At 45.8% G+C, this 541,022-nt stretch overlaps 1 protein-coding gene and 2 long non-coding RNA genes across 8 annotated transcripts; all 3 read left to right on the top strand.

Moving 5' to 3' along the window:
* Nucleotides 1–67,622: 67,622 nt before the first annotated feature.
* LOC144799611 (uncharacterized) lies at nt 67,623–95,320 on the top strand. The gene is made up of 5 exons (XR_013603846.1): nt 67,623–67,673; nt 67,942–67,981; nt 93,047–93,172; nt 94,174–94,251; nt 95,219–95,320. It is a non-coding gene; the product is annotated as an uncharacterized LOC144799611 (long non-coding RNA).
* A 23,854-nt stretch (nt 95,321–119,174) lies between these two features.
* On the top strand, nt 119,175–131,797 carry LOC144798675 (uncharacterized). Of its 4 annotated transcripts, none has more exons than XR_013603608.1 (9): nt 119,230–119,248; nt 119,432–119,473; nt 119,945–120,026; nt 120,218–120,249; nt 120,738–120,786; nt 121,050–121,629; nt 129,013–129,138; nt 130,449–130,548; nt 131,702–131,797. It is a non-coding gene; the product is annotated as an uncharacterized LOC144798675 (long non-coding RNA). The 4 variants fall into 4 exon arrangements; XR_013603610.1 differs by having other exon boundaries at nt 119,237–119,248; nt 119,950–120,026; XR_013603609.1 differs by lacking the exon at nt 119,432–119,473 and having other exon boundaries at nt 119,175–119,248.
* Nucleotides 131,798–149,983: 18,186 nt separating this feature from the next.
* UPF1 (UPF1 RNA helicase and ATPase) lies at nt 149,984–426,426 on the top strand. 3 transcript variants are annotated; one of them, XM_078669700.1, is made up of 24 exons: nt 149,984–150,479; nt 176,236–176,375; nt 178,789–178,878; nt 185,802–185,969; nt 187,364–187,544; nt 196,813–196,974; nt 199,410–199,494; nt 203,577–203,675; nt 234,739–234,847; nt 243,597–243,756; nt 287,783–287,901; nt 288,428–288,592; nt 304,174–304,288; nt 306,417–306,560; nt 307,842–308,055; nt 321,335–321,452; nt 357,951–358,107; nt 366,983–367,125; nt 375,345–375,519; nt 378,300–378,381; nt 383,937–384,098; nt 393,190–393,410; nt 394,286–394,408; nt 423,937–426,426. In XM_078669700.1, the coding sequence occupies exons 1-23, from the start codon at nt 150,309–150,311 to the stop codon at nt 394,403–394,405; spliced, it is 3,300 nt and encodes a 1,099-aa protein (XP_078525826.1). In that variant the 5' UTR covers nt 149,984–150,308; the 3' UTR covers nt 394,406–394,408; nt 423,937–426,426. The 3 variants fall into 3 exon arrangements, with proteins under 3 accessions (XP_078525826.1, XP_078525824.1, XP_078525825.1); XM_078669698.1 differs by having other exon boundaries at nt 149,990–150,479; nt 357,951–358,122; XM_078669699.1 differs by having other exon boundaries at nt 150,013–150,479; nt 203,577–203,677; nt 234,747–234,847; nt 357,951–358,122.
* The last annotated feature ends 114,596 nt before the right edge of the window (nt 426,427–541,022 follow it).

The following is a 541,022-nucleotide window of genomic DNA, read 5'->3' as shown; positions in this document are numbered from 1 at the left end:
AATAACGCTGGGTGAGGAGTGAGCAATGGAGGTGCCTGCTGGAATAACGCTGGGTGAGGAGTGAGCAATGGAGGTGCCTGCTGGAATAATGCTGGGGGGAGTGAGCAATGGAGGTGCCTGCTGGAATAACGCTGGGTGAGGAGTGAGCAATGGAGGTGCCTGCTGGAGTAACGCTGGGTGAGGAGTGAGCAATGGAGGTGCCTGCTGGAATAACGCTGGGTGAGGAGTGAGCAATGGAGGTGCCTGCTGGAATAACGCTGGGTGAGGAGTGAGCAATGGTGGTGCCTGATGAAATAATGCTGGGTGAGGAGTGAGCGATGGAGGTGCCTGCTGGAATAACGCTGGGTGAGGAGTGAGCAATGGTGGTGACTGCTGGAATAACGCTGGGTGAGGAGTGAGCAATGGAGGTGCCTGCTGGAATAACGCTGGGTGAGGAGTGAGCAATGGAGGTGACTGCTGGAATAACGCTGGGTGAGGAGTGAGCAATGGAGGTGCCTGCTGGAATAACGCTGGGTGAGGAGTGAGCAATGGTGGTGCCTGCTAGAATAATGCTGGGTGAGGAGTGAGCAATGGAGGTGCCTGCTAGAATAACGCTGGGTGAGGAGTGAGCAATGGAGGTGCCTGCTGGAGTAACGCTGGGTGAGGAGTGAGCAATGGAGGTGCCTGCTGGAATAATGCTGGGTGAGGAGTGAGCAATGGAGGTGCCTGCTAGAATAACGCTGGGTGAGGAGTGAGCGATGGAGGTGCCTGCTGGAAGAACCCTGGGTGAGGAGTGAGCAATGGAGGTGCCTGCTGGAATAACGCTGGGTGAGGAGTGAGCAATGGAGGTGCCTGCTGGAATAATGCTGGGTGAGGAGTGAGCAATGGAGGTGCCTGCTGGAATAACGCTGGGTGAGGAGTGAGCAATGGAGGTGCCTGCTGGAATAACGCTGGGTGAGGAGTGAGCAATGGAGGTGACTGCTGGAATAACGCTGGGTGAGGAGTGAGCAATGGAGGTGCCTGCTGGAATAATGCTGGGTGAGGAGTGAGCAATGGAGGTGCCTGCTGGAGTAACGCTGGGTGAGGAGTGAGCAATGGAGGTGCCTGCTGGAATAACGCTGGGTGAGGAGTGAGCAATGGAGGTGCCTGCTGGAATAATGCTGGGTGAGGAGTGAGCAATGGAGGTGCCTGCTGGAATAACGCTGGGTGAGGAGTGAGCAATGGAGGTGCCTGCTGGAATAACGCTGGGTGAGGAGTGAGCAATGGAGGTGACTGCTGGAATAACGCTGGGTGAGGAGTGAGCAATGGAGGTGCCTGCTGGAATAATGCTGGGTGAGGAGTGAGCAATGGAGGTGCCTGCTGGAATAACGCTGGGTGAGGAGTGAGCAATGGAGGTGCCTGCTGGAATAATGCTGGGTGAGGAGTGAGCAATGGAGGTGCCTGCTGGAAGAACCCTGGGTGAGGAGTGAGCAATGGAGGTGCCTGCTGGAATAACGCTGGGTGAGGAGTGAGCAATGGAGGTGCCTGCTGGAATAATGCTGGGTGAGGAGTGAGCAATGGAGGTGCCTGCTGGAAGAACCCTGGGTGAGGAGTGAGCAATGGAGGTGCCTGCTGGAATAACGCTGGGTGAGGAGTGAGCAATGGTGGTGCCTGATGAAATAATGCTGGGTGAGGAGTGAGCAATGGAGGTGCCTGCTGGAATAACGCTGGGTGAGGAGTGAGCAATGGAGGTGACTGCTGGAATAACGCTGGGTGAGGAGTGAGCAATGGAGGTGCCTGCCAGAATAACGCTGGGTGAGGAGTGAGCAATGGTGGTGCCTGCTGGAATAACGCTGGGTGAGGAGTGAGCAATGGAGGTGCCTGCCAGAATAACGCTGGGTGAGGAGTGAGCGATGGAGGTGCCTGCTGGAATAACGCTGGGTGAGGAGTGAGCAATGGAGGTGCCTGCTGGAATAACGCTGGGTGAGGAGTGAGCAATGGAGGTGCCTGCTGGAATAACGCTGGGTGAGGAGTGAGCGATGGAGGTGCCTGATGGAGTAACGCTGGGTGAGGAGTGAGCAATGGAGGTGCCTGCTGGAATAACGCTGGGTGAGGAGTGAGCAATGGAGATGCCTGCTGGAATAACGCTGGGTGAGGAGTGAGCAATGGAGGTGCCTGCTGGAATAACGCTGGGTGAGGAGTGAGCAATGGAGGTGCCTGATGAAATAATGCTGGGGGGAGTGAGCAATGGAGGTACCTGCTGGAAGAACGCTGGGTGAGGAGTGAGCAATGGTGGTGCCTGCTGCAATAACGCTGGGTGAGGAGTGAGCAATGGTGGTGCCTGATGAAATAATGCTGGGTGAGGAGTGAGCAATGGAGGTGCCTGCTGGAATAATGCTGGGTGAGGAGTGAGCAATGGAGGTGCCGGCTGCAGTAATGCTGGGTGAGGAGTGAGCAATGGAGGTGCCTGCTGGAATAACGCTGGGTGAGGAGTGAGCAATGGTGGTGCCTGATGAAATAATGCTGGGTGAGGAGTGAGCAATGGTGGTGACTGCTGGAATAACGCTGGGTGAGGAGTGAGCAATGGAGGTGACTGCTGGAATAACGCTGGGTGAGGAGTGAGCAATGGAGGTGCCTGCTGGAATAACGCTGGGTGAGGAGTGAGCAATGGAGGTGCCTGCTGGAATAATGCTGGGTGAGGAGTGAGCAATGGAGGTGCCTGCTGGAATAACGCTGGGTGAGGAGTGAGCAATGGAGGTGCCTGCTGGAATAACGCTGGGTGAGGAGTGAGCAATGGAGGTGCCTGATGAAATAATGCTGGGTGAGGAGTGAGCAATGGAGGTGCCTGCTGGAATAACGCTGGGTGAGGAGTGAGCAATGGTGGTGCCTGATGAAATAATGCTGGGTGAGGAGTGAGCAATGGAGGTGCCTGCTGGAATAACGCTGGGTGAGGAGTGAGCAATGGAGGTGACTGCTGGAATAACGCTGGGTGAGGAGTGAGCAATGGAGGTGCCTGCTGGAGTAACGCTGGGTGAGGAGTGAGCAATGGAGGTGCCTGCTGGAATAACGCTGGGTGAGGAGTGAGCAATGGAGGTGCCTGCTGGAATAACGCTGGGTGAGGAGTGAGCAATGGAGGTGCCTGCTGGTGTAATGCTAGGTGAGGAGTGAGCAATGGAGGTGCCTGCTGGAATAACGCTGGGTGAGGAGTGAGCAATGGAGGTGCCTGCTGGAATAACGCTGGGTGAGGAGTGAGCAATGAAGGTGCCTGCTGGAATAACGCTGGGTGAGGAGTGAGCAATGGAGGTGCCTGCTGGAATAACGCTGGGTGAGGAGTGAGCAATGGAGGTGCCTGCTGGAATAACGCTGGGTGAGGAGTGAGCAATGGAGGTGCCTGCTGGAATAACGCTGGGTGAGGAGTGAGCAATGGAGGTGCCTACTGGAATAATGCTGGGGGGAGTGAGCAATGGAGGTGCCTGCCAGAATAACGCTGGGTGAGGAGTGAGCGATGGAGGTGCCTGCTGGAATAACGCTGGGTGAGGAGTGAGCAATGGTGGTGCCTGCTGGAATAACGCTGGGTGAGGAGTGAGCGATGGAGGTGCCTGCTGGAATAATGCTGGGTGAGGAGTGAGCAATGGTGGTGCCTGCTGGAATAACGCTGGGTGAGGAGTGAGCGATGGAGGTGCCTGCTGGAATAACGCTGGGTGAGGAGTGAGCAATGGAGGTGCCTGCTGGAATAATGCTGGGTGAGGAGTGAGCAATGGAGGTGCCTGATGAAATAACGCTGGGTGAGGAGTGAGCAATGGAGGTGCCTGCTGGAATAATGCTGGGTGAGGAGTGAGCAATGGTGGTGCCTGCTGGAATAACGCTGGGTGAGGAGTGAGCAATGGAGGTGCCTGCTGGAATAACGCTGGGGGGAGTGAGCAATGGAGGTGCCTGCTGGAATAACGCTGGGTGAGGAGTGAGCAATGGAGGTACCTGCTGGAGTAACGCTGGGTGAGGAGTGAGCAATGGAGGTGCCTGCTAGAATAACGCTGGGTGAGGAGTGAGCAATGGAGGTGCCTGCCAGAATAACGCTGGGTGAGGAGTGAGCAATGGAGGTGCCTGCTGGAGTAACGCTGGGTGAGGAGTGAGCAATGGAGGTGCCTGCTGGAGTAACGCTGGGTGAGGAGTGAGCAATGGAGGTGCCTGCTGGAATAACGCTGGGTGAGGAGTGAGCAATGGTGGTGCCTGCTGGAATAACGCTGGGTGAGGAGTGAGCGATGGAGGTGCCTGCTGGAGTAACGCTGGGTGAGGAGTGAGCAATGGAGGTGCCTGCTGGAATAACGCTGGGTGAGGAGTGAGCAATGGTGGTGCCTGCTGGAATAACGCTGGGTGAGGAGTGAGCAATGGAGGTGCCTGCTGGAATAACGCTGGGTGAGGAGTGAGCAATGGAGGTGCCTGATGGAATAACGCTGGGTGAGGAGTGAGCGATGGAGGTGCCTGCTGGAATAACGCTGGGTGAGGAGTGAGCAATGGAGGTGCCTGCTGGAATAACGCTGGGTGAGGAGTGAGCGATGGAGGTGCCTGCTGGAATAATGCTGGGTGAGGAGTGAGCAATGGAGGTGCCTGCTGGAATAATGCTGGGTGAGGAGTGAGCAATGGAGGTGCCTGCTGGAATAACGCTGGGTGAGGAGTGAGCAATGGAGGTGCCGGCTGGAATAATGCTGGGGGGAGTGAGCAATGGAGGTGCCTGCTGGAATAATGCTGGTGGGATCAGCAATGGAGGTGCCTGCTGGAATAATGCTGGTGGGATCAGCAATGGAGGTGCCTGCTGGAATAACGCTGGGTGAGGAGTGAGCAATGGAGGTGCCTGCTGGAATAACGCTGGGTGAGGAGTGAGCAATGGAGGTGCCTGCTGGAATAACGCTGGGTGAGGAGTGAGCAATGGTGGTGCCTGCTGGAATAACGCTGGGTGAGGAGTGAGCAATGGAGGTGCCTGCTGGAATAACGCTGGGTGAGGAGTGAGCAATGGAGGTGCCTGCTGGAATAATGCTGGGTGAGGAGTGAGCAATGGAGGTGCCTGCTGGAATAATGCTGGGTGAGGAGTGAGCGATGGAGGTGCCTGCCAGAATAACGCTGGGTGAGGAGTGAGCAATGGAGGTGCCTGCTGGAATAATGCTGGTGGGATCAGCAATGGAGGTGCCTGCTGGAAGAACCCTGGGTGAGGAGTGAGCGATGGAGGTGCCTGCTGGAATAACGCTGGGTGAGGAGTGAGCAATGGAGGTGCCTGCTGGAATAACGCTGGTGGGATCAGCAATGGAGGTGCCTGCTGGAATAACGCTGGGTGAGGAGTGAGCAATGGAGGTGCCTGCTGGAATAATGCTGGGTGAGGAGTGAGCAATGGAGGTGCCTGCTGGAATAATGCTGGGTGAGGAGTGAGCGATGGAGGTGCCTGCTGGAATAACGCTGGGTGAGGAGTGAGCAATGGTGGTGCCTGCTGGAATAACGCTGGGTGAGGAGTGAGCAATGGAGGTGCCTGCTGGAATAACCCTGGGTGAGGAGTGAGCGATGGAGGTGCCTGCTGGAATAACGCTGGGTGAGGAGTGAGCAATGGAGGTACCTGCTGGAATAACGCTGGGTGAGGAGTGAGCAATGGTGGTGCCTGCTGGAATAACGCTGGGTGAGGAGTGAGCAATGGAGGTGCCTGCCAGAATAACGCTGGGTGAGGAGTGAGCGATGGAGGTGCCTGCTGGAATAACGCTGGGTGAGGAGTGAGCGATGGAGGTGCCTGCTGGAATAACGCTGGGTGAGGAGTGAGCAATGGAGGTGCCTGCTGGAATAACGCTGGGTGATGAGTGAGCAATGGTGGTGCCTGCTGGAATAACGCTGGGTGAGGAGTGAGCAATGGAGATGCCTGCTGGAATAACGCTGGGTGAGGAGTGAGCAATGGAGGTGCCGGCTGCAGTAATGCTGGGTGAGGAGTGAGCAATGGAGGTGCCTGCTGGAATAACGCTGGGTGAGGAGTGAGCGATGGAGGTGCCTGCTGGAAGAACGCTGGGTGAGGAGTGAGCAATGGAGGTGCCTGCTGGAATAATGCTGGGTGAGGAGTGAGCAATGGAGGTGCCTGCTGGAATAACGCTGGTGGGATCAGCAATGGAGGTGCCTGCTGGAATAACGCTGGGTGAGGAGTGAGCAATGGAGGTGCCTGCTGGAATAACGCTGGGTGAGGAGTGAGCAATGGAGGTGCCTGATGAAATAACGCTGGGTGAGGAGTGAGCAATGGAGGTGCCTGCTGGAATAACGCTGGGTGAGGAGTGAGCAATGGAGGTGCCTGCTGGAATAACGCTGGGTGAGGAGTGAGCAATGGAGGTGCCTGCTGGAATAATGCTGGGGGGAGTGAGCAATGGAGGTGCCTGCTGGAATAACGCTGGGTGAGGAGTGAGCGATGGAGGTGCCTGCTGGAATAATGCTGGGGGGAGTGAGCAATGGAGGTGCCTGCTGGAATAATGCTGGTGGGATCAGCAATGGAGGTGCCTGCTGGAATAATGCTGGTGGGATCAGCAATGGAGGTGCCTGCTGGAATAACGCTGGGTGAGGAGTGAGCAATGGAGGTGCCTGCTGGAATAATGCTGGGGGGAGTGAGCAATGGAGGTGACTGCTGGAATAACGCTGGGTGAGGAGTGAGCAATGGAGGTGCCTGCTGGAATAACGCTGGGTGAGGAGTGAGCAATGGAGGTGCCTGCTGGAATAACGCTGGGTGAGGAGTGAGCAATGGAGGTGCCTGCTAGAATAATGCTGGGTGAGGAGTGAGCGAAGGAGGTGCCTGCTGGAATAATGCTGGGTGAGGAGTGAGCGAAGGAGGTGCCTGCTGGAATAATGCTGGGTGAGGAGTGAGCAATGGAGGTGCCTGCTGGAATAATGCTGGGTGAGGAGTGAGCAATGGAGGTGCCTGCTGGAATAATGCTGGTGGGATCAGCAATGGAGGTGCCTGCTGGAAGAACCCTGGGTGAGGAGTGAGCGATGGAGGTGCCTGCTGGAATAATGCTGGGTGAGGAGTGAGCGATGGAGGTGCCTGCTGGAATAACGCTGGGTGAGGAGTGAGCAATGGAGGTGCCTGCTGGAATAACGCTGGGTGAGGAGTGAGCAATGGTGGTGCCTGCTGGAATAACGCTGGGTGAGGAGTGAGCAATGGAGGTGCCTGCTGGAATAACGCTGGGTGAGGAGTGAGCAATGGAGGTGCCTGCTGGAATAACGCTGGGTGAGGAGTGAGCAATGGAGGTGCCTGATGGAGTAACGCTGGGTGAGGAGTGAGCAATGGAGGTGCCTGCTGGAATAATGCTGGTGGGATCAGCAATGGAGGTGCCTGCTGGAAGAACCCTGGGTGAGGAGTGAGCGATGGAGGTGCCTGCTGGAAGAACCCTGGGTGAGGAGTGAGCGATGGAGGTGCCTGCTGGAATAACGCTGGGTGAGGAGTGAGCAATGGAGGTGCCTGCTGGAAGAACCCTGGGTGAGGAGTGAGCGATGGAGGTGCCTGCTGGAATAACGCTGGGTGAGGAGTGAGCAATGGAGGTGCCTGCTGGAATAATGCTGGGGGGAGTGAGCAATGGAGGTGACTGCTGGAATAACGCTGGGTGAGGAGTGAGCGATGGAGGTGCCTGCTGGAATAACGCTGGGTGAGGAGTGAGCAATGGAGGTGCCTGCTGGAAGAACCCTGGGTGAGGAGTGAGCGATGGAGGTGCCTGCTGGAATAACGCTGGGTGAGGAGTGAGCAATGGAGGTGCCTGCTGGAATAATGCTGGGGGGAGTGAGCAATGGAGGTGACTGCTGGAATAACGCTGGGTGAGGAGTGAGCAATGGTGGTGCCTGCTGGAATAACGCTGGGTGAGGAGTGAGCGATGGAGGTGCCTGATGAAATAATGCTGGGTGAGGAGTGAGCAATGGAGGTGCCTGCTGGAATAACGCTGGGTGAGGAGTGAGCAATGGAGGTGCCTGCTGGAATAACGCTGGGTGAGGAGTGAGCAATGGAGGTGCCTGCTGGAATAACGCTGGGTGAGGAGTGAGCAATGGAGGTGCCTGCTGGAATAATGCTGGGGGGAGTGAGCAATGGAGGTGCCTGCTGGAATAATGCTGGGTGAGGAGTGAGCAATGGAGGTGCCGGCTGGAATAACGCTGGGTGAGGAGTGAGCAATGGAGGTGCCTGCTGGAATAACGCTGGGTGATGAGTGAGCAATGGAGGTGCCTGCTGGAATAACGCTGGGTGAGGAGTGAGCAATGGAGGTGCCTGCTGGAATAACGCTGGGTGAGGAGTGAGCAATGGAGGTGCCTGCTGGAATAACGCTGGGTGAGGAGTGAGCAATGGTGGTGCCTGCTGGAATAACGCTGGGTGAGGAGTGAGCAATGGAGGTGCCTGATGAAATAATGCTGGGTGAGGAGTGAGCAATGGAGGTGCCTGCTGGAATAACGCTGGGTGAGGAGTGAGCAATGGAGGTGCCTGCTGGAATAACGCTGGGTGAGGAGTGAGCAATGGAGGTGCCTGCTGGAATAACGCTGGGTGAGGAGTGAGCAATGGAGGTGCCTGCTGGAATAACGCTGGGTGAGGAGTGAGCAATGGAGGTGCCTGCTGGAATAACGCTGGGTGAGGAGTGAGCAATGGAGGTGCCTGATGAAATAACGCTGGGTGAGGAGTGAGCAATGGAGGTGCCTGCTGGAATAACGCTGGGTGAGGAGTGAGCAATGGAGGTGCCTGCTGGAATAACGCTGGGTGAGGAGTGAGCAATGGTGGTGCCTGCTAGAATAATGCTGGGTGAGGAGTGAGCAATGGAGGTGCCTGCTGGAATAACGCTGGGTGAGGAGTGAGCAATGGAGGTGCCTGCTGGAATAATGCTGGGTGAGGAGTGAGCAATGGAGGTGCCTGCTGGAATAACGCTGGGTGAGGAGTGAGCGATGGAGGTGCCTGCTGGAATAACGCTGGGTGAGGAGTGAGCAATGGAGGTGCCTGCTGGAATAATGCTGGGGGGAGTGAGCAATGGAGGTGCCTGCTGGAATAACGCTGGGTGAGGAGTGAGCAATGGAGGTGCCTGCTGGAATAACGCTGGGTGAGGAGTGAGCAATGGAGGTGCCTGCTGGAATAACGCTGGGTGAGGAGTGAGCAATGGAGGTGCCTGCTGGAATAATGCTGGGGGGAGTGAGCAATGGAGGTGCCTGCTGGAGTAATGCTGGGGGAGTGAGCAATGGAGGTGACTGCTGGAATAACGCTGGGTGAGGAGTGAGCAATGGAGGTGCCTGCTGGAATAATGCTGGGTGAGGAGTGAGCAATGGAGGTGCCTGCTGGAATAACGCTGGGTGAGGAGTGAGCGATGGAGGTGCCTGCTGGAATAATGCTGGGTGAGGAGTGAGCAATGGAGGTGCCTGCTGGAATAACGCTGGGTGAGGAGTGAGCAATGGAGATGCCTGCTGGAATAACGCTGGGTGAGGAGTGAGCAATGGAGGTGACTGCTGGAATAACGCTGGGTGAGGAGTGAGCAATGGAGGTGCCTGCTGGAATAACGCTGGGTGAGGAGTGAGCAATGGAGGTGCCGGCTGGAATAACGCTGGGTGAGGAGTGAGCAATGAAGGTGCCTGCTGGAATAACGCTGGGTGAGGAGTGAGCAATGGAGGTGCCTGCTAGAATAACGCTGGGTGAGGAGTGAGCAATGGTGGTGCCTGCTGGAATAATGCTGGGTGAGGAGTGAGCAATGGAGGTGCCTGCTGGAAGAACCCTGGGTGAGGAGTGAGCAATGGAGGTGCCTGCTGGAATAACGCTGGGTGAGGAGTGAGCAATGGAGGTGCCTGCTGGAATAACGCTGGGTGAGGAGTGAGCGATGGAGGTGCCTGATGAAATAATGCTGGGTGAGGAGTGAGCAATGGAGGTGCCTGCTGGAATAACGCTGGGTGAGGAGTGAGCAATGGAGGTGCCTGCTGGAATAACGCTGGGTGAGGAGTGAGCAATGGAGGTGCCTGCTAGAATAACGCTGGGTGAGGAGTGAGCAATGGTGGTGCCTGCTGGAATAACGCTGGGTGAGGAGTGAGCAATGGAGGTGCCTGCTGGAATAACGCTGGGTGAGGAGTGAGCAATGGAGGTGACTGCTGGAATAACGCTGGGTGAGGAGTGAGCAATGGAGGTGCCTGCTGGAATAACGCTGGGTGAGGAGTGAGCAATGGAGGTGCCTGCTGGAATAATGCTGGGTGAGGAGTGAGCAATGGAGGTGCCTGCTGGAATAACTCTGGGTGAGGAGTGAGCAATGGAGGTGCCTGCTGGAATAATGCTGGGGGGAGTGAGCAATGGAGGTGCCTGCTGGAATAATGCTGGGTGAGGAGTGAGCAATGGAGGTGCCTGCTGGAATAATGCTGGGTGAGGAGTGAGCAATGGTGGTGCCTGCTAGAATAACGCTGGGTGAGGAGTGAGCGATGGAGGTGCCTGCTGGAAGAACGCTGGGTGAGGAGTGAGCGATGGAGGTGCCTGCTGGAAGAACGCTGGGTGAGGAGTGAGCGATGGAGGTGCCTGCTGGAAGAACGCTGGGTGAGGAGTGAGCGATGGAGGTGCCTGATGGACTAACGCTGGGTGAGGAGTGAGCGATGGAGGTGCCTGCTGGAATAACGCTGGGTGAGGAGTGAGCAATGGAGGTGCCTGCTGGAATAACGCTGGGTGAGGAGTGAGCAATGGAGGTGCCTGCTGGAATAATGCTGGGGGGAGTGAGCAATGGTGGTGCCTGCTGGAATAACGCTGGGTGAGGAGTGAGCGATGGAGGTGCCTGATGGAGTAACGCTGGGTGAGGAGTGAGCGATGGAGGTGCCTGCTGGAAGAACCCTGGGTGAGGAGTGAGCGATGGAGGTGCCTGCTGGAATAACGCTGGGTGAGGAGTGAGCAATGGAGGTGCCTGCTGGAATAATGCTGGGGGGAGTGAGCAATGGAGGTGACTGCTGGAAGAACGCTGGGTGAGGAGTGAGCGATGGAGGTGCCTGCTGGAAGAACGCTGGGTGAGGAGTGAGCAATGGAGGTGCCTGCTGGAATAATGCTGGGTGAGGAGTGAGCAATGGAGGTGCCTGCTGGAAGAACGCTGGGTGAGGAGTGAGCGATGGAGGTGCCTGCTGGAAGAACGCTGGGTGAGGAGTGAGCAATGGAGGTGACTGCTGGAATAATGCTGGGTGAGGAGTGAGCAATGGAGGTGCCTGCTGGAAGAACGCTGGGTGAGGAGTGAGCGATGGAGGTGCATGATGGAGTAACGCTGGGTGAGGAGTGAGCGATGGAGGTGCCTGCTGGAAGAACCCTGGGTGAGGAGTGAGCGATGGAGGTGCCTGCTGGAATAATGCTGGGTGAGGAGTGAGCAATGGAGGTACCTGCTGGAATAACGCTGGGTGAGGAGTGAGCAATGGAGGTGCCTGCTGGAATAACGCTGGGTGAGGAGTGAGCAATGGAGGTGCCTGCTGGAATAACGCTGGGTGAGGAGTGAGCAATGGAGGTGCCTGCTGGAATAACGCTGGGTGAGGAGTGAGCGATGGAGGTGCCTGCTGGAATAACGCTGGGTGAGGAGTGAGCAATGGAGGTGCCTGCTGGAATAACGCTGGGTGAGGAGTGAGCAATGGAGGTGCCTGCTGGAATAACGCTGGGTGAAGAGTGAGCAATGGAGGTGCCTGCCAGAATAACGCTGGGTGAGGAGTGAGCAATGGAGGTGCCTGCTGGAGTAATGCTGGGTGAGGAGTGAGCAATGGAGGTGCCGGCTGGAATAACGCTGGGTGAGGAGTGAGCAATGGAGGTGCCTGCTGGAATAACGCTGGGTGAGGAGTGAGCAATGGAGGTGCCTGCTGGAATAACGCTGGGTGAGGAGTGAGCAATGGAGGTGCCTGCTGGAATAACGCTGGGTGAGGAGTGAGCAATGGAGGTGCCTGCTGGAATAATGCTGGGGGGAGTGAGCAATGGTGGTGCCTGCTGGAATAACGCTGGGTGAGGAGTGAGCAATGGAGGTGCCTGCTGGAATAATGCTGGGTGAGGAGTGAGCAATGGTGGTGCCTGCTGGAATAACGCTGGGTGAGGAGTGAGCGATGGAGGTGCCTGCTCGAATAATGCTGGGGGGAGTGAGCAATGGTGGTGCCTGCTGGAATAACGCTGGGTGAGGAGTGAGCGATGGAGGTGCCTGCTGGAATAACGCTGGGTGAGGAGTGAGCAATGGAGGTGCCTGCTGGAATAACGCTGGGTGAGGAGTGAGCAATGAAGGTGCCTGCTGGAATAACGCTGGGTGAGGAGTGAGCAATGGAGGTGCCTGCTGGAATAACGCTGGGTGAGGAGTGAGCAATGAAGGTGCCTGATGAAATAATGCTGGGTGAGGAGTGAGCAATGGAGGTGCCTGCTGGAATAACGCTGGGTGAGGAGTGAGCAATGGAGGTGCCTGCTGGAATAACGCTGGGTGAGGAGTGAGCAATGGAGGTGACTGCTGGAATAACGCTGGGTGAGGAGTGAGCAATGGAGGTGCCTGCTGGAATAACGCTGGGTGAGGAGTGAGCAATGGAGGTGCCTGCTGGAATAACGCTGGGTGAGGAGTGAGCAATGGAGGTGCCTGCTGGAATAATGCTGGTGGGATCAGCAATGGAGGTGCCTGCTGGAATAACGCTGGGTGAGGAGTGAGCAATGGAGGTGACTGCTGGAATAACGCTGGGTGAGGAGTGAGCAATGGAGGTGCCTGCTGGAATAATGCTGGGTGAGGAGTGAGCAATGGTGGTGCCTGCTGGAATAACGCTGGGTGAGGAGTGAGCAATGGAGGTCCCTGCTGGAATAACGCTGGGTGAGGAGTGAGCAATGGTGGTGCCTGCTGGAATAACGCTGGGTGAGGAGTGAGCGATGGAGGTGCCTGCTGGAATAACGCTGGGTGAGGAGTGAGCAATGGAGGTGCCTGCTGGAATAACGCTGGGTGAGGAGTGAGCAATGGAGGTGCCTGCTGGAATAACGCTGGGTGAGGAGTGAGCAATGGAGGTGCCTGCTGGAATAACGCTGGGTGAGGAGTGAGCAATGGAGGTGCCTGATGAAATAACGCTGGGTGAGGAGTGAGCAATGGAGGTGCCTGCTGGAATAACGCTGGGTGAGGAGTGAGCAATGGTGGTGCCTGATGAAATAATGCTGGGTGAGGAGTGAGCAATGGAGGTGCCTGCTGGAATAACGCTGGGTGAGGAGTGAGCAATGGTGGTGCCTGCTGGAATAATGCTGGGTGAGGAGTGAGCAATGGAGGTGCCTGATGAAATAATGCGGGGTGAGGAGTGAGCAATGGAGGTGCCTGCTGGAATAATGCTGGTGGGATCAGCAATGGAGGTGCCTGCTGGAATAATGCTGGGTGAGGAGTGAGCAATGGAGGTGCCTGCTGGAATAATGCTGGGTGAGGAGTGAGCAATGGAGGTGCCTGCTGCAATAACGCTGGGTGAGGAGTGAGCAATGGAGGTGCCTGCTGGAATAACGCTGGGTGAGGAGTGAGCAATGAAGGTGCCTGCTGGAATAACGCTGGGTGAGGAGTGAGCAATGGAGGTGCCTGCTGGAATAATGCTGGGGGGAGTGAGCAATGGTGGTGCCTGCTGGAATAACGCTGGGTGAGGAGTGAGCAATGGAGGTGCCTGATGAAATAACGCTGGGTGAGGAGTGAGCAATGGAGGTGCCTGCTGGAATAATGCTGGGTGAGGAGTGAGCAATGGTGGTGCCTGCTGGAATAATGCTGGGTGAGGAGTGAGCAATGGAGGTGCCTGCTGGAATAACGCTGGGTGAGGAGTGAGCAATGGTGGTGCCTGCTGGAATAATGCTGGGTGAGGAGTGAGCAATGGAGGTGCCTGCTGGAATAATGCTGGGTGAGGAGTGAGCAATGGAGGTGCCTGCTGCAATAACGCTGGGTGAGGAGTGAGCAATGGAGGTGCCTGCTGGAATAACGCTGGGTGAGGAGTGAGCAATGAAGGTGCCTGCTGGAATAACGCTGGGTGAGGAGTGAGCAATGGAGGTGCCTGCTGGAATAATGCTGGGGGGAGTGAGCAATGGTGGTGCCTGCTGGAATAACGCTGGGTGAGGAGTGAGCAATGGAGGTGCCTGATGAAATAACGCTGGGTGAGGAGTGAGCAATGGAGGTGCCTGCTGGAATAACGCTGGGTGAGGAGTGAGCAATGGAGGTGCCTGCTGGCATAATGCTGGTGGGATCAGCAATGGAGGTGCCTGCTGGAATAATGCTGGGGGGAGTGAGCAATGGAGGTGCCTGCTGGAATAATGCTGGGGGGAGTGAGCGATGGAGGTGCCTGCTGGAATAACGCTGGGTGAGGAGTGAGCAATGGTGGTGCCTGATGAAATAATGCTGGGTGAGGAGTGAGCAATGGAGGTGCCTGCTGGAATAACGCTGGGTGAGGAGTGAGCAATGGAGGTGACTGCTGGAATAACGCTGGGTGAGGAGTGAGCAATGGAGGTGCCTGCTGGAGTAACGCTGGGTGAGGAGTGAGCAATGGAGGTGCCTGCTGGAATAACGCTGGGTGAGGAGTGAGCAATGGAGGTGCCTGCTGGAATAACGCTGGGTGAGGAGTGAGCAATGGAGGTGCCTGCTGGTGTAATGCTAGGTGAGGAGTGAGCAATGGAGGTGCCTGCTGGAATAACGCTGGGTGAGGAGTGAGCAATGGAGGTGCCTGCTGGAATAACGCTGGGTGAGGAGTGAGCAATGAAGGTGCCTGCTGGAATAACGCTGGGTGAGGAGTGAGCAATGGAGGTGCCTGCTGGAATAACGCTGGGTGAGGAGTGAGCAATGGAGGTGCCTGCTGGAATAACGCTGGGTGAGGAGTGAGCAATGGAGGTGCCTGCTGGAATAACGCTGGGTGAGGAGTGAGCAATGGAGGTGCCTACTGGAATAATGCTGGGGGGAGTGAGCAATGGAGGTGCCTGCCAGAATAACGCTGGGTGAGGAGTGAGCGATGGAGGTGCCTGCTGGAATAACGCTGGGTGAGGAGTGAGCAATGGTGGTGCCTGCTGGAATAACGCTGGGTGAGGAGTGAGCGATGGAGGTGCCTGCTGGAATAATGCTGGGTGAGGAGTGAGCAATGGAGGTGCCTGCTGGAATAATGCTGGGTGAGGAGTGAGCAATGGTGGTGCCTGCTGGAATAACGCTGGGTGAGGAGTGAGCGATGGAGGTGCCTGCTGGAATAACGCTGGGTGAGGAGTGAGCGATGGAGGTGCCTGCTGGAATAATGCTGGGTGAGGAGTGAGCAATGGTGGTGCCTGCTGGAATAACGCTGGGTGAGGAGTGAGCGATGGAGGTGCCTGCTGGAATAACGCTGGGTGAGGAGTGAGCAATGGAGGTGCCTGCTGGAATAATGCTGGGTGAGGAGTGAGCAATGGAGGTGCCTGATGAAATAACGCTGGGTGAGGAGTGAGCAATGGAGGTGCCTGCTGGAATAATGCTGGGTGAGGAGTGAGCAATGGTGGTGCCTGCTGGAATAACGCTGGGTGAGGAGTGAGCAATGGAGGTGCCTGCTGGAATAACGCTGGGGGGAGTGAGCAATGGAGGTGCCTGCTGGAATAACGCTGGGTGAGGAGTGAGCAATGGAGGTACCTGCTGGAGTAACGCTGGGTGAGGAGTGAGCAATGGAGGTGCCTGCTGGAGTAACGCTGGGTGAGGAGTGAGCAATGGAGGTGCCTGCTGGAATAACGCTGGGTGAGGAGTGAGCAATGGTGGTGCCTGCTGGAATAACGCTGGGTGAGGAGTGAGCAATGGAGGTGCCTGCTGGAATAACGCTGGGTGAGGAGTGAGCAATGGAGGTGCCTGATGGAATAACGCTGGGTGAGGAGTGAGCGATGGAGGTGCCTGCTGGAATAACGCTGGGTGAGGAGTGAGCAATGGAGGTGCCTGCTGGAATAACGCTGGGTGAGGAGTGAGCGATGGAGGTGCCTGCTGGAATAATGCTGGGTGAGGAGTGAGCAATGGAGGTGCCTGCTGGAATAATGCTGGGTGAGGAGTGAGCAATGGAGGTGCCTGCTGGAATAACGCTGGGTGAGGAGTGAGCAATGGAGGTGCCGGCTGGAATAATGCTGGGGGGAGTGAGCAATGGAGGTGCCTGCTGGAATAATGCTGGTGGGATCAGCAATGGAGGTGCCTGCTGGAATAATGCTGGTGGGATCAGCAATGGAGGTGCCTGCTGGAATAACGCTGGGTGAGGAGTGAGCAATGGAGGTGCCTGCTGGAATAACGCTGGGTGAGGAGTGAGCAATGGTGGTGCCTGCTGGAATAACGCTGGGTGAGGAGTGAGCAATGGAGGTGCCTGCTGGAATAACGCTGGGTGAGGAGTGAGCAATGGAGGTGCCTGCTGGAATAATGCTGGGTGAGGAGTGAGCAATGGAGGTGCCTGCTGGAATAATGCTGGGTGAGGAGTGAGCGATGGAGGTGCCTGCCAGAATAACGCTGGGTGAGGAGTGAGCAATGGAGGTGCCTGCTGGAATAATGCTGGTGGGATCAGCAATGGAGGTGCCTGCTGGAAGAACCCTGGGTGAGGAGTGAGCGATGGAGGTGCCTGCTGGAATAACGCTGGGTGAGGAGTGAGCAATGGAGGTGCCTGCTGGAATAACGCTGGTGGGATCAGCAATGGAGGTGCCTGCTGGAATAACGCTGGGTGAGGAGTGAGCAATGGAGGTGCCTGCTGGAATAATGCTGGGTGAGGAGTGAGCAATGGAGGTGCCTGCTGGAATAATGCTGGGTGAGGAGTGAGCAATGGAGGTGCCTGCTAGAATAACGCTGGGTGAGGAGTGAGCAATGGAGGTGCCTGCTGGAAGAACCCTGGGTGAGGAGTGAGCGATGGAGGTGCCTGCTGGAATAACGCTGGGTGAGGAGTGAGCAATGGAGGTGCCTGCTGGAATAATGCTGGGTGAGGAGTGAGCAATGGAGGTGCCTGCTAGAATAACGCTGGGTGAGGAGTGAGCAATGGAGGTGCCTGCTGGAATAACGCTGGGTGAGGAGTGAGCGATGGAGGTGCCTGCTGGAATAACGCTGGGTGAGGAGTGAGCAATGGTGGTGCCTGCTGGAATAACGCTGGGTGAGGAGTGAGCAATGGAGGTGCCTGCTGGAATAACCCTGGGTGAGGAGTGAGCGATGGAGGTGCCTGCTGGAATAACGCTGGGTGAGGAGTGAGCAATGGAGGTACCTGCTGGAATAACGCTGGGTGAGGAGTGAGCAATGGTGGTGCCTGCTGGAATAACGCTGGGTGAGGAGTGAGCAATGGAGGTGCCTGCCAGAATAACGCTGGGTGAGGAGTGAGCGATGGAGGTGCCTGCTGGAATAACGCTGGGTGAGGAGTGAGCGATGGAGGTGCCTGCTGGAATAACGCTGGGTGAGGAGTGAGCGATGGAGGTGCCTGCTGGAATAACGCTGGGTGAGGAGTGAGCAATGGTGGTGCCTGCTGGAATAACGCTGGGTGAGGAGTGAGCAATGGAGATGCCTGCTGGAATAACGCTGGGTGAGGAGTGAGCAATGGAGGTGCCGGCTGCAGTAATGCTGGGTGAGGAGTGAGCAATGGAGGTGCCTGCTGGAATAACGCTGGGTGAGGAGTGAGCGATGGAGGTGCCTGCTGGAAGAACGCTGGGTGAGGAGTGAGCAATGGAGGTGCCTGCTGGAATAATGCTGGGTGAGGAGTGAGCAATGGAGGTGCCTGCTGGAATAACGCTGGTGGGATCAGCAATGGAGGTGCCTGCTGGAATAACGCTGGGTGAGGAGTGAGCAATGGAGGTGCCTGCTGGAATAACGCTGGGTGAGGAGTGAGCAATGGAGGTGCCTGATGAAATAACGCTGGGTGAGGAGTGAGCAATGGAGGTGCCTGCTGGAATAACGCTGGGTGAGGAGTGAGCAATGGAGGTGCCTGCTGGAATAACGCTGGGTGAGGAGTGAGCAATGGAGGTGCCTGCTGGAATAATGCTGGGGGGAGTGAGCAATGGAGGTGCCTGCTGGAATAACGCTGGGTGAGGAGTGAGCGATGGAGGTGCCTGCTGGAATAATGCTGGGGGGAGTGAGCAATGGAGGTGCCTGCTGGAATAATGCTGGTGGGATCAGCAATGGAGGTGCCTGCTGGAATAATGCTGGTGGGATCAGCAATGGAGGTGCCTGCTGGAATAACGCTGGGTGAGGAGTGAGCAATGGAGGTGCCTGCTGGAATAATGCTGGGGGGAGTGAGCAATGGAGGTGACTGCTGGAATAACGCTGGGTGAGGAGTGAGCAATGGAGGTGCCTGCTGGAATAACGCTGGGTGAGGAGTGAGCAATGGAGGTGCCTGCTGGAATAACGCTGGGTGAGGAGTGAGCAATGGAGGTGCCTGCTAGAATAATGCTGGGTGAGGAGTGAGCGAAGGAGGTGCCTGCTGGAATAATGCTGGGTGAGGAGTGAGCGAAGGAGGTGCCTGCTGGAATAATGCTGGGTGAGGAGTGAGCAATGGAGGTGCCTGCTGGAATAATGCTGGGTGAGGAGTGAGCAATGGAGGTGCCTGCTGGAATAATGCTGGTGGGATCAGCAATGGAGGTGCCTGCTGGAAGAACCCTGGGTGAGGAGTGAGCGATGGAGGTGCCTGCTGGAATAATGCTGGGTGAGGAGTGAGCGATGGAGGTGCCTGCTGGAATAACGCTGGGTGAGGAGTGAGCAATGGAGGTGCCTGCTGGAATAACGCTGGGTGAGGAGTGAGCAATGGTGGTGCCTGCTGGAATAACGCTGGGTGAGGAGTGAGCAATGGAGGTGCCTGCTGGAATAACGCTGGGTGAGGAGTGAGCAATGGAGGTGCCTGCTGGAATAACGCTGGGTGAGGAGTGAGCAATGGAGGTGCCTGATGGAGTAACGCTGGGTGAGGAGTGAGCAATGGAGGTGCCTGCTGGAATAATGCTGGTGGGATCAGCAATGGAGGTGCCTGCTGGAAGAACCCTGGGTGAGGAGTGAGCGATGGAGGTGCCTGCTGGAAGAACCCTGGGTGAGGAGTGAGCGATGGAGGTGCCTGCTGGAATAACGCTGGGTGAGGAGTGAGCAATGGAGGTGCCTGCTGGAAGAACCCTGGGTGAGGAGTGAGCGATGGAGGTGCCTGCTGGAATAACGCTGGGTGAGGAGTGAGCAATGGAGGTGCCTGCTGGAATAATGCTGGGGGGAGTGAGCAATGGAGGTGACTGCTGGAATAACGCTGGGTGAGGAGTGAGCGATGGAGGTGCCTGCTGGAATAACGCTGGGTGAGGAGTGAGCAATGGAGGTGCCTGCTGGAAGAACCCTGGGTGAGGAGTGAGCGATGGAGGTGCCTGCTGGAATAACGCTGGGTGAGGAGTGAGCAATGGAGGTGCCTGCTGGAATAATGCTGGGGGGAGTGAGCAATGGAGGTGACTGCTGGAATAACGCTGGGTGAGGAGTGAGCAATGGAGGTGCCTGATGAAATAATGCTGGGTGAGGAGTGAGCAATGGAGGTGCCTGCTGGAATAACGCTGGGTGAGGAGTGAGCAATGGAGGTGCCTGCTGGAATAACGCTGGGTGAGGAGTGAGCAATGGAGGTGCCTGCTGGAATAACGCTGGGTGAGGAGTGAGCAATGGAGGTGCCTGCTGGAATAATGCTGGGGGGAGTGAGCAATGGAGGTGCCTGCTGGAATAACGCTGGGTGATGAGTGAGCAATGGAGGTGCCTGCTGGAATAACGCTGGGTGAGGAGTGAGCAATGGAGGTGCCTGCTGGAATAACGCTGGGTGAGGAGTGAGCAATGGAGGTGCCTGCTGGAATAACGCTGGGTGAGGAGTGAGCAATGGTGGTGCCTGCTGGAATAACGCTGGGTGAGGAGTGAGCAATGGAGGTGCCTGATGAAATAATGCTGGGTGAGGAGTGAGCAATGGAGGTGCCTGCTGGAATAACGCTGGGTGAGGAGTGAGCAATGGAGGTGCCTGCTGGAATAACGCTGGGTGAGGAGTGAGCAATGGAGGTGCCTGCTGGAATAACGCTGGGTGAGGAGTGAGCAATGGAGGTGCCTGCTGGAATAATGCTGGGTGAGGAGTGAGCAATGGAGGTGCCTGCTGGAATAACGCTGGGTGAGGAGTGAGCGATGGAGGTGCCTGCTGGAATAACGCTGGGTGAGGAGTGAGCAATGGAGGTGCCTGCTGGAATAATGCTGGGGGGAGTGAGCAATGGAGGTGCCTGCTGGAATAACGCTGGGTGAGGAGTGAGCAATGGAGGTGCCTGCTGGAATAACGCTGGGTGAGGAGTGAGCAATGGAGGTGCCTGCTGGAATAATGCTGGGTGAGGAGTGAGCAATGGAGGTGCCTGCTGGAATAACGCTGGGTGAGGAGTGAGCGATGGAGGTGCCTGCTGGAATAATGCTGGGTGAGGAGTGAGCAATGGAGGTGCCTGCTGGAATAACGCTGGGTGAGGAGTGAGCAATGGAGATGCCTGCTGGAATAACGCTGGGTGAGGAGTGAGCAATGGAGGTGACTGCTGGAATAACGCTGGGTGAGGAGTGAGCAATGGAGGTGCCTGCTGGAATAACGCTGGGTGAGGAGTGAGCAATGGAGGTGCCGGCTGGAATAACGCTGGGTGAGGAGTGAGCAATGAAGGTGCCTGCTGGAATAACGCTGGGTGAGGAGTGAGCAATGGAGGTGCCTGCTAGAATAACGCTGGGTGAGGAGTGAGCAATGGTGGTGCCTGCTGGAATAATGCTGGGTGAGGAGTGAGCAATGGAGGTGCCTGCTGGAAGAACCCTGGGTGAGGAGTGAGCAATGGAGGTGCCTGCTGGAATAACGCTGGGTGAGGAGTGAGCAATGGAGGTGCCTGCTGGAATAACGCTGGGTGAGGAGTGAGCGATGGAGGTGCCTGATGAAATAATGCTGGGTGAGGAGTGAGCAATGGAGGTGCCTGCTGGAATAACGCTGGGTGAGGAGTGAGCAATGGAGGTGCCTGCTGGAATAACGCTGGGTGAGGAGTGAGCAATGGAGGTGCCTGCTAGAATAACGCTGGGTGAGGAGTGAGCAATGGTGGTGCCTGCTGGAATAACGCTGGGTGAGGAGTGAGCAATGGAGGTGCCTGCTGGAATAACGCTGGGTGAGGAGTGAGCAATGGAGGTGACTGCTGGAATAACGCTGGGTGAGGAGTGAGCAATGGAGGTGCCTGCTGGAATAACGCTGGGTGAGGAGTGAGCAATGGAGGTGCCTGCTGGAATAATGCTGGGTGAGGAGTGAGCAATGGAGGTGCCTGCTGGAATAACTCTGGGTGAGGAGTGAGCAATGGAGGTGCCTGCTGGAATAATGCTGGGGGGAGTGAGCAATGGAGGTGCCTGCTGGAATAATGCTGGGTGAGGAGTGAGCAATGGAGGTGCCTGCTGGAATAATGCTGGGTGAGGAGTGAGCAATGGTGGTGCCTGCTAGAATAACGCTGGGTGAGGAGTGAGCGATGGAGGTGCCTGCTGGAAGAACGCTGGGTGAGGAGTGAGCGATGGAGGTGCCTGCTGGAAGAACGCTGGGTGAGGAGTGAGCGATGGAGGTGCCTGCTGGAAGAACGCTGGGTGAGGAGTGAGCGATGGAGGTGCCTGATGGACTAACGCTGGGTGAGGAGTGAGCGATGGAGGTGCCTGCTGGAATAACGCTGGGTGAGGAGTGAGCAATGGAGGTGCCTGCTGGAATAACGCTGGGTGAGGAGTGAGCAATGGAGGTGCCTGCTGGAATAATGCTGGGGGGAGTGAGCAATGGTGGTGCCTGCTGGAATAACGCTGGGTGAGGAGTGAGCGATGGAGGTGCCTGATGGAGTAACGCTGGGTGAGGAGTGAGCGATGGAGGTGCCTGCTGGAAGAACCCTGGGTGAGGAGTGAGCGATGGAGGTGCCTGCTGGAATAACGCTGGGTGAGGAGTGAGCAATGGAGGTGCCTGCTGGAATAATGCTGGGGGGAGTGAGCAATGGAGGTGACTGCTGGAAGAACGCTGGGTGAGGAGTGAGCGATGGAGGTGCCTGCTGGAAGAACGCTGGGTGAGGAGTGAGCAATGGAGGTGCCTGCTGGAATAATGCTGGGTGAGGAGTGAGCAATGGAGGTGCCTGCTGGAAGAACGCTGGGTGAGGAGTGAGCGATGGAGGTGCCTGCTGGAAGAACGCTGGGTGAGGAGTGAGCAATGGAGGTGACTGCTGGAATAATGCTGGGTGAGGAGTGAGCAATGGAGGTGCCTGCTGGAAGAACGCTGGGTGAGGAGTGAGCGATGGAGGTGCATGATGGAGTAACGCTGGGTGAGGAGTGAGCGATGGAGGTGCCTGCTGGAAGAACCCTGGGTGAGGAGTGAGCGATGGAGGTGCCTGCTGGAATAATGCTGGGTGAGGAGTGAGCAATGGAGGTACCTGCTGGAATAACGCTGGGTGAGGAGTGAGCAATGGAGGTGCCTGCTGGAATAACGCTGGGTGAGGAGTGAGCAATGGAGGTGCCTGCTGGAATAACGCTGGGTGAGGAGTGAGCAATGGAGGTGCCTGCTGGAATAACGCTGGGTGAGGAGTGAGCGATGGAGGTGCCTGCTGGAATAACGCTGGGTGAGGAGTGAGCAATGGAGGTGCCTGCTGGAATAACGCTGGGTGAGGAGTGAGCAATGGAGGTGCCTGCTGGAATAACGCTGGGTGAAGAGTGAGCAATGGAGGTGCCTGCCAGAATAACGCTGGGTGAGGAGTGAGCAATGGAGGTGCCTGCTGGAGTAATGCTGGGTGAGGAGTGAGCAATGGAGGTGCCGGCTGGAATAACGCTGGGTGAGGAGTGAGCAATGGAGGTGCCTGCTGGAATAACGCTGGGTGAGGAGTGAGCAATGGAGGTGCCTGCTGGAATAACGCTGGGTGAGGAGTGAGCAATGGTGGTGCCTGCTGGAATAACGCTGGGTGAGGAGTGAGCGATGGAGGTGCCTGCTGGAATAATGCTGGGGGGAGTGAGCAATGGTGGTGCCTGCTGGAATAACGCTGGGTGAGGAGTGAGCAATGGAGGTGCCTGCTGGAATAATGCTGGGTGAGGAGTGAGCAATGGTGGTGCCTGCTGGAATAACGCTGGGTGAGGAGTGAGCGATGGAGGTGCCTGCTCGAATAATGCTGGGGGGAGTGAGCAATGGTGGTGCCTGCTGGAATAACGCTGGGTGAGGAGTGAGCGATGGAGGTGCCTGCTGGAATAACGCTGGGTGAGGAGTGAGCAATGGAGGTGCCTGCTGGAATAACGCTGGGTGAGGAGTGAGCAATGAAGGTGCCTGCTGGAATAACGCTGGGTGAGGAGTGAGCAATGGAGGTGCCTGCTGGAATAACGCTGGGTGAGGAGTGAGCAATGAAGGTGCCTGATGAAATAATGCTGGGTGAGGAGTGAGCAATGGAGGTGCCTGCTGGAATAACGCTGGGTGAGGAGTGAGCAATGGAGGTGCCTGCTGGAATAACGCTGGGTGAGGAGTGAGCAATGGAGGTGACTGCTGGAATAACGCTGGGTGAGGAGTGAGCAATGGAGGTGCCTGCTGGAATAACGCTGGGTGAGGAGTGAGCAATGGAGGTGCCTGCTGGAATAACGCTGGGTGAGGAGTGAGCAATGGAGGTGCCTGCTGGAATAATGCTGGTGGGATCAGCAATGGAGGTGCCTGCTGGAATAACGCTGGGTGAGGAGTGAGCAATGGAGGTGACTGCTGGAATAACGCTGGGTGAGGAGTGAGCAATGGAGGTGCCTGCTGGAATAATGCTGGGTGAGGAGTGAGCAATGGTGGTGCCTGCTGGAATAACGCTGGGTGAGGAGTGAGCAATGGAGGTCCCTGCTGGAATAACGCTGGGTGAGGAGTGAGCAATGGTGGTGCCTGCTGGAATAACGCTGGGTGAGGAGTGAGCGATGGAGGTGCCTGCTGGAATAACGCTGGGTGAGGAGTGAGCAATGGAGGTGCCTGCTGGAATAACGCTGGGTGAGGAGTGAGCAATGGAGGTGCCTGCTGGAATAACGCTGGGTGAGGAGTGAGCAATGGAGGTGCCTGCTGGAATAACGCTGGGTGAGGAGTGAGCAATGGAGGTGCCTGCTGGAATAACGCTGGGTGAGGAGTGAGCAATGGTGGTGCCTGCTGGAATAATGCTGGGTGAGGAGTGAGCAATGGAGGTGCCTGATGAAATAATGCGGGGTGAGGAGTGAGCAATGGAGGTGCCTGCTGGAATAATGCTGGTGGGATCAGCAATGGAGGTGCCTGCTGGAATAATGCTGGGTGAGGAGTGAGCAATGGAGGTGCCTGCTGGAATAATGCTGGGTGAGGAGTGAGCAATGGAGGTGCCTGCTGGAATAACGCTGGGTGAGGAGTGAGCAATGGTGGTGCCTGCTGGAATAACGCTGGGTGAGGAGTGAGCAATGGAGGTGCCTGCTGGAATAACGCTGGGTGAGGAGTGAGCAATGGTGGTGCCTGCTGGAATAACGCTGGGTGAGGAGTGAGCAATGGAGGTGCCTGCTGCAATAACGCTGGGTGAGGAGTGAGCAATGGAGGTGCCTGCTGGAATAACGCTGGGTGAGGAGTGAGCAATGAAGGTGCCTGCTGGAATAACGCTGGGTGAGGAGTGAGCAATGGAGGTGCCTGCTGGAATAATGCTGGGGGGAGTGAGCAATGGTGGTGCCTGCTGGAATAACGCTGGGTGAGGAGTGAGCAATGGAGGTGCCTGATGAAATAACGCTGGGTGAGGAGTGAGCAATGGAGGTGCCTGCTGGAATAATGCTGGGTGAGGAGTGAGCAATGGTGGTGCCTGCTGGAATAATGCTGGGTGAGGAGTGAGCAATGGAGGTGCCTGCTGGAATAACGCTGGGTGAGGAGTGAGCAATGGTGGTGCCTGCTGGAATAATGCTGGGTGAGGAGTGAGCAATGGAGGTGCCTGCTGGAATAATGCTGGGTGAGGAGTGAGCAATGGAGGTGCCTGCTGGAATAATGCTGGGTGAGGAGTGAGCAATGAAGGTGCCTGCTGGAATAACGCTGGGTGAGGAGTGAGCAATGGAGGTGCCTGCTGGAATAATGCTGGGGGGAGTGAGCAATGGTGGTGCCTGCTGGAATAACGCTGGGTGAGGAGTGAGCAATGGAGGTGCCTGATGAAATAACGCTGGGTGAGGAGTGAGCAATGGAGGTGCCTGCTGGAATAACGCTGGGTGAGGAGTGAGCAATGGAGGTGCCTGCTGGCATAATGCTGGTGGGATCAGCAATGGAGGTGCCTGCTGGAATAATGCTGGGGGGAGTGAGCAATGGAGGTGCCTGCTGGAATAATGCTGGGGGGAGTGAGCGATGGAGGTGCCTGATGAAATAACGCTGGGTGAGGAGTGAGCAATGGAGGTGCCTGCTGGAATAACGCTGGGTGAGGAGTGAGCAATGGAGGTGCCTGCTGGAATAACGCTGGGTGAGGAGTGAGCAATGGAGGTGCCTGCTGGAATAATGCTGGGTGGGGCGGGTCAGCAATGGAGGTGCCTGCTGGAATAACGCTGGGTGAGGAGTGAGCAATGGAGGTGACTGCTGGAAGAACGCTGGGTGAGGAGTGAGCAATGGTGGTGCCTGCTGGAATAATGCTGGGGGGAGTGAGCGATGGAGGTGCCTGATGAAATAACGCTGGGTGAGGAGTGAGCAATGGAGGTGCCTGATGAAATAATGCTGGGTGAGGAGTGAGCAATGGAGGTGCCTGCTGGAATAACGCTGGGTGAGGAGTGAGCAATGGAGGTGCCTGATGAAATAATGCTGGGTGAGGAGTGAGCAATGGAGGTACCTGCTGGAAGAACGCTGGGTGAGGAGTGAGCGATGGAGGTGCCTGCTGGAAGAACGCTGGGTGAGGAGTGAGCGATGGAGGTGCCTGCTGGAATAACGCTGGGTGAGGAGTGAGCGATGGAGGTGCCTGATGGAGTAACGCTGGGTGAGGAGTGAGCGATGGAGGTGCCTGCTGGAAGAACCCTGGGTGAGGAGTGAGCGATGGAGGTGCCTGCTGGAATAACGCTGGGTGAGGAGTGAGCAATGGAGGTGCCTGCTGGAATAACGCTGGGTGAGGAGTGAGCAATGGAGGTGCCTGCTGGAATAACGCTGGGTGAGGAGTGAGCAATGGAGGTGCCTGCTGGAATAACGCTGGGTGAGGAGTGAGCAATGGAGGTGCCTGCTGGAATAACGCTGGGTGAGGAGTGAGCAATGGAGGTGCCTGCTGGAATAATGCTGGGGGGAGTGAGCAATGGAGGTGACTGCTGGAATAACGCTGGGTGAGGAGTGAGCAATGGAGGTGCCGGCTGGAGTAATGCTGGGTGAGGAGTGAGCGATGGAGGTGCCTGCTGGAAGAACACTGGGTGAGGAGTGAGCGATGGAGGTGCCTGCTGGAATAATGCTGGGTGAGGAGTGAGCAATGGAGGTGCCTGCTGGAATAACGCTGGGTGAGGAGTGAGCAATGGAGGTGCCTGCTGGAATAACGCTGGGTGAGGAGTGAGCAATGGTGGTGACTGCTGGAAGAACGCTGGGTGAGGAGTGAGCGATGGAGGTGCCTGCTGGAATAACGCTGGGTGAGGAGTGAGCAATGGAGGTACCTGCTGGAAGAACACTGGGTGAGGAGTGAGCGATGGAGGTGCCTGCTGGAAGAACACTGGGTGAGGAGTGAGCGATGGAGGTGCCTGCTGGAAGAACGCTGGGTGAGGAGTGAGCGATGGAGGTGCCTGCTGGAATAACGCTGGGTGAGGAGTGAGCAATGGAGGTACCTGCTGGAAGAACACTGGGTGAGGAGTGAGCAATGGAGGTACCTGCTGGAAGAACACTGGGTGAGGAGTGAGCGATGGAGGTGCCTGCTGGAAGAACGCTGGGTGAGGAGTGAGCGATGGAGGTGCCTGCTGGAATAACGCTGGGTGAGGAGTGAGCGATGGAGGTGCCTGATGGAGTAACGCTGGGTGAGGAGTGAGCGATGGAGGTGCCTGCTGGAAGAACCCTGGGTGAGGAGTGAGCGATGGAGGTGCCTGCTGGAATAACGCTGGGTGAGGAGTGAGCAATGGTGGTGCCTGCTGGAATAATGCTGGGTGAGGAGTGAGCAATGGAGGTGCCTGCTGGAATAACGCTGGGTGAGGAGTGAGCAATGGAGGTGCCTGCTGGAATAACGCTGGGTGAGGAGTGAGCAATGGAGGTGACTGCTGGAATAACGCTGGGTGAGGAGTGAGCAATGGAGGTGCCTGCTGGAATAATGCTGGGTGGGGCGGGTCAGCAATGGAGGTGCCTGCTGGAATAACGCTGGGTGAGGAGTGAGCAATGGAGGTACCTGCTGGAAGAACACTGGGTGAGGAGTGAGCGATGGAGGTGCCTGCTGGAAGAACACTGGGTGAGGAGTGAGCGATGGAGGTGCCTGCTGGAAGAACGCTGGGTGAGGAGTGAGCGATGGAGGTGCCTGCTGGAATAACGCTGGGTGAGGAGTGAGCAATGGAGGTACCTGCTGGAAGAACACTGGGTGAGGAGTGAGCAATGGAGGTACCTGCTGGAAGAACACTGGGTGAGGAGTGAGCGATGGAGGTGCCTGCTGGAAGAACGCTGGGTGAGGAGTGAGCGATGGAGGTGCCTGCTGGAATAACGCTGGGTGAGGAGTGAGCGATGGAGGTGCCTGATGGAGTAACGCTGGGTGAGGAGTGAGCGATGGAGGTGCCTGCTGGAAGAACCCTGGGTGAGGAGTGAGCGATGGAGGTGCCTGCTGGAATAACGCTGGGTGAGGAGTGAGCAATGGTGGTGCCTGCTGGAATAATGCTGGGTGAGGAGTGAGCAATGGAGGTGCCTGCTGGAATAACGCTGGGTGAGGAGTGAGCAATGGAGGTGCCTGCTGGAATAACGCTGGGTGAGGAGTGAGCGATGGAGGTGCCTGCTGGAATAACGCTGGGTGAGGAGTGAGCAATGGAGGTGCCTGCTGGAATAATGCTGGGGGGAGTGAGCAATGGAGGTGCCTGCTGGAATAACGCTGGGTGAGGAGTGAGCAATGGAGGTGCCTGCTGGAATAACGCTGGGTGAGGAGTGAGCAATGGAGGTGCCTGCTGGAATAACGCTGGGTGAGGAGTGAGCAATGGAGGTGCCTGCTGGAATAATGCTGGGGGGAGTGAGCAATGGTGGTGCCTGCTGGAATAATGCTGGGTGAGGAGTGAGCAATGGAGGTGCCTGCTGGAATAATGCTGGGGGGAGTGAGCAATGGTGGTGCCTGCTGGAATAATGCTGGGTGAGGAGTGAGCAATGGAGGTGCCTGCCAGAATAATGCTGGGGGGAGTGAGCAATGGAGGTGCCTGCTGGAATAACGCTGGGTGAGGAGTGAGCAATGGAGGTGCCTGCTGGAATAACGCTGGGTGAGGAGTGAGCAATGGTGGTGCCTGCTGGAATAATGCTGGGTGAGGAGTGAGCAATGGAGGTGCCTGCTGGAATAACGCTGGGTGAGGAGTGAGCAATGGAGGTGCCTGCTGGAATAACGCTGGGTGAGGAGTGAGCAATGGAGGTGCCTGCTGGAATAATGCTGGGGGGAGTGAGCAATGGAGGTGCCTGCTGGAAGAACCCTGGGTGAGGAGTGAGCGATGGAGGTGCCTGCTGGAATAACGCTGGGTGAGGAGTGAGCAATGGTGGTGCCTGCTGGAATAACGCTGGGTGAGGAGTGAGCAATGGAGGTGCCTGCTGGAATAATGCTGGGGGGAGTGAGCAATGGTGGTGCCTGCTGGAATAATGCTGGGTGAGGAGTGAGCAATGGAGGTGCCTGCTGGAATAATGCTGGGGGGAGTGAGCAATGGTGGTGCCTGCTGGAATAATGCTGGGTGAGGAGTGAGCAATGGTGGTGCCTGCTGGAATAACGCTGGGTGAGGAGTGAGCAATGGAGGTGCCTGCTGGAATAACGCTGGGTGAGGAGTGAGCAATGGAGGTGCCTGCTGGAATAACGCTGGGTGAGGAGTGAGCAATGGAGGTGCCTGCTGGAATAATGCTGGGGGGAGTGAGCAATGGAGGTGCCTGCTGGAAGAACCCTGGGTGAGGAGTGAGCGATGGAGGTGCCTGCTGGAATAACGCTGGGTGAGGAGTGAGCAATGGTGGTGCCTGCTGGAATAACGCTGGGTGAGGAGTGAGCAATGGAGGTGCCTGCTGGAATAATGCTGGGTGAGGAGTGAGCAATGGAGGTGCCTGCTGGAATAACGCTGGGTGAGGAGTGAGCAATGGAGGTGCCTGATGAAATAATGCTGGGTGAGGAGTGAGCAATGGAGGTACCTGCTGGAAGAACGCTGGGTGAGGAGTGAGCGATGGAGGTGCCTGCTGGAAGAACGCTGGGTGAGGAGTGAGCAATGGAGGTGCCTGCTGGAATAACGCTGGGTGAGGAGTGAGCAATGGTGGTGCCTGCTGGAATAACGCTGGGTGAGGAGTGAGCAATGGAGGTGCCTGCTGGAATAACGCTGGGTGAGGAGTGAGCAATGGAGGTGCCTGCTGGAGTAATGCTAGGTGAAGAGTGAGCAATGGAGGTGCCTGCTGGAGTAATGCTAGGTGAAGAGTGAGCAATGGAGGTGCCGGCTGGAGTAATGCTGGGTGAGGAGTGAGCGATGGAGGTGCCTGATGAAATAATGCTGGGTGAGGAGTGAGCAATGGAGGTACCTGCTGGAAGAACGCTGGGTGAGGAGTGAGCGATGGAGGTGCCTGCTGGAAGAACGCTGGGTGAGGAGTGAGCGATGGAGGTGCCTGCTGGAATAACGCTGGGTGAGGAGTGAGCGATGGAGGTGCCTGATGGAGTAACGCTGGGTGAGGAGTGAGCGATGGAGGTGCCTGCTGGAAGAACCCTGGGTGAGGAGTGAGCGATGGAGGTGCCTGCTGGAATAACGCTGGGTGAGGAGTGAGCAATGGTGGTGCCTGCTGGAATAATGCTGGGTGAGGAGTGAGCAATGGAGGTGCCTGCTGGAATAACGCTGGGTGAGGAGTGAGCAATGGAGGTGCCTGCTGGAATAATGCTGGGGGGAGTGAGCAATGGAGGTGACTGCTGGAATAACGCTGGGTGAGGAGTGAGCAATGGAGGTGCCTGCTGGAATAACGCTGGGTGAGGAGTGAGCAATGGAGGTGCCTGCTGGAATAACGCTGGGTGAGGAGTGAGCAATGGAGGTGCCTGCTGGAATAATGCTGGGGGGAGTGAGCAATGGAGGTGCCTGCTGGAATAATGCTGGGGGGAGTGAGCAATGGAGGTGACTGCTGGAATAACGCTGGGTGAGGAGTGAGCAATGGAGGTGCCTGCTGGAATAATGCTGGGTGGGGCGGGTCAGCAATGGAGGTGCCTGCTGGAATAACGCTGGGTGAGGAGTGAGCAATGGTGGTGCCTGCTGGAATAACGCTGGGTGAGGAGTGAGCGATGGAGGTGCCTGCTGGAATAACGCTGGGTGAGGAGTGAGCAATGGAGGTGCCTGCTGGAAGAACCCTGGGTGAGGAGTGAGCGATGGAGGTGCCTGCTGGAATAACGCTGGGTGAGGAGTGAGCAATGGAGGTGCCTGCTGGAATAATGCTGGGGGGAGTGAGCAATGGAGGTGACTGCTGGAATAATGCTGGGTGAGGAGTGAGCAATGGAGGTGCCTGCTGGAATAACGCTGGGTGAGGAGTGAGCAATGGAGGTGCCTGCTGGAATAACGCTGGGTGAGGAGTGAGCAATGGAGGTGACTGCTGGAATAACGCTGGGTGAGGAGTGAGCAATGGAGGTGCCTGCTGGAATAACGCTGGGTGAGGAGTGAGCAATGGAGGTGCCTGCTGGAATAACGCTGGGTGAGGAGTGAGCAATGGAGGTGACTGCTGGAATAACGCTGGGTGAGGAGTGAGCAATGGAGGTGCCTGCTGGAATAACGCTGGGTGAGGAGTGAGCAATGGAGGTGCCTGCTGGAATAACGCTGGGTGAGGAGTGAGCAATGGAGGTGCCTGCTGGAATAACGCTGGGTGAGGAGTGAGCAATGGAGGTGACTGCTGGAATAACGCTGGGTGAGGAGTGAGCAATGGAGGTGCCTGCCAGAATAACGCTGGGTGAGGAGTGAGCAATGGAGGTGCCTGCTGGAATAACGCTGGGTGAGGAGTGAGCAATGGAGGTGACTGCTGGAATAACGCTGGGTGAGGAGTGAGCAATGGAGGTGCCTGCTGCAATAACGCTGGGTGAGGAGTGAGCAATGGAGGTGCCTGCTGGAATAACGCTGGGTGAGGAGTGAGCGATGGAGGTGCCTGCTGCAATAACGCTGGGTGAGGAGTGAGCAATGGAGGTGCCTGCTGCAATAACGCTGGGTGAGGAGTGAGCAATGGAGGTGCCTGCTGGAATAACGCTGGGTGAGGAGTGAGCGATGGAGGTGCCTGCTGCAATAATGCTGGGTGAGGAGTGAGCAATGGAGGTGACTGCTGGAATAACGCTGGGTGAGGAGTGAGCAATGGAGGTGCCTGCTGCAATAACGCTGGGTGAGGAGTGAGCAATGGAGGTGCCTGCTGCAATAACGCTGGGTGAGGAGTGAGCAATGGAGGTGCCTGCTGGAATAATGCTGGGGGGAGTGAGCAATGGAGGTGACTGCTGGAATAACGCTGGGTGAGGAGTGAGCAATGGAGGTGCCTGCTGGAATAACGCTGGGTGAGGAGTGAGCAATGGAGGTGCCTGCTGGAATAACGCTGGGTGAGGAGTGAGCAATGGAGGTGCCTGCTGGAGTAATGCTGGGTGAGAAGTGAGCAATGGAGGTGCCTGCTGCAATAACGCTGGGTGAGGAGTGAGCGATGGAGGTGCCTGCTGGAATAATGCTGGGGGGAGTGAGCAATGGAGGTGCCTGCTGGAATAATGCTGGGGGGAGTGAGCAATGGAGGTGCCTGCTGGAATAACGCTGGGTGAGGAGTGAGCAATGGTGGTGCCTGCTAGAATAACGCTGGGTGAGGAGTGAGCAATGGTGGTGCCTGCTGGAATAACGCTGGGTGAGGAGTGAGCAATGGAGGTGCCTGCTGGAATAATGCTGGGGGGAGTGAGCGATGGAGGTGCCTGCTGCAATAACGCTGGGTGAGGAGTGAGCAATGGAGGTGCCTGCTGGAATAACGCTGGGTGAGGAGTGAGCAATGGAGGTGCCTGCTGGAATAACGCTGGGTGAGGAGTGAGCAATGGAGGTGCCTGCTGGAATAACGCTGGGTGAGGAGTGAGCAATGGTGGTGCCTGCTAGAATAATGCTGGGTGAGGAGTGAGCAATGGAGGTGCCTGCTGGAATAACGCTGGGTGAGGAGTGAGCAATGGAGGTGCCTGCTGGAATAACGCTGGGTGAGGAGTGAGCAATGGAGGTGCCTGCTGGAATAACGCTGGGTGAGGAGTGAGCGATGGAGGTGCCTGCTGGAATAACGCTGGGTGAGGAGTGAGCAATGGTGGTGCCTGCTAGAATAATGCTGGGTGAGGAGTGAGCAATGGTGGTGCCTGCCAGAATAACGCTGGGTGAGGAGTGAGCAATGGAGGTGCCTGATGAAATAATGCTGGGTGAGGAGTGAGCAATGGAGGTGCCTGCCAGAATAACGCTGGGTGAGGAGTGAGCGATGGAGGTGCCTGCTGGAATAACGCTGGGTGAGGAGTGAGCAATGGAGGTGCCTGCTGGAATAATGCTGGGGGGAGTGAGCAATGGAGGTGCCTGCTGGAATAACGCTGGGTGAGGAGTGAGCAATGGAGGTGCCTGCTGGAATAACGCTGGGTGAGGAGTGAGCAATGGTGGTGCCTGATGAAATAACGCTGGGTGAGGAGTGAGCAATGGAGGTGCCTGATGAAATAATGCTGGGTGAGGAGTGAGCAATGGAGGTGCCTGATGAAATAACGCTGGGTGAGGAGTGAGCAATGGAGGTGACTGCTGGAATAACGCTGGGTGAGGAGTGAGCAATGGTGGTGCCTGCTGGAATAACGCTGGGTGAGGAGTGAGCAATGGAGGTGCCTGATGAAATAACGCTGGGTGAGGAGTGAGCAATGGAGGTGCCTGCTGGAATAACGCTGGGTGAGGAGTGAGCAATGGAGGTGCCTGCTAGAATAACGCTGGGTGAGGAGTGAGCAATGGAGGTGCCTGCTAGAATAACGCTGGGTGAGGAGTGAGCAATGGAGGTGCCTGATGAAATAATGCTGGGTGAGGAGTGAGCAATGGAGGTGCCTGCCAGAATAACGCTGGGTGAGGAGTGAGCAATGGAGGTGCCTGCTGGAATAATGCTGGGTGAGGAGTGAGCAATGGAGGTGCCTGCTGGAATAATGCTGGGGGGAGTGAGCAATGGAGGTGCCGGCTGCAGTAATGCTGGGTGAGGAGTGAGCAATGGTGGTGCCGTCCGGAATAATGCTGGGTGGGGGGGGGTCAGCAATGGAGGTGCCTGCTGGAATAATGCTGGGTGGGGGGGGGTCAGCAATGGAGGTGCCTGCTGGAATACTGCTGGGGGGAGTGAGCACTAGAGGTGCCTGCTGGAATAATGCTGCAGGAGGAGTGAGCGATGTAATTGTAACTTGTAATTGGGTATTTGTAAAGCGCACGGCTACTCCATGGAGTGTCCCGGCGCTAATAACCGCTGAAAACAGGCAGAGAGAAACACACGACTACAGGCTGATGCTACTGTTGAAATAACCACGTCTTTAATTTCCTCCTGAACATGCCTAAGTCAGATATCTGTCTAAGAAAAATGGGAAGACCGTTCCACAAGCGGGGTGCCAACACTTGAAAAGATCGCCGCCCATGCGAGAACGGGAGAACCTAGGGATAGTCATCAGGTATTGCATCGAGGACCTCAATGTCCGTTGTGGGCATAGTTCTGTATCCTTTTCCTGGTGTAGTGGGCCCCTGAGTTGTGTAAGGCCTTAAAGGCCAAAGTAAGAGCCTTAAACAGGACCCTCTTCCGCACCGGGAGCCAATGGAGAGACTTTAAGTGGGGGGTCATATGATCCCTGGGTCCAATCATCAGAATAGCTCTGGCCGCCACATTCTGGATCACCTGTAGGCGGCTCAGAAGATATTCAAGTAGGCCTAAATAAAAGACATTGGCATAGTCCAGTCTTGATGCAATAAGGGCCTAAACAACCGTCTTTCTATGGGATACAGGAAGCAGGGGGAAGAAGTTATTTTTTTTTTTTAAACGTTTTTATTGCGGAATTAGAAACAAGACCTCAGATCTGGTCAACCAGTACACTTACGACATCATCAAACATACAGTTGACAGGGATATCTTACACAGCCATTCAGCCCACAACCCGGGGGTCGGGCGGCGTGTCAGGTTATATATGTAATAAGATGCCACAGTGCTCACCCAGCATGGGTGGTCAGGTTACCAACATTATGCAGTTTCCGCTTTTAACCCCCCTAACGTCCAACTTGCCTTGCAACACCAAGCACAACTAAACAACTTACGGAGTCAGTTTCAGTGTGTAGCCCCTATTGCAGTGGAGTCCTAACATATCTTCTAGTGGTGGTCAACTTAGGTATATACTATTCTTGCCTCCCGGGATCCTACCTGAGACCACCGGGGCCCTTGCACTGCGATTTCCCACTAGATCCCACCGCCCAGCTCTCACCGCAACTGTTTCAGTGTGCCTAACTACCCCTAATTAACCTTCCCTTCCCCCCTCCTCCCTCCCCAACTGCTGCTGATGTTGGTGTATGTAAGATGTAGTAGAACCGGATCACGCCACTAATCCGGGGTAACTTCTGCTCATTTATGCTTCATGGAGCCCTTGTCAGTGATTGCTCCTCACCCTCATCCTCATCCTCCACCATGGAATCACGCAAAGCTTGAACTATCATTTCCCATGCTCTCGCCACTTCCATGCTTTTATCATTATCAGTCTTGGCAGCCTGTCGCATCCTAAGAATACTTTCACAGCCGGCCCATTTCAACAGCTCATTCATCCACCTCCTCACTGATGGGCCTTCTTTAGATTTCCAATGCCAGGTAATCTCTCTCTGAGCCAACATAAGTCCCAGATCGATAAATTTGCTCGTAATTTTTATCCTCTTTGTGTGAGGGAACCATAGCAGCAGACATGCCGCCATGTCAAAGTCTACCTCCCTGTCCGTAACCATGTTCAGGAGATCCCCTACCTCAGGCCAGTACGACCCCAGCTTTGGGCATCTCCACAGCAAATGATCCAAGTCCACCTCAGGTGCTAAGCACCTCGGGCACATAGCGCCCTGGACTCGAAAGTATCGCGTAATCCTCTCCGGGGTCAGGTAAGCTCTATGTATAATGAAGAAGTGTACCTGCTGGAATCGGGCATTCCTCGTACCCTTCCATGTTCGCCCCAAAATATGTCCCCAGATCGTGTCCGGTATGGGCTTACCTATACTATCCTCCCACCTTGCCTTCAGCGATACCAGCGGTTCCAGTCCCTCGTGTTGCATTCTAGTATGGAGGCAAGTCACCGCCTTGGTAGTGCCCGCAGCCATAACCACGTACTGGCATGCCATAGTCGTCTCCGGTTCAGCCAGCCCTCCCTTCCAGTGCTTTTGCATCGCTGCAACCACTGCTGCGTGCAGCAGAAAATTCCCGTCTGGTAGGCCAAACTGTTCCTGCAACGTCCGGAAGGGGGCCAGTGTCCCCTCAAGGTATAGGTCTCCCACCATCTGCAATCCCAGTACCTCCCATTCTGATAACGGGGACCAATCGGCCCCATGCGGCAGCGCAGTCAGCATCCCTAATGGGATCTCTGGTGCATATGATAGGGTGCTTTTCGCTCTCTTCAGACTCCTGTTCCAGCAGAGCCTGAGTGTCCTTTCCTCCATCGTAAGGTCCCTCATATCCAGTTTCTGTTGCATGATTATGTAGGATAGGACATGCCGCTGAATACTGATCCCTCGGTCGAGGTCTGGTCCCCTGAATTCCCTGGCCACATGTTGCTTCAATATCTGCAGTTGAGCCGCCAGATAGTATAATTCGAAATCGGGGACTGCCATCCCCACTCGAGCTTGGGCCTAGTCAGGGTTTTCAACGCCACCCTGCGCCTTCCATGGCCCCACAGGAAGCTAGTCACCAACATCTGTAGGTCCTTGAACACGCGCTGCGGGATCCATATCGGTAATGTCCTAAAATAATAAAGTAGCCTCGGAAGTGCCACCATCTTCAATAGCGCCACTCGGCCCAGCACAGATAAGGGGAGGGATGCCCAAAAGGTCATGCAACTCCTTAGCGCGCTCACGCATCTCCCCACATTACCTTCTAATAGGTTCGCGGTCTCGTGATATATGCGGACGCCCAGGTATGTAAAGCTGGAGGGCTCCCAAACCACTTCCAGCGTGAGGGGGGGGCATATTGTGCCCTCCTGTAACGGAAAAACACAAGTCTTGGCCCAGTTCACCTTGAGGCCCGACATCTTACCAAATCTGGATAGCATGCCCACAGCTCCCTCCAGAGCTCGTCCGGAATCGGCTAGGTACAGTAACAGGTCGTCCGCATACAGTGATATGTAATGCGACTTCGCTCTGTGCGTCACCCCTTGATACATTGCGCCCGATCTTGCCAGTGCTGCCAAAGGTTCCATCGACAGTGCGAACAGCAACGGAGAGAGCGAGCATCCCTGTCTCGTCCCTCTATGCACAGGGTAAGCCGAAGATATTATCGGTCCCAGTCGCACCCTCGCTGTAGCGGAGGAGTATAGAACCTTCGTCCACCTCCTGAAACCTTCGCCTATGCCGAATTTCACCAACACCTCATCCAGGTACTGCCACTCAAGGCTATCGAAATCCTTTTCGATGTCAACTGATAACACCACTGGATTATGAGGCGAGTCCCTGGCACCGTCTAGTATCTGGATCAGGCGGCGTATATTCATGGATGTGTTCCTAGTAGGGATAAACCCTGCTTGGTCCCTATGAACTAATCTGGTCATATACGGTAGTAGTCTAGTGGCCAGGACACGGCTTAAGATCTTATAATCCACCGTCAGCATGGACAGTGGTCGATAGGATGTCACGTCCAATGCCTCTCTGCCCGGTTTCAGCAATGGAACCACCAGCGCTTCCCTCATCGTTTCAGGCAAATATCCCTTCTGTCTCGCTTCCGAATACACTATCAATAGCTTGAATGCTAACCTATCGATACATTTTACATAAAATTCAATAGGTAGTCAATCCACCCCTGGCGTTTTGTTTCTGGCCATCTGTTTAATGGCCAGTTTAATCTCTGACATCGTTATGGGACCTCCTATATCCTCCGCATCCTCAACATCTAGTACCGGCAAAGGGACAGACTCCAAATAATCACCTATCTCATAAGCCTCCACCTCCAGCTGGCATTCATAGAGATCCGTGTAATAAGTCTTGAAGCGCGTTAGGACCGCTGATTGCGAGTAAACTATGTCTCCTGTCTCCGTTCTTATACTCATGACCGGGCACCCCCTAGGCTCTGGGTTGGCGAGCTTGGCAAGGAGCGTACCCACTTTATCCCTTTCCGCATGCACCTTGATAGTGTACAGCTTATAGTCATAGCACCGCAGCCGCTCAGTTTCCTTCGCCACTATCTCCTTAGCCTCAAGCAACTGCTCCTGTAGTTCTGGCTGTTCAGGTCTACGCTGCTCTAATCCCCTCAGCACATCCTCAGCCTTTACCAGATCAGTCAAGAGCGACGTCCTCACATTCGAGAACCTGCCCATGCATACGCCTCTCACCACCACTTTCATCGCATCCCATTCTACCGATCTCGTGGCCGCTGAACCCTCATTTTCCCTAAAATAGTGTTCAATGCCCTGTTGGACTGCTTCGCTAAACACCGGATCCTCTAGTGTGTAGGGCTGTAGCCTCCATGTGGGGATCGTTGATCTCACCTGTTGCCATTGCACTGATGCCAATAAGGGATTATGATCTGAGATTGTCCTAGTTAGATATTCCGTGTGACTTACCAAGGCAGCTAAGGGGCCACTACAGAGGATCGAATCTATTCTCACATGCAATGCGTGTAATGCTGAGAAAAAGGAATAGTCTCTCGTTTCAGGATGCTGTTACCTCCAGACATCTATTAATCCCCATCTTTCTTGCCATTCTTTCCTCTGAGTGGCTAATCTGCGCACTGTTGATTCGGCCAATGGCGGATGTGATCTATCAAGGTCCACATTAGTTATCGAATTAAAGTCTCCTCCCAGAATGATGGTGCCCGCCAGGAAATGGGCTAGCGAGCTCGTCAGTTTATCAAAAAAAAGGGCCTGGTCAGCATTGGGGGCATACACACTACACAGTATCACTTCCCGACCGTACAGCCTCCCTTCTATCACCACGTATCTACCCTCAGGGTCTACCCACTGGTCCACGACCTGAAACGGTATCCCCGCCCTTACCCAGATCAGCACTCCTCTGGCAAACGCTGAGTACGTGGTGCCAAACACCTGCCCACGCCACCTCCTCTGTAGTGCAGTGCATTCTTTCTCAGTCAAATGAGTTTCTTGTAGCATTGCAATCTGAACGCCACGTCTCACCAAGTGGGCATGCACCTTGTGACGTCTTACCATCGTTCGAAGTCCACGGACATTCCATGAAATGCATTTCAAATTAGGTAACGTCCCCATAGTAGTCGTCTTCGTATAGAATCAGCAACAACCCATCACCTCTCACATCGCAGCAGTTGTGTCCCCCAACCCGAACTCCCCAGAAAACTCCACAAACCCCTCTCCCCAGGACAGGACTTAATAACCCAGCTTCAGCCCCGTTCCAAACTCGTAACACAACACACATTACACTAATCTGTGATCTCCACCACAGAAGGCCTTAAGGGCCACTAGAGGGTGTATCAGCGCCGACCTAGGGCCCCATACCTGAGTTCTCGTGCAGCATTCGGAGAGACTGTCCCTGTACAAAAGTCAGAGTTGGGCATGGTCCTGATACATCACTCATTAAATAGTCCATCCGAAGTCTGTGGGGTGACCGCTGGACCCTTCGAGCTCTCCGCCTCCGACTCGTCCCCTCCCGTTTTCAATCCTTCTTCGTCAGAGTCCGATCCCTCCGATGTCTTCTCCTGCTGCGATCCCGTGATGATCGCTGTTGCCGCTAGTGCGCCCTTCCTGTCCGCCGCCATTTGGGCATTCCGCAACGCGTTTTTAAGTTTATTCCGTTTACGGATGCGCTGAGATTTTTTTATCCGGAGCGGTTGCTGCGTGTTCCTGCTGCTTTTGCCAGTGCGGTTCGTTCCAGCACGATAAAGCTCAAGCCACGACCAGGCCTCATCCGGGGTTTGAAAGAATTGTGTTTTTCCATCTAAGATCACTCTCAGCTTGGCTGGGAAGAGCAATGAGTACTGAATCCCTTCGTCCCTCAATTCTTTTTTCACGGCCAGGAAGGACGCCCTATTTCTCTGGACTTCCTGAGTATAATCTGGAAAGACCGTTACCTTGCTATTGTCCACTTGAAACGGGCCTTGCGAGCGTGCTCGCTGTATCAGGAGATCCCGATCTTTATAGTGCAATAGTTTAATCACCATCGGTCTAGGCGGCCGGCCCAGCTGGGGCGGCCGAGCCGGAACCCTGTGTGCTCGCTCAAGGGAGAAGAAGGGAGAGAGGCCCTCCGGTGCCACAACCGTTTTAAACCAGTTCTCCATGTATGCCACAGTGTCATCTCCCTCAATTGTTTCTGGAAGGCCCACTACCCGCACATTATTCCTCCTATTGCGACTTTCGGCGTCTTCCGCACGTCTCTCCAGGGTCGCCAAACGGCTCAGGATATCGTTTAGTTTACGTTCCGCAGTGACCACCGCCGGCTTCAGCTCCTGCAACAGTTGTTCGTTGTCTTTCACTTTGTCAGATAGCTTCGCATGGTCCGCCTTTAGGAGTCCCAGCCCCGTAGCGACCTGCGCAATGTCTTGGTGCAGCGAGTCTTTCGTCGCAGTTATCGCTTCCAGTATGCTGTCCAGCTGCCGATTCAGCCGCTGTTCCTGGGTCGTCGCTTCCAAGGGAGCAGGAGCCCCGCCATCCCGGACCAGGGCGGTCACGTCGGCCTGGCCTCGTTCCATATCGGGTGCGCCACCAATGTCGGCCATTCCGGGTTCCTCCAACACCGCCCCGGGGTCGCCACGAAGAGTGACTCCGCTCCTCCGCCGTGGGAAAACCGGCCGCTAACGTCGCCCAGCGGGGTCCAGTCTAGTGCAGCGCCAGGGCCCAGCCTCCGAGGCCAAAGATCGTCTTCAGGGTTCTGCTTTACTCATGCACCTCCAGAACACCCGATCCCAGGGCGCTTCCCACAGTACTTGAGCGTAATAGCCCCACCCCAATGTCCAGGGAGCGTGCAGGGCAGACGTGGGCTATCAGCATAGGGGCCCAAAAATGTAGGCGATAGTCTGTCCCAATCAGGATCCCTCACCGCTCACTAATGCTGCGCCCTTCAAGTGCGCTCGGCGCCACCACACTGTAGTCAGCCCACTAGCGCTGCAAGGATCACCTCCTGTCCCCAGCTCTCCAGGGCCACCGCCAGCATCACGCGCCGGGCCATCAACGCCCCTCCACACCCTCGGCATCCGCCATTGTTCTGGGGGAATGAGAGGTCGGAATCCTGCGCGAACCAGGACCGCGCCCGCAACAGGGCCGGTAGCCGGCGCCTCCCACGCAAGCGGCTCCGGAAGTCCGCCGTATTGCCTCCGAATCAGCGCCCAGCTGTAGCCGCAGCAGCCCCCGACATGTACACCGGTTCGCGGTTAAACAGCTCCGCACCCGGTTACCATTGCAGGGAGGCGGGGGATGGGCGCCGCACCCGTCGGTCCCCCGGACGGTGAGAGCTGCTCGTATGTCCCGCTGAGCGCTGGAATAGTCCGTTGGAGGGTCCCCGCTCCACTTGTCGTGAGCAGTCGATCGCGGCACTCCAGCTCCGCTCGGATTCTCCCTTTGTCCGAACGTCGGCCCCTCAGGTTCCTGGCGCCGCCATCTTCCTTTGTTGTGGCTCGGCTCTGCCGAGGTCCGGGAGCCGTCGACAGCGCAGCGCCCGGGCACCAGCAGGTCCCCAACCGGGCACCTCCTTCCCCGCTACGCCTCGGGCGGCGAAATTACTTCTCAGGGGGTCCCGATCGTGTCGATTCCAGGATTAATGGTGGGATCCGGCGCGGAGCCGATCGCTCACACTGCCATCCCGGTCGGCATCCAAGCCACGCCTCCAAGCAGGGGGAGGAAGTTCCTCAACATTTTTAAAAGCCCAAAGCAGGTGCACAGTTTGAATTTGAGTCTTCATGGACATGTCCGAGTCCAGCTTCACCCCAAGGTTTTTACAGTTGTAACAGAACACTTAGGGGGAGACATGTCCTGTGGCCACCAATGGCGCCACTCTACGCTCAAGTTGGATTTGAAAAAAATAATCTCTGACTTTTCGGGGTTGCACTTTAATTGGCTCCCACGGAGCCAGGAGAAGACCTCCGTTAGACAGATGTTTATCTCAATACCTCTAAACACGCCACCCTTCTCGCTGGTGAACAGCAGTTGCGTGTCGTCGGCGTAAGACACAATTTTAGCGCCGTATTGCTCCGCTAAAAGTGCAAGGGGGGCCATATACATATTGAACAAGGCCGGACTTAGCACAGAGCTTTGGGGAACTCCCACTTTCCTGGGGGTGATACGGGTTGAGAAAGGGGGAGACCATACCGTTTGCTGGCGGCCACTTAGGAAGGAAGCATACCATTTGAGAACCGTGCCCCCAATACCGCAGTCCTGGAGTCTTTCCAGGAGTTGGTCATGGGGCACGGTATCAAAGGCCGCCTACAGATCTAAAAGTACAAGTACCGCGTTGCCCCCACTATCCAAGGTGGTTTTAATAGTTTCAGAAACTTCGAGTAGGGCTGTCTCAGTACTAAAGTTAGATCTGAACCCAGACTGACTCGGATGTAATATGTTGTTAACCTCCACAAACTCAGAGGTAACAGTGTTAACATATTTTTCCAAAACTTTGGGGAAAAAAGCAGCAATGAAATAGGCCTATAGTTACACGCTATCAACGGGTCAGCTGTAGGTTTTTTTAATAATGGGAGAATTCGAGCGTGTTTCCAACTCTCCGGCATTATACGCTCCGACAAAGAGGAGTTCAGCACTCGGTTCACCGCAGGGTTAATCACTTCCGCAATTGACGCCAGTACTCTCGCTGGTCAGGGGTCCATAGGGGAACCAGACTTCAGGGCCTTCATTATCTCAAGAGATTTATCAAGTGGAATAGGTGGGAATTGTAAGAGAGACACTCCTGGCGTGGAGTTTACTCTGAGGGGGGCCACTGTGTTTAGTCCCACTGCCCGGGGCAGGTTCTTGAAGGAATCTTGGATGTCTTTTATCTTGTCAAAGAAATACTGTGCTAAACTATTGGTCCAGTCGTTGGTCGAGATAAAAAGGCTGCTCATAGCATTCGGAGATGTAAAATCTTTAACGATTTTAAACAGATCCTTGCTCTTGTTCCCCGCCTTTTCCACTTTAGTGGTAAGAAAGTGTTTTTTTTTCTTCACGGACCTTGGAGTAGCGGGCTTTCAAAGCCTGTTTAGAGATGGCTTTGTCAGAGGAATTAAAATTCTTCCGCCAAATTCTCTCCAGGCATTTACATGCACTTTTACTTTTCTACGGGTCCTCCGTAAACCATGGAGCTGAGACCCTGCTGGCATTAGCTGCCCGAGTTGTCAAGGGGGCCAGCTCTGCCGAGCGGAGCTGAAGCCGGTTCTCTAAACAGAGAACATCACTCTCCAAACTTCCATTACAAGGAATGGGATACAGCCTTAGTGCATTGTCCAGTGCCTCAACTGTGAAATTTTTAAAAGGCCTAAAACTATTCAGGCGGGTTCTACAGTGTGATAGAGGACTACTGGATTCCTTAGGGACTATGAACGTAAGCAGGAAATGATACGACCATATCATGGGGAGAGGCGCTTCCATTTCTATACTAATAGATGAGAAGACCTGGTCCAAGATGCCGTCCGGAATAATGCTGGGTGGGGGGGGGGGGGGTCAGCAATGGAGGTGCCTGCTGAAACACTGTTGGGTGAGGAGTCAGAATGAATGTGCTTGCTGGAATAATGCTGGGTTGGGCGGGTCAGCAATGGAGGTCCCTGCTGGAATAACGCTGGGTGAGGAGTGAGCAATGGAGGTGCCTGCTAGAATATCGCTGGGTGAGGAGTGAGCAATGGAGGTGCCTGCTGCAATAATGCTGGGGGGAGTGAGCAATGGAGGTGACTGCTGGAATAATGCTGGGTGGAGGGTCAGCAATGGAGGTGCCTGCTGGAATAACGCTGGGTGAGGAGTGAGCAATGGAGGTGCCTGCTAGAATATCGCTGGGTGAGGAGTGAGCAATGGAGGTGCCTGCTGCAATAATGCTGGGGGGAGTGAGCAATGGAGGTGACTGCTGGAATAATGCTGGGGGGAGTGAGCAATGGAGGTGCCTGCTGCAATAATGCTGGGGGGAGTGAGCAATGGAGGTGACTGCTGGAATAATGCTGGGTGAGGAGTGAGCAATGGAGGTGCCTTCTAGAAAAGAGTCACTAGCCAATGGGCTTCTGGGTCCCCTCCTACCTAGTGATGAATTTCCTGTGATGCATGACATATAGCAATCCCAGAGTGCACCATTCAAGATTACACAACCCTTCCTCTGTCGTCCGGAGCAGGGTAGCCTACGTCAGAGGTGTGGCTACTTGTGGGCTTCACTCCCACAGGAAAGCCGGTTTGGGCAAATGTTTCCCTTCCTTGCCTCTGTCTCCTAATTGTCTGCAAAAACAAAAGGCATCTTGCTCAGGGATGTTGTCCCTTCAGAGGAGCCGTCACCTTTGAAGTTTGCCTTTGGGCTAACACCGTGAGTGGGCTTCCAGGCAGAAGACGAAACACCTCGCTGTGTGGCAACTGCTTTTGTTTCCAGGCGTTGTTCATACAACTCTCCATGCGGTCAGAAATCTGTCAGGTTCTCTGTGAAGCCATTGTACTAGATGGAGTGAAGAAGAGAAACTTTCTGAAAGTTGCTAAATTTAATAGTGCCTGGCCATCAGGTCGGATTTAATTCCACGATTAATTTGATACCTTACCCGACCCTGTTAGGTCGTCCCATTCAGAGGTGGGCTGGGATGCCAGCCAGTAACCCTTTGTTAGCCAAATGGGCTCCTACCCTTTCCCCAGAAAAACAACAATTTGGAAGTGTTGTTTGGAAGTGTTGTTGCTAAGACATATTAAAAATCGTATGTCCTACTCAACAATATATAGCTTCCTGCCACAGGGTTCTATAGGACTTCCTTAGGAGAGACTTATATATATTCTTAAGGGAAGTGATCGCTTTGCCATTAGGTGTAATGGCAACGTTGAACTAGCAGTGTGAAACTCTGCCCTTTCAGTCTGCAGTGGCAGGCTGGGAGCCGTTTTGTCTCTGTCCCATGCAGGGTGCCACAAACAGTGCTGCAGCCCTGGGTGAACACTCTGCCTTAGTCCCATCAGGTCAACAGAACCCCCCCGCCCCAAACATACCCAACATCCCGTAAATAACACACAGACACCAGTGTTAGATTGGGAAAAAGTTGCTGCAGGTTTATTACATAAAACATTATGTAATCACGGTGGGTTATCTTACGGACGATCCAAGGGCAGGCCGCAATCTCGCCACCTGCCCGCCTGATGAGCCAAGCAGCACAGTGGCGAACCACCCATCTGCTGTGCCATTATGGTAATCACTCTACTCACGCCCCTTTCGGGGCGTATCTAGGCAAACCCCCGGTTGCACAGGCCCACAACCGCCCGAAGGACTACTGGGGTGCCAACACGGGTTCCCAGACCTCCCATGAGGTTCGAGGTTAGGCTCTGGCACCCCTATGTGCCCGCTGAAGTACAATGTTGCACCTCTCTGTTTCCGGATCGCCCTGTAACTCCGCCTGCAACGAAAAAGAACACATTAAAGCTCCCCCAGGTGCCCACCCCCCCAAGCAGACACTCAGGGTAAGAGGTAGGGAGGGGAAAGAGTGTCCCGATGCACGACACGCGCGTCCGGAGCGGCAAAGAGGCAACTAAAATGGCGAGGGGGAGATAAATACCCCCTCGCCTTGCCTGCCACCCCGGACGCGCGTCACAACCTACTAGGCTCCCCCTGCCCGGGGGAGGAGTGGAGGACCACAGGCAGGGGGCGGGGGAAGACCTCTGGGACTAAGAGGCCCGCCCTCCTGATGGCCACCGGGTGGCCTCGGGCAGCCGCATAGTCCCATCAGGTCAACAGAACCCCCCGCCCCCAACATACCCAACATCCCGTAAATAACACACAGACACCAGTGTTAGATTGGGAAAAAGTTGCTGCAGGTTTATTACATACAACGTTATGTAATCACGGTGGGTTATCTTACGGACGATCCAAGGGCAGGCCGCAATCTCGCCACCTGCCCGCCTGATGAGCCAAGCAGCACAGTGGCGAACCACCCATCTGCTGCGCCATTATGGTAATCACTCTACTCACGCCCCTTGCGGGGCATATCTAGGCAAACCCCCGGTTGCACAGGCCCACAACCGCCCGAAGGACTACTGGGGTGCCGACAAGGGTTCCCGGACCTCCCATGAGGTTCGAGGTTAGGCTCTGGCACCCCTATGTGCCCGTTGAAGTACAATGTTGCACCTCTCTGTTTCCGGATCGCCCTGTAACTCCGCCACAGCCCGGCCGGCGGCCACCGTCGCCGCCCGGGCCCCCCACCACTTTGCTACTTACGCAACCTGCAACCTACGCTCTGCAGAGCTTCTCGTTAAAACAAGAGGAACAAGCCCAGACCGACAGGAGAGAGGTGGAGCCCTTCCACCTCAACGAGACCTCTGATCCGGTCCAAAATGGTAACGGCCTATCTGACACTAATCTGCAGATTACCCCGGGTCAAAAACCCACTACAGCAAAAGTGTAGACCGACCAGGTACGAGGGGTCATACCCCCAGGCGAATGACCAAGTGCAAAATAGGGGGGGGGGCCCAGCTGCTAGCGCTTCAAATTTGTACAATGGAGTTCCAGCGCAAGCCATTTGGACCCAACAACAACCCTCACACAAAGTGTCAGAAGACTACACCCAGGTTAAGTTTCAACTTCTGCCGTAGCGCGGTCCCAGAAAATCAAAGTTTAATATATAACTTGTGGGGAGCCCCATCAATAGATCACAGGAAAGCACAGGTTGAAACTGCTGGCACACATGCCCTCGTGAAATTAGCCTGAAGGCTGCTTAGTCCATGCTACCTCTAGGATAACTCGTCTAAAAGGTTGACATACAACCACCACCATGACGGGTTGCCTTGACTGATACAGGTGCCCACAGCATTGGAGACATAAAACATCCTTCACAATACCTGCGAAGGCAATTCCAATGTCTTACATACACCAACTACTCGTTGTATGGGTTGCTGTACTGCCACCTGCCAGCCATAACAGGAGGGTGACAGGCGTCGCCTGCATAAATTAAGAGGGCATGCCAAGGTCAATGGACCCTGTCGCCAATGGCTCTACCACTGTGTAAACCACTTTCTGTGCCACGACACTCGATAGATGCAACTACCTTCCCCGCCTGCTGCCCTGGCTAAGGCGCGGGTGGAAATGCCTCAACTGAAGCGACCAGGTAAAAATGGTCAAAACGCTCCCTCGGGTAAAGAGGGCATGCCAAGGTCCACGGACCCTATCGCAATGGCTCCACCACTGTGTACTCCACTTTCTGTGCCACAACACTTGATGGATGCAACTACCTTCCCCGCCTGCTGCCCTGGCAAAGGCGCAGGTGGATATGCCTTAACTGAAGCGACCAGATCAAAATGGTCAAATCGCTACCTCGGGTTACCCCAATAGACTGACACCGCACACCAATTGGTACATTGTGTGAACATGGCCACCCTAGTATGAGCAGAGCCCTGTGACGTATATGGCTTAGTGGCCGCTGATGCACCAGAACGGTGAGGAAGTAGAAACAATAGTACAGGGTCCTGACCCGGACCGACGAGCAATCACTAATTACCATCAATGGCGCCTGCATCAAACGGACATACCGAAGGGCCGCATGCATAACTCCTGGTGGCAAAAGGACCATGTTAATCAAGGGGCGAGACTCCGCTCTAGCCATAGTCCGAAACCAACTTTTCCCAGAGCACACCACCCGGCACCAAAACCACCCAAAATTTACACCGAATTCCAACCACCACAGAAAGGTACCATACAACAGGCTTCTGACAGTGCACGCCACTGGCACCAAACCGGACACCCCGGATACACCCAAACTGCCCAAACCCAGGAGGGGCCCCCAGGACGAGCGCTATGCCTGAAGTGGGGGGGCGCTATGCCTGAAGTGGGGTGGTGTTCTATGCTGCGAATGGGGTGTGAGTGGAATTCTCAATACCGGGACAAGTTATAAAAAGTGACTGATGACCACAGAAGCGACTTGCAGAAACTGTTTGTGCTGTTATGCTGTGGGCGAGGCTGGCACATCACCGGGTCCATGATGACCATGTCCCGAGTGACGACCCAAAGTACCAGGGCTAAAGCAGCCCTATGCCCGCGGTGGTGCGGACACAATTAGATCTACCGTACCACACGTACGCAGGCACAAAATAAAACCGCCTCACACCTACACTTCCAGAAGAAAGGAAGCTACCCAACCTGAGATGCACTCATAAGAAGCAGAAGGAAGTATTAAAACAAGCACCTACTAGACCTCAACCTAAATACCATGTAGCGGCTTGAGCCTACCGCGGCGTAAACTTACCGCCCTGCGCCAGACAACTGTTTGTGACCCAAAACATGCACACAAAACGTTGGGTACAACCCCAAATAAGCATAATACATTCTTGACTATCCAAGACTGTTAGAGCTTCCGTTTGCGACGCTCATGAACTCAGCCCCTGCTGGCCTACGTGTTTATTCCAAACCAAACTAAATGCTTGAGAATAACAGATGTACTCGAGCATAACTTCAAAAACCGGTTATCCTCCCGCTGAGCCACTTCTGCTCATCTAGACTCCGCAGTCAAAGTGAAAACAGTTTGGGATACAATCTGGTGTAGGCACCTAAACCCATCATCGTGGCACACCCTTTGCCAAGAAACATCTTCTAACTCCTCCCGCCATGAACTTCTAGCCCGAAGCAGGTGTAAAAGCATTGAGAAACTGCGGCCAACAGCAGGGATAATTGACCCGTCCCCAATGGGCCAAATGGGCTGTGAAGAAGTACATGGGTCTGTGTCATAGCACAACGTTCAAACTGGACCAAATGATGGCCCTGTTTATGATAGCCAAAACATTCGCGTGACCGCTTACATATCTCAAAGTGTGCGCAGACCTAAGAGATTGATAGAAGGGATCCGAACTGGCAAGGGATGACTAGTGTTGTCGGAACACGGATATACTGGCAACTATAATATGCCCCCGATTATACATATATAATTGCCAGTATTGATATCTCAGCCTTCCCCAGACCAGCAACACCTCAACGTAAGTACCATCCATGCACCGACCGCACGTGGTGTTCATAGAATGGCACTTACCGCGCCTCGACAATGCAATGTGTGTTACAGCCAACACTCAAGAAACCTAATGCCCTAGTGCACAACGTGCGAGCCTTCAAATGTAAGGCAAGCTCGGCGGCCAACATTGGGTTTATGCAGGGGAAGAAAGGGAGTTTAAGAGCACAGGGTCGAAGAGTGGCATCTAAGGACAGTCATAATTGAATAACTTTCACGACCAGGTGTCAGGTTTGTTAAAATTCTATCGTTGATACTGGGTGTGAACTTACAAAAGTTCCCAAGAGCTTGCCGCGGCTACAAATTCCAAATGCCGCGTGTGAAAAGGTGCTGGATCCCACATGACATGTTCTGCAGAGACCCGGATGGCGCATCAGGCATAGGCGTCTGCCGGCCCGAGCCAGCTCCTGCTCATGTGCTCACTAGCTTATTGTGCAAGATAAATTATCTAGGCTTACATGCCCCGCAAGTTCGGCTGTCCCAGCTGAGGTTGGCCAGCCCTAAACCACTGGCGCTCGAAGCTTCCGCGGGAAGCCGATGTGAAAATGAGAAGGGAAACCAGATATAGGTTTGGCCCAGGGTGACCGCGTGAAGCGCGACCCGAGGCTCGAGGCCCCGCGAAGAACCCTGTTAGAACACAAAAGTCACCCGTGCGAGCTCGCCCGCATATTTGACGTACCCATGTGACAGGTATACATGACACATTCCGGCACGGGCGCGTACGAGATGTGGCAGAAATAGCTGATGAGAACGCGACCCCATGCTCGATCCCTAGTTCCAGCCCCCAAGACGACAGCACGACTCGGCCAGGGGTGGAGCGCTACCATGGAAAATGTGCACATTTGTAATGCGGAGTATCACCCAAGGATACCACGGCACCATAGAACAGATGTTTACTGTTATACCGCAATGGTACTTATTCCATTGATCTCCAACGGGTGAGAAGCTGAGGGGCCCATCAGGAACATTAACCTGAGTTCGAATACAGGCCCAGAAGTGGGCGCATTAGTCCGCAAAGCCACAGGCACCGCAGAATTGGTGGCGGAATTAATACTAAACATTCAATCAATCAATCAATCAAGGACATTTATAGAGCGCACTACTTACCCGGAGGGTCTCAAGGCGCTTGGGGGGGGGTGCTGCTACTGCTCGAACAGCCAGGTCTTGAGCTTCTTCCTGAAGGAGAGGTGGTCTTGGGTCAGGCGCAGGTCGGTCGGGAGGGAGTTCCAGGTCTTGGCGGCCAGGTGGGAGAAGGACCTTCCTCCTGTTGTCGTTCTTCGGATGCGGGGGACGGCGGCGAGGGCGTGACTGGCTGATCGGAGGTGGCGTTTGGGAGCGTAGAAGTTGATGCGGTTGTTGAGGTAGCTCGGGCCTTGATCGTGTAGGGCTTTGTGTGCGTGGTGAGGAGACGGAAGGTGATTCTCTTGTTGACGGGGAGCCAGTGCAGGTCTCTCAGATGTCCGGAGATGTGGCTGCGTCGGGGGATGTCGAGGATGAGTCTGGCTGAGGCGTTCTGGATCCGCTGGAGTCTCTTCTGGAGCTTGGCGGTGGTTCCGGCGTAGAGGGCGTTGCCCTAGTCCAGTCGGCTGGTGACGAGGGCCTGGGTGACCGTCTTCCTGGTCTCGGTGGGGATCCACCGGAAGATCTTCCGTAGCATGCGCAGGATGTTGAAGCATGACGAGGAGACGGCGTTGACTTGTCTGGTCATGGAGAGGGAGGAGTCCAGGATGAAGCCCAGGTTGCGTGCGTGGTCTGTCGGTGTGGGTGCGGTGCCCAGGGCGGGGGGCCACCAGGAGTCGTCCCAGGCGGAGGGCGAGGAGCCCAGGATGAGGACTTCCGTCTTGTCTGAGTTCAGTTTCAGGCGGCTGGTCGTCATCCACTCGGCTACATCTTTCATCCCTTCGTGAAGGTTGGCTCTGGAAGCGGCGGGGTCGTTGGTCAGTGAGAGGATCAGCTGGGTGTCATCGGCGTAGGAGATGATGTTCAGGTTGTGTTGGCGTGCGATGGGCGCGAGGGGGCTCATGTAGACGTTGAAGAGGGTGGGGCTCAGCGAGGATCCTTGAGGGACGCCGCAGATGACTTCGGTGGCCTCTGACTTGTACGGTGGTAGACGGACTCTCTGTGTTCTTCCGTCGAGGAAGGAGACGATCCATTCCAGTGCCTTCTCCTGAATTCCGACGTTGCTGAGGCGCTGCACTAGGGTGCGGTGGCAGACAGTGTCGAATGCCGCGGAGAGGTCTAGGAGGATGAGGGCCGCTGTTTCTCCGTTGTCCATCAGGGCTCGGATGTCATCGGTGGCAGCGATGAGGGCGGTCTCGGTGCTGTGGTTGGCTCGGAAGCCAGACTGTGAGGGGTCGAGGGATCCATTCGTCTCGAGGAAGGCGGCCAGCTGTTTGTTGACGGTCTTCTCGATGACTTTGGCTGGAAACGGGAGGAGCGAGATGGGGCGGTAGTTCTTGAGTTCGGTGGGGTCCGCTGTTGGTTTCTTTAGTAGAGCGCTGAGTTCGGCGTGCTTCCAGCTCTCCGGGAAGGTGGCGGTGTCGAAGGAGGTGTTGACGATGTCCCGCAGGTGGGGTGCGATGACAGCGTCGGCCTTGTTGAAGACGTGGTGAGGGCAGGGGTCGGTCGGAGATCCGGAGTGGATGGAGTTCATCATGCGGACGGTGTCATCGGTGCTGATCGGAGTCCAGGCGCGGAGGGTGGTGGTGGGCGGCGTTGCTGCGGTCGTTGTGTGCGATGGTTGAATGCTGAAGCTGTTGTGTATGTCCGCGATCTTGTTGTGGAAGTAGGAGGCGAGGGAGTTGCAGAGGTCTTGCGATGGGGTGATGTCGTAGTTTCCGGCGTTGGGGTTGGAGAGCTCTTTCACGATGTTGAAGAGTTCCTTGCAGTTGTGTGCGTTGTTGTCCAGTCGGTCCTTGAATGCAGTTTTCTTGGTGGCGCGGATCAGTTGGTGGTGCTTCCGGGTGGCAAGCTTGAGGGTGGTCATGTTGTCCGGTGTTGGTTCCCTTCTCCAGACTTTCTCGAGGGCTCGGCAGTTCTTCTTGGAGCTCTTGAGTTCGTCGGTGAACCATGGGGCTTTCTTGCTGCCGGGTCTGCTGGGCGGGGTCCTCAGAGGGGCGAGTTCGTCCGCGCAGTTGCTGATCCACTTCGTGAGGTTGTCGGCGGCCTGGCTGGGGTTCGCTGAGCTGGCGGGAGGGTGCTGACTCAGGGAAGCGGCGAGCTGGTTGGCTGTGATCTTGTTCCAGCTTCTTCGGGCAACCTGTTGCTGGTGGTGGTGGGTCGTCGTTCTTCTGAAGGTGAAGTGGACGCAGCTGTGGTCCGTCCAGTGGAGTCCTGTGGCGTGGCTGAAGGCGATGTCTTTGCTGGATGAGAAGACGGCGTCGAGAGTGTGTCCGGCGAGGTGGGTGGGGGTGGTCACCAGCTGCTTGAGTCCCAGGTTTGCGAGGTTTTCCAGCAGGGTGGTGGTGTTGCGGTCGTCGTTGTTCTCCAGGTGGAAGTTGAGGTCCCCGAGGAGGATGTAGTCGGCTGAGGGGAGGGCGAGCGGGCTGATGAAGTCGGCGATGTCATCGCTGAATTGTGTGCGTGGTCCCGGGGGTCTGTAGATGAGGGTGCCTCTGAGGGTGGTCTTGGGGTTGACGTGGATCTGGAAGTGCAGGTGTTCGGCGGGTGCGATGGTGTCGTCGGTGTTGGTCGTGATGCGGATGGTGTTCCTGTGAATGATGGCGATGCCTCCTCCTGTCTGGTTGACGCGGTCTCTCCGGATGATCTTGTAGCCGTTCGGGATGGCGATGGCAGTGTCGGGCGCTGAGGAGGCGTTCATCCAGGTTTCCGTGAGGAAGGCGACGTCTGGGGCTGTGGTGTCGAGCAGGTTCCAGAGCTCGACGGCGTGTCTGTGGACGGAGCGGGTGTTGAGCAGGATGCACTTCAGGTGGGTGCTGCTGGAGTTCGGCTTGGTGGGTGCTGGTGCAGTGCAGGTCCGGGTGCAGGAGAACTTGCAGGACTGGCAGATGAAGGGTCCGTGGGTGCGTCTCGGGGTGGCTCGGTAGCATCCAGGGGTTCGGCCGGCGTTGAGTGCGTTGAGGGTGGCGGCGTCGTACGTCCGGTGGGTGGGCTGGGGTCTGCGAGGGCCAGGGGTCCTGGCGCTGGGCGCGGTCCAGGCGCGGACGGGCGCAGACGGGCTTACCTTTGGTGCACCTTCGGCGCTCATTCGGTGCTCCCGCTGCGCGCGGTCGCTCTGGGGACGTCATAAGAAGGGAGCCGGTCGGGAGGGTCTGCGGGGAGGCGGGAGCGCGAGCCAATCGGCTGTCGGGGGGGCGGGGCCACGGGCTGGGGCGGCGGGAAAAGCTGGTGTGGGCTCGGCGGCCCTCGGGAGGCTGTGGCGGCGGGAAAAGCTGGTGTGGGCTCGGCGGCCCTCGGGAGGCTGGGGCTGCGGCAGCGGCAGCAGGCACAGGAGCGTGGGGGTGACCAGGCCGTAGGCGCAGTGGTCACTCCCTGGAACTTGCTCTGGCTCCCCTTAAGAAGGGAGCCGGTCGGGAGGGTCTGCGGGGAGGCGGGAGCGCGAGCCAATCGGCTGTCGGGGGGGCGAGGCCACGGGCTGGGGCGGCGGGAAAAGCTGGTGTGGGCTCGGCGGCCCTCGGGAGGCTGGGGCGGCGGGAAAAGCTGGTGTGGGCTCGGCGGCCCTCGGGAGGCTGGGGCTGCGGCAGCGGCAGCAGGCACAGGAGCGTGGGGGTGACCAGGCCGTAGGCAGATTTGACCAGGGTCCGGTGTAGGAACGCGACGCTGGGGCCCGAACCCTCCGGTCGGCCGCCGGACTCGACCCAGAAGTGTGCAGCGCTTACAGGAGCCGCTTCCTGGAATGCCTGAGAGAGTGGGCAGGTGGGGGCTGAGAGGAGAGGGGAGCCCGCCCCGCCCCAGCTAGCTTAGGAGGAGCTCTGGACACGGATGCATATGTATTTGTCTATTGAAATTGTTTATCTTTCTCCTGGAGCAAGGGACCCTACAAATACAGTCTGTAGGAGAGTAGGGTCTGCTATCCTATGGTCACCCAAAATGTTTGCTTTTTGCTTCACTGGTTTTCGATTTACTGAGGCTGTGGGCCTGCTAATCAGACCCCCAGCCTGCTGTTCTCTCTCTAAATTAGTAATACATGTGCTATAGGTACATACCACCATTGGAAATGGACACCTTGTCAGCCCCTATACCATGCACTATAGGTGCTCAGGGCATAGGTGCCACCAAGGCCTACCAGGGGCTGCAGCATATCTTTTGCCACCCCTGGCTGGTTCTTAAATTGACACAACTGGCTGATCACTCAGCTGGGGCAAGATGGTGTAATCACCTCTTGCTTAGATATAGTATACCTATATCTAAACCTATATCTGGACACGTATAAACCTGTGAGCCACTCCTATGGAAGGCCTTATCAATCCTGGAGGCAGAGTGCGTGGTTTAAGGTGAGATGGAGCTCTAGCATGAGCTCAACGTAGAAGACTGAAGAATCTCCCTTGTGGTCAAGGAGTGACCACCCTGTGCAAACAGGCACCATCCAGCACCTCAACGTCTGCTTTGTTGCAGTTCCCGCCAGAACTCGAGCGACAGAGATCAACGAGATCAAGCTTGCCTGCCTTCTTACAGCCCGATCCACAGTCCCTGCAGAGCTGAGACCCGTGGAGGCGACCGGAAGCGTGGGGCACGCCATCTTGAAAAGACCACGAGACGCTGACCGTGCAGCCCACGAGTGACCCTCGAAGCTGTACACCGGGGTTTGAGAAGGCCCAACCCTGACCCACTCTTGCACCGAAGCTCACCCCTCTACACTCAACGAGTGCTGCGTGGGGCCCTTCTGCTTTCTTTGGCTCAACGCGTTGGCCCGGTCACTTGCCAGCTGGCTTGTGGCCCCTGTGCCGGCGAAAACCTAAATACGACTTGTGATTCTGGTTGCTCCAGACTTACACCAGCTCCTCTGAAAAGGAGCACCCACTCTGATCCTCCTGGTCCGAGTGAGAAGCAATCTTCCAGTTCCGCGTGGATTGCTCTTGCCAAGTGTTGTTTGCTCCAATCTTGAAGCCGACAGTGCCGACGGTGAGAGCCTTTGTGGGACAGCTCGTGACCCGCTCCTGGACGTCGCAGATGCCCCAGAGCCCACGTGGCAGCGGAGAGAAGCTCCTCGACAACTACCTGATTGCGCCCGACATTGCCTGGTTCCGTCCTGGTTCCACCCTGGTCACTGCTGAGTGACCCAGACTCTGTCCTCTCTGCTTTCAGGTACTTTTCGACTCTGATCCACCCTTGGATCACACCGGACACTTCTCCTTCACATCGCCTGCAGCATCTTCAGCTTCAAGCACCCAGGACCTCCGTGACGAAACCCGACGCCACTTCGACCCTATGCACCCGCTTCCTGTGGGTGAGGTAACAGTGCAACACCGGTGTTCCCACACTGGTACACACCTCTAGGGTCTGTGTATAAAGTTTTGTCCTTCTAGGTTCAGCGGAAGTATCCTAAAACTCTGTTTGTGTAACTTTTACGCACCATTGACTAACATTGGTGCATACGCGTGCTTTAAGCACTGTACCCGAATCCCGCGGGCTTTTCCCGACTTCAGCATTGCTTGTCCCGACTGCTCCCAGCGACTCCCTAGGCCCTAGGCCTAACCACTGTTCGATTGGTATCTCTTATACCACTTTTTTAGTATATGGTCTGAGTGGCCCCCCCGCCCTCATCCATAATTGTGCAACTTTGTATGTTATACTGTGCTTTTGATTTAACGCTTGTGCCCCTTTGTTCATAAAGAGTACTGGGGATTAATTTTAGAAATAAACACATATATTTTTATGATATATACTTGTGTGGTGTCCTTTCATTTGATATTACAGGACTGTGATTGGTAAAACAGCTCGCTTAACACGACCTCTTGAGTTTAGCCTTTAAGGCTGCTTAGTCTATGCTACCATTAAGATAGCTTGTCTACAAGGTTGACTTACAACCAGACACCATTAGGGATAGTTTGGACTGATACAAGGTGGTTCCAGAATTGGAAACATCATATATCAGGCCAACTTCTCACACAGTCTTTGCTTTTTGGCGGGTGCTGATATGTCTTAGACCAAGGCCATATATTGCTTGTTGTGTTTTCGTGGTTCCTAGGGCTATAACAGCTCAGCAAAATGAAAATTCACAGAAGTGCATCTGCAGCTAGCTATAGAATTGGATGTGTGCGTGAACAAGAGTCAGCAGCTAATCTAACAGATTTAAATATAGCTGCTTCAGACAATGTGATGTCTCCTCGACCGGGGCAAAGAAGCTTCCCCCCGTCGCGGATCCACCTTCTAAGCTCCTGAGTGGATGACGGACCTTGCAGGACACGCAAGTTGCCGGGAGCTGAAGCAGTCGCATGTCTACGTTCGTATGACTTGAATTATGACTGTCTCGCTCCCATGAAAGTTCCCTTGAAGGAGGGGGGCAGTGGCTCGCTTTGGACACGCCAAACATCTCTGCATGTCTATTCAGTATACTATTAATCAATAGGGTCCACCTCACGTACGGTGAGTGTGTATCCAGATGTCAATGGAATACACATTGTTTGTTAAAATACCCCTCACACACCAAAAGGGCCCTTGGTGTCATGCTTCATCATCGGGGTCTTCCCGTCCCGCTGCGGGACGGGGCAGTGCTGCGACAAGCGACTACGCTGGAGCACCTTTAGATGGAGGTGCTATGTGAATGGAGTGAGTGTCAGTGAGGTCAAGGGTGATACAAAAAGTGCAGTTAAAAAATACCATTGATAGAATATTTTCTTCACACCTATATGTACATACACCCTATTAGAATATTTTTTGTGTGGTGTAACACTAGTGAGTGACAGGGGGATCTTCTCCCGGTCCTGACGAAGGGGCTCCACGCCCCGAAACATGTTGACCCACACAGGAGAGTAAGCCCATTAACCAGCTTATCCTCTCCGCTTCACACTTGTTTTTAACAATACCAGCCAGTGTTTATTAAAAAGAAAATTCTCACCACTAGGCCAGGTATTTTTTAACTGCACTTTTTGTATCACCCTTGACCTCACTGACACTCACTCCATTCACTCCATTCACATAGCACCTCCATCTAAAGGTGCTCCAGCGTAGTCGCTTGTCGCAGCACTGCCCCGTCCCGTAGCGGGACGGGAAGACCCCGATGATGAAGCATGACACCAAGTACCCTTTTGGTGTGTTAGGGGTATTTTAACAAACAATGTGTATTCCATTGACATCTGGATACACACTCCCCGTACGTGAGGTGGACCCTATTGATTAATAGTATACTAAAAAAGAGGAGGACGTGCCCACCTTGGTGCCAACCAGCACCACCTCTTCACTCCCCCCTTTTGATTTCCCTCTGTCTATTCAGTATGCCTGCTACCATTATTGTTTTATGTGTTCAGCCACAGTCTGCTCAACTATATTCGTTCCAGGAACTGGAAAGGTGCCCCCATTTACATTCCCTCTAACAGCTGTTACTGTATGACTGAAGTCTGAGATCGTTAAAGGATGCCCCCATTACATATTTATATAGCGCGAACGCAACCAAGAGGTATTGGAGCGCTACCGCGAGTACCGAATTTGCATTATACAACCAGGGACGTGAAATTAATAGATTTGCCCAGAATCACAGGATGTGGACGCGACCCCGAGGCTCGAAACCTGATTTTAGCACCAAAGGCGGCAGACTAGCAGCCGGATCGCATCCTCTTCCTAATTTGTGACGAGGAAATTGTTTTAACGCGTATTTCAACTGCACGTTTACTTGACGGCCATTTGCCACTGAGTCACAGATGTTTATCGTTACCCAACGTAATGGTACTTATTTGAACAATCTCTGAAGGATGAAAGACTGAGAGGACCTGCAGGGGTTTGAACCTGCGACCATGTAGAACACAGGCCCCTGCAGTTGATAAATTAGTCCACCGAGCCGCTAAACCCCGGACCTAATTAATTGCAGGAAGATGATAGTCAAAATATCGGGATTAGGACCTAAACAGCAAGTTCATCGGTCGATTGCCTAGCATTGCCGAACAGCACATTCTATCCCGTCAGTTATTGCAGCCACTGGGTGCTTATAGCTATTAAAGTTGATCAGGATTGATACACGCATACTAAGCCTCCGTATAATGCCCATGTAAGTAGTAGCAGCTGCTCGCCCCTCTGCCCGGTCCCAGGTACAAAACCCACCGGGTAGCATTCCGTGCTGCATGCTAAACACACTACACGCCACAGGGATGGTTGTTTGATCTGAAATCCCCGCCGCCTCCGAGTGACCCCAAGGGGCCCCCAGGGGGAGGAGGCACCGCTGCCCTCACTGTGGGGGAGCGATGGGGGGGGCTTCCGAGCGAGGCCATACATGCCAAGCCCGCGATGAGGCGGGAGAGGTGAGGCAAACTTAGGACATTAATAAAGCCTCTTACAGCAAACCGTTTTGCAGCGCTGAAAAAATTATTACTAGCCGACGCGCTGGCTGCACGAAGGTGCGATGTATGGGCTGAGAGTAGTACTAAGGTCATTTCACTGACGTTACCGGGCCGGCACGAAACCACTCACCCCGCGCGGATGGCGGAGTGCTGGGCGTGAGATGACAGAGGCCTTTCTTACTCACACACCGACAGCGCCAGGACGGTGCTCATGCCAGGGGCAAGTGCGACAGAGCCCCAAAAATATCACCTTCATTTTATTTATTTTAAACCATCCCACCTAAACGATGGCGGGAATCGAACACATGACAGCACTGTTCGGAGACACCAGCACGAACCCCTGTGCTAATGGCAGAGCTCCAAGTACGCACAGGATCGGGGAAAACCAGGACTTACTGCAGCTTTCCGGGACTCACGAGCTATTGCCTCATGGGGTGAAGACGGGTCGTCTCCTGCCTACGTATCAGCACGAGAGATTCACCCCCACTGTTGCAGTGCTCCCCTGCCAGTCCTTAGCTCAGATGCCTAATGTTCCGCATACAGCCATAGCATAGCACATCGGGGACGGATGTGAATGCTTCTAGCCTCTATTGCTCCGCGCCAGCTCGCCGCCCCTGGCTGTAGCAGTGCAGGATGTGCTGCGCAGCTACGGATACCCCAGCGCAAGGGGCGAGCGAGACCTACCCGAAGCTAGCCAACCGGGGGGCGGACCGGAGGAAGCATGTCAATGGGCCCCCCAGCCCCCCCCCCCCAAGAACTAACAATGCAACGTTAGGCCGGGGAGAGGGAGCACAAAAGGGGGGGGTTCCAACACACCCGGCACCGCGTACAACCCCAAGCGCCGCCCTAGGGCGATGCAGGCACCAGTCGGCAGTGCAGGAAACAAAGGACCGACGATCGGCCACTACCCAACTCGGCCCGTGAGGAGACAGTTTCGCCAACATTCTGGCATCTGCGAACGGGACCAGAGCTTGGACTTACCCGGCACCGAACACATGAGGCCCGTGGCCAACGACATAGCCCACTGGCCCGCACACTTGATATGCGGTGCTCGCAGGGAATAACAGGACGCGGGGCAGGAGGGAAGAAACGGGTAAGAACCCCCCTACCACTAAAAGGCAGGGACACCCTCGGCACGCACTGTAACGAGCACGCGACCCAAGGCAGCCACAGGCTGCGACCCTCGCTGCACCCCCTAAGTAGTGAGCGCGGCAATGCAAGCAGACCCTCAGGCCTGACCCCACCTCAGCCCGCCCGGCCGGAGCATACGGCTGATAAAAACCCCGTTTGCCATCTACCCCCACCTCCACAGAGGCCCGTCGCTAAGCGGGCCGCCTAGCCCCGCTCAAACCTCCAAAGGGAGGGAGTAGGCGGAGGGGGGGTACAGCCCGTAGGCCTCAGCCCATAGGCCTCACTCACCGAAAGAGTGTCCCGATGCACGACACGCGCGTCCGGAGCTGCAAAGAGGCAACTAAAATGGCGAGAGGGAGATAAATACCCCCTCGCCTTGCCTGCCGCCCCGGACGCGCGTCACAGCCTATTAGGCTCCCCCTGCCCGGGGGAGGAGTGGAGGACCACAGGCAGGGGGCGGGGGAAGACCTCTGGGACTAAGAGGCCCGCCCTCCTGATGGCCACTGGGTGGCCTCGGGCAGCCGCATACATGCTCGGGGCACCTGGGGTACCATATACAAGGGACTTATAAGTAGGTCAGCACTTGCTAATTGGGTGTATCCAATTCAACATAACTTTGGTCTAGGGTTACAACACTGGCACTGAGGTCTGGTTAGCAGGCCTCCGTGCACTCTTAGTCGAAAAACCACCAGCATCGGTCCAAACATATGGGGATGAACATGCAAAAAAGAAGCATTCCCTTACATGGGTATTACGAAGCCAGCGCTGGGAACAAGGACAACGGCATGCGGGTGGATGGAAGGGGGAGACAAGGGCATGAGGGAGGTAACAACATGATCAGTGGGAGGAGGAGGCGGCAACAGGAACAACGGAGGGATTGCGTTGGGGGGCAGCATGACGGACATCGTAGGGTCTGTTGATAGGAACACTGAGGAGGCAGAAGTACACAAGGGAGACAGCTGAAAAAGACGCACTAGCAGAGTGCTTAAACGCACAGAAAAAAGCATACCGCCTGAAATAGTGAACAGTGGAAGGACATAAGTAATGCATCCATGCTTCGGGGGAGGGACAAACACACGAAGAGGAAGGACTACACCAAAAAAAACAAAAAGCCATTTCCGCTGTGGTGAAAGAACTGCACTCCATCATCTGGTGAGTTATATTTAAAGGAGCACGCGGCAGCGGTGGGTCTGCACCGAAAGGAACAGAGACAGGACCAACAAAGAACTCTGGATGACGGGACTGTTTGAAGGAGATGGTGGTATGGCTACGTGAAATTCCATGTCAGCTTCAAAAATGTTCATTTTGCATCATGAAACAAATCTGGGTCTGTGGTCACATACTGAGCCCACCTTGGATTCAACAAGCCTTGGTGCCAGGCTGAGAAATTATTCCTCCAGTGATTCCTAGCACTATATATGTCAAAAAAAGAAAGTGTTACAATGAGTTTAATAAAAAAAATGGGGGGGGGTTAGTGTCCTATTTTTTAGGGCTCGGGCCTACACCACCACGAAGTGGGGGGCGGAGCTTCCGAGCTCTTATGTATTCGGAAAAAAAAAAGAATTCTGAAAGGGGTCCTGCTGGCACATTCCTTAGTGCGCGCCGCGTTTTTTCTGGCATCTGCCCAGTGATTCGTCTTCGCTGTGCTGTCTATTTAGTAGCCTTGACGTGATAGGCTATATTTACTTTTCGGCCGTAATTTATTTCAGTTTCATGGCATAAAGTGTGCGGTTACGTGCCCGGCAGACTTATTAATCTTAATTAGGAGCTGTCAGAGTGCCCGTGTAATGCAATGCAGATGGTGGGAGCGCGTTCACCATTGCAGGAGCTGTCAGAGTGCCGCGTTCACGGCGGAGTTAATTGAAAGAAGTTTCCTGTAGCTTCAAGGGCAGTCACAGTACTTTTTAAGAAACACGCGCAGAAGAATACATAAATCCTCAATTACCAGCTGTCCGAGGTGCCGGTAATTGAAGGCAGATGGAAATGAAATTTTAACCTTAGATTTTAGTTCAGTTCTAGTCTGGCTGTCTTCTGTTTCGAATTGCAGCTTCTTCTACAGATGTTTTGACTTTGTGTTATTTTGCAGCAACAGTGTCGTGTTTTCGTGTTGTTGGGTTAAATATTCGTATCATTAGCGTTTTTTTGTCAACTACATTTTATGTTAGTATTATTGTTTTTTGCGTTGTATGCATTAGCAGAAGCTTTTTTTTACCTCTGGTCATTGGTTGTATACATTATGAGGGCAAGTCACACACAAATAAAATATCTGTACATGTTAAAGTACTGAGAATGGGTGCAGATGACTACTTTTTGGAATTTCAAACTTCTATTATATTGTATTATAATTTCTATTATGTTGAAAATCTACTCCTTGTGCAGGATTGCAGGAATAATAACTGGGAATGCCAGGCCACATATCACCCCAGCTCCCATTTCTCCAATACATAATTCTACCTCAAGGTCAGCAGCTAGCTATGTGCTGGAAGGCACGCCTGCGCCCCTCCCCCCTCCATCCCAAAATGGTTGCAAGACTTGCACAGAGCCCTCACGGCCGAATAGGGCTTTTTTGGGGAGGGGGGACCAGCGGGAGGCTTGCCGTCTCGACTGGGCCCCACGCAGGCAGGACTGAGTAGCTCTTCCTATAAGACAGTCACGATTAGAAGCTAAACATTTCCCCACGCAATGTACCCAACCCTCATGATACCCGAATTTACTAAGGATACCTCTGGTGCAATTAAGGTAACCACACTGTGATTGTGACCCCATGTCATTCTGAAGTCCCCTGCAACGGGCTGAGTGAATGGGGCGTGCAGTGGCAGGGGTGGAACGAGAGTTATAATAAGGTAGAGATTTTGCTCATATCGCTCTTCCCCCGATTTTTACTTTTATTAATATGCTGAATATTGTTTCTGATGTTATAACAGATATATCAAGTAATATTGTAAAACGTGCGCAACCATCACTGTAAGTTGTGATCACTGATGCACATATGACCGAGAAATTGCATACCGCATGACTCCGGTACTATTACTAAACTTTTACATTGTTATACATTTGTAATGACAAGCGGAGACACTGTGCTATGTTGTTATGTCTCGTGTAATTGTATTTGTGGCGGATGCATACATTAGAAAAACTAATAAAGACAGCCCCCAAAAAGTACACTTCAGCACTGGGGAAATGATGCCCAAAGTGCAAAGGTAAATATTTTACTTTCCTGTTTTTTAAATGGAAATCCCTCCTCTCTGCATCGCCTCCAAGGTTGACCCATTCCCTCCCCATTTTCGGAAGGGAGTTACTCCAGCCCGCTACTCCGACCGTTTCCCGATCTCAAAATAGTCGGATTGAAGTTTGTGAATGCTTTCAAACATAAAACTCACAAGGCAAACCACCCCTTCGTCTATCCCCTCAACACCCCTTATAGATAGTCACCACAGCACATTTCTTCACACTCGTGGCGGGTATATATATTCAGTGCCAAACCCGTTTACACGTGACAAGATGCCTTTTGTGAATTCCTAGGCAGCATAGGGTACTAACCCAGCAATACAATTAACACCAAGTGGCATATTTACAAGGGGGATATCGCCACCCGAATGTCACTTTTAGCGCCGGTCTGGTGGTAATATCCTCCGTATATTACAAAGCAGCGTTAAGCCACTTAACTTGGCTTAATATCACCTTGTGAGTAGAAAGTAGAGTAGTGAGTGGAGAGTAGTGAGTAGTGAGTAGAGTAGTGAGTAGTGAGTAGAGTAGTGAGTAGAGTAGTGAGTAGAGTAGTGAGTAGTGAGTAGAGTAGTGAGTAGAGTAGTGAGTAGTGAGTAGAGTAGTGAGTAGAGTAGTGAGTAGAGTAGAGTAGTGAGTAGAGTAGTGAGTGCAGAGTAGTGAGTAGTGAGTACAGTAGTGAGTAGAGTAGTGAGTGCAGAGTAGTGAGTAGTGAGTAGAGTAGTGAGTAGTGAGTAGAGTAGTGAGGTGAGTGCAGAGTAGTGAGTAGAGAAGTGAGTAGTGAGTAGTGAGTAGAGTAGTGAGTAGAGTAGTGAGTAGTGAGTAGAGTAGTGAGTAGAGTAGTGAGTGGAGAGTGGTGAGTAGTGAGTAGAGTAGTGAGTAGTGAGTAGAGTAGTGAGGTGAGTGCAGAGTAGTGAGTAGAGAAGTGAGTAGTGAGTAGTGAGTAGAGTAGTGAGTAGAGTAGTGAGTAGTGAGTAGAGTAGTGAGTAGAGTAATGAGTAGAGTAGTGAGTAGTGAGTAGAGTAGTGAGTAGAGTAGTGAGTAGAGTAGAGTAGTGAGTAGAGTAGTGAGTGCAGAGTAGTGAGTAGTGAGTACAGTAGTGAGTAGAGTAGTGAGTGCAGAGTAGTGAGTAGTGAGTAGAGTAGTGAGTAGTGAGTAGAGTAGTGAGGTGAGTGCAGAGTAGTGAGTAGAGAAGTGAGTAGTGAGTAGTGAGTAGAGTAGTGAGTAGAGTAGTGAGTAGTGAGTAGAGTAGTGAGTAGAGTAGTGAGTGGAGAGTGGTGAGTAGTGAGTAGAGTAGTGAGTGCAGAGTAGTGAGTGCAGAGTAGTGAGTAGAGTAGTGAGTAGAGTAGTGAGTAGAGTAGTGAGTAGAGTAGTGAGTGCAGAGTAGTGAGTGCAGAGTAGTGAGTAGAGTAGTGAGTAGAGTAGTGAGTAGTGAGTGCAGAGTAGTGAGTAGAGTAGTGAGTAGAGTAGTGAGTAGGACATCACAGGCAGCAGCTGTGCAAGCTTCTTACACTCACAAGGAGACCACAGGCAGCTGAGGTGCAATCTTCTCACACTCACAAGAAGGACATCACAGGCAGTAACGGTGCAATATTCTCACACTCACAAGGAGATCACTGGCAGTACACACCACATGAACACACTCCATAACACATAGCAACAATACATTGGCATTTACAATGCCATTAGCTCAAACTCAAATAAATCCGAGCCCGATTGCATTTCTAATGCTTGTTTCTTCAGGCGTTCATTTATAGCCTCCAATCTACGGATCTTAATGGTGCAGAATAGTACCGTACTGCAGGTCAGTACTGCAGTGGGGTTTGGCAGCATACAGTTGGCTGGTTTCAGTACTGCCGCAGCCGAGGGTAATGAAAGGGTGCTCGGTACCGCAGAACAACCTTGCAGTGCACTAGCAGATCAGTGGGGGAGTCACAGTACTGGAATGAGGGGCGCTCTAGGACCGCTGCTGAAAGTGGAAATGTAGATATACAGGGTACTCACTATCCAAAAGATATGTTTGCTACAAAGAAGTGCCTGTACTCTCCCATTACAAGTAATGCACCAGTGCTGGTACTCTCCGGTTACAAGTAATGCACCAGTGCTGGTACTCTCCGGTTACAAGTAATGCACCAGTGCCGGTACTCTCCCGTTACAAGTAATGCACCAGTGCCGGTACTCTCCCGTTACAAGTAATGCATCAGTGCTGGTACTCTCCCGTTACAAGTAATGCACCAGTGCCGGTACTCTCCCGTTACAAGTAATGCACCAGTGCCGGTACTCTCCCGTTACAAGTAATGCACCAGTGCTGGTACTCTCCTGTTACAAGTAATGCACCAGTGCTGGTACTCTCCCGTTACAAGAAATGCAACAGTGCTGGTACTCTCCCATTACAAGTAATGCACCAGTGCTGGTACTCTCCCATTACAAGAAATGCAACAGTGCTGGTACTCTCCCGTTACAAGTAATGCACCAGTGCTGGTACTCTCCCGTTACAAGAAATGCAACAGTGCTGGTACTCTCCCATTACAAGTAATGCACCAGTGCTGGTACTCTCCCATTACAAGAAATGCAACAGTGCTGGTACTCTCCCATTACAAGCAATGCAACAGTGCTGGTACTCTCCTGTTACAAATAATGCACCAGTGCTGGTACACTCCGTTTACAAATAATGCACCAGTGCTGGTACTCTCCCTTTACAAGTAATGCACCAGTGCTGGTACTCTCCCGTTACAAGCAATTCAACAGTGCTGGTACTCTCTCATTACAAGAAATGCAACAGTGCTGGTACTCTCCCATTACAAGAAATGCAACAGTGCTGGTACTCTCCCATTACAAGTAATGAAACAGCTAGTACTCTCCCTTTCACATTAAGTGCAGGTACTCAGTACCTACCCATTTTAAGGCACTGTCTGCGACATGATCTAGCCACAATTAAAGTGTTGCCCCATACCTATTGGTGTACCTGCTTTGTAATGGGACTGCATCACCGAGGAGAGCTCGTTGTAAGTGTGTGTATTGTGTCAACCTTGAAACTTCTTTTCGAAAGTGAACACATCTTGTCTGGGGCACCCGCAACGAAAGAAAACCTCGATCTGATAGATATTTCTAAACCGGACATCAAGGGAGTAGCCAGAAAATGTAAATACCCGCACTTTGAACCAATGCTCTTTTGGAACCAACCAAGCGAAGCAAGTCACCACGACCCTCCCTAGAAGAGGTGGCTAGTCTCTTCTATCCAAGAATGTATCCATTCATCCTTAAATTCACCTGCTGATATCCACCATTTCACCTTTATATTCTGTTTTTCGTCCAACATTGTCACCATTCCGTCCATCTGCCAAACATATCCATCCTTCCACTTACCCATCACCCCTTTTTTTTTCATATATCTACCCAGGCATCATCCATCCTTTCAATAATCCATCTTCCACTCATCCACCCACCAGCTCATCCATGAATGCACATCTAGCTTTCCTTTTACAAAGCGAGGTTAACCTGACAGCTTCAGCGATTCGCAATGCAGGTAAACCAAGACTACAACTCCCAGAATGCATTAGATTGTCAAAGAAAAGTCCACGAGAGAGAGCTTGGGCTGAAGAAACTGAAGCAGGTGACAGCCCTAACCCGTTCCTCCATTTTCCTTTAATCTTACCCCACACCAGGGCTACTTTCCCAGTCAATAAACTGCACAAGATACTCCCTTCTTTAAATGAAACATCCCAGTAGTTAAAGTCCCATAGTGATAAGGCGGGCCTACTCCCAGCAGTGAGAATTCCACTTACGGGGCTGTTCCCTGCCCACCCTCGGGTACCCAGTGGCCTCAGGGCATAAAGAGAGCTGCTCCATAACCCGAATACCACGCGGCCAATCACAGCCCGCGCTCTCACTCAGGAGCCAATCAAGGACGCCGGGGTTGTTCACCTGGCTCCATCCCTCGAGCCCCACCTGTCTCCTCGCTCCCGCCAAGATCTCAGCGAATCCTCGGGTTGGCCGTGAGATCGCACGTGACCGCAGTAGGCGTGGCTTCTAATTAACAGAGAGCCTTTGATTTGTCCAAAGGAGACCAGGTGACCAAATGCCACACCTGCACTATTCATTTAAAAATGGGCAGATGATGTCTGTGCTGCTTTAGGTTAGTTCTGGTAAGTAAGTTGGTGTGTGTTGTGTCTTTTGCCTTTGTTTTCTTGCTCTAGTCTTAAATGTAGGTGCTTCTGTAGTTCAAGTTTTCAGTAGTGCATTGAGTTCTGTTACTTACCCATACCGGACGTTTCCAGGTCATTTTGGTGTCTGTAATTTGTTTGTTTTGTAGTTTAGGCTTTTGATGATGTACTGTCGCAGGAGTGTGTGGCGGATAAGACAGAACTTTTTTCGGAGGTGAGTGGACGAATGTTGGTGGGTTATTTGTTTTATGTACTTTGTGATTCCTCCTGTATTTTGAAGTTTTTTTTATCTTTAAACTTGAACAACGGTTTTTTTGGCCCGGTATTATTTGCTTTTTGAGAAGCTGTCAAAACTATTTTTGAAGGTCTAAAAGTACCGCGTTTTTATCACATTGTGCTAATATCTTGTTTGTGTTAGTAATTCATGTAACTGTTTGTTTTAAACAACACGTTTTATCTTTATGCATTTCACCCTTTGCTGTTTTGATGTGGTTTCTATATTTAACTTCTTGTATTGCGGTTTTACTATAAGCGATGTGTGTTTTCACTATTGCTTTTCCCCCCAAAAAATGTATTTTTATTTGATGTAGTTATGGTTAAAGGAGTTGGGTACAATTTAATGTAACTTCTAATCTATCATTTCAGTGCAGTCGAGTTTCGCAAGGAGAAGCGTGCGCCTCCGGGGTAATATATAATAAATGAAAGTGCTAGAAACTGAAAGGTTACTTTCTTTACGTTTCTGATGCCTGTTGTTGAAATCGGGGGGGGGTGGAAAATTGGCTATTATTTTGACTTTAAGATTGGGGGTATTTGTGCGGGCCATTTCAATTTAAGTCAGTTTCATGCTTGTATTGGACAGTAATGCTGTTTGTTTTTTGCTCCCCAGGTGGTTCTTGAAGGCAGTGAGTCTGGCTTGAAGGTAAGGTAGCCATGTTAGTTTTTTAGGGTGCAGCTCAAATGAGGGGGGCTTATGCAAGGGTATTTATCAAAGGGTACGGATTCCTTACAGCACGGAGACTTCAGTTAAAGGACGTGTTTCGGGAGAGGGTGGTGAGTATCGGTTTTGAATTTGGTAGGATAGTTCCCCCAGAACTTACTTTTCATGTTTGTTGTTGGTGTTTGTTTCCGGGGTTGACAGCTTAAAAATCAGCACGTTTTAGTTTGGTTATGTCTTAGTGGGTGTTTGTGAGCAACATTCCCCGTTTCGGGGTTCTGTTTCTGCTTTGGACCAGTACAAGGAACCACATTTTGGTAGGTGTAGGGGGCACATTTCTCTTTGAGAGGGTGGTCTTGGGTTTCAGTTGGAGTTCTCTCGAGGCTGTGTTTTTCCTTTTAAAGATGGAGTGCACTGCAGTGTCTATTTTTGTTTCCATGCAGGCCTGTAGCTGTCTTTTTGTATCCTGTAACTTCAGAACTCATCATATCAGTGAGTGCAGTTCACCTTTGCTAGTGGTGGGGGTGTAGCAGATGGCATTTTGCCATCTCATCTGCTGGTAGGTGGTCTTAAGTGTGGTGGGCGCAGCTGTGGGTTTGACCATCTGATGGGCCAGTTGAATGTTTTCAGACTTAGCTGAAATTCCTGTCTTGATTTGCTTGTACACTTCCCTGCGCGCCCCCCCCCCCCACCATTTGAGTGGTCTGCTTTGAATGGCTGTTTTGAGTTCGATTTAACTTTCTGTTCTTCTCTATTTTAGGTTGTTGCGGAGCTGCAGTGTAACCTGTCGATACACCGTGGTATAGCTTGCCTTGGCAATTCCAAGCCTTTCTTTTTCCAATGCCGCCAGTCCTTTGATGGAAGTTCTGGTCATGGAGTACTTGGCTGGTTCTCCAGTGGGTTTTGTCTATGGATAATACCCTACGAGTGTGACCAGCTGGTGATCGGCTAGCTTCCTCCTTTGAGATTGGATTCTGTGGGTTGTGTGGACTATCCACGAAACGAGTGTGCTCAAGAATTTAATTTCTCCAAATGAAATGATTCAGGGAAACCAGGCAAAAGCCACAAGCAAAATTTTCTCCAGTCCTGGGACCACAATTCTCGGGGTTTAAGCCAGCCTTGTTGAATTGCTCTACCTGGGGTTCTCCTTGCAGAGCATTTTCAGGGAAGAATGAGGTGACCTCATTAAAACGTTGTGTAGTCCTGAGTAATCTGGCAACACTGGTACTCGGTGGCTCACTGGTTAGAAGCGGCAGACCCTGATGCAGAGGTCTGACCAGGGTTCAATTCCCGTCGCGGCAGGGTCTTGGGCTCAATGTCCACGGACCTGATAATTCTCGCCTCGGTGCCTACTCTAATCATGGGTCCCACTCTGCAACTCTGGACAATAGCTTGCTTAATCTCCAACAGCCCCGAAAGCGCTGGGATGCCTGGCTTCACCTTGGGGGTGCCCAGTAGGGAGCATCTCACAGGGCAAGCCAGGAAGGGTTCCACAGCAGTATACAGCGCCAGGATGCCTGAAAGGTGATGGTGCGCTTTACAAGTATACATACATTTACTGAGGCATGTGGCAAACTCATTGACAACTCAAGAAGGCTTCTTCTGTTACAGAATACAAGGTGGCTCTTTGTAACCAGACTCCATGAACACTGACACGGAGGGCACATGTAGAGTGAATCTACTAGAGCGACTGTGCACACCCAGGGAGCCAAGGGGAGTAGGAGGCCTTAAAAGTGCTGAAAATTCAAACTACCTTTTTATTAGTGCACTTATCACAGTAGCGAGTTGCGTTAAACTACAACTTTTCATAAAAGGTGTTTCTGCCGTCATCTCATCTGTACTTGAGTGCCCCCAGTTAAAAAAAAAAAATCTGGGTTCAGCTGACTCTTCTAGTGTATTCTTTACCCCATAGATGAACCTGGCCATCTCCAAACTTTCAGCATTTAGGGTGCTTAAGAGCCAAGTCTTACTTTGCTCTCGTGAAAGTCTGTGCACCCTACAAGTGACAAAACTATTTAGGCCAAAAAAGTCCACTTTCTGCGCTACATTTATTGAGGCAAGAAAATCACTATTAAATGATGAGACCAGGGAATGGGAATTGATTCTACCTCCTGGCTTAAGGATGAACTAGCCTTCATACAATGAAGGAAACTGTTCAATAGACCTATCACTGTGCTCCTGCCGTTACCAGAGAATCTGATGCCAACCAAACTACCACCCATGTGAGCAAGCCAGCCCCACCTCAAACTCTTCTGACTGCACCTATGTTTCTCGCAGTTCATAGTATGGATTATCCCATCGGCTAATTCTCAAGCTGCTGTGTGGCCTAAATCCACACTTTTATAGCTCAATTTGTGTTTTTTAAGCTTGGTGATTGGCAGTGCCACGGGATGAGCGGGTGTCCGCTATTGACTTGGCTCTGTTTAGTTTTTTTTCTATGGAAGGTGAAGGAATGCTACTGCCCATATTACTTTTTAGTCCATACTATTTTGTTCATGGCCAGGTCCTGTTGTAATAGTTGCACCTATAATCTCTTATCAGGCTGTCTGCTGGTTTTTAAGGCTGAAGGTGAACCTGTGCTTCACTTTGAGAAAGTCACGACCAGTTGTGGAATTGAACGTTCCAGCCGTAGCCTTCCCAAGCAGCTCTCGTAATGGAAAAACAATGGACTGGCTTCTTTTGGAGCCAAGTAGCTGTCCCAAATGTTGTTAGTTGTCAACCTTTTTGTGTTAGTGTTGCCTCATTTACTACTTTCTACTATTCTAGCCGTAGTATGTTACTATCCTGACACATGTTGTGGCCGCACAGCATCTTGATACTGCTGGGTGTTTAAGGGAATATTTCCTTATATCCCATGGATCGCTGCTTTAGCCTAGGGAGCTGGCGGTGGTTTTCTCCGTTCATTTGATGGTTTATCTTGCAGACCTAGACCCACTGTCTTCCAGCAAGGCCATCTTTTTCCCAAGCTGCATGGTTCAAGCTTTGTGAGCGTAGGCTTACACCTGCATTAATACACCTGAAGTTGGCCTCTTGGTTTTAGCTAGCAAACCGCGCTCTTCAGTCCGTCGCCTGCAAGCTGTCCATCACGTTTGTTGTAAGTTGTTAGCAGTACCTGACTGCTTGCACATGTGATTCTCCTTTGAAGATCTGTCGAAACGGACCATTTTCCTTACACATCCGCCTCTTGGATATGGAATTGGTCATGGTTCGACCTCGTTCTCATCTGAACTTTGATGTACTGGTTAGCTGATGGCTTGTCTTGTCCCTGTTGGACAGTTTTCCTGACGCAACTTGACCCTGCCTTCACTCCCAGGATTTTCTTTTATTAACTGTTAGCCCCCCCCCCCTTACAGTTGTAGTATTTTCTTTGCGTACAGAGTTCCTCGTTTAACTCATGCATACTGGGTAATCCAGATTCATGCCGATCTGACCTGTAAATGGTAAACTAATAAGTGAAATTGGTGGCTACCCGTGTAGTCCTTTCCTAGTACTGTGGGGGTTATAGCGGTCCTTACACAGGATCCTTGAATCTACTTTCCACATGGAGGTGGTGGTCCCCATCACTTGCTTCTGAAGTATATTCCATAACCTCAGTGGTAAGGAGTACTTTTGCATCTTATTATTTTTTTTTGGTCCTTTATTTCTGGTTGCACCTTATATTCCTCAATTCTGGTTGTTGGGTTGGAACTCCTGCCAACTTGCACTCGACTAGTGCCATTGAGGGCCCTGAAGGGTGTGTTCAGCCTTTACTCGTTGCTGTATCTTCGGCCTTGCCCTTGGGTGCAGCATCTAACCTTCATGACTGGCGGAAGTTGCCCACCTATCCAGGGCAAAACTACACATTTCACACTGAAGGACAGGTCCTCTTTGCCTATCCCATGAGCACTGATCTCCAGGAACAGCTGTTAGCTTCTGTACTCAATTTGCGAAACGAAAGTGTTGTAATGTACATATGCTTGTTTCTCTTCCTCATGTTATGACATAGTAGTGTTCCTTTTCCACCTCAGTAAGTTCCACTGCTTGTCATTCCAAGAGCATTGGAGCTTTGGAGTCTGGAGCAGTTAGATGTACCTTGAAGAGCTGTTGGTGATGTTATTTCCATTAAACCTATTATATCTTCAATCCAGTGTCAGTATATCATTTTAACACTGGCGACGTTGGCTGCTTGGAAGGGACAAGCCACATCACCACTCAACCCTGAACCCACTACTTTGGATTTGGAATTTTGTGGATTTTTAATCCTGGCTTCGCCTTGCCCTGCTTTCTCTCTGTGACTTTGTGGATTTTATTTCTCAAAATATTGGATTTTCTCAGCCCTAGATTTGACTTTTATGGATTTATCTTTCATACTTGGATTTTTCATCGTACACTTCCTGGATTATCACCTTGGATTTATTCTCTACGCACTTATTGCCTCAGGATTTTAAATTTCGACTTAAAGGAAGTTTCCTGTTTTCCCCTGGTTGTTTTCAGCGCTATTTCCCTGTTTATCCTGCTCAAAAGCAATCTCCGTGTAACCTGTTTATCTTCAAGTTCAAACCGCCTTACCTGCCATTCTCCGCGCTCCAGCCACTACCTCGAGAGTTCCCTAGTTCTCTCTGTTCGGCCATCATCGACGCTGGAGTGCTGCAGGCATTCGCGACTACACGTCGCTCCTCGACAGAACTACGTCACCCAACTCCCAGCTTGCATTGCGCACTGACAAACACGCGTGACGTCACCACGCATACGTGACGTGCCGCCATCTTTAATGACTTGTTGCTTTGGCTGTGGTTACCTAGCAACCAAGTAAAAGAAAATTAATGCGTTTTCACTAACGATAGACTCCTTCAACTCCCTGCCTCATTCAGCGCTGCCACCTTCAGTCTTCCAGCGACATTTGACCTGATTTACCTTCCTTTCAGGTTTTTGGCAATCTTACTTGATTTTGATGGTGTACCTTCTGTGATACACACACATTGACTTTTAACTGTGTATCTCCTGTGGTACACACACATTGACTTTTAACTGTATACCTTCTGTGATACACACACATTAACTTTTAGCTGTTTATCTTCTATGATACACACGTATATTTAATTCTACTGTAGTGTTAAAATTTAATTTTATTGTAATTTCTTCCACACACAATGGCTTCTTCTTCCTCCATGACCCAACCTCCCGCTTTCTTGTGTGAAAAAGGTGAACCTATTCTCCCATGGAAAAGATGGAAAAAATCTTTTTGATTCTTATCTTTTGGCTATAGGTGGTGAAAAATTCTCTGCTGTCAGAAAACAAGCTATATTGCTACATAACCTTGGTGTAGAAGGTCGCAATATAAATGACAGTATTGACGAAATTCCAATCAATGATGGTTCTGGTGATTCCCCTACAGATGTTTTCCATATGTCTTTAAAAATGCTAGAAGACTATTTCGGACCCAGAATTAATGTAGTATTAGAACGTCATAAGTTTTTTGCTAGAGTACAGGAACCTAAAGAAAAAGTTGGTTTGTACGTTGCCTCGTTAAAAACATTGGCTCGTACTTGTGAGTTTGGTGAACTCACTGATTCCTTGATTCGTGACCAATTGGTCAGATGCACAAATAATCCCAGAGTGCAGGAGAAACTCCTCTCCAAAAATCCTTCTCTCAGAGAAGCCTTGGCTATTGTTGAAGGTATTGAGAATACTTCTGGTTGGGCCAAAGAGATGAAAGAACAAAGTTTTGCCTGATGGTTCTGCTTCATCCAGTGGCATCCATCAAATTGCTCAACCTACTGATTCTGAAGATGCTATTTGTAAAGTCATGCATAGCACCAAATCAAAACCAAATTTTGATCGCTCTAAAATCAAATGCTATAGATGTGGCAGTCCTAATCACTCTTCTTCCTTTCCTAACTGTTATGCTAAATCCTCCACTTGCATTAAATGTGGTATTAAGGGGCATTATGCCAGAGTTTGTAAATCTTCCACCAAAATACACTCTGTTGAATATTCTTTGCCTTCCTCAGACTCTCCTCGTCTTGTTGTTTCCAGTGTTACAAGTGATGGTAGTATTGATGCTGACCCTATTGTCATGCCTGAATGTAATGTGATTATTGGTGGCCAAGACTTTATTCTTTTAGCTGACTCTGGTTCCCCCTTTACACTAATTGGAAATGATAACTGGAACAAAGTTTTTCCCAAAATTGACTTGTACAAACCCGACATTAATGCAGTAAGCTACAATGGTTCTCATATTCAAGTCTCTGGCTACACTGTCATGAGGATCCATTTCAAAGGTCGTGAAACTGTAGGAAAAATTTATGTTGCCTATAGAGGAGACAATCTTTTAGGCTGGAGACATCAGAGAGATTTGGGAATTATCCTCAATCCCAATGCACTTAAACCCACAGACCAAGTCATGTTGATTGACCAAATCTCAATTTCCAACATCTTCTTCGATGATTTTCCACATGTTTTCTCTGACAAATTGGGTTTATTGAAGGGTTTTCAGCACCGTATTATTTTAAAGAAAAATGCTGTTCCGTGTGTGTGCAAAGTTAGGAAAGTTCCCAACATGATGCTTGCTCCCCTCAAATTAGAACTTGCCAGACTCATGGAATTGAATGTTATTGAGGAAATTGAATCTTCAGAGTGGTTGGCCCCAGTAGTTTTGGCACCCAAGGATGGTGGGAAGAACATTCGCATGTGTGTGGACCTCAGAGGTTTGAACAGGTGCATTTGGGTAGACCGACAACCCCTACCCAATATCCCTGAGTCCATAACTATGCTTGCTGGGGCTAAGATATTCTCTGTTCTTGACTTGTCCTCAGCATACCACCAGGTTCCACTTCATGAAGATTCCAAGCATCTCACCTCGTTTGTTACCCCCCTAGGTGCTTATCGTTTTGTTAGGATGCCCTTTGGGTTGGCATCTGCTGCTGCCTGCTTTCAGAGAATTATGAAGATGGTAGTAGGAGATGTCACCAATGTCATAATTTTTCAAGATGACATCTTGATTTTTGGCAAAGATAATAAAGAACATGAAGAAGTTCTGAGAGCAGTTCTAGTCAAGTTGGCTGAGAAAGGTTTAACAGTTAATAAGGCCAAATGCAGAATTGGTGTAACTTCTGTTACCTACCTTGGCCATGTGATCTCTGGAGAAGGTATACAACCCAAACTTGAATTAGCCAAAAGTATAGCTGAGGCTCCCACCCCTACTGATAAAGACCAAGTTAGGTCATTTCTTGGTTTAGCCGAATTTTATTCCAAGTTTATCAAAAATTTTGCATGTATTGTTGAACCCATCAGGAGTCTTCTTAAAAAGGGTGTTCATTTTGATTGGAGTGTTGATTGCAATAATGCTTTCACGGTTGTGAAGAATACCATCAGTCAGTTACCTAGTTTAGGTCACTTTGATACCAGGAAAAAGACCATTCTTTCTACTGATGCTTGTCTTTCTGGATTGGGGGCTGTACTTTCTCAGTTTGACAAAGGCAATGAAAGAGTTGTGGCATTTGCCTCCAGAGCTCTAAAAAAGGCTGAACAACATTACTCTTGTATTGAAAGGGAAGCTCTTGCTGTTGTTTGGGCCATCAAACATTTTAAATTCTATTTGTGGGGCATTCCTTTTGTGGTAAAATCTGACCACAAACCCTTAATTCAAGTTTTTTTCATGTATGGAAAGCGAAAAACTAACTCCCAGGCTCAAACGTTGGAGTGAAGGGTTAGAAGAGTTTAACTTCACTGTACAATATATTCCTGGTTCATTGAATAAGACTGCCGACTGCCTCTCACGTTTGCCATTGCAGAAATTAGATGAAGATTTAGATTTAGGTGCAGTCAAAGTGGCTTGGGTTTGTGAGAGTACGGTTTCTCTGGATGATTGGGTAGTCGCTCAATCCAATGACACAGTTTTACCTTTAGTCAAGGATCTGTTAGTTAAAGGCTGGCCTAGCAACAGCAGAGAAATCTCTAGTGGTCTGTTGCCTTTTTGGTCAGTTAAACATGAACTCACCATCATTGATGACATTCTTATGCGAGGTGATAGATTGATCCCTCCGGTTGTGTTGCGTTCAAAACTCATCAATCTTGCCCATGATGGACACATGGGCAGAAGTTTTACTAAATCTCGCCTGAGAGAAAGGTATTGGTGGCCTAACATGGACAGTGATGTTGAACTTGTCGTAAAAGATTGTTATCAGTGTGCCACTAATGACAAGTCCAAACCGATAAGTAAAGCTCCCCTTTCTCCTGTGTCGGTCCCTGACCAACCCTGGTCCAAACTAGGTTTAGATATCATGGGACCTTTTGATCTTCTTACTCCCTCCGAAAGATTTGTCATTTTACTAGACTGTGTTTTACGGATAGACACGTGAGTAGTTTTCTTCTAGTATAACTTCTCCTACTTGTATTTAGAATACCCTGTATGAGGTTAATACCTCAATGAGGTGTGTGTACGGTACATTTTGGCTGTGCAAGTTGAGTTTTGAGTAATGTTTGACAAGAGTTTAAACACACCCATATTAGATTGTCTTTGGGTTATGGGATACCTAAAAATTTGTTGGTTCTGGATTTATGGTTCCCAATGGGAATATTGTCTGTATTTTGGGTTAAGGGATACCCTGGTTTGATTAATGTTTGGACTGTGCGTCATTGTTACGCACCTAGTGTGTTTTTCGGACTGTGTTACGGGTGCACACGTGGGAAGTTTACCTTTTGTGTAGTTTCTCCTATTTAGTTTTAAACCCTGTATGTGGTTAATGCCTTTAGTATTTGTTTAGACTGTGCTATTTGGTTGTGCACATTAAATTAGTGATTCAAATTACTTTGGGTTTAAGCTGACCATTATAATGGTTGCTTTGGGTTAAGGGATACCCGAATTGGTTTTTGAATGTTTTTGGGGTTTTATTACCCTGTCTTAGTTTGGGCTGAGTCTTTCCATTTCTTTTGGGTAGACCTGTTTTTTTTCTTTGGTTGTGCAGTTGGGGGTTGTAGATCCCTTTTCTGCCACTGTTGTGTGCCTTAGTTTGTGGTGCACATGGCTACTCATGATTGTGCCCATAGATTGGGACATGAGTTTTGTGGATAGTTTCCACTGGATTTAATGTATGTTTTTAATTAACTTACTTTCTTTTGTTTGTGATCATTATAAAGGGGAGATGAGTGTAGCATTATAGTTCTCATCCATCGTCCTTTATCCTCATATGTATGTTTGGCAACTTTCATACATTTGTTGTTGTGATCATTTTTAGCATGGAGATGATGTATAATTTTTCTCATTATTACATCCTCTTTTATAGCAACGTGTATATTATCATCTTCACATATGTTAATTGTTTTCTATCATTATGAAAGGGGGATGTGTTATAATGTACCTTTACTTAATACACACTCCCTGCAGAAGTTCTCTCCCTGCTGCTCAACCACTAATGATGTCAGATGGAATGTTGATAGTGTTTGGTTTAGAAGAGTGTGTCAATTAGTATGGAAGGGCTGAGCAGTGGAGAGCCTGCTCCTGGTGGGGCTTTACAATGGATCTGACTAACATCAAATAAAGCTGTGATCCTATTATACACAACTTATCATCGCATCATTCTTCATTATAACACTGGCGACGATGCAAAGAACCCATGGAACTACCTTGGATTGGATTTGACCTCTAAGACTGAAGTAAATGAAGCCGCTTGAAAGGAGTAAGGAATTTAAGAAATGTTCCTACGGTTTGGAAACTATGGGACTTAAAGACTCAAGTAAGTGAACTTAGACTTATAGATTTGATGAAACTAGGCACCCAATTGCCCCACCAGTGACCCTGCCAACGGTCGCCCTGAATTGAAATCTGCCAGTTTCACATGATTATTAATGACTATCAACTGACTCTCAGTTCCCAGTATTAAAATTTTTAATAAACCGATTTGGGACAATATTAGTGTAAATTCAGAAGTTTTGATTCAGCACTGCTGTTAAAATTTGGAATGACATTTTTGTCTACAACTGAGCTAAGTCCCTCAATAACAACAAAATAAATTTTTATTTGTGGTTGGGAACTGAAATCTAAACCTCGATGTAAAGTCAAGAATTATTACCAACTGATGTGTGGTCCTGTGAAAAAATCGAGCCTTGCAGCATTAAGCTAATTGGAAATCAGCTTCTACATACTTTGTTTATATCCGAAGTAAAAATCAAACCACAGAAAGGAAAGTACACAATTTTAGCCACTGGGTGGTGCTCATGTTTTTTTTCTACTTTTCTTCAATGTAATTTTCAATAACCATCGAAGAAAACCAAGTCTTACCGCTTTCTTTGCTTTGAAGTGACAGTTGGCGGTTTATGTCCGGAGTCGTCTTTCCCCCTGCCGCCTCAAGTTGTGACTGATGATGTCACAGAATCTTCTGGTGCTATGCATGACTTTACAAATAGCATTTTCAGAATCAGTAGGTTGAGCAATTTGATGGATGCCACTGGATGAAGCAGAACCATCAGGCAAAACTTTATGTTCTTTCATCTCCTTGGCCCAACCAGAAGTATTCTCAATACCTTCAACAATAGCCAAGGCTTCTCTGAGAGAAGGATTTTTGGAGAGGAGTTTCTCCTGCACTCTGGGATTATTTGTGCATCTGACCAATTGGTCACGAATCAAGGAATCAGTGAGTTCACCAAACTCACAAGTACGAGCCAATGTTTTTAACGAGGCAACGTACAAACCAACTTTTTCTTTAGGTTCCTGTACTCTAGCAAAAAACTTATGACGTTCTAATACTACATTAATTCTGGGACCGAAATAGTCTTCTAGCATTTTTAAAGACCTATGGAAAACATCTGTAGGGGAATCACCAGAACCATCATTGATTGGAATTTCGTCAATACTGTCATATATATTGCGACCTTCTACACCAAGGTTATGTAGCAATATAGCTTGTTTTCTGACAGCAGAGAATTTTTCACCACCTATAGCCAAAAGATAAGAATCAAAAAGATTTTTCCATCTTTTCCATGGGAGAATAGGTTCACCTTTTTCACACAAGAAAGCGGGAGGTTGGGTCATGGAGGAAGAAGAAGCCATTGTGTGTGGAAGAAATTACAATAAAATTAAATTTTAACACTGGCGACGTTGGCTGCTTGGAAGGGACAAGCCACATCACCACTCAACCCTGAACCCACTACTTTGGATTTGGAATTTTGTGGATTTTTAATCCTGGCTTCGCCTTGCCCTGCTTTCTCTCTGTGACTTTGTGGATTTTATTTCTCAAAATATTGGATTTTCTCAGCCCTAGATTTGACTTTTATGGATTTATCTTTCATACTTGGATTTTTCATCGTACACTTCCTGGATTATCACCTTGGATTTATTCTCTACGCACTTATTGCCTCAGGATTTTAAATTTCGACTTAAGGGAAGTTTCCTGTTTTCCCCTGGTTCTTTTCAGCGCTATTTCCCTGTTTATCCTGCTCAAAAGCAATCTCCGTGTAACCTGTTTATCTTCAAGTTCAAACCGCCTTACCTGCCATTCTCCGCGCTCCAGCCACTACCTCGAGAGTTCCCTAGTTCTCTCTGTTCGGCCATCATCGACGCTGGAGTGCTGCAGGCATTCGCGACTACACGTCGCTCCTCGGCAGAACTACGTCACCCAACTCCCAGCTTGCATTGCGCACTGACAAACACGCGTGACGTCACCACGCATACGTGACGTGCCGCCATCTTTAATGACTTGTTGCTTTGGCTGTGGTTACCTAGCAACCAAGTAAAAGAAAATTAATGCGTTTTCACTAACGATAGACTCCTTCAACTCCCTGCCTCATTCAGCGCTGCCAGTCAAGTTGGCTGAGAAAGGTTTAACAGTTAATAAGGCCAAATGCAGAATTGGTGTAACTTCTGTTACCTACCTTGGCCATGTGATCTCTGGAGAAGGTATACAACCCAAACTTGAATTAGCCAAAAGTATAGCTGAGGCTCCCACCCCTACTGATAAAGACCAAGTTAGGTCATTTCTTGGTTTAGCCGAATTTTATTCCAAGTTTATCAAAAATTTTGCATGTATTGTTGAACCCATCAGGAGTCTTCTTAAAAAGGGTGTTCATTTTGATTGGAGTGTTGATTGCAATAATGCTTTCACGGTTGTGAAGAATACCATCAGTCAGTTACCTAGTTTAGGTCACTTTGATACCAGGAAAAAGACCATTCTTTCTACTGATGCTTGTCTTTCTGGATTGGGGGCTGTACTTTCTCAGTTTGACAAAGGCAATGAAAGAGTTGTGGCATTTGCCTCCAGAGCTCTAAAAAAGGCTGAACAACATTACTCTTGTATTGAAAGGGAAGCTCTTGCTGTTGTTTGGGCCATCAAACATTTTAAATTCTATTTGTGGGGCATTCCTTTTGTGGTAAAATCTGACCACAAACCCTTAATTCAAGTTTTTTCATGTATGGAAAGCGAAAGACTAACTCCCAGGCTCAAACGTTGGAGTGAAGGGTTAGAAGAGTTTAACTTCACTGTACAATATATTCCTGGTTCATTGAATAAGACTGCCTCTCACGTTTGCCATTGCAGAAATTAGATGAAGATTTAGATTTAGGTGCAGTCAAAGTGGCTTGGGTTTGTGAGAGTACGGTTTCTCTGGATGATTGGGTAGTCGCTCAATCCAATGACACAGTTTTACCTTTAGTCAAGGATCTGTTAGTTAAAGGCTGGCCTAGCAACAGCAGAGAAATCTCTAGTGATCTGTTGCCTTTTTGGTCAGTTAAACATGAACTCACCATCATTGATGACATTCTTATGCGAGGTGATAGATTGATCCCTCCGGTTGTGTTGCGTTCAAAACTCATCAATCTTGCCCATGATGGACACATGGGCAGAAGTTTTACTAAATCTCGCCTGAGAGAAAGGTATTGGTGGCCTAACATGGACAGTGATGTTGAACTTGTCGTAAAAGATTGTTATCAGTGTGCCACTAATGACAAGTCCAAACCGATAAGTAAAGCTCCCCTTTCTCCTGTGTCGGTCCCTGACCAACCCTGGTCCAAACTAGGTTTAGATATCATGGGACCTTTTGATCTTCTTACTCCCTCCGAAAGATTTGTCATTTTACTTGTTGACTACATGTCGAAATGGGTTTCCACGAAATGTGTTCCATCAGTCACTTCTAAAGTGGTCATTGAATTCTTACGTGATGAGTTTGCCTCTGAAGGTGTTCCGAAATGCATCATTACGGACAATGGTGTCCAGTTCATTTCCAATGATATGGAATTTTTCTTAAATGACCACAACGTCTCCCACCTTAAAACCGCACTCTATTCACCCCAGGCTAATGGCCTTGCTGAACGAATGAATCGTGTGGTCAAAGGTTGTGTGCAAAGAGCTATTGAAATGAAGTGTTCTCTCAAAGATGTTTTGCGTGACACCTGGTGGGCACATCGTACCACCGTCAATTACATTTCCAAGTCTTCACCTTTCTCTCTACTACGTGGTAGACAAGCCTCTTCTAAATTGAATCCGACATGGCTTCCCCTTCAATCTTCTCCTTCCTTGGATAGGGGAAGTGTGGGTGAAAGGATTCTTTCTTACCAACAGAAATACAAAGAGCGCTATGACTTAAAGAATTCTACCAAACCAGTGTTGTGGAGTGTGGGAGATTGGGTTCTTGTGAAAAAACCCAGATTTTCTAGAAAAGGTTCTTCCGAATTTATGGGTCCTTTTAAAATTACCAAGATTCACAACAATGTAGTAACGTTACAAAATGGTTGTAAATGGAGCATGTCTAGGCTTGTTAAGTTTTCCCCTGGTAATTCTCCCTCATCTTCTCTGGTGGATCCTTCATCTCCTTGTATCCCTCCCATGGTTCATGATACTCCTTCTCCTAGAAAGTTTCCACAGAGAACTCATCGTGCTCCTGCTCGTTTCAGTGACTATGTATAAAATGATTTGTATTGATGCTTCTTTTTCAAATACTTGTTTTAGACACTTCAAGTTATTTAGTTCTTTGATTTTATTTACTTGTTTATTTCTATAGTAAAGGGGATGTGTTGTAATGTACATATGCTTGTTTCTCTTCCTCATGTTATGACATAGTAGTGTTCCTTTTCCACCTCAGTAAGTTCCACTGCTTGTCATTCCAAGAGCATTGGAGCTTTGGAGTCTGGAGCAGTTAGATGTACCTTGAAGAGCTGTTGGTGATGTTATTTCCATTAAACCTATTATATCTTCAATCCAGTGTCAGTATATCATTTTAACAGTATACAACCCAAACTTGAATTAGCCAAAAGTATAGCTGAGGCTCCCACCCCTACTGATAAAGACCAAGTTAGGTCATTTCTTGGTTTAGCCGAATTTTATTCCAAGTTTATCAAAAATTTTGCATGTATTGTTGACAATGGCTTCTTCTTCCTCCATGACCCAACCTCCCGCTTTCTTGTGTGAAAAAGGTGAACCTATTCTCCCATGGAAAAGATGGAAAAATCTTTTTGATTCTTATCTTTTGGCTATAGGTGGTGAAAAATTCTCTGCTGTCAGAAAACAAGCTATATTGCTACATAACCTTGGTGTAGAAGGTCGCAATATATATGACAGTATTGACGAAATTCCAATCAATGATGGTTCTGGTGATTCCCCTACAGATGTTTTCCATATGTCTTTAAAAATGCTAGAAGACTATTTCGGACCCAGAATTAATGTAGTATTAGAACGTCATAAGTTTTTTGCTAGAGTACAGGAACCTAAAGAAAAAGTTGGTTTGTACGTTGCCTCGTTAAAAACATTGGCTCGTACTTGTGAGTTTGGTGAACTCACTGATTCCTTGATTCGTGACCAATTGGTCAGATGCACAAATAATCCCAGAGTGCAGGAGAAACTCCTCTCCAAAAATCCTTCTCTCAGAGAAGCCTTGGCTATTGTTGAAGGTATTGAGAATACTTCTGGTTGGGCCAAAGAGATGAAAGAACATAAAGTTTTGCCTGATGGTTCTGCTTCATCCAGTGGCATCCATCAAATTGCTCAACCTACTGATTCTGAAGATGCTATTTGTAAAGTCATGCATAGCACCAAATCAAAACCTAATTTTGATCGCTCTAAAATCAAATGCTATAGATGTGGCAGTCCTAATCACTCTTCTTCCTTTCCTAACTGTTATGCTAAATCCTCCACTTGCATTAAATGTGGTATTAAGGGGCATTATGCCAGAGTTTGTAAATCTTCCACCAAAATACACTCTGTTGAATGTTCTTTGCCTTCCTCAGACTCTCCTCGTCTTGTTGTTTCCAGTGTTACAAGTGATGGTAGTATTGATGCTGACCCTATTGTCATGCCTGAATGTAATGTGATTATTGGTGGCCAAGACTTTATTCTTTTAGCTGACTCTGGTTCCCCCTTTACACTAATTGGAAATGATAACTGGAACAAAGTTTTTCCCAAAATTGACTTGTACAAACCCGACATTAATGCAGTAAGCTACAATGGTTCTCATATTCAAGTCTCTGGCTACACTGTCATGAGGATCCATTTCAAAGGTCGTGAAACTGTAGGAAAAATTTATGTTGCCTATAGAGGAGACAATCTTTTAGGCTGGAGACATCAGAGAGATTTGGGAATTATCCTCAATCCCAATGCACTTAAACCCACAGACCAAGTCATGTTGATTGACCAAATCTCAATTTCCAACATCTTCTTCGATGATTTTCCACATGTTTTCTCTGACAAATTGGGTTTATTGAAGGGTTTTCAGCACCGTATTATTTTAAAGAAAAATGCTGTTCCGTGTGTGTTCAAAGTTAGGAAAGTTCCCAACATGATGCTTGCTCCCCTCAAATTAGAACTTGCCAGACTCATGGAATTGAATGTTATTGAGGAAATTGAATCTTCAGAGTGGTTGGCCCCAGTAGTTTTGGCACCCAAGGATGGTGGGAAGAACATTCGCATGTGTGTGGACCTCAGAGGTTTGAACAGGTGCATTTGGGTAGACCGACAACCCCTACCCAATATCCCTGAGTCCATAACTATGCTTGCTGGGGCTAAGATATTCTCTGTTCTTGACTTGTCCTCAGCATACCACCAGGTTCCACTTCATGAAGATTCCAAGCATCTCACCTCGTTTGTTACCCCCCTAGGTGCTTATCGTTTTGTTAGGATGCCCTTTGGGTTGGCATCTGCTGCTGCCTGCTTTCAGAGAATTATGAAGATGGTAGTAGGAGATGTCACCAATGTCATAATTTTTCAAGATGACATCTTGGTTTTTGGCAAAGATAATAAAGAACATGAAGAAGTTCTGAGAGCAGTTCTAGTCAAGTTGGCTGAGAAAGGTTTAACAGTTAATAAGGCCAAATGCAGAATTGGTGTAACTTCTGTTACCTACCTTGGCCATGTGATCTCTGGAGAAGGTATACAACCCAAACTTGAATTAGCCAAAAGTATAGCTGAGGCTCCCACCCCTACTGATAAAGACCAAGTTAGGTCATTTCTTGGTTTAGCCGAATTTTATTCCAAGTTTATCAAAAATTTTGCATGTATTGTTGAACCCATCAGGAGTCTTCTTAAAAAGGGTGTTCATTTTGATTGGAGTGTTGATTGCAATAATGCTTTCACGGTTGTGAAGAATACCATCAGTCAGTTACCTAGTTTAGGTCACTTTGATACCAGGAAAAAGACCATTCTTTCTACTGATGCTTGTCTTTCTGGATTGGGGGCTGTACTTTCTCAGTTTGACAAAGGCAATGAAAGAGTTGTGGCATTTGCCTCCAGAGCTCTAAAAAAGGCTGAACAACATTACTCTTGTATTGAAAGGGAAGCTCTTGCTGTTGTTTGGGCCATCAAACATTTTAAATTCTATTTGTGGGGCATTCCTTTTGTGGTAAAATCTGACCACAAACCCTTAATTCAAGTTTTTTCATGTATGGAAAGCGAAAGACTAACTCCCAGGCTCAAACGTTGGAGTGAAGGGTTAGAAGAGTTTAACTTCACTGTACAATATATTCCTGGTTCATTGAATAAGACTGCCTCTCACGTTTGCCATTGCAGAAATTAGATGAAGATTTAGATTTAGGTGCAGTCAAAGTGGCTTGGGTTTGTGAGAGTACGGTTTCTCTGGATGATTGGGTAGTCGCTCAATCCAATGACACAGTTTTACCTTTAGTCAAGGATCTGTTAGTTAAAGGCTGGCCTAGCAACAGCAGAGAAATCTCTAGTGATCTGTTGCCTTTTTGGTCAGTTAAACATGAACTCACCATCATTGATGACATTCTTATGCGAGGTGATAGATTGATCCCTCCGGTTGTGTTGCGTTCAAAACTCATCAATCTTGCCCATGATGGACACATGGGCAGAAGTTTTACTAAATCTCGCCTGAGAGAAAGGTATTGGTGGCCTAACATGGACAGTGATGTTGAACTTGTCGTAAAAGATTGTTATCAGTGTGCCACTAATGACAAGTCCAAACCGATAAGTAAAGCTCCCCTTTCTCCTGTGTCGGTCCCTGACCAACCCTGGTCCAAACTAGGTTTAGATATCATGGGACCTTTTGATCTTCTTACTCCCTCCGAAAGATTTGTCATTTTACTTGTTGACTACATGTCGAAATGGGTTTCCACGAAATGTGTTCCATCAGTCACTTCTAAAGTGGTCATTGAATTCTTACGTGATGAGTTTGCCTCTGAAGGTGTTCCGAAATGCATCATTACGGACAATGGTGTCCAGTTCATTTCCAATGATATGGAATTTTTCTTAAATGACCACAACGTCTCCCACCTTAAAACCGCACTCTATTCACCCCAGGCTAATGGCCTTGCTGAACGAATGAATCGTGTGGTCAAAGGTTGTGTGCAAAGAGCTATTGAAATGAAGTGTTCTCTCAAAGATGTTTTGCGTGACACCTGGTGGGCACATCGTACCACCGTCAATTACATTTCCAAGTCTTCACCTTTCTCTCTACTACGTGGTAGACAAGCCTCTTCTAAATTGAATCCGACATGGCTTCCCCTTCAATCTTCTCCTTCCTTGGATAGGGGAAGTGTGGGTGAAAGGATTCTTTCTTACCAACAGAAATACAAAGAGCGCTATGACTTAAAGAATTCTACCAAACCAGTGTTGTGGAGTGTGGGAGATTGGGTTCTTGTGAAAAAACCCAGATTTTCTAGAAAAGGTTCTTCCGAATTTATGGGTCCTTTTAAAATTACCAAGATTCACAACAATGTAGTAACGTTACAAAATGGTTGTAAATGGAGCATGTCTAGGCTTGTTAAGTTTTCCCCTGGTAATTCTCCCTCATCTTCTCTGGTGGATCCTTCATCTCCTTGTATCCCTCCCATGGTTCATGATACTCCTTCTCCTAGAAAGTTTCCACAGAGAACTCATCGTGCTCCTGCTCGTTTCAGTGACTATGTATAAAATGATTTGTATTGATGCTTCTTTTTCAAATACTTGTTTTAGACACTTCAAGTTATTTAGTTCTTTGATTTTATTTACTTGTTTATTTCTATAGTAAAGGGGATGTGTTGTAATGTACATATGCTTGTTTCTCTTCCTCATGTTATGACATAGTAGTGTTCCTTTTCCACCTCAGTAAGTTCCACTGCTTGTCATTCCAAGAGCATTGGAGCTTTGGAGTCTGGAGCAGTTAGATGTACCTTGAAGAGCTGTTGGTGATGTTATTTCCATTAAACCTATTATATCTTCAATCCAGTGTCAGTATATCATTTTAACAGAAAGCCAGAATGTTTCAACTTTCCTACAAAAGGAATCTGATTAAAAAGACCAGTATTGTGGACAGGTGTGCAATGGACCTGTTCTAATCCATACATTCTCAGTGGCGTAACTTTGTCAGTAAGACAGGGACTTCAGATTTTTGAACAAACATGCTTACGTACAAGGTTAAATACAAGGACCACCTGGTGCATAAAAGCGTCGCAGGAAGTGGCAAGGGAGAGGAATGCAGATTGGGGAAATTGAGGGAAAACAGTGTTTTGTAAACTTAACATTTTTGAAGACTTACCAAACTCAGAGAGCGTGCATTTTAGTCTGTTAAACTTCCTAGTGCAATCTGACCAGCCCAAAATTCGGGGCCCTTGTAGTAGTTCCACAACTTTTCCTATGAAATGCTGCCCGGCCTTTCAGAAGCCAGTTTGCAAGCCAGGGATTCCACTATTTGAAGAGTGCCATCCTATTTGTGTTGTCATTTCATCCTGGAAAGGATGGCGATGCTAACAAAGCCATGGATGTTTTGGGTATTGACTCTGATCTGGTCCTTGTGTACCTTCTGCAGCCTTTGACACGTACCCATGCAGTTCTAGCTGAATTGGGGTCACTGGATCGGCCTTTTCTTTCATTTTTAACCAGTGGGGAGCAGTCTGGCTCTTGGAGAGTACATCCATCTTTCTTTGCCTTGGGTGTCCCCTTGCGGTCATCACTGAGTAATGCTTTTTAACATGTATGTGGCCCCTGTGGCTAAGTGTATTTGTTCTTTTGGCGTTGCCACAGTGTCTTATGCCGTCACCACTCAAATTGGGGTGTCAATCTCAAGCAATGTTGACTAGATCCCGGACTAAGGAGATACATGTGTGCAATTGTTAGCTGGATGGGTGTCTGTTGCCTCAAGTGGAACTCTGAAATAAATTTTCCTATTTGGGAAGGACGTCTCCTTATGGAATCCGTCTTGGTGGCTCTAGACTCTGGGTCCTCCCCCATGTGCCGGTGCCCCAGGTTAGGAACTTGGAAGTAATTTTTGAGTCTGAATGATCATTTATGGATTAGACTAACAAATAAACTGCCCTTGTCCTATTTCTTCTTGCTGAGAACTTTAAAGGTTTTACCTTTATTTCCTTTGATTTGCAGCATCAGTTTCTATCGCATTGGTGCTACCCAGTTTGAATTACTGCAATGCCCTTTATTTGGAAATAAAACAACTTTTCAAACTAGCCTCAGGCTGCAGCATGCAGCTGGTTGCCTTATTAAGAAAATACAGAAGTTCAAATGTTTCAGGTGCCTTATCGGAGCTTCACTGGCTGCCAGTTGAAAAAAAGTGGCCTTTAATGCTTTGTTTGGTGCCTAAAGCACTTTATGGCTCCGTATCGGAGTACCAGAAAGACATTTGTATGGTACACTCCTAATTGCTGTAATCTGCAACTTCCAAAACTGTCATTGTTCCACAAATCCGGATCGTCTTTTGGGGTGGCAGAAGCTTTGTTCACTCCACCGGTCAACTTTGGAATCTCCTACATAAGCACCTTAAAATCGAATCCAATCCGACCAGTGTTAGAAATGGAAGTCTCTAGTTGGCAGAGGTAGGTACCGTTGTCTGAATAGTACTGTATTTGTTCTAAAAAAACACAGTAATAACAGTGACACCACTAATGGACACCACGCCAGATTATAAAAATAAAGTATATTTATCTAAACTCTGCAAGACCAAAAAACAAACATCCAACTTGCAGGTCAGATATGACTTTAGAACAGTTATTGCAAAAATGAAGCTTGTAGAAAATAAATGGCTCCAACTAGGGCTATTACGACATTGTGACAGAAATAAATCCAAAGTACAGTGCTGACGTGAAGTGTGCAGCATCTGGCATGGAACCACATGGACCCCCAAACAAACAGTACCTTTGGATAACTAAGTCTGACTATGCACGGTGTTGTGGAGGTGAAGCGTCTGTGCCGAGGCCCCCTCCCTGGCTACAATGGGAGGCAAGGCATTGCGTCCATGAGGAGGCAATGTGTCAAAACCAGGACCAGGGAAGTCCGTTGCATTGGCAGTGAGGCATCTGTTCTGGTGAGGTGAAGTCAGTGAATTTGTGGATGTGAGAAGTTGGCCTGATATATGATGCTCACTAGTTCTAGTGATCACCTTGTATCATGCCAAGCAACCCTTATGGTGCAGGTTGTAAAGTCAGCCTTATAGACAAGCTATCCTAGGGGTAGCATGGACTAAGCAGTCTTAGGCTAAACTCTGTAAAGGCATGTGAAGCAAGCTGTTTTACCATACACAATCCCTTGAATACCAAATGAAAGGACACCACACAGATCTATATTGAAAATATATATGGATTTATTACTACAAATATCCCTGATACTCTTTATGAGCACAGAAGCAAATGCGTTAAAACAAAACACAGTTTAAATACACAAAAGTTGCACAATATGGATGAGCCCTAGGGGCCACCTAAACCATATACTAAAATAGTGGTATAAGAACCACTATGGGGAAAGTGAAGAGGCCTAGGGCCTGGGGAATCGCTGGAGCTGTTCGGGACTAGCAGTGAAGAAGTCGGGAAAGGCCCGCGGGACTCGGGAGCAGTGCGGAAAGTGCACGCTTTACCAATGCAATGTCAATGGTGCGTAAAAAGTACAAAGTTAGTTAGAAAGGAACCTTCCGAGTGACCTAGAAAGCTGAAACTTGAGACACTAGAGGTGTGTACCAGTGTGGGAACACCGGTGGAGCTGAGTTACCTCACCCACAGGAAGCGGGTGCATAGGGTCGAAGTAGTGTCGGGTTTCGTCACGCAGGTCGATGGTGCTTGGAGCTGCTGCAGGCGTCTCGATGTGAAGAGTTCCGGTGGATCTGAAGAGGTGAAGACCTGAAAGCAGAGGGGACAATGTTCAAAGTCACTAGCCAGTGACTACCGTGGAACCAGAGTGGAACCAGGCGATGTCGGGTGCAAACAGGCGTCGAGGTGTAGCTTCTCTCTGCAGCCACGTGGACATGAGGGGTGGAAGACGTCCAGGAGTCGGTCACGAGCTGTCCCACGCAGGCTTCTCGCTGTTGGCGGTGTCGGCGACTTGATAGAAGCAAACAGGCCTTGGCTAATGCAAGCCACGCAGGAATCGAAAAAGGCTTGTTACTCGGACCAGCAAGGTCAGAGCAGGTACACTTTTTTTTTTTTTTTTTTTTTTTTTTTTTACAGGAGCAAGGGCAAGTCTGGAGCAACCAGACCCGCAGTGAAAGTTGTAGGTTTCGTCGCCAAGATGGCCACTAGCCGTGTGGCAAGTGGACGGTTAGGCGCGTCGAGTGGCACGATGCAAAAGGGCCCCACGCAGATCGTGGAGATGCTGGGGGGCTGATCTTCGGTGCAAGGGCTGCTCGAGGTTGGGGCTTCTCAAACCCCAAAGCACAGCTCGAGGGGGCCTCTGATGCTGCGCAGTCAGCGTTTCGGGAGTCTTCCAAGATGTCCGGTCCCACGTCTCTCGGTGCCTCCATGGGTCCCTTCTTTGCAGGGACTGTGGATCGGGCTGTGAGAAGTCTGGGAGTCTGGGTCTTGTCAGGCTCTGGGCTCGGGCTCCGGCGGGAGGCGGCGGCAAAGCAGACGTCGAGTTGCTGGTTGGTGCCTGTGTTCACAGGGTGGTCACTCCTTGGCCACAAGGGAGATTCTCTTCCGTCTTCTGAGCAGCAGAATGTCTAAGTCCAGTCTTCTTCTGTATTTCAAGTTGATTCAGGATGATCTGAAGTCTCAGGACACAGCTCCCACTCTTATTCGAATCTGGGGGGCCGGATCACCTACTAGGTCCCTCCTCTGGGTGGAACCAGGAAGGGGGGTGGTTACACCCCCTTTCCTTTGTCCAGTTTCGCGCCAGGACTGGGGCTGGAAAGCCCCAGCACCGGTTTGAACTGGCCTATGCACAGGGACACCTTGTGTGCCCCAGGCATGTCTGATTCTTTTCAGCCCTGTCCTACCCAATACACAAAATCCTGTCTGGAGTGGTGCTAGCACCTCCCCAGGCAGGAAACCCTTTGTCCAAGCTGCCCTCGCTGGAAGGACTCCCAGCAGCAGGAGGTCAGACTTGTGTCTGTGGTGGCAGCATCCATTTTGAGATGCTAAGGCTCTGTTTAACTTTAACCGGGGTTCAGGCTAGGTACATGTCGTGTCCCTCTAGAGGGGTGGAATGCTACCCCCGTTGCCAGAACTGGCGAGGGGGTAGTATTCCAATTCGTATGACACAATTTACTCGACATGTTTTGATAAAGCCAAACCTAAAATAGCATTTAACCGCGAGGATTATAATGCACTTAAGAGTATATGGTATGGCAATATCATGGAACAGCTAAAGGACATGGTTCCGAAAGCTGCAGACAGGCTCAGCTCATGCCAGAGCACCATCTCACATATTTCCAAGCACTCTGCCTCCAGGATTGATGAGGCCTTCCATAGGAGTGACTGATAGGAACATATGTGTCCATTTTAGGTTAGGTATAGGCATACTACACCTAAGTAAGGGGTGGTTACACCGACTTACCCCAGCTGAGTGATCAGCCAGTTGTGTCAAATATGGAGGCCAGGCCAGGGGTGGCACAATACATGCTGCAGCCCCTGGTAGGCCTTGGAAGCACCTATGCCCTGGGTACCTGGGTACACTGTTACAGGGGCCAATAAGGTGAGCCAATTCCAATTGTGTATGTACCTAAGGTACATGGAGTCCATTTTAAGGAGAGAGCAATTAGCCTGGGGCCCTGAATAGCAGGATCCCAGGCCAACTATGTCAAAAACCAGCTAAACACCAGGCAAAAAGTTTGGGGGTAACCATAGTCAGATATCCACCTTCCTACAGTGGAGTCTCCCTCAGTGTTTATGGGTGCCGCTGTAACGGGATGCAGGGGCAGGCGATGGAGTCTGTGCGAGCGCTTGCTTAGGGAATGCCGATAAATGCAGGCGGCGGTGCAGGCCGGGTGGTGTGTCAGGCACTTATTTTGAAGTGCCTCTTGCTGTGATGCTGGTCGAGGCATCACAGTGGCATCGCTGACTGCGCCAGACAGGTTTTCTTGCTTGTTTCAAGTTACTTCCAGCAACAGGAACAACCTCCAGAGTCCCAAAACTGGAACAAGCACTTCCTGGAAGGTCAGAACTCTCACCAAAAGAGTTCAGGAGAGCTGGGGTGATGTCTTTGTGTCCCTGAGACTTCACAAGAGGAGGCCAGCACACACAGGCTCATGAGGATTCTTCAAGTAGATTCAGAACAAAGTTCTAGTCTTTGTCCTCTCCTTGGCAGAAGCAGCAATTGTAGGACAACTGCACACATTAAAGGGGCAGTACTCCTCTTCACAACTCTTCTAGTTGGCAAAGGCTCCTCGAGTCCAGAAGTGATCTAAAGTTCTTGGGTTTAAGGTCTACTAGGTATACCCCATTTTGTCTTTATTCTGTTTGTGCAAGGGTCTCTGAGCCCAGTCCAAACCAGTTCTGTCCTCGCTGTGCAGTATGACCACAGGGGGGTGGAGACCGCATTGTGCAAGGGAGACTCCTCCCATTACTCTAAATGTAGCCAACATCTATTCAGACCAGCTCTGAGTCATCCAGAAATGGCCAGGCACACCTCAACCCCCCTAGTGGCTGTCTACAGTGAATGCACATCCCCAGTCCGTCGCTCCAAAACCAGACCGTCAATCCACAAACTGGCAGAGGCACACAGAATGGTTAAACAAGAAAATGTGTTCTATCTAAGTGGCATTTTCAAGCCCACAATAAAAAAATAAAAAAATCTTTTAAGATGTTCAATTCTGAGTTCAGAGAGCCCAAACTTCACTTCTCTATCTTGTCCTAATGGGAAGTTGTACTTACAAAATATCTCCCATGTTCTCCTATGGGACAGCCTTTCACTATCAGGACATCTCACACATACCTGAACATTTCCTACCTTTAACATGCACTGCACCTTGCCCAAGGGGAACAGGTCCTACCATAGGGGTGCCTTGCATGTAAGAAAAGGGAAGGTTGGGGCCTGGCAAGTGGGTTCACTTGCTAGGGCTACATGCCGGTTAAAAACTGCACACAGACATTGCAGTGGCAGCTCTGACATAAATTTACAGGGCTACTCCTGTGGGTGGCACAATCTGTGCTGCAGGCCCGCTAGTAGCATTTGATTTATATGCCCTGGCACTCGGTGCACTTTACTAGGGACTTGCCAGTAAATCAAATATGCCAATCTGTGATAACTGATCATTATCACAATTTACACAGAGCATATGCACTTTAGCACTGATTAGCAGTGGTAAAGTGCCCAGAGTCCTATAGCCAGCAATAACCGGTCAGGAAAAAATAGGAGGCAGTTATTAAATGTTGGCGCCAAGATGCCCAAGGGCATCTGTGTATAAATTATACATCAAATGTGGTGGCTATGTCCGCATTGGTTGGGAATGGCAGTTGCCTGGGCTCCTTGAGAATGACCATACATGGAGCTTAGACCTGCCATGTGAACTGCTTATATTTGCAGTGGTTATTAATGCTTGCAATCTTGTTGCAACATGGGGACTGCATATGCCAATTAAGGGTGCATGGTTCCACATTTGAGCTGTTGGCTCCCCATGGGGATGGCGAGTGGAGGTCTAGTCTGCGTTGTCTTTAGACGCAAAATATTTGGTTGTTGAGTACCACTAAGTTGGGTAGCTGTGATACCCACTAAGTACCAACAGAATTTTCACAGTTTGTTACAGCAATTATCCAGCCTCTTGTCTCTCTCCTGTCCTTTGTATCCTCGCTTTCTCTACTTTCTTATTTCTTACTTTTATTTCTATCATGTGATGACTAAATTAAAAAAAAATTAAAAGGCTTTCTTTTTAAGCCTGACCTCAGCACTGCAGCCGGACCCCATGTGGGCCCCCGTTTTACAATTTGGGGTAACCCACTGGGTGATCCGACTGCAGTGCTGATGTCAACTGAGAGGTGGCAGGGATCGGGCCCGGTCTGTCACCTCTCTTGAGATAGCCAAAATTCTGGCACCCAAGGGCCGTACAGAAAGCCTCTATTCTGGCATCTCGCAGTGAAATCTACTCCAGTCACTGGAGGAGAAACCCTTTTGACTTAGCAAGAGCTTCTACCTTTGACACTGGAAGGCTTTATTGCTGAAACAGTATGCCCAAATATTTAAGTCACTTTTCCCACCTGACTATATTGGATTCTCCACTTGAGCTTTGTACCAATTTGTCCTTTGTATCTATTACAGATTTCCCACTGCTTTAGAAGCTGCCTTCTGTGTCTCGGTGCTGCACCAATTCCTGAATCACAGATGGTGGTGAAGTTACCTACATGTTTGCTTAGAACCGATCAAAATCAAGCTGCAATATTACGGGTAAGTCATGGGTTTATATGATGTACGTCAATTAATGGAAATAGTAACTATCATGAATCCAGTTTTAAGGGAAGGTAATTGAAATTGGCATAACATGAACTGAATTCACTATGCAATATTTTGTGTTTAGCGTGTTAGGTCTGCAATAGTACATACACTGGCAATGAGTTCACTGTTCCCATATTAAATCCCAGTTGAGGAATGTACTATTTCGGAGTACAAGACCATGCATTTTCATGGATTTCCTATTGGGAACCTGACTGCATTTCTATATACGTTCCTAAAAGGGTGTTTGAGATATAGGGCAAAACTATGAACCTTGCAGAATACCAATAGGACTGTTTTTCAGGATTATAATTTAATCTACAACTACATTATCTATTTGGTAAAAAGGTATTCTGTTGATTGGTTTCTATGAAATGGTGAAAGTGGTTTACCCTGCAAAGTTTCCTTCAATGGAAGAGTAAAATTCCCCCCCCCCCCCCCGCCAGTGTACACGAGGGGATAGCTGCAGGTCTGTTTGCGTCACAATTTCAATACAAACCTCTTTGGGGGCTGAGTGCCATGAACACCCACCCGGAAATATCATTAAAATGTGTAATTCTTTACATAGCAACTGACCAGCCTTTATCCGGCCTCTTACCAGTCTTGTATTGGCTTTAGTACTCAAGTCAACTGAGCAGTGGAAGAGAAAAAAAAAAAAACACACACACAATCTCCCCCCCCCCCCCCAGAGTTCTGGCATCTGAGAGCACCCCTGAGTGCCTTTCGAGAGACTGCCCAGTGAAATGTACTCCATAGACTCAGAAGTGACCCCCTTGGAGTGGGGCAAACGCGGTAGCCTTCAAGACAGTCTTTGACTCTTGCTACATTAGTTTGATAAATCAATCGCCCTCTTGAGTTGACAGCAAACCCACCAAGTTTTGTACCAATTATCATTTCAATCTGTTCATAGTGGTTTCAGATTCTAATGTTCTGCTGTTTTCTGCCACCTTCTGTAGCTGACCTGGTGTTGCTCAGTTGTCCACTCTGCTGTGTGAAGACTGTTTTTGCATCTGCCATTGCCTGCACTATGAAAGGTAAGTTATGGTTTCATAGTGTGTACGTAACCTGCACGATACAAAGCTATGTTACGCATGTGATTGGATTTGGTCTAGTAGATTGGATCGCTGCCTTCTCTGCAGTGGTGGCAGAATGACATGAGGCAATATTGTTCAGGGGACTTGAAGAATAGAAAGTGTATCAAGGGGGGGTAAGATTTCTCAGATAAATGTTCATGGGACAGTAAACTAAATGATGTGCTGCCCCAGGTCTGACCAGCAGATCCTACTGTTGTGCAATAGGGCGTGGAAGGTAAATCTAGGAGTGTTTGATGGTCCAGGCTATGAATCTGTCCAAGACGGAGGGCTCACCTTGTGAACTTACCCAGGAGGGATGTGGATACTTGACTGTGCATACATCTGTCATTTGCTTTGCTTCACTTGGCTAAAGCTTTAACTGGGCTGCAGCAAAATAAGGAAACTGGTACTATGAAAAGAGCAAAAGGTGCTTGGAAAGCATCCTACAAGGTCTTGTTAGAGGAGGAAAGGGGAACTTTAAAAATGGCCCCATACATGGAAATATTCCATAGCTGAAGACTCCCTCTGGTCTTAAATGGTGTCTGCATGTAGGATTGTAGTCTTCATAAGTAATGCAGCTCCCAAATGCTGTAATCTCTGCTTGCTAAAGGTGGCTCAAACCAATTTCAAGGAGTGAAGTTTACTAAGGGGTGTATGTATACATGGGTTCTTGAAACATCAATTTTAAAACCAGCTCACTGGAAATTGACCTGTGCATACTCCATCTTTCTGCTTCCCTTGAACATACTTGTGTGCTTGGGAGATGCTGCTCTCCACTGTAGGTTGAAGGAGGAATCTTACCAGTTTGGTTTACAGCAGAGGGTGGAGTAAACTAAGTAAGCTGTAAATCTAGTTGATTTTGGATGCTTCAACATCTCTGGTGGCTGTTGTTGTCCTCACTCATGTTCTTCCTCTTGTTTTCTTGTAGGTGACTCTCCTCCCACAGGAAGCCTCTTGAAAAATCTTTGGTGGCCAGACCTGGTCTCATTTCACAGCTTTGCATTATTGTAAAATAAAGTGTTGAACTGAATTGTTGTCTCTGCTAATTTTGAGAACTGGGAAGGGTGATCAAGGTTTCCTCAAAGGGGCTCTCCTGTGGGTTGGTTGCAAATAGTTTTCAGACCCATCATTAGAAGATGGAATGAAGCACTTTCTTGTGATGGGTAGTGCCTAATTTTACAAAATTACTTCTCCCATAAGTTTACTCCAATGCAAGCTGGCTATAAGAATGGGGTTTTAGAAGGGCAGGGGGAGTGAGTACTCTGTGTTCAATTGCATTGTGTGGACATGTCCCTGGTGTTCCCCCTCTGACTTGTTTGTTATTCACTAGTTGCACCTTCCATAGCAAGACTGCATCCTCAGCAGCACCTGGGAACATTACTCTAAAGCTGCTAGGCAGTGGCTTTTATTTAGGTTTGGTATGTTGCATTTCCTGATGACAAGGGGTGGAATGAGGGCTCTGGGGCTTGGTCTCTTCCTGCATTTATCTCAGCTTTCTGAACTATCCTGGCCTCAGTTCCTTCCAACACCTGGCCAGGCAGGATATCACAAGGCACATTATAGGTCTGACCCTGTTCAATTCTTAATTCTGTTTGTATATATTAATCACAACAGGCAGCAGTATAAATGGAGTATATAAAAATGCTGCATGGAAAAAACACCATTGACCCAAACTCTATCCAGGCATAATTATTCACGTTGTATATGAACAGCAGCATTTTAAAATCCATGTTTGGAACCACAAATTTATCTAATAACTGCAAAAACTGTGCGGCTGGGTGAACTTGTTTAAATCCACTTCCTTAAAGGAGCTGTGAAGAATCTCCAGGGTTCCTTGTAGTATTCACAGAACAAAATAAAATGCAAGGTATCCTGCAGAGAGTATCACAGCTGCATGGGGCCAGGGATTTAAAATCCTAACTGTGGCGAAGCTGAAATCAAATGCAACAAGTTAAATGTGAAACTAGTTAACTTCCATCTCTGTTGCACTTCAGCACGGTTAAATGTTCAATTTCCAAGGTCGCCCTTGTCAATACAAATGTTTGGAATGTTTTGTTAACAAAATCTATGATCACCCTCTCCCTAAAACTTTCTTTAACCCATATGTGGTTTCCTCTACAAATGTCCTCTGGATTATAAGAATCTTCCTTCTTGGTTAACCAAGGGCATTCTTTGTTTTTTTTTTTTTTTGTTTTTTAAAACCTATTTTGTCAGATTGCAGGGCTCTGTACCCCAGAGACACCTGCCGCATCACATTGCCAAAAAACAGGAAAGCAATCCACATTTCAACATTGCTACTAAGATATATATCCAGGGATAACATCTGGAGCACAACCCCCTCCCCACCCGAGTCGCACATTGTCCATCTGGTTCAGCTCCCACTTCTTACATATAGAACTAAGATAGTAGCATAGACACACACCCTCCGAGCCCCCCCACCCCCTTCCCGGCAGTGCACCAGAACAAGACCATGGGAGACTGTAATTATTCCACTGAAAGATCTTCCAGGACAACGGGGGCTCCAGCCACAATCCCCTATAGTCCGCCCATCGTTTCCAAATTTTGTAATGTTTACGTGGACAGCCCCTGGCAACACAAATTGGCTGTTCCAGCCCCATACAAAAGTCCAGACCATTCTTCCATGCTGCCACCGAAGGGGCCCGTGGGTCCTTCATACCCTGGCTATGTCTTGTTGCGCTAGTTTAAGACCCAATTGCATAAGGTGTCTTTTGTACACATTACCCCAATACCCTCAATTACATGCAGCAAGGCCAACTGTGGCGTACGTGGGAGTTCCCACCCCAAAACCTCAGGCAGGAAAACACCCCCTCCAAAACCAGTCCAGGGATAAACACTGCCAGACCATATGCAGAAACGTACCCTTCTCCCTCCCACACCGAAGACACTCCGGAGAGGCAATCGATCCTGCCCTCCACAAGAGTTTGAGTGAAGTATACCCTATGTAGGTGGTTACATTGAATGAGGCGGAGATGCATCACTATGGTAGCTCCTCGTGGGCCAGCCAGGGCCTCCCTCCAATCCTCCAGAGTACCCACGTCTTGCTCCCAATCCCCCCCAAAGCTTATAAAGTGTTGGTGAGCTGTGAGTAACCAGGGATTGGTAAATCTGGGAGCTACTTGGTCTCCAAATCACCCATGAAGACCTTTGCCTCCAATGGGCTAAATTCGGGGAGATCCTCCAGATCCCTCAGGCTGGGGGACAGTGCATGGCGGAACTGGAGGTAGCAATAAAACTGACACCGGGGCATACAGAATTCCTTCCTCAGATCCCGAAAGGACTGAAGAATAGTATGTTTCATGACATCCCCCAGGGTCGAGATTCCTATGGCATCCCAGCCCCTGAAGCCCTGGAGAGCCGCAAGTTCGGTCAGGTGCCCATTATGCTATAGGGGCAGGGTTTTCTCGGGTTAGAGTATTCCACCATCCCATACGCTTTAATGCTTGCCTCCAAGTTTGGAACACCACCAGCGTGGCCGGCAGCAGCGCACCCTGCAATGGCGCCGATTAAAGGAGTGTGCTGACCCATGAGTCGATGCTCCGAGGCATATGCCTGGCCCTCCCTGTCACCATACCACCATTTATTAAGGACCAGTATATGCGACGCCTGGTAGTACGCAAGTATCCGATGTCGCTAGTCTTCCGCAGTAGGTGGACAGGAAGCAGGTGTGCAACGCCACCCACACTGCTCCCCTGGCCCACAGGAACTGCCCAATCGCAGAGTTCACCTACCGGAACCATCTCTGTGAAATTGGGTACAGGTGATTCTGCAGCTGAGGAAGTGCTACCATTTTAAAAATTGCCGATCTGCCTTATATTGTCAACTACATGCGTGACCAAAGTTTAATATCAGCTCGGACCCGCTCCCATACTGGCACCAGGTTCCGCTCCCAGGAGGTGGTGGGCACCTCAGAGGAACACCCCCAGATATTTAAGGCCCCCCACTGCCACCTGAATCTTAGATGACCACTTTTACCCCATCTCCCAAAACCCACAGCGTAGATTTGTGGGGGTTCATATAGAGCCCTGATGTTTCCCAAAAGTTCTGCATTATCTCAAGAAGCCGCGGTCCTGATCTGTCGAGGGCTGTGAGTAAGAGGATATCATCCGCATATAGTGCAAGCCTATCCGACAGCCCTAGTGCCCACTCAAACCCCTGGAGCTGTGCGTTGATGCGCATCCACGCCGCCAGCAACTCCATAGCCAAGGCAAATGGATACGGCAACAGGGGGCACCCCTGCCTGGTGCTGCGTCCAATGCAGAAGCTGGAAGAGACCGCTCCTGCCACCCGCACAGAGGCAGTCAAATCAGTGTATAGAAGCATCAGAACCAAGGGGATTTTTAAAGCCTGATCGAGCCAAGTGATACCCCATGACTAAACCATTCAGGCCCCACTCCTCCCATGTCCGTATCCTAATCCAACTCTGCAGAGGACACACGGCTATCTGGTCACTTGGTACCTAAACCTTCGTGTAAACAGTAAGTTGATTTGCTCTGTGTAACAGTGTGTGTATTTACAAAATGTGTTTCTCTTTGGAGCTCCTTTACTGGAAGGTACCCCAGATGTCACCCCTTTAAAGTACTTTTGATAGGCACTTCGACCCAAAGTTAAAATCTGAGGCTGAGTGGTCTACTCCCCAGCCTTAAAAAAAAAAAAAAGCTGAAAACAGCACCTTCAGACTTCCTAAGCTCCTGCCTCTTGGCCTCAACCAGGGTGGTTTCCAGCTTCATTTGAATCTAACAAAACCCCCAAGTAGGGAAAGTTTGTGACATGTGAAAGAATATGCTGGCTCAAGGTAAAAGTCTGAACTCTGGTTAACTTGGTTCCCACCACCTTAATATAGGCCTTAGAAAGATTGACAGACCGGTCTAAATCGCTCATAAAGCGGTTAGACATTCCACAAGGTTTGCAGACCCCTGGCACCATCAGAACAGTTTCATCAGCGTAGAGTAATATTGGTTACGGACTGGGCCAATAAAGGGGCAGTCTGCTTTGACAGCTACTAAGGCCTCTTCCAACCCATTTATGTATAAAGAAAACAAAAAGGGGCGAGTATACACCTGTCGCCCCCCCACAGCTCATGTTAAAGCAGTCTGTACATGCTAAGTCATTACAGAATCTAACTGAGGCAGCTGTCCCAGTGTGAAGATCCCATTAAAACGATATTAGGGTCTAAACCTAAACTCAAAAGGATCTTCCACGACTAACCTGGTCAAACCTAACGGTAAGGCTAGGCATATTGTTTCCGAGCAGGCAATAGTGTAGTTACTTGGCTGTATAAAGAGAAACCCTGATCTATGGTAGACTTACCTGTCTGGAAACCATATTGGGAATCAGAAATAGTGTTCTCATCAGCCCAGATTCCTGTTTTGTCTAACACCCACCCCCAGGACCTTAACAGAGCCGAACAATGATATTGGCCTATAGCACTCAGGTTTGTCTTTGTCCTAACTCTAAAAACAGTCTCTGATGTTGACACATCGGGCGGTACGCCAGCCGGGGCCTTCGGTCTAGAAAGACTCTGGAAGAAACTATACAGGGCATTAAGAGTGAAGACGAGTGTTGATTTATCCTGCTCTAACAGAGCGCGATCCACAGCAAGTTGAGCCGTACAGTTATACATACCCTTAAATTCAGTCACCCAGGCCTGTGCAAAACAAATCCTGGTCAAAACTGGGCTGGTTGATGTGCCAGAAGGCTGAGCTATTTTTAACCATGCTGGCTTGTAACCACCACTCCCATGCCTTTCCACTTAAAATCCCTTTCCTTTAATTCCTACTTATAAGTGGACCGGCAAGAGTCTACCTGTGTCCTATCCTTTGGTATTGAGGGGGACAATTCTGATGCCTTTGGATAAACTGGAATTGCTAATGCAGAGCTTAACTAGAAATGGGGCCCGGATGCCCTACCTCGGAGATGTCTCTATCTGTGACTTCACTATGTGAACTGTCCTATAATGCAAGATTTATTGCTTAAACCGACAACCTTCATTTATTTCAGGAGTGACCATGAGGCTTAGCGTGACCTTTCCTGTATGGTTGTCAGCTAAAGAACAATCCACCAATGGTGTTCAGGGGGACTGCGCAGCAGCCTGAGATGGAACACCCCTTAAACCCAAAATTGCTTGCTCAATATTTTTACAAAGTGATTCAAGGGGGCTTAATAACCTAACCCTAATTAAAAGTTCTAGTTTTAAATGGAAAACCTCAATATAAGACTGCGTTTGGTTGTCGTCCAAAACCTCCATTAACTTGCTAATTGGATTGTCCTTCTGTTGGGAGAGTGAACCATGACCTTCAGCAGGATTCATCCCTTCTTATTTCTTCTGCTCCCTAAAGAGGGAGGGGGGTCAGCCACATAGTCAGTCAGTCAATAGGCTTTATTTCGATAAAACATATCTTTAAAAACATTACATAGCACAACAAGTTAAAAACCAAAACATGTAAAATGCATCCACAAGATTAGATAAAATAATACAAATGACATCAATAAATTACTTAAGGTCTAGCTACAATGACCATGATTAAACAATTTCATTAAGCCTTTTTAGATCTGATCGACCAAGCCCAGCTTAAAAATGTTGACATACCGCACACGAACAAAGGCCGGGTGTCGGACGTCAAGATTCACAGTGCGACTGTGTGGTGCCCAACTCCCGACACAATGGCTTTAGCCACCTAGATCTCGGGGATTTATAAGCGGGGCATTCAAATAGGAAGTGGGCAACCGACTCAACCCTAGACGCAAAAAATAAACAAAGGTGAGGTTTGGGCCGGGATTTTCCAGCGGGCAGTCAATTCACCCACTGGGAGCATACCTACTCTAAACTTAAAATACAAAGCCCTATCTATAGGTTTTAAAATGATATCAAGATAGGGTTCGCGGAGGGCTATGTCCTTAATCCTGAGGAACTCACTGGTTGCTCTACATTGTTTGGGGTCAATGCTGCTCTTTTCCGATACCCAGTTCCAATAGATATTCTTAAGGACAGCTTTGGGGGGGGGGGGGGGCAGGTCTAGTAAGCCAAGCTTCCCTGAGCCCCAACTCCCCGAGCAGGGATTTAACGTCCCTGAGCCACCTGATTTTGGACCAACCAGGCATTGATAATACTTCCAACAGACCTTCCGCATAGCTGGCGAGTTCGGGAACCCTCCACAATCGGGCCCAGAGTAGTAGTGGACGCAACTTTGCCTGGTCTTTAATTGAGCGGCATCCCATATCAAGTAGTAGGGGTAGCTTCGGGGTACTTTGTGGGAGAGCCGTCAGGTTCTTCAAAAATGTGTTCTCGGAACAGGATAGCTGATCAGTATTGTAGGTTCCCCAGAGCTCTGCCCCATATAATGCTGCACTAACACCTCTCGCCTTATATATCTATCACAGGGCCAATGGGTTTGAAAGAGGACGACCGCTGTTCTTTCAAGAGAGCCCCCACAACCCTTTTGTGGCTTAGCAACATCTTTTGGAGATGGGAGTTCCACCGCATAGTATCGGTTAGACGGATAGTCCATTCCATTAGCCTTCAACTAAACCCCAACAAAACAGAAGTACTCATCATGGGCCCACACCCCGCCTGGAATGACACTTGGTTGCCCCCCTCCCCTCAGAATTCTGCCCAGTCCCATGGACCACGCATGGAATCATCCTGGACTCTGACTTCAAAATGGAACACCAGATCAATGCTGTCTCATCCTCCTGTTTCCACACCCTCCGCTTCCTACGCAAGACCTTCAAATGTAAATGTACATGTATTTATATAGCGCAAATCACCGACACGGTATCTAAGCGCTTGCTTAGGGAACCCGTCCTGGTATTCCCCTGTGAGAAACCCCTGGCAGGGTGTCCACAAGGTGAAAGCCAGGCATCCCGCCGCAAGGGGCCGTAGTGGAGATTGAGCAAGCTATTGCCCAGAGTCGCAGAGTGTGACCCCGTGAGTCAAGTAGGCACCGGAGCGAGAATTGTCGAGTCCGTGGAATTTTGAGCCCGAGACCCGCCGAGGCGGGGAATCGAACCCTGGTCCACGGTCAATCTCAGCTTCCGGGTCTGCCGCCTCTAACCACTGAGCCACGCTTCTCCACCCTCGAACACAAAGACAGTCACTCACGACCTGGTTACCAGCAGACTTGACTACGGCAACGCACTCTACGCTAGAATAAACAAAAACCTCACATGCAAGCTACAGAATATCCAGAACGCCGCTGCAAGACATCCTCAACCTGCCAAGACACTGCCACATCTCCCAGCATCTGCGCACACTCCACTGGCTCACCATCGAGGCTAGAATCCCCTTCAAGATTCTCACCCACGCACATAAGGCCCTCCACGACACTGGACCAACATACCTGAACAGCTGACTCAAATTCCACGCACTCCAAAGGACCCTACGATCAGCCCAACTCTCCTACGCCATGGTCCTCCTCGCACAAGAAAGACCAGATCAGGCGACCGCTCCTTCTCCTTCCTCGCGGGCAGAGCCTGGAACACCCTCCCTCTCCACCTCAGACAGACATCTCTCCCCAGCTTCACAAGAAACCTGGCTCTTTGAGAGACCCCCCTCCTTGGTGGGCTGGAACCCGCAAAACCCCCCTCCCCCAGCGCCTTTGGACCCTCACGGGTGAGTAGTAGTGCTTAATGAACACATGATTGATTAGCAGTCAAAAGTGACTTTTCTACGCCTAATGGTACCGTTGTATTGTGAATCTGGGCCTGTATAGAAGTTGTATTTAAGATGGGACGGTCCCCCACTGTCGGGATCCCTCTCGGGCCACAGACTCGGAGCCTTCCCCCGCGGATGGGCCAGCTCTTCCTCCACATTGGTGGTTTCCTTCTCAAGTACATCCACCGATAAGGATACTTGATTTCTCCTGTTGGGGTTTGGAAACCGTCCGCTCTGGTTTGTGACCATTGGCCTAACGTTTCCCTATCTATTGGCTCTGTTGAGAGGGAGGATTAGTAACCGAATGCCTAGTTCTTTCCAGTGATAATCTTGGCTGACCATTGAATAGGTACGCTGGGAGGCATCCTATCTGTTTGCTACAGGAGGTGGTGAAAGGAATAAATGTCCAGTAGGAGTACAGATTTTGTGTCTGATCATGGCTAGTGATACTTCTCTCCGGGGATGACTGGCAGAGTTGGGGTATAGGAGTAATGTGTATCTTAAGTGATAGTCCTGGTCCCAGAAATTGTCATGATGGTGCTTGTAGAACCCAGGTCAAAGGATGTGGATAATGTTATGTTAGCACTGCTTATATAGCGCACTGCTTATATAGAACATTGACAATGCCCTACAGACATACGAGGAAACTCTCCTCAAAACTATAGATAGCATTGTTCCATTAAAAACCTTTAAGCCCAGACCTGCACATAAACAGGAAATCTGGTTTTCAGAGAACCTTAGAGTGCTCAAACAAACCACCAGAAAACTGGAGAAGAAATGGAGGGCATCACGCCAAGAGCAGGACAAACAATCATACAAAAGTTCTCAGAAATTATACCACAAAGCCATCCGAGCAGCAAGGAAAAACCACATTGCGTCGCAACTATTAGCAGCTGGTAACAATCCTAAAACTCTTTACCAGATTTTAGAGACTTTTTTTAAACCCATCGCATGTGAAAGTGCAGAAGTAGCGTCACAAAAACTCTGTGACAACATCTCTCAGTTCTTTAACCAGAAAATAGATGCCATTTATAATAAAATTGCACTCCTGAATTATCAGAACACCGCTGATAATGATCTTATCGTAAACCTGGAACCAGAAAAGCCGAGTAGGCACTCCCTCTCTGCCTTCCCCCCCATATCCATGGAGGAAGTAATAGGAAACATCTCTATGATAAAGAGTGGATCCCCTACTGACACCATCCCTGCACGGATCATGCCCATCCTGGCTGCGGCTCTGGCACCCATTATCCAGCAAATAATCAATCTTTCGTTAAGTACGGGACAGGTTCCCAAAGGATGGAAAAAGGCTCTGGTGAAACCGCTGAGGAAAAACACAGCTACCCCTTGGGAAGAATGAGCTAACCTCAGACCCATCTCCCTGCTCCCGTTTTTAGGCAAAATTGTTGAAAAACACGTCAACAACAAATTGTCTAAATACATTGAATCCACTGAAGTACTGGACCAGTCCCAATCTGGGTTTAGACCCAAGCATAGCACGGAGACCGCCCTGATGGCAGTCGCAGACGATCTACACATGTACCAGGACAGGGGTTATTCCATTGTCCTGGTGCTGTTGGATCTGTCTGCGGCATTTGACACCGTATCCCACTCTATCTTGATCACCAGACTGGCTAACATCGGCCTAAAGCAGGAAGCCTTGGCATGGTTAAAGAGTTTCTTGAAGGACCGCACCCAGCAAGTAGCTATGGGTGCATACAGGTCAGAGGAAGTTGAGATCACCAAGGGGGTGCCAGAGGGCTCCTGTTTGAGCCCCACCTTATTCAACATATATGTGGCACCCCTGGCTAACATCATGAGAAGATATGGTTTTATCCCAATATCTTACGCGGATGATACTCAACTCCTCTTTCCTTTTAAGATCTTTTCACCTGAGGTCAGAAACTCTTTCTCCAAGGGCATGAAAGCGGTGGCACGATGGATGTCCTCCAACTACCTGCAGTGCAACGTGGGGAAGACGGAAGTCATGATGTTTGGTGAGGCAAAAATGCTCTGGACCCCAGATTGGTGGCCACAAGATCTTGGCCCAGTGCCCAAACCTAAACAAACTGTCAAGAATCTGGGGGTCCGTTTAGATCAGGAGCTCACCCTCAAACAACACGGCAACCAGGTGGTGGGAGCATGCTTTCAGGTTATTGGCATGCTACGGAAAATCTTCCCATTCCTACCTGATGCAGCCAGGAAGACACTGGTCCAGGCGCTCGTTTTGAGTCGCCTGGACTACTGCAACGGCTTGCTCCTGTCTGCAAACGAGGGAGTCATGAACAGACTTCCGGTAGCACAGAACACGGCCGCCCGCCTGGTTCTGAATGCCCCACCCCGCACGCCTTCCAAACCCCTGCTGACTAAATTTCATTGGCTATCTGTCAGACAGAGGGCAAAATTTAAGGTATGCTGTATCATACACAAAAGCCTACATGGTATGGGTCCCGCATACTTGACCACCAAATTCACGCCCTACATTCCTACTCAGACATTAAGATCAAGTGAACAAGGTCTCCTGTGTGTACCCAGAGCTAAGAAGGCCAGACATGGAACCAAAACTCTATCAATAGCTGGACCCTCTCTCTGGAATAGCCTCCCTATACCTCTTAGGCTATGTGTAGACCATCTCCCCTTTAGGAAAAAGTTGAAGACCTTTTTGTTTGAACAGTAATCCTAGACTAGAACAGCTTTAAAGACTCCTTCTCTCAAAACTCTTTTGTAGAAGCCAAAGGCGCGGAGATACTCCCTAGGGAGTGAAGCCAGTGCGGTACAAACCTGCAAATAAATAAAATAAATAAATGGCTACCCCAGCAACGGGGCGTCCCAGCACTGTGAACACACCAAAGAACAAAGCAGCACAGCGTGAGTAGGAGATTTAAATGGTAGAGAACAACCAAGTTTTAATCTGTTTACGAAACAGCATGTGTTTAGAAGTGGTCCGAGCCCCGAGAGGGATCGAGTTCCACAACTTTGGGGCCAGATACTTAAAGGAGAGGCCTCCAGCTCTACTCCTTCGGATCTTAATTGTGCGGGCAAGAGATAGATCTGCCGATCGAAGGGCGCGCGTGGGGGCATAGAAGGAGCAGAGTCCCTGCAAAATTTGGGGGGCAGTATCATACAAGATTTTGTGAGTTAGACATAGGATTTTAAACTGGATGCGCTGTTTGACCGGCAGCCAATGCAAACGTCGGAGAATAGGAGAAATGTGGCAGGTTTTAGGCAATGCAAACAAAATGCGGGCCGCGGCATTCTGGGCTCTTTGTAGCCTGTTTATCACCGTCAGATTAGAGCCAATCATGAGAGCATTACAGTAGTCTAGATGGGATAAGACTAAGGCCTGGATTATGATCTGACGGGTACAGGACTCAAAGAAACCGAGGATGGGTTTAAGCGAGCGTAGGCGACCATAGCAGGTACCTGCCACTCTCTTAGCATGGGTTTCCAAGGAAAGTGAGTTGTCTAGCATCACCCCCAAGTTTTTGACAGTCTCTTTGGGAGGGGGGGGGGGGAGTCCTAGTGTAGGGGGCCACCAATGTTTGTCCCATTTCTGCGTATCCTTGCCTACAAGGAGTATCTCCGTTTTAGAGGAGTTTAGCTGGAGATGGTTCTGCGATAACCAGTTTGATATAGCCAGGATATCTTCCTGGAACTTGGTTTGGTCAGCCCCTGTGTTCTTAGAGAGGGTAAACATAGGTTGTGTATCATCCGCATATGATATTATTTTAATCTTGCGTTCCCGGGCCAGCATGGCCAGGGGGCGGACATACACATTGAACAATGTGGGGCTGAGCGCAGAGCCCTGCGGGACCCCACGTTCCAGGGGATGCTTACTGGATGAGTACGGCGGGGCATGCACTTGGAAGGAACGGTCAGATAGAAATGACACGAACCAGTCCAAGGCACTCTCCCTGACTCCGATCTCCGACAGTCTCTCAAGCAAGATCCTGTGGGAGACCGTGTCGAAGGCCGCACTCCGATCCAGCAGGACCAGAACAGATGTTTCACCCTGGTCCTGCGCCTCCCTCAGATGCTCCGTGACAGCTAATAAAGCGGATTCCGTACTATATTTAGCACGGAATCCGTTCTGGGATTCATCCAAAATTTCAATTGACTCCAAGTAGGTGGTCAAAATTGGAGTTCACATGAGCCTACATCACCTTAGTGAGATAGGGAAGTAGGGAGATGGGCCTAAAGCTATCCGGTCTAGTGGGGTCTAATGAAGGTTTTTTTAGGAGGGGGACAACTTTAGCATGTTTCCAGGATGTGGGGATGGTGGCCAACTGAAGAGAGTTGTTGATAAGCACCTGCCCCTCCCGCAATATGGATTCCTGAAAAGATCTAAACAATTCCGGCTTGACAGGATCTTCAGGGGAACCGGACTTTATTTTTTTGATCAAGTGTTCCATCTCAGTCTGCTCAATAGGTGGAAGAGATTGTAACGAATATGGAAAATCATTAGAGCCTATGTTGGATGGAATTCACAGTAAGTCCATCCAAAGACAGGGAGTTATAAATCCCTCTAACTTTGTCTACAAAAAAACAGGCTAGCTCTTCACAGTGTGCGTCAGACACAATCAAATTACCTGTGACCTCCGGTATCTTAGTCAAGTCCTTTACTAAGGTGAAGATGGTTTTAGAGCGATTGGTGCTGGAATTGATCAGTTCAATCAATCAATCAATCAGTGACACTTATAAAGCGCGCTACATACCCGTAGGGTCTCAAGGCGCTGGGGGGGGGGGGGGGGTGCCGCTACTGCTCGAACAGCCAGGTCTTCAGCTTCTTCCTGAAGGGGAGGTGGTCTTGGGTCAGGCGCAGGTCGGTCGGGAGGGAGTTCCAGGTCTTGGCGGCCAGGTAGGAGAAGGACCTTCCTCCTGTAGTCGCTCTTCGGATGCGGGGGACGGCGGCGAGGGCGTGGTTGGCTGATCGGAGGTGGCGTTTGGGAGCGTAGAAGTTGACTCGGCTGTTGAGGTAGCTCGGGCCTCGGTCGTGTATGGCTTTGTGTGCGTGGGTGAGGAGGCGGAAGGTGATTCTTTTGTTGACGGGGAGCCAGTGAAGGTCTCTCAGATGTCCGGAGATGTGGCTGGTTCGTGGGATGTCGAGGATGAGTCTGGCTGAGGCGTTCTGGATCCGCTGGAGTCTCTTCTGGAGCTTGGCGGTGGTACCGGCGTATAGGGCGTTGCCGTAGTCCAGACGGCTGGTGACGAGGGCCTGGGTGACGGTCTTCCTGGTCTCGGTGGGGATCCACCAGAAGATCTTTCGTAGCATGCGCAGGATGTTGAAGCACGACGAGGAGACGGCGTTGACTTGTCTGGTCATGGAGAGGGAGGAGTCCAGGATGAAGCCTAGGTTGCGTGCGTGGTCTGTCGGTTTGGGTGCGGTGCCCAGGGCGGGTGGCCACCAGGAGTCGTCCCAGGCGGAGGGTGAAGAGCCCAGGATGAGGACCTCCGTCTTGTCTGAGTTCAGTTTCAGGCGGCTGGTCGTCATCCACTCGGCTACCTCTTTCATCCCTTCGTGCAGGTTGGCTCTGGCGGCGGCGGGGTCGTTGGTCAGGGAGAGGATCAGCTGGGTGTCGTCGGCGTAGGAGATTATGCTGGGGTTGTGCTTGCGTACGATGGCCGCGAGGGGGCTCATGTAGACGTTGAAGAGGGTGGGGCTCAGAGATGATCCTTGGGGGACGCCGCAGATGACTTCGGAGGCCTCTGACTTGTACGGTGGCAGGCGGACTCTCTGTGTTCTTCCGTCGAGGAAGGAGATGATCCATTCCAGCGCCTTCTCCTGAATTCCGATGTCGCTGAGGCGCTGCACTAGGGTGCGGTGGCAGACAGTGTCGAATGCAGCGGAGAGGTCTAGGAGGATGAGGGCCGCTGTTTCTCCATTGTCCATCAGGGCTCGGATGTCATCGGTGGCGGCGATGAGGGCGGTCTCGGTGCTGTGATTGGCTCGGAAGCCGGACTGTGAGGGGTCGAGGGATCCGTTCGTCTCGAGGTAAGCGGCCATCTGCTTGTTGACGGTCTTCTCGATGACTTTGGCTGGAAACGGGAGAAGCGAGATGGGGCGGTAGTTCTTGAGGTCGGTGGGGTCCGCTGTTGGTTTCTTGAGTAGGGCGCTGAGTTCGGCGTGTTTCCAGCTCTCAGGGAAGATGGTGGTGTCGAAGGATGTGTTGATGATGTCTCGCAGGTGGGGTGCGATGACAGCGTCGGCCTTGTTGAAGACGTGGTGAGGGCAGGGGTCGGTCGGTGATCCGGAGTGGATGGAGTTCATCGTGCGGATGGTGTCTTCGGTGCTGATCGGGGTCCAGGCGTGGAGGGTGGTGGTGGGGGGTGGTTGTTCGGTCCTGGTGAGCGTTGGTTGGTTGTTGAAGCTGCTGTATATGTCCGTGATCTTGTTGTGGAAGTATGAAGCGAGGGAGTTGCAGAGGTCTTGCGATGGGGTGATGTCGTTGTTTCCTGCGCTGGGGTTGGAAAGCTCTTTCACGATGTTGAAGAGTTCCTTGCAGTTGTGTGCGTTGTTGTCCAGCCGGTCCTTGAATGCTGTTTTCTTGGCGGCGTGGATCAGCTGGTGGTGTTTCCGGGTGGCAAGTTTGTAGGAGGTCCTGTTGGCCGGTGTCGGTTCCCTTTTCCAGACTTTCTCGAGGGCTCGGCAGTTCTTCTTGGAGTTCTTGAGTTCGTCGGTGAACCATGGGGCCTTCTTGCTGCCGTGTCTGCTAGGCGGGGTCCTCAGAGGGGCGAGTTCGTCCGCGCAGTTGCTGATCCACTTCGTGAGGTTGTCGGCGGCCTGGCTGGGGTTCGCTGAGCTGGCAGGAGGGTGCTGGCTCAGGGAGGTGGCGAGCTGGTCTGCTGTGATCTTGTTCCAGCTTCTGCGGGCGGCCTGTCGCTGGTGTTGGTGGGTCGTCGTTCTCTTGAAGGTGAAGTGGACGCAGCTGTGGTCCGTCCATTGAAGCTCTGTGGCGTGGCTGAAGTCGATGTCTGTGCTGGATGAGAAGACGGCGTCGAGTGTGTGTCCGGCGCGGTGGGTGGGGGTGGACACCAGTTGCTTGAGTCCCAGGTTGGCGAGGTTGTCGAGCAGGGTGCTGGTGCTGCGGTCGTTGTTGTTCTCCAGATGGAAGTTGAGGTCTCCCAGGAGGATGTAGTCATCGGAGGGGAGGGCATGCGGGCTGACGAAGTCGGCGATGTCCTCGCTGAATTGCGTGCGTGGTCCAGGGGGTCGGTAGATCAGGGTGCCTCTGAGGGTGGTGTTCGGGTTGGTGTGGATCTGGAAATGCAGGTGTTCGGCGCTGGTCAGGGTGTTGTCGGTGCTGGTCGTGAGACGGATGGTGCTTCTGTGGATGATGGCGATGCCTCCTCCCATCTGGTTGGCGTTTCGGTCCCTCCGGACAATCTTGTAGCCCTCTGGGATGGCGATGGCGATGTCTGGAGCTGAGGAGGCGTTCATCCAGGTCTCGGTGAGGAAGGCAACGTCAGGGGCGGTGGTGTCGAGGAGGTTCCAGAGTTCTACGGCGTGTCTGTGGATGGAGCGGGTGTTGAGCAGGATGCACTTGAGGTGGTTGCTGCTGGTGTTCGACTTGGCGAGTGCTGGTGCGGGGCAGGTCCGGATGCAGGAGAACTTGCAGGCGTGGCAGCTGAAAGGTCCGTGGGTACGTCTTGGAGTGGCTTGATGGCATTCTGGGAGTCGGCCGGTGTTGAGAGCGGTGAGGGTGGCGGCGGAGTACGTCAGGCGGGTCGGTCGGGATCTTCGTGGACCAGGGGTCCTGGCGCTGGTCGCGATCCGGTCGCGGACGGGCGCAGACGGGCTTACCTTTGGCGCGCCTTCGGCGCACAATCGGCGCGCCCGCTGCGCGTGACCGCTGCGCGTTCGCACGGTCGCCATTTAAGGCGAAGTGCGCGGGTGGGCGGAGCAGCTGGGAGGCGGGAGCGGGGAGGGTACAGAATAGAAAAAGGGGCGGGGAAAGCGGCGGTGGCGGGAAGGGAGAGCGGGGGGCGGCGAGGTAGGCGGACAACAAGGAAGGAGACCAACACACGGGCACGAAGAGAAATACTAAACAGGCACAATTTACAGTCAAAACAAGGCAAAAAGCAACTAAAACACAGGCACGACGAGAAATACTAAACAGGCACAATTTACAGTCAAAACAAGGCAAAAAGCAACTAAAACACAGGCATGACGAGAAATACTAAACAGGCACAATTTACAGTCAAAACAAAGGAAAAAACAACCGGAGCGGAGTCAGCCGGCAACCGGCAACGAGGCAGGCAGCGAGGCAGGGGGCAGGCAGGGGGCACACGCAGCAGCTGGTGGCCGTGCGGCGCGGGGGTGTCCCACAAGTAGGGAAAAACCTCCACTCTTGCTGCGGAGACGTCCCTGGAATAAGCTAGATAATGTCGCGTTTGAAGCCAGACTCAAAGCTTCCTGTCCTACCTGGCCTAGTAAATTGGAGGAGGCTGATACAGCTTATAGGGAGTGGATAAAAGAATCACTAGACCATTTTATCCCGATGAAATGCTCAAGGCCTAAGCGCGGTCAGTCTCATCCGTGGTACTCTGAGGCCCTCTTAACAAAAAAAAAAAAAGCAATGTAAGCAATTGGAGCGCATCTGGAGGAGGTCATATGACCATCTGGCCAAAACCAACTTCAGAGCAGCCACAAAAGCCTACCATAAACTTATAAAGATGTCCAAAGCCAAGTACTACAAGTAGATCAGTTCTGTGTAGTACTTGGCTTTGGACATCTTTATAAGTTTATGGTAGGCTTTTGTGGCTGCTCTGAAGTTGGTTTTGGCCAGATGGTCATATGACCTCCTCCAGATGCGCTCCAATTGCTTACATTGCTTTTTTTTTTTTGTTAAGAGGGCCTCAGAGTACCACGGATGAGACTGACCGCGCTTAGGCCTTGAGCATTTCATCGGGATAAAATGGTCTAGTGATTCTTTTATCCACTCCCTATAAGCTGTATCAGCCTCCTCCAATTTACTAGGCCAGGTAGGACAGGAAGCTTTGAGTCTGGCTTCAAACGCGACATTATCTAGCTTATTCCAGGGACGTCTCCGCAGCAAGAGTGGAGGTTTTTCCCTACATCTGGCTGGAACCTTAAATGAGATGAAAACCGGAAAGTGATCCGTCCAGCTAAGGGGACTAGGAGTGGGAATGGAGGCTTCCAGGATATTGGTAAATACCATGTCCAATAAGTGTCCTGCCTGGTGCGAGGGTCCCTTGACCATCTGGTTAAGCTGGCAGGCCTCCAAATCATCCAGAAACTTCAGTATAGAGGGTGAATCATGACACTCAAGATGGAGATTGAGGTCGCCCAGTACGCTGAAGTTTGCTGGTTGTAGGGCCAGCGCAGAGATAGTCGACACCAGCGACTCTTGAAACGCACTAGCTGGTCCCGGGGGACGATAAATCAGAAGACCCGTGAGGGTGAAAGTGTCAGAAACCCGTACCTTAAATAACGCACTTTCGCAACCAGTTATATTTATAGAATTGAGGGTACAGGAGTAATTATCCTTGGAGATCACTGCTAAGCCACCCCCTCTACCCCTTGGTCTATTCTGAGTATATATATGGTAACCCGGGGGGAGAGCCAGGGCAGAAATGGCCACGGTATCCTCGGTTAACCACGTTTCTGTCAAGAATAGGAGGTCAGGGGAATGATCTAATAGGAACTCATGCACATCCTCATGGTGTTTCACTAGTGACCTGCAGTTAAGGCTCACTATACTTAAATTAGTGGAAGACTTAGCCACTGAAGCTGTTAATACTGGGGGCTGATAGATCTCTGTGGCCTTAAAATCACATTGATCACAATTTGTGCTGAGGGAACCGGGATGCCACAGATGTGCCTTGCATACTGCCTGCCTTCCAATAGTGATCAGCTCCTTCCGAGTGTAGGGGGCCATTAATAAGCCTAACAACCAGGGGTCAGGGCAACTGGCGACGGACTAGCGCGGACGGGCGCAGACGGGCTCGCCTTTGACGAGCCTTCGGAGACCCGCTGGCGGCCCGCCGCGCACGTCCGCTGCGCGTGTGAGTGTGAGGCTACCTAAGTAGGCACCGGTCCCGCCTCTTGCGGAAGTCTGACGCCCTTGGGGGCCGGTCCAAAGGTCTGGGACGCCCTCCACACAATCGGCACAAGCCGTGGTGGAACGGGGCGGTGACCTGATGCGAGACAAGGAGATTTGCACAAGGTAAACCGTTTTTACACTCAGTCAGTAGCGTGATTTAAAAAGCAGAAATACACAATAATGTGAGCATAAGTTTTAAAATAACAAGAGCAAACGCTGCTGCGGCGCCTAGTTTCTCAGGCGCGTCCGCTGCGCGTGAGAGTGTGAGGCTACCTAAGTAGGCACCGGTCCCGCCTCTGGCGGAAGTCTGACGCCCTTGGGGGCCAGTCCAAAGGTCTGGGACGCCCTCCACACAATCGGGACAAGCCGTGGTGGAACGGGGCGGTGACCTGATGCGAGACAAGGAGATTTGCACAAGGTAAACCGTTTTTACACACAGTCAGTCAGTAGCGTGATTTAAAAAGCAGAAATACACAATAATGTGAGCATAAGTTTTAAAATAACAAGAGCAAACGCTCTTCATGGGGGACGCTTGTCAGTTTTGGTTTCCACTGCGAGTAAGGTCGCCCAGCTCCCGTTTGAGTGTCACCTGTCATGCAAAGCAACCCAAGTGTGTGCACTTCTGCCCTGGTCCAAGTAAAAAAAAAACACTAAGCCAGCTCTGAGTGTCTGGGAATACGGGAGATTTGCATGCCATGGCGATACTGCGCTTAAGTAGGACAAATACTAGGTCTATAAAACTGTGTACATGTGTATTGCCCTTTACCCTGGAGGCATGATTTGGGGGTGGGTATACATGGCATCATATTAACCACCACTGCTGTTTTCTTCACCCATGAAAGTTGAAGTGAGGGGCATGCTGCAGGAAGGTATGATCCTTCTAGCATAGTCACCTCCACTGTTGGCATGGTATTATGCTGTTTCTGACTAGGATCATGCTATTCAGAACCCCAGTCTCTGTGTTGCTTCTCTAAATTGGACATGTTGAGTACTTGGGTACACCCCAGGTTGGATACTGGTGTACCCTTGCAAGTCCCTAGTATATGGTACCCCAGGTGTCCCTCATGGGCTGAAGCATGCATTATGCCACCCATGGGAGCCCACTCAAATTGTGACTACAGGCCTGCCATTGCAGCCTGTGTAAGCTGGTGCTAGCACAGCTTACGACAGATATAAGTTTCCTTATATCTGGGGTCACTGCACTTAAAACCTATAAGTCACCCCCTAAGGCAGGCCTTTCAATCCTGAAGGCAGGGTGCTCGGTTATAAGTGTGAGGGTGCACCTGCATGAGCAGGACACACAACCCACGGAGTACATTCTCCCGAGTTGTAAGTGCATCAGCCATTACAAAACATAGTGGCCAAGCGTCATTACACAATGGCTATCTCTAAACTGGCTGTAACAAACCCTGTTGTGTTTGGTATCAAACACGTTGGAATCTTACCCCGTATGATTCCATGCACTGTAAAGCTCCTCCGGGAATCCCTCAGTGCTCCCGGTAACAGTCTTCTAGACCCGGACAGCAAACTATGGCTACTGCCGACCAGAGACGCGATTCTTCCCTCCTGCTGCTGAGCCGAGCAGGGGAAGGAAGGACAATAGGTTTCCTGTCACAGGGAGGTGTGACCACCTCCCAGACAGGACTTAGTATATTGAGACAGGGTGGGGTGCTTTCCAGCACCACTAGACTGCTTTGAAGGGCACATTTGGTGCCCTCCTCGCATAGTCCAGTTGGAACCAGTTCAGGGAGCTGTTGGCTCCTGCTTTGACTTGAAACTGGACAAAGGACACGAGAGTATCCTCCCCACTGTCCAGCCCCTCCTGTAGGAGGGACCCCTGAATCCTCCTAACCCTTTCCTTAGGGTTCTTAAGGGCTTACCTGTGGGTGGTTCCTTAGATTCATCGCGGGACAATATTCAGTTCCGAAACCACTTCATCTTCAAACGTCTGGGCACTTTGGACTTCGCTTTGGGAACCGAGAAGACTCCTGGTCTCATCGTCCTGCCAGTCTTCTGCTTCGTCTGTGCTCCATACATGCTGGTCTACAGGTCTGTGGATATTTGTGGATATTAAATGAATCTCCCTTGTAGTGAAGGAGTCACTTCCCTGCATCTGCAGGCACAGCAACAAAGCTGACCAGTCTGCTGTTCCTGTGCTCCCACGGGCTCCGAAAGGTTTAACAACACTGGTGGTGGTTCTGCAACTCCCTCGAGGCCTGCACTGTCTTCATAGCAAGTTTGAAGCCAGTATCCCTTGTCGGAACTGCTGGAGCAGTACCCTTGTACCTTGTACTTCTGTTGCCAAGTCTTGTTGCCTCTTTTCACCAGAGATCTTCAGGCTTCAAGAAGCTTCAGCCTCAAGCATCTGCAACCAAATTCTTCGCCTGCACGGTGGGCCTTCTTCCTTTGGTGAGCTGCTCGAGGTCCTCTTGTGACTCCTGTGCATTCGGCCCATGGGTCTTCTTCGGCTCCAGTGGGCTCCCCTGCTTGCTCGGGGCCTGCTCTCACTTACCTGCTTGTGGCGAGTCCCTTGGACCTTGCTGGTCCCGACATTGCACCTTTTTTGACTACTATGTTTGTTCCCGTTGCCAAGGCTTGTTGGTGCCCCTGCCGGACACTCACCCACCTGGCTCTCGACATCTGACGTGGGACAGCACATGAATGGCTCCTGATCTTCCACAGTGTTGCCTGGTCCGCACATTGGCAACTTCAAAGGCACCCTAAACTCTCCTGCATCTGCGACATCGGTGGGCATTTGTCTTCCGTGCCTCCTGGTCACTCTTGAGTGGTATAGACTCTGTCCCCTATCCTTGCAGGTACCTCTCATCTTGAATTCACTTGTGGGTTCCACTGGATTCTTTCACCGCCTTCGCTAGTGGCATCTTCACTGAAGTCCTTCATTGCAGTCCAAGGCGGTTTCTAACATCACTTCGCACCCATGCACCCGGCTGCCCAGCTTTAGGTATCCTTGTTCCTGGGGTATCCACGGGTGGGGTGACTCTCCAACCTTCCATCTTCCACTGGGTTTCTTCAGTCCTCTGCAAAAGGTCCTTCTTTTTGAAAAGTCCAAACGAGGCCTACCAATTGACTTGTATTGAGCACGCAGTTGTGTTCCCACTCTGCATGTGGCCTCCATGGGGTTCCTGGGTACTTACCATTGGTGGTTCTTTGGGTCCCCGGCTTCTCTACGTCATCTGGGTTCAGTCTCGACTTAGGTTGTGGTTCGCATCATACTATTTTAGTATATGGTTTGGTCTCCCCCTGGAGACCACAGTGTTTTTGTGCTAGTTATGTGCTCTATTATCAAAAGATTGTGGTTATATCTCTGTGGGAGATAGTTCAATGTGTGAACGAGTAGTTGCACATAATGTTCATTCAAAGTACCAGGAACATGCAGAGTGTGAACACAGCGATGAGTTCCCATGTGAAAATAATCATTAAAATATTGCAAAAATAAATATGTGTAGTAACATGTGCAAAAGCAGAAGGTAAGCTGTAGTAACATGCGCAAAAGCAGCAAGCAAGCTGTAACGTGCTCATGCTAAGTTAATAAAAAACGACAACGTCCCCACGGGCCTTGTGAAACCACAGTACATTCTAAGAGTTGAAAATCCAGCAGCATCAGTCCAAAAATGTGGTGGGGAACATGTAAAAAGAGGTATTCCTTTACCTGGGTATTAGGAAGCCAGAGCTGGGAACAAGGGCAACAGCAGGGGGGTGGATGAAAAGGGGAGACATGGGCATGAGGGAGGTGACAACCAGATTGATGGCAGGAGGAGGCAACAGGAACAACAGAGGGATCGCGTTTGGGGGGCGACAGCATCTTAGATTCAACAGGCCTAGGAGCCAGGCAGAGGGATGACTCCTACAGTGATTCTAAGCACGATATATTTCAAGAAAAGTAAATGTTGTATCGAGTTAATTTGTATTTGGGGGTAGGGGGTTAGTTTCCTATTTTGTTTTTTCAGGCTTGCATGTTAATGGTGCCAATTGCAGAAAACTACCAGGTACTGCAGGTCAGTACTGCAGTGGGAGGCGGTAGCATTCAGTTGGCTGGTTTCAGTACAGGGGCATCTGACGGTAAGGAGGACTAGCGTTGAGGTGCATGGCGAGTAGTGGTGGTGAAGGAGGGTGGGGTTCCAGCACTGGACTGGCAGGTATGTAGGTCCCAGTACAGGTACAACTGATGGGTCAGGGATACTACGTCAGGACTGGGGATGTTTGGTAGAGTTGTGTGTGAGACAGAGTGAATTTTGATAGGTTGTGAGGTGCTGTAGAACAATATTGCAGTGCACTCGCAGATCAGCAGAGTAGTTACAGTACTGGAACTAGGGTGCTCTAGGACCAGGGCTGAAAAAATAAATATAGAAATACAAGTAGAAATTCAGGTCAATGGCGTAACGAAAAGTGAGGGGGCCTCCCTGCACAGTACTTAAAGGGGCCCCTTCCAGGATCAATCAGGAGCTCTCCGGCCATAGTGCAGTGCCGAGAGGGCCCCTTGGAGCTAGAGGCCTGATTCAGGTACTCACTACCCAAAAGGCATGTTTGCTACCAAAAAGTGTCTGTACTCTCCCATTACAAGTAATGCACCAGGGCTGGTACTCTCCTTTTCAAATTATTGAAGTGCAGCTACTCAGTGTGTACCCATTTTAAGGCACTTTCTGGGACATGACCGAGGCACATTAAAAGTGCTGCCCCATACCTATTGGTGTTCCTGCTTTGTAATGAGACTGAATCAACAAGAACGCACTGTTCCAAGTGTGTGTATTGTGTCAACCTTGAAACTTGTTTTGGAAAGTTAACACATCTTGTTTGTGGATTGGAACACCCGCTACTAAAGAAAACTCCGATCTGATAACAGATATTTCTAAACCTGATATCAAAGGAGTAGCTAGAAAATTAAAATACCTGCACTTCGAACCAAAGCTCTTATGGCACCAACCAAGCGAAGCAAGTCATCACGACCCTCCCTAGAAGAGGTTACTTGTTTCTTCTATCCAAGAATGTATCCGTTCATTCTTCAATTCACCCGCTGATATCCACCATTCCACCTATATATTTCGTCCTTCGTCCAACATTGTTTGTCCCCATTCCGTCGATCCTCCACCCATCCATATCCACACCTATCCATCCAGAAACCTATTCATCAAACGTATCCATCCTTTCATTCATCTTTTGCTCATCCATCCACTTACCCTTTCTCTCATCCATGCATTCACTCATCAATCATTTCATCCACCCTCCCTTTCACTCATCCATCCTTTTAAACATCTTTCCATCCATCCTTTTTACTGTATCCATTGAACCATCTTCCCTTTCTCTCATCCTCCATTTCATTCATCCACCTTTTATCCAGCACACCCATCTATCCTACATTTCATTCATCCTTTCACACATGATCCACCCACTCATCAGTATAGCCAGCCTTTCACTCTAGCCATGCAATCTTTCACTCACAATTTGTATCATCTTCCATCACCCTTTCACTTGTGTCTATTCATCCTTACACTCACCCATCCATCCACCCCTTCACACATCCACCCCGTGCATCCACTCATCAATGAGTGCATGCCTAGCTTTCCTTTTACAACGTGGGGTTAACCTGACATGCTCAGGGCTGTGCAATGCAGGTGGACCAAGACTACAACTCCCAGAATGCATTAGATTGTCATAGGAAAATCCAGGAAGCTAGAGCCAGGGCTCATGAAATAGAGAAAGTTGACAACCCAAACCTGTTCATCCACTTTCCTTTATTCTCACTCCACCCCAGGGCTACTCCCCCACAGTCCCAGTCAATAAACTGTGAACGAGCCACGCCCCTTTTTAAGTGAAGATTCGGGGAGTTAGAGGAGCAGCGAGAATTCCACTTCCGGGCTGTTCCCTGCCCCACCCTCAGGTACTCAGAAGCCTCCAGGCCATAAAGACACAGCAGCTCCTTCACCCGAATACCTCGTGGCCAATCACAATCCCCGCTCTCACTCAGGAGCCAATCAGTGACTCCTGAATTGCGCACCTGGGTCCACCCCATCGAGCTCCCGCCAAGATCTCAGGGAAGCCTTGGATTGGCCTTGAGATTGTCACGTGTCCGCAATAGGCGTGGCCTCTAATTATCGGAGAGCCTCTGATTTGTCGAAATGTGGCCACGTGACCAAATGTTACACCTGCACTATTAATTTAAAAAACGTGACGCGGTGGCCTGGCCTGCGCTGCTGTTTTATTGGCGGTAGGTTGGTTTGTATCGTTGTTTCTATGATTTTCTTTTTCTGGCTGTTTGATATATATGTGGTATTGCAGTTTAAGTGTTTAGTTATTTTACGGGTTTGTATTTCTTTTTCTAACGTTTATGGGTGATTCTGGTGTCTGTTAAATGCATTTTTTGTGGTTTAATGTTTATTTCCTATCGAAGGAGGACACAAGTGAAGGTTGAACATGTAACAGTTTTTCGGAGGTGAGTTGGCGAGCGTTAGTGTGGTGTATTTTGTAAATTTTTAATAATTTTGCGTTTTTTTGTCTAATTTTCAATGTATCTGAAGATGTTTTTTGACCAGGTAATGTCTGTCCTTACGTAATTCATTTTGAAGTTCCAGAATTTATTATTGCATTTTTATTTTCGTATTGGTGACAATTTTGTAAACGTTAACTTTTGTACTGAACGAAATGTTTAAACTGATTTTTATGCATTGAAATCCTGGGCGTTTAAGGGTAAATGTTTCAGTATTTTTATTGTGGTGCTTACTATGAACAATGTGCGTGTTCTCTACATTGCTAAATGCATTTCTCCACTCTTCTCCAACGAAGTTTTTTTTAAAATTTGGTGTAGTTATGGTTTGAAGGTTAGTCGAGGATTTTATTTTAGTTAATGAAACCCTACATCAAGCAAGCCTTTATTAGCTGAGCTCATTATAATTTTTTATTTCAGTGCAGCTGTGTTCTCTCAAGAGAGTGAATCTCGGAGGTTAATCTCGGAGGTTATCAGAAATGTTGACGATGGAAACTGAAAGGTTGCTTTCTCTTGATTTGCAATGCATGCTTTGGAACAAGAGTTAAAGGGGAACTTCTTTTATAGAATTTTGGTTTTAAAAGCTGGTGGGGGGGGGTCGTTTTGTGCTGTCTGTTTGCCGTTTAATGTGAACTCAGTTTCATGATTATATTGTGCAGTAATGCTGTTTTGTGTGTATATTTTGTTCCCCAGGCGATTCCTGAACCCAGGAGTCTGGCTCCAAGGTAAGGCACCAATATTAGTTTTTGGGATGTAGCTCAAATCTGGCTGGGGCTTTCTGCAATGTTTATCAAAGGGTACTGACTGCTTGGAGTGCTGGTAGTTCAGGTAGAGGCCGTGTCACTTCTGGATGTGGGGGGAGGCCTTTCAAGTGTGAGAAACTGTTATGAATTCAGGAAGATAATTCCTCAGAAATCAGTCTTTGTCATCTGTGCTGCTCGCTCTGTTTCCTGGGAAAGCAGCTAGTGCATTACATTTAGTTCTGTTATGTTTTAGGGGCTGTTGGTAAGAAAAATATTCCTCGGTTCGGGCTGCTGGTCCTGCTTTGCATGTGTACAAGTGACCACCGTTTGTAGGTTTTGTGTGTGTAGGGGGCACATTGCTCTCTGTTTGAGCGGGTGATCTTGTGTTTTAGTGCGAGTTCTGTGTTGAGGTTTCATGTTTTTCCTTTAAAGATGGAGTTATTTGCAGTGTCTGTTTTGTCTCCATGCAGGCTTAAAGCTGGTTCTTTGTCTCCTGTAACTTCAGGACTTCTCCTATCAGTGAGTATATTTGACCTTTGCAAGTGATGGGGGTGTTGTGGGATGCCATTTTTCCCGCTAGCCTGTGAGTCGCTTTAAGACGGTCTTCAGTGTTGTGGGCGTAGCTGTGGGGTTTGACTGTCTGAGGGGACAGTTGCATGTTTTCAAACTTAGAAGTGAAATTCCTGTTTTGATTTGCATGTGCCTCTCTCCATCATGGAGATGGCTTTGAAGAGCTGTTTTGGCTGGAGTTTTCTTTAACTTTTTGTTCTTTTCTATTTTAGGTTGTTGCAGACGTGCAGCGTAACATGTTGGCACTCCGTAGTAAAGTTGACCTTTTTGAACTTCCAAGCCTTTCAATTTCAATGGCTGCCAGGCCTTTGATGGAAGTCCTGAATATGGAGTACTTAGCTAGTTCTCTAGAGCAGCTTCTTCCTCTTTGAAATTAGATTCTGCTGTTTTCCCTGTGCGTTTTGTGGACTATCCACGAAACGAGTGTGCTGAGGACTTTTAATTTCTCCAAATGAAATGATTAAGTGAAACCAGGCAATGGCCACTGAGACAATTTCTCCAGTCCTGGAATCTGAATTTACAGGGTTTAAAACTAGCATTGTTGAAATGCTTTACCTGGGTTTCTTCAGAGCATTTTCAGAAAAGAATGAGGTGATCTCATTAATAAGTAGTGCATACTGAGTAATCTGGTAACAGTGGTACTGATGCATGTGGCAAACGTTGTCCACCCAGAAGGCTTCTTCTGCTCCAGACTACAATATGGCTCTTTCAACCAGAGTCCATATCCACTGATAGGATGGACCCATGTAGAGTGCATCTACTACAGCAACTGTGCTCACCCAGGAAGGCAAGGTAGGTTTGGAGGCCTTGGAACAGCACAAAATCCAAACTGCAGAAACTGGCTTTTCATTAGTGCGCATTATCACAGTAGTGTGAGGCACATTAAACTGCAACTTGCCATAAAAGTTGTTTCTGCCGTCACATCTGTACTTGAGTGCCATCAGTTGAGTAATCTGGGCTCAGCTGGCTCTTCTAGTGTATTCTTAACCATCTCTTTCCCTGCTAGATCAACCTGGCCATCTCTGAACTTACTGCATTAAGGGTGCTTAAGAGCCAAATCTTACTCTGCCCTTGTAAAATTCTGTGCCCCCTACAAATCTGTTTAGGCAAAAAAAAAAAAAGCCCTTTCATCTCTACCCTATTTTGAGGCAAGGGAAACACTATTGAATGAACAGATCGGGGAATGGGAATCTATTTACTTCCTGGCTTGAGGGTGAACTTGCTCACATACAGCAAAGGAAACCGTTCAATGCATCTTTCATCGTGCTCCTGCCTTTACCAGAGAACTTGATGTCAATCAAACTATCACCCATGTGAGCAAGCCACACCCCGCCTCAAAAACACTTCTCTGCATCCCTATTTTTTTTCTCAGTTTACAGTATGGATTCCACCGTCTGCTAATTCTTCAGCTGCTGTGGCCTAAATCTACATTTTGAGGGAGTGGAGGGGGAAAGAATGCTACTGTCCATATTACACTTTTTAGGCCATACTCTTTTGTTCATGGCCAGGTCCTATTGTAACAGTTGCTCCTGTAATCTAAAATTGGCCTTTCAGCTGATTTTAAGGCTGAAAGTGAACCTGTGCTTTTCTCTGTGAAAGCCATAGCTGGTTGTAGAATTGAACGCTCCAGCCATATCCTTCCCCAGCTGCTCTCCTAATGAAAAAACAATTGCCCGGCTTCTTTTGGAGCCAAGCAGCTGTCACAAATATTTTTAGTTTCTTAGTTGTCAACCTTTTTGTATTGTAGTGGTGTTGCCTCATTTACTTCCACTTTTCTAGCCATAGTATGTTACTGTCCTGCTACTCATGGGCACCTGACCCTGGTATGCGCCTTCACTCTAATCTCTAAATGCTCAGTTGGGCTAGAATCTAATGTGGCTGCACAGCGATGGGAATATTGCTTAATAGAATATAGGCAGCTGCTTTAGCCTAGGGAACTGGCAGTTGTTTGCTTCAATCTTTTGATTGCTTAACTTGCAGACCTAGACCCACTGTTTTCTAGCAAGGCCATCGTCTTCCCAAGCTGCATGGTTCAAGATGTGTGCTCGTAGGATTACACCTACATTGATGCACCTGAAGTTGGCTTCTTGCTTTTAGCTAGCAAACCACGCTCTTCAGTCTGTCCATCACCGCAAGCTGCCCATCACATTTGTGGCCAAGTTGTGTTAGCAGTACCTGATAGTTTGCTTTCAAATGTGCTTCTCCTTTGAAGTTATCTTGATATTGACAACCATTTTCCTCCGATATCCGCCTCTTGGATATGGAATTGGACATGGTTCAACCTTGTTCTCACCTGAACTTGGAGGTACTGGTTTTCTGCAGCCTTTGACATGGACCCATGCAGTTCTGCTGGAGCTCCTAGCTGAATTGGGATCACTGGATCCGCCCTTTATCATTCATCATTTTTAACCAGTGGGGAGCAGTCTGTGGCTCTTGGAGAGTACATCACCATCTTTCTTTGCCTTGTCCCCTTGCGGTCATCACTGAGTAATGCTTTTTAACATGTATGTGGCCCCTGTAGGTAAGTAGATTTTGTTCTTTTGGCTTTGCCACAGTGTCTGATGCCGACACCACTCAAATTGTAGTGCCGATCTCCAGCAATGTTGACTAGGTCCACTACTATTCTAGGAGATGCGTGTGTGCAATCGGTAGCTTGATGAATGGCAGTTGCCTCAAGTGGAACTAGGGAAAGTTCTTCTATTTGGGAAGGACGCCTCCTGATGGAATAACTCTTGGTGGCTCTGGACTCTGGATCCACCCCACATGTGCCAGTGCCGCAGGTTAGGAACTTGCGAGTAATGTCTGAGTCTGACTTAATGGATTCGACTAGCAAATTGACCGTATCTTATTTCTTCTTGCTGAGCACTTTGAGGAAGGTTTTACCTTTTTTATTCCTTCTGATTAGCAGAAATTAGTTGCCATTGCATTAGTGTTATCCAGATTCAATTGCTGCAATGTCCTTTATTTGGAAATAAAATGCTTTCTGAACACGCTTCAGACTCTGCAGCACTCAGTTGGTCGCCTTATTACAAAAATATAGAAGTTCAAAATTTGTTTCAGGTCTTATCGGAGCTTCACTGGCTGCCAGTTAAAAAAAAAAAAAAGTGGCCTTTCATGCTCTTTGGTGCATAAAGCACTTTATGGTTCCATATCGGAGTACGTGAAAGAAATTTGTATGGTTCACTCCTAATAGACTACTGTAATCTGCAACTTCCAAAACTGTCATTGTTCCAAAAATCAAGATCGTCTTTTGGGGTGGCAGCTTTGGTCCCTCCACTGGTCTACTTTGGAATCGACTGTCTAAGCACCTTTAAAATAGAATCCAATCTGACCAGTGTTAGAAATGGAGGTCTCTAGTTGGCAGAGGTAGGTACTTATGTCCGAATAGGGATCCTTGCTTCTAGTCGGGGTAAGACTCTCATCCCCTTAGTAGTCTGTCACAAGCAGACAGGCTTATCCCAAAGGCAATGTGTAAAGTATTTGTTCTCAAAACACAGTAATAAGTGATGACACCACACCAGTTTAGAAAAGAAAGTATCTTTTAACTCAACAAGACAAACGCTAAAGATCCAACCTACAGGTCAGATATGACTTTAGAGCAGTTACTGCAAACATGAAGCTCGTAGAAAGCAAATGGCTCCACCTAGGGCTATTAGACGTCGTGACCGCAATAAATCCAAAGTACAGTGTTGACGACGCGAAGTGTGCAAAATCTGGCATGGAGCCACACGGACCCCCCAACAAACAGTACCTTTGGATAACTAAGTCTGACTGCATGGCATTGTGGAGGTTAAGCGTCTGTGCCAAGGTCCTCTCCCTGGTTGCTGCCGGGGAGGCAAGGCATGTCCAATCCAGGACTGGGAAAGTCATTTGCGTGTGCAGTGAGATATCTGTTCGGGTGAGGAAGTTGGCAAATTTGTAGAGTCTCCCTCTGTGTGTTTATCTGTGCTGCTATAACAGGATGCAGCTGCTGGCGATGATGGAGTCTGTGCGAGCAGTTGCATTCGGAATACAATCCATGCAGGCATCTGAGCTGTGGTGTGTCGTGTACTTCAAGAGCAGTGCCCCATGCCTCTGTGAAGGTCTAGGTGGCATCGCTGACTGCGTCAGAGACTGGGTTTCTTGCTTGTTTAAAGTTATTTCCACCTCCCAACAGCAGGAACCACCGCAAGAGTTCCAGAACTGGAACGGGCACCTCCTGGAAGGTCAGAACTCTCAGCAATAGAGTTCACGGGAGCAGGGGGGTTATGTATTTGTGTCCCTGAGACTTCAGAATAGTAGACCAGCACACACATGCCCATGTGAATTCTTCAAGCAGATTCACTGCAAAGTTCTAGTCTTTGTCCTTTCCTTGGCAGAAGCAGCAACTGAAGGCCAGCTCCACACAGTAAAGGGGCAGTATTCCTCCTCACAGCTCTTCTACTTGGCAAAGGTTCTTCTTGAGTCCAGAAGTGATCTAAAGTTCTGGGGTCTAAGGTCTACTATGTATACCCTGTTTTGTCTTCTATTTGTGCAAGGGTCTCTGTTCCCTTTCCAAACCAGTTCTGTCCTCACTGTGACCACAGCAGGTGGAGACAGCTTTGTACAAGGGAGACTCCTCCCACTATTCTAAATGCAGCCAACGTCTATTTAGCCCAGCTCTGAGTTCTCTAGAAAGGTCCAGGCACATCTCAAACCCCTTCAGTGGCTGTCTACAGTGAGTGCACTGCACATCGCCTGTCACTCCCAAAACCAGACCATCAATCCACAAACTGGCAGAGGCACACAGAATGGTTAAACAAAATCTGTACTTTCTAAAAGTGGCATTTTCAAACCCACAATTTAAAAAATCTTTACCAAGATGTGTTATTAAATTCTGAGTTCAGAGCCAAAACTTTATTTCTCGATCTTGTCCTAATGGAAAGTTCTACTTGTAAGATGTTACAAAGTATCTCCCATGTTCGCCTATGGGACAGAGCCTTTCAGTAGTGGAAAAACAAAATTTACTGTATTTCACTATCAGGACATGTCACACACCAGTACAAGTCCTACCTTTTACATACACTGCACCCTGCCCATGGGGGAACCTTGGTCCTACCATAGGGGTGCCTTACTTGTAAGAAAAGGGAAGGTTGGGGCCTGGAAGTGGGTGCACTTGCTAGGTCAACATGCTGATTTAAAACTGCATGCAGACACTGCAGTGGCAGGTCTGAGATACATTTACAGGACTACTCCTGTGGGTGGCGCAATCGGTGCTGCAGGCCCGCTAGTAGCATTTGATTTACATGCCCTGGCACACTCGGTGCACCTTACTAGGAACTTACCATTAAATCGAATATGCCAATTGGGGATAACCAATCATGATCACAATTTACACAGAGCATATGCTCTTTAGCACAGATTGAGGGTGGTAAAGTGCCCATGGTCCTATAGCCAGCAATAACCGGTCAGGAAAAAATGAGAGGAAGTTAGTAAATGTTAGCGCCAAGATGCCCAATGGCATCTGTGTATAAATTATACATCAAATGTGGTGGCTATGTCCACATTGGTTGGAAATGGCGGTGGCCTGGGCTCTTTACGAATGACCATACATGAAGCTTAGATCTGCCATGTGAACTGCTTATATTTGCAGTGGTTATTAATGCTTGCAGTCTTGTTGCAACATGTGCAATGCATTACTTTCACATGCCAATTAAGGGTGCATGTTCCCACATTTGAGCTGCTAGCTTCCCACGAGGGCTGGCGAGTGGGGTCTGTTCTGCATTTTCTTTAGAAGCAAAATATTTGGTTGTTGAGTACCACTAAGATGGGTAGCTGTGATACCCACTGAGTACCAACAAAATTTTCACTTTTTGGTACAGCAATTATCCAGCCTCTTTTCTGTCTCCTGTCCTTTGTATCCTCACTTTCTCTGCTTTCTTACTTTTATTTCTATTATGTGATGACTAAATTAAAAAAATAAAAAGGCTTTCTTTTTAAGCCTGACCTCAGCACTGCAGCCGGGCCCCATGTGGGCCCCCGTTTTACAATTTGGGGTAACCCACTGGGTGATCCCGCTGCAGTGCTGACGTCAACTGAGAGGTGGCAGGGATCGGGCCCGGTCTGTCACCTCTCTCGAGATAGCCTGAATTCTGGCACCCAAGGGCCATACAGAAAGCCTCTATTCGGGTATCTCGCAGTGAAATCTACTCCAGTCACTGGAGAAGAACCCCTTCTGGTCGAGCAAAAGCTTCTACCTTTGGCTCTGGAAGGCTTTATTGCTGATACAGTATGCCCTATTCAGCCCAGCTCTGGGTCATCCAGGAAGGGCCAGGCTAACCTCAACCCCTGTGGCGGTCTACAGTGAATGCACATCCCCAGCCCGTCACTCCAAAACCAGACAGCCAATCCATAAACAGTCAGAAGTGCGCAGAATGGTTAAACAAGAAAATGCCTACTTTCTAAAAGTGGCGTTTTCAAACCCACAATTTAAGAACCATCTTTACGAAATGTTTTTAAATTCTGAGTTCATAGGGCCTAAACTTTATTTCTCCAGCTTGTACCAATGGGAAGTTATACTTGTAAGATGTTACAAAGTATCTCCCAGGTTATCCTATGGGACAGATAGCCTTTTAATAGTGCAAAACAAAATATATAGTTCACTATCTGGACAGGTCTCGCACACCAGTACACGTCCTACCTTTTACATACGCTGCATCCTGTCCATGAGGCAACCTTGGTCATAACATAAGGGTGCCTTACATGTAAGAGAAGGTTAGGCCCTGGCAAGTGGATGCACTTGCCAGGTCAACAACCTGGTGTAAAACTGCGTGCAGACACTGCAGTAGCAGGTCTGAGAACTTTACAGGGCTACTCCTGTGGGTGGCACAATCAGTGCTGCCGGCTCACTAGTAGCATTTGATTTACATGCCCTGGCACACTCGGTGCACTTTATTTGGTCCCACACACCAGAACATGTCCTACCTTTTACATACCTTGCCCATGGGGGATCTTGGTCCTATCATAGGGGTCCCTTGCATGTAAGAGAAGGTAAGGTTGGGGCCTGGCAAGTGGGTGCGCTTTCCAGGTTGACATAGCAGTTTAAAACTGCTCGCAGACACTATAGGGGCAAGTCAGAGGTACCTTTTCATGGATACTCATGTGGGTGCCCCTATCAGTGCTTCAGGCCCACTAGTAGCATTTGATTTACAGCCCTGGCACAGTTGGTGCACTTTAATAGGGACTTAACAGAAAATCAAATATGCCAGTCTGGGATAACCAATAACAATTTACACATTGGGCACTTTACCAGTGCATATGCTCTGAGTCCTATAGCCAACAATAATAGGTTAGGAAAAAATAGGGAGTTAGTAAATGTTAGTGCCAAGATGCCCAAGGGTAGCTGTATAAATTATAAATCAAATTGGTGGTTATGTCCACATTGGTTGGAAATGGCAGTTGGCTGGGCTCCCTTTGAATGACCATATGTGAACTGCTTATATTTGCAGTGGTTATTAATGCTTAGTCTTGTTGCAACATGTGCACTGCAGTACTTGCTTGTGCCAGTTAAGGGTGCGTGGTCTTGCATTGGAGCTACTAGCTTCCCATGAGGGATGGCGAGTGTTGGTCTTTTCTGCGTTGTCTTTAGATGCAAAATATTTGGTTGAGTACCACTAAGATGGGTATCTGTGATACCCTCTGAGTACCAACAGAATGTTCACATTTTGTTACAGCAATTATGCAGCCTCTTGCCTCTCCTGTCCTTTGTATCCTCACTTTCTTACTTTATTTCTATTATGTGATGACTAAATTAATAAAAAAAGGCTTTCTTTTTAAGCCTGACCTCAGCACTGCAGCCGGACCCCATGTGGGCCCCCGTTTTACAATTTGGGGTAACCTACTGGGTGATCCGGCTGCAGTGCTGACGTCAACTGAGAGGTGGCAGGGATCGGGCCCGGTCTGTCACCTCTCCCGAGATAGCCTGAATTCTGGCACCCAAGGGCTGTACAGAAAGCCTCTATTCGGGCATCTCGCAGTGAAATCTACTCCAGTCACTGGAGGAGAAATCCTTATGACTTAGCAAGAGCTTCTACCTTTGACACTGGAAGGCTTTATTGCTGAAACAGTATGCCCAAATATTAAGTCACTTTTCCCACCTGTAGATATTGGATTCTCCGCTTGAGCTTTGTACCAATTTATCCTTGCTATCTATTGCAGATTTCCCACCGCTGTTGGAGCAGCCTTCTGCATCTCGGTGCAGCACCAATTCTTGAAGCTCAGATGGTGTTGAAGTTGTCTACATGTTTGCTTAGAAACTATCAAATTCAAGCTGAAGTATTCTGGGTAAGTCATTGGTTTACACTATGTAGGTAAATTAATGGGAATGGTAACATCATGAAAATCCAGGTTTAATGCAAGGTATGTGAAATTAGCATAACATTGAATTGTGTGCAATAAAAATTACATTGGCTATGAGGTAGCTGTTTCATATTAAATCCAAGTTGAGGAATGTAGTACCAGAAAATGCATATATTCATTGAAATCATGTATAGATCCTGACTGCATTTCTATATATGTTTCTAAAAGGGTGTTTGAGATATAAGGGAGAACTATGAACCTTGTGGAATAACAATTGAACTGTTTTTCAGAATTAAAATTGAAACTATTTGGTAAAGAGGTATTCTGTTGATTGGTTTCTTTGAAATAGAATTAATCCTAAAGAATTTTGCAGGGTAAACAACATTGACTATTTCATGACATTTTCTTACTTTACTGGGTTTGTAAGGTATGTATATAGTATCAATGTAAGACTAAAATGGGTGCTCGTCCTTCCTTAGGACTGAGGTGGCAGTTAAGCAGTGGAGTTGGGGATAATGTGGGGGAGGTGAAGACTGGAGGCTGCATTAAGGACTGGAGGGAGCTTACAAATGTGCCCTAGCCAGCGTCTGGTCAGACCAGTAGTGCCTACTAATGTCATTGTCTCCACTTAATATGGTGGATCTGTACATTGCTATTAATGTTGCCTGCTGCTTCCTCCCTCCAGCTAGTGTACATAAGGGGATAGCTGCTGAGGTCTGCTTGCATCACAATTTGAATACAAACCTCTGTCCTGAGTGCCCTTAACACACCCAGAAATCATTTAAATTCTGTAATTTCTTTACGCAGTAGCTGACCAACCTTAGGGCCTGTTCCCTGTCTTCTCTTGTCATTTATATTCCACCTTTTATTAGTTTCTGCTTCCTCACTGCCATTTATTTTTGAAATGATTAAAAGTAATTTTAGCCTGAACATGGCACTGCAGCTGGGTCCCCCACATGGCCACCTGTTTTCCTTGGAATGCCCCAAGGGGTGAACTGAAAAGTAATTCTGGGAAGTTGAAGAGATTGGTTCAATCGCTCACTTCGGGGGTCTGGTATCTGAGAGTCCCCACACTGCCTTTCTTGAGACTGCCCAATGAAATCTACTCCAGAAGTAACACCCTTGGAGTGGGGCAAAAGCTGGAGCTGTCAAGACTGAGTCTTTTGGCTCTTGCTAAGTTACTTTGATAAATCCTCACCCTCTTGACTTCATTGGTACAAAACTTGGCAGTATCATTTCAGGTTGAACCAAGTACATGGTGGTTTCAGATCCTAATCCTTTTCTGTTTTCCTCAGCCTTGGACCAGTCTTCTGCAGCTGACCTGGTGTTGCTCGGTTGTCCACTCTGCTGTGTGAAGTCGGTTATTGCATCCGCATTTGCCTGTACTATAAAAAGGTAAGTTATGGTTTCATAAAGTGTATGTAACATGCACTGTACAAAAGTCACTGTACAAAAGTATGTTACGCATGTGATTAGATTAGTTATAGTAGTTTGGATCACTGCTTTCTCTGCGATGGTGGCAGATTGACCTGCGAGGCGATATTGCTTGAGGGGGTTGGAGAATGTAAAGTGTATCTAGTGGGTATGAGTAGTTTACTGTGCCATGAAAATATATCTGAGAACTAACAATGTGCTGCCCCAGGTCTGACCTGAAGATCCTACTGTTCTGCTATAGGGTGTGGAAGGTACACCTAGAGGGGTTTAAAGGTCCAGACTAGATCTGTCCAAGATGGAAGGTTCACCTTGTGAGAACTTACCCAGGAGGGATGTGGATACTTGACTGTCTGCAGAAATCTATCATTTGCTTCACTTGGCCAAAGCTTTAACTGGGGCAGCAGCAAAATGTGGAAACTAGTACTATGTGAAGATCAAAAGGTGTTTAGAAAGCATCCCACATCCTCTTGTTAGAGGAGGAAAGGGGGAACTTTAAACATGGCCCCACAGCAGAAGACTCCCATGGATCTCAAATGGTGTCTGCATGTAGGGTTGTAGGGTTCATAAGAATGATGCAGCTTTCAGATGCTGTAATCTCAGCTTGCCAAAGGTGACCCAGCAACTATAAATAGAAGCGTCCACTTCAGGGACCTGTGTTTGACCTCATGGTCACAGGTTCAAATCCTGGCGTGTCCACTCAGCCTTTCATCTGAGGTCGATAAAATGAGTACCATTGAGTTGTGTAACAAACATCTGTTATTTCAGCGCCAAGACACCTCCGAGTGAACGTGTGCTTTACATATACACGTGTTCACTCCATTTTCAAGAAGTGAAGATTATTAAGGGGGTGTATGTATACATGTTCTTAACACATTTTAAAACCAGCTCATACGTCAGTGGCCTGTGCATACTCAATCTTTCTGCTTCCCTTTAATATACTGGTGTGCTTGAGAGAAGCTTCTCTCCACTGTAAGTGAAACGATGAATCTTAGCCGTTTGGTTTACAGCAGAGGGTGGAGTAAACTGTACATCTGTTAGTCTTAGTTGATTTTTGGATGCGTCATCTCTGGTGGCTGTTGCTGTCCCCACTCATGTTCATCTTGTTTTCTTGTAGGTGACTCCTCCCACAGGAAGCCTCTTGGAAGAAATCTTTGGTGACCAGACCTGGTCTTGTTTCACTGCTTCATATTTTTGTAAAATAAAGTGTTGAAATGAATTATTGTGTTCTGTGATAATTTTAAGAACGGGTAAGAGTGCTCAAGGTTTCCTCTGAGGGGCTCTCCTGTGGGTTGGTTGTTTGCAAATAGTGTTCAGGCCCGTCTTTAGAAGATGGAATAAAGCACTTTATTGTGATGGGTGGTGGTTACTTAAGTTTCTTCCAATATAAGCTATTTTAGAATATTTAAATGTAAATGTATTGCAACTTATATAGCGCACGTATCACCCGAAGGCATCAAGGCGCTTGCCTTAGGAACCCGTCCTGGCTTTTTCCCTGTGAGATAACCCCTACTGGGTATCACCAGGGTGAAAGCCAAGCATCCCGCAGCGGGTGGGCCGCCGTAGTGGAGATTAAGCAACTATTGCCCAGAGCTGCAGCGTGGGACCCCATGATTAGAATGGGCACCGAGGCGAGAATTATCGAGTCCGTGGACATTTTGGGCTCAGGACCCTGCCGCGTCGGGAATTGAACCCTGGTCCCGGGCCAGACCTCTGCATCAGGGTCTGCCGCTCTAATCAGTGAGCCACACTCCTCCACAGAATATTATGGGATAAGCAGACTAATAGAATGGCGTTTTTAATTTGGGGTGGAGGAGGGGGGGGTTGTGAGGCAGTGCGTGCTCTTGAGCTGTGGATGTTTGCGATTGCATTACATGTACAGTGGCCGGGTGTTCTCCTCAATTGTTCCTTGTTCACGATCTGCACCTGTCATAGCAAGACTGTATCCCTAGCAGCACTTGGGAACCTTACTATAAGGCTGCTAGGAAGTGGCTTTTATGTAGGGTTTGTATCCCACACTTCCTGGTGACTAGGGGTGGAATGGAGGCTCTGGGGCTTACCCTCCTCCTCCTGCATTGATCCCAACTATCCTGGCCTCAGTTCCTGCCAGGCAGGATTTCACAAAGAACTTTAGAACATTAGAGGTCTGATATCAGTTTATATATTAAAACCATAAAAGTCAGCAGCAGTATATAAAATGATGCATGTAAAAAACCACAAGCGACCCAAACTTTGTATATTAAAGCATTTTAAAAACAAATATTTGCAACCACAAATCTGAACCTCTGGAAAAACAGGCTGGGCGAACTGGTTTAAAACCACTTACTTTAAAGGAGCCACGAACAATCTCCTGGGTTCCTCTTTAGTATTCACAGAACAGTGTGCACATTTACAAAAGTTGTGTTCCTTTATTTTGAGCTCCTTTACTGAAAGGTACACCAGATGGCACCTCTTTTAAAGTACTTTTGATATACACTTAGCCTTAACTTGGGCTCTGAGAGGTCTACTCCCCAGCCTAGAGGCAAAGCTGGAAATTCACCTACAGTTTTACTAAGCTCCTGCCTCTTGGCCTCAAGCAAGGGGTTCCATCTTTTAATTTTAAATCCTACAAAACCCCAAGTAGGGAAGTTCAAAGTAAATGTCTGAACTCTTGCAAACTTGGTTCCCACCACCTTAATATAGGCTTTAGAAAGATTGATACCAGTCTAAATCTCTCAAAGCGGTCAAAGGAATTTAACAAGGTTTGCAGACCATTGGCCATTCTCACCATCGGAACCGCTTCATCCGTGTAGCGGAATATTGGTAACGTACTGGAGGCAATAAAGGGGCAGTCTCCTTTGAAAGCAACTAAGGCCTCTTCCGACCCATTTATGTATGAAGAAAAAAAGATTTACAGGCCTCTTTGCTAAAAAGGGAGCTCTGAAAAGAGCTCTGAAATGGATACTGGTAAATGAAGGTTTGGGCAACTGAAGAGACTGAGCCTACAGCAAATAAAGTTACCACCAGGCATGGAGGCCAATTCAGGACAGGACTAATGACATCTGTAGGAGCGGCCATACCCCACTGTTGATCAATGCACTTATTTACATTGCACTATTTATTTGCTGTGCATGAAACTGCCCCTAGGTATGCTAAACTCAGATGGCCCAGTATATCCTTGTTCAATAGCCAACTGATACCCTTGAGCACTACATCAAGGGCATCACTTCTACTTAAATATACCCAATCTTTCTTTGAGAGAAAGCAACAGTTTTCATGTTTCTAAACATTTCAATATGCATGGCAAACAGTTTGGTAAATATACTTTACCTTCTGCTAGTTTAGGCAAGTTAAACAAACGCAGGTGGCTCGCCTGACCCTCCACTAAAAGTGAAACCTAAGCAAATGAATGAGGCAGATCGGATGGTGTGGGTGACCGTCTCACACTAATGTTAGGTACCCACAGCTTGTTTTTTTTAGGTCTCACTGCACCAAGAAGGACCGTGTAATGCATTAGTGTGCGTCAGGGACTCTCAGGACGAAGTCCAAATCAGATAGGAGATTTGCAGCAACTTTTTCAAAGAGTCATTGCTAAATACCGGATAAATAAGAAATAAAAAAATGGTTGGGAATATTCCTAAAATCAGATAGGCCCTCCATGAGTATTGCAAAGAATTGCATAGTTGGAGAGTAGTCTCAGCAGAGAGGCCAGAAACAGAAGAGGCACTCTTGTGATTGAATAAGCAACACCCTCCCACCCCAGCAAACTTCCGGTGCGATAGTCCATTCGTAGTTCTTGTGGAGGGTGGGCAGGGCTAGCCCCTTGGAATGTTGGGCAATGGTCCACTCTCTCCATGTATTAAAGAACACCTTATTTATGTTTGGTAATGCCTTATCTGGTAAAGACTATATCCAGCCGCAGATTTCGTACCTTCCGCATCCAGCCTGACCTACTTTAATATATTAGATCACAACATTGCATTGAAATTTGTCTGAATTTGCCAAATTTCTAAACATTAACTTTAAAACATTTATTAACCCTCCCTCCTGACAGTCATGAGTGAACAATGCGTATGAATTGTCGGGTGGCCCTTATGTCATGGGTAATTATTTTTATAGATGGAGTCATGCGGTGGGCTGGGATTTGCACTCTGGTATCCTGGTCACACACATACCAATTAAAGAACTGACTAGATTACTTTCATCTCAGTTCCCTTTAGCACCAGATGAGTGTTTTGTACAATTGTCAGATGAATAGTACACTGCGGTAAGTAAATACAGATCACGGGTTAATTTGACACAATGTCAGGACAACATATGCTAATATCACTGGCGGCTTCAGCGGTCGAAGGGTATTAAAGTATGGATACTGTGATCCTGAGTACAATGGGGATGTGGCCAGTGAGTGTGGAGGCAGACTCCAAGGCGTAGCTAAAAAAAACAAAATATTCTGCGACCGTTTCAGTCTTTCAGGTAACTGCATATAAAATAATGCTCATCTTAAATATAAAGTAAATGCACGTTAAAAAAACTGTGGGAAATGCACTGTTTTATGAAACCTTTGGTTAATGTAGTCTCTGCAGATGTATGTGCAGCCGGAAGCCCTCAAAACTGAATTTTGTTCAGCACGGAATAGTGACTTGTTTGTGTTTTAGTGCTGGGAGGTGTCTGCCCGTCACAGAAAGCACTGTGAATGGGTAAGTCCTTATTTTAAATTTGCATCACACACTATAAGATATGCTACCACAAAATGTGGACTTGAACTTGGAAAGTAAACTTGGATTAAAATAAAGTAAACTTAGATTAAAATAAAGTAAACTTAGATTAAAATAAAGTAAACTTAGATTAAAATAAAGTAAATTTAGATTAAAATTAAGTGTTTTTAAAGTATCTTTTAGTAATCTGGAGATGTCGCCTAGTGCAAACAATAACTGTCCATTAAAAAGACGCTCTCCACTACTCGAGTTTGCAATACCTCTCAAAAACAATACCTGGACTATCCCTGAAAAATCCGGATGGTTCGTCACCCTGCCAATAAAAGGAACGCAAATAAATTTGATTTGCAAACCACAAAGTCTACGGTAAGCAACGGGCGGAATACATTCCCTGGTCAACTTTCTGAAACTCGCCAAAACTCTAGCAAAACAGACAGCTGCCTTTCTGATAGACTGCGGCCTAAACCCCTTCTGCTTCTTTAGTTCACCGAGCAGTTAATACGTAGTGCGGCGCCCTCTTGTGGCATCTATGGGGTACTGCAATGGAGGTTGGCCGAAGTGGTCCATGTGGCATTTTATTCCCCGTTCATCTCGTCTCGTGCCTGCTGCGTGCTCGGATGTGATACAAAACCAACTAAGGGATGCGCATCTGTGGAAATTGCAGATTAAAAACACAGCTTCTTACCAGCAGTGTGCTCGATGACCGTGCAAGACCGCTTTAGCTCCAGTGACGATATTGCCTAGACATAGCTATGTAAACGTGATGCGCCGGCAATTTTGCACCGCTTTTTTGCAGTTTTGTATAGCGCTAACTCGGCCCTAGGGCATTTGAGTGCCTCGCGTGAGCACCAGTTATATAAATTCACGTTTATTTTGTAGGCTTGGGGAGATTATGGGATGTGCCCAGAATCGCAGGATGGCGAGCCGACGCCGGGACTACCCTATCCCCAGTCGTGTCTCTTACTTTTGTTTTGTGACTGACAGGAGGGGAGATGACTCGACATCTTATCTTTGTTCAGGTGAGACCTTTCTCCCTCTACATCAGGCAGATACAATGAGGCAGCATGATGGCCTCGTCCAAAGCTCAAAGGGCAAGCAAATTGATTTGAGTCCACCTGCACTCTACTTCCGAAGCCACGTCTGCAGTAAATTAACCCACGTGTAATGACTGCACCTCTTTGTGACTGCATTCAGCTATGCATTTACTTCTACATTGAAAGAGAATCTACATTGAAAGAGAATCCATTTATTGCAAGTCTCCAAAGTGTCAACCAGAATTTTTGTCGACACTAGTTTGTGTGCGGGTGATATGACTCAGAAGACACCATGCACGTACCTCTCACTTACCTGACCAGTGAACTTTTTGATCCTTCCCCTTACTTCAAAGGTCAGTTGCCCACTTTCTTTTCCTCCCAAGGCTTCCAGTTGGGTATGTATGTTAAGTCTGCCTTCCTTTTTGCCCCTGTTAGTGGAAGGATGGGTTCAGATCCGGTACAGTGCTTAATTTGTAAAATATGAAGTGCAGGTGCTCACATTTTTTCCAGGAGGCCACACCCACTTCCCTCGGCTTCACCCACTTACTCTAGATGCCCTAACCACATCCTCAACGGGCACTTCTGACTCAAGTTTCAGAAAACTAGCACATGGTGGCAAAGGTTCATTTAGTGGACCCTGGACAGATGCAATATGGGAGCCTCCATGCAAAATTGTGGCTGAAGTAAAGCAGCATGACAGTAGCAAGTATTGGGTACTCTACAGTCCCTATCCCAAAGGAATGTAAGAGACAATGTTGAAAAGGAGCTGCCTTTTAACTTTTTTAGGTCCGGATTACATGATATCCCCACTTTCGTCTATCTCTTTGTTTCACAGAATTTCAGCACTTCATGTAGATCTCCATTGAGCAGCTCCTGTCAACCCTTTCCCTTAATTCATGCACATTTTTTTTTTCGTTACTGCTTTCTTCCTGTCACTGTTTTTCCATATTTCTCTTCCTCTCCCCTTTTTGTCTCTCTGCTTTGGGTGAAAGTCTGATTAAGAAAAATAGGTAGCGGTCCCCAAAAATAAATGCTGGTGGGCTCCTCCTGCAACAGCCAGTTCAAATTAAGCACTGGGAAAGCATATGTAATCTACCTTTCCATCGTGGTTACAGGCACCAACTAGGTTTAGTCCACACTCGCCAGTACTTATTTTCATATATACCCAGAATGTGCCAGTGCTCATAGCGTTAACAATCTAAACTCAGTAACGGTCGGTTTTGGTTAAATGGAGAAGCATGTGAAAAGCCAAACATTGCCATACAGTGGATATGGCACAAGTTGTAGGCACTAGAAAGAGTAGCTGCACTGTCTGAAATTAAAGACGGGAGTTCAGGAACCCACTATGGCTGCACTATCAGGTATATTAAAGTGGTGCACAAAGGCGCCAGGGCTAACTGCAGTCTCGTTGAACAAACTGGCTGCACTTGTAGGTGCTGGAGCACTTTCAATCACAAGTGAACGGAACGCACCTAGACACTGGAAATGGCAGCGTGTTCAAGATTGCTGAAATCCATCCACTAATTACAGATCCCAAACAGCAAAAGATGCTTCAATGTAAAGCCGCTATTGGCTGTGGATTAATCTGTACTTTTAGGCAGAGCAGAGGAATGCGCACTCAAGCATTTTTATCACAAGCCTTGCTAATCTTTTTGCAGACTAACAGATAATTTCTCCAACACATAACAACATCACAGATACACAGAATATGCCATTCATGAAGGGAGCGATGAGTTTTATTTATTTTAATACTTCACATGCAACTCGGAGGCCCTGAATTGTAATAATTATCCAGTCATCCCCTTCAAGCACACCACAACCATCATTGCAACAGACTGAGTCCCTGTGAGCACTGGGCTGAGAAAAGCAGCACAGAAAATTAACCCCTTTGCAGGCCACACGTGGTGAGGAACCAACTTTGGTTTTTGGGATCCTTCCCTGGCAAGAAACTGCTGGTTACTCAGATCGAGAGGTGCCAGAGCCTTACAGGACAAGAGTTCGAAATAAATACCAACTCTACTTAAGCTTGCAAGCAATGTTTAGCTCAGCATGTTTTCCTGAGGCGAAAGAATCTACCATGAGACACCACAAGTTCTAGAACCAACCACTCCAGCTAATCAAGATTTAAGGAAACGTTAGCTACCAGGGATGGTATCGGAGAAGACAGTGCACAATCACAGCACATGTATGGAGTATAAGAGGGGCACCAGTGTAAGAAGAATGTAAAGCAGAGGGACAATAGAAGAAAGAGAACCTTTTATAGATACTCATATTATGTAACTTTGGGGTACTGATCCACTGTATGTAAAACTAGAAACAAAGGAAATGTATACAGCGAGAGAGGTAGAGAAAAGAGAGTCCGTGAATAAGAGAGGAAGGCGGGAGGAATTTGATGGGGGATAGAGGGAAGTATAGAGAAATAGAGAGAGAAACATGCAGAAAGTGTAGAGTCTTACAGTGAGGCACAGAGAGTGAGTGAGGGAGGGTAACTAAATGACAAAAAATATATTTCCTTCTTGAAGTTATAAACCATTAAAGTAGAAATTCTGCTTGCCACCAAGGAATCTGATATTAGAATAATGTAGAGTGGCCCCAGATCATGCGTCCTGTGCTAAATCTGCAATTAGAAAGCAAGGTTTCCAAAGTTTCAAGTTTCTCCTTACTCCACCTGAAAACACCTAAAATGCGGCTTCCCTGGCCTGACCCCAGGTGGTGACACATCCATGTGGCAACTTGTGTTGCACAGTCTCGGAACGCAATCAATTGTATTTTCATTTGTGAAGGTTAAACTGCAGGGTTTTAGCCATTTCGAAGCAGTAAACTTTAGGGGAGCCGGAGCCTGGAGAATACTTCAGACCCAGGGCTACATCAGCACTAAGACTAGACAATTGCAGGCAGAGGGACCCAGAAGTAATGGGAGTTGATTAACCAGCATGCCAGTGGTAGCGAAAGTAAAATCATGCTCCCTCTGGTGTCATCGCAGGGTTGACTCCTTTTCTCATCCTTAGTCCGTCAACATACTTCTGTTTGCTCCTGAAGCGCGAGGATATAGGCAGGCAGTGTAAAAACTACGGGGAAGTAACCAGGGTTCTAAGAATCCTGTTTATATTCTGTCCCTTCGCCTGCCTTCCTGAGCCTTGAGTGAGCAGGTGCTTCCCCTTACTACCTCTCGCTCACTCGGCGACTCCTGCAGCTGGGGACACCTATTGCGTTGTTTTCATTCTAAGCCGGGCTCAGCCAGCACTCTCAAGCAGGCTCCATCACAGCCCCTATGGGTGACCTGGTTCCCCCGAATGGACCGACCCTCCAGTTCTTCCTGTCGGAGGAGGACTGGGGCCTTTAACCCCTTCCATGCTGATGACGGCCCCCAGCCGTCATGCACTACGGGGCTCGTGTGCTGATGATGGCTGGGGGCCGTCCTAAACCCGCCCACTCGCGATTCTGCCGCATGGAAGGGGTTAACTTAACCCCGGCTGCGCCCTACATCCTTATATGATATGTGTGTACGGCTGGCGTCTACTACTAGGCTTGGCAGAGGCACAGCATCAACACCGTCACGCCCCAAAAAAATGTAGCATTGTTTGGGCATAGCTCAGTCAGTGCATGGCTACTAGTACTTTAAGGTTATTATAGGTACGTGGTAGGCTAGGGCACTGCCTTAACTACTGATACTTAGAGCCCGGAAACTGCTAACTGTTAGGGGAGCGGGAGCCTGGAGGAAACTTCAGGCGCAGGGCAGGGCCTTTAACTTAACCCTGGCCAGCCCGGGCCCTTCATCGTGATACTTTATCTGACTGCGTATCACCGCCACAAGCCCAGGCAGAGGCAGTAGCGCAGCCATGTGGCGCAGCACAGTATTATCATCAAAACACAAGCGTCACATCAGAGCGCTAAAAAACAAATAAAAAAACAGCGTTGGTTTGGCAATGGACATGCCTACTGGTTATTACTCCCTGTTACGTGGTGGGCCGGGGCACTGCCTTAATTCACTGAAATAGGCCTGGTGTGGTGCTGCTATTGCTCTCAATGCAGTCAAGCTCACTTGAATGCTGCTGATGACTCGTAGGCTGCCGGGGCAATCTGGAACAAAATCTGCGCATGCTGCCTGGCTGCTGCACAGACCCTACCCCTGCCCGACCAAATCCAGCCCAAATTACCCAATCAGTGTCCCTCCCAGGGGCAACACTGAACTAAGGGCCGCGAAAGCAGTAATGCCATCAGAATCTTGTTGGCTCAGGCTCTCACAGCCGCAACACTCGTCACAGGACCTCGGGAGAGGAGAACAACACGGTGCGCCGAGTCAGTGAGGTACATATACTAAATATCAATATGTGACGTCGCGTGCAGCAGACGCATGTAGACCCGGCCCTGCAAAGTAAGTGCCGGTGCTAAGAACCGGCACAAAATAAGCACTGGGTCCAGAACACCTACCCTGTTCCCTATCCTCTTTTCCCTCTTAACTACCTCACATGGCTAGTAACCAACTCTCACCTAGCCGAGTCCTCCAGACCATCTTAAAGCCCACCTGTATCTGTGAGTATTTTTGGCAATTCCTAGGGGTTGTTCCTCTGCTCTTCTGGGAGGGCTGCCCAGACCCAATGATATGGCTGAATCTATAGGTGTTACACATCTGACGCTCCTGGATGGAGTGCGCGGATCACATTCTGTACCATTTGATGCCGTTCTTATGGTGGAGCTTCCTGCTTCTTCTGCTCTCCCTCCTCTGAGGATACGCCGCGGCTGGTTGTACACTGCCTGTATACTCTGCTCATTTCTTGGGTCAATGTCCGCGGACTCGATAATTCTCGCCTAGGTGCCTACGCTAACCATGGGTCCCACTCTGCAACTCTGGGCAATAGCTTGCTTAATCTCCACAACGGCCCTATCAGCGCCGGGGATGCCTGGCTTCACCTTGGGGGTGCCCAGGAGGGACCATCTCACAGGGAAAGCCAGGACGGGTTCCCCAGCGGTATACAGCGCCAGGACGCCCCGAGATGGGGTAACAGTGCGCTTTACAAGTATACATACATTTACATTTCCAGAGTGGACTCACAGGACATATACCATGTCTACCAGATTGATGCCCATTCTAAAGGGATGCTCCGTCCCTTTCCTGGGTGACGGCAACTTCCATTGATTGAACACTCACATGCGCAAGGTTGGTAGTATCAATTCGCAAAGCTGAAGCTGATAACTTCCGCTTTGTGAACGTGGGCTTTTGTCATGTCAGAGCACACAGCATTCCAGTTGCCTCATACCAATTTTTTCTTTTTTTTCTCTCCATTTCAGCCCCTCTCCTTTTTAGGTTTGTCGCGGCTTCTATGTTTCCAATGACAGTTCGGAACCAAAGTATGAGCTCAAACTTTTAACACGATATGTGGTAGAGCACTATATGATGATTAGGTATTTAAAAATGTTTGTTGCTTTCTTATTCAAATGTAAACCATTTTTTAAATCCAGCGTTTGATGCCGGGTCAGCCAGATTCCAGCCCCATCTGTTATTCTTGATCGAGCGTGGGGATCCATTCCTACCCCAGTGAATATTCCTCACAGTACCCCAGTGCTGTATGTTGCCCCCATTACTCATTCATTCATGGAACTCTTGCACATTCAGTTCCCTTCGCCCTGAGGACCTTCACGGCGGAGGGTATCAGCTCTTATTTTCCTTCCAGCAAAATATGACAGCAAATGCCTCACTTCACTGACAATCACTAATTCCTTTTGTCTAAGTTGAATGTTCTGCTCGGGGCGGTTGGGGATGAAACAGAGCAAGACAGCTCGAACCACGACTTCAGATTCCTCAACAAACAAAGGCACACTCAGGTGTCACTTTACAAGTTTCCACAAGATACAGTGCGATTAATAATTGTTTTTTTTTAACTTGAGCTCATTGTGCATTGTAAGAATATCAGTGTATAATTACACTAATAACCATTTATATTACACACTATACAAAGCAAGTATTACCAACACTTAATAATTATTGTTAAACGCTATCCAATTAAACCCATTTATCTCCCTTAAATTAAAACCTAGAAGGATTTAATTATGAATGTATTGTAATTGCATTTATATAGCTCTTGCTCCCCAGATGAGACTTAGAAGCGTTCCATGGCTGGAAGCACACTGTTCCAGAAAGTCATCCTCTGTGGTTTATCCAGTGATATTTGCTGGTTACTGGCATTATCCTTGACCTCTCAAGGAAAGTATTCTATGCATTAACCCCAGTTTCCCTGTGGTAGACTATGTTACTAGCAGCTAAGCCTGATCATTGGTGTGAGCTCATGCAAATGGTTGGTGGGATGAATAGGTAGGCTAGAGGAGACAGGCAATTGTTATCCTGCAGGAATGTAGTTTCAAATAAGTAGAGGTTGTAATCTGTGGAGTGAGATGGGGGATATTTGCTGTATTTAATAATAGAGTAAAGCAGACAGGTATGTGTCATACACACCCTGGCTGCAGGTTGGATGGAACCTATGACATTAGTTCAAACCTGGAGTGGTGCTTGATTGTGACCTTGTCTTTAACGCCCAGAGCAAAACAATGTGGACCACTGGTTTCTTCTAACTGGAGCTACTTCACAAAATTCTCGCATTCACCTCTGTATGCCAAAGTGGTTAGGACCTGTGGCCTGTCACTCATCGACTATTGTAATTCCATCAAATTGGGACTGATAAAGTCTTGAATAAACTTCTGTGACTTCAAAATCTTGCAATTAGATTAGTCAGTGGCCTTAGATGTTCAAAAACGTGTCAGTAACCTGGCAAGGTGCGCTGACTCCCTGTCAAGCAACACATTCAGTACAAAATGTTATGTTTGGTTATTCTGGTCTAATACAGGCCCCTGCTTTCTTTCAAATGTAGGGATCCTCTACTCCCCAAGGAGGAGACTCAGATCTGAAAACCAGCAACATCTGTATACCCACACTTTACACACACTACAAGTGGTGGACGTTTGTCTCGGGCACTCTGGAGTCTTCTTCCCAGGACCTTTGCCGCATTTCAAATTTCATGCAGTTTTGTTGCTTTTGGTGTCCACATCGCCTTTGGGTGAGTGTTGCACTTTAGGAGTAAATACATGTTTTGTTTATGTGATTTTATGGCACCTTCATGGTGCATTAAGGCTACTTCAGGGCACTCAGACACTATAAGCATAGAAGAATGTTAAATCAAAGCAGTATCAGGTAATTGTGAGAGAATAAGCGTCATTCTGAAAGGTACACACTGGGAAGTATTGCTCACCTTGGTAGCCCCTGAATCACCCAGGTAATCACTGAAATGCCCTGAAAAGCATCATTCTATCTTTAAGTGAACTGCATGAGACCAGGCTAATCAGTACTCGGAGTACAAATACCTTTATCTGGAGCCTGATACAGGTATTTTGTGGGTAACTGCAGCAAGTTGTGGACTCTTCTTAAGACTTCTACTGGGCAGAATTGTATTACACTGGCGCTGTTCACAAATGTTGGATTACCCAAATTTAGCATTACATAATTTTAATTAATTCTCAACTGCAAGATTCTGGTTCATGCACAAAATGTCTCATTCAGGACAATTTTTTGCTTGAAGCACTGTCACTCACGTCTTTTTTTTTTTTTGCACAAGGATCTCCAGAACTACCACATTTTGTGTGATTTCAAGAAATTTATGGATAGAAAATTTCACACACCTCTACATAGATCAGAGCGAATTGTGTGCTGCTGTTGCAGCTTTTTGGGAAATATTCAGTGTAGGTATATCCTGCGTACTTACTTTCTCTGTGACTTCACTTAGGCGTAGGTGATGCAATATCAAAATAGGTTTTTTGTCACTGACATACATTGCGTATTTTCAGAATAGCACAGCAAACTCCTGCAACATCACCCTTACGCCCATCACAAGTTCTTTTCCACCTGTGTAATCTTTGTATCTATCTTCACAACTCTGCTATTTAAAATTAACAAGGTTTAATGTTTTACCATGTCTGGCTCAAGGACTTTAGTGCTTAAAATGAGTCTAAAGGAATCATTTTGCGAAGGCCTGCAACGCTCGAACCTCTGATAGAAGCATGTGACTTGGGGAACTGCCATCAATGCTGCACACAATAATTTAGATGGAACACCTGAGGATTAGTGACGTTTTTTATTATGTAAGCCAAGTGAACTCTCACAGGGTTGTATCTCTTTTAGGGTGCAGGTAAAGATCTCTCCTTCCATCAGTAAGAGCACAGCCGTGAAAACCACGTCTGGATGCTATTATGATTGTCTGAAGCAATGCGTAAGCTATTGTCAACAAATGTAGGAAGCTAGCTCTGTATATACTATACCAAAATGAGGTATAGTGTGCACAGAGTCCAGTGGAACTCCAAAGGTAGGCAGAGGTAAAAGTAGATGGCACATAACTCTCTATTTGTGGTAGTTTGGGCGAGCAGTAAGGCTTTAGCCGAGGGTAGTGTTAAGCATTTGTTTAACAAACTCAGGCAAGAAATGATGTCACATAAGACTGAACTCAGACCAATTTGTATCAAAAATATTATTTAGTTATTTTATTTCTAGAACCAAGCCAAGCCTGGTGCAGGTAAGTGAGATAATACTTTGCAAACTCGTATGCAGTGATTTACAGTTGAATGCAGGTGTAAATGCCGTTGGTTGAATTACAGGTAAATCAACAGTTCGAAATTACTTTTCAGTTCCTTTACAGATTACTGTGCTCGTTAAGTTTGCTAATCAGTGTGATATGCCTAGATACCACACTGATACATTTCTTAGACAAAATGTAAGTAATTCACTTTTAGTACATTTGCAGTTTTTCAATGTTTCATACAAACCAACTCCACATTTAGAAGAATTTTCAAGGAAAAGCAGTCAATGCAATCCTATGGAAGGAAAGGAAGTTAACGGTTTGCAAGTAAGTACTTATTTGTGGAAGTTGGTATTCTGGGGTAAGAACCAGGGTCCCCCCATGGTCGAGGATGCACTCTCAGTGGCACTAGTGCGGCTGGGTGCAGAGTGTTGGGGCCCAATGTTATCCAATGGGGGATATGGGGCCTCTGGTTGGTGGCTGCTCACGAACAGGCCACAAGGTTGTGGGAGCAAAGTTCCTGGTGTTAGCTCAGGGCAAAGGGGGATCTGAGTTAACACCTGCAGCGGCACAGGGGCTGCTGGTGCAGGGTGCTGTTTTAGCGTTGGGTGCCCTGTTGTTTTCAATGTGGATTGACGGTTTTGGTTTTTAGCTGCAGGCTTGGTTCAGGAAGTCTTACATGAACCAACAGTTGGACCGGTAAGTTGGAGGGCTTGGGGACGTAGATGCACCCTGGGTTCTTTTGTCCGGGTGCAGGGCGGCTGGATGCAGGGGTGTCTTTTGAGGTCAGATTTCACCTTACCGGTGCACTCGCAGTAGGAGGTGGTCTCCGTGCTGTGGCTGCATGCCAAGCCGGGGAGTCCTGGGGGGGGGGGGGGGGGGTCAACTCACGGTGGACTCTGACACTGGGGGACCTCCCTGGGACCGGTGGGTTACTCGGCCCGTAGGCGTCGGGTGCAGTGGTGGTTCCAGGGGTCAGGTTTCTTTTTCCCCCACAGGCTCGGATCTTTCTTGGCAGTTTTTTTCTTTTTAAAGAACTGCGGTTCACAGGATATCCGGTCTTTGTTGAAGGCAGTCAGTCCTCCCAGGGGTTCTGGAGGTCGCTGACTACAGGACATGGTGACTTTTGGTGCAGGATCTCCGGAAACTGTATGGGGGCTGCTAGGGCTGGGGCCTAGTCAGTTCTTCTCTGCAGTCTCCTCTGCTGGGCGTCTCTTTCGTCCTTCTTCTTAGGTTGCGGGAATATGTCTTCTTGATTCAGGGCTGCCCGCTAAATACTGTATTTAGGGGGCGTTTTAGGGGTCTCAAGGTTAGTAGCCAATAGGCTACTGACCTTAGGGTGACTACACCCTTGGTGTGCTCACCCCACGTGAGGGAATGGGCATAATCCCTAATCATGACTGGAGAGTGCCTGCCATCTGCAAGATTGCGGGCACTGAAGAGTGAGCTTCACCTCGCCTCCTCCACCTGAGGGCTGTGGTTGGCAGAGGTGGGAATACCTTCTGGGCCGTACTAATATTTCCCACCTATCTTCCAGCCGAAAAAGGAGGGGAGACAGGAAGGGGGCCTGCACCTCATAGCAGGAGAGGCTGGGGGTTGTGTTACAAAGGCAGCAAGGCCTTTAAAGCTCCCCTGCCCCAGATGGCTCTTCCTGGCCTGGGGGAGGTGTGACCACCTCCGCCCAGGAAAGGCTTTGTTTCTGGGCTCAGGGAGCGAAGGCTTCCACCCCAGGGGTCCAGAAACATGTCTCGAGGTGGCAGGCTGGTGTGTACCAGTCAGGAAACCCACCAGAGGCTTGTTGTTTTATCAGGGGGCATCTCTATGATGCTCTAGATTACATTTTTCATTAAATCCCACACTGGCATCAGTGTGGGTTAAATGTGCTGAGAAGTTTGATATCAAACTTCCCAGTTTTCAGTGAAGCCATTATGGTGCTGCGGAGTTCGTAATGACAAACTCCCAGCACCATATACTCTTAATGGCATTACTGCACTTACTGTGTCTAATAATTGCTCATGACACTGTAGGGATACAGGGTTTAAGCCCATGTACCCTCACCACTGGTGTAGTGCACCCAGCTTGAGGGTTGTGTGCCATGTCAACTTTTCACTTTTGTTCTGCACCAAAACACGCAGCCTGCAATGGCAGTGTATGTAAAGGTACTGGGCCTCTAAGGGTGGGACAATAAGTGCTGCAGCCCTTAGAGGCCTTCCTTGGCCACAGTGCCCTTGGTACCCATGGTACCTTTTACAAGGGACTGACATGTGGCCAGATAGGTGCCAATTGGGGGCACAGTTTTGGGAAAGAACACAGGCCCTGGGAACTTGATTAACAGGGACCCAGGGCACATCAAGTCAAAGTGCATCAGTAGTCTGGCAAAAAGTGGGTGGGGGGTTGCTGCAACAGAAACACAGCTTCCTACACCAAAACCTTCAATCTGACTCGTAAGGGAATAGCTATGTTGTATTCCCACTACCAGAATTACTCATACTTTGGGATCTGGTAATCTCAGGAAGGTGGAATATGAAAGTATTCTGACTTGCACCATGAAAGTAACTTTAGTAAAATAATATTACTTCAGCAAGCAGTTGCAGCATTGGATTCCTGCTATAACACTCAGTTTTCCAGCAATTTCTTACCGGGCAAGTTTCAGCAGCTTTTGGCTAATGAAACTTCCCTGAAGAAGTATTGTGAATGCGGTATTTCCAATTTGACCAGTAAGTCTTATCAACCAAATCAAATATTCCTCCAGCTCGAAAGTCCAGAGACCAATACAATTGCTTTCAGAGGTGTAGCGCTTACCCCTCTCAGATGTCAGGTTCTTGCATACCAACCTGCTCAAACAGGTTTTGATACACCCATTCCTCGCTGCTTGCATCAACCTGCTCATTGGTTGCTTGCCCACCCTTCATTGTCCGTTTAAAAAAAAAAAAGGTTCTTGGAAAGCGCAGCAACTCCTGGTTAAGGCTGATGCCGAGCTGTCCCGCTGCATGAAATGCACTTCAGCAGACGTGAATATGTGTTTTTTAAGGATGCTAAGTGGCATCCTCTATTTTGGATCAGTAAATACAAAAAATATATGGCGCCTGCTTTATTCAGTAGGTGCATGCATGGATGGTGATTCATGCACACACGTTATCACTCACAAGTGCCTACTGAATGATTCGGACGCCAGTACCATTTTGACACTTACGCGCCCCAAGCACATCAAAACAAGAGGGATTTTTTCTTTTATCGATAATGCACAGCATTGCAAAAAGCATTTTGTTATTTTAATCATGCTGTACAGCATTAACAAAACCAATAGGCCTCATAGGTGTTATCTACTGGCTTTTCTAATGCTTGTGCTGTGTTGGTGAGTGCTGAGGATTAAGACAGTCTGTGCCCCTTAGTCAATGTAAAATTGTAGCCCTACTTCTATATTTGAGAAATGCCCCGGTTTTTGGTTTTCAAGATCCAGGCCACCTTACTTTATAATCATGATAGCTTGTAATTTATAATGTTCGGCATATACTTCCCTGATGATATCACATCTGTCAGGCGAAGGTGATTGCATGAAGTGATTGAATGATAAACAATTTTGTGCAGGTTTGCAAAGAAAGTGATCCTAATTAAATCTATGGGGGCATGTTGCCTTTAAGAAGGATGAATATCACCAGAAAGAATGTAACAGCCTACAAGTGATGGTGAGTTTACAAATTTGTCTACTCTCCATATAATATATGGGATAAAACACCGCCTGTCATACATTATAAGCATAATGCAAGTCACCAAGGAGTTCCATGACCATATAGCGGAAGGGGACCAAAGGCCACGTTCCTTTATAAAGTTATAGAACTCCAGGGTGACTTGCAATAGCCCTATCATGTAGGGCAGGAGGTATTTTATCCCTTATAAAACATGGTTACATCATCTTTGCCACAATCTACTCAAAACCTTGGTACAGATCTCTTTCGTATAAAAGAGAAAGCATGTTTGCAAACATGAAAAATAAAAACAATAATGCAAAATTAAGCATAAAAAAGTGAAATACTTGTTGCAAAAAGATATTAGAATCAGTTTTTTTAAATGTATTTTTTTTTTTAGATAAGTCGCAGTAGCTCAGTATGAGCTGAAACATGCAGAAAGTTCACCTCAACCTTGCTTGTGATTAACCAGACCTTAAAAAAGACACGTCATCAGGTATCCACCCACCTACGTGTGAGCCCATCCCACGAACGGGCACGAATTACGAAATGTTGTCCACGGGCGTCAGAGTCCGTTTTTTTGTTTCAATTTCATCAAAGCACTGACAGGTAACCGCGAGCAAAAGTGTATCCATCACAATTCACTTTGAAAGAGACCTTGAAGCAATAGGCACATACACTAAAAATGCAGACATATTACAATGGGATTCTTTTCTTGTTGAAACACGTTGCACTCATTGCAATGAAAATATTTGTTTTTCTATTTAGAATGATATAGTATTTTTAATCGGACCACCTTACCTTTATTATATATAGGCAACATGAACTGTTACAAATATGCCTGCATAAATGCAAGCGGTGGAAAATGTGTTTCTTCAAAACATATAGCTTTTATTACCCTGTATGAGAGACGATTAGGACTAACTAAACATTTTACTTTGCTTATTTAATGTGTCAAACTGAATTACCGGAAATTAGAAGTTCAATGGTAGGGAAACAAAAGAAGGACTAGAATACCATGCTGTTGGTGGGTCGGTCTTCGGAGCTAACGCTCTTTTAGCCCCCGTTCTAATGTTCATATGGGGATTGCGGTTGAACAGAAACTGTCATATTTAAACGCAGCACATAAATTCAATTAAAATGTGAGCAATCTTAAGAATAGCTGGACAAAAAAAACATGCAGGAGTATTAAAATTTTAACCAACCTAGTTTTTTATTGTAAGCTTTTTTCTTCATCGGTAATGTATTCACATTTAAAAAGATAAGATACACATATTATGTTTTTGAATTCTTTGCCGTATTTCTGCTGCTGTTCAGATATTTCTCTGTAGCGCTTGCGGGACTCCCACCATTCGAAGATGGTGCCCGGCTTCGCTTCCGCGCGGCCCTCCCGTGACGACAGCGACGCCGTGTGACACGGAGGACGCCGCAGCGCGCCTTGTCACTGCCACTTCCTGCGCGGGCCGCACTCTGCCGTCAGCGCTGCCTGAGCCCTCCCTCCTCCCGTCTCTGCCTCCGCCGCTGCCCGTTGGCCGCTCGCGCCGCTTCCTTTCAACCGTGCCCGGAGGTTCGGTGCCGTTTGTTGCCCTCCGCCCTCGCGAGCCTCCTCGCTCTCCTCTCCGGGCCGCGCCGGGCCGGTCCCAGCAGGCCTTTTAAAGAGGCTCCGATCCCCGCAGGGAGCAGCAGGCCGGGCGCACTCGCCACCCTCCTTCCGCAAGCCCGAGGACAGGCCCCAGGCCAGCCGCCGCCAGCATGAGCGTGGAGGCGTACGGACCCAGCTCTCAGACCCTCACCTTCCTGGACACGGAGGAGGCCGAGCTGCTGGGCGCCGACACCCAGGGCTCCGAGTTCGAGTTCACCGACTTCACCCTGCCCAGCCAGACGCAGACTCCGGGGCAGAGCCAGAACCAGCTGGACGGACAGGTTCGTGTGCCCTAGCTGTCACCTGAGTGCCCTCTCGCACTCCTCTTCCGCATTGCCCTGCTGCCTGCTCATGCAGTCTCCTCTTGAATATTTCATCAGTTTTATGCAATTTACTTAATGAATTTTGGAGTTTTAAGACACCTGCATTTTTAGAGAATCACACAATATGAACCAGATTAATAATTTATATTGGTATTAAATATTATTTACATTTGTTTCCCATCATTTGTATAGCAGCATAGAACTCATCTTGCCTGATTATTTTTTGTATTGTAAGAGTGGGTTGAATGTGTATCAGTAACTACCTGCCTGATAGTTTTGTTTATCTCTCACTTATACTCTTTTATGCCCTTTAAATAACACATTCAAATACCCAAAGCATGGTATTCAGTTAACGACCTCCGGTGGATGAAAACCTGATTATGCATTGCCATGGTTTGATTTAAAGACTTTCAGAACACCATTTATTTTCTTAGTGGTGGATGTAAACCTCACCTAACCATCCATTCTTGGGTAATTCCCATCTATGTATTTCGGGTATTATGTGAACTGTTAGAACAAAGTCTTATGTTATGTGAATTTGTAGAGCGCGGCGAATCACCTGTAAGGGTATCCAGGCGCTGAGGAGAGTTAGACCTGAGTGTGGAGGAGATCATGTTTGTTTTGTCTGCAAGAGCCATGTCTTGAGGTTGTTTCAGAAGTTCATGAGGAAGGGGGGGTTCCGAGGTGTTTTGGGAGGTTGATCCAGGTGTTGGCTGCAAAGTACGAGAGGGAGCGTCCTTCGCTTCAAGTCTTCTTGATGCAAGTGAGTTGTGTTCTTGCCTGGAACTCGGATCAAAGGTGTCTGGTGAGTTGTTAGTTGAGGCAAGCTGGACCAGTTTTGTGGACAGCTTTGTAGGCGTAGGTGGGTAGGTTGAACTTAAATTTTTCCTGGACTGGGACTAGTGGAGATTGTTGAGGTGTAGTTTTTTTGTGGGATGTTCATGGTGAGTCTGACCTGGCCTGGGTGTTCGGGGTGGTTTGGAGGTGGCGTAGGACGTAATGTGGGATTCCGATGTAGAGGGCATTTCCGTAATCCAGTCTACTTGTGATAAGAGCCTGGGTGACCGTAACTCTAGCGTTGAGTTGGATTCACTTGAAAACCTGTGCGTTTGTAAATGAGTGCACAAGCAGTTCAGTCAGGCCCTTAAGATAAAGGAAATTGGGTCCGGAATGGCCACTAAACAAGAGAGAATGTGTTAAGTTGACATCAGCAAGAAGCAGTTTTGTTAACATCCTATTTTGACAGGGTTTCTGCAGGATCTGCTCATCTTAGAAGTAGTTTGTTCAGGGTAAGGAGAAGATGGGCTGGTCCAGAGAAAAGCAGAGTTTTTTCACTGGTCGATTGCAGCGGTTTGTTTTTAGGTGGGACAGATGCCTTTCCACTTATAACATAATGTGGGTGAAATTATGAAGTTTACAGGTATTCTTGCTGTTTCTGTTGGCTAATGTAGGCCATTCTGAAGCGGACAGTGTTTTACCCATCAGACCATTTGCTTTTTTAGTTAAAATAACTTAATAGTGCTACATTTCACACTTTTGTGGATTCTAAAGCACTGCAAATAACAGAGGTTACTGGTATGCAATTGGTTCTATTGAATCTCAGAATGATGGACACTGCGTCTACTTTGCTGGGAGTAGAAAATTCCGCCTGCAGAACACTTCCTTGTTAGAGGCACAATCTTTTGCTTAGAGCCATCCTGCTAGCATTTTTAGTTATATGTACCTGATGACTTAACCTATACACGTCAAGTAATAAATATAGATTTTAGTCACTTCAAGTTTTCAAAAATATCAATGTTATCTCTTTGAAACCTTCAAATACTACTAAAGAGCTTGCGAGTTGCCCAAAATGCGGAAGCACATTTCTTAATAAAGTAGTAAGATACACCAACATGTCATACTTGAACTTGTTTCTACTCCAGTAGTTTTTCCAGATCCTTCATCAGACTTTTATTATTAAAGTGGTGTAACACCCGAGAGGTTATCCAATCTTACTGTTTTTTAAATAGCCCGAATATGGCAACATATTGTGAATTCAGCCTAAAACAAAGCCTGGCCCACATAATATGCACTTGGTGAATTAGTCGTTTTCATTGGTTCGTTTGTCACCTCTGACAAATCAGTTCATGAGTTAGATATTCAAGTAATAACCAGTGAGCAAAATATGTCTTATAGCAAACATCATGGTTTTAATGAAGAATGTATTGGTGTTTTTTTCTGGACTTAAAAAGCCTGATGGCAACCTTGTGCATTAGAAATTGTCTGTGGTATTGCAATAAAAGTTGTAAAAGAAGAAAAAACCTTCCCGTTCTTCTATACATTGACATGAAACTCTGAGGTACAACAAGGACATAAAACAGGTTTCAAGAGTTAGTAGTTAAAAATGTAGTGTAACTACTACTAGAAAGTTACACAACATTAATTAGAGTATGCTCTAGTCACTGAAAAATAATTTACAGTTCAACTTAAAAAAGTGTGAAATTCTGGTAGGAACCTAGAACTTAATGCCTGAATAGTCTCAGGGGATACCATAGTTTAAGATGATTCTGATACCTGCTTTATAATTATTTTGTTGTGAGCAATTTTTAAATATGTATTGTATAGTTGGACAGCACGTACAGTATCTTTTAAAGTTAGGAATATAAAAGCAATAATAGTTTTGTTAAAATGTGTTCATGTCCTTTACTTGTCTGGTTCATTTTTCAACTCTCATTCAGCGTTGTAAGACTATATTGGTCTCTTATCCCTTAAGGTATTCCACAAAAAGTGATTGTTCTCTTTACATTAATGATCTCTCTGTCAACACTATTGCCATTCAGGTCGTCATAAATCAAAATTCCTGTAAACAAGTCTACTGTACTGGAGACCTCCTCGGGGACTAGAACATTCAGCAGGCTTTGTCTATTGCCTCAGTGCCTAATGAAAGACATGGACGCTACTGCATGATGTTTTCTTTGCATCCACTGCAGCACAAAAGCACAGCCTGCTGGCAAAATGTTCATCTGAACTGTATTAAAGGTGCTTTCATCATTTTCCAATAACACTGCATGCCTGTGTCCCAAATCTGTAGCCGCCACATACACCAATGTCACAGAAGCCATTTAACTGGCTCTCTGTTGAGCTAAGCAAACTAACCCCGCTAAGCATGTCTCCTTTACAACTCTTCCTCGCATACAAGAGCTTGCCTACCTGTGCGAGTGCAGCTTGATAAGTTTTCTTGGCTGCCTGTAAAAGAGGCTCTCTTGCCTGGAGACTGGGTCTTATGCCTATAAGCATGACGAGAATGCATACTAGCGCAGTTCAGGTATGTGGAGTGACACGCTCTATGGGCAGCAGTGAACTGGAACTAGTTAAGTTACATATGCTGTCACAGCTCACAAGCACTGAGAGTACTCGCCATTGGAAGACTTGTGGTATGTAATCCTGATAGTATTTTAAAAAATTGCTTTCATTGTATGTGGCCAGAGTAAGAGTCCTATAAACATCACATAGTTTCTGGATATAGCAAACAGTGTGAATTGCACTAATACAATACAAATGGAAATCTGTATTGTGCCCTGGACGATGCAAGTCACCAATTGCCTTTTCGTCCTTGAAGGGCTCCTTACTGTTTGCAAATAGCTATTAGCTACTTCAGGATGTATAGTTCCCGACAAATTCTAAGTAAACGCAGTTCCTAGTAGACTGTTGCCATTAAACTGTTCAGTGTTTTTTTCACAGATTTATTTATTTATAAAGTTTTATATAGCGCAAACTTGATCCCGAAGGATATCAGAGTACTTTACAATTTGAGGTATGTTAGAAACAGTTGCATATTACATATAGATGTATATGCCTATCTTATCACTAATCCGTAGTTGCTGTGAAGCTGGCTAATCTCATAAATGGGGTATTCAATAGGTTTTTAAACATGTTTTTTTTTTACTACACTTGGTTCAAGGCCTTACTTGATTGATATCAGATCAATAAAAAGCAGCTGGTCTTTTTTTGTAAAGAAAAATACAGGCTTTTAATGTCATGTTTTTCTTTTGCCTGAATATTTCTGATAGGTCCCAATTTCACTATTCTAACCTGGGTGAAGTTCAGAAAGTATGTTAAATGCAGCTTAGTACAGATACACATTGCGTCTAGGGACACTGCCCTTCATCCCGACCGAGTTAAAGCCCATGTTCTTATTGCAAAGGTCATGGTTCATTGGATGCCCCTGACTGGTGCATTTTGATGCTGGAGTTCCCAAATTCTTTTTGGTCGACCATGGAATACAAGTGCCTCCGCAGTTACATACTTTTTTGACTATTTCTTTTTTGTCGTATATGAACAGAATGTTGGATGGTGATTTGAAAATTTAGAGTGATTGCATGAAATTGTTCACATGAAAACAGTTTGACAAGATATTGAATGCAACTAGTCTATACTTGTGTAAATCATAATTAAAATAGAGTTTTAAATGTCAACCAGTATTATCTCTTGTTAATGGCACAATAAGGTTGCCTGTTAACTAGAAATGATCCTCAACTTAATAAATGTATATTTTTTAAAACTATAACTGCAAAGGTGCTTATTTACAATGTGTAGCATTTGGGTGCTACATGGGATTAGGTGTATGTTGAATTCATGCTGCATATGTAGGATTTCACCTGAACGCACTTTGTTTATACTTAACCTAGTGTATGTTTGTTTCTTTCACCATGTACCCGAGGGTGCTGCTTCTCTAGTGTGCCTCATTTCTTGTAAGGAGCAGTAACCCGAGCAAGGTCAAATTATGATCTGTGTCATGCTGAAAGCTTGAATTACCTATTGTTTCCAGGTTGCTAAGTATACACCACTTAAAGTTGGTAGATCGTATCTATGCAGTCGTGAGACTGATTGTAATGGACAGCAGGGTTTTGATGCTGGCTTCATGACAATTTAAAAGGAGTGTAAAGCAACACCAATGTGTGCTGCCAATGTGTGCTGAAGTGTCTACATTTTTTACCCACTGAACTCTACAGTTATCATATAAATGTAAATGTTCATTTATGTGGGCCCTGTTTGTTCCTCAGACGTTTTACAACTCGCAGTGAAAGAGTAATATAACCAGAGGATTTACATGCCTACCTAATTCCCTTTGATTAGGATTGCATTTAACTTTCACATAATCCCCCTATAAAAAGGGCGTACAAAGTTGACATGTTGGAGTACCTACATATTGAAAATTAGAAATCTTCTATTTTCTTTGTAATTATTTTGCTCCCTCTTTAGGTAAATGAAATGGCTTCGCTTTGTCCCACTCATAGAACGTATACATTATGACTAATGTGTCTTACTTTGGACATGTCCCTGGTTTTGGGTTAAACGCCCCCTTTTAATGTTAACATCTATAAGAAATGAAGTCCTGATGCCACGCAGAATGTATTGAAATCAATCAGTAGATTTATAGAGTGCTTCTTGTCACCAGTGAGGGTATCCAAGCGATGGCAGGATCCATTTTGAAGTCATTAATTTTAGTAAATGGAGGAATTCCACAAATTCTGGAAACTTTTGTCTTTAGCAAACGTCCACATAGTGCTTCTCTCAACACCATAGGCACATACGCTTTAGTCACATAGAATATTGCAAGTGATTGTGACTGTTTGGGTGTCATAAATTGAGGAGGCAAAATGTAAACTGCGTCAAGGTCTTGCGGATTCTTTTGGCCCGAACTATCTTTTTCACAGTGCTCAATGGAGCTCCATTAATTTCTTAGAGTACTGCCCATTTAAAGTTTTAGGGAAGGGTCAAAAATACAATGCAACACATTATTTGAAAAGTGTTTGGGTTTCTTTTGTGCAAACCTAGAAATGATGCCTAGAACTCTTTAGTAATAAGTGCCTTTATGCCATACGTTGTTTATATGTGGTCCATATGCAGGGCAAAGGGAGCGGTTACAGACTGTAGAAATGAGTACAATTCCTCAACAAGGCAGAATGTTGGGATAACTAACTGCAGATGTAGTTGAATAGAATCTTTAAGTTTGTGAGAAATCATTTCACCTTTACAAGGCACATTTTGGAAGATTTCTTTCTTTTTAAGTATCTGGTTATCTTCGGTTCCTTAAGTCTATGGGCACATTTAATTGTGATGAACATCAAACCTAGAAAGGAAAATCATTCTTCTAGAATTTTCTTATCGATGTTGGCACCTCAGTAGTAATTATGCGTATTGGCTATAAGAAAGATCACAATTGAAAAATAAAGAGGAAGTTTAATTTGGGGGAAATATTCTTGATTGCATTTGACATGTGGACTGTCTTTTCAGTGTTGCATGAAAGTTGCAGACTATATTCTGGCATACTTGAAATCTGTCACTCAGTACTAATTACTGACATTCTCTATAGAAATAGCACAGTCCTATTGTGTATGCTAGATGAAAAAGCAGTGGCACATAGAAATAAAGTCTTTACCAGTTTTTATTGCTAGACTACTTGTACATCTGGCAGGCTTTTTCTTCCAGTACAAGAATGCACATTGTGTTATCATGCAAGCACCTCTTTAGAATGCCACATGGTCTCACTCATAGTATTTAGTGCACTATTAAATAAAAGCTGGGAATTCATTTTTCCGTGATATATATCGTAAAACATCGAGTTTATCATATTCCTTCTTAAGAAAAGCACACTTTTTCCAGTCACTCATCAGAAGGATTCCCCCCAAAATTGAACCATTATAATTTTTTTCTTTCTCTATTTAAATCGAAAGGTGACAAGTGTCAGTTTGTGTTGTATTGTAGTTTTCATTTTTGACACATTTTCGACACATCATTTTCTTCATGTTTATCATAGCCTCCAGTGATGGATAATATGAATCCTTGTTACAAATTCTATTTACATGTGATAGTTTCATATAATTTTTATTACACATGAATAATTTTCATGCTTAGTGTACTGTGTGCTTGTACATCAGATCGTATTCCAGTTATTATAACTTGTTTCAGATGCATCACTTCAAAACTAATTCCATAAAACGCTGTTAATCACTGGCTAGTGTTTGTGGCCGACTCACTTTCCTCCTTCACTATGGGGAATAAGTGTTATGTTTGAAATTTGGTGAGGTTATCTGAATGTAAATATTTTATTTCTTTATTCTGACCAAAGCATGTATTTATTATTAATTAAATTTATATTGGGCACCGCTACCATAACAGGGTTTCCCGGCGCAGGTAGATGGAGTACTGTAACTGAGTAACCAGACGACTCATTATTGAGAAAAGAGCCGGGTCTTAAGGTCTCGCTGGAACCTGAGATAACACTATTCCTGCTTCATAGAACAAGGAAGAGAATTCCATAGTCTGGGTCCAAGGAACGCAAAAGAACGACCACCCATTCTAGATAGTCTACAACTAGATGTTACCAAGTTGCCCTGAGTAGCTGAGCGTAAAGGACGGGAAGGGACATAGGGATGGACAATCTCCTTAAGATAAAGAGGGGCAGACCCTTGGTTGATTTTAAAAATAAGACAGTGTCTTAAATTTAATCCAACTCAATGCGGAGCCAGTGTAAATCCCACAATACCTAGAGTATTTAGGATCATGCAAGTCTTTACCGCTTTTCATCAGTTTGTGGTGGTTCTGGGTGAGCCTTTTTCTTGAAGGTTTATCTGGAGCTTTGACTAAGGAGTGGGAATTTAGAAGGAAACGCCACCTACACAGGACTTTCAGCATGACAGAATGGCTGGGAGAGTCGCTATTCGGAATCTGTGCATTCCTTTTCGGGGCTAACTGTGAATGTCCAATTAAAGGAGAATGTGCCTCTTACCAGGATAGCCAGTTTGAAGTCCTAGACAATCTTGGGTGAGATACATGCTGTTTTAAAGGTATCTTTTATAAAGTATGACCAGCCAAGTTGTCGTGATTCTATGTGCCTGGGTGTAGAAGTTGCTTGGTGGCCACGTTCTGACTTCACTGATTTCAGTTGGTAGGTAGAGAGGGGGAGTTAAGGTTCAGTCTGTTGGAGTAAAGTAGGTGCCACAGAACCACAGCAATGGTGGCTTGCTCCTTTGATGGAATCCTAAATGTGGCGCAGACTTTAAAAGGCACTTGAATAGACTGTGGCACACATAGAGGTTGAGTATGTAAAGACTTCCAGGTTCCTCACTTTCAATGAGGGGGTTGGTGAGTGTTGTAGTTTCTAATGCCAAATAGTAGTTGATGCTGCTTTTCCCTGCAAGCTTATTTGTCGTCGTTTTAGTAGAACAAGAGCAACCCACCAGCCGAGGTGAACCTGTCTATGCAGTTATTACAGACAGGTGATTGCTATGAATCTCATTTGACCTAAAGGCAAAATATGCAGTGAAGTCATAGTTAGCAATAAGTGCTCATCTGTACATCACAACTCAAACAGTTATTTTGTCCTTGAACAAAAGATCCAACCATTGTCTCAAAAAAAGTGTGCAGTGTCCCCAGTGACAATGTTTGTATCGTACAGTGTAGGGACTTAAGTGAGTGAGTGTACACATTTGAGACAAGCTGGTGGAACACCTTTGTAAGAAGCGTGCAAAAGAGGTGAAGGGTGCCAAAAGAGGCTGAAGGAAATGGTGTAGAATTTGTTGATGAAGTACGGGTAAGTTGAGCCCAAGTTGGTACCTTGTATTCTGATGTTCCGTATCTGTAGTAGTATGAGGTGATGTTTGGCATCCATGCTAGAGGAGAGGTTCATTAGTAGGAGAGTGGTGACAGTTGTCCGCAGTGCTTAGTTATATCAGGCAGCTGTTATCTTTCAGGAAGGAGATATAAGTGAAGACTGAACTTGGAAGTGTTTCATTGGATGAAAGTGACTAGGAGCGCAGCATGGATTGGTACCTAGAGAATCAGAGGATGGTGTGTTGATGTGCTTTTGGATTTACAAAGTCTAAAATGCTTTTGCGTACTTCCGTTAATAGGCATGCTACTTCAGGGTTGCTGCAGGTACGATAAAGCCAGTTTTTGCGATACCTTTGTAAATTGTGGAGCGACATTGGAAAGGCATCTTGCTGCTATACTACCCCCCCCCCCCTTGTCTTTTTCATGATTCCATTCTCTATGTCCCAAGAGTTTTATGTTTGATGGAAAACTTCAGATATTAAGTTGATTTTGAGGTTGTGGCAGAGTAGGGAGCTGAAGGTAGCAGAGAAACATACAGAAATGTCATTCAGTGTTATTATTGAGAAATTTCTTCTGAGGCCTGTGAGTATTTTGGTGTTGGAGATTTGAATGGATGGGTGATATGGTTTTCCTACTGGTCATTTTTCTATTACAGTGATATGGTGAGGCAAAGATGATATTGAGGATATACCTGGATTAATGTGTGACCAGACAAAAGTTGGTGGCAGTTCAAAGATTTTTTAATTCAAACAGACGTTTAGTTGATTCAACTATTGGTTCCACAGTATGCAAAGGTTGATGCTATAGATGGTATGGAGGAAGGTGTCTAACTTGTTTGGAGGGACTTGTAGAGTGGTAAGAAGGTAGGAGCAGAGGCGACCCTTTTTTCTTTTGCTGAAAGCTAGTAATTTAATTGTTCTCAACTTAATAGTTTACACTGCAGTTGGCTTGCAGTTCGGTGTCTTGAGATTAAAGTGCAACATGGATCATCTAGCAGTTAGTTTAGATTTCTTCACTGTTTTCTGGTATCTTTGTTGTGTAAACACCTGTCCCTCCCTTGAGTTCATAGATTCTGATGGCAGCAGCATCCGGTAGTAGTCTAATGGCCAGTAGTGGCTCAAAGGTTTTGGGTTTGTGTGAGTGAAACTGATTGCTTTGTTTGATTCTGTCAGCGATTCACAAGCCAGTTTTTTGTCACGTTTCCAGGGCAGTACATTGATACTGGAAAAAAGGCAGCAGCGATATAAGAGCACATAAGGAAAACATTCAGTATTAGGAAAATGGCATATTCTTAGAGCAGTGAACAACCCATTTATGTAAGAGTCCCCATAAAGAATAGAACGTCGCTTCAGGGTATTTCCATCAAGTAGTGACACTTTGCAATGGTGTAGGAAAAGCTGGTGCTTGGAAGTTCGACTTAGGTGTGTTTGGAGTGTGGAATGTGGTCTTAAAATAAAGGGAATAATTCTAATAAGGAGAATCTTAGAGAAGTTTTAGGAAGATGGTTCCCACATCCTTCAGCTGTTTACTACCAGTGACGTGCAAGTCAGTCCTCAAGTGTTACTTTTAGGGCATGTCCAACAGATGTTTAAGTGTGGGAGGCCCTTTTGCAAATTCTGTCAGGAACATTAAGCTTTGGTTGATGATGAAATAAATGTCTGGGAATAATAGTGTATTCTGAGCCAAAGTCTAGACCAACTTATTTAATTTATCTTCATTTCATCTCCATCTAATGGTCACTGAGCCAGAAACAGTCAGATCTTTGAGGAATACTCCTTGGTTGCTCATGTCCTAAGTGAATGAGAGAGAATGGGATGGTCTTTTCAGAATTTGGGATGAGGTGTGTTGAGATGAAATAATTATAGATAATATATGTGTAACTTAATTTTGCGCTGGTTGGTGATAGTGATTTAAGGTAAACCATTGCTGCAGATTGGCCTCTTTCAGATTTTGTGTCACCACATGAATGTCTGGCTTTTCACATATTTCACTTTTTCACGGTGTTTGCTTAACCAGAGGAAGCCAGGATTACTGGTGGGAACTCAAAGGAAGCATTGCAGTGAGTAAAGAATGATCAGCGTTATCATTTTTCAAACAGTCAGTTAGTCCTCTCCGAGATTTAAGAAAGCCAATTTGAAAGTTACATTTAATGGACTCCCACAGAGACAGACAATTGGTTGCCAATGTCAAAATATTTGGAGAACAAGATATAGTTCTAGGTGTACCTATGTTTTGTTTACATTTTAATTTAAGCGTGGGGTGGCAGATTATCCCCTCACTAATACCTTATCTTCATTTTATTCTAATGGACAGAACTTGATGTGACATCACATCATTTGACCTGTAAATGTTAACACTAGAACAAGGTTAGCGAACCTTACTTGGATACTTGTTTTCCTTCGTTCCGCAGTATACATTTACCTCCTGCTGAAGGACATTTTTGTCTGAAATGCATTGAGGATTTGATATTTATTTGAGGGGGATTTATGGATGAGGATTTAATGGTAAATAAAAATGTTTTAATCCATTAACATCACCATTTGAAGAAAAAATAAAACAAATATTGAAAAAAGACTTTGATAAACGTTTTACCTTTTGATTAGAAATTGCTGAACCCCTGCCGGGACCCAAAGGTGTCCCAGGGGGACACTGTACTAACCTTAGTCAGTGCATCATTGGCAAGTATTGAAGACACTCTTAATCAATGACTAACACCCTGTTGGCACCCAACATAGCTACGGAGCAATTTACTCTGATCACATAAGGGAGTGCGCAGATTATTCATGTGGTAGTTAACTCTCGTTTTATACTTGTGCCAACTGTGTGTCAGCGTTGTCCTTTCTTCCACCCAGTTTTCCTTTCCAGGGCACCTGACCGTGCGAGTGAGCACTGGAGAATCCATCATCCCGTACTAATCTGACTGCTGACCTTGGCTCAAAACATTGACTCTCCACCCTAGGTGTAATAAGATTCCTTTTCAGGCAACATATTAACTGTGCTTTGCATGATCCCAATGTCCTAATCACCCCCAGACACATGGTGCTATAGACCTGTACATAAACTGTCGCCAGGCCTTATTTTCAAATTACTTTCTCCCTTGAAGGCAGTGAGCCTGGGAATTCTTCACTAGCCCACGTATTCAGTCTCCCTAAGCACAATGTGTATTGTTTCTTTCTAACTGAAGAAGAAGCTTAAAAACCAAAACAGGTGCATTATCCCGGTGAAAGATGTATCACAACCGAGTAAAATGGTTATGAATTTATGCTGTTTTCACTTATAACATAGACTAGGTTCAGATTTTGCCCAGCATCAGTTGCATTTATTTTTAAGATTGCCACAAATGGATGAATTTTCACATTATAAATTGTAAGCTGGCTAATAAAAATGGGGTACCCATGGGTTTGGCCTTAGATATGGTGAACTTACATAAAGTTGTAAATTTGCGAGTAGTAACAAGCACTTGCATTCCTGTTCTCCCCCTTATTGCACTTCATCTTCAAGTAGGTGGAAACGTTTGAAAGTGATCTTGTCACCACCTGTTTCTTAATGAGGGATGGAAAGAGTTCTAGAAAACAAAAAATCATTTTAGTTTCGAGAAAGTGATGGGACACAGTTTTTAAGCGATGGGGGAATGCAGGGAAACTACTTGGAATGAGCCTCAGCGGGACTCATTCCAAGTACTTTCCCTAACGTTCCCCCCATTGCCTTAAAACTATGCCCCATTCTTTTTTTTGGGCCAGGATCGAAAAAGTAAAGTCAGGGAGTAGTTTGGCAGACTGATTTCTACTGTAATTGTATTTCCACACTAGGAAAGCTGGAAGGTAAGGGTGGCACTTTTATTGTGGAAGCAGGAAATTTTCCTACTTTTTCACGAGGCGACAGCAGCAGACAGTGCAGGTTTAGATGTTAATTAAAAGAAATAATCTTTCTAACATATTGCAAGTACATGAACACCTTTACTTGTCAGACAAAAACGTGTGAATAGAGGAGGAATGTACACTACCCTGCACAAGAGATCTCCTTTACATGTAGCATACTTTACAAATGAGCACAAACACATACACACAGGATTTCCCAAGACAAACGCACAGTGGAGATCGCGTTTTCATTGTTCTGGCACAATTGGTTTTCCTCCCAAAATTGTGGAGATTTTAATACTACCAGCATTATGGTGTTGTGCTAAGCAAGAAAGTTTCAGGTTCACAATCCTAAACAAGAACGTAGCTTGTAGCAATATTGCCAAAGTATCTGCTACGCTTGACATTTTCTAATGCATGCCCAGTATTTCTACTGACCTGAAGGGCCTAGGAAGATTCGTATTGTAATTCAAGAATATCCGCGTTGTTCCCATTTACAACACATTTTAAAAAGAAGCCTACATTAGATTGACCCTCTTGAAGTCGTTACAGAATCATGCTTCGTTACTTCCAACATAATTAACCTTTTTGCTGTTGCCTTCACAAATGCTTAATAATCCTGCATGTGTGTATATAGACATTCATTCATTCTGTATAAGTAGTTTCTTTCGTACTTAGTGTTGTTTGTTTTAATGACAATGGTATTCTCTTGTTAACCTTCACCATTTCGTAGATAGTTCCTCCTGTTGGCCATGCAAGTAACACCTCATTGTCAACGGTAAAATGACTTGGTGTAATGTTTATATTTGTAAAATCAAAATGTAGAGCTGACCCATAGTACTCCCAATGGACTGAGCAAGCTCAATCGTAATACAGAAAATGCTGGCTGGTATTGTATGTGCAACATCTTAGTGATTTTTGAGAGATCCCTAGACTAAAGTAGCCAGACCATGTGAAATGGTCATTACGCCCAGTCTACAATTGGAAAGAATATGTTCTTACTAATAATGTTTGCATCTTTAGTAACTCATCGCAGCCAGCTAAGTAAACCTAAATGTGGTAATAAGTCCAAAAACCCAAATGAACTTTGTCACTTATCAAATAGAAAAAACATAACAGCTGTGGCTCTTGTAGACTAACACAGACGGAGATGTAGTTGTATTTATTGTAGTTTACTTTAACTGGATCCTGCTACTAAGCCTGTCATATTTTGTGTAAAGAGGGAAGAAGTTCAATATATGCTGAGCATATTTTTCATGTAGTCGAATCAGTCATTGAGGGAGGGTCAGACATATAGCTATGCGATCTGATACTGTAAATATGCACTATGAAGCTGCCCTGTTGCTTAGTGACGCTGTTTAATCCCCATCATCCACATAGACCATTTGGCGCACTGCTGCAACAGACCATTCCGCCCCAGCCATTGAACATTTTAGCTTCAAACTCCAAACAGACTGCTAGTCGACTATCAGAGGCTCTCTTTCGCTACCGAATCCCTTGGACTGTGCCCCAGCTTCTCCAACCTCATAGTCTCCGAAGACTAAATTTTCCTCTGCGACCTCAGCGACACCAACACATCCAACCTCCTTGACAGCGTGAATAACATCTGACTCACCCAGCTTGTCCACGACCCCACACACATCGCTCGACACATACTGGACCCCATCTTCACCTCCAGTAACCCTGTCAAATACAGTCACATCACTGAACTCACCTGGACTGACCACTCTGTCCTCTACTTACACATCTCCCTACCTTGCTGCCCAGCACTCCTCACTGCAGCTGGAACAACGTATCACAGACCCAATGGACCGACTCCTTCAACACCTCCAACCGAGACTGTGCCACTAACCTGGACCAGGGTGTCAAGACCTCCAACTGCATCGCCTCTATCAAGAACAACTGACACAGGAGATCTGCCAAACAAGCCAACTGGTGCACCGAACAACTGAGATCAGCAAACGACTGGAAAGCCGATGGTGCTCAAACAAGTACACCTCTTACAAGACTGCCTTCAAGACCTCCCTCAACCTATACCATTGTCTGCTGAGAGCGAGTAAGAACACCGCCGTAGCTGGTCTCATCAAATTCAGCTCCAACCACAGCAAATAACTCTTCATTGAGTTTTCAAACCATGCAGCCACAGCGAACAACATCATCCACTCTCGGGGACTTTGCGATAAGCTTGCCACCTTCTTCTACGACAAGATTGCCCCATGTACAAAAAGCTTAGACATCCTCAACCTACACGCCCTCACCACAACCAGCATACACCAACTGACCACATGGAACCAGCTCACCACTGACTACATAAACTCTGTTCACTCAGGAGCTCCCACAGGCCCTTGTCCTCACAACATCTTGAAAACTGGAAGCCACTGACCAGCTGCGAGCTCACAACTTTAATACCCACTTCCATCTTCCCTGAAGACTGAAAACACGCTGTAGTCAACCCGCTACTTATAAAACCATCTTCCGATCCCCACATCTCAAACAAAACCTTTTTAGGTCTCGCCTGTCGATGCGCATGCGCATCGAGCAAGCGAGACTATAGGGGCTCATCTACTCTTTATCTAACTTGCAAGGAATCGTGGCGATTCCTTGCAGTGCCCGTGACTTTTAAGCTCAATGCGCATGTGCATTGAGCTTAAAAGCGCGTGCACAGCCGCCCGCATTCCTCCGACACCTTTGAAGTGAAGCTTAGCTTCACTTCAAAGGCCCGGCTTCCACGGCCGCCAGGCCACATCAAAGGCTTCCCCAGCACTGCCCCGCCCATCAATCACCCTCCCACTGCCACCCCCCTCCCTCTCCATATGGTGCGCCTCAGGCCTCTGAGCCGTCCCTATGCTCCCCACCCACCCCCATCCTTCACACCCTTTGTCATTACTTCGGCCCCGAGCCCGAGCCACCCCTACGCTTTGAACAGCATTTTCTCCCTTAGCGTGGAATTTCAAAAATCTTTTTGTAGCTATGTAATTCTGTAGTAGGGGATCTCTGTGTATAGTCATAATCTAGTGAATAGTCCCGCCCATGTGCGTGGACCCCGGAGCAATCAAAAATAATCTCTTACAGTGTCAAAAAATGCAGAAAATGCATAGACACTTAAGAGAGAATTTAAAGACAGATAATGCAGCCAAAAGGCTACACTGTCCAGTACTTCAACTAGAAATTCCACCATAAAATCCACAAAACAGCAAAGCCTGTACAGATTTCCCTTGCTTAACAGCAAAATCCCTCAGGAATGATAGAGAGAAGAACCTGGACAGACAAGCCCCATAGGCTGCCATTATGTGGCTTAATTAGGATACTGTGCCTTTAAGGAACCTTCCAGAACCTTCTCTCAGTATCCCAGAATGCATAGCAGGTCCAACTTAGCCTCAGTTCTTTTTTCCGGCTCCTGCAAGCAGGACCCTGGAGCATTGAGCTCTCCTCCCTTTTCAAGGGTTTTGTTGGTGTTTTTACACTGAATTCGATTTTTGGTACTTTTAAAGTACTTTGGTGACTTTCTTTCTGTGTTTCTGCACTCTTTTTTTGTCCATAATGCCTGCATTATTCGATAAATGCCCTGAGTGCTCAAGAAAGAAGGCCAGGTCAGACTCCCATGAGGTCTGTATTCTCTGCCTTCCCTCTTCCCACATTCCTGAGGAGTGTGTGATCTGCAGAAGCTTCTCTGGAAGAACCCTGAAGGAGAGGAAGAAAATCAGGCTTCAGGGACTTGAGGAGAGAAAGTTGAAGGCACGAGGTGGGTCAGGAGGGGCTCCTTCTACCCATGCTGAGGCCTCTGGGGGGCTCCCCAGGGGCAGGAAGACCAGCCCTCGCCCAAGGTCTCCGTCTGGGTCAGTTGCGCTGACCACGACGTCGAGGGGACGGTCAACGGCCAGTTCCAGGTCTCCCCAGGGCTCTGGGTCGAGAAAACGTCGCCCGTCGACGTCGAGGAACGTGTTCCGGCCGCCGTCGAAGCCGGTGTCGATATCCTCGTCGTCGCTGTCGGCGTCGAGTGGTCGACATCGGAGGGCCCGGCGTCGGCGCTCGCCGTCGAGGCGACACCGCCGTTCGCCGTCGAGGACATCGTCGTCGAGGGGATCCTCGTCGTCGAGGTCGCCGTCGAGACGGAAGGCGTCTCCGGCGCCGAAGAGGTCGATGTCGAAGCATTCCAAAAGACCGACGTCGAGACGGTCAAGGAGATCGACGTCGAGAAGGTCAGAGAGGTCGACGTCGAGAAGGTCCAAAGGGTCGACGTCGAAGCGATCCAAGAAGTCGACGTCGAGGCCGGCGAAGAGGTCGAGGTCGCCGTCGAGGCACCATCGCCCGTCGTCGAGGTTTCGTGGCTCGTCGATCTGGTCGGGGTCGACGTCGAGACGGAGACACGGTTCGACGTCGAGAAGTGTGATTCGGTCGACGCCGAAGGACCGTTCGACGTTGAGGGGACATCGGTCGTCGTCTGGACACCGGTCTTCAACGTCTGGAGGTCCTAAGGACAGGCCCAGGACTGTGGGGGGCTCCCCACGCTCTGGAAGAGATGGTGGCTCGCCGGGACCGGCGCATTCCGGGGTGGATACTCCGATGAAGCCGTCTACACCTCCTCCGCGGCCTGCTGTGCCGAAGGGTCCTCCTCCGAAGGCCCCTACCCCACCTCCGAAGCCGGCTCCGCGGGACCCGCGTCCGGTTGCTCCTCCACCCCCGATCCCACCGAGGGCGGTGTCGATGCCTAAGTTTCCGACGCCTCCGAAGAAGACTCCTAAGAAGCCTAGAGCTCCTGACCCTGGGAGGCCGAAGGAGCGTCCGAGGCCCAAGAGGTCGAGGTCTCGCTCGGGGAGACGGGACAGATCAAGGAGTGGCCGTGGATCTTCCTCACGATCCAGGCGTCATCACAAGAGACGTCGGTCCAGGTCACGTTCTCCATCTGGGACCCGTTCCTACTCGCCCACGCTGTCCGATTCGCCGGAGACTAGGGTGTCTCCGATAGACGATATAAGCACATTTCAGGAGGTTCTCCTGCGTGGTGCGGCGAAGTTGGGCATTGAGGTTGAAGCACCTACGGCTTCTACCTCGGTGATATTTGAGACTTTACACAAAAGTCACTTGTCTCGCCCCCTGTTACCTCTGGTGCCGGGGCTCCTTGAGCCCGCCGAACAGCTATTCCTGACGCCGGCAGCGGTGAAATCTGTGCCTTCCAGGATCCTAAAAAAGTACAGGGCTCCGGACTCAGACCCAGCCTTCTTGAGGAAGGACCCGGTACCGGATTCAGTCATCGTGACTGCTGCTCGGAAGCTTCATGCCACCTCCCCTGCGTCCACGGTGCCTCCGGACAAGGAGAGCCGGTGGATCGATTCTGCTGGTCGCAAGGCGTGTGGGACATCCGCCTCGTCCATGAAGGCCGCCAGTGACTCGGCTTTGCTGGGACGTTACGACCGGTCCCTGTGGGACTCGATGGAGCAGTTCGCAGACCTCGTCCCTCGAGACCGCAAGGAGGACTTTGTGGAGATCGTCAAGGAGGGGATGCTGGTCTCTAATCAGGCCATCGGCGCCGCAGCGGACATATCATTGCTGTCCGCGCACGGATATTGCCACGGGATTCACCAGAGACGCCATGCTTGGCTCAGGTTGACGTCATTGAAACCGGAAGCACAGCAACGCGTGGCGAATCTCCCGTTTTCCGGAGATACCCTCTTCGGGAAACACGCGGATGATGAGATGGCCAGGATGAAGGCCGAAGCGGAGACCCTGACGGCAGTGGGCTTGGAGAAGCCCAAGGAAAAGAAACCCTTCCGACAGTACCAACGTCGGTTTGGGTCGCAGGGTCGTGGAAGGGGGCAGTCTGCTGGACAACATCAACAGCAGCAGCAGCAGCAGCAGTACAGGCGGCCCTTCCAGAAGCGACAGGGTGGTAGAGGTCGTCAACAGTCCTCTACCGCGACCAAGGGCCCGGCCGGGTCCCGTCCCTGAGCTGTTACTTCCCCCTCGTCCGTTACCCGCTCCGGTGGGGGGAAGCGTTCAATTTTTTCTGGCAGAGTGGAGAAAAATTACTCAGGACAAGTGGGTGCTGAATATTGTTTGCAATGGATACAGTCTACGTTTCACCAGCCCTCCTCCATCGATTCCTCCCGTCAGCTCGCAGTATCAACTGCACGAGCTTCAGGCGGAGGCGGACGTTCTGCTAAGGAAAAGGGCGATCGAAGACGTACCTCTGTCTCAAAGAGGAAGAGGTCTGTACTCTCGGTTCTTTCTTGTCCGCAAGAAGGACAAAAACGAGTTCAGGCCCATTCTGGATTTGCGGCAGGCAAACAAGTGGATTCGCAGAGAAAAGTTTCGCATGCTGTCGTTGCATCAGATCTACCCTCAGCTGCAACGAGGAGACTGGATGTGTGCCATAGATCTACAGGACGCATACTTCCACGTGCCCATTGCATGCAAACACAGAAAATTTCTGCGCTTTCAAGTCGGCACCAATCACTATCAGTACACGGTGCTACCCTTCGGACTGAAGTCTGCACCCAGGACATTCTCAAAATGTATGGCAGTGGTAGCGGCACACCTGAGGAAGAACAAGGTGTTTGTCTACCCGTACCTGGACGATTGGTTGATCAAAGCCTCCTCCTTCTCGGAAGCTCAAGCACACTTCCAGAAGACGTGCGTTCTCTTGAACAAGCTGGGGTTGCACATCAACATGTCCAAGTCGGTCCCGATTCCGGTGCAGTGCATCCAGTACTTGGGGGCCTCCATCAATACGCTGTCAGCAAGCGTGTCTCCTTCGGAAGAGCGACGTTTATCACTCGTTCGGAAGGCTCAGGCTCTCATGAAAACTCCGTCTACGACTGTGAGAACGGTGTCTTCTCTACTGGGATCGATGGCCTCTTGCATCTTTCTCACTCCTCACGCACGGCTACAGATGAGACCTCTGCAGGAGTGCTTGGAGGATCAGTGGGACCAGAGGAGAGGTTCTTGGGACGACAGGATACGACTGTCTCTACATGCTCTTCAGTCTCTGAAGTGGTGGTGCTCGAAGGAGAATCTCCTCAGAGGCGTTCCCTTCCACAAGGACATTCCCACGCAGACCATCGTGACGGATGCGTCTCTCCAAGGTTGGGGGGCGCATTCCGGAGACCTGCAAATTCAAGGGACGTGGTCCCCGACGGAGTCCACGTACCACATCAATTTCCTGGAACTGAGAGCTGTTCACTTGGCACTGAAGGCCTTTCATCCGTCCTTTCAGACCAACTCTCTGCTTGTTCAGACGGACAACACGACGACGATGTATTACCTCAACAAGCAGGGGGGCTCGAGATCGCGCACTCTGTCGCAGGAGGCGCAGGCGATCTGGCACTGGCTTCTGGCTCGAGGACTGTCGATTACGGCCACCCATCTGCCAGGTGTGCAGAATGTTCAGGCAGACGAACTGAGCAGAATCGTGCAGGAAAACCACGAATGGGTCATAAACGACGAAGTACTGGGAGAAGTCTTCGCAAGGTGGGGAACTCCAGACGTAGATCTGTTCGCCACCGCCGAAAACAGCAAATGCCGAGGCTTCGCCTCCAGGTACTACCAGCCAGGGACGCTGGGGAACGCGTTATGGATCAACTGGTCGAACAGCTTTCTGTACGCTTTTCCACCAATTCCCCTGATTCCGGCGGTTCTCATCAAGCTGTCTCACTCCAGGGCGAGGATGATTCTGATTGCCCCGGAATGGCCCAGACAGTGGTGGTTCACGGACCTACTTCACCGATCTCTCCTTCCTCACATGAAGCTGCCGTGCAGGCCGGACCTTCTCACGAAGTTCGGGGGGCGGATGGTGCACCCCAACCTCTCGTCTTTGAGTTTGGCGGCATGGCTCCTGAAATAGTACAATATGGCCATCTGAATCTCCCAGAGGATTGTATGGGCATACTGAAGGAGGCTAAGCGACCTTCCACTAGGACTTCCTATGCTTACAAGTGGAAGAGGTTTTGCATCTGGTGCAAGTCTAAGAACTATGACCCTACGTCATGCAAGGAGGATGTCATCCTTCCATATCTGCTTCATCTGGCGCAGTCGGGCCTTAATGTCCATTCCATTAAGGTTCATCTGGCTGCTTTGACTGCCTACAGGAAAGGACCTTCACAGACTTCCTTTTTCCAGATCCCTGTGATCAAAGATTTTTTGGAAGGCTTGAAGAAAGTGTTCCCTCCTGTCAGGCTTCCTTCGCCTTCATGGGACTTGAATGTGGTGCTGTCCAGATTGATGAAGGAGCCTTTTGAACCCATTCATAAGGCTTCGTTGCAGCACCTGTCCTGGAAGGCGGCGTTCCTCGTGGCCATTACATCGGCCCGCAGGGTGAGTGAGATTCAGGCATTGTGTTGCCAAGAACCTTATACTGTATTTCATAATGCTAAAGTTGTTATGCGTACTCACCCTAAGTTTCTTCCCAAGGTTGTTTCTGATTTTCATATCAATCAGACTATCACTTTGCCTACGTTCTTTTAGAACCCTTCCTCTCCGGCGGAAAGGTCTTTACATTCCCTGGATGTGCGGAGGGTGCTGAAGTTTTATCTTGATAAGACTAAAGATATTCGTAGGTCAGACCAATTGTTCATCAATTATGGCTCAGTCAGGACGGGTCTTGCTACCTCTAAACAGTCCATCTCTAGGTGGATTGTGTCCTGCATTCAGTTGTGTTACTGCAAAGCTAATAAGACCTTAGGGGGCAAACCTAAGGCTCATTCCACCAGGGGCAAGGCTGCTACGACAGCTATGCTCCGTAATGTTCCCATTGCAGAGATCTGCAAGGCGGCCACTTGGAAGTCAGTCCATACCTTTGCTAAGCATTACTGCCTGGACTCTGATGCCAGGGCAGACGCTCAGGTTGGGCAGGCTTCGCTGCGGAATCTGTTCGCACAGTAGTGGCGTTATTTTACTCTCCACCGCCGCTTGGTGTGGGGATGGGCTTGCCATTCTATTCACTAGATTATGACTATACACAGAGATCCCCTACTACAGAAGGAGTAGTTTCTGTCCTGTAACTCCAGTTCTGTAGTAGGGGTATCTCTGTTATAGTCATAAGCGCCCTCCCGCCTCCCCGGTGGAGTGTTGTTCATGATCATAATGCTACAGGTCTGGCGTTTTCTACGCCTTCGAAAAGAACTGAGGCTAAGTTGGACCTGCTATGCATTCTGGGATACTGAGAGAAGGTTCTGGAAGGTTCCTTAAAGGCACAGTATCCTAATTAAGCCACATAATGGCAGCCTATGGGGCTTGTCTGTCCAGGTTCTTCTCTCTATCATTCCTGAGGGATTTTGCTGTTAAGCAAGGGAAATCTGTACAGGCTTTGCTGTTTTGTGGATTTTATGGTGGAATTTCTAGTTGAAGTACTGGACAGTGTAGCCTTTTGGCTGCATTATCTGTCTTTAAATTCTCTCTTAAGTGTCTATGCATTTTCTGCATTTTTTGACACTGTAAGAGATTATTTTTGATTGCTCCGGGGTCCACGCACATGGGCGGGACTATTCACTAGATTATGACTATAACAGAGATACCCCTACTACAGAACTGGAGTTACAGGACAGAAACTACTCCTTCGCTAACTCACTGCACAACCTCAAATCTTAAATCCTAGCTCCAAATGTCTCCTTATGCGGTTCTCAATACCTTTTTGATCCGTTAAAGTTTGCGGAATAGGAAATCATACATTTTTAAAGTAATTATGACAAAAGGCCCAACATAGTAACATTGGTAAACTACATCGAGTTTAAACACTCCAAATCAGTGAAGAGGCAAATATGCTGCCTTTATCACTCCATGCTAATAAAAGGTTAAAGAGGATTATCTGTGAGGATTAAATTACAAACCACAGCAGGCTGTCTGAATTGAAAAGTGGTTTCTATTTTCTGGCAGAGAATTAATCTTGAAACTGAAAGGTGAACGATATATGTAAACACTGCGTGACTTTGACAGACCTTATAACTAACACCTAACAATACACTAACCAAAAAGGCATGACTCAACACTTCACAATCGAGTTGTAATGAATCACACACAACCCGACTTCTAGCCGGAAGCTGTTAAGATTGCGCAAAACGTTCACGATACCTTCCTCTGATTCACATTAGTTTCAGGTAATTAACATACGTGAGTCACGATTTCAGTCATCGGTGAAAGATTACCATGAAAAAACTCAGCAACAAGATATACATGCATTTTAAACAGACTTCCCTTAAAATACAATTTTGACAAAAATCGGGACATAAACACGTGAGCTATTTGTATTTGATACTTATGTAAGCAAATACATTTTAGCAAAGTAATTTTAAAAAAACGCAAGCGACGGCGGTTTTAAGGGGTTTACTTAGAGCCAACTACATTTCTACATATTTTCAGAATTTCAATTTAGCTAAAAGTAACTATGCTCTCCTTAATGAAGTTGTGCTTTCAAAATGGTATACTATGAATCAAATACTTGATTCTTCCACGTTTCCTGGCAATACGACAAACAGCTGGTGCATTTTATCAACGCTATCTTTTCGGTTCCTCGGAAGGCTGAAAAGCTCAAAAGGTCTTGCTAGTATTTAAACTGCTGTTTTAAGCTAACCAAACTCCAATACATCTTACCAGGCACCAAATCACAAAAGTAAATTAGGTAAAAAAAATATCATTAAGCAGTATCGCTTCCGGCTGTATCAAATCGTTTAATGTGGCTATAATGATCAGGCCTCAAAATTCAAAAGAAAAACCAAGAGCAGAAACAACAAAATGCGACAGCTAGAATAGCACGTTAGACAAAGCCTTTCATAGTCACCAAGTTTCTCATATGACACACTGCCGTGTTGCGCAAATACTCCATGAAATAGAAGCAGCTTAATGGAACGGTTAAGGAAGCCTTCAGTCACAATATAATTGAAGCAGCCTTGGTTAAAGCAACTATTACATTAACCTTTGAGAGTAACCTTAAATTCTTAGGAGTGCAGGTTGTAATGAAACTATGAACAGGGTCAACTCCTACTTGGGAGTAGAGAAGCAAATCCTGCCCAGAACATTCACATCTAATTAAATAGGGAGATGAGCAAGGGACTCACGACTGAGTGTACCCTCCCACACATAGTGTGGATAAAACCGATTCTGAGCTGGGATGGTGCAATGAGCTAAAAAACAGGTCAACCTCAACCCCTCACCCTCACTCACCCTCACCCTCACTCACCCTCACTCACTCACCCTCACTCACTCACCCTCAACCCCTCACCCTCACTCACCCTCACTCTCACTCACCCTCACTCACCCTCACTCACCCTCACTCACCCTCAACCCCCCTCAACCCCTCACCCTCACTCACCCTCACCCACCCTCACCCTCACCCACCCTCAACCCCTCACCCTCACACAGTGCAATAGGTCTCAGACCATTTCAGTTACAGCTTTAAGAAATGTTTATGGCTTTTTTTATTTGTAATTCTTTAGCATTGGCTACAGGAAACAAAAATGCTAAACATTTACAAAAAAAACCCATAAACAATTCTAAAAGCACTAACTCTAATGGTGCGAGACCTATTGCATTTCCAATGCTTGTTCTTGACTGCTCCCAGTCTGGAATCAGCAGCAATTGCAGCACCAAGACTACCCTGATCGCAGCCACCGATGACATCGGAGCCCTCCTCGACCGGGAAGAGATGGCGGCACTGACGCTTCCAGACCTCTCAGCGGCATTAAACGCTGTATCCCATCACACACTGCACCACATCGGCATCCAAGGGGATGCTCTCAGTTGGGTCGCCTCCTTCCTCACCGAAAGGACACCGCAGGTGGGCCTACCACCGCTCACGTCCAAACCCAAGAAAATCATCAGCAGTGTTCCCCAGGGCTGATCCCTCTTCACCTATATGACCCCCTTGGCCAACATCCTCGGATCCCACAGACTCAACATCATTTACTACGCTGATGACAAACAATCCTCTCCCCCCTACAAAGACCACAGCCACCAGCAGAACCAACTTGCACGACGAGCCTCGCCAACTGGATGAAGGACAACTGCTTGAAGTTCAACATGAAATATTGTTCTGCGGCAACACCACCTCCACTAGAACGCTTCCTGATGGCTCTCCGAGGTAGAACGCTCTCCCACCCGACCAACCATACCAGAAACCACTGCATTATCCTGGACAGTAAGCTGACCATTAAGTTGCAGATGGCAGTCTCCTTTGCCTTCTTCTTTACCGTGGGCATTCTACGAAACCTCTTCAAATGGCTTCCCCAAGATTCGCCGTCCCACAGGCCTTCATCACCAACTGACTGGACTATGCAACATTCTCTACTCAGCGATTGCCATTCACCTGCTACCGAGACTTCAGACCATACAGAATGTCGCAGCCAGACCTGTACTTGACCTCTCTTGACGAACCCACATCCCCCTTACCTCTGAGAACTCCACTGGTTCCCAATAGAGAAGAAATGGCAATTCAAGCAGTTGACACACACAACTAAGCGCCCGTGTACATCAACTGCCACCTGAGTTTCCACCAACCGTCTAGGTAGCTATGCTCTGCATTCTCCTCTCTCACCCACACTCCCCGGATCCCCCAAAGCAGAGGAGGTGGATTCACCTCCTCCTACCACTTAGAAGAGACCTGAAATGACCTCCCCATGCATGTTCAGACCTCCACTTCCCCACCAGAATTACGGAAAGCACTCACGACTTGGCTATTCAACTGAACCTCTCAGACCTGGAAGCAGCTGGATACCCTCTCGGGTGATAAGCAGCGCTCTTTAATTTGACTGATTGATTGTATGGCTAGTGAAACCACGGACTAGCCAGTGAACAGTTAAGTGCGAGCCTAATCCACTTGACTCAGCAGGTAATGGTTAACTTTTATACCCGTGGTCCTTCAGAGAGGAGTATTACATGCATATTGCTGGTTTCGTTTCTCATTCGACAGCAGCTGTACGAGAAATACATTTTTAGGGACAGTGCAGAAAGAAACTAAGTCCAGTTTACCATCTTTCTCCAATCACCCTCCCTGTAGATAGATGCATATAATTATCTATCCTACTTGCAGCATGTAACTATAATAAGAAATTAAAGCAGCATTGAAATTACTTGAGTTTCTTCGTAAGACAAGAATTTGACGCAGGGCTATTTTTACCAAGTAAAAAAGTTTGTTTCAGTAGCCTGAGAAAGCGATTTCATTTACTGGGAAGTAAATGGCCTTTGTCATGTTATCTCACAATGTTGTCTGAGGTCAATGCGTGTCTTCGCAAGTTAATAAATTTACAGAGTAGAATAATTATGATTTTTCTTCGCAGGTTAATGGACCTGATGGCGTATTGCAGAACGGCACTGTTGATGACGTAGCCAAGACTAGCCAACTGCTGGCAGAATTGAATTTTGAGGAAGATGAAGAAGATACCTATTATACAAAAGACCTTCCAACCCATGCTTGCAGGTAAACCATATAAAAAAAAATAACTTCAATATTTTTGTTAACCCTGCGCCAATCTCCGTAAAATACAAGATCGGTAGAAACCAAAACAAAAAAACCTGACAATTTCAAACAAAACACATTGTTATGTTAGAAAAGTAAAACAGCCTGCCAGTCATGACTTACTTTCCCCTGCCTTTGCAGTTTTAGCATGTCATTGATTTTATTTTCAGTGCACATGACAAACCTTACTCATTTGAACTTTGTTATTTGGAATGGGTGCACAGTCTATGTAAACTTTAAGTAAATAAATGCTTCAAAATCTGCTTGCTAGTGGAGCATGGCTGTTCTGCTTGAAAAGGGCTTGCCCTACGTGTAGAGTTGAGCACAAGATATTTGCTGCAGCAGATTTCCTTTTATAGGAATTTGTCTAAGAGCCCATGTATGTGCACCTTCACACCTTCTTCAGAATGCAAGCCTTCTACCCATGCTTTCATCTGATCAGTCCTGTGTTGAAGAGCTCTGGAAGGTTCCCACGTGGTTTTTATACCTATTAACTTTAGATTAATTTGTCTATTTTATGACCATATGATTGATATTTTTTCATGTTCCGTTCACACAGAATTCTGCAACTGTTCGGTAATTTGACCTTGTTAATTTTAAAATGGCGTTTTTTCAGGCCCGAATTTAAGTAGCCCAATACATGACGAGGTACCACAGCAGTGTTTTATTTTTTATGGCGATGAGAAGCCGTAAGGTCTAGCTAAACTCAGTCCTAGTCTTGTTTTTTACTTCATTTATTTACTAGTGTCTGCATAAAAAAGGTTTTAACCTCCTGCTTTTGATTCTCGTTTTTTTAGGTGCTTGACATCTGATTTATAATGTTGATGTGTTTTATTTCCTAAACTAGAGACCCTTGCTTTGGTTTATTGGCTTGGTTGAAATTTGGGGTTGTAGACAAAATTGCTAGTTTACAAATTGTGTGGAATGTCCAAAATCTGAAAGACAAACTTAATTTTAATTACAAACAAGATGCACTATTTTACAGGCTGAAGTTGTACATTGTTTAGAAGTTGGTACTGGTGATATTGAGTGATAAATTGTGTTTTTTGTAACTTAATTTATAAACCCTTTCAATTGGCACCTTCTTCACCCCCCGCTTTTGTTTTGGCAATGTGAAGTACATGGTTTTAAGAACAAAAAAGTTTGCAGATGCGAGATACTGGATTTCTGTATATGATCAAACTCTCAAAATAGGTGGCTGTTGCATTACTATTCATATGATAGCTTAATTAACATTGAATGAGCTAGAGAAAAATCCCCTAGCCCTTCCTAGGTCCACAGCAGTTATTACTGCCACAGCCCCCCTAGCTAACCCTTCAGCTCCTGCCACTATTTTCCGATTTTGTGAGGGGGGAAGGGGGGAGTAGTAGCCCAGCATCTACTGCCCCTTCTTACCTCCAACCATCCCTCACAACCCACTAACAGAGAAACTAACTGGGACCAAGGACTAAATTAGACGAATGATGGTTGTTCCTAGTCCTTTCTCCTCTTCTTGATGTTTTCTCCTGCTCCTTTATCAGGCATCCAGTTCTGCTCCCCAGTCTAGAGGAGAAATTTTTGGACTTTTCTTAGATTCATAAAAAGTCTACCACACACACCTCTGTTCCCCAGCAGGGAGCCCAGATACTGTTTTGGATTTGATAGAAAAGAAAGTGCTTTAGTTACATATATTTTAAAGGTTGATTGGTTGTCCTGAACCATCTGTCTTGTTACCCTCTGACCCGTTAAATACTTGCCTTCTGATGTCTTTTTTTTTTGTCCCTGCCCTATGCCATTCAGTCACTGTCTAGTCTGTCATGTTTATTCTGCTGTACCTTGATCTTATGCATACACTTTTAACAGCCTTCTATGACTGTCACTGCAGATAAGCTGCCCCTGTATTCACTGTATTTACTATTAGTAAGGAACATTTATCTCTGTACAGCACTCAAACAGCCTCTGTAGCACATTTATTTCACTTGCTGATTAAAATCACTGCTACCACACAACCAGTTATGATGCCTACCATACACAAACATTTGTTTAGTTCTGAGGGACTGTGCCTGCAGCAAGTGGTGATTGATTATTACCATTGTGTACTAATAATTGTAGAGGGATATTCCTCTTGAAAAAAACGGCTCATTGTGATGGTCTGTTAGATTTGTGATCGTTTTGTTGACTGGAGGGGAAATGTGGGTTACATAAGATCTGGTAACTTCTGCCGCAGTTTTGACATTACAACGAATGCTTCTAGCATGCATACACCTTTACCCTTAAACTTCAAAAACACTCTTGCCACAAAATGTTGACTGCTGGAGTCTTACTTTATTGTTGAATCTTGCAGAAAGAACCATATAGTTGACAAGATGATTAAACACTTGCATCTTTTTTCTAGCTACTGTGGGATCCATGACCCAGCCTGTGTGGTGTACTGCAATACTAGCAAGAAATGGTTCTGCAATGGACGTGGAAATACTTCTGGAAGGTAGGTGTCTACAAGGGGAGAAGGAACATGCTTTATTTATTTACAGTGCATTTCACTTCAGGTTATTTTAGTTCATAGCTTCATTGTATCCTTTTTAAGCATAAAAAGGCTGTTCCTAGTTATTTCAGATGGGATGGTTGCATGTAAAATTAACATAGCTTTTGTACCAGTCCTGTTTTAACCACTTAATTAAAGTTTTCTATACATAAGGACCATTGCATATTACTGCATTGCGATACCATTATAAGAAAAATGGATTGTGCGGCCTAGTCTGTATTCTAGATATTGTCTGGAAGAAGCTTGTATCTACCCAAATCTAATATTGCAAATAGTAAAAACATCAAGGAGGACTGATGGTTACAGCATGGCATGTATATAAAATCTATCCAATCTACCAGGCCCCAAGAAGTTATAATCTGTCCTTGTTCTAAGCATGTGCACCTTTTCCACTTCTGCTCAATCTGTCAACCAATTGTGTAGCAGTGGTTTGTCTATTGGCATCCATGTTTAAGCAATAGTTATTAGCATCACAAGTTTTGTATTTTACCTAATTCTCCCACCAGGTACAAGTACTCTGTTCTAGAGACAGTTGTGATCTTTCTGGTTTCTTTTACCACATGGATTGTCAAAACTAGATAAGAGATCTGTCTGGTCTGACATTTATCTTCTATTCCAATGTTAGACCCATGTGGCAGGAGTTCTGTGGTATTTAAGTATTAAAAATGCATTAGTTTAACCGTCATGTGCAAACGTATATTCCATCGCTGAACGTAGTGTCAGTTTCCTTGATTTCTCTCTATTGTGGTTTTCACCATGTCTGCCATTACCACTTTATGTAAAGAAGATACTGTTTCCTGCAGTGATACCAACCTACTTATCAATGCTGGTTTCCTTGAAGCAGCATGGACGTCCCCTTTGTGTGTTAAACTGTTTTCCTTTGACTCTGTTGATAACTCTGCATTTGAGATGTCACAGCAGGAAAGTGTACATATTTTTCATCATTTAATTGACACTGCCTTTCAACTAATGCTTATCCTGTAAGGCCCTCCAGAAGTTGGTCAAAACCCAGAGGTGCCTGATTTTTCAACCAAACAGTCCTCCAAGTATCTCATAAATAATAGATGATGCTGACCGTGTTAATTTAATTTGGTGAAGAAATTCTTAAAAGTATTAGAATCGTACCTCCTCTTCCCACGCCCTGATGTCCTACATTCCAGTCAGTACTGTTTATCAGTTTCGGCTCCTTCTTTGATATTGGTTACCACTTATTGAAGTTGTGGTGCTATGAATGTGTATTCAAGTTAAAATAAACCTAGCCAGGCAGTCCTCTATTTGTTTTAAGATGACCTTATTACTCTAAGTTAACCCAGAGCTCTATCAAGAAGACTGTCCAATTTCCAGAACACTTGTCTAGGGTACATTCTCTGTGTACCAATCTTTGGTACATGTGTGATAATTCCTCCCAGTAGGACCTTTGCCTGAAGATGTTGGCTTATAGAATTCTGCTGGCTCAGGTTGAATTATGGTGACTGACTGTTTTGCAAAAATTACGTAATTTGATGGAGCAGGAAGATAAATATTTCTCCTCACTTAAGGTGTTGTTTTGTGGTGAAAAAGATTTACTCACATGTTCAAAATTAATTTGGTACAATGTATTTTCCTATTTTGTGCATATAACTGGTTGTATTTTTGGCTGTCGTGCATTTCCCTATTATCTAAGGGTGTGGTAAGGGCTTATTACTCAGTGATGACTTTATTTTTAATTGCAGATTTCTTTCATTTGATTTGCGCAACCTGTCTTACTGGTTTAAAAGGAAGTTTCTTGTTACTGATGCTGGGCATAGCTTGGATGTTGGCGCAATATGTTGATTTCCTTTCTTTTTGATTCAGGCTAAAACGGATTTAAAACACAAGCCGTACTTCAGATCCCTGTGTGCTTCTAAGAAGCTGGGTGAAGGTGACTCTGGTGTTTCATTCTCCTTAGGTTAAGATGTCTATCACACTGTTCAAGACCTTCAAATTTATCTGACTACATATTTAGTAAAAATGTTTATAGTGTACAATTGATTAGCTGTCTGAGTCCCTCAGTCAGGAGTTTGATATCCCCCTTGATAGTTGGTGTCAGAGGGAATTCATAACCCTGTCTACCTTCCGTATGATCACTGACCTGTTCCTCGCACATGCAGAAACCTTGAGGAACCTCGCCAAGTATATACCAAAAATTTATATATGTGTATATACTGAAAGGTTTTCAGTAGAGATGTGCTGAAGTAGCAAAACCAATTTTTTGTAGCTGTTAAACTTGTAAAAACACTCACATTTAATTTGATTTTTATTTAAAAAAGACCTATAATGAAAAAAAGTCACTACATGAAGAATTGTGACCCATAAACACCTTTCGCAAAAGTTTAGAAGGAAATAGATCATCCTGCCTTCCTGGAAGGGCATTGCTATATCTCGTGTGGCCAATCAAGCTTCAGAGCTGTCAGGTCAGTTCTTGTCTCTGGATCCTAGCAACAGTATCAGAAGCACTGAGCTGGACTTTTTTGTATTTTAAAATTTGTTATCTCAATTGAGACCCTTTTCAAACTTCCTCGAATCCACCTTGCTCAACGCTCTTTAGGACTAGGAGTGTGTATCATGTATTTTCGTACAGTATCTTTTTATTTTCCAGTCAGACTGCCTTCACTATTTGGGATGTGGCCTGTCTGTGGGAGGAAAAATGACCTGACAGACCCTCATGTGTGTATAGTCGTGTCTCCCTGAAGCTCACCACCTTGAAGACTGGCCACTTCCAGAAGGTGTCCTAAAGGACAGATGGAAGGTCAGGCTGCAAGGTCTACAAGAGGCAACTTCAGGGCACTCCGAGAAGCAAGTGCTTTTCTCCACCACTACCTGAATGTCCAATACCCTTGACTTCACGCCTGCCAATGTCTGAGTAGTTGTGGTGCTTTATGAAGACCACTGGAACCTACCTGAACCTGGTCAAGCAGAAGTAGGCTATACTGAGATATATCTAGATCCTTTGGGAGCAGTCTCGTTCAAGATGCTCCAGGTGTCCTAGTAAGATGATCTAGCTCTCACTGGACCAGTCAGTCACTGACATTCCCCTTTCTGGTCTTCACATAAATCTGACTTATTCCTCCATCAGACTATTTTGTCAGCGGCTGATTCCCTGCCTTTCCGTGTTTCCTCTGTGAATGACATCAATACTTTTATTGAGTTATTGGTATGGGGTGCGGGCAAATTAAATATACCCTAACCAACTCCCAGTAAGTCTGTTATTTTTAAAACTCTTTGTCAAAGAACCTCTTCTAAGCCCCACATGTCATAGGTGCGAGACCTTAGTGAACTGCCACAGAAGTTCATAACTCCCACTTCTGCGAAGTTTGCCCTGTCTAGGCTCCAGAAATGCATACAAAGTGCAAGACCAAAGTCTGCTTTTCCTAAGCATGAACCTACCACAAGGCTTCTTCATAGGGTCTGAGGCAACAAAGTTTCATGCTGTTCTGCCTTTCTTTACCATTCCGGGTAGGGAGAGCAAATAGACTGACTCAGGTGGAAGTTCCAGCTTACTGAATTAAAGCCGGAGGCTCAGCAAAGACCTTACCCTATAGTGGTACATCCTTGTTTGGATATCATGGAATGTCCTGCATGAAATCCGAGATGGGCATGTTAAAAGCAGTGATGGGAACAATGCATATAGAAGATGATATATGTCTTATGACAAGAGATCGTTCCAGCAGATGGTTAATATCTATTGAAGGTAGCGGTGTCAACAACTGTTCAAGCAACTGGGACAGCTATACATTCAGAGGAGACCTTCAAAGGGTAAAAGAGCCCGTCAAGCACCAGTGGCTGCAGGGAAACCTCATCTTGAACAATGAGTTCTTCCTCCACTCGTCTGTTAGTTACTCCGGTGGGAGGAAGTGTCACCAGTCATATGAAAGTGTGGCAACATATTACAAAACACAAATGGTCTAGAATATTGTTCAGAATGTACATAATCTCCAGGTCAGATCAACTCCATCTTTCATACTGACGAAGAAATCCTACCAACAACATATGTGTTTGCTTTGGAAAAAGGCAAACGCCTTACTCCAGAAGCATGCAGTGGAGGAAGTCTCCTTCTCATCAATAATTAGCGAGGATTTATTCCTGTTACTTTCTGGTTTGGAAGAAACAACAAAGATAATTCAGCTCCATTCTTGACCTCAGATTGACAAACCGATGGATCAAGAATGAGCAATTCAGCATGTTGGTGTCGCACCAGATTTACCGCCAATTACATTGGAGGGCTGGATTTGCGCAGTAGATTTACAGGATGCCAACTTTCACATTCCAGTTGTAAGAAAGCACCCCAAGTTTCTGTGATTTGTAATAGGGATGGACCATTAAGAATTCAAGGTCTCCTTTCATCCTGAAATCTGCTCCTCACGCGTTCTCGAAGTGCATGGCAGTGGTGGAGGCTTACCCGAGAAACCAAAAGATCTCAGTCCACTTATACTTGGAAGACAGATTGATAAAGGCGTCCTATCAAGAACTACTAATGGAACATATCAATCAAAAGGCAGACATTCTGCATACCTTTGGTTTTGCTGATCAGTGTGCAAATATCAATTGCTATTTCTGTGTAAAGGATTTACTACCTAGGAGCACGCCCTAAACTCCCAGGCATCAGAAGTGTATCCTTCCAGGGGGGAAGACTCATTTTGATATGTCTGAAATTTGTCTAGTACACAGACTACAGCTGACTACTCGACAGATTTCTTTATTACTGCTGTCATGCATACTTATAGTTCCAAACACTAGACTTCTTTTGAGACATTTATAATTGTGTCTTAGACCAGTGCAACCAAATTTCTGGCAGCTGGCAAGACAAGTTTAAACTAACTCAAGAAGTGCTTCAATCATCTGTACCGTGATGTTGATGTGCTAGTCTATTGAAAGGGGTCCCTTTTCATTAGGATGTTCCAACATAGACCCTAGTGACAGATGCTTCCGTCCTAGGTCAAGGGGCTCACAGGGACTATCTGCAAATAAAGAGACCAAGTTGATAAAGGAAAGCTTGATGTAATCTTTTTGTGTGGAGAGCTGTTCATCTGGGGCTGCAGTCATTCCTTCAACAATCAGCTCAAGAACTCTCCTTTGAGATGGACAGCGAAATTACAATGTAGTATCTGAACAAGCAATGGTGAACCAGCCTATGACTTCTTTACCTGCAGGCTCAGATTATTTGGCGACTGCTGTTAGCGAAGCCCTTCTACTTGGAGCGCAGCATGAAAAGGCAGAGTTGTTCAGTTTATCAATAAAATAAAACTGTAATGGGTGTTTCACATTAGAAGTGTGACAAAGAATCTTCGAGGAATGGGGCTATCCTCGGACTTACTTGGGGAATTGTTTAATATTTTATCCTTCCCATTCTGCTAATACCAACAGTGCTGGTAAAACTGTGCTAGTGCAAGGTGGAATGATGCTGATTGCCCCAGAGAAGTGGTTTGTGTTGATTTGTGGATCTCCTTTTATATCTATTCCAGAAGCCCACACAGGAGGCTGCCCTGCAGACTGGATCTCCTGTACAAGTTTGTGTGCCAGATCTTGCACCAGAATCTACCATCATTAAACTTAGTCTAGCTTCTGAAGTTCCTTCAATATGGTCATCTAAATCTTCCACAAGACTGTATGGATTCTGAAGGAGTCAAAACTCCCTTCCACTAGTACTTAATATGCATTTAAGTGAAGAGTGTCTGCTGTATACAAAATAACTTGCCAATGCAGAGAGGGACTTTAATAGCGGTATAGCCCATCTACGAAGGGCTATAAGGCTATTAGAACATTCTGTCACTAGACAAAAAAAACAAAGCCTTTTGGGAGCGCGAGGGGATTGGAATCCCCTCAGGTTCCCTGAAGCCTTTGTTCACAGCCAGAGCTGTGAACAAGGAAACATTGGAATGTTGGAGCTCCAGGCTTATACCAGCCATTATAAGCCCGGAGCACTCCATTGTTTTCAATGGAGCTCCCAACATTCCAATGTTCTAATCTGTTTTACACCATAAAGGTAGACCTTGCAGCAGTCACTGTATATAGGAAATGTCCTTCGCAAATCTTGAGAATGCTCACAGCGAAAGATTTTATTGAGGGTATTCCCTCCTACTAGAATCCCTTCGTCTCCATGGTACTTGATATCCTTTCAAAATTATTGGGCCCACGTTTTTAGATGATGCAGAAGGCTAGGCTGCAACATTTAACATGGAAGGCTGCTTTTTTTTGTCAATCACTTCTGATCCAGATTCAGTCCCTCTTTACATGGTTTTTCTCAAAAAAGGCTTGCACTGAGACTCGTCCGTTTTCTTACAAGGTAATGTCTGATTTTCATTTAAATCCTTTATCAAAGTTTCTTTTTGAATCCTTGCAGTCCAGCAACGCGAGGGCTTCACTCTTTAGTTGTTAAAAACACATTTCTAAAGAAATGATTAAAGGTGCTGCCTGAAGATCTATGCATACATTTACGTATATCATTTGGATTAGGATTTTAAGGCCAGACCCTCGAGTGGGTCAGACCTTGTTGAGGAGTCACTGTGGATGAGGAAGAATGTGTGTGTTTTTCTTGTCTTCGTTGTTTACATGGATGCGCTTGCTACTGTGTTCTGTGCTTATGGCTATTGGTATTTTTAAGTAGATGGTACTAACGTAGCACAAGCCGAGCCTCGGAACAGGGGACTCTTTGCTTAGTTTTGACTATCTGCTGGCATTGCTCTCCATTCTCGTTCATGTGTGCTTATTTTTCAACTTGTGGGCTGATTTTAACCTCGGTTCTACTTCATGCTTTCTAGTACAGCTCCCACAAAGACAAAATAAGAAGGTGGAGATGACTGTTCTAGTGATGCTTTTTAAAATAAGTGTTTATTTGATTTCACCTGCAGTCACATTGTGAATCACCTTGTGAGAGCAAAGTGCAAGGAGGTGACTCTCCACAAGGATGGACCCCTGGGAGAGACTGTTTTGGAGTGTTACAACTGCGGATGTCGCAATGTGTTTCTTCTTGGATTCATTCCTGCCAAGGCTGACTCTGTGGTGGTTCTGTTGTGTAGGTAAGTTATATTTTCAAATCTTTTTAATTATATGAAAAAATCATTTTTTAATATAAATACGTTTATTCTCAAACTAAATTCATTTAATGGTGTACAGCGTGTCGGTCTCAAACGATCAAAAGCCATGGTGGTCTTAGAATCATACCTTTTGCAGTCCACACTGGATGTCAACAGTGAACATTTATCTAGCTGAATTTCGTGTAACCTTTGTAAATGATTAATACCATTTGATGATTGTAGTGTTGATTTTTGCATATTCTCTCATTTGATGGCATGTTGGTGGTCAAGAGTTTCAAATTGATTACTTTTTCTTTCCCTGGTTTGCCTCCCTGCCTATAGGCAGGATTATAATCTCATTCTTATTTAAAATGTGAAACTTTGGGAAGCGGACAAAGAGTTATTTCTCATCGCTTGCTATTATATTTCGTGTGAGCTGCATATCTATGTTTCTGCTTACTAAGCAACTGTTACTTATGTAGTGCCATCATTTTAAAGTGTCCGCATGCATGCTTTATTCATTTAGTATGTGGGTTGATACTTACATCAGCAAACCTGGACTTTCCTGACCATAGATGATGCGATACAATGCTTTGGTTGTCTATAATGTGACCTGTAGCTGTGTTGTATGGTGTTGACACTCCATTAGCTTTGACAATTAATGCTTTGAGATTCCTCTGTAATTAAACCATTCTCTGATTAGATGTCTGCCCTGCAATTCCCTTAGAGCTAAAGTTAAGAATGGTAGTTTGCATTCTATATACAATCCTACCAATTACTTGTAAATTGAATGACTGCATCTATTGCTACACATCTAACAAAACATGCACATCCCATCTTACACATGGCATATACCTTAGAACATGCCCACATAGTCAAAAGTATAACCCACTGCCAACAAGGCTCACTCAAAAGAACTGTATCCCTTGCCATCAAGCCTGTACACCCTGTGTATTCTTATCTTGTTTCACTAATCTCCAAGCATGACCACAACCATGCCAAATTACAAAGTTGTTTGTATAATGCCACTTTGACCAACACATCTGTAAACCCAAGGGCAGTACTCGTTCCTGTGAGGCTCCACCTCTGCCTCCGAGGATGTGCGAGACGTCCTGCATTTTGATACACAACCACTGTTTGTTTTTTGCGGCTCCCTTTGCCATGGAGCAAATGTGGCCACTTGCATCTAAATTACCTGCAAGCACTCATATCCCATACCCGTGTTGATCATGTGCTGTACATACCAGTAACAGGATTCCCCATTGAAGTATGCATTTGTTAGAACTTGGCGCTAGGGAGTCGAAGTTTTACTTTACCATCAAGTGCGATATTGTGCATTTATTTGATTAGCTAAGTTACTCCCCAATCATGCCCTTTTTAATTCTTTTTTTTTTCAGGCAACCATGCGCCAGTCAAAGCAGCTTGAAAGATATTAACTGGGACAGCTCCCAGTGGCAGCCCCTCATTCAAGATCGCTGCTTTCTTTCCTGGTTGGTGAAGATTCCTTCAGAACAGGAACAATTAAGAGCACGTCAGATTACAGCTCAGCAAATTAACAAATTGGAAGAGCTTTGGAAGGTATGCATTAACAGTTTTGGAAATTGTAGTTTACCCAGCCATAGTCGTCGAGCATTCAGACACTTTTGATTGCAACTGTAGGTAAAATGTATGTGATCTAACAAAGACACAACTCATTTTGAAATGGAGAACAGGTGAAAATGTAACACCATGAGGAATAATAAAAGATCAGGAGTCCGTGATGGGAAGTAATTTTAAATTGTGGAGAGAGTCTATTTCTGGGTCAGACAAGCTTGGGCAGATTGAATGTTCTGTAACTTTTTCACCTCTGCAAAGGAGCGGGCAGTGAAAATACAAACATCTTGTCTTATGTGCTAACTGGCTTAAAGCCTAAAATTAGAATATTTCGTGTGGCAAAAATGATGATTATAATGCTTGTTCGGGGACTCCAGTTGGGCCCAGGACATTGCTGCGATCCATTCAGCAAGTTCATTGTGCTTGGGCTTTTCAGGGTAGCTCTGTAGGTGGTTTGTCTTCTTTATGAAGTCCTTTGTCAACTGGATTTTTGCTGTTCTGTCTAAATACTGACCCGTCTTTGAGTCGCTTTCCAATTGTAAAGGGACTAATTGAGCACTAGAAATAGAAATATGCTCATCATTAAATATGGTAAACCAAATTGGATAGTGCCTTAAAATTCTCCAGCAAAAAAGACAAAGAGCCTCAATGGCTTTATCAGATCTATATGACTATTTTATAATCCACAGGTGATATATGGCCTTAGTGGAAACTAAAGGAAAAACAAAGTTTGCTGTATGTTGGAATGAGTCTTACCCCATCCCGTAATATGTTCTAGACTTTGCAGGTTTAGGAAACTGTTCTCTATTAGAAGATAGACATATATCAAAATGTTGATATTTGATATACTGTAATGAATCAAAATAATAAATTCCAGTTCTTTCACCCATCTACCTATATCCGGATTTGTGGGATCTTACCACTGGTGTGCAATTTGTAGTTGGGCCAGAAAATTCACCGAGTATATTTAATCTAGTTTACAACCATTGGTGGTTCCCATCAACATCAATACTGGGTCAAAGGTTTCCAGGAAACCTATTGTATTTGTGAGTTCAATCAAAATAGTGTCCCAATATGGACTTGGGATTTGGTAACTAGAACTCAGTCTACTTCAAATGTCTGGCATCCAGGACACTGTATGGCACTTCTAGACTGTGAATACTTTTTTGATACTTGGAGGTAAAATAAAAATTAAAAAGCACTTTATATGGATGAGCTCTTATTTTCAATGGAAATATGAATAGACTGCACAAGAGAGCAAAAGATCATATCTGTAGTGATATTCGTGTTTACCCATTTCAAATTTCAAATCAGGACCCCAGTGCAAATCATCAGATTGCAGAAGTGTTTGTTGGGTTAAAAAAAGTTTAGCTTTTGTGACTTCTGAGAAGGCATGAACGGGCCATTCCAATTAATTTTCAGTGAAAATACAGAGGTTTACATTGCTGGAACTGAAAGTGTCTGGAATTCCTGGATAAGTGCTCTCATTTCCCTCGGAAGCCCAACTGTTTCTCAGGTTAAATCGTGGAATATGGAGAAGAATCCTTCTTTGGTACAACATCATTGCTTTACTGTGGCTTACCGTAACATTTTTTTTTTTTAAATATATTTTTATTGCAAAATTAGAAACCACAGGATACAAACAATCAACCAGTGCACTCGTGACATCCCCCCGTCCACTAAGAAGTCCAAACCATACACAGCCATTCAGCCCGCATCCCGGGGGCCGGGCGGCATGTTATTACATTCAATAGGAAAAGCACGGTGCACGTCCCACGGGGACCATGGTCGAAAAGTCGTTGTACGTATCTGCTTTTATCCCCCCCCCCCACAACAACATCTCCGTCAGCCATCCCAGAGGTAAACAGTGACACCGCTCATATCGGTGCCTGCCCTAGGTGCTATCGTTCTTTCCCGCCTGGCTGCTCCCTCCAGCCCTTTCATACTCCACCCTGTACCAACCATCCTAGTAGAGTCAAAGCACCCAGGCGGCTACCATCCAGTGGCTTCCGTCCCACCCCGAACCCTCATGAACCATTCCCCCCCAAGGCCCCCCCCCCTGGCAACTGCTGGGCGTACGCCTCGTCCTGTCGAGTTAGATGGAACCACCACAGTGCGGAAGATAGCACTTCTGTGTTCGCCCCGTGGTGTCCACCGGCTTAGTTCTCCCCATCCTCGTCGTCCACAAAAGAATCACGCAAGGCCTGCACCACTAGCTCCCATGCACGCGCCGCTTCCAAAACTTTCTCATTCCCCATCTTAACAGCCTGCCGCATCCGGAGCACACTCTCACAGGCAGACCACCGCAGCAATTCATTCTTCCATCTACGCAGCGAGGGCCCCCCCCTGGACTTCCAATGCCACGATATCTCCCTCTGCGCCAATATCAGACCCAGATCAAGGAACTTGCTCGTTACCTTGGTGCGTTTAGTGTGCGGGAACCAGAGCAGCAGGCACGCCGCCATATCGAATTCCACCTCCCTATCTGACACTGCATTCAGGAGTCCCCCTACCTCCGCCCAATAGGTCCCCAAGTGCGGGCACTTCCAAAACAAATGATCCATGTCCGCTCCCAGAGACGAACACCGTGGGCATCGAGCATCCGGCACCTGGAAGTACCGCTGTAATTTCTCTGGAGTTAAATAGGCCCTATGAAGCACATAGAAATGCACTTGCTGAAAGCGCGCATTTCTCGTGCCCTTCCACGTGCGCCGCAGGATGTGTCCCCAAGCCGTATCCGGTATGTGCCGGCCCACACTCTCCTCCCATTTAGCCTTGAGCCCCAGGAGTGGCTCCAGTCCCTCATTCAACATCCTATTATGGAGGCATGTCACAGCTTTGACCGTGCCCGCTGCCATCACCACATATTGGCACGCCATAGTCGTCGTGGGTTCTACGAGCCCCCCCTTCCAGTGCTTCTGTATGGCAGCCACCACCGCCGCGTGCAGGAGGAACCCCCCGTCGGGCAGCCCGAACTGGTCCCGGAGCGCCTCGAACGGTGCCAAAGCCCCATCTATGTACAAGTCGCCTACCACCTGTAGTCCCGCCTCCTCCCAATCCAGCAACGGGGACCAATCTCCTCCGTGCGGCAAGGCCGTCAGCATGCCGATCGGGATCTCCGGCGCATAAGGCCGCGAAGCCCTCGCTCTCCGAAGGCTCCTCTGCCAACACAACCGGAGCGTCCTTTCCTCCATAGTGAGGGCCCGCAGCTCAAGCCTCTGCTGCATGACAATATAGGACAGCACGTGGCGTCGTATCCCTCGGTCCCGGTCCTCCTCTGGACCCCGGAACACCCTAGCTACGTTCTGTGTAAGAACCTGCAGCTGCGCCGCTAGATAATACAGCTCGAAGTCAGGCACAGCCATGCCCCCTTCAACCTTAGGGCGGAGGAGCGTGTTCAGGGCCACTCTACGGCGGCCGTGCCCCCATAAGAAGCCAATAATCATCGATCTCAGGTCTCTGAAGACCCCTTGGGGAATCCAGACAGGCAGCGTTCGGAAATAATAGAGGAAGCGGGGGAGCGCCACCATCTTCAAAAGGGCAATCCTACCCAGAACCGTCAGCGGGAGGGTCGACCAGAAAGACAAGCTGCCCCTCAGTGCCCGAACACAGTGTCCAATGTTGCCCTCCAAGAGGTCCGCAGTCGCGTGGTAGATGCGAACACCCAGATAGGTAAAACAAGATGGCTCCCACACCACGCCCAAGTCGCCGCCAGGAACGGGCGAGCCCGCTCGCAGCGGGAACACACAAGTCTTCGCCCAATTGACCTTAAGGCCCGACAGCCGGCCGAACTCCGACAATAGCTCCATCGCACCTGTCAATGCCCGCGAGGTATCAGCCAGGTATAGGAGCAAGTCATCCGCATACAGCGATATATAATGCCACTGCCCGCCTCTCGCTATCCCCGCGTACCTGACACCCGACCTCGCATGGACCGCCAAAGGTTCCATCGCCAGAGCAAACAACAGGGGGGACAGAGAGCATCCCTGCCGCGTGCCCCTGCCCACCGGGTACGCCGCAGACACCAGGCCGCCCAAACGCACCCTCGCCGCCGCCGAAGCATACAAGACCCTCGTCCACCTGCGGAACCCCTCGCCCATGCCAAACCTCTCCAAAACTCCGTCCAGGAACGGCCATTCCAAGCTATCAAAGGCTTTCTCGATGTCCACGGATAGGACCGCCGGGGCTCCCTCCTCGTCCACGATGGCGTCCATTATCCCCACCAGGCGGCGAATATTCAGCGCCGTGCTCCTCGTGGGTATGAACCCGGCCTGGTCCCTATGTACCAGGCCCGTCATATATGGGGCCAGTCTGGTGGCCAGTATGCGGCTCAGAATCTTATAATCCACCGTCAGCATGGATAGCGGGCGGTAAGACCTCACATCCGCAGCATCCCGGACAGGCTTTAGGAGCGGCACTATCAAGGCCTCCCGCATGGACCCAGGCAATACCCCAGCCTCGAAGGCTTCAGCGTACACCACCAACAGCCTGGGCGCCAAACTGTCCGCATACCGCTGATAAAATTCAATCGGTAATCCGTCCACCCCGGGCGTTTTGTTGCGAGCCATATGCTTAACGGCCGCCCGTATTTCTGAGAGCGTGATCGGGCCGCCCAGTTCCTTCGCGTCCTCCTCATCTAGGACCGGAAGCTGCCTCGCCCCCAAGTATTCCGCAATGTCCTGGACCCCCACTCCCAGCTGGCCCTGATACAGTTCCTCATAGTACCCCCTAAAACATTCCAATACCGCTGCTTGGGTGTATACCATCTCTCCCTGCGCAGTACGAATGCCGAGGATCGGGGAGCCCCTAAGTTCCGGATTAGCCAGTCTGGCCAAGAGGGTACCCACCTTGTCTCTTTCCGCATGCGCCCTGATGATATATTGCCTGTGATCATAGCTACGTAAACGTTCCGTCTCAGTGGCGACCACTTCTTTCGCTTCTAAGAGCTGGGCCTGTAAGTCCGGCCTAGCTGGCCTGCGGCGCTCCAAATCCCTCAACCTTTCTTCCGCTTTCATGAGGTCAGTCAACACAGCCGTGCGAGCATTGGAAAACCTACCCAAACACACTCCTCTCACCACCACTTTCATTGCATCCCATTCAGTGGACCTACTCGTGGCCGAGCCCTCATTCACTCCGAAATAGCTATCAATGCCTTGTCGAACCGCATCAGAGAACACAGGATCTTCAAGCGTTTCCGGCCGAAGCCGCCACGTTGGAATTACTGAGCGCTCTCTCTGCCACTGAATGTGCACCAATAGGGGGTTATGATCTGAGATCGTTCTAGCCAAGTACTCCGCATGGGAGATCAGCGGGGCCAGGGATCCACTGCAGAGCACCGAATCAATCCTGACATGCAGGTCATGAAGAGCAGAGTAAAAGGAATAATCCCTGGTTTCCCTGTGCCGTTCCCTCCAGACATCCAGCAACCCCCACCTATCCTGCCAGTCCTTCCTGTGCGCGGCCAACCTGCGCACCGGGGAGTCCACCAGGGGGGGATGGGACCTATCCAGAACCACATCCGTGATCGAGTTAAAGTCCCCCCCTAGCACTATTGGGGCCGCCAGGAAAGAGGCCAAAGACCCCGAGAGGCTATCAAAATATCGAGCTTGATCAGCGTTCGGCGCATACACACAGCAGAAAACCACATCCCGCCCATATAACCTCCCCTCCACCGCCACAAACCTGCCATCCGGATCCACAGCTTGATTCAGTAATTGAAAGGGTATCCCCGCCCTCACCCAGATCAGCACCCCCCTGGCATACGCTGAGTAAGTGGTGCCAAACACCTGGCCCCTCCATCGTTTCTGCAAGGCAGTACACTCTTTCTTAGTAAGATGAGTCTCCTGGAGCATGGCAATCTGAACCCCCCTGCGTACTAGATATGCATGGACCTTATGACGTTTCACCATAGTTCGCAGCCCCCGGACATTCCACGTCAGGCATTTCAGATTAGGTAACGTCCCCATTCCAACATCGTACAGTCCAAAGCAAATAACGAATGTTCACAGCCCCCCCAATGCAGTTGCCCCCCCCCAAACACCCCCAAAACAGAAAAACTCCCCAAACCCCACTCCCCAGGACAGAGCTCACGAACCCAATGGCCGCCCCCATCCAAACCTTGAACCAACGTCCCACACTCCTACCCTGTGGTCTCCACCACAGTCGGCCTTAAGGGCCCAAGGGGGTTGAGTCGCCGCCGACCCCAGCAAGCGGAGCCCGCACCCCGCGCCTCCATCCCTCCCGAAGCACTCAGCCTCCCCTCCCGGCATCCCGTCCTCCAACAGCAGGATACCACCCTACCATGAAGTCTCGAACTAGCCCAGTCCAAACTCAGCCACAAAAGATACCATCCGAAGTCTGTGGGGTCACCGTCGGCCCCTTCAAGCTTTCCGCCTCCGAGAGTTCCTCGCCCGTCTTGCTGCCTTCCCCTCCCGAGTCCGTTTCAGCCCGTTCACTGTTCTGTTGCGACCCTGTAATGGCCGCCGTCGCTGCGAGTGCATCCCTCTTCTCCGCCGCCATTTGAGCCTCCCGTTTCTCCCGCTGGCGCCTGTTGCGGGATCTGATTCGTTGCGATTGCCTCACCCGGGGCCGCTTGGGTTCATCTCGTCTGCTTTTATGTGATCTGTCCGTCCCCGCTCTATACGACTCCAGCCAATGCCAAACCTCGTCCGGAGTCTGAAAAAAGTGCGTAGCCCCATCCATGATGATCCGCAACTTAGCCGGGTAGAGCAAGGAATACTGAACGCCTTCCTCCCTGAGTTCTTTCTTCACCGCCAAGAATGATGCCCGGTTTTTCTGGACCGCTTGGGTGTAGTCCGGGAAGATCGTAACCCTACTGTTCTCCACCTCATAAGGGCCCGACATCCTGGCCCGCTGAATGAGGAGATCTCGGTCCTTGTAGTGGAGGAGCCTCACCACCATCGGTCGGGGGGGGCGGCCAATCCCCGGCGGGCGAGCAGGAACCCGGTGGGCCCGCTCCAGCGTGAAAAAAGGAGTGAGCCCCTCCGGCGCCACCACAGTGCGGAACCAGGTCTCCATATAGGCCACCGCATCCTCCCCCTCAATCCGTTCCGGAAGGCCGACGACCCGCACGTTGTTCCGCCTATTGCGGCCTTCGGCATCCTCCGCCCTCCGTTCCAGCGAGTCCAGCCGGGCCAACATGTCCGCAATCCTATGCTCCGCGGCCACCACCGATGGTTTCAGGTCCAGCAGCAGTTGGTCATGGTCCTTAACTCTGTCCGCTAGCTTCGCATGATCCGCGCGGAGCAGCCCTAGGCCCGTGGCCACTTGGGCGATGTCTTGGTGCAACGCGTCCTTAGTCGAGGCGATCGCATCAAGTATGGCATCCAATCGCTGGTTCAGCCGCTGTTCTCGGTCAAGCTCCGGGGAGGGACCCTCGCCCAGCCGAGTCGGTCGCCGAGCCCTCCTCAGTGCATCTCACGGCCACCGGCCCTCCAGTCGCCGCCATTCCAGGGTGCTGCGTCACAGGTCCTGGAGCCCGCTGTCGTCAGCGCCCGTAGGCTAGTGCCAGGTAGTCGGGCACCGGGCAGAGCAATGTCTCCACTGAAACTCACAGGAGCAACGACCAGCTAGGTACACTCCGCTCCGCCGCCCCCCTCGGGAGCCTGAGGGGGAAAGTATGAGTCTCCAGGCGGCAGCCAGCCAGGGTCCCCAAGCTCCTGGCGAGTCAAGGCAGCGTCACTCGGCCCCAAGGCACAGCACCGCCGACCCCAGTGCCTCGATCAGCTGAACGCAGGATCTCCTGCCGGTATCCCTCGCCAGTCGGCGACAACTCGGCTCAGAGCTGGAGTTCGGGGCCCGCCGAACTCCACGCCGCCATTTTCTTCGCACCCTCGGCAACACCTCAGCCGCCTCTTCGACTCGGTCTCCTCGGGGCCTGCAGTCCCCCAGCGGCTCACCAATAGTGTCCAGCTGTCCCCTCACACTTCAGAGGGCAGGAGCGTCGTCTCCGGGCCGCCTAGGGTTCCGAAAACAGGAGAATTAACGGGATTCTGCGCGGAGCTACGAGCTCACGCCGCCATCCCGATCGGCGTCCAAGCCACGCCCCCCGTGGCTTACCGTAACATGACCTCTATCTTGATATTGAAGGCCTGGAAAAAAAGCAGTATTGATGTCAATGATCTGATTTTGTTGCACATATGGAGTTCCGGTGTGTCTGACTATTTAAAGCCCCTATGTTCCCAGACATCTGGTTTTATCATATAGACCTTTATAAACAGTTTTGTAACCTCGGAATCATGTTTGTTTTTTGCATCTCTCTCTGCTGTGAAGAATATGTGCTGATGATATCCCCTTTATTTTTAGTCTTCATTAATGACTAAAGTTGAGCTTCCGAAATTTCCAGTGGCAGGGTGTGACTGGGTCGATTCATGTTCCCTGCAACATCTGAAGACCTATTCAAAATGTTACATCCGTTAAAATATCAGAGCATGGATTGATTTGATTGTTTTTCAAGCGGTCCGGAGCACAATGTTTGTTTGTTCTCTTTTGCTCCACTTTGGGTTTTTCGGGGGATCCATGAGCTGTTCTTAAGTTTAGATACAATGGCCAAAGCTCTTGGGAGGCTCAGGGTGTCCTCAGGTGTTGGAGGAGAGGATCTTTTGTTCTCTTTAACTATGGATTGACTTGTACGAGTGAGAATTCGTCTGCATTACGTGTTCCATCCTGCTCTTTTAGGATACAACTTGGTGACAATACTGAAGATGCTTGACAGTGACACTAAGTGGGTCAGTTGGGCACAGCTTGTCTCATATTGCAGACCTGTATGTGGCATTATTCTGCACGGAGATATGTGCTGGTAAAAGTACCTAAACCAGAAAATTAAATCTGAGCATTTTTTAAAACTGGGGACTTGGTTGTTATTTACAATAACAGTAAGTAATTGAGCTTCCATGGCACATGTGTATACCCCATCAGGGTCAAACTAACTACTCTTACGTTTATCCATGTAACATGACTTCCCACTTCCGTAATTCATGTGTATACATAACAACTGTAAATGTCCTTCTTTGGAAACGTGGTGTCTTTACTTTTTGTAATTTACGTTTAATTACCACGTTGAATTCTTTTGGTATCAAATGCAAACGGACGTACAACATTTGGAATGTCAAACAACAATTTTGTGTTTTTTAGATTTGTTAGGTGAAACATTTTACTTTCAGTTTCAAATGGTTTTTCTTAATTTAATATCTGTGTAGAAAAAAAATTGTTTTTTTTACCCCTCCGACATTAGGAAAACCCATCTGCAACTCTTGAGGATTTGGAGAAACCTGGTGTTGATGAGGAACCTCAGCATGTCCTTCTCCGATATGAGGATGCCTATCAGTACCAAAATATATTTGGACCTTTGGTCAAACTGGAGGCTGATTATGATAAAAAATTGAAGGAGTCACAGGTAATCTGTTTTCTCTGAACCACTGAGTAAAATAAGCCTGTTGAACGCCCCTAGAAGCTTGGGCCATCGGGCTTTTGAAGTTCCATTTTGAATAAAATGTGGGCAGCTCAACAGAAGGGATTTGACTCATCTGAAGGTAGTTGCTAAAATGTTAATACATATGTGACATTGTTGAGTTCTGAAAGGAGGATCCTCTACAGTATGACTCGCTAGCATGAAGAATAAAGTTGTGTTTTTTTAACTTCACTCATGTGGCTGGTCTGGGCTGTTTGCTTCTGTGAGATTTGAGTTTTTCAGTTTTTTTTAACCTGCGAATATGGGTGTGATAGCTGGCTCTTTTGAATAACGTGCGAACAATTTGCCTTATCTACAAGATATTAATGGCACTATTGATATTTAGGAAAGCGTCACACATGACTTATGGCACGTGGCTGGGGTTTCTATTTAATTTGGTTTTTCGCTGTGGTGAAAAGTGCATTTTCATAGGTTTTGGGTTGTCATGGCTTGGAAGTCCGAAGTCCTAGGAAATACAGTGATGCGGCTGAAGGCATGTTTATGATTTGAACCGTTTTTTTGTAAAGTTCATATTAGTATCTTTCTACATGGGCAAAGTGTTTCTTTTTGTGCTGGGGAGCCTAGATTTTGCTGATTTCAGGTAATTCTTGTGGTGACTTGGGCTATGTTGGGCACCCTAAAAACTGCGGTAAATAAACTTGGGTATAATGTTAATTAATGGTTTTATAGGTTCATTCTTGCCAAGCCTGTACTGTTAGGTTGAATTTTGGTAGTAAATGCAGTGAGCTCACTTTACTGCTTGGAGGGGAGGGGGGGGGGGTTTGTTCCAGTATTAAAGTTTACACGTTTGAGGCTACTTTTGTTATTTTATGATATGCATATATGTATGAAGAAGCCTAAATCCAAGACTTGTGATTACCTGCTTTGAAAATAAAATGTACACAAAGCTTGCAACATGAAACAAAATGCAAGATTATTGGGCTGCTTTACCTACCCATTCGCTGAGGCTTTTACTAAAACATGTTTGTTGCATATCAGTATTTAAAAAAAGAAAAATCTGTGTACAACGAGTGAGTAGCATTATAGGCAACATAACAGCATCCATATATATATATATATATATATATATATATATATATATATATATATATATATATATATATATATATATATATATATACACATATACATACACATATGTGTATATATATATATATATATGTCCTTGCATTTTCTACAGAGTTTCTGGATTTCTCAAGTGTTTACTGAAGTAGACACAGAAATGTTACTCCTAAAAACAATTATAAATCTACTTTTCACATGAGCAAATATGCATACATGAAAATCTGCTGAACAAATGCAAATTTATTTTCCCTACACCCCTTTTTCCCCCCTCCACCTTGTCAGGAGTAAATTGCCCACACATTTCGAATGTGGTTAGGAGTAGGTGAATACCCGTAATCATTTAATTTTGTGGGTATTTTTGCCCTGTAATCATTGCTCCTACCTGCGCCCAGCCCTTGTATGTAGGTAGACGTGTCGAAAGTTGGCAAAATTAAAGGTTTTTTTACTGCCCAAATTGGTATAATATGAACCATGGCATAATCCGAGAAGCAATTATCAGAACTCTGATATAATGAAAACGGTGCCATAATTCTATCTCTGCACTGTACTAAAAAGAGCAAGTGGATGTTTTTTTCTACAGGACACATAGATTTTCGAAGCATTCATTTACTGGAAAGTAGATATGTTCTAAAATTTCAAACCCTTGCAAGGGTATGGTAATGTGTAGTCATGAGGTAGCTTGGGTAGGCATTCACTGTGAAGGAGAGTAAAACAGGTATATCTCAACCTGGGTTGTATACTATAGCTCCATAAGTGGCAGGTTTATGCCATAAAGTTTAGGGCATCTTCATAAGATGAATGTAGGCACAATGAATGTTAGTCTTTTAATATAAATAGTTATCTTGATAAATCAGAAATGCACTGGACATGCCAGGCTTAATCCCATTCGTAAGAGTATTGGGTGAGGGGACGACTGCAAACCTACATTTGTTTTAGCTACAACATAACCTTTTTATACATCTGAATGTTTGGACATTTCATGGACACCAGAGGTTGAAATACTGCAGATTAGATCCCATCACTAAATCAAGGGTAGGCACATTGTTAGACATGCACCGCTGATAAGAGTGAAAAGGGTAAATGCCTTGGCTTAACCTTCCACTTGACGGTTTTAGAGTCCCAAAATGTCTACATTGTTTCACCTTGCTGGAGCAAAACTTTAAACAATGGGTCACCCAAGGTGATCATTTTATGGTGTTGTTTTCAACACAGGAAATGTCTTTTATATATATGTTTTGAAATCAAAACATGCTTTGCCATACGTTTTGTAATGTACATTGCCTTTTTTACACTAGACCCAAGATAACATTACTGTGAGATGGGACCTGGGCTTAAACAAGAAGAGAATTGCCTATTTCACCTTGCCAAAAACAGACTCTGGTAATGATAGTTTCATTTATTTCATTGCTGTAAAATTCTACTTTATTGTATAAATGTTTGAAGTGAAGACAGTTTGCCAAGTCTGTCATCACAGTTCCAGCTGATGTTTATGTAAGGTCTAGTTTTACATTCATATTTTAGCCCAAACAGGTTGGGCTAGTACTCAAAACTCGCATTGTGGCCGATGTAGTCCTTGCAGATTTGAATTAGTTTTCTAGGCTTTCTTTAGGAGTGAAATTGTAATCAATTTTCAATGAAGCAGTTTCCTTTCATTTAAACAACAGTTGAGTTTTCCCTGCACTAAGATGTAGATGGTATGTTTCGCTTTCCTTTAAACTCTAGTACTGCTGACTTTGAATTTTGCAAAACAATCCAAAAAAGATGCAACCCCGTTGACTCTCATGGATTGGTGCATCACAATATTCACAGTGCATGTTCATGAGTTATGGTAGGCTATTAGCAGATGGTGTTGAAGCTAGGATTTTGCATGCTTTGCACTATGCACGATACCATTCTCCATCATGGGATTCTCACCTGCATTCAAGGTTGAATATTTCTTCGTGCTTGGGATCCAGGAAAACCTTTTTATGTTGTTAAAATCCATTCCACAACGGTATTGTATACTTTAAGTAGAAAACAATCCTGTCTGAGGATGAATTGTCTTTTTAACCCCTTTCATGCTCATGACGAGCTCAGCTCGTCATGCAGTACACTGCTCGTGTGCTCATGACGAGCTGAGCTCGTCATGAACCATGGAAATCTGAAAAGTTCAGCACCCAGGAAAATCTCCTGCAGCATTGAAGGTGTTAAATAGCTAGTTAGACCAATCGTCAAATAAGTTACATTGCCCTAAAATTACCAAACAAATGCAAATTGAAAGAAAATGAAGCAGGATATAGATTATTGTATGGTTTACTATGAGTGTAAGGGAGCGGTAAATGAAAATGCTTTCAGCGTTTTGTTGCAGTCCTTTTCGCTATTGCTTTTTTCTTATTCCACTGAACCTGCTCCTAGCAAGTCTTTCTCCAAACAATTTTCCAGGTCCTACACCTCTGAGTCCTTCGCCTTGTGGTCGATTCCCGTTGCTCCAATTTCTGTTTGGTGACTTTGTACTCAAATATTTGAGCAAACAGTCAATCCTTTCCTGAATTCTTCTGGGAAGTATTTCATTTTTCTTCAGCATTAGATCTTTCATAGATTCACATGCCTAGAATATTTCCCTGAAGTCTGGCTTGAAACCCTTTGCAGTCCGTGCTAACACAGCAGTCTGCTATCCAGCAGCCCAACTCTGAACACAAGCTGAATGCTCCATAGACTACCAGTAACCCATTCACCTTTTTTATGACTAACCTCCTACAAGTAAGAGGAAGTGGCACACAATTCAATCCCTCTTCAAAGGCTCCAAATGTCAGATTTTATACCACAGAAGGTAGGCAGCCTCTGCTTCTGGTTTGGAGGTTGATCCCTTCCATTTTTTACATCAGTATAGTATTGGACGTATCTAGTCATCATGGCTGAGACCTCAGTATCTCCTTTTAAGCCTTGTGCCAATGCGTGGGGCTAGAAGAGTCTTTCACAAACCTGACTATTTTCTAAAGACTTTAACCCGTGGGACTTTCACCTTAAAGACTAAATGACACAGCCTTCTGCCATTTAAAGTCTCCTTCACTAGACCTTAACTGTTGACTTCCTGGGTGGGGGATGGGAGGTGAGGCTTCGGTAAAAAGTACTACTACACATACATCTACACAAGCCCTCCGTGCCCATCTTGGGCCAGACATCTAGCTCTGACACAGAAGCCTAAAACATTTTCAAAGGTGGCCTTTTTTGAGGCAAATACATTTGTTGTCGCATACATTCTGTTTCACTGTCTATGGACAGGAGTAATCAGCCATGGTAAGAAAAGTCATACCACCCTGGTCACAAGATCTCTATTGACAAACCCACCACTGCCGCTGAAGTCAGTTGCACTGTTAAAGACCCCCAGCACCCCCCTCATCCCCCCCCCCACCCTCACCCCTAGTGAGGAAACAATTTTCGCTTAGAGAGGCAGCACAGTTGGTGACAAAGCCCTTACTGGCAACTGCATAGTTGCTGAAGAAACCACCACCATCATCTTAGTTTTCATCCCATCATCTACTACAGTACCATCTGCAAGAAACTTTATTTTTCACTGCTAACTACCACCTCCTCAATGGTGCGGTCCTCTGCATCAGTGGCTACCTTTCGGAAGCCATTCTTTTCCTATATACCTATTTCATCTCCAGAGCATTTGTTACATGATCACACTGGTTAGTATTACACCAGAGCCACCTACCCATATTGATGACTCTTCCCTACCCATAATGACATAGAATAGTGAAAAAATGTGACTGCATTTACTCTGAAGTACACTCTGACATTAGCAGAAGGACCTCATAACTTGATATTCACTTCGTTTTAAGTGATTCTGATGAAAATTAATTTCATTTTGAAGAATCCTGGAGCATGGGAAATCTCAGCCTTACAGAGACTCCTGTTTATTCTCCAAAACCAATTGTTCAGGTTTCCATGTACTTAGTGAAGCAACTGATGAAAGACCTTCATTGAAAGGCTGCTTGAAATGTAGAGCTGTTCAGCTACCCCCAAAGCCTCCCTGGGATGTGCTTCCTCTAGTCAGGTATACCCTTGCCAGGCAGTGCTTCTTGGATATACCGTCGAAGACTGAAACCACAGTTTGACATGTGGTACTGCACAACCTGTTCACTAAGTTGTCACATTCATGTATAGTCTGCATTCATGATGGTAAACTGCTTTTTTAAGCATGAAGCATGTGAATCTGAGAATGAGCCAGTGCTGACAGAAAAAGCTACTTACTTGTAACTACAGTTCTTCAGCATAAATGTCCTTCATAGATTCACCTGCAACCACCCTCCTTCCCGCTCATGAGGCAGCCACTTGAGCTCAGAAAATCTGACGGTTGGAGTCTTTAAGGAATGTTGGAACCCTGAGCCCATGCACCTCTTTGGCTGGAGTTAGTCATAGCATGTGGTGGGAGGCTTACTTGTAGCCTATGCAGGTTTTCAATTTGTGTTCAGTGTTGATTGCTGTATTATTATATACTGTGATGTTAACTTTAACTGCCGATGGTGCCCAACCTAATATATAGGAAATAATTCAAGTATGTGAGCTTATGAGAGAACGATGCTCAAGTGCTGTAATTACAGCATCAGAGTCTGCAACCTAATGACAATTTTCTCGTGGTAGTAGAAAGGATTGTTCCTTTTTGCTGAGTGGTAGTGGGATCTATACATCTTTTCGGTGCTCACCCTGCCTTGATACCACAGTGGGCAAAGCATTGCTGATTGATTTTCCAAGGTGAGAAAACCACCAGCTGAGGCAAATAGTTTAAATATTTTCCAAAAGGCATATAGTCCTGTAAAAGATATAATATTGTGCTTGTGTGTTAAACCTATCGCAGACATTCTCGAGCATGGCTATCTTTTTAGATGTTGATCCAAACCACTGTATTTCACCCAGGAGACCAGTTACCTATGCATTGCTTTTATATATGTTTATTGAAAACAAAAATGTTTGCTATAACCTGGCCTTTATTACACTTTGATATTGTTACATCTGTCAGTAGGATATAGAAAAGGAGCTGCTAAGAAAATTCACTGAGAGCACATCTTGATGGTTTGGCATAACATTGGAGTTATTGCAGCACACCTAAACTGCTGTAATCAGATTTTTGTTATGGGGTATCCGTGCGGTTAACCACCTTTCATACTCCTGATGAACGATAAACCTCTTTCTTATGATGGTTCTGTTGATGTGATTTCCACAGCATTTCTTTTCCGGTGGATAAAATGTTGTGCTCAGAGCTAATAAAAAAAAGATTTGACTCGTAATCTCTAATTTGTTACTAGCTGATCAGGTAGGTGTAATCTGCAGCACATCCGCCTCTGTGAGTACTAACTTGATGCCAGAAGCGGTTAGTCATTTGTTTTCAAATATACATTGTTTGAGAAGTCACCAGTTAACTTTTTTTATTGTTTTTTATTCCCCCTTGTTTGGACCGATTTCATGCTACCATATTTTAGATATGCGTCTTATGCAAGGAGATGAGATATGTCTGCGATACAAAGGAGATCTGGCACCTCTGTGGAAAGGAATCGGCCATGTTATCAAAGTTCCTGATAGTATCCTTTACTTCCTGTCTACCTCAATCTACATGAAGTTCCAAATATGCTTCAGCTGACAAGTGGCATTTAGCTACATCTTTTTTATATCTCTTCAGGTTTAGATACATTTCTGGAATATAACTCTGTTTTATAAAGTGTTTACTTTATTCACAGTGATCCCGCCTACGTAAGGCTCATTACTCTTAATAGTTTGATTAGTTTCTCAAGGTTATTCCATTTGTAATTACAAATTGACCGAATTAAGCTCAGAGGCTTTCTACATTTATTTAATTTGTAGTCTTGAATAGCAGGAACAAGAAAACGTGCTTCTATGGCTTTGATTCCTCTAGAAGAATGTGCTTGAACACTCCTAAATGGGCATGTCCATGGGCTTGTGACAAGTACAATCCATTGGGCAAGACATTTAGACAAATATCCTCTATTATCAACTATGTCTATATACCTCAGAGCCCAAGGAGCTAAATTGGTGTATTCCACAGGGCTGCTTCTTTCCCAGATTTGATTTAACTTATAGAAATTGCTTTGGTGGGTGTCCCCTAGCTTCCAGTAGTGATTCCTTGGGGGTCCTCTGAAGTGAAAGGTTTGATAAGCTCTTGTCTCGATAGTAGGACTGAGGAAGCTGAGCCAGATGGGATATGTACACATTGGACAGGGTGGAACTCTGTACTAATTCCTGCTGAACAGCACAAATTAGGTGAGAGACTGAGGACTTGAAGTAGTGGAAGTAATATATTGAGATTGCATCTCCAATCACCTAGACCATCGTAGGTCTAGTGTAGCATCATTTGTTACAGAAGTCAGGCCTCACCTACACTCCATATTGCTACATCTAGCTTCTGTAGCTGCATATATGCTAAACAGGAAGCACACTTCCTTTGTAAGCATCTCAGTAATCAAGCCTTTATGGAGGGCCTCAAGAGAGGCATCCCTCCCAGAGTGCACTCTGGTCCTGTATGGAACCTTAACATGGTCCTTATCAGGCTAATGGGTTTGCCCCTTGAGCCCTTGCATTCTTGCTTTCTGTTATTACTATCATGGGCAGTAGCAACGTCTTACCCATTACCTCCCTGCAAAACATTAGTGAGTTGCAGGCTTCACACTCCAAAAGCCCTTTTTTCAAGTTCATACTGACCGGTTCATTCTGAGAAACAGTACAAAAGTAGTTTCCCCTTTCCACATCGAGACTATAGAGATGCCAGTCTTTTTCCCCTCACCCAGACTCTGTAGCGGAGAGGGCCCTTCATACCCTAGATGTTCTCTACGGTCTTATGTATTATATTGACCGAACCAAGCCCTTCAGCAGATCCGATCAGTTGGTTCTAGCCTTCGTAAAACTTAACAAAGGCCAGCCTGTTTGAGGCCGGAATCCCCAGATGAATAGCCTCAAGCATCCAATCCTGCTAACATGAGGCAAAAAGACCGCTCACTTGTACCCCCCAAGGGCTCACTAAACTCAAGAAAGCACCCACCATGGCCTTCCTTTGTTATATCCTGTTAGCTGATGTATGTAAGGCAGCCACTTGTTCACCCCACAAACATTCACTAAGCACTATTGTGTGGATATTTTAGCCCGCCAAAAGGCTATAATAGGATGTCTGGCCAAAGTGCTTGGTTCCACACATCTTCATGCTAGCCGCCATTTGTAGGGGTACAGCTTTACAGCCCATGCAGAACATTGATATCTACAGGAACAAATGTTAAGAACTGAAAATGTTACCCTCTGCATCTGTTTGTAGACTAGCGCTGCAGATTAACATGCTCCCGCCCTGTACCCTGGAAGCGTTTGCCTCTGTTTGCAGATTTTCTTTTTACTAATTAATGTACTTTCATAAGACATTGTGCACTATACTGTATACTGTATTCACTCCCCACTCCATAATGCGAAGAAAAAAACTTGCAAACGTCTGAGCTTAAAACTAGATGGCAAGATTATACAGAGCATATGAATCTACAGCACTAAATGTTATAAACAGATGCTTGCAGGGTAGGAAACATTTTCCTTTATTTCCATTGTGTTTCTTTCAATGTATTCCTTTCAGTACTTCTTCCTTTTTTCCCTTGTTTCTCTCATTGAGTTTACTTTTCAACTGTCCAAATTTTAATGCTATTTCCTGACTTTTTTAGAGTAGAAACCTTTATCCTTCTGATAAACCATCAGTGGATCCCACTCCTTTTGAGAAGAAACCTTAAAATGTCTTTTAGGTGGATGAATTTTCAGCATATGAGCCAGTCTGACTTTCTCCACAAACCACTTCTCTGACCAATTTCCTTCCGTGCTTGTCTGAGGGAATATCTTTAAGTGTTTGCTCAGGATTGATGTTGGCAGAAGCCACATCACATTCTTAGTCTTTAGATCCCATATGGTATGAATTTTCAAATCTGTGAATTTGTAAGCCATGACGTCTATCATCCTCAACATCCCTGCACCTTTCATATAAAGAACTGTCCTGTTAACGTTTAAATAAATTTCAATCACATACAGTTGTCTTTCTGTATCCTCCACAACCTGGGCAATGGGTGGAGTTCATGGACGTAGAAGTGGCGGTAAAGAAGGTGGCTTTGGTGATACAAACCACTTAGATGATTTTTGGGTGGTTATTCCAGAACCTAAGGGTTGATAAGTTGACATGAAGGAGCCGTCACTGAAGAAGAGCCTTTACCAGACTTACATAGATATGGAAGCCTATGGAAGCCTATTGTATATGTCAAAAGGCACATTAAACTTTAGCATTTCAAGAGCATAATACTTTCTGTCATCCCTAATGTGGGTGAAAGAGGAGGATCAGTGTGATGGCTCCTCAGTTCGTAATGTGCGTCTTCCTTATCTTCAACATCTGTTGATATATTATATCTATATATTTTCTATTAAAATCATTGCGGCGTATCTTAAGAGCTTCAGTCCCTTCTCTTCCACAAGAGTATTGCAACAACTTCTTTGGAGGCGTTAAATGTCTGTAAAGATGCATGTGATCATATTGATGAAATGGAGAGTAGAAGATACAGTGGCACCTAATAGGAGAATCTTAGTCGACTGGGAGAGGATGTAGCCTAATGGCTAGAGCAGCCAACCTTAAAGCTGGGGAACTGGGTTTGAAACTCAGCAGGGAAGCTCAACATCCTGTGATTCTGAGCAAATCACTTAATCTCCCCGTGCCTAACAAAACAAATGAGTCTCATGTAAAGCGCTCTGATACCTTCGTGTTGAGTTCGCGCTATATAAAACTACTGAGAATGCATTGGTAGAGTCAACTGTTAAGGTAGCCTTATTAGTCCTCCAGAGAAGGGCAGGAACTGACAGAATAACTGACGAAGCAGCTGTTGGTGGAGCGTACTTTGCTCCTTTGGCAGAGGTACAACTGACGAGGGAGCTACAACTTCTGCAGTCAATGAATTGTTTGTCTGTACCTCACAACTGACTGACCTGCACCGTTAATGGACTAGCTAACCGATGAAGTATGAATCGGTGACCGAGCCAATTTTTTGCTTTTTTTGACTGGAATTCCCAAATTGGAGGTCTGCTTCATTTTATTGTAGTAGTTTTGACATGAGATAAATGTATTTGCTTGGTGTTTTTCTCAGTGTCCTTTTTTTAGGTCTCGGCTAGCCGCGCGAAGCGCGTCTCCGCCGAGCCCCTTTTGTCGGCATGTGTGCTTCCCAGGAGACAGTCCTGGCCGCGCGCATCGCCTTGGAGGCGATTTGAAAGTGACGCACGCGAGCGCTGCGGCCAGGCGCTGTCTCCTGTGAAGCACACACGCATGTAAGTGGATTTATTTACATTGCGTGTGTCCTCTTTTCCCGCCGTACACCAGCCCAGCTCCCTCCCAATCTCCGGCTGCGGCTTTACCTTTGCTGCGGCGCCGAGCCGGATGCGCGCTCAGATCCACGGAAATGTAACCGGGAGAGCGAGCGAGCTCCGCCGGGAGGCTCACATCGAGAGGCTTGGGGAGTGGGGCAGCTGCAGTGCGCTTCCACCGACTGCAGGGGGGCGTCACCGAGCGGCTTGCCGAGGAAAGCGGTGGGAGGCAGGGGCCGAGCTTGCGGGAGGAGGTAAGGAGAGGAGGGAGGAGAAACGAGAGCGCGCTCGAGGGCCTGACTGACAGAAGCACGAGGAGGCAGGACTTCTCACGAAAAACAGAATTGAGCTCTAGTTGACACCCCCGGGGTACCAAAGAGTTGTCGGCGTGAAGGAGTAGAAACGTCTCGCCCTGGGGGTATTTACATTTTAAAGCTTGGTGACGCTACTTTCGTAAGTTAATAAAGCGTTGCCCATCGCAAATCGGACCCAAGCCACCACACGTACATCTAGAAAACAGACCCCTCAGCTTGTGATATACCAGACCCGACCCTTTAGTGAAGATATGTTAGGAGCTCAGGCTCTTGAAGTTTTAAGGCTAGCCTGACTCAAAGAATGAAGGCGGTGTTCTTACCCTTGTGCAGAGTAGTGAGTGTAGAGTGAGTGTGCAGAGTAGTGAGTGCAGAGTGAGTGTGCAGAGTAGTGAGTGCAGAGTGAGTGTGCAGAGTAGTGAGTAGTGAGTGCAGAGTGAGTGTGCAGAGTAGTGAGTGCAGAGTGGTGAGTGTGCAGAGTGGTGAGTGTGCAGAGTAGTGAGTGTGCAGAGTAGTGAGTGTGCAGAGTAGTGAGTGTGCAGAGTAGTGAGTGTGCAGAGTAGTGAGTGTGCAGAGTAGTGAGTGTGCAGAGTAGTGAGTGTGCAGAGTAGTGAGTGTGCAGAGTAGTGAGTGTGCAGAGTAGTGAGTGTGCAGAGTAGTGAGTGTGCAGAGTAGTGAGTGTGCAGAGTAGTGAGTAGAGTGGTGAGTAGTGAGTGGTGAGTGGTGAGTAGTGAGTAGTGAGTGGTGAGTGGTGAGTGGTGAGTGCAGAGTAGAGAGTGCAGAGTAGAGAGTGCAGAGTAGAGAGTGCAGAGTAGAGAGTGCAGAGTAGAGAGTGCAGAGTAGAGAGTGCAGAGTAGAGAGTGCAGAGTAGAGAGTGCAGAGTAGAGAGTGCAGAGTAGAGAGTGCAGAGTAGAGAGTGCAGAGTGGTGAGTAGAGAGTGGTGAGTAGAGAGTGGTGAGTAGTGAGTGCAGAGTAGAGAGTGCAGAGTAGTGAGTAGAGAGTGCAGAGTAGTGAGTAGAGAGTGCAGAGTAGTGAGTGGTGAGTAGAGAGTGCAGAGTAGTGAGTAGTAAGTGGTGAGTGGTGAGTAGAGAGTGCAGAGTAGTGAGTAGTAAGTGGTGAGTGGTGAGTAGAGAGTGCAGAGTAGTGAGTAGAGTGGTGAGTAGTGAGTGCAGAGTAGTGAGTAGAGTGGTGAGTAGTGAGTGCAGAGTAGTGAGTGCAGAGTAGTGAGTGCAGAGTAGTGAGTGCAGAGTAGTGAGTAGAGAGTGCAGAGTAGTGAGTGGTGAGTAGAGAGTGCAGAGTAGGGAGTGGTGAGTAGAGAGTGCAGAGTAGTGAGTGGTGAGTAGAGAGTGCAGAGTAGTGAGTGGTGAGTGCAGAGTAGTGAGTAGTGAGTGGTGAGTGGTGAGTGGTGAGTGGTGAGTGGTGAGTAGAGAGTGCAGAGTAGTGAGTAGAGTGGTGAGTAGTGAGTAGTGAGTGGTGAGTGGTGATTGGTGAGTAGAGAGTGCAGAGTAGTGAGTAGAGAGTGCAGAGTAGTGAGTGGTGAGTGGTGAGTAGAGAGTGCAGAGTAGTGAGTGGTGAGTGGTGAGTAGAGAGTGCAGAGTAGTGAGTGGTGAGTGGTGAGTAGAGAGTGCAGAGTAGTGAGTGGTGAGTGCAGAGTAGTGAGTAGTGAGTGGTGAGTGGTGAGTAGAGAGTGCAGAGTAGTGAGTAGTGAGTGGTGAGTGGTGAGTAGAGAGTGCAGAGTAGTGAGTAGAGTGGTGAGTAGTGAGTAGTGAGTGGTGAGTGGTGATTGGTGAGTAGAGAGTGCAGAGTAGTGAGTAGAGAGTGCAGAGTAGTGAGTGCAGAGTAGTGAGTGCAGAGTAGTGAGTGCAGAGTAGGGAGTGCAGAGTAGAGAGTGCAGAGTAGTGAGTAGAGAGTGCAGAGTAGTGAGTAGAGAGTGCAGAGTAGTGAGTAGAGAGTGCAGAGTGGTGAGTAGAGAGTGCAGAGTAGTGAGTAGTGAGTGGTGAGTAGAGAGTGCAGAGTAGTGAGTAGAGTAGTGAGTAGTGAGTAGAGAGTGCAGAGTAGTGAGTGGTGAGTAGAGAGTGCAGAGTAGTGAGTGGTGAGTGCAGAGTAGTGAGTAGTGAGTGGTGAGTGGTGAGTAGAGAGTGCAGAGTAGTGAGTAGTGAGTGGTGAGTGGTGAGTAGAGAGTGCAGAGTAGTGAGTAGAGTGGTGAGTAGTGAGTAGTGAGTGGTGAGTGGTGATTGGTGAGTAGAGAGTGCAGAGTAGTGAGTAGAGAGTGCAGAGTAGTGAGTGCAGAGTAGTGAGTGCAGAGTAGTGAGTGCAGAGTAGGGAGTGCAGAGTAGAGAGTGCAGAGTAGTGAGTAGAGAGTGCAGAGTAGTGAGTAGAGAGTGCAGAGTAGTGAGTAGAGAGTGCAGAGTAGTGAGTAGAGAGTGCAGAGTAGTGAGTGTGCAGAGTAGTGAGTGTGCAGAGTAGTGAGTGTGCAGAGTAGTGAGTGTGCAGAGTAGTGAGTGTGCAGAGTAGTGAGTGTGCAGAGTAGTGAGTGTGCAGAGTAGTGAGTGTGCAGAGTAGTGAGTGTGCAGAGTAGTGAGTGTGCAGAGTAGTGAGTGTGCAGAGTAGTGAGTGTGCAGAGTAGTGAGTGTGCAGAGTAGAGTGGTGAGTAGTGAGTGGTGAGTAGTGAGTGGTGAGTAGAGAGTGCAGAGTAGTGAGTGGTGAGTGCAGAGTAGTGAGTAGTGAGTGGTGAGTAGAGAGTGGTGAGTAGAGAGTGGTGAGTAGAGAGTGCAGAGTAGTGAGTGGTGAGTGGTGAGTAGAGAGTGCAGAGTAGTGAGTGCAGAGTAGTGAGTGGTGAGTAGAGAGTGCAGAGTAGTGAGTGGTGAGTAGAGAGTGCAGAGTAGAGAGTGCAGAGTAGTGAGTGGTGAGTGGTGAGTAGAGAGTGCAGAGTAGTGAGTAGTGAGTGGTGAGTAGAGAGTGCAGAGTAGTGAGTAGTGAGTGGTGAGTAGAGAGTGCAGAGTAGTGAGTGGTGAGTGGTGAGTGCAGAGTAGTGAGTAGTGAGTGGTGAGTAGAGAGTGGTGAGTGGTGAGTAGAGAGTGCAGAGTAGTGAGTGGTGAGTGGTGAGTAGAGAGTGCAGAGTAGTGAGTGGTGAGTGGTGAGTAGAGAGTGCAGAGTAGTGAGTGCAGAGTAGTGAGTGGTGAGTAGAGAGTGCAGAGTAGTGAGTGGTGAGTAGAGAGTGCAGAGTAGTGAGTGGTGAGTAGAGAGTGCAGAGTAGTGAGTGGTGAGTGGTGAGTAGAGAGTGCAGAGTAGTGAGTAGTGAGTGGTGAGTAGAGAGTGCAGAGTAGTGAGTAGTGAGTGGTGAGTAGAGAGTGCAGAGTAGTGAGTGGTGAGTGGTGAGTAGAGAGTGCAGAGTAGTGAGTGGTGAGTAGAGAGTGCAGAGTAGTGAGTTGAGTAGTGAGTAGAGAGTGCAGAGTGGTGATTGGTGAGTAGAGAGTGCAGAGTAGTGAGTAGAGAGTGCAGAGTAGTGAGTGCAGAGTAGTGAGTGGTGAGTGGTGAGTAGAGAGTGCAGAGTAGTGAGTAGTGAGTGGTGAGTAGAGAGTGCAGAGTAGTGAGTAGTGAGTGGTGAGTAGAGAGTGCAGAGTAGTGAGTGGTGAGTGGTGAGTGCAGAGTAGTGAGTAGTGAGTGGTGAGTAGAGAGTGGTGAGTGGTGAGTAGAGAGTGCAGAGTAGTGAGTGGTGAGTGGTGAGTAGAGAGTGCAGAGTAGTGAGTGGTGAGTGGTGAGTAGAGAGTGCAGAGTAGTGAGTAGAGAGTGCAGAGTAGTGAGTGCAGAGTAGTGAGTGCAGAGTAGAGAGTGCAGAGTAGTGAGTAGAGAGTGCAGAGTAGTGAGTAGAGAGTGCAGAGTAGTGAGTAGAGAGTGCAGAGTGGTGAGTAGAGAGTGCAGAGTAGTGAGTAGTGAGTGGTGAGTAGAGAGTGCAGAGTAGTGAGTAGAGTAGTGAGTAGTGAGTAGAGAGTGCAGAGTAGTGAGTGGTGAGTAGAGAGTGCAGAGTAGTGAGTGGTGAGTAGAGAGTGCAGAGTAGTGAGTGGTGAGTAGAGAGTAGAGAGTGCAGAGTAGTGAGTGGTGAGTAGAGAGTGCAGAGTAGTGAGTAGTGAGTGGTGAGTAGAGAGTGCAGAGTAGTGAGTGGTGAGTAGAGAGTGCAGAGTAGTGAGTGGTGAGTGGTGAGTAGAGAGTGCAGAGTAGTGAGTTGAGTAGTGAGTAGAGAGTGCAGAGTAGTGAGTGGTGAGTAGAGAGTGCAGAGTAGTGAGTGGTGAGTAGAGAGTGCAGAGTAGTGAGTGGTGAGTAGAGAGTGCAGAGTAGTGAGTGGTGAGTAGAGAGTGCAGAGTAGTGAGTGGTGAGTAGAGAGTGCAGAGTAGTGAGTGGTGAGTAGAGAGTAGAGAGTGCAGAGTAGTGAGTAGTGAGTGGTGAGTAGAGAGTGCAGAGTAGTGAGTGGTGAGTAGAGAGTGCAGAGTAGTGAGTGGTGAGTAGAGAGTGCAGAGTAGTGAGTAGTGAGTAGAGAGTGCAGAGTAGTGAGTAGTGAGTGGTGAGTGGTGAGTGGTGAGTAGAGAGTGCAGAGTAGTGAGTAGTGAGTGGTGAGTAGAGAGTGCAGAGTAGTGAGTGGTGAGTGGTGAGTAGAGAGTGCAGAGTAGTGAGTAGTGAGTGGTGAGTAGAGAGTGCAGAGTAGTGAGTAGTGAGTGGTGAGTAGAGAGTGCAGAGTAGTGAGTGGTGAGTGGTGAGTAGAGAGTGGTGAGTGGTGAGTAGAGAGTGCAGAGTAGTGAGTAGAGTAGTGAGTAGTGAGTAGAGAGTGCAGAGTAGTGAGTGGTGAGTAGAGAGTGCAGAGTAGTGAGTAGAGAGTGCAGAGTGGTGAGTAGAGAGTGCAGAGTAGTGAGTAGTGAGTGGTGAGTAGAGAGTGCAGAGTAGTGAGTAGAGTAGTGAGTAGTGAGTAGAGAGTGCAGAGTAGTGAGTGGTGAGTAGAGAGTGCAGAGTAGTGAGTGGTGAGTAGAGAGTGCAGAGTAGTGAGTGGTGAGTAAAGAGTAGAGAGTGCAGAGTAGTGAGTAGTGAGTGGTGAGTAGAGAGTGCAGAGTAGTGAGTAGTGAGTGGTGAGTAGAGAGTGCAGAGTAGTGAGTGGTGAGTGGTGAGTAGAGAGTGCAGAGTAGTGAGTGGTGAGTGGTGAGTAGAGAGTGCAGAGTAGTGAGTTGAGTAGTGAGTAGAGAGTGCAGAGTAGTGAGTGGTGAGTAGAGAGTGCAGAGTAGTGAGTGGTGAGTAGAGAGTGCAGAGTAGTGAGTAGTGAGTAGAGAGTGCAGAGTAGTGAGTAGTGAGTGGTGAGTGGTGAGTGGTGAGTAGAGAGTGCAGAGTAGTGAGTAGTGAGTGGTGAGTAGAGAGTGCAGAGTAGTGAGTAGTGAGTGGTGAGTGGTGAGTAGAGAGTGCAGAGTAGTGAGTAGAGTGGTGAGTGGTGAGTAGAGAGTGCAGAGTAGTGAGTGGTGAGTAGAGAGTGCAGAGTAGTGAGTAGTGAGTAGTGAGTGGTGAGTGGTGAGTGGTGAGTAGAGAGTGCAGAGTAGTGAGTAGAGTGGTGAGTAGTGAGTAGAGAGTGCAGAGTAGTGAGTGGTGAGTAGAGAGTGCAGAGTAGTGAGTGGTGAGTAGAGAGTGCAGAGTAGTGAGTAGTGAGTGGTGAGTGCAGAGTAGTGAGTAGAGTGGTGAGTAGTGAGTGGTGAGTAGAGAGTGCAGAGTAGTGAGTAGAGTGGTGAGTAGTGAGTGCAGAGTAGAGAGTGCAGAGTAGTGAGTAGAGAGTGCAGAGTAGTGAGTGGTGAGTGGTGAGTAGAGAGTGCAGAGTAGTGAGTAGAGAGTGGTGAGTAGTGAGTGCAGAGTAGAGAGTGCAGAGTAGTGAGTAGAGAGTGCAGAGTGGTGAGTAGAGAGTGCAGAGTGGTGAGTAGAGAGTGCAGAGTAGTGAGTAGAGTAGTGAGTAGTGAGTAGAGAGTGCAGTGTAGTGAGTGGTGAGTAGAGAGTGCAGAGTAGTGAGTGGTGAGTAGAGAGTGCAGAGTAGTGAGTAGTGAGTGGTGAGTAGAGAGTGCAGAGTAGTGAGTGGTGAGTAGAGAGTGCAGAGTAGTGAGTGGTGAGTGGTGAGTAGAGAGTGCAGAGTAGTGAGTGGTGAGTGGTGAGTAGAGAGTGCAGAGTAGTGAGTAGAGAGTGGTGAGTAGTGAGTGCAGAGTAGAGAGTGCAGAGTAGTGAGTAGAGAGTGCAGAGTAGTGAGTAGAGTGCAGAGTGGTGAGTAGAGAGTGCAGAGTAGTGAGTAGTGAGTGGTGAGTGGTGAGTAGAGAGTGCAGAGTAGTGAGTAGAGTGGTGAGTAGTGAGTAGAGAGTGCAGAGTAGTGAGTGGTGAGTAGAGAGTGCAGAGTAGTGAGTAGTGAGTGGTGAGTAGAGAGTGCAGAGTAGTGAGTGGTGAGTAGAGAGTGCAGAGTAGTGAGTAGTGAGTGGTGAGTGGTGAGTAGAGAGTGCAGAGTAGTGAGTAGTGAGTGGTGAGTAGAGAGTGCAGAGTAGTGAGTAGTGAGTGGTGAGTGGTGAGTAGAGAGTGCAGAGTAGTGAGTGGTGAGTGGTGAGTAGAGAGTGCAGAGTAGTGAGTAGAGAGTGGTGAGTAGTGAGTGCAGAGTAGAGAGTGCAGAGTAGTGAGTAGAGAGTGCAGAGTAGTGAGTGGTGAGTGGTGAGTAGAGAGTGCAGAGTAGTGAGTAGTGAGTGGTGAGTAGAGAGTGCAGAGTAGTGAGTAGTGAGTGGTGAGTAGAGAGTGCAGAGTAGTGAGTGGTGAGTGGTGAGTAGAGAGTGCAGAGTAGTGAGTGGTGAGTAGAGAGTAGAGAGTGCAGAGTAGTGAGTAGTGAGTGGTGAGTAGAGAGTGCAGAGTAGTGAGTAGTGAGTGGTGAGTAGAGAGTGCAGAGTAGTGAGTAGTGAGTGCAGAGTAGTGAGTGGTGAGTAGAGAGTGCAGAGTAGTGAGTGGTGAGTGGTGAGTAGAGAGTGCAGAGTAGTGAGTAGAGAGTGGTGAGTAGTGAGTGCAGAGTAGAGAGGTGCAGAGTAGTGAGTAGTGAGTGCAGAGTAGTGAGTAGTGAGTGGTGAGTAGAGAGTGCAGAGTAGTGAGTGGTGAGTGGTGAGTAGAGAGTGCAGAGTAGTGAGTAGAGAGTGGTGAGTAGTGAGTGCAGAGTAGAGAGTGCAGAGTAGTGAGTAGAGAGTGCAGAGTAGTGAGTAGAGAGTGCAGAGTGGTGAGTAGAGAGTGGCAGAGTAGTGAGTGGTGAGTGGTGAGTAGAGAGTGCAGAGTAGTGAGTAGAGTAGTGAGTAGTGAGTAGAGAGTGCAGAGTAGTGAGTGGTGAGTAGAGAGTGCAGAGTAGTGAGTGGTGAGTAGAGAGTGCAGAGTAGTGAGTAGTGAGTGGTGAGTGGTGATAGAGAGTGCAGAGTAGTGAGTAGAGTAGTGAGTAGTGAGTAGAGAGTGCAGAGTAGTGAGTGGTGAGTAGAGAGTGCAGAGTAGTGAGTGGTGAGTAGAGAGTGCAGAGTAGTGAGTAGTGAGTGGTGAGTGGTGAGTAGAGAGTGCAGAGTAGTGAGTAGTGAGTGGTGAGTAGAGAGTGCAGAGTAGTGAGTGGTGAGTGGTGAGTAGAGAGTGCAGAGTAGTGAGTGGTGAGTGGTGAGTAGAGAGTGCAGAGTAGTGAGTAGAGAGTGGTGAGTAGAGAGTGCAGAGTAGTGAGTAGAGAGTGCAGAGTAGTGAGTAGAGAGTGCAGAGTAGTGAGTAGAGAGTGCAGAGTGGTGAGTAGAGAGTGCAGAGGGGTAGTGAGTGGTGAGTGGTGAGTAGAGAGTGCAGAGTAGTGAGTGGTGAGTAGAGAGTGCAGAGTAGTGAGTTGAGTAGTGAGTAGAGAGTGGTGAGTGGTGAGTAGTGAGTGCAGAGTAGTGAGTAGAGAGTGGTGAGTAGTGAGTGCAGAGTAGAGAGTGCAGAGTAGTGAGTAGAGTAGTGAGTAGTGAGTAGAGAGTGCAGAGTAGTGAGTAGAGAGTGCAGAGTAGTGAGTGCAGAGTAGAGAGTGCAGAGTAGTGAGTAGAGAGTGCAGAGTAGTGAGTAGAGAGTGCAGAGTAGTGAGTAGAGAGTGCAGAGTAGTGAGTAGAGAGTGCAGAGTGGTGAGTAGAGAGTGCAGAGTAGTGAGTAGTGAGTGGTGAGTAGAGAGTGCAGAGTAGTGAGTAGAGTAGTGAGTAGTGAGTAGAGAGTGCAGAGTAGTGAGTGGTGAGTAGAGAGTGCAGAGTAGTGAGTGGTGAGTAGAGAGTGCAGAGTAGTGAGTGGTGAGTAGAGAGTAGAGAGTGCAGAGTAGTGAGTGGTGAGTAGAGAGTGCAGAGTAGTGAGTAGTGAGTGGTGAGTAGAGAGTGCAGAGTAGTGAGTGGTGAGTAGAGAGTGCAGAGTAGTGAGTGGTGAGTGGTGAGTAGAGAGTGCAGAGTAGTGAGTTGAGTAGTGAGTAGAGAGTGCAGAGTAGTGAGTGGTGAGTAGAGAGTGCAGAGTAGTGAGTGGTGAGTAGAGAGTGCAGAGTAGTGAGTGGTGAGTAGAGAGTGCAGAGTAGTGAGTGGTGAGTAGAGAGTGCAGAGTAGTGAGTGGTGAGTAGAGAGTGCAGAGTAGTGAGTGGTGAGTAGAGAGTAGAGAGTGCAGAGTAGTGAGTGGTGAGTAGAGAGTGCAGAGTAGTGAGTGGTGAGTAGAGAGTGCAGAGTAGTGAGTGGTGAGTAGAGAGTGCAGAGTAGTGAGTAGTGAGTAGAGAGTGCAGAGTAGTGAGTAGTGAGTGGTGAGTGGTGAGTGGTGAGTAGAGAGTGCAGAGTAGTGAGTAGTGAGTGGTGAGTAGAGAGTGCAGAGTAGTGAGTGGTGAGTGGTGAGTAGAGAGTGCAGAGTAGTGAGTAGTGAGTGGTGAGTAGAGAGTGCAGAGTAGTGAGTAGTGAGTGGTGAGTAGAGAGTGCAGAGTAGTGAGTGGTGAGTGGTGAGTAGAGAGTGCAGAGTGGTGAGTGGTGAGTAGAGAGTGCAGAGTAGTGAGTAGAGTAGTGAGTAGTGAGTAGAGAGTGCAGAGTAGTGAGTGGTGAGTAGAGAGTGCAGAGTAGTGAGTAGAGAGTGCAGAGTGGTGAGTAGAGAGTGCAGAGTAGTGAGTAGTGAGTGGTGAGTAGAGAGTGCAGAGTAGTGAGTAGAGTAGTGAGTAGTGAGTAGAGAGTGCAGAGTAGTGAGTGGTGAGTAGAGAGTGCAGAGTAGTGAGTGGTGAGTAGAGAGTGCAGAGTAGTGAGTGGTGAGTAAAGAGTAGAGAGTGCAGAGTAGTGAGTAGTGAGTGGTGAGTAGAGAGTGCAGAGTAGTGAGTAGTGAGTGGTGAGTAGAGAGTGCAGAGTAGTGAGTGGTGAGTGGTGAGTAGAGAGTGCAGAGTAGTGAGTGGTGAGTGGTGAGTAGAGAGTGCAGAGTAGTGAGTTGAGTAGTGAGTAGAGAGTGCAGAGTAGTGAGTGGTGAGTAGAGAGTGCAGAGTAGTGAGTGGTGAGTAGAGAGTGCAGAGTAGTGAGTAGTGAGTAGAGAGTGCAGAGTAGTGAGTAGTGAGTAGTGAGTGGTGAGTGGTGAGTGGTGAGTAGAGAGTGCAGAGTAGTGAGTAGTGAGTGGTGAGTAGAGAGTGCAGAGTAGTGAGTAGTGAGTGGTGAGTGGTGAGTAGAGAGTGCAGAGTAGTGAGTAGAGTGGTGAGTGGTGAGTAGAGAGTGCAGAGTAGTGAGTGGTGAGTAGAGAGTGCAGAGTAGTGAGTAGTGAGTAGTGAGTGGTGAGTGGTGAGTGGTGAGTAGAGAGTGCAGAGTAGTGAGTAGAGTGGTGAGTAGTGAGTAGAGAGTGCAGAGTAGTGAGTGGTGAGTAGAGAGTGCAGAGTAGTGAGTGGTGAGTAGAGAGTGCAGAGTAGTGAGTAGTGAGTGGTGAGTGCAGAGTAGTGAGTAGAGTGGTGAGTAGTGAGTGGTGAGTAGAGAGTGCAGAGTAGTGAGTAGAGTGGTGAGTAGTGAGTGCAGAGTAGAGAGTGCAGAGTAGTGAGTAGAGAGTGCAGAGTAGTGAGTGGTGAGTGGTGAGTAGAGAGTGCAGAGTAGTGAGTAGAGAGTGGTGAGTAGTGAGTGCAGAGTAGAGAGTGCAGAGTAGTGAGTAGAGAGTGCAGAGTGGTGAGTAGAGAGTGCAGAGTGGTGAGTAGAGAGTGCAGAGTAGTGAGTAGAGTAGTGAGTAGTGAGTAGAGAGTGCAGTGTAGTGAGTGGTGAGTAGAGAGTGCAGAGTAGTGAGTGGTGAGTAGAGAGTGCAGAGTAGTGAGTAGTGAGTGGTGAGTAGAGAGTGCAGAGTAGTGAGTGGTGAGTAGAGAGTGCAGAGTAGTGAGTGGTGAGTGGTGAGTAGAGAGTGCAGAGTAGTGAGTGGTGAGTGGTGAGTAGAGAGTGCAGAGTAGTGAGTAGAGAGTGGTGAGTAGTGAGTGCAGAGTAGAGAGTGCAGAGTAGTGAGTAGAGAGTGCAGAGTAGTGAGTAGAGTGCAGAGTGGTGAGTAGAGAGTGCAGAGTAGTGAGTAGTGAGTGGTGAGTGGTGAGTAGAGAGTGCAGAGTAGTGAGTAGAGTGGTGAGTAGTGAGTAGAGAGTGCAGAGTAGTGAGTGGTGAGTAGAGAGTGCAGAGTAGTGAGTAGTGAGTGGTGAGTAGAGAGTGCAGAGTAGTGAGTGGTGAGTAGAGAGTGCAGAGTAGTGAGTAGTGAGTGGTGAGTGGTGAGTAGAGAGTGCAGAGTAGTGAGTAGTGAGTGGTGAGTAGAGAGTGCAGAGTAGTGAGTAGTGAGTGGTGAGTGGTGAGTAGAGAGTGCAGAGTAGTGAGTGGTGAGTGGTGAGTAGTGAGTAGAGAGTGGTGAGTAGAGAGTGGTGAGTAGTGAGTGCAGAGTAGAGAGTGCAGAGTAGTGAGTAGAGAGTGCAGAGTAGTGAGTGGTGAGTGGTGAGTAGAGAGTGCAGAGTAGTGAGTAGTGAGTGGTGAGTAGAGAGTGCAGAGTAGTGAGTAGTGAGTGGTGAGTAGAGAGTGCAGAGTAGTGAGTGGTGAGTGGTGAGTAGAGAGTGCAGAGTAGTGAGTGGTGAGTAGAGAGTAGAGAGTGCAGAGTAGTGAGTAGTGAGTGGTGAGTAGAGAGTGCAGAGTAGTGAGTAGTGAGTGGTGAGTAGAGAGTGCAGAGTAGTGAGTAGTGAGTGCAGAGTAGTGAGTGGTGAGTAGAGAGTGCAGAGTAGTGAGTGGTGAGTGGTGAGTAGAGAGTGCAGAGTAGTGAGTAGAGAGTGGTGAGTAGTGAGTGCAGAGTAGAGAGTGCAGAGTAGTGAGTAGTGAGTGCAGAGTAGTGAGTAGTGAGTGGTGAGTAGAGAGTGCAGAGTAGTGAGTGGTGAGTGGTGAGTAGAGAGTGCAGAGTAGTGAGTAGAGAGTGGTGAGTAGTGAGTGCAGAGTAGAGAGTGCAGAGTAGTGAGTAGAGAGTGCAGAGTAGTGAGTAGAGAGTGCAGAGTGGTGAGTAGAGAGTGCAGAGTAGTGAGTGGTGAGTGGTGAGTAGAGAGTGCAGAGTAGTGAGTAGAGTAGTGAGTAGTGAGTAGAGAGTGCAGAGTAGTGAGTGGTGAGTAGAGAGTGCAGAGTAGTGAGTGGTGAGTAGAGAGTGCAGAGTAGTGAGTAGTGAGTGGTGAGTGGTGAGTAGAGAGTGCAGAGTAGTGAGTAGTGAGTGGTGAGTAGAGAGTGCAGAGTAGTGAGTGGTGAGTGGTGAGTAGAGAGTGCAGAGTAGTGAGTGGTGAGTGGTGAGTAGAGAGTGCAGAGTAGTGAGTAGAGAGTGGTGAGTAGAGAGTGCAGAGTAGTGAGTAGAGAGTGCAGAGTAGTGAGTAGAGAGTGCAGAGTAGTGAGTAGAGAGTGCAGAGTGGTGAGTAGAGAGTGCAGAGTAGTGAGTAGTGAGTGGTGAGTGGTGAGTAGAGAGTGCAGAGTAGTGAGTAGAGTGGTGAGTAGTGAGTAGAGAGTGCAGAGTAGTGAGTGGTGAGTAGAGAGTGCAGAGTAGTGAGTGGTGAGTGGTGAGTAGAGAGTGCAGAGTAGTGAGTAGAGTGGTGAGTAGTGAGTGCAGAGTAGTGAGTAGTGAGTGGTGAGTGCAGAGTAGTGAGTGCAGAGTAGAGAGTAGTGAGTGGTGAGTGGTGAGTAGAGAGTGCAGAGTAGTGAGTAGAGAGTGGTGAGTAGTGAGTGCAGAGTAGTGAGTAGAGAGTGGTGAGTAGTGAGTGCAGAGTAGAGAGTGCAGAGTAGTGAGTAGTGAGTAGTGAGTAGTGAGTGGTGAGTGGTGAGTAGAGAGTGCAGAGTAGAGAGTGCAGAGTAGAGAGTGCAGAGTAGTGAGTAGTGAGTGGTGAGTGGTGAGTAGAGAGTGCAGAGTAGTGAGTAGAGAGTGGTGAGTAGTGAGTGCAGAGTAGAGAGTGCAGAGTAGTGAGTAGAGAGTGCAGAGTAGTGAGTAGAGAGTGCAGAGTAGTGAGTAGTAAGTGGTGAGTAGAGAGTGCAGAGTAGTGAGTAGAGTGGTGAGTAGTGAGTGCAGAGTAGTGAGTGCAGAGTAGTGAGTGCAGAGTAGTGAGTGCAGAGTAGTGAGTGCAGAGTAGTGAGTGCAGAGTAGTGAGTGCAGAGTAGTGAGTGCAGAGTAGTGAGTGCAGAGTAGTGAGTGCAGAGTAGTGAGTGCAGAGTAGTGAGTAGAGAGTGCAGAGTAGTGAGTGGTGAGTAGAGAGTGCAGAGTAGTGAGTAGAGTGGTGAGTAGTGAGTGCAGAGTAGTGAGTAGTGAGTGGTGAGTAGAGAGTGCAGAGTAGTGAGTAGTGAGTGGTGAGTGGTGAGTAGAGAGTGCAGAGTAGTGAGTGGTGAGTGGTGAGTAGTGAGTAGAGAGTGGTGAGTAGAGAGTGGTGAGTAGTGAGTGCAGAGTAGAGAGTAGTGAGTGGTGAGTGGTGAGTAGAGAGTGCAGAGTAGTGAGTGGTGAGTGGTGAGTAGTGAGTAGAGAGTGGTGAGTAGAGAGTGGTGAGTAGTGAGTGCAGAGTAGAGAGTGCAGAGTAGTGAGTAGAGAGTGCAGAGTAGTGAGTGGTGAGTGGTGAGTAGAGAGTGCAGAGTAGTGAGTAGTGAGTGGTGAGTAGAGAGTGCAGAGTAGTGAGTAGTGAGTGGTGAGTAGAGAGTGCAGAGTAGTGAGTGGTGAGTGGTGAGTAGAGAGTGCAGAGTAGTGAGTGGTGAGTAGAGAGTAGAGAGTGCAGAGTAGTGAGTAGTGAGTGGTGAGTAGAGAGTGCAGAGTAGTGAGTAGTGAGTGGTGAGTAGAGAGTGCAGAGTAGTGAGTAGTGAGTGCAGAGTAGTGAGTGGTGAGTAGAGAGTGCAGAGTAGTGAGTGGTGAGTGGTGAGTAGAGAGTGCAGAGTAGTGAGTAGAGAGTGGTGAGTAGTGAGTGCAGAGTAGAGAGTGCAGAGTAGTGAGTAGTGAGTGCAGAGTAGTGAGTAGTGAGTGGTGAGTAGAGAGTGCAGAGTAGTGAGTGGTGAGTGGTGAGTAGAGAGTGCAGAGTAGTGAGTAGAGAGTGGTGAGTAGTGAGTGCAGAGTAGAGAGTGCAGAGTAGTGAGTAGAGAGTGCAGAGTAGTGAGTAGAGAGTGCAGAGTGGTGAGTAGAGAGTGCAGAGTAGTGAGTGGTGAGTGGTGAGTAGAGAGTGCAGAGTAGTGAGTAGAGTAGTGAGTAGTGAGTAGAGAGTGCAGAGTAGTGAGTGGTGAGTAGAGAGTGCAGAGTAGTGAGTGGTGAGTAGAGAGTGCAGAGTAGTGAGTAGTGAGTGGTGAGTGGTGAGTAGAGAGTGCAGAGTAGTGAGTAGTGAGTGGTGAGTAGAGAGTGCAGAGTAGTGAGTGGTGAGTGGTGAGTAGAGAGTGCAGAGTAGTGAGTGGTGAGTGGTGAGTAGAGAGTGCAGAGTAGTGAGTAGAGAGTGGTGAGTAGAGAGTGCAGAGTAGTGAGTAGAGAGTGCAGAGTAGTGAGTAGAGAGTGCAGAGTAGTGAGTAGAGAGTGCAGAGTGGTGAGTAGAGAGTGCAGAGTAGTGAGTAGTGAGTGGTGAGTGGTGAGTAGAGAGTGCAGAGTAGTGAGTAGAGTGGTGAGTAGTGAGTAGAGAGTGCAGAGTAGTGAGTGGTGAGTAGAGAGTGCAGAGTAGTGAGTAGTGAGTGGTGAGTGGTGAGTAGAGAGTGCAGAGTAGTGAGTAGAGTGGTGAGTAGTGAGTGCAGAGTAGTGAGTAGTGAGTGGTGAGTGCAGAGTAGTGAGTGCAGAGTAGAGAGTAGTGAGTGGTGAGTGGTGAGTAGAGAGTGCAGAGTAGTGAGTAGAGAGTGGTGAGTAGTGAGTGCAGAGTAGTGAGTAGAGAGTGGTGAGTAGTGAGTGCAGAGTAGAGAGTGCAGAGTAGTGAGTAGTGAGTAGTGAGTAGTGAGTAGTGAGTGGTGAGTGGTGAGTAGAGAGTGCAGAGTAGAGAGTGCAGAGTAGTGAGTAGTGAGTGGTGAGTGGTGAGTAGAGAGTGCAGAGTAGTGAGTAGAGAGTGGTGAGTAGTGAGTGCAGAGTAGAGAGTGCAGAGTAGTGAGTAGAGAGTGCAGAGTAGTGAGTAGAGAGTGCAGAGTAGTGAGTAGTAAGTGGTGAGTAGAGAGTGCAGAGTAGTGAGTAGAGTGGTGAGTAGTGAGTGCAGAGTAGTGAGTGCAGAGTAGTGAGTGCAGAGTAGTGAGTGCAGAGTAGTGAGTGCAGAGTAGTGAGTGCAGAGTAGTGAGTGCAGAGTAGTGAGTGCAGAGTAGTGAGTGCAGAGTAGTGAGTGCAGAGTAGTGAGTGCAGAGTAGTGAGTAGAGAGTGCAGAGTAGTGAGTGGTGAGTAGAGAGTGCAGAGTAGTGAGTAGAGTGGTGAGTAGTGAGTGCAGAGTAGAGAGTGCAGAGTAGAGAGTGCAGAGTAGAGAGTGCAGAGTAGAGAGTGCAGAGTAGTGAGTAGAGAGTGCAGAGTAGTGAGTAGAGTAGTGAGTAGTGAGTAGAGAGTGCAGAGTAGTGAGTGGTGAGTAGAGAGTGCAGAGTAGTGAGTAGAGAGTGGTGAGTAGAGAGTGCAGAGTAGTGAGTAGAGTGGTGAGTAGTGAGTAGAGAGTGCAGAGTAGTGAGTGGTGAGTAGAGAGTGCAGAGTAGTGAGTGGTGAGTAGAGAGTGCAGAGTAGTGAGTAGAGAGTGGTGAGTAGAGAGTGCAGAGTAGTGAGTAGAGTGGTGAGTAGTGAGTAGAGAGTGCAGAGTAGTGAGTGGTGAGTAGAGAGTGCAGAGTAGTGAGTGGTGAGTAGAGAGTGCAGAGTAGTGAGTAGAGAGTGGTGAGTAGAGAGTGCAGAGTAGTGAGTAGAGTGGTGAGTAGTGAGTAGAGAGTGCAGAGTAGTGAGTGGTGAGTAGAGAGTGCAGAGTAGTGAGTGGTGAGTAGAGAGTGCAGAGTAGTGAGTGGTGAGTAGAGAGTAGAGAGTGCAGAGTAGTGAGTAGTGAGTGGTGAGTAGAGAGTGCAGAGTAGTGAGTGGTGAGTAGAGAGTGCAGAGTAGTGAGTGCAGAGTAGAGAGTGCAGAGTAGAGAGTGCAGAGTAGAGAGTGCAGAGTAGTGAGTAGAGAGTGGTGAGTAGTGAGTGCAGAGTAGAGAGTGCAGAGTAGTGAGTAGTGAGTGGTGAGTGGTGAGTGGTGAGTAGAGAGTGCAGAGTAGTGAGTAGAGTGGTGAGTAGTGAGTAGAGAGTGCAGAGTAGTGAGTGGTGAGTAGAGAGTGCAGAGTAGTGAGTAGTGAGTGGTGAGTAGAGAGTGCAGAGTAGTGAGTGGTGAGTAGAGAGTGCAGAGTAGTGAGTAGTGAGTGGTGAGTAGTGAGTGGTGAGTAGAGAGTGCAGAGTAGAGAGTGCAGAGTAGAGAGTGCAGAGTAGTGAGTGGTGAGTGGTGAGTAGAGAGTGCAGAGTAGTGAGTAGAGAGTGGTGAGTAGTGAGTGCAGAGTAGAGAGTGCAGAGTAGTGAGTAGAGAGTGCAGAGTAGTGAGTAGAGTGTGCAGAGTAGTGAGTGGTGAGTAGAGAGTGCAGAGTAGTGAGTAGAGAGTGCAGAGTAGTGAGTAGAGAGTGCAGAGTAGTGAGTAGAGAGTGCAGAGTAGAGAGTGCAGAGTAGTGAGTGTTGAGTAGAGAGTGCAGAGTAGTGAGTGGTGAGTAGAGAGTGCAGAGTAGTGAGTGCAGAGTAGAGAGTGCAGAGTAGAGAGTGCAGAGTAGTGAGTGCAGAGTAGTGAGTGCAGAGTAGTGAGTGCAGAGTAGAGAGTGCAGAGTAGTGAGTGTTGAGTAGAGAGTGCAGAGTAGTGAGTGGTGAGTAGAGAGTGCAGAGTAGTGAGTGGTGAGTAGAGAGTGCAGAGTAGTGAGTGGTGAGTAGAGAGTGCAGAGTAGTGAGTGGTGAGTAGAGAGTGCAGAGTAGTGAGTGGTGAGTAGAGAGTGCAGAGTAGTGAGTAGAGAGTGCAGAGTAGTGAGTAGTGAGTGGTGAGTAGTGAGTGCAGAGTAGTGAGTAGAGAGTGGTGAGTAGAGAGTGCAGAGTAGTGAGTAGAGAGTGCAGAGTAGTGAGTAGAGAGTGCAGAGTAGTGAGTAGAGAGTGCAGAGTAGTGAGTAGAGAGTGCAGAGTAGTGAGTGTTGAGTAGAGAGTGCAGAGTAGTGAGTGGTGAGTAGAGAGTGCAGAGTAGTGAGTGGTGAGTAGAGAGTGCAGAGTAGTGAGTAGAGAGTGCAGAGTAGTGAGTGGTGAGTGGTGAGTGGTGAGTAGAGAGTGCAGAGTAGTGAGTAGAGAGTGGTGAGTAGTGAGTGCAGAGTAGTGAGTAGAGAGTGGTGAGTAGTGAGTGCAGAGTAGAGAGTGCAGAGTAGTGAGTAGTGAGTGGTGAGTGGTGAGTAGAGAGTGCAGAGTAGAGAGTGCAGAGTAGAGAGTGCAGAGTAGTGAGTGGTGAGTGGTGAGTAGAGAGTGCAGAGTAGTGAGTAGAGAGTGGTGAGTAGTGAGTGCAGAGTAGAGAGTGCAGAGTAGTGAGTAGAGTGGTGAGTAGTGAGTAGTGAGTGGTGATTGGTGAGTAGAGAGTGCAGAGTAGTGAGTAGAGAGTGCAGAGTAGTGAGTGCAGAGTAGTGAGTGCAGAGTAGTGAGTGCAGAGTAGTGAGTGCAGAGTAGTGAGTGCAGAGTAGTGAGTGCAGAGTAGAGAGTGCAGAGTAGTGAGTAGAGAGTGCAGAGTAGTGAGTAGAGAGTGCAGAGTAGTGAGTGTGCAGAGTAGTGAGTGTGCAGAGTAGTGAGTGTGCAGAGTAGTGAGTGTGCAGAGTAGTGAGTGTGCAGAGTAGTGAGTGTGCAGAGTAGTGAGTGTGCAGAGTAGTGAGTGTGCAGAGTAGTGAGTGTGCAGAGTAGTGAGTGTGCAGAGTAGTGAGTGTGCAGAGTAGTGAGTGTGCAGAGTGGTGAGTGCAGAGTGCAGAGTAGTGAGTAGAGTGGTGAGTAGTGAGTGGTGAGTAGAGAGTGCAGAGTAGTGAGTAGTGAGTAGTGAGTGGTGAGTAGAGAGTGCAGAGTAGTGAGTGGTGAGTGGTGAGTAGAGAGTGCAGAGTAGTGAGTAGAGAGTGGTGAGTAGTGAGTGCAGAGTAGAGAGTGCAGAGTAGTGAGTAGAGAGTGCAGAGTAGTGAGTAGAGAGTGGTGAGTGGTGAGTAGAGAGTGCAGAGTAGTGAGTGGTGAGTGGTGAGTAGAGAGTGCAGAGTAGTGAGTAGAGAGTGGTGAGTAGTGAGTGCAGAGTAGAGAGTGCAGAGTAGTGAGTAGAGAGTGCAGAGTAGTGAGTAGAGAGTGCAGAGTGGTGAGTAGAGAGTGCAGAGTAGTGAGTAGTGAGTGGTGAGTGGTGAGTAGAGAGTGCAGAGTAGTGAGTAGAGTGGTGAGTGGTGAGTAGAGAGTGCAGAGTAGTGAGTGGTGAGTAGAGAGTGCAGAGTAGTGAGTGGTGAGTAGAGAGTGCAGAGTAGTGAGTAGTGAGTGGTGAGTGCAGAGTAGTGAGTAGAGTGGTGAGTGGTGAGTAGAGAGTGCAGAGTAGTGAGTAGAGTAGTGAGTAGAGTGGTGAGTAGTGAGTGCAGAGTAGTGAGTGCAGAGTAGTGAGTGCAGAGTAGTGAGTGCAGAGTAGTGAGTAGTGAGTGCAGAGTAGTGAGTAGTGAGTGGTGAGTGGTGAGTAGAGAGTGCAGAGTAGTGAGTGGTGAGTGGTGAGTAGAGAGTGCAGAGTAGTGAGTAGAGAGTGGTGAGTAGTGAGTGCAGAGTAGAGAGTGCAGAGTAGTGAGTAGAGAGTGCAGAGTAGTGAGTAGTGAGTGGTGAGTGGTGAGTAGAGAGTGCAGAGTAGTGAGTAGAGTAGCGAGTAGTGAGTAGAGAGTGCAGAGTAGTGAGTGGTGAGTAGAGAGTGCAGAGTAGTGAGTGGTGAGTAGAGAGTGCAGAGTAGTGAGTAGTGAGTGGTGAGTGGTGAGTAGAGAGTGCAGAGTAGTGAGTAGTGAGTGGTGAGTAGAGAGTGCAGAGTAGTGAGTGGTGAGTGGTGAGTAGAGAGTGCAGAGTGGTGAGTGGTGAGTAGAGAGTGCAGAGTAGTGAGTAGAGAGTGGTGAGTAGTGAGTGCAGAGTAGAGAGTGCAGAGTAGTGAGTAGAGAGTGCAGAGTAGTGAGTAGTGAGTAGTGAGTGGTGAGTGGTGAGTAGAGAGTGCAGAGTAGTGAGTAGAGTAGCGAGTAGTGAGTAGAGAGTGCAGAGTAGTGAGTGGTGAGTAGAGAGTGCAGAGTAGTGAGTGGTGAGTAGAGAGTGCAGAGTAGTGAGTAGTGAGTGGTGAGTGGTGAGTAGAGAGTGCAGAGTAGTGAGTAGTGAGTGGTGAGTAGAGAGTGCAGAGTAGTGAGTGGTGAGTAGAGAGTGCAGAGTAGTGAGTGGTGAGTGGTGAGTAGAGAGTGCAGAGTAGTGAGTGGTGAGTAGAGAGTGCAGAGTAGTGAGTGGTGAGTGGTGAGTAGAGAGTGCAGAGTAGTGAGTAGAGTGGTGAGTAGTGAGTGCAGAGTAGAGAGTGCAGAGTAGTGAGTAGAGAGTGCAGAGTGGTGAGTAGAGAGTGCAGAGTAGTGAGTAGTGAGTGCAGAGTGGTGAGTAGAGAGTGCAGAGTAGTGAGTAGAGTGGTGAGTAGTGAGTAGAGAGTGCAGAGTAGTGAGTGGTGAGTAGAGAGTGCAGAGTAGTGAGTAGTGAGTGGTGAGTAGAGAGTGCAGAGTAGTGAGTGGTGAGTAGAGAGTGCAGAATAGTGAGTAGTGAGTGGTGAGTGGTGAGTAGAGAGTGCAGAGTAGTGAGTAGTGAGTGGTGAGTAGAGAGTGCAGAGTAGTGAGTGGTGAGTGGTGAGTGGTGAGTGGTGAGTAGAGAGTGCAGAGTAGTGAGTAGTGATTGGTAAGTGGTGAGTAGAGAGTGCAGAGTAGTGAGTAGTGAGTGGTGAGTAGAGAGTGCAGAGTAGTGAGTGGTGAGTGGTGAGTAGAGAGTGCAGAGTGGTGAGTGGTGAGTGGTGAGTAGAGAGTGCAGAGTAGTGAGTAGAGTGGTGAGTAGTGAGTGCAGAGTAGTGAGTAGAGAGTGCAGAGTAGTGAGTGCAGAGTGCAGAGTAGTGAGTGCAGAGTAGTGAGTGCAGAGTAGTGAGTGCAGAGTAGTGAATGCAGAGTAGTGAGTAGAGAGTGGTGAGTAGTGAGTGCAGAGTAGAGAGTGCAGAGTAGTGAGTAGAGAGTGCAGAGTAGTGAGTAGAGTAGTGAGTAGTGAGTAGAGAGTGCAGAGTAGTGAGTGGTGAGTAGAGAGTGCAGAGTAGTGAGTGGTGAGTAGAGAGTGCAGAGTAGTGAGTAGTGAGTGGTGAGTGGTGAGTGGTGAGTGCAGAGTAGTGAGTAGTGAGTGGTGAGTAGAGAGTGCAGAGTAGAGAGTGCAGAGTAGTGAGTAGAGAGTGCAGAGTGGTGAGTAGAGAGTGCAGAGTAGTGAGTGCAGAGTGGTGAGTAGAGAGTGCAGAGCAGTGAGTAGAGTGGTGAGTAGTGAGTAGAGAGTGTAGAGTAGTGAGTGGTGAGTAGAGAGTGCAGAGTAGTGAGTAGTGAGTGGTGAGTAGAGAGTGCAGAGTAGTGAGTGGTGAGTAGAGAGTGCAGAGTAGTGAGTAGTGAGTGGTGAGTGGTGAGTAGAGAGTGCAGAGTAGTGAGTAGTGAGTGGTGAGTAGAGAGTGCAGAGTAGTGAGTGGTGAGTGGTGAGTAGAGAGTGCAGAGTAGTGAGTGGTGAGTGGTGAGTAGAGAGTGCAGAGTAGTGAGTAGAGAGTGGTGAGTAGAGAGTGCAGAGTAGTGAGTAGAGAGTGCAGAGTAGTGAGTAGAGAGTGCAGAGTGGTGAGTAGAGAGTGCAGAGTAGTGAGTAGAGAGTGGTGAGTAGTGAGTGCAGAGTAGAGAGTGCAGAGTAGTGAGTAGTGAGTGCAGAGTAGTGAGTAGTGAGTGGTGAGTGGTGAGTAGAGAGTGCAGAGTAGTGAGTGGTGAGTAGAGAGTGCAGAGTAGTGAGTAGAGAGTGGTGAGTAGTGAGTGCAGAGTAGAGAGTGCAGAGTAGTGAGTAGAGAGTGCAGAGTAGTGAGTAGAGTAGTGAGTAGTGAGTAGAGAGTGCAGAGTAGTGAGTAGAGAGTGCAGAGTAGTGAGTGGTGAGTAGAGAGTGCAGAGTAGTGAGTAGTGAGTGGTGAGTGGTGAGTGCAGAGTAGTGAGTAGTGAGTAGAGAGTGCAGAGTGGTGAGTGGTGAGTAGAGAGTGCAGAGTAGTGAGTGGTGAGTGGTGAGTAGAGAGTGCAGAGTAGTGAGTAGAGAGTGGTGAGTAGTGAGTGCAGAGTAGAGAGTGCAGAGTAGTGAGTAGAGAGTGCAGAGTAGTGAGTAGAGAGTGCAGAGTGGTGAGTAGAGAGTGCAGAGTAGTGAGTAGTGAGTGGTGAGTGGTGAGTAGAGAGTGCAGAGTAGTGAGTAGAGTGGTGAGTAGTGAGTAGAGAGTGCAGAGTAGTGAGTGGTGAGTAGAGAGTGCAGAGTAGTGAGTAGTGAGTGGTGAGTGGTGAGTAGAGAGTGCAGAGTAGTGAGTAGAGTGGTGAGTAGTGAGTGCAGAGTAGTGAGTAGTGAGTGGTGAGTGCAGAGTAGTGAGTGCAGAGTAGTGAGTGCAGAGTAGAGAGTAGTGAGTGGTGAGTGGTGAGTGGTGAGTAGAGAGTGCAGAGTAGTGAGTAGAGAGTGGTGAGTAGTGAGTGCAGAGTAGTGAGTAGAGAGTGGTGAGTAGAGAGTGCAGAGTAGAGAGTGCAGAGTAGTGAGTAGTGAGTAGTGAGTGGTGAGTAGAGAGTGCAGAGTAGAGAGTGCAGAGTAGTGAGTAGTGAGTGGTGAGTGGTGAGTGGTGAGTAGAGAGTGCAGAGTAGTGAGTAGAGAGTGGTGAGTAGTGAGTGCAGAGTAGTGAGTAGAGAGTGCAGAGTAGTGAGTAGAGAGTGCAGAGTAGTGAGTAGAGAGTGCAGAGTAGTGAGTGGTGAGTAGAGAGTGCAGAGTAGTGAGTAGTAAGTGGTGAGTGGTGAGTAGAGAGTGCAGAGTAGTGAGTAGAGTAGTGAGTAGAGTGGTGAGTAGTGAGTGCAGAGTAGTGAGTGCAGAGTAGTGAGTGCAGAGTAGTGAGTAGAGAGTGCAGAGTAGTGAGTGGTGAGTAGAGAGTGCAGAGTAGTGAGTAGAGTGGTGAGTAGTGAGTGCAGAGTAGTGAGTGCAGAGTAGAGAGTGCAGAGTAGTGAGTAGAGAGTGCAGAGTAGTGAGTGGTGAGTAGAGAGTGCAGAGTAGTGAGTGGTGAGTAGAGAGTGCAGAGTAGTGAGTGGTGAGTAGAGAGTGCAGAGTAGTGAGTGGTGAGTAGAGAGTGCAGAGTAGTGAGTAGAGAGTGCAGAGTAGTGAGTAGTGAGTGGTGAGTGGTGAGTAGAGAGTGCAGAGTAGTGAGTAGAGAGTGGTGAGTAGTGAGTGCAGAGTAGTGAGTAGAGAGTGCAGAGTAGTGAGTAGAGAGTGCAGAGTAGTGAGTAGAGAGTGCAGAGTAGTGAGTAGAGTGGTGAGTAGTGAGTAGTGAGTGGTGATTGGTGATTGGTGAGTAGAGAGTGCAGAGTAGTGAGTAGAGAGTGGTGAGTAGTGAGTGCAGAGTAGAGAGTGCAGAGTAGTGAGTAGAGAGTGCAGAGTAGTGAGTAGTGAGTGGTGAGTGGTGAGTAGAGAGTGCAGAGTAGTGAGTGCAGAGTAGTGAGTGCAGAGTAGTGAGTGCAGAGTAGTGAGTGCAGAGTAGTGAGTGCAGAGTAGTGAGTGCAGAGTAGTGAGTGCAGAGTAGTGAGTGCAGAGTAGTGAGTGCAGAGTAGTGAGTGCAGAGTAGTGAGTGCAGAGTAGTGAGTGCAGAGTAGTGAGTGCAGAGTAGTGAGTGCAGAGTAGTGAGTAGTGAGTGCAGAGTAGTGAGTAGAGAGTGCAGAGTAGTGAGTGGTGAGTAGAGAGTGCAGAGTAGTGAGTGGTGAGTGGTGAGTAGAGAGTGCAGAGTAGTGAGTGGTGAGTGGTGAGTAGAGAGTGCAGAGTAGTGAGTGGTGAGTAGTGAGTGCAGAGTAGTGAGTGCAGAGTAGTGAGTGCAGAGTAGAGAGTGCAGAGTAGTGAGTAGAGAGTGCAGAGTAGTGAGTGGTGAGTAGTGAGTAGAGAGTGCAGAGTAGTGAGTAGAGAGTGCAGAGTAGTGAGTAGAGAGTGCAGAGTAGTGAGTGCAGAGTAGTGAGTAGAGAGTGCAGAGTAGTGAGTAGTGAGTGCAGAGTAGAGAGTGCAGAGTAGTGAGTAGAGTGGTGAGTAGTGAGTAGTGAGTGGTGAGTAGTGAGTGCAGAGTAGAGAGTGCAGAGTAGTGAGTAGAGAGTGCAGAGTAGTGAGTAGTGAGTGCAGAGTAGTGAGTAGAGAGTGCAGAGTAGTGAGTAGTGAGTGCAGAGTAGAGAGTGCAGAGTAGTGAGTAGAGTGGTGAGTAGTGAGTAGTGAGTGGTGAGTAGTGAGTGCAGAGTAGAGAGTGCAGAGTAGTGAGTAGAGAGTGCAGAGTAGTGAGTAGTGAGTGGTGAGTGGTGAGTAGAGAGTGCAGAGTAGTGAGTGGTGAGTAGAGAGTGCAGAGTAGTGAGTGGTGAGTAGAGAGTGCAGAGTAGAGAGTGCAGAGTAGTGAGTAGAGAGTGCAGAGTAGTGAGTAGAGAGTGCAGAGTAGTGAGTAGAGAGTGCAGAGTAGTGAGTAGAGAGTGCAGAGTAGTGAGTAGAGAGTGCAGAGTAGTGAGTAGAGAGTGCAGAGTAGTGAGTGGTGAGTGGTGAGTAGAGAGTGCAGAGTAGAGAGTGCAGAGTAGTGAGTAGAGAGTGCAGAGTAGAGAGTGCAGAGTAGAGAGTGCAGAGTAGAGAGTGCAGAGTAGAGAGTGCAGAGTAGAGAGTGCAGAGTAGAGAGTGCAGAGTAGTGAGTGCAGAGTAGTGAGTGCAGAGTAGTGAGTGCAGAGTAGTGAGTGCAGAGTAGTGAGTGCAGAGTAGTGAGTGCAGAGTAGTGAGTGCAGAGTAGTGAGTGCAGAGTAGTGAGTGCAGAGTGGTGAGTGCAGAGTGGTGAGTGGTGAGTAGAGAGTGCAGAGTAGAGAGTGGTGAGTAGAGAGTGCAGAGTAGAGAGTGCAGAGTAGAGAGTGCAGAGTAGAGAGTGCAGAGTAGAGAGTGCAGAGTAGAGAGTGCAGAGTAGAGAGTGCAGAGTAGAGAGTGCAGAGTAGAGAGTGCAGAGTAGAGAGTGCAGAGTAGAGAGTGCAGAGTAGAGAGTGCAGAGTAGAGAGTGGAGAGTGCAGAGTAAATGTAAATGTAAATGTATTTCGATTTATATAGCGCACGAATCACCCGAAGGTCTCAAGGCGCTTGCTTAGGGAACCCGTCCTGGTATTCCCCTGTGAGATACCCCGGCAGGGTATCCACAAGGTGAAAGCCAGGCATCCCGCCGCGAGGGGCCGTAGTGGAGATTAAGCAAGCTATTGCCCAGAGTCTCAGAGTGTGACCCCGTGAGTCGAGTAGGCACCGGAGCGAGAATTGTCGAGTCCATGGAATTTTGAGCCCGAGACCCGCCGAGGCGGGGAATCGAACCCTGGTCCACGGCTGATCTCAGCTTCCGGGTCTGCCGCCTCTAACCACTGAGCCACGCTTCTCCACCAGTAGTAGAGTGGTGAGTAGAGAGTGCAGAGTAGAGAGTGCAGAGTAGTGAGTGGTGAGTGGTGAGTAGAGAGTGCAGAGTAGTGAGTAGTGAGTGGTGAGTGGTGAGTGCAGAGTAGAGAGTGCAGAGTAGAGAGTGCAGAGTAGAGAGTGCAATGTAGAGAGTGCAATGTAGAGAGTGCAGAGTAGAGAGTGCAGAGTAGTGAGTAGAGAGTGCAGAGTAGTGAGTAGAGAGTGCAGAGTAGTGAGTGGTGAGTAGAGAGTGCAGAGTAGTGAGTAGAGAGTGCAGAGTAGTGAGTGGTGAGTAGAGAGTGCAGAGTAGAGAGTGCAGAGTAGTGAGTAGAGAGTGCAGAGTAGTGAGTAGTAAGTGGTGAGTGGTGAGTAGAGAGTGCAGAGTAGTGAGTAGAGTGGTGAGTAGTGAGTAGAGAGTGCAGAGTAGTGAGTAGTGAGTGGTGAGTGGTGAGTAGAGAGTGCAGAGTAGAGAGTGGTGAGTAGTGAGTGCAGAGTAGAGAGTGCAGAGTAGTGAGTAGAGAGTGCAGAGTAGTGAGTAGTGAGTGGTGAGTGGTGAGTAGAGAGTGCAGAGTAGAGAGTGGTGAGTAGAGAGTGCAGAGTAGTGAGTGGTGAGTGGTGAGTAGAGAGTGCAGAGTAGAGAGTGCAGAGTAGTGAGTAGAGAGTGCAGAGTAGTGAGTAGAGAGTGCAGAGTAGTGAGTAGAGAGTGCAGAGTGGTGAGTAGAGAGTGCAGAGTAGTGAGTAGTGAGTGCAGAGTAGTGAGTGCAGAGTAGTGAGTGCAGAGTAGTGAGTGCAGAGTAGTGAGTGCAGAGTAGTGAGTAGAGAGTGCAGAGTAGTGAGTGCAGAGTAGTGAGTGGCTGGCCCTGTTTCTAGCTCAAGCGGCACCGGCACCTGTAGTCTAAAGATAATACCTCTGCCTCAAGTGAAGTACTCTGGTACCCAAGGATGACTAGCAAACAATATTATTCACAACTTTGCTTACTATTCAGCAACATTTGACAGTTTGCAATCAATCTTTATAAAACAATTCAGAGTTTGATAACAAATTAATGCAACACATTGTAATATACAATGCCATTAGCTCAAACTTTAATGCTGCGAGACCTATTGCATTGTAAATGCTTGTTTAATTTTATTTCTATGTTGTCCTTATCTACCTTGTGCAGGGCAAGCTCATAGTATCTTGTCTGTATAAGAAGTTTGAGAGAAAGTTTCCTTTACCCAGTCCATGACTTATTCTGCTGCTGTATGTGAGAGTACATAGTCTTTTGCTCTTCCAGTAGAAAAGGTGCTTGATATCTGCCCCTTCCTTTATTAAAGTCTTCTTTTTGGAGTCATGTCCTCTAATATCATTTTGTATTTGAATGTCAGAAGTCAAATGATGAAAGTTGTTTGGGCTCATTGATGTAACTTGGTGAAGCAACATACAACTTATTATTGCATTGTGATCCATGCTAGCGTTATCTTGTGGTCAGTTATTTTTTCAATCTACATATTTTGTACGCTGTATTACATAACTATCTTCTAGTCCCAAGGCATAGTGCATAGAAAAAAACATGTAGCAACAATCACTGTAACTTATAGTTGTGCTGGGAGACCAAGGCAAATACAGATATATGTTGTCATATTGCATCATTCGTTCCCGAGCCTGCTTTCGCTGTCCTTTTGTTCTACTGGTTGTATGCCATTTAAAAGTGCCTGTCTTTCTCTTATGACTTATGTCATAAATCTGTAACATGGTTGATGTATTCAGTCCCATTTCCTGTAGTTTTGATACAAAGTGTAGGGCAAATTTTAACCTTTGAACTTTTTTACATTTGGTGTCTTTTTAGGGTTGGCCTACACACCTCTTTAATGAATACATATTGTTGTCCACAGATAAGTGTGGGTTCTGCCCTCTTTATCTATTGGTGTTTCATTCACCTTTTCCTTCCACCCATCACAGTGTTGTGCAGTGGAACAGCCCACTTCAGCCTGTGGCTTTCTTGTATTGTGAATGATGGCATTACCTGATCTCATATTCAAACCCACTTCAGTGCCAGGACTAGCAGGCTAGTGCTTTATTTTGCCAATGGGTTTTTTCTGTTCTTTATCATTTTTTCATAATTTTTTTTTCCTCGTCCTTTCAGGTCATAGTTATTCAAAGTCAAAAGTTCCAACTCCTATAGTGTAATTTGTTTGCACTAACAAGAATCATATTTTTCTTTGAAGTACATTATAGTGAAAACCACTTTATAGTCCTGTTTTTTTCTATTAATATTGTATGCAATGGTTACTTTTTTAAATTAAATAATGTTAATGCAAGCGTATGGCAGCAAAATGTAGGCGAACTTTTTTGGTTACATATTCTTGCAAGCAAGATTAAGGATTTGAACTTCACAGTACTTGCCAAGACCACACCTATTGTGATTTTTTTTTTTAAAGAAACTAAATTTTTTAACTGTATTTGTGGTTTGTTTTGATGTTGGAGGTGTAAACCTAGGTACCTTTGACTTAAATGTCAGTTTGATCTTGCTGATATTAGAAGCGGCTACTGTAGTACGAATGGCAGTTACAGAATATATTTGTGCTCGATGTCTGATTGTTGCAGATGTTCATGTGTTTACTTTTTCTTTTAAATTAAGACATTGTGTTTGTTTCTTGAAATTACCTGGATGCGCTGTGTATTGTTTAGTAGACTGTTTTTTCGTCTTGTTAATACGTTTTTCCTGACCTGCTATTGCTCATCATATTTTAATCATTACAGCTTCATTTAAGAATGTAAATTCGGTAAACTGCTTAACAAACCTTAACAGATTATGGTGATGAAATTGCTATCGAGTTAAGGAGTAGTGTTGGTGCACCTGTGGAGGTTACTCACAATTTTCAAGTTGATTTTGTTTGGAAGTCTACTTCATTTGACAGGTATGTTGTTCTTCAAAAAAATTATGCATCTGTGAAGTGATTCTTAAAATAACCTTTTGTTGAGCTAAAGGATAGCTACAAGCATTTAGGATTAAACATGTTGAATGATTGTATCCTGCTTCGATGTTGGAACGCTTCAGCTAACGACCACAAACATCCATGGATATCCATTTTCAAGCTTTGAGCACATGTTCTCTGTTGCACTGCTTAGATGTGCGCTCTTCAGTCAAAATCTGTTTCAGACAGTTCTGCGATGTTAAGACCCATTTTATCGCATACCAGTAGCGGTAAATTGACCGGTATCTTTCCGGCCTGAATTAACATATTTTCCGACCACTGTGTACTGGATATTATGCAATTTTGCTGGTCAAGGGTTGAAATCAAGACCACCTTCCCAGCCTCCAAAGAAAGGGAGTCTTCTTCATCTGGAGACATTACAAAAAGAACTTCTAAAGTAGCCCCTCAAAAACTGTTCTCATAAAATGTATCTAAGGACAAGTCTTCACAGTGGTGACACTACTCAGAATACTTAAGCCAGTCAATGCGGGAGATTTCATGGTGTTCAAGTGTGAGCTCAGGCGTACTTCTTCATACCAATTCATGAATGTCCTCAGGTGTGTTTAAGGTTTGTGGTCAGGATTTTCAGTTCAAGACCTTACCTTTTGGCTTTAAATCTACCCAGAGTCTATACAAAATGCCTGGCGCCAGTGGTGGCTTGTCTGTGTAGACATGGGGTAAGGAGTTTTATTTACCTAGACCATTGGCTTGTCATGGAATCAGTAGGAAGTGAATAGTGTAACTGAAAGAACTTCCAATCTTTTGCATCAACTTGGGTCGTCACCAAATGTCAGAAATTCAAATGTGTCTCCTGCCAAGACTGTTATTCCTTGGTGCACAGATGTACTCAAACTCTGAAGGTGTTTCCTTCACAAGAGTACATCAAAATAATAACTGACCTGGGACACTTGTTCAAGAAAACAAATCATAGTTTACTAATACAAACTGTTGGCGGGCATGATGCTGTATATTCCCCTGGTGCCATTTGCACCTCTACAGAAATCATTAGACCTTCAGTGGCAATAAATCAACTATCATTGTGATAAGCCTGTAGTAACTCCACTCGTAAAGAAATTACTCTAGTGATTGATATTAGAAGACTAGATCTTTGAAAGACAAGCTCTGCACATTCAACACACAGGTGCATTTAATAACTAGTTCCTGCCTGAAAGACTGTTGCTTAGTCTTCAGAAGCGGTATACTAGTACATTCGGAACCACCAAGCAAAGCCTCCAAATAAATGAATTGGAAGTTAGAGCAGTATGACTGGCTTTAAGATCGGTCCTACATCATAAGAATCAAGTAGTATTAATAAAGACAGATAGTATGACAAATTTCAATTACATATTCATGCAAGGATGAATGAAAATAATTCTGTTGCAAGAAGCACAATGCCTATGGTTTGTGTATTGTGCAGGATGCCTATGTTAACCGTGGAGCCTCTACCAATGCTACAGATTTAAGGGTGTTGTAGTGTGTAAAAAACTGGGGCATGACACTCCACAAACAGTCTGGGGTTATGTCATTTTCTGTAGACTGAAAATCTGTATCCTTTATGATGGAACGTTTCTCACACAAAAAACGTATTGCTCAACACATGAACTGGCTTTTGAGCTATGGATTTCAGTGAGACAACTTATTCACATTTGATGAAAACCTGTATTGGAAAGCAATATTCACCGGTTCATCTAGATCTTCCTTTTTAGACGATTGAACTACAAGACTAGCACAGTTTTTGTTTGTGGCAGATTTGGTTTTCAATCCGGGTTTGGCGCTCCAACAAACGAATTTGCTTAGCTCCCTCCGATAGTTCTCATAATGCAACAATAGAGAAGGATTTGGCACGCCTTCCTTCTATTACTAACAGTGTCTCGTTTATGATAAAGTAACATACAGCTCTGATAGAATCCAACATTCTTACTGTTTTCAGGCTTTTTTGGTGCCACTGTGGTCTTGACGGTCATCCTAACCCTTCAGTCATATATGGCAGATAGTGACGCGACTAGGACACCAAAGCCTGCTTCCCTCTCTCTTCTGTTGGAAAAAGAATTTCTACTTGTGTGAACCTTGAGATGTGTAACATCCAAGGTTGTGATAATGGGGGCAAGAGGAGTGCAAATACTGTTTTGCTAAATGGTAATTAATTTTGGACAAGAACAAAACAATTGTAAACTAAATAAGTCGTGTATGGCCTTTGCTGGTCCTTAAGTCTGAAGATACCCTTGTTCTGATGGATACATCTGCCAGTGGATTCCTCACCTTGTGAATATCCCCCTGCGTCAGCAACATTCGGAAATTCTTTTTGTAGCTTCGCGCTGACGTGGTCGACGTCACAGAAGCACGGCATCGCGCGCGGCTCCGCTGATGTCACCGACTCCATAATAAACCCACGTCGGCGTGATGACATCAGTTCCCTTTTTTCCGCATCGTCGACGCTAACAGTTTTCGAGGGATCCTCTGTATCTGTTTAGTAACTTTGTTACTGTTTGTTTCTATTAGTGTCTTCTTGCTTCTTTGTCTCCTGTCGAGATGTCTACGAAGAAGACCGGTTTCAAGCCGCGCGGAGAATGTGGGAAGATGTCGATCACGGACCCGCATGAGGATTGCATTTGGTGCCTGAGTTCGGACCATGATGTTCAAGGGTGCTCTTCCTGCAAGAAGATGAACCCAAAAGCCCTTTGTGAAAGAGAGGCGAAGCTTCTGGTTGCCAAATTGAAAGGTAAAAAAGAGAAGAAGTCTTCGAGGTCGCGTTCGAGGCGGTCGAGGACGAGGTCTCGCACGGGGTCGCCTTCGAAGTCATCGTCGGGGCATGCTTCTAGATCAGCAAAAAGAAGCACAAGAAGAGAAAGCACGGATCTCGACATTACTCTGGGAAGGATTCGAGACCGAAGTTGCCAAGTAGAGACGTCGTAAAGAGAAATCCCCTTTTCCAGTTGTGGATCCGGTAGGTGTAGTTTCGCCTGTGGAGTCACCGGAGCATTCACCGGCTCCGGTGTCGAATCCCTCTCCGGCGCCCTCTCGATCTCCTGTTCAAGAGGAAGAAGAGGCTCCCTTGCCTGAGGGTTTGACGACTCCAGCTCACCAACCCGAAGAAGAGAAGACTAATCCGGTGCCTCCTCGAGGGCAACCTGTGGGTCCTTACCCTCCTTTTCCAGGCCCAGATCAAGACCATACACAGTTTTTAAACGCGATGTTTGGTGTCTATTCGAGAGCTATGTACCCCTCTGGACCACCGGCAGGTCCCATGGGTCCTTTGGCATACAACCTGGGACTCCCCCAGTCTTATGCTCCAGCTCCGTTTATGCCGGCGCCGACTCCGCCTTGGCATTTCTCGGCGCCGCCGAGGTCTTCGACACCGATACCTTTGTCACCGGTGCCAGCCCGACCTCGAGAGCTTCGACCTGTGCTTCCGGATCCGATCTCGACTCCGGCTCCATCGGAGTCGATCGCGGATCCGCCGACGCCACCCTTGAAGGAGAGGTCGAGGCGTGATGCTCAGCGTCTTCTCGAAGAACAGAGGTACAGAGAGGCTGAGGTTGAAGAAGGTGAGCTGCAGGAGGATTATTTTGATGATCTGAGGGAGGCTAGCGTATTCGAACTATCTCCAGACTGGGAGCTATCCACTGTATCAGATGCCCCTTCAAAGGACGTTGCACCATACCATGTGGTTATCAAAAAGGCAGCAGAACTTTTGAATTTAAGTCTGCCTACTGCTGAGTTCAAGTCTAATTTGTTGACTGAAGTCCTCCATTTCCCGTCTTCTGTTGTGGAACCTATGCTTCCTTTCAATGATGCTTTGACGGAACCTATTTGGAAGTATTGAATAGACCTCTCACTGCTCCTGCTGTTGCTAAAGGTGTTGCAAGGAGATACAAGGTGGCGCCTGGTGACCGAGAATTTTTATCATCGCACCCTTTACAGGAGAGCTTGGTAATACAGGCAGCCTGTTCAAAGAAATCTGTGGGGGCTTTCCCGCAGGTGCTTGGGGACAAAGAGTCGAAAAAGCAGGACAAAACTGCGAAGAAAGTGTTTTCTTGGGCGAGTATGGCTCTTAAGTCAACGAATGCCACATTTCTCTTGGGGAGGTACATACATGCCTTGATGGACTCTGTAAGACAGTTGGCCCCTAGGATTCCAGAGGAGGACAGGAAAAAGTTTGATGAGGTGCTGGCTGACACTCAAGCTGCTGCACGTCAAGTCATACAAAGCGGACTAGACACCGCTGACTCGGTGGCGAGAGTTATGGGGACTTAAATTGCTACAAGAAGAGCAGCCTGGTTGAAGTCTTCTGAATTCTCTGCGGACGTTCAAGCTGCTTTATTAGATCTGCCCTTTGATGGCTCAGGTCTTTTTGGAAAAAAGGCTGATGCAGCTTTGGAGAGGTTTAAAGACAGCAGGGCAACAGCCAGGTGTTTGGGACTACAGTCCTGAGGAACTGTGAACAAAAGATATAGGGGCTTTGGAGGGTCCTCCTTTCGTCCCTATAAACAGCCTCAACAGCAGCAGCAACAACAAAATACACTGTATAAGTCATACAGGGGTAGACAAAAAGCTTGTCCTCGAGGGCGTCAAGTCTCCTCCTCCTCCTCTTCCTCTTCCCAACCCCCTCCAACATCAGCAAAGCAGCCCTAGATCCGCCATTCCGGATCATGCGGGTCCTGTAGGGGGTCGGCTTACCTATTTTCTACGGGATTGGGAATCGGTCACATCGGACCTTTTGGGTTCTCAATCTCGTGGAGAATGGGTATGCACTTCCCTTTCGGGAATTCCCTCCGAATTACCCTCCTTGTCAAGGGTTTTGCTCAGAGGACCACCTGTTACTCCTGCAGGAGTAAGTCCTGGCGTTGTTAAGAAAAGGTGCAATAGAGGTGGTTCCGGAGCAGGAAAGGGGTCAGGGATGCTACTCCCGGTATTTCCTGATCCCCAAGAAGGATGGCAGACTTCGTCCGATCCTGGATCTCAGGATCTTGAACCTTTTTCTGAAGCAGGAGAAGTTCAAGATGCTCACCCTTGCGCACGTTCTTCAAGCGCTGCTGGAAGAAGACTGGATGGTGTCGATCGACTTGCAGGATGCGTATTTTTACATCCCTATCCTGAAGTCGCACAGGAAGTATCTCCGTTTCATGGTGGCTTCGCAACACTACCAGTTTGCGGTCCTTCCGTTTGGTCTTACTACTGCGCCTCGAGTCTTCACCAAGGTAATGGCTGTGGTGGCTGCACATCTCAGAAGGTCGGGGATTCCAGTATTCTCCTATCTGGACGATTGGCCAATGGAATCTCCAGAGAAAGTGCTCCATCATCTGCAAGTAATAACTCCGTTGTTGTACAGGTTGGGTTTTTTGATAAATGTACCCAAATCTCACCCTCCCAGTGCAACCTGTTCATAGGTGCTGTACTGGACACAACTGTATGTCGTGCATTCCCTCCTCCTCAAAGGATTCTCGACATACAGGAAATGATTCCTTTATTTTACAGTGGAGTGGTCGTTCCAGTCCTGAAGGTCCATCGTCTGCTCGGTCTGATGGCTTCCTGCATTCTGCTGGTCAACCATGCACACTGGCACTCCAGTGGTGCCTCCGCAGGCAGTGGTATCAACACAACGGAGATCTCAGGGAGTCAGTGAGGATCTCCAGAGAAACTACGGATCTGTCTTGGTGGAGCGTGGAGGGCAATCTGTCTCAAGGAAAGCCCTTCCACCCACCTCCATCGGTGGCCATGGTGATAACGGATGCATCCACTCTAGGGTGGGGTGCTCATCTGGGGGATCTGGAGATCAAGGGTCTTTGGTCTCAAGAGGAAAGGTTGCTTCACATCAACCTTCTAGAGTTGCGGGCGATACGTCTGGCGCTCAAGGCCTTCCTCCCTTCCCGGTCAGTCGGTTCAAGTCCTGACGGACAACACTACCCCGATGTGGTATGTCAACAAGCAGGGAGGAGTGGGGTCGTAGTGCTTCTGCAGAGAGGCTCTGCGTCTCTGGGTTCAGGACCATCAGATTTGTCTGATGGCAAATCATCTGGCCGGAGTTCTGAACGTACGTGCAGCCAGTCTCAGTCGGCAGTTCTCAGCCGACCACGAGGGAGGCTTTATCCAGAGGTAGTTGTCACGTCTTTCGGACGTGGGGAACTCCTCAGGTGGACCTGTTCGCCACTCACGAGAACACTCACTGCCCGTTACTCTGCAGTCTCCAGTACCCGATGCAGGGAGCGTTGGGGGATGCGTTTCAGTTAAGTTGGGACTCAAGACTCCTTTACGCGTTTCCTCCCACACCCTTGATTCCTCGGGTTCTGAGGAAGATTCGCCAAGACCGGGCCCAAGTCATATTGATCGCCCCGGATTGGCCAAGAAGGGTGTGGTACACAGATCTTCTCCACCTCTCCTCGTGCCCGCCGCTCCGTCTCCCTCTCAGGGCAGATCTCCTCTCTCAGATGGAGGGGCAGGTTCTACAACCCCACCTCCAGACCTTACACCTTCATGCCTGGAGATTGAACGGGGCAACCTGAATTTTTTTTCTCTCCCACATGATGTGCTGGATGTCATCTTATCGGCCAGGCGTGACTCCACCAAGTCTATCTATTCTTATAGGTGGTCTAAATTTGTTTCTTGATGTGGAGAGAAGTCCACCGATCCTTTAAGGGCTCGTTTATCTGACATTCTTCAGTTTGCGCTTTCTTTGGCTCAGCAAGGGTTTGCTGTAGCTACAGTCAAAGGTTATCTATCGGCATTGTCGGCATTTCTCTGTTTGCCGGATCAGCCGTCTTTATTTAAATCTCCTGTCGTTTTGAGGTTTCTAAAAGGGCTTACAAATACATTTCCTCCTACTCTCTTTTTTGTGCCTCAATGGGACTTGAACCTTGTACTTACTTTCTTGATGTGTTCACCTTTTGAACCTTTGCACAAGTGTCCCTTGAGACTGTTATCTTTTAAAACGGTCTTCCTGGTTGCAATTACCTAGGCAAGGAGGGTAAGTGAGCTTCAAGCTCTTAGTTCGAAGCCCCCATTCTTGACCATTCATGCTGAAAGAATGGTACTTAGGACCAGGGCTGCTTTTCTGCCTAAGGTGTTACTCCCTTCCATCTAGGGCAGTCCGTTACCCTTCCTACCTTCTATCCTCCCCCTCACCCTTACAAGGAGGAGGAGAGACTTAACCGCTTGGACCCCAAGAGGGCTGTGAGCTTCTACCTGGACAGAACCAGAGACTTCAGAGTGGATGACCAGCTCTTTGTTGGTTTTGTTGGAGCCAGAAGAGGCAAGGCGGTGCACAAGCGCACGCTGTCAAGATGGATTGTCGTTTGTATCAAGATTAGCTACTCTCTGGCGGGTAAGGAACCTCCTGAAGGTTTAAGAGCTCATTCTACTAGAGCAAGGTCTGCTACATCTGCTTTGACTAGGGGTGTACCTGTAGGAGACATTTGTAGAGCGGCGACTTGGGCCTCCCTCCACACTTTCGCGAAGCATTACTGCTTAGATTCCGAAGTGAGGAGGGAAGGCCACTTTGCGCATTCTGTCCTCCAGGATTTTCTGGTATAGGAGAGCGGACACCCTCCTCCGGGAGTGGGACTTCTGTGGGACTCTATTCACAAGGTGAGGAGTCCACTGGCAGATGTATCCATCAGAAGAACAAGTTACTTACCTTCAGTAACGCTTTTTCTGGTGGATACAGTATCTGCCTTTGGATTCCTCACTGGCCCACCCGCCTCCCCGTTGTCCACTCTTCTATACCTGATTTGCTGTAATAATATTTTATTGTCAAAGGAAATGTGTTGATGTTATTACTTTCCTGCATTGACTACACACTGTGTGCTATTTTGATTATTTGGTACTGTGTACATTGTATGTATATCTACTGTTGTTGATCCATCCATGTGCCTCGAGGGCACGACAAAAGGGCGGAACTGATGTCATCACGCCGACGTGGGCCTATTATGGAGTCGGTGACGTCAGCGGAGCCGCGCGCGATGCCGTGCTTCTGTGACGTCGACCACGTCGGCGCAAAGCTACAATAAAGAATTTCCGAATGTTGCTGACGCGGGGGATATTCACAAGGTGAGGAATCCACAGGCAGATACTGTATCCACCAGAAAAAGCGTTACCGAAGGTAAGTAACTTGTTCATTTGTCTTAAATAACACTGTGTAGTGTCTTAGAAACCTGAAGTAAAGCCATTTCTCCTTTGTATGCTGTTATAACTTGTTGCACATAAATATAAATGAAACCAAGCTCCCACCTATACAGGATGTTTAGTACTATTTTGAGGTAAATATTAGGTATTGGGATTGTAAATCCCTAATATTGTTTCTACTGACTCAGCAAAAATCTTCATTAAGAAAGCCAAAACCTCCCCATTAGCAGTCTAACTCAAGAAAAAACACTTTAATTATCTTTCTAACATTATATATGTGATTCCAGGTATTTAGAAAAGCAAGGATATCCCACCTTATCTAACGTCCAGCCCCACAAATCTGTCATTCACCACACTCTGCTGTGGAGATGGTGGCCAGTGGTGGGCATCAGCATTCATTTAGCTACAGGCTTTGCTCAGTTTCTCAAACAATACATTGAACTTAGTAAATGTACTTGCTCCTGAATAGCATCAGTTGCCCTGTCTGCACTCTTGTGCCCTGCAGCCGTCACATCATTGAGCAGTTTTTTCTAATGCTAATCTTAATATGTTCCTCTTATTTTATTGTTTGTAGAATGCAAAGTGCTTTGAAAACATTTGCTGTGGATGAGACATCTGTGTCTGGTTACATTTACCACAAATTGTTGGGACATGAGGTGGAGGATGTAATTATTAAATGCCAGTTGCCAAAACGATTCACCGCGCAGGGTCTTCCTGACCTCAACCATTCTCAGGTAATCTCTTTAGTATTAACTAAGCATAGTGTGCACTTAGTCAAATGTAAAATTATGAAATCTATCACTTTCGATTTCAGTCCAAATATTGCACTAATTTTTCATAAATGTTTTTTTTATGTTGTCCCTTCTTCCAACTGGAACAGAATTGTCTGAACTGGAAAGGCATTTCTTAATAAACTCATGGATCTGAAAGAGACACGTTAGTATTAGATTCCTTACCTTAGAATATCACCAGGCGTCAGACTGGATCCGGAAATTTTTGCGTAGCAGTACCCTTGCGCGTCGGTAGGCGTCGTCTGCGGCTCCGCGTCCGTAGTTGGCGTCGTGGGCGCCGTGATGACGTCGTCGGAGTACTTAGACGCCGCCTCCGCGTGCTGACGTCAGTTCTTCTTTTTTCCGCGCCAGCAAGCGCAGATCTGGAAAAAGCAGTAACCCTAGTCAATTTTTTACTAACTTTTTGATTGTTGTCGAAGTCTCTCGACTCCGAACGGTGCCGTAGGGATGCCCGGCTTCAAGCACTGTGACGATTGCGACCGCCTGATGTTGGTCACGGATCCTCACCGCGTGTGTTTGTCTTGTCTCGGCGTCGACTACGACGACAAGGCCTGCTCCGACTGCCGGGCCCTCTCTTCGAAAGCCAGGCGGGAGCGGTCCCGCAGGCGACTCGAACTCCGGCAGTCGGTCCCGCGCCGCGAGAGGTCCCGGTCCCGCGCCGCGAGAGGTCCCGGTCCCGCGCCGCGAGAGGTCCCGGTCCCGCGCCGCGAGAGGTCCCGGTCCCGCGCCGCGAGAGGTCCCGGTCCCGCGCCGCGAGAGGTCCCGGTCCCGCGCCGCGAGAGGTCCCGGTCCCGCGCCGCGAGAGGTCCCGGTCCCGCGCCGCGAGAGGTCCCGGTCCCGCGCCGCGAGAGGTCCCGGTCCCGCGCCGCGAGAGGTCCCGGTCCCGCGCCGCGAGAGGTCCCGGTCCCGCGCCGCGAGAGGTCCCGGTCCCGCGCCGCGAGAGGTCCCGGTCCCGCGCCGCGAGAGGTCCCGGTCCCGCGCCGCGAGAGGTCCCGGTCCCGCGCCGCGAGAGGTCCCGGTCCCGCGCCGCGAGAGGTCCCGGTCCCGCGCCGCGAGAGGTCCCGGTCCCGCGCCGCGAGAGGTCCCGGTCCCGCGCCGCGAGAGGTCCCGGTCCCGCGCCGCGAGAGGTCCCGGTCCCGCGCCGCGAGAGGTCCCGGTCCCGCGCCGCGAGAGGTCCCGGTCCCGCGCCGCGAGAGGTCCCGGTCCCGCGCCGCGAGAGGTCCCGGTCCCGCGCCGCGAGAGGTCCCGGTCCCGCGCCGCGAGAGGTCCCGGTCCCGCGCCGCGAGAGGTCCCGGTCCCGCGCCGCGAGAGGTCCCGGTCCCGCGCCGCGAGAGGTCCCGGTCCCGCGCCGCGAGAGGTCCCGGTCCCGCGCCGCGAGAGGTCCCGGTCCCGCGCCGCGAGAGGTCCCGGTCCCGCGCCGCGAGAGGTCCCGGTCCCGCGCCGCGAGAGGTCCCGGTCCCGCGCCGCGAGAGGTCCCGGTCCCGCGCCGCGAGAGGTCCCGGTCCCGCGCCGCGAGAGGTCCCGGTCCCGCGCCGCGAGAGGTCCCGGTCCCGCGCCGCGGGAGGTCCCGGTCCCGCGCCGCGGGAGGTCCCGGTCCCGCGCCGCGGGAGGTCCCGGTCCCGCGCCGCGGGAGGTCCCGGTCCCGCGCCGCGGGAGGTCCCGGTCCCGCGCCGCGGGAGGTCCCGGTCCCGCGCCGCGGGAGGTCCCGGTCCCGCGCCGCGGGAGGTCCCGGTCCCGCGCCGCGGGAGGTCCCGGTCCCGCGCCGCGGGAGGTCCCGGTCCCGCGCCGCGGGAGGTCGAGGGACAGGTCGCGGGCTCGGAGCCACCACAGCTCCGAGTAGGGCGCACTCCTCCGGGTCGAAGTCGTCGTCAGGTAAGAGGCACAAGAAGTCCAAGCGGCGTCATCGCTCTTCGGACTCCCCCCGACGCTCGCGCGATGGGGCCGGGGGTTCGGGTGACACCACCCACGCGGCTCCGTTGGAGTCGCGGGCGCCGCGTTCAGCTCCACACCCTCCGGTCCCTGGGCTAAACGTGACGCAGGAGGAGATTGAGCGCTTCCTCATGGCCATGAGGAAACTCTCTCCTCCGACGGGCTCCGCGGCGCCTTCGGGCCCAGCGGACCCGTCTGGGGCCCCTAGCGGGTCGGCGGCTCCGGCCCCGACGCCGTAGAGTGCTTCGGCCCCGACGCCGCCGGCGCCGCAGGTCCCCACTATCCCGACGCCGCCGGCGCCGAGGGGTTCAGTTGTTCCGGCGCCTTCGGGCCCGGCGCCGCAGGACGCCGCTGGACCTCCTTCGGGATCTGGTTCGTCGCCGGTGGATCTTATGACCTCCCCGGCGTCGGACCCTCAGGTGTCGCCTCCGGCGCCGTCCTCGGGCGGCGCCGTCCCCGGTTCCACCTTCGTTCCTGTTCAACCGTCTGGACGGCCCCGATGGGCGCCGCTCCAGACGTCGTTTGGTGAATTTCACTTTTATGATCAGGCCCCATTGGTTGAGAACCCTGAGTTTCAGGAGATGGGTGATGAAGAGGACTGGGAGGGGTCTGAGGACCCTCTGACCAGGGAGTGTCAGTCTCATGAGGACTGGGCAGGAGACCTTGGGGAAGCCAGTGGCCTGGACACTTCTCCAGACACTGGTTTTGTCCCCCCTCCTACCGTGGCTTCGGAGGAGGGGGCAACCTACAGTGTGGTGCTGATGAGGGCTGCCAAGGCCTTGGGCCTTGAGCTCCCCGTCGCGGCCGTGAGGACTAATCTCCTCACTGAGGTCCTTAAACCGCAGTCAAGCTCGGCCGAGCCTCTGCTGCCCTTTAATGAGGCCTTGACCGACGTTCTTCTGGGCACTTGGTCCAAGCCCGCTACGGGTTCGCCCGTAGATAGGAATGTGGCCAGACGCCACCGCCCAGCCCCGGGCGACCCATGTGTTCGAGGCATGTGGGCTGCTAAATTCATATCTTAGCATTAGATCGCCGCCTAGTGTTGGGCTCGGATGATTGCACATTGTTGTCCTGGAAGAGTCTTCGAAGTATCCTGAGATAGGTGGCTCCTCCCCTGGACTACAGTGCGCATGGGCATCGGCTCCATCCCCAGATTGTTTTTTTCCGCCATTGGGTTCGGATGTGGTTTCGACGTCTTACTGTCGGAACCTAGTAAAACTATCTTTTACCGGCCAAAAGGCCTCGATTTTCTTGCGTCGGTATTGTCTGCGCTCGGTCTCGAGTCTTCCGTCTCTTGAAGCCGGAATAAGCGGAGTTTTCTTCGCTTTCTAAACTTTGAGGCCTTCTCATCGCGACACGACAGCAAGCCTTTACGGACATGGAGCGGAGCCCGTTCAAGTACTGCCCGCTCTGTGGGTCTAAGTACCCACACATCGATCTACACCCTGTGTGTAACAAGTGCCTTTCACCGGACCACGACGACGGCAAGTGCAAGGCCTGTGCACAGTTCCGCTCCAAGAAAACTCTCAAGCTTCGGCGCGCGGTGCGCTTGGAAGCTAGGCAAGCGGCCCCGGATCCGGAGAACATCTTCGGCGACCCGGAAGAAGAGGTCCAGGGTCACCTTCTACAAATCTCCCCCTCACAGTCGGAGGTCGAGGCGGATCCGGGTGACGGCGACGGAGTCGCGGGTCCGGTCCTCGAGTACGTCGAAGAGGTAGGAGACGACGATGAAATTTATGGGGCCGCGGCAGACAGCTCTGCGGACGAGCTCTGCCCCGAAAGTTTCGAGGACGACCGGGACACGGGATCGCCTGTCGGCCTTACCCTGGACCCGTTGCCGCAAGCCACAGCCCCGCCTTCAGGCCCGGCTTCGGACTCACTTGCTGGGCACGATGTTTCGAAACCGAAACTGAAACCGTCGGGGTCGTCAACACCTAAAATGGCCGACCCGAAATCGAAACTGAAACCAAAGGACTCGAGTGTTCCTAAGATGGCTGCCGTGCCTGTGAAGAAGTCGGTGCCCGTCACCCCGTCGGCTCCGTCGACCTCCGGTCCGCAGAAGCCGAGGAAGTCGGTCGATTCCGACGCTCCGAAATCGAAGCCGCAGCCCGATGAAGGGGCCCCCAAGAAAGATAGTCGGCTCGGATCAACGGCTCCGGCGCCGTCCAAGCCCGCCAAGGTCGGCTCCAAAGAGGCTACGCCCAAGAAGTCGGCGCCCCGGCCTCAAGATTCGGAGGACCCGAAGAAGGTTTCCGCGCCCAAACCGCACAAGGCCCGCGAGGGCGTCGGATCCGAGGGACCGCTCAAAGCATCCTTGTCGGCGACAAAACCAACTGGCAGTGTACCGTCCCCTATTGCGGAGTCACTGCAGAGAATCAGGGAGAAGGCCCTTGCTCCATCGGCTCCGATGCCATCACCGCAGCCGCAAAAGGACGCTCCGGCTAAGCCTTCGGGGAAACTCCTTATTTCATCGATGCTGCCACCGGCAAGCTGACCCTCTATAAACGGAAGATCACTTCGGAGCCGGTGGACCCCTACGTCATCCCGTTGAAGAAGAAGAGGGTGCCCCTTGACGCCGTAGGCCTCACGGAGCCGATTCAGCCTCCTCCAAGACGGAGCCCTACTCCCTCCCCAGAACACTCTGTGGGTGAGGAAGATGATGAGGATGAACAGTACAATTTCCCCATCGATGACCCTGATGTACAACCAGATTCATACGACGACTCTGGTGACCAAAACACCCAGGGGGCGGGCCAAGACCCGCAGACCTTTAATGCACGTGCATCCCCGACTGAGGACTCAGCAGGATTTCATGCACTAATTGAACGGGCGGCGGCCAATCATGATGTGGACATGCATGCCGACCCGGTTGAGGAAGACTTCCTTTTTGACACCTTTGCCATATCTGAGAGGACAGTAAAAACACTTCCTATGCTGAAAGGTGTTCTCAAACATGCTGGAGACATTTTTAAGGAGCCTACGAGGGCTAGAGTGGTCAACCCTCGCATTGAAAAGAAGTACAGGCCTGCTCCTGCGGACCCCGTCTACATCCGGGGACAGTTGCCACTGGACTCTCTTGTGGTTGCCAATGCCAGGAAACGTGCCAACTCCCAGACAACGGGTGAAGCTCCTCCCCCGGACAAGGAGTCCAAAGTGCTTGAGGCAGGAGGCAAAAGAGTGGCTGCACAGGCGGCAAACTTTTGGCGCATCGCAAATACACAGGCGCTCCTGGCGCGTTATGATAGGGCGCACTACGACACCCTAGAACAAATTATACAACACCTGCCCCCACAGTTCCAAGAAGGCACCAAGATGCTTATTGAGGAAGGGAAGCTAATATCAAACGCAGCCATCAAGTGTGCACTTGACGCTGCGGACACAGCTGCTAGGGCTATCAACACTAGCGTTATGCTGAGAAGACAAGCCTGGCTCCGCATCTCAGGGTTCAAGCAGGATATTCAGACGACAATTCTGAATCAGCCGGTCAATCCTGATAGTCTGTTTGGTCCGGATGTTGACACCACCTTAGAGAAGATAAAGAAGGACACGGAAACTGCTAAATCTATGGGGGCTCTGCAGTCCCAACAGTTTCGTGGCGGCAATTTTCGTCGCTCAGGTGCACGTGGAGTCACCAGAGGACAGATGGGTCAACAATCCCAGTTCTCCAAAGGTGGGGCGCAAGCCTCGTTCACTAAGCAGACCAAGGGAGGTTATAGGAACAACAGCAACAGAGGTCGCGGCAGAGGAAACAACAGCTCCCGCACCTCTACTCCGAGCAAACAGTGACTCTCTGTCACTGCCCCCCGACCACCTAACACCTGTCGGGGGGAGACTGCAGCAGTTCCTGCCCGTCTGGAGAAACATCACCACAGACAGGTGGGTGCGACAATTAGTTCAGTATGGTTATTGCCTAGAGTTGAAGTCCACTCCACCCAACATCCCACCAAGGCAAAGGCCTATGTCCGCAGAGCACTTGCACTTATTGCAGCAGGAAGTAGTGGCGATGCTGCAAAAAGGCGCAATCGAGCTCGTGCCGGTGGGGGAGGAAGGCACAGGGGTATATTCCCTGTACTTCCTTATTCCAAAGAAGGACGGTTCTCTCAGGCCCATTCTCGATCTACGTCCCCTCAACCTGTACATACTATCGGAACATTTCCACATGCTTACACTGCAGCAGATTCTTCCCTTGCTAAACCAGGGAGACTTCTTAGCAACCTTAGATCTCAAGGATGCTTATTTCCATATTCCACTACACCCGTCACACAGGAAATATCTCAGGTTCACTATTCAAGGCAGGCACTACCAGTTCAAAGTCCTACCCTTCGGAGTCACAACAGCCCCGAGGGTGTTCACCAAGTGTCTAGCGACAGTGGCGGCGCACCTCAGGAGGCAGAATATCCATGTCTACCCCTACCTAGACGACTGGCTCGTACAAGCCAAGTCGGAGCAACAGTGCGCCGCAGACATGTCGACTACAATTCGCCTGCTTCACGATCTGGGTTTCTCCCTGAACTACCCAAAATCGCATCTCCAGCCGGCACATGTCCGGCAGTTCCTGGGTGCTACGATCAACACCCTGACAGCCATGGCTCAGCCGAACCAAGTCAGAATCGACAGCATTCAGTCGCTGATCCAACGATTCAGACCACAACACTCCCTGCCAGCGAGAGTGTTCATGCAGTTGATAGGCATGATGGCCTCCTGCATCTTCATAGTCCCTCACGCACGGTTGCATATGCGCCCGCTCCAGGAGTGCTTAGCGAATCAGTGGACACAGGCTCGTGGGCAATTGACAGACCTAGTGTTGGTTACCAGTCGGGCATACGACTCTCTGCATTGGTGGACTCCACACAACCTTTGCAAGGGCCGACTGTTCCAAGAGCCTGTGCCGCAGATTATCCTGACAACGGACGCATCTCTCCAGGGATGGGGAGCTCATGTGCTCACTTACACAGTGCAGGGACTATGGACGACGCAGCAACAGAAGATGCACATCAACTATCTGGAACTGATGGCAATCTTCATGGCGCTCAAGTCCTTCATTGTACATCTGAGCAACAAGGTCGTGCTAGTCCGGACGGACAACATGACCGCGATGTACTACATTCAAAAGCAGGGAGGCACCCACTCGCCACAGCTGTCTCATCTGGCTCAGAGCATGTGGAAGTGGGCCATTCAGAGGAACATCTTCCTCATGGCAGAACACCTCCCGGGCAAGGACAATCAGATGGCGGATCTGCTCAGCAGATACAGCCATCAGATGCACGAGTGGGAGATACACCCTTCTGTTCTCCACCCGTTCTTCCAAAAGTGGGGTCATCCGGAGATAGACCTGTTCGCAACAAAGGAGAACGCAAAATGCCGACTCTTTGCCGCCAGGTTCCCTCACCCTCAGTCGCAGGGGAATGCGATATGGATGAACTGGTCAGGCAAATTTGCATACGCTTTTCCGCCAGCCCCTCTAATACCGCTGGTCGCAAGAAAGCTAAGGCAGCACTCCATGACTCTCGTCCTGGTTGCTCCAACGTGGGCGCGCCAAGCTTGGTACACCACGTTCCTCGAACTCTCGGTGGTGCCGCATCAAAGACTGCGCCTCACACCCAGTCTTTTGACGCAGAACCATGGAGACATTCAGCATCCAGATCCACGACAGCTCAACCTGGCGATCTGGCTCCTGAAGTCCTAGAGTTTGGATACCTTAACCTACCTCCAGAATGCATGAGTATCATCAAGGAGGCGAGGAAACCTACTACTAGAGCATGCTATGCTGCTAAGTGGAAGCGTTTTGTCATCTACTGTACGTCCAATGACATCAACCCGCTAGATGCATCTATTCCCAACATCATCTGTTATCTGTTACATCTCTACAAGTGCAATCTGGCGTACACTTCCATTAGGATACATCTCTCAGCCATAGCGGCTTATCTTCGGAACAGGCAGCACCTCTCTGTCTTCAGGGTGCCCGCCATTAAAGCCTTCCTTGAAGGTCTGAAGAGAGTCATTCCCCCAAGAACTCCACCAGCTCCGGTGTGGAACCTCAACGTCGTTCTCACCAGACTGATGGGGCCACCATTTGAGCCACTGCACTCGTGTGAGCTCCAATTCCTTACGTGGAAAGTGGCCTTTCTGATAGCTATTACGTCTCTGAGGCGTGTCAGTGAGCTGCAAGCGCTCACCATACAAGAGCCGTTCATTCAAATTCACCCAAATAGGGTGGTGCTACGCACTAACCCTAAATTCCTTCCTAAGGTGGTGTCACAGTTTCATCTTAATCAAACTATTGACTTGCCAGCATTCTTTCAAAACCCGCAAACGGTGGCGGAAAGAATGCTCCATACCTTAGATGTACGGAGGGCGTTGATGTACTACATAGACAGAACACAACCCTTTAGAAAGACAAAACAACTCTTTGTTGCCTTCGCACCACAACACAAAGGCAACCCAATTTCTAAAGCAGGGATAGCCAGGTGGATTGTTAAGTGCATCCAGATATGTTATCAGAAAGCCAAGCGCACTTTAACAATACCCCCCAGAGCGCACTCCACACGCAAACTGGGGGCATCCATGGCTTTCCTAGGGAACATTCCTTTAGAGGATATTTGCAGAGCAGCCACGTGGGTCACACCACATACCTTCACAAAACACTACTGTGTTGATGTGCATTCCAAGCAGCAAGCAGCTGTAGGACAGGCTGTTCTCAAGACACTTTTTCAGGTTTCTGCAGCTGGCACGGGCAACCGCCGCTGATGGAGGGACTGCTATGTATTCTATGCTAAGATATGAATTTAGCAGCCCACATGCCTCGAACTGAATATGCTACTTACCAGTATGCATCTGTTCTTGGCATGTAGGGCTGCTAACATTCATATCGCCCGCCCTCCTCCCCGGTGCCTGTCGCAGCTGCAGATATACTATTGTATTTATTCATTAGCATGGACATCCTTTACACTTTCACTCCATCTCCTGCCACAATGGCGAAAAACAATCTGGGGATGGAGCCGATGCCCATGCGCACTGTAGTCCAGGGGAGGAGCCACCTATCTCAGGATACTTCGAAGACTCTTCCAGGACAACAATGTGCAATCATCCGAGCCCAACACTAGGCGGCGATCTAATGCTAAGATATGAATGTTAGCAGCCCTACATGCCAAGAACAGATGCATACTGGTAAGTAGCATATTCATTCCTGTCCACCCACCCCACCCCCGAGAGCCTGGTCATCCAGGCCTCTAATTCCCAGACCGCATTCCCGTCCGCCCCGCCGGACAGGGAATCCAAGAGGTATGAGCAGTATGGAAAGAAGATATTCTCATCCCTTAGTCTGGGTCTGCGGTCTTCCAACACCGCATGCCTCTTGGGCCGCTACACCCACTCTTTGTGGTATACGGTCGCGGATGTGCTGCCAGAGTGCCCTTTGGAGGTACGGGCCAAACTCGGCCAAGCCCTTGTGGATGGCCGGGACGCAGCCAAGTATTCCATTAGGTGTGGGCTGGATACCACCGACTCGCTAGGCAGAGCGATGGCAACGACGGTGGCGGTCAGACGCCATGCCTGGCTGAGGTCTGCCAACTTTTCGGCAGATGTCCAGAACACACTCATGGACATGCCGTTCGATGGCTGTCGCCTCTTTGGCGACAAAGCAGACCATGCGCTCGAGCGCTTTTAAGGACTCCAGGGCTACGGCCAAGTCCTTGGGCCTCTCGGCCCCGCGCCAGCAATCGGCTGCTTATCACTCCTTTCGTGGCCACGGAAGGGGTGCACCCACACGTGCCGCTAGCCACGTTCCGCAGGGCAATACCCAACGCGGTGGCGGCCGTGGTAACCGCCGTCTGGGCGGTAGGGGTCAAAGGCGAGGTCAGTCCACACCTTCCCCTGCAGCATCCGCCTCAAAACCCTCCTAGTCCGTGCTTTCAGGCCCATGTGACGCCAGTGGGGGGCAGAGTTCGCCATCACCACCTCCACTGGCGCACTGTCACTTCGGGCAGGTGGGTGCTCCAGATCGTCCGAAGGGGCTACTCCCTCCCCTTCGAGGCGACTCCTCCAGCCATGCCACCGCAGAACCACCGTGTATCGGGGGATCACTTGCGACTTCTGCAGGAGGAAGTTACGGCCCTCTTGGCCAAGGGGGCCATCGAGTGCGTTCCAGGGCCAGAAGTAGGGTGTGGTTGCTACTCCCACTACTTTCTGGTACCCAAGAAGGGCAAGGGGGGCCTACGCCCTATCTTGGATCTGCGGAATGTCAACGGCTTCCTCCGGAAGGAGAAGTTCAAGATGCTGACACTGGCTCAGGTCTTGGCTGCCCTGGACCCAGGAGACTGGATGGTAGCGTTGGACTTGCAGGACGCTTATTTCCACATCCCCGTCCTGCCGACCCACCGGCGCTACCTGCGGTTCATGGTTGGCCACGAGCACTTTCAGTTTACCGTGCTCCCCTTCGGCCTTACCAGCGCCCCACGGGTGTTCACAAAGGTGATGGCGGTGGTCGCAGCTCATCTGCGCAGGTTAGGGGTTTCAGTCTTCCCCTACCTCGACGACTGGCTGTTGAAGGCGGGCTCGCCCCAGACAGTCGACAGCCACCTCCAGACTACGGCAGATCTCCTGCACCAGCTGGGGTTCTCCATCAATGTGCCAAAGTCACACCTGTGCCCCTCTCAAAGCTCCTCTTCATCGGAGCCGTTCTAGACTCGGCGCAGTTTCGGGTTTACCCACCCGAACAGCGGGTCCGGGATATTCAGGCTCTGATTCCCATCTTTCAGCCGTTATCCCGGGTCTCGGTCAGGTTGACGCTGCGGCTTCTGGGGCTGATGGCCTCCTGCCTCCTACTGGTGCATCACGCCAGGTGGCGGATGCGGGCTCTGCAGTGGGACCTGAAGTTTCAATGGGCCCAGCATCAGGGCAACCTGTCCGACCACGTCCTGATCTCGGAGGGCACTGCGAGACAGCTGCAGTGGTGGCTCATGGACCGCGATAGGGTCAGCGGTAGATCCCTCTCCCTTCCCCAACCGGAGCACGTAGTTGTGACGGACGCGTCCCTCCAGGGCTGGGGAGGCCACATGGGAGAGGCGGAGATCAGAGGCCTCTGGTCTCCGGCGGAGGCCCGGCTCCACATCAACCTGTTGGAGTTATGGGCGATTCGTCTAGCACTGAAGGCATTCCTCCCCCTGTCCGGGGGAGTGTAGTGCAGGTGTTCACGGACAACACCACCGCCATGTGGTACTGCAACAAACAGGGCGGGGTGGGGTCGTGGACCCTTTGCCAGGAGGCTCTGCGCCTCTGGCAATGGCTGGAACGCCAGGGCGTGACCCTGGTGGCTCAACACCTGGCAGGTTCTCTGAACGCCAGGGCGGACGAGCTCAGCCGTCGGTGCATGATGGATCACGAATGGCGTCTGAACTCGGACGTGGCGCAAGGCCTCTTTCATCAATGGGGAGAGCCTTGGTTAGATCTATTCGCCACCGAAGAGAACGCGCAATGTCATCGGTTCTACGCGTTGGAATTTCCAAGGCGGCACTCGCTCGGAGACGCTTTTCGTCGCGAGTGGAGTTGCGGTCTGTTGTACGCCTTTCCGCCTATACCACTTCTGCCCAGAGTGCTGAAGAAGATCAAGCGCGACCGGGCCCAAGTCATCCTTGTGGCTCCGGACTGGGCGAGAAGGTACTGGTATCCAGAGCTACTCAGTATGTCAGTCGATCCCCCGGTTCGTCTGCCTCTTCAGGAGGACCTTCTGTCGCAGCAGCAGGGGACGGTCCTCCACCCGAACCTGTCCAGTCTCCACCTCCATGCTTGGAGATTGAGCGGCGACAGTTGAGGGCATTTGACTTGCCTCCTGAAGTCTGTGATGTGATTCTGGCAGCCAGGCGTCCCTCCACGAAGTCGGTATACGCCTGCAGGTGGAACAGATTTGTGGCATGGTGCACAGCAAAGGCTGTGGATCCTCTTGCTGCCCCTCTTTCTGAGGTTCTTCTCTTCCTTCTTTCTCTTGCCCAGCAGGGCTCTGCTCTGGGCACTATCAAGGGCTACCTTTCTGCCCTTTCAGCCTTTCTCAGGCTACCTGATCAGACTTCTTTGTTCAAGTCCCCTATTGTGAATAGATTTCTTAAGGGCATCACACACACGTTTCCTCCTGTTCCGTTTGTGATGCCTCAGTGGGACTTGAACCTGGTTCTTACGTTTCTGATGTGCGCTCCTTTTGAGCCACTTCACAACTGTCCTCTCCGTCTTCTTACTCTGAAGACTGCTTTCCTGGTTGCCATCACCTCTGCCAGGAGAGTGAGTGAGCTCCAGGCCCTTTCTTGTACTCCACCTTTCCTTTCTGTCCATCCGGACAAAGTGGTGCTACGTACCAAACCTTCTTTCCTGCCCAAGGTTGTCACGGCCTTCCACATCGGGCAGTCTATCACCTTGCCAACCTTCTTTCCGCCACCGCATCCCTCTAAAGAGGAAGAGCGGCTCCACCGTCTGGACCCAAAACGTGCGCTCTCATTTTATTTGGATCGCACACGCCAGTTCCGGGTGGATGACCAACTCTTCGTTGGTTACGTGGGCGCTAAGAAGGGGAAAGCGGTACACAAGGGGACCATCTCCCGGTGGATCATCTTGTGTATCCAGGCATCCTACTCCTTGGCTAGTAAGGAGCCCCCTGCTTGATTGCGGGCTCATTCTACCCGCGCCACAGCGACTACCACTGCTCTGGGCAGGGGTGTGCCCTTACAAGACATCTGTCAGGCAGCTACGTGGGCATCGCTGCACACGTTTGCAAGACACTACTGCCTGGACAGCCAAGTCCGGAGGGATGGCTTCTTTGGCCGTTCCGTCCTCCAGGACTTTCTGGTGTGATTATTGGTTCGCAGACCCACCACCGGGGTTGGTATTGCTGGGGTATCTATTATAAGGTAAGGAATCTAATACTAACGTGTCTCTTTCAGATGCACAAGTTACTACTTGTGTAACGATATATCTGTAAGAGACATTAGTTAGTATTAGATTCCTTACCGACCCACCCATCCTCCCCGTTCTGCGAACCAATATCTAGGGATAGGGTTATCCCCTTTCAGGGCCCTAGTTTCAATGGCACCAGTGTTGGTTTTTAACATGGCTCTGCGTTTCTGGCGCGGAAAAGCTGTGTCTAAGAACTGACGTCAGCACGCGGAGGCGGCGTCTAAGTACTCCGACGTCATCACGGCGCCCACGACGCAGACGACGGACGCGGAGCCGCAGACGACGCCTACCGACGCGCAAGGGTACTGCTACGCAAAAATTTCCGGATCCAGTCTGACGCCTGGGGATATTCTAAGGTAAGGAATCTAATACTAACTAATGTCTCTTACAGATATATCGTTACACAAGTAGTAACTTGTGCAACACTGCTAATGAAATGTTTATAAATTGTCATTGTTATGCCATCACCAACTATGTACACCGTACCAGGTGCACCATAATCTGAGTTGGAGGAGTGTAGCATCCTCTTCAGAAAAACCTGATGACCGTGTCTCCCTAATTCCTTCATTGATGTTGGATGCTTCGAATGCTTCGATAGATGGGAATGTACCATTTCAGAAAAAGCAATAAAGCCAGTAATCTCTGTTTAAAAGACTATTCCCAGTGCAGAGAAAGACATGCCCAAGAAATGCTTCTTCAAAGCTAGTAGCTATTAATTTACGTCTTTAAAAGCTTAGATCGCTTTAGGGAACTGGGCTTGTGTTGCAGTTACCCCCCCTTCCAACACACTTTTTGCCCCCTTTTTAGGTTTCTTTTGAGAATAGTATGTGGTGGCTGTCCCGCCTCTGTCTTCCATTGGCTAGCTCCATAAATGGAGGCTAGCCATTGGAAGAGAGAGGCCTTGTCATTGTGCGAGGCGATTCGTGGGCGTTACGTCAAATTTTTCTCATCCAGCCCCTTTGTGACGTCATTCCGGCGGTGGGCGGATGTTATATATTTTTTTGGGGACGCCATGTTTTGATTATTTGCCGCCGGAAGATGTCCAGGTGAGTGCTGTTTAATCTTTTAGGTCGAGCAGAGTCTGCTCGAGACCTATTGCTGCCCGTTTCTGGGAATGTAGACACGAGAGGGGCACGAGCGCAGATTTCACCTCGTGGGCGCGCACGGCGCCGTGCCCATCTCGTGCCTCACATTCCCGTGCGCACACAGCCAGCCCCCACACCCCTGCACACACACACACACACACACACAGGCACACGTACACACGCTGCCGCCCCCATCACACACACACATACAGACAGGCACGCATACACACGCCACCGCCCCCTAACCCTCCCTGCACGCACACACAGACACACACCCCCGCCCCATGCATCGGGAGATCTGCCATACAATCGGTACTTACGCCAGCCTCCGCCAACATCGCAGGGAGCGGCGGTTGCAGGCCCCCAGCGTAGGAAACAGGCCCCCGCGGTGCACACACTGGGAAGAGGAAAAGGGGACGAGACCCACGGCGCGCGACACGGCACAGGGAGGCGGTGCGCGCCAGGCCTCCGTCGCTGCCTGGAACATGTGCGTGCGCTCCCCAGCCTGTCGCGAGCACGCCTCCTTCTGGCTACTAGTAACAATTGGAGACACGCTCATCCTCTTACCCTGCTGTCAGCCTTATTTCCACCGGCTTGTTCTTTCCCTTTATTTTGCATGTCACCCGAGAACGAGTAAATTGTACAGGAAACGTTCACAGTGAAACATTACAAAACACGTGCATTTCTGGAGTTTAATCCCGTATGAGACATCAGATGTCTCAACTGACTGCAGTTTATCTGCGCTCCATCAGTGCCAAGACTCGCGCATAAATATGGGCCCAGGAGAGGCGCTTTGCATCACTCCCGGCGCCGGCACAGCATCTGGTCCTTTTAAGAGCCCGTCCACGTCTGCCTGCATTGAGACCACATGCACTCCGCCATGATAATGTTCTTCAGTCACTATTGAGCTAAGAGTGGCCTGTCTCTGAACTCGGCCATGGCTGGGAAGCAGCAGCTGCAGAACAACCAAGCAGTGAGCCCCGGCCCAGGCTTTCCTTCAGCAGTGTCGAGCAGGACCTCGGACGTTCGACTGCACCCAGGGACGTCTCCAGCATTTCGAGGGCCTGGGCCACACGTATTTTGGGAGGCCCAGTTTGTGGCAGTTTTTAAAATGTATGAAACAATTTCAGCACTTTCATGCCGTCCTTGGCCAGGTCACTGACTGCACAGGCACACGTCAAAATTCTAAATGTGTTTACCTCAAATATTCATTGATAGTGACCTTTGCTTTCAATATTATAACTTAAATGTTGGAGTTTTTTAAACTCCTCCGAAGGTAAAATCCTACGTAGCCTTTTAACTATCAATACAGCTAGTTCAACAGCTGCTCTTAGACAGGAACTCGGTTTACGTAGCAGCTGGGTTCAAGGTTTAGCGGGGAGTATTCGCTGGGTTTTTAGCCTGGCTAAGGGTGAACCTGGCACGTTAAGATATCTCATTAAAACTGAGCTGCTGGGGAATCTTAATGATTACTCCTTGATCCTATTTTTTTTTAGATATGCTGTGAACCATTTACAATTAGATGAAGATGCTTTATTCTCTTTATCATCATATCAGTTGAAATCCCTTCTGAAGTCAGCATCTTGGGAATTAGGGTTTAGATTAGATAGAGAGTTTCGCATTGGGAATAAGGGCACCACTCCAGTTTTGCAGCGTGAATCTTTCTGGATTCACTATGCTGTGCATTATTCCGCGGTCTTGTGGTTGGGTCCGGATTCGTAGTCTTTTATTTTTTGTTTTTGTTTTTGTTTTTTGTAGCCCAGGTGGGGGTTGGCGTCACACCCCCTTGGGTGTATTTCCGGTGACGTCGGCATGCTTCCTGCGGAAGCTCCCACTCCTGGGCGCCATCTTCAGATTCTTTTTTTCCGCGGTCGGGTCTGGATCGTTCCCGTTTGGGCTCCAGACATTTTTGGAGAAAGAAGAAAGAAAATACAGAAAACACAAAGAAAAGTCATCTGAAGACTCCAGGGGACTTCATCGACGAACAATCCGCGAAGCAGAAGGCGTTTTTCATCGAGATCCTCGACGACCGTCGACGAACACGCGACCAGGGAGGCCCTGGACGCTCGATGATGGACAACACGCCGTTCTGCCGTAACTGCCACCACAAGTACGCGCAGAAGGACCAGCACCCGGTATGCAACCTTTGTCTACCGGTGAATCATGAAAGCGGGGACTGCAACGCCTGCTCTGCCTTCGCCCCGTAGACCCTTCGTGTGAGAGAGGCAGAGGGTAGCGCACGACGCCCTGCAGGGGAAGGCCCCGACTCCATCCCTCTACGAGCTGGGGATGTCCTCCGAGGAAGAAGACAACGCTGCCGCCAAAGATGACAGCTACACGGTCGTAGAGACCGATTACATGAAGACTTCTGATAAGGTAGGAGACTCTCCGGCCCCCAAGAACCCAAGAGACTCTGAGTCTCGAAGAATCGAGGGCAAGACCCCGACAGCGCCAACGCCAAAAAAAGTGGCGTCCGCGAGTACTCACAGGCCCAGCGGATCCTCTGAGAAGGAGTCCCCGGCGCCGAGAGCTGCTGAACAGCAGAAAACGTCGAAAATCGTCCCCGAAAAGGATCGATCGACGCCGAGGGAGAAGGACCCTAAACTACCGACGACGACCAGAGACCCAAAATCCGGTTCGACGTCTCAAACTTCGGCACCGAAAGGCACGGCGCTGAGCCAACCGCCGAAAAGAACGGCCGAACCATCCGACGCGGAACACGCGGCTGAGATGGAAAAGAAGAGAAGGCGCCTCGAGGCCGAAATGGAAAACATCATGCAGCGGAAGAAAGATTTTGACGCTAAGATGAAAGCCTTCACGATCCCTCACCAAGACCAAGCCACCCGTGGTGGAGGTGGTCGAGGAGGAAGACGAGGTCGTCGAGGAACAAGACCAGGACGTCGAGGTGGTCGACGACCTGGAAGAGTACGAGAATCCCTACGATAGTTACAACTATGGGGAGGAAGAGGACAGCAGGACGGACGCAGAGTCGGCCCCCTCTGACCTACAGGAGGTGGATTACCTAGATGTCGACACCGACAGCCCGGAGGAGGCGGTCGACACATACCCTTCGAGGCCCTCGCTGCCAGACGACATCGGGGCCTACAACTCGGTGATAAAATCTGCCGCAGCAGCATTCAAGCTCGACGAAGAGAAGCAGAAAGCAGACTTCCTTCTAGAGACATTGCTCCCCACACAAACAAGGAGCCAGTACCTACCAATGCTCGACAGCGTCTTGGCTCAGGGGAAGGAAGCATTCAGGGAACCTGCAACATGCAAGGCAGTAACTCCCAGAACTGAGAAGAAATACAAACATTCCTCAAAAGACCCAGCCTACATTCAGGGCACGGTCTCCGCAGACTCCATTATCACGGCCACAGCAAGGAAGAGGGCTAATGTACCCACTACCTCTGGTCCACCACCGGATTAGGAGAGCAAGAGGATGGATCTGGTGGGCAGAAGGATCGAACGGAATGCCGTGACCCACTGGCGCATGGCTAATTCCAACGCCCTGATAAACAGGCACATGTACCAGATCATGGAGGAGCTGAGACAGTTGGTGAAGGACCTGCCCCAGGATGCGAGGCAGAAGGCCGAAAAACTGGTTGAAGAAGGGAAGAACGCGGCAGATTCTTGCCTTAAGACGGCCCTAGATGGGGCAGACACCGCCAGCAGGCTCATGATGATGGGTGTCACTGAAAGGAGACACGCCTGGCTCAGGATCTCAGGTTTCAAACTGGAGGTACAACACAGCATCCTGAACACTCCGTTCAACGGCGACACGCTTTTCGGAACAACAGTTGATGAGAAGCTCAGCCAACTGAAAAAAGATAACGAAACAGCAAGGTCCATGGGAGCATTGCAGTTCAGAGGCAACAAAAGGGGCACCCCGTCACGGAGGCCCGGCGGGAGAGGTGGAAAACAGCCAGGTACATCACACCAGGCTTTCCAACAAGCGCACTAGGCAGACTCGCAGACTCAGCAGGCTCAGCAGAAGCAGTCCTGGCAGTACCAACCAAGAGGCCAGTCCTTTCGAGGGAGAAATGGACGTGGACAGAATAGAAGAGGGGGACAGCAGCCCGCCTCTAAGTGACTTAAAAAAACTCCGTGTGCCCGCCCACAGAAAGGATCCCAGGGGGCAGCACGTACAGAGGGGTCAGGACAAACTAGACCCTACGACCACATGACACCAGTGGGAGGAAGATTAAGATTTTACCTCCAGGTATGGAGAGGAATCACATCAGACAAATGGATCCTCAACATCATCCAATTCGGATACTGCATAGAGTTGGAGGAGAGGCCAACAAGCAGAAAACCAAAAAGAAAACCACTAGCAGGCAAGCAGCTAGAGTGTCTTCAGGAAGAGGCAAAGGAACTCCTGCGGAAGCAGGCCATAGAACCGGTACCCTTCAAGGAAAGAAACACAGGAATATACTCAACGTACTTCCTGGTGCCAAAAGTAGACAAGACAATGAGACCCATTCTGGACTTAAGGTTCCTGAACAAATTCATAAGAACGCAAAAATTCAAAATGACCTCCCTGCAAGAGGTGCTCCCGCAATTGCAGATCGGGGACTTCATGGTCACAATAGACCTCAAGGACGCCTACCTGCACATCCCAATGAACAGGAAGCACAAGCATATGCTCAGGTTCACCATCGGAGAAAGCCACTACCAGTTCACGACACTAGCCTTCGGGCTAAAATCAGCACCGAGGGTATTCACAAAATGCCTCGCAGCAGTCGCAGCACACCTACGAAGGCAAGGAATACACGTATACCCTTACCTGGACGACTGGCTGGTGAAAGCAAACTCATACCAGAAATGCAAGCAGCACGCACATACAGTGACGAGCATGCTCATAAGCCTGGAGTTCTCCATCCATTGGAAGAAATAATCAATGGAGCCGGAACAAGTGAAGATCTTCCTGGGAGCACAGATCAACACCTTACAGGGCAGGGTGTTCCCCAGCGAGAAGAGGGCGAGGGCGCTGGTGAAGGAGACTCGCCTCTACCGGAAGGGACCAGCTCGGACAGTGAGGACAGCGAGCAAGATCATGGGCATGATGGCATCATGCATCCACCTGGTACAAATGTACGACTCCACATGAGACCCATTCAAGAATGGCTACAGGAGCAATGGTCACAAGCTACAGGCAGTTGGGAGGATCTAGTGGTTGTAACGCACAAAGTGCAGAAGGAGATGGCATGGTGGACCATGGAGAACATAGCAAGGGGAAAGCCTCTAACGCCCCCAACGCCAACAGTGACCATCACCACAGACGCATCCCTGAAGGGATGGGGCGCTCACATGGAGGAGCTCAAGGTGAGGGGACTGTGGACGCCAACAGATGCGACAAAGCACATCAATTACCTAGAATTGAAGACAATCTTCCTTGCACTGAAAGCTTTTCAAACAAGACTGTACAAACACAAGGTGTTGCTACAAACAGACAACACCACTGCGATGTTCTACATCAACAAGCAGGGGGGCACACAGTCAGCCCCACTTTCAACACTGGCGCAGGAGATATGGAGATGGGCCATTCCTGTCAAAATAGACCTGCTAGCCATACACCTACCAGGGAAGGACAACATACAAGCAGATTGGCTCAGCAGACAGACATCGGCATCCCACGAGTGGGAGCTCAATGCTCAGGAGACAAGGCGGCTGTTCGACAGATGGGGGACACCATCGGTGGACCTGTTTGCCACACGCCAGAATGCAAAATGCCAAAACTTCGCATCCAGACAGCCCGAGGAGAGGTCACTGGGGAATGCCCTATGGATAGATTGGTCAGGGACATTTGCTTACGCCTTGCCACGATACCACTGATGCACAGAGTGCTGAGCAAGTGCAGAGCGAGCAACATGACGCTGATACTGGTCGCGCCACAGTGGGCGAGACAGACATGGTACTCGCAGATCATGGAGATGAGACAGTGTGCACCCCACAGATTCAGCAAGAGGGAAGACCTACTCTCCATGCAGGACGGAGAGGTACTACACCTAGAGCCAGAGAGCCTGACCCTAGTAGCGTGGCTCCTGAGGACATAGAGTTCGCACATTTGAGATTGCCAGAAAGTACCCTGAGGGTCACTCGGGAGGCACGACGGCCCAGCACTCTGAAGTGCTACGTTGCGAAATGGAAAAAATTCACAATGTGGTGCAGAAAAGAAACACTTCACAATAAAATGAAGAAAGACTCCACAGTGCTAAAGTACCTAACACACTTGCTGGAGAAGAACCTTAGCTCATCTTCGTTAAGAGTTCACTTGGCAGCGATAGTCGCCTACACAAGGGGAGAAACGTGCAGGAGTTTCTTCACATCACAGGTGGTGAAGAGATTCCTAGAGGGGGCGAAAAGGATCGCACCACCCAAGCGGGTGCCGCCACCCGCATGGAACTTGAACATAGTCCTAACGGAACTCATGAAAGAGCCCTTTGAACCACTTCACAAGGCCTCACTAAAGATGCTAACTATGAAAACAGCTTTCCTGGTTGCAATAACGTCCTTACGCAGAGTAAGCGAGCTTCAGGCGCTAACGCTACAAGAACCCTACATACAAATTCACAATGATAGGGTTGTGATGAGGACTGACCCACACTTCATGCCGAAGGTGGTGTCCAAATTCCACATGAACCAATCTATACAGATACCGAGTTTTTTCCAAAAACCAACAACTAGTGCAGAGCGAGCTCTGCACACCCTGGACGCCAGAAGGGCAGTCATGCACTACATTGAGAGGACGAAGGGACACAGGAAAACTAAACCGTTCTTTGTGTCATTCGCCAACAGTTTCATGGGAAAAGCAGTAACCAAAAAGACTATTGCACGATGGATCGCACAGACAATTCAACTCTGCCACGAGCGTGCTGGACAAGAGCTGGCAGAGGGGACACGTGCCCACTCCACTAGGATAAAGGGCGCTACAATAGCCTTCCTGGCTAACACACCTATACAAGACATATGCCTGGCGGCAACATGGGCTTCGGTGCACACGTTCACGAAGCACTACTGTGTGGATATACAGATGAACAAGGAAGCACAAGTCGGACAGAAGGTGCTCCACCACATATTCAATAACCAACGCTCATCTTCCACCCAGCCACCACAGAGATGAGAAACCGCTACAAAATCTATGCACAGCATAGTGAATCCAGAAAGATTCACGCTGCAAAACTAATAGTTTTCTTACCTGTCGGTGTAGTTTTGCAGCTTGAAGATCTTTCTGGATTCACTAGCGAACCCACCCACCTCCGCCAGAAAGATGAGGCTGGAGAGAGAAGAGGTGGTTAAAAAAAAAGAAAATAAAGGACTTTTAAAGTACAAGCGGTAAAATATCACCTAAATAGAACATTGCCATTACTTCGGAAAAGAAAGAAACACGGAAAAAAAGAACCCGAAGATGGCGCCCAGGAGTGGGAGCTTCCGCAGGAAGCATGCCGACGTCACCGGAAATACACCCAAGGGGGTGTGACGCCGACGCCCACCTGGGCTACAAATAAAAAAAAAAAAAAAGACTACGAATCCGGACCCAACCACAAGACCGCGGAATAATGCACAGCATAGTGAATCCAGAAAGATCTTCAAGCTGCAAAACTACACCGACAGGTAAGAAAACTATTCGTTACTGATTCCTGTATGATTAGGAAAGCACAACCTTATGTTCACTGGAATATTCCTCATGGAGTTAGGCGTCTGGTGCTACTATTAAGGCAGGATTTACTCCCTTTGAAATCTCTCTTATCTAGATGGTATGGTTCATCAGCCCTATGTGATTTTTGCAATATGAAAAATCAGGATCTGCTTCATGTTATCTTTGTCTGCCCAGCTCTAATGTCGCACAGGCGCCCTCACTCGCTCGATCGCCCTCACTCGCTCGATCGCCCTCACTCGCTCGATCGCCCTCACTCGCTCGATCGCCCTCACTCGCTCGATCGCCCTCACTCGCTCGATCGCCCTCACTCGCTCGACCTATCTATCTATCGCCCTCACTCGCTCGACCTATCTATCGCCCTCACTCACTCGCTCGACCTACCTATCTATCGCCCTCACTCGCTCGACCTACCTATCTATCTATCGCCCTCACTCGCTCGACCTATCTATCGCCCTCACTCGCTAGACCTATCTATCGCCCTCACTCGCTAGACCTATCTATCTATCGCCCTCACTCGCTCGACCTATCTATCGCCCTCACTCGCTCTACCTACCTATCTATCGCCCTCACTCGCTCTACCTACCTATCTATCGCCCTCACTCGCTCTACCTACCTATCTATCGCCCTCACTCACTCTACCTACCTATCTATCGCCCTCACTCACTCTACCTACCTATCTATCGCCCTCCCCCACTCTACCTACCTATCTATCGCCCTCCCTCTACCTATCGCATCACCACAGCATCACTCAGCGCCACCACAGCATCACTCAGCGCCACCACAGCATCACTCAGCGCCACCACAGCATCACTCAGCGCCACCACAGCATCACTCAGCGCCACCACAGCATCACTCAGCGCCACCACAGCATCACTCAGCGCCACCACAGCATCACTCAGCGCCACCACAGCATCACTCAGCGCCACCACAGCATCACTCAGCGCCACCACAGCATCACTCAGCGCCACCACGGCATCACTCAGCGCCACCACGGCATCACTCAGCGCCACCACGGCATCACCAGGCGCCACCACGGCATCACCAGGCGCCACCACGGCATCACTCAGCGCCACCACGGCATCACTCAGCGCCACCACGGCATCACTCAGCGCCACCACGGCATCACTCAGCGCCACCACGGCATCACTCAGCGCCACCACGGCATCACTCAGCGCCACCACGGCATCACTCAGCGCCACCACGGCATCACTCAGCGCCACCACGGCATCACTCAGCGCCACCACGGCATCACTCAGCGCCACCACGGCATCACTCAGCGCCACCACAGCATCACTCAGCGCCACCACAGCATCACTCAGCGCCACCACAGCATCACTCAGCGCCACCACAGCATCACTCAGGGGCACAACAACATCACTGAACGCCACAGCATCACTCGTCGCCACCACAGCATCAATCTGTGAAACCATTCAACAACAACTGGTTCAACTATGTTCTCTAAATGTTTCAAGCTTTATTACAAATGTCACAAAAAGATGTTAATATTTCACTTCTGTTCTTGGATTTTCCTCACAATAAAATACACTGAACATAATCTTCACAACATTTATTTTCAAAAGTTTAAACTATTGCCATTATAAATTACACTAACTTTTATTTAAGTATTAATTATTTAAAAAAATTAAAAGCCATTGTTATTTGTAATATCAATACATCTAAGTAACGTAAATACAACACATATTGCATTACAAATGCTATAGGAGTCACATTTGTGAAACTTAAAACTATTGGAATTGTAAATGACAAAGCTATTAATTTAGCTATTTTCAAAACCAACACATAAATACAAAATTTGTCATTTACAATACCAATAGCTCAAACTTTCCTAATGCGAGACCTATTGCATTGCAAATGCTTGTCTTGCCTTCTTGTGCCCGTTCCCGCCCCCTCCCGCTGTCTGTTTGCCCGTTCACGCCCCCCTCCCGATGCCCGTTCCCGCCCCCCTCCCGCTGTCCGTTTCCCGTTCCCGCCCCCCCTCCCGCTGCCTGTTTGCCCGTTCCCACCCCCCCTCCCGCTGTCCGTTTGCCCATTCCCGCCCCACCCTCCCGCTGTCCGTGTGCCGCCCGCGCTATGCTGCAACCTCCCACGCCACTGGCCACCGTCCCTGCGAACCCCGGAGACATGTTTCCGACGGTATGATTTAAGCTGCCGGAAACCCGATCGCAAAGTGTCGGTAGGAGCATAAGTTTCTAAAGACAACACTGGATTTAGCTTGTTCTTCCTCCCGGTCCCTTCGTCTCACTCTTTCACGTTCTTTCTCCTCCTTAATGTTTGCTAATGTCACGGGTGTTCGCCCCACCCCATGTTTGTCTCTTGCTCGGAGTCCGTTAAGGTACAGTAAGTGCCGGTGCTTTGTGCTGTCGAGCCCATCTGTGTGTCTCACGCCCTAATCACTCTTTTTATCCCGCGCGGATAAGAGACGGGCCGCCGCTCTCAGAAAAGCGCAGAAGTGCTTCAGGAGCTATGAGGGGGCGCGGGGTGGGGGTAACCATGGCGCCGTCCCACCGCCGGATCCTGCTTTCCCACGGTGCTTCCAGGGGCCCGTGTCTGTTTCTAGCCCGACTTTTCCGTAGGGGGGGCGCACTGGTGGGGCGATGTGTATACAAAGAAGTCAATTTATCGGGCCACGCCACTAGTGTTGGCCCTTATAGATGTCGGTCTGCCCACCACAAAGCTGCCACGTTGAAATCTCCCTCAGTTGCTAAAGGAGGCTGTGACCATTGTCTAATAAATGTATGTTCAAAGCTGTATTGTGGAATGAGAAATGCCCCCCTTACCGATATTCAGGTAATAAAATACATCAATGTCTCTTGGCGAGTCTCTCTGGCGCCACTGTACACGCTGCGCCCAGTGGCGTATCGGGAGGGGGGTGATGGGGCGCCATATACTTGCCAGTCCCCCCCAACAAGTTCTGCCACCTACTACGCCACTTCTATTTACGCCCCCCCCGTTAAAAGGTAAGCTCCGAAGTGAGCATGTAAAACGGGTAATTTTGAAAGTCGCTAATTGGCGCGTTTAATCACGTGTAGCAGATTCATTCATAGGCCTTGTGTGTTCTCTGAGACTGTGTTAAGGAAAGGTGTTTAGTAGTTAATGGTGTTTAGTAGTTAATGGTGTATTGCCTCAGTCAGTTTCACTGTATTGTTACTAATGACCACTGTCTATGAGGTCGCCCGAGTGGGCGAAGCAAAGGTATGCATTCCCAGAGTGCGGCTGGAGAGTCATGGGGGCATTGCATCTACTTTGACTCTCATAGCGTCTGCTGACCAAGTTTTCCCCTGTCAGTTAAATACTAAACCCTCTTGCCCACCATAACAATGCAGGGTGGGAGAGGAGTGGGGAGTGGCGAGGGCAGGTGGATTAATTTACAAATATATTCGAAATTCTCCCTTCTTTATTGATGTGAGCACAAACACGCATAGCAATGCATAAAAAGAACTACTACTCAACATATGAGCTCTTACACCTGTTTTTTCGATTATCAGCCCTCATGTCTAACAAGTAATGGGATCGTAGGTGAGAATGATGGCAGCACATTCCTGGGGGAGAATAAAAGTGACACGTGGAAATGCCATTTATTTAGAAGTAAAAAAAAGTTCATGAGCAATGCCAATAGCTCTAACTTTTCCAAAGGCGAAACCATTGCATTGTAAATGCTTGTTAGCTACTGGATGCTGATTTTCAACACCGATGGTGAACTGAGGCCTGCTAACCAGACCTTAGCGCCAGTGCTCCTTGCCTAAAGCAAGGTAAAGTCCAATTATGTTGCAATTGGCTAAGGACCTTTGCATCCCTGTAAGTCCCTAATAAATGGAACCCCTAGGTACCTAGGGCAGGGGTACTAAAGAGAGTCACTAAGGGCTGCAGCATATTTACTGCCACCCTAAGAGACCCGCATAAAAATTTCGCACAGACTGTCATTGCAGGCTGCGTGACCTGGTGCAAACCATCAGTGAAAACACAATATGACACACATGTGTCTTGCCAAAGTCACTGCATCTAATGCAGGGGTTTTCAAATTGTGGGGCGTGACCCCCAGGGGGGCCGTGGAGTGATGTGAAGGGGTTCACGCATTCACAGTCACACTTCTGCCCTGGCCTACAGGGCTTCAGCTTCCCCGGTCCTGTGTCTCAGCCCGCGCTGCTGGGGGCTCAGCTGAGCAGTGTCTGTAGTCTTCTCTCTGGCACGCCTGAGTTTTTCACAGGTCTTTAAAGACTATTTGCATATTTACATGCCTTTGTTAACTGGTTACCAAGGCTTAGTTTTTTTATGGTTCCAGTACCCCCTGGGCCCCCACTCTGCCTATTCCTTACATTTGTATTTTTACACTTACTGCTGTAGTGTGAGAATGCATTTGATGAAAAGGAATATAAAGTTGGGTTGCCAAAATAAAAATGCCTGCAGTGTGTTGTTTAAACAGCCTGCAGAGACCTGCTCTTGACACTAAATAGAGTTGTAAATAAAAAAGTATGTTTTAACTAGTTATGTGACTTTTCTGTCTTTGTTCTCTTTAATTTTCAGTCATGGATCATTGAGGCAACCCTAGAACACAATTAAAAGTGACACAATTAAAAGTGCTTTCTATTTATATTTGCTGTTCTAAGTATTCACAGATAAGTGCTAAAAATACAGCTTTACGTGACTGCTTATTTCTGGGCTATCAAAATAATGAGCTGGTAACCCTAATCATAAGACTGGAAGTTTGTTACAGGATCAGCACATTATTTATTTCCTCCACCCTCGATCCCTGATTAATGCCATTATAGCAATAGTTTAACTTGTATCTGAAACCCTGCGCTTCAAGTTTCTGGGAATGCACCCTGCATTCAGACAACTCACTCCTCATTCTCGCCTTCGCTTTCAAGCTCACCCAGCACTCAAAGCGATCACAATGCACTCACACTGATAACCATGCACTCACAGCGATCGCCATGTATTCGTGCAGAGTGGGAGGCTCTTCACAAAGGTTGACTAGACCTCTTTCTGATGTTAATTGCTGTATTTTGGTTATAAACTGGTACTGATGGGGTGAAATCTTTCGTCAGTGTTACTGTGTTAAAAAAAATTACTAAATAATAAAGCAATGCTATCCCAAAATACGTTGCATCACAGAACATTATTTACATTTTCTACCCACACAATTTAGTCAAGCCTGTCGCATAATTTAATCCGCACCTGCCTCCTGATTCCAGTAGCTCTGCCTACAGGTTTAGAAATTGTTGTCAGGAGGGGGTCATTACGCCTGAAAATATTGACGGGGGGGGGGGGGGGTCCTCGGCATCCAAAAGTTTGAAGACCTCTAATCTAATGTATGTAAGCCACTCATACAGCAGGCCTTTGAGCCCTAAGGGACGGTGCATTATATTTAAATGAGAACATATCTGCATGAGCAGATAGGACCCTGTGATGTCTAAAAATATTGTGTTTGGTATCAAACACCTCGTATTAATAAACCCACACTGATTCCAGTGTCTGATTTCTTAATACATGCACTCAGAGGGCACCCTAGAGGGGCTCCCTGAAAACCTACCAGCCTCTGGTGTGTTGACTGGCTAGTTTCTGCCAGTCTCCCACCAGAGGCTAGGGTGAGAGCCTTTTGCGCTCGGGAACAAAGCCTGTCCTGGAAAAAGGTGTCACACCCCCTCCCACAGGATGACCTGCTGATTAGCCTTCCTAGGCCAGCAAGCTTCAAAGAAGTTGCAGCTTTTGAAATGCAAATCTGGCTCCTTTCACAGGAGAGGAATCCGACCCCCTTTGCCCACAGCCCTTTGGCACCTGGACAAGCTGGAAAATCTCATCAGGCAGGCATGCCTACCCCCAGGCTAGTACCACCCCTAAGATGGCCTAACCTGATGTCGGTACGACTTAAAAGATTCTGCCATCTTTGTGGTGGCACACTTAGGAACTTTTGGATAGGGTTATGCTCACTTCCCACAGAAAGTGGTCTCATAGGGGGCGTAGTGACCACAGGGGTAAGTAAGTAGCCCACTGGCTGCTACTGTTAAAACCTGAGTCGGGTCGAGGACAATCGATATTTGCCCGGCGGTATTGCCTCTGTGACCCTCTAGTTATTTAATCAATGAAGAGGCAGGCGCTGGAGACTGGAAAGCAGGAAACAAGGTTTTTATTCTCTCCGGAGGAGAACACGACGAAACCGGCAGAGGGTATCGTTCTGAGGTGCTCTAGATACATTTCTGAGGCCTGGCCTCTTATACACTGTTTTACGACTTTATTGTAGATTACACATTCATGTTAAAGCTTTGATGTATGGAAAAGACATTCCCGGAAATCCCCTTTGGGCCCGTTCCCACACACATTTACAGTTGAAGTCCCCACCCTAGTCACAACAGGTGATGAGTATCACGCAGCTGGATATTCCGCCGATTCACGGAATGTGGGGGGTTCGATCGGATCTCATGGAGTGGGGGCTTTGATCAACCCGGGGATCCTTTGATGGGGGAAGCTTTCTATTGTACGGGGAGGGGCAAGGAATGGTATCGGCAGAGCTGGGTGTCGGCCTGGGAACGGGGAAGACAGAACGGGCACACAGGGAAAAAGGGGGTTTGCATCTAAGGGCCGGAGATCATGAGAGGGAAGCAGGGAGGTGTCGCGCTGGGAACAGTATGAGGGCCTGGGGCAGAGCAGCGCCGAAGAGGGGTTTATGACTCAAGGCAGGTGCAAGCAGGGGGTGGTCAGCGTGCAGGCTTAGTGAAGGCGAAGGGCTATGTCAGGGGCCAGCAGCATGCAAAAGGGTTCGCTCTGATCGGGGCATCTTAAAAAATGGCGGGCGCGCACGACAAAAGTGTGGCATCAGGGGAAGAGGCAAGATGGCGCAGATAATGTTCACCAAAACGTACTAATTTTCAACAGCTACCCCTCATGCCCTTTAATGCCCCTAAATTGAGTATTTAGGCGATCCCTCCGATACCAGACCTTCGTTGCACACAAAGGAAGGAGTGGAAGAAGACTGCTGACCTGAGATCCGAGGAGTATGACTGACTTGGTGCCAACCCTACCGGCCTGTGTGCTGCACCCAACCCTCGTGGACCAACTGATTCGTCCTGCCACTGTTCAGACCTCAAGAAACGCAGAGGCCTGCCAGTGCTTTGTAAATTGCCAAAGAATTTTCCCTTTGGAGTAGAGGAGATACTTCCCTGCAGCCACCAAAAAGCAAGACCCGATACACCAACCTGTTGCCTACGGAGCCTTCCGACGCAGCAGCTGCCCAGGAAGAGGTAACAGTGCTCCCACAGGTCAGCTCCTTCCTCCCTCCAAGTGTGGGGATGCCAGAAACGACCGGAGCAGCTCAGTGCCAATCCCTGGGGAACTGGATCCTCTGCAGCAGCCAAAGCTTGTTGAGCCTGGACACCAGTGCAAAGTAAGACTGGCTTGTACGTCGAGGAACTTAAGGGACAGTGAGACCCACATTGAGAGTGGCCCAGCTCTCCTGCAGAAAACAAGATGAAGAAGTGGTTCAGCGATCGCTACCACCCGACACCTAAAAGCTCCTAAGCACCTGTGCTCCAGAGCCCGAGTCCAAGGGAGGAGACCATGCCAACAGAGTCCCCAGACCCACAAGAGACAAGCCCGCTCTTGAGTTTGCCCAGACTGGACTTCCACTCACCAACTCCAGCCTCTTTCTGCAGGCTTCCTCCAACCGCAAGAGACTCCTGCACCGGAATCCGACCCCAAAAGACAATACTGTACCTAAGCCCCACAGTCCAAGGAGTAGATCAAAGGTGTCTCTGCGTGTCCGAGAATCTCGAGGTTCGTGCTACCTTGTGAGTTCCCCCGGAATGCAATACCTGTTTTTTCCTCCAAGGGATAATATTGCCGGTTCAAAAAAATAGACTCATTGTCCATTTCTTTCTGAAAACTGTAAAAATGAATAACTCAAAAAGCACTTGCCCGATTCTCATGATCTTAGTATCTCATCTTTTTTTAAATCACGTGTTATTTTTATAAATGTGTGTCCGATTGCTTGGATTATATGTCTCATTTACTGCCCTTGTGTGTAATAAATGCCTAGCACTACCCTCTGATATTACTAACTGTTCACACACACTACCACAAAAAGAAAGCATTTGGGTTGTGATTTGTGCATCTGTGATTTCTTTGGGGTTGCTTGAACTCTTTACACAGTGAACCTCTTTTTGGTCCACTGTATAAAGAGCCAGCTTCCTACAGTCTCACATAACAGAAAATCTGCTTTCACACCAGTATGTAGACTTCAGTTTGGGGAGCTGTAAGATGCAGTGCACATGAAGATCTATTCATTTCAATAAGCAACTTCTTTCTCAATATGTAAATATTCTCTGATCCAACAAAGGAAAAATCCTAATTCCTAATACCAAAGTCTTAGGTTTATGTGGTCATATGTTTCTTAGATAGCCACAGAAGTGCTAAAAAGTTAGAGTATTTTTCACCTCATCCAGAATTCAAAGCTTTATGCCTGTGTACCTTCAGTCCTGTGGTGGGCGATAGATTTACAGAAGTTCTATTACAGACTTATTATAGTAACCAGTTGTTAAAATTGCTCATAAATTTACATTCTAAACCCTGGCTTTGGTAAACATCCCTTTGGTATCATGCCATCCTTAATTAGTATTAAAATTGATGCCAGTAGACTACATGAAATGCCATGACTGAAAGCCACTTCGGGAAAACTGGGCCATTTGGTTTTGACTCTTTTCCACTACTTGTTGAATACTGCAACATGTCTTCTAGTGTCAAAGTACACACATGCTCAAGACGGATCATTTATAGTAAGTCGAAGCTAGAACGTTAACAAAGTCCTTTCTCTGCTCTGATGTGCAATATTTTAAATGCACATATGAAAAACATGACGGGTAATGGGAAAATCTTTGCGTTATTTCTTTTTGTTTGTTGTCAAAGCAACTGGTTCAAAACAAAAATAGTTCTTCCTCTGTTGTTTTCAGAAGTAGACTCTTATAGAGTGTCACAGATGGATACAGTACTGTCTAGATCTATAATCCGGTTAACAGGTGTGGATCAGTACCTTGTCATTCCAGCTAACTAGCTTGCATGTAAGACTACCAGATTCAAATCAAATCAAAATAGACTTTATTCGGCTATACAAAGATAACCATAAAAGATGCACAATAACAATACGCAAAAAAGATCAGGCATAAGTAAAAATACATAACATACAATAAAAAAGCAGAGGACCATAATCAGTATAATTTAAAAGGAACAAGACCAGCTTGCACAGTACACTAAGAGTTCACAGCTCATCCCATCATAAATATTCCAAGATTTCATTGGGCCCCGCATCAATTGTCCATGCATAGTCTTGATTTAAATATTGACTTTAGGTACCCCACCACAAATGGTATACAATCATCCTTTAATAATTGCAGGTATAAAAGTGCAGGTCGCACTTGCCTAAAGTTCATCTTTTTTTAGAATAGGGACCAGAAAATGTTGTCGTGGAACTGAGTACAAATGACAAAAGAACATAAAATGAGATAGATCCTGCAGAGACAGGCCGTCGCAGCCGCAGGGTACTAACTCGTGACTAGTATAGCTGCCCTTAGGTCTTGCTAACAGAAGATGCAACGTGTGAGTCCTAAACCGGGTTAAGAGAAACTTTTCATGGGTGGACATTGACCCTAAGAGATATGGCTCTGCTAATGGGGTTGTTTGGAGCATTGTGTGTCTACGAACTCTTTATTTTTTTTAAATTCCTGCTCATCCCTTTTCAGGCTTATGGAATAATTCTGCACGCCCTATCCCTTCAAAGCTATGTCTAATGTATCTGAGCCATGATAATCTGAAAGAAACAGGTTAGTGTTAGATTCCTTACCTTAGAATATCCCCAGGCGTCGGACTGGATCTGGAAAGTTTTGCGTAGCAGTACTCCTGCGCGTCGGTAGGCGTCGTCTGCGGCTCCGCGTCCGTCGTTGGCGTCTGGATGGCGTCGTCAGAGAATTTAGATGCCGCCCTCGCGCACTGACGTCAGTTCTTCTTTTTTCCACGCAAACAAACGCAGATCCGGAAAAAGTAGTACTTAGTCACTTTTTGACTAACTTTTTCGATCCTTTTTGGGTCCTTTTTCCAGTCTGTAGACTCTCGGTGCCAGTAGGGATGCCCAGGTTCAAGCCCTGTGCTGACTGTAAACGTCTGATGTCGGTTATCGACCCCCACCCGCGGTGCCTGTATTGCCTTGGGGCCAACCACGATGACAAGTCGTGCCCCGACTGCCGGGCCTTGACGACGAAGGCTAGGCGGGAGCGGTCACGTAAGCGCCTCGAGATCCGGCAGTTGGCCCCGCGCCATTCACGGTCCAGGTCGAGGTGGAGTCCGAAGGACCGGTAGCGGGGCCACAGTCATCGCAGCTTGGCGAGTCGACATCATTCGTCGGGCTCCAAGTCCTTAGGGAAGAGGCACAAGAAGTCGAAGAGATGACATCGCGGCCGGGGGTTCGGGCAACACCGCCCAAGCAGGCCGGGTGCTTCAGTCCCCACCGGATCCGGGTCGCCGCTGGTCGACCTTACGACCCTGGCGCCGACCCACAGGGTGTCGCCCCCGATGCCGTCCCCGGACGACATCGTCCCCGGTCCCTCCCTCGGTCCGGATCCGGCGTCGCTCGACGCCGCATTCGGCGCCGAGAGAAGAGCAATTCTTCTATGATCCGGTCCCATCCTTTGCACCTGACTATCAGGAGATGGGAGACGAGGACGATTGGGAAGCGTCTGAGGACCCTCTGGCACGAGGGTGCCAGTCTTATCAGGACTGGGCAGTGGATCTAGGGGAGGCCAGTGGTTTGGACACATCGCCCGACACTGGCTTTGTCTCCCCTTCTACCGTGGCTACGGAGGAGGGGGCTGCTTACAGCGTGGTGCTGACGAGGGCGGCCAAGGCCTTGGCTCTTGAGCTCCCCGTCGCAGCCGTGAGGACTAACCTTCTCACCGAGGTCCTTAAACTGCAGGCAAGCTCTAGAGAGCCTCTACTGCCGTTTAATAAGGCCCTTACTGACGTTCTGTTGGGCACTTGGTCCAGTCCCGCTACAGGTCCCCCTGTAGATCGGAACGTGGCCAGGTGCCACCGCCCCGGGCGACCCTAGCTTCCTGTCCACCCACCCCACCCCCGAGAGCCTGGTTATCCAGGCCTCTAACTCCCAGACCGCATTCCCGACTGCTCACCCTGATCGGGAATCCAAAAGCTATGAGCAGTTCGGTAAGAAGCTGTTCTCCTCACTTAGTTTGGGGTTGCGGTCGGTCAACACCGCCTTTTGGTTCGTTATACCCACTCTCTGTGGGACACCATCGCGGACGTGCTGCCAGCTTGCCCGGGTCAAACTCACACAAGCCCTTGCGGAAGGGCGGGATGCAGCACGGTACTCTATCCGATGTGGGCTGGATACCACGGACTCGCTGGGCAGGGCGATTTTCCACGACGGTGACGGTTCGCCGGCACGCCTGGCTGAGGTCTGCCAACTTTTCAGCTGATGTCCAGAATTCCCTCATGGACATGCCGTTTGATGGCAGTTGCCTCTTTGGCGACAAAGCAGACAGTGCGCTTGAGCGTTTCAAGGACTCCAGGGCTACGGCCAAGTCCTAGGGCCTGTCGGGCCAGCGCCAGCAAACTTCTGCCTTTCGCTCCATTCTTGGCCAAGGAAGGGGCGCCCCCTCACTTCCTGCCGGCCACGGGCCGCAGACTAACATCCAGCGCGGCGGCTGACGTGGTAACTGGCGTGGCGGTGCTAGGGGACAGCGTCGAGGCCAGTCCACATCCACCCCCATAGCATCCGCCTCAAAGCCTTCCTAGTCTGAGCATTCAGGCCCATTCAACGCCAGTGGGGGGCAGGGTTCGCCATCAACTCCTCCACTGGCGCTCCATCACATCAGACAGGTGGGTGCTGCAAATCGTCCGAAGGGGCTACTCCCTCACTTTCGAGGCAACCCCTCCAGCCATGCCACCACAGTACCACCGTGTGTCGGGGATCACTTGCAACTTCTGCAAGAGGAAGTTACGGCCCTCTTGGCCAAGGGGGCCATCAAGCGCGTTCCTAGGCCAGAAGTAGGGTGTGGTTGTTACTCCCACTTCTTTCTGGTTCCCAAGAAGGGCAAAGGGGGCCTCCGCCCTATCTTGGACCTGCGGAACGTCAACGGCTTCCTCCGAAAGGAGAAGTTCAAGATGCTGACTTTGGCTCAGGTCTTAGCTGCCCTGGAGACTGGATGGTAGCGTTGGACTTGCAGGACGCATATTTTCACATCCCCGTCCTGCCTGCCCACCGGCGTTACCTGTGGTTAGCGGTAGGCCACGAGCACTTTCAGTTTACCGTGCTCCCCTTCGGCCTTACCAGCACCCCTTGGGTGTTCACGAAAGTGATGGTGGTGGTCGCAGCTCATCTGCGCAAATCAGGGGTGTCAGTCTTCCCCTATCTCGACGACTGGTTGTTGAAGGCAGGCTCGCCCCAGACAATCATCAGCAACCTCCAGACTACGGCCAACCTTCTGCACCTGCTAGGGTTCTCCATCAATGTGCCGAAGTCACACCTGTGTCCCTCTCAGAAGCTCCTGTTCATCGGAGCTGTTCTGGATTCGGCGCAGTTTCGGGTTTATCCTCCCGAAAGGGGGGTTCGGGATATTCCGGCTCTGATTCTGATCTTTCAGCCTTTATCCCTAGTCTCGGTCAGGTTGACGCTGCAGCTTCTGGGGCTGATGGCCTCCTGCATCCTACTGGTGCATCACGCCAGGTGGCGGATGCGGGCTCTGCAGTGGGACCTGAAGTTTCAATGGGCCCAGCATCAGGGCAACCTGTCCGACCACGTCCTGATCTCGGAGGGCACTGCGAGACAGCTGCAGTGGTGGCTCATGGACCGCGATAGGGTCAGCGGCAGATCCCTCTCCCTTCCCCAACCGGAGCACCAGGGCTGGGGAGGCCACATGGGAGAGGCGGAGATCAGAGGCCTCTGGTCTCCGGCGGAGGCCCGGCTCCACATCAACCTGTTGGAGTTACGGGCGATTCGTCTAGCACTGAAGGCATTCCTCCCCTCTGTCCGGGGGAGTGTAGTGCAGGTGTTCACGGACAACACCACCGCCATGTGGTACTGCAACAAACAGGGCGGGGTGGGGTCGTGGACCCTTTGCCAGGAGGCTCTGCGCCTCTGGCAGTGGCTGGAACACCAGGGCGTCTCCCTGGTGGTTCAACACCGGGCAGGTTCCCTGAACGCCAGGGCGGACGAACTCAGCCGTCGGTGCATGATGGATCACGAATGGCGTCTGAACTCGGACGTGGCGCAAGGTCTTTTTCAGCGGTGGGGCGAGCCTTGGTTAGATCTATTCGCCACCGAATAAAACGCGCAATGTCATCAGTTCTGCGCGTTGGAATTTCCAAGGCGGCACTTGCTCGGAGACGCTTTTCGTTGTGAGTGGAGTTGCGGTCTGTTGTACGCCTTTCCGCCTATACCACTTCTGCCCAGAGTGCTGAAGAAGATCAGGCGCGACCGGGCCCAAGTCATCCTTGTGGCTCCCGACTGTGCACGAAGATACTGGTATCCTGAGCTACTCAGCATGTCAGTCGATCTGCCTCTTCAGGAGGACCTTCTGTCGCAGCAGCAGGGGATGGTCCTCCACCCGAACCTGTCCAGTCTCCACCTCCATGCGTGGAGATTGAGCGGCGACAGTTGAGGCCATTTGACTTGCCTCCTGAAGTCTGTGATGTCCTTCTGGCAGCCAGGCGTCCCTCCACAAAATTGGTATACGCCTGCAGGTAGAACAAATTTGTGGCATGGTGGACAGTAAAGGCTGTGGATCCCCTTTCTGCCCCCATTTCAGAGGTTCTCCTCTTTCTTCTTTCTCTTGCCCAGCAGGGCACTGCTCTGGGCACTATCAAGGGCTACCTCTCTGCCATTTCAGCCTTCTTAAGGCTCCCTGATCAGACTTCTTTTCAAGTCCCCTGTTGTAAATAGATTCTTGAAGGGCATCACTCGCATGTTTCCCCCTGTTCCTTTCGTAATGCCTCTGTGGGTCTTGAACATTGTTCTGACTTATTTAATGTCCACTCCCTTCGAGCCAATTCACAATTGCCCTCTTCGTCTTCTAACTCTTAAGACTGCATTCCTGGTTGCCATCACCTCTGCCAGGAGAGTGAGTGAGCTCCAGGCTCTATCTTCTAAGCCTCCTTTTCTTTCTGTCCATCCGGACAAAGTTGTTTTAAGAACGCGACCTTCTTTCCTGCCCAAAGTGGTTACAGACTCTCACATCGGGCAGTCCATCACCTTGCCCACCTTCTTTCCGCCTCCACATCCCTCGAAAGAGGAAGAGAGGCTCCACCGTCTGGACCCAAACGTGCGCGCTCATTCTATCTGGACCGCACACGCCAGTTCTGGGTGGACGACCAACTCTTTGTTGGTTACGTGGGCGCCAATAAGGGACAGGCGGTGCACAAACGAACCATTTCTAGATGGGTTGTTCAGTGCATAAAGGCTTGTTATTCACTGGCTAAAAAGAAGCCTCCTGTGGGGCTGCGTGCCCATTCCACTCGGGCCACGGCGGCTACTACTGCCCTGTGTCGGAGAGTCCCCTTGCAGGACATCTGTCAGGCAGCTACGTGGGCCTCGCTGCACACGTCGCTAGACCCTACTGCCTGGACAGCCAAGTCCGGAGAGATGGCTTTTTTGGCCGTTCTGTTCTCCATGATGTTCTGGTGTGATCATTGGTTCGCAGACCCACCACCGGGGTTGGTATTGCTGGGGTATCTATTCTAAGGTAAGGAATCGAACACTAACCTGTTTCTTTCAGATGCACAAGTTACTTACCTTCGGTAACAATATATCTGTAAGAAATAGTAGTTAGTGTTAGATTCCTTACCGCCCCACCCATCCTCCCCGTTCTGCGAACCGATATCTAGGGTTAAGGTTCTTCCCTTTGAGGGCCCTAGTTTCATGGCACCAGTGTCGGTTTTTATCATGGCTCTGCGTTTCTGGCGTGGAAAAGCTGTGTATAAGAACTGACGTCCGCGCGCCGTCTAAGTACTCCGTCATCCCGGCACCGACGACAGACGCAGAGCTGCAGACAACGCCTACCGACCCGCAGGGGTACTGCTTCGCAAAACTTTCCGGATCCAGTCTGACGCCTGGGGATATTCTAAGGTAAGGAATCTAACACTAACTACTGTTTTTTACAGGTATATTGTTACCGAAGGTAAGTAACTTGTGCTTCTGGAGGCCTTATCCAGGGACATACATTCACATATTATATTGTGTGTAAAGGATAGCTCCGGGTTCAGCCAGCATTTTAACCAGAATATTATAGGGCGCAATGCTAAAGTGTAACACAAATACTGAACACCCAATTCCTCGTGAACCACCATGTTAGAGAGACTTTGAGGGGCCAAAAGCAGGAATTTATTCTCTATCTATAGGGTGTTAGCCTTGTTATGGCCCCAAACTTCACTCCCATAACTTGCAGATGCCACTCTTTTGGCGTGATGCAACTTCAGCATTGCGCCTATTGGTCTTCTCCCTATCTTGGAGGAGAAATTAAAAATTGCCGCATTGGCCCTCTCCATGGCTCCCCTATTTATTACTGATTTGAGGTCCCCAATTTAACTTATCATCCAAAAGGACTCTTAAATAGGAAAAAGCACTAGTGTGAGGAAAAAGAGCAGATCCTACCCTAAACTGGAAAACCTTCTTTGGTCTCAGGCCCACCTGCATAACGAAAGATTTAGTATGATTAATGGGCAAATCCCGATCCGACATAAAGCTGCAGACCGAGTGACGTTCTTGCCAATAAGACGGCATCATCCGCGTAGAGTAGCACGGGAAGACCACGGCGCCCTACATAGGGAAAATCTATCTCCATGCTACTCAGAGCCTTGTCCAAATCATTTATATAGAAGTTAAATAATATGGGGCCATAATGCACCCCTGTCTTACCCCCCCCCCTCTTGATATCCAAATCCCTGGTAACCTAAGATCCTGGGAGAACCGTATATTAGCCCTATATGACCAGTGTAGGTCTATTAAGAAGGTCACAAGGCCATCATCCACCCCCCTTGCCCTCCTGGACTGCCGCGGCTTGGCTCAGTCAAAAGCTGAAGACAAGTCCATGAAGGCTAGGAAAACAGCGCCCGAACGAGCAACCGTATATTTACTTAATATTAAGGAGAGATTGAGGCACTGCGACACAGTAGACCTACCGGGGTGAAAACCATACTCTACGTCGGAGAAGAATTACGTGTCCCACAACCTTAACCACTGAATCAAGAAGGGAGATCGGCCTGTAGCACTTAGTGCTACTCCGATCCCCCTTCTTGAAAACAGGGACAATGGTCGAGGTCGCCCAGGACTCAGGACAAACATGCTTCGCGGCTTTGTTAAACACCGAGACCAAAATGGGCGCCCAAAAAGAGGGGTCTGATTTAAAAAGATCCGGGGGGGCCCGGAGCTTTATTACTTGTTAGTTCAAGGATAACTTTCATTACCTCACCCATTTCAAACGTCACCGTAGGAGAATTACTGATATGACTAGCATTAAGAGGGGGCTCCATAGGGCATCCAAACATAGAGGTGAAGTGGAGTACCCATTCCTCCTCCGTTATGTGGGAGTCGAGAGCCCTTGTCGTAGTTTCATCAAAGAGCGGACCATTAACAATGCTCCAGAACTTTGAACTACGTTTTAACGTACAGGAGTCTATTAGTGCCTTCCAAGCCTCATCCTTAAGTTCTCCTTTCCTCTTTGTCAGACAATCCCTATAGTCCTTTCTACACGCTCGCACTAGTGAGATATTTCGGGGGTTACAGATAAAGACTCCCTAAGCTTTTTAGCGGCATTAGAAGAAGCAACATCAAAACATCTTGGCCCATACAGCCCTGATCGGCCTCCAGCGGTGCTTAACAGTTTTCCCTCTTTATTTAAGATGGAAGCATATGCCTTGATTACCTCACTAGGTGGGGAGCTAACATCCAGACATAGTCCCACCTCAATGTTACACACTTCTCTAACCTTCAGATGGAAGGTATTTGGAGAAATCTGGGACCATTTTAGCCGGCGTCTATTATCGCTAACCCTTAGCAATCCTAAAGGCTTCTCGCCTCCAACCCGTACTGCCAAAGGACCCTGCAGTGTCACATGTATGGGATTTACATACTATCTGCAATATGGAAGTTACCAAAAGACGACTGCAGGGACGAGAAAATCAGGATGAAATCAATAAATTATCCCTTCCCTCTCCCTTTAAAGGTAGGTACAGAGAAGTTGCGTAGGATCAGAGATGGACATGGTGCACATCAAGTCCAAATCATTTGATAAGTTATTCAGAATCTCTCCCATCCTTGAATGTTCAAAATGAAACCCATTGTAACAGGGACACTCCATCTCCGAAACTTTAATAGACATGGGATTACCACATAAGTGGATATTAAAATCACCGGCAATCACGAGATTGTGGAGAATAGAACTACAGGAGTGATGAATAAAACTGCCCAGGGTAGCAATGTTGTTAGACTCTGAAGGGGATGACACTGCATTCTAAAAATTAATTAAACCCCATCTTTTGTCTCCCTGCTTCAGTATCATAGACCGTATGCATGGGCTAGGTGATGGAATAACCGGACTCTGGCAGTCCACTGTCAAAGAAATATAAGTTACTAGTCCCCCCCCCCCCCATGGGTCTGCCCCGAGCTGATGGTGTGGCTGGTACACAAAAGGCCCGATAACCCTCCAAAAAAAGATCGCAGTCTGGCGACCAAGTTTCCTGGAGGTTAATAACAAGGAATTGTCTCACAAATTTGATCCATACCGGGTCTTTAAATTTGTTCGCCAAACCTGCTATATTCCATTATATAAAGTTCTTATTAAGAGTGCTATCCACCTCCATAGTGTCAATCACTGGCGTTTGGAATTGTGGGGGCTGTGAGCCAATTAAACTGTCCTCACCTACATCATTACACACATCGACATCTGAATTTCCCGTGGATTCAATCAACAGCTTATGTTGCTGCGGTATGATGGAAACAGCAACAAAACTCACTCTTACTTCAGTGCTCATGGGTGCCCCCAGTCAATCGCACCTCTCGATCCCTGATAACGGGGCAAATCTGTTGTGTAAATTTAACCTTGGGCCATAATGGCCAGTGGGTAGAACTAAGGAAGGGGCCTCACGTGACGGCTGATGTATGTGCCTAAAGGATGATTCATAAAAGGTCCCATGTGGGTCAGGGGATATTGGATCAAAACTCCAGCATAGTCTGGTCTATAGAAATGACCTAAAGGCTAGAGCGCTAATCTTTGAGGCTAGCGTGCTCAGATCTCTGTGAATATCTCCAAACAGGATCCTGCCTGCTATGTGTGGATCGTCAAAATTGATAATTATACAATCACCTGTTCCTCTATTAATACCTTTACCTATCCAGCTAACCCTGCGGACCATGATGATGTTTCTAGCCACTCTAGCCCCAACACAGTATTTAATGAAAGCCAGTGAAGGGTTTTGTTTTTAAGTTGCTGATAATCTTCCCTACCCCCCTGCGGGAGAGAAGGAACGTTCCCCAGCACCACCACATAGGGAGTAGATTCGGGGGGGGAGATCTATTACTGGTAGTGCGTCTTCCCATGTTGGTTTAATTTCATGGTTTCTAGAATTAGATTGGAGGTAATTAAAGGAGGCACTATCAAACCCTCTCACGCTGTTGCTGCCAGGCGGAGGCCGTCTAGCATCTTCTATAGCAGTCCCACCCTCCACCCTCATTGAGAGTGTAAGGAGGTGTGATGTGAGTGAGGCACTTTGGAGGGTATCTGGCTTATTTCTTTGGTCAATCGGTGCACTATTGCCCCAGTAATAGTTTGACCCGGATCCGTGACAGAATCTGATACAACAGGGGTTGGTGGCTTGCAAGTAGGTGCAAATAAAAACTCCTCAATACGGGTCAGTCTCATGAAGTTAGGGGCCAATTTCACATCTAATATGTTATCTAGGGAAGCCTCTAGTGTAGCTAGTGCCTCATTAAGAACCAAGTTGGGGTCTAAGGCAGGGGGAGCTGCTGTTAAAGCTAGGGAATTATCTTGCAAAACTGTTTTTTTTTTTTTTTTTTTGGAAGTCCACCAGGGGTTAGGTTTTTCCTTTTAGTCCCACCCCTCTGCTGCTTTAACTCGCTGTTGATCTGAGGTAGATTGGGTAGCACTTCGGTTGGGCGAGAGGTAATATTGTTGTGTTCCAGAGGTTTCCTTCCCGCCTCCAGATTTTTTCTAACTATAATTGTGGGCGATAAGGGAACCACAGGGTGGGGTATAATAGCAGTGGTAGGTCTTGAATTAGAAGTCCCGGCATCTTGCTCCCCTGCACCGCTAATATCCTCTAATATGGTAGTATTTAGCTTGGAGCAAGGATCCTGGTTGACGGGGTCAGCAGGTGACTCGGAGCCAGGTTTCAGAGGGGACCGCGAGAGGCGCCTATGCATCTGCTCAATTTCTTTATCTAAAGCAGAGGCAGCCTTTACCAGAAACGAATCCATCGTGGACCTTGAAAGAGACATGCCCTGCTTCTCCTTTGCTATACTAGCCGGGGCAGGCACACCCTTGCGTCTGGCCATAACAACAGGTGGTATAAACTGCTACACATATAGCCCCCTATATAGGAGATAGATAAAAGGAAAAGGGTAAAGAAGGAACACGTAAGGTCACCTCATTTAAGAAACAAGGAATTACAAGAATATTATAGATATGGCTCTCCAAACACTTTAACTCAATTATTTGCGCCGCCAACAGTACCTTGTTTCTGGAGCTTTGACCTCGTTTTAATCCACAGTTCTAACAGTCAAACCACTGTTCTTGGCTCCACGACTAATCCGGTCAAGTCCATTAAAAACACAAGCGGGAGTGCCGGAGATCTCTAAATGGGGTGCCGGGGGGGGGGGGGGGGGGTGACGTCCCCTCCCGCGCCGAGTGGTCTCAGGGCCTGCTGGGGGACCGAGTCCCACCCCAGCGTCACGAAACAGGCACCCCAGTCCTTCCTCCTGATCACTGAGCCCCCGTGGGGCAAAAACAGGTGAAGAGTCTTGAAGGGCACACCAGCCCTAGAGTTGCTTCCAGATTACTCTTATGTCATGCTGTCCGTCTGTATTGAGGAGCTGTACGTCTTTTGCAGTTTTGTTGACCCTTGGTCCAAGAGGGCTAGCCACTGTGTAGTATTGCCGTGTACAGAAAGTGTCAGGTTGTAGCAAATGGGCTACCCACTTTCACAGTGACTACACTCTCTATATAACCACTTACTGTGGGAAGTGTGCATACCCCTGACCCAGAGGACCGAATTTCACCAAAAACCAAGATGGTGGAATTTTCCTAGTTGTGTGCACTTCAGGTAGCCACCTTAGGGGTGGTACTAGCTTGAGGGTGAACACATCTCCTGACTAGCTAATTTTCCCACCTGTCCTTGTCTCATATGGGCCCTGGGCAGGGGGTTGTATTTCTCTTTTCTGAGGCAAGCCAGGGTTGCATACCAAAGTTGATGGAGACCTTTGAAGCCTCCTGCCTTAATATGCTCATTACTAGTCATCCTGCTTGGAGGAGGTGACAACACCTCCTGCCACAGCAGGCATTGTTTCTGCCCTCGGAGAGTGTGGGCTTTCACCTTAAGGGGGTCAGAGAAACATCTGTGGTTGCAGGCTGTACCAGTACCAGTCAGCCAATACACTAGGGGTCAGTAGGTTTTCAGAGGTACCTCTGGGTGCTTGTATGAATGAATCCATCACTGAAGTCAGTGCGGGTTTATTAATACGAGGTGTTTGGTACCAAACACCATAGGTTTCAGTGTAGGCATTATGCAGCTGGGAAACTAGTTTTGACCAGTGCCCAGTACATACCCTAAGATGGATTCCCTGTTCACTTTAACTGTCAGTAATTGCACTGGCCAGCACAGGAGCATATCTGCTCATGCAGATATTTCCTCACATGTAATATAATGCACCATGCCTTGGGGCTGTAGGGCCTGGTTTAGGGGGGTGACTTAAAATGTCACATGCAGTGTTGGGGGACATGGCACACACCCTGTCTTCTCTTTTTAGAGCACCTTGTCATGCAGCCTGCAGTGGCAATCTTTGAGATTGATGCTGGGTTCCTTAGATTGGCCCAATCTATGCTGCAGCTCTCAGGGACCCTCTTTTGTACCTATGCCCTAGGTACCAGGCGTACCACTTAATAGGGACTTACAGAGTTGCTAAAGGGCTGACCATTTGGAGATCAATTCACCAGTTACCTTGTTGTGGGGAAAGAGCACTGAGGACCTGGTGAGCAGGAACCCAGTGCACTGGGGACATGGTGAGCAGGACTCCAGTCAAAGTTGCATCAAATACCAGGCAAAAAGTGGGGGTACTACTGCAACAAGAACCCTGTTTCCTACAATAATAATGGTATGTGCAGATGCCCTGATAAAGTGACCTTGATGTCGTCAAACACGTGTTGGCCAGTTTTACATTTATGAAAAGAATATATTTTTCTGAATAAAGTACCCTTGCAAAATTGACTCCTGTTAAGACCTGGTCTGTTAGTTTATGCAGTGATTAAAGGGAGCAGTGATTAAAGGGAAACTCCAGCGTATCTTGGAGGTTTTAGTTGACTGACTTTAAGAGCCTCTGCATCCCCTTCCTGTTAAACACCTTGAACCATATATACTAAGGACGTACAGGTAAGTTAAATATAGGAACTAGGAGGAAAGCACAGGCACTTTGCTACTGGTTAACAGGGGTAAAGTGCACAGGGTTCTAAAGCCAGCAGAAATATAGGGTCCAGCAAAAGGCGAAAATGTCCAAGTACTTCTATAAATTATTGTAGAATAACGAAAATAAAAAAACACAGGTTATCATGTTAGCACTGTCCATAAGCATGCCTGTCTCAATGTTGTTCAAAGTTCAACAGATCCCTCCCTTTTCCTCTGAGCCATTGCTTCAAAAATATAATTTACTGCCCACTTGTACAGTTTTAGAGACTCTTGCTATACCCCAAGTCACTGAAGAGCTTAAATTCTTATTCAAAGAAGCCTGTAACTTATTAATTTTGAATAATATTTATTTTTTCATTTGAGTTTTCATATACTCCTTTTCACTGAAGTGGTAAACTTGAGCGTGTAGATTAAAATTATTCCATTGGAATACTGTTTGTTCATTAATTTGAAAGAATTCAAGCACTCAACTGAGCCTGGGGAAGGGACGGGAAAGACCTGATACACCTCTAAGGTGCAACGGTATTTATCATTTGTGTTTTATGTTGGCCTCTTTCACGCATTGAAGTGCACAGCTTTCAGTTATTCTTCCTTTTGAAATAGAAATATATTTAGATTGTTAGTAGCTTAAATGCCTTTTCATCCCTTTCAGGTTTATGCTGTGAAGACTGTATTACAGCGCCCTCTTAGCCTTATCCAAGGTCCTCCTGGTACAGGAAAAACTGTGACATCAGCTACCATTGTATACCATTTGGCGCGCCAAGGCAATGGGTAATTTGTATTTTATTTAGATTTCATTTTTGTTATCTTAAAACTAATGTAATTGTTGTATGACTCTCTCCACTCACCCCCCACTCAACTTCTTGATTAAAAAGGAAAATAAATGTATATGATATAAAGAACACCATGAAGCGTATTCTAGTATATAAGATTTGTCCATGGAATGGCTTCTTTAAGACATTCATAGTCTTTTATTTGCCTCCGAATTAACAGCTATACGCTTTGAGCTCGTTGGCCCCTAAACAGACTTGACTTGCACTCTTCAAAAAGCTTTGGTAAATAATGAATATTCATGAATTGTGGACGTCCTTTATTATTAAGGTTGGTTTACTGTACAGTAAATGCATTTTTGCCATCATGTTTACAAGTATAGGGTACTATACTTGTACACCCCCGTGCCCACCCTCCCCACCCACCACCGGATCAACAGTTTTTCTAAAATGATGTGGGCAGTTTAGCTGCTTCACTTAATCAATAATGTTAATGTTTATACTTATGTTTGTTTACTTATTTCAAGACCTGTGCTGGTGTGCGCTCCAAGTAACATAGCTGTTGATCAACTGACTGAGAAGATCCACCAAACTGGACTGAAAGTGGTTCGTCTTTGTGCAAAGAGTCGTGAAGCCATTGATTCTCCTGTATCGTTTCTGGCATTGCACAATCAAATTCGGAACATGGACAGGTAAACTTTCTTTTCAGATCGTATTTATTATCCCCATATATTTGAATAGGTGTGTACTCCTTTCTGATAGATACATCTGCCGTGTGGATTCCTCACCTTGTGAATATCCCCTTGCGTCAGCAACATTCGGAAATTCTTTTGTAGCCTCGCGCCGACGTGGACTCGGACGTCATAGAGACACGACATCGCTCGCGACTCCGCTGACGTCAACGACAACAGGCCCACGCCGGCGTGATGACATCAGTTCCCTTTTTTCCGCGTCGTCGACGCTAACGGTTTCGGGATACTCTGTAGCTTCTAGTATCTTTGATACTTTATTTCCTCGATTCTCCATTCTCTGACCTTTTTGCTCGGTTGTCGTGTCGACAAAGAAAACAGGGTTTAAACCTTGTAGAGAATGTGGGAAGATGATGTCCGTTACGGACCCTCACCAAGACTGCATATGGTGTTTGAGTTCGGATCACGACGTTGATGGGTGTTCATCATGTCAGAAGATGAATCCGAAGGCTCTTCGAGAAAGAGAATCAAAACTTCTTGTGGCTAAGCTAAAGGCGAGTAAAGTTAGAAGATCTTCAAAACACTCAAAGATCGAAGTCGAGATCCAGGTCGAGATCTCGAGAGGCGTCGGCCTCGAAGTCTTCGTCTGATCACGCTTCCGGTTCTCGTAAGAAACATAAGAAAATGAGGCATGAATCCCGTCATCATTCAGGTGATAAATCTGGTTCAAGATCGAAATCTCCCAAGAGGATGAAGTCGAAAGTGATTCCTCCACAAGTGTCGGATCAAGAAGGTGAGGCTTCGCCTTCGGAGTCAATGGTCCATGCTCCGGATCCGACTCCGGCTCCGGCTCCGGCTCCGGCTCCATCTCCGGCTCCGGATGACGCCGATGGGGTTCCTGTTGAGGAGGAGACTTCGAATCCTGTTGTGGAAACAGATTCAAACCTGCCTCGAGGTCAACCTGAGCATCCACCATTCCCGACTCCAGGTCAGGACCCTTCTGCATTTTTAAACGCGATGTATGGTGTTTTCTCAAGATCATGGTACCCCTCTGGTGCACCTTCGGGTGCCATGGGTCCTATGGCTTTTAATTTGGGTGTTCCTCACTCATATGCTCCGGAACCTTTCATGCCGTATATGCCAGCCCCGACTCCGCTGTGGCAGTACCAAGCTCCACCGAGGTCGACGCCGGTATCAACGCCGACCCGGCCGAAGTCGACGACTCCGGCTCCGACGTCACCGGCTCCTAGCAAGTCTATGGAACGACCTTCCAAGCCCTCGGATTCGATTCCGAAGTCTGCTCCGGCGCCGTCGGATTCGGCGTTGGATTCAGCTGCACTTCGAGTTAAAATGAGGTCTCGAAGAGAGGCTCAACGTCTGCTTGATGAACAGAGAATTAATGAGTCTTCTTCTGACGTGGAGGAAGGTGAGCTGGATGGGAGTTGTTTTGATGACCTGGCAGAGGCAAGTGGTCTCGAATTTTCCCCAGAATGGGCTTTACCTTCAGGACCTGATGCACCCTCCAGGGATGTTCAACCATATCATGTTGGTCATGAAGAAGGCAGCAGGACTTTTGGGTTTGACTTTGCCTACTGTCGAATTTAAGTCAAATTTACTGACTGAGGTCCTTCATTCTCCAAACTCAGCAGTGGAACCTTTACTACCATTTAATGATGCTTTAAAGGATCCCATTATGGAGGTATGGAAGAAACCTTTTTCTGCTCCTGCAGTTTCGAAAACTGTGGCTAGGAGGTATAGAGTGGCTCCTGAGGATCCTGCTTTCTTGTCTTCTCACCCTTCTCCTGAGAGTTTGGTGATTCAGGCCGCATGTTCTAAAAAGTCAGTTGGTGCTTTTCCGCAGGTGCCTGGCGACAAAGAGGCCAAGAAACAGGATCAAATTGCAAAAAAGACTTTCTTCGGCTAGTATGGCATTGAAGTCTTCTAATGCCACTTGCCTTATGGGTAGATATATTCATGCTCTTATGGACTCTATGCGTTCATTAATCCCTAAGGTTCCTGAGGATAACAGAAAAGACTTTGAGGAAGCCTTGTCTGACTCTCAAGCGTCAGCCCGTCAAGTCATCCAAAGCGGGCTCGATACTACGGATTCTGTGGCAAGGATCATGGGCACAGCGGTTGCCACAAGGCGTTCAGCCTGGTTGAAGTCGTCTGATTTTTCAGCTGATGTGCAGTCTGTTTTATTGGATTTGCCTTTCGATGGTGAGGGGCTCTTTGGAAGGAAAGCTGACACGGCCTTGGAGAGATTCAAGGATAGCAGGGCAACTGCTAGATCTCTTGGCCTTCAGGACAACAACGACAACAACGACGACAAGTAGAGGTAGAAGAGGTAGAAGAGGTAGAAGAGGTAGAAGAGGTGAAAGAGGTGAAAGAGGTGAAAGAGGTGAAAGAGGTGAAAGAGGTGGAAGAGGTGGAAGAGGTGGAAGAGGTGGAAGAGGTGGAAGAGGTGGAAGAGGTGGAAGTAGAGGTGGAAGTAGAGGTGGAAGTAGAGGTGGAAGTAGAGGTGGAAGTAGAGGTGGAAGTAGAGGTGGAAGAGGTGGAAGAGGTGGAAGTAGAGGTGGAAGAGGTGGAAGTAGAGGTGGAAGAGGTGGAAGTAGAGGTGGAAGTAGAGGTGGAAGAGGTGGAAGTAGAGGTGGAAGTAGAGGTGGAAGTAGAGGTGGAAGTAGAGGTGGAAGTAGAGGTGGAAGTAGAGGTGGAAGTAGAGGTGGAAGTAGAGGTGGAAGTAGAGGTAGTAGAGGTGGAAGAGGTGGAAGAGGTGGAAGAGGTGGAAGTAGAGGTGGAAGAGGTGGAAGAGGTGGAAGAGGTGGAAGTAGAGGTGGAAGAGGTGGAAGAGGTGGAAGAGGTGGAAGTAGAGGTGGAAGAGGTGGAAGTAGAGGTGGAAGAGGTGGAAGTAGAGGTGGAAGAGGTGGAAGTAGAGGTGGAAGAGGTGGAAGAGGTGGAAGTAGAGGTGGAAGAGGTGGAAGTAGAGGTGGAAGAGGTGGAAGTAGAGGTGGAAGTAGAGGTGGAAGTAGAGGTGGAAGTAGAGGTGGAAGTAGAGGTGGAAGTAGAGGTGGAAGTAGAGGTGGAAGTAGAGGTGGAAGTAGAGGTGGAAGTAGAGGTGGAAGTAGAGGTGGAAGTAGAGGTGGAAGTAGAGGTGGAAGTAGAGGTGGAAGTAGAGGTGGAAGTAGAGGTGGAAGTAGAGGTGGAAGTAGAGGTGGAAGTAGAGGTGGAAGTAGAGGTGGAAGTAGAGGTGGAAGTAGAGGTGGAAGTAGAGGTGGAAGTAGAGGTGGAAGAGGTGGAAGTAGAGGTGGAAGAGGTGGAAGTAGAGGTGGAAGAGGTGGAAGTAGAGGTGGAAGAGGTGGAAGTAGAGGTGGAAGAGGTGGAAGTAGAGGTGGAAGAGGTAGAAGTAGAGGTGGAAGAGGTAGAAGAGGTGGAAGTAGAGGTAGAAGAGGTGGAAGTAGAGGTAGAAGAGGTGGAAGTAGAGGTAGAAGAGGTGGAGGTAGAGGTAGAAGAGGTGGAGGTAGAGGTAGAGGTAGAAGAGGTAGAGGTAGAAGTAGAAGAGGTAGAGGTAGAAGAGGTAGAGGAGGTGGAAGAGGTAGAGGAGGTGGAAGAGGTAGAGGTAGAAGAGGTAGAGGTAGAGGTAGAAGTGGTAGAGGTAGAAGAGGTAGAGGTAGAGGTAGAAGTGGTAGAGGTAGAAGAGGTAGAGGTAGAGGAGGTGGAAGAGGTAGAGGTAGCAGAGAAGAGGTAGGAGGTAGAGGAGAGGTAGAGGTAGAAGAGGTAGAGGTAGAGGTAGAGGTAGAAGTAGAGGTAGAGGTAGAAGAGGTAGAGGTAGAAGTGGTAGAGGTAGAAGAGGTAGAGGTAGAAGAGGTAGAGGTAGAGGAGGTGGAAGAGGTAGAGGTAGAAGAGGTAGAAGAGGTAGAGGTAGAGGTAGAAGAGGTAGAGGTAGAGGTAGAAGTGGTAGAGGTAGAAGAGGTAGAGGTAGAAGAGGTAGAGGTAGAAGAGGTAGAGGTAGAGGTAGAAGTAGAAGAGGTAGAGGTAGAGGTAGAAGAGGTAGAGGTAGAGGTAGAAGTGGATGAGGTAGAGGTAGAAGTAGAAGAGGTAGAGGTAGAGGTAGAAGTAGAAGAGGTAGAGGTAGAGGTAGAAGTAGAAGAGGTAGAGGTAGAAGAGGTAGAGGTAGAAGTAGAAGAGGTAGAGGTAGAAGTAGAAGAGGTAGAGGTAGAAGTAGAAGAGGTAGAGGTAGAGGTAGAAGAGGTAGAGGTAGAGGAGGTGGAAGAGGTAGAGGTAGAAGAGGTAGAGGTAGAGGTAGAAGTGGTAGAGGTAGAAGAGGTAGAGGAGGTGGAAGAGGTAGAGGTAGAAGAGGTAGAGGTAGAAGAGGTAGAGGTAGAAGAGGTAGAGGTAGAAGAGGTAGAGGTAGAAGAGGTAGAGGTAGAAGAGGTAGAGGTGGAAGTAGAGGTAGAGGTAGAAGAGGTAGAGGTAGAGGTGGAAGTAGAGGTAGAGGTAGAGGTAGAAGTGGTAGAGGTAGAAGAGGTGGAAGAGGTAGAGGTAGAAGAGGTAGAGGTAGAAGAGGTAGAGGTAGAAGAGGTAGAGGTAGAAGAGGTAGAGGTAGAAGAGGTAGAGGTAGAAGAGGTAGAGGTAGAAGAGGTAGAGGTAGAAGAGGTAGAGGTAGAAGAGGTAGAGGTAGAAGAGGTAGAGGTAGAGGAGGTAGAGGTAGAGGTAGAAGTAGAAGAGGTAGAGGTAGAGGTAGAAGTAGAAGAGGTAGAGGTAGAAGTAGAAGAGGTAGAGGTAGAGGTAGAAGTAGAAGAGGTAGAGGTAGAAGAGGTAGAGGTAGAAGTAGAAGAGGTAGAGGTAGAAGTAGAAGAGGTAGAGGTAGAGGTAGAAGTAGAAGAGGTAGAGGTAGAAGAGGTAGAGGTAGAAGTAGAAGAGGTAGAGGTAGAAGTAGAAGAGGTAGAGGTAGAAGTAGAAGAGGTAGAGGTAGAAGAGGTAGAGGTAGAAGTAGAAGAGGTAGAGGTAGAAGTAGAAGAGGTAGAGGTAGAAGTAGAAGAGGTAGAGGTAGAGGTAGAAGAGGTAGAGGTAGAGGAGGTGGAAGAGGTAGAGGTAGAAGAGGTAGAGGTAGAGGTAGAAGAGGTAGAAGAGGTAGAGGTAGAAGAGGTAGAGGTAGAGGTAGAAGAGGTAGAGGTAGAAGAGGTAGAGGTAGAAGAGGTAGAGGTAGAAGAGGTAGAGGTAGAGGTAGAAGAGGTAGAGGTAGAAGAGGTAGAGGTAGAGGTAGAAGAGTAGAGGTAGAAGAGGTAGAGGTAGAAGAGGTAGAGGTAGAAGAGGTAGAGGTAGAAGTAGAAGAGGTAGAGGTAGAAGTAGAAGAGGTAGAGGTAGAAGTAGAAGAGGTAGAGGTAGAAGAGGTAGAGGAGGTGGAAGAGGTAGAGGAGGTGGAAGAGGTAGAGGTAGAAGAGGTGGAAGAGGTAGAGGTAGAAGAGGTGGAAGAGGTAGAGGTAGAGGTAGAAGAGGTAGAGGTAGAGGTAGAAGAGGTAGAGGTAGAAGAGGTAGAGGTAGAAGAGGTAGAGGTAGAAGAGGTAGAGGTAGAAGAGGTAGAGGTAGAAGAGGTAGAGGTAGAAGTAGAAGAGGTAGAGGTAGAGGTAGAAGAGGTAGAGGTAGAGGTAGAAGTAGAAGAGGTAGAGGTAGAAGTAGAAGAGGTAGAGGTAGAGGTAGAAGTAGAAGAGGTAGAGGTAGAGGTAGAAGTAGAAGAGGTAGAGGTAGAAGAGGTAGAGGTAGAAGTAGAAGAGGTAGAGGTAGAAGTAGAAGAGGTAGAGGTAGAAGTAGAAGAGGTAGAGGTAGAGGTAGAAGAGGTAGAGGTAGAGGAGGTGGAAGAGGTAGAGGTAGAAGAGGTAGAGGTAGAAGAGGTAGAAGTAGAAGAGGTAGAGGTAGAAGTAGAAGAGGTAGAGGTAGAAGTAGAAGAGGTAGAGGTAGAAGTAGTAGAGGTAGAGGTAGAAGAGGTAGAGGAGGTGGAAGAGGTAGAGGTAGAGGTAGAGGTAGAGGTAGAAGAGGTAGAGGTAGAAGAGGTAGAGGTAGAGGTAGAGGTAGAAGAGGTAGAGGTAGAAGAGGTAGAGGTAGAAGAGGTAGAGGTAGAAGAGGTAGAGGTAGAAGTAGAAGAGGTAGAGGTAGAAGTAGAAGAGGTAGAGGTAGAAGTAGAAGAGGTAGAGGTAGAGGTAGAAGTAGAAGAGGTAGAGGTAGAAGTAGTAGAGGTAGAGGTAGAAGAGGTAGAGGAGGTGGAAGAGGTAGAGGTAGAAGAGGTGGAAGAGGTAGAGGTAGAAGAGGTTGGAAGAGGTAGAGGTAGAGGTGAGGTAGAAGAGGTAGAGGTAGAGGTAGAAGAGGTAGAGGTAGAAGAGGTAGAGGTAGAGGTAGAAGAGGTAGAGGTAGAAGAGGTAGAGGTAGAGGTAGAAGAGGTAGAGGTAGAGGTAGAAGTAGAAGAGGTAGAGGTAGAAGTAGAAGAGGTAGAGGTAGAAGTAGAAGAGGTAGAGGTAGAAGTAGAAGAGGTAGAGGTAGAAGTAGTAGAGGTAGAGGTAGAAGAGGTAGAGGAGGTGGAAGAGGTAGAGGTAGAAGAGGTGGAAGAGGTAGAGGTAGAAGAGGTGGAAGAGGTAGAGGTAGAGGTAGAGGTAGAAGAGGTAGAGGTAGAAGAGGTAGAGGTAGAAGAGGTAGAGGTAGAAGAGGTAGAGGTAGAAGAGGTAGAGGTAGAGAGGTAGAGGTAGAGGTAGAAGAGGTAGAGGTAGAAGAGGTAGAGGTAGAAGTAGAAGAGGTAGAGGTAGAAGTAGAAGAGGTAGAGGTAGAAGTAGAAGAGGTAGAGGTAGAAGTAGAAGAGGTAGAGGTAGAAGTAGAAGAGGTAGAGGTAGAAGTAGAAGAGGTAGAGGTAGAAGTAGAAGAGGTAGAGGTAGAAGAGGTAGAGGAGGTGGAAGGTAGAGGTAGAAGAGGTGGAAGAGGTAGAGGTAGAAGAGGTGGAAGAGGTAGAGGTAGAAGAGGTAGAGGTAGAGGTAGAAGAGGTAGAGGTAGAAGAGGTAGAGGTAGAAGAGGTAGAGGTAGAGGTAGAAGAGGTAGAGGTAGAAGTAGAAGAGGTAGAGGTAGAAGAGGTAGAGGTAGAGGTAGAAGAGGTAGAGGTAGAGGTAGAAGAGGTAGAGGTAGAAGTAGAAGAGGTAGAGGTAGAAGTAGAAGAGGTAGAGGTAGAAGTAGAAGAGGTAGAGGTAGAAGTAGAAGAGGTAGAGGTAGAAGTAGAAGAGGTAGAGGTAGAGTAGAAGAGGTAGAAGAGGTAGAGGAGGTAGAAGAGGTAGAGGTAGAAGAGGTAGAGGTAGAAGAGGTAGAAGAGGTAGAGGTAGAGGTAGAAGAGGTAGAAGAGGTAGAGGTAGAAGAGGTAGAAGAGGTAGAGGTAGAAGAGGTAGAGGTAGAAGGTAGAGGTAGAAGAGGTAGAGGTAGAAGTAGAAGAGGTAGAGGTAGAGGAGAAGTAGAAGGTAGAGGTAGAAGAGGTAGAGGTAGAAGTAGAAGAGGTAGAGGTAGAAGTAGAAGAGGTAGAGGTAGAAGTAGAAGAGGTAGAGGTAGAAGTAGTAGAGGTAGAGGTAGAAGAGGTAGAGGAGGTGGAAGAGGTAGAGGTAGAAGAGGTGGAAGAGGTAGAGGTAGAAGAGGTGGAAGAGGTAGAGGTAGAGGTAGAAGAGGTAGAGGTAGAAGAGGTAGAAGAGGTAGAAGAGGTAGAGGTAGAAGAGGTAGAGGTAGAAGAGGTAGAGGTAGAAGAGGTAGAGGTAGAAGAGGTAGAGGTAGAAGTAGAAGAGGTAGAGGTAGAGGTAGAAGTAGAAGAGGTAGAGGTAGAAGTAGAAGAGGTAGAAGAGGTAGAGGTAGAAGAGGTAGAGGTAGAAGAGGTTCTTCTACCTCTACCTCTTCTACCTCTACCTCTACCTCTTCTACCTCTACCTCTTCTACCTCTTCTACTTCTACCTCTACCACTTCTACCTTTACCTCTTCTACCACTTCTACTTCTACTTCTACCTCTTCTACCTCTACCTCTTCTACCTCTACCTCTACCTCTTCTACCTCTACCTCTTCTACCTCTTCTATCTCTTCTACCTCTTCTACCTCTTCTACTTCTACCTCTACCTCTTCTACCTCTTCTACCTCTACCTCTACCTCTTCTACCTCTTCTACCTCTACCTCTTCTACCTCTACCTCTTCTACCTCTACCTCTTCTACCTCTACCTCTTCTACCTCTACCTCTTCTACCTCTACCTCTACCTCTTCTACCTCTACCTCTTCTACCTCTACCTCTTCTACCTCTACCTCCTCTACCTCTTCTACCTCTACCTCTTCTACCTCTACCTCTTCTACCTCTACCTCTTCTACCTCTACCTCTTCTACCTCTACCTCTTCTACCTCTACCTCTTCCACCTCTACCTCTACCACCTCTACCTCTACCTCTTCTACCTCTACCTCTTCTACCTCTACCTCTTCTACCTCAAAATGGGTATGCCCTTCCCTTTCGGGAATTCCCTCCCAATTACCCAGGGGTATTGCTCAGAGGATCATCTGTTACTCCACAATTACCCAGGGGTATTGCTCAGAGGATCATCTGTTACTCCTTCAGGAGGAAGTCCAAACTCTATTGAGGAAAGGTGCGATAGAGGTGGTCCCAGAGCGGGAAAGGGGTCAGGGATGCTACTCCCGGTATTTCCTGATTACCAAGAAGGTTGGCAGACTTAGTCCAATCCTGGATCTCAGGATCTTGAATTTTTATCTGAAGCAGGAGAAATTCAAGATGCTCACCCTTGCTCAGGTTCTTCAGGCTCTGCTGGAAGAAGACTGGATGGTGTCGCGCGACTTGCAGGATGCGTATTTTCATATCCCAATCCTGAAGTCGCACAAGAAGTATCTCCGTTTTATGGTGGGATCGCAGCACTATCAGTTTGCGGTCCTTCCATTTGGACTTACTACTGCGCCTCGAGTCTTCACCAAGGTTATGTCAGTGGTAGCGGCGCATCTCAGAAGATCAGGGATTCCTGTATTCCCGTATCTGGACGACTGGCTGATCAAAGCGGAGTCGTCGGAGAGTGTGCTTCATCATCTGCAGGAGACAACCCAGTTGTTGTACAGGTTGGGTTTTTCGATAAATGTACCCAAATCTCACCTGGTGCCCTCCCAGCGCAACCTGTTCATAGGTGCTGTACTGGACACAACTGTATGTCGTGCATTCCCTCCCCCTCAAAGGATTCGCGACATACAGGAAATGATTCCTTTATTTTACAATGGAGCGGTTGTTCCAGTCCTGAAGGTCCTTCGCCTGCTCGGTCTGATGGCTTCTTGCATTCTGTTGGTCAACCATGCACGCTGGCACATGAGGGCGCTCCAGTGGTGCCTCCGCAGGCAGTGGTATCAGCACAACGGAGATCTCAGGGAGTCTGTGAGGATCTCCAGAGAAGCTGCGGCGGATCTGTCTTGGTGGGGCGTGGAAGGCAACCTGTCTCAAGGAAAGCCTTTTCAGCTGCCTCCATCGGTGGCCACGGTGATAACGGATGCATCCACTCTCGGGTGGGGTGCTCATCTGGGGGATCTGGAGGTCAAGGGCCTTTGGTCTCCAGAGGAAAGGTTGCTTCACATCAACCTTCTAGAATTGCGGGCGATTCGTTTAGCGCTCAAGGCCTTCCTCCCTTCCCTTCGCGGTCAGTCGGTTCAAGTCCTGACGGACAACACGACCGCGATGTGGTTCATCAACAAACAGGGAGGAGTGGGGTCGCAGTGTCTCTGCAGAGAGGCTCTGCGTCTCTGGTCCTGGGTTCGGGACCATCAGATTTGTCTGATGGCAAATCATCTGGCCGGAGTTGTGAACGTTCGTGCAGAAAGTCTCAGTCGGCAGTTCTCTGCCAATCACGAGTGGAGGCTTCACCCGGAGGTGGTTTACGACATCTTTCAGATGTGGGGAACTCCTCGGGTGGACCTGTTCGCCACTCGCGAGAATGCTCACTGCCTGTCATTCTGCAGTCTCTAGTTTCCGATGCAAGGAGCTTTGGGGGACGCGTTTCAGTTGAGTTGGGGAAATCAACTCCTTTACGCGTTTCCTCCCATACCCTTGATTCCTCGGGTTCTGAGGAAGATTCGCCAAGACCGGGCCCAAGTCATATTGGTCGCCCCGGATTGGCCAAGAAGGGTGTGGTACACAGATCTTCTCCACCTCTCCTCTCACCGGCCGCTCCGTCTCCCTCTCAGGGCAGACCTCCTCTCTCAGATGGAGGGGCAGGTTCTACACCCCACCTCCAGACATTACACCTTCATGCCTGGAGATTGAGCGGGGCAACCTGAATTCTTTTTCCCTCCCGCCTGACGTTGTGGATGTCATTTTATCCGCCAGGCGAGACTCCACTAAGTCTATCTATTCTTATAGATGGTCGAAATTTGTCGAGTGGTGTAGGGAAAAATCTATTGACCCTGTGAGAGCCCATTTGTCTGATGTTCTCCAGTTTGCCCTTTCTCTGGCGCAACAGGGGCTAGCTGTTGCCACAGTGAAGGGCTACCTTTCAGCGCTGTCTGCATTTCTCTGCTTGCCTGACCAGCCATCTCTTTTTAAATCTCCTGTGGTTTTAAGATTTTTGAAGGGCCTCACAAATAAGTTCCCTCCTTCACCTTTTATTGTGCCTCAGTGGGACTTAAATCTTGTATTGACCTTTTTGATGGGTGCTCCCTTTGAGCCTCTTCACAAATGTCCCATGAGGCTTCTTACCCTTAAAATAGTCTTCCTCGTTGCAATAACCTCGGCAAGGAGGGTAAGTGAGCTTCAAGCTCTTAGTTTCAAGCCCCTTTCTTGACCATTCATGCTGATCGAATGGTTCTCAGGACCAGGTCTGCTTTTCTGCCTAAGGTGGTAACTCCCTTCCATTTAGGACAGTCCATTACCCTACCTTCCTTTTATCCTCCCCCTCACCCTTCTAAGGAGGAAGAGAGACTGCACCGTCTGGACCCTAAGAGGGCGGTGTCCTTTTACTTGGACAGATCCAAGGATTTTCGTTTGGAAGACCAGCTCTTCGTTGGGTTTGCTGGCTGCAAGAAAGGAAGGGCGGTCCATAAAAGAACCCTGTCAAGATGGATCGTCCTCTGCATAAAGATCTGCTACTCTTTGGCCGGTAAGGAACCACCAGAGGGTATAAGGGCTCATTCTACAAGGGCTAAGCCTTCGACCTCAGCATTGGCTAGAGGTGTACCTGTTGAGGATATTTGTAGAGCGGCAACTTGGTCTTCCCTCCACACTTTCGCGAAGCATTACTGCTTGGATTCCGAAGTGAGGAGGGACGGTCACTTTGCACACTCTGTCCTTCAGGATCTCCTGGTTTAGAAGAGTGGACGCCCTCCTCCGGGAGTGGGGACTGCTGTGGGACTCTATTCACAAGGTGAGGAATCCACACGGCAGATGTATCTATCAGAAGAACAAGTTACTTACCTTCGGTAACGCTTTTTCTGGTAGATACAATATCTGCCTGTGGATTCCTCACTGACCCACCCGCCTCCCCGTTGTCCACTCTTCTATACCAGAGTTACTGTATTGTATATATATTTTGTTGTCAGGGAAATGTTTCAATTGCTTTCCTGCATTTGCTTTACACTGTGTGTTTTGCCTTGACTATTGTGTACTGTGTATACTTTGTATATATCTATTGTCATTGGTCTGTCCGTGTGCCTCGATGGCACGGAAAAAAGGGCGGAACTGATGTCATCACGCCGGCGTGGGCCTGTTGTAGGTGTCGGTGACGTCAGCGGAGTCGCGAGCGATGTCGTGTCTCTATGACGTCCGAGTCCACGTCGGCGCGAGGCTACAAAAGAATTTCCGAATGTTGCTGACGCAAGGGGATATTCACAAGGTGAGGAATCCACAGGCAGATATTGTATCTACCAGAAAAAGCGTTACCGAAGGTAAGTAACTTGTTCTTCTGTCTAATCATTTAATCCTCTTGAGAACACTTCACTGGTGGATTTAGATATTCAGACAGCTAGCTTTCTGGTTTTTATTTAACAGTGATTGCCAAAGCAATACAGTGGTCGTATAATTTTTTTTTATGCACGGAGTACAGCTTGATGACAAATATCAGTTTAAAATACTGCAAGCCCCTAAGATGAGGGCCATAAAGATCTGCATTTTAAATAGTTTATCAAAAGTAGCCAACTGCTAGAGGATTTATTCATTGTAATGCTAAACTTTTTCTTGACTAATTATGCAGTAATTCGTTTCTTCTTTTTTTTAATTTGTATACATGACCATGGGTAATCTGTAATGATTTGTTGGCTGTGTCTTTTGACAGACAAAAGTCACACATCCCTGTGTGCCATGTCTCCTACCACTGCATGGAATATTTGTAAGTCACCCCTACAGCAGGCCTAACAGCCCGAAGGCAGGGTGCTTAATGTTACATGTGAGGGCATACCAGCATGAGCAGATATGCCCCTGTGCTGGTCATCCCTATTACTACGAGTACAAGTGACCAGGGAAGCCATTTTAAAGCATTTGCTGGACACTGGGGAAAACGAGTTCCCCAGCTATATGATGGCTTCACTGAAAATAGGGATTTCTGATAGATACATCTGCCGTGTGGATTCCTCACCTTGTGAAAACCTACCAGCCTCTGGTGTGCTTGCTGACTGGTTTCTGCCACCCGAGACTCTGTTCTGACCTCCTAGGGTGAGAGGCTTTGCTCTCAGGAGACCCAGAACAAAAGCCTGTCCAGGAAGAGGGTTTAACAACCGCTCCCTCAGGATGACATGTAGATTAGCCTCCTTGGGCTGTCTTTGAAATGCAAATCTGGCTCCCCTTACAGCACAGGAAGCGCTCCCCCAATCCAGATCTCTCTTGGCACCTGGAGAAACAGGAAAATGAGCTAGTCAGGTAGGTGTGCCACCTCCAGGCTCGTACCATCCTTAAGGTGGGCACGATTTTTCAGAAGTAGCCATCTTTGTGGTTGCATACTTAGAAATTATAGGACAGGATTATGCCCACTTCCCACAGGAAGTGGTCATATAGGGGGTGTAGTAACCCCAAGGGGCAGTAGTCCTTTTGCTACTACCCTACACTCCCATAACACACCTAAGTGCAGTTTTTAGGGGAGTCCCTGGCACCACATAAGCAGTACCGGACGACCTGCGAAGGACATGAAGTGCAGCAAAAGCAGAAAACTGAGAGCACCTCTTGGCCAAAGCCCAGCTGACCTGTCTGCCGTTCTGCGCCAAAGACAACTCGTCCTGCAACTGTGTGCCTCCAAAACCCTGGGAGGACTGCCTGCCATCAAGGCCTCCAGTGAACAGTGGACTCTGAGGCCTCTGGAACTGGCAAAATCTAACACCGAAGGCAACCAGTGGGCAAACGGTTCCAACAAGGTTCCTGAGCCTTCTAGAGCTCGAGTCCATCGTGGGCTTACTCCTCTTGAACTCCCCAACGTCGCCTGCAGTCTCTGCACACCAACCCCCTTGACCGTGACTTCTCCGGTACAGACACCTAAGTACACCTCTGCACCCGTTGCCCCTAGGCCTTAGAGAAGAGGACCAAAGGTGAACCCCCCCCCAGCGCTGATGCCTGGTAAAGTAGCATATCCAGACAGGAGGCTACAAAGGCCTCTGCTGCCTTTTGCCGTTGATATGCGACCCAAGGATTTCCCAGACGGGGGAAATGTCACCGCCTGCCCTGGGCCCAACTGGCACCAGGACAGGTGGGAGAATTAGCTTCGCAGGAGGTGTCGTGCTGCCAAGCAGAGCACACATCCAGGGTGACCCAGCCTGAAGTAAACCATTTTAGAAATTCCACCATGTTGTGTGTTCGAATTAGGAATTCTGACTCCGGGTGATGCCCACTCCCCATTGTAAGTAGTCATTTAGGAGGTGTAGTGACCCCCGGGGTAAGAAGTCCTTTGGCTACTACCCCTCACTCCCCTTACGCCCTTAAATTGAGTATTTAAGAGTCCCCCTGATACCAGGTCTTGTGATTTCGATGGACATAAAAGGAGTGATGAACGAGGACTGCAAACGCGAGAACCGAAGAGCATGATTGATGTGACGCCAACCCTGCCAGCCTGCTGCACCTGACCCTTCTGTAGTAACTGTCTCGCCCTGCTGCTGTGCAGACTCCAAGAAACCTGGAGGGCTGCCAGTGCTTTGCCAATTGCCAAAGAAACTCTCTTGGAGAAAAGGGCTACTCCCCGGCAGCCACCAAAAAAAGCAAGATCAGGTACACCGACCTGCCATCTACGGGGACTACCGACATAGCAGTTGCCCAGGAAGAGGTAGCTGTGCTCCTACTGGTAAGATCAGTCCTCCCTTTAAGTGTGGGGACGCCAGGACTGACCAGAGCTGCACAATACCAATACCTGGGGTACTGGACTTCTTGCAGCAACCAATGCTTGGAGGAAAAACGCAGAACAAAGACTAAGAAGTGAGTCTTCGACTGTCCTGGAGAACAGTCCTGTAAGTCGCTGTGAAGTGCCCAAATGCAATACATGTTTTTCCTCCATAGGACATTGCCGATACCGAAAATGTAGTGACCATTTTTGTAAACTGTAAAAATTAATAACTCTAAAAATACTTTCCGATAATGTTGGTATCAACATTCATTTATAAGTACATGTTATTTTATATAAATTGGTGTCTGATTTGAGTGTGTCTCACTTACTACCTCTGTTTGCGCAATAAATGCTTAGCACTACCCTCTAATATGCCTAACTGCTCACCTAAAGAGAGCCTTTGGGGTGGCATTTGTGCCTCTGTAATTTCTATGGGGTTTGCCTGTGCTCTTTACACAGTGTACCTCTTTTTGGTCAATTATACAAACAGCCAGCTTCCTACAGTATGTTTCATGTCACACCCTAAGATATTCCCACTTCTTCATATTTTGTGTCTAAAACTGCTACATTTGTGATGGCTTTTTCAATGGCTGCAGTAAGAACCAAACCTAATTTTGGAAAATTCAAGGTCAACACTGGGGTTTTAATCAATGGCATATCCCCTTGTTTTACCCATGTAATCTAGACTTTAATTTTGGACGGTCTTTGTATTTTTTTTTTAATTGTTTTGTTTCTATTATGATCTATGAGCTTTGCTTGGGTGTGCTAAATAAAATTAACATCACATCCGTAATGTAATGAAACTGAGGCACTTCAGTGGATTTTGTTTAGAGACTCCTGGCAACTAGGGGCCCTTGGGACTGATTCCACAGCGAATATCCTTGGCTTGGGTGGTGAATCCTCTTTCAAGAAATGTATTCCGACCACCTCACACTGGAGCTATTGAACTAAAGCGGGGTCACACCAATAAAGTAGTTGGGCCTCCCAAACTTCGTGTCTATCTATACTTAGCTCTCTCCTGCTTCCTAAGAGGTACTTGGCTAATGGTTGTGATCGTTGCATATCAAAGCCCATCTTCAGACATTTGGTGCGCCATTGACTTAATACCTCATTTATAATACTCCTCTTACCTAAATTTCTTTTTTTACGTATAGTAATTTCTACTGTTCTACTACCTAGCTAGAAGACTAATTTGAAGTGATGATAGTACTTTATTGCAATAGATTCTTAATTCCTTGAGTGCATTTTCTCTTTTAGTATGCCCGAGCTTCAGAAATTGCAACAATTAAAAGATGAAACTGGAGAGCTGTCTTCGGCTGATGAGAAACGTTATCGTGCTTTGAAGCGAACTGCGGAACGGGAATTGCTTATGGTATTATTTTTGTGTTCATTCAGTCATGTTACATTTTTTGTAGTGGATTTTTTTGCAATATCTTTCTTTATTGGTGTGTATTTTTTTTTAATAACAGAAGTAAGGAAAGACTTCAAAGATAGTTTTAAATTGTGCCTTTTACACCCCTACCGTTCTCTAGCATCCTTCTGGAAAATGTGTTTTTTGCTTGGGGGAGGCAGTTCAGAACATACACTTCCCCTGTAGGCGTATGTGTCCCTGGTATACATGTATAAAAAAACGTGCACTAGGCTTTTTAATAAAACACATTTTGGGTGTGTCTGGACACCTGTTAGGAATATTCTAATCACCAAATTGATGACGATATATTATTTGTGAACCTCAAATACTTGACCAGGGAAATGTGGAAAGAAGAACCCCAAACCTAATATGAATAAACACTAAAATAGGCTACACAACAAACTGCCTAAATGTCGACAGGGCGACATGGCACCGCGTTATATGATGCAGTAGCCCAGAGAATGCTTGTAAATAGCAGGGAGCTCTAGGATACTCTAACATTCAGTGATTGGAGAAGCTCCTCCATATGTGGACTGCAGATTGGAACCTTTGCAGCGAGTACTGACAATTGCAGCCTTCATCTCGACCGCCTGCTAACTTCTTAATTCTGCCATTCTTTTCACCTTGTGTCACAGAGTGTGACTACAAGGTTTGCCCATTGAACACTGTATTATGACAAATAAGGTGCCCTAAGAAGTATGTGAGATTGGACACTAAGCCATGATACAAGAATATACCTTTTTCAGAAAAACAGCCAGCTTTCTAAAGCTAGAAGAATGATGGTCACACATGCAGTGTGCGATTCGTGCATGATGGAAATACATTTGAAAATACCAGTGCTTATGTGTGCAAATGAACGAGGGCATACAATGGAAGGTAATCTGAAACACAACTTAAAAAAAGTAGATGAAATGGCTGCAGTACAGGTAATGGGTCTCTAGTGAGTGGCATGAGTTATATTGAACACACCTGTTCCCTGTGCAACACTAAACAAAGGGGACACTGTGATCACATAGCCAGAAGCTTATAACAAGAATTCAGAGTGATTTCATAAGAATAACTACTGATGTTCTTGTTGCCCACAAATAACCTGACCAAGTTTGGTTTGTATTACAATGTGAGCATGTCAGATGATTGGTGACTCCCATGGTGTAACAAACGACAATAAGGAAATATCTGAGATTATCCGGTCCTGGCAAAAGCCTAATGACCCCAATGTGCACCAAAGTGTAGACAGAAACATGTGGACCTTAATAGTGGATTCTCAAATAAACAAGGAACTTCATCAGCATCCATCTTGTTTTTATCCATCACTAGTTTACTTTAATTACCCTTAAATATAAACTGCTAAAACATTTAGTAAGTCCTTAACTAGTGAACCTTTCCCATCTTCAGAATCCTTGCTTTAACCAAACTCATATAGTTTAGATTCTCAAAACTGAAAATGTCTTAATCCTTCAGGCGTTTATTCTCACTACATAAAGGAATCTGATCAGTCACGTCAAGAACACTACATGCAGATAGATTTTTTCCAAGAAAACTTTTTATTCCGCTGTACAAATAATTTAAATCAGACAGATGTGTTTTTCTGTTGAACTTACTTGGTTTGCTCGTATATTCACATACCCAGTGTTAAAGGCCTGAGACTTTTCATTTCTGAATTTTTACTTGAATTTGAGGTTTTTCTCAAAGTTATTTCCTCCTCTGAAGGTCACTCTGCCCCCTCCACCACTTATCTATGCCTTAGTTTCATTGGATATTCTGATGTCCCTTCCATCTTTTGTTTGTTTTATGCTGCAAGATTTAGAAAATGGTCCACATTTTTCAGTAGATGACTCTTCTTTCTCACTGTGTGGACTCCCCTACCCCCAGAAGAGAGACTGTAAGTTAGTAGAGAGGTTAAATGGCAAGAATATCATCTAACACTTTAAACTAATCCACAAACATGCAATATTTAGAGCTGTTGTACATTTTTCAGTGTCCTCAAATGTATTTATTATTGTAAAAAATGTAAGGCGCCATCATACTGAAGTAAACGTTTTGCATTTTCTGATATTCCCTGACAACAAACTATTATATTTATTCATAGAATGCTGATGTAATTTGCTGCACGTGTGTGGGAGCCGGTGATCCTAGACTTGCAAAAATGCAGTTTCGATCGATTTTGATTGATGAAAGTACACAAGCTACTGAGCCTGAATGTATGGTTCCAGTTGTTCTTGGAGCTAAACAGGTAGGTTGTTCATATGCCTATAATCATTTTATGATTACATCTTTGAAGTATTTAACTTAAACATCTTTATGTAGGCATCACTGTTAAAAGGTTTTGCAGACTGAATATTTTTTTGATTCACATGGATTATTCCGCCATATAGTGGTTGACCAGTAGGTAGGTAATTCGACTGTCCCCAATGTAAAATGTCTGCCCCAGAGCCTGTAGTGCGTGGACACCATGTTCTGGTTTTTCTTTTGTCGGGTTCTGCAGTTTTGGGGCAAAGACAGCATATCGGAGCAAGCTTCCAATAAAGAAACAGAGAAAGTGACCGATATCGTCAACTATGGAGAGATGCTGAAGAACCCCCCCCCCCCCCAAATATAATTTTCTTTTTTTATGGGCTTCAACAACGATATCGGTGAATATAAAGTCGAGGCGGGAGGTACATTTCGTCTATACTTGGTCTGCAAAGGAATGTAAAACTTCACTTTTGGATTCAGTCCCATTAGACAACATGAGCTTGTACAGCAGGACAACCACTAAGTGTGCCTCCCAAAGGACCAGCAGACAAAGTTGTAAGGTGCATACCAAATTGCTCTTGAGAACCTTTAAGATGAGGTAAAAACACGAGTGGGTGCATTAGGCAATGGTGTAGCCCAAATGGTCCCTTAAGACCCAAAAACACTCCAGTGATGAGAAAAGCTCATAGTTAGAGGAGACCCAAGGAGAGCTGGGTCTGGTGTTGAAGAATGTATGTACTTTAAGGCACACTTAAAGATGTGACACAGGAGACGAAAAAGCACCAAAAACCAAACACCAATGACCCATTTCCTGGGAGCCTTTCACTCCTCGACTTAATTCTGAAAGGAGATCAGGGGGAAAGAAAATCAGCCACAAAAGGGGAGAAGATATTTTTATTAGGTAAACCCAAAGCACATTCTGCTAGAGGTAAAACTGCGACTACCGCCTTGTTAAACAATCCCATGTGAAAAAAAAGCTTCAGTCAAAGGGAACATTTGCCCATGTATCCTATAATATCTTTTCAAAATTGTAAAAATTACAGCGTGATCCTGTGCGTGGACAGGACAAATCAGTGCTTTATTATTTTTATAGATTCCCCTCAATGAGAACCAGGATTGCAGGGAAGCAAGTTTTCCTTTACTGGTATCCCTTGTGTAACTGATAAAACAATGTATTTGTTACTAGAATTTCATATTGGAGAGGGCTTGTAATATCTTATGTGACCCTTTAACAGTCAAACAATTTCTCAGAAAACTCAATTTCTCTTGTTTTCCACAGCTGATCCTGGTAGGCGATCACTGCCAGCTTGGTCCTGTTGTGATGTGTAAAAAAGCAGCAAAGGCTGGGCTTTCTCAGTCCCTCTTTGAAAGGCTTGTTGTCTTGGGAATCCGCCCAATTCGCCTTCAAGTTCAGTATCGTATGCATCCTGCGCTTAGTGCATTCCCATCAAACATTTTCTATGAAGGATCTCTTCAGAATGGAGTCACTGCAGGTATAGTATAATTTTAGGGATAAGCAGTAAATGTCGAAGCATTGAATGTCTACTTCATTTGTATATGTCTCTGACCTATAGCCCTTCGCATTCCTAACTTGTAGAATCCATGAGCGTGATGGTGCAAAGATTGAAAATAGCCGAGTGTTGGCAATGGTAAAACACATTATATTGTAATATTTATATAGCTCTTACAACTAATAAGTGGGGCGCTAAAACTCTTGCATACATGGGTAGCACACTACACCGTGCATGGTGTGTGGAAGGAAGTGTCTTTGTTTTGATCCTGCCTGGGGGTGGTGTTTTTGTATCATGCACAAGGGCCACCGAGGAGTGATTATCGTGTAATAAGACACAGTGCTTAGCTGATGAAAGAGCGGGTGATAGGCAGGCAGCCTATGGTTTTCAGCTTGCTGGCAGGTTTGAGCAGCTCTGCAGGTTTTTTTGTGATATTTTTTTATATATTCATAGTCCACTTAACTGGTTCTTCAGTAGCAGCAACATGTGGCAGATCTCTTCAGTTCTCCAGCATTGGATCTTTTATATATTCACATGCTTGAATTCTTCCCCGTCGTCCGGTTCGGAATCCCCGGTACTTTACTATAGCAGTATACAGTGTAAAATGGCCATAGGCCTGACAATATGTATATTTAATAGCACATCCACATAATTTGAAAGAACCCAAACTACAGACCATGAAGTGGAAGATTAAGCTCTCCTATTCCCATAGAGGCCACCATAGCCCAGATTTCTACCTAGCATCGTGTGTGAAGGAGTCCCCCTGCAGAGCCCTGCTCGGACCTCTCACTAGACCTTAAATTTGTTACATTCTTGATCTGCACTGGAGTTGAATCAACCCTACCTTAAGCCCTAAAGTACTGCAGTTGTTTTTAGGGGAATTTGATCAAAATCTGGGCATGGGAGATCTTTGTATTTGACAAACAACTGTCACTATGGCTCACAGAAATCACTTTTCAAAGCCTGCTCATCTTGTGGCCTTAAGAAAAGTTACAGTGATTAGCCTCAGTCTCAGTGCATTTATTGCCATCATCAAGTCATATGGAGGCTAGATGTGACGTTTGTCACACTTTTACATCTACAACCCTGAAAAACAAAGGAGGTTGGCATTGGATTTATGGTCAAAGAGAATTTTCTTCCTGCTAAAAGATGCCCATCTTCGATTGGCGATGGGTGGTTTATTTTATGCGGACTCGTCCACAACTGGGTGACGGACATGCCCCTAGCAGTTTTGACTTGTCAATTCAAGTATGTCAAGCTGTAATAGGGAATTATTACGCAGCCTGTATGGAATACAGTCGACTGACCAACCGCTGAGTCTTGATGATATTACTATTAGAGTGAGTCTTATATTGTATTGTAATTGCATTTATAGAGCACTTACTTCCCCTTACAAAGTGCTGTATCGCTTTACGCCAGGGAGTACTTTGCTCCTTTGCCCCGGATCCCGTGGTAGTAATTGTTTGAGTGGGGGGTGTTTTTAGAATGAGCCGTGAACTATTAGCGAAGCAATGCTATGACTTACTCCAGTGCCTATGTGGTAGATTAAATTAATAGGAATTGGCTATGGTCTTTAGTGAGGATGTGGGTTTTATGTGAAATTATGCATTGGTTAGCAATTATAATAAATGAGCTACAGAAAATTAGGTATTGTTGGAATCGAGGGTATGACTTTTAACACATATTGTGGTCTTTATAATGAGGTGTGGGTAATTTGCACCAATACAATAGCGTTTAAGGCAAAACATACATGTAACTTAGTAAGCCCTGCTAAGAGAGAGGAGGCATCCAGAGGATAAAAAGAAAGGAGAGTTCTGATAGATACATCTGCCGTGTGGATTCCTCACCTTGTGAATATCCCCCTTGCGTCAGCAACATTCGGAAATTCTTTTTGTAGCTTCGCGCCGACGTGGTCTTGGACGTCACAGAGACACGGCATCGCTCGCGACTCCGCTGACGTCACTGACGCCTATAATAGGCCCACGCCGGCGTGATAACATCAGTTCCCTTTTTTCCGCGTCGTCGACGCTAACGGTTTTGGGATACTCAGTAGCTTTTGAGTAACTCTGTTACTATTTTCTTCGTTTTCTCTGTTCTCTTGAACTTGTCTCCCTAGAATGTCGACAAAGAAGACTGGATTTAAACCCTGCAGGGAATGCGGGGAAATGATGTCCGTTACGGACCCACACCAGGACTGTATTTGGTGTTTAAGTTCCGCCCACGACGTGGATGGATGTTCGTCGTGTCAAAAAATGAACCCATAGGCCCTGCGAGAGAGGGAGACAAAACTTCTTGTGGCAAGGCTGAAAGCCGATAAAAGAAAGAAGACTTCAAGATCCCGCTCGAGGAAGTCAAGATCAAGGTCTCGAGAGGCGTCGGCTTCGAAGTCCTCATCAGATCATGCTTCGAGGTCGCATAAGAAGCACAAGAAAAGGAGGCATGAGTCTCGACTTCATTCGGGTGAGAAATCGGGCTCGAAGTCGAGGTCGCCCAAGAAAGTTAAATCGAAGGGGATCCCACCACAAGAAGATTCGGATCGGGAAGGTGAAGCCTCGCCTTCGGAGTCACAGGTTCAATCTCCGACTCCGGTTTCCAATCCGACGCCGTCTCCGGCTCAAGAAGAGGCGGAGGAAGTTCCTAATGAGGAAGATGAATCGGCGCCTGTTGAAGAGCCTCGAGGTCAACATGAAGGTGATCATCCACCTTTTCCTGCACCAGGTCAGGATCCATCAGCGTTCCTCAGCGCTATGTATGGGGTATTCTCGAGGTCATGGTACCCCTCTGGTGCGCCTTCGGGTCCCATGGGTCCAATGGCATTTAATTTGGGTGTTCCACACACTTATGCCCCGGCACCTTTCATGCCGTATATGCCAGCCCCGACTCCACTGTGGCAGTACCTGGCTCCGCCGAGGTCGACACCGAGGTCGACGCCGGCTCGACCGAAGTCGACGACTCTGATACCGGCGTCGCCCACTCCAAGCAAGTCTTTGGAACATCCTTCTAAGCCTTCCGATACTGTACCGACGTCGGTTCCGGCTCTGTCGGAGTCGGTAGTGGATCCGACTGCGTTCCGTGTGATGGAGAGGTCCAGGAGAGAAGCACAACGCCTCCTAGAGGAACGTAGTTATTACGAGTCTCGCCCAGACTTGGAGGAAGGTGAGCTGGATGAGGATTGTTTCGAGGAACTGGCTGATGCTAGTGGCCTTGATTTTTCCCCTGAGTGGGAGATGCCATCTGGTCCGAATGCACCTTCAAAAGATGTCCAGCCAAATCACGTTGTAATGGGGAAGGCAGCAGGACTTTTAGGTTTGACATTACCTACTGTTGAGTTTAAATCTAATCTGCTTACAGAGGTTCTCCATTCACCAAACTCAGCTGTGGAACCATTACTCCCTTTTAATGAGGCGTTAACTGAACCTATTATGGAGGTGTGGAAGAAGTCTCTTTCTGCTCCTGCTGTCTCAAAAAGTGTGGCTAGGAGATATAGGGTGGCTCACGAAGACCCTGCCTTTTTATCATCTCACCCTTCTCCTGAAAGCCTGGTGATTCAGGCTGCGTGCTCAAAAAAGTCAGTTGGTGCTTTTCCCCAAGTGCCTGGTGACAAGGAGGCCAAAAAGCAGGATCAAGTGGCCAAGAAAACTTTCTCCTATGCAAGTATGGCGTTAAAATCAACGATGCCACTTGTCTCAGGGTGAGGTATGTGCACGCACTTATGGACTCAATGCGTTTATTGATTCCAAAGGTTCCAGAAGACTGCAGGGGTGACTTTGAGGAGGTTTTATCTGATACTCAAGCGGCAGCTCGTCAAGTTATCCAGAGCGGTCTAGATACTGCAGATTCAGTGGCACGGATCATGGTCACTGCGGTTGCCACAAGACGATCAGCTTGGCTGAAATCCTCGGATTTTTCTGCGGATGTGCAGTCTGCATTGTTAGATCTGCCTTTTGATGGAGAAGGACTCTTTGGCAAGAAGGCAGATACAGCCTTAGAGAGGTTTAAGGATAGCAGAGCAACTGCTAGATCTCTTGGTCTTCAAGTAAGAGGTTCAACGACCAGAAAGTTCAGAGGTTTTGGACGCTCTTCTTTTCGTACCTATAGGCAAGGTCAACAGCAGCAGCAAAATACCTTTTATAGGTCATACAGGGGAAAGCAAAGAGCACGTCCTCGAGGGCGTCAAGCCTCTTCCTCCTCCACCTCCTAGCCACAGAAAAGCAGCCCTAGATCCGCCATTCAGGATCATGTGGGTCCAGTGGGGGGTCGGCTTACCCACTTTCTACGGGATTGGGAATCAGTTACATCAGATCTTTGGGTTCTCAATCTCGTAGAAATTGGGTATGCACTTCCCTTTCGGGAATTCCCTCCCAATTACCCTCCTTGCCAGGGGTATTGCACAGAGGAACATCTGTTGCTCCTACAGGAGGAAGTTCAGACTCTGCTAAGAAAAGGTGCGATAGAGGTGGTCCCAAAGCAGGAAAGAGGTCAGGGATGCTACTCCCGGTGTTTCCTGATTCCCAAGAAGGATGGCAGACTTCGTCCAATCCTGGATCTCAGGATCTTGAATCTCTATCTGAAACAGGAGAAATTCAAGATGCTCACCCTTGCTCAGGTTCTTCAAGCGCTGTTAGAAGAAGACTGGATGGTGTCACTCGACTTGCAGGATGCGTACTTTCACATCCCCATCCTGAAGTGTCACTCGACTTGCAGGATGCGTACTTTCACATCCCCATCCTGAAGTCGCACAGGAAGTATCTCCGTTTTACAGTGGGATCGCAGCACTATCAGTTTGCGGTCCTTCCGTTTGGACTTACTACTGCGCCTCGAGTCTTCACCAAGGTGATGGCAGTGGTGGCGGCTCATCTCAGAAGATCAGGGATTCCAGTATTCCCCTATTTGGACGACTGGCTGATCAAAGCAGAGTCGTCGGAGAGAGTGTTCCATCATCTGCAGGAGACAACTCAGTTGTTGTACAGGTTGGGTTTTTCGATAAATGTACCCAAATCTCACCTGGTGCCCTCCCAGCGCAACCTGTTCATAGGTGCTGTACTGGACACAACTGTATGTCGCGCATTCCCTCCTCCTCAAAGAATTCGCGACATACAGGAAATGATTCCTTTATTTTACAATGGAGCGGTCGTTCCAGTCCTGAAGGTCCTTCGCCTGCTCGGTCTGATGGCTTCTTGCATTCTGTTGGTCAACCATGGACGCTGGCACATGAGGACGCTCCAGTGGTGCCTCCGCAGGCAGTGGTATCAACACAACGGAGATCTCAGGGAGTCAGTGAGGATCTCCAGAGAAGCTGCAGCGGATCTGTCTTGGTGGGGCGTGGAAGGCAACCTGTCTCAGGGGAAGCCTTTTCAGCTGCCTCCTCCTGTGGCCACAGTGATAACGGATGCATCCACTCTAGGGTGGGGTGCTCATCTGGGGGATCTGGAGGTCAAGGGTCTTTGGTCTCCAGAGGAAAGGTTGCTTTACATCAACCTTCTAGAATTGCGGGCGATATGTTTGGCGCTCAAGGCCTTCCTCCCTTCCCTTCGCGGTCGTTCGGTCCAAGTCCTGACGGACAACACGACCGCGATGTGGTACATCAACAAACAGGGAGGAGTGGGGTCGCAGTGTCTCTGCAGAGAGGCTCAGCGTCTCTGGTCCTGGGTTCAGGACCATCGGGTTTGTCTGATGGCAAATCATCTGGCCGGGGTTCTGAACGTTCGTGCAGACAGTCTCAGTCGGCAGTTCTCTGCCGACCACGAGTGGAGGCTTCACCCGGAGGTGGTTCACGACATCTTTCAGATGTGGGGGACTCCTCGGGTGGACCTGTTCGCTACTCGCGAGAATGCTCACTGCCTGTCGTTCTGCAGTCTCCAGTATCCGATGCAAGGAGCCTTGGGGGACGTGTTTCAGTTGAGTTTGGGAAATCGGCTCCTTTACGCGTTTCCTCCCATACCTTTGATTCCTCGGGTTCTGAGGAAGATTCGCCAAGACCGGGCCCAAGTCATATTGGTCGCCCCGGACTGGCCAAAAAGGGTGTGGTATACGGATCTTCTCCACCTCTCTTCTCACCCGCCGCTCCGTCTCCCTCTCAGGGCAGACCTCCTCTCTCAGATGGAGGGGCAGGTTCTTCACCCCCACCTCTAGACATTACACCTTCATGCCTGGAGATTGAACGGGGCAACCTGATCTCTTTTTCTCTCCCGCCTGACGTGGTGGATGCCATCTTGTCAGCCAGGGGTGACTCCACTAAGTCCATCTATTCTTTTTTTTTATTTTTATTTTTTAAACCTTTATTGTACAAAGAGTGCTCACAAATACGGGCCTACAACCCAACGGGCTGGCCACCACATAGCAAAAGCCTAATTAGCAATACAAACGTGTCCACAGGATATGACAAAAAGAACACATAAGACATATCAAAAGCCATAGAGCAATCAGCAGGGACAGGATACGTGAAGGTTGATTTTCTTTTATGGGAACGGGGAGTACAGGATCATGACGGGCAGTGAGTCAAGCAACAAGGGAGGGGCCGTGGTGAGCCGCGATTCGGCGATCATAGAAACTACAGGATAAATCCAACACAAACCAAACATATCGATAAATACAATCCCAACTGAGGTACCACAAGGAGAGGATATGGCGTTCGCCGGCCAGCGCCCACCCACCACAGCAACAACCCGACTTAACAAACATGAGTAAAAATGATCCCATCGTAAAAAGCAATACGGTACACACCCCAATAAAAGGAAGGAAATCCCCCACGAAAGAGGGAGGGGAAGGAAGAAAAAGGAAACAGGAAGGGACTCCTCCCCGACCACGCGCCCCCCGGCGACAAAGCAGGAAAACACAAACCGGCACACGGCATCCATTAAAGATCGATGACGGAATACGTAGTGAGCCATAATCACAATACGACCGGAAGGTCAATGCATCAGAAACACCCCAGGGGGACACATGACGAGACGGAGTCCCGAAAAAGAGAATACTCAAGAGCCATAGAACAAAAAAGGGAGAAAAAAAAGGGGGGAAAAAGACCCCCCAAAGTGACAGTGACCCCCCCACCCACCCCTCAAGCCCACCCTGCACCCCTGCAGAAGGCTATGGCCTACCCCCCAGCAGCGTGCCTGTCGCCCTAATTAGAACCCGAAATATAGAAGAGCAAAGACAAGACGGAAACAGAAGACAAAAAAAAAGGGAGGGGAAGGGAAAAGGGAGAAAACACACGGGAGAGGGCCTAGGAACAGAATTGTCTGCACCCACCCACCCGCCTGCAAAAAAGGGGGCAGAGCCCTCGGGAAGTCAAAAAATATCAGGATACACTCCAGGAGCACCGTAAAATCACACATAATCATACCGTTACATGCCGATCATCCAACCAGTACAAGACTACCGCACACAAAGGCAAGTTTGTATCAGCCCTGTCCTTGTTTGTCCAAAGTTGTAGCCGTCCGATTCACTAAGAACCAGACCGCGAAGAACAGAAGGCAAAGAACAGGGAGATCCGACGGCAGTCCAGATAAGACACGTGGAGTAAAGCCCGGAAGATCCAGGAAAGTCATAGAACATCGCACACAATGCAGGCACAATTTCAGGGACAGTTCGAGAAAGGCCGACCCAGCTGGGTTGGCACAGGAGCCATGGCCGGTCAGCCGAGGCGAAAAAAGGCAGGAAGAGTCATCGAGTCCAGTCCAGACGGGATCCGGCTCCCGGACCAGCGGCAGAGGAGACAGCACAGGACGATGAAGGGCAACGGAACTCCGCACCCCAACAGACGCGGCAGTTGCCGGGCCCATGTTTCCTAGGAGAGGGCCAGCCGCACCCTGCAACAGTGAAGCCGCACCCAGTTTCGGGGGCCCGAACGGCCCGAAGAGAGGATCCACCTCCAGGGTGACAACGGGTGCGGCCAAAGAAGCTCGCCAGGAGTGTAGGGCATCCAGGATATCCTTAAGTGTAGGAAAACCTTTACAGTATCCGGCACCCGGGTCATGCGGCGGGCCTCCAGCGCTCGTCCAGGCCCGGCTGAGACATTCTGGGTCGGCCGCCATCTTGAAAGCCCGGCGGGGCCGCGGCAGCCGTCAACCTCCGTCCGGGCAGCAGCGAGGCAAATGAAGACCAGCCGACCGGCAGCAGGGCACTCCAGGGCAGGAAGGGGGGCCACCAGAAGATGGGGAATCGCCGGCTCCCCAGTGCCGCCGGTCCCGTTCTCCGGGTCCGGGCGGAGGAAATCAAAATGGCCGGACCGGAGAACAAAGGGGGAGCAAGCCGAATGTACGGTTAGCCCCGTCAACGGGAGGCAGCGCCTCCGGCCTACCGGAGCCGGCCAGCAAGCCACAGCCGGCCTATACGCACAACGGCCTCTACGACCACGTCCACTGCGCCATCAAGGGCCGATCATCATGCTCCGCTCCGTCCGGGCGCCGCCAAGAAGGTCCAGGCCAGCCCGCTCCGGAGGCCCCGAAGCGAGCGGGAGCGCCGTACAGGATCCACGGCACCCGAGGACCACCGGAGCAAAAGGTGAGTGCCTGCAAGGCGTCTTAGCACTACAGCACAACAAAGAGGGCTTCCCGGGGCAGGATAACAGCAGGATAGACGATAAAAACAGGCAGGCGAACGGAGCCGAGCTAAAACGCGGCCATCTCGGACGCGAGCTTGGCTCCTCCCCCAAGTCCATCTATTCTTATAGATGGTCAAAATTTGTCGCTTGGTGTGGGGAGAGATCTATAGACCCTCTGAGAGCCCATTTGTCTAATATTCTCCAGTTTGCCCTTTCTCTGGCGCAGCAGGGTCTTGCTGTTGCCACGGTGAAAGGTTATCTTTCAGCGCTGTCGGCATTTCTCTGCTTGCCTGACCAGCCATCTCTTTTTAAATCTCCTGTAGTTTTAAGGTTTTTGAAGGGCCTCACAAATAAGTTCCCTCCTACTCCTTTTATTGTGCCTCAGTGGGACTTAAATCTTGTTTTGACCTTTTTGATGGGTGCTCCCTTTGAGCCGCTTCACAAATGTCCTATGAGGCTTTTGACTCTTACGGTAGTCTTCTTCGTTGTAATAACCTCGGCAAGGAGGGTAAGTGAGCTTCAAGCTCTTAGTTCCAAGCCCCCTTTCTTGACCATTCATGCTGATCGGATGGTTCTTAGGACCAGGGCTGCTTTTCTGCCTAAGGTGGTGACTCCTTTCCACCTTGGTCAATCTGTTACCCTCCGTACCTTTTATCCTCCCCCACACACTTCCAAGGAGGAGGAGAGATTACACCGTCTGGACCCCAAGAGGGCGGTGTCTTTTCATCTGGACAGAACTAAAGACTGTCGGTTGGATGACCAGCTCTTCATTGGCTTTGCTGGCTGCAAGAGAGGAAGAGCGGTCCATAAAAGAACTTTATCAAGATGGATCGTCCTCTGTATAAAGATCTGCTACTCTTTGGCCGGTAAGGAACCACCAGAGGGTATAAGGGCTCATTCTACAAGAGCTAAATCTTCAACCTCAGCATTGGCTAGAGGTGTTCCAGTAGAGGACATTTGTAGGGCGGCAACTTGGTGTTCCCTCCACACTTTCGCGATGCATTACTGCTTGGATTCCGAAGTGAGGAGGGACGGCCACTTTGCGCGCTCTGTCCTCCAGGATCTCCTGGTTTAGAAGAGAGGACACCCTCCTCCAAGAGTGGGGACTGCTGTGGGACTCTATTCACAAGGTGAGGAATCCACACGGCAGATGTATCTATCAGAAGAACAAGTTACTTACCTTCGGTAACGCTTTTTCTGGTAGATACAATATCTGCCTGTGGATTCCTCACTGACCCACCCGCCTCCCCGTTGTCCACTCTTCTATACCAGAGTTTCTGTAATGTTTTTGTTTTATTGTCATGGGGTTGTTTATTTCAATTGTTTTATTGCATTTGCTTCACACTGTGTGTGTTTTCCCTTGATATTTGTACTGCGTATACTGTGTATATGTCTACTGTCATTGGTCCGTCCGTGTGCCTCGAAGGCACGGAAAAAAGGGCGGGACTGATGTCATCACGCCGGCGTGGGCCTATTATAGGCATCGGTGACGTCAGCGGAGTCGCGAGCGATGCCGTGTCTCTGTGACGTCCAAGTCCACATCGGCGTGAAGCTACAAAAAGAATTTCCGAATGTTGCTGACGCAAGGGGGATATTCACAAGGTGAGGAATCCACAGGCAGATATTGTATCTACCAGAAAAAGCGTTACCGAAGGAAAGTAACTTGTTCATTTGTACGAAAGAAAAAAGTGAGCTGACAAATGGATGTTTTAAGTCAAGGACAGTTTTCATGCAGTGCTTTTAGAAATATTTTGACTGCTTTGTGATGACATGGAAAACTGTAAAAGGAAGCATTATTTGCATATTTTAAAAAAAACACAGTTTGACATGAAAACCCAAGCAAATGAAAAAAGAACAATTGATGGACAAAATGCTGAACAATGTCATACATTCACCCTAGTACAGCGATCTGGGCTTAAATCCATTGTTCTTTTGCTCACATGCCATTCCAATTCATACCCAGCCATATGCAAATCAGTCTTGAACCCAAGCATGCACACACATTCACCACTCATGGTTAAATATAATTCATTTTCGCATAAAATCGGAACAAAATCAATAATGTTGTATGGTAAATGTTTGTGCTGGAGATGCTGTTGCCCCTGTCCCTCTGATGAGGGCGGGGATGAAGGAGAACAGTCTGTTTTAGCGAGTTTCATTAAAGTAATGCTTCTCTGAGCGGTTAGGGTTGGGGCTTACTCAAATCTGGAGCTCTCGCAACATAAACAAAATGTGAGAACTTGCAATCATGCTGTCATTCAGCCCTCCTGTAATCAGACACACAAAAGGAAAGGACCTGCCTAGAAAACTCCCATACCTAGGCAATAGAAAGTGCAGTCCAACCTCTACCATCTAACCATCTACCAAATCTGCTGTGCTCAGGAAACACAAGTAACGAACATCCCTTTCCTAACAAGGCCTTCAAACGTTCTAAGGACAGCCCTTTCTCCATGTTTCCTTACTTAAGTGCCTACTCTACACCCTCAAACCAGAGGAATGCATGCTCACTGACTAGGGAGGCTGTCTCCACCCCATCTCCTGATACTCTTTCTTCCCTCCTGCTCATGTCAAACGTCTTGTAGTCAGTGCACCTCAGAAAGTGGCATGCTGTGTGTGCAAATCCCAGTAGGACTGACCCTGACCTTCATATTCGAGAGAGGCAGAAAAAACATATTTAGCTGCAAAAGAGTAATGTTTGTTTAGTTGTTCAAACAGGCATTGCAGGAAAACAAATAATTTTTGAATAAGCAACATCGCTCTTCTCCATTCCTGTCTGCCCAGACAATTCCAACTGCTACTGATTCCAAACGTGTACTTGTGTCTTTACACTTCAAGCACCAACATGTTTTTGAAGGATGCACCAAGCATGCTTAGAGTATTAATTAGTACAGGCATCTGTTTAACATGCACACCTCTGACGCTGTTGCATTAATCATTAGAAACCTTAGACCGAACGCATCTTGTAGTGTGCCCCCTGCAGGAGGCACACTTCTGTTTCAGCTTCTTAGCGTGGTTGTCATCAACTGTATTTTCTTCGACTGCCATCCTTTCAATAATGAAGAAGCCATGCTTATCATCTGTGTATTTGGTGACAACTGAGTGCTTGTGGCAGATTCCTTATCCTGAATTGTTGATGGTGTGGTCATGGAGGGTAAAGATGACATTTTTTGAAGGAGTATATGGGAACTTATCGGTGGTTATCCAGTATTTGGGTATCTTTCATAGATATGCATGCTTGAATCATTCCCGGTCATCGAGATGGGAGTCCCATGGTAACATAATCAAGCAATATTTAATTAATGCTATAAGCTACAATTGCCCTGAAACATGTTTGAAATAGCTATCTATGTCCTTTTAAAAGACGGATCAATAGCTGAGAAGCAACCAATCAGCTGCTAGTACCCTCTAGAACACTCCCAGCAGAGGCAGTGTCCCTCAGATTTTCACTGCATGTCTTGTTTGAAGGTAGTCTCCCTAAGTTCTACTCAGTTTCTTCTTCAAACTTCCTACAGCAGGACGGTAAAAAAATAGGCCTTTTCCGCCCATGTAAGACCTGTGGCAGGATAAGAGTTAATATGGACGATCCACATAAGGACTGCATTTATTATCTTCATCCCACCCATGAGGTAAGACTGTGCAAAACCTGTTGCACTTTCTCTTCCAAGACTGTCCGAGATAGAGAGGGGAGGCTACTTTTGTGGCACCAGTCCACTAAGCAACAAATGTCTTCTGATGAGGACAGTCTGGGCTCATCCAGGCCTCACAAGAGAGCCAAATCCCAGGACGACTACCCTGGAAAGGGCAGGAAACACCTCAGACCCTCCAGGAGGGCAAGCCATCTAAAAAGGAGAAGCGTCATAGTCTCTTCAAAGCCTGCGTCATCTGTTCCCACCACACCAGAAAGGAAAAGGAACATCATAGAGCCTCTTCAGATTTTGTGAGGCACAGACAAAAAAAATTGTCAACAACGTCCTGGATGACAGCCCCTAGATCGTCAAGTACTACAGTCAGATCACCATGACTTTAAATCTGCATCTTCTAGGCAGGTGCAAAATGTCTCTTGGTGGGGGTTTACACAATTCAGTTATTGTGCTGAATATCTTGTTGGTTAAGAGTTCTTTGACACATGGTCATACTTAAGGGCACAAAATATACATTTTGTGCATTTCTGTGAAAGTTTTTCTCGCATCACACAACTTGCATTGCTTAAAGAGATTTGGAATGTGAAATCTAGGATTCCCTGTTGCCTATGTATATTCCAATGAAAATCTGTCAGGTGGTGCTCTGAGGGTTGGAGCTCTGAGCTCCTCCACCTGATTGACCTGACACCCTGTCATAAAATGAGGTGCTATTCGATGGCTGACTTCAATCTTAGTTGCTGTAATGGAATACTGCTTGAATATTATTGGCTGCCAAGGGTTCCCAGTCGGGCTTCAGGGAGTAATTCAAGATAAGAATTTAAGAAAGATTCAATGTTGGAGAACTGCAGTCACAGGTAAAAGAAATGTCATTGCTAAAAGTGTTAATTATGCTACGATTAATTGACCATAGAAGATTTACTGGATGAAGAGGTTAACAATACATTATTTACTGGAGTAACTTGTATACCATACTTCAGTATGCCTGTCGTGTTCCTCTGTCCTGTTTTGCTTTCCCTTTACAAAGCTGCACTCTGCGCCATTTTAAACAAAAAAAAAATGTAACCTCTCCCTCCTTTAGCTGATCGTGTGAAAAAAGGATTTGATTTCCAGTGGCCACAGCCAGACAAACCGATGTTCTTCTATGTGACTCAGGGGCAAGAAGAAATTGCAAGTTCAGGCACTTCTTATTTAAACAGGTAATTGCATTAATTGATAATCATTCTAGCGTCATAACAAACTATATCATCTGCAAGTGTGAACATTGTGTTTTGAATGGTACCGTTTGTAGATTAGTATCCTAAATTGAAACTCCAGTTTGCCATTTCGTATTGAAAGTCTGCTTTTGTGAACGCTTGGTCCAAGTTTCTTTAAAATTTGAAGTATTCTGAATGATTCTATTTTAGGGGAACCAAGGACCTTAATAAAATCATTTTAATATTACCCACTACCTCATCACAACACTTTGCATTGTACTTAATTAAACAGTACATATGAATCTTCACAGGATCACACTGAGGACAGAACATCTGCCTGGTACCAGATAGGATTGGACTGACACCACTCAGCAGGTTGAAAGGGAAGTGTCAAAGGTGCTGAAACCAGTCCAACTATATTAAGCATTTTGTTATAGGGAAAACATTCGAGAGGTTGTTGCCATTTACACCAACAAAAAAATGCTTTATTTACTCCTGCATGTACTTAGTAATCCAGTTTAAAGTCTGTTGTCTATCCTGGAATAGAACGCTGCGCCTAGTCTATTGACCATCAGCGAAATAAAGTGTGGGTCATGTCTCATAATCCCCGCACCATGGCAGAGAGTTTGATATATCTACTACTCGGTGTGCGGAAGAGCTTCTCTGCCCTCTTGACTTGCACCCGGATCTCCTGTCTAGATGTGTTGGTCCAGTTCTCCATTGCAGCACACCTTTTTGACCATTGGCTACCTGGCCCCAAGCACATCAGGTTGTCTTACCTCTATAGCCCAGTGGACTGCAAGAGAATTATTTTCCATGCCAGGGTGTCTTTAGCAACACAAATTAAGTTTTGTGTGTGTAAGTGTCCATCAGTCAACTATTTTCAGACATCACACTTTTGGTGCAGCAGCAGGCATGCTTTTCTTGTATAAACAACAGAGTCAAATAGCCTGTTCAGAGACTTTCTACTAGTGTGTGCCGTCAAGCAAGTGGGAGTTCAGTATGTTCCTGGCCCAGCTTATCTGATAGAGACATCTAGCCACCTATTCCTTACCTTTGAATTTTCATGGGGTCAGACTCGATAGATTATTCTTAAAGCAATACCCCTGTGCACCGGTAGGTGGCATCAGTTGGCTCGACGTAACGTAGTTTGCGCAGAAGTGACGTCCGAGTCACCTATATAGATGCCATTTCGGCTTGCTGATGTCTGTTCTTTCCGCACTAGTCAAGCGCTGATCCTTGAAGAGAGCTATCATCTCCCATTTTTTTTTTAAAAACAGATTTTATTCGTCAAGATTACACATATAATGCCGCTCTCTGATCCTCAGAGACAACTGCCGCATGAAGATACAGAAATTAACTGACCAGTTCGAGGCATGTGGGCTGCTAAATTCATATCTTTAGCATAGATCGCCGCCTAGTGTTGGGTCCGGATGATTGCACATTGTTGTCCTGGAAGAGTCTTCGAAGTATCACGAGATAAATGGCTCCTCCCCTGGACTACAGTGCGCATGGGCATCGGCTCCATCCCCAGATTGTTTTTTTCCGCCATTGGGTTCGGATGTGATTTCGACGCCTCCTTGTCGGAATCGAAAAAATAACTTCCTTAAGGCCAAAAGGCCTTCGATACTCGCGTCGGTATTGTTGCGAACGGTCCCGAGCATCGTCCGACTCTTCGTGTCGGATTTCTGGGGAGTTGCTACTCTTCGGACATCGAGGCCCTGTACTCGCAGCGAGCCACCGACGAACTCATCATGGAACGGAGTCCGTTCAAGCGCTGCCCCGTGTGTGGGTCCAAGTACCCACACATCGACGTGCATCCAGTTTGTAATAAATGTCTCTCGCCGGATCACGACGAGGGCAACTGCATGGCCTGCTCCAAATTCAGGTCAAAGAAGACTCTCAAGCATCGGCGCGCGGCGCGCCTCGAGGCCCTGCACGCAGCACCGGCACCCGACGACATATTCGACGACCCCGCAGAAGACGGCCAAAGCCATCATCTTCAAATTTCACCGCCATCAACGGAGGTCGAGGCCGATCCTGAAGAATACATCGATGGACAGAGCCAAGACCTTGAATACGTCAATGAGGTAGGGGACGACGAAGAAGTCTATGGGACCGCGGAAGATAGCTCAGAGGAAGAGCTATGCCCCGAAAGTTACTCGACTCAGGCTCAGGTCACGGGATCGCCACTCGGCCTTACCCACGACCCTGCACCGATATCCCCAGCCACGCCTTCGGGCCGGGCCACGGATACACCGGAGGAGCCATTGTTGCGCGTATCGAAACTGAAACCGCAACCAGTACAGTCGACAACATCTAAGATGGCCGACGTCACGCCTAAACCGAAACCTACGGCCTCGACAACATCTAAGATGGCCGACGTCACGCCTAAACCGAAACCTACGGCTTCGACGTCATCTAAGACGGCCGACGTCCCGTCCAAACTTACAAAGCCGGCGAAGAAGGCCGTCGAGTCACCGGCGCCACACGCGGTGGCCAAGGACACGTCCTCGAAGAAGGTAGTCCATCACGTCTCGACGTCTGGGGCGTCGACATCCAAACAGACGGTCGAAGCAAAGGCCACTAAGGGCCCGGATCCGAAGGCCGGAACCACTACTCCTCGGCACAAAGACAACGGATCTGCAGTGACGACGGCGGCGCCTAAGACGGTTGCAGGGCAGCGAACCGTTGGAGTCGAGGATTCATCGGTGCCTTCTTCTGCCACGCCGATGGCCTCCAAAGTGGACGAACATGAAGCATCGGTCGTCAAACCCTCTGCTTCATTTACCAAACAGGTCACAGAGTCGCTCAAGAGGATTCGGGAGAAAGCCCTGCCGTCGACAAAGACTGCGCCATCGGATCCGGAACTGATGGAGCCACCTGCCAAGAAGTCGACGAAACTTATCTACACACTACCACCAAGGGTGCCACCAAAGGCGTTTGCACCCCAAACGGTGCCGAAGGCCTCGGGGACTTCGGATTCCACGTCCAGTGCTATTTTACATCGACACACAGCATCTGAGGACGACTGTGAGCATTACATCGATGCCCACACAGGGAAGATGACACTTTATAAGAGAAAGATCAGTTCCCAGCCACTGGAGTCATTTGTAGTTCCACTGAAAAAGAAAAGGCAAACGCTTTCTTTAGTGGAGGTTAAGACTAACCTTTTGACATGGGTGCTCTAGCCGGGAGTTTCCTCTTTGGAACCCTTGCTCCCATTCAATGAGGCACTCGCGGACGTCATATTAGGAACCTGGTCCAAACCCAGCACAGGGGATCCTATGAATAGGATGGACTCCGCCGCCACCAAAACGTCTTCACTACCCACCCCACCCTGAAGAGTTTGATAGTCCAAACCTCTACGTCCCATGGCACATTCCATTCTGCACCCCCAGACAGGGGATTCCAAGAGGCTGGACAGTTGGGACAAGAAAAATGTTTCTTCCGCCAGCTTTGCGTTAGTCTGGGAACACCCCATGCTTATTGGCCCGTTATTCCCACACTCTGTGGGGAAACTGTTGAACAGTGCTGCCATAGGTGTGGGAGGAGGCCCGGCCCGTCCATTCCCAAGCAGTATCAGATGGGTGAGATGCAGCAAAGTTCGTCATTAGGTGTGGTTTAGACACGACCGACTCGCTGGGCAGAGCGATTTCATCAATGGTGGCTATTAGATGCCACGCCTGGCTGAAAACATCTGGCGTTTGGTGGAATGTCCAGGCCTTGCTCAAGGACATGCCCTTTAACCCCTTCGCTGCGGGGGTAATTCCCGCGCTGTGCTGGGGGGGGGGGGGGGGCGCACACATCGCCCGCATGCTCATGACGAGCTCAGCTCGTCATGAGAATGAGACACCGGCTCCCGTGGAACAATCAGGACAGCAGGGGAATTCTCCCCGCACCTTAGTGTTCCACGAGCCTCGTCATGAGCACCAGAGCGCCGTGGCTCATGACGAGCTGAGCTAGTCATGAGCATGGGAGGGGTGAATGGCACCTGTCTCTTTGACGACAAGGCAAACACGACCGGAGGGCTTTAAGGATTCATGGGCTACGGCCAAGTCATGGGCCTCTCAATGGCCGCATGTTCCCAGTCTGCCTTTCCTGGGTACGAATGTGGTTTTCAGCCGTGCTAGCCGTATCCCAGCCATTTAGCCGTGGAAGTTCCTTAACCCCTGTGCAGCCGAGGGCACGGTTCATTCTGACCACATGGGTTGGACAGCTCGAAGACCGGTCAATTCACCATCACCCCGGCAGCTACAGCCTCCAAACACTCTTAGTCTCGCTCTTCCAGATCATGGACATCCAGTCATGGCAGGATCATCTCCACTACTGGCAATGCATTACATTAAACATGTGGGTTCTCCAGATAGTCCGAAGGGACTACTCCCTCCCCTTCGAGACCACACCTCCCTCCATGCCTCCGTCCTACGACTGGCTGACAGAGGATCATTTGACTTTGCTCCAGGAGGAAACCCTCACTCTTGGCAAAGGGAGCTATAGAGAGGGTTCCGGTGCCAGAAGTAGGCTCTGGTTGTTATTTCTGCTACTTTCTGGTCCTGAAAAAGGACAAGGGCCTTCGTCCTATCCTAGAGCCACGAGTCCTCAACTACTTCCTCAAAAAGGAAATAAATTCACAATGCTTACTCTGGTTCAGGTCCTGTCTGCCCTGGAGACCGGATGGTAGCGTTGGACTGGCAGGACGCCTATGTCCACATTCCTGTCCTACCTGCCCATCAGCGCTACCTGCTGTTAGGCCACAAACATTTTCAGTTAACTGTGCTGCCTTTTGGCCTTACCAGCACCCCTCAGGTGTTTACAAAGGTGATGGCGGTGGTCGCAGCTTATCTGCGCAGATCAGGGGTGTCATTCTTCCCTTATCTCGACGACTGGCTGCTGAAAGCAGGCTCGCCTCAGGCCGTCTCCAGACTACGGCCAACTAGGGGTTCACTGTGACCATGCCTAAGTCACACCAGGCTCCCTCTCAGACGCTCCCTTTAATCGGAGCTGTTCTTGACGCAGTGCAGTTTTGGACTTATCCTCCCAAGTGGTAAGTCCAAGATATTCAGGCTATGATTCTGATATTTCAGCCTCTATCCTCGATGTCGGTGAAAATGACTGAGTCTGCTAGGCATCATGGCCTCCTGCATCCTACTAGTACAACATGCCAGATGGCATATGTAGGCTCACCAGTGGGACCAGAAGTTCCAATGGCCCAGCACCAGGGGAATCTCTCCAACATGACCCAGATCTCAGAGGGAACTGCACGAGACCTGCAGTGGTGGTTTTTGAACCACGATTGGCTGAGAGGCAGGCCTCTCTCCCTTCTCCAACCAGATCTCACAATAGTGACAGATGCGTCACTTCTGGGATGGAACGGCCCTCTGAGAGCGGTGGAGATCAGAGGACTCTGGTCTCTGGCAGAATCCAGACTCCACATATAGTTGCTGGAGCTCTGAGCGAACCGATTGGCATTGAAAGCCTTTCTCCCCTCCATCAAAGGCAGGCTAGTGCAAGTGTTCACAGAAAACACTACCGCCATGTGGTACTGCCATAAATAAGGCAGAGTGGTGGTGTGGACTCTTTGACAAGAGGACCTGTGTCTCTGTACATGGCTGGAACAGCAGGCCATATCTTTGGTGGTTCAACATCTGGCAGGTTCCCTGAATGCCTGGGCGGACGAATTCAGCCATCGATGCCTAGCGGATCACGTATGGTATCTCCCATCCGGAGTAGGCACAAGGTCTCTTTCAGCTGCGGGGAGAGCCTTGGTTACATCGGTTTGCCTTTGCCTAGAAAGCAGTGTGTCAGCAGTTTGGCATGCTGGAGTTTCCAAGGCGGCTCTCACTCTGAGACTCTTTTCCTCTCAAGTGGAGCACAGGCCTCCTGCACGTCTTTCCACCCATACCACTCCTGCCCGGAGTTCTCAAGGGGATCAGGCATCCTTGATGGCATCCTGGATAGAAGAGCGGTCTCTTGCTCTTCACTCTACCATAGGCTTTTCCTATCAATCAACCTTTAAATAGAGTCGGAGTGGTTGGATGAACGAGTCCCAAGTTCTCAGACTCTACGAATTTCCCCCTCAATGAACCAGTAATGTTGAAACTGCTTTCCAGAGGCCAGTAAATACAGCAGATAAGATAGAGCATTCTTTGAATTTCTGCAGTGGTCTTAACCTCATAGATGCGGTGCATTTTCCCGCTGTGCGCTGGAAAATTGAAAAACCCGCAGTTCATGACGAGCTCAGCTCGTCATGAGTGTACAAGAGGTGTACTTCATGACTAGCTGAGCTCGTCATGAGTGTTGAAGGGGTTAAATTGTATGTAAACCAAACTAAGCACAACAGAAAGACGGGTCTGCTTTTTGTGTCTTTGGTCATCAACAGAAAGGATGCCCATTCTCCAAGCAGGCTGTAACAACAAGGGTAGTGGGGACTATTTGCTTCAGTCATGCATGTCAGTCAACTCTTTCAGTATGCAGCAGTTACACATTCGACAAGAGGAATGGCAGCAGGGGCCGTGCTCTGTTGGATTCCACTAACAAAAAGATGAAGATGCCCATTCCCGGTCAAGACACTACTTGCAGAGATGGCGAAGGTGTCAGAAGTAGGACAGGCAGTTCTTTGTCACCCTCTCCAATAGAATGAGCCTCATGTCTCACCCTCCACTATGGTGTTTGTATGCCATTTCCTCTTGTACTCCCTGCTATTCTGACTAAGGCATATGAATAAATGGTGACAAAAACGTAATTCACCTGCAACTTCCATGGACAAGGGTAAATATTTATTGAGATAAAACATGAGATTAGGCGTCCTCACCTACAGGACTGGCATATTTTATTAATTCGCACTTGAAGTATGTTGAACTATGGAGTTGAATGGACCTTCACATCATAGACTGAATCTGAAAGAAAACAACACTGGAGATTTGTAACTAACTTGTTTCTGCAAGCATCCAGCTGTGCCTTCCATCTTTCTGAAGATGAGTGCCCAAAATTGGCATTAATAAAGTCTCTTTATTTGCAATACTTAAGTTTATAACAAGTTATCAATATTAATCTGAAGTTGTCCTCAAATGGCATAAGTCCGATAAATGTACAGTGACATGTGAGAAGCAATTGTAGTGTAGTTCCTATTATCCCAATAGGCTCTGCGCATTGGAATAATACCTTCAATAGTATAGGCCTAGACCAGACGTTAACTAGGTCTACTACTGTCGATATTAGACTTAAAGTTTTGGGTTTGCCAGCTAGCTCAGAGTTCACTAGAAACTTTCTCGAATGTTCAGGAAGGAATTAACTTCCCTGATTAGACAAGAAGGGATTTAGTTTCTGACAACCATAGAACATGACAACTTTGCTCTCCCCTAATCAAGAGTGTATCTCGAGAGTCGTGTGAACAAAAGGCAATTTATTTTACTCAGTCAGTACGTGCATTCTTAGTCTCATCAGATTGTAGAGAAAAGGAAGAGACGGGCGTGTTCAATAAAAGACGTTATTTATTGATCAGTCTCTTTTCTCGTACAAGAGAAATGGATCGATATTATCGCAATACTTATAGTTAAGTAAAGTGCATACATTAAAAGCAGAAGTATAAATAATACTGTAAAAACATTGATATGGTTTCTAAGCCATATGAAGGTTTAAAATGAATAAAATATATTACATACACATATACATTTGACTAAACGTACTCAACTGGTGTTTCTAGATACGCCTACCCCGTGTACCTGACCTAAGTCTAATACGTGGGCGGGAATAGAAAGTTACAGTTTAAGTTAAGTTTGTTTTTGCCAAGTGACTGACTAAAGAATTCTCTGCGAGGGGTTATTCAGTTCTGTACCTGGAAGTTAGGATGAATGAGAGATGGTATCTCTCGTCTCTGGTCTCGATATTCCAGGCTGCCTGCGAGGGCTACCCGGAAACGCCGGAGCTGGATTTCTCGGCAGGAGAAATAGGCAGCTGCTCGTTCTCAGCGCGTCAGGAAGGCGGGGCTGCGCCAGCGGGGTCTGCTCTGCTCTGGGCTTCGGCAAGTCTGGATGCTCCGTCCTCGTCACCACCGCGTGTGTTTGCATAGGGCAATATCGGTAATATTTATACCTTTAAGGTGCCGAGATTGACGTAAGGATGGACATAGATACGTCAATAAGGATGTCATACGACCAGGTCGTTAGCACATTCTTTTGCTGAAGTTCTCGGTGAAATCAAAACAATGGCCGCAGGGTTTTTCCCAGGTTGTCATAGGTTTGATTTGTTATGAGAACTCCGTATGCCTTATCAGGGGCTGGAGGAATATCGCTTGTCTAATTAGATGGCAAGCGTTATGACCTAATCAGATAACACGTTCCTGTGCCGTAGTGTGGCTTTATCGGATAACGGTTCCTGCATCATGGGGGTTTTCTGCCTCATGGGCTGACTGCTAGTTAACTTGTTAGTTTGTTAACCAGAATAGGGTCAGGAATAGGGGGATCGATACAGAACCTATAGGAATACATCACACAATCTCTTCCTTTTGGAAAGACTATTTATTGTTGTGTGTTGCTTGTATCGGAAGCCAAATGCTTGAATACAGGATTCACAATTCAGCCAAACACAGTCAGAATCAACAGCATTCAGTCGCTGATCCAACGATTCAGACCGCAACACTCCCTGCCAGCGAGAGTGTTCATGCAGTTGATAGGAATGATGGCCTCCTGCATCTTCATAGTCCCGCACGCAAGGTTGCACATGCGCCCCCTCCAGGAATGCTTGGCAAATCAATGGACACAGGCTCAAGGACAACTGACAGACCTAGTGTTGGTTACCGGTCGGGCATACAACTCTCTGCATTGGTGGAATCCACACAACCTTTGCAAGGGACGACCGTTCCACGAGCCTGTGCCACAGATTGTCCTAACGACGGACGCATCTCTCCAAGGGTGGGGAGCGCATGTGCTCCACTACACGGTGCAGGGACTGTGGTCGACCCAGCAACAACGATTGCATATCAACTACCTAGAATTGATGGCAATCTTCATGGCGCTCAAGTCCTTCAAAGTACATCTGTGCAACAAGGTCGTGTTGATCCGGACGGACAACATGACAGCCATGTACTACATCCAGAAGCAGGGAGGTACTCACTCGCCACAGCTGTCTCATCTGGCTCAGAGCATGTGGAAGTGGGCCATTCAGAGGAACATCTTCCTCATGGCAGAACACCTCCCGGGCAAGGACAATCAGATGGCGGATCTGCTCAGCAGGTACAGCCATCAAATGCACGAGTGGGAGATACATCCATCAGTACTCCACCCGTACTTCCAGCAGTGGGGTCATCCAGAGATAGACCTGTTTGCCACAAGGGAAAACGCAAAATGCCAAAGCTTTGCCGCCAGGTTCCCTCACCCGGAATCGCAGGGGAATGCAATATGGATGAACTGGTCAGGCAAATTTGCGTACGCTTTTCCCCCAGCGCCTCTCATTCCGCTGGTGGCAAGAAAGCTAAAGCAACACTCGATGACTCTCATCCTGGTTGCTCCAACATGGGCACGCCAACCATGGTACACCACGTTTCTAGAACTTTCCGTGGTACCGCATCAAAGGCTGCATCTCACCCCCAGCCTCTTGACGCAGAACCATGGCGACATTCAGCATCCAGATCCGCAACAGCTCAATCTGGCGATCTGGCTCCTGAGGTCCTAGAGTTTGGCTACCTCAACCTGCCCCCTGAATGCATGGACATCATCAGAGAGGCAAGGAAGCCCACTACCAGAGCTTGCTATGCAGCAAAGTGGAAGCGGTTTGCCATTTACTGTACTGACAACAATATCAACCCGCTAGATGCATCCATCCCTAACATCATCTGCTATTTGTTACATCTTTACAAATGCAATCTAGCGTATGCTTCCATTCGGATACATTTATCCGCCATAGCGGCTTATCTCCAGAATAGACCGCACCTCTCTGTTTTCAGGGTGCCTGCCATTAAAGCCTTCCTGGAGGGACTGAAGCGAGTCATTCCTCCAAGAACACCACCAGCTCCAGTGTGGAACCTCAATGTGGTCCTCACTCGGCTGATGGGTCCACCCTTCGAGCCACTGCACTCCTGTGAAATTCAATTTCTAACATGGAAAGTGGCTTTCCTCATTGCTATTACATCGCTCAGGCGTGTTAGTGAGCTGCAGGCGCTCACAATCCAAGAGCCTTTCATCCAAATACATTCTAACAGGGTGGTGCTACGCACTAACCCCAAATTCCTTCCTAAGGTAGTGTCACAGTTTCATATCAACCAAACTATTGACCTACCCGCATTCTTCCAAAACCCTCAAACAGTAGCTGAACGAATGCTCCATACACTGGACGTTAGGAGGGCGTTGATGTACTACATTGACAGGACACAACACTTCAGGAAAACTAAACAACTTTTTGTTGCCTTCTCAGCACAGCACAAAGGCAACCCCATTTCCAAAGCGGGAATAGCCAGATGGATTGTTAAGTGCATCCAAATCTGTTATCAAAAAGCTAAGCACACTTTAACAATACCCCCAAGGGCGCACTCCACACGCAAATTGGGGGCGTCCATGGCTTTCCTGGGGAACATTCCTTCAGAGGACATTTGCAGAGCAGCCACATGGTCCACACCGCACACATTTACAAAACATTACTGTGTGGACGCGCATTCCAAGCAGCAAGCAGCTGTGGGACAGGCTGTTCTCAATACACTTTTTCAAGCTTCTGCAGCTGGCACGGGCAACCGCCCTTAATGGAGGGACTGCTATGTATTCTATGCTAAAGATATGAATTTAGCAGCCCACATGCCTCGAACTGAATATGCTACTTACCAGTATGCATCTGTTCTTGGCATGTAGGGCTGCTAACATTCATATCGCCCTCCCTCCTCCCCGGTGCCCGTAGCGGCTGCAGATACTATCTTGCATTCATTAGCATGGACATCCTTTACACTATTTCACTCCATCTCTGCCACAATGGCTAAAAACAATCTGGGGATGGAGCCGATGTCCATGCGCACTGTAGTCCAGGGGAGGAGCCACCTATCTCGTGATACTTCGAAGACTCTTCCAGGACAACAATGTGCAATTATCCGGACCCAACACTAGGCGGCGATCTATGCTAAAGATATGAATGTTAGCAGCCCTACATGCCAAGAACAGATGCATACTGATAAGTAGCATATTCATTTTCCATTTTTAAATCCAGGAGAATATAACTCTTTCACTTTTTAACTGGATTTTCAACCTTTTTAGTGTGTAGGAAGTCATGTCATGTTGAGGAAGACTTCAGTATTCACGCTGTGCGGTGCCTGCCCTATGCGTTATCTTTGACAAACCCGCATTTGGCTTATTTGTGGTATCTGGATCGCGACCACAACTCCAAGTCGTGCTCCGACTGCCAGGCCATGGCTTTGAAAGAGTGGTCCCTAAAGCTGATTGCGGCGCGCCAGTCGCTCCTAGGAGGTATCCTTCATGGTCCTGGTCAGGAGGAAGGTCCCGGCACCGCTCCAGGAGTACCAAGTACTCTTTGCCCCACTCAAAATCATTGGGATATTCAGGCCGCGTCTTATGCTATGGTGGTGCAGAGGGCCTTTACCCTCAGCTTTCTTTAGTGGAGGTTAAGACTAACCTTTTGACATGGGTGCTCTAGCCGGGAGTTTCCTCTTTGGAACCCTTGCTCCCATTCAATGAGGCACTCGCGGACGTCATATTAGGAACCTGGTCCAAACCCAGCACAGGGGATCCTATGAATAGGATGGACTCCGCCGCCACCAAAACGTCTTCACTACCCACCCCACCCTGGAGAGTTTGATAGTCCAAACCTCTACGTCCCATGGCACATTCCATTCTGCACCCCCAGACAGGGGATTCCAAGAGGCTGGACAGTTGGGACAAGAAAAATGTTTCTTCCGCCAGCTTTGCGTTAGTCTGGGAACACCCCATGCTTATTGGCCCGTTATTCCCACACTCTGTGGGGAAACTGTTGAACAGTGCTGCCATAGGTGTGGGAGGAGGCCCGGCCCGTCCATTCCCAAGCAGTATCAGATGGATGAGATGCAGCAAAGTTCGTCATTAGGTGTGGTTTAGACACGACCGACTCGCTGGGCAGAGCGATTTCATCAGTGGTGGCTATTAGATGCCACGCCTGGCTGAAAACATCTGGCGTTTGGTGGAATGTCCAGGCCTTGCTCAAGGACATGCCCTTTAACCCCTTCGCTGCGGGGGTAATTCCCGCGCTGTGCTGGGGGGGGGAGGGGGGCGCACACATCGCCCGCATGCTCATGACGAGCTCAGCTCGTCATGAGAATGAGACACCGGCTCCCGTGGAACAATCAGGACAGCAGGGGAATTCTCCCCGCACCTTAGTGTTCCACGAGCCATGACGAGCTGAGCTCGTCATGAGCACCAGAGCGCCGTGGCTCATGACGAGCTGAGCTAGTCATGAGCATGGGAGGGGTGAATGGCACCTGTCTCTTTGACGACAAGGCAAACACGACCGGAGGGCTTTAAGGATTCATGGGCTACGGCCAAGTCATGGGCCTCTCAATGGCCGCATGTTCCCAGTCTGCCTTTCCTGGGTACGAATGTGGTTTTCAGCCGTGCTAGCCGTATCCCAGCCATTTAGCCGTGGAAGTTCCTTAACCCCTGTGCAGCCGAGGGCACGGTTCATTCTGACCACATGGGTTGGACAGCTCGAAGACCGGTCAATTCACCATCACCCCGGCAGCTTCAGCCTCCAAACACTCTTAGTCTCGCTCTTCCAGATCATGGACATCCAGTCATGGCAGGATCATCTCCACTACTGGCAATGCATTACATTAAACATGTGGGTTCTCCAGATAGTCCGAAGGGACTACTCCCTCCCCTTCGAGACCACACCTCCCTCCATGCCTCCGTCCTACGACTGGCTGACAGAGGATCATTTGACTTTGCTCCAGGAGGAAACCCTCACTCTTGGCAAAGGGAGCTATAGAGAGGGTTCCGGTGCCAGAAGTAGGCTCTGGTTGTTATTTCTGCTACTCTCTGGTCCTGAAAAAGGACAAGGGCCTTCGTCCTATCCTAGAGCCACGAGTCCTCAACTACTTCCTCAAAAAGGAAATAAATTCACGATGCTTACTCTGGTTCAGGTCCTGTCTGCCCTGGAGACCGGATGGTAGCGTTGGACTGGCAGGACGCCTATGTCCACATTCCTGTCCTACCTGCCCATCAGCGCTACCTGCTGTTAGGCCACAAACATTTTCAGTTAACTGTGCTGCCTTTTGGCCTTACCAGCACCCCTCAGGTGTTTACAAAGGTGATGGCGGTGGTCGCAGCTTATCTGCGCAGATCAGGGGTGTCATTCTTCCCTTATCTCGACGACTGGCTGCTGAAAGCAGGCTCGCCTCAGGCCGTCTCCAGACTACGGCGAACTAGGGGTTCACTGTGACCATGCCTAAGTCACACCAGGCTCCCTCTCAGACGCTCCCTTTAATCGGAGCTGTTCTTGACGCAGTGCAGTTTTGGACTTATCCTCCCAAGTGGTAAGTCCAAGATATTCAGGCTATGATTCTGATATTTCAGCCTCTATCCTCGATGTCGGTGAAAATGACTGAGTCTGCTAGGCATCATGGCCTCCTGCATCCTACTAGTACAACATGCCAGATGGCATATGTAGGCTCACCAGTGGGACCAGAAGTTCCAATGGCCCAGCACCAGGGGAATCTCTCCAACATGACCCAGATCTCAGAGGGAACTGCACGAGACCTGCAGTGGTGGTTTTTGAACCACGATTGGCTGAGAGGCAGGCCTCTCTCCCTTCTCCAACCAGATCTCACAATAGTGACAGATGCGTCACTTCTGGGATGGAACGGCCCTCTGAGAGCGGTGGAGATCAGAGGACTCTGGTCTCTGGCAGAATCCAGACTCCACATATAGTTGCTGGAGCTCTGAGCGAACCGATTGGCATTGAAAGCCTTTCTCCCCTCCATCAAAGGCAGGCTAGTGCAAGTGTTCACAGAAAACACTACCGCCATGTGGTACTGCCATAAATAAGGCAGAGTGGTGGTGTGGACTCTTTGACAAGAGGACCTGTGTCTCTGTACATGGCTGGAACAGCAGGCCATATCTTTGGTGGTTCAACATCTGGCAGGTTCCCTGAATGCCAGGGCGGACGAATTCAGCCATCGATGCCTAGCGGATCACGTATGGTATCTCCCATCCGGAGTAGGCACAAGGTCTCTTTCAGCTGCGGGGAGAGCCTTGGTTACATCGGTTTGCCTTTGCCTAGAAAGCAGTGTGTCAGCAGTTTGGCATGCTGGAGTTTCCAAGGCGGCTCTCACTCTGAGACTCTTTTCCTCTCAAGTGGAGCACAGGCCTCCTGCACGTCTTTCCACCCATACCACTCCTGCCCGGAGTTCTCAAGGGGATCAGGCATCCTTGATGGCATCCTGGATAGAAGAGCGGTCTCTTGCTCTTCACTCTACCATAGGCTTTTCCGATCAATCAACCTTTAAATAGAGTCGGAGTGGTTGGATGAACGAGTCCCAAGTTCTCAGACTCTACGAATTTCCCCCTCAATGAACCAGTAATGTTGAAACTGCTTTCCAGAGGCCAGTAAATACAGCAGATAAGATAGAGCATTCTTTGAATTTCTGCAGTGGTCTTAACCTCATAGATGCGGTGCATTTTCCCGCTGTGCGCTGGAAAATTGAAAAACCCGCAGTTCATGACGAGCTCAGCTCGTCATGAGTGTACAAGAGGTGTACTTCATGACTAGCTGAGCTCGTCATGAGTGTTGAAGGGGTTAAATTGTATGTAAACCAAACTAAGCACAACAGAAAGACGGGTCTGCTTTTTGTGTCTTTGGTCATCAACAGAAAGGATGCCCATTCTCCAAGCAGGCTGTAACAACAAGGGTAGTGGGGACTATTTGCTTCGGTCATGCATGTCAGTCAACTCTTTCAGTATGCAGCAGTTACACATTCGACAAGAGGAATGGCAGCAGGGGCCGTGCTCTGTTGGATTCCACTGACAAAAAGATGAAGATGCCCATTCCCGGTCAAGACACTACTTGCAGAGATGGCGAAGGTGTCAGAAGTAGGACAGGCAGTTCTTTGTCACCCTCTCCAATAGAATGAGCCTCATGTCTCACCCTCCACTATGGTGTTTGTATGCCATTTCCTCTTGTACGCCCTGCTATTCTGACCAAGGCATATGAATAAATGGTGACAAAAACGTAATTCACCTGCAACTTCCATGGACAAGGGTAAATATTTATTGAGATAAAACATGAGATTAGGCGTCCTCACCTACAGGACTGGCATATTTTATTAATTCGCACTTGAAGTATGTTGAACTATGGAGTTGAATGGACCTTCACATCATAGACTGAATCTGAAAGAAAACAACACTGGAGATTTGTAACTAACTTGTTTCTGCAAGCATCCAGCTGTGCCTTCCATCTTTCTGAAGATGAGTGCCCAAAATTGGCATTAATAAAGTCTCTTTATTTGCAATACTTAACTTGTTATAAACTTATCAATATTAATCTGAAGTTGTCCTCAAATGGCATAAGTCCGATAAATGTACAGTGACATGTGAGAAGCAATTGTAGTGTAGTTCCTATTATCCCAATAGGCTCTGCGCATTGGAATAATACCTTCAATAGTATAGGCCTAGACCAGACGTTAACTAGGTCTACTACTGTCGATATTAGACTTAAAGTTTTGGGTTTGCCAGCTAGCTCAGAGTTCACTAGAAACTTTCTCGAATGTTCAGGAAGGAATTAACTTCCCTGATTAGACAAGAAGGGATTTAGTTTCTGACAACCATAGAACATGACAACTTTGCTCTCCCCTAATCAAGAGTGTATCTCGAGAGTCGTGTGAACAAAAGGCAATTTATTTTACTCAGTCAGTACGTGCATTCTTAGTCTCATCAGATTGTAGAGAAAAGGAAGAGACGGGCGTGTTCAATAAAAGACGTTATTTATTGATCAGTCTCTTTTCTCGTACAAGAGAAATGGATCGATATTATCGCAATACTTATAGTTAAGTAAAGTGCATACATTAAAAGCAGAAGTATAAATAATACTGTAAAAACATTGATATGGTTTCTAAGCCATATGAAGGTTTAAAATGAATAAAATATATTACATACACATATACATTTGACTAAACGTACTCAACTGGTGTTTCTAGATACGCCTACCCCGTGTACCTGACCTAAGTCTAATACGTGGGCGGGAATAGAAAGTTACAGTTTAAGTTAAGTTTGTTTTTGCCAAGTGACTGACTAAAGAATTCTCTGCGAGGGGTTATTCAGTTCTGTACCTGGAAGTTAGGATGAATGAGAGATGGTATCTCTCGTCTCTGGTCTCGATATTCCAGGCTGCCTGCGAGGGCTACCCGGAAACGCCGGAGCTGGATTTCTCGGCAGGAGAAATAGGCAGCTGCTCGTTCTCAGCGCGTCAGGAAGGCGGGGCTGCGCCAGCGGGGTCTGCTCTGCTCTGGGCTTCGGCAAGTCTGGCTGCTCCGTCCTCGTCACCACCGCGTGTGTTTGCATAGGGCAATATCGGTAATATTTATACCTTTAAGGTGCCGAGATTGACGTAAGGATGGACATAGATACGTCAATAAGGATGTCATACGACCAGGTCGTTAGCACATTCTTTTGCTGAAGTTCTCGGTGAAATCAAAACAATGGCCGCAGGGTTTTTCCCAGGTTGTCATAGGTTTGATTTGTTATGAGAACTCCGTATGCCTTATCAGGGGCTGGAGGAATATCGCTTGTCTAATTAGATGGCAAGCGTTATGACCTAATCAGATAACACGTTCCTGTGCCGTAGTGTGGCTTTATCGGATAACGGTTCCTGCATCATGGGGGTTTTCTGCCTCATGGGCTGACTGCTAGTTAACTTGTTAGTTTGTTAACCAGAATAGGGTCAGGAATAGGGGGATCGATACAGAACCTATAGGAATACATCACACAATCTCTTCCTTTTGGAAAGACTATTTATTGTTGTGTGTTGCTTGTATCGGAAGCCAAATGCTTGAATACAGGATTCACAATCCAGGTATTCACTGCTACTAAGAGTTAGAAAGCTTGAATTCATTTCAGCTGGATTGGCAGAGTAGGCAACGAAAGCAGAATTGGAATGCGGTCTTAGCGATTGCCTGTCAGCTGAAAAATGTGTAAGCTTTTCAACCATCACCTTTGTGTTGCAGATTACAAGAAGGCCTGTCCTGAGATTATATTTTTGTTTGAGAATTTGTTTTTCATTCTTTATTGGGCTTTTTAATCCTAATTGCACACGCCTTTTGAGCGACAGTCATTGTACATGAGAGACCTGCGTTATTGAAAAGTAGGTGGATGAGGCAACTGAAACAAAGTATCAGACTGTGGACGTGGGATGTGACTGAATATGACATCTGACAGGTAAAGCCTAAAGAATGAGTATTACATTCTTTTGACTCCGTAACGGTTCCAGGTTTATTTTGTGAAGAGCGATTGCATCTTAAACCGCATCTCACTCCTACTTTCCAGCGCTAATTGATCCTAGTGCCTCTGACACTTCTTTCTTTAAAATACTAGCAGGCACCTCTTATTTTCCATGTGTTGCTTGCGCAGATGCAGTAATAGGGTACATAAAAGGTGCAGCCCGGCTTCCTTTTCCAGCCGAGGTGGTGTGGCACAACCCGCTCAGAACCATGTGACAGTCACACAATTCTAAATTTATAAACTGTTTTCCTATTTTTAATGTCCTCTTTTTCGTTTAGCTAAGTCCCTTCAGGTTGTAACAGCTGCAACAGATTTCCTAAGTGTGAGAAGTTGGCCTGATGTGCAGTGTTCACTATTCTAGTGATCACTATATATCAGTCCAAACAACCCTTATTGATGATTGGTTGTAAGTCAACCTTATAGACCAGCTATCCTAGTAGCATGGATACGAGCAGTCTAAGGCTAAGACTCTAGAGGGCGTGTTAAGCCAGCTGTTTTACCATCACATTACCCCTTGAACACCCAGTGAAAGGACACCACACAAGTGTTATGAAAATAAACAGTGTATTTATTAGAATCACAACAACCCTGTACTCTTTATGAGGACAGGGTGCTAGGCACACAACAAAACTCTTACGAAAATACTTAAGTTAGCACAGTATACACAAATGCCCGAGGGGCACGAAAAACCATATACTCTAAAAGTGGAATGCGGAATTACTAGCAGGTAAGTACAGTACTAATAGGCTTTGGAATCGCTAGGACTTGACTAGGGAATCGTTAGATTACTTCTAGGAGGCCTAGGGGACTCGGGTGCAGAGTGTGCACTCTCACGCGGGATGCGGGACAAAGTCTATGATAGCTAGTAAAGTTAAAGTTAGTGTTCACGGGCGAACCCGACCTGGTAGGGAGAAAACGACAGTGGATCCTGACCCTTGGATAGTGAGGCTATGCTGGGGCACCGAAATGCCGAAGTTACCTAGCCCAGGGGCTGCAGCTGCATATGTCTCAAAAGACGTCGGGAATCCTCGTTGCCGGACCAGGAGCCTGGAAGAAAGATGCTGGCAGGCGACCAGTGAAGAGAGTTCGAAGTGATCCAAGCCTGGATCTGGAAGATGGATGACACCTGAAAGCAGAGGGGACCAAGTTCGTGACTACTAGCCAGTAGTCAGTGGGCACCAGGAGGGCACCGGATGGTAGTCACCTCGACTAGGTGAGTGGGCGACGCTGTGCTCTGCAGATCTCACGGACCAGGAGGCGTTGTCGGCGACCAGGATAGAGAGCCGAGCTGTCCCACGATGGATGAAGCTGTCGGCGTCGAAGAACCCAGGATTGGGCAACAAAGCCTTGGCTAATTCAAGCCCACGCGGTGGACTCAAAATGGCATCTTGAGTGGACCAGGAGGGTCCGGGGTGCTCCTCTTCTGGAAGGGAGCAAGAGCCAGTCTGGAGCAACCAGACCAGCAGCAGTGATGTCGTCGGGCGTCGTTCAGAAGGCCACAAGCCAGCGGGCTAGTAGCCAAACAACGCGGTGAGCAGCAAAAAGCAGAAGGGCCCCACGCCGATCGTGGAGATGCTGGGGGGCTGCTCTTCGGTGCTGGAGCTGCTCAGGGTCGGGGCTTCTCGGACCCCAAAGCACTCGCCAGGAGATTACTCGGCGGGCTTGCTGTGCAGAAGTCGTGCAGTCTTGGCAATAGTCGGTCCCTTGAGGTCTCGTCGCACTCACGGTTCTCAGCTTGGCTGTAGAGGTGAGTAGAGGTCGGAGGTGCCAGGGAAGCCGGGTCTTGTCGAGCTGGGCAGTCGGATTCCGGAGGAAGGACTTACAGCAGACCGCAGTGTTCTTGCGATGGTGCCTGCGGATGCAGGGTGACTACTCCTTAGTCACAAGGGAGAATCTTGAAGAAGGAAATCTTGAAGTCCTTTCGCAGAAAGTCGTGTCTTGATTCCAAAGATGATCTAATTTGGAAGGGGGCCTGCTCCTACCTTTATCTGGGAAAAGGGGTCTGGCACGCGACTAGGTCCTGCCCTATGGGTGGGACCAGGAGGGGGGGGTGGTTACACCCCTCTCCTTTGGCGGGCTTTCCCCAGGCCAGGGGCTGGAGTGCCCCTGGAACTGGTTTCAGCCGGCCTATGCACAGTGAGCACCGGGGTGCCACTTGCAGTCACCTTCCTCTGAAGCCCTGCCTACCTAGGATACACAAAATCCTGTCTGGGACGGTGCTGGCACCGCCCCTGGCAGGAAACCCTTTGTCCTTATCTCCTGCTCTGGGAGGACTCCCAGCAGCAGGAGGGCAGACTTGTGTCTCGGAGGCAGCATCCATTTTGTGGAGCTGAGGCTCTGTTTGACTTTAACCGGGGTTAGAGGTTACATACATGTCGTGTCCCTCTAGAAGGGTGGAATGCTAACCCCGTCGCCAGAATTGGCGAGGGGTTAGTATTCCAATTCGTATGACACCTTACTCGACATGTTTTGATAAAGCGATACCAGAGTTGGCATATAACCGCGAGGATTATAATGCACTTAAGAGTATATGGTATGCGATATCATGGAAACGGCTAAGGGATAGATCCCGAAAGCCGCAGACAGGCTCAGCTCATGCCAGAGCACCATCTCACACGATTCCAAGCACTCTGCCTTCAGGATTGTTAAGGTCTGCCATAGGAGTGACTGATAGGAGATCTGTGTGTCCATTTTAGGGTTAGATATAGGTATACTATATCTAAAGCAAAGGGTGATTACACCACCTTGCCCCAGCTGTCAAGCAGCCAGTTGTGTCAGATTTGGATGGCCAGCCAGGGGTGGCATAATACATGCTGCAGCCCCTGGTAGGCCCTGGGTACACCTATGCCCTGGGTACCTAAGGTACTCTGTACAGGGACTGATAAGGTGACTCAGTATCCAATTGGATATGTACCTAGGGTACATGGAATCCATTTTACAGAGAGAGCAGTAGGCCTGGGGTCCTGAATAGCAGGGCCCCAGGTCAACTAAGTCAGAAAACCAGCAAAACACCAGGCAAAAAGTTGGGGGCAACCATAGTCAGGGATCTACCTTCCTACACTAAGCTAGTATCAGACCTTTGCATCCAAAACTTCTAACTGTGGTGCCTGAATCTTGTGCACGGCAGCTGAAAAGCAATTCTACTTTCAGATTGATCACAAAGTCTAGAGAAGATAATCGCTTAAACTGCATTAATCTGTATTAAATCTAGGGCTCCTGGTTTCCTGGTATTTTTTTATTTTTTTTACATTTTTGTCTGTATCCATATTTATTTTTGTCATTTTATCAATATTTATCCATATTTATTTTGTTTTCTGTGTAAGAATGAAGTTGTAAAATTGTGTTCGAGGCATATGAGCTGCAGATCTCACACTGAGCATTAGATCGCCACCTGGTGTTGGGCTCGGATGATTGCATGTTGTTGTCTTCTTGGAAGAAGTCTTTGTAGTGACGAGATAGGTGACTCCTCCCTTGACAATAGTGCGCATAGGCATAGATTACATCCTTAGATTGTTTTTTTCCGCCACTGGGTTCGGATGTAACTTTTCCGCTCTGGTTCGAAATCCACCTTTATAGTAGTTTATTAATTTTTTATTTTATTTTTGGAGGACCTTTATTTAGAGATGGGTGCACACAGCTATTCAGCCAAACATCCCGGAGGCATGGCAGCAAAAATAGAAAATCGGACCATTTCGGCACACCCAGGAGAGCATCTCAGGATTAAAGAGGTCAATTTTTAAAATAAAACAGGATATACACGGTAAATACGTAATACGGTTCCATATGTTAACGAGATGGAAAGAGAAAAAAGAGAACAGGAGGGGGCCGGCTACGGGATCTAAAGTAGATCCAATCAGCGGATGGGCAGGGAAGCATGTCCAACTGCAGAGACGACAACATTTTGAAGCGAACAATATAAGCTAGCATACATTTCTGAAAACTCTCGACTAATGCCCCACCCGATGAATCCAATGACAGGAGAGACTGAGCGGCCACAGTCCCAGCACCGCCCAAAAAGTCCAAACAGTAACCCGATAAACTGACCCCCGACCCTGGGAGAGAGTAAAAAGGAGGTCCAGTCAAACTAAAAGAAGAAAAAAAGGCCATAGAAACAGAGCACGGAAAAACAAAAATACCCCACCCCCTACCCCCCACCCTGCACCCCTGCAGATGGCTACGGCCTACCCCCCTAGCAGCGTGACTATTGCCCAGCGACCAAAAAACCCGAAATATAGTAGAAAAGAGAGTTATAAAGGAAAAGCAAAGTAAATTCGGTAGAACCCAGGAAAGACGTCCTAAACCGCCCCGCGATACAAGAAAATGGCGGATCCCGGGTCCCTCGCAAACCCCTAGCATCCGAGTCGAACACCAGTCTCACCCTTGACCTCTACGAGTGTTCACCATGAGTTCCACACACCGCACCCGCATATTCACAGGATAAATCAAAAGTTCAGCCAGTCCACGAATCTGTGCGGCGAGTCCAACGGATATCCACCGTCCACCACAATCCTCAGCCGCCATGACACTCGCCACGGTACGACTAGATCCCGACCGTTCCATACTCCACCACACTGCACAGCTCACACGATCGATAGATGTTCGCTGTTTCCGTCGGGTCACAGTTTCAATAAAGTCAGTGGGGGACGAGCACGTGAACACGACCACATGGGGACTCGCCAACGTGGGCGGACGATACACCATGGCTGCGGGTTCAGCCGCACACAGCGGTACAGACATTGCTATCCAGGCTTCGATATCAGATGGGCCTCGAGTCGTAGACTCCGGGATCAAAGTGGGAGAAACGGCTCGCTTAGGGGGACCAGACAGATCAGAGTACTTATGCGATCGGGCAGTTTCGGTGTCATCCACGATCGACTTACGTGAAAGAGCAACCATGTAGGAGCACAGACCCTTAATGGCGGCCATCACGGTTCGCAATGATGGCCCTTCTTCACCCCGTACCGCCGCGAACTGATCGACTCCAGACATCAATGCGCCCTTCGGGTCACCCGATTCCCCCAGGGACCGATGCGCGATGAGGGCAGGCGGGGGGCAGGAGGCACACAGTCCAGCAACGATAGGGCCTCTCGGAAGGGGGCCCCACCCCGGCGGGAAGGGAACGCCGAGAAGGGGACCCCCGACCTCTCAGCCACTCACAGGATCATTACACCTCCACAATGCGGGTAGAACCGCAGGCCCTCCACCAATCCAGGGGCAGGTTGCTCTCCACTTCTATCGACCGGACCGCGTCTGGATCCCCCGGCCGCCGCACTGCAACCCGGCAGGGTCAGCACTCGAGGTCCCGGCTCTCGGTCAGCGTTAGGCCAAGAACTTCCACTCGATGGAACTCCAGCAATCCGGGCCGTAAGTTTCCCAGGACCACACCGCCAGTATCAGCAACGGGTCACCCACACGGGGTGAGGCGAAAAAGCAGGATTTGTAACAGGATATTCAAGCAGTAGGAGGAGGTCGACGGAGCCGAGTGCTTATGTGGCCATCTTCGTTCGTCGCTAGGCTCCTCCCGCTTTATAGTAGTTTTGACGCGTAAACAATTACTTAAACTTTAATAAACAACTTTCGATATCGAAGAACATCGACTCGACATGACAAGCTCGAGCCCGGTCGTCGACGCGGGCCGTTAGGCCTACCCACGCCGTGAGGCCTACACCTCATGAAAAGGACGCCATTCAAAAGATGCCCCGAGTGTGGAGCACAGTTTCCACACAGTGACCATCACAAGGTCTGTAACCTGTGCTTATCGCCGGAACACGAGTCCAGCTGTACAGCCTGCGCATCCTTTAGATCCAAGAAAACCATTAAAGATCGGAGGTCACGTCGACACGACATGCAGAGATTGGCTCCAGAACCAGTGGATATCTTCGATGAAGAACCATGAGTCCCAGAGGAAGATTCAGACGATCTCCAAATTGTATCCGAGGCAGACTACTCTGATGACTCCATACCTTCGGGTCAACGCGTGAGTACTACTGCCCCTACCTCAGACCCACATATATCGAAGGCAAAGGTCAACACTCCGCCTCCGGGGCCCAGTCGTGACCGAAAAAATTATTAAAAAGCCCCGCCATTGAGCCCTGCTCCAAAGAAAATCCTCAAGCCTTCCGGTAGCTCCATACCGAGCAAACCGCACGTGCCGATACCACCACTTCCCTCGGCACCGAAACAAGTCCCGGTTCCAAAACACGGTACAAAACCATCGACTTCTAAAGAGCATACGGCTCCGAAAGCAGTTAAGTCTGTTTCCGACGCTTCGAAGCCGACAAAAACAGATTCGACTCCAAAGCTGAAATCTTCGGTATCGGAACTAACAAAACCTGCTTCCGATGCTCACAGGCCCTCGAAACAGGCTTCAACTCCAAAGACAATACCTTTGGTGCCGAAGGCTAGGCCAAAGGACCCTACAACAGCTCCTGAGGCGAAAGACAAGCAACAACCATGTCCGGAACCGTAAAAATCTGCGCCGAAAGTGGTTCCTCAAGAAGAGGAGCTTTTTCAACCAGATCCCTTACAAAAAAGGATCTACATTGAGCCACAAACAGGTAATGTTTCCACTACACCATACAGGAAGAGGAAAGCAGACTGAGGACCTGCACCTACAGTGCCTGTTAAGAAGGACTCTAACACATCTCCTATGCATCCTCCTTCTTCTGTACCTTCTACCCATTGATTGATTGATTGTGGGTTTCTAAAGCGCTAGAATCGACTCCCGAAGGAGTATCTCTGCGCTGTAGACCGCTGGGGAACCCGTCCTGGCTTTCCCTGTGAGATGGTCCCTACTGGGTATCTTCAAGGTGAAACCAGGCATCCCCAGCGTATGTGGGGGCCGTTGTGGAGATGAGGCAAGCTAATACCCAGAGAAGCCGAGTGTGATCCCTAGTTAGAGTAGGCACCAAGGCGAGAATTATAGAGTCCGTTGACCCTGGTCCAAGACCCTGCCGCGTCGGGAATTGAACCCTGGTCCCGGGCCGTCCTCTGCTCCCGGGTCTGCCACCTCTATCCAGTGAGCCACACCACTCCACCCATGATTAAAGGGGTCATTAAGCATGCCCCAGAAGTGTTTAAAGATCCAGTAAGAGCTAGAATTATAAACCCAAGGATAGAGAAAAAGTACAGAGCTGCTCCAGCCGATCCTGCCTACATTAAGGGACAGCTACCCTTAGATTCCTTAGTCATTTCAAATGCTAGGAAGAGGGCAAACTCCCAAACATCAGGAGAAGCACCGCCCCCTGATAAGGAATCAAAAATAATAGATGCTTCAGGCAAAAAAATAGCTGCCCAAGCTAGCAATACATGGTGCATATCCAATACACAAGCCCTTCCTTGCAAGATATGAGAGGGCTCACTATGATCAGTTAGAGAAACTCTTACAACATCTACCTGACCAATACAAAGCACAGGCAGATTACCTTATTCAGGAGGGTAAACTAATTTCAAATGCCTCAATAAAATGTGCACTTGATGTTGCAGACACAGCATCTAGGGCAATAAACACAAGTGTCCTGCTTTGACGTCATGCGTGGCTACGCATTTCAGGATTTAAGCAAAAAGTGCAGACTACTATCTTAAATCAACAACAACTTTTCGGACCAGAGGTAGATACAGCACTTGAGAAAATGAAAAAGGACACTGATACAGCCAAATCTATGGGAGCTCTACAATCCACCCAAGCTAGAGGCTCTTTTAGTCGCTCCTTTTTATAGAGGAGGCTCCAAACAAGCTGGAGCAGACAATTCAGCTTGCCCCAGTATTGGAACTTTCATAGATTCCCATGCTTTGTATCATTCCCAGTCATCGGGATGGGAGTCTCTGTAACCAAAAAATAACATAGCAGTAGGTACAAAAGAGAAAGGAATGGCCTAGGCCTGATTCCCTTTTGTAGCATATCCGCCTCTTTTTGTAAAAGAGACCAAACTAATCATCAGTCAATCAGAAGAGCCTCACCCCTTAGAACCCTCCTGAAGGAACCTCAGAGCCTCAGATTTTCTACCGCACGTTGTGCTTAGGGAGTCTCCTTTGAGCTCTGCTCAATCTCAACTCTTTTTCAGTGTTTCTTCAGGATTTTTTCTTCAAAATTGTTGGCTGTCTCTTCCAGGATGTCTGATAAAGAGAAGAAGGCCCTGTTCAAGCCGTGCTCCACCTGTGGAACAAAAGGGGGTGGTGATGGATGGAGCATCTGAATCAATCAAACACTCACACCCAGTCAAAGGATCTGGGTTTAATCCATCAAAGTTCTTTAGCCCGCTCTGCCACCTCAGTTCAGACATGGCTATATGCAAATCAGTCTGACCCTGTGCCTCATGGGAACAGTCTAGCCCGAACTGCCAAGCCATGCCTTCCCTGGACCGGAAACAAGCTTCCGAGGACCTGTGGCAAGAAAAGATTGTTTGTGGAGGATAGGCATAAAGATTGTATTTATTGCCTCTATCCTGACCATAAGGCTGCGGACTGCAAGATTCCACCAAAACCCTCCGGGACCGTGAGGGTAGACTTCTTACCTGGCTTCAGAAGTTGAAGTCTAGAAAGGACACAGTTTCCAGTGAAAGTGAGGATTCTTCTTCAGCTACATCTTCAAGAAGGTCAGTCAAAAGGGGTAGGGGTTCCCCTCTCCTTCTTTGGAACATCCTGCGAAGGCCTCAAAAAAGACCCCCAGAGAGTCTGAGAGCCTAGGTCCGGTCAGATCTCCTCACCACGGTGTAAAGGAGAGGGAGGGACCATCTGCACCATCTCCTGTGACGAAGACGGTTCCAGCCTTCAAGAAGCCATCTTCTCAGTCCTCTGAGAAGTCTGACAGGAGTTCCAAGTCGTTGACGACGCAGCTAAAGACTTCGTCGACGAAGGCATTGAAGCCTAAACTTAAAGTGGTACCGTTGACGGGCTCTTCGACGGTACGATCGACGTCGACGGGATCGTCGATGACAGTGACGGCGATGTCGACGACATCGACGGCAGCGACGACGAAGATTTCGTCGACGGCTGTGACGACGACTTGTCTCGTCGAGGTGCTTCGACGACAACATTGACGATGACGGCAGCAGGTGCGTCGACTGTCTCATCGTCGACGGTGTCGTCGACGGTTGTTCGCTCGTCGACGAAGGCTATTCACCATTTTTCCCGTCGCATTACACCGGATATGACGTCCCTGAGGAGGGTTACCCCCTTACCCCCAGATCTGCTGTTGGATGAGGACGACTCGGATGAGGAAGATCAGAGCTCATATGGATATGCACACAGTCCTTCTGAGCTTCTGGTAAAATGTCAAGAAACGGATTCTGAAGGGGAATACTTGCAGGAATGTGGGTACCAACATTCTGCTCAGCCTCAGGAGTATTCGGGTCAACCGATGGTGTATGTGCCTTCTTCGCTCTTGCAGGATTTACACAACATGCTGCAGGATTACAAATTACAAATCCAGGTGTTCACAGCCTATGCCTGTTCCGTCTACGCAAGCCCTGCCGGTTCCTACGACACCTATACTGGTTTCTCCAGAGTTGCCGGCTCAGGTGATATCTCAGCCGCAAACACTGATTCCACAGGTACCTTCAATACCATTGGACACTCAAGATGATTCCTCGGATGAGGATCAGAACTTTGACGGCAGACCAAATCAAGGCGTAGAATGAGACGAGTACATTATCCCAGACCTGGCTTCACCATGTCCAGATTCGGTGGACTCCCCTCCGGCTGATATCGCAGGGTTCCATAAGTTAATGGAAAGAGCGTGTGGCAGATTCAAACTAGCAATGCCTTCTGTTACCACAGAGTGTTTTTTGTATGACTTTAAGGAGCCATATAGGAAGGTTACTAGGTCTGTCCTAATTGTTCAACATGTTTGGGAGGAAGGCCTGAAGACTATGAAGAACCTAGTGACAGTGGTCCCTGTGCTACCGCACCTTGAAAAGAAATATAGAGCACCTGAGGATGGTCCGGCGTCTTTGACAGGACACCCAAAACCGGACTCTGTGATTTCTCAAGCGGCACAGAGGAAATCACGCAACCCATAAACTCCTTTAACAACACCTCCAGGTAAGGAAGGCAGGAGATTGGACAACGCTGGTAAACGATTCTCATCTATGGCCAGTCTTCTGGTGCGGGCTGCGAATGCCTTAGCAATATTAGGCAGGTATGACCGCCAACTATGGTGCGACTTTGCGCCCTATCTGGATCAACTACCTCAAGAGGCAAAAGGCAAAGCAAAGAAAATTTGCAAGAGGGAGAGGCAACATCAATGGAGATGATTGTGCCATGGATATCGCCACAACTGCCTTTCGATCATTGGCTGGTGCTGCAGTTCTTCGTCGCCAGGGATGGCTCAGGGCGACTTGGTTCAGGCCTGAAATCCAGAATAAAATCTTGGATTTGCTGTTTGATGGAGAGGCGTTGTTCGGGAAACATATAGACGACACACTCCAGGATATCAAGAAGGATACCGAGACGGCGAGGTCTCTGGGTACACTTCAGTACCGAAAAGCTCCTTTCAAAGGGGCCAGAGGTAAGAGTACCTCCTACAAAGAATCCTACCAACAGCAACGGTACTCATCGTACGGATCAGGCTCTCAACAATACCGTCAGCCTTACCAACAAAGACAAGGCCAGTCCTCGAATTTCTCTCATCCGAACAATAGAGGAAGACAAAATCGCCAAGGACGGGATACGTCCAAGAAGCAATAGCGGCATCCTGGCTCTTCCTACTGTGCCCTCCTCTACAAGACCATCGGTAGGGGGCAGGGTATCTCAATCCCTTCAAAATTGTTCCAGCATAACATCAGACCGTTGGGTGCTGAACATCATTCGAAAGGGCCATACTTTGGAATTCACACAAATCCCACCATCCAAGCCCCCGGCCGCAATCCCATCAAAACATCTGCATCTCCTGCGGCTCGAAGTTCATCAGATGCTCCTCAAAGGTGCTATAGAGCCGGTCCCCTCCTCCCAAAGAGGGGAATGTTTTTATTCCAGGTTCTTCCTGGTGAGGAAGACGCTAGAGAAATGGCGCCCCATATTAGATCTCAGGGAGCTCAACACCTATCTCATTTCCCTATCCTTTCGGATGGTTTCACTTCAAGACATACTTCGTTTTATCAATCCCGGGGATTTCATGGCCACGCTCGATCTCGAAGATGCGTATTTTCACATACCGATTCACCCAGCACACAGAAGGTTTCTATGGTTTACAGTAGCCAAGAGCCACTTTCAATTCAGGGTTTAACCCTTTGGTCTTCGCTCAGCTCCAAGAATCTTCACCAAGGTGCTGGCACCGGTGGCGGCGTTTCTGCGGAGGAATCATTTTCAGGTCTTCCCTTACCTGGACGACTGGTTGCTGAAGGCCCCGTCCAGGGAGGCTGCGAGGGAAGCAGTCGAGGCATGTACAAACCTTTTTCAGAATCTGGGCCTTACTCTCAACAAGGAGAAGTCATCTCTGGTTCCGTCCAGGACTGCACGCTTCCTGGGAGCCATCTTAGACTCGGATCTCAGCAAAGCTTTCCCGACTTTAGAAAGGCAAGAAAAACTGCAGTTGATGGCGCTGGCCTTCAGAAAAAAAGGTATCTTTCAGTACGCCGTTACAAATCCCTTCTGGGAGTGATCTCCTCATGCATTCCTCTGATTCCTCACTGCAGATTGAGGATGCGTCCTCTCCAGGAGCAGCTCGACATTCAATGGCAGCAAATTCACGGTTCGTTCGACGACAAGGTGACCTTATGGTGGACGAAGCAGGGAAACTTATCCCAAGGTCTGTCCTTCGTAAGCGATCCGTCTCCTCAGGTGGTGACGACTGATGCGTCATTGGACGGCTGGGGGGCAGTACTGCAGGACCTTCATGTCAGTGGACATTGGTCTCCTCAGCACCGTCTTCTTCATATCAATCTACTAGAACTAAGAGTGATCAAGCTGGTTCTTCAAGCATTTCTCCCTCGCCTGGAGGGTTCAAAGGTTCTCATCCGCATGGACAACACCATGGCCATGCATTACATCAACAAGGAGGAAGGAACAAGGTCTCTCCTGTTGTCTCAAGAGGCTCAGGAAATCTGGGAATGGGCTATCCTTCACAACATTTCCGCTGCAAGCGGAAAATCTGCCAGGAGTCTTAAACGAACAAACCGACAGACTAAGCAGACTGTCCTCAGTCAGTCACGAGTGGGAGCTGAACCAGGTGGTTCTGAACAAGGTTTTTCAACAGTGGGGAAAGCCCTCCATAGATCTGTTTGCCACTCCGACCAACAAGAAATGCCGGTCTTATGCAAGCAGGCTTCACCATCGAGGATCATTGGGGAATGCGCTTTAGATAGCCTGGTCAGGGACATTTGTTTACGCCTGTCCCCCCATTCCAATGATACCGAGGCTTATCAGGAAGATCAAGGTGGAGCCTTGCAAGATGATCTTGATAGCTCCGGCCTGGCCGAGACAGTTCTGGTTCACGGAATTCCATCTGTTGTCGCTGGCCCCTCCTCTTCCCTTGCAAGTTCTTCCGGACCTTCTCACAATGTCCGGGGGGCAGATTTGGCATCCGAATCTAGCTTCATTGCACCGGACAGCATGGCTCCTGAGCAGCGAGAATTCATGAATCTTCCCATCTCCAATGAAATAAGACCGGTTCTCTCCCAGGCTAGAGCTCCTTCTATAAATAAAACATACCGTTTGAAATGGAAAAGATTTTGTTTTTGGTGCAGGGCAGAAGGTGTTGATCCCTTCACTTCTCAACCCTATCAACTTCTACCTTATCTCTTGTCCTTAGCTAAAACTGGACTGGCACATTCTTCAATAAAAATTCATTTAGCGGCAATTTCTAGATACAGACGTTCACAATCTGGACCTTCTCTCTGGTCTTCAAAGATAATTAAACAATTTCTCAAGGGTTTGTTTCGAGTTTATCCTCCAGTGAGGCCTCCGCCTCCTACTTGGCAACTGAACTTGGTTCTCCCACAACTCATGAAGACCCCTTTTGAGCCTATTCATCGCACGGATATGAAATACCTTTCATGGAAGTTAGCTCTCCTTCTTTCCCTCACTTCCGCGAGACGCATTGGAGAGTTACAAGCTCTCACAATTCAGGAGCCGTTTCTCCAATTCAAGAGGAATACAGTAATCTTAAGGACTAATCCAAGGTTCATACCTAAAGTCCCTTCGGATTTTCATCTAAATGAGCCGGTGATTCTTAAATCTTTCTTTCCTCACCCTTCCACACCGGCGGAAAGGTCACTGCATTCTCTGGACGTGCAAAGGTGCTTGAAATTTTATTTGGATCGCACCAAGGAATTCCGTAAATCCTCGCAACTTTTCATTGCTTTTGGGGGTCCTCGCAAGGGCCTGCCTCTTTCAAAACAAAGTATTGCAAGATGGATCTCTAGTGCCATTCTCTATTGCCACTCAACAGCGGGGAAGCCGCTAACCAGCAGAGTTAGAGCACATTCCACAAGATCTGTGGCTTCTTCATCGGCACTCTTTGCGGGAGTGCACATCAAAGACATTTGCAGGGCTGCAAAATGGAGCAGAGTGCAAACCTTTACAAGACATTACTGCTTGGACTCCTTGATGCAAGAGGACACGGCTGTGGGCCAAGCGATACTGAGGAACCTCTTCCACTGATTGGTGAGCTTTCTTTTTTTATCCCTCCTTCATTGTTTACACATTTTGTATCTTTGGAATACTGATGGCTTTTGCAATGTATGTTTATGCGGCAAAATGTGCTGGATTGCTTACTGCTTGCTACTCTGATACAAAGCATGGGAATCTATGAAAGTTCCAATACTGGGGCAAGAAAACAAGTTACTTACCTGTAACTTTGGTTCCCCAGTTTTGGTAACTTTCATAGATTCCCATGCGCCCGCCCGCCTCCCCAAGGAAAGCTCAGCCTCCAGCAGATATGGTTACTAATACGCAACGGCTGCGAAAATCTGAGGCTCTGAGGTTCCTTCAGGAGGGTTGTAAGGGGTGAGGCTTTTCTGATTGGCTGATGCCTAGTTTGGTCTCTTTTACAAAAAGAGGCGGATATGCTACAAAAGGGAATGAGGCCTAGGCCTTTCCTTTCTCTTTTGTACCTACTGCTATGTTATTTTTTGGTTACTGAGACTCCCATTCCGACGACTGGGAATGATACAAAGCATGGGAATCTATGAACGTTACCAATACTGGGGAACCAAAGTTACAGGTAAGTAACTTGTTTTCTTCCTTTCAAACTAACACACAAACATCTTCCAATAGAGGATATTTTCGAAGAGGCTATAGAGGCAACAACAATAAAGGAAGAGGTTGAGGAAATAACCATAGTCGAACCTCACCCTCCACAAAACAGTGACTTTCTTCAGCTCCCCCAACAGCATTCCACTCCTGTAAGGGGCAGACTAACACAGTCCCTACCTGTTTGGAATTCCATCACAACAGACAAGTGGGTAAGACAGATTATCCAGTATGGCTACTGCCTAGAACTTACAACTACCCCTCCACATATACCACCCAGACAGCGTCCAATGTCTGCAGAACATCTTACGCTGCTCAAGCAAGAAGTTCTAGCATTGCATCAAAAAGACGCAATATAAATAGTTCCATTACATCATCAAGAAACAGGGGCTTTACTCACTATATTTCCTAATAACAAAGAAGGATGGGACACTAAGACTGATTCTCGACCTCAGTCCCCTCAATCTGTACATACTCAATCATTTTCATATGATCACTTCACAAGTGCTCCCATTGTTGCAACAAGGCGACTTCCTTACTACGCTAGATCTAAAAGACGCCTACTTCCACATTCCCATACATCCTTCTCACAGGAAGTATCTAAGGTTTGTACTAGAAGGACAACACTATCAGTTCAAGGTCCTTCCATTTGGAGTCACAACTGCACCAAGAGTGTTTACAAAGTGCCTAGCAGTAGTAGCAGCACATCTCAGAAGACAGCACATCCATGTCTTCCCATACCTAGACGATTGGCTCATAAAAGCCAAATCATTCAATCAGTGTGTCCAACACACATCTCAAACAATTCAAACACTACACGACTTAGGATTCACAATCAACTACACCAAGTCGCATATCCAGCCCTCTCATGTACATCAGTACCTAGGGGCTACAATAAACACGTCTACAGCTCTAGCGTATCCCAGTCCAGCCAGAATACAGAGCCTTAGTCACAAGGTTCCAGAACCAACACTTTCTCCCAGCCAGAGTGTTCATGCAACTAATAGGCATGATGGCATCTTGCATTTTTATTGTACCATATGCAAGACTGCAAATGCGCCCATTGCAAGAATGCCTAGCAAGACAGTGGAACCAAGCTCAAGGGCAACTTACAGACCTGGTGTTGGTAGACCGCCGCACACATCGCTCTCTGCAGCGGTGGAACACCAAAAACTTGTCCAAAGGGCGGCAGTTCCTCAAGCCTGTTCCACAAATAGTACTACAACAGATGCATCCCTCACAGGATGGGGAGCCCATCTCCTACACCATACAACTCAAGAAAAATGGACCACTCAACAAAAAGTGCTCCACATCAATCACCTAGAGCTGCTAGCGATATTCTTAGCGCTCAAGTCTTTCCAAGTACATGTACAAAATAAAAGCTGTATTAATCCGTACGGACAACATGACAGCCATGTACAATATACAAAAACAGGGGGGGGGGGGGGGGGCACTCTCTACAACTGTCCCAGCTTGCACAAAACATTTGGAGATGGGCCATTCCACGAAAGTTATATCTGTTAGCAGAACACCTTCCCGGAGTTCACAATCAGATAGCAGATCTGTTAAGTCGGCAGACACAACAGATTCACGAATGGGAACTACATCCGCAATGATGATGAGGCCTAGGCCTTTCCTTTCTCTTTTGTACCTACTGCTATGTTACTGATGCAGAGGTCTGGCCTGGGACCAGGGTTCAATTCCCGCCTCGGCGGGTCTTGGGCTCAATATCCTCGGACCTGATAATTCTAGCCTTGGTGCCTATTCTAATCATGGGTCCCACTCTGCAACTCTGGGCAATAGCTTGCTTAATCTCCACAACGGCCCCAACAGCGCTGGGATGCCTGGCTTCACTTTGGGGGTGCCCAGGAGTGGACATTTCACAGGGAAAAGCCATGAAGGGTTCCACAGCGGTATGCGTTACAGTGCCAGGACACCCATGGGTATTAGTGCGCTTTACAAGTACAAATTACAATTTACATTACAAGTACAGAAGTGGGATCATCCAGACATAGATCTGTTCGCCACACACAAAAATGCAAAATGCCCAACCTTCGCCGCCAGGTTTCCACACCCGTTGTCCAAGGGCAATGCGATATGGATGAACTGGTCAGGCAGATTTGCGTACGCTTTTCCACCACTCCCACTAATACCACTAGTAGTGTGCAAACTAAGACAAGAATCCCTCAAAATGATCTTAGTAGCTCGCCAACCGTGGTTCACAACACTACTAGAACTCTCTCTAGTTCCACACCAAAAACTGTGTCTCACACCATCCATGCTAACGCAGAACCATGGAGACATCAGACATCCAGATCCAAGTCAAGTGAATCTGGCAATCTGGCTCCTGAAGTCTTAGAGTTTGGTTATCTTAACCTACCACCAAACTGTATGAATGTCATTAAAGAAGCCATAAGACCTACTACTAGAGCTTGGTATGCAGCAAAATGGAAATGATTTGCCATTTACTGCAACAATAACCAAATTGATCCCCTGGATGCCTCTATCCAGAATATCATCTGCTACCTTTTACACTTACAGAGATGTAATCTAGCATAGTCATCCATACGTCTTCATCTTGCAGCCATGGCTGCGTACCTACAAAACAGACAGCATCCGTCATTATTTAGAGTACTTGCAATTAAAGCATTTATGGAAAGATTAAAAAGAATCATTCCTCCTAGGTTACCACCCTCTCCGGTGTGGAACCTAAATATTGTCCTTGTCAGGCTCATGGGACCTCCTTTTGAGCCTTATCACAAATGTGAACTGCAATTCCTCACATGGAAAACAGCTTCCCTTATCGCTATTACCTCTCTCAGGAGAGTTAGTGAAATTCAAGAACCTTTTCTACAATTACACCGTAACAAAGTGGTACTAAGGACAAACCCCAAATTCCTTCCTAAAGTCATTACTCCATTTCATCTAAACCAATCTATAGAGTTGCCAGTTTTTTTTCAAAACCCAGACTCTGTAGCAGAAAGAACTCTACACACGCTAGACGTAAAAGAGCCCTTCTCTATTACATTGATAGAACAAAACCCTTCCGAAAAACAAAACAATTGTTTGTAGCTTTCTCCCCACCACATATAGGCAACCCCATCTCCAAAGCTGGAATTGCTAGGTGGATTTTAAAATGCATACACATTTGCTATCAAAAAGCAAAACATACATTAACAATTCCTCCTATAGCGCATTCCACACGCAAAATAGGAGCCTCTATGGCTTTCTTAGGAAACATTCCCCTAGAAGACATGCAAAGCAGCAACGTGGTCTACAATACATACCTTCACTAAACAGTATTGTGTTGACGTGCAAGCAAAGCAACAAGCTGCTGTAGGCCAAGCTGTCCTCAAAACTCTCTTTCAAAGTACTGCAACAGATACAGGCGATCACCACTAAGGGAGATACTGCTGTATAATCAATGCTCAGTGTTAGATGTGCAGCTCATATGCCTCGAACGGAAAATGCTACTTACCAGTATGCATCTGTACTAGGCATGTAGAGCTGCAGAGTCTCACACGTCCACCTGCCTCCCCGGGACCTGTATCTGTTCCAGTTCTATCTTAATTAGATATACACACATGGACATCATTTTTCTCTTTCTACTAACTCCATCATTTCCCATCTTGGCGAAAAACAATCCAAGGATGGAGTCTATACCCATGCGCACTATTGTCCAAGGGAGGAGTCACCTATCTCGTCACTACAAAGACTGCTTCCAAAGAAGACAACAAAATGCAATCATCCGAGCCCAACACCAGGTGGCGATCTAATGCTTAGTGTGAGACTCTGCAGCTCTACATGCCAAGAACAGATGAATACTGGTAAGTAGCATTTTCCATACTTTGATGCCTATCATGCTTCAGCAAATTAAGCAGGCAAGTCTAACATAACAATAAACCTTCAGGTAAATATTAGCATTATACTGCAAATGGATGTTGACGTGTTAATTAAGGAAATCTCATCTTGTTTTTGACAGCCCGTTCCATTTATCTGCCAAGTGGTTGGCCTGGAACTGATAAAACTGAATATTGAAAGTCACTCTAAAGAAGCCACACTTTTCCATTGTTAAAAATAAATGTAGACCGAAAACACTGTATGGATCTGTAAAATTCAGTCAAAATGGAAAACAGGAAGCCTTAATTAAATCCCATGCAGTTATTCTTTTTTAGCCTTACTCAGAATGGGAGGTCTGTCTTCCATTCCTGATTCTACTGCATTCAAAAAACTAAGCAAAGTTTCTTCCGTTGGAGCTTCTGTAAGTCACTACTTTGATACAAGTCTGGTCTCAAGTTCCTCAACCGTGATGTTTTTATAGGCAGTATTACAAAGTTTAAGGACCTCCCGGCATGAGTAGCTCGATTGCAGGTAGTAACTTTTGCAAGACAAAGTAAATTGGGGTCTTCTATGATGCCATATCGGTTGAAAGTTATTTTTAAATAGGTGTCTTTGTTCTTGCAATGCATATTTTCCAGAATGTCTTAACTTAATTGTAATTGATGGGGGAAAAACTGGTAAACTTAGATTATGATTTTGAGCGGATTGACCTGAGGCAAAGCATCCTACGTATACTTTCATACACTGGTTTGTGGCACCAAACTTTCAAAAAAAGTACAGTATTTTACACAACCCAGATGTTCTAAATCTCACCAGTAATTTGATTTGTCTATTTCCAAAAAGCAACGTTTTTCTGAACGCGGATGGAAAAATCCCATTTGGTCAGTCTATTTGATGTGGTACATCCCAAGACACTACTTGCAATAAATTCTTGCTTCAGAATTGTCGCTTTTTAAATGAATGTGCTTTAAGTAGTTAACGATTTATTAAACATTTTCCAATTTTTTCTTAGAACGGAAGCTGCAAATGTTGAAAAGATCACTACAAAGTTATTGAAAGCAGGTGCCAAGCCAGATCAGATTGGTATCATTACTCCATATGAGGGACAGCGGTCTTACCTGGTGCAGTACATGCAGTTCAGTGGGTCATTGCATACAAAACTCTACCAGGTACAGTCTCAAAATGTACGATTTCTATAATATTTTAAATTTCAGCAATTTTTTTGCTTCAATTTTTTTTGTCTATGGAGATCACAATATTATTCGATCTCTTTGCCCATCATCACTAAACTCTGTTTAAGAAATCGCCAGTTTTGATAATTTGTGTTGCCTAGCAGTTCTAAGGAAGAATAATTATTGCCATGGTTACAAACATTGATCACTTTCGAATGCAAACTGTGCCATCCACTTGCCGCCAAATGCTTTATTTTAGTTTATGCTGCTCTAGATGTGCCCATCTACACTGCTCTAGTACCTTAAAATGTTTCTTTGCCAGTGTTAATGTGCTGGTGATGTTGTTTTGTTCACATTCTGAAAATCTACACTATGCATCATACATCCCTTATAAAATTCCCACTTTTTTTATTAAGTACTTTATTAACATTTAATAATAACAAAGATCTGACATCATTCAGCATAACCAGCTTATACAGCAAGAAAAGTAAACAATCCCCAGCACAGCTTGCTACAGTAAATCTTATCCATAGTAACTGTATATTTCCTGTTATCCACACTTTCAATCAAGTTTTGCGACCGCATTTGTAGCCTATTTCCAGCACAGTCCAGGCTTATTTAATGTAGGCTCCACACCCACCCATTAAGCCTACTATTACAGTGACCACCAGCAATTTGTCATTCCAATCCCCGATGTTCTAACCAGTGGGTTCTCTAGGTTGCTGGGCCTACTCATCTTCGTCGACACACCTGGCAATGTCAATGCCTTCGGCATCATTGTCTTTGGTCGTGAGGTATGTCTTGTACAGTGCCCAAATATTTTTGGGACGACTACGTGGTGGGAGTAACTCACACATTTTCGGTTTGCGTACTGCAATACAGCAAGTCTCTGTGCCAGTCCGCAATAGTTGGAGTCGGGCCTTTTGACCAGCATATCACTACTCTACGCTTAGCAATTAGCATACTCATGTCAGCCAATCTACGCACTGCCTGTGGCATCGGCTTAGAATACCCCAGCAAAGCAAGCAAGTGATCTGGTGCCAACTGCATGTCTATCATGCCCCTATCTCTTGAAGTACACATGCCCAAAAACTAGCCACCCCAGGACATGCCCAAGCCAAGTGTAGAAAATCTTCCATGCTATCGCCACATCGCTCACTTTACGCCGTGTCGCTCATTCTATATCTGCATAGTCTCTCTGGCGTGTAATATACTCTATTCAAAAATGTTAAATGGATGAGCCTGTGCCTCCATTTAGCGAAATTCGCTTAGTACTTTTGCAGCAGTACTTCCAGGTCTCCTCATCTAATTCTAGTTCCAGATCCGTTTGCCCCGCAAGTCTAGCTTTGGTGTAAAAGTTTTCTCTGTACCCCAGTGCTAATTTGTAAATTTTGGATACAATTTGAGTTGGAGAGGTAGCTTTTATCACGTATGTGAGTGGCACCACTTCTGGCTGTTGCACCAAATCAATGCCCAAGATTCCCACCAGTGCCTGTCTCGTTCTATGGAATTGGAATTTATACAAGAGCGATGTCTGTTGGTCCGGTTTCTCCAGCTCCTCCCATGTCTTGGCTCTCCCATCATTGAACAGATCCCCTATCGTTATGACTTTTATAGAGCCGAGCGCTTTTGTCACTCCTCTGTGTACGAAGGCAGCCAACGGCACCAGTCCAAGGGGGCAAGCGGCGAGTAAAGTATCGCCCCCGCTTGTAGTTTCCACAAGTGCTGCCACGCATGCCTGGCAGCGTTTATAGAGTCTAGAATCCCTGTCCTACAGTCTAACGGGGTAAACAGCATAGCAGGTAGCGAGAGTGGCGTCGCTGCGCCCCTCTCAGTCTGGATATGGGGGGTGTCAGGAAGGCCATGGTTCCAGTAAAGAGCATGGGTCCCCTGTGCTGCTCTGTAGTACAAATCAAAGTCCGGAGCACCTAGTCCTCCCAGATGGTAAGGAAGTGTGAGGACCTCCACCTAACCCTAGCCTGTTTCCCTGCCCACACTTGCTTTATCTGGAGCAATGTGAGCGTGCGAAAAAAATTCCTGGAAGCACCGTAGGAATGTTAGTGAACAGAAATCGAGGGAGTATTACCGTTTTCATTAGCGAGATCCGTCCTACCAGTGACAACGGCAGCCGGATCCAGTTCTCTGTCACTCTCTAGTCTGCTAACAGCTACCCTATAGGTCTCACGGAAGACCACCTCCGAGTCAGTGTGCCTTAATTCCTAAATACCGGGGCGGCTCCATGGTCCACTGCAGTGGATAGCCCGGCTCCAAGGGCACAGTAGCCGGAGTAAGTGGAAAAAAACTATAGATTTAGACCAGTTGACTGCTAGTTCCGCTAACAAACCAAATTTGACCACTTCCCTCAGTATGGGGGACAGGTTACTATCCGGGTCCCGCACATTGAGCAGTGTGCCGTCTGCGTAAGCAGAAACTATCAGTTCGTATTCTGGGAATCATATCGCAGTTGGGGAACTATATAATACCCCTACCATTCGTAAGAATATGCCTCCCAGTCCCATCTTAGTCAGCACCAGTTTCATAAAGAGCCACTCTACCGAATCGAAGGCCTTTTCCAGATCGAAAAATACTGTGACTGCCGGTACGTCCTGGCGGGTGTGTTGTATCACCCCGAATACTGTTCTAAGTTTATAGGTCAGGCTCCTATCAGGAACAAAGCCCGCTTGCTCTGGCACCAGTAGAATTCGGGACTAGGGATGTAATGCGAGTTGCCAGGATATTGGCATATATCTTGGTGTCAACGTTGAGGAGCGACAAGGCGCGATACGAGGAACAATCAGTTGGGGACTTGTCCGGTTTCAGTATCGCCACAATGATCGCCTCCCTCATTGAAGGTGGCATGATTCCACCAACACACATCTACTCGAACAGCGTAGCTAGGTGAGCGAGCAGCTGATCCTGGAATGCTTTGTAGAATGTGACCGTAAGGCCATCCACTCCCGGCGCGCTACTCTATTTCATCCCCGCTAGTGCCCAGATTATTTCCTCCCGTTCCAATGGGCGCATTAGGTATTCATAAAATTCCCACCTTATGAAAACTAGAAGATACCAGAGCTAGAAAGTTCAAATGAGACAGACCGATTCAAAGGTTGCAAGATAAGTGACCACTTTTTACAGTTACTGAAGATAAGGAAGGTGTGTGTTTGGTTATAGAGGAATAATATTTTGGGACTAGTCTAGGGATAGGAGAGCTCAGTTCGAAGGAATCATTTGCATTAAGACATTAACAGGGTGACCTACAGGTAAGTGAACAAGACCAGTGTGCATATGTAGTAATGTCCACTAATGGAAGAGATAGTGGATGTATCTAGCAAAATTGAAAGAATATTGGCACTACAGCTGGTATGGATCAGTGAGAATATTAAGCGAGATAGAAGATGGATGACAGAAGCACTATCATAGCTGTTTAACTATTTGCTAAATGTCAGGTTCCACTTAACTGTTGCTGGGTAGACAGTTTAGCCTGTGATGTTTGATGAGAAAGAATAGAGGAGTGGAAATGGGAAGGTTTTGTTTCTGTAAGGTGAAAGCCTCACTTTATTGGCAGCAACTTAATTGAATAACATTTTCAGAGGATTGCCAAGTATCATGGATAAATTGGAAAGCAGTATTCAAAGAACGATGCAGTCACACAGGAAAGTTTTTTTTGTCTTGTTTCACAGAAACTTCTCTTGGAGAATGCAAGCACTCCTTACTTGAATGCCAGTCAAGTATGTCACCCTGTTCCAAACACTATTACTTCTAAAGCTAATTCGTTTGGGGATTAAGCCTCATATTGTAAGCTACCTTTGAAAAATAAATAGCTGGTAGGTGTAGGAAGCTAGCTCTTTATATAGTGGTACACTGTGTAAAAAATCAAAGCAAACCCCAAAGAAATTACCGAGGCAGATATGTCACCCCAAATTCTCTCTTTTGTGGTAGCCTGGGCGAGCAGTTGGGCATATCAGAGGGTACTGCTAAGCATTTATTGCACATATAGAGGCAGTAAGTGAGAGAAACACTCAGAAGAAATCTGATACCAATTTATAAAAATAACATACCTTTATATGAGTTAAGATACCAAAATCATAGGAATCGGGTAAGTACTTTCCGAGTTATAAATTGTTACTGCATTTAAATATGGATACAGTGCAATTTCTGAAGCGGTAATGTTACCCTATGGAGGAAAGACATAGTCTGCATACAGGTGCTTTACAGCGACTTACGGGACCAACCTTATGGACTCAAAGTGAGTATGGGGCAAGGTCCAAGGCTGCACCAACAAGTCACCTCGGGAGGCTCTGGATAGTCCAGGTGTGTTAGTGTCTGGAGTCCCATTCACTTTAATGGGGAATGTTCCGGTTAGAAAGAGGCTGCAAGCGGAGACTTGTAGACCATTCAGGCTGAACCACCACGGGGGCTCTGGTCTCACTATGCTCGGGAACGTGGGGACACCTTTGGTCCTCTTCTCCTTGGGCCAGGATGGCTAGGTGCAGAAATGTCCTGAAGCATCTGTTTTTCGTCACCCGAGACACCCACGGTAGAGGGGGCCTGCAGACGGCGTCTGTGTGTCCAGTGTAGCCAAACCCAAGGTGGGTCGGGGGGGGGGGTAAGTCGGGCTGGCACAGTTAGCCCACGTGCGCTCCCCTACTGCTCCGCAATGGCTGCCCAAATAGTTTTGGCCCTACAATGAGGCTTCCCGCAGGGGGCAACTGGACCCCACTCTGCTCCACAGTCTGTCCGGTCTCCTGGCAGGTCCCTGGCCCACACAACCTCCAGAGGGGGATCTCGCCTACTACTGCCTCTGGCTCAAGCTGGACCTCTAGTCTGCTCTACGAGCCAGTCACATGCATATTAGGCAGGCACACAGCAGCCATCCGTTCAGTCCCAGCCACCAACGGCAGTCACTGTCCACTTTGGACCAAGTACTTAGGCCCCAGCAGGATCTCGCTGAGGCAGCAGCAAATGTCTGGGGCCCTCGCCCACACTCAGGCCTTCCTTCACTCCTAGTGTTTGTGTCCCGCCAAAGGAAGCTGCTGCACTTTCAGCCCTGAGGCCTGCTTGCTAAGGAGCCATTGAGCTAGTGGCCCCCTCGCCAGCTTGGTCACGGAAATTAATTCCTGTTCCACTTAAAGGATTGAACTCTGTGTCCTATCCTAGAACTCAGGCCGTTGAACAGGTGCATCCTATTGCACCACTTTCACATGACATATCTTCCAAGAAATGGTCCTGCTGGTCCACATGGGCGACTGCATGGTGGCTCTCAACCTTAGGAACATTTGCTTATGCTTTTCCACCTCTTTCAGTGAGATACTGCTTTTTGTGGACTGAGGTAGGTGTCAATGCCCCTACTTCTAGTGGTAACCACTTAGACAAGGCAATCTTGGTACTCCATGCTACTGACGATATCTCTGCACGAACAACTGCTGCTTATTCCAGATCTCCTTATCCAGCATCGTCACCTCAGGCATCCAAAACTCAAGCAGTTTAACCCAGCAATGTGATACCTGAGGTCTTAAAATTTCGTTTCTTGAACCTTCCGAGGAGTAGTGTATGGAAATCCGGAGCAAGGCATGTAACCCGCCCCTAGGCTCACTGGCTTTGCTGGTAAGTGGGGAAAAGTTGCCCACTACGCATTGGTAAACCGACCCTATGAATACTAGTAAACAAATATATGCTAGAAGATTCTGTCCAGACATGCATTTAACTGTCTACACTTGGTTTCCCTGGCAGTCTGTATGCAGAACAAACAATGTTCGTCGCTTTTTAAGATAACCCATCAAAGGCATTCATGGATGGCCTTAACAAGGTGATTCTTCCAAGGGCGGCTCCATTGCCAGCTTGGTTATCTTATTCTCACAAGATTAATGGGTCCTAATTGTGAGCTAATGCACTCTTGCGACGTTTATTTTCTGTCATGCAAGGTATTTGAATTTGAATTTAAAAATATTTATTGAGCGCTCGTACACCAGGCGGTTTCATGGCGCTGTTGAGGAGGGTGGTTCCTGAGTGGGATGGGGAGATGGTTTAGATTTTAAAAGCCTGTGAGAACAGAAAGGTTTTTAGGGTGCTGCGGAACTCCAGGTAGGATGTTTTAGATCTCATGAGGAGAGGAAGAGAGTTCCAAAATTGTGGAGCAAGGACGGAGAAATTGGAACCTCCCATTCTGCTCTTCTTGAACCTGGGTACCACCAAGAGGGACAGAGAAGAAGAGCGCAGTTGTCTGCTGGGGATATAGGGTTTGATTTTGGACTTGATGAACGCTGGAGCTGTTCCTGCGAGAGCCTGGAAGGTAATGCATCCTATCTTGAAGAGGGCCCTTTCTCTGATAGGGAGCCAATGGAGGGATCTTGGGAGGGGAGTAGTATGGTATGATTTGGGTAAACCATAGACCAGGCGGGCAGATTGGTTTTGCACCAATTGGAGCCGTCGGATGGTGTACGCAGGGGCACCATTGTACAGGACATTCCCGTAGTCTAAACGGGAAAGGACCATAGCCATCAGGATCAATTTAAGAGCAGGAAAGGAAAAGAACCGTGAGATCTTACGGATAGTGCGCAAAATAAAAAAGCAGGAGGAAGCCACCGTGCTGATCTGAGAGTGTAAGGTGAGTTGTTGGTTGAGGGTGATTCCCAGCGTCTTAACAGAGGAAGAGGGAGAAGGGGATGAACCAAAAGAGGGGGGCCAAAAGATGGGAGACCAAGGGTTGAGTTTGCCGCCAGTGAGAAGGAGTTCGGTCTTATCAGGGTTGAGCTTGAGGTGGTTGAAGCTCATCCAATCCCTGATAAAGACCATCACAGACTGAAAATTAAAGATAGATTCAGAAGAATTAGAGAGGTTAAAGATGAGCTGGAGATCATCGGCGTAATTAAACACCGTGACCTCCATCCTCTGTAAGGCAGAAATGAGCGGAAAGATATATAAATTAAAAAGGAGAGGGGAAGAGAAGATCCCTGAGGGACGCCACATTGCACTTTGCGGGCTTGGGAGGAGAAATTCGCCAGATGGACTGCCTGTGAGCGATCGCTCAAAAATGAACTGAGCCAAGCCAGGGCTGAATCTCCAATGCCTGCCGCCTCGACACGGGAAAGGAGGATGGTGTGGTCCACCGTGTCGAAGGCGGCCGACAAGTCAAGAAGAACCAATGCCTGTGGGAGGTTAGCGTCTAGCCCCTCTCTAAGTGTGTCTAAAACCGAGACCACCACTTTTTCGGTGGAATGGAGAGGGCGAAAACCTGCTTGGCAAGGAGCGAGAAAGCCGCTGTCCTCGATGAAAGAGGTGAGGACTTTAGTGACGTGGCGTTCGAGGACTTTGGCCAGATAGGGAAGAAGGGAGATGGGCTGATAATTTGCTAGCGCTGTTGGGTCTGCGCCCGTTTTTTTTAGGATTGGGATGATGGTGGCAGATTTGTGGCAAGGGGGGAGCCTGTCCGTTTGCCATCACATCTAGTGATAGTGAGTTGCAAGCCCTAAATATAGAGGAATCATTTATTCAAGTTCATACAGAGAGGATGGTATTGATAGCAATCAAAAAAATCCCTACCCAAGGGATATGTCACAGGCATGAATGCTACAACTTGCCCTGCACCGATGTCTGCGCTTTAATATGGGTGCAGAAATCCAATAGTACTGCTTCTGTGCCCTATGTCATACTCCAGAACCTCATCCAGTAACTGAACTATATAGTCCTGTAGAGGGTATAAACGGCAACACCTAGGCATATGCCAACCTATTTCTCCACACTTTCCAGTACCTGGGTTGATTTTTCCCCATTGTTTGCTTAATGTGCTTTTCCGTTGAGAAGTATTTCTATCCATTCGATTTCCTCTTCGGTGACACCCATGCCCTTCGGTGACACCCATGCCCTTTTCCCATATTCTCCAACATTTGGTATTTTGATATCTGCCTCGAGCTAAAATTTGCATATTTGTTCATCAAAGTTTTAGGAGGATTTTTCAAGTGATCTGTCTCTCTTAAGTGGCACCCTTAACAAAACACCTTTTTTCAGTTTCATTACATTCGGAATATCTTGTGCAAGGCAAACTGCATCTTTTGTGGGTCCTCTAAGGACTCCAGTATGTCATCAACATTCAAGGCTTCCATCCTTACTACTTGGTGATTTTTGTTCTTCCTACATTATCTGTTCCCATCATGGATTGGTGCCAAACCCTGAACTGTGGATGTGAAATGAACTCTTATCCCATATATTTAATTTCACCCAGACATTTTTGTGACTGCCATTCCTGAAATTCTGTCTGTGATAATAAGATGAACGGTTGGGTCAGCCTGGCCTTTTGTTTTTTTCCAATGTTGCCTTCCGGTTTTGACATTTGAATCAAATGAAAAGAATGTGCATATGCAGAGTTGAGCATTCAACAAGCTTCCCTCGCCTAACTGCCTCCCAGTTCGCCTTCCAGGCCTCAAGGATTAACCGAGGTTTCCGTCTCTTCCACTCAATCTCTAAACTATTTCACAAACTCTGTCATGGATAGCCTTTCATGCTGGCTATGGAAAACTCTAACTGAGCGGAACATCAGTTTCTCCAATGCCCAGAGTCAGTCTGGAATGCTAATGGAAATCTAAGTTGATCAGTGTCTTTTTAAAATTTAAGTATAGTATAGAAACAGACGGCTAACTTCAAAGCAGTTAACCTTGGGGAAGTGAACAGGACAGGGTTGGTCTCAATTCCTCTCCCAGCTTCCAGTCCACCTGTCCTGAAGCCTTTCCCTGCACCCATGGATTATATTTGGAGAGGTATATTAAAGACATGCTTCTGGAGAGCCAGCAGACCAGTAAAACCCTACCTAAAAACAAATTATCTGGTTACAAGATAAAGTGGAAATTTGTGTTTAACACACTGGACTTTTGCCTTCTAGGAAGTGGAAATTGCAAGTGTGGATGCTTTCCAAGGACGGGAGAAAGACTTTATCATCCTTTCATGTGTGAGAGCCAATGAACACCAGGGGATTGGATTTCTAAATGATCCTCGACGTCTGAATGTAGCCCTCACCAGAGCAAGGTATAGAAATGATTGATCATGTGAAGTAGTGCTTCTCTTTATCAGTAATGTGTTCATTTCATTTGTTTCTGGGCAATTGCTGAGATTCACTTGGAGCATTTACTATTTATAAATGAATTTAGATTTGTTAATTTTTCATTACTGGCTGTTCTTTAGAGAAATTTCTTCACTATTTTGTTACACATGAAATCCTGTACCCTAGGGGAGATTTTGTAAAAGTAGTCATTCATACATTGGGTGAAAACTCCTGATTCTGGTGGATACTTTGACTTGCGGATCTCCTCCAGGCAACAGACTGAATTGGCAAATTTGAAATAGCCCCCCTGTGCTGAGGTGTTGATTCAGTCTCTGCTCGTTTTAGCTCCAGGTAGAACATCACAGAGCCATATAAGGTACCACCCTGGCTCAATCACTTATGATGGATCCGCCTAACTGCAGATTCTTCACCTTGTGCATATCCCCATATGCCAGACTGGATCCTGAAGATTTTTCAGCATACTCCCTGCATGCTTGTAGACGGCATCATAGAGCTGCGGGTCAACTCAGTTCTTCCTCTGAGGTGACTGGAGCCTTACATAACCAATGTCACTGAAGAGAGAAGTCCTGACTAAATGTCTCTAGTCCCTTTTTGGTTCTGTATGGGAAGGGGGTGCCTAGTTAGTTTTTAAAAGGACTCTCACCCACCAGCTCCACTGGTCACATGCTTCATGCTTGGGTCCTCACCCAAAATACTTGATGTTTGGGTTGGCTCTACAAGGTTGACTAGTGATGCTCTTTTTTTAGGGTACCTCGGTATCTCAAATTAAAATTCCCTGCAGGTTTCCTTAATTGAAGGTTAAAAACAGAGAATATCCCTAGAGTATGCAATGTACTCCAACATCTAAGGTCGACATGTTTGAGCCATTAAGTTTCACTCGTAAAGGCCATATGGCTTTCTTCAGGACCAAGGCTAAAGTTCCCTATATTATTTTATCTTACTGATCAAGCATTTGTGTAGTCCAATCAAAGAATATTTCACATGCTGTCTAATTCATACATAGACAAATCATACAAAGGTCAATAGCAGCATTGATTACAATAAAAAACTTACAACCACAACTATAGTGGTCACTTGTGGAGCACTCCTAGATAATGGTGTAGGTGCTCATGCAGCATCATAACTAGCTTTAATTATGGTACAGGGCAAGCACACACTGCCTTAGTGTTGAGGTGAGAACAATAAAGATAGTTGGTGTAGTACACATGGCAAAAGAACATGCAAATATTTCAAATATCTAGGACCTTGTATCCACACTCTGAGGAAGAGACGGTACAGTGTTTGTTTTGTAGCTTGCTAGCATCAGCGATCTTTAAGTAGCTATGGATTTAAATGGTAAAGTTGGATCTTCCCCCTTTCCTGGACAGACTTCATCAAGGTTTTGCGACCAACTGAGGACCCAGGAGTGTCCTCAAAGCTCTGTATGTTAGGGAACTGGTGCACGTGGAGAAGTGTGGCTCACTGGTTAGAGTGGCAGACTCTGAAGCAGAGATCAGGCCCGGGACCAGGGTTCAAGTCCCGACGCGGCAGGGTCTTGGGCTTAATGCGGACTCGATAATTCTCGCATCAGCGCCTACTCTAATCATGGGTCCCACGCTGCAACTCTGGGCAATAGCTTGCTTAATCTCCACAACTGCCCCTACAACACTGGGATGCCTGGCTTCACCTTGGGGTCGCCCAAGAGAGGCATCTCACAGGGAGAGCCAGGAAGGGTTCCACAGCGTTATACAGCGCCGGGACGCCCCGTTGGGGCAGCTGTGCGCTTTACAAAATACACTACATCTACATTTACATTTACACGTGGGTGGGTATTGAAATCATTTCCAGGTCATGTGATGTGTCAGAAAGTGTACTGATTTTACTGTGTGACTGGAGGGATTTACGTGTTGCCTGTAGCTTAAATAGGAGTTAACAGGATTTGTAGTAAGGTGTTAATGTAGTTACGTTTTTAGCCTTCGAGTTTATTCAACGAGGTGGTGCGTCAGCGAGCCTGCTGATGTCATCATGTAGATGCATTGGTGTAGCACACACAAAGCAAAGGAAAAATGAGCACAAGAACACATGATGCACAGGTACCTTAAGCATCACCTAGGTGAGGGACAAGCACAAGCCTCCCTTAACCCCTTCCGCGCTCATGACGAGCTCAGCTCGTCCTGAGTTACGCCGCTCGTACGCTCATGATGAGCTGAGCTCGTCATGTAACGCGGCTTTTTTTTAAACGCAGCGCGCAGCGGGAAAACCGCTAGCGCGCATGCGGTTAAGGTCCACCTTGACACTATAGTAGCATACGCTGGAGCAGTCCTAGGAAAGTGTTTCAAAACACCAGGGAACGATCCTAGAACGATCGTGCCCACAACGCTTTGAAATAAAAACCAAGTGTTGACTCTGCTCAATAGCATCCCATTTGTACCAATGCTGCACAAAGCGCAGCTCAAGTACCTAACAATCCAGATGGCTGCATTCATCGCTGTCACAGTACAAGAACCCTATTTACAAATATGCAAGGACAAGGTGGTAATGAGGACAATCCCTTCAGTTCCTACCAATGTTGATCTCACACTTCGTTTACAATCAAGCATTGCAGCTGCCAGCTTTTTTCCGAGAACCAAAGACACAAACAGAAAGGGACCTACACACGCTAGACGCAAGAAGAGAAGTCGTGTATTACTTTCAACAAACAAGTAAAATCAGGCACACAAGACAGTTTTGTCTGTAGGCTGTTTGCTGTAGGTACATTTCCTTCCTAGTCGTTTGCAGTAGATTTTCACAGCTCTTTGTTCCACCAAGTACCAGCTTGCCTGCTTGGTGGATCGCCTGGATTTAATGGGTTTGACAGGGGTGACTCTGTCCCCACAATGGGTGAACCAGGCAGAGAAGTTTTTGACAGCCTGTTCAAGATTAATTGAGGTGGGATGTGTTGGCATCTGTTCCAGCAGCGGTGTGAAGTTGGGTGGGGGGGGGGTGCTTGGTGGTGGTGCCTGGGGATCCTGTGATGGTGAAGTGAACTATGGCATTTGGTGTAATCAAGTGGGTGTCACCTTTGAATTTCCCAGGCATCAGACTGGATTCTGAAGATTTTTCAAACCAGTACCCCTGCACACCGGTAGGCGGCATCTGTCGACTGTGCATGTCATCTGAGCCAGAAGTGATGTCCGCGTCACCTATATAGGCGCCACCTGGGCACACTCATGTCTGCTCTTTTCTTTGTGCACCAGCCAGCGCTGATCTGAGAGAAGAGCTATCACTCTATCAGTTTTTGACAGACGTTCTGCAACATTTTGTTGACTCTTTTTCTCCAGGTATGTCGAGGATGTCATCTAGGCAAACCGGTTTCAAACCCTGCGGCTCTGGTCACTGACCCACAACTCATTTGTGGTGTCTGGAGTGCAGCCACAACTACTAGTTGTGCTCTGATTGCTGGGCTACGTTGCCGAAGGCTTTGAGGAAGCAGTCCCTGAAGCTGCCAGCGGCCCAGCATGTAATTCCGTGGAGCATTTTAGGGGTCTAAAATCCTTTGTTCCATTCCAATTTGTCAGGGCATTCAGGTAAGTGGCACAGATGGTGTCCTTGCTGACTGGTGTCTGCCAGCCGAGATGCTGTTCTGACTACTTAGGGTGAGAGCCTTTTGATTTCAGGAGACCCAGAACAAAAGCCTGTCCGGGAAGAGGATGTAACACACCCTCCCTCAAGATGACCTGCTGATTATTCTCCGTAGGCCAGCAAGCTTCAAAGAGCTGCCACCTTTGGAACACGAATCTGGCTCCCCTCTCAGGAAAGGGAGCTGCCCTCCTTTGTCCAGGACCCCCTTGGCACCTGAACAAATTAGCTAGTCAGGTAAGTGTGCCACCTCGAGGCTAGTACCACCTCTAAGGTGGTCTACCGTGGACACAGTTTTGCAGAAGTAGCCATCTTGATGGTATTCTTAAAAATTCTGGGACAGGGTTAAGCCCACTTCACACAGGAAGTGGTCACATAGGAGGTGTAGTGACCCCAAGTTCAGTAGCCCATTGGATACAACCCTACACTTCCCTAAAGCCCCTACATTCAGTATTTAGGATTGCCCCTGATACCAGAGAAGCAGATCCAGAGTATATAAGAAGAGATAGGACACAAAGGAGCCATAAAAGCAGAGAGAGGAGAAGAAGCAGCTGACCTGGTACCTACCCTGCTAGCCCGTCTGCATCTTCCGTCAAAAACTGTGCAAAAGCCAACTCGTCCTGCAGCTGTTGACTCCACAAACTTGGGAGGACTGCCTGCCTTCAAAAAAGACTCAAGACCTCCTGTGAACAGCGGACCTGTTCTGAAGAAACTTCGGAAGAGAAGACTGAGACCTCCTGAACTGCCAAAACCCAAAGTCGCCACACCTGTCTCCTCCGGCATGAGTTGAAGTGGGCCACTGGTGTCAACAAGGGTCCCCAGCCCTCCAGAGTTTGAGTCCATCATGGGTTCACCCCTCCTGGACTCCCAAACGCCGCCTGCAGCCTCTACACGCAGGCCCTTTCAACCACAACTGCTCCAGTAAGGAGAAACCAGACGCCAAGGATACCCCATCACCCGTTGTCCCTGGGCCAAAAGTGCCCCTGAGCATCTCAAGCCTTGAACCTCCTGGCTGGTTCAGCCCGACTGGCCTGCAGCCTCTTTTCCGCAGTGACCGAACTTTATTTAAATATATTCCAAATGAATTGCAGTGTCGACTTTTTGAACTGAAAAGAATTTATATTTAAAAATGTACTTACCTAAAATATTTTTCTCTGATGCCTAAACATATATAAATATACTTGCTAGTTTTATAAATTGGTTCTGATCTCCTCCTTGAGTTGTTCGTATAATTAATCAGTGTTTGTATTTGCGAATGTCTTGCACTCCTCTGTGTTAAGCCTAAGGCTGTTCGACCACACTACCCACTATTCAAGCACTTTGAGATTGCATAGCAAGCTCCTGTCCACTCATGAGGGAACCCCATGACTCTTTACTCGATATATCAGATTCTTTTTTTTTTTTTTTATTTTTTTTTTTTTTAAACCTTTATTGAACAATGAAAGCTCACAAATACTGGCCTACAACCCCACGGGCTGGCCAGAACAGAATGGTCAAATAACCAGCATACAAAAAGAAGATCTGCACAGGATATAACATCAGGAGCACTGGTGAAGCAATAAAAACCATCGAGCGTTCAGCAAGAGCAGGATAATAAAGGTTAATTTTCTAGCACGGGGAGGGGACCAAAGGAATAACGGGCCGTATATGAGAGTACAAGGGAGGGACCGCGGCAAGCCGCCATTTTATAAACACAACGTAAGAAAATGAAGCCATATAATCAAATCTAGCAAAGGACAGAAACCGAATCAGACCATCAAATAGCGACAGTGGCAACAGTCAATCGCGCTCACTCACCTCCGCCGCTACCCGAACAAAGAAGACGTGGTCAAAAAGCCCCATCACAAAGACTATGCAATACGCACCCCAACGGAAAAAGGGGACCTCCATAAAGGAGGAAGGGAAAGAGGGAGAAAAAGACAACAAAAGGAACACCCGCCAGACCATGCACCCCCAGGGGGAAAAACAGGACAATAAAACCGGCATGCGATGTAACAGAAACACGATACCAGAATAGGCAGCAAACCACAATCAGCCACACACCGGAAGAAGGACAGAAAACCCCCGGGGGAGATACGAGGTGACAGAGTCCCGAAAAAGTGAATACACAAGAGCCATAGAACAAAAAAGGGAAAATAAGGGGGGAAAAAGACCCCCCCGACACAAACAGACCCACCCTTAAGCCCACCCTGCACCCCTGCAGAAGGCTACGGCCTACCCCCCCCGCAGCGTGCCTGTCGCCCTAAGTAGAACCCGAAATATAGTGGAGCAAGAAAAGTTGGAATTAAAAGACAAAAAAGGGGGGGGGAGGGAAGGAAGGGAAGGAAAGAAGGGAGTAAAGACATACAAACATACACACGGGGGAGGGCCAAAGACAGGAGTAAACGCATCCATCCACCCGCCCGGGTTAAAGGTCCAAGTCCTCGGGAAGCCAAAGAGTATCAGGCCAAAGTCCAGGAGCACTAACCAGTTACACAGAACCATATCAGGACACAGAGATCATCCAAACCGTTCATGAGCTACCGCATATAAGAGTCAGTTTTCATCAGCCCTGACCCTTTTTATCCAAAGCAGTAAGGGTCCGATCCAACGAGGACCCTGCCAGAAAGAACAGAAGGCAGGCAGCAGGAGAGTCCAACGGCAGTCCAAAAAAGTCACAGGAAGAAAAGCACGGAAGATCCAGGAAAATCAAAGAATGTAGCAAACGATGCAGGCACAGTTCCAAGGATATATCCATAAAAACCGACCCATCCGGGCCGGCACAGGAGACGTCATCGAGCAGTGGTGATTGAGAGGGACCAGGAGAATCATGAAAGTCCGGCAAAACAAAATCCAGCTCCCGGGCCAAGGGCAGAGGAGGCAGCACAGGAGGAGAAGGCGCCATCAGGTTGCGCACCTCCGGGGCGGCAGCCGGGGCCGAGTCCGCCAGGAGAGTACCAGCCACACCCCGCGATATCAATGCCTCATCCGGTCGTGGGGGCCCGGGAGGCCCGCAGTGAGGAACCGTCTCCAGAGCCAGGAGTGGCGCGGCCACCGAGAGCCGCCAGGATAGCAGGATGTTTAAGATCCCCTTAAGTGCAGGAAAACCTTCACAGTATCCGACACCCGGGCCTTGCGGCGGGCCCCCAGTGCTCGTCCGGGCCCGGCCCAAACAAATGGGGTTGGTCGCCATCTTGAGAGCCCGAACAGGCCGCGCGGCCAACAACCTCCGCCGGGGCGGCAGTCAAGCAGATGAAGTCCCGCCGACAGGCAGAAGAACACCCCGGACAGGAAGGGGGGCCACCAGAAGAAGGGGATTCGCCGGCCCCCCAATGTCGCCAGTCCCGTTCTCCGAGTCCGGGCGGCAAAGAACAAAATGGCCGGACCGGAGAACAAAGGGGGAGGAAGCTGAACACACGAGGAACCCCAATAATGAAGGGCAGCGTCACCATCCAAGGCTGCCGCCACACAGGAGTCTCTCAGCCAGGAACCTCCGGCTCACACGAACAGCGGCCCTCCAATCACCTCCAGCGCGCCCCGAAGGGCAAGCCCGCAGGCTGCATCCGGCCCAGGAGCCGGGACGAAGAACCAGGCCAGTCCGCTCTCGAGTCCCGGGAATGGTCGGGGGCACTGCACCGGACCCACAGCAGCCAGGACAACCGGAACAAGTGGTAAGTGCCTGCAGTGCGTCGTAGTAGTACCACACAGCAAGGAGGGCTTCCCGGGGCAGGATAAATGCAGGATAAATGTGAAAAACACAGGCGGGCGAACGGAGCCGAGCTAAAGCGCGGCCATCTCGGTCGCGAGCTAGGCTCCTCCCCCGATATATCAGATTCTTGATGTATCATATAAAGAGCCAGCTTTCTGCAGCCACCTTTTCTTAACTACGTTCAAATTTCCTTGATGGTAGCTAGGAAACTCCTTATTTAAAGTGTTCTGGCATTTCACACATGCTAGAACATAGTCTCCTTATTACAAATTGAGAGAATACCTATGGTGAAAATCTTTGATTACAAGTACGTAACTACTCTTTCCTCGCTTGGAGCAACTGCTTTCCACATTTGTTTGCTGAAGGAGAAACAGTTTGACATGATTTTTTGCAAGTCTTACTCAGATTGGTCTGATCATTTCAGCTTCCACTATATGGTATTCTAAATTCCAAAATAAAGTCCAGTAAATGGTAATATTTGGTTTTACGTTGGCACCAGGAAATTTGGTACAGTTTGTTAGCTAATAGATTAATAGGCTTAATCAATTTGCTAATCTCAGTGGAAATGTACGGAATTGTGAAGACACCTCTACAAAATAGCTTGAAAACAAAGGTGTTTTTAATGTTAAAATGACTATGCACATGTTTTGGCATGTAATCTGAACATGCATTCTGAAATATGTTAATATGCTGAACGCTAAAGGTGAAAACTGAGTACTAAAGGAGGAGTAAGCAATGTAGCATTTGGTTTCTCTTTAATATTGTCATTAATGGCCCTACTGTATTGCTTAGTTTGCGGACAAGTATTTGCCAGGCCATTATGGAAATATGGACTTTGTATGCACAAATGTGTTCAGTTGCCTTAGTTGTACATCTCTCAATATTTTCAATTTCTAGATATGGAGTAATTATTGTTGGAAATCCGAAGGCTTTGTCTAAACAACCTCTTTGGAATCATCTTCTGAATTACTACAAAGAGCAGAAGGTATTGGTTGAAGGACCACTAAACAACCTTCGAGAAAGCCTTATGCAGTTCAGCAAGCCTCGTAAACTTGTTAATACAATAAATCCGGTAAGGACTTTATAACTATTTTCATTACAAACAAAATGCAAATATTTTGTATATATCTACTAAAGTTATGTACCAGTTATCCTGTTGCCACGTCTGCTTTATTCATACGTTCGTAGGTAGTATATTTGAAAGAAGACCCAGAGCCTGCCCAGCGGGGTTGTCTTTTAGCTGGCAATTTGTTATTAACAGTGCCAAGGAAGATGAGCCTTACTTTCAGCTTCTAAATACATTGATCTGATCATTTCTCCTTCAGCAGTTATTAGTATCTTTGACACCAATCGAGCACCCTCAATGTCGATGAATTCTGAAGATGCCTCAAAACCTTACCACATTTTATTATGTGTACTACGCTTTCTACTTTGTGGCTGAGCACTCGAATTGAATGGTTGAATTTGGGATGGTGTTTTAAGGAGATGGTGGGAATAGAACGATGGGTACAGTGCAGGTTCTTATAATCACTGTAAGAAGCTGGCTCTTTATATAGTGGATCAAAACAAGGAGCAGTGTGTAAAGAGTCCAGGAAAACCCCAGTTGGTTTACAGAGGCACAAATGATCACCCAAAAGCTCTTTTTTATGGTAGTGAGGGCAATCAGTTAGGCTTATCAGAGGGTAGTGCTAAACATTAGTTGACACACACAGAGGTAATACATGAGACACACACTCGAGAATATATCAAAGACCAATTTTAAATAGTCTTATTTTTACATACATTTTGATACCTAGAACTTCGATAGCAAGTGAGTACTTCTTAAAATGTTGATTTTAGCAGGTAATTAAAATGTTCATTTGAATGCGTCTTTACACACAATGCTTTCCTGTGGGTGAAAAGGCATGTGTAGCAAACAATTAGTTGTGCTCAGTTTCTGGGGGTCTCTTTCAGGACTTAGGGACGTAAGGGGTCCAGGTCCAAAGTCCTACCAGTAGATTGTTACCAGCCCTGGGCATCTGGGTGCAGAGATGCTGGTCGCGTTGGTAGCTGTGCGTGCTACACCGGTAAAAAGGAGGGGGGCTTAAAAACTGGCTGCAGAGGGGGACTTTGGGACAAGTTAGGGAGCTCCCAGTGGGGGGGGGGGGGGGGGGGGGGGTTGGGGGGGGGCGGCTCAGGTCGCAAGGGTCCTGGGGACATGGGAGTACAGTTGGTTTGTCGGTACCCAGGCTGGGGCGCTCGGGTGCAGAGTGGGGCTATATGTGCCTTGGGACCTCGCGGTCGTCTATCTCGCCAGTCAAGGGTGCAAAAATAGGACAGCTGGGCGACTCTGGAAGTGGGTCTCTGTGGTGCTGACGTCCCTCCACGGCTGCTTCGTCTTGGAGTCGTTGAAGGTGGTTGCATTTTTTAAATTGTCTTCACATCAGTTAGCCCACCTTAGAAGTGTACTAGCCAGAGCGGGGGACTGGCCTCCTGACTAGCTAATCCCCCCCCCCCTGTCCCCCCCCCCCCCCCTGTCCTGGTGCTATATGAAGCTGGGGCAGGGGGGGCCATTTCCCTTATCTGGGGAAGCCTTTGGTTGCATATCAAAGGCGGCAGAGGCCTTCAACGCCTCAGGCCTCGATATGCTGATCAGATAGCCATCCTGCATGGAGAAGGTGATATAACCTCTTGTCAAACTAGGCAGTTCCTGCTCTGAGTGCGGGCTCTCATCTGCAGGGGTTCAGAAACTGGTTTGTGGTGGCAGACTAGTCTACACCATCCAGTCAGCACACTAGCAATCGGTAGGTTTTCACCTCTAAGGTGTCCTCTGGGTGCACATATTAATAAATCCATCACTAGAATCAGTGGGGGTTTATTAGTATGAGATGTTTGCTATTAAAGTTCTCTGGTTTCAGTCAAGCCTCAAACAAAAAGACAGAACTAGTTCCCTAAAAGTAGTGCAGTGAGTAGTGGAAGCTTAGAAGCCAGCCAATCAGATGGTAAAGAGATTATGCTCTAGGGAAGGGAAAACACAGTTGATAAGCTGGGACAAGAAATGCTGTAGAATAAGAATCAATCAAATGAACGCCTGTAAAGCCAACCAATAGTCTCGTACCCACCATGGAGAGCACAGGTTCCTCAATGCGTTATTGAACATAAAGCTTCTGACTTGGAAATTAACTTTGCTCGTTAAATTGAGTCTTTTTTTCGTTTTGAAATGGGTTTCTTTTTTTAACCTAGATAGGGTGGTTGTCTTAAGCAGTATTTAGTTATTTTTAGGCGTTTAATTTTAAGTCTTTTAATATGAAACATTTTTCAGGATTCTGGTCTTATTTGACTTATCTATTCATTCCATAGAAATGTTAGCTTGTTCAAGAAGAGCTCCACAATTATACTGTGATACATCCTGAAAAATTAGGTTTGGCCTTGCTTGCCTTCAATTGCACGCTGGCTTAAGTACTGCATCTTTCACTATTATATACTTCCACTGAGTGTGTCCTTACTCAGCTATTTCACCTTCTCACATTTGTGCTTATTAGTTAGATATATCCGAGTAGGTTTCCGGGCAGCTCTGTATTAATACTTAAAGGTAACATTAATGCCTGTTCTCTCTTTTGGTACAGATACTTGATTTTTGTAAAGATTATTTTTTGTATCCTGTGTTGTTGAACCATGTTGCCCGCTTATTTTGCCCCCTGGTCTTCTATCCTGCATAGAAATGTAATGTTTGGCGATTTGACCATTCATTATCAGAAGTATAGTGAAGTTCATGGACTGAAATCACAGGCAGTAAGACACTGTTCCTCCTGGATTGAGTGGTGCCTGGATGTCTTTTTTTACTATTTCCTATCTTGTCTTTTATCATTCTAGGGTGCCCGATTTATGACAACAGCCATGTATGATGCCCGTGAAGCAATTATCCCTGGTTCAGTTTATGACAGAAGCGGTCAAGGTGAGTAAATCATTTTTTCTACTGAATGCCTTGTCAATTATAGTTTTTCTTTCACTTGACCAATATGGTCTACTCTTTGGGTTCAGTAGTCTTATTTATTTCTTCAATTTGTCCAGAGACTCTTTAGAAAAGATTACAGATGAGTACTTTTGAGTTGATGTTGAATGCCCTTCCTTCAAACTTGAGTGTTTGTTTACTTTTGCGTCATAGCAGATGTTCTTATGACAATGTTTTTTACTCAACGTTTGTTGATATTTAGAACCTTCCAGTCACTTTTTGCGATTACAAAAAGGGCCACCATTTTGAATTTACATTATGAAAGTGGAAGAGAATAACTCCTTTAAGTTTAGTTGTACTTTACTTTTTGGTAGGGGCAATATTAATTATGTAAGCTTTTTTGTATAGCTCTCTCCCCCGGTGTGATTTTTAAGATCCTGTCGGTAGTACAGTCGGTACTTTGGATTATGTTCCTATCTCCATGACTTCTATTTGGGTCAGACAGTACACAAAGTCACAGATAAGGGGTCTGAATAGTGAAGTGAGCAGATGAGTTTAAGTATACCTTATACTCAAGGTAACATTGTATACCTCATTGCAGTTGTTCAGATCCACCATTATTGCAGGGCCTAGAACAAACTGGTAATGTTGTCTTGTTGATATCTTACATTTAATGAAATAATACAGGACCTCCAGTTCACATTGTAGAAAAGTGCCCCTTTTTGATATGGCTACCCCACTTTTGCCTGGTATTTGATGCAATGTTGACAGAAGTGCACTGGGGACCTGCTGTCAAGGTCCTCAGTGCCAAATCTCTTTACCTAAAACTGTACAATTGTTCCCCCAGTTGGCCATATCTTTAGCACCCCTGTAAGTCCCTAGTAAATGGGACCCAGTGCATGGGTACTAAAGAGTGTCCCTAAGGGCTGCATCATGTATTGTGCCACCCTAAGGGACCTTTCACCTTTACTCCTGCAGGCTGCTGGTCTTGGTGCAGATAAAAGTGAAAACACAACATGGCACACTTCCCTGTGTCTGTGAACACTGCAGGCAGTATACGTAAGCCACTGCTACAGCAGGCATTACAGCCCTAAGGCTGGGTACACTATCTACATATGTGGGCATATCTGCATGAGCAAATATGCCCCTGTTATGTGTTAGGTATCACAAGTTAACAGGGAAGCCATTTTAAGTACATGTGCTGGACACTGGTAAAAACGAGTTCCCCAGCTGCATGATGTTTTTACTGAAATCTTTAGTGTTTGGTATCAAACCAACCTTACCACCGTATAGTAATACATCCGCTAGAATCAGGGTGAGTTTATTAATACATGCACCCAAAGGGCACCTTAGATGTGCCACCTAAAAACCTACCAGCCTCTGGTGTGCTGGCTGGTGTAGACCAGCCTGCCGAGCGTACGGTCTCTGAGGGCAGAAACAAAGCCCTGCTCTGGCTGGACATGTTATCGCCTCCTCCAAGCAGTATGGCTAAGTGATCAGCATATCAAGGCAGGAGGCTTCAGAGGCCTCTACTGCCTTTGATATGCAAGCTCTTTTTCCCCCAGACCTAGTATAGGCCACCTCCCTGCCCTGAGACCCATTTGGCACCAGGACAGGCTGGAAATTTAGATATGCAGGGAGACCTGGTGCACTACCAGGCCAGTCACACCCCTAAGGGGAGGTTCCTGATGTGCCCCACTTTTGGCAATACCTGGACACTCTACTCTGATTTGCCCACTCTACACAATATACCTCGTTTTGGTATATTTATAACAGGGTCAGCTTCCTACACACATCACCTTTGCCCCTAATATCAGTACCTGAAACTTTTTGTTTTGCGAAAAGCTTTTGTCAATGTTTGTGTTCATTGGACTTCAGAAGAGTAATCATCTCGGGCTCCATTCTGTTGCCCGTTTGATATTATTTTGCTTCCTAAGAGATGCTCTATAGCTGAAGGCACCCTTTAAAAAAAACTCTGTATCATGATTTAACAGTAAGTTCCGCTCCCTAAACCAATTTACCCCTCCAAACGGTCAACTGCATCTTTGCCCCTGGCCCGCCCTCTCCCTTGTGGCTAAGTTTGCACTCTTCAATTTTCACGCAGTACAAAGATAATGTTCAAGGAACTATTTTACATCTGAAAAGTAAAACAAAAAATCAGCACTCTTAATCTCTACTTTTAAAATTTTAAATAGTCCCTTGGCCCTTAACCATACATCAATACATGAAGTGATTGTTGACTGTAGCAGGAATATTTTAAATGAATTGGTTAGGAACTCTAGTGCAAACTAAATACCCGCCTATTTTTAGGTCTCGGCCTAGTGTTACACTGCGCAGCAGTGTTTGCGCAGCTGAGATTTTATGTCAACAGTATTGGGGGCTAAAACCCGCCCCTCTTCTCCATTGGCTGGCCTCGTAAGTGCTGGCCAGCCATTGGAGGAGAGGGGTGTCACTCCGTTTAAGCCCCGTCTTTTTGGGATTCGGGGATGTTTTTACTTTGTTTTCTTTCCTCTTCCCATTGGCTGGAATTTTACCTCCCATCCAATGTGAAGAGAAGAGAAAGAAAAACAAGCCCCCGAATCCCAAAATGACTGTTCCATTCTCCAAAGCATTTCCGCATGACCTCGGAGAAAGATGGTGGTCCTTTCCCCCTTGCGCTGTTCTTGTTAATTTATTTTACTATGATTGGCTGCTTAAATTTTGTAGTAAAGAAACGAGAATCATAACCCTCGCTACCATTTCCTTAATTGAACTGAAAATTATTAACGCATAAGCTAGAAAAGGTTTCATTCTATTCTCGCCAGTTGAGCTTGACTGGCGAGAGGAAGATCGCAGTTTATTTTGGCTTCTCAAATAAATTATTGAACCCGTTCAAGAAACTCTGCGTCTTCCTCACTACAATGTCATGTCTTTTCGCTAATGTGCGCGTTCAAACAGTGTTTACATCATCTGTTCCTGCGCCGGAAGAGGTCCGTCAAAAAGGTCCTCCAAGACGGAAGTAAACATGCATGCCATGCTCTTTGGGACGTAAACGGTAGTAGATGCTTTCCGCTCTGAGCTGGAAGTGCACAGGCGCGTGCCCGATGTGGGCATGCGCTGTGCTCCGGTCTCAAGATTGAGGGTAGCCGTTGGTATTACAGCCGGGAGCAGCTACAACAGAGCCCGTCCCGCCGAGGTATTACAGCCGGGAGCAGCTACAACAGAGTCCGTCCCGCCGAGGTATTACAGCCGGGAGCAGCTACAACAGAGCCCGTTCCGTCGAGCAGGGCTCGACGCTGATAAAGAAGGTTGGTAAGCCCTCAGTCAGCTGGGTGCTGCGGCCAGTGAAGCGCTGCTATGTGCATGCGTCTGGAGTTAGACGTTCCTAATACTAACTCATTCCTAATACTAACTCGCTGCTGGGAAAATTGCGCCGAGGCTCGGAAGTCATCTGGGGGTGCGCGAGGCAAGGAGGGGAGAGAGAGGCGCTGGAGCTGACTGTTGCCGGGAACTGGAGGCTCAGTCGGTCGGTAAGTGTGATTGACACGCGCTTGATGTTGGGGGATCTGTTTGGGCGATATGTTGGGGAACATCTGATGATGAACGATGTCTGTGATTTGTTTTGTGGGTCTTTGCGTTCTTGGTGTTTCAGGAGTATACCTCTTCCCCTTGTTAAATCCAAGCAGCAGATCCTGTTCCTTTGAAAGTGAACGGTGACAGCAGCGGTCGGACAGTCTGGTATTCCACATGACTGGGGTGGAATCTGCCGATAATACGACCCCAAACATAATTAAGAGGGATATTGCAATTTTAATGTAATTGTTCAAGCCCTTTCATAAAAACGGAAGTAGTTCTATTTGCTCTAACTGTCACCACAGGCATGATATCTTCCGATGCCAGTGTTTTTAACTTTCCGGGTGATAAGCAGCTCCTCGTGGTTAGAAAGGTGTGCTTCCTTCTGAAGGGTGCCCCGAGTAGGTAGCAATACAAAAGGGGATACAAAAGGGGATGATGGACGGAACGTTTGAGCAAATCAAACACTCACCCCCAGTCATCTGATCTGGGTTTAATCCATCACCATTCTTTAGCTCACTCAACCACCCCAGTTCAGACATGGCCATATGCAAATCAGTCTGACCCTGTGCCTCATGGGAACAGTCCAGCCCGAACTGCCAAGCCATGTCTTCCCTGGACCGGAAACCAGCATCCTGGGACCGGTTTCGGATTCATAATCCTCATCAGCCAGGCTATCTTGAATCCAGTGGCCAAGTGAGCAAGGGACTCACGTCTGAGCATACCCTGCCAACTTAGGGCGAACAAAGCGATACAAAAAATCCCCATTGGTTTTGCCGCAACTTAACTTTAGTTAAGCTTTTCAATGCTGCAGCTCATTGCCCAAACTGTGCCCCAATATAGCCCCCCTGCTGAAGAATTGCCCATCTTGGAAATAGCTTATGCAGCATACATAGCTTGCTCCCGCACATCAAATATTGGCATGCAATGAAGTATGTTGCATATGTAGTAATGCCATTACCCAAATGCAATGCTATTAAATCATAATGCTCACACTTGAAAGGCTTGATGTTAGGCCATACTGTTTAAATCCTGTAATAAAGATACATATATGAAATTGAATTCTGCTGGCCTATTTCAGTGACCCATGTGGTATGATAGTGATTTAAATATGTGGGCAAAACCTGCAGCCTCCTATTTCCACATACATATTCTGTGTAGTGACAGAGGAACTGAATTGACATTCTTAAATCAAAATATTAGAATAAATGATGTGTACATTATATTTAAGGCTCCCAGTTTTCCAATTTTACTGATTTTTACAGATAAATACAGACTGAAATCAATGCATTCCCTCTATTTTAAAAAGCGGGAAAGAACTGAAAATGGTGCTTCTTGTGAGACTCTTAATGATGTCTTTCATGAATTCCAGGCAAATGCTGAGCTGATGGACAGCATGGAGAGTTAATAAACAGGATGAGATTTCCTGAAATAGAGGCATATGTTAACCTATATTTGTAGTATAAAGCTAATATGTGCCTGTGATTGTAGTGTTTGGTTATGTGGCTGCTTAATTTGCTAAAACGTGATGGGCATCCATGTATAAGTGCACGTCTAAGTTAAATAAATGTGAAAATATACCATTGTATGTCTCCATTTATACTCCAAACGCATGATAAATATGGATAAATACCAGTAGGATGGGCAAAAAAGAAATCTGGATAAATGCAGACGGAAATGTTAAAAACATAAATACCATAAAACCGGGAGCCCTAGTTATATTCTAGTTTTATTCATCTGCTCTGTAACTTTTACACTGCTACCACTCCACTGGTCAGTAGAATAGCCATGATCTGCTAACCACATTTATTGTGTCTAGAGAGGATTATTCTTTGTGAAAAAATATTCATGTTGCACTTGGTTGGTCATCTGATATATATTTACTTAGTGATCCATGTTTTAAGTATGTCTAGGTATGCATGCATTTCCCCTAGTTACTCCCTGTTTTCTAGAAACCTTTGTAATATATTCTGACTAAACAGTTGAATTTTTTTCCCCCCACACAGGAAGGCCTTCAAATATGTACTTCCAAACTCATGATCAGATTGGCATGATAAGTTCTGGGCCAAGCCATGTGGCTGCTATGAACATTCCTATTCCTTTCAATCTTGTGATGCCACCAATGCCACCACCAGGATACTTTGGCCAGGCGAATGGTCCAGCTGCAGGTATACAAATTCATGCATTTTGTATTCACTAAAAGTCCAGATTGAAAAAGTTTGTCACGTTTTCTAGATCTCACCCCAGAGCTTGATTCAGTAGGGCCCTTTTCCTAGTTTTCTTTCCCACTAATCACTAGTTTTATTGCACATGTAGAAGCTGTAACTGTGAGCAAGCCTTGCACATTGAAGATAGACCACTGTCTATATGTACGCATTGCAAATAATGAACGTAACCTTTTTTAGGACTCACCTAAGCAGCGCATGCGCTCTTTCTCTCTTCAAGACATGCTGTTATCTATTCTGTAGGCTTAGAGCATGCTCACTGCTTTCCACTTTGTGTGCGCTTCCAAAACCTTGCTTTTCTGTTGTAAATCTCTTCTATTTGTCCCTCCTTTTGTTGTGTTGCTCCCACCCATGACAACTGACCCTATTACTTGAAGGCTTTCACTTCTGGCCATTTGGGCTGGGGACGCGGATCGCCCTGGATCCAGTGTCTTTGGAGTCTGTTTCTTCTGGACAGGTCAGGTGTCCACAATAGATTGGGGAATTTTTTTGAAGGCAGCAGTCCTCCCAGGGGTTTCAGAGGTTACTGTTGCATGACCGGTCGCAGGGTCGTTGAAGCTGGAGACAGGCCGGTAGGGCTGGGGCCAATGCATTTATCGTCTTCTGGCCTCTGCTTCAAGGTGTCTCTGCAGCTCTGTGGTCCAGGACTGGGGACGCCACCTAAATACTACATTTATGACCATTCTCAGAGAGGCATGTAAACCTACAACCAGGGTGTGTTACGCTGCAAAGTGGTAAAGATTTGTTTTCTACTGCTGTGGTAAACACATTGACCCCTTTGATGCAACTGTTTAAAACATAATCTGCTATCTACTACATTTGAAAACTATTGGACTAGCGTACACTTCAATACACCTACATCTAGCTGCAGTAGCAGACTACCTGGAAAAATAGACAACATTTCTCATTGTTCAAAGTACCAGTTATTAAGGCATTCATGGAAGGCCTTAAAACACTAGTTCCACCCAGGCTTCATCCTGCACCTGCCTTGAAGCTTAACATTTTACTTACCAGACTTGAAGGACCACTATTTGAACTCTTGCATAATTGCCCTCTCCAATTCCTATCTTGGAAGGTAGCCTTTTTAGTAGCCATCACTTCTCGTAGACATGTCAGTGAGCTCCAGGCACTAACCTTGGAAGTTAAAATAACTTTTCTTCTATCTGCACAGAGATAGGGTAGTCTTATGAACAAACACAAAATTCCTTCCAAATGTAGTTTCTACTTTTCACCTGAAACAGGCAGTTGAATTACTGGTCGTCTTTTGCTACTTGAATCAGTTGCAGAAAGAACCCTTCCTACACTGGATGTTAAAAGAGCTTTAATGTACTATATTGACAGAACCAAAGAGTTTCATGAAATGAAACCACTCTTTGTGGGTTTATCGCCCCCTCACATGGGAAAGCCCATATCAAAACCCAGTATATCTAGATGGATAATTAAAAGCTTTCAGACATGTTACATTAAAGCTATAAGAAATGTGCCCACACCTCCTCTCTAACCGTAAAAGAGGAGCATCAGTGTCCTTCTTGGACAATATACCAATAGTTGAGATTTGTAAAGCAGCTACCTGTTCAACCCCACACACTTGCACTAAACATTGCGTGGATGTATTAGCATGCCAACAAGCAAATGTAGGACAGGCAGTGCTACTTACTCTTTTTCAAACCACTTCAACACCTACAGGTTAGCCACTGCTTTTGGAGGGCACTGCTTTATAGTGTATGCAGGGCATGTGTATCTACAGCCACACGTGCCATGGAATAGAATGTTACTTAACCTTGTAAGCATATGTTTGTGGCATGTAGTGCTGTAGAGTCACATGTGCCTGCCCTCCTCTCCAGAAACCTGTGGCCATTGTAGTACATAGATACACTATCATGTGCATGGTCTTCTTTTTACTAACACTTATGTTCGAGGCATGTGGGCTGCTGAAATTATATCTGTGCATAGATCGCCGCCTAGTGTTGGGTCCGGATGATTGCACATTGTTGTCCTGGAAGAGTCTTCGAAGTATCACGAGATAGGTGGCTCCTCCCTTGGACTACAATGCGCATGGGCATCCTCTCCATCTTCAGATTGTTTTTTACTGCCATTGGGTTCGGATGTACCTTCTTGACTCAAGTTCGGAATATACTTAAAACACTTTTCGCGAGGCCAAAAGGCCTTCGGGCGTCGGTATGGTCTCTCGTTCGGTGCCCGGTACTTCATCCAGTTCTTCGGACAGGACGTCGAAGGCCGTATTGCCTTTTTCGACAGCTAGGCCCCGACGAGCGTCGACGATGAAACGGAGCCCGTTCAAGAGATGCCCCGTCTGCAACTCCAAATACCCTCACATCGATGTGCACCCGGTGTGCAATAAGTGCCTATCCCCGGACCACGACGAGGCCAGCTGCATGGCCTGTTCCAAGTTCCGGTCGAAGAAAACACTTCGGCTTCGCCGCGCCGCGAGGCAGTCGGCCTAGCAAACAGCGCCAGAACCAGAAAATATCTTCGAGGCAGACGACATCGAGGGCGCCGATCAAGAGGATCCTGACCAGCAGTCGGACCCTGCATCGGAGCACGACTCGCATTATAGTGTGGACGAAGAACAAGACTACGTCCATGAGGAAGACATCGTCAAGGTAGGAGACGACGCAGAAGCCATCGGAGCCGTCGATGACGACTCAAGCGATGAGCAAGGCCCATCCGCAATCGCGGGGCCCGATACGGACACTATACTCTCTAAGGCTCAGGTCGAGGCATCGCCGGAAGGCCTTAGCCAAGATCTTTACCCGCATTCTATAGCCCCACGTCCAGGCCCGGCTAAGAATACTTATACAGAGCCATCGATCAATCAGCCACTTTCAGCGGCAAAACCGAAACCGACAGCAACTGTATCGAAACCGAAACTGCTGAAGTCAGTCCTCGGATCGACAGCCTCGGATTCGTCGGCTCCACCCCAATCTAAAAGTGTCATCAACCCTTCGGGGTCACAAGGGGGCGTCGACCCGAAACACGGGACGCCGAAGCCTGTCTCTGCCGTCAGGCACGTCGCGCTGACGCTGTCTACGTCCACGCCAAAGATGGCAACACTGGCAAAGGACTCAAGGCTAGGAAGACTGTCGATCCGAAACTTCCAGCCTCGGCGCCGATATCCAGCAAAGCCTTCGAGTTGAAAAGTGCACCCGACACGAAAGAGCACGTCGCGTCGAAGCAAAAAGGCGTACCTGTTGCGCACCGACAGCTCGAATCGACGCAGGGCCGCAAGCAGCCCGGTGATCCTACAAAGTTGGTCGGATCGAAGACTGCAACACCCTCAAAAAAGGTCGGTTCGTCTCCACTGCTTACACAACCTATTAAATATGGACTGCCCCCAACCGCTCGACCAAAACCCTTCGAGCCACAAAAGAGCACCAACACTACCAAGAAAGTGTCGGTAGTTTCAAGGACTCAGTCCGCTGAGGAGGATGTGATGTTCCAAGCACCCTCCTATGACAATCAGTCAAAACTGTTCATCGACTCGGATACTGGTAGACTCACCATTTACAAACGGAAAATAGTTCCAGAAACTCCTTTGGAGTCATACAAAATCCCTCTGAAAAGGAAAAGAGACTCTGCAACCTCACCTGTTCTTTCCGAGCCTGTGTAGTCCTATGAACAAGACTATTCCTATTCACCCACACGCACCTATGAGGATATAGGGGAGGGATACAATGAAGAGGAGTTAAATTATCCTGCTGACACAGATCAGGATGGACAGCAAACCTGGACTGACCCTGTTGACCCTGGTGAGCCACACACCACGCCTGACGTTCAGTCCTATACCATCAAAACCTCGCCTACTGAAGATACTGCTGCGTTTAACGCTTTAATTGAAAGGGCAGCCAAAAACCATGATGTGGACATGCATGCTGACCCAGTAGAGGAGGACTTTTTGTTTGATACTTTCTTGACCGCTGAAAGATCAGTAAAAATATTGCCTATGCTAAAGGGTGTCCTTAAACACGCTACTGACATCTTCAAGGAGACCACAAGGGCACGGGTTGTAAACCCAAGGATTGAAAAGAAGTACCGGCCTGCACCTGTGGACCCTACGTACATCATAGGCCAGCTCCCGTTGGACTCCCTCGTCGTGGCTAATGCTCGTAAGCGGGCAAACTCTCAAACCAGTGGTGATGCTCCCCCTCCGGACAAAGAATCCAAAATCTTTGAAGCATCTGGCAAGCGAGTAACGGCTCAAGCAGCAAATATTTGGAGGATCTCCAATACACAGGCCTTATTAGCCAGATACGATAGGGCACACTACGACACGTTGGAGCAGCTACTGCAACACCTGCCTGAGGCTTATAAGGAGGGAGCAGAAATGCTGATACAGGAGGGGAAATTAATTTCAAATGCGTCCATCAAGTGTGCGCTAGATGCAGCAGACACGGCAGCTAGGGCCATAAACATAAGTGTGATGCTTAGAAGGCATGCCTGGCTACGCATCTCTGGTTTTAAGCCGGAGATAAAAACTACTTTACTCAACCAGCCGGTTAACCCTGATTTTCTCTTTGGCCCTGATGTAGACACAACCCTTGAGAAAATTAAGAAAGACACTGAGACAGCAAAATCCATGGGGGCTCTGCAGTCACAACAGTTTAGGGGCAGTTCCTTTCGTCGCTCCGGTAACAGGGGAGCCTCCAGAGGTCAAGCATCACAAAAAGCCCAATACAACAGAGGGGGCACGCAGACCACCTATAACAAGAACAATAGGGGTGGCTATTGTGGGAACAGCACCAAAGGCAAAGGACGCGGAAATATTAATGCCAGATCCTCCGCCACCAATATACAGTGACGTCTTGTCACTGCCCCCCGACCATATAACACCAGTCGGGGGAAGACTCCAGCAGTTCCTGCCAGTCTGGGAAGGCATAACCACAGACAGGTGGGTGAGAGACCTTATCCAACACGGCTATTGTCTAGAACTAACCTCCACTCCACCCAACATACCCCCAAGACACCGTCCTATGTCCGCAGAGCACATGCACTTATTCCAGCAAGAAGTACTCTGCATGCTGCAAAAAGGGGCCATAGAACTCGTGCCTTTAAATCAGCAGGGTACAGGGGTGTACTCACTGTACTTCTTAATCCCAAAAAAGGACGGGTCTCTCAGGCCCATTCTAGACCTCAGACCCCTAAACCAGTACATCTTGTCAGACACATGCTGACTTTACATCAAGTACTACCATTGCTCAGTCAGGGAGACTTCCTAGCAACCCTAGACCTAAAAGACGCATATTTCCACATTCCCGTTTACCCAGCACACAGGAAATATCTCCGGTTCACCATAAACAACCAGCATTGCCAGTTCAAGGTCCTGCCTTTCGGGGTCACTACTGCCCCCAGGGTGTTCACCAAGTGCTTAGCGACAGTGGCGGCGCACCTTCGGAGACAACACATCCATGTCTATCCTTATCTGGACGACTGGCTTGTTCAAGCAAAGTCAGCCCAGCAATGTGCCAGCCACATGTCCCGCACAATTCACCTCCTACACAGTCTAGGATTTTCACTAAATTACCCAAAATCTCACCTTCAGCCCGCACATGTGCAACAGTACCTGGGTGCGACAATCAACACTCTAACAGCGACAGCGCACCCAACCTCAGCCAGAGTCAACAGCATGCAATTGCTCATTCAGAAATTCAGGCCCCACACTCGCTCCCAGCGCAGGTATTCATGCAGCTGATAGGTATGATGGCCTCCTGCATCTTTATAGTCCCTCACACAAGGCTACACATGCGTCCTCTTCAGGAGTGCTTGGCACGACAGTGGAACCAGGCTCAAGGACATCTAAAAGACCTAGTGTTGGTGACCGGTCGTGCATACAACTCTCTGCATTGGTGGAACACACAAAATCTTTGCAGGGGACGACCGTTCAAGAGCCTGTACCACAGATAGTGCTGACAATGGACGCATCTCTCCAGGGTTGGGGAGCGCATGTCCTCCATTATACAGTGCAGAGACTATGGACAGCGCAGCAGCAAAAGATGCATAACAACCTGTTGGAGCTTATGGCGATTTTCATTTCAATGAAGGCCTTCAGACTGTATCTGTGCAACAAAGTCGTGCTGATCCGGACGGACAACATGACTGCCATGTATTACATCCAGAAGCAGGGAGGCACGCACTCTCCACAATTGTCTCATCTAGCCCAGAGCATGTGGAAGTGGGCCATTCAAAGGAACATGTTCCTCATGGCGGAACATCTCCCAGGCAAAGACAACCAGATGGCGGACCTGCTCAGCAGGCACAGCCACCAGATGCACGAGTGGGAGATACACCCCTCAGTGCTCCAACCATATTTCCAGCAGTGGGGTCATTCAGAGATAGACCTATTCGCCACAAAGGAAAACACAAAATGCCAAACCTTCGCTGCCAGGTTCCCACACCCGCAGTCTCAGGGCAATGCGATATGGATGAACTGGTCAGGCAGATTTGCGTACGCTTTTCCTACAGCACCGCTCATACCGCTGGTGGCACGCAAACTGCGGCAGCACTCCATGACGCTCATCCTAGTTGCTCCAACGTGGGCACGGCAAGCGTAGTACACCACGTTCCTAGAACTTTCAGTGGTGCCTCACCAACAGCTGCACCTTAAGCCCAGTCTCCTCACTCAGAACCGTGGAGACATTCAGCACCCAGATCCGCAACAGTTGAACCTTGCAATATGGCTCCTGAGGTCATAGAGTTTGGCTACCTCAACCTGCCCCTTGCCTGTATGGACATTATCAAGGAGGCAAGGAGACCTACAACGAGGGCATGCTATGCGGCCAAATGGAAGCGATTTGTCATTTACTGTTCTAATAATGACATAAATCCGCTAGATGCATCCACGCAAAACATTAAATGTTATTTGTTGCACCTATACAGATGCAATCTGGCATATAGTTCCATTAGGATACATTTGGCCGCAATGGCAGCTTATCTTCAAAACAGACAGCATCTTTCTCTTTTTAGAGTGCCAGCCATTAAAGCTTTTATGGAAGGACTCAAAAGAGTGATTCCTCCCAGACACCCTCCTTCACCTGTCTGGAATCTGAACATAGTTCTCACCAGACTAATGGGACCACCCTTTGAACCTCTTCACTCTTGTGAGATACAGTTTCTGACATGGAAAGTGGCTTTTCTAGTGGCAATAACATCGCTAAGGAGAGTTAGTGAGCTTCAAGCCCTAACTATTCAAGAGCCATTCATACAGATTCATTCTAATCGGGTGGTGCTGCGTACCAACCCGAAATTCATGCCTAAGGTGGTGTCGCAGTTCCACATTAACCAAACCATAGAACTGCCCGTTTTCTTCCCAAATCCAGACTCGGTGGCAGACAGGGCACTGCACACGCTAGATGTTAAAAGAGCTCTCCTGTATTACATAGACAGGACGAAGGATTTCAGGAAAACTAAGCAAATGTTTGTTGCCTTCTCTCCACAACACAAAGGCAACCCCATTTCAAAGTCAGGTATAGCCAGATGGATTGTTAAGTGCATACAAATCTGTTATCAAAAAGCTAAACGCACATTAACAGTTCCCCCACGAGCGCATTCCACACGCAAGTTAGGTAACATTCCTCTAGAGGATATATGTAGAGCAGCCACATGGACCACCATACACACATTCACCAAACACTACTGCGTGGATGTACACTCCAAACAGCAAGCTGCTGTAGGTCAGGCTGTTCTCAGAACGCTTTTTCAGATTGCTGCAGCTGGCACGGGCAACCGCCGCTAAGGAGGATACTGCTATTTATTCTATGCACAGATATAAATTCAGGAGCCCACATGCCTTGAACGGAATATGCTAGTTACCAGTATGCATCTGTTCTTGGCATGTAGGGCTGCTGACATTTATTTGTAATTGTACCCAGGACCCTCTCAGTACTGCACTGGTCTAACCGCTATCTGTGGAGCATGTTGGGACACTGGAGTAAGTGTGAGGCCCTTTAACGCAGTGTCACATTTTAACATTTGGTTTTTGTATTTCATGTCTGTGGTAACTGCTAACATTGCCTTTCCGTTTTTTGTATAAGATGATTCTAGTTATTTTTGCAAATTAAATAACTATTTAAAATTTTTGAATTGTTGCAAAAGCAATGTTTTTTCAGTTTTGAAAGAGCACTGTTCTAAAGAAAATCTTTGTGCATATATATATATAAATATATATATAAAATTTTGTAACGTTCTTCGGGATCCAGCATCCTGGATTCCCCTGGAGGAGAACTAAGATTACAGGTTAGTAACTTTACTTTTCTAGATCACCATTTATTATGCAAGCATATAATATATTAAGGGGATTTGGTTGAGAAGACCAGAGAAAGGTCTTTGTGCGTGACGAGGTGGAAAGATTACAGTGAATGTGACACATCCTTTTGTTCCTAGTGTCTAGGGTAGATGAGCTCCTTCCTTCCTCTAATTTCAGTTGTTTGCTAATTCACTTCTCCAGGTTGGTGGATGGAACTTAAGACCTTTGCCTAGTTTGTAAAAGAATAAGTTCCAGGACCCCAACTTTTGCTCAGAAGCCTTCAGCCAGTACTATTTAATGTTGATGTGCCTGATACCAAGGTTGTTTCGTCTTTATTCTACTTCAAGCCTTATTTATCCACCACCATACCCTCACTGCCCCTTTATTTCACACTTGCTGGTTCCTGCTTTCTCCCTTTATCCCTATTTTTCTTTCTCTTCCACCTTTGTTCCCCCTTGTGCGTTTTCCCTCTCTTGCTTAGTTATAATCTGATGAGAAAAGATAGGTGCTAATCCCCAGAAATGAGTGCCTGTGAGCCCCACCTGCAACTGCCAGCTTAAATTAAGCACTGTTAGAGGGGAAAGGAAGGGCAGGCGGAGTAGGTACATACGCAGTGTAATTAATTTGAAATAACTAAGATGCAGTCGGATTTCCTGAAGTGAAGCAAAAATATACCCATTTCCACTCTCAAACTTCTTTTAAAAAATGTTAAAAACCCAGTGATCTGTGTTTTTTCAGACTGCATTAATGCTGGGTTTCTCTTTCCTTAATTAGGTCGTGGTATGCCCAAAGGAAAAACTGGTCGAGGTGGACGGCAAAAAAATCGTGGCATGGGTATTCAAGGAATGAACCAGTCAAATATGCCTAACAGCCAGGGTAGTCAGGATGTTGTGTCCCAGCCATTTTCACAGGGTCCATTGACACAGGGCTATATTTCAATGAGTCAACCATCTCAGATGAGCCAACCTGGTCTTTCTCAACCAGAATTATCACAGGTAACCTTTGTCTTATTGTTTTTTTTTCTGTAGCTTTACTTAAGTTATGCCATTTGTTTTTTCATCTTAAATGACTATCCAAACTGTATTGAAAAACAATGTTATTGAAAATACTTAATGCAATGCATCCTTCTTGAAATGCCTTATTTATGGTCTAAGAGACCAGTTTTTCAAGGAAACCTTCTTTATCAAGCCTTAAGATGGTTTACTTTTTCGTATATCGTGCAACGCTAATTGTTCTTTATTTTAATAACATTGAGATTATTAAACATTAATAGATCATTATTAATTTAATAACTAAGATAATGGATCATTAGTAATTTAATATTGCGATAATTGAAATTTCACCGATGAGTCCATAAGTGAGGTTTTCACTACTAGACGTAATGAAGCCGAGCTCCTTACTTACACTGTGACAGCTTTTTTTTTTTTATTCAACTAAAATGGGTCAAACTGCTCACATGGTTTTTTAACATAAATGCCTCAACCTCTGCAGTCCAGTGCACCTATAAGGTGTAATCCAGCGATAGTCCTTGTTCCAAGTACCTGTTGGCAAGATAACAACCCTCTACAATTTTCTGCCTTTAAACTAAAGGGACAATGAAAATGAGTTTTTTTTAGGGAAATGGAGGCTTTGCTAGACTCTTCACATTTATATTACTTGCTGTTTCAATGCTCACACTTCTGGCTTCTGTTAGCACCCAAGCAAAATCTGACATTTGCCTCTTCAGTCAGTTCAGTATTGTGCATATGTTATAATTTTGGCACTAGATTAAAAGATTGCTTTGATTCATAATAATGTTAACATTACAATAAACTACAATGTAATATGTCAGTTTTTCCAAATCCTGTGCTATCTTCATCTTCCATTTTAGGACAGTTACCTTGGAGATGAGTTTAAGTCCCAGATTGATGTGGCGCTGTCACAAGACTCCACTTACCAGGGTGAACGGGCTTATCAACATGGTGGTGTGACAGGGCTGTCACAATACTAGAGTGTAAGCAGTGTAATTTTTCATTCTGATCCTATGCTGCGCAAACATAGCAGATATTCTCTTCAACTGGACTAGCATTTTGTTTTTTCTGTTTATGTAATTGCTTTGCGGAGCTGATTAACACTTAAATACAAAATGCAGGGTAATATGGAACTTTTTTTCACAATATGGTGTATTAATTGCTAAACTCAAGAAGTACCTCATTTGTCTGATATAACAGATTATGAGCATGCTAGATTTCAAAGGAATTGTGATTGACAATGATTTGTTGTAGGAAGCGCTATACATTAGTTTGCATTCCCTTCACAGCAGCTTCAAAGCTGTTCCTGCTCTTTCAGGACAAAAGGACTTATCTTGATGTATGCACTTGCCTGAAATGAAGTCTTTGTTCTTGAGCAGCATGTTTTCTGTCGGTCATAAACACCTTTGAGTACTTTGCCAGAACTGTAAATCCCCATGAGCTCTTTGCCATAAGATCTCTTTATCTAACAGTGCTACTTTCTGTAATGCTGGATTTTTGGAATCCTATGTCCATATCTATTAATAGTAATGAATTTTAGCAGCTGTAGTTATCTTAAAATCTGAAAATCACTCAGAACTTACCTGTTCTCAGGTCTATGGGAGACTAAGAACCAATGTTTGCTCTTTAAATGCCTTGCATCCTGACAAACGTCATCTTTACAATTGTTCCTTAATTAAGACATTCTAGACCTGCGACAATTGTGCTTTTGGTGAACAAATGGAAAATGTTGGCTTAATATTTGATCTAGCAGTCGTTTATTTTCTCATCATTTAGTAGTATTTAAACTTCTGTTTTTTTCCCTGACTGCTTTACTGATTAAACATCCAACTTAAACCTTCCCAAGTCTCATTTAGTACGGTCACAGAGACCTGGTTTTTTATATGAGAGGCATTTCCTGTTCCTTAAATTAGCTGCTTGCCATCACTCACGGTTGGATATATTCATTTCAAATACTTATTCCCTATAAAAATGTTCAAGGCATGTGAGCTGTAGCTCACATGCCTTGCATAGCCCAGTATCTAGTTTTGGGTCCGGATGTGTGCACTTTGTTTTTGTAGCATTTTTCTTCCTGGTGGCACCCTCATCCCAAGAGAGCTCAAATAACTATTTTTTGAGCACCGAATGTAAACATAATTTAAAAAGCCACAGGATATAGGTGCATCGTCTTCAGTTAGATAATTTTGGTAAATGAATACATTGGAACATACTGAAATTGAGACTGAAAGCAATATCATTTTCTGGGGATAATTCTACATGCATATTCCTTGCCAGATTGTTAATCTCAGGAGTCCAACTTGAAACGGAAACATCGAAACTCGTTAAGCGCTGGGTTTATATCAACTCTGGCAGTGACATTGGATGACTTGACTGAAGTGATACAGCACCCAGCCTGGCACAATAACATCTGTTCCCTTTTTTCCATACAATCCAGAGCACACTCTGGGAGTTGTTTGTGCATTTCCACTCAGAAAATCTTTGTGTAGTGCTACAATGTCTCCCCAGAAGCGTTCAAGCTGTAAATGTTGTATTGATTGCGAGGACAGACATTCATTACTGACATCCACTCTATCTGTGATGCTTGGAGTAAGACCATGAGTCCAGGCCCTAAGAGTCATGTTTTTTCATTCACACCAAGGAGGCTTAAGAACAGATGGCTCTTCAAGGTCACCACCTTATTCATCCAGTAAGTGGAAGAAGCATAGAAGAAAATAACACAGCAAAGGTAGGTCTTCACAGTGACACTCTTTCCTGCAGGATCATCATCCTCTGAGATAGAGTTGATGAAGTCCGCTCCACCGAGTGGTACATCTGACACCACAACTGGAGCCAACCCTGGATTTGGCCCCGGCTCAAGCTTATCTGAACTCCCCAGCATTGGGTATTCACCCAGTAGTGTTCCTTAATTCATCACATCCATCATTGGGTGCTCCAAATTGTCCAGAATGGTTGCTCCTTTCCTGACCAACAACCTCAACATGCTTTCTACCCCACAACACATCCTGGAGGCCCATTTGTCCATAATCCAAGGAGAAAGGCAAGTTCAAAATGGTCACCCTTTTCTGATAGATACATCTGCCGTGTGGATTCCTCACCTTGTGAATATCCCCCTTGCGCCAGCAACGTTCGGAAATTTTCTTCGTAGTACGCCGACGTGGGCGACGTCACAGGAGCACGGCATCGCGCGCGACTCCGTCTGACGTCACCGACCCCATATCAGGCCCACGCCGGCGTGATGACGTCAGTTCCCTTTTTTCCGCGTCTTCGACGCTAACGGTTTTCGGGATCTTACTGAGATACTTAGTATCTTTCTGTTTATTAATAGACACTGTTTCTCTCTTACGAATTGATTCTTCTCCGAAGATGTCGTCGAGGAAAACAGGCTTTAAGCCGTGTAGGTCTTGTGCCCGCACGATGTCCATCACTGACCCACATAAGGACTGTTTGTGGTGTCTTGGTTCGAGTCACGACGTCAAGAACTGCAATTCCTGTTTTAAGATGAATCCGAAGGCACTTCGAGAACGTGAGGCTAAATTACTTTTAGCTAAGGTAAAACAGGATTCTGGACGTTATTCAAGATCGACGTCACGGAGGTCGAAGTCGAAGCAAAGGTCTCGATCGAAGTCGGTGTCGGCGTCGAGATCCAGAGCGGGTTCGAGATCTGGTGAGGATACGAGATCTAAAGAGAAATCGAAATCCAGGGAAAGATCGAGGTCTAGATCTAAATCGGCTTCCGGTCACGCTTCGAGCTCCTCGAGGAGAAAGCATAAGAGGAGGAAGCACAGTTCGAAACATCATTCAGAGAAGGAATCCTCTGACTCGAAGAGAAGATCTCATAAACATAGTAAGGACTTTGTCTCTCCTTCTCCTGCTTTATCGAAAGAAGGTTCTCCGGCCCCGGAGCCAGAACCGGAGCCGGATCCGGATCCGATGTCCTCGGAACATGAAGAGGAAGAAGAAGTGATTCCTCAAGAACCGACTCCAGCGGAGACTCCTGCGGATCCGGAAGGTCAGAGTGAGGGTGTGTCGGGGCGACCTCCATTGGATCCGGTAGGTCTGTACCCTCCCTTTCCTGGTCCTGGACAGGATCCCTCGCATTTTTTAAATGCAATGTTCGGAGTATATTCCAGGGCAATGTACCCCACTGGAGCACCTGTTGGTCCCATGGGTCCATTATCATACAATCTGGGTATTCCTCAGTCGTATGCCCCAGCTCCGTTTATGCCATTCATGCCGGCGCCTCTTCCACCATGGCTCGGTACGGCTCCACCGAGGTCTTCGACTCCGCATGCGGCTTCGCCGGCTCCGGATCGACCTCGCAGTCGAGATCGAGGTTCCACACCTATTCATGACTCTCGTCCTGCTCCGGCTCCTCGATCGACGTCGGAACCGGCTCCGTCGGAGTCGTTACCGGATCCGTCGACGTCGATTCGTTTGGAGTGGTCGAGGCGAAGAGCTCAGCGCCTTCTAGAACAAAAAGATGATGAGAGTTCTGATGTGGAAGAAGGCGAGCTTCCTGATCATGACGATGATTTCGATGAACTTCGGGATGCTAGTGGTCTAGAACTCTCTCCTGAGTGGGTTCTGCCTTCAGCTTCTGATGCTCCATCTAGAGACGTGGCACCCTATCACGTGGTCATTAGGAAGGCTGCTGACCTTCTTAATTTAAAGCTGCCCACAGTGGAGTACAAACCCAACATCCTCACTGAAGTCTTACATTCTCCTTCTTCAATTGTGGAACCTACACTGCCATTTACTGATGCCTTGACGGATCCAATAAAGGAGATTTGGAAGAAGCCTTTATCTGCTCCTGCAGTTTCAAGAGTTATTGCAAGGCGCTATAGGGTGGCTCCTGATGACCCTGCATTTCTTTCTACGCATCCATCTCCGGAAAGTCTTGTGGTTCAGGCGGCTTGCTCTAATAGGGCTGCTGGCTCCTTCCCTCAAGTGCCAGCTGACAAAGAGTCTAAAAAATTAGATCTGTCTGCGAAGAAGACTTTCTCTTCTGGGAGCATGGCTCTTAAATCATCAAATGCTACTTGCCTTTTAGGTAGATACGTGCATGCGCTAATGGACTCAGTGAAGCAATTATCATCAAAACTTCCTGAGGATGATAAGAAGAACTTTAATGAGGTTGTCTCTGACACTCAGGCTGCTGCCCGCATGGTCATTCAAAGCGGTATGGACACTGTAGATTCTGTTGCTAGAATTATGGGTTCATCCATTGCGACCAGGAGAGCCGCATGGCTAAAGTCTTCAGATTTCTCTGCGGATGTGCAATCTACATTGCTGGACTTACCCTTTGATGGAACTGGCCTTTTCGGTAAGAAGGCTGATGTAGCCTTGGAAAGGTTTAAGGACAGCCGTGCCACCGCTAGATCTTTGGGTCTGCAGATGAGAGGATCGACGACTAAAAAGTTCAAAGGATTTGGCAGATCTTCTTTTCGTCCCTTCAAGCAGGGCCAACAACAACAACAGCAACAGCAGCAAAACCCTCTATATAGATCCTATAGAGGTAAACAGAGGGGTCGTGGACGTGGACGTCAAGTCTCCTCTTCCTCCACTTCCTCCAATAATGCCCAACCCCCACCCGCATCAGCAAAGCAGCCCTAGATCCACCATTCTGGATCATGTAGGGCCAGTAGGGGGTCGGCTTACTCATTTTCTACGAGATTGGGAATCGGTTACATCAGATCTTTGGGTTCTCAATCTCGTAGAGAATGGGTATGCACTTCCTTTTCAGGAATTCCCTCCCAATTACCCTCCTTGCCAAGGTTATTGTTCGGAGGACCACCTGCTTCTCCTGCAGGAGGAAGTCCTGGCACTGTTTCGAAAGGGTGCGATAGAGGTGGTTCCAGAGCAGGAGAGGGGTCAAGGGTGCTACTCCCGGTATTTCTTGATTCCCAAGAAGGATGGCAGGCTTCGGCCTATCCTGGATCTCAGGATTTTGAAGCTCTATCTCAAACAGGAGAAGTTCAAAATGCTCACCCTTGCTCAGGTTCTTCTAGCGCTGATGGAAGAAGACTGGATGGTGTCGATCGACTTGCAGGATGCGTACTTTCACATCCCAATCCTGAAGTCGCACAGGAGGTATCTCCGTTTTACGGTAGGATCGCAACACTACCAGTTTGCGGTCCTTCCCTTTGGACTTACTACTGCGCCTCGAGTCTTCACCAAGGTGATGGCAGTGGTGGCTGCGCATCTCAGAAGGTCAGGGATTCCTGTATTCCCTTATCTAGACGACTGGCTGATCAAAGCAGAGTCGCCGGAGATGGTGCTCCATCATCTGCAGGAGACAACTCAGTTGTTACACAGGTTGGGTTTTTCGATAAATGTACCCAAGTCTCACCTGGTGCCCTCCCAGCGCAACCTGTTCATAGGTGCGGTACTGGACACTTCTGTATGTCGTGCATTCCCTCCACCTCAAAGAATTCACGACATTCAGGAGATGATTCCTTTATTCTACAATGGAGCGGTTGTTCCGGTCCTGAAGGTCCTTCGTCTGCTCGGTCTGATGGCTTCTTGCATTCTGTTGGTCAGTCATGCACGCTGGCACATGAGGGCACTCCAGTGGTGCCTCCGCAGGCAGTGGTATCAGCACAACGGAGATCTCAGGGAGTCAGTGAAGATCTCCGGGGAAGCTGCAGCGGATCTGTCTTGGTGGAGCGTGGAAGGCAATCTGTCACAAGGAAAGCCTTTTCAGCTACCTCCATCAGTGGCCACAGTGATTTCGGATGCGTCCACTCTCGGGTGGGGTGCTCATCTGGGAGACCTGGAGGTCAAAGGTTTTTGGTCTCCGGAAGAAAGGTTGTTTCACATCAACCTTCTAGAATTGAGGGCGATACGTTTGGCACTCAAGGCCTTCCTCCCCTCCCTTCGCGGTCGTTCGGTTCAAGTCCTGACGGACAACACGACTGCGATGTGGTACATCAACAAGCAGGGAGGAGTAGGGTCGCAGTGTCTCTGCAGAGAGGCTCTGCGTCTCTGGTCCTGGGTTCAGGACCATCAGATTTGTCTGGTGGCAAATCACCTGGCCGGAGTTCTGAACGTTCGTGCAGACAGTCTCAGTCGGCAGTTCTCTGCCGACCACGAGTGGAGGCTTCACCCAGAGGTTGTTCACGACATCTTTCGGATGTGGGGGACTCCTCGGGTGGATCTATTCGCCACTCGCGAGAATGCTCACTGCCTTTCGTTCTGCAGTCTCCAGTATCCGATGCAAGGAGCATTGGGGGACGCGTTTCAGCTGAGTTGGGGAGATCAACTCCTTTACGCGTTTCCTCCCATACCTTTGATTCCTCGGGTTCTGAGGAAGATTCGTCAAGACCGGGCCCAAGTCATATTGGTCGCCCCGGATTGGCCAAGAAGGGTGTGGTACTCAGACCTTCTCCGCCTCTCCTCTCACCCGCCGCTCCGTCTCCCTCACAGGGCAGACCTCCTCTCTCAGATGGAGGGGCAGGTTTTACACCCCCACCTCCAGACATTACACCTTCATGCCTGGAGATTGAACGGGGCAACTTGAGTTCTTTTTCTCTCCCTCACGAGGTAGTGGATGTCATTCTTTCTGCCAGGCGTGACACCACTAAGTCCATTTACTCCTATAGGTGGTCTAAATTTGTTTCTTGGTGCAGGGAGAGAGATGTTGACCCTTTGAAGGCTCATTTGTCTAATATTTTACAATTTGCCCTTTATCTGGCGCAGCAAGGTTTGGCTGTGGCCACGGTCAAGGGGTATCTTTCTGCCTTATCGGCATTTCTATGTTTGCCGGATCAGCCATCTCTCTTTAAATCTCCGGTGGTTTTGAGATTCTTGAAGGGTCTCATAAATATGTTCCCTCCTACTCCTTTTGTTGTTCCTCATTGGGATTTGAATCTTGTGCTGACCTTCTTAATGGGTTCTCCCTTCGAGCCCTTGCACAAGTGTCCATTGAGGCTTCTATCTTTTAAAACGATCTTCCTCGTTGCAATCACCTCGGCAAGGAGGGTAAGTGAGCTTCAAGCTCTAAGTTCCAAACCCCCATTCCTGACCATTCATGCTGAAAGGATGGTTCTCAGGACCAGGGCTGCTTTTCTGCCTAAGGTGGTGACTCCTTTCCATCTTGGGCAGTCCATTACCCTTCCTACCTTCTATCCTCCCCCTCACCCGTCTAAGGAGGAAGAGAGACTGCACCGTCTGGACCCTAAGAGGGCGGTGTCGTTCTATCTGGACAGGACTAAAGACTTCCGGATGGATGACCAGCTGTTTGTTGGTTTTGCTGGCTGCAAGAAGGGCAGAGCGGTGCACAAGCGCACACTTTCCAGGTGGATAATCCTGTGCATCAAGATCTGCTACTCTCTTGCTGGTAAGGACCCTCCTGAGGGTATTAGAGCACATTCTACTAGAGCAAAGTCTGCAACATCTGCTTTGTCTAGGGGTGTACCTGTTGAGGATATTTGCAAGGCCGCGACTTGGGCCTCCCTCCACACTTTCGCGAAGCATTACTGCTTGGATACCGAGGTGAGGAGGGATGGCCACTTCGCGCGCTCTGTCCTCCAAGACTTCCTGGTGTAGCAGAGTGGGCACCCTCCTCCGGGAGTGGGGACTGCTGTGGGAATCTATTCACAAGGTGAGGAATCCACACGGCAGATGTATCTATCAGAAGAACAAGTTACTTACCTTCGGTAACGCTTTTTCTGGTAGATACTATATCTGCCTGTGGATTCCTCACTGACCCACCCGCCTCCCCGTTGTCCACTCTGCTATACCTGGTCTTTCTGTATATATGTTTATACTATTGATTTAGTTCTATTTGTACTGTGTACATTGTATATTTGCATATTTGCTGTCGTTGGTCCGTCCGTGTGCCTCGAAGGCACGGAAAAAAGGGCGGAACTGACGTCATCACGCCGGCGTGGGCCTGATATGGGGTCGGTGACGTCAGACGGAGTCGCGCGCGATGCCGTGCTCCTGTGACGTCGCCCACGTCGGCGTACTACGAAGAAAATTTCCGAACGTTGCTGGCGCAAGGGGGATATTCACAAGGTGAGGAATCCACAGGCAGATATAGTATCTACCAGAAAAAGCGTTACCGAAGGTAAGTAACTTGTTCTTCGCAAGTTTTGCATGGCCTGGATATAGGAGACTGTATGGTGGTGTTGGACCGGCAGGATGTCTACTTCCACCTCCCCGTCCTGTAGTTATACAGAGACTTCCTCAGTTTCATGGAGACCAGGAGCAGTTTCAATTCTCGGTGCTCACCTTTTGCCTTTACCAGTATACCTCAGGTGCTCAAGAAACTGATGGTGGAGGTCACAGCCCATCTGGGAAGATTGTAAGTACTGTCCCCATACTTAGACAACTGGCTGCTAAAAGCAGGCTCACCACAAACAGTCATAAACCACCTCCAGGCAGCAGCCAACATGTTCATATTGTTGGGTCTTTCCATCAACATGCCAATGTCACACCTGACTCCATCACAGAGGCTCCTTTGCGTTGGAGCCATTCTGGACTGGTTTATTTATGTGCATCAGCCAGTGCAGGACATTCCGGCTGTGAACCCCATGTTTCAGTCTTCAACCGGGGTCTCCGATAGAGTAGCTGAGTCTTGGCATCATGCTTGTGGATCATGTCAGGTGGCATATATGGGCTCTGCAGTGTCATTTGAAGTATTGTTGAGCTAAGCATCAAGGAAACCTGTCTTATTTACATCCAGGTGGCAGAGAAGACTTCAAAAGAGAGCTGCAGTGGTGGCTTTGGACTGCAATTAGACCATTGGCAAACCCTGCGTCCTTCCCCACCCAGAGCTAACAGTTGTGAATGCTGCATCGTTGCTTGGTTGGCGTAATCATCTGGGAGAGGTAGTGATCAAAGACCTCTGGTCTCAAGCAGAAGCCCAGCTCCACATCAGTTTGTTGAAGCTGCAGGCGATACACTTGGCACTGAAAGCTTCTCTTCCAGGGGATACTCATCAAAGTCATAAGCACTGAATAGTCCCGCCCACGTGCGGGACCCCGAAGCAATAGCCAATAATATGCATATATCTACATATATATTTGAACCCCACGCTCACCCTCAAAAGAAAGAATGAGCCCGACATGTGCTGGCTCCCACCAGGATTTATTCCGTGTAAAATAACAGCAAAGTCCAGGAAACGCCAGGCAGACGCGTTTCTAGCGAGTGTCTTAGCTTTCATCAGTGCCGGTTCTCGTTTCCTCATAGTTCCTCACACCTGGGGATAATCAGGGTCCGGAGCATAACTCTGGTCACTCCTTTTTAGGTCGAGCGTAGCGAATGGCCTCATGTATACTTTAGTATACCTATGTGCTTACTGAATATGTGGACACGAGTAAGACGCGCGCATTTCCGTCTCGGATTTGACCTCGTGAGCGCGCTTTTGCTGCTGGCTGTTTGCTGTGAATGTCGGATTCTGACGCGCGCCTTGGGATTGGGTCGCGCGCGTCAGAATCCGACTCTGCCATGCTCCGTAGGTTTCAGTTTCGTTTTGACCATCTGCACGACGCGACGCGACCGGGCACATAGTTAGTGGCCAGCACTTTCCTTCAGTTGCTGGCGAGGATGCAGTGTCGTGAGACCACCGCTAGCCGATAGTCTCTGAGAATACCATGATTCTCTCCGCTGAAAACAGCAGGCCACACTCTGTTCCTGGAAGTTTCTTGAGGAAAACGGAGGTGCGCAGTGCCGGGAGGCTCCCTTCTAGACCTCATTCGGGACAATGCACAATGAACGGTAAGCGTTCCTTGAGCACACACAGGCCACAACCGCTTTTTCAGTACGGCGGGCTGTGCCTAATAATGCTGGCGGTGCAAACAGGTGGTCGGGGCATGGCCATTGTCCTGGGGGCTGCTCCAGGAGGCGTTGCGGGCTCGCTTTTCCCCGCTGAAGGGAGAGAGGGGCACGCTGTGGCTCCTTCAGGACACTGCTGGCAGGACGCTCCTCGCAGGACACCGAGAGAAGGTGCACAAGTGGCGGGGTTTGCAGTTAGCAATTTGTCTGCAGCGCCAGCGCGTGGGGTGTCACGGGTAGGTTGCTGCGGGGGCATGTGCAGAGGGACAGCCGTAGGGCCTTACCGCTGGATGTTAAAATCTTTGTCCGGTTGTATTCCGCCCGACTCCCCCTAATCGCGCTGGCAGCAGGTGTGATACAGGGTGACTCTGGCTCCCAGATAGCAGCAGGGCGGCTTATCGACCTTGAAGTTCCCATGGCTGCTGCTTTGCATGCGTACAAAACAGGCCTTCCTAGCGCTGCGGGCTGTACTCTGCTTTTCCGGCGCTAGATGCATAGGTGCACAAGTGTGTTCCACATATGCCACTGCAGTAAAGATAACAATGTTTGCTACGAGCCTAATTTGCAATTTATTATGCCGTCGCTGTCTCCTTTCCCAACACTTCCAGAAACTATTCAAACTTATCATACTCGCCCAGACTGCTTGGCTCCCTTAGTTTTCTGATAAAAAAGCGTGAATATAGTACAATTAGCTTACCCTTTGTGATAATCTAAAACATCTTTCGACAAAATGGAGCGGCTTTAGTTTTTTTTGCTTGCTTTGGTGCATTTAATAAATGTATTTACTTATTTTAAAAATATGTTTACAATTTGCTGTTATGGAAATTGAAGTAGAGGATGTGGCATAATAGCCAAAGCCGCTGACTTTAGTGCTGGGGAACAAAGTCCGCATTTCGGGGTCAGCTCAACATCTTGTTTTTTAAATGGCTACTGCATCATGACGTACACGTCATCACACTGGTGTCACTGGAGCGTCTTGACAGATACATGCACATATGAGATGGAGACGTCAGATACATGCACATGTGAGATGGTGACGCCAGATACATGCACATGTGAGATGGTGACGCCAGATACATGCACATGTGAGATGGTGACGCCAGATACATGCGAGATGGTGACGCCAGATACATGCACATGCGAGATGGTGACGCCAGATACATGCACATGCGAGATGGTGACGCCACATACATGCACATGCGAGATGGTGACGCCACATACATGCACATGTGAGATGGTGACGCCAGATACATGCGAGATGGTGACGCCAGATACATGCACATGCGAGATGGTGACGCCAGATACATGCACATGCGAGATGGTGACGCCACATACATGCACATGCGAGATGGTGACGCCACATACATGCACATGCGAGATGGTGACGCCAGATACATGCACATGCGAGATGCTTTATCGCCAAATTTAAGCACCCTCAACTTCATCTTTGACTCTTCAATCTGGGTCACCCTCACACACCCTCTCACACCCTCACCCTCACACCCCCACACTCACACCCCCACATCCTCACCCTCACACCCCCTCAACCTCACACCCCCTCAACCTCACACCCCCTCAACCTCACACCCCCTCAACCTCACACCCCCTCAACCTCACACCCCTCAACCTCACACCCCCTCACCCTCACATACCCTCATCCTCAAACCCCCTCACACCCCCTCACACACACCCTCACCCTCACACCCCCTCACCCTTACCCTCACCATCACAAACCCACCCTCTCTCACCCTCACACACACTCTCACCCCCCTCACCCTCACACCCCCTCACCCTCACACCCCCTCTTCCCCTCTCACCCTCGCACCCCCCTCACCATCACACACCCCCTCACACACCCCCCTCACCCTCACTTACCCGCTCACCCTCACTTACCCGCTCACCCTCACTTACCCGCTCACCCTCACTTACCCGCTCACCCTCACTTACCCTCTCACCCTCACACACCCTCTCACCCTCACACACCCTCTCACCCTCACACACCCTCTCACCCTCACACACACCCTCTCACCCTCACACACCCTCTCACCCTCACACACCCTCTCACCCTCACACACCCTCTCACCCTCACACACCGTCTCACACTCACTCACCCTCACACACCCCCTCACCCTCACACACCCCCTCACCCACCCTTTCACCCTCACACACCCCTTCACCCTCACACACCCCTTCACCCGCACACACACCCTCAGCCGCACACACCCCCTCACCCTCACACACCCCCTCACCCACCCCCTCACCCTCACACACCCCCTCACCCTCTCACACCCCCCTCACCCCTCACACCCCCTCATCCTCACCCTCACACCCCCTCAGCCTCGCATCCCCTCACCCACCCTCACACCCCCTCACCCTCACACCCCCTCACCCTCACCCCCTCACCCTCACACCCTCACACACCCCCTTGCAACCCTAACGCCCCCTCACTCACCCTCACTCACCCTCACTCACCCTCACTCACCCTCACTCACCCTCACTCACCCTCACTCACCCTCACTCACCCTCACTCACCCTCACTCACCCTCACACACCCTCACACACCCTCATACACCCTCACACATCCCCACAACCCCTCACACTCACCCCCGCACCCCCTCACCTCACACCCCCTCACCCTCACACACCCTCACCCTCACACCCCCTCACCTCACACCCCCTCCTCTCACCCTCACACCCCCTCACCCTCACACCCCCTCACCCTCACACCCCCTCACCCTCACACCCCCTCATCCTCACACCCCCTCATCCTCACACCCCCTCATCCTCACACCCCCTCATCCTCCCTCAGACCCCCTCACCCCCTCACCCTCACACACCCTCACACACCCCCTCACCCACCCCATCACCCTCACTCACACTCTCACCCATGCTCACCCACCCTTTCACCATCACTCGCCCTCACCCTCACTCACCCTCACACAACCTCACCCACCCCTTCAGCCTCACACACACACCATCACTCTCACACACACCCTCACACTCACACACACCCTTACCCTCACATACCCTCTCACACACCCTCACCCTCACACACCCTCACCCTCTCACACCCCCTCACCCTCTCACACCCCCTCACCCTCTCACACCCCCTCACCCTCACCCTCACACCCCTTCACCCTCACCCTCTCACACCCCCTCACCCTCTCACACCCCCTCACCCTCTCACACCCCCTCACCCTCCCTCACCCTCACCCTCTCACACCCCCTCACCCACTCACACACCCTCACCCTTGCACGCCCTCACACTCGCACTCTCACACACCCTCACTCTCACACACCCTCGCTCTCACACACCCTCGCTCTCACACACCCTCGCTCTCACACACCCTCACACTCACACACCCTCACTCTCACACACCCTCACTCTCACACACCCTCACTCTCACACACACCCTCACCCTCTCACATACCTCTACCACTCTACCGCCCTCACTCTACCGCCCTCACTCTACCACTCTATCGCCCTTACCCTCACACCCCCTCACCAACTCACCCTCTCTCACCCACACACTCACCCCCTCTCACCCTCACACCCCCTCTTCCCCTCTCACCCTCACACCCCCTCTTCCCCTCTCACCCTCCTCACCCTCACACACCCCCTCACACACCCTCTCACCCCCCTCACCCACCCGCTCACCCTCACTTACCCTCTCACCCTCACTTACCCTCTCACTCACACACCCTCTCACCCTCACACACCCTCACACACCCCCTCACCCTCACACACCCCTTCACCCACACACACCCCCTCACCCACACACACCCCCTCACCCTCACACACCCCCTCACCCTCCCTCTCACACCCCCTCACCCCCCCTCATCCTCACCCTCACACCCCTCAGCCTCGCATCCCCTCACCCACCCTCACACCCCCTCACCCCCACACACCACCACACCCTCACACACCCCCTTGCAACCCTCACACACCCTCACACACCCTCACTCATCCCCACACCCCCTCACACTCACCCCCACACCCCCTCACCTCACACCCCCTCACCCTCACCCCCCCCACCCTCACCCCCTCACACCCCCACACCCTCACACACCCCCTTGCAACCCTAACGCCCCCTCACTCACCCTCACTCACCCTCACTCACCCTCACTCACCCTCACTCACCCTCACTCACCCTCACTCACCCTCACTCACCCTCACTCACCCTCACTCACCCTCACTCACCCTCACTCACCCTCACACACCCTCACACACCCTCATACACCCTCACTCATCCCCACAACCCCTCACACTCACCCCCTCACCTCACACCCCCTCACCCTCACACCCCCTCACCTCACACCCCCTCACCTCACACCCCCTCCCCTCACCCTCACACCCCCTCACCCTCACACCCCCTCACCCTCACACCCCCTCACCCTCACACCCCCTCACCCTCACACCCCCTCACCCTCTCATCCTCACACCCCCTCATCCTCCCTCACACCCTCAGACCCCCTCACCCTCACACACCCCCTCACCCTCACTCACACTCTCACCCATGCTCACCCACCCTTTCACCATCACTCGCCCTCACCCTCACTCACCCTCACACAACCTCACCCACCCCTTCAGCCTCACACACACACCATCACTCTCACACACACCCTCACTCTCACACACACCCTTACCCTCACATACCCTCTCACACACCCTCACCCTCACACACCCTCACCCTCTCACACCCCCTCACCCTCTCACACCCCCTCACCCTCACACCCCCTCACCCTCACACCCCTTCACCCTCACCCTCTCACACCCCCTCACCCTCTCACACCCCCTCACCCTCTCACACCCCCTCACCCTCCCTCACCCTCACCCTCTCACACCCCCTCACCCACTCACACACCCTCACCCTTGCACGCCCTCACTCACACACTCGCACTCTCACACACCCTCACTCTCACACACCCTCACACCCTCGCTCTCACACACCCTCGCTCTCACACACCCTCGCTCTCACACACCCTCACACTCACACACCCTCACTCTCACACACCCTCACTCTCACACACCCTCACTCTCACACACACCCTCACCCTCTCACATACCTCTACCACTCTACCGCCCTCACTCTACCACTCTACCGCCCTCACTCTACCACTCTATCGCCCTTACCCTCACCCTCACACCCCCTCACCCTTACCAACTCACCCTCTCACCCTCACACACACTCTCACCCCCTCTCACCCTCACACCCCCTCTTCCCCTCGCACCCCCCTCACCCTCACACACCCCCTCACACACCCTCTCACCCCCCTCACCCACCCGCTCACCCTCACTTACCCTCTCACCCTCACTTACCCTCTCACTCACACACCCTCTCACCCTCACACACCCTCTCACCCTCACACACCCCCTCACCCTCACACAACCCCTCACCCTCACACACCCCCTCACCCTCACACACCCCCTCACCCACCTTTTCACCCTCACACACCCCTTCACCCTCACACACCCCTTCACCCGCACACATACCCTCACCCACACACACCCCCTCACCCACACACACCCCCTCACCCTCACACACCCCCTCACCCTCACACACACCCTCACCCTCCCTCTCACACCCCCTCACACCCCCTCACCCCCTCACACCCCCTCATCCTCACCCTCACACCCCTCAGCCTCGCATCCCCTCACCCCTCAGCCTCGCATCCCCTCACCCACCCTCACACCCCCTCACCCCCACACACCACCACACCCTCACACACCCCCTTGCAACCCTCACCCACCCTCACACACCCTCACACACCCTCACTCATCCCCACAACCCACACCCCCTCACACTCACCCCCACACCCCCTCACCTCACACCCCCTCACCTCACACCCCCTCACCTCACACCCCCTCACCTCACACCCCCTCACCACCCCCTCACCCTCACACCCCCTCACCTTCACACACCCTCATCCTCCATCACACCCTCAGACCCCCTCACACACCCCCTCACCCTCAGACCCCCTCACACACCCTCACCCTCACCCTCACACACCCCCTCACACACCCTCTCACCCCCCTCACCCACCCGCTCACCCTCACTTACCCTCTCACCCTCACTTACCCTCTCACCCTCACTTACCCTCTCACTCACACACCCTCTCACCCTCACACACCCTCTCACCCTCACACACCCTCTCACCCTCACACACCCTCTCACCCTCACACACCCTCTCACCCTCACACACCCCCTCACCCTCACACAACCCCTCACCCTCACACACCCCCTCACCCTCACACACCCCCTCACCCTCACACACCCCCTCACCCACCCCTTCACCCTCACACACCCCTTCACCCTCACACACACCCTCACCCACACACACACCCTCACCCACACACACCCCTTCACCCGCACACACACCCTCACCCACACACACCCTCACCCACACACACCCCCTCACCCTCACACACCCCCTCACCCTCACACACACCCTCACCCTCCCTCTCACACCCCCTCACCCCCTCACACCCCCTCATCCTCACCCTCACACCCCTCAGCCTCGCATCCCCTCACCCACCCTCACACCCCCTCACCCCCACACACCACCACACCCTCACACACCCCCTTGCAACCCTCACCCACCCTCACACACCCTCACTCATCCCCACAACCCACACCCCCTCACACTCACCCCCACACCCCCTCACCTCACACCCCCTCACCTCACACCCCCTCACCTCACACCCCCTCACCCCCCTCACCACCCCCTCACCCTCACACCCCCTCACCTTCACACACCCTCATCCTCCATCACACCCTCAGACCCCCTCACACACCCCCTCACCCTCAGACCCCCTCACACACCCTCACCCTCACACACACCCTCACCCTCACACACCCCCTCACACACCCTCTCACCCCCCTCACCCACCCGCTCACCCTCACTTACCCTCTCACCCTCACTTACCCTCTCACCCTCACTTACCCTCTCACTCACACACCCTCTCACCCTCACACACCCTCTCACCCTCACACACCCTCTCACCCTCACACACCCTCTCACCCTCACACACCCTCTCACCCTCACACACCCCCTCACCCTCACACAACCCCTCACCCTCACACACCCCCTCACCCTCACACACCCCCTCACCCTCACACACACCCTCACCCACCTTTTCACCCTCACACACCCCTTCACCCTCACACACCCCTTCACCCGCACACACACCCACACACACACCCTCACCCACACACACCCCTTCACCCGCACACACACCCTCACCCACACACACCCTCACCCACACACACCCTCTCACCCTCACACACCCCCTCACCCTCACACAACCCCTCACCCTCACACACCCCCTCACCCTCACACACCCCCTCACCCACCTTTTCACCCTCACACACCCCTTCACCCGCACACACACCCTCACCCACACATACCCCCTCACCCTCACACACCCCCTCACCCACCCCCTCACCCATGCTCACCCACCCTTTCACCCTCACTCGCCCTCACCCACCCTCATACAACCTCACCCACCCCTTCACCCTCACACACACCCTCACTCTCACACACACCCTCACTCTCACACACACCCTTACCCTCACACACCCTCACCCGCACACACCCTCCCCCTCTCACACCCCCTCACCGTCACCCTCTCACACCCCTTCACCCTCACCCTCTCACACCCACTCACACCCCCTCACCCACTCACACCCCCTCACCCTTGCACGCCCTCACTCACACACTCGCACTCTCACACACCCTCACTCTCACACACCCTCACTCTCACACACCCTCGCTCTCACACACCCTCGCTCTCACACACCCTCGCTCTCACACACCCTCGCTCTCACACACCCTCGCTCTCACACACCCTCGCTCTCACACACCCTCGCTCTCACACACCCTCGCTCTCACACACCCTCGCTCTCACACACCCTCGCTCTCACACACCCTCACACTCACACACCCTCGCTCTCACACACCCTCACTCTCACACACCCTCACACTCACACACCCTCACTCTCACACACACCCTCACCCTCCCTCTCACACCCCCTCACCCCCTCACACCCCCTCATCCTCACCCTCACACCCCTCAGCCTCGCATCCCCTCACCCACCCTCACACCCCCTCACCCACCCTCACACACCCTCACACACCCCCTTGCAACCCTCACCCACCCTCACACACCCTCACACACCCTCACTCATCCCCACAACCCACACCCCCTCACACTCACCCCCACACCCCCTCACCTCACACCCCCTCACCTCACACCCCCTCACCCCCCTCACCACCCCCTCACCCTCACCCCCCTCACCTTCACACACCCTCATCCTCCATCACACCCTCAGACCCCCTCACACAACCCCTCACCCTCAGACCCCCTCACACACCCTCACCCTCACACACACCCTCACCCTCAGACCCCCTCACACACCCTCACCCTCACACACACCCTCACCCTCACCCACCCCCTCACCCACCCCCTCACCCATGCTCACCCACCCTTTCACCCTCACTCGCCCTCACCCACCCTCATACAACCTCACCCACCCCTTCACCCTCACACACACCATCACTCTCACACACACCCTCACTCTCACACACACCCTTACCCTCACACACCCTTACCCTCACACACCCTCACCCGCACACACCCTCACCCGCACACACCCTCACCCTCTCACACCCCCTCACCCCCCTTCACCCTCACCCTCTCACACCCCCTCACCCACTCACACCCCCTCACCCTTGCACGCCCTCACTCACACACCCTCGCTCTCACACACCCTCGCTCTCACACACCCTCGCTCTCACACACCCTCGCTCTCACACACCCTCGCTCTCACACACCCTCGCTCTCACACACCCTCGCTCTCACACACCCTCGCTCTCACACACCCTCGCTCTCACACACCCTCGCTCTCACACACCCTCGCTCTCACACACCCTCGCTCTCACACACCCTCGCTCTCACACCCTCGCTCTCACACACCCTCGCTCTCACACACCCTCGCTCTCACACACCCTCGCTCTCACACACCCTCACACTCACACTCTCACACACCCTCACTCTCACACACCCTCACTCTCACACACACCCTCACCCTCTCACATACCTCTACCACTCTACCGCCCTCACTCTACCACTCTATCGCACTCACTGTACCGCCCTCACTCTACCACTCTACCGCCCTCACTCTACCACTCTACCGCCCTCACTCTACCACTCTACCGCCCTCACTCTACCACTCTCACTCTACCACTCTACCGCCCTCACTCTACCACTCTACCGCCCTCACTCTACCACTCTACCGCCCTCACTCACTCTACCGCCCTCACTCACTCTACCGCCCTCACTCACTCTACCGCCCTCACTCACTCTACCGCCCTCACTCACTCTACCGCCCTCACTCACTCTACCGCCCTCACTCACTCTACCGCCCTCACTCACTCTACCGCCCTCACTCACTCTACCGCCCTCACTCACTCCACCGCCCTCACTCACTCCACCGCCCTCACTCACTCCACCGCCCTCACTCACTCCACCGCCCTCACTCACTCCACCGCCCTCACTCACCCGCCCTCACTCACTCCACCGCCCTCACTCACTCTACCGTACTCAGGGGCACCACAGCATCACTCAGGGGCACCACAGCATCAATATGCGCTACCACAGCATCACTAAACGCCACAGCATCACTCGTTGCCACCACAGTATCAATCTGTGCAACCATTCAACATCAACTGGTTCAAATATGTTCTCTCAATGTTTCAAGCTTTATTACAAATGTCACAAAGATGTTAAGATTTCACTTCTGTTCTTGGATTTTCGTCACAATAAAATACACTGAACATAATCCTCACAAAAGTTATTTACAAAAGTTTAAGCTATTGCCATTATAAATTACAATAACTTTTTATTTAAGTATTATGTATTTTAAAAAATTAAAAGCCATTGTTATTTGTAATATCAATACATCTAAGTCACGTAAATACAAAACATGTTGCATTACAAATGCTATAGGTGTCACATTTGCAAAAGATAAAAGTATTGGCATTGTAAATGACAAAGCTATTAATTTTGCTATTTTCAAAACCAACACATAAATAAAAAAATTGTCATTTACAAGACCAATAGCTCAAACTTTCATAATGCGAGACCTATTGCATTGCAAATGCTTGTGTAGATGTAGATCCCCAGCCTCCGCTTTCAGCAGTAATACCTCCTGTGACTGTGTCGAGAAATACATATAAATATGCATAAAATAACCATATATATATAGATCATATACATATACATATGCAGCCTAACATACACCATACAAGGCTCAAAAACTGCCATTATTGCATGTAAAACTTTTACATTTGCTAAATAAAGACATATAAATTACATTATATGATAATGCAGAAAAGAAGACACTGCCCTGGGTTTCTTTGAAACACCCAACCTTTATTTTCAAAGGTAAAAACAGGCAGGATCATAGAGGCAGCTTTAGCCTAGATAGGCTGCATAGTAACAACAGAAAAATTTAGCGCCGTGCCTTTAAGACCTCTATGAGCCTCCAGGCTCCCATCATGCACCACAGGTGACAGTTAGGTCAGTTCTTTTTTCCGGCTCGTTCTGTGAGGATCCCGGAACATTGAGCTCGCCCGTTGGTGATATTTTATCACTTTCTTCTGGTATTTCTCTATTTTTTTCGTCTTTACTCGACGTCTTTAGTCATTCTTTGACTAATTCATCAATTTTTTACTGTTTTTTGGCTATTTTTCCAGTCCTAATGCCGGCCTTATTTGTTAAGTGTCCGGCCTGTGGTAAAAAAAATGGCCAAGACAGACCCACATTCGGTCTGTGTAGCTTGTCTACCTTCTTCTCACAAGCCAGAACTCTGCTACCACTGCAGCAAGTTGTCAAATAGAACTTTGAGAGAGAGAGAAGAGCAGGCTTCAGTCCCTGCATGACAGAGGAGATACTGTGAGTGGAAGAGAAGAATTCCATTCCAAGAAGCCTTCTTCTCAGTACAAAGAGTGCAAGGGCAGAGGGGAGAAGAGAAAACATTGGTCTCCTACTACTTCGAGGGACAGATCTTCTTCTAAGGTACCTGTGTGCTCAAAATCAGCATCGAAATCACCGTTGCGGCGTCCGTCGACGTCGAAACATTCCTCGCCGTCGAAGCAAGGTGAGAAGAGGCATGAGCGTAGGCGATCCAGGTCTGGCTCTCCTACGACTGCAAGAGGGCGGGACTCTACGTCGTCTCATCGACGTCGACGGTCGCCGCCGAGTGGCTCGGAACATAAGTCAAGGTCGCCGTCGAGAGGTGCCATGACGTCGACGTCGAACCGGCCAGTAGAGGTTTCGACGTCGAAGAGCCCAAGTCATGTGGCGTCGGGGCACACAACGCCAAGATCATCGCCGTCGAGGCGCATGACGTCGACGCCTAAGAGACCGTCGCCGAGGAGGTCGCTGCCGAGGAGGTCGCCGCCGAGGGTGTCGCCGCCGAGGAGATCGACACCTAGGAGGTCGCCGTCGTCGAGATCGACATCGAGGAGGCCGTCGTCGGCGTCTCCTTCAGCTAAGAGGCCTAGAACGGTGTCTAAAGACCGGTCTAAGGTTCCTACTGTGTCTTCTGGTAGTTACTCTTCCTCGCCTGGACTGCAGATTGTGCAAATGCACCTTCACCTATTTAGCCAGCGACTAATATCTCGCCTTTGATGGCTGGGGGAGATCAGAGAATGGAAGATAAGGAGGATTAACCTTTTACGGTCTTATTCCAGGTCACCTGTGTCTGCAAGACCTGCTTCAAGATCAAGATCGCCCCCAAGACAGTTGGTGCACTCTCCGAGAAGGCATGAGCGTACTCCTCCGAGAAAGTCTCCATCAGTGAGGAGGCGGACTTCACCCTCTTCTAGATCATCACGTTGCCATTCTTCAAGGAGACGCGATACTAGATCTTCGACAAGGTCTACAATTTCGAAGAGGGGCTATTCACCGACACTCATCAACTCCTCCGAGTAGGATATCACCGATTGATGATGTGATTACCTTCAGTAAGTTCTATGTCGTGGAGCAGCTAAACTTAATATTGAGATGCCGGTCTCTACTGCCAAGACAACGGTCATTTTAAAAACTTTACATCAAAAGTTATCTTCAAGGCCTTTACTTCCTCTGGTACCACGTATGTTGGAGCCTGCGGAGCACAAGTTCTTAACTCCTGCAGCTTTGGGAGCAGTCCCTTCTCGGATCGCAAAGAAATATAAGGCTCCGGACAATGATCCGTTATTTCTAAGATCTGAGTCAAAACCTGATTCGGTGATTGTCTCAGCGGCACGAAAGAATCAGACCGGAGCGGCTTCATCCTCTGTGCCGCCAGATAAAGACCGTAAAGCTATGGACTCAGTAGGGAAGAGAATGTGTGCCACTTCTGCTTCCTACATGAAAGCCGCCAGCGCCTCTGCTTTACTGAGTCGCTATGACCGCGCATTATGGGATTCCATGTCTCGTTTTGCAGAAAAACCGCCCAAAGAAGACAAACACGATTTTCTTGAAATTCTTCACGAAGGTGGGCTATAGGGGCTAACCAGGTGATAAGCGCAGTTGCTGATGCTTCCGATCTGTCTACGCATGGATATGCTCATGGACTCTGTACCAGGCGCTCCGCTTGGTTGAGGCTCACGGGTCTTAAGCCTGAAGCGCAGCATCGAATACTTAATCTGCCGTTTAATGGAAAATCGCTCTTTGGATCTCATGCTGACAATGAAATGTCGCGAATGAAGACGGAGCTTGATACTGTGAGGGCTGTTGGTCTCGAAAAAAGGAAGGACTTTAAGAAAAAATACGGTCCTTACGACCGGAGACAGAACCAGCAGAGGGTTCAAACCCCTCAATGGTCATCACAGCAGAATCAGGGAAGATCTCAGTTCTCCCAGCGTCGTCCTGGTAGAGGAAGGGGTGGCATTTCCAGGCAGTCTGCACCTGGAAACAAGCAACAGCAACAAAAGCAGTGATTTTTTGCTTCCTCTGAGCCCGTTACCCACTCCGATGGTGGGGGCTAGTGTTCGTTTTTTGCCTGGACGAGTGAAAAAACATCACAATAGACAGTTGGGAGCTGAATATTGTAAAAAATGGATATGCCATCTGATTCAAGTCCCCTCCACCTTCCATTCCTCCTCAAAAGACTGTGATTCATCGAATTCATCTTTTGAGGCAAGAGGTGTCTGCCTTAATCCTAAAGAATGCCATCGAGGAGGTCCCGAAGACACAGCGTCGACAAGGTATTTACTCCCGTTATTTTCTAGTTCCAAAGAAAGGTCCAAACAAGGAGTTCAGGCCCATACTAGATCTCAGGCGCCTCAATCGATTCATTCGGCGAGAAAAGTTCAGAATGCTGGCGTTACATCAAATAATTCCACTGTTGCACCAAGGGGACTGGATGTTTTCCATAGATCTTCAAGATGCTTATTTCCACATCCCCATCGCCCCAAAGCATCAGAAGTTTCTAAGGTTTTGCATACAAACCAGTCATTTCCAATTGACAGTCTTGCCCTTCGGGCTAAAGTCAGCTCCTCGCACCTTCTCAAAGTGCATGGCAGTCGTAGCGGCTTTCCTAAGGAAGAGGCACATTTTCGTCTATCCCTATCTAGACGATTGGCTGCTAAAGAGTGCGTCTCCGATTCTGCTTCAGCAACATCTTACGTTCTGCATAAATCAGCTGCGGAGACTTGGCCTACACATAAACTTCAAAAAGTCTATCCTCAATCCCACGCAGAGGATACACTATCTGGGCGCACTTCTAGATTCAAAAGACGCAAAAGCGTATCCTTCGGAGGAGAGACTATCCTCCATTCTCCTCAAGTGTCAAACTTTACTAAAGACTCCTCGACCAACCGCCAGGAAGATCTCGTCTCTTCTAGGGTCCATGGCGTCTTGTATTTTCCTAGTTCCGAACGCCAGGCTGCACATGAGACCTATGCAGCAGTCTTTGGAGGACCAGTGGTCCCAGTTTTCAAATTGTTGGGAGGACAAGCTGTCACTACCTCGTCAGTGCGGATCTCCATTCGATGGTGGATGCAGCGGAGTCATCTGGTAGTGCCTTTCCAAGAGGACATGCCCAGACAATCGCTGGTGACAGATGCGTCCCTTCAGGGATGGGGAGCCCATCTGGGGTCGCTTCAAGTTCAAGGAGTGTGGTCAGAGAAAGAAAGACTGTATCATATAAACATGTTGGAACTCAGAGCTGTCCACCTAGCTCTCAAGGCTATCAAGACATCCTCCCTGCTTGTTCAAACGGACAACACAACAACGATGTACTATCTGAACAAGCAGGGCGGAACGAGATCCAGATTGCTTGCGCTTCGAGCGACAGAGGTCTGGAAGTGGCTTCTGGCTCGGGGTATGAAAATATCAGCTGTCCATCTGCCGGGTGTCCTCAACATCCAAGCAGTCAACCTAAGCAGACACTTCGCAGAAGCACAGGGCTGGGTCTTAAAAGACGATGTGATAAGAGATGTCTTCCAGGCCTGGGGGACACCAGAAATCGATCTCTTTGCGGATGCCGAAAGCGCAAAATGCCGCGTCTTCGCATCCAGGTACCCACAACGAGGGTCCAAGGGGAATGCTCTATGGATGGACTGGTCAGAGACATTACACTACGCTTTTCCACCGATTCCACTCATTCCCTTGGTGATCAAGAAGCTGTACAAGTTCAAGACACACATGATCCTGGTGGCTCCGGATTGGCCTCACCAATGTGGTACCCGGATCTCCTGTATCTATCCAAAGTACCGCACAGGAGGCTTCCTTGCGGTCCGGATCTGTTGACCAGAGAGAACGGCAGGATGTTCCATCCCAACCTGCCGTCCCTGAAGCTAGCAGTATGGTTCCTGAGTTCGTCCAGTATGGACATCTAGGCCTCTCGCAGGACTGTATGCGCATTTTAAGAGAGGCGAGAAGAGCTTCTACAAGAAAGTCATATGTTTTCAAGTGGAAGCGGTTTTCCATGTGGTGTGCTGCGGAAGGTCATGACCCTATTCAAGGTCAGGAACAGGTACTGTTACCATACTTACTTTCTTTAGCCAAAGCAGGCTTACAGTAAAGGTCCATCTGGCAGCAATAACAGCATATCGGAAGTCCCCTACTCAGGTTTCTTTCTTTCAAATGCCAGTTGTGAAGGATTTTCTGGAGGGTCTCAAGAAAGTGTATCCTCCCGTGAGGGCTCCATCACCTCCCTGGGAGCTTAACGTGGTTTTGTCCAAATTGATGGGCCCTCCATTTGAACCTATTCATAAGGCCTCCCTTCAACATCTGTCGTGGAAGGTGTCCTTCCTAGTAGCTATCACTTCTGCGCGCAGGGTGAGCGAGATTCAGGCTTTTTTGTGCTACAGAACCTTATCTCGTTTTCCATGCGAATAGAGTGGTGCTTCGGACTCATCCAGGATTCCTTCCTAAGGTAGTCTCGGATGTTCACATTAACCAGTCAGTTGCACTGCCTACGTTTTTTGCTAATCTGAACACTCCAGCTGAAAAAGCTCTACACTCTTTGGACTTAAAAACAGTTTTGAAATTTTATCTTGATAAAACAAGAGTGTTCGAAAGTCTGAGCATTTGTTTGTGAACTATGGTCCTCTGAATACAGGCTTGCCTGCGTCTAATAGGTCCATTTCTAGATGGATTGTGTCATGCATTATGTTATCTTATCAGTTGGCACGGAAACAGCTCCCGGGCAAACCGAGAGCGCATTCCACTAGAGGAAAGGCTGCTACTATAGCAATGCTTAAAATTTTTTCCTGTTCATGAAATTTGTAAGGCACCTACGTGGAGCTCGGTTCATACCTTTGCTCGCCATTACTGCCTTGATTCTGATACTCAGGCGGATGCTCAAGTTGGCCAAGCATCCCTGAGGAATTTGTTTGGGTAATATATATTAGTATACTGTTTAGAGAGTCTGGTATTCGTCCGCAGGGTATGGGATGGGCTTGCTACTCTATTCAGTGCTTATGACTATTGATGAGTATCCCCTGGAAGAGAAGGATAAGTTACTTACCTGTAATCCTAGTTCTCTTCCAGGGGTATACTCATCAAAGTCATAAGCAACCCACCCTCCTCCCCGGGCGAATACCAGTACTGTCTATTTTACATGTTACCCATGCGGTTATCACACTGTTAAACGTCGTCCAAAAGAACTGACCTAACTGTCACCTGTGGTGCATGATGGGAGCCTGGAGGCTCATAGAGGTCTTGAAGGCACGGTGTCAAATTTTTCTGTTGTTACTATGCAGCCTATCTAGGCTAAAGCTGCCTCTATGATCCTGCCTGTTTTTACCTTTGAAAATAAAGGTTGGGTGTTTCAAAGAAACCCAGGGCAGTGTCTTCTTTTCTGCATTATCATATAATGTAATTTATATGTCTTTATTTAGCAAATGTAAAAGTTTAAAATGCAATAATGGCAGTTTTTGAGCCTAGTATGGTGTATGTTAGGCTGCATATGTATATGTATAAGCATATTTATATGGTTATTTTATGCATATTTATATGTATTTATATATATATGTAGATATATGCATATTATTGGCTATTGCTCCGGGGTCCCGCACGTGGGCGGGACTATTCAGTGCTTATGACTATGATGAGTATACCCCTGGAATAGAACTAGGATTACAGGTAAGTAACTTATCCATTCCTACCACCCATCAAGGGTGAACAGGTGCAGGTTCTCACATACAACACTACTCCCATTAGTTACTGCAACAAACAGGGCTGAGTGGGGTTGTGAGTCCTGCTCCATCAAGCTTTCCACCTTTGTTAGTGTCTGGATCGTCAGGGTTTTACCTTGATTGTACAACACCTAGGAGGACCTTTGAACACCAGGGTGGACAAACTGAGTTGTTGTTGTCTAGAGGATCATGAATGGCGGCAGCACTCAACGGTGGCACAGAGCATCTTCCTGTTCCGTACCGGTTATACTTCTCAGTAAAACTGTGCATTTGTTGCACGACATAAACGTAAAAACTGCAATACCGATTTCTACGCACCCCATCAGGATATGCTTGCCTTAGTCCTGCTAGCTCACAGTGCACCATCTGTACCCCTAATCAGGAAAGGAAATAGTTGGAATTTGCAACCTAAGAACATAACCATGACTCACCAAAATAAATTGTGGTAACAGATCTAGAACCTTTCAGTTTGATTACTCATGTTTAGCCAAAGAGTTATACAACTTGGCTTTCCAATATTTATTGAAGCATTGTGATTCTTGAGTAAAATATGTGCCCTGCAATATTCAAAAGAAGGAAACAGAATAACGTAATTAGCATTACAAGAGTGAAGAAGATAAACAGTTTAACCATTTAGCTTTTATAGAGAATATATGCTTGCATATAAGTGCTGTAATATATTGTACTCCTACCTAGCGCAACCTATCCTAGGGTTGGTGAACTTGCCAAATCCCTGTAGGGTGATCTTACTGCCCTTTACCTGTGGGTAAGTGTCATCAGGCTGCCCGTCTTAGTGGGTAGCTGGGCATCGTCCATCAGAAGAGGTAAACATGAATCAGCTGGGCTGGAATTTCGGCATGGGGGGGACCTCTCCGTGCCAGCAAAGTTTTCCTCTAACTAAACGAGAGTGATGTATTTTATATAATAAACGTCACCTATGTTGCCATACTGAAGTCTGTCAGGCCTCTATTGTTGATGGTATTGTGATAGTTCTGTGGCTGAGCAGACAATAACATTTTGCGCAGTAAGCTTTTCCCTTGCACAGAATGATCAAGGTATTTAATAATATGCCCACAAAGTGGCAATGTAAGCAAATTAATTTAAGAGAATGTTATCCTGCACAGGCACGCAATTAAATGTGTGTCAAATGTCATTGTTCGAGAAAAGATGTCAAGTTTGAACATGTAAAATGGTGGTATTCTCGCTCGAGCCTAATGTGACCACGTGACACCAGTAATGAGGAAATCCCTGGCTAGACCTATGTCCTCCGATACGGCTGCCCCTTCGGGAGGGCTGCCTGTCCCAGCAGCTGGGCAGGGCCCCGCATTGACCCTGCATAACCTCTATCTTCATGCGTGGAAATTTAGAAGCAATTTGATCTTCCTCCTGAAGTAGTAGGTGTCATCCTGGCTGCCAGATATCCCTTGACTAAAACAGTTTACGCAAGTTGAAGTTTGTTGTCTTGCGTTCGTCCCGTATATGCCTCCTCTACAGACGGATGTTTGACAACTGTTTTCTGTTTTGCTAGCCCAGCAAGACCTTGTTGTGGCAGCAGTTAAAGTGTACAGTTTGGCCTTTTCAGGCATCATTTGTTTAAATCTTCAGCGATCTTCATTCAAACTACCAGTTGTGATGCATTTCTTTTAAAGGGCTGTCCCATATGTTTCGGCCTACGCCATTTGTGATGCCTCACTGGGACTTTAATCTGGCTTTCACTTTACTCATGTCTACCCAGTTTGAACGAGTAAACTGCTGATATCTGCGCCTACTTAGTCTGCAAACGACATTCCTCATAGCGATCACGTCCGCTCGTTGCATGAATGCATTACAGTTGCTATGATCAGCAGAGGTAAAGCATTAGCCTCCCTGACGAGCTAGTCCTTAAGACGAAAGCGCCATTTCTCCTTGAAGTTATGCTTTTCTACATAGGGCAGTCTATCACCCTGCAAGCTTTCTTCGCCCCAGCTTGCCCCAAAGAAAGCACCAAAAACATTGCTTGGACGATCAGCTTCTTGTTGTGATCTCTTGGATGACAAAGGGGAAAGCTGTTGAGTAAAGAGCCACCGCCACATGCATTGTCTAGTGTATCAAGATCTGTTAAGGACTAGCCAAGAAACAGCCAACAGAAGGCATAGGTTCTCATTTTACAAGAGCAAATGCTTTTACCAGTGCTTGTGCGTGATGTGCCAAGCTTCTTCAATTGGCAGGCTGCTACATGGGCGTCTCTCCCTACGTTCACAAAGTACTAATGCTCGGTCTGGCAGGAGGGGCATTTTGCCCTGTCTGTCCACAGACGCACCTCCTATGGAGGTACTGCTTTGTGTCTGTATACAAGATGAGGAAGTATACTCCAGAAGGATAGGTTGGTTACCTCCCGTAATGCTCTTTCTTGGTGATACTGTAACTACAAGATTCCCCACCGACCAACCCACATTTCCATTACATGGATTGGGCTTATCTAGTCTGTAATAACAAGATTCCAATCAAGAGTTCCACACACTGACACAATCTGATTATCGAAGGCTCCTTGTCCGACGGCACAGTCAGGTATCTGAAAGAAACTGACCTCTGCGCAGATGTGGAGGTTATATAAGGTTCCTGATGTCCCATACTGGTTTAGACAGGCCCTAATTGGAGCCGCACAACACCACCAAAAAGTGAGGGAATTCCTGAATAAAATTATCCAAATCCAGTCTAGCGCACCTGGGGATATTCACAAGCTGAGGAATCTGCGGCTAGATGGAGTATGCAGCAGAGTTACAGAAGAGAAGTAATTTGTACTTTGGCTAAAGATTGCCATAGGGCACTCATGAGGGACTTCTGATGATAAGTTTCTTTAAAGGGCATGTATTTGATAAGTAACATATATATGCTTTGTAGCAGCATGCTAAGAAAGTTGTTGGAATTGTATTGTGCTAAGCTCTGGAATGATTAGTTGTGTGAACTGTCTTCTGATACAGTAAGCCTAATTATATAATAACATTTCATACTTTCTTTAGCATGGTAAATTTGAAATATTTATTCTTTTCTTTTTGTTTAGGATGAGGAAGAAGAGCTAAGCTTGTGTGGAGCTTAGTTCATCCGCATTTTATTCTGGGTAATAAAAAATAAAATAAAACGGATACCTGTTTTCCACTGCTAAAACTGAAGCACCACTGTGTGAGAGCAACAGGAGAGAAAGAGGACGACGAGAGAAACCAACCAATCGAGAGAGCGAGCGACACGGAGAGTGAGACCACTGCTGGCACACTGAGACAAGGCGAAAGACAGAAGAGAAGAGGAAACTGGAGGACAGGTCTGCGCTTCCTTGGGAAAGACGGGACCCGATTGTGCGCATCAGCAAAAATGCTACCATCAAATCGCCCTAATAGAATTGAATGGTCAGCTGAGACTCTGCTCCCCCCAGCCCAAATAAGCTAGAGAGAAGGGCCTTAAGCGATCACCACTCTGTTCCACTTTTCTTTGAGAAAAGCGTAGGATTTTCAGTGCAGGAGAAGAAATCTTCATCTCATAGTTGTTCTCTTGCATAGAAGCTGAATATAGCACTGCATTGGTGGCATTTCAGGAGCAGAAAATCTTGCATCAAGTATGCTATGAACCTACCGCAAATGGCTCGCACGGTGTCAAGAGCTCAACTTTGAGATGTAGGTTTTGTTTAAAGGTGACATTGTTGCCTTTATGTCAAAATGCCATTGTGGGCACCACTCAGAATGGGTTGTTCACTAAAAGCTGGTTTAATCCAACTTTTGATGCAAAGGTGGACTCAAGTTTTAGAAGTAGCTTGCATCTTCTATCTTGACTAAGGATCAGGGAGATCCTTGTTCAGAAGTGTTTTAAAAGTTTAAACTTTAATTACCAACATTGCAGGGAATGTTCAGAGTAATTTAAAGTTTGCAGCAATGACTTTGATCAGTCTCTTCTCCCTAAAACGGAGAATATTGGGAATAACCAAATGGAGCTTGAATGCTCTTCCAAGTGGAGGGTTTTTCGCTGTTTCCAGTTTGCTGCAATGAGATACTGTCAGAATGATGTGGAAACTAGTTTTTTCCATAGCGCGTGCAGTATGCTCCGAAAGAGGATGGTCTTCTGCACCCTTCAGCCCTCAGCGGAACGATCGATAGAATCCTGCATAAAAAAGCCCCTGAAATAGGGACGAAGTGGTGGAAACTGCGGATTATATAGGTATGGAAGTAAAGACTCTACACAATTTTGAAGCAGGTTAAACATGGAAACGCAGGCTGTTGGTAAGAATACCTTTACAGCGGGGTACAGTGAACAGAAGGGTTTGGGGCTTTTGCACGACATGTACTTCAATGGTTTAAATCAGACAGCTGAATGAGTCCATGTAGGTCATCAAATAATGAAATGGACACTTCATTCAGGAACAGGATGCAGCTTTGTCATCAGTACTGGTTTTTGTAAGAGGAGATACTTAAGGTGCAACATGAACTAAAAGCAGAGCACAGGGGGGAAAACTTCAGATTTTTTTTAATGTACTCATGCTGGTGGTTAGAAGAACCATTAGATAAGAAGTGAAATGGGAACATTGAAAGCATTTTCTTACTTTGTAGACTATTTTAGATTTTTCACAATTGCATGCATACCAAAAGATTTCCAATGGCCCTTTTTAGCCTACTCTAAATAAGATTAATCTGCCGTGAATCAGACTTCAGCTAGGCGAGTGTCCCTGGCTACAGGCATTTGAAAATAGTTTCACTTTAGTTTTGAACACCAGAGAACTCTTACATAGATAATGTTTTGTCTTTGGTATAAAACGAAAAAACATACAACACGAGTGCACAAAAATTAAACGACTAAGCTGGTACTATTAAACGTACACATTGTAATAACAGATTGCACCTTCTGGTAGATGTTTAGGACACCTAAAGAATACATTCTGCAACCATTATCTGACTGTCCGATAGTTTCAGTTGTACAGACAGAAATGGTATGCATATTCTATGCCTGTAAGACTTGAGCTGAACACCACACACAAATAGAATTCTCATTAATTAAACTGTTTTTCAGCCTTGCAGCTAAAAGTTAGCATAGGCTAAATTTGCAAACATAAAATAGTTTATAAAACTATACCCATTCTCCATAGTAAATACGCCTTCAAAATTTAGGTTTATTTAACTGTCAAGCAAGAATGGGACACATGCAACTTTCCTTCCTGTAAGATGGACCGTTTAATTTATTGACATTAAAAAAAATATTTTTTCATTTTGTTTCCTTTGGGTAGGCTGCATTAGTTGCGTATGTAGAACTTTGAAATAGGCTAGAGCTGTAAAATGCTTTGTGCAATGCAAATCATTGGGTAAAGTAAACCTCCTCCCCTTTATTTCACTGGTTGGAATGCTTGGCTCTGCTAGTGCCGTTTTATTTTTCCCTCGTAGTAGTTATTCTGAGTTTTATAAATCTATTTACATCAGTGCCACCACTGTTCTCCTTTTTTTTAATTTTATTTTTGTCTGTTTTAAATCTGTTAGTCATCAATAAAATATGATTAATAAACATCTATTGCATTCAAGCCAGTCTGTATGTTCATTTTTAGTTTTATCTTTTTTAGTGATGGAAGCAACATATTTACACTTTATAAAAAAAAAAGTGACTGCGATTTTGTAAATTTTTTTTACAGAGGCATTGTGTACCCAAACATTTGGAATGGAGTTCATCTTAAGTGTGTGGTTAAAAATAACCTTTAGCCACAAAAATCCTATATATTTAAAACCTATGCAAAATTGTAGTCTGGTTGGTCTGGGGGAAGGTATCTTCTTTTATGCTATGCTTAAAAAAACATGGGTTCCACAAATGGCATTTCTGGTACAACTGATATTGAGCCGAACCCCAGAGTGTGTCTATGGAAAATGTAACTTTTATCTCAACTGCCGGTCTGTGAAGTTCAGTAGATATGACACTGATCTATTTTGCCCTTGTCTTCTAAATCTTGTCTTTTTAAAGATCAACTTTTAACAGTTTTTTCAAGTTGAAGATTCCAGTCGTTTTCACATGTACAAGGTACCTTTGTTAAATGTTTACAATTGTGACCTTTGCCGTCCAAGCCACCACAGATACTGTGTTTGAAACCTTAGCATGTGTTCAGCCGTATTTTCGGCAGTCTATCAGAAGGAACTGGCTAAAAGTGCGGTTTAGTTCTTAAGTAGTCATTAGTGCAAACAGTTGTCAGACATTCTGGAACTCAGGCATGCTGTTTCCTGAAAGGTGCACTTCTAACTTAACAAAAATGTAGACGAAATGGTACAGAATCTAGTGCATTAACTTAGTCCAAAAAGAATTCTTCAATACTTAAGATTTCACATTGAAACCCAAGCCTTTATCCATAGTGCGTTTCAGAAATGCACAATGAAGGTTAAAATGCCACATTCATCAGCTGCAGATAGCAGCCAGACATACCATGCACTTTGTCACATTATTTAAAATTGTTTTGTTGCCCTGTAATAAGGTCCATACTCTACAATTAAGTACAGATGAGGAGGAACACAGGAAGATGAAATTTAAAGAATTTAGAAGGATTAGAGCATACATGTTTTGCCAGAGATAATATGGGCCATTAATTCATTTTTGAGAAGTTCTCGACTCCCTCACCCTGGTGTATCCATTAGTAAATATCATCTAGGCAAATTAAGATATGTTGTAATTCTCCAGACAGCAGCACACCCCAATGCCTTGTTTCCTTCAGTTGTAGCGGGTGCAGAAAAAGAATTGTTTGCTCCAGCCAATTACTGATGGTCTCTAATTTTGTTTGGCAGCATGACCAGTCTTCTCTGCCTCTTAGCACTGACTGACTAAAAGTGTTTCCTGTTATATTGCCACCATGTCCGCCAAACACCAGGGCATCCTCCGGTGTGTCACAACTGCAGAATGTGCAGGGTAGGGTTCATCATGTGGGAAATCTAAATCACATGATACGGACTAATCTTATGTCCTGCCCTGCGCTGATAAATATATAGGGGAACTCAAAAAGGCAATTGAACCCAACTTGGCACCTGTGGTTTGGGAGGCCCACTTTGGGGCACTCTACCAAGATATTAATTCCTGCCCTGATACAGCCCTGCTAGCGCTCCCAGGCTCCCAAGATCTTGTCATGGAACTATCACTGGGGGAAGTGGAGGCGGCCCTGGAACATTTACCGATGGGGAAGGCGCCAGGCCTGGATAGGTTACCCGGGGATCTCTTCAGGCATCACCCGGACATATGGGGTCCATACCTTCTCATCCTTTTCAATGCCATATTAGGAGGTATGGCAATCCCCGGGTCCTGGCTGGGGGCAGAGATTGTTCCAATCCACAAGAAGGGATCCACTTTGCTCCCCGCCAATTACAGGCCTATTAGCCTAATAGATGTACCCCAAAAGCTTTTTGCGCGCCTTATCCTTAACCATCTCCTAGACTGGGTGGAGGACAATGACATCTTGAGCCCCCTCCAGGCTGGCTTCAGGAAGAACACGTCGACCATGGACCAAATCTTCCGCCTCCTTCTCCTATATTGGAAAACGGTAACGCTAGAGGGAGGAAGATTGTACATGGTCTTCGTGGACCTGAGGTCAGCCTTTGACCTAGTCCCCAGAGGGAAACTATGGGAGGTTTTGCAGAAGCTAGGAGTGCCCCCCCACCTCCTTAGTATCATCATTAGGTTGCATGAGAACAACTATGCACAAGTAAGGTGTGGGAGGGATGGTAAGTTATCGGGCAAATTCCCGGTCCGTCGAGGCGTCCGACAGGGCTGTGTCTTGGCCCCGACCCTGTTTTGTCTCTTCATTAACAGCGTCATTCAACATCTTGACGCTGTGGAGGACAATGACGCCCCGCTTTTGGCAGGCAGGAGGGTCCCGGCAATAATGTTTGCTGACGATACCCTCCTGCTTTCCAAATCCCCCATGGGGATCCAGAGGATTGTGAATGGTTTTGACCTCTTTTGTCAACATGGGCTGGAGGTGAACACGGAAAAAACTAAGTTCATGATCTTCAACCCTCCTACCAAGACCAGACCCAATCCTAAACTGGGGGAAATTAGCCTTGAGAGGGTTTCGACCTTTATTTACTTGGGGGTAACACTTCAAGAAAATTTATCATGGGACTGCCAAATAGCGAGATCCAGGCTGAAACTTTCCCAGCTATCGGGCACACTCTTGAAGGTGGCTAACAAGTCCACCTTTAAGCCCGTTAGCCCGGCCCTGGAAACATACAGGTCCCAAGCGAAGGCAGCTGCCATGTATGGTAGTGAGCTGTGGGGGCATAAAGCAGGGAAGGTTCTGGCAGGTGTGGAAAATAGCTTCTTGAGACGCCTACTTGCTCTCCCACAAGGTACGCCACTCCTTCCCCTAAGACTTGACTTGGGCCTTCCCTCTATTGCTGAGGATCTTCTGTCAAAACCCGTGAAGTTTTGGCATCGGATATGGACCACCGAGGAACTGCATCATTATAGACAGGACCTCATTCATGTCATGAGGTTGGATGCCAACTGCAAAATTCCCTGGTTGGCCTTTATCAAATCGGAACTTTTCACCCTGAATTTGCAAGATTTATGGGATGACCCAGCCCAGGGCTGCCAAAGGATTACCCGTAAAACTCTTGCCCAGCTGTATAAAAACAAAAACCTTGTTGATATGGACAATCTTCATAATAGTGGCACCTTGACAAGACGTTTTATGGAATCCAAAAATTCTTATGTGTTTGAACCTTTTATGGATTTTATTTTTCCTCTCTTGGCGAGGAAACTGTTCCTGCAATGGAGGTTTGGCACACTCCCCACCAAAGTATTCACTTACAAATGGTCCACAGGGGGTGACAAACTATGCCCATGCTGTAAAGCCCATGATGAAGATGATTTACACATAATGTTTGGCTGCCACGCTTATCAAAGCGCGAGGAGGCATTGGATAGCACCGTTGTGCCGGAACCTAGGCTTCAGGAAGTACCTACAGGCTTATAGGGTCATGAAGACCAACACTCTGGGCCACATTGTCTTTGCCGTGTCAAAATTCTTGATGGCAGCATGGATAATAAGGAAGAAAATTTCTTCTTGAACTTGTACCACCTTGTATTCCTCACCCCATGCAGGTCCAGTAGATTTTTTATATGTAAATATTGTATTGTCTTTTAAAATATTTGTATTGTATTTTTTTTGTATCTTTTATGGCCTAGGTGGCCGAAATAAAGAATTTTTGGAATTGGAATTGGATAAATATATATTTTTATATATATATATATATGTATATATATATGTATAGCTAGAGATCTGACTAGATTAATACTTATATATAGCTAGAGATCTCACGTATTTATAGGGAAGGATCTGACTAGGTTGATACTTGTATATAGGGAAGGATCTCACATGCTTGATACTTATATAGGGAATGATCTCACATGGTTTATACTTATATATAGGGAAGGAAGTGACTAGGTTGATACTTATATATAGGGAAGGATCTCACATGGTTGATACTTATATATAGGGAAGGATCTCACATGGTTGATACTTATATATATATAGGGAAGGAAGTGACTAGGTTGATACTTATATATAGGGAATTATCTCACGTGCTTGATACTTATATATAGGGAAGGAAGTGACTAGGTTGATACTTATATATAGGGAAGGATCTGATGTGGTTGATACTTGTATATAGGGAAGGATCTGATGTGGTTGATACTTTTATATAGGGACGGATCTCACATGGTTGATACTTTTATATAGGGAAGGATCTCACATGGTTGATACTTATATATAGGGAAGGAAGTGACTAGGTTGATACTTATATATAGGGAATGATCTCACGTGGTTGATACTTATATATATAGGGAAGTAAGTGACTAGGTTGATACTTATATATAGGGAATGATCTCACATGGTTGATACTTATATATAGGGAAGGCAGTGACTAGGTTGATACTTATATATAGGGAAGGATCTCACATGGTTGATACTTATATATAGGGAAGGAAGTGACTAGGTTGATACTTATATATAGGGAAGGAAGTGACTAGGTTGATACTTATATATAGGGATGATCTCACGTGCTTAATACTTATATATAGGGAAGGATCTCACATGGTTGATACTTATATATATAGGGAAGGAAGTGACTAGGTTGATACTTATATATAGGGAATGATCTGATGTGGTTGATACTTGTATATAGGGAAGGATCTGATGTGGTTGATACTTTTATATAGGGAAGGATCTCACATGGTTGATACTTATATATAGGGAAGGATCTCACATGGTTGATACTTATATATATATAGGGAAGGAAGTGACTAGGTTGATACTTATATATAGGGAAGGATCTCACATGGTTTATACTTATATATAGGGAAGGAAGTGACTAGGTTGATACTTATATATAGGGAAGGAAGTGACTAGGTTGATACTTATATATAGGGAATGATCTCATGTGGTTGATACTTGTATATAGGGAAGGATCTCACGTGCCTGATACTTATATATAGGGAAGGAAGTGACTAGGTTGATACTTATATATAGGGAAGGAAGTGACTAGGTTGATACTTATATATAGGGAAGGATCTCACATGGTTGATACTTATATATAGGGAAGGATCTGATGTGGTTGATACTTTTATATAGGGAAGGATCTCACATGGTTGATACTTATATATAGGGAAGGATCTCACATGGTTGATACTTATATATAGGGAAGGATCTGATGTGGTTGATACTTATATATAGGGAAGGAAGTGACTAGGTTGATACTTATATATAGGGAAGGCAGTGACTAGGTTGATACTTATATATAGGAAAGGATCTCACATGGTTGATACTTATATATAGGGAAGGATCTCACGTGCTTGATACTTATATATAGGGAAGGAAGTGACTAGGTTGATACTTATATATAGGGAAGGATCTCACATGGTTGATACTTATATATAGGGAATGATCTGATGTGGTTGATACTTGTATATAGGGAAGGATCTCACATGGTTGATACTTATATATAGGGAAGGATCTCACATGGTTGATACTTATATATAGGGAAGGATCTCACATGGTTTATACTTATATATAGGGAAGGAAGTGACTAGGTTGATACTTATATATAGGGAAGGAAGTGACTAGGTTGATACTTATATATAGGGAATGATCTCATGTGGTTGATACTTGTATATAGGGAAGGATCTCACGTGCCTGATACTTATATATAGGGAAGGAAGTGACTAGGTTGATACTTATATATAGGGAAGGAAGTGACTAGGTTGATACTTATATATAGGGAAGGATCTCACATGGTTGATACTTATATATAGGGAAGGATCTGATGTGGTTGATACTTTTATATAGGGAAGGATCTCACATGGTTGATACTTATATATAGGGAAGGATCTCACATGGTTTATACTTATATATAGGGAAGGAAGTGACTAGGTTGATACTTATATATAGGGAAGGATCTCACGTGCTTGATACTTATATATAGGGAAGGATCTCACGTGCTTGATACTTATATATAGGGAAGGAAGTGACTAGGTTGATACTTATATATAGGGAATGATCTGATGTGGTTGATACTTATATATAGGGAAGGAAGTGACTAGGTTGATACTTATATATAGGGAAGGAAGTGACTAGGTTGATACTTATATATAGGGAAGGAAGTGACTAGGTTGATACTTATATATAGGGAATGATCTCACGTGGTTGATACTTGTATATAGGGAAGGATCTCACGTGCCTGATACTTATATATAGGGAAGGAAGTGACTAGGTTGATACTTATATATAGGGAAGGAAGTGACTAGGTTGATACTTATATATAGGGAAGGAAGTGACTAGGTTGATACTTATATATAGGGAAGGATCTCACATGGTTGATACTTATATATAGGGAAGGATCTGATGTGGTTGATACTTATATATAGGGAAGGATCTCACGTGCTTGATACTTATATATAGGGAAGGAAGTGACTAGGTTGATACTTATATGTAGGGAAGGAAGTGACTAGGTTGATACTTGTATATAGGGAAGGATCTCACGTGCCTGATACTTATATATAGGGAAGGAAGTGACTAGGTTGATACTTATATATAGGGAAGGAAGTGACTAGGTTGATACTTATATATAGGGAAGGAAGTGACTAGGTTGATACTTATATATAGGGAAGGAAGTGACTAGGTTGATACTTATATATAGGGAAGGAAGTGACTAGGTTGATGCTTATATATAGGGAAGGAAGTGACTAGGTTGATACTTATATATAGGGAAGGCAGTGACTAGGTTGATACTTATATATAGGGAAGGATCTCACATGGTTGATACTTATATATAGGGAAGGAAGTGACTAGGTTGATACTTATATATAGGGAAGGATCTCACATGGTTGATACTTATATATAGGGAAGGATCTCACGTGGTTGATACTTATATATAGGGAAGGATCTCACGTGCTTGATACTTATATATAGGGAAGGATCTCACGTGCTTGATACTTATATATAGGGAAGGAAGTGACTAGGTTGATACTTATATATAGGGAAGGATCTCACGTGCTTGATACTTATATATAGGGAAGGAAGTGACTAGGTTGATACTTATATATAGGGAAGGATCTCACATGGTTGATACTTATATATAGGGAATGATCTGATGTGGTTGATACTTGTATATAGGGAAGGATCTCACATGGTTGATACTTATATATAGGGAAGGATCTCACATGGTTGATACTTATATATAGGGAAGGATCTCACATGGTTGATACTTATATATAGGGAAGGATCTCACATGGTTGATACTTATATATAGGGAAGGCAGTGACTAGGTTGATACTTATATATAGGGAAGGATCTCACATGGTTGATACTTATATATAGGGAAGGCAGTGACTAGGTTGATACTTATATATAGGGAAGGATCTCACATGGTTGATACTTATATATAGGGAAGGAAGTGACTAGGTTGATACTTATATATAGGGAAGGAAGTGACTAGGTTGATACTTATATATAGGGAAGGAAGTGACTAGGTTGATACTAATATATATAGGGAATGATCTCACATGGTTGATACTTATATATATAGGGAAGGAAGTGACTAGGTTGATACTTATATATAGGGAAGGAAGTGACTAGGTTGATACTTATATATAGGGAATGATCTCACGTGGTTGATACATATATATATAGGGAAGGAAGTGACTAGGTTGATACTTGTATATAGGGAATGATCTCACGTGGTTGATACTTGTATATAGGGAATGATCTCACGTGGTTGATACTTATATATAGGGAATGAACTCACGTGGTTGATACTTATATATATATAGGGAAGGAAGTGACTAGGTTGATACTTATATATAGGGAATGATCTCACGTGGTTGATACTTATATATATAGGGAATGATCTCACGTGGTTGATACTTATATATAGGGAAGGATCTGATGTGGTTGATACTTATATATAGGGAAGGATCTCACATGGTTGATACTTATATATAGGGAAGGATCTCACATGGTTGATACTTATATATAGGGAAGGAAGTGACTAGGTTGATACTTATATATAGGGAATGATCTCACGTGGTTGATACTTATATATAGAGAAGGATCTCACATGGTTGATACTTATATATAGGGAAGGAAGTGACTAGGTTGATACTTGTATATAGGGAATGATCTGATGTGGTTGATACTTATATATAGGGAAGGAAGTGACTAGGTTGATACTGATATATATAGGGAAGGAAGTGACTAGGTTGATACTTATATATAGGGAAGGAAGTGACTAGGTTTATACTTATATATAGGGAAGGAAGTGACTAGGTTGATACTTATATATAGGGAATGATCTCACGTGGTTGATACTTATATATATATAGGGAAGGAAGTGACTAGGTTGATACTTATATATAGGGAATGATCTCACGTGGTTGATACTTATATATATAGGGAAGGAAGTGACTAGGTTGATACTTATATATAGGGAATGATCTCACGTGGTTGATACTTATATATATAGGGAAGGCAGTGACTAGGTTGATACTTATATATAGGGAAGGAAGTGACTAGGTTGATACTTGTATATAGGGAAGGCAGTGACTAGGTTGATACTTATATATAGGGAAGGAAGTGACTAGGTTGATACTTATATATAGGGAATGATCTCACGTGGTTGATACTTATAAATAGGGAAGGAAGTGACTAGGTTGATACTTATATATAGGGAAGGAAGTGACTAGGTTGATACTTATATATAGGGAAGGATCTCACATGGTTGATACTTATATATAGGGAAGGATCTCACGTGGTTAATACTTATATATAGGGAATGATCTCACGTGGTTGATACTTATATGTAGGGAAGGAAGTGACTAGGTTGATACTTATATATAGGGAAGGATCTCATGTGCTTGATACTTATATATAGGGAAGGATCTCACATGGTTGATACTTATATATAGGGAAGGAAGTGACTAGGTTGATACTTATATATAGGGAATGATCTCACATGGTTGATACTTATATATAGGGAAGGATCTGATGTGGTTGATACTTTTATATAGGGAAGGATCTCACATGGTTGATACTTATATATAGGGAAGGAAGTGACTAGGTTGATACTTATATATAGGGAAGGATCTCACGTGGTTGATACTTATATATAGGGAAGGATCTCACGTGGTTGATACTTCTATATAGGGAAGGAAGTGACTAGGTTGATACTTATATATAGGGAAGGAAGTGACTAGGTTGATACTTATATATAGGGAAGGCAGTGACTAGGTTGATACTTATATATAGGAAAGGATCTCACATGGTTGATACTTATATATAGGAAAGGATCTCACGTGGTTGATACTTATATATAGCGAAGGAAGTGACTAGGTTGATACTTAAATATAGGGAAGGATCTCACGTGGTTGATACTTATATATAGGGAAGGAAGTGACTAGGTTGATACTTATATATAGGGAAGGAAGTGACTAGGTTGATACTTATATATAGGGAAGGATCTCACGTGCTTGATACTTATATATAGGGAAGGAAGTGACTAGGTTGATACTTATATATAGGGAAGGAAGTGACTAGGTTGATACTTATATATAGGGAAGGATCTCACATGGTTGATACTTATATATAGGGAATGATCTGATGTGGTTGATACTTGTATATAGGGAAGGATCTCACGTGGTTGATACTTGTATATAGGGAAGGATCTCACGTGGTTGATACTTATATATAGGGAAGGATCTCACATGGTTTATACTTATATATAGGGAAGGATCTCACATGGTTAATACTTATATATAGGGAATGATCTGATGTGGTTGATACTTGTATATAGGGAAGGATCTCACGTGGTTGATACTTATATATAGGGAAGGATCTCACATGGTTGATACTTCTATATAGGGAAGGATCTCACATGGTTGATACTTATATATAGAGAAGGATCTCACATGGTTGATACTTATATATAGGGAAGGAAGTGACTAGGTTGATACTTATATATAGGGAAGGAAGTGACTAGGTTGATACTTATATATAGGGAAGGAAGTGACTAGGTTGATACTTGTATATAGGGAATGATCTCACATGGTTGATACTTATATATATAGGGAATGATCTCACGTGGTTGATACTTATATATAGAGAAGGATCTCACATGGTTGATACTTATATATAGGGAAGGAAGTGACTAGGTTGATACTTGTATATAGGGAATGATCTGATGTGGTTGATACTTATATATAGGGAAGGAAGTGACTAGGTTGATACTTATATATAGGGAAGGATCTCACATGGTTGATACTTATATATAGGGAAGGATCTGATGTGGTTGATACTTGTATATAGGGAAGGATCTCACGTGCCTGATACTTATATATAGGGAAGGAAGTGACTAGGTTGATACTTATATATAGGGAAGGAAGTGACTAGGTTGATACTTGTATATAGGGAATGATCTCACGTGGTTGATACTTATATATAGGGAAGGATCTCACATGGTTGATACTTATATATAGGGAAGGATCTCACATGGTTGATACTTATATATAGGGAAGGAAGTGACTAGGTTGATACTGATATATAGGGAAGGAAGTGACTAGGTTGATACTTAAATATAGGGAAGGATCTGATGTGGTTGATACTTTTATATAGGGAAGGATCTCACATGGTTGATACTTATATATAGGGAAGGAAGTGACTAGGTTGATACTTATATATAGGGAATGATCTCATGGTTGATACTTATATATAGGGAAGGAAGTGACTAGGTTGATACTTTTATATAGGGAAGGATCTCACATGGTTGATACTTATATATAGGGAAGGATCTCACATGGTTGATACTTCTATATAGCTAGAGATCTCACGTGGTTGATACTTAAATATAGGGAAGGAAGTGACTAGGTTGATACTTATATATAGGGAAGGAAGTGACTAGGTTGATACTTATATATAGGGAATGATCTGATGTGGTTGATACTTGTATATAGGGAAGGATCTGATGTGGTTGATACTTTTATATAGGGAAGGATCTCACATGGTTGATACTTATATATAGGGAAGGATCTCACATGGTTGATACTTATATATATAGGGAAGGAAGTGACTAGGTTGATACTTATATATAGGGAAGGAAGTGACTAGGTTGATACTTATATATAGGGAATGATCTCACGTGGTTGATACTTGTATATAGGGAAGGATCTCACGTGCTTGATACTTATATATAGGGAAGGAAGTGACTAGGTTGATACTTATATATAGGGAAGGAAGTGACTAGGTTGATACTTATATATAGGGAAGGAAGTGACTAGGTTGATGCTTATATATAGGGAAGGAAGTGACTAGGTTGATACTTATATATAGGGAAGGATCTCACATGGTTGATACTTATATATATATATATAGGGAAGGAAGTGACTAGGTTGATACTTATATATAGGGAAGGAAGTTACTAGGTTGATACTTATATATAGGGAAGGATCTCACATGGTTTATACTTATATATAGGGAAGGATCTCACGTGGTTGATACTTATATATAGGGAAGGATCTCACGTGGTTGATACTTATATATAGGGAAGGATCTCACGTGGTTGATACTTATATATAGGGAAGGAAGTGACTAGGTTGATACTTATATATAGGGAAGGAAATGACTAGGTTGATACTTGTATATAGGGAATGATCTCACGTGCTTGATACTTATATGTAGGGAAGGAAGTGACTAGGTTGATACTTATATATAGGGAATGATCTGATGTGGTTGATACTTGTATATAGGGAAGGATCTCACGTGCCTGATACTTATATATAGGGAAGGAAGTGACTAGGTTGATACTTATATATAGGGAAGGAAGTGACTAGGTTGATACTTGTATATAGGGAATGATCTGATGTGGTTGATACTTATATATAGGGAAGGAAGTGACTAGGTTGATGCTTATATATAGGGAAGGAAGTGACTAGGTTGATGCTTATATATAGGGAAGGAAGTGACTAGGTTGATACTTATATATAGGGAAGGATCTCACATGGTTTATACTTATATCTAGGGAAGGAAGTGACTAGGTTGATACTTATATATAGGGAAGGATCTCACGTGGTTGATACTTATATATAGGTAAGGATCTCACGTGGTTGATACTTATATATATAGGGAAGGAAGTGACTAGGTTGATACTTATATATAGGGAAGGAAGTGACTAGGTTGATACTTATATATAGGGAAGGAAGTGACTAGGTTGATACTTATATATAGCTAGAGATCTCACGTGGTTGATACTTCTATATAGGGAAGGAAGTGACTAGGTTGATACTGATATATATAGGGAAGGCAGTGACTAGGTTGATGCTTACATATAGGGAAGGAAGTGACTAGGTTTATACTTATATATAGGGAAGGAAGTGACTAGGTTGATACTTATATATAGGGAATGATCTCACATGGTTGATACTTATATATAGGGGAAGGCAGTGACTAGGTTGATACTTATATATAGGGAAGGATCTCACATGGTTGATACTTATATATAGGGAATGATCTCACGTGGTTGATACTTATATATAGGGAAGGAAATGACTAGGTTGATACTTGTATATAGGGAATGATCTCACATGGTTGATACTTATATATAGGGAATGATCTCACGTGCTTGATACTTATATATAGGGAAGGGAGTGACTAGGTTGATACTTATATATAGGGAATGATCTCACGTGGTTGATACTTATATATAGGGAAGGAAGTGACTAGGTTGATACTTATATGTAGGGAAGGAAGTGACTAGGTTGATACTTATATATAGGGAATGATCTCACGTGGTTGATACTTATATATAGGGAAGGAAGTGACTAGGTTGATACTTATATATAGGGAAGGATCTCACATGGTTGATACTTATATATAGGGAATGATCTGATGTGGTTGATACTTGTATATAGGGAAGGATCTCACGTGGTTGATACTTATATATAGGGAAGGATCTCACATGGTTGATACTTATATATAGGGAAGGATCTCACATGGTTGATACTTATATAGAGGGAATGATCTGATGTGGTTGATACTTATATATAGGGAAGGAAGTGACTAGGTTGATACTGATATATATAGGGAAGGAAGTGACTAGGTTGATACTTATATATAGGGAAGGAAGTGACTAGGTTTATACTTATATATAGGGAAGGAAGTGACTAGGTTGATACTTATATATAGGGAATGATCTCACGTGGTTGATACTTATATATATATAGGGAAGGAAGTGACTAGGTTGATACTTATATATAGGGAATGATCTCACGTGGTTGATACTTATATATAGGGAAGGCAGTGACTAGGTTGATGCTTACATATAGGGAAGGAAGTGACTAGGTTGATACTTATATATAGGGAAGGATCTCACATGGTTGATACTTATATATATAGGGAAGGAAGTGACATGGTTGATACTTAAATATAGGGAAGGAAGTGACTAGGTTGATGCTTACATATAGGGAAGGAAGTGACTAGGTTGATACTTATATATAGGGAAGGATCTCACATGGTTGATACTTATATATAGGGAAGGATCTCACATGGTTTATACTTATATATAGGGAAGGAAGTGACTAGGTTGATACTTATATATAGGGAAGGATCTCACGTGCTTGATACTTATATATAGGGAAGGATCTCACGTGCTTGATACTTATATATAGGGAAGGAAGTGACTAGGTTGATACTTATATATAGGGAAGGATCTCACGTGCTTGATACTTATATATAGGGAAGGATCTCACGTGCTTGATACTTATATATAGGGAAGGAAGTGACTAGGTTGATACTTATATGTAGGGAAGGAAGTGACTAGGTTGATACTTATATATAGGGAAGGATCTCACGTGCTTGATACTTATATATAGGGAAGGAAGTGACTAGGTTGATACTTATATATAGGGAAGGATCTCACGTGCTTAATACTTATATATAGGGAAGGATCTCACATGGTTGATACTTATGTATAGCTAGAGATCTCACGTGGTTGATACATATATATATAGGGAAGGAAGTGACTAGGTTGATACTTATATATAGGGAATGATCTCACGTGGTTGATACTTATATATAGGGAATGATCTCACGTGGTTGATACTTATATATAGGGAAGGAAGTGACTAGGTTTATACTTATATATAGGGAAGGCAGTGACTAGGTTGATACTTATATATAGGGAATGATCTCACGTGGTTGATACTTATATATATATATAGGGAAGGAAGTGACTAGGTTGATACTTATATATAGGGAATGATCTCACGTGGTTGATACTTGTATATAGGGAAGGATCTCACGTGCTTGATACTTATATGTAGGGAAGGAAGTGACTAGGTTGATACTTTTATATAGGGAAGGATCTCACATGGTTGATACTTATATATATAGGGAAGGAAGTGACTAGGTTGATACTTATATATAGGGAAGGATCTCACATGGTTGATACTTATATATAGGGAAGGATCTGATGTGGTTGATACTTATATATAGGGAAGGAAGTGACTAGGTTGATACTTATATATAGGGAAGGATCTCACATGGTTGATACTTATATATAGGGAAGGATCTCACATGGTTGATACTTATATATAGGGAAGGCAGTGACTAGGTTGATACTTATATATAGGGAATGATCTCACGTGCTTGATACTTATATGTAGGGAAGGAAGTGACTAGGTTGATACTTATATGTAGGGAAGGAAGTGACTAGGTTGATACTTATATATAGGGAAGGAAGTGACTAGGTTGATAGTTATATATAGGGAAGGAAGTGACTAGGTTTATACTTATATATAGGGAAGGAAGTGACTAGGTTGATACTTATATATAGGGAAGGAAGTGACTAGGTTGATACTTATATATAGGGAAGGAAGTGACTAGGTTGATACTTATATATAGGGAATGATCTCACATGGTTGATACTTGTATATAGGGAAGGATCTCACGTGCTTGATACTTATATGTAGGGAAGGAAGTGACTAGGTTGATACTTATATATAGGGAATGATCTCACATGGTTGATACTTATATATAGGGAAGGCAGTGACTAGGTTGATACTTATATATAGGGAAGGATCTCACATGGTTTATACTTATATATAGGGAAGGAAGTGACTAGGTTGATACTTATATATAGGGAATGATCTGATGTGGTTGATACTTGTATATAGGGAAGGATCTCACGTGGTTGATACTTATATATAGAGAAGGATCTCACATGGTTGATACTTATATATAGGGAAGGAAGTGACTAGGTTGATACTTATATATAGGGAAGGAAGTGACTAGGTTGATACTTATATATAGGGAATGATCTCACGTGCTTGATACTTATATATGTAGGGAAGGAAGTGACTAGGTTGATACTTATATATATAGGGAATGATCTCACGTGGTTGATACTTATATATAGGGAAGGATCTCACATGGTTGATACTTATATATAGGGAAGGAAGTGACTAGGTTGATACTTATATATAGGGAAGGAAGTGACTAGGTTGATACTTATATATAGGGAAGGATCTCACATGGTTGATACTTATATCTAGGGAAGGAAGTGACTAGGTTGATACTTATATATAGGGAAGGATCTCACGTGGTTGATACTTATATATAGGGAAGGATCTCACATGGTTGATACTTATATATAGGGAAGGATCTCACATGGTTGATACTTATATATAGCGAAGGAAGTGACTAGGTTGATACTTAAATATAGGGAAGGATCTCACGTGGTTGATACTTATATATAGAGAAGGATCTCACATGGTTGATACTTATATATAGGGAAGGAAGTGACTAGGTTGATACTTATATATAGGGAAGGAAGTGACTAGGTTGATACTTATATATAGGGAAGGAAGTGACTAGGTTGATACTTATATATAGGGAATGATCTCACATGGTTGATACTTGTATATAGGGAAGGATCTCACGTGCTTGATACTTATATGTAGGGAAGGAAGTGACTAGGTTGATACTTATATGTAGGGAAGGATCTCACATGGTTGATACTTATATATATAGGGAAGGAAGTGACATGGTTGATACTTATATATAGGGAAGGAAGTGACTAGGTTGATACTTATATATAGGGAATGATCTCACATGGTTGATACTTATATATAGGGAAGGCAGTGACTAGGTTGATACTTATATATAGGGAAGGAAGTGACTAGGTTGATACTTATATATAGGGAATGATCTCACGTGGTTGATACTTATATATAGGGAAGGATCTCACATGGTTGATACTTATATATAGGGAAGGAAGTGACTAGGTTGATACTTATATATAGGGAAGGCAGTGACTAGGTTGATACTTATATATAGGCAATGATCTCACGTGCTTGATACTTATATATGTAGGGAAGGAAGTGACTAGGTTGATACTTATATATATAGGGAATGATCTCACATGGTTGATACTTATATATATAGGGAAGGATCTCACATGGTTGATACTTATATATATAGGGAAGGAAGTGACTAGGTTGATACTTATATATATAGGGAAGGAAGTGACTAGGTTGATACTTATATATAGGGAATGATCTCACGTGGTTGATACTTATATATATAGGGAAGGAAGTGACTAGGTTGATACTTATATATAGGGAATGATCTCACATGGTTGATACTTATATATAGGGGAAGGCAGTGACTAGGTTGATACTTATATATAGGGAAGGATCTCACATGGTTGATACTTATATATAGGGAAGGAAGTGACTAGGTTGATACTTATATATAGGGAAGGATCTCACATGGTTGATACTTATATATAGGGAAGGATCTCACATGGTTGATACTTATATATAGGGAAGGATCTCACATGGTTGATACTTATATATATATATATAGGGAAGGATCTGATGTGGTTGATACTTTTATATAGGGAAGGATCTCACATGGTTGATACTTATATATAGGGAAGGATCTCACATGGTTGATACTTATATATATATATATAGGGAAGGAAGTGACTAGGTTGATACTTATATATAGGGAAGGAAGTGACTAGGTTGATACTTATATATAGGGAAGGAAGTGACTAGGTTGATACTTATATATAGGGAATGATCTCACGTGCTTGATACTTATATATGTAGGGAAGGAAGTGACTAGGTTGATACTTATATATATAGGGAATGATCTCACGTGGTTGATACTTATATATAGGGAAGGATCTCACATGGTTGATACTTATATATAGGGAAGGATCTCACATGGTTGATACTTATATATATATAGGGAAGGATCTGATGTGGTTGATACTTTTATATAGGGACGGATCTCACATGGTTGATACTTATATATAGGGAAGGATCTCACATGGTTGATACTTATATATATATATAGGGAAGGAAGTGACTAGGTTGATACTTATATATAGGGAAGGATCTCACGTGGTTGATACTTATATATAGGGAAGGATCTCACGTGGTTGATACTTATATATATAGGGAAGGAAGTGACTAGGTTGATACTTATATATAGGGAATGATCTCACGTGGTTGATACATATATATATATAGGGAAGGAAGTGACTAGGTTGATACTTATATATAGGGAATGATCTCACGTGGTTGATACATATATATAGGGAATGATCTCACGTGGTTGATACTTATATATAGGGAATGATCTCACGTGGTTGATACTTATATATATAGGGAAGGAAGTGACTAGGTTGATACTTATATATAGGGAATGATCTCACGTGGTTGATACATATATATAGGGAATGATCTCACGTGGTTGATACTTATATATAGGGAATGATCTCACGTGGTTGATACATATATATATAGGGAAGGAAGTGACTAGGTTGATACTTATATATAGGGAATGATCTCACGTGGTTGATACTTATATATAGGGAATGATCTCACGTGGTTGATACTTATATATATAGGGAAGGAAGTGACTAGGTTGATACTTATATATAGGGAATGATCTCACGTGCTTGATACTTATATGTAGGGAAGGAAGTGACTAGGTTGATACTTATATGTAGGGAAGGAAGTGACTAGGTTGATACTTATATATAGGGAAGGAAGTGACTAGGTTGATAGTTATATATAGGGAAGGAAGTGACTAGGTTTATACTTATATATAGGGAAGGACGTGACTAGGTTGATACTTATATATAGGGAAGGATCTCACATGGTTGATACTTATGTATAGCTAGAGATCTCACGTGGTTGATACATATATATATAGGGAAGGAAGTGACTAGGTTGATACTTATATATAGGGAATGATCTCACGTGGTTGATACTTATATATAGGGAATGATCTCACGTGGTTGATACTTATATATATATATAGGGAAGGAAGTGACTAGGTTTATACTTATATATAGGGAAGGCAGTGACTAGGTTGATACTTATATATAGGGAATGATCTCACATGGTTGATACTTGTATATAGGGAAGGATCTCACGTGCTTGATACTTATATGTAGGGAAGGAAGTGACTAGGTTGATACTTATATGTAGGGAAGGATCTCACATGGTTGATACTTATATATATAGGGAAGGAAGTGACATGGTTGATACTTATATATAGGGAAGGAAGTGACTAGGTTGATACTTATATATAGGGAATGATCTCACATGGTTGATACTTATATATAGGGAAGGCAGTGACTAGGTTGATACTTATATATAGGGAAGGAAGTGACTAGGTTGATACTTATATATAGGGAATGATCTCACGTGGTTGATACTTATATATAGGGAAGGATCTCACATGGTTGATACTTATATATAGGGAAGGATCTCACATGGTTGATACTTATATATAGGGAAGGAAGTGACTAGGTTGATACTTATATATAGGGAAGGCAGTGACTAGGTTGATACTTATATATAGGGAATGATCTCACGTGCTTGATACTTATATATGTAGGGAAGGAAGTGACTAGGTTGATACTTATATATATAGGGAATGATCTCACGTGGTTGATACTTATATATAGGGAAGGATCTCACGTGGTTGATACTTATATATATAGGGAAGGATCTGATGTGGTTGATACTTCTATATAGGGAAGGAAGTGACTAGGTTGATACTTATATATAGGGAAGGATCTCACATGGTTGATACTTATATATAGGGAAGGATCTGATGTGGTTGATACTTATATATAGGGAAGGATCTGATGTGGTTGATACTTATATATAGGGAAGGAAGTGACTAGGTTGATACTTATATATAGGGAATGATCTGATGTGGTTGATACTTGTATATAGGGAAGGATCTGATGTGGTTGATACTTTTATATAGGGAAGGATCTCACATGGTTGATACTTATATATAGGGAAGGATCTCACATGGTTGATACTTATATATAGGGAAGGATCTCACATGGTTGATACTTATATATATATATAGGGAAGGATCTGATGTGGTTGATACTTTTATATAGGGAAGGATCTCACATGGTTGATACTTATATATAGGGAAGGATCTCACATGGTTGATACTTATATATATATATATAGGGAAGGAAGTGACTAGGTTGATACTTATATATAGGGAAGGAAGTGACTAGGTTGATACTTATATATAGGGAATAATCTCACGTGGTTGATACTTGTATATAGGGAAGGATCTCACGTGCCTGATACTTATATATAGGGAAGGAAGTGACTAGGTTGATACTTATATATAGGGAAGGAAGTGACTAGGTTGATACTTATATATAGGGAAGGAAGTGACTAGGTTGATACTTGTAAATAGGGAAGGATCTGATGTGGTTGATACTTTTATATAGGGAATGATCACTGATGGTTGATACTTATATATAGGGAAGGAAGTGACTAGGTTGATACTTATATATAGGGAATGATCTCACGTGCTTGATACTTATATATGTAGGGAAGGAAGTGACTAGGTTGATACTTATATATATAGGGAATGATCTCACGTGGTTGATACTTATATATAGGGAAGGATCTGATGTGGTTGATACTTATATATAGGGAAGGAAGTGACTAGGTTGATACTTATATATAGGGAAGGATCTCACATGGTTGATACTTATATATAGGGAAGGATCTGATGTGGTTGATACTTATATATAGGGAAGGAAGTGACTAGGTTGATACTTGTAAATAGGGAAGGATCTGATGTGGTTGATACTTTTATATAGGGAATGATCACTGATGGTTGATACTTATATATAGGGAAGGAAGTGACTAGGTTGATACTTATATATAGGGAATGATCTCACGTGGTTGATACTTATATATAGGGAAGGATCTCACATGGTTGATACTTATATATAGGGAAGGAAGTGACTAGGTTGATACTTATATATAGGGAAGGATCTCACATGGTTGATACTTGTATATAGGGAAGGATCTCACGTGCCTGATACTTATATATAGGGAAGGAAGTGACTAGGTTGATACTTATATATAGGGAAGGATCTCACATGGTTGATACTTATATATAGGGAAGGATCTGATGTGGTTGATACTTGTATATAGGGAAGGATCTGATGTGGTTGATACTTTTATATAGGGAATGATCACTGATGGTTGATACTTATATATAGGGAAGGATCTCACATGGTTGATACTTATATATATAGGGAAGGAAGTGACATGGTTGATACTTATATATAGGGAAGGAAGTGACTAGGTCGATGCTTATATATAGGGAAGGAAGTGACTAGGTTGATACTTATATATAGGGAAGGATCTCACATGGTTTATACTTATATATAGGGAAGGAAGTGACTAGGTTGATACTTATATATAGGGAATGATCTCACGTGGTTGATACTTATATATATAGGGAAGGAAGTGACTAGGTTGATACTTTTATATAGGGAAGGATCTCACATGGTTGATACTTATATATAGGGAAGGAAGTGACTAGGTTGATACTTATATATAGGGAAGGATCTCACATGGTTGATACTTATATATAGGGAAGGATCTGATGTGGTTGATACTTGTATATAGGGAAGGATCTGATGTGGTTGATACTTTTATATAGGGAATGATCACTGATGGTTGATACTTATATATAGGGAAGGATCTCACATGGTTGATACTTATATATATAGGGAAGGATCTCACATGGTTGATACTTATATATATAGGGAAGGAAGTGACTAGGTTGATACTTTTATATAGGGAAGGATCTCACATGGTTGATACTTATATATAGGGAAGGAAGTGACTAGGTTGATACTTATATATAGGGAAGGATCTCACATGGTTGATACTTGTATATAGGGAAGGATCTCACGTGCCTGATACTTATATATAGGGAAGGAAGTGACTAGGTTGATACTTATATATATAGGGAAGGAAGTGACTAGGTTGATACTTATATATAGGGAAGGATCTCACATGGTTTATACTTATATATAGGGAAGGAAGTGACTAGGTTGATACTTATATATAGGGAAGGAAGTGACTAGGTTGATACTTATATATAGGGAATGATCTCACGTGGTTGATACTTATATATATAGGGAAGGAAGTGACTAGGTTGATACTTATATATAGGGAATGATCTCACATGGTTGATACTTATATATAGGGGAAGGCAGTGACTAGGTTGATACTTATATATAGGGAAGGATCTCACATGGTTGATACTTATATATAGGGAAGGATCTGATGTGGTTGATACTTTTATATAGGGAAGGATCTCACATGGTTGATACTTATATAAAGGGAAGGATCTCACATGGTTGATACTTATATATATATAGGGAAGGAAGTGACTAGGTTGATACTTATATATAGGGAAGGATCTCACATGGTTGATACTTATATATAGGGAAGGCAGTGACTAGGTTGATACTTATATATAGGGAAGGATCTCACATGGTTGATACTTATATATAGGGAAGGAAGTGACTAGGTTGATACTTATATATAGGGAATGATCTGATGTGGTTGATACTTGTATATAGGGAAGGATCTGATGTGGTTGATACTTTTATATAGGGAAGGATCTCACATGGTTGATACTTATATATAGGGAAGGATCTCACATGGTTGATACTTATATATATATATAGGGAAGGAAGTGACTAGGTTGATACTTATATATAGGGAAGGATCTCACATGGTTTATACTTATATATAGGGAAGGAAGTGACTAGGTTGATACTTATATATAGGGAAGGAAGTGACTAGGTTGATACTTATATATAGGGAATGATCTCACGTGGTTGATACTTATATATATAGGGAAGGAAGTGACTAGGTTGATACTTATATATAGGGAATGATCTCACATGGTTGATACTTATATATAGGGAAGGAAGTGACTAGGTTGATACTTATATATAGGGAAGGAAGTGACTAGGTTGATACTTATATATAGGGAAGGATCTCACATGGTTGATACTTATATATAGGGAAGGAAGTGACTAGGTTGATACTTATATATAGGGAAGGAAGTGACTAGGTTGATACTTATATATAGGGAATGATCTCACGTGCTTAATACTTATATATAGGGAAGGATCTCACATGGTTGATACTTATATATATAGGGAAGGAAGTGACTAGGTTGATACTTATATATAGGGAATGATCTGATGTGGTTGATACTTATATATAGGGAATGATCTCACGTGGTTGATACTTATATATATAGGGAAGGAAGTGACTAGGTTGATACTTATATATAGGGAATGATCTCACATGGTTGATACTTATATATAGGGAAGGATCTCACATGGTTTATACTTATATATAGGGAAGGAAGTGACTAGGTTGATACTTATATGTAGGGAAGGAAGTGACTAGGTTGATACTTATATATAGGGAAGGAAGTGACTAGGTTGATACTTATATATAGGGAAGGAAGTGACTAGGTTGATACTTATATATAGGGAAGGATCTCACATGGTTGATACTTATATATAGGGAAGGATCTGATGTGGTTGATACTTTTATATAGGGAAGGATCTCACATGGTTGATACTTATATAAAGGGAAGGATCTCACGTGCTTGATACTTATATATAGGGAAGGATCTCACGTGCTTGATACTTATATATAGGGAAGGATCTCACGTGCTTGATACTTATATATAGGGAAGGAAGTGACTAGGTTGATACTTATATATAGGGAAGGATCTCACGTGCTTGATACTTATATATAGGGAAGGATCTCACGTGCTTGATACTTATATATAGGGAAGGAAGTGACTAGGTTGATACTTATATGTAGGGAAGGAAGTGACTAGGTTGATACTTATATATAGGGAAGGATCTCACGTGCTTGATACTTATATATAGGGAAGGAAGTGACTAGGTTGATACTTATATATAGGGAAGGATCTCACATGGTTGATACTTATATATAGGGAATGATCTGATGTGGTTGATACTTGTATATAGGGAAGGATCTCACGTGGTTGATACTTATATATAGGGAAGGATCTCACATGGTTGATACTTATATATAGGGAAGGAAGTGACTAGGTTGATACTGATATATATAGGGAAGGAAGTGACTAGGTTGATACTTATATATAGGGAAGGAAGTGACTAGGTTTATACTTATATATAGGGAAGGAAGTGACTAGGTTGATACTTATATATAGGGAATGATCTCACGTGGTTGATACTTATATATATATAGGGAAGGAAGTGACTAGGTTGATACTTATATATAGGGAATGATCTCACGTGGTTGATACTTATATATAGGGAAGGCAGTGACTAGGTTGATACTTATATATAGGGAAGGAAGTGACTAGGTTGATACTTATATATAGGGAAGGCAGTGACTAGGTTGATACTTATATATAGGGAAGGAAGTGACTAGGTTGATACTTATATATAGGGAATGATCTCACGTGGTTGATACTTATAAATAGGGAAGGAAGTGACTAGGTTGATACTTATATATAGGGAAGGAAGTGACTAGGTTGATACTTATATATAGGGAAGGAAGTGACTAGGTTGATACTTATATATATAGGGAATGATCTCACGTGGTTGATACTTATATATAGGGAATGATCTCACATGGTTGATACTTATATATAGGGAAGGATCTGATGTGGTTGATACTTTTATATAGGGAAGGATCTCACATGGTTGATACTTATATATAGGGAAGGATCTCACGTGGTTGATACTTATATATAGGGAAGGATCTCACGTGGTTGATACTTATATATAGGGAAGGATCTCACGTGGTTGATACTTATATAGAGGGAATGATCTGATGTGGTTGATACTTATATAGAGGGAAGGAAGTGACTCGGTTGATACTTATATATAGGGAATGATCTCACATGGTTGATACTTATATATAGGGAAGGAAGTGACTAGGTTGATACTTATATATAGGGAAGGATCTCACATGGTTGATACTTATATATAGGGAAGGATCTCACGTGGTTGATACTTATATATAGGGAAGGATCTCACGTGGTTGATACTTATATATAGGGAAGGATCTCACGTGGTTGATACTTATATATATAGGGAAGGAAGTGACTAGGTTGATACTTATATATAGGGAAGGCAGTGACTAGGTTGATACTTATATATAGGGAAGGAAGTGACTAGGTTGATACTTATATATAGGGAAGGAAGTGACTAGGTTGATACTTATATATAGGGAAGGAAGTGACTAGGTTGATACTAATATATATAGGGAATGATCTCACATGGTTGATACTTGTATATAGGGAAGGATCTCACGTGCTTGATACTTATATATAGGGAAGGAAGTGACTAGGTTGATACTTATATATAGGGAAGGAAATGACTAGGTTGATACTTGTATATAGGGAAGGATCTCACGTGCCTGATACTTATATATAGGGAAGGAAGTGACTAGGTTTATACTTATATATAGGGAAGGAAGTGACTAGGTTGATACTTATATATAGGGAATGATCTCACGTGGTTGATACTTATATATAGGGAATGATCTCACATGGTTGATACTTATATATAGGGAAGGAAGTGACTAGGTTGATACTGATATATAGGGAAGGAAGTGACTAGGTTGATACTTATATATAGGGAAGGAAGTGACTAGGTTGATACTTCTATATAGGGAAGGAAGTGACTAGGTTGATACTTAAATATAGGGAATGATCTCACGTGGTTGATACTTGTATATAGGGAATGATCTCACGTGGTTGATACTTATATATAGGGAAGGATCTCACATGGTTGATACTTATATATAGGGAAGGAAGTGACTAGGTTGATACTTATATATAGGGAAGGATCTCACATGGTTGATACTTATATATAGGGAAGGATCTGATGTGGTTGATACTTGTATATAGGGAAGGATCTGATGTGGTTGATACTTTTATATAGGGAATGATCACTGATGGTTGATACTTATATATAGGGAAGGATCTCACATGGTTGATACTTATATATATAGGGAAGGAAGTGACATGGTTGATACTTATATATAGGGAAGGAAGTGACTAGGTCGATGCTTATATATAGGGAAGGAAGTGACTAGGTTGATACTTATATATAGGGAATGATCTCACATGGTTGATACTTATATATAGGGAAGGAAGTGACTAGGTTGATACTTATATATAGGGAATGATCTCACGTGGTTGATACCTATATATATAGGGAAGGAAGTGACTAGGTTGATACTTATATATAGGGAATGATCTGATGTGGTTGATACTTATATATAGGGAAGGAAGTGACTAGGTTGATACTTATATATAGGGAAGGAAGTGACTAGGTTGATACTTATATATAGGGAATGATCTCACGTGGTTGATACTTATATATAGGGAAGGATCTCACATGGTTGATACTTATATATAGGGAAGGAAGTGACTAGGTTGATACTTATATATAGGGAAGGATCTCACATGGTTGATACTTATATATAGGGAAGGATCTGATGTGGTTGATACTTGTATATAGGGAAGGATCTGATGTGGTTGATACTTTTATATAGGGGATGATCACTGATGGTTGACACTTATATATAGGGAAGGATCTCACATGGTTGATACTTATATATATAGGGAAGGAAGTGACATGGTTGATACTTAAATATAGGGAAGGAAGTGACTAGGTTGATGCTTACATATATGGAAGGAAGTGATTAGGTTGATACTTATATATAGGGAAGGATCTCACACGGTTTATACTTATATATAGGGAAGGAAGTGACTAGGTTGATACTTATATATAGGGAATGATCTCACGTGGTTGATACTTATATATATAGGGAAGGAAGTGACTAGGTTGATACTTATATATAGGGAAGGAAGTGACTAGGTTGATACTTATATATAGGGAATGATCTCACGTGGTTGATACTTATATATATAGGGAAGGAAGTGACTAGGTTGATACTTTTATATAGGGAAGGATCTCACATGGTTGATACTTATATATAGGGAAGGATCTGATGTGGTTGATACTTGTATATAGGGAAGGATCTGATGTGGTTGATACTTTTATATAGGGAATGATCACTGATGGTTGATACTTATATATAGGGAAGGATCTCACATGGTTGATACTTATATATATAGGGAAGGATCTCACATGGTTGATACTTATATATAGGGAAGGAAGTGACTAGGTTGATACTTATATATATAGGGAAGGAAGTGACTAGGTTGATACTTATATATAGGGAAGGATCTCACATGGTTGATACTTATATATAGGGAAGGAAGTGACTAGGTTGATACTTATATATAGGGAAGGAAGTGACTAGGTTGATACTTATATATAGGGAATGATCTCACGTGGTTGATACTTATATATATAGGGAAGGAAGTGACTAGGTTGATACTTATATATAGGGAATGATCTCACATGGTTGATACTTATATATAGGGAAGGCAGTGACTAGGTTGATACTTATATATAGGGAAGGATCTCACATGGTTGATACTTATATATAGGGAAGGAAGTGACTAGGTTGATACTTATATATAGGGAATGATCTGATGTGGTTGATACTTGTATATAGGGAAGGATCTGATGTGGTTGATACTTTTATATAGGGAAGGATCTCACATGGTTGATACTTATATATAGGGAAGGATCTCACATGGTTGATACTTATATATATATATAGGGAAGGAAGTGACTAGGTTGATACTTATATATAGGGAAGGATCTCACATGGTTTATACTTATATATAGGGAAGGAAGTGACTAGGTTGATACTTATATATAGGGAAGGAAGTGACTAGGTTGATACTTATATATAGGGAATGATCTCACGTGGTTGATACTTATATATATAGGGAAGGAAGTGACTAGGTTGATACTTATATATAGGGAATGATCTCACGTGGTTGATACTTATATATATAGGGAAGGAAGTGACTAGGTTGATACTTATATATAGGGAATGATCTCACATGGTTGATACTTATATATAGGGGAAGGCAGTGACTAGGTTGATACTTATATATAGGGAAGGATCTCACATGGTTGATACTTATATATAGGGAAGGAAGTGACTAGGTTGATACTTATATATAGGGAAGGATCTCACATGGTTGATACTTATATATAGGGAAGGATCTCACATGGTTGATACTTATATATAGGGAAGGATCTCACATGGTTGATACTTATATATATATATAGGGAAGGAAGTGACTAGGTTGATACTTATATATAGGGAAGGAAGTGACTAGGTTGATACTTATATATAGGGAATAATCTCACGTGGTTGATACTTGTATATAGGGAAGGATCTCACGTGCCTGATACTTATATATAGGGAAGGAAGTGACTAGGTTGATACTTATATATAGGGAAGGAAGTGACTAGGTTGATACTTATATATAGGGAAGGAAGTGACTAGGTTGATACTTGTAAATAGGGAAGGATCTGATGTGGTTGATACTTTTATATAGGGAATGATCACTGATGGTTGATACTTATATATAGGGAAGGAAGTGACTAGGTTGATACTTATATATAGGGAATGATCTCACGTGCTTGATACTTATATATGTAGGGAAGGAAGTGACTAGGTTGATACTTATATATATAGGGAATGATCTCACGTGGTTGATACTTATATATAGGGAAGGAAGTGACATGGTTGATACTTATATATATATATAGGGAAGGAAGTGACTAGGTTGATACTTATATATAGGGAAGGAAGTGACTAGGTTGATACTTATATATAGGGAATAATCTCACGTGGTTGATACTTGTATATAGGGAAGGATCTCACGTGCCTGATACTTATATATAGGGAAGGAAGTGACTAGGTTGATACTTATATATAGGGAAGGAAGTGATGTGGTTGATACTTTTATATAGGGAATGATCACTGATGGTTGATACTTATATATAGGGAAGGAAGTGACTAGGTTGATACTTATATATAGGGAATGATCTCACGTGCTTGATACTTATATATGTAGGGAAGGAAGTGACTAGGTTGATACTTATATATATAGGGAATGATCTCACGTGGTTGATACTTATATATAGGGAAGGATCTCACATGGTTGATACTTATATATAGGGAAGGATCTCACATGGTTGATACTTATATATATATAGGGAAGGATCTGATGTGGTTGATACTTTTATATAGGGAAGGATCTCACATGGTTGATACTTATATATAGGGAAGGATCTCACATGGTTGATACTTATATATATATATAGGGAAGGAAGTGACTAGGTTGATACTTATATATAGGGAAGGAAGTGACTAGGTTGATACTTATATATAGGGAATGATCTCACGTGGTTGATACATATATATATAGGGAAGGAAGTGACTAGGTTGATACTTATATATAGGGAATGATCTCACGTGGTTGATACTTATATATAGGGAATGATCTCACGTGGTTGATACTTATATATATAGGGAAGGAAGTGACTAGGTTGATACTTATATATAGGGAATGATCTCACATGGTTGATACTTATATATAGGGAAGGCAGTGACTAGGTTGATACTTATATATAGGGAATGATCTCACGTGGTTGATACTTATATATATAGGGAAGGAAGTGACTAGGTTGATACTTTTATATAGGGAAGGATCTCACATGGTTTATACTTATATATAGGGAAGGAAGTGACTAGGTTGATACTTATATATAGGGAAGGATCTCACATGGTTGATACTTATATATAGGGAAGGATCTCACATGGTTTATACTTATATATAGGGAAGGAAGTGACTAGGTTGATACTTATATGTAGGGAAGGAAGTGACTAGGTTGATACTTATATATAGGGAAGGATCTCACGTGCTTGATACTTATATATAGGGAAGGAAGTGACTAGGTTGATACTTATATATAGGGAAGGATCTCACATGGTTGATACTTATATATAGGGAATGATCTGATGTGGTTGATACTTGTATATAGGGAAGGATCTCACGTGGTTGATACTTATATATAGGGAAGGATCTCACATGGTTGATACTTATATATATAGGGAAGGAAGTGACTAGGTTGATACTTATATATAGGGAAGGAAGTGACTAGGTTGATACTTATATATAGGGAATAATCTCACGTGGTTGATACTTGTATATAGGGAAGGATCTCACGTGCCTGATACTTATATATAGGGAAGGAAGTGACTAGGTTGATACTTATATATAGGGAAGGAAGTGACTAGGTTGATACTTATATATAGGGAAGGAAGTGACTAGGTTGATACTTGTAAATAGGGAAGGATCTGATGTGGTTGATACTTTTATATAGGGAAGGATCTCACATGGTTGATACTTATATATATATATAGGGAAGGAAGTGACTAGGTTGATACTTATATATAGGGAATGATCTCACGTGGTTGATACTTATATATATAGGGAAGGAAGTGACTAGGTTGATACTTATATATAGGGAATGATCTCACATGGTTGATACTTATATATAGGGAAGGCAGTGACTAGGTTGATACTTATATATAGGGAATGATCTCACGTGCTTGATACTTATATATGTAGGGAAGGAAGTGACTAGGTTGATACTTAAATATAGGGAATGATCTCACATGGTTGATACTTATATATAGGGGAAGGCAGTGACTAGGTTGATACTTATATATAGGGAAGGAAGTGACTAGGTTGATACTTATATATAGGGAATGATCTCACGTGGTTGATACATATATATAGGGAATGATCTCACATGGTTGATACTTATATATAGGGAAGGAAGTGACTAGGTTGATACTGATATATAGGGAAGGAAGTGACTAGGTTGATACTTATATATAGGGAAGGAAGTGACTAGGTTGATACTTATATATAGGGAATGATCTCACGTGGTTGATACTTATAAATAGGGAAGGAAGTGACTAGGTTGATACTTATATATAGGGAAGGAAGTGACTAGGTTGATACTTATATATAGGGAATGATCTCACGTGGTTGATACTTATATATAGGGAATGATCTCACATGGTTGATACTTATATATAGGGAAGGAAGTGACTAGGTTGATACTGATATATAGGGAAGGAAGTGACTAGGTTGATACTTATATATAGGGAAGGAAGTGACTAGGTTGATACTTATATATAGGGAATGATCTCACGTGGTTGATACTTATATATATAGGGAAGGAAGTGACTAGGTTGATACTTATATATAGGGAAGGATCTCACGTGGTTGATACTTATATATAGGGAAGGAAGTGACTAGGTTGATACTTATATATAGGGAAGGAAGTGACTAGGTTGATACTTATATATAGGGAATAATCTCACGTGGTTGATACTTGTATATAGGGAAGGATCTCACGTGCCTGATACTTATATATAGGGAAGGAAGTGACTAGGTTGATACTTATATATAGGGAAGGAAGTGACTAGGTTGATACTTATATATAGGGAAGGAAGTGACTAGGTTGATACTTGTAAATAGGGAAGGATCTGATGTGGTTGATACTTTTATATAGGGAATGATCACTGATGGTTGATACTTATATATAGGGAAGGAAGTGACTAGGTTGATACTTATATATAGGGAATGATCTCACGTGCTTGATACTTATATATGTAGGGAAGGAAGTGACTAGGTTGATACTTATATATATAGGGAATGATCTCACGTGGTTGATACTTATATATAGAGAAGGATCTGATGTGGTTGATACTTATATATAGGGAAGGAAGTGACTAGGTTGATACTTATATATAGGGAAGGATCTCACATGGTTGATACTTATATATAGGGAATGATCACTGATGGTTGATACTTATATATAGGGAAGGAAGTGACTAGGTTGATACTTATATATAGGGAATGATCTCACGTGGTTGATACTTATATATAGGGAAGGATCTCACATGGTTGATACTTATATATAGGGAAGGAAGTGACTAGGTTGATACTTATATATAGGGAAGGATCTCACATGGTTGATACTTGTATATAGGGAAGGATCTCACGTGCCTGATACTTATATATAGGGAAGGAAGTGACTAGGTTGATACTTATATATAGGGAAGGATCTCACATGGTTGATACTTATATATAGGGAAGGATCTGATGTGGTTGATACTTGTATATAGGGAAGGATCTGATGTGGTTGATACTTTTATATAGGGAATGATCACTGATGGTTGATACTTATATATAGGGAAGGATCTCACATGGTTGATACTTATATATATAGGGAAGGAAGTGACATGGTTGATACTTATATATAGGGAAGGAAGTGACTAGGTCGATGCTTATATATAGGGAAGGAAGTGACTAGGTTGATACTTATATATAGGGAAGGATCTCACATGGTTTATACTTATATATAGGGAAGGAAGTGACTAGGTTGATACTTATATATAGGGAATGATCTCACGTGGTTGATACTTATATATATAGGGAAGGAAGTGACTAGGTTGATACTTTTATATAGGGAAGGATCTCACATGGTTGATACTTATATATAGGGAAGGAAGTGACTAGGTTGATACTTATATATAGGGAAGGATCTCACATGGTTGATACTTATATATAGGGAAGGATCTGATGTGGTTGATACTTGTATATAGGGAAGGATCTGATGTGGTTGATACTTTTATATAGGGAATGATCACTGATGGTTGATACTTATATATAGGGAAGGATCTCACATGGTTGATACTTATATATATAGGGAAGGATCTCACATGGTTGATACTTATATATATAGGGAAGGAAGTGACTAGGTTGATACTTTTATATAGGGAAGGATCTCACATGGTTGATACTTATATATAGGGAAGGAAGTGACTAGGTTGATACTTATATATAGGGAAGGATCTCACATGGTTGATACTTATATATAGGGAAGGATCTGATGTGGTTGATACTTGTATATAGGGAAGGATCTGATGTGGTTGATACTTTTATATAGGGAATGATCACTGATGGTTGATACTTATATATAGGGAAGGATCTCACATGGTTGATACTTATATATATAGGGAAGGATCTCACATGGTTGATACTTATATATATAGGGAAGGAAGTGACTAGGTTGATACTTATATATATAGGGAAGGAAGTGACTAGGTTGATACTTATATATAGGGAAGGATCTCACATGGTTTATACTTATATATAGGGAAGGAAGTGACTAGGTTGATACTTATATATAGGGAAGGAAGTGACTAGGTTGATACTTATATATAGGGAATGATCTCACGTGGTTGATACTTATATATATAGGGAAGGAAGTGACTAGGTTGATACTTATATATAGGGAATGATCTCACATGGTTGATACTTATATATAGGGGAAGGCAGTGACTAGGTTGATACTTATATATAGGGAAGGATCTCACATGGTTGATACTTATATATAGGGAAGGATCTGATGTGGTTGATACTTTTATATAGGGAAGGATCTCACATGGTTGATACTTATATAAAGGGAAGGATCTCACATGGTTGATACTTATATATATATAGGGAAGGAAGTGACTAGGTTGATACTTATATATAGGGAAGGATCTCACATGGTTGATACTTATATATAGGGAAGGCAGTGACTAGGTTGATACTTATATATAGGGAAGGATCTCACATGGTTGATACTTATATATAGGGAAGGCAGTGACTAGGTTGATACTTATATATAGGGAATGATCTGATGTGGTTGATACTTGTATATAGGGAAGGATCTGATGTGGTTGATACTTTTATATAGGGAAGGATCTCACATGGTTGATACTTATATATAGGGAAGGATCTCACATGGTTGATACTTATATATATATAGGGAAGGAAGTGACTAGGTTGATACTTATATATAGGGAAGGATCTCACATGGTTTATACTTATATATAGGGAAGGAAGTGACTAGGTTGATACTTATATATAGGGAAGGAAGTGACTAGGTTGATACTTATATATAGGGAATGATCTCACGTGGTTGATACTTATATATATAGGGAAGGAAGTGACTAGGTTGATACTTATATATAGGGAATGATCTCACATGGTTGATACTTATATATAGGGGAAGGCAGTGACTAGGTTGATACTTATATATAGGGAAGGATCTCACATGGTTGATACTTATATATAGGGAAGGAAGTGACTAGGTTGATACTTATATATAGGGAAGGAAGTGACTAGGTTGATACTTATATATAGGGAATGATCTCACTAGGTTGATACTTATATATAGGGAATGATCTCACATGGTTGATACTTATATATAGGGAAGGCAGTGACTAGGTTGATACTTATATATAGGGAAGGATCTCACATGGTTGATACTTATATATAGGGAAGGAAGTGACTAGGTTGATACTTATATATAGGGAAGGAAGTGACTAGGTTGATACTTATATATAGGGAATGATCTCACGTGCTTAATACTTATATATAGGGAAGGATCTCACATGGTTGATACTTATATATATAGGGAAGGAAGTGACTAGGTTGATACTTATATATAGGGAATGATCTGATGTGGTTGATACTTATATATAGGGAATGATCTCACGTGGTTGATACTTATATATATAGGGAAGGAAGTGACTAGGTTGATACTTATATATAGGGAATGATCTCACATGGTTGATACTTATATATAGGGAAGGATCTCACATGGTTTATACTTATATATAGGGAAGGAAGTGACTAGGTTGATACTTATATGTAGGGAAGGAAGTGACTAGGTTGATACTTATATATAGGGAAGGAAGTGACTAGGTTGATACTTATATATAGGGAAGGAAGTGACTAGGTTGATACTTATATATAGGGAAGGATCTCACATGGTTGATACTTATATATAGGGAAGGATCTGATGTGGTTGATACTTTTATATAGGGAAGGATCTCACATGGTTGATACTTATATAAAGGGAAGGATCTCACATGGTTGATACTTATATATAGGGAAGGAAGTGACTAGGTTGATACTTATATATAGGGAAGGATCTCACATGGTTTATACTTATATATAGGGAAGGAAGTGACTAGGTTGATACTTATATATAGGGAAGGAAGTGACTAGGTTGATACTTATATATAGGGAAGGATCTCACGTGCTTGATACTTATATATAGGGAAGGATCTCACGTGCTTGATACTTATATATAGGGAAGGAAGTGACTAGGTTGATACTTATATATAGGGAAGGATCTCACGTGCTTGATACTTATATATAGGGAAGGATCTCACGTGCTTGATACTTATATATAGGGAAGGAAGTGACTAGGTTGATACTTATATGTAGGGAAGGAAGTGACTAGGTTGATACTTATATATAGGGAAGGATCTCACGTGCTTGATACTTATATATAGGGAATGATCTGATGTGGTTGATACTTGTATATAGGGAAGGATCTCACGTGGTTGATACTTATATATAGGGAAGGATCTCACATGGTTGATACTTATATATAGGGAAGGAAGTGACTAGGTTGATACTTATATATAGGGAAGGAAGTGACTAGGTTGATACTTATATATAGGGAAGGATCTCACGTGGTTGATACTTATATATATATATAGGGAAGGAAGTGACTAGGTTGATACTTATATATAGGGAATGATCTCACGTGGTTGATACTTATATATAGGGAAGGCAGTGACTAGGTTGATACTTATATATAGGGAAGGAAGTGACTAGGTTGATACTTATATATAGGGAAGGCAGTGACTAGGTTGATACTTATATATAGGGAAGGAAGTGACTAGGTTGATACTTATATATAGGGAATGATCTCACGTGGTTGATACTTATAAATAGGGAAGGAAGTGACTAGGTTGATACTTATATATAGGGAAGGAAGTGACTAGGTTGATACTTATATATAGGGAAGGAAGTGACTAGGTTGATACTTATATATATAGGGAATGATCTCACGTGGTTGATACTTATATATAGGGAATGATCTCACATGGTTGATACTTATATATAGGGAAGGATCTGATGTGGTTGATACTTTTATATAGGGAAGGATCTCACATGGTTGATACTTATATATAGGGAAGGATCTCACGTGGTTGATACTTATATATAGGGAAGGATCTCACGTGGTTGATACTTATATATAGGGAAGGATCTCACGTGGTTGATACTTATATAGAGGGAATGATCTGATGTGGTTGATACTTATATAGAGGGAAGGAAGTGACTCGGTTGATACTTATATATAGGGAATGATCTCACATGGTTGATACTTATATATAGGGAAGGCAGTGACTAGGTTGATACTTATATATAGGGAAGGATCTCACATGGTTGATACTTATATATAGGGAAGGCAGTGACTAGGTTGATACTTATATATAGGGAAGGATCTCACATGGTTGATACTTATATATAGGGAAGGAAGTGACTAGGTTGATACTTATATATAGGGAAGGATCTCACATGGTTGATACTTATATATAGGGAAGGATCTCACGTGGTTGATACTTATATATAGGGAAGGATCTCACGTGGTTGATACTTATATATAGGGAAGGATCTCACGTGGTTGATACTTATATATATAGGGAAGGAAGTGACTAGGTTGATACTTATATATAGGGAAGGCAGTGACTAGGTTGATACTTATATATAGGGAAGGAAGTGACTAGGTTGATACTTATATATAGGGAAGGAAGTGACTAGGTTGATACTTATATATAGGGAAGGAAGTGACTAGGTTGATACTAATATATATAGGGAATGATCTCACATGGTTGATACTTGTATATAGGGAAGGATCTCACGTGCTTGATACTTATATATAGGGAAGGAAGTGACTAGGTTGATACTTATATATAGGGAAGGAAATGACTAGGTTGATACTTGTATATAGGGAAGGATCTCACGTGCCTGATACTTATATATAGGGAAGGAAGTGACTAGGTTGATACTTATATATAGGGAAGGAAGTGACTAGGTTTATACTTATATATAGGGAAGGAAGTGACTAGGTTGATACTTATATATAGGGAATGATCTCACGTGGTTGATACTTATATATAGGGACTGATCTCACATGGTTGATACTTATATATAGGGAAGGAAGTGACTAGGTTGATACTGATATATAGGGAAGGAAGTGACTAGGTTGATACTTATATATAGGGAAGGAAGTGACTAGGTTGATACTTCTATATAGGGAAGGAAGTGACTAGGTTGATACTTAAATATAGGGAATGATCTCACGTGGTTGATACTTGTATATAGGGAATGATCTCACGTGGTTGATACTTATATATAGGGAAGGATCTCACATGGTTGATACTTATATATATAGGGAAGGAAGTGACTAGGTTGATACTTATATATAGGGAATGATCTCACATGGTTGATACTTATATATATATATAGGGAAGGAAGTGACTAGGTTGATACTTATATATAGGGAAGGATCTCACATGGTTTATACTTATATATAGGGAAGGAAGTGACTAGGTTGATACTTATATATAGGGAAGGAAGTGACTAGGTTGATACTTATATATAGGGAAGGATCTCACATGGTTGATACTTATATATAGGGAAGGATCTGATGTGGTTGATACTTGTATATAGGGAAGGATCTGATGTGGTTGATACTTTTATATAGGGAATGATCACTGATGGTTGATACTTATATATAGGGAAGGATCTCACATGGTTGATACTTATATATATAGGGAAGGAAGTGACATGGTTGATACTTATATATAGGGAAGGAAGTGACTAGGTCGATGCTTATATATAGGGAAGGAAGTGACTAGGTTGATACTTATATATAGGGAAGGATCTCACATGGTTTATACTTATATATAGGGAAGGAAGTGACTAGGTTGATACTTATATATAGGGAATGATCTCACGTGGTTGATACCTATATATATAGGGAAGGAAGTGACTAGGTTGATACTTATATATAGGGAATGATCTGATGTGGTTGATACTTATATATAGGGAAGGAAGTGACTAGGTTGATACTTATATATAGGGAAGGAAGTGACTAGGTTGATACTTATATATAGGGAATAATCTCACGTGGTTGATACTTGTATATAGGGAAGGATCTCACGTGCCTGATACTTATATATAGGGAAGGAAGTGACTAGGTTGATACTTATATATAGGGAAGGATCTCACATGGTTGATACTTATATATAGGGAAGGATCTGATGTGGTTGATACTTGTATATAGGGAAGGATCTGATGTGGTTGATACTTTTATATAGGGGATGATCACTGATGGTTGACACTTATATATAGGGAAGGATCTCACATGGTTGATACTTATATATATATATAGGGAAGGCAGTGACTAGGTTGATACTTATATATAGGGAAGGATCTCACACGGTTTATACTTATATATAGGGAAGGAAGTGACTAGGTTGATACTTATATATAGGGAATGATCTCACGTGGTTGATACTTATATATATAGGGAAGGAAGTGACTAGGTTGATACTTATATATAGGGAATGATCTGATGTGGTTGATACTTATATATAGGGAAGGAAGTGACTAGGTTGATACTTATATATAGGGAAGGAAGTGACTAGGTTGATACTTATATATAGGGAATGATCTCACGTGGTTGATACTTATAAATAGGGAAGGAAGTGACTAGGTTGATACTTATATATAGGGAAGGAAGTGACTAGGTTGATACTTATATATAGGGAATGATCTCACGTGGTTGATACTTATATATATAGGGAAGGAAGTGACTAGGTTGATACTTTTATATAGGGAAGGATCTCACATGGTTGATACTTATATATAGGGAAGGAAGTGACTAGGTTGATACTTATATATAGGGAAGGATCTCACATGGTTGATACTTATATATAGGGAAGGATCTGATGTGGTTGATACTTGTATATAGGGAAGGATCTGATGTGGTTGATACTTTTATATAGGGAATGATCACTGATGGTTGATACTTATATATAGGGAAGGATCTCACATGGTTGATACTTATATATATAGGGAAGGATCTCACATGGTTGATACTTATATATAGGGAAGGAAGTGACTAGGTTGATACTTATATATATAGGGAAGGAAGTGACTAGGTTGATACTTATATATAGGGAAGGATCTCACATGGTTGATACTTATATATAGGGAAGGAAGTGACTAGGTTGATACTTATATATAGGGAAGGAAGTGACTAGGTTGATACTTATATATAGGGAATGATCTCACGTGGTTGATACTTATATATATAGGGAAGGAAGTGACTAGGTTGATACTTATATATAGGGAATGATCTCACATGGTTGATACTTATATATAGGGAAGGCAGTGACTAGGTTGATACTTATATATAGGGAAGGATCTCACATGGTTGATACTTATATATAGGGAAGGAAGTGACTAGGTTGATACTTATATATAGGGAATGATCTGATGTGGTTGATACTTGTATATAGGGAAGGATCTGATGTGGTTGATACTTTTATATAGGGAAGGATCTCACATGGTTGATACTTATATATAGGGAAGGATCTCACATGGTTGATACTTATATATATAGGGAAGGAAGTGACTAGGTTGATACTTATATATAGGGAAGGATCTCACATGGTTTATACTTATATATAGGGAAGGAAGTGACTAGGTTGATACTTATATATAGGGAAGGAAGTGACTAGGTTGATACTTATATATAGGGAATGATCTCACGTGGTTGATACTTATATATATAGGGAAGGAAGTGACTAGGTTGATACTTATATATAGGGAATGATCTCAAATGGTTGATACTTATATATAGGGAAGGCAGTGACTAGGTTGATACTTATATATAGGGAAGGATCTCACATGGTTGATACTTATATATAGGGAAGGAAGTGACTAGGTTGATACTTATATATAGGGAAGGAAGTGACTAGGTTGATACTTATATATAGGGATGATCTCACGTGCTTAATACTTATATATAGGGAAGGATCTCACATGGTTGATACTTATATATATAGGGAAGGAAGTGACTAGGTTGATACTTATATATAGGGAATGATCTGATGTGGTTGATACTTGTATATAGGGAAGGATCTGATGTGGTTGATACTTTTATATAGGGAAGGATCTCACATGGTTGATACTTATATATAGGGAAGGATCTCACATGGTTGATACTTATATATATATATAGGGAAGGAAGTGACTAGGTTGATACTTATATATAGGGAAGGATCTCACATGGTTTATACTTATATATAGGGAAGGAAGTGACTAGGTTGATACTTATATATAGGGAAGGAAGTGACTAGGTTGATACTTATATATAGGGAATGATCTCACGTGGTTGATACTTGTATATAGGGAAGGATCTCACGTGCCTGATACTTATATATAGGGAAGGAAGTGACTAGGTTGATACTTATATATAGGGAAGGAAGTGACTAGGTTGATACTTATATATAGGGAAGGATCTCACATGGTTGATACTTATATATAGGGAAGGATCTGATGTGGTTGATACTTTTATATAGGGAAGGATCTCACGTGGTTGATACTTATATATAGGGAAGGATCTCACATGGTTTATACTTATATATAGGGAAGGAAGTGACTAGGTTGATACTTATATATAGGGAAGGATCTCACGTGCTTGATACTTATATATAGGGAAGGATCTCACGTGCTTGATACTTATATATAGGGAAGGAAGTGACTAGGTTGATACTTATATATAGGGAAGGATCTCACGTGCTTGATACTTATATATAGGGAAGGATCTCACGTGCTTGATACTTATATATAGGGAAGGAAGTGACTAGGTTGATACTTATATATAGGGATGATCTCACGTGCTTAATACTTATATATAGGGAAGGATCTCACATGGTTGATACTTATATATATAGGGAAGGAAGTGACTAGGTTGATACTTATATATAGGGAATGATCTGATGTGGTTGATACTTGTATATAGGGAAGGATCTGATGTGGTTGATACTTTTATATAGGGAAGGATCTCACATGGTTGATACTTATATATAGGGAAGGATCTCACATGGTTGATACTTATATATATATAGGGAAGGAAGTGACTAGGTTGATACTTATATATAGGGAAGGAAGTGACTAGGTTGATACTTATATATAGGGAAGGATCTCACGTGCTTGATACTTATATATAGGGAAGGAAGTGACTAGGTTGATACTTATATATAGGGAAGGATCTCACATGGTTGATACTTATATATAGGGAATGATCTGATGTGGTTGATACTTGTATATAGGGAAGGATCTCACGTGGTTGATACTTATATATAGGGAAGGATCTCACATGGTTGATACTTATATATATAGGGAAGGAAGTGACTAGGTTGATACTTATATATATAGGGAAGGAAGTGACTAGGTTGATACTTATATATAGGGAATGATCTCACGTGGTTGATACTTATATATAGGGGAAGGCAGTGACTAGGTTGATACTTATATATAGGGAATGATCTCACATGGTTGATACTTATATATAGGGAAGGATCTGATGTGGTTGATACTTTTATATAGGGAAGGATCTCACATGGTTGATACTTATATATAGGGAAGGAAGTGACTAGGTTGATACTTATATATAGGGAAGGATCTCACATGGTTGATACTTATATATAGGGAAGGATCTCACATGGTTGATACTTATATATAGGGAAGGATCTCACATGGTTGATACTTATATATATATATAGGGAAGGAAGTGACTAGGTTGATACTTATATATAGGGAAGGAAGTGACTAGGTTGATACTTATATATAGGGAATAATCTCACGTGGTTGATACTTGTATATAGGGAAGGATCTCACGTGCCTGATACTTATATATAGGGAAGGAAGTGACTAGGTTGATACTTATATATAGGGAAGGAAGTGACTAGGTTGATACTTATATATAGGGAAGGAAGTGACTAGGTTGATACTTATATATAGGGAATGATCTCACGTGCTTGATACTTATATATGTAGGGAAGGAAGTGACTAGGTTGATACTTATATATATAGGGAATGATCTCACGTGGTTGATACTTATATATAGGGAAGGAAGTGACATGGTTGATACTTATATATATATATAGGGAAGGAAGTGACTAGGTTGATACTTATATATAGGGAATAATCTCACGTGGTTGATACTTGTATATAGGGAAGGATCTCACGTGCCTGATACTTATATATAGGGAAGGAAGTGACTAGGTTGATACTTATATATAGGGAAGGAAGTGATGTGGTTGATACTTTTATATAGGGAATGATCACTGATGGTTGATACTTATATATAGGGAAGGAAGTGACTAGGTTGATACTTATATATAGGGAATGATCTCACGTGCTTGATACTTATATATGTAGGGAAGGAAGTGACTAGGTTGATACTTATATATATAGGGAATGATCTCACGTGGTTGATACTTATATATAGGGAAGGATCTCACGTGGTTGATACTTGTATATAGGGAAGGATCTCACGTGCCTGATACTTATATATAGGGAAGGAAGTGACTAGGTTGATACTTATATATAGGGAAGGAAGTGACTAGGTTGATACTTATATATAGGGAATGATCTCACATGGTTGATACTTATATATATATAGGGAAGGATCTGATGTGGTTGATACTTTTATATAGGGAAGGATCTCACATGGTTGATACTTATATATAGGGAAGGATCTCACATGGTTGATACTTATATATATATATAGGGAAGGAAGTGACTAGGTTGATACTTATATATAGGGAAGGAAGTGACTAGGTTGATACTTATATATAGGGAATGATCTCACGTGGTTGATACATATATATATAGGGAAGGAAGTGACTAGGTTGATACTTATATATAGGGAATGATCTCACGTGGTTGATACTTATATATAGGGAATGATCTCACGTGGTTGATACTTATATATATAGGGAAGGAAGTGACTAGGTTGATACTTATATATAGGGAATGATCTCACATGGTTGATACTTATATATAGGGAAGGCAGTGACTAGGTTGATACTTATATATAGGGAATGATCTCACATGGTTGATACTTATATATAGGGAAGGAAGTGACTAGGTTGATACTTATATATATAGGGAAGGAAGTGACTAGGTTGATACTTTTATATAGGGAAGGATCTCACATGGTTTATACTTATATATAGGGAAGGAAGTGACTAGGTTGATACTTATATATAGGGAAGGATCTCACATGGTTGATACTTATATATAGGGAAGGATCTCACATGGTTTATACTTATATATAGGGAAGGAAGTGACTAGGTTGATACTTATATGTAGGGAAGGAAGTGACTAGGTTGATACTTATATATAGGGAAGGATCTCACGTGCTTGATACTTATATATAGGGAAGGAAGTGACTAGGTTGATACTTATATATAGGGAAGGATCTCACATGGTTGATACTTATATATAGGGAATGATCTGATGTGGTTGATACTTGTATATAGGGAAGGATCTCACGTGGTTGATACTTATATATAGGGAAGGATCTCACATGGTTGATACTCATATATATATATAGGGAAGGAAGTGACTAGGTTGATACTTATATATAGGGAAGGAAGTGACTAGGTTGATACTTATATATAGGGAATAATCTCACGTGGTTGATACTTGTATATAGGGAAGGATCTCACGTGCCTGATACTTATATATAGGGAAGGAAGTGACTAGGTTGATACTTATATATAGGGAAGGAAGTGACTAGGTTGATACTTATATATAGGGAAGGAAGTGACTAGGTTGATACTTGTAAATAGGGAAGGATCTGATGTGGTTGATACTTTTATATAGGGAAGGATCTCACATGGTTGATACTTATATATATATATAGGGAAGGAAGTGACTAGGTTGATACTTATATATAGGGAATGATCTCACGTGGTTGATACTTATATATATAGGGAAGGAAGTGACTAGGTTGATACTTATATATAGGGAATGATCTCACATGGTTGATACTTATATATAGGGAAGGCAGTGACTAGGTTGATACTTATATATAGGGAATGATCTCACGTGCTTGATACTTATATATGTAGGGAAGGAAGTGACTAGGTTGATACTTAAATATAGGGAATGATCTCACGTGGTTGATACTTATAAATAGGGAAGGAAGTGACTAGGTTGATACTTATATATAGGGAAGGAAGTGACTAGGTTGATACTTATATATAGGGAATGATCTCACGTGGTTGATACATATATATAGGGAATGATCTCACATGGTTGATACTTATATATAGGGAATGATCTCACGTGGTTGATACTTATAAATAGGGAAGGAAGTGACTAGGTTGATACTTATATATAGGGAAGGAAGTGACTAGGTTGATACTTATATATAGGGAATGATCTCACGTGGTTGATACTTATATATATAGGGAAGGAAGTGACTAGGTTGATACTTTTATATAGGGAAGGATCTCACATGGTTGATACTTATATATAGGGAAGGAAGTGACTAGGTTGATACTTATATATAGGGAAGGATCTGATGTGGTTGATACTTTTATATAGGGAATGATCACTGATGGTTGATACTTATATATAGGGAAGGATCTCACATGGTTGATACTTATATATATAGGGAAGGATCTCACATGGTTGATACTTATATATAGGGAAGGAAGTGACTAGGTTGATACTTATATATAGGGAAGGATCTCACATGGTTGATACTTATATATAGGGAAGGAAGTGACTAGGTTGATACTTATATATAGGGAAGGATCTCACATGGTTGATACTTATATATAGGGAAGGATCTGATGTGGTTGATACTTGTATATAGGGAAGGATCTGATGTGGTTGATACTTTTATATAGGGAATGATCACTGATGGTTGATACTTATATATAGGGAAGGATCTCACATGGTTGATACTTATATATATAGGGAAGGAAGTGACATGGTTGATACTTATATATAGGGAAGGATCTCACATGGTTTATACTTATATATAGGGAAGGAAGTGACTAGGTTGATACTTATATATAGGGAATGATCTCACGTGGTTGATACTTGTATATAGGGAAGGATCTCACGTGCCTGATACTTATATATAGGGAAGGAAGTGACTAGGTTGATACTTATATATAGGGAAGGATCTGATGTGGTTGATACTTGTATATAGGGAAGGATCTGATGTGGTTGATACATATATATAGGGAAGGAAGTGACTAGGTTGATACTTATATATAGGGAATGATCTCACGTGGTTGATACTTATATATAGGGAATGATCTCACATGGTTGATACTTATATATAGGGAAGGAAGTGACTAGGTTGATACTTATATATAGGGAAGGATCTCACATGGTTGATACTTATATATAGGGAAGGAAGTGACTAGGTTGATACTTATATATAGGGAATGATCTGATGTGGTTGATACTTGTATATAGGGAAGGATCTGATGTGGTTGATACTTTTATATAGGGAAGGATCTCACATGGTTGATACTTATATATAGGGAAGGATCTCACATGGTTGATACTTATATATATATAGGGAAGGAAGTGACTAGGTTGATACTTATATATAGGGAAGGAAGTGACTAGGTTGATACTTATATATAGGGAATGATCTCACGTGGTTGATACTTATATATATAGGGAAGGAAGTGACTAGGTTGATACTTATATATAGGGAATGATCTCACATGGTTGATACTTATATATAGGGAAGGCAGTGACTAGGTTGATACTTATATATAGGGAAGGATCTCACATGGTTGATACTTATATATAGGGAAGGAAGTGACTAGGTTGATACTTATATATAGGGAAGGAAGTGACTAGGTTGATACTTATATATAGGGATGATCTCACGTGCTTAATACTTATATATAGGGAAGGATCTCACATGGTTGATACTTATATATATAGGGAAGGAAGTGACTAGGTTGATACTTATATATAGGGAATGATCTGATGTGGTTGATACTTGTATATAGGGAAGGATCTGATGTGGTTGATACTTTTATATAGGGAAGGATCTCACATGGTTGATACTTATATATATAGGGAAGGAAGTGACTAGGTTGATACTTATATATAGGGAATGATCTGATGTGGTTGATACTTGTATATAGGGAAGGATCTGATGTGGTTGATACTTTTATATAGGGAAGGATCTCACATGGTTGATACTTATATATAGGGAAGGATCTCACATGGTTGATACTTATATATATATAGGGAAGGAAGTGACTAGGTTGATACTTATATATAGGGAAGGATCTCACATGGTTTATACTTATATATAGGGAAGGAAGTGACTAGGTTGATACTTATATATAGGGAAGGAAGTGACTAGGTTGATACTTATATATAGGGAATGATCTCACGTGGTTGATACTTGTATATAGGGAAGGATCTCACGTGCCTGATACTTATATATAGGGAAGGAAGTGACTAGGTTGATACTTATATATAGGGAAGGAAGTGACTAGGTTGATACTTATATATAGGGAAGGATCTCACATGGTTGATACTTATATATAGGGAAGGATCTGATGTGGTTGATACTTTTATATAGGGAAGGATCTCACGTGGTTGATACTTATATATAGGGAAGGATCTCACATGGTTTATACTTATATATAGGGAAGGAAGTGACTAGGTTGATACTTATATATAGGGAAGGATCTCACGTGCTTGATACTTATATATAGGGAAGGATCTCACGTGCTTGATACTTATATATAGGGAAGGAAGTGACTAGGTTGATACTTATATATATAGGGAAGGAAGTGACTAGGTTGATACTTATATATAGGGAAGGAAGTGACTAGGTTGATACTTATATATAGGGAATGATCTCACGTGCTTGATACTTATATATGTAGGGAAGGAAGTGACTAGGTTGATACTTATATATATAGGGAATGATCTCACGTGGTTGATACTTATATATAGGGAAGGAAGTGACATGGTTGATACTTATATATATATATAGGGAAGGAAGTGACTAGGTTGATACTTATATATAGGGAATAATCTCACGTGGTTGATACTTGTATATAGGGAAGGATCTCACGTGCCTGATACTTATATATAGGGAAGGAAGTGACTAGGTTGATACTTATATATAGGGAAGGAAGTGATGTGGTTGATACTTTTATATAGGGAATGATCACTGATGGTTGATACTTATATATAGGGAAGGAAGTGACTAGGTCGATGCTTATATATAGGGAAGGAAGTGACTAGGTTGATACTTATATATAGGGAAGGATCTCACATGGTTTATACTTATATATAGGGAAGGAAGTGACTAGGTTGATACTTATATATAGGGAAGGATCTCACATGGTTGATACTTATATATAGGGAAGGAAGTGACTAGGTTGATACTTATATATAGGGAAGGATCTCACATGGTTGATACTTATATATAGGGAAGGCAGTGACTAGGTTGATACTTATATATAGGGAAGGATCTCACATGGTTGATACTTATATATAGGGAAGGAAGTGACTAGGTTGATACTTATATATAGGGAAGGAAGTGACTAGGTTGATACTTATATATAGGGAATGATCTCACGTGCTTGATACTTATATATGTAGGGAAGGAAGTGACTAGGTTGATACTTATATATATAGGGAATGATCTCACGTGGTTGATACTTATATATAGGGAAGGATCTCACATGGTTGATACTTATATATAGGGAAGGATCTCACATGGTTGATACTTATATATATATAGGGAAGGATCTGATGTGGTTGATACTTTTATATAGGGAAGGAAGTGACTAGGTTGATACTTATATATAGGGAATGATCTCACGTGGTTGATACATATATATATAGGGAAGGAAGTGACTAGGTTGATACTTATATATAGGGAAGGAAGTGATGTGGTTGATACTTTTATATAGGGAATGATCACTGATGGTTGATACTTATATATAGGGAAGGAAGTGACTAGGTTGATACTTATATATAGGGAATGATCTCACGTGCTTGATACTTATATATGTAGGGAAGGAAGTGACTAGGTTGATACTTATATATATAGGGAATGATCTCACGTGGTTGATACTTATATATAGGGAAGGATCTCACATGGTTGATACTTATATATAGGGAAGGATCTCACATGGTTGATACTTATATATATATATAGGGAAGGAAGTGACTAGGTTGATACTTATATATAGGGAAGGAAGTGACTAGGTTGATACTTATATATAGGGAATGATCTCACGTGGTTGATACATATATATATAGGGAAGGAAGTGACTAGGTTGATACTTATATATAGGGAATGATCTCACGTGGTTGATACTTATATATAGGGAATGATCTCACGTGGTTGATACTTATATATATAGGGAAGGAAGTGACTAGGTTGATACTTATATATAGGGAATGATCTCACATGGTTGATACTTATATATAGGGAAGGCAGTGACTAGGTTGATACTTATATATAGGGAATGATCTCACGTGGTTGATACTTATATATATAGGGAAGGAAGTGACTAGGTTGATACTTTTATATAGGGAAGGATCTCACATGGTTTATACTTATATATAGGGAAGGAAGTGACTAGGTTGATACTTATATATAGGGAAGGATCTCACATGGTTGATACTTATATATAGGGAAGGATCTCACATGGTTTATACTTATATATAGGGAAGGAAGTGACTAGGTTGATACTTATATGTAGGGAAGGAAGTGACTAGGTTGATACTTATATATAGGGAAGGATCTCACGTGCTTGATACTTATATATAGGGAAGGAAGTGACTAGGTTGATACTTATATATAGGGAAGGATCTCACATGGTTGATACTTATATATAGGGAATGATCTGATGTGGTTGATACTTGTATATAGGGAAGGATCTCACGTGGTTGATACTTATATATAGGGAAGGATCTCACATGGTTGATACTTATATATATATAGGGAAGGAAGTGACTAGGTTGATACTTATATATAGGGAAGGAAGTGACTAGGTTGATACTTATATATAGGGAATAATCTCACGTGGTTGATACTTGTATATAGGGAAGGATCTCACGTGCCTGATACTTATATATAGGGAAGGAAGTGACTAGGTTGATACTTATATATAGGGAAGGAAGTGACTAGGTTGATACTTATATATAGGGAAGGAAGTGACTAGGTTGATACTTGTAAATAGGGAAGGATCTGATGTGGTTGATACTTTTATATAGGGAAGGATCTCACATGGTTGATACTTATATATATATATAGGGAAGGAAGTGACTAGGTTGATACTTATATATAGGGAATGATCTCACGTGGTTGATACTTATATATATAGGGAAGGAAGTGACTAGGTTGATACTTATATATAGGGAATGATCTCACATGGTTGATACTTATATATAGGGAAGGAAGTGACTAGGTTGATACTTATATATAGGGAAGGAAGTGACTAGGTTGATACTTATATATAGGGAATGATCTCACGTGGTTGATACTTATATATAGGGAAGGAAGTGACTAGGTTGATACTGATATATAGGGAAGGAAGTGACTAGGTTGATACTTATATATAGGGAATGATCTCACGTGGTTGATACTTATAAATAGGGAAGGAAGTGACTAGGTTGATACTTATATATAGGGAAGGAAGTGACTAGGTTGATACTTATATATAGGGAAGGAAGTGACTAGGTTGATACTTCTATATAGGGAAGGAAGTGACTAGGTTGATACTTATATATAGGGAATAATCTCACGTGGTTGATACTTGTATATAGGGAAGGATCTCACGTGCCTGATACTTATATATAGGGAAGGAAGTGACTAGGTTGATACTTATATATAGGGAAGGAAGTGACTAGGTTGATACTTATATGTAGGGAAGGATCTCACACGGTTGATACTTATATATAGGGAAGGAAGTGACTAGGTTGATACTTATATATAGGGAAGGAAGTGACTAGGTTGATACTTATATATAGGGAATGATCTCACATGGTTGATACTTATATATAGGGAAGGCAGTGACTAGGTTGATACTTATATATAGGGAAGGAAGTGACTAGGTTGATACTTATATATAGGGAAGGATCTCATGTGCTTGATACTTATATATAGGGAAGGATCTCACATGGTTGATACTTATATATAGGGAAGGAAGTGACTAGGTTGATACTTATATATAGGGAAGGAAGTGACATGGTTGATACTTATATATAGGGAAGGAAGTGACTAGGTTGATACTTATATATAGGGAATGATCTCACATGGTTGATACTTATATATAGGGAAGGCAGTGACTAGGTTGATACTTATATATAGGGAAGGATCTCACATGGTTGATACTTATATATAGGGAAGGAAGTGACTAGGTTGATACTTATATATAGGGAAGGAAGTGACTAGGTTGATACTTATATATAGGGATGATCTCACGTGCTTAATACTTATATATAGGGAAGGATCTCACATGGTTGATACTTATATATATAGGGAAGGAAGTGACTAGGTTGATACTTATATATAGGGAAGGATCTCACGTGCTTGATACTTATATATAGGGAAGGAAGTGACTAGGTTGATACTTATATATAGGGAAGGATCTCACGTGGTTGATACTTATATATAGGGAAGGATCTGATGTGGTTGATACTTATATATAGGGAAGGAAGTGACTAGGTTGATACTTATATATAGGGAAGGAAGTGACTAGGTTGATACTTATATATAGGGAAGGATCTCACGTGGTTGATACTTATATATAGGGAAGGATCTGATGTGGTTGATACTTTTATATATAGGGAAGGAAGTGACTAGGTTGATACTTATATATAGGGAAGGATCTCACATGGTTTATACTTATATATAGGGAAGGAAGTGACTAGGTTGATACTTATATATAGGGAAGGAAGTGACTAGGTTGATACTTATATATAGGGAATGATCTCACGTGGTTGATACTTATATATATATATAGGGAAGGAAGTGACTAGGTTGATACTGATATATAGGGAAGGAAGTGACTAGGTTGATACTTATATATAGGGAATGATCTCACGTGGTTGATACTTATAAATAGGGAAGGAAGTGACTAGGTTGATACTTATATATAGGGAATGATCTCACATGGTTGATACTTATATATAGGGAAGGCAGTGACTAGGTTGATACTTATATATAGGGAAGGATCTCACATGGTTGATACTTATATATAGGGAAGGAAGTGACTAGGTTGATACTTATATATAGGGAAGGATCTCACGTGGTTGATACTTATATATAGGGAAGGATCTGATGTGGTTGATACTTATATATAGGGAAGGAAGTGACTAGGTTGATACTTATATATAGGGAAGGAAATGACTAGGTTGATACTTGTATATAGGGAATGATCTCACGTGCTTGATACTTATATGTAGGGAAGGAAGTGACTAGGTTGATACTTATATATAGGGAATGATCTGATGTGGTTGATACTTGTATATAGGGAAGGATCTCACGTGCCTGATACTTATATATAGGGAAGGAAGTGACTAGGTTTATACTTATATATAGGGAAGGAAGTGACTAGGTTGATACTTATATGTAGGGAAGGAAGTGACTAGGTTGATACTTATATATAGGGAAGGAAGTGACTAGGTTGATAGTTATATATAGGGAAGGAAGTGACTAGGTTTATACTTATATATAGGGAAGGACGTGACTAGGTTGATACTTATATATAGGGAAGGATCTCACATGGTTGATACTTATGTATAGCTAGAGATCTCACATGGTTGATACTTATATATAGGGAAGGATCTCACATGGTTGATACTTATATATATATATAGGGAAGGAAGTGACTAGGTTGATACTTATATATAGGGAAGGAAGTGACTAGGTTGATACTTATATATAGGGAATAATCTCACGTGGTTGATACTTGTATATAGGGAAGGATCTCACGTGCCTGATACTTATATATAGGGAAGGAAGTGACTAGGTTGATACTTATATATAGGGAAGGAAGTGACTAGGTTGATACTTATATGTAGGGAAGGATCTCACACGGTTTATACTTATATATAGGGAAGGAAGTGACTAGGTTGATACTTATATATAGGGAATGATCTCACGTGGTTGATACTTATATATATAGGGAAGGAAGTGACTAGGTTGATACTTATATATAGGGAATGATCTCACATGGTTGATACTTATATATAGGGAAGGCAGTGACTAGGTTGATACTTATATATAGGGAAGGATCTCACATGGTTGATACTTATATATAGGGAAGGATCTCACATGGTTTATACTTATATATAGGGAAGGAAGTGACTAGGTTGATACTTATATATAGGGAAGGAAGTGACTAGGTTGATACTTATATATAGGGAATGATCTCACGTGGTTGATACTTATATATATAGGGAAGGAAGTGACTAGGTTGATACTTATATATAGGGAAGGATCTCACGTGGTTGATACTTATATATAGGGAAGGATCTGATGTGGTTGATACTTATATATAGGGAAGGAAGTGACTAGGTTGATACTTATATATAGGGAAGGAAATGACTAGGTTGATACTGATATATAGGGAAGGAAGTGACTAGGTTGATACTTATATATAGGGAAGGAAGTGACTAGGTTGATACTTCTATATAGGGAAGGAAGTGACTAGGTTGATACTTATATATAGGGAATGATCTGATGTGGTTGATACTTCTATATAGGGAAGGAAGTGACTAGGTTGATACTTATATATAGGGAATGATCTGATGTGGTTGATACTTGTATATAGGGAAGGATCTCACGTGCCTGATACTTATATATGTAGGGAAGGAAGTGACTAGGTTGATACTTATATATAGGGAATGATCTCACGTGGTTGATACTTATAAATAGGGAAGGAAGTGACTAGGTTGATACTTATATATAGGGAAGGAAGTGACTAGGTTGATACTTATATATAGGGAATGATCTCACGTGGTTGATACTTATATATAGGGAATGATCTCACATGGTTGATACTTATATATAGGGAAGGAAGTGACTAGGTTGATACTGATATATAGGGAAGGAAGTGACTAGGTTGATACTTATATATAGGGAAGGAAGTGACTAGGTTGATACTTCTATATAGGGAAGGAAGTGACTAGGTTGATACTTAAATATAGGGAATGATCTCACATGGTTGATACTTATGTATAGCTAGAGATCTCACGTGGTTGATACATATATATATAGGGAAGGAAGTGACTAGGTTGATACTTATATATAGGGAATCTCACGTGGTTGATACTTATATATATAGGGAAGGAAGTGACTAGGTTGATACTTATATATAGGGAATGATCTCACATGGTTGATACTTATATATAGGGAAGGCAGTGACTAGGTTGATACTTATATGTAGGGAAGGAAGTGACTAGGTTGATACTTATATATAGGGAAGGATCTCACATGGTTGATACTTATATATAGGGAAGGATCTGATGTGGTTGATACTTGTATATAGGGAAGGATCTGATGTGGTTGATACTTTTATATAGGGAATGATCACTGATGGTTGATACTTATATATAGGGAAGGATCTCACATGGTTGATACTTATATATATAGGGAAGGAAGTGACATGGTTGATACTTATATGTAGGGAAGGAAGTGACTAGGTTGATACTTATATGTAGGGAAGGAAGTGACTAGGTTGATACTTATATATAGGGAAGGAAGTGACTAGGTTGATAGTTATATATAGGGAAGGAAGTGACTAGGTTTATACTTATATATAGGGAAGGACGTGACTAGGTTGATACTTATATATAGGGAAGGATCTCACATGGTTGATACTTATGTATAGCTAGAGATCTCACGTGGTTGATACATATATATATAGGGAAGGAAGTGACTAGGTTGATACTTATATATAGGGAATGATCTCACGTGGTTGATACTTATATATAGGGAATGATCTCACGTGGTTGATACTTATATATATAGGGAAGGAAGTGACTAGGTTTATACTTATATATAGGGAAGGCAGTGACTAGGTTGATACTTATATATAGGGAATGATCTCACATGGTTGATACTTGTATATAGGGAAGGAAGTGACATGGTTGATACTTATATATAGGGAAGGAAGTGACTAGGTTGATACTTATATATAGGGAATGATCTCACATGGTTGATACTTATATATAGGGAAGGCAGTGACTAGGTTGATACTTATATATAGGGAAGGAAGTGACTAGGTTGATACTTATATATAGGGAATGATCTCACGTGGTTGATACTTATATATAGGGAAGGATCTCACATGGTTGATACTTATATATAGGGAATGATCTCACGTGGTTGATACTTATATATAGGGAAGGATCTCACGTGGTTGATACTTATATATAGGGAAGGATCTCACATGGTTGATACTTATATATAGGGAAGGATCTGATGTGGTTGATACTTATATATAGGGAAGGAAGTGACTAGGTTGATACTTATATATAGGGAAGGAAGTGACTAGGTTGATACTTATATATAGGGAATGATCTGATGTGGTTGATACTTGTATATAGGGAAGGATCTGATGTGGTTGATACTTTTATATAGGGAAGGATCTCACATGGTTGATACTTATATATAGGGAAGGATCTCACATGGTTGATACTTATATATGTAGGGAAGGAAGTGACTAGGTTGATACTTATATATAGGGAATGATCTCACGTGGTTGATACTTATATATAGGGAAGGATCTCACGTGGTTGATACTTATATATAGGGAAGGATCTGATGTGGTTGATACTTTTATATAGGGAAGGATCTCACATGGTTGATACTTATATATAGGGAAGGATCTCACATGGTTGATACTTATATATATATATAGGGAAGGAAGTGACTAGGTTGATACTTATATATAGGGAAGGAAGTGACTAGGTTGATACTTATATATAGGGAATAATCTCACGTGGTTGATACTTGTATATAGGGAAGGATCTCACGTGCCTGATACTTATATATAGGGAAGGAAGTGACTAGGTTGATACTTATATATAGGGAAGGAAGTGACTAGGTTGATACTTATATATAGGGAAGGAAGTGACTAGGTTGATACTTGTAAATAGGGAAGGATCTGATGTGGTTGATACTTTTATATAGGGAATGATCACTGATGGTTGATACTTATATATAGGGAAGGAAGTGACTAGGTTGATACTTATATATAGGGAATGATCTCACGTGCTTGATACTTATATATGTAGGGAAGGAAGTGACTAGGTTGATACTTATATATATAGGGAATGATCTCACGTGGTTGATACTTATATATAGGGAAGGATCTCACGTGGTTGATACTTATATATAGGGAAGGATCTGATGTGGTTGATACTTATATATAGGGAAGGAAGTGACTAGGTTGATACTTATATATAGGGAAGGATCTCACATGGTTGATACTTATATATAGGGAAGGATCTGATGTGGTTGATACTTATATATAGGGAAGGAAGTGACTAGGTTGATACTTGTAAATAGGGAAGGATCTGATGTGGTTGATACTTTTATATAGGGAATGATCACTGATGGTTGATACTTATATATAGGGAAGGAAGTGACTAGGTTGATACTTATATATAGGGAATGATCTCACGTGGTTGATACTTATATATAGGGAAGGATCTCACATGGTTGATACTTATATATAGGGAAGGAAGTGACTAGGTTGATACTTATATATAGGGAAGGATCTCACATGGTTGATACTTATATATAGGGAAGGATCTGATGTGGTTGATACTTGTATATAGGGAAGGATCTGATGTGGTTGATACTTTTATATAGGGAATGATCACTGATGGTTGATACTTATATATAGGGAAGGATCTCACATGGTTGATACTTATATATATAGGGAAGGAAGTGACATGGTTGATACTTATATATAGGGAAGGAAGTGACTAGGTCGATGCTTATATATAGGGAAGGAAGTGACTAGGTTGATACTTATATATAGGGAAGGATCTCACATGGTTTATACTTATATATAGGGAAGGAAGTGACTAGGTTGATACTTATATATAGGGAATGATCTCACGTGGTTGATACTTATATATATAGGGAAGGAAGTGACTAGGTTGATACTTATATATAGGGAATGATCTGATGTGGTTGATACTTATATATAGGGAAGGAAGTGACTAGGTTGATACTTATATATAGGGAAGGAAGTGACTAGGTTGATACTTATATATAGGGAATGATCTCACGTGGTTGATACTTATATATAGGGAAGGATCTCACATGGTTGATACTTATATATAGGGAAGGATCTCACATGGTTGATACTTATATATAGGGAAGGATCTGATGTGGTTGATACTTGTATATAGGGAAGGATCTGATGTGGTTGATACATATATATAGGGAAGGAAGTGACTAGGTTGATACTTATATATAGGGAATGATCTCACGTGGTTGATACATATATATAGGGAAGGAAGTGACTAGGTTGATACTTATATATAGGGAATGATCTGATGTGGTTGATACTTATATATAGGGAAGGAAGTGACTAGGTTGATACTTATATATAGGGAAGGATCTCACGTGGTTGATACTTATATATAGGGAAGGAAGTGACTAGGTTGATACTTATATATAGGGAAGGAAATGACTAGGTTGATACTTGTATATAGGGAAGGATCTCACGTGCCTGATACTTATATATAGGGGAAGGCAGTGACTAGGTTGATACTTATATATAGGGAATGATCTCACGTGGTTGATACTTATATATATAGGGAAGGAAGTGACTAGGTTGATACTTATATATAGGGAAGGAAGTGACTAGGTTGATACTTATATATAGGGAATGATCTCACGTGGTTGATACTTGTATATAGGGAAGGATCTCACGTGCTTGATACTTATATATAGGGAAGGAAGTGACTAGGTTGATACTTATATATAGGGAAGGAAGTGACTAGGTTGATACTTATATATAGGGAAGGAAGTGACTAGGTTGATACTTATATATAGGGAATGATCTCACATGGTTGATACTTATATATAGGGAAGGAAGTGACTAGGTTGATACTTATATATAGGGAAGGAAGTGACTAGGTTGATACTTATATATAGGGAAGGATCTCACGTGCTTGATACTTATATATAGGGAAGGAAGTGACTAGGTTGATACTTATATATAGGGAATGATCTCACGTGGTTGATACTTATATATATAGGGAAGGAAGTGACTAGGTTGATACTTTTATATAGGGAAGGATCTCACGTGCTTGATACTTATATATAGGGAAGGAAGTGACTAGGTTGATACTTATATGTAGGGAAGGAAGTGACTAGGTTGATACTTATATATAGGGAAGGATCTCACGTGCTTGATACTTATATATAGGGAAGGAAGTGACTAGGTTGATACTTATATATAGGGAATGATCTCACGTGGTTGATACTTATATATATATAGGGAAGGAAGTGACTAGGTTGATACTTATATATAGGGAATGATCTGATGTGGTTGATACTTATATATAGGGAAGGAAGTGACTAGGTTGATACTTATATATAGGGAAGGAAGTGACTAGGTTGATACTTATATATAGGGAATGATCTCACGTGGTTGATACTTATATATATAGGGAAGGAAGTGACTAGGTTGATACTTTTATATAGGGAAGGATCTCACATGGTTGATACTTATATATAGGGAAGGAAGTGACTAGGTTGATACTTATATATAGGGAAGGATCTGATGTGGTTGATACTTGTATATAGGGAAGGATCTGATGTGGTTGATACTTTTATATAGGGAATGATCACTGATGGTTGATACTTATATATAGGGAAGGATCTCACATGGTTGATACTTATATATATAGGGAAGGATCTCACATGGTTGATACTTATATATATAGGGAAGGAAGTGACTAGGTTGATACTTATATATATAGGGAAGGAAGTGACTAGGTTGATACTTATATATAGGGAAGGATCTCACATGGTTGATACTTATATATAGGGAAGGATCTCACATGGTTGATACTTATATATATATATAGGGAAGGAAGTGACTAGGTTGATACTTATATATAGGGAAGGATCTGATGTGGTTGATACTTGTATATAGGGAAGGATCTGATGTGGTTGATACTTTTATATAGGGAATGATCACTGATGGTTGATACTTATATATAGGGAAGGATCTCACATGGTTGATACTTATATATATAGGGAAGGAAGTGACATGGTTGATACTTATATATAGGGAAGGAAGTGACTAGGTTGATACTTATATATAGGGAAGGAAGTGACTAGGTTGATACTTATATATAGGGAATGATCTCACGTGGTTGATACTTATATATATAGGGAAGGAAGTGACTAGGTTGATACTTATATATAGGGAATGATCTCACATGGTTGATACTTATATATAGGGGAAGGCAGTGACTAGGTTGATACTTATATATAGGGAAGGATCTCACATGGTTGATACTTATATATAGGGAAGGAAGTGACTAGGTTGATACTTATATATAGGGAATGATCTGATGTGGTTGATACTTGTATATAGGGAAGGATCTGATGTGGTTGATACTTTTATATAGGGAAGGATCTCACATGGTTGATACTTATATATAGGGAAGGATCTCACATGGTTGATACTTATATATAGGGAAGGATCTCACATGGTTGATACTTATATATATAGGGAAGGAAGTGACTAGGTTGATACTTATATATAGGGAAGGATCTCACATGGTTGATACTTATATATAGGGAAGGAAGTGACTAGGTTGATACTTATATATAGGGAAGGATCTCACATGGTTTATACTTATATATAGGGAAGGAAGTGACTAGGTTGATACTTATATATAGGGAAGGAAGTGACTAGGTTGATACTTATATATAGGGAATGATCTCACGTGGTTGATACTTATATATATAGGGAAGGAAGTGACTAGGTTGATACTTATATATAGGGAAGGAAGTGACTAGGTTGATACTTATATATAGGGAATGATCTCACGTGGTTGATACTTATATATATAGGGAAGGAAGTGACTAGGTTGATACTTATATATATAGGGAATGATCTCACATGGTTGATACTTATATATAGGGAAGGCAGTGACTAGGTTGATACTTATATATAGGGAAGGATCTCACATGGTTGATACTTATATATAGGGAAGGAAGTGACTAGGTTGATACTTATATATAGGGAATGATCTGATGTGGTTGATACTTGTATATAGGGAAGGATCTGATGTGGTTGATACTTTTATATAGGGAAGGATCTCACATGGTTGATACTTATATATATAGGGAAGGAAGTGACTAGGTTGATACTTATATATAGGGAATGATCTGATGTGGTTGATACTTATATATAGGGAATGATCTCACGTGGTTGATACTTATATATATAGGGAAGGAAGTGACTAGGTTGATACTTATATATAGGGAATGATCTCACATGGTTGATACTTATATATAGGGAAGGAAGTGACTAGGTTGATACTTATATGTAGGGAAGGAAGTGACTAGGTTGATACTTATATATAGGGAAGGAAGTGACTAGGTTGATACTTATATATAGGGAAGGAAGTGACTAGGTTGATACTTATATATAGGGAAGGATCTCACATGGTTGATACTTATATATAGGGAAGGATCTGATGTGGTTGATACTTTTATATAGGGAAGGATCTCACATGGTTGATACTTATATAAAGGGAAGGATCTCACATGGTTGATACTTATATATAGGGAAGGAAGTGACTAGGTTGATACTTATATATAGGGAAGGAAGTGACTAGGTTGATACTTATATATAGGGAAGGATCTCACATGGTTTATACTTATATATAGGGAAGGAAGTGACTAGGTTGATACTTATATATAGGGAAGGAAGTGACTAGGTTGATACTTATATATAGGGAATGATCTCACGTGGTTGATACTTGTATATAGGGAAGGATCTCACGTGCCTGATACTTATATATAGGGAAGGAAGTGACTAGGTTGATACTTATATATAGGGAAGGAAGTGACTAGGTTGATACTTATATATAGGGAAGGAAGTGACTAGGTTGATACTTATATATAGGGAAGGATCTCACATGGTTGATACTTATATATAGGGAAGGATCTGATGTGGTTGATACTTTTATATAGGGAAGGATCTCACATGGTTGATACTTATATATAGGGAAGGATCTCACATGGTTTATACTTATATATAGGGAAGGAAGTGACTAGGTTGATACTTATATATAGGGAAGGATCTCACGTGCTTGATACTTATATATAGGGAAGGATCTCACGTGCTTGATACTTATATATAGGGAAGGAAGTGACTAGGTTGATACTTATATATAGGGAAGGATCTCACGTGCTTGATACTTATATATAGGGAAGGATCTCACGTGCTTGATACTTATATATAGGGAAGGAAGTGACTAGGTTGATACTTATATGTAGGGAAGGAAGTGACTAGGTTGATACTTATATATAGGGAAGGATCTCACGTGCTTGATACTTATATATAGGGAAGGAAGTGACTAGGTTGATACTTATATATAGGGAAGGATCTCACGTGGTTGATACTTATATATAGGGAAGGATCTCACATGGTTGATACTTATATATAGGGAAGGATCTCACATGGTTGATACTTATATATAGGGAAGGATCTCACATGGTTGATACTTATATAGAGGGAATGATCTGATGTGGTTGATACTTATATATATAGGGAAGGAAGTGACTAGGTTGATACTGATATATATAGGGAAGGAAGTGACTAGGTTGATACTTATATATAGGGAAGGAAGTGACTAGGTTGATACTTATATATAGGGAATGATCTCACGTGGTTGATACTTATATATATATAGGGAAGGAAGTGACTAGGTTGATACTTATATATAGGGAATGATCTCACGTGGTTGATACTTATATATAGGGAAGGCAGTGACTAGGTTGATACTTATATATAGGGAAGGAAGTGACTAGGTTGATACTTATATATATAGGGAAGGCAGTGACTAGGTTGATACTTATATATAGGGAAGGAAGTGACTAGGTTGATACTTATATATAGGGAATGATCTCACGTGGTTGATACTTATAAATAGGGAAGGAAGTGACTAGGTTGATACTTATATATAGGGAAGGAAGTGACTAGGTTGATACTTATATATAGGGAAGGAAGTGACTAGGTTGATACTTATATATATAGGGAATGATCTCACGTGGTTGATACTTATATATAGGGAATGATCTCACATGGTTGATACTTATATATAGGGAAGGATCTGATGTGGTTGATACTTTTATATAGGGAAGGATCTCACATGGTTGATACTTATATATAGGGAAGGAAGTGACTAGGTTGATACTTATATATAGGGAAGGATCTCACGTGGTTGATACTTATATATAGGGAAGGATCTCACGTGGTTGATACTTCTATATAGGGAAGGATATGATGTGGTTGATACTTTTATATAGGGAAGGATCTCACGTGGTTGATACTTATATATAGGGAAGGATCTCACATGGTTGATACTTATATATATAGGGAAGGAAGTGACATGGTTGATACTTCTATATAGGGAAGGAAGTGACTAGGTTGATACTTATATATAGGGAAGGAAGTGACTCGGTTGATACTTATATATAGGGAAGGATCTCACGTGGTTGATACTTCTATATAGGGAAGGATCTGATGTGGTTGATACTTTTATATAGGGAAGGATCTCACATGGTTGATACTTATATAGAGGGAATGATCTGATGTGGTTGATACTTATATAGAGGGAAGAAAGTGACTCGGTTGATACTTATATATAGGGAATGATCTCACATGGTTGATACTTATATATAGGGAAGGAAGTGACTAGGTTGATACTTATATATAGGGAAGGATCTCACATGGTTGATACTTATATATAGGGAAGGATCTCACGTGGTTGATACTTATATATAGGGAAGGATCTCACGTGGTTGATACTTATATATAGGGAAGGATCTCACGTGGTTGATACTTATATATATAGGGAAGGAAGTGACTAGGTTGATACTTATATATAGGGAAGGCAGTGACTAGGTTGATACTTATATATAGGGAAGGAAGTGACTAGGTTGATACTTATATATAGGGAAGGAAGTGACTAGGTTGATACTTATATATAGGGAAGGAAGTGACTAGGTTGATACTAATATATATAGGGAATGATCTCACATGGTTGATACTTGTATATAGGGAAGGATCTCACGTGCTTGATACTTATATATAGGGAAGGAAGTGACTAGGTTTATACTTATATATAGGGAAGGAAGTGACTAGGTTGATACTTATATATAGGGAATGATCTCACGTGGTTGATACTTATAAATAGGGAAGGAAGTGACTAGGTTGATACTTATATATAGGGAAGGAAGTGACTAGGTTGATACTTATATATAGGGAATGATCTCACATGGTTGATACTTATATATAGGGAAGGCAGTGACTAGGTTGATACTTATATATAGGGAAGGAAGTGACTAGGTTGATACTTATATATAGGGAATGATCTCACGTGGTTGATACTTATATATAGGGAATGATCTCACATGGTTGATACTTATATATAGGGAAGGAAGTGACTAGGTTGATACTGATATATAGGGAAGGCAGTGACTAGGTTGATACTTATATATAGGGAAGGAAGTGACTAGGTTGATACTTGTATATAGGGAATGATCTCACGTGGTTGATACTTATATATAGGGAAGGATCTCACATGGTTGATACTTATATATAGGGAAGGAAGTGACTAGGTTGATACTTATATATAGGGAAGGATCTCACATGGTTGATACTTATATATAGGGAAGGATCTGATGTGGTTGATACTTGTATATAGGGAAGGATCTGATGTGGTTGATACTTTTATATAGGGAATGATCACTGATGGTTGATACTTATATATAGGGAAGGATCTCACATGGTTGATACTTATATATATAGGGAAGGAAGTGACATGGTTGATACTTATATATAGGGAAGGAAGTGACTAGGTCGATGCTTATATATAGGGAAGGAAGTGACTAGGTTGATACTTATATATAGGGAAGGATCTCACATGGTTTATACTTATATATAGGGAAGGAAGTGACTAGGTTGATACTTATATATAGGGAATGATCTCACGTGGTTGATACTTATATATATAGGGAAGGAAGTGACTAGGTTGATACTTATATATAGGGAATGATCTGATGTGGTTGATACTTATATATAGGGAAGGAAGTGACTAGGTTGATACTTATATATAGGGAAGGAAGTGACTAGGTTGATACTTATATATAGGGAATGATCTCACGTGGTTGATACTTATATATAGGGAAGGATCTCACATGGTTGATACTTATATATAGGGAAGGAAGTGACTAGGTTGATACTTATATATAGGGAAGGATCTCACATGGTTGATACTTATATATAGGGAAGGATCTGATGTGGTTGATACTTGTATATAGGGAAGGATCTGATGTGGTTGATACTTTTATATAGGGGATGATCACTGATGGTTGACACTTATATATAGGGAAGGATCTCACATGGTTGATACTTATATATATAGGGAAGGAAGTGACATGGTTGATACTTAAATATAGGGAAGGAAGTGACTAGGTTGATGCTTACATATATGGAAGGAAGTGATTAGGTTGATACTTATATATAGGGAAGGATCTCACACGGTTTATACTTATATATAGGGAAGGAAGTGACTAGGTTGATACTTATATATAGGGAATGATCTCACGTGGTTGATACTTATATATATAGGGAAGGAAGTGACTAGGTTGATACTTATATATAGGGAATGATCTGATGTGGTTGATACTTATATATAGGGAAGGAAGTGACTAGGTTGATACTTATATATAGGGAAGGAAGTGACTAGGTTGATACTTTTATATAGGGAAGGATCTCACATGGTTGATACTTATATATAGGGAAGGAAGTGACTAGGTTGATACTTATATATAGGGAAGGATCTCACATGGTTGATACTTATATATAGGGAAGGATCTGATGTGGTTGATACTTGTATATAGGGAAGGATCTGATGTGGTTGATACTTTTATATAGGGAATGATCACTGATGGTTGATACTTATATATAGGGAAGGATCTCACATGGTTGATACTTATATATATAGGGAAGGATCTCACATGGTTGATACTTATATATATAGGGAAGGAAGTGACTAGGTTGATACTTATATATATAGGGAAGGAAGTGACTAGGTTGATACTTATATATAGGGAAGGATCTCACATGGTTTATACTTATATATAGGGAAGGAAGTGACTAGGTTGATACTTATATATAGGGAAGGAAGTGACTAGGTTGATACTTATATATAGGGAATGATCTCACGTGGTTGATACTTATATATATATAGGGAAGGAAGTGACTAGGTTGATACTTATATATAGGGAATGATCTCACATGGTTGATACTTATATATAGGGGAAGGCAGTGACTAGGTTGATACTTATATATAGGGAAGGATCTCACATGGTTGATACTTATATATAGGGAAGGAAGTGACTAGGTTGATACTTATATATAGGGAAGGCAGTGACTAGGTTGATACTGATATATATAGGGAAGGAAGTGACTAGGTTGATACTTATATATAGGGAAGGCAGTGACTAGGTTGATACTTATATATAGGGAAGGATCTCACATGGTTGATACTTATATATAGGGAAGGAAGTGACTAGGTTGATACTTATATATAGGGAATGATCTGATGTGGTTGATACTTGTATATAGGGAAGGATCTGATGTGGTTGATACTTTTATATAGGGATGATCTCACGTGCTTAATACTTATATATAGGGAAGGATCTCACATGGTTTATACTTATATATAGGGAAGGAAGTGACTAGGTTGATACTTATATATAGGGAAGGAAGTGACTAGGTTGATACTTATATATAGGGAATGATCTCACGTGGTTGATACTTATATATATAGGGAAGGAAGTGACTAGGTTGATACTTATATATAGGGAATGATCTCACATGGTTGATACTTATATATAGGGGAAGGCAGTGACTAGGTTGATACTTATATATAGGGAAGGATCTCACATGGTTGATACTTATATATAGGGAAGGAAGTGACTAGGTTGATACTTATATATAGGGAATGATCTCACGTGGTTGATACTTATATATATAGGGAAGGAAGTGACTAGGTTGATACTTATATATAGGGAATGATCTCACATGGTTGATACTTATATATAGGGAAGGCAGTGACTAGGTTGATACTTATATATAGGGAAGGATCTCACATGGTTGATACTTATATATAGGGAAGGAAGTGACTAGGTTGATACTTATATATAGGGAAGGAAGTGACTAGGTTGATACTTATATATAGGGAAGGCAGTGACTAGGTTGATACTGATATATAGGGAATGATCTCACATGGTTGATACTTATATATAGGGGAAGGCAGTGACTAGGTTGATACTTATATATAGGGAATGATCTCACGTGGTTGATACTTATATATATATAGGGAAGGAAGTGACTAGGTTGATACTTATATATAGGGAAGGAAGTGACTAGGTCGATGCTTATATATAGGGAAGGAAGTGACTAGGTTGATACTTATATATAGGGAAGGAAGTGACTAGGTTGATACTTATATATAGGGAATGATCTCACGTGGTTGATACTTATATATAGGGAAGGAAGTGACATGGTTGATACTTATATATAGGGAATGATCTCACGTGCTTGATACTTATATATAGGGAAGGAAGTGACTAGGTTGATACTTATATATAGGGAAGGATCTCACATGGTTGATACTTATATATAGGGAAGGCAGTGACTAGGTTGATACTTATATATAGGGAAGGATCTCACATGGTTGATACTTATATATAGGGAAGGAAGTGACTAGGTTGATACTTATATATAGGGAAGGAAGTGACTAGGTTGATACTTATATATAGGGAATGATCTCACATGGTTGATACTTATATATAGGGAAGGATCTCACATGGTTGATACTTATATATATAGGGAAGGAAGTGACATGGTTGATACTTATATATAGGGAAGGAAGTGACTAGGTCGATGCTTATATATAGGGAAGGAAGTGACTAGGTTGATACTTATATATAGGGAAGGATCTCACATGGTTGATACTTATATATAGGGAAGGAAGTGACTAGGTTGATACTTATATATAGGGAAGGATCTCACATGGTTGATACTTATATATAGGGAAGGATCTCACGTGGTTAATACTTATATATAGGGAATGATCTCACGTGGTTGATACTTATATATAGGGAATGATCTCACATGGTTGATACTTATATATAGGGAAGGATCTGATGTGGTTGATACTTGTATATAGGGAAGGATCTCACATGGTTGATACTTATATATAGGGAAGGAAGTGACTAGGTTGATACTTATATATAGGGAAGGAAGTGACTAGGTTGATACTTATATATAGGGATGATCTCACGTGCTTAATACTTATATATAGGGAAGGATCTCACATGGTTGATACTTATATATATAGGGAAGGAAGTGACTAGGTTGATACTTATATATAGGGAATGATCTGATGTGGTTGATACTTGTATATAGGGAAGGATCTGATGTGGTTGATACTTTTATATAGGGAAGGATCTCACATGGTTGATACTTATATATAGGGAAGGATCTCACATGGTTGATACTTATATATATATATAGGGAAGGAAGTGACTAGGTTGATACTTATATATAGGGAAGGATCTCACATGGTTTATACTTATATATAGGGAAGGAAGTGACTAGGTTGATACTTATATATAGGGAAGGAAGTGACTAGGTTGATACTTATATATAGGGAATGATCTCACGTGGTTGATACTTGTATATAGGGAAGGATCTCACGTGCCTGATACTTATATATAGGGAAGGAAGTGACTAGGTTGATACTTATATATAGGGAAGGAAGTGACTAGGTTGATACTTATATATAGGGAAGGATCTCACATGGTTGATACTTATATATAGGGAAGGATCTGATGTGGTTGATACTTTTATATAGGGAAGGATCTCACATGGTTGATACTTATATATAGGGAAGGATCTCACATGGTTTATACTTATATATAGGGAAGGAAGTGACTAGGTTGATACTTATATATAGGGAAGGATCTCACGTGCTTGATACTTATATATAGGGAAGGATCTCACGTGCTTGATACTTATATATAGGGAAGGAAGTGACTAGGTTGATACTTATATATAGGGAAGGATCTCACGTGCTTGATACTTATATATAGGGAAGGATCTCACGTGCTTGATACTTATATATAGGGAAGGAAGTGACTAGGTTGATACTTATATGTAGGGAAGGAAGTGACTAGGTTGATACTTATATATAGGGAAGGATCTCACGTGCTTGATACTTATATATAGGGAAGGAAGTGACTAGGTTGATACTTATATATAGGGAAGGATCTCACATGGTTGATACTTATATATAGGGAATGATCTGATGTGGTTGATACTTGTATATAGGGAAGGATCTCACGTGGTTGATACTTATATATAGGGAAGGATCTCACATGGTTGATACTTATATATAGGGAAGGATCTCACATGGTTGATACTTATATAGAGGGAATGATCTGATGTGGTTGATACTTATATATAGGGAAGGAAGTGACTAGGTTGATACTGATATATATAGGGAAGGAAGTGACTAGGTTGATACTTATATATAGGGAAGGAAGTGACTAGGTTTATACTTATATATAGGGAAGGAAGTGACTAGGTTGATACTTATATATAGGGAATGATCTCACGTGGTTGATACTTATATATATATAGGGAAGGAAGTGACTAGGTTGATACTTATATATAGGGAATGATCTCACGTGGTTGATACTTATATATATAGGGAAGGAAGTGACTAGGTTGATACTTATATATAGGGAATGATCTCACATGGTTGATACTTATATATAGGGAAGGCAGTGACTAGGTTGATACTTATATATAGGGAAGGATCTCACATGGTTGATACTTATATATAGGGAAGGAAGTGACTAGGTTGATACTTATATATAGGGAAGGAAGTGACTAGGTTGATACTTATATATAGGGATGATCTCACGTGCTTAATACTTATATATAGGGAAGGATCTCACATGGTTGATACTTATATATATAGGGAAGGAAGTGACTAGGTTGATACTTATATATAGGGAATGATCTGATGTGGTTGATACTTGTATATAGGGAAGGATCTGATGTGGTTGATACTTTTATATAGGGAAGGATCTCACATGGTTGATACTTATATATAGGGAAGGATCTCACATGGTTGATACTTATATATATATATAGGGAAGGAAGTGACTAGGTTGATACTTATATATAGGGAAGGATCTCACATGGTTTATACTTATATATAGGGAAGGAAGTGACTAGGTTGATACTTATATATAGGGAAGGAAGTGACTAGGTTGATACTTATATATAGGGAATGATCTCACGTGGTTGATACTTGTATATAGGGAAGGATCTCACGTGCCTGATACTTATATATAGGGAAGGAAGTGACTAGGTTGATACTTATATATAGGGAAGGAAGTGACTAGGTTGATACTTATATATAGGGAAGGATCTCACATGGTTGATACTTATATATAGGGAAGGATCTGATGTGGTTGATACTTTTATATAGGGAAGGATCTCACATGGTTGATACTTATATATAGGGAAGGATCTCACATGGTTTATACTTATATATAGGGAAGGAAGTGACTAGGTTGATACTTATATATAGGGAAGGATCTCACGTGCTTGATACTTATATATAGGGAAGGATCTCACGTGCTTGATACTTATATATAGGGAAGGAAGTGACTAGGTTGATACTTATATATAGGGAAGGATCTCACGTGCTTGATACTTATATATAGGGAAGGATCTCACGTGCTTGATACTTATATATAGGGAAGGAAGTGACTAGGTTGATACTTATATGTAGGGAAGGAAGTGACTAGGTTGATACTTATATATAGGGAAGGATCTCACGTGCTTGATACTTATATATAGGGAAGGAAGTGACTAGGTTGATACTTATATATAGGGAAGGATCTCACATGGTTGATACTTATATATAGGGAATGATCTGATGTGGTTGATACTTGTATATAGGGAAGGATCTCACGTGGTTGATACTTATATATAGGGAAGGATCTCACATGGTTGATACTTATATATAGGGAAGGATCTCACATGGTTGATACTTATATAGAGGGAATGATCTGATGTGGTTGATACTTATATATATAGGGAAGGAAGTGACTAGGTTGATACTGATATATATAGGGAAGGAAGTGACTAGGTTGATACTTATATATAGGGAAGGAAGTGACTAGGTTTATACTTATATATAGGGAAGGAAGTGACTAGGTTGATACTTATATATAGGGAAGGATCTCACGTGGTTGATACTTATATATAGGGAAGGATCTCACGTGGTTGATACTTATATATATATAGGGAAGGAAGTGACTAGGTTGATACTTATATATAGGGAATGATCTCACGTGGTTGATACTTATATATATATATAGGGAAGGAAGTGACTAGGTTGATACTTATATATAGGGAATGATCTCACATGGTTGATACTTATATATAGGGAAGGAAGTGACTAGGTTGATACTTATATATAGGGAAGGATCTCACATGGTTGATACTTATATATAGGGAAGGATCTCACGTGGTTAATACTTATATATAGGGAATGATCTCACGTGGTTGATACTTATATATAGGGAATGATCTCACATGGTTGATACTTATATATAGGGAAGGATCTGATGTGGTTGATACTTTTATATAGGGAAGGATCTCACATGGTTGATACTTATATATAGGGAAGGAAGTGACTAGGTTGATACTTATATATAGGGAAGGATCTCACGTGGTTGATACTTCTATATAGGGAAGGATATGATGTGGTTGATACTTTTATATAGGGAAGGATCTCACGTGGTTGATACTTATATATAGGGAATGATCTCACGTGCTTGATACTTATATATAGGGAAGGAAGTGACTAGGTTGATACTTATATATAGGGAAGGAAATGACTAGGTTGATACTTGTATATAGGGAATGATCTCACGTGGTTGATACTTATATATATAGGGAAGGCAGTGACTAGGTTGATACTTATATATAGGGAATGATCTCACATGGTTGATACTTATATATAGGGAAGGAAGTGACTAGGTTGATACTTATATATAGGGAATGATCTCACGTGGTTGATACTTATAAATAGGGAAGGAAGTGACTAGGTTGATACTTATATATAGGGAAGGAAGTGACTAGGTTGATACTTATATATAGGGAAGGATCTCACATGGTTGATACTTATATATAGGGAAGGATCTCACGTGGTTAATACTTATATATAGGGAATGATCTCACGTGGTTGATACTTATATATAGGGAATGATCTCACATGGTTGATACTTATATATAGGGAAGGATCTGATGTGGTTGATACTTTTATATAGGGAAGGATCTCACATGGTTGATACTTATATATAGGGAAGGAAGTGACTAGGTTGATACTTATATATAGGGAAGGATCTCACGTGGTTGATACTTATATATAGGGAAGGATCTCACGTGGTTGATACTTCTATATAGGGAAGGATATGATGTGGTTGATACTTTTATATAGGGAAGGATCTCACGTGGTTGATACTTATATATAGGGAAGGATCTCACATGATTGATACTTATATATAGGGAAGGAAGTGACTAGGTTGATACTGATATATATAGGGAAGGAAGTGACTAGGTTGATACTTATATATAGGAAAGGATCTCACATGGTTGATACTTCTATATAGGGAAGGAAGTGACTAGGTTGATACTTATATATAGGGAAGGAAGTGACTCGGTTGATACTTATATATAGGGAAGGATCTCACGTGGTTGATACTTCTATATAGGGAAGGATCTGATGTGGTTGATACTTTTATATAGGGAAGGATCTCACATGGTTGATACTTATATAGAGGGAATGATCTGATGTGGTTGATACTTATATAGAGGGAAGGAAGTGATTTGGTTGATACTTATATATAGGGAATGATCTCACATGGTTGATACTTATATATAGGGAAGGAAGTGACTAGGTTGATACTTATATATAGGGAAGGATCTCACATGGTTGATACTTATATATAGGGAAGGATCTCACGTGGTTGATACTTATATATAGGGAAGGATCTCACGTGGTTGATACTTATATATAGGGAAGGATCTCACGTGGTTGATACTTATATATATAGGGAAGGAAGTGACTAGGTTGATACTTATATATAGGGAAGGCAGTGACTAGGTTGATACTTATATATAGGGAAGGAAGTGACTAGGTTGATACTTATATATAGGGAAGGAAGTGACTAGGTTGATACTTATATATAGGGAAGGAAGTGACTAGGTTGATACTAATATATATAGGGAATGATCTCACATGGTTGATACTTGTATATAGGGAAGGATCTCACGTGCTTGATACTTATATATAGGGAAGGAAGTGACTAGGTTGATACTTATATATAGGGAAGGAAATGACTAGGTTGATACTTGTATATAGGGAATGATCTCACGTTCTTGATACTTATATGTAGGGAAGGAAGTGACTAGGTTGATACTTATATATAGGGAATGATCTGATGTGGTTGATACTTGTATATAGGGAAGGATCTCACGTGCCTGATACTTATATATAGGGAAGGAAGTGACTAGGTTGATACTTATATATAGGGAAGGAAGTGACTAGGTTTATACTTATATATAGGGAAGGAAGTGACTAGGTTGATACTTATATATAGGGAATGATCTCACGTGGTTGATACTTATAAATAGGGAAGGAAGTGACTAGGTTGATACTTATATATAGGGAAGGAAGTGACTAGGTTGATACTTATATATAGGGAATGATCTCACATGGTTGATACTTATATATAGGGAAGGCAGTGACTAGGTTGATACTTATATATAGGGAAGGAAGTGACTAGGTTGATACTTATATATAGGGAATGATCTCACGTGGTTGATACTTATATATAGGGAATGATCTCACATGGTTGATACTTATATATAGGGAAGGAAGTGACTAGGTTGATACTGATATATAGGGAAGGAAGTGACTAGGTTGATACTTATATATAGGGAAGGAAGTGACTAGGTTGATACTTCTATATAGGGAAGGAAGTGACTAGGTTGATACTTAAATATAGGGAATGATCTCACGTGGTTGATACTTGTATATAGGGAATGATCTCACGTGGTTGATACTTATATATAGGGAAGGATCTCACATGGTTGATACTTATATATAGGGAAGGATCTGATGTGGTTGATACTTGTATATAGGGAAGGATCTGATGTGGTTGATACTTTTATATAGGGAATGATCACTGATGGTTGATACTTATATATAGGGAAGGATCTCACATGGTTGATACTTATATATATAGGGAAGGAAGTGACATGGTTGATACTTATATATAGGGAAGGAAGTGACTAGGTTGATACTTATATATAGGGAATGATCTCACGTGGTTGATACTTATAAATAGGGAAGGAAGTGACTAGGTTGATACTTATATATAGGGAAGGAAGTGACTAGGTTGATACTTATATATAGGGAAGGATCTCACATGGTTTATACTTATATATAGGGAAGGAAGTGACTAGGTTGATACTTATATATAGGGAATGATCTCACGTGGTTGATACTTATATATATAGGGAAGGAAGTGACTAGGTTGATACTTATATATAGGGAATGATCTGATGTGGTTGATACTTATATATAGGGAAGGAAGTGACTAGGTTGATACTTATATATAGGGAAGGAAGTGACTAGGTTGATACTTATATATAGGGAATGATCTCACGTGGTTGATACTTATATATAGGGAAGGATCTCACATGGTTGATACTTATATATAGGGAAGGAAGTGACTAGGTTGATACTTATATATAGGGAAGGATCTCACATGGTTGATACTTGTATATAGGGAAGGATCTGATGTGGTTGATACTTGTATATAGGGAAGGATCTGATGTGGTTGATACTTTTATATAGGGGATGATCACTGATGGTTGACACTTATATATAGGGAAGGATCTCACATGGTTGATACTTATATATATAGGGAAGGAAGTGACATGGTTGATACTTAAATATAGGGAAGGAAGTGACTAGGTTGATGCTTACATATAGGGAAGGAAGTGACTAGGTTGATACTTATATATAGGGAATGATCTCACGTGGTTGATACTTATATATATAGGGAAGGAAGTGACTAGGTTGATACTTATATATAGGGAATGATCTGATGTGGTTGATACTTATATATAGGGAAGGAAGTGACTAGGTTGATACTTATATATAGGGAATGATCTCACGTGGTTGATACTTATATATAGGGAAGGAAGTGACTAGGTTGATACTTATATATAGGGAAGGAAGTGACTAGGTTGATACTTATATATAGGGAAGGAAGTGACTAGGTTGATACTTATATATAGGGAATGATCTCACGTGGTTGATACTTATATATATAGGGAAGGAAGTGACTAGGTTGATACTTTTATATAGGGAAGGATCTCACATGGTTGATACTTATATATAGGGAAGGAAGTGACTAGGTTGATACTTATATATAGGGAAGGATCTCACATGGTTGATACTTATATATAGGGAAGGATCTGATGTGGTTGATACTTGTATATAGGGAAGGATCTGATGTGGTTGATACTTTTATATAGGGAATGATCACTGATGGTTGATACTTATATATAGGGAAGGATCTCACATGGTTGATACTTATATATATAGGGAAGGATCTCACATGGTTGATACTTATATATATAGGGAAGGAAGTGACTAGGTTGATACTTATATATATAGGGAAGGAAGTGACTAGGTTGATACTTATATATAGGGAAGGATCTCACATGGTTTATACTTATATATAGGGAAGGAAGTGACTAGGTTGATACTTATATATAGGGAAGGAAGTGACTAGGTTGATACTTATATATAGGGAATGATCTCACGTGGTTGATACTTATATATATAGGGAAGGAAGTGACTAGGTTGATACTTATATATAGGGAATGATCTCACATGGTTGATACTTATATATAGGGGAAGGCAGTGACTAGGTTGATACTTATATATAGGGAAGGATCTCACATGGTTGATACTTATATATAGGGAAGGAAGTGACTAGGTTGATACTTATATATAGGGAAGGAAGTGACTAGGTTGATACTTATATATAGGGAATGATCTCACGTGGTTGATACTTATATATATAGGGAAGGAAGTGACTAGGTTGATACTTATATATAGGGAATGATCTCACATGGTTGATACTTATATATAGGGAAGGCAGTGACTAGGTTGATACTTATATATAGGGAAGGATCTCACATGGTTGATACTTATATATAGGGAAGGAAGTGACTAGGTTGATACTTATATATAGGGAATGATCTGATGTGGTTGATACTTGTATATAGGGAAGGATCTGATGTGGTTGATACTTTTATATAGGGAAGGATCTCACATGGTTGATACTTATATATAGGGAAGGATCTCACATGGTTGATACTTATATATATATAGGGAAGGAAGTGACTAGGTTGATACTTATATATAGGGAAGGATCTCACATGGTTTATACTTATATATAGGGAAGGAAGTGACTAGGTTGATACTTATATATAGGGAATGATCTCACATGGTTGATACTTATATATAGGGAAGGCAGTGACTAGGTTGATACTTATATATAGGGAAGGATCTCACATGGTTGATACTTATATATAGGGAAGGAAGTGACTAGGTTGATACTTATATATAGGGAATGATCTGATGTGGTTGATACTTGTATATAGGGAAGGATCTGATGTGGTTGATACTTTTATATAGGGAAGGATCTCACATGGTTGATACTTATATATAGGGAAGGATCTCACATGGTTGATACTTATATATATATAGGGAAGGAAGTGACTAGGTTGATACTTATATATAGGGAAGGATCTCACATGGTTTATACTTATATATAGGGAAGGAAGTGACTAGGTTGATACTTATATATAGGGAATGATCTCACATGGTTGATACTTATATATAGGGAAGGCAGTGACTAGGTTGATACTTATATATAGGGAAGGATCTCACATGGTTGATACTTATATATAGGGGAAGGCAGTGACTAGGTTGATACTTATATATAGGGAAGGATCTCACATGGTTGATACTTATATATAGGGAAGGAAGTGACTAGGTTGATACTTATATATAGGGAATGATCTCACGTGGTTGATACTTATATATATAGGGAAGGAAGTGACTAGGTTGATACTTATATATAGGGAATGATCTCACATGGTTGATACTTATATATATAGGGAAGGAAGTGACTAGGTTGATACTTATATATATAGGGAAGGAAGTGACTAGGTTGATACTTATATATAGGGAAGGAAGTGACTAGGTTGATACTTATATATAGGGAATGATCTCACGTGGTTGATACTTGTATATAGGGAAGGATCTCACGTGCCTGATACTTATATATAGGGAAGGAAGTGACTAGGTTGATACTTATATATAGGGAAGGAAGTGACTAGGTTGATACTTATATATAGGGAAGGATCTCACATGGTTGATACTTATATATAGGGAAGGATCTGATGTGGTTGATACTTTTATATAGGGAAGGATCTCACATGGTTGATACTTATATATAGGGAAGGATCTCACATGGTTTATACTTATATATAGGGAAGGAAGTGACTAGGTTGATACTTATATATAGGGAAGGATCTCACGTGCTTGATACTTATATATAGGGAAGGATCTCACGTGCTTGATACTTATATATAGGGAAGGAAGTGACTAGGTTGATACTTATATATAGGGAAGGATCTCACGTGCTTGATACTTATATATAGGGAAGGATCTCACGTGCTTGATACTTATATATAGGGAAGGAAGTGACTAGGTTGATACTTATATATAGGGAATGATCTCACATGGTTGATACTTATATATAGGGAAGGAAGTGACTAGGTTGATACTTATATATAGGGAAGGATCTCACATGGTTGATACTTATATATAGGGAAGGATCTGATGTGGTTGATACTTGTATATAGGGAAGGATCTGATGTGGTTGATACTTTTATATAGGGAATGATCACTGATGGTTGATACTTATATATAGGGAAGGATCTCACATGGTTGATACTTATATATATAGGGAAGGAAGTGACATGGTTGATACTTATATATAGGGAAGGAAGTGACTAGGTCGATGCTTATATATAGGGAAGGAAGTGACTAGGTTGATACTTATATATAGGGAAGGAAATGACTAGGTTGATACTTATATATAGGGAAGGATCTCACGTGCTTGATACTTATATATAGGGAAGGAAGTGACTAGGTTGATACTTATATATAGGGAAGGATCTCACATGGTTGATACTTATATATAGGGAATGATCTGATGTGGTTGATACTTGTATATAGGGAAGGATCTCACGTGGTTGATACTTATATATAGGGAAGGATCTCACATGGTTGATACTTATATATAGGGAAGGATCTCACATGGTTGATACTTATATAGAGGGAATGATCTGATGTGGTTGATACTTATATATAGGGAAGGAAGTGACTAGGTTGATACTGATATATATAGGGAAGGAAGTGACTAGGTTGATACTTATATATAGGGAAGGAAGTGACTAGGTTTATACTTATATATAGGGAAGGAAGTGACTAGGTTGATACTTATATATAGGGAATGATCTCACGTGGTTGATACTTATATATATATAGGGAAGGAAGTGACTAGGTTGATACTTATATATAGGGAATGATCTCACGTGGTTGATACTTATATATATAGGGAAGGCAGTGACTAGGTTGATACTTATATATAGGGAAGGAAGTGACTAGGTTGATACTTATATATAGGGAAGGCAGTGACTAGGTTGATACTTATATATAGGGAAGGAAGTGACTAGGTTGATACTTATATATAGGGAATGATCTCACGTGGTTGATACTTATATATAGGGAAGGAAGTGACTAGGTTGATACTTATATATAGGGAAGGATCTCACGTGGTTGATACTTATATATAGGGAAGGATCTCACGTGGTTGATACTTCTATATAGGGAAGGATATGATGTGGTTGATACTTTTATATAGGGAAGGATCTCACGTGGTTGATACTTATATATAGGGAAGGATCTCACATGATTGATACTTATATATAGGGAAGGAAGTGACTAGGTTGATACTGATATATATAGGGAAGGAAGTGACTAGGTTGATACTTATATATAGGAAAGGATCTCACATGGTTGATACTTCTATATAGGGAAGGAAGTGACTAGGTTGATACTTATATATAGGGAAGGAAGTGACTAGGTTTATACTTATATATAGGGAAGGATCTCACGTGGTTGATACTTCTATATAGGGAAGGATCTGATGTGGTTGATACTTTTATATAGGGAAGGATCTCACATGGTTGATACTTATATAGAGGGAATGATCTGATGTGGTTGATACTTATATAGAGGGAAGGAAGTGACTCGGTTGATACTTATATATAGGGAATGATCTCACATGGTTGATACTTATATATAGGGAAGGAAGTGACTAGGTTGATACTTATATATAGGGAAGGATCTCACATGGTTGATACTTATATATAGGGAAGGATCTCACGTGGTTGATACTTATATATAGGGAAGGATCTCACGTGGTTGATACTTATATATAGGGAAGGATCTCACGTGGTTGATACTTATATATAGGGAAGGAAGTGACTAGGTTGATACTTATATATAGGGAAGGCAGTGACTAGGTTGATACTTATATATAGGGAAGGAAGTGACTAGGTTGATACTTATATATAGGGAAGGAAGTGACTAGGTTGATACTTATATATAGGGAAGGAAGTGACTAGGTTGATACTAATATATATAGGGAATGATCTCACATGGTTGATACTTGTATATAGGGAAGGATCTCACGTGCTTGATACTTATATATAGGGAAGGAAGTGACTAGGTTGATACTTATATATAGGGAAGGAAATGACTAGGTTGATACTTGTATATAGGGAATGATCTCACGTGCTTGATACTTATATGTAGGGAAGGAAGTGACTAGGTTGATACTTATATATAGGGAATGATCTGATGTGGTTGATACTTGTATATAGGGAAGGATCTCACGTGCCTGATACTTATATATAGGGAAGGAAGTGACTAGGTTGATACTTATATATAGGGAAGGAAGTGACTAGGTTTATACTTATATATAGGGAAGGAAGTGACTAGGTTGATACTTATATATAGGGAATGATCTCACGTGGTTGATACTTATAAATAGGGAAGGAAGTGACTAGGTTGATACTTATATATAGGGAAGGAAGTGACTAGGTTGATACTTATATATAGGGAATGATCTCACATGGTTGATACTTATATATAGGGAAGGCAGTGACTAGGTTGATACTTATATATAGGGAAGGAAGTGACTAGGTTGATACTTAAATATAGGGAATGATCTCACGTGGTTGATACTTGTATATAGGGAATGATCTCACGTGGTTGATACTTATATATAGGGAAGGATCTCACATGGTTGATACTTATATATAGGGAAGGAAGTGACTAGGTTGATACTTATATATAGGGAAGGATCTCACATGGTTGATACTTATATATAGGGAAGGATCTGATGTGGTTGATACTTGTATATAGGGAAGGATCTGATGTGGTTGATACTTTTATATAGGGAATGATCACTGATGGTTGATACTTATATATAGGGAAGGATCTCACATGGTTGATACTTATATATATAGGGAAGGAAGTGACATGGTTGATACTTATATATAGGGAAGGAAGTGACTAGGTCGATGCTTATATATAGGGAAGGAAGTGACTAGGTTGATACTTATATATAGGGAAGGATCTCACATGGTTTATACTTATATATAGGGAAGGAAGTGACTAGGTTGATACTTATATATAGGGAATGATCTCACGTGGTTGATACTTATATATATAGGGAAGGAAGTGACTAGGTTGATACTTATATATAGGGAATGATCTGATGTGGTTGATACTTATATATAGGGAAGGAAGTGACTAGGTTGATACTTATATATAGGGAAGGAAGTGACTAGGTTGATAATTATATATAGGGAATGATCTCACGTGGTTGATACTTATATATATAGGGAAGGAAGTGACTAGGTTGATACTTATATATAGGGAATGATCTGATGTGGTTGATACTTATATATAGGGAAGGAAGTGACTAGGTTGATACTTATATATAGGGAATGATCTCACGTGGTTGATACTTATATATAGGGAAGGAAGTGACTAGGTTGATACTTATATATAGGGAAGGAAGTGACTAGGTTGATACTTATATATAGGGAAGGAAGTGACTAGGTTGATACTTATATATAGGGAATGATCTCACGTGGTTGATACTTATATATATAGGGAAGGAAGTGACTAGGTTGATACTTTTATATAGGGAAGGATCTCACATGGTTGATACTTATATATAGGGAAGGAAGTGACTAGGTTGATACTTATATATAGGGAAGGATCTCACATGGTTGATACTTATATATAGGGAAGGATCTGATGTGGTTGATACTTGTATATAGGGAAGGATCTGATGTGGTTGATACTTTTATATAGGGAATGATCACTGATGGTTGATACTTATATATAGGGAAGGATCTCACATGGTTGATACTTATATATATAGGGAAGGATCTCACATGGTTGATACTTATATATATAGGGAAGGAAGTGACTAGGTTGATACTTATATATATAGGGAAGGAAGTGACTAGGTTGATACTTATATATAGGGAAGGATCTCACATGGTTTATACTTATATATAGGGAAGGAAGTGACTAGGTTGATACTTATATATAGGGAAGGAAGTGACTAGGTTGATACTTATATATAGGGAATGATCTCACGTGGTTGATACTTATATATATAGGGAAGGAAGTGACTAGGTTGATACTTATATATAGGGAATGATCTCACATGGTTGATACTTATATATAGGGGAAGGCAGTGACTAGGTTGATACTTATATATAGGGAAGGATCTCACATGGTTGATACTTATATATAGGGAAGGAAGTGACTAGGTTGATACTTATATATAGGGAAGGAAGTGACTAGGTTGATACTTATATATAGGGAATGATCTCACGTGGTTGATACTTATATATATAGGGAAGGAAGTGACTAGGTTGATACTTATATATAGGGAATGATCTCACATGGTTGATACTTATATATAGGGAAGGCAGTGACTAGGTTGATACTTATATATAGGGAAGGATCTCACATGGTTGATACTTATATATAGGGAAGGATCTGATGTGGTTGATACTTGTATATAGGGAAGGATCTGATGTGGTTGATACTTTTATATAGGGAAGGATCTCACATGGTTGATACTTATATATAGGGAAGGATCTCACATGGTTGATACTTATATATATATAGGGAAGGAAGTGACTAGGTTGATACTTATATATAGGGAAGGATCTCACATGGTTTATACTTATATATAGGGAAGGAAGTGACTAGGTTGATACTTATATATAGGGAAGGAAGTGACTAGGTCGATGCTTATATATAGGGAAGGATCTCACGTGGTTAATACTTATATATAGGGAATGATCTCACGTGGTTGATACTTATATGTAGGGAAGGAAGTGACTAGGTTGATACTTATATATAGGGAAGGATCTCATGTGCTTGATACTTATATATAGGGAAGGATCTCACATGGTTGATACTTATATATAGGGAAGGAAGTGACTAGGTTGATACTTATATATAGGGAAGGAAGTGACTAGGTTGATACTTATATATAGGGAAGGAAGTGACTAGGTTGATACTTATATATAGGGAATGATCTCACGTGCTTAATACTTATATATAGGGAAGGATCTCACATGGTTGATACTTATATATATAGGGAAGGAAGTGACTAGGTTGATACTTATATATAGGGAATGATCTGATGTGGTTGATACTTGTATATAGGGAAGGATCTGATGTGGTTGATACTTTTATATAGGGAAGGATCTCACATGGTTGATACTTATATATAGGGAAGGATCTCACATGGTTGATACTTATATATATATAGGGAAGGAAGTGACTAGGTTGATACTTATATATAGGGAATGATCTCACATGGTTGATACTTATATATAGGGAAGGAAGTGACTAGGTTGATACTTATATATAGGGAAGGAAGTGACTAGGTTGATACTTATATATAGGGAATGATCTCACATGGTTTATACTTATATATAGGGAAGGAAGTGACTAGGTTGATACTTATATATAGGGAAGGAAGTGACTAGGTTGATACTTATATATAGGGAATGATCTCACGTGGTTGATACTTGTATATAGGGAAGGATCTCACGTGCCTGATACTTATATATAGGGAAGGAAGTGACTAGGTTGATACTTATATATAGGGAAGGAAGTGACTAGGTTGATACTTATATATAGGGAAGGAAGTGACTAGGTTGATACTTATATATAGGGAAGGATCTCACATGGTTGATACTTATATATAGGGAAGGATCTGATGTGGTTGATACTTTTATATAGGGAAGGATCTCACATGGTTGATACTTATATATAGGGAAGGATCTCACATGGTTTATACTTATATATAGGGAAGGAAGTGACTAGGTTGATACTTATATATAGGGAAGGATCTCACGTGCTTGATACTTATATATAGGGAAGGATCTCACGTGCTTGATACTTATATATAGGGAAGGAAGTGACTAGGTTGATACTTATATATAGGGAAGGATCTCACGTGCTTGATACTTATATATAGGGAAGGATCTCACGTGCTTGATACTTATATATAGGGAAGGAAGTGACTAGGTTGATACTTATATGTAGGGAAGGAAGTGACTAGGTTGATACTTATATATAGGGAAGGATCTCACGTGCTTGATACTTATATATAGGGAAGGAAGTGACTAGGTTGATACTTATATATAGGGAAGGATCTCACATGGTTGATACTTATATATAGGGAAGGAAGTGACTAGGTTGATACTTATATATAGGGAAGGAAGTGACTAGGTTGATACTTATATATAGGGAATGATCTCACGTGGTTGATACTTATATATAGGGAAGGATCTCACATGGTTGATACTTATATATAGGGAAGGCAGTGACTAGGTTGATACTTATATATAGGGAAGGATCTCACATGGTTGATACTTATATATAGGGAAGGCAGTGACTAGGTTGATACTTATATATAGGGAAGGATCTCACATGGTTGATACTTATATATAGGGAAGGATCTGATGTGGTTGATACTTGTATATAGGGAAGGATCTGATGTGGTTGATACTTTTATATAGGGAATGATCACTGATGGTTGATACTTATATATAGGGAAGGATCTCACATGGTTGATACTTATATATATAGGGAAGGAAGTGACATGGTTGATACTTATATATAGGGAAGGAAGTGACTAGGTCGATGCTTATATATAGGGAAGGATCTCACGTGGTTAATACTTATATATAGGGAATGATCTCACGTGGTTGATACTTATATGTAGGGAAGGAAGTGACTAGGTTGATACTTATATATAGGGAAGGATCTCATGTGCTTGATACTTATATATAGGGAAGGATCTCACATGGTTGATACTTATATATAGGGAAGGAAGTGACTAGGTTGATACTTATATATAGGGAAGGAAGTGACTAGGTTGATACTTATATATAGGGAAGGAAGTGACTAGGTTGATACTTATATATAGGGAATGATCTCACGTGCTTAATACTTATATATAGGGAAGGATCTCACATGGTTGATACTTATATATATAGGGAAGGAAGTGACTAGGTTGATACTTATATATAGGGAATGATCTGATGTGGTTGATACTTGTATATAGGGAAGGATCTGATGTGGTTGATACTTTTATATAGGGAAGGATCTCACATGGTTGATACTTATATATAGGGAAGGATCTCACATGGTTGATACTTATATATAGGGAAGGAAGTGACTAGGTTGATACTTATATATAGGGAAGGATCTCACATGGTTTATACTTATATATAGGGAAGGAAGTGACTAGGTTGATACTTATATATAGGGAAGGAAGTGACTAGGTTGATACTTATATATAGGGAAGGATCTCACGTGCTTGATACTTATATATAGGGAAGGAAGTGACTAGGTTGATACTTATATGTAGGGAAGGAAGTGACTAGGTTGATACTTATATATAGGGAAGGATCTCACGTGCTTGATACTTATATATAGGGAAGGAAGTGACTAGGTTGATACTTATATATAGGGAATGATCTCACGTGGTTGATACTTATATATAGAGAAGGATCTCACATGGTTGATACTTATATATAGGGAAGGAAGTGACTAGGTTGATACTTATATATAGGGAATGATCTCACGTGGTTGATACTTATATATATAGGGAATGATCTCACGTGGTTGATACTTATATATAGGGAAGGATCTGATGTGGTTGATACTTATATATAGGGAAGGATCTCACATGGTTGATACTTATATATAGGGAAGGATCTCACATGGTTGATACTTATATATAGGGAAGGCAGTGACTAGGTTGATACTTATATATAGGGAAGGATCTCACATGGTTGATACTTATATATAGGGAAGGAAGTGACTAGGTTGATACTTATATATAGGGAAGGAAGTGACTAGGTTGATACTTGTATATAGGGAATGATCTCACGTGGTTGATACTTATATATAGGGAAGGATCTTACATGGTTGATACTTATATATAGGGAAGGATCTCACATGGTTGATACTTATATATAGGGAAGGATCTCACATGGTTGATACTTATATATAGGGAAGGATCTCACATGGTTGATACTTATATATAGGGAAGGAAGTGACTAGGTTGATACTTGTATATAGGGAATGATCTGATGTGGTTGATACTTATATATAGGGAAGGAAGTGACTAGGTTGATACTTATATATAGGGAAGGAAGTGACTAGGTTGATACTAATATATATAGGGAATGATCTCACATGGTTGATACTTGTATATAGGGAAGGATCTCACGTGCTTGATACTTATATATAGGGAAGGAAGTGACTAGGTTGATACTTATATATAGGGAAGGATCTCACGTGCTTGATACTTATATATAGGGAAGGAAGTGACTAGGTTGATACTTATATGTAGGGAAGGAAGTGACTAGGTTGATACTTATATATAGGGAAGGATCTCACGTGCTTGATACTTATATATAGGGAAGGAAGTGACTAGGTTGATACTTATATATAGGGAAGGATCTCACATGGTTGATACTTATATATAGGGAATGATCTGATGTGGTTGATACTTGTATATAGGGAAGGATCTCACGTGGTTGATACTTATATATAGGGAAGGATCTCACATGGTTGATACTTATATATAGGGAAGGATCTCACATGGTTGATACTTATATATAGGGAAGGATCTCACATGGTTGATACTTATATATAGGGAAGGCAGTGACTAGGTTGATACTTATATATAGGGAAGGATCTCACATGGTTGATACTTATATATAGGGAAGGCAGTGACTAGGTTGATACTTATATATAGGGAAGGATCTCACATGGTTGATACTTATATATAGGGAAGGAAGTGACTAGGTTGATACTTATATATAGGGAAGGAAGTGACTAGGTTGATACTTATATATAGGGAAGGAAGTGACTAGGTTGATACTTATATATAGGGAAGGAAGTGACTAGGTTGATACTAATATATATAGGGAATGATCTCACATGGTTGATACTTATATATATAGGGAAGGAAGTGACTAGGTTGATACTTATATATAGGGAAGGAAGTGACTAGGTTGATACTTATATATAGGGAATGATCTCACGTGGTTGATACATATATATATAGGGAAGGAAGTGACTAGGTTGATACTTATATATAGGGAATGATCTCACGTGGTTGATACTTATATATAGGGAATGAACTCACGTGGTTGATACTTATATATATATAGGGAAGGAAGTGACTAGGTTGATACTTATATATAGGGAATGATCTCACGTGGTTGATACTTATATATATAGGGAATGATCTCACGTGGTTGATACTTATATATAGGGAAGGATCTGATGTGGTTGATACTTATATATAGGGAAGGATCTCACATGGTTGATACTTATATATAGGGAAGGATCTCACATGGTTGATACTTATATATAGGGAAGGAAGTGACTAGGTTGATACTTATATATAGGGAATGATCTCACGTGGTTGATACTTATATATAGAGAAGGATCTCACATGGTTGATACTTATATATAGGGAAGGAAGTGACTAGGTTGATACTTGTATATAGGGAATGATCTGATGTGGTTGATACTTATATATAGGGAAGGAAGTGACTAGGTTGATACTGATATATATAGGGAAGGAAGTGACTAGGTTGATACTTATATATAGGGAAGGAAGTGACTAGGTTTATACTTATATATAGGGAAGGAAGTGACTAGGTTGATACTTATATATAGGGAATGATCTCACGTGGTTGATACTTATATATATATAGGGAAGGAAGTGACTAGGTTGATACTTATATATAGGGAATGATCTCACGTGGTTGATACTTATATATAGGGAATGATCTCACGTGGTTGATACTTATATATATAGGGAAGGCAGTGACTAGGTTGATACTTATATATAGGGAATGATCTCACGTGGTTGATACTTATATATATAGGGAAGGCAGTGACTAGGTTGATACTTATATATAGGGAAGGAAGTGACTAGGTTGATACTTATATATAGGGAAGGCAGTGACTAGGTTGATACTTATATATAGGGAAGGAAGTGACTAGGTTGATACTTATATATAGGGAATGATCTCACGTGGTTGATACTTATAAATAGGGAAGGAAGTGACTAGGTTGATACTTATATATAGGGAAGGAAGTGACTAGGTTGATACTTATATATAGGGAAGGATCTCACATGGTTGATACTTATATATAGGGAAGGATCTCACGTGGTTAATACTTATATATAGGGAATGATCTCACGTGGTTGATACTTATATGTAGGGAAGGAAGTGACTAGGTTGATACTTATATATAGGGAAGGATCTCATGTGCTTGATACTTATATATAGGGAAGGATCTCACATGGTTGATACTTATATATAGGGAAGGAAGTGACTAGGTTGATACTTATATATAGGGAATGATCTCACATGGTTGATACTTATATATAGGGAAGGATCTGATGTGGTTGATACTTTTATATAGGGAAGGATCTCACATGGTTGATACTTATATATAGGGAAGGATCTGATGTGGTTGATACTTTTATATAGGGAAGGATCTCACGTGGTTGATACTTATATATAGGGAAGGATCTCACGTGGTTGATACTTCTATATAGGGAAGGAAGTGACTAGGTTGATACTTATATATAGGGAAGGAAGTGACTAGGTTGATACTTATATATAGGGAAGGCAGTGACTAGGTTGATACTTATATATAGGAAAGGATCTCACATGGTTGATACTTATATATAGGGAAGGATCTCACATGGTTGATACTTATATATATAGGGAAGGAAGTGACTAGGTTGATACTTATATATAGGGAAGGATCTGATGTGGTTGATACTTATATATAGGGAAGGATCTGATGTGGTTGATACTTGTATATAGGGAAGGATCTCACGTGGTTGATACTTATATATAGGGAAGGATCTCACATGGTTGATACTTATATATAGGGAAGGATCTCACATGGTTGATACTTATATATAGCGAAGGAAGTGACTAGGTTGATACTTAAATATAGGGAAGGATCTCACGTGGTTGATACTTATATATAGGGAAGGAAGTGACTAGGTTGATACTTATATATAGGGAAGGAAGTGACTAGGTTGATACTTATATATAGGGAAGGATCTCACGTGCTTGATACTTATATATAGGGAAGGAAGTGACTAGGTTGATACTTTTATATATAGGGAAGGATCTCACATGGTTGATACTTATATATAGGGAATGATCTGATGTGGTTGATACTTGTATATAGGGAAGGATCTCACGTGGTTGATACTTGTATATAGGGAAGGATCTCACGTGGTTGATACTTATATATAGGGAAGGATCTCACATGGTTTATACTTATATATAGGGAAGGATCTCACATGGTTAATACTTATATATAGGGAATGATCTGATGTGGTTGATACTTGTATATAGGGAAGGATCTCACGTGGTTGATACTTATATATAGGGAAGGATCTCACATGGTTGATACTTCTATATAGGGAAGGATCTCACATGGTTGATACTTATATATAGAGAAGGATCTCACATGGTTGATACTTATATATAGGGAAGGAAGTGACTAGGTTGATACTTATATATAGGGAAGGAAGTGACTAGGTTGATACTTATATATAGGGAAGGAAGTGACTAGGTTGATACTTATATATAGGGAATGATCTCACATGGTTGATACTTATATATATAGGGAATGATCTCACGTGGTTGATACTTATATATAGAGAAGGATCTCACATGGTTGATACTTATATATAGGGAAGGAAGTGACTAGGTTGATACTTGTATATAGGGAATGATCTGATGTGGTTGATACTTATATATAGGGAAGGAAGTGACTAGGTTGATACTTATATATAGGGAAGGAAGTGACTAGGTTGATACTAATATATATAGGGAATGATCTCACATGGTTGATACTTGTATATAGGGAAGGATCTCACGTGCTTGATACTTATATATAGGGAAGGAAGTGACTAGGTTGATACTTATATATAGGGAAGGAAATGACTAGGTTGATACTTGTATATAGGGAATGATCTCACGTGCTTGATACTTATATGTAGGGAAGGAAGTGACTAGGTTGATACTTATATATAGGGAATGATCTGATGTGGTTGATACTTGTATATAGGGAAGGATCTCACGTGCCTGATACTTATATATAGGGAAGGAAGTGACTAGGTTGATACTTATATATAGGGAAGGAAGTGACTAGGTTTATACTTATATATAGGGAAGGAAGTGACTAGGTTGATACTTATATATAGGGAATGATCTCACGTGGTTGATACTTATAAATAGGGAAGGAAGTGACTAGGTTGATACTTATATATAGGGAAGGAAGTGACTAGGTTGATACTTATATATAGGGAATGATCTCACATGGTTGATACTTATATATAGGGAAGGCAGTGACTAGGTTGATACTTATATATAGGGAAGGAAGTGACTAGGTTGATACTTATATATAGGGAATGATCTCACGTGGTTGATACTTATATATAGGGAATGATCTCACATGGTTGATACTTATATATAGGGAAGGAAGTGACTAGGTTGATACTGATATATAGGGAAGGAAGTGACTAGGTTGATACTTATATATAGGGAAGGAAGTGACTAGGTTGATACTTCTATATAGGGAAGGAAGTGACTAGGTTGATACTTAAATATAGGGAATGATCTCACGTGGTTGATACTTGTATATAGGGAATGATCTCACGTGGTTGATACTTATATATAGGGAAGGATCTTACATGGTTGATACTTATATATAGGGAAGGATCTCACATGGTTGATACTTATATATAGGGAAGGATCTCACATGGTTGATACTTATATATAGGGAAGGATCTCACATGGTTGATACTTATATATAGGGAAGGAAGTGACTAGGTTGATACTTATATATAGGGAAGGATCTCACATGGTTGATACTTATATATATAGGGAAGGAAGTGACATGGTTGATACTTATATATAGGGAAGGATCTCAAATGGTTGATACTTATATATAGGGAAGGCAGTGACTAGGTTGATACTTATATATAGGGAAGGAAGTGACTAGGTTGATACTTATATATAGGGAATGATCTCACATGGTTGATACATATATATATAGGGAAGGAAGTGACTAGGTTGATACTTATATATAGGGAATGATCTCACGTGGTTGATACTTATATATAGGGAAGGATCTCACATGGTTGATACTTATATATAGGGAATGATCTCGCATGGTTGATACTTATATATAGGGAAGGAAGTGACATGGTTGATACTTATATATAGGGAATGATCTCACGTGGTTAATACTTATATATAGGGAAGGATCTCACGTGGTTGATACTTATATATAGGGAAGGAAGTGACTAGGTTGATACTTATATATAGGGAAGGATCTCACGTGGTTGATACTTATATGTAGGGAAGGAAGTGACTAGGTTGATACTTATATATAGGGAAGGATCTCATGTGCTTGATACTTATATATAGGGAAGGATCTCACATGGTTGATACTTATATATAGGGAAGGAAGTGACTAGGTTGATACTTATATATAGGGAATGATCTCACATGGTTGATACTTATATATAGGGAAGGCAGTGACTAGGTTGATACTTATATATAGGGAATGATCTCACGTGCTTGATACTTATATGTAGGGAAGGAAGTGACTAGGTTGATACTTATATGTAGGGAAGGAAGTGACTAGGTTGATACTTATATATAGGGAAGGAAGTGACTAGGTTGATACTTATATATAGGGAATGATCTCACATGGTTGATACTTATATATAGGGAAGGCAGTGACTAGGTTGATACTTATATATAGGGAAGGAAGTGACTAGGTTGATACTTATATATAGGGAATGATCTCACGTGGTTGATACTTATATATAGGGAAGGATCTCACATGGTTGATACTTATATATAGGGAAGGAAGTGACTAGGTTGATACTGATATATAGGGAAGGAAGTGACTAGGTTGATACTTATATATAGGGAAGGAAGTGACTAGGTTGATACTTATATATAGGGAAGGATCTGATGTGGCTGATACTTGTATATAGGGAAGGATCTCACGTGGTTGATACTTCTATATAGGGAAGGATCTGATGTGGTTGATACTTTTATATAGGGAAGGATCTCATGGTTGATACTTATATATAGGGAAGGAAGTGACTAGGTTGATACTTATATATAGGGAAGGATCACACGTGGTTGATACTTATATATAGGGAAGGATCTCACATGGTTGATACTTATATATAGGGAAGGAAGTGACTAGGTTGATACTTATATATAGGGAAGGCAGTGACTAGGTTGATACTTATATATAGGGAATGATCTCACGTGCTTGATACTTATATATGTAGGGAAGGAAGTGACTAGGTTGATACTTATATATATAGGGAATGATCTCACGTGGTTGATACTTATATATAGGGAAGGATCTCACGTGGTTGATACTTATATATAGGGAAGGATCTGATGTGGTTGATACTTATATATAGGGAAGGAAGTGACTAGGTTGATACTTATATATAGGGAAGGATCTCACATGGTTGATACTTATATATAGGGAAGGATCTGATGTGGTTGATACTTATATATAGGGAAGGAAGTGACTAGGTTGATACTTATATATAGGGAAGGAAATGACTAGGTTGATACTTGTATATAGGGAAGGATCTCACGTGCCTGATACTTATATATAGGGAAGGAAGTGACTAGGTTGATACTTATATATAGGGAATGATCTCACGTGGTTGATACTTAAAAATAGGGAAGGAAGTGACTAGGTTGATACTTATATATAGGGAAGGAAGTGACTAGGTTGATACTTATATATAGGGAAGGATCTCACGTGCTTGATACTTATATATAGGGAAGGAAGTGACTAGGTTGATACTTATATGTAGGGAAGGAAGTGACTAGGTTGATACTTATATATAGGGAATGATCTCACGTGGTTGATACTTATATATATATAGGGAAGGAAGTGACTAGGTTGATACTTATATATAGGGAAGGATCTCACATGGTTGATATATATAGGGAAGGATCTGATGTGGTTGATACTTTTATATAGGGAAGGATCTCACGTGCTTGATACTTATATATAGGGAAGGGAGTGACTAGGTTGATACTTATATATAGGGAAGGATCTCACGTGGTTGATACTTATATATAGGGAAGGAAGTGACTAGGTTTATACTTATATATAGGGAAGGATCTCACATGGTTGATACTTATATATAGGGAAGGATCTCACATGGTTGATACTTATATATAGGGAAGGATCTCACATGGTTGATACTTATGTATAGCTAGAGATCTCACGTGGTTGATACTTATATATAGGGAAGGAAGTGAATAGGTTGATACTTATATATAGGGAATGATCTGATGTGGTTGATACTTATATATATAGGGAAGGAAGTGACTAGGTTGATACTTATATATAGGGAATAATCTCACGTGGTTGATACTTATATATATATAGGGAAGGAAGTGACTAGGTTGATACTGATATATATAGGGAAGGAAGTGACTAGGTTGATACTTATATATAGGGAAGGATCTCACATGGTTGATACTTATATATAGGGAAGGAAGTGACTAGGTTGATACTTATATATAGGGAAGGAAGTGACTAGGTTGATACTTATATATAGGGAATGATCTCACATGGTTGATACTTATATATAGGGAAGGCAGTGACTAGGTTGATACTTATATATAGGGAAGGAAGTGACTAGGTTGATACTTATATATAGGGAATGATCTCACGTGGTTGATACTTATATATAGGGAAGGATCTCACATGGTTGATACTTATATATAGGGAAGGAAGTGACTAGGTTGATACTGATATATAGGGAAGGAAGTGACTAGGTTGATACTTATATATAGGGAAGGAAGTGACTAGGTTGATACTTATATATAGGGAAGGATCTGATGTGGCTGATACTTGTATATAGGGAAGGATCTCACGTGGTTGATACTTCTATATAGGGAAGGATCTGATGTGGTTGATACTTTTATATAGGGAAGGATCTCATGGTTGATACTTATATATAGGGAAGGAAGTGACTAGGTTGATACTTATATATAGGGAAGGATCACACGTGGTTGATACTTATATATAGGGAAGGATCTCACATGGTTGATACTTATATATAGGGAAGGAAGTGACTAGGTTGATACTTATATATAGGGAAGGCAGTGACTAGGTTGATACTTATATATAGGGAATGATCTCACGTGCTTGATACTTATATATGTAGGGAAGGAAGTGACTAGGTTGATACTTATATATATAGGGAATGATCTCACGTGGTTGATACTTATATATAGGGAAGGATCTCACGTGGTTGATACTTATATATAGGGAAGGATCTGATGTGGTTGATACTTATATATAGGGAAGGAAGTGACTAGGTTGATACTTATATATAGGGAAGGATCTCACATGGTTGATACTTATATATAGGGAAGGATCTGATGTGGTTGATACTTATATATAGGGAAGGAAGTGACTAGGTTGATACTTATATATAGGGAAGGAAATGACTAGGTTGATACTTGTATATAGGGAAGGATCTCACGTGCCTGATACTTATATATAGGGAAGGAAGTGACTAGGTTGATACTTATATATAGGGAATGATCTCACGTGGTTGATACTTAAAAATAGGGAAGGAAGTGACTAGGTTGATACTTATATATAGGGAAGGAAGTGACTAGGTTGATACTTATATATAGGGAAGGATCTCACGTGCTTGATACTTATATATAGGGAAGGAAGTGACTAGGTTGATACTTATATGTAGGGAAGGAAGTGACTAGGTTGATACTTATATATAGGGAATGATCTCACGTGGTTGATACTTATATATATATAGGGAAGGAAGTGACTAGGTTGATACTTATATATAGGGAAGGATCTCACATGGTTGATATATATAGGGAAGGATCTGATGTGGTTGATACTTTTATATAGGGAAGGATCTCACGTGCTTGATACTTATATATAGGGAAGGGAGTGACTAGGTTGATACTTATATATAGGGAAGGATCTCACGTGGTTGATACTTATATATAGGGAAGGAAGTGACTAGGTTTATACTTATATATAGGGAAGGATCTCACATGGTTGATACTTATATATAGGGAAGGATCTCACATGGTTGATACTTATATATAGGGAAGGATCTCACATGGTTGATACTTATGTATAGCTAGAGATCTCACGTGGTTGATACTTATATATAGGGAAGGAAGTGAATAGGTTGATACTTATATATAGGGAATGATCTGATGTGGTTGATACTTATATATATAGGGAAGGAAGTGACTAGGTTGATACTTATATATAGGGAATAATCTCACGTGGTTGATACTTATATATATATAGGGAAGGAAGTGACTAGGTTGATACTGATATATATAGGGAAGGAAGTGACTAGGTTGATACTTATATATAGGGAAGGATCTCACATGGTTGATACTTATATATAGGGAAGGAAGTGACTAGGTTGATACTTATATATAGGGAATGATCTGATGTGGTTGATACTTATATATATAGGGAAGGAAGTGACTAGGTTGATACTTATATATAGGGAAGGAAGTGACTAGGGTTATACTTATATATAGGGAAGGAAGTGACTAGGTTGATACTTATATGTAGGGAATGATCTGATGTGGTTGATACTTTTATATAGGGAAGGATCTCACATGGTTTATACTTATATATAGGGAAGGAAGTGACTAGGTTGATACTTATATATAGGGAATGATCTCACGTGGTTGATACTTATATATAGGGAAGGATCTCACATGGTTGATACTTATATATAGGGAATGATCTCACATGGTTGATACTTATATATAGGGAAGGAAGTGACATGGTTGATACTTATATATAGGGAATGATCTCACGTGGTTAATACTTATATATAGGGAAGGATCTCACGTGGTTGATACTTATATATAGGGAAGGAAGTGACTAGGTTGATACTTATATATAGGGAAGGATCTCACGTGGTTGATACTTATATGTAGGGAAGGAAGTGACTAGGTTGATACTTATATATAGGGAAGGATCTCATGTGCTTGATACTTATATATAGGGAAGGATCTCACATGGTTGATACTTATATATAGGGAAGGAAGTGACTAGGTTGATACTTATATGTAGGGAAGGAAGTGACTAGGTTGATACTTATATATAGGGAAGGATCTCACATGGTTGATACTTATGTATAGCTAGAGATCTCACGTGGTTGATACATATATATATAGGGAAGGAAGTGACTAGGTTGATACTTATATATAGGGAATGATCTCACGTGGTTGATACTTATATATAGGGAATGATCTCACGTGGTTGATACTTATATATATAGGGAAGGAAGTGACTAGGTTGATACTTATATATAGGGAATGATCTCACATGGTTGATACTTATATATAGGGAAGGCAGTGACTAGGTTGATACTTATATATAGGGAAGGATCTCACATGGTTGATACTTATATATATATATATAGGGAAGGAAGTGACTAGGTTGATACTTATATATAGGGAATGATCTCACATGGTTGATACTTGTATATAGGGAAGGATCTCACGTGCTTGATACTTATATGTAGGGAAGGAAGTGACTAGGTTGATACTTATATGTAGGGAAGGAAGTGACTAGGTTGATACTTATATATAGGGAAGGAAGTGACTAGGTTGATACTTATATATAGGGAATGATCTCACATGGTTGATACTTATATATAGGGAAGGCAGTGACTAGGTTGATACTTATATATAGGGAAGGAAGTGACTAGGTTGATACTTATATATAGGGAATGATCTCACGTGGTTGATACTTATATATAGGGAAGGATCTCACATGGTTGATACTTATATATAGGGAAGGAAGTGACTAGGTTGATACTGATATATAGGGAAGGAAGTGACTAGGTTGATACTTATATATAGGGAAGGAAGTGACTAGGTTGATACTTATATATAGGGAAGGAAGTGACTAGGTTGATACTTAAATATAGGGAAGGATCTGATGTGGCTGATACTTGTATATAGGGAAGGATCTCACGTGGTTGATACTTCTATATAGGGAAGGATCTGATGTGGTTGATACTTTTATATAGGGAAGGATCTCACATGGTTGATACTTATATATAGGGAAGGAAGTGACTAGGTTGATACTTATATATAGGGAAGGATCTCACGTGGTTGATACTTATATATAGGGAAGGATCTCACATGGTTGATACTTATATATAGGGAAGGAAGTGACTAGGTTGATACTTATATATAGGGAAGGCAGTGACTAGGTTGATACTTATATATAGGGAATGATCTCACGTGCTTGATACTTATATATGTAGGGAAGGAAGTGACTAGGTTGATACTTATATATATAGGGAATGATCTCACGTGGTTGATACTTATATATAGGGAAGGATCTCACGTGGTTGATACTTATATATAGGGAAGGATCTGATGTGGTTGATACTTATATATAGGGAAGGAAGTGACTAGGTTGATACTTATATATAGGGAAGAATCTCACATGGTTGATACTTATATATAGGGAAGGATCTGATGTGGTTGATACTTATATATAGGGAAGGAAGTGACTAGGTTGATACTTATATATAGGGAAGGAAGTGACTAGGTTGATACTTATATATAGGGAATGATCTCACGTGCTTAATACTTATATATAGGGAAGGATCTCACATGGTTGATACTTATATATATAGGGAAGGAAGTGACTAGGTTGATACTTATATATAGGGAATGATCTCACATGGTTGATACTTATATATAGGGAATGATCTGATGTGGTTGATACTTGTATATAGGGAAGGATCTGATGTGGTTGATACTTTTATATAGGGAAGGATCTCACATGGTTGATACTTATATATAGGGAAGGATCTCACATGGTTGATACTTATATATATAGGGAAGGATCTGATGTGGTTGATACTTTTATATAGGGAAGGATCTCACATGGTTGATACTTATATATAGGGAAGGATCTCACATGGTTGATACTTATATATATAGGGAAGGAAGTGACTAGGTTGATACTTATATATAGGGAAGGAAGTGACTAGGTTGATACTTATATATAGGGAATGATCTCACGTGGTTGATACTTGTATATAGGGAAGGATCTCACGTGCCTGATACTTATATATAGGGAAGGAAGTGACTAGGTTGATACTTATATATAGGGAAGGAAGTGACTAGGTTGATACTTGTAAATAGGGAAGGATCTGATGTGGTTGATACTTTTATATAGGGAATGATCACTGATGGTTGATACTTATATATAGGGAAGGAAGTGACTAGGTTGATACTTATATATAGGGAATGATCTCACGTGGTTGATACTTGTATATAGGGAAGGATCTCACGTGCCTGATACTTATATATAGGGAAGGATCTCACATGGTTGATACTTATATATAGGGAAGGCAGTGACTAGGTTGATACTTATATATAGGGAAGGATCTCACATGGTTGATACTTATATATAGGGAAGGAAGTGACTAGGTTGATACTTATATATAGGGAAGGAAGTGACTAGGTTGATACTTATATATAGGGAAGGAAGTGACTAGGTTGATACTTATATATAGGGAAGGAAGTGACTAGGTTGATACTAATATATATAGGGAATGATCTCACATGGTTGATACTTATATATATAGGGAAGGAAGTGACTAGGTTGATACTTATATATAGGGAAGGAAGTGACTAGGTTGATACTTATATATAGGGAATGATCTCACGTGGTTGATACATATATATATAGGGAAGGAAGTGACTAGGTTGATACTTATATATAGGGAATGATCTCACGTGGTTGATACTTATATATAGGGAATGAACTCACGTGGTTGATACTTATATATATATAGGGAAGGAAGTGACTAGGTTGATACTTATATATAGGGAATGATCTCACGTGGTTGATACTTATATATATAGGGAATGATCTCACGTGGTTGATACTTATATATAGGGAAGGATCTGATGTGGTTGATACTTATATATAGGGAAGGATCTCACATGGTTGATACTTATATATAGGGAAGGATCTCACATGGTTGATACTTATATATAGGGAAGGAAGTGACTAGGTTGATACTTATATATAGGGAATGATCTCACGTGGTTGATACTTATATATAGAGAAGGATCTCACATGGTTGATACTTATATATAGGGAAGGAAGTGACTAGGTTGATACTTGTATATAGGGAATGATCTGATGTGGTTGATACTTATATATAGGGAAGGAAGTGACTAGGTTGATACTGATATATATAGGGAAGGAAGTGACTAGGTTGATACTTATATATAGGGAAGGAAGTGACTAGGTTTATACTTATATATAGGGAAGGAAGTGACTAGGTTGATACTTATATATAGGGAATGATCTCACGTGGTTGATACTTATATATATATAGGGAAGGAAGTGACTAGGTTGATACTTATATATAGGGAATGATCTCACGTGGTTGATACTTATATATAGGGAATGATCTCACGTGGTTGATACTTATATATATAGGGAAGGCAGTGACTAGGTTGATACTTATATATAGGGAATGATCTCACGTGGTTGATACTTATATATATAGGGAAGGCAGTGACTAGGTTGATACTTATATATAGGGAAGGAAGTGACTAGGTTGATACTTATATATAGGGAAGGCAGTGACTAGGTTGATACTTATATATAGGGAAGGAAGTGACTAGGTTGATACTTATATATAGGGAATGATCTCACGTGGTTGATACTTATAAATAGGGAAGGAAGTGACTAGGTTGATACTTATATATAGGGAAGGAAGTGACTAGGTTGATACTTATATATAGGGAAGGATCTCACATGGTTGATACTTATATATAGGGAAGGATCTCACGTGGTTAATACTTATATATAGGGAATGATCTCACGTGGTTGATACTTATATGTAGGGAAGGAAGTGACTAGGTTGATACTTATATATAGGGAAGGATCTCATGTGCTTGATACTTATATATAGGGAAGGATCTCACATGGTTGATACTTATATATAGGGAAGGAAGTGACTAGGTTGATACTTATATATAGGGAATGATCTCACATGGTTGATACTTATATATAGGGAAGGATCTGATGTGGTTGATACTTTTATATAGGGAAGGATCTCACATGGTTGATACTTATATATAGGGAAGGAAGTGACTAGGTTGATACTTATATATAGGGAAGGATCTCACGTGGTTGATACTTATATATAGGGAAGGATCTCACGTGGTTGATACTTCTATATAGGGAAGGAAGTGACTAGGTTGATACTTATATATAGGGAAGGAAGTGACTAGGTTGATACTTATATATAGGGAAGGCAGTGACTAGGTTGATACTTATATATAGGAAAGGATCTCACATGGTTGATACTTATATATAGGGAAGGATCTCACATGGTTGATACTTATATATATAGGGAAGGAAGTGACTAGGTTGATACTTATATATAGGGAAGGATCTGATGTGGTTGATACTTATATATAGGGAAGGATCTGATGTGGTTGATACTTGTATATAGGGAAGGATCTCACGTGGTTGATACTTATATATAGGGAAGGATCTCACATGGTTGATACTTATATATAGGGAAGGATCTCACATGGTTGATACTTATATATAGCGAAGGAAGTGACTAGGTTGATACTTAAATATAGGGAAGGATCTCACGTGGTTGATACTTATATATAGGGAAGGAAGTGACTAGGTTGATACTTATATATAGGGAAGGAAGTGACTAGGTTGATACTTATATATAGGGAAGGATCTCACGTGCTTGATACTTATATATAGGGAAGGAAGTGACTAGGTTGATACTTTTATATATAGGGAAGGATCTCACATGGTTGATACTTATATATAGGGAATGATCTGATGTGGTTGATACTTGTATATAGGGAAGGATCTCACGTGGTTGATACTTGTATATAGGGAAGGATCTCACGTGGTTGATACTTATATATAGGGAAGGATCTCACATGGTTTATACTTATATATAGGGAAGGATCTCACATGGTTAATACTTATATATAGGGAATGATCTGATGTGGTTGATACTTGTATATAGGGAAGGATCTCACGTGGTTGATACTTATATATAGGGAAGGATCTCACATGGTTGATACTTCTATATAGGGAAGGATCTCACATGGTTGATACTTATATATAGAGAAGGATCTCACATGGTTGATACTTATATATAGGGAAGGAAGTGACTAGGTTGATACTTATATATAGGGAAGGAAGTGACTAGGTTGATACTTATATATAGGGAAGGAAGTGACTAGGTTGATACTTATATATAGGGAATGATCTCACATGGTTGATACTTATATATATAGGGAATGATCTCACGTGGTTGATACTTATATATAGAGAAGGATCTCACATGGTTGATACTTATATATAGGGAAGGAAGTGACTAGGTTGATACTTGTATATAGGGAATGATCTGATGTGGTTGATACTTATATATAGGGAAGGAAGTGACTAGGTTGATACTTATATATAGGGAAGGAAGTGACTAGGTTGATACTAATATATATAGGGAATGATCTCACATGGTTGATACTTGTATATAGGGAAGGATCTCACGTGCTTGATACTTATATATAGGGAAGGAAGTGACTAGGTTGATACTTATATATAGGGAAGGAAATGACTAGGTTGATACTTGTATATAGGGAATGATCTCACGTGCTTGATACTTATATGTAGGGAAGGAAGTGACTAGGTTGATACTTATATATAGGGAATGATCTGATGTGGTTGATACTTGTATATAGGGAAGGATCTCACGTGCCTGATACTTATATATAGGGAAGGAAGTGACTAGGTTGATACTTATATATAGGGAAGGAAGTGACTAGGTTTATACTTATATATAGGGAAGGAAGTGACTAGGTTGATACTTATATATAGGGAATGATCTCACGTGGTTGATACTTATAAATAGGGAAGGAAGTGACTAGGTTGATACTTATATATAGGGAAGGAAGTGACTAGGTTGATACTTATATATAGGGAATGATCTCACATGGTTGATACTTATATATAGGGAAGGCAGTGACTAGGTTGATACTTATATATAGGGAAGGAAGTGACTAGGTTGATACTTATATATAGGGAATGATCTCACGTGGTTGATACTTATATATAGGGAATGATCTCACATGGTTGATACTTATATATAGGGAAGGAAGTGACTAGGTTGATACTGATATATAGGGAAGGAAGTGACTAGGTTGATACTTATATATAGGGAAGGAAGTGACTAGGTTGATACTTCTATATAGGGAAGGAAGTGACTAGGTTGATACTTAAATATAGGGAATGATCTCACGTGGTTGATACTTGTATATAGGGAATGATCTCACGTGGTTGATACTTATATATAGGGAAGGATCTTACATGGTTGATACTTATATATAGGGAAGGATCTCACATGGTTGATACTTATATATAGGGAAGGATCTCACATGGTTGATACTTATATATAGGGAAGGATCTCACATGGTTGATACTTATATATAGGGAAGGAAGTGACTAGGTTGATACTTATATATAGGGAAGGATCTCACATGGTTGATACTTATATATATAGGGAAGGAAGTGACATGGTTGATACTTATATATAGGGAAGGATCTCAAATGGTTGATACTTATATATAGGGAAGGCAGTGACTAGGTTGATACTTATATATAGGGAAGGAAGTGACTAGGTTGATACTTATATATAGGGAATGATCTCACATGGTTGATACATATATATATAGGGAAGGAAGTGACTAGGTTGATACTTATATATAGGGAATGATCTCACGTGGTTGATACTTATATATAGGGAAGGATCTCACATGGTTGATACTTATATATAGGGAATGATCTCGCATGGTTGATACTTATATATAGGGAAGGAAGTGACATGGTTGATACTTATATATAGGGAATGATCTCACGTGGTTAATACTTATATATAGGGAAGGATCTCACGTGGTTGATACTTATATATAGGGAAGGAAGTGACTAGGTTGATACTTATATATAGGGAAGGATCTCACGTGGTTGATACTTATATGTAGGGAAGGAAGTGACTAGGTTGATACTTATATATAGGGAAGGATCTCATGTGCTTGATACTTATATATAGGGAAGGATCTCACATGGTTGATACTTATATATAGGGAAGGAAGTGACTAGGTTGATACTTATATATAGGGAATGATCTCACATGGTTGATACTTATATATAGGGAAGGCAGTGACTAGGTTGATACTTATATATAGGGAATGATCTCACGTGCTTGATACTTATATGTAGGGAAGGAAGTGACTAGGTTGATACTTATATGTAGGGAAGGAAGTGACTAGGTTGATACTTATATATAGGGAAGGAAGTGACTAGGTTGATACTTATATATAGGGAATGATCTCACATGGTTGATACTTATATATAGGGAAGGCAGTGACTAGGTTGATACTTATATATAGGGAAGGAAGTGACTAGGTTGATACTTATATATAGGGAATGATCTCACGTGGTTGATACTTATATATAGGGAAGGATCTCACATGGTTGATACTTATATATAGGGAAGGAAGTGACTAGGTTGATACTGATATATAGGGAAGGAAGTGACTAGGTTGATACTTATATATAGGGAAGGAAGTGACTAGGTTGATACTTATATATAGGGAAGGATCTGATGTGGCTGATACTTGTATATAGGGAAGGATCTCACGTGGTTGATACTTCTATATAGGGAAGGATCTGATGTGGTTGATACTTTTATATAGGGAAGGATCTCATGGTTGATACTTATATATAGGGAAGGAAGTGACTAGGTTGATACTTATATATAGGGAAGGATCACACGTGGTTGATACTTATATATAGGGAAGGATCTCACATGGTTGATACTTATATATAGGGAAGGAAGTGACTAGGTTGATACTTATATATAGGGAAGGCAGTGACTAGGTTGATACTTATATATAGGGAATGATCTCACGTGCTTGATACTTATATATGTAGGGAAGGAAGTGACTAGGTTGATACTTATATATATAGGGAATGATCTCACGTGGTTGATACTTATATATAGGGAAGGATCTCACGTGGTTGATACTTATATATAGGGAAGGATCTGATGTGGTTGATACTTATATATAGGGAAGGAAGTGACTAGGTTGATACTTATATATAGGGAAGGATCTCACATGGTTGATACTTATATATAGGGAAGGATCTGATGTGGTTGATACTTATATATAGGGAAGGAAGTGACTAGGTTGATACTTATATATAGGGAAGGAAATGACTAGGTTGATACTTGTATATAGGGAAGGATCTCACGTGCCTGATACTTATATATAGGGAAGGAAGTGACTAGGTTGATACTTATATATAGGGAATGATCTCACGTGGTTGATACTTAAAAATAGGGAAGGAAGTGACTAGGTTGATACTTATATATAGGGAAGGAAGTGACTAGGTTGATACTTATATATAGGGAAGGATCTCACGTGCTTGATACTTATATATAGGGAAGGAAGTGACTAGGTTGATACTTATATGTAGGGAAGGAAGTGACTAGGTTGATACTTATATATAGGGAATGATCTCACGTGGTTGATACTTATATATATATAGGGAAGGAAGTGACTAGGTTGATACTTATATATAGGGAAGGATCTCACATGGTTGATATATATAGGGAAGGATCTGATGTGGTTGATACTTTTATATAGGGAAGGATCTCACGTGCTTGATACTTATATATAGGGAAGGGAGTGACTAGGTTGATACTTATATATAGGGAAGGATCTCACGTGGTTGATACTTATATATAGGGAAGGAAGTGACTAGGTTTATACTTATATATAGGGAAGGATCTCACATGGTTGATACTTATATATAGGGAAGGATCTCACATGGTTGATACTTATATATAGGGAAGGATCTCACATGGTTGATACTTATGTATAGCTAGAGATCTCACGTGGTTGATACTTATATATAGGGAAGGAAGTGAATAGGTTGATACTTATATATAGGGAATGATCTGATGTGGTTGATACTTATATATATAGGGAAGGAAGTGACTAGGTTGATACTTATATATAGGGAATAATCTCATGTGGTTGATACTTATATATATATAGGGAAGGAAGTGACTAGGTTGATACTGATATATATAGGGAAGGAAGTGACTAGGTTGATACTTATATATAGGGAAGGATCTCACATGGTTGATACTTATATATAGGGAAGGAAGTGACTAGGTTGATACTTATATATAGGGAAGGAAGTGACTAGGTTGATACTTATATATAGGGAATGATCTCACATGGTTGATACTTATATATAGGGAAGGCAGTGACTAGGTTGATACTTATATATAGGGAAGGAAGTGACTAGGTTGATACTTATATATAGGGAATGATCTCACGTGGTTGATACTTATATATAGGGAAGGATCTCACATGGTTGATACTTATATATAGGGAAGGAAGTGACTAGGTTGATACTGATATATAGGGAAGGAAGTGACTAGGTTGATACTTATATATAGGGAAGGAAGTGACTAGGTTGATACTTATATATAGGGAAGGATCTGATGTGGCTGATACTTGTATATAGGGAAGGATCTCACGTGGTTGATACTTCTATATAGGGAAGGATCTGATGTGGTTGATACTTTTATATAGGGAAGGATCTCATGGTTGATACTTATATATAGGGAAGGAAGTGACTAGGTTGATACTTATATATAGGGAAGGATCACACGTGGTTGATACTTATATATAGGGAAGGATCTCACATGGTTGATACTTATATATAGGGAAGGAAGTGACTAGGTTGATACTTATATATAGGGAAGGCAGTGACTAGGTTGATACTTATATATAGGGAATGATCTCACGTGCTTGATACTTATATATGTAGGGAAGGAAGTGACTAGGTTGATACTTATATATATAGGGAATGATCTCACGTGGTTGATACTTATATATAGGGAAGGATCTCACGTGGTTGATACTTATATATAGGGAAGGATCTGATGTGGTTGATACTTATATATAGGGAAGGAAGTGACTAGGTTGATACTTATATATAGGGAAGGATCTCACATGGTTGATACTTATATATAGGGAAGGATCTGATGTGGTTGATACTTATATATAGGGAAGGAAGTGACTAGGTTGATACTTATATATAGGGAAGGAAATGACTAGGTTGATACTTGTATATAGGGAAGGATCTCACGTGCCTGATACTTATATATAGGGAAGGAAGTGACTAGGTTGATACTTATATATAGGGAATGATCTCACGTGGTTGATACTTAAAAATAGGGAAGGAAGTGACTAGGTTGATACTTATATATAGGGAAGGAAGTGACTAGGTTGATACTTATATATAGGGAAGGATCTCACGTGCTTGATACTTATATATAGGGAAGGAAGTGACTAGGTTGATACTTATATGTAGGGAAGGAAGTGACTAGGTTGATACTTATATATAGGGAATGATCTCACGTGGTTGATACTTATATATATATAGGGAAGGAAGTGACTAGGTTGATACTTATATATAGGGAAGGATCTCACATGGTTGATATATATAGGGAAGGATCTGATGTGGTTGATACTTTTATATAGGGAAGGATCTCACGTGCTTGATACTTATATATAGGGAAGGGAGTGACTAGGTTGATACTTATATATAGGGAAGGATCTCACGTGGTTGATACTTATATATAGGGAAGGAAGTGACTAGGTTTATACTTATATATAGGGAAGGATCTCACATGGTTGATACTTATATATAGGGAAGGATCTCACATGGTTGATACTTATATATAGGGAAGGATCTCACATGGTTGATACTTATGTATAGCTAGAGATCTCACGTGGTTGATACTTATATATAGGGAAGGAAGTGAATAGGTTGATACTTATATATAGGGAATGATCTGATGTGGTTGATACTTATATATATAGGGAAGGAAGTGACTAGGTTGATACTTATATATAGGGAATAATCTCACGTGGTTGATACTTATATATATATAGGGAAGGAAGTGACTAGGTTGATACTGATATATATAGGGAAGGAAGTGACTAGGTTGATACTTATATATAGGGAAGGATCTCACATGGTTGATACTTATATATAGGGAAGGAAGTGACTAGGTTGATACTTATATATAGGGAATGATCTGATGTGGTTGATACTTATATATATAGGGAAGGAAGTGACTAGGTTGATACTTATATATAGGGAAGGAAGTGACTAGGGTTATACTTATATATAGGGAAGGAAGTGACTAGGTTGATACTTATATGTAGGGAATGATCTGATGTGGTTGATACTTTTATATAGGGAAGGATCTCACATGGTTTATACTTATATATAGGGAAGGAAGTGACTAGGTTGATACTTATATATAGGGAATGATCTCACGTGGTTGATACTTATATATAGGGAAGGATCTCACATGGTTGATACTTATATATAGGGAATGATCTCACATGGTTGATACTTATATATAGGGAAGGAAGTGACATGGTTGATACTTATATATAGGGAATGATCTCACGTGGTTAATACTTATATATAGGGAAGGATCTCACGTGGTTGATACTTATATATAGGGAAGGAAGTGACTAGGTTGATACTTATATATAGGGAAGGATCTCACGTGGTTGATACTTATATGTAGGGAAGGAAGTGACTAGGTTGATACTTATATATAGGGAAGGATCTCATGTGCTTGATACTTATATATAGGGAAGGATCTCACATGGTTGATACTTATATATAGGGAAGGAAGTGACTAGGTTGATACTTATATGTAGGGAAGGAAGTGACTAGGTTGATACTTATATATAGGGAAGGATCTCACATGGTTGATACTTATGTATAGCTAGAGATCTCACGTGGTTGATACATATATATATAGGGAAGGAAGTGACTAGGTTGATACTTATATATAGGGAATGATCTCACGTGGTTGATACTTATATATAGGGAATGATCTCACGTGGTTGATACTTATATATATAGGGAAGGAAGTGACTAGGTTGATACTTATATATAGGGAATGATCTCACATGGTTGATACTTATATATAGGGAAGGCAGTGACTAGGTTGATACTTATATATAGGGAAGGATCTCACATGGTTGATACTTATATATATATATATAGGGAAGGAAGTGACTAGGTTGATACTTATATATAGGGAATGATCTCACATGGTTGATACTTGTATATAGGGAAGGATCTCACGTGCTTGATACTTATATGTAGGGAAGGAAGTGACTAGGTTGATACTTATATGTAGGGAAGGAAGTGACTAGGTTGATACTTATATATAGGGAAGGAAGTGACTAGGTTGATACTTATATATAGGGAATGATCTCACATGGTTGATACTTATATATAGGGAAGGCAGTGACTAGGTTGATACTTATATATAGGGAAGGAAGTGACTAGGTTGATACTTATATATAGGGAATGATCTCACGTGGTTGATACTTATATATAGGGAAGGATCTCACATGGTTGATACTTATATATAGGGAAGGAAGTGACTAGGTTGATACTGATATATAGGGAAGGAAGTGACTAGGTTGATACTTATATATAGGGAAGGAAGTGACTAGGTTGATACTTATATATAGGGAAGGAAGTGACTAGGTTGATACTTAAATATAGGGAAGGATCTGATGTGGCTGATACTTGTATATAGGGAAGGATCTCACGTGGTTGATACTTCTATATAGGGAAGGATCTGATGTGGTTGATACTTTTATATAGGGAAGGATCTCACATGGTTGATACTTATATATAGGGAAGGAAGTGACTAGGTTGATACTTATATATAGGGAAGGATCTCACGTGGTTGATACTTATATATAGGGAAGGATCTCACATGGTTGATACTTATATATAGGGAAGGAAGTGACTAGGTTGATACTTATATATAGGGAAGGCAGTGACTAGGTTGATACTTATATATAGGGAATGATCTCACGTGCTTGATACTTATATATGTAGGGAAGGAAGTGACTAGGTTGATACTTATATATATAGGGAATGATCTCACGTGGTTGATACTTATATATAGGGAAGGATCTCACGTGGTTGATACTTATATATAGGGAAGGATCTGATGTGGTTGATACTTATATATAGGGAAGGAAGTGACTAGGTTGATACTTATATATAGGGAAGAATCTCACATGGTTGATACTTATATATAGGGAAGGATCTGATGTGGTTGATACTTATATATAGGGAAGGAAGTGACTAGGTTGATACTTATATATAGGGAAGGAAGTGACTAGGTTGATACTTATATATAGGGAATGATCTCACGTGCTTAATACTTATATATAGGGAAGGATCTCACATGGTTGATACTTATATATATAGGGAAGGAAGTGACTAGGTTGATACTTATATATAGGGAATGATCTCACATGGTTGATACTTATATATAGGGAATGATCTGATGTGGTTGATACTTGTATATAGGGAAGGATCTGATGTGGTTGATACTTTTATATAGGGAAGGATCTCACATGGTTGATACTTATATATAGGGAAGGATCTCACATGGTTGATACTTATATATATAGGGAAGGATCTGATGTGGTTGATACTTTTATATAGGGAAGGATCTCACATGGTTGATACTTATATATAGGGAAGGATCTCACATGGTTGATACTTATATATATAGGGAAGGAAGTGACTAGGTTGATACTTATATATAGGGAAGGAAGTGACTAGGTTGATACTTATATATAGGGAATGATCTCACGTGGTTGATACTTGTATATAGGGAAGGATCTCACGTGCCTGATACTTATATATAGGGAAGGAAGTGACTAGGTTGATACTTATATATAGGGAAGGAAGTGACTAGGTTGATACTTGTAAATAGGGAAGGATCTGATGTGGTTGATACTTTTATATAGGGAATGATCACTGATGGTTGATACTTATATATAGGGAAGGAAGTGACTAGGTTGATACTTATATATAGGGAATGATCTCACGTGGTTGATACTTGTATATAGGGAAGGATCTCACGTGCCTGATACTTATATATAGGGAAGGAAGTGACTAGGTTGATACTTATATATAGGGAAGGAAGTGACTAGGTTGATACTTGTAAATAGGGAAGGATCTGATGTGGTTGATACTTTTATATAGGGAATGATCACTGATGGTTGATACTTATATATAGGGAAGGAAGTGACTAGGTTGATACTTATATATAGGGAATGATCTCACGTGGTTGATACTTATATATAGGGAAGGATCTCACATGGTTGATACTTATATATAGGGAAGGAAGTGACTAGGTTGATACTGATATATATAGGGAAGGAAGTGACTAGGTTGATACTTATATATAGGAAAGGATCTCACATGGTTGATACTTCTATATAGGGAAGGAAGTGACTAGGTTGATACTTATATATAGGGAAGGAAGTGACTAGGTTGATACTTATATATAGGGAAGGATCTCACATGGTTGATACTTATATATAGCTAGAGATCTCACGTGGTTGATACTTCTATATAGGGAAGGATCTGATGTGGTTGATACTTTTATATAGGGAAGGATCTCACATGGTTGATACTTATATAGAGGGAATGATCTGATGTGGTTGATACTTATATATAGGGAAGGAAGTGACTAGGTTGATACTTATATATAGGGAAGGATCTCACATGGTTGATACTTATATATAGGGAAGGATCTCACGTGGTTGATACTTATATATAGGGAAGGATCTCACGTGGTTGATACTTATATATAGGGAAGGATCTCACGTGGTTGATACTTATATATATAGGGAAGGAAGTGACTAGGTTGATACTTATATATAGGGAAGGCAGTGACTAGGTTGATACTTATATATAGGGAAGGAAGTGACTAGGTTGATACTTATATATAGGGAAGGAAGTGACTAGGTTGATACTTATATATAGGGAAGGAAGTGACTAGGTTGATACTTATATATAGGGAAGGAAGTGACTAGGTTGATACTAATATATATAGGAAATGATCTCACATGGTTGATACTTGTATATAGGGAAGGATCTCACGTGCTTGATACTTATATATAGGGAAGGAAGTGACTAGGTTGATACTTATATATAGGGAAGGAAATGACTAGGTTGATACTTGTATATAGGGAATGATCTCACGTGCTTGATACTTATATGTAGGGAAGGAAGTGACTAGGTTGATACTTATATATAGGGAATGATCTGATGTGGTTGATACTTGTATATAGGGAAGGATCTCACGTGCCTGATACTTATATATAGGGAAGGAAGTGACTAGGTTGATACTTATATATAGGGAAGGAAGTGACTAGGTTTATACTTATATATAGGGAAGGAAGTGACTAGGTTGATACTTATATATAGGGAATGATCTCACGTGGTTGATACTTATAAATAGGGAAGGAAGTGACTAGGTTGATACTTATATATAGGGAAGGAAGTGACTAGGTTGATACTTATATATAGGGAATGATCTCACGTGGTTGATACTTATATATATAGGGAAGGCAGTGACTAGGTTGATACTTATATATAGGGAAGGATCTCACATGGTTGATATATATAGGGAAGGATCTGATGTGGTTGATACTTTTATATAGGGAAGGATCTCACGTGCTTGATACTTATATATAGGGAAGGATCTCACGTGGTTGATACTTATATATATAGGGAAGGAAGTGACTAGGTTGATACTTATATATAGGGAAGGCAGTGACTAGGTTGATACTTATATATAGGGAAGGAAGTGACTAGGTTGATACTTATATATAGGGAAGGGAGTGACTAGGTTAATACTTATATATAGGGAAGGATCTCACGTGGTTGATACTTATATATAGGGAAGGAAGTGAATAGGTTTATACTTATATATAGGGAAGGATCTCACATGGTTTATACTTATATATAGGGAAGGATCTCACATGGTTGATACTTATATATAGGGAAGGATTTCACATGGTTGATACTTATGTATAGCTAGAGATCTCACGTGGTTGATACTTATATATAGGGAAGGAAGTGACTAGGTTGATACTTATATATAGGGAAGGATCTCACATGGTTGATACTTATATATAGGGAAGGAAGTGACTAGGTTGATACTTATATATAGGGAATGATCTGATGTGCTTGATACTTATATATAGGGAAGGATCTGATGTGGTTGATACTTTTATATAGGGAAGGATCTCACATGGTTGATACTTATATATAGGGAAGGATCTCACATGGTTGATACTTATATATAGGGAAGGAAGTGACTAGGTTGACACTTATATATAGGGAATGATCTCACGTGGTTGATACTTATATATAGGGAAGGATCTCACGTGGTTGATACTTATATATAGGGAAGGAAGTGACTAGGTTGATACTTATATATAGCTAGAGATCTCACGTGGTTGATACTTCTATATAGGGAAGCAAGTGACTAGGTTGATACTTATATATAGGGAAGGAAGTGACTAGGTTGATACTTATATATAGGGAAGGATCTCACATGGTTGATACTTATATATAGGGAATGATCTCACATGGTTGATACTTATATATAGGGAAGGAAGTGACTAGGTTGATACTTATATATAGGGAATGATCTGATGTGGTTGATACTTATATATAGGGAATGATCTCACGTGGTTGATACTTATATATAGGGAAGGATCTGATGTGGTTGATACTTTTATATAGGGAATGATCTCACGCGGTTGATACTTATATATAGGGAAGGAAGTGACTAGGTTGATACTTATATATAGGGAAGGATCTCACGTGGTTGATACTTGTATATAGGGAAGGAAGTGACTAGGTTGATACTTATATATAGGGAAGGAAGTGACTAGGTTGATGAACAAGTTACTAACCTGCAGTAACAATGTATCTAGCAGAGACACAGCCTAGCCACAGTTTTCTTAACTACTTATATCGCCCAAGGCACCAGTCTGGATCCGGAGATTCTTCAGCAGTACCTCTGTGTGCCGGGGGACGGCGTGGCATGGCTCCACCCTGACGTCGTCCACAGATATGGTGCAATATAAGCCCCTTCAGGAGCGCTGACGTCAGTTTTTTTGCACCAAAAACACAAAGCCAATACTAAAGCTAAATGTGGGCACAGTGTGCCAAAAACGGATAAACAACTGTTGTGACAACAATGATGATGATGGAAAACATCACAATGCATTTTAGAGAGGAACACGACATAATGGAAAAGCCTGAAGGACAAGAGCAGAGTACTCGCCCTACAGACACAGTCTTGCATAAGCGAAGACATTCCAATGAGGCAAAACAGCCAATCAATATTATTGTAAACGACAAGCAGTCTGCAACCACATGAATGCCAAGGTAAACAACAACAAGACCTTGACAACATGAATGTAATGCAAAAGAGAAGATTTCTGCAATAGAGAAGGTGCAACCACGCCCCCTAAATATGATCAATTGACTATAAGTCAAACAGACCCCTAAACTAATAAACAAAAACAATCATCACTTAGGGAGAAGGACACGAGCAACCACCACACTGGAAGAACCAGGGTGCAAGTACATGCATGGACATATGAGCCCACCACTCATTGGATAGAATGGGCGGAGAAGCAGCAGGTAAAACAGAAGAACACAACCTGACCAGGTGAAAGATGTGAAGTATATCAAAACGAATGAAGACACAGAGAACTGGTAGGAAACCAGAGATTAAAAACCAACCTGAAAAGGCCCTTGCAGAGCAGGGAGGATGGATGGGTGTTAAGGAATCTGCCGCTAGACTGTCTCTCTACCAGATACATCGTTACCCAAGTAACTTGTACATTGGATAGAGACATCTAGCCACAGATTCCTTAACTTAGAATAGATACCAAAGCAATACCCCTTGGGAGGAGGGTCTGCAACTCAACACCACCAGGTTCTGTTAGAGAACCAGTCCGCCAAGAAGATGGACTAAAACAGGTGGAGACCACAAGTGCAAGCGTGGCTGACACTAGACCATTAAGCTCCCGAAAGGGAGCATCAACAAACAAAGGCACCACAGTCTTTCAGAGGACAGTTCAAGACTTACACCTGTCAAGAAATGATGAAGGAAAAACAGAGAGACTCTAAAGGACAGTGCACAATGGAAGAAATGCATAAGCAGCTGCAATAAGTTAAGAAGCAGAACAATGTACAAGATCCATGGATCTGCAAAAAGTAATGTCCCAGAAATGGACAAGTCAGGCCGTACAAAATAAGTGTACACAACAGTGGATACCAAAACGGACATGTGTAGGGACAGATGTCACCCATGCCGAGACATACACAACCATAATCACAGGTAGATACAGGTATGTAGTTAAGAGGGACATGCGGACGCATACTGTGTGGACCTTGAAGTCACACCACACACATAAAAAAAAACCCTCGAAGAGAGCATCAACAGCACACCTGCGTGGTTAGAAAGATACAGAATGTGCCCCCAGGTAGGCATACCAACCCATCCTACGCAGAAGGACAGCGGTGAAAGGACACCGGCAGAAGCCGGAGGCACGTACACACACAAGCTTGCTGTCATAAGAGAGAGACACAGGTAGTGTGCTCCGTCGCAGTGTGTATATCATATAACACACATAAAAATATATAAATGGATATATCCACATAAATAGATATAGAGATATATATCCAGATACAGATAAATAAAAGTATTTTATATATATAGTGGAGAAGTGTGGCTCACTGGTTAGAGGAGGCAGACCTGGAAGCAGAGGTCAGCCCGGGACCAGGGTTCAATTCCCAGCTCGGCGGGGTCTTGAGTCCTAAAATGTCCATTGCCTCGACAATTCTCGCTCCGGTGCCTACTCAATTCACGGGTTCACACTCTGCGACTCTGGGCAATAGCTTGCTTAATCTCCACAACGGCCCCTCGCGGCGGGATGCCTGGCTTTCACCTTGCGGATACCCTGCCGGGGTTATCTCACAGGGGAATACCAGGACGGGTTCCCTAAGCAAGCGCTTAGAAACCGCTCGGTGATTTGCGCTATATAAATTCCTGTACATTTACATTATATACACACACACAACCATATACATTCATAACTCATTCATGTATTATTTTCTTTGGTAGTTTTTCATTTTAAACAACAAATGCTCGGAGTATGCCCAAGACAAGTACAGCAGCACGCACAACAGGAAATAGAGATATGTATTAATATATATATATAGACATATAACCTGAAACTGGTGTAGCAGGGACAAGAGCATCTCTGAAGAGAGACGACTATGGGCAACATGTGGCAGAAACCAGGAGCAGTGCGTCCTGGGCCCTTGACAGAGAAGTACGCAACAAAAAAGAGGGGTAGAACCGCAGCCGCCCAGGAAAAACACCCCAACAGGGTCTGAGCCATGGGGGGAAAGACCAAGGACAGAAGCACTTTCGGACTCCAGAGAGAAAGGAATAGACAATACCACCAGAATCAAACCCAGACAGTACTGTGACATGTGGGACCAGCAACACAGTGTGTCCACGAACGTACCCAGTGTGTTTGAGCACACCATGCCAACCTGAAACCAGAAAGGCAACTGTTCTGTAAGGGGAATAGACCGACATTCTCACAAGAGACACTGGCTTACAGCGAAGCAGGCCAACTTAGGCCAAATGGTGAAAACACAACGAAATGCTCAAAAGAAGCAGGGGGGGGGGGGATATGTGAGCACGCCGTGACAGGCAGACGGGGCGTAAACCAAGAGCACGCTGGGGAGGTCTGCATCCTCAGATGCAGAATGAGTACTACCAACCAAAGTCAATTGTAAATATGGAAGCTCCAAGAGAGGTACGCTACCCTGGTAGGCTTGTTTAAGAAGAAATCCTACAACATCTAGTGGAGAATTACGAAACAAGAACAAGTCTGGTTTCCTTTAGTGCTACACTGCTATAGCAGAAACCAGAACAAATCGCCTCAGAGAGGAGAACGATAATCCTCGGAGGAGCATGCCGCATCCTCAGGAGAGACCTAAACCACCCAGGACAAGACTCTCCCTGGAACAATGTACAACACTGCTTGTGTCAAGTTAGAATGGATACACAATAACCAACAAATACCTCACATAGGGTATATCACGTCCCATAAAAAGAGATTACCTCTTGAGACTAATTGTTAGACAGAAGAAACAAAAGTAAAGGCAGAACCAGCTGTGGTCGAGGTCATGGCAGATTCTGCTCAGAGTCAGAAAGCACAATAGGCTGTAAATCCTCCTCTGGTGTCATGCTTATGAAAGGAACTCGTGCAGAAGGTGGCGCAGGAAAAACGTCAGCAAAAGAACCGGTGCTGAACCCGATGCTGGCTCAAGGGTACCGGTCAGTGGAAGCCCAACTGGAGGCCCTTGCAGATCCTTGGGGCCCGATGGAGCGTACCAAAAATGTGCAGCATGACCTCTACTTGCTGTGACATTGCACACTGGTGAAATGATAACAAAATGTGTTGGTCTTTAAGACCAAGGAGAAGCTCCAGACCCTTGTCTGAATGCACGTGAATAAAGAGACTGATGCTAGCGTGCATGGGTGCTGCTTATGTGCGACTCTGCTCATCACCTCTGGAGTGGAACACTCTGAGCCACACAACACCTTCTACAGGTTTGCAGGACTACCTCTTTAATGTTTCTTGACCCCACCTTTCAATGTGGGTGGAGTAAGTTTGTTAAAAAAAAAAACTTCCTGTGACGTAGTAGTTGCTGCTCAGGGGTCTTGCTTGTCTACAACCCCTACATTCCTATGGTCTCAGATAGCCATGCATCCAAGGGGTTCTCAGGAGCTCAATCCTATTACTGTTGTACCACCTGGAGTCTTGATTC

Source organism: Lissotriton helveticus, chromosome 12 (genome assembly GCF_964261635.1).
Source record: "Lissotriton helveticus chromosome 12, aLisHel1.1, whole genome shotgun sequence".
In the NCBI taxonomy this organism is placed as follows: Eukaryota; Metazoa; Chordata; class Amphibia; order Caudata; family Salamandridae; genus Lissotriton; species Lissotriton helveticus.
Note: the sequence above shows the minus strand (reverse complement) of the source record. Positions and strands in the feature narration are given on the sequence as shown.

What these genes read in the sequence shown, in the direction of transcription:
- UPF1 (XM_078669698.1), top strand. Translation starts at nt 150,309, where the DNA reads ATGAGCGTGGAGGCGTACGGACCCAGCTCTCAGACCCTCACCTTCCTG. An exon ending in CTTCCAACCCATGCTTGCAG is followed by an intron (nt 176,376 to 178,788) that starts GTAAACCATATA and finishes TCTTTTTTCTAG; the next exon opens with CTACTGTGGGATCCATGACC. An exon ending in ACCAGGTACAGTCTCAAAAT is followed by an intron (nt 358,123 to 366,982) that starts GTACGATTTCTA and finishes TTTGCCTTCTAG; the next exon opens with GAAGTGGAAATTGCAAGTGT.